The sequence below is a fragment of the Phocoena sinus genome, chromosome 2, assembly GCF_008692025.1.
Source record: "Phocoena sinus isolate mPhoSin1 chromosome 2, mPhoSin1.pri, whole genome shotgun sequence".
Lineage (NCBI taxonomy): Eukaryota > Metazoa > Chordata > Mammalia > Artiodactyla > Phocoenidae > Phocoena > Phocoena sinus.
In genome coordinates, this window is record NC_045764.1 from 28,667,131 (window position 1) to 29,243,846 (window position 576,716).

At 46.8% G+C, this 576,716-nt stretch overlaps 4 protein-coding genes and 1 long non-coding RNA gene across 17 annotated transcripts; 3 read left to right on the plus strand and 2 right to left on the minus strand.

Moving 5' to 3' along the window:
• The first annotated feature begins 95,626 nt into the window (after positions 1–95,626).
• On the plus strand, positions 95,627–461,093 carry ADARB2 (adenosine deaminase RNA specific B2 (inactive)). The gene is made up of 10 exons (XM_032623691.1): positions 95,627–95,838; positions 354,157–354,243; positions 362,783–363,660; positions 427,782–427,896; positions 438,522–438,690; positions 440,444–440,595; positions 447,908–448,076; positions 456,440–456,621; positions 459,642–459,820; positions 460,917–461,093. The coding sequence occupies exons 1-10, from the start codon at positions 95,739–95,741 to the stop codon at positions 461,091–461,093; spliced, it is 2,208 nt and encodes a 735-aa protein (XP_032479582.1). The 5' UTR covers positions 95,627–95,738.
• A 13,417-nt stretch (positions 461,094–474,510) lies between these two features.
• WDR37 (WD repeat domain 37) lies at positions 474,511–537,770 on the minus strand. 7 transcript variants are annotated; one of them, XM_032622571.1, is made up of 14 exons: positions 537,471–537,770; positions 526,338–526,515; positions 522,513–522,609; positions 519,120–519,215; positions 518,757–518,821; positions 515,330–515,465; positions 514,328–514,399; positions 510,235–510,279; positions 508,094–508,170; positions 496,769–497,009; positions 495,474–495,615; positions 484,038–484,172; positions 483,470–483,584; positions 474,511–474,734 (listed from the first exon to the last, which is right to left on the minus strand). In XM_032622571.1, the coding sequence occupies exons 2-14, from the start codon at positions 526,473–526,475 to the stop codon at positions 474,549–474,551; spliced, it is 1,545 nt and encodes a 514-aa protein (XP_032478462.1). In that variant the 5' UTR covers positions 526,476–526,515; positions 537,471–537,770; the 3' UTR covers positions 474,511–474,548. The 7 variants fall into 7 exon arrangements, 6 of the variants coding, with proteins under 6 accessions (XP_032478462.1, XP_032478461.1, XP_032478463.1 ...); XM_032622570.1 differs by lacking the exon at positions 537,471–537,770 and adding an exon at positions 537,026–537,178 and having other exon boundaries at positions 474,512–474,734; XM_032622572.1 differs by lacking the exon at positions 537,471–537,770 and adding an exon at positions 537,026–537,178 and having other exon boundaries at positions 474,513–474,734; positions 496,769–497,006.
• Positions 537,286–538,034, plus strand: LOC116748918. Its single transcript, XR_004348444.1, has 2 exons — positions 537,286–537,396; positions 537,766–538,034. It is a non-coding gene; the product is annotated as an uncharacterized LOC116748918 (long non-coding RNA).
• A 2,831-nt stretch (positions 538,035–540,865) lies between these two features.
• IDI1 (isopentenyl-diphosphate delta isomerase 1) lies at positions 540,866–544,741 on the plus strand. Of its 7 annotated transcripts, none has more exons than XM_032622813.1 (5): positions 540,866–541,270; positions 541,582–541,754; positions 541,880–541,972; positions 542,416–542,546; positions 543,179–544,741. In XM_032622813.1, the coding sequence occupies exons 1-5, from the start codon at positions 541,122–541,124 to the stop codon at positions 543,494–543,496; spliced, it is 864 nt and encodes a 287-aa protein (XP_032478704.1). In that variant the 5' UTR covers positions 540,866–541,121; the 3' UTR covers positions 543,497–544,741. The 7 variants fall into 7 exon arrangements, with proteins under 7 accessions (XP_032478704.1, XP_032478710.1, XP_032478705.1 ...); XM_032622819.1 differs by having other exon boundaries at positions 540,895–541,270; positions 543,158–543,291; XM_032622814.1 differs by having other exon boundaries at positions 540,897–541,270; positions 543,224–544,441.
• GTPBP4 (GTP binding protein 4) lies at positions 544,692–564,886 on the minus strand. The gene is made up of 17 exons (XM_032622812.1): positions 564,763–564,886; positions 563,695–563,865; positions 561,693–561,796; positions 561,472–561,608; positions 560,109–560,209; positions 558,858–558,950; positions 558,059–558,250; positions 557,913–557,978; positions 555,534–555,623; positions 554,935–555,045; positions 553,244–553,321; positions 552,911–552,962; positions 552,355–552,455; positions 550,365–550,562; positions 549,334–549,399; positions 547,801–547,944; positions 544,692–546,895 (listed from the first exon to the last, which is right to left on the minus strand). Exons 1-17 carry the CDS (start codon positions 564,808–564,810, stop codon positions 546,743–546,745), a joined length of 1,905 nt encoding a protein of 634 aa, XP_032478703.1. The 5' UTR covers positions 564,811–564,886; the 3' UTR covers positions 544,692–546,742.
• Between the last annotated feature and the right edge of the window lie 11,830 nt (positions 564,887–576,716).

Below are 576,716 nucleotides of genomic sequence, written 5' to 3' on the forward strand. Positions count from 1 at the left end.
ATGAAATGGAGCTGTTTTTCTATCATTTTATTTCTACTGTAAAATAATCAGTAGGGGAAAAAAATCAGTTTTATTGTGGATTCTAGTTAGACATTTTTAAAACTTTTTGAAGATCTATAGACCTTGTTTGAACTTGGAAGCTCTTTAATAACCAGATAGCATTCTGTTACCTAATAAACAAACTTCCCTTCATCACTTTTCAGCTAATAAGCCTATAATAGTTTGTCCCTTGTATGAAGAGGAAGACAGGAATAAATAAACTCTCAGTGAAAGATGTGTGCTTTTGATGAGTTGATTTGTGTCATGATCTTATTTTTAATGAGAGCATTTTAAAGAAGCTAAAAATAAGTCCATAAATGTAATACTATACATGGTATACACAAATCACTTCCATTCTGGCTAATATCTAACCCCTGTCTTTGAAATGCTAATTATTGGTTCTTAAAAGCAATTGAGGAGAAATGTACAAAAAGCATCCTTGGGATCTAATATAGGGGATCTAACTGCAAAGCTCAAGCCCCTAAAAATCTTGAAGGCTGTGTAAGTAAAGGGATGTCTGTGCAAGGCTGCTGGAGGGAAACGGGGATGGGGAGCAGCTGTCTGCTTATGTCTGGGCATTCCATTGCCTTTCTTTTATTCCTAGTCTTTTCTGCCTGTATCAACCAAGTGGGCTTGTCTAGTGCTCCCTAATGACGGCTCTGAATCAAAACCAGCTTTAAGGATAAACTGCCATGTCTATCTCTATATGTGTATCATCAGCATTCACTGTACCTCTAGCAGCTGAATAAAACTGCCTTTCTCTGACCTCACCTCCCAGTCAGGACCCTGAGTCACTGAACCCAGGCTGGGGATTGACATCATGAGATGTGACCTGTGACAAAAACACATTACACACAATTAAAATATTTCTGGTACTTGATACATATATGCAACATAGAATCACTAGAAACATCTAATGTTGTTCAAACATGCTCTGAGTAACCAACACGTCCTTCAACATACACTGTCGGCACGATATAAGAGAGATGTGGAAGGAGTCAACCCACCTGGCCAGCTGTGTGGGTCAGAGGTCAGCTAGGTATTGCTTCAAAGATAGCAGATACGGCTTCGCTGGTGGTGCAGTGGTTGAGAGTCCGCCTGCCAATGCAGGGGACACGGGTTCGTGCCCCGGTCCGGGAAGATACCACATGCCGCGGAGCGGCTGGGCCCATGAGCTATGGCCACTGAGCCTGTGCTTCCGGAGCCTGTGCTCTGCAACGGGAGAGGCCACAACAGCGAGAGGCCCACGTACCGCAAAAAGAAAAATAAAAAGATAGCAGATACCTCACCAAGCCGTTTGAAGAAGACTGCTCTATAAAAAGTAATTGAGGGACTTCCCTGGTGGCACAGTGGTTAAGAATCCGCCTGCCAATGCAGGGGACACGGGTTCGAGCCTTGGTCCAGGAAGATCCCACATGCTGGGGAGCAACTAAGCCCGTGCGCCACAACTACTGAGCCTGCGCTCTAGAGCCCGTGAGCCACAACTACTGATCCAGCATGCCACAACTACTGAAGCCAGAGCACCTAGACCCTGCGCTCTGCAACAAGAAGCCCACGCACTGCAACGAAGTGTAGCCCCCACTCACCACAACTAGAGAAAGCCCACGCGCAGCAGCAAAGACCAAACACAGCCAAAAATTTTTTTTAAAATTTAATTAAAAGTTTTTTTTTCTTTAATTTTAAAAATAGTAATTGAGATTGCTCTTTTTCATTGCCATCAAGTTGGTAATAATTCCAAACAATGTATAGAAGTTGCTATGAGATCATTGCATATCAACCACATGATAAAACCTTATCTCATTATTTTTTTCCTCTGGAATGTTCCATCAGAACTTTTAAATATGCCCACTCTCTGAAGTTCTCCCTCATACAGCAGCAAACATATGGCTCCTGAAAGAAGTGTAACTAAAACATCCATAATGGTTTTAGGAACCACTAGAACAGTCAGTGAGGTTTATGTTTAAGCCCAAAGTTCTTTACAAAATGCCCCCTGTGTTCTAGAATGTTCCAGGTTGTACCAAATATTCCAATCCAGGAAAGAGCAGTTTGTCAGTAATCACTGCATCGTACTGGATCCTGCTCATTTGGGCATCTATAGTATGTACAATAGAAAAGCCAGGACTCGGAATCAGACAAAACTCAAATTCCGTTCTTCTTTTTTTGTTTTTGTAACCATATTACAGTAACTTAATCTTTCTGTTGTTTCATTGTCTGAACTTTAAAATTTATGCCACAGAATGTGGGGCAAGATTAACTCTTGTAGTTTGTGTGAAGCACGGCATCCCCCTTGGGTGTTCCATAGACATCAGCCTCTCTCTTCACTGGCCCTGCACCCGCTTCCCTTCATATCCATGGGGCTCCTCCCCTGCAGGCTCTCTGACAGCTGACTTCCAGGAAAGGGAAGCATGGGAGGGAGGTGGAGGGACTCTGGCCTCTGCAGGGACTTCAGTTCACGGGCTCTGAGCACTGCTTCCAGCCTGGGTGTGGGAGCCTCCCTCTGCCTTGTGAGGTCCCAGTTACCTCCACACCCCATTTCTGGCTTGTCAGCCTGTTCTATCACCTGCTTAATCAATGTCTGGCTCAAGTCTCTCCATTACAAATACCCAGAGTTGCTTCTGTGTCTTGGCCTATTACCATCTGTTTCTTGTTGTGCCGTACAATTAACATTTGCAGAAGGCCATCCAGCTTCCCAGGGTGCACTGGGCAGGCTCAGTCTGGGCGCCCCTGCCTCCAGAAGCTCCCTGATCTTTCTGGACACAATGGCCTCCCACCCTGGCCTTCACCCTAGAACACTCCTTATCTTCACCACCCCTGGGACATTCAATTTTATACCCTCTACGCACTGCCATTTGACTCTTTCATTTATTTTTGTCATTTCTCAAAAACAGTTCCTAGAGGCTACAAATTGTGTTTTACAGTTTTTTCTCCCTCAAAGCTACCACAGGCACCTTAATACAATATTAAGACTTAGCAATGTTGAAAAGTCTCAGCACCTTGTATTTTAATTGTCGGGATGTTAGTAGTAACAACACAAAGAGCCTTATTTAAAGAGATAGATGGGAAAATGTATAAAATCTTCCAGCTGAAAGAGGCACTATAGGTAATATCATTATGAGAAAGTGGAGATCAAGAAAGGCTAATGAGTGGTGTAACTGATACAAAGCTCTTAGGAGAGACTTCTGCTTCCTAACCTGGTACACATTCCAGCAAAAGAGTGGTGTGTGTCTAAGACTTTACAACGAGGCTGGACATTCAGAAGGAATGATGTTTAGTTATTTGTTTTCATTCTTAAAAGTGAAAATTTATTAATTACAAAAGCAAGCCAGTAGGGCATTAAAATATCTTAATTATATATTATTTCAAAATGTCCGACTATTACACTATTTCTGGTAAATGATTGAGAAATAACTAGACAAATTTGAAACATGATTTTTTGTCCTCTGTTCTGTTATTGTTTGAATATTTATATTTTCAAGATAGGTAATTCTGCTGTGTCATATATCTGGTTAATACACTACCATTATTGTTGAAACACTGATTATTGGGGAGAAAGTTTCATGATGAGAAATGGGAAAAAAATAAAAACAAAATCACCGTGACCTCTTGGAGTGCTGGCTGTGAATGGGCTACAAGGGCATTCTCAGAGCAAGAGGAATTCTCGAACCTCCACCTTCAGCACAATTGGTGGTGCTATGGGAGAGGGCCAGACTGAGCTGAGCAGACCTAGGATCACTTCCAAGGTGATTCTGCAGTTATGATGGTCCCAGACGGAAGTAAGACGTTGGCATTTTAAAGAAGACATAGGAATCTCAGCTACAGTGTTGAGTACTGATTCCTCTGAAGCACTTCAAGTGTAGCAGGCACAGTACACTTGGGCTCAGAAAACCAGCAGGAGCAGTGCCCTCCCCCTGGACGTGAGGTCCTCATAGGAACGGAGAGGAGGAAAGCACTAGGGCGTCCAGGGACATCAGTGACGCCAGCTGGAACGCAGAGCGGGGGGCCAGGACCCCCACTGGGGCAGGGGCTTGCTCGGCATCCTCACGGTGCCCTTCGGGTGGCACAGAACCGTGTTTAGGGAGAATAGACACCCCTCTAGGGCCAGATGGCAGGGGCACGCACTGTCAGTGCTCCGTCCAGGACTAGAGCAAGGAGGGTCTCTCAGCTCTTCTTCCAGCCAATCTCCTTTCCATCTAAAAGAGTGAATTTACACAGAAAGAAATATATTTAATTGTTTAACAAAAGAGCAGTCCCATTGGTATCACGTCAGATCACAGATAAGCAGATGACTAGCCCTATGGAGCCCCCGGCAGGCAGACTGCAGCCCAGCACATCAGAGTGAGGTGGACAGTGGGCCTTCTTCCCAAGCACTAGGGACCCCACCTGGCCCTTAAAGCAATTTGTCGGGGCATTTTTTTCCTAGGCAAGAAATGGGACCTGGTCCCCCATGTTGGATTTTAGGAAAATGTTGTAATTATCAACTTTACAATAAGGAAAATGAAAAGAAAACAAAACAAAACATGACTGTAGCCATTTAATTTCCACTGAGGACACTAAAGGCACGAAGCAGAATTCTGTCTCTGAGTAGAAAGAACGTGTTAAAATGAAATCAGCGTTTAGAAGTTTATCGAGTACAGATATCACTCTGATAGCTTTGGATGTCACTTGTTAATTAGCTGTTGCAACGAGATAGCTGTGGAAGCAACTGTTATTTGTGCTCAAAATAGATACTTATTTAACAGTCCACAGATAAAGTAATATCAACATGCCATGTGTAATATAAACAATAAAAGGGATTTTCAAGAAATACCAGGGAAACATAAAAGTTAAAAAATAAAATACTTCAGGGGCTTCCCTGGTGGCGCAGTGGTTGAGAGTCCGCCTGCCGATGCAGGGGACACGGGTTTGTGCCCTGGTCCGGGAGAATCCCACATGCCGCAGAGCGGGCCTGCGCGTCCGGAGCCTGTGCTCCGCAACAGGAGAGGGCACAACAGTGAGAGGCCCACATACCACAAAAAAAATTAAAAATAAATAAATAAATAAAAATACTTCAGCCATAGAGTTTGTAGGGCTCCTGTGAGGGGACCTGACATAAGAAAGATCTTAGGGAAAATAGCTAATTAAAGTGCAAACTTTAAAAATATAAGGAATGGTCGCTGAGCAAATTATCCGTAACACAATCACCCTGTGTTATGTCTCGATTACACAGAAAACAGAACATTCATTGTATTCTGTGGAACTGGTGTGGGAAACAAAGCCCTCCAGGATTGTTTCACTCATCATCTCGACACAGCTGCCGGATACATGCATACTTGTCAGCTCCGACACTCATTGCACCACGCCTCACTCAGAATCACAGCTGCAGGACAGGGTCTAATCCCCTTTCCATAGCTCTAGGCTCCTCAAAACTCGAATTCTCAAAATCGGATGTAACAAGATGTGACCAGAGCCGAGTGAGAATGGTCCATCTCTTTCACTGCAGTTCTGTCGTGTAAGGAATTACAGGTGTCATCATAGACCCCATGGGGGATCGTGGAATAACCAGAATACACAGAGCATTACCTTCCTAACTTATTGCTAAATATATCTTCTAATTAGAGAACTACCTTTAAAAACATTCATTAACTTTATACAAATCTGGGGAACTTTGAGTTCCGAAACACCCTGGAACCTCTCAGTTTCAGGCAGGTGATTAAGGGCTTGTACACACAGTGACCCACAGAGCCCTGAAGATGAGACTCACCTCCCACCTGGCCTGCTTTTCTCCTCCTCACGAGTCCTCCTTCTTCCTCCAGCTCGCCAGATGTCCTTCTGCCACAGGGACTTTGCACTTGCTCTTCCCACTACCGGAAAACCACCTTCATCAGATATTTGTATCACTCCCTTCCTCACCACTTAAAGTACTCCCCTAAACCCCAGCTTTCTCAATAAAGGCTCCCCCCAATCACACTATTTAAAATTGAAAATATCTTTTTAAAATTTTCTTTCTTTGTGGCATTTATCACTCCTTCACATGCTGTACATTTTACTTGTTTAGTTTCTCCCACACCAGATCTAGGCTCCACAAGGACAAGGATTTTTATGATGTCTGTCCAATGACAGGTACTTGACAAATATTTGGTTAATTTCTGTGTGGAACATGCTTGTATCTATGTGTGCGTGTGTGTGTGTGTGTGTGTGTGTGTGTGTGTGTAGTGTGTGCCTTCCTTCAATTTCTTCTAAATAGTACATGTAAGTACCACCTTGAGGCATTCCGAACCCAACTATTTAAGAAAAAGTCATATTTCAGGAATTGAATAAGCTAGCTCATGATTCTTTCTGCTATCTTCCACATTCAGAGGTGAAAATTTGATTCTAGTATAGGATATAGTTACTTTCTCTAGGACAGAAGGCTATCAAATTCCTACTGCTTTCATCTTTTGATTTTCTTTGAGGTGGTGTATTTTTTAAGCTGTAAAAGACCTTGATTTCCAGGAGAGTTTAGAACTTTCAATAGATCATCTCTCAACTCCAATCACCTGGGATTTGGGGACATGTCAGGAGAGTCACAAGGGACTTACTCAAGGTTCAGCATCCGCTCCTTTTTCATTTTTTTGGACACAATTTGACAGATGTTTACTGAGTGCTGTGCACGAGGCTGAAGATACAGCAGTGGGCACGACAGAAGTAATCACTCCTCAGGGAGGGTGCAGGCCATGGGGGAGAAGATGAAAATATATAATCACCACTTCTTATAAATGCAGTGAATTAGAAGAATGGGCTGTGACAAGGCGGGGGGATTCAAGGAGAGGTGGGCAGGAGCCCGTGTGCATAAGGTCCTGGAGCTAACCCGAAGGACGAAAGGGCTCCTTGGTCACAAGCCTGGACAAACCCCATGGCTGTGGCCCTGTCGAATCCTATTAACCTTTGCTTTGTTGACCCTCAGCTGTTCAGAGGTGAACCAGCTTTGCTAGGACACATCTGCAGAAATGGAGGTGCTTCCCTGAAGCTCAAGGGCAGAAAGCGGGTTCTGGGTGTTGGACTGTCTGTCGGTGTGGGTGCCCACATGTCTCCTCCCCATCTTGTGGCTCCATGTGCTGGGCATCAGCTCTCCAGTCTCCCTGACCATCTCCACCAGAACGGTCCACTGATGGCCTTTCCCAGAGCCTCTGTCCCTCCAAAAAATGGTGCATAGTTTCAGGTTCCAGGGCTCCCAATCCAGGTTGTTGGGAAGTTTCAAAAAGTTGAAGCTCGGGCTTCCCTGGTGGTGCAGTGGTTGAGAGTCCACCTGCCGATGCAGGGGACACGGGTTCGTGCCCCGGTCCGGGAAGATCCCACATGCCACGGAGTGACTGGGCCTGTGAGCCATGGCCACTGACCCTGCGTGTCCAGAGCCTGTGCTCCGCAACAGGAGAGGCCACAACAGGAGAGGCCACAACAGTGAGAGGCCCGCGTACCAAAAAAAAAAAAACAAAAAATGTTGAAGCTCCATGATGAGTCCAGGAAAGCTGCAGGCACGTAGATGATGAATAGCAGTGGGTGTGCTAGTGAGGTGGTCTGTGACGTGTGTCCATCCCTTCTCCAAGGTCGTGACCTGCTGTGCATACTCAGAACAAGCCTCAATATTTAAGCTATGTTTTTGTTAGCTTCTCATCTATTCACACCACGTGCAGCCTTCTGTATCCGCATAACTTAGCCCAGGAATTAGCTGGATGCCCAGTACCTAGTGAAGACTCAGAAAATGCTGGGGTTGTAACTGAGTCAATTTCACACCCGCTGCTCTGTGAACTCTTCCCTCATTATTGCATCCTAAATTCCATACTTCCACATATAAATACTTCCCTTATTTGTTACTGCAGCCTGTGGGTTTATCTTCCACCTTCAATCAGATTTTAAGTTCCTTTGACAGCAACAAATGCATTTTACATTTGTGTGATGCCCATAATGTTACTCATCATGCCCAGTGTAGAGTAAGAGTGAAAATACACTACTTTCCATTATCTCAGCTTTTGATTACAAGCGATAGAGCTTATTCTTTCCCAGAGAGAGACTGCATGACATGCAATTGCTGCAAAGCTACGTGAACCACATTGTGGCTATTTATATTTAAATTTATTAAATAAAATTAAAAATTCAGTTCCTCAGTTACATTGGCCACTTTTCAACCACACAATAGCCACTTGTAACTACCAGCTACTGTCTTGGATGGAGCTGAGAACCTTTCTACTGTCATAGAGAGTCCTATGGGCAGCACTGCTGGAGGATCCAAAGAGAGCTCCTGTAACGTTCTGTCCACTGTAAATGACAAAAGATGTTTCTTTGTCCATATTTTTGGGCCACTTTTCAAGTGCATGTTTCTGGTGTGGCCATTTACAAGCCGCGCCATCCTTTGTGCCCCGTTCAACAAACACAATTCATTGAGGAGGTGGAGCTCCATGTGGGAATTGAATGCAAGATAAGACTAGGAAATCAGAGAGGGATGGGCAGTCTGCAGGCACAAAGGCAAGGATGCGCTGGTTACCTGGACTCCACATGGTGGAATGTCCTTGTGGATCTGGTGTTTTGTGTGAGGAATGGTGAAAGCTAAAGCTGGGAGTGAGCTTGGGATCAGATAACAAAATGTCTTCAGTACCAGACAGTTACTGGCACTAGAAACTGTGAGTGTATGTATTTATGCATGTATTTATGTGTGTCTACGTATGGTCATGTGAATGTGTGTTTATGCATGTGTGTATGTCTGCATGTTTGTGTACATGTGCATGCATGTGTGTATGTGTTTACGCATGTGTATACTTTGTGTGTGTTTACACGTGTGTGTTTATTTGCTCATCTCCTCTAATAAGTGGTAGGCTCTCTGAAGCCTGGGAATGACTTCTGAAAAGCATCTGGCTTCTTGTAGACACACCAGTGCGTGCTTGCTGGTGAATGTATTCACATTATTGAAGTAGCCCATGCTTAAAGTCATGGAAATCTCACCTTGGAGAATGGAATGGGGGAAAAACAGATGCAAGAAGCTTTATAGAAGAAATGTTGAGTGGGGTTGATGTCACAAGGACCTTTGATGAATAATTTAAAAAATGGTCAGTGGGTGAAAATGCCGCATCTAACAAGTGACAAACAGCAAAGGTAGAAAATCAACCAGATTACTGAGTAATGAAGGATCATTAAGGAATTTGGTTCCCTGTGACCTTCTCAATATCCTAATTTTGGGGTCAGAGATTAAAAATGATATGGAAATGAAAAATATCATGTATTTCAAAGAATGGTAATGGCTACATCTAAAATAATGTAGCTGCACTTCTTCTGGTGCATCTTTTAATATATAAACACTTGCAGGTAGTGATTAGCCTGTGTCCTCGCTGTGCGGCCCATAATTACCACCCTGACAGACCGCGTTCTAGAAGAGCACAGAATGTTGATCTTGAAAGAAATACATCATTCCTCGCAAGTGTTCTAAGTATCATTTTCTGGAAATGCAAGAGCATTTCCAGAAAATTATTGATATATATGTATACTGTCTTTGGACACATTTTCTGTTCTTTATTTCATATTCTTAAGGAAAAGGGGCAAAATTAATTTTGCATATTATTCTTACTTTCAGGTTAACTCATTGCCCCTTTGTTTAGAAAAAATGATATAATTTTGTTGTAAAAACAGAATTATAACATGACTTCACTTCCTGTCTTTGGCCCCTACTTACTGTACTAATTATAATGTTGCCTATGCAAATATGAAAAAAATAGTTTTATTGTTTTAGAGCAAACCAAAGACATAGCTTTCTGTTCTCTATTGAATTAACAGTACATTTATTTCCTAAGATATGTCTGCTTGCTTTCTTATGAGATTTCCAGTGGAAATCAAATCATCAGAATTCGATTTGAGATGGCACAATTTACTGATTTTAAGCTCTTCATTAAAATGTTAACTCTCCAGGGATTATACAATCAAATGTGCCAGTTAGTATAGGCACATTCAAATATATGTGACGTAGTTCAGGACCATTTTCACAGGAAGAGAAGATTTTGGATAATCTCTCCCCAAATGGTTGTTTAAAACAGGCAGGTCCTCACAGAGCTGCACATGTTTCCTCATATCAGCTGAGACCATCAGCTCAGAAACTAAGACTTTGAGACAAGCAGCGCCCTCACAGGAGACGTACATTTCTTTTGCTTTAATCTGCATTTGTTCTAAAGGGATTTTCTATGCTAACTTTAAATGAGTTATGAATTTAATGACAAATATTTTAAAGATCCATTAAAGTATATTATATGAAAAACCAATAGCCAACCATTAGGTGCACACACACAAACACTCGATGAACTGAATGTGTTAATGATAGGAAGGATGAGGAATAGCTAATGAATTGCCATCATTAAAACCTCATGGTTGAGAACATGAATATAGCATCGGATATCTTAGTTTCTACTCCAGGATTCACTGCTTACTAGCTGTGTGATCACAGGGCAGCTACCCAACTTCTCTGTTCTTCAGTTTCTTCATAAAAAATAGGCATAATAATTGTATCTGTATCACAGAGTTCTTGTGAAAATTATATGGAGATAATGCTTAAAGCACAGCAGAATTCCCAGCACCTATTAAGCACTAGATAAGTATTAGCTATTATTAATGATTAACTCGGCCAAAAATTTGCAAATCATTATTAACCCAAGAAAAGTCAAAAACCATATCTCTACAATTATTCAAGAGTAAAGAGCATGACAAAGCATTTGTAACTTTTTTGGGAGTCTGAAGACTTAACATGGAATATGTAATTCCTGAGAGTGTTTACATTATTTCCTCTGAATTAACTGTATTTTGAAGTCTGCCATGTTCACAGAGTGCCCATGTGATTTTACAAGTCATCAACCAAAGAGGAACAATAACATCTCCATGGTAAGCTTCTCATCCTAACCCTCACCACCACCTCTGGACTGTTGGGACCTCTAGAATGACCTAGAAAAGACAAAGACCAAGCCAGTCATGAGTCATTAGGGAAACTTTCATATCCTAATAAAATAAATATACACCCCAGCAAAGAGCAAAAGGACATTTAAATGAGGTGTGGAAGACTAACACTGAACTAGGAATGGAGCTCTGAGAAATTCCTTCCCCTCAGCATATAGAAGGAAGGAACATCTGTTGTCCATCAGAAGTTCAAATCTATATTTTCTCTTCCATATTCATGGGGAAAAGTCATCTAGGCGTCAACAGTCAAGACTTTCTGGAGCCAAGACCTGCATATGGCACTGATGATTAGTCAGGGAAGGAAAACTGCTTTTACACTGGGGCTGAAAGAGCTCCAGGAGTTTGGAAAGTGACTGGAATAAAATAATATCATGTACCCAGGTGCATGGGCATTCCAATCACTATCAGAAAACAAAAGAGGCTCTCCAAAAATTCCTCTGATGGTAGAAAGTTGTATACCACCATGTTTAAATGGTAAATATTTATAAATGTGATTGATGCTCATCAACACGGATTGTTAAAAAAATTTCCCTCATTGACTTGTCTGGTTTTAGTCTTTCCTAGACCACACTCCCAGCCTATCAACCCCTTGGTTTCTGTTCAAGTCCCAACTCAAATGCCCGCGTAATATGATCTTAGCACACTGTGATTCTGACTTTAATCAGCAGTCCCTGGGTAGCAGTGCCACCCACACGGTGCTTATTACATCCCACTGGGTAATAAAGGTATTTGAGTTTCTGTCTACAAATGAATATCTTGAGCTCTGTGGTGGACAGTTAACAGCTTGGGAGCAGAAATGTCTGACTTACAGATGTAAACTTCACAACTCCAGCGTAGCACCTGACGTAGATACTGCAGAGGTATGTAAATGCCCTCGTTAGAAGTAGTATATGTATTAATAATTCCCTGAATCTCAGCTGAAGGTGAAGCTCAGGGCTGTTTATGAAAGAGAGAGAAATATTTGATGCCTCATGTTTAGCTGATGATGCGACAAAGTAACAATTTTGGCCAGAATAGAGAAATTGATACAAAGCATTAGACAAAAGTGAAGATGAAATGATACATAGGATGGGGCTGATGAGAATCAAGTAAGAGATTCATTGCTGGAAGAGGCACTCAGTTGATGGTAGGTGAGCTCCACCTCATCACTGTGAACAAATACCCGGCATGAAATAAAGGATCAGAGTTAACAAGGCAGTGTGCTAACAAGCAGAGAAAAATTATGTGCAATGCTTGAGGGGATAATAGGATTGGAAAAGAGAAACTTAAGGTGAATGAGGCTGTGAGGAGCTGTATAAAAATTGTATCTGGAATAGTTTAAGAGGTAACTCTTGCATGTATGCAAGGCAAAAACAGCATGAGGGATTTGGTCTAAACTTTCAAAAGCCAATTCACCTATCAGATTGTCTCTTCAGAGTTGCCTTTTGGGATCTGCACTCGGGCATATATCAGAGATACAACAGGGAATAGAGGCATGAGGTCCTATTTAATTTATCTCCTCCGGGAATGAGAACCATCCCACAGGGTCGGGGTTCCAGGCCAAAAATAAACCATGTTACTGAGATGCAAAAAAAAAGTGCAAAAGAAGACCAGAAATTACCAATTTCACTTGGAGTTTGGACATTTTCAAGTTTCTGGGCTGTTTAGGACTGAATATTTCCAGATCACCTGGACCCTGACAGCAGGCAGGGCTGGTCCCCCAGCCGCTCCCATTGCCCTGCCAGCCGTCCCCGGGGCCCTGACGCTCTCATCCCTCCCTGTGCTCTGGGCATTCAGGTTTTCACACTCTCAGATCTAAAACCAAATCCATCTTTATTTCTGATGATTTGCCTTTCGTTTCTCAGGATTGGGGTCGCCTTGCGCACCCCTCTGTGTAGACATCCGGATCTCCCTGCTTCACCTCAAGTCTGTTGCTTGATGCTCCTCTTTCATGTGCCTAGAGGATCAGCTTGAGGTTACCTCTTCTTCCACCTGCTCCTCAGTGGGTCCAGTTTTAGCTGTCAGCTGTTCAGACTGAGGGCAGATTCAGTCCATTCCTGCCCAGATGCGCTCGGAGTTCTCAGCTGGTTAGATTGGTGTTTGTAGGGGCTTCAAGGGTTGCTGTACACTCCCCCGCAGCCGTGGGGAGGCAGCAACCATCGTCCAGATTGCTTGTGGCATGAGAGAGCTGCTAATTTCTGAGGTGCCCACAGCCCCTGAGTCCCTGAAAGTCTTCAGGAGGCTTCTCTGCCTCAACTCCCTCTCGCTGTCTTACAAGGACTGAGTAACCCAGGATGATCTCATCTCAGAGTCCTTAATCTAATTACACCTTCAAAGACTTCGTCCACATGAGATAACATTTTTATGTTCCAGGGATTAGGATGTGGACACATCTTTCTGGGAGGAAGGGTGTTGGGATGTATCTTTTCCTCAGCCTGCCACACAGTCGATGTTTATTTAAATCTCTTCCATATTTACAAATATCTTCGCTCATGTTCATTTTTGGAATCCTAGACTTAGGTTCTAGGGGTAGTTTTCCTTTTCTTGGAGAGTATCCTCTATTTGATCTTTTAGTGTAAGTGGTCACTTCTCTCAGATTTAAACCCCTTGATTTTCCCACACTATTGAAAAGCAGCCTCACTGAGAATAGAATCCCAGGTTGACAGTGCCTTTTGCCATCTGCCGTGGTCTGTTGTCAGGCTTAGAACACCACTGTTTGGCATCCTGAAGTTTCAGCACACCATTTAAGTATAGTTCCTTTTTATTTACTCTATTTTGGGTTCCTTGTGAACCTTAAGTGTGAGGACTTTTTTCATTCCCTCTTTCTAGAAAAATAGTCATCTCTCTTCCCCCACCTTACCAATTTTCCCCTTCTTAAAATTCTGTTAAAATTATGTTGGAATCTGTTATTATAGCCTCATTACTCTTAATTTCCTTCTGATTTTTTTTTTATTTTGTCATTTTTCTTTAACCAATTCTGGTAAATTTGCACAGTTCCCACAAATCGCAAATAATCTACTTCCAGTTTAAGAAACAAGAAAAAGAAGAGAAAACTAAATTCAAAGCAATAAGAAGAAAAGGAATAATAAATATTAGAAGGCAATAAAGTAACTGGAGAATAGAAAAGCAGTAGAGAAAATAAATGAAACCCACTGTTCTTTCTTTGAAAATATCAATAAAATAGACAAAACTTTAAATATTCTGACCAAGAGAGAGAACTCAAATTAGTAAAATCAAGAATGAAAGAGGGGGCTTCCCTGGTGGCGCAGTGGTTGAGAGTCTGCCTGCTGATGCAGGGGACACGGGTTTGTGCCCCGGTCCGAGAAGATTCCACATGCCGCGGAGCGGCCGGGCCCATGAGCCATGGCCGCTGAGCCTGTGCGTCCAGAGCCTGTGCTCCACAACAGGAGAGACCACAATGGTGAGAGGCCCACGTACCACAAATAAATAAATAAAGAATGAAAGAGGATACATTACTACCAACATTACAGAAATACAAAGCATTATATGGGAATACTATGAACCACTCAATGCCAACAAGTTAGATAATTATAGATAATAGATGAAATGAAAGAACTATCAAACCTGTTTCAGAAGAAATTTAAAAATCATATTAGAACTGTAATACCTAAGAGAAAAATTAATAATAAAAAAGCTACCCACAAAGGAAAATGCAGCTCCAGTTGGCTTCTTTGATGAATTCTACCAAACACTTAATGAAGAATTAATACTGATTCTTTTCAATCTCTTCAAAAAAAAGAGAATGGATGACATCACAACTCATGCTTTGATGCCATTATTATGCTGTTTCCAAAGGTCATCAAAGACATCACAAGAAAACTACAGACCAATATTCCTTATGATTTGGATGAAAAATTATTGAAAAAATATGGGTAAACCAAATACATATAAAAAGGGTTATACATTATGACTAAAGAGGGATTTGTTGCCAAGTTGGGCCCACATTTGAAAATCAATCACTGTAACACATTAGTATAATCAAGTAAAAAAAAACACATTATCGTCTCAATGGATAAAGAAAAAACATTTGACAAAATTCAACACCACTTTATGGTAAAACACTCAACAAACTAGGAATAAAGGTAACTTTTCCAGACTACTAAAATGACATCTATGAAAATCTTACAGCTAATGTCCTACTTCATAGTGTAGGACTGAAAGCTTTCCCCTTAAGAACAGCAACAGGAGTAACAGGGTGTGTGCTCCCATCACTCTACCCAGAATGGCTCTGGAGCTTCTGACCAGAACAACTAGGAAAGTAAAAGAAATAAAACAAGTCGAGGTTGGAAAGGAAGGAGAAAAATAATCTTTATTTACAGATGTGATGATCTCATATACGTATAAAAAATCCTGACAAATAAAAAGGGAAGAAATTTAGAATTTACAGATGAGTCAGGAATGTTCAGAATACATGATCCACCTACAAAATTTAGTTGTATATTTTATACACTAGCAATAAACCATCTGAAATAAAATTAAGGAAACAATTCCATTTACAACAGCATCAAAAATCACAAAATACCTGGGAATAAATATAACCAAAGAAGAGCAAGACTTGTACACTGAAAACTACAAAACATTGATAAGTAAAATTAAAGAACATCCAAACAAATGGAAAGATACTCCATTTCATGGGTTGGAGAACTTAATATGTTAAGATTGCAATACTCTCCCAATTAATGTATAGTTTCAATGCAATCTCTGCTGACTTATTTTAGAAATGGAGCTGATTCTAAAATGCACATGTAAAGCCAAAGGACCCATAAATATCAAAGCAGTCTTGAAAAAGAAAACAAAAGTGAAGAATTTATACTTCCCAATTTCAAAATTTAATACAGAGCTACAGTAATTCAGAAAATGTGGCATAAAAATAGACGTACAGATTGATAGAATAAAACTAAGAGGCAAGATATAAACCCATACATTTTTAATCAATTGCTTTTTAGCATGGGAGCCAAGATCTTTAGAAGAGGAAAAATAGTCTTTTCAACAAATGGTACAGGGACAATTAGATCTACACATGCAAAAGAATTAATTTGGACTCCTACCTCACACTGTATACAAAAATTAACTCAAAATGGATGAGAGATTTAAATGTAAGAGATGAAACTTCAAAACTTTTAGAAGAAAGATAGGTATAAATCTGTTAGTTCCTGAATTAGGCAACAGTTTCTTAGTAAATATACCAAATATACAGGCAACCAAAGAAAAAAATAAATTGTACTTCATCAAAAAAATGTTTAACAGCTGTGTTAAAGGATACTATCAAGAATATAAAAAGAAAAACAACTTACAGAATAGGAAAAAATATTTGCAAATCACATGTCTGATAAAAGTCTAGTATCTAGAATATGACAAATACAATAAATTTACAACTCAACAATAAAAGAAAAATAACTCAATTTAAAAATTGACGTTTCTCCCAGAAAGATACACAAATGGCCAATTAGCACATGAAAAGATGCCAAACATGATTAACCATTAGAGAAATGCAAATCAAAACCACAGTGAGATATACTTCACACCAACTAGGATGGATGTGGTAAGAATAAAATATAAAGATAGTAACCATTGTTGGTGAGGATGTGTAGAAACTGGAACCCTCATATCACTGATGGGAATGTAAAATGGCGCAGCCACTGCAGAAAAGTCTGGCAGCTCCTCAGAAAAGTACACAGAATTATCATATTGCTGATCAATTCTGGTCTGAGATATCTGTCCTAAGAATCAGAAACATATGTTCACCCAAAAACTTGTACATAAATGTTAATAACACCACTGTTCATAAATAGCCAAAAAGTGAAAACAATCCAAATTTCCATCAACTGATTAATGGATAAGCAGGGGTTGGACGGCCGATCCTTGTTATTTACCGTAGTTGTGTCCATACAGAATCACCACGAACAGTGGGTGAGGGAGTAAGGAACCATGGTCTGGGGAGGCCAGGGTCAGGTTCCTTCCAGCCTTTCCTCACTCTTCCATCAACGGGTCCATGCATATTGTTATTTTATGTGTGTTTCCACTTAAAGACACATTATTTAACATATTTGTCTTACAAATAATTAATTGCACTGTTTTTGAATGGTTTAAACCCGGACACTTTGGAAGCCATCTGCATTATTCAGGTTCAGTTTCCACCATCCTTTTAAATCAAGTCCATCTCATCAGTGTTGCAAACCTGCTCTTCCACATAACCTTTTCTTGCATCACACTCAGCAGGTATTTTATAGGTTATTCCACATACTTGTGATCTGGCTCAACTGCAGATTTAACATTTTTCTCTATAGCCTTTTGAAAGCATGGGAGCCTGCCAGCACTAGCTGAGAAGGGTTTGGCATTTTCCTGACCCCGGGTATCATGACCATAAATTTCTTGGACTTTGAATCCCGTAACAGTGCTGTCCACTACACTTTTTATCTCTTGTCATCTCATGGATCCATGAATTTTGTTACTTTTCTATCTTTTCCAGCTTCATCATACACTACAGATGTTTCCAGAGTGGATTCATGCACAGGTCAGCAAACGTCCTCTTCCTTTTTATGTGTGCACCATACTATTGGGTCACTAGCATTGAACTCACTGGCCACAGCACCATAAGTCATGTCTGAACAAAGCTGATCTAACACACATTCTTTCTCCGTACGCCCATCACAGCCTCCTTACCCTTAGGAATACCAGATAGGACTCTGTGCCTGGGGCCCACTTTAAACACAAAATCACCAAGAAAAAGCACAAAAACCCAAGAAACTAGGACACTAAATAGGACACTTATGTAGTTTAAGACATGAAAGAAGAAACAGAGCACTGCCTTGTTCAACTTCAGATGAGGACATGAGTGTGGTGTTACACAAATTTTTTGCCCCTCTGCATATGTTCACAAATGACCACAAAATCACCACCAGTCTTTTGATTTGCGGGTTGCAAATAAAATTCAGTGAGAAGGGGATTTTACAAATAGAAATCCACAAGTGAAAGTGGCAGGGTGGTGGTGGTGATGGTGGGTTGAATTGGGAGATTGGGATTGACATATATACACTAATTTGTATAAAATAGATAACTAATAAGGACCTGCTATATAAAAAAATTAATAAAATAAAATTCAAAAAAACCCACAAATAATGAAGATCTACTGTATATCAATACAATGGAATATCATTTGGCCATAAAAAGGATTGAAATGCTGTCACATGCTATAACATGGATGAATCTTGAAAACATGATAATTGTGAGAAGCCAGACACAAAAGGACAAATATGAATCTTCTTAGATGTCCAGAATAGGCAAATCCTTTTTTGAGTGTTTTATAGATGACATTTATCAGTTTGAGAAAGTTCCTTTTCATTATTATTTTAACTGTTTTATCTTGAAGTGAGCTGAATTTTGTTAAATGCTTTTTTGTGTCTATTGAGATGATTCTGAGGTTTTTATTTATCTTTTATTCTGTTGATAGCATGTGCCATATTAATTGATTTTAGGATGCTAATCAAATCTTACATTGCTAAAATAAATCCTTCTAGGTCATGTTATATAATCCATTTATATGCCTTTGGTTGTTTTGTTTGCTATTTTATTAAGGATTTTTGTGTCTATATTTGTAAGATATATTGCTCTGTGGTTTGATTTTCTTATTATATGTTTTTCTGGTTCTTGTGATGAGATACTGGCTTCATAGAATGAGCTGTGAAGTGTTTCCTCCTCTTCTATTTTTTCAAAGAGTTTGAGAAAAATTGGTATTCTTTATTAAATATTTGGTAGAATTTATCAGTGAAGCCAACTGGATCTGTTTTTTCTTTTTTGGTAGCTCTTGATTACTAATTCAATTTCTTTGTTATGTCTATTCAGATTTTCTATTTCCTCTTGAGTCAGTTTCAGTAGTTTGCATCTTTCTTAAAACTTGTCCCATCGTTTAAGTTATCTAATTTGTTGGTGTGAAGTTGTTCATAGTAGTCCCTTATGATATGTGTTATTCCTGTAAGATGGGCAAGAAGTTCTCCTCTTTCATTTCTGATTTTAGTAATGAATTTTCTCTCTTTGTTTGCTCCGTCAGTCTAGCTAAAAAGCTATCAATTTTGTTGTTCCTTTCAAATAATTAACTTTTGGTTTCTTGGCTCTCTGTTGTTTTTCTATTCCCTGTTTCATTAATCCCCACTCTAATTTTCACTGTTCTCCTCCTTTGGATTGCTTTGGGTTGAGTTCACTCTCCATTGCCCTGTGTCTTAAGGTAAAACTTTATGTTATCCATTTAAGATCTTTCTTTTTTTAATGTAAGCATTTATCTATAAATTTCTGTTTACATACTGTTTGGGTTGTATCCTATAATTTTTAGGATGTTGTGCCCTCATTTCATTAATTTCATAGTAATTTGAAACCATTAGTTGTAAAGTATTTAGAAGTTTTTCTAGTGATTTCTTGTTCTATCCATTGGTTATTTAAGAATGTATTGTTTAATATTCATATATGTGTGAATTTACCAAATTTCTTTTTGTTATTAACTTCTGATTTCATGCCATTATGGTCAGAGAAAATACTTTTTAAAATTTCAGTATTTTAAATTTATTGAGGCTGGTTTTAGGGCCTCCTATGGTCTATCCCTGAGGATAATGCATATTCTGATGTTGTCAGGTAGAGTTTTCTGTAGGTGTCTGCTAGGTAGAGTTGGTAATCAATAAGTTATTATTATTTAATTATTAAGGTCTGTGTATCTCTGGGGGATAATAATGGTGAAGGCTGGATCCAAGCTGCAAAGAACTTATAGTCTAACTGGAGAAGTAAAACATATGAGAAATTGATATACAATAAAGGATAATATTTGTGTTATAAATTGTGAGTATAGAAAATATTGTTCAGAAGTGTCTGATAAACTGAGAAATATGATATTTGAAGCATGAAAGATTTTAGGGGAAGTGGGGCTTGAGGTATGGGCATCAAAGATGAGTAGGGCTTGTCTGAGGTATAACCAAAAAAGAAATTGGATGTAAGCCATTAAAAATAATAGGACTAGAAACTGTGTGGTTAGTACAAATCAAACTTGAGAATTATAGACTAATGGAGTTGACAGATGAATTGTGAATAAAAGATAAAAGTGATGGAGAGAGGGTAAGCAGGTAATTTAGAGACAGAGTGAAAATTGTGTGTGTGGTCGGTACTTCAGTCATTTGATGAACCTATATGTCTACCAATCACTTCTTGCTTTGTGGTACCACATTTTATTTCATATCTTCTCCCTCATGCCCTTGTTTACACCTGTTTGAATAATGCTTAGTTTATTACTTAAAACCTCTGTTACCCACCCAACCTCAAAAGTTATCTGTTTTTAAATAGCACTATTAAAAAGCCCAAGTCCCTACTTCCAGTCTGAGGGAGCATCCACATCCTTTCTCCTATTCCCTTAAATCCATTGACACTGATTTTATTGAATAGCTAGGAAACCACCAATAATTGATCATTTTGGACTTGTAAACACATTAATTTCACGTGGCTCAATTTAATATGCCCCTTTCTTGGACAATTCCAAAACACAAAGCCCTAAAATGTTCATCCTTGTTGGGGATTGAGCCTTTCCCTGCATTTCTTTACTCATTAGATGGGGAATGCCAAGACACTGCCTGAAGGAACCGTGAAATTTTGTTAGTTAAAGGAAATAAAGGCCACACAATCTTGGGTTCTCCTTTCATCCACATGCCCTGATTTACATTATAGATTCATTCCAAATTGTTTCTATTTGTCTCTCAACACGGCATGCTCCATATGGAGGCCTAATGAACACATTAACAAAACCTGTGGTGATCCATTTGTAAAGGACAAATTGGTTCCTCACTGAAAGAATCATTCCACACATGTATCCACAAGTTCAGATATGCACAGCCCTGTGGATGAATATGGGCCTAACCCATTTTAGACAGATTTAATGTCTTAAAATCCAAGTTAATATTTTATTTCTCCTTTGATTCTGAATTTACTTACACTTGAAGTAAAGAAGAAAAGCTGTTTCTAAAATGTTAGATTCATTACATTGCTTTATGAACTCAAGTAATTCTAGATATTCCAGGATCCTTTTATGCCATATTATTTATATGTATTATATAATGTATATATATAATATATACATACTATTTCTTAGGTTTTCTCCTGTTGTATATGGTAAGAAAATTTCAACCTATAAATTTGAATGCATGTGCACAGCTACATTTGAATGAATATGTTATCAAAAATGGAATGCTGAGACGGAAATGTGTTTTAATGAATGGTCTAACCTAAGCTCTTTCTGAAATGACAAGGTAGACAAATCATTTGGCCTGCTCTTAAATTTCTATGTACTGAAACCAACAATACCATTCTAGTCACAAACACATTATGATTATCCTAGTGTTAAGGGAAAACCAGGTTTTAAATCATGCAAAACTAGAGAAAAGTGACTGCCTTTTGCATATTTCCTCAAGGTTACCTCATATTTTAGAAATTATTCAGCTGCTGTATTGTGAATATATATTAGCTAAAATTGTTTTTTTCTATTTGAGCTCCCGTGGATGAGTCTAAAAAAGTATTTTGTGTGTAACTTAGGAAAAGTTAATGAATCTCCGCCTTCTACAGAGTTAGTTAACAACTGAGCTGCCTCTAGAATTCTAGGGTCTTTACAGAGCCCTCTCTATCTCTCTCTGCCCACATCAACCCATAGCTACGGCTCTCCCTATACCAGCATCTATATGTGGAGATATGAAATGATGGTTAATTTTCTTGGTCAATTTGATTGGGCCATAGGGTGCCCAGACATTTGGTCACACATTATTCTAGGTGTGTCTGGGAGGGTGGTTGTGGGTGAGATGAACAGTTGAATCAGTGGACTGAGTAGAGCAGAGGGCCCTGCTCAGCGTGCGTGGGCCTCATTCAACCTACTGAAGGAAGGCCTGAAGAGAACAAAAAGATTGAGTGAGCAAGAGCTCTGTTTCTGCCTATCTTTGAGCTGAGGTGTTGGTCTTCTTGCCTTTGACTCAGACTCAGACTGAAACTGAAGCGTAGGCTCTCCTGTGCTCCAGCTCACAGAGTGCAGACCCTGGGACTCCCCACCTCCATGATCACTGAGCCAATTCCATGTAGTAAATACATTCAATATCTTTGTGTGTGTACCTAATAGGTGTGTCTGTAGTGTGTAGGTACGTATGTAAATATCCATATTGTGTGTGCACATGCGTGCGCACACAAAGACACACACACAAACACACAGCCCCTGGGAGTGGTTTAGGACACAGCTGCCTCCATCGTTACTGGTTCGAGAAGGAAAGCTGTTGGTCGTTATCCACAGGGACCTGGGAGCAATAAATGGATGGTGAGAGTGTATCACCCAAGCCTAGAATGTGACACGTGTACTGCTGGCTGGTTTGGGCCTCTGAGCTTTTATAGCAAACATAACTTGAAAGTTAATCTCATATTTTTTCCTTTAAAAAAAAGTCAGCATTTATGACATTCATTTATGCAGTGTTTTCTCTTCGCTGTTGTCACAAATTCTGCCACTCTTCCTGAATCCTGTCTCTGCACTGTGTTGCTAGGCAATTCCTGACACAGCTGGATTTCAAGAAACATATGGACGAGTGCATGTAATCGCATCCTCCAGAAAAAGCCAGCACCCTTCCACTCACCGTTCACTCCTCACACCATACTGAGACAACAAAGACCCTTCATTTAGTCACAGCTACTTTGACATACTTGGAGAAGTTATTTTAAAGAATTATATATAGAAACAGTGGTAAGGTTAAAAAAAGTAAAATATAAAAATATATATTTCTAATAAAAAATTGAAATTTTGCTAATAGTGATGGCTCATCATATCCCATTCCAAAAACATTTTTAATGCTGAATCTTCTTTATTAAATTTTATTTACTTTTTTAAATAAAACTGATGTTAATACCTTTAATTGACATTCATCTATTTTAGTAATATTTCACGGGAATGAAATTTCTTACAGTGAATAATATCTAATATCTTTAGATCTCAGAATTGATTGTTCAAAAATATTTACTAGAGGTATATGTGAAAGAGCTCAGATAGACATTTTATGGAACACAAAAGATAGAGAAAATATAGTTCTTGCTCCAGAAAATTACCGTTGAATCTTGTTATGAATACCATTCTTATTTCACAGAGAACGTAGCTTCATTTTGTGTTTTTTTTTTTCTGATTATCTAAATAACATATGCTTGTTGTAAAAGGTAGATAAAAAGAAAATAGAAATAACGTATAAGGAAGAAAATACTAATCCATAAAAAAATCTGACCCCTGACAGGTCCATCTTTGATTGATGCTTCCATGTCTACGCACACACACATCCATCTAAACGGATTCACACCATCACACCATTGCATCAAATATGCCTTCCTGCTTTAAGCCCTCTGCTCTCCTCCAGTTACTCTGCCCTCAGTTTACAGCCACCTCTACCACGTTGGGTGTCTTTCCAACCTTTCTACTTTTCACTTCCAATAAAGAGACACACAAGTGGATAAAAGAAATAGCAGAGCATAGTTCATGTTTCAAAATACTGTTAAATTTCTCCAGGTCACAAACACCAAGTAAAAGTTTAAATTTTCTTTGAGTAGAAGTAACATACGGTGCCTTTACCATGATGTCGTAGGTCCCCAGAGCAGAATTGCCTGGTAAAAAGAGAGGCATCCTTTCAGCATTTTGGTCTTGCTGACATTGTTGTGGAAGATGGCTTCTCAGGATGTAACTGATGGTTGTTGTTAAAGTTGTCCTTTGTGAGCTCCATTCCTCTTTCACTGGAACCATCATTTCTGAGGGCAGGTACACTGCTGCTGAGAGCTAACTGGTGGGCAGACAGGCACCTAGAAGAAAGAGTGGATAGAAATGTGTTTTTCCAGGCCTCCATCGTCCGAGCATGGTATCACTTCTTGGTGTTGTTAAAATGTGATCTGAATCCATATCTACACTGGAGATTGTCTTCGACTTCCTTTGCTATTAGGCCACTGGCTGAGTTTATGGAAGAGGTCATTGTGCCAGCAGTCACCTGAGCCCCCTGGAGTTTGATGCTCAAAGTCAGCTTTGCAAAGGTTATGAGGGTTAGAACCCTGTAAACTGAAAGCTCTCTGCCCCATTTGTTGTGCTGGGGAATGCCCTTAGTGGCAGCTGTCTTATTTGTCAAAGTCTATCCATACATACTGGAAATATTGTTGGTAACAAATCCATTAGTGTAGAAATGAAGAAAATAAAGTGGAAGAAAAAGGTCAATATGAAAATAATGACTGACCTTATATTTTGTCATCACCAACCTGGATTGCAGTCCTTCATAAATGGTTGCTACTTAAACTACCACTGAGACCATGTAGGACCATCAGAGAGGACTATTCTAACAATAAAGGAGGTGAGGGATCGTGTCTCTTAGGAGTCGTTCAGTTCTGCCTGGAAGTGGGGTCTCTCTTGCAGGTTTCTCCCAGGCTCTGATGGCAGAGTGTTGTCTAAGGTCAAATCAACTTGATGAATAAGATAAAATAAGAACGCCTTGTATTTTTAAGTGCTGTGCATGTTTCACAGTGCTTTCCTGTACGTTAGCTTGTTTAAAAACACAACACCTCTCCGAAATTGGAACCCTGGAGAGTCCCAGCAGGAGCAGAATTGGAGCCCAACGCCCTCCCTCCTGCTTAGGGAGGCCCATTTCTGGTTTCACACACCCATATGGTGTCACAGAGCAGGGAGCTCGACACTCAGTGACCCTCAAGGAATGTGTGGTGGAGGAGGGACAGATGGAGTGAATGGAAACAATATGATGAATGTCAAGATGTGTATAGACTCAGTCTCACCATCCCTACCCCCAGATACCGACACCCTCCAATTTCTCCAGAAAAGTGTAAGATACTAAGCAATATAAAAACACTGGCATTCATAGATTTTCATGAGTGGGTGAAATCAAGTTAAAGAAAGAGGAGGCCGCCATGTGCCCTGGTTATGCCTGTGATAAAAGAGATCACACACAATCACAAACAGCCTCCTTTCACTGTCCTGGGGAGGTGGGGGGGAGATGATGTACTATTGTCACACAGCCCACAGGAGAATCCCCTTCTTGGCTTCAGGGGACTCATCCTGGAGTCTGCTCTGGAAGCCTCCTGTGTTCGTCTAGCACCTTAACTTTACTGATCATGGCCTATTGGAAGCATTAGGGGCAGGATGCTTATTCTTTTAGAAAAATGCCATAGAAACAACATACTGTTTGTGACTAGGATAGGTTCATTCAACTCCTACAGAATAGTGTGCAGAACTTCACTGGAGCAGCACGAGGTCTTCATTATTAAGAGAAAGGTCGTGTTTGTTTTTTTTGTTTGTTTGTTTTCTTTTTTTTACTTTAAAAAAATTTTTTTTCTTAATAATTTTTTATTTTAATAACTTTATTTTATTTTACCTTACTTTATTTTATTTTATTTTATCCTCTTTCTTTCTTTCTTTCTTTCTTTTTCTACCTTTTATTCTGACCCGCATGGATGAAAATCTCTTGGTGCTGCAGCCAGGAGTCAGTGCTGTGCCTCTGAAGTGGAAGAGCCAACTTCAGGACACTGGTCCATAAGAGACATCCCAGCTCCACGTAATATCAAATGGCAAAAATCTCCCAGAGATCTCCATCTCAACATCAACACCCAGCTTCACTCAATGACCAGCAAGCTACATTGCTGGACACCCTATGCCAAACAACTAGCAACACAGGAACACAACCCCACCCATTAGCAGAGAGGCTGCCTAAAATCATAATAAGTCCACAGAAAACCCCAAAACACACCACCAGACGTGAACCTGCCCACCAGAAAAACAAGATCCAGCCTCATCCATCAGAACATAGACACTAGTCCCCACCACCAGGAAGCCTACAAAACCCACTGAACCAACTTTAGCCACTGGGGACAGACACCAAAAACAACGGGAACTACGAACCTGCAGCCTGCAAAAAGGAGACCCCAAACACAGTAAGATAAGCAAAATGAGGACACAGAAAAACACACAGCAGATGAAGGAGCAAGATAAAAGCCCACCAGACATAACAAATGGACAGGAAATAGGCAGTCTACCTGAAAAGAATTCAGAATAATGATAGTAAAGATGATCCAAAATAGAATAGAGAAAATGCAAGAAACATTTAACAAGGACCTAGAAGAACTAAAGATAAAACAAAAAATGATGAACAACACAATAAATGAAATGAAAAATACTCTAGAAGGGATCAATAGCAGAATAACTGAGGCAGAAAACGGATAAGTGACCTGGAAGATAAAATAGTGGAAATAACTACTGCAGACCAGAATAAACAAAAAAGAATGAAAAGAACTGAGGACAGTCTCAGAGACCTCTGGGACAATGTTAAACGCACCAACATTCGAATTATAGGGGTCCCATAAGAAGAGAAAAAGAAAGGGACTGAGAAAATATTTGAAGAGATTATAGTTGAAAACTTCCCAAATATGGGAAAGGAAATAGTTAATCAAGTCCAGGAAGCACAGAGAGTCCCATACAGGATAAATCCAAGGAGAAACATGCCAATACACATATTAATCAAACTGTCAAAAATTAAATACAAAGAAAGCATATTAAAAGCAGCAAGGGAAAAACAACAAATAACACACAAGGGAATCCCCATAAGGTTAACAGCTGATCTTTCAGCAGAAACTCTGCAAGCCAGAAGGGACTGGCAGGATACATTTAAAGTGATGAAGGAGAAAAACCTACAACCAAGATTACTCTACCCAGCAAGGATCTCATTCAGATTTGATGGAGAATTAAAACCTTTACAGAGAAGCAAAAGCTGAGAGAGTTCAGCACCACCAAACCAGCTTTACAACAAATGCTAAAGGATCTTCTCTAGGCAAGAAACACAAGAGAAGGAAAAGACATATAATAACAAACACAAAACAATTAAGAAAATGGGAATAGGAACATACATACCGATAATTACCTTAAATGTAAATGGATTAAATGCTCCCACCAAAAACACTGACTGGCTGAAATGATACAAAAACAAGACCCATATATATGCTGTCTACAAGAGACCCACTTCAGACCTAGAGACACATACAGACTGAAAGTAAGGGGATGGAAAAAGATATTCCATGCAAAAGGAAACCAAAAGAAAGCCAGAGTAGCAATTCTCAAATCAGACAAAATAGACTTTAAAATAAAGACTATTACACCAGTCAAAGAAGGACACTACATAATGATCAAGGGATCGATCCAAGAAGAAGATATAAAAATTGTAAATATTTATGCACCCAACATAGGAGCACCTCAATACATAAGGCAAATACTAACAGCCATAAAAGGGGAAATCGACAGTAACACATTCATAGTAGGGGACTTTAACACCCCACTTTCACCAATGGACAGATCATCCAAAATGAAAATATAAATAAGGAAACACAGCTTTAAATGATACATTAAACAAGATGGACTTAATTGATATTTATAGGACATTCCATCTAAAAACAACAGAATACACATTTTTCTCAAGTGCTCATGGAACATTCTCCAGGATAGATCATATCTTGGGTCACAAATCAAGCCTTGTTAAATTTAAGAAAATTGAAATTGTATCAAATATCTTTTCCAACCACAATGCTATGAGATTAGATATCAGTTACAGGAAAAGATCTGTAAAAAATACAAACACATGGAGGCTAAACAATACACTACTTAATAATGAAGTGATCACTGAAGAAATCAAATAGGAAATCAAAAAATACCTAGAAACAAATGACAATGGAAACACGACGACCCAAAACCTATGGGACACAGCAAAAGCAGTTCTAAGAGGGAAGCTTATAGCAATGCAATCCTACCTTAAGAAATAGGAAACATCTCGAATAAACAACCTAACCTTGCACCTAAAGCAATTAGAGAAAGAAGAACAAGAAAACCCCAAAATTAGCAGAAGGAAAGAAATCATAAAGATCAGATCAGAAATAAATGAAAAAGAAATGAAGGAAACGATAGAAAAGATCAATAAAACTAAAAGCTGGTTCTTTGAGAAGATAAACAAAATTGATAAACCACTAGCCAGACTCATCAAGAAAAAAAGGGAGAAGACTCAAATCAATAGAATTAGAAATGAAAAAGGAGAAGTAACAACTGACACTGCAGAAATACAAAAGACCATGAGAGATTCCGACAAGCAACCCTATGCCAATAAAATGGACAACCTGCAAGAAATGGACAAATTGTTAGAAATGCACAACCTGCCAAGACTGAATCAGGAAAAAATAGAAAATATGACCAGAGCAATCACAAGCACTGAAATTGAACCTGTGATTAAAAATCTTCCGACAAACAAAAGCCCAGGGCCAGATGGCTTCACAGGCGAATTCTATCAAACATTTAGAGAAGAGCTAACACCTATCCTTCTCAAACTCTTCCAAAATATAGCAGAGGGAGGAACACTCCCAAACTCATTCTACGAGGCCACCATCACCCTGATACCAAAACTAGATAAGGATGTCACAAAGAAAGAAAACTACAGGCCAATATCACTGATGAACATAGATGCAAAAGTCCTGACCAAAATAGTAGCAAACAGAATCCAACAGCACATTAAGAGGATCATACACCATGATCAAGTGCGGTTTATTCCAGGAATGCAAGGATTCTTCAATATACACAAATCAATCAATGTGATAAACCATATTAACAAACTGAAGGAGAAAAACCATATGATCATCTCAATAGATGCAGAGAAAGCTTTCAACAAAATTCAACACCCGTTTATGATAAAAACCCTGCAGAAAGTAGGCATAGAGGGAACTTTCCTCAACATAATAAAGGCCATATATGACAAAGCCACAGCCAACATTGTCCTCAGTGGTGAAAAACTGAAAGCATTTCCACTAAGATCAGGAATAAGACAAGGTTGCCCCCCTCACCACTTTTATTCAACATAATTTTGGAAGTTTTAGCCACAGCAATCAGAGAAGAAAAGGAAATAAAAGGAATCCAAATCTGAAAAGAAGAAGTAAAGCTGTCACTGTTTGCAGATGACATGATACTATACATAGAAAATCCTAAAGATTCTACCAGAAAATTACTAGAGCTAATCAATGAATTTGGTAAAGTAGCAGGATACAAAATTAATGCACAGAAATCTCTGGCATTCCTATACACTAATGATGAAAAATCTGAAAGTGAAATCAAGAAAACACTCCCATTTACCATTGCAGCAAAAAGAGTAAAATATCTAGAAATAAACCTACCTAAGGAGACAAAAGACCTGTATGCAGAAAATTATAAGACACTGATGAAGGAAATTAAAGATGATACAAATAGATGGAGAAATATACTATGTTCTTGGGTTGGAAGAACCAGCATTGTGAAAATGACGTTACTACCCAAAGCAGTCTACAGATTCAATGCAATCCCTATCAAACTACCACTGGCATTTTTCACGGAACTAGAACAAAAAATTTCACAATTTGTATGGAAGCACAAAAGACCCCGAATAGCCAAAGCAATCTTGAGAACGAAAAACGGAGCTGGAGGAATCAGGCTTCCTGACTTCAGACTATACTACAAAGCTACAGTAATCAAGACAGTATGGTACTGGCACAAAAACAGAAAGATAGATCAATGCAACAGGATAGAAAGCCCAGAGATAAACCCACGCACATATGGTCACCTTATCTTTGATAAAGGAGGCAGGAATGTACAGTGGAGAAAGGACAGCCTCTTCAATAAATGGTGCTGGGAAAACTGGACAGGTACGTATAAAAGTATGAGATTAGATCACTCCCTAACACCATACACAAAAATTAGCTCAAAATGGATTAAAGACCTAAATGTAAGGCCAGAAACTATCAAACTCTTAGAGGAAAACATAGGCAGAACACTCTATGACATAAATCACAGCAAGATCCTTTTTGACCCACCTCCTAGAGAAATGGAAATAAAAACAAAAGAAACAAATGGGACCTAATGAAACTTCAAAGCTTTTGCACAGCAAAGGAAACCATAAACAAGACGAAAAGACAACCCTCAGAATGGGGGAAAATATTTGCAAATGAAGCAACTGACAAAGGATTTATCTCCAAAATATACAAGCAGCTCATGCAACTCAATAACAAAAAAACAAACAACCCAATCCAAAAATGGGCACAAGACCTAAATAGAGATTTCTCCAAAGAAGACGTACAGACTGCCAGCAAACACATGAAAGAATGCTCAACATCATTAGAGAAATACAAATCAAAACTACAATGAGGTATCACCTCACACTGGTCAGAATGGCCATCATCAAAAAATCTAGAAACGGGCTTCCCTGGTGGCGCAGTGGTTGAGAGTCCGCCTGCCGATGCAGGGGACACGGGTTCGTGCCCCGGTCTGGGAGGATCCCACATGCCGCGGAGCGGCTGGGCCCGTGAGCCATGGCCGCTGAGCCTGCGCGTCCGGAGCCTGTCCTCCGCAACGGGAGAGGCCACAACAGTGAGAGGCCCGCGTAACGCATAAAAAAAAAAAAAAAAAAAAAAAAATCTAGAAACAATAAATGCTGGAGAGGGTGTGGAGAAAAGGGAACACTCTTGCACTGCTGGTGGGAATGTGAATTGGTACAGCCACTATGGAGAACAGTATGGAGGTTCCTTAATAAACTACAAATAGAACTACCATATGACCCAGCAATCCCACTACTGGGCATATACCCTGAGAAAACCATAATTCAAAAAGAGTCATGTACCAAAATGTTCATTGCAGCTCTATTTACAATAGCCAGTAGATGGAAACAACCTAAGTGTCCATCATCAGATGAATGGATAAAGAAGATGTGGCACATATATACAATGGAATATTACTGAGCCATAAAAAGAAACGAAATTGAGCTCTTTGTAATGAGGTGGATAGACCTAGAGTCTGTCATACAGAGTGAAGTAAGTCAGAAAGGGAAAGACAAATTCCGTATGCTAACACATATATATGGAATTTAAGAAAAAAAAAAGGTCATGAAGAACCTAGGGGTAAGACAGGAATAAAGACACAGACCTGCTAGAGAATGGACTTGAGGATATGCGGAGGGGGAAGAGTAAGCTGTGACAAAGCGAGAGAATGGCATGGACATATATACACTACCAAACATAAAATAGATAGCTAGTGGGAAACAGCCGCATAGCACAGGGAGATCAGCTCGGTGCTTTGTGACCACCTAGAGGGATGGGATAGGGAGTTTGGGAGGGAGGGAAACGCAAGAGGGAAGAGATATGGGAACATATGTACATGTATAACTGATTCACTTTGTTATAAAGCAGAAACTAACACACCATTGTAAAGCAATTATACTCCAATAAAGATTTTTTAAAAAAACCAAAGAGAAAGGTCAATGGAAAAAGATTTTAATCATGAAGTAAAGCCTTTTTTTTCTTTTGGGTTTTTCGTTTCCAAAAAGAAAGTGCACAACAAACTTAGGACGAATTTATAGGGCATTTCTCACATCATATTTTATGCAAATCGTAATCATTCCATATGTTGTTTGGCTTGTTTATGAAGTTTGAGGGTAACTATTTAGAAAAATGTATGCCTAATGGGATCTGAAAAAGCTTATGCTTTTAGAGAGAAACCCATATGTCACTGCTAACAGATACATTCTTCTAAGATATAGATTCTCTCTGTAAGTAATTTCTTCCTCCATAAATTAATTCTCCTTACCCACCTTGGCTTTGGTTTTATATTAAAAAGGCAAACTATTTCATCATTTAAAATGGGAGATTGAGTAGTACATTTGGTTATTCCTTCCTGTCCAAGTTTTTTACAAAAAAATTCTTAGATTATTTTACCAGTGTTTATCACCAATTATACTAACATAAGAAATGTTATGATTTTTAAAGAAAAGCCTACTCTTTATGTATCTGATATGCCAAACAACCAAATGTATAGTGAGAATCATAGTGAGACACCCCAGACCCCATCTGCTTTCCAAAGTTGGAAGTGTCTTTTATCATAAATTCATACATTTAGGAGTTGGCAGCCTAGAGGAACAGAGGAGAAATGGCAAAAAGACCATGAGAAGCCCCTTTTGTTCAGTTTCACCATGAGCAGGTCCATGGGCCTGTGTGGATTTGGGGCTGATTTAAGGCAGGAACAGGTTGGGGCTGATGTCATGAAGACCTGAAAGTCAAAGATTACATGGTAGGACAATGTCGTTTCTTTGGATGCAGAAGCTGGCAGTCTTGAGGGCTGAGTTGTGTCCCCACACAATTCATATATTTTGTGCTAACCCCCAGGACCAGAATGTGACTGTGTTTGGAGATTTGTCTTCACAGAGGTGATGAAGGTAAAATGGGGTCCCTAGAGTGGGCCCTGATCCCATAGGACTGGTGTTCTTATAAGAGGAGGAGATGAGGACCCAGACGTACACAAAGAAACTACCACATGAAGACACAGGGAGGAGACATATCTACATGCCCAGGAGAGAAGCCTCGAGAGGAACCAGCCCTGCAGACATCTCAACCGTGGACTTGCAGCCTCCAGGACTGGGAGACAATGAATGTCTATTGTCTAAGTTGCCACTCTGGGGTATTTTGCTATGGGAACCTGAGCTCACTAATACAGGCTTTGAGGGGGTTCTGTGGGCTCAGAGAGATCCTAGTAGGATTAGTCCCATGCAAGGGGTGGCTGGGGGCAGCCTCCTGGTGGGTGAACCACACCCCAGCCTCCAGAGGACCAGCAAGTCCCTCTCTTCTTGGTCCTAGAGAGAGGTTTGCAAATGCACATGGAGCATAATGCAGGAAGTTCTACTTTCTTTTTAACCTGCACAACCTACTAAACCATAAGAGATGACGTGTCCACAGGAACAGAGAGGAGAACGCTGAGTGACCACACCTACAAAGCTGCAATACACCCTACTGATGCCAGTGTATCTATTTAGAACAAAAATATAGCCTTCCCATGGGGGTCAAAGGTTTTAGTTGTGGCTTTGACCGGAAAATAGAAAATATAAATAAATTAGGATTACTATTTTGGGGGTAAATTTTATGCATATTTTTCCCAGGTTGACACTGAACAGACCAAGTTTTTCAGTCATAAGCTTTGAAAACATCTTTCGGGATGCCAAGAAGAAGGCAACATTTTATTCTCAGATGTCAATCAAAATTGCTCCAACTTTTTAGGTATTTTGACTAATATCACAAATATTTTCTAGGCATGGAAAAATATCTCTACACCTCTAGATAGCAAATTTAAGAGCTTCTATAAATGACAGACAAGAAATATGTATTTACCTTCAAATAAATTTTTACAAATGTGAAGCTTTGATTCTGAGTTTACCTTTTCTTTATTCTAGTGATGAAGAAAGAGAAATAAAGGTTTATGCAATAAATGAGGACCTTCAGCCATGGGATTGCTTATAAAAATGAGTAAGGAGAAGGAATAACATAGAACTTTCAAAATACTTCAAAGCAAACGTATTGTTTTCCAATGCTGAGTCACAATTTCTAAAATCTTGGCAGCTAAAAACAACGTATATTTATTATCTCAAAGTTTCCATGATCAGGAGCCTGCTCGGGGTCTCACAGGACTGCAGCGGAGATGTTGGATGGTCTGTAATTTCACCTGGAACTCGGGATTTTCTTCCAGGCTCACAGGGTTGTCGGCCGAATTCAGTTTCCTGCAGCTGTGGAGACGGAAGCCCTGGTTTTTGCCAGCTGTCACTGGGGAGCTCTCAGCAACGCACGATAGTGACATCCATCCCCTTTGCTAGAGGCCACGTGGCAGGTCCCACCTGTGCTCATGGGGAGTGGACTCCACAAGTACCACCATGATGTCACCTCAACAGGGAAAGGGAATACTAAGGGTTGTGATTGTGAAAACATATAACACAACTGAAGGTGAGTTATTGAAGGAACCAGAGGTAATTTAAAAGGAAGGTGTTAACTGGACATAACAAGGTGAGGTCTTCATAAACTAAAGGTGAGAGAGATGTTGACATTTCAGGTACGTGAAGGAGAAAAAGCAGAAGTGAGGGAGAAGAGAAGTAAAAACCTGAAAGATGCAATAGTAACTAAAATTCCTCTGAAATTCATTACAGTGCAGAATTCATTAAAATGCAAAATTCAGTAAGTGACATGAAAAACCATCTTAGAAGAGAAAAAGTGCAAAGAGAAGAAAGTATCATGAGGAGATGATAAAAATGGAAGGCAGAGAGAAAGACCTAATTTGAATATTTAAGACACCTGTGAACGTGGAAAAACTGGAACAGATGCCAAGAGTAAAGACACAAGATAAAATCCAGAAGTGAAAAAACAACATGGTATACGATTATTTTTTGTTTAAATAAAATAACTACAAAAAAGTAGGGCAAATTTTCACTATAAAACTAAAAAAATGTTGTACAGGCATATTGTTAATTTTAAAAATTCCAAAGAATAAATAAAGATCATAGTAGCCTCCTAATTCCCTCTAGTTCTAATTTCCAAAGGACAATGATGAATCATTTTAGAGTACTTTTAGTAAAAATGAAAACTTGAGAATTTTATAACCAGCCAAGTTTTCATTGACATGTCATGGTACCAAAAATAAAAGTATCAGAAAAAATGTTATGCAAATTATAAATTATTCTCTTGTGTTTCTTGAAAAAAAAAAAGAATTTAAACACAATTTCAACTACAAATTTATCAGACAATAAACACTTTAAAGCTAAACTAATGTGATTTAGGACTAAAGTAGGATGAAAAACATGGAATACAGTAACTGATGATGAGCATTGAAAACTGGTAAGCGTAAACCTGGGTCACATATTCTAAATGTGATAAATGGGGGTCAATAAATTTTAAATTAGATGATTGTTAAATAAAAATTTTAAAAAGACTAGGTATTCATCAGCGTGGACATAAGAAGTGGTGTGTGTAATATACATGTATAAGTCCCTCCCCTCCCAGAAGCCAAAATATGTTTTGATAATTAGATAAGTAAAAACAATTAAAAGGAATAGTTTTGTATTTTTCCTTCCAAATTACTGGCATATATAAATAGAAAAAAAAAAAAAAGGAAGATCAGGGGAAAAAATGAAATAAAAACATAGCAGAAGAAAACAGTAGCTTCCTGAAAGACAATGAATCTCATACTGGGTCTTAAAAACATTTGAAACAGTATCACCAAAATACATGAAACAAACAACTGATAAAAAAAAAAATAACAGAAATTTATAAGGAGTGGAGTATACAGAACCACATCAGCCTTGATATAACAAATAGACATAAAAGAGCTTAAAACACATAAAATTAATATGCAATTAATAAAAATATAAATATCTCCAGTTGTATTATATACTAAAAACAGACTATCTTTTGAGTGCCCATATTCAAAATTAAGCCTGTATACTAGATCATTCATAAATTCCCAAGTGTAGAAAAATACCAGCCATATTTGTTTGACATATGTGACACAATAGCAGAATTTTAAACTTATCCCTTGCACATGTGTGGGTATATTTTTTCTTAAATGATATATTTTTTCTTAAATTTTCTTAAATTTCTTAAATGATATTTTTTCTTAAGTGTCATTTAGAACATTTGTTTGGGATTTAGCTTTAATTCGGAAGTTCACATCTAATTCACTAAGCCGCTGAGCTCTTTGCTTCCATGTCCATGATCAGTTCTGGTTGCTGCAGCTGAGCCAATATTCATCAAATTCTACTCATGAGCAGTCCTTTTTTTTTAATAAACAAGATAATGAATGGTCAAAAGTTGTTCAGTGTTCTAGCCCCAGAAAGTACATCTGGAGTGTTAGTCATGGATTCATTTCTCAAAAGTTAATATGTGGGGCTACCCTGGTAGCGCAGTGGTTGGGAGTCTGCCTGCCGATGCAGGGGACGTGGGTTCGTGCCCCAATCCAGGAGGGTCCCACGTGCCGCGGACCGGCTGGGCCCGTGAGCCTTGGCTGCTGGGCCTGCGCATCCAGAGCCTGTGCTCCGCAGCAGGAGAGGCCCCAGCAGTGAGAGGCCTGCGTACCGCAAAAAAAAAAAAAAAAAGTTAATATATGCCTATTGATAACATCAAAGACCTGCTCCTTTAGAAAATAAAGTAACTATTAAAGCAGGCGGGCAGAGCATCCCCCAGTACTCCCAGGCTGATCTCTTTGGATGCAAAAGAAACATTTCCCTAAATATTATACAGAATGGCTGTTAAGAAATTTCCATATAAAGGAAACTCTGTCGGGTTCTTCTTCCAGAAGATGAATCGGTCGTCTCCTCCAGATAGGAGTTTCACAGGTATTTTTGAGAATCAGACACTCACTCCTAACTCTATCACAGCTGCCTGATCCACAGAAAAAGCAGTCCTTCTACAAGATGTCTACTTGGTACTCAACCCTTTCTTTCCTATCCCACACATTTCCATTTCAAGGTCCAGCCCACCTCCCAGTACATTCAGCCAGTACCCGCAGAAGCTGCACAAGGCAGTAGGGCTGAACACTCACTCCTGGGGCCCCCAGACACCACCCTGAAAATAGCTGGGGAAATGTAGTGCTGTAGAGGCAGAAAATTATACTTTACCAATTATCTGAAAACGCGTTTGCAGATACAGATGATAGCTATACTGTTTTTCTTTTGTGACTTTTAATTCCTGTATAGCCCCAACTCTTCAGTGTATTTGTTTAGAATAATGAGAGGAGGTATAAATGTGTACATTCATTTACAAGCTTCAAACACAGAAAGAGTAGCTGTATCATGCATAAAAAATCATTTGAGGGCTTCCCTGGTGTCTCAGTGGTTGAGAGTCCGCCTGCCGATGCAGGGGTCGCGGGTTCGTGCCCTGGTCCGGGAAGATCCCACACGCCGCGGGGTGGCTGGGCCCATGAGCCATGGCCACTGAGCCTAAGCATCCGGAGCCTGTGCTCTGCAGCGGGAGAGGCCACAACAGTGAGAGGCCCCTGTACCGGAAAAAAAAAAAAAATCATTTGAGTTTGTATAGCATCTTTTACTTAAGTATCAATGAAAAATGTTAACCATTTAATTGACTCTATCTATAACAAAATATCCTTGGACTTAGGAATGGATTCTGGAATGCATTAATCTTTTCCTTACAGATTGGTCAGTTCAGACTCAAAAATGCCCAGGTTGGCCAAGGATGAAGCTGTCTCTCCACGCCAGCAGACTGCTTAAGGAGCTGTTGTCTATCTCTGTTTCTAAAGAGGTTGCTCAGAAGTATCCTCATTCATGAAGCATATTGACTGAGGGAATCTGTGTGCCAGGAGCTGCTCGGGGTGCTGAAGCCAGAGCAGTAAACAGAGCAGGGGAATCTCCCCTCCCCCAGGGAGTGTTGCTGTGAGAAAAGGCTGAACATGACGCAACCAGCACAGTGTGCACATGCAGAGTGGTGACAGGTGACAGGAGAGATGGAGAGAAATGCATCAGGAAAGGGGCTGACTCACAGAGAGAATGATTCAGATGGCCTTGCCAAGAAGGGGAGAGGGGGCCAGGCCCAGGCTGGGGGATGTTCCAGGTGGATGTGACAGGGATCAGGGGCTGAAATGTGTGGGGGAGGACAGAGGGAACCATAAGGAGAGATGCTGCATGAATGAGTGGCTCAGACCCATTCAGGACAGTCAGAGATTATAGGGGAAACGGAGATGGAACTGGGTGGACAAAACAGTGAGAAGAAGGGTGGACACTCGCCTGGCACTGGGAGGAGTTTGGGGGAGGAACCAGCCCCCAGAGGAGCTGTGCCCTTGAGCAGACCCGGTTTCAGCCAGCCTAGAAGAGCAAATAAAGAACTGGCCTGAGATTCGGAGATTTTGCTAACCTTTGACTTGCAGTTCTGGAGGCCAAAGTGGCAGGATTGTAGGAATTGAGAAGTGTGAATTGGGGTCAGGAAAGAGGTCGATGAGAGCATGGGAGGAGGCATGGCCTCAGGTCCTGGTTATTCAGGTACCGGGACTCTAAATGATGGCATTTTACTGACAGCTGGTAATGACTGTTGTGTCACATTTCTGTGGTGTGTCCACTGCACAAGTCCCTGGTTTATTTATATCCCTTCCCCCTAGAAACCAAGCCCATTCCCTTCTTTTATTCTCAACTTCTGCAAAGAAATCTTCCCCTACTTTTATCCCAAAGTGATCACTCTCTTGTATTTTCACAGCGCTCTCTCGTATTTTAACTCAATCACATTTCTCGCTTATCTAGTTTCTGTACATGGGTGCATTGTGTCTCTTCCAAGCTCATTGGCATCCTCCCTAAAGCTTGCCATGGTGCCTTTCCAATAGCAAGTGTTTACTGAATTGATTAAATATTGATACTAAAACCTGTCATATGTTTAAATAGGATAATATTGTTAGTATTAAGTTACCGTGAAAATGCAACTTGAATTTAGGTTGTCCTCTGCCATAGAGGTTGCCTGGATCCCCCATTTCTCGGCCAGGGGAAACTCGAAGGCCCCCTGTCCCCCCCAGTAACTACTTCTGCATGTTCTCCAAGATTCCTCAGCATGTCCAGACCTGCTTCATGTGATCCATGGAGTTAACCTAAAGAAAGCATTTGGAGGAATATGCTGACAGCCACGGGGATCTGAGTGTGGTCCCCATTCCTACAAGGAACCAATCCATGCCAGACTTTCCTAGCTTCTAAGTTCATACTGGCGACTCCACTTTCTCTCTTTGCCTGCCTGCAGGCAATGCCCATCACCCATCACACATGCTTTTGCTTGCTCCATGGTCTAACCACCCTCCTCTCTTACCCTTTTCTTCTTTCTTTCTGCAGAGAAGTAAGTACATTCAAGTTGGCTGGTCATGCCGAGAAGCATCCCTTTTCCCTGACACCTTGGGGGACCCCAACACCCAGGGTCTTGACTTGATCTGCACTGAGGGTAGAAAATATTTTTCCAAACAATGATTTTCCCCCATCTGATGCCTGATGTGGAACCCCTTCACATATAAGTGTGAAAGATGGAGAATGTCAGAGTCGCAAAAGTTTTATGTATTTGGTTTAAAGGTGTGATGTAATTCTTAGTATTTCAGTGGTATCTGCACTGAGCAAAATAAAGAAAAATGAAAAACTCATTCTTTCTGATTTTCTGCTCTCAAAATTCCAAGCAATTATCCTGCATGCTTGCATGATTTTTTAACTGATTTGGTAGAATATGTAAGTTGCTCAGGTATCATGTAGAGGTAATCTGAGACATTCATCTTGATTTCCTTATTCCCTCAGGTACCATTTCCTAATAAAGATATGCACTCCTTAAAATCGGTGTCATAAATATAGACAGCTGACTCATAATGCTAACTAACAGGATTTCAGTCTTTTCTCCAAAGAATGTGCAAAGCAATTCAGCTCCAGTCCAAGTGGAAAAAAAATCTCTGAAACTTGTATTTTTAGCAGGCATCTCACTTCATTATATAAGAATGCTGAGAAAAAGTATAAACCCATACCTGGTATAGGAAAACCATCCAGGGGGCATGCCCTGCCCTTTTCCCCCAGGTGCTCTGGTTGTACTCATGCTTCTCAAAGAGGTCCTGAAATATTAGTCACAATCAGTAGATTAAGAAACAATTACTGGGGACCTGTTCTGTACAGAGGCCTCTACTTGATCCCCTGGGACAAATAATGGGACATAAGACATGCTCTCACAAAAAAATTATGTAATGTTGTTGCAGTCCTAAAATTGACATCAACTTCACAGTGGACTCTGAGGTTATGTGTGGTTTGCAGCAGATTGCATTACAGAAGCTCAGAGAGAGACCAATAGTGAGTTTGTGTGCACCGAGAAGGTAGGGTATGTGCACGTGGGTGTGCATGCATGTGCATATGTGTGTTCTGTGCACGTGTGAAGACCAGAAGTCTTTGAGGAAGAAATAATGCAAGACACATACATTAGCTAATCCAGGAAGCTCATGAAACGGCCATGATAAAGGGCAATGAGCTTGTGGTGAATTATGCTCTGATTTCTAGTAAAAGAGTGAACTACAAGAGTGATGTGGAATCAGCTTGTTTTCATTGGCGGTGGTACTTATGGCAAGGACTGTAACCCCCCATAAAGAGGTCAGTGACTTGTCTGGCCTCTGAATCAGTGGGGTGAATGCAGCACAATGAAGACAGGGTTGTTTAATCTTGCCTTGAAAAATTACTCATCAGAGCAGTGGTTTTTTCCATAGTCTTCCAAGCCCCACAATTATAAACTTCTTCCTTAACCTCCGTTCTCCTTTGTGAAGGTCAGTCTTTCCAGTGACCCTGATTCTGGGTTTCGCATACTCAGAAGTTGATGGCATTCAGTGGTGCCAGTCACGGGGGTGGGAATTCCTCCAGCCTTGCTCCCAGGAAAGCTGCCCTCAAGCTATCCACAGTCTGAATTCCCTTCACATTCACTGGATCCTGCACCAAGAGTCAGCTCTCTTGCTGGGAACTCCTAGGGAGGAAGAAGGGAAGAGCCCCAGAGTTTCACCTTATCAGGGGGCGCCCACTGTGGCTGACCTCCTGCCAGCATGTGGGACAGAAGACTCCCCTCCCAGGAAACACATGGGATGGAGTCCTCCCAGGGAATGAAGGCACTGCCATGCTCAGAAGAGGCTCTAGGAAAACCATACAGTGACTCCCAATGGTCAGCAAAGCCACATACGTCATCCTGACTGATTACCCTGAACATCTACCCAGGAGTGTAATGAGGTAACAGAAGCATCAGCACCTCCAAAACCAAGAATCAAATTTACTAAAAAGTAGATGCAACTAAAGGAATGTTTATAGGAATATGATTCTGAAAACATACCTCCTATACATACTCAAGCTGTATGTAAGTCAAAGAAGCAAAACCTAAGAATAATAAACATTAAAAAGAAGAAATGATATAGTAGAAAAAATAGTGATAACCATTAACTCTAGTAAAATTCAGAGTTAGGTCAAAATAATTGTTGATAATATGTCTTATAAAATTTAATTCAGTGGCTTAAATTTTAAGTTAAAGATGCTTAATGTCAAAAAACAAAACTAAAATTAAAGACCATTAAAAGAAAATCCTCAGATATTTGTAGTAGAGTGGAATTAGGAGAGAAATAAAGGCATATTTATATCAGTGGGCGCCATAGAAATGTTTCTATCCTATAGATGTTGATAAAGACACAAAAGTTTAAATGTATTTATAAAAATTTAGAGGGCTAGGACTATTAGGATTATGATATGAGAAACAGTAACATTTCATTAATCAGTATCAGTTAGCAATGGGATATAAGAAAACAACAAAAATGTATAAGAGAAAATGTAATACATTGCTGCTAGATTAATATAAATAATTTCCATTTTAACAATAAATGTAAATGGGTTATATTCTCCTAATAAAATGATATCAGATTAATGTAAAAAGTATCTCTCAGTCATATACTCATTCAAGGATAAACGTATTTTCAAATGACACAGAAATATTGAGAAAAATGGAACAGCTATGCTTTACTAACTCATTACAAAGAAAAATAAAAAGGGAGTGAGAATATTGGTAACTAAATTACGAAGAGATATGTACACATGAAAGAACTGAGCTATGTAAAGGTTAAGAAGTTATGGGCAAAAGAAAAAGGGAGAGAAAAGAAGCAATTTATCAGTAAATCTAACTGGGAAACAAAGGACTATGGATTATCAAAATTTGAATTCAACAAATATGTGTGTGTGCACTGTAAGCAAGAATGGAACCAAACATGAAAAAACACTGAAATGAATTTCTTCTTACATTTCTATATTTGACTATGATATACATTGCCAGTTTTTCTCCCTCAAAACAGAAAACTTTATTGCACAGCAAGGTACATTAAAGTAATTATTTTCACCATCCACAAAGTATAATTCAAGTGACCTATCTTCACTGAAAACCCTTACAGTAGGATGGAAAAGAGTAGGGTATATTTATTTTTTAATTGAAGTATAGCTAGTTTACAATGTTCTGTTTCTGTTGTATAGCAAAGTGATACAGAGATATATTTTTTTCAGATTCTTTTCCATTATAGGTTATTACAAGATATTGAATACAGTTCCTTATCTATTTTATATATAGTAGTGTGTATCTGCTAATCCCAAACTCTTAATTTATCCTTCCCCACCCTTTCCCCTTTGGTAACCATAAGTTTGTTCTCTATTTCCGTGAGTCTGTTTCTGTTTTGTAAATAAGTTCATTTGTATCATATTTCATATTCCACATATAAGTAATATCATATGGTATTTGTCTTTCTCTGTCTGAAAAAGACTGGGATATAAATGCTTACTCATAACTCTGACTCCAAATGCTATACTAATCTATTTCTCTTTGCTTTATTTAGAGTAGATATAAACTCCATGTACATTCAGTGTTGATGCTTTAGGATTCCAAGTCACTGCATAATTAGGAAAAGCCAAGATTAGGAATGGTTTCCAGAATGGTTTTGTGTTTATAATAGGAACTTAATTCATCCTGAATGAAGGGATTGATTTTCATAAAAGAGCGTTTTTAAGAGAACTCTTGCTCCTACCTAATTTAATTCAGTAAGAAGGTTTCTCTGATTGTCTCCTCATTGCCTGTACACATCCCCTGATGCGTTGCTTCTCTCCCACTCTTTATTCCTACACGGTCTCTCCCTCCTTCATCCTCTCTGTCCCCATGTCCGTTTTCAAGTCTGAATTCACATTCCTATAACCTTCTGAGGATTATATTTTGCATACCAGCCTTGGGCTCTATTGATACTTCACCAGAGTACTTAGAACTATAACATATTTTTGTTTAAAAAATGAACACAAATAATAAAGAATGACTTGGGGCCATGAGACATGCCTTGGAGGAAATAGCATTGGTTTTAGTGTTTTATAACCAACTGAGTCAGTTCCAAAAGGATGTTCAGAAGATTTAAAAGAACCAGGCCTGAGAAAGTATATGAAAAAAATCAACCCAGTGGAATATCTAGTTACCAAGAAAAGGGGCTAAACAACCCAGAATCCACTATTTGATATTTGATCCTAATTATATCTAAGTAAAATGTGAACATGAGGAGATTTTAATGGAAAAAAAGTCAACCTATTTATAATTAAAATTGGATTTCTTAGTGACTCGGCAGTCAAAGGGCTGAGGAAGCCACTTTGCACCCAGAGTTTATATCCACAACTTTAATATGTGAAACTTCTATTTGAAAAATCTTCAAAGGAAAACATCAGGCTATCTTTCTCTGTTTTTATTTCTGAGCAGACAAATCAACATATACTAGAAATATCATATTGCCTTTTTCTGACATACTGAAAAAGCCATCAACTAATTTTCCAATAATTATATTTTTGGTTTTTATGTTAACATCTGCCAACCAGACCTTCAACGTCTAGCAAAGTCAACCTCCAAGAGCCTTGTCAAAGAGAACAGATGCTGCCTGGCATTGCCATGCTCTGCAGTTTGGAACAAGCAATCAGCTAGGCAGTGCATGTTCACCTGTTTTTAGACTGCAAAGTAAAAGAGTGAAACGGAAATGCAGCAAAAGAGGAAGACCCAATACTTTGCAGAACAAGCTCTTCCCAGGATCACTGATTCTCAAAACAAAATCTGTGTTATAAACAGTTGAGTCTGTCCTGAAACAAAGAAAGGAAACTATTTTTAAAAATTAAAAGTGAGCAGGTTGGAAGAAATAATAGAAATTGTTACCTGGGGATAAGGGGTTGGGGAGACAGGAAATTTTGGAGAGTGGTGTATATATTTATTATCTTGATTGCAGTAGTAGTTTCTTAGGTATATACATATGTCAAAACTCATCAAATTCTACATTTTAAAATATGTAGATAAATGCATGTCAATTATACCCAAATCAAGTTGTAAAAAAAAAGTTTTTTACGAGGAATTATAGGAATTCTACAAGGAATTACAAGGAATTTTTACAAGGAATTACAAGGAATTTTTACAAGGAATTATAGCTAAGCAATTTGTGGCTAATGAGTACATTTTTTAAAAATATATATTTATTTATTTTTGGCTGCGTTGGGTCTTCATTGCAGTGCCCGGGGCCTTCTCTAGTTGCGGTGAGTAGGGGCTACTCTTTGTTGTGGTGCGTGGGCTTCTCACCGCGGTGGCTTCTCTTGTTGCAGAGCACGGGCTGTAGGCGCGCAGGCTTCAGTAGTTGTGGCATGCAGGCTCTAGAGCGTAGGCTCAGTAGTTGTGGCTCACGGGCTTAGTTGCTCTGCAGCATGTGGGATCCTCCCAGACAAGGGATCGAACCCATGTCCCCTGCATTGGCAAGCAGATTCTTAACCACTGTGCCACCAGGGAAGTCCCTAATGAGTATATTTTGATGAAGAATCTTTAAAGTAACTTACCCAACAAGGATGAGATGTGATCCTGAGTGGATGGACCATCATAGCACAGGGAGCATTAAACTGCATGCCCCATTACCAAGCGTGAGGTCAGAGAAATAACTTTATCCAGTGAACTATTCAGGAGTTTACTGAAACTTGATTTTTTTTGCCTTAATTAGTATAAAACTTTGGACTGTCCCTTTCACCAACACAAACTGATGGGAGTGACAAGATTGACATGAAAAGTTAGTTCTGCCAAATACTGAATAAACTGAAAGAAGAGCTTTATTTATATTTATAAATATTTATATTGAAGAGATGAAAGAAATTTCCAATGCATTTCTTTTATGAGGCAAACATAATCTTGAAACCAGTTTCTATTGAAGCCTAAAAAATAAAGGAATATTAAAAGTCAATAATCACTCATTAGAAAAAAAAAGTAAAATGTTAACCAAGTAAAGCATATATATATATATAATATACTTTATATGTGTATATATATTATATATTCATTTAATATTATATATATGTGTATATGCATATATATAAATAATACTTCATTACCAAATCATATTGATCTCAGGAATGCAAGATTAGTTTGACATTTGGGGGCTAAAATATCACTCAATTCTTAATCCCTTCACTGCATAGAACTTATTTCCCAATATAAAAAATTATCAACTGATGTTAGTATAAAAAATATGTTTACCTTTCCAATTTCAACCCCTCATTTTAATAACAGATGTGTTAAATTATATTTTAAATAAATTGGGAGAATATCACACCATTGTAAATAGTGTGCAAATCTTGCTGAGTACCAATAAAGGGCGGTGCGTTTTAGATGTTTTCTTGTGCATTATAGCGTCATATTCAGTGTAGTCCTTCTGTGACACTTGTCCTGAATGTGCTTCCATATCACCTTTCAAATTTGTCATTTGTGTGTTTTCCCCTAGAACTCTATGGGTTCAAAAAACACTGAGAAAACACTGAAGAAACAAGGTGACCAAGCTGAATAGTCAGTGGGTCGTTCCACCGCTCTAGGTGTCCAGTGCCCCAGGCGAGGCGATGAGCCCAAGGAGAGAACAGCAATTCTGCATCCTTAGTCCGTTGGTACACATATTTCTCCTTTAAACAGGTCTTTGGGTTGGAGGTAAAGCTGTGTGAATTACTGACTCTGTTGGTCAGGCAGTTTTGGCCTCAGATGTTGCAATGGCTAAGGTATTCCTGGCAGGGAAGGTACAGCCACACCTGTAGCATGTGCAATCCCAGTGGGATATATGGCTGCTCCCTCTTATGCAGGTGTAACTGTCCTGCTGTCTCTTGTGTGACCTACCCCCCTGCCCCATCAAGGAATGGTGCCATACCCAGAGCTAAGCATCATCTCTGATGCTGGAGTGCTGGACGTTGAGCACTGGCAGTAGCTGGGTACCTGTGGGACCCAGTAGCAGCCAGTGGACAATGCTTTCCAAATGGGGAGTGTTCTCTGCCTCGGAGGGTGTGGTCGTGCCCTACATTCTGGGCAAGGTGTCTCCTGCTGAAGTAGGGCTCACACTTTCCTCCTGAGCAGAAAGCTGAGGTAGTGGGCAGTTCACCCCCCAATTTCCAGTCTGCAGATCTGCCTTTGAGGGCAAATCACAGTAGCGGTTTTCCTAGTTCTCTCTGCTCCCTAGAAAGGAGAGGGCCAGGCACAATTTTCACACTAAGACTTGATTAGGAAGTGCAGTTCCAACACGGAAAGACTACATGGGGATAAAGGGGGCGAAGGTGAGACAAGAAAGGAGAGAAAACATGCAAGGCTCTAAGTTGCAGAGGTTGACACAATCTCAGGGAAAACAGCTGCTGCTCAGTCCCCCAGGCAGGTCCCTCTGAGCCTCCCCACCCCTCAGAACAGAGCCCCAGAGGGAGAAGGAAGATGAATGTTTACAACCTCTTTTCTGTCACCCGTGGGCCCAAGGACACCCCACAGGTGTTGATTCCGCCACACTCCCAGATTCCACCGCACGGCTCTGAGTAGGATGTTCAGACCCCACTCCCGTTTCATGACAATTCGTCTGCATTAGGAAGAGGTGGGCGCCATGATTCCAGGTGGCCCCCAGCATGGCAGGCACGAAGGCTAGGCCTCACCCCGGGGAAGCTGAGACAGTCACACTGTTGAGAGGCAGTGAAGGTGACAGCCTCAGGCTCCACCAGCAGACGGCCGGGTCTGTGGGCAGTTAAGAGCAAGAGCCTGCAAAGGCCTATAATCCAGGTCCATGAAAGCAATACAATCATAAAACCAATTTATGAACATTATAAACCATTTTAAACCCATGTTCTGACCATCAGGCTTACGCTTCTCATTAGGCAAGCCAACATTTTTCCATCTCTGTTTCCATCTGGAACCATAACAGCAGGAAAGAATCATTGCAGGAAAGAATCATGGAAGGAATTTCTTAAAGGGGACAAGGGAGATGGGGCAAGAGTGAGCAGAGTTTGTTGCTGCAGGTCTGCTGTGCACCAGCGATGAGAGGGGAGGGTCTCTCGCATACATTACCTCACTTTGCAAGGCATGTGTCTGTATCACTATCGATATTTGCAAATGAAGAAATCAGTGTTGATAGGGATCAAGTGTTACCCGAGTTAAGCTGTACAGCGGGCAGTTAAGGCTGTTAGCGGCTCCTGTGTCTCTGTGCCGTTGGATTGCACCAACCAATCTGAAATTTGGACACCTTCCACCAGGACTGTCAATCTTCCTTCCCTGGACTGTTTTATAGCATATATAAGCGTAGTAACGTACCAGATATTGTGGTTGCTTGTTATAGTTTGAGACAGTAAGAACTTTTCAGGGACTGTAAGAGTAAGAATCAGCTAGACTGAAAAGAAGAAGACAAAAAATAGCCCTGTCATTGATCGCGCTTGGAGGACAGACCTAGATCAAGGCAGCTGAAGATTTGAAGAAGGTGGTCTTCCTCCCCGAGTCCTGCAGCAGCTGTGAAATGACCCCTCCTTTGAGTGACTGTTGCTTCTTTCCAGTAACCCCCGAGAGCCCCTTGGCTCTTCCCACCCGGAAACTGGATACTTGATTCCTGCACCGCTCTTGCCTCATGGCAGCACCTGATCCCTATGTAATCCTGTTTTCATCAGTTTCCGCAGAAAGGGGGGCCTAGAATCACATCACAGAGACTCAGAAAGGTTGGCGTTCATCCCGACACCCAGAGCCAAGACTAGACACATGACACGTGGCTTCCAATCCAGTGCCTTTTTGTGAACATATCCGATATCTGGTGTGGGAAGACTTACATGAACCATAAAAATCATTTTAGAATTTCATAAAAGGTAGAATCATATTATCTTTATATTCTGAATAAAAATATGAAGCTGTAGTTTTTAAGCATGATTTAAAGATAGTAAAAAATATTTGAAAAAGTTCTATATTAAAAATATCTAGTCTCTATTATCAGGAACGTAACATTATAAACATAGGAAGATATAGTTTCTTTTGTATTCTTGTTAATCTGAAATTTTCTTGCAGTTAACACATCTATCGCATTGTCTATAAAGTTTAATGCAAGATTTTTCTAACATTCATTCTATGAATATAATGAAATCACAGAACTGTAGATACTGGTAAAAAGTAATACTAAAGGGTCATTTTAATTTTCGTTTATTATTAGATTGAAAAAATATGTCTGCTGAAGTCTAATCACTATGAAAAAAGGGCTAGAACTTCATCTATTCAATGGTTATCTTGTTAAACTAAGTCAGGAATTAGTGAGGAGCTTCGTCACTTTTCATGATATAAATTAATTTTTAAGCACAGATTAAATACTAAGAAAATGAAAACTTGAAACAGATGGCTAAAGCTTATCATACAAAAGAATCACAATAGGGTTTCTCTGAGTTTTCACAAAACATATTAATTTATATTTTATCTGCTGAGGATTTCCCCTAAGACTTAAGAGTAAAAGTGCAGTGAGAGAATTTCTTCCATAATTTCCAAATGGCAGCTACATTTTCAAGTCCACCCCATTCAACATTTCATGTTCGGAAGGACGTCTGTGTATTCATTTCTCTCTGAAGAACAGTAGTTCTCTGTTTTCTTCCAAAATCTAAACTGTATGCCTGCTCATGTGAACTGGAAAAGTTTGACAGAAGACTCCCTGGTCTCTAACTGTGCGGCAGACCCATCCTATCCCCGGGATTTTTTTTCTTTGTTAGTTTCAGGTGTACAGCAAAGTGATTCAGTTTTATATATATATATATATATATATATATATATATATATATACACACACACACACACACACACACATATATATATTATATTGTAATATATTTTAGTTTATAGCTTATTACAAGATATTGAATATAGTTCCCTGTGCTATACAGTAGGTCCTTGTTGTTTATCCATCCTAATAACAGTTTGCATCTGCTAACCCCAAACTCCCAGTTCATCCCTCCCCAACTCCCCTCCCCAAGGCAACCACAAGTCTTTTCTCTATGTCTGTGAGTCTGTTTTTGTTTCATAGATATGTTCATTTGTGTCATATTTTAGATTCCACATGTAAGTGATATTATATGATATTTGTCTTTGTCTGGATTAGTTCACTTAGTATATAATCTCTAGGTCTGTCCATGTTGCTGCAAATGGAATTATTTCATTTGCTTTTATGGCTGAGTAATATTCCATTGTCTATATGTACCACAACTTCTTTATCCATTCATCTGTCGGTGAACATTTAGGTTGCTTCCATGTCTTGGCTATTATAAATAGTGCTGTTATGAACATTAGGGTGCATGTATCTTTTCAAATTAGCATTTTCTCCAGATAGACACCCAGGAGTGGGTTGCTGGATCGTATGGTTAACTCTATTTTTACCCCTAGAGCCTTACTCCCTCACAGCTCTCATAACCACACGTGAACACACATACATGCATCCACATGCATACTCACACATGCACATATGCATGTCCATTGTGATTCTGGATGACTTCTAATTTTCCGAGTCCTTGGATTTTTCCATAATACGCTGTGTTGTGCCCTCACATCACCTCCTGTTCGTTTAGCACCCTGTCCATAGTGCTGCCTGGATTTCTCAGAGAGAGCATACATTCCTTAGGAAGAAGAAGCAGAACAAACAGGTGGTAACATGAGTTTTCATCTTCACAGATTTGCAAAGTTCTGGGAAAACAAATAGATTTTCATGCATAACTGTTCCCTTACTAAATACCTCTTTAGTAGATGCAACCTATAAACTGGTTTTGTCAGTAAATCATTCCACACATCCAAAAAAAAAGGATTGATACAGTCTGCCTTTTTGTAGCATGATGAGAAATACCCACATTGAATCTTCAAATAGATTATTAGATACAGGTAAACAACTATAAAACAGCTTTTTTTAATGTAAGCATTTATGGCCCTTAATTAAGTAACCAACATCTAAAGAACAAACTAAAACACTGGGTAAACATGATAAAATTATCCACTCTGAATAAGTACATTTAAAATAGGGCCTATTGAACACTGGCCAACGTATAAGTCCGTTAGGAAACAAATCAAAGAAAGGGAAATAATATTAAGTCCCTCTGACTCTCTCTCACACACATACAAAACAAACTCAACAAACTCAGAAAGTTATCTGCTTCAAGAATTACAGAGTTAAGAGCCTTAACATATACTCTTACAAATAAATAATAAAATATGAACAGAAACATAGGAATATATGCAAATATCTAAAGAGAAAACAGCTCAATACATATATAAAATGTGTGCAACATTACTAATAAGCAACAAAATGCAAAAGTATACTAGATGCCATAATTTACATTTCAAAAGGCCTAAAACGTATCTAAATTAGAGTACTAAATATTGGCCAAAGCACAGTGAAAAGAGAGCTATCATGCACTGCTTATGGGAATATTGGTGTTAGAATACTGTAAATTGCTTTGGGATTGTTGATAGAGATCTTTTGGAGTTCAGATCCATTTACTCGTTATTTCTGTATTAGGAATCAGCTTCACCTTCCTAATCAGAGATTCATGCTAAGATCTGTGTGCAGGTATGTCTGTGATGGCATCATTTATGAAGATGTAGATTGGGAAACAGCCTAAATACGCAGCAGGAGAAAAGTGCTTAGCTGAATTACGATACATCCTAAGAATGGACGTTCTGGGACAGCCTAGTAAAGTTCCTCTAATGTGCCCTAATCTTCCTCATGAATGTTCCTTTCTGTGGAGAGCAGGTGAATTAGACTATGGACCTTGTCTATATATCTTAAGTTTCATCAAGATCTGTGTATCATTTTATGAAAATATAGATTATACTGTGTAAAGTTTTTTAAAGTTCCTCTTTTACTTAAAGTCTCTTTGTTTGAAGATCGTGTGTGCTTGATACTCAGGCTACTGGTTGAGAATTTCAAAACTGTCCTCTCAATGTTTTTATATGATTGATGATAGATAGATACATATACTAGAATGAATTTACCAAATTAAGAAATTCTCATATATAACCCTTGAATCAACAATTAAAAATTAAGTTCCCCCCCTGGCAAATACCTCAACTTTTCATTTTGTATTGCAATTAGGGACTGACTACACACATTTTCAAGTTCTGTCCAGATTTTATAATTCTTTTGTGATGTTCAACATCTTTATGAATAGAAATGCAGTGACCTTTATTTTTTCTACTAAGAAAGACAAAGCCATGACAACATATTTTTAGAGAACTCAACAGAGCACAAGAGTTGAGAGTCTACCCAGATGCTCAGGATGTATTATTTATTAATTATTTTCTTTAAATTTCTAAATAAATATCAAACAACGGAAGTCATTTCTCTAGTTGTAGCTATCTCAGATTTATTAAAAATAAGTACACTTTTTACAACAGACCTTCTTTCTGGTTGTGATTTTCCCCTTTCTGAAGCCCGTTTGTTACAGGCTCCTTTGGTGTAGATCTGCTGGAGAAAAACTCTCAGTGTCTGTTTATCAGAAGATATCTGTAGTTACTCTTCTTCTTGAAAGATGTTTTTGCTGGTATACAAACCTAAGTTTCGTTCATTTTCTCTCAACATTTTGAAGACCTTTTCCCTCTGTCGTCTGATTTCCACTTTTGTAGTTGGGAAGTTCCTTAGCAGACAGTGTGCCTTTCTGTCTATATTTAAGATCCTTATGTTTTCTTTATTCCACAGTATCATTATGACATACTGGAATATCTATTTCCTTTTTTTTTTTCTCCTAGGTCGTGCTTGTGCTCTCTGTACGTGTGATCAGTGTTCCTCTGCAGTTCCACTGACACTTCTGTCCCCTTGGGCTCACTGCTTCCATTGGGAACTGTCTTTACTTCTTGTTAAACACTCTTACTAAAGCCTTCATATCCCTTAACTTCTATCCAGTTTTCTCTGTCACACATTCTGAGTAATTTCCTCAGACTTATCTTGTACTTCATGAATTCTCCCTTCATGTGAGTCAGATCTGATTCTTTATTTGTTCATTGACTTAAAATTCAGCCTTTGTAATTTTCGTTTCTATTTGTTCCATTTGTTTTCAAACCTGCCTGGCTCTCCTTAATTGTCTTTTGCTGCTTGCTCACTTTTCTGTGGTAAATATTTATTTATTTAAATATTTCATACTTATTTTATAGCCTAGAATTGATAATTCCCGTTTCTGAAACCTTTCAGTGTCTAAATCATCACATAGTTGCTGCTGTGCCACCCAGACTCTGTTTGAGCTACAGAACATTGCCACTGCTCCAGAAACTTTCCTCCCGAGTCCACCGGGCTCTCACCCCCGCGACCACCTCCAAAGTAAATGTTCAGATCTTTTATCTCAACATAGAAAGTATTGCCTGCAATATGTAATCTTTTTTATTAATGCATATTTCATTCAGCTCATTTGTTTTTTGAAATTCACTTATGCTATTGCATGTATCAGTGGTTTTTATTTAGTTGCTAATTAGTATCCATTGTAGGGCTATATCACAGTTTGTTCATATATCCTTGTATTAATTGTCACCTGAGCTGTCTACAGGTTTTGTCTATTACAAATAGAGCTTCATGAATATCCTTGTACAAGTCTTTTTGTGAACTTGCATTTTCACTTCTCGGGTAAATACCCCAGGAGTAGAATTATTGGGCCCTAGAGTGGTTGCATATTTATTTTTATAAGAAACTGCTATGTGTTATTTCAAAATGCCTTTAACATTTTTACACTCCAACCAAAAATATATGAATTCTGGGTGCTTCTCATCCCACCAATATTCTGTATTTCAGGCTTTTGCACTGCAGCGGTCTAGTCAGCATGCAGCGGTCGCTCATTTTCCTATGGTTACTCTCCACCTGCACGTCTTCCTGTGGAAGGTGTCTCATGCCATCTTTTACCCATTTTTATCGGGCTGCTTGTAATTTTGTTATTGAGTTATAGGAGACCTTTGTACATGCTGGATGCCACTGTTCTTTCAAATATATTTGTTCTTTCAAATATTTGTTCTGTGAACATTCATCCCCACTATGGACCCTCCTTTTCATTTTCTTAATGATGTCTTTTGGAAGAGATTTAAAAACTTTGATGACAACTAATTTATCACTTAACTCTTCTGTGGTTATTGCTCGGGTGATCTGTCTACAGAACATCTGCTCACCCCTGTTGTGAAGATACTCATTTATGTTATTTTCTGAAGATTTATAGTTTTTCCTTTTATGTTTATATCCATAATGCATCCCAAACTGATTTCTGTGTATAACATGAGGTCCAGAAGGTGAAGTCTGTTTTGGGGTCCATGAAAATAACATTGTTCCAACACCACTTATTGAGGAGATTTCACTTTGCCTGTTGCACGGTTTTGGGGCATTTGTTGAAAATCTGTTGTCTATTCAAGTGCAGGTCTGTCTCTGGGTTCTCTGTTCTGTGACTTTAACCATTTGCCAATATTTGTGCCCGTTCTACACTGTCTTGACTCCAGTAACCTGTGGTGAGTCCTGATAACAGGTAGAATAAGTACTCCATGTTTGTTGTTATTTTTCATGGCTGTTTTTTTAAAGTCTCTGTCCTTTGCACTTTCACATGGATTTTACAGTCAGTTTGTTAATTCTTCAAAACACTCTTCTGAGATTTTGATTTGAAGCACAGTGAACTGTGGGGAACTGACACCTTCAAAATTACTCTTCTGATTCCTGAACATGGTACATCTACCTTTATTCAGGTCTTTAATTCCTCTCGATATTTTACGCTTTTCAGTATAAAGATCTTGCACATCTTTTGCTAAACATATTCCCAGGTATTTTGTCTTTTTAGAAAACATGGTAAATGGAATGTTCTGTTTAATTTCATTTATCAAGTCTTGGTGCTCATATGTAAAAACACAGTTGGCTTTTTTATATGACCCAGTATCCTGAAATCTTCTGAATTCAATTATTTGATTATCAAGTTTTTTGTAGATTATTTAGGATTTTCTCTCTGCTTAAAAAAAGTCTCTGAAAATAGAGTTAATTCTTCCCTTCAAATACTTATGCCCTTTATGGACTTTTCATTATTTATTGTAATATCATCTAGGACACCTGGTATAATGACTAATAAAAGTGGTAGGAGTAGATATCTCCCTTGTTCCTGGTCTTAGGGAGAAATAACTCATATTTCACATAAAATGTGAGAGTAGCTGTAAATTTTTCATAGATAACCTTTACCAGGTTAAGTAAATTCCCTGAGAATTTGTTGAGATTCTTATTTTCAACATCAGTGGGTATTACATTTTGTCAATTTTCTTTGCATCTATTGAAATGATTGTATGTCTTTCCCCCTTCATTTTGTAAGATAGTAAATTATTTTATTTCAAAATGTTAAATGTATTACTGGATTTAACTCCATTAGGTTATGGTATGTTATCTTTTTCATCTATTGATGGATTTGGTTTGGTAATAAATCTTTAATGATATTTGCATCTATGCCCATGAGTAATTTTGGTTTTTAGGTGACTGTTTATGAAGAATATACTTCTTAAATTTTCCTTTTTTTGTCTGATTGGGAAGTGTTCCCTTCTGCTCTAATTTTTGAAATATGTAAGATTGTGTTGTTCCTCTCTTAGAAAATTCATAGTGAATGCACTTGGGCCTGGAGTTTTCTTTGTGGGAAGGTTTTTCATAATTAAGTAAATTAGTTTAATTAACATAGGGCTCTTTATATTTGCTGTTTCATCTGCATTCAGTTTTGGTTAATTTTACTTTTCTATGAATGTGTCCCTTTTATCTAAGTTGCCTTATCTGTTGACATTAACTTGTTCAGAATGTCATTTCTTTTTCCCCTTAATGTTTATTAAACCTGTAGTAAAATTTTCTCTTTCATTTCTGGTGCTGGTGGTATAATACAATGCTTACACAGGAAACACAAATGAATGAGAATATTCTAGAGAGATTAAAGGTAAATAATGAATATAGTTATGCCAGGTGAATGCAAATGAAAACGAAGCAGGTGTCACACCTTGATACGTGACAAATGCTGGCAAGAAGGCAGAGAAACCCAGACAGTAAAGCATTTAAAAGCAAAGAAGGGTCCACACTTCATAATGCTGAAGGATACAATTAACAATAAAGATCTAGCAGTCACTGAGAAATATAACCAGATAAAACAGCAACATTGTTTATAATGCAGAAACTACAAGCCACACAGAGTTATATAGACAGAGACATAATAATAAGAGACCTTCACATAATTGTCTCACCACAAAACATAGCAAAGATATGAAAAGAATGGAGAGGACATAAACAACACATCAAGAAGGCATATTGTATTTCTGTAAATCATACTCTAAAGCTAACTAGGTAGTACTGCATTGTATTTGAAGAGCATTTAAGTGCATCTGGAACATTCTCAAAACTTGGGAAAACTTAGGTTATGACCAGAACTTCAATGTCCCAAAGAAAAATAATAAAACCAACACTCTCTGATCATTATGCAAAAATATTGAAAATTAAAATGGATATCAAGATCTAAAGCAAAAAGACCTTCCTTTAGCTTCTTTTAACTGCGAAGTTAAACCATGGCTGGGAGAGAGGGAGAACTGAACACACACACACAAGCATTCACACACACACACACACACACACACACACACACACTTGAGTAAGACAGGAAAGTCAAAGCAAAATTTCAGAAACTCTTGAAAGTAATAATGAAAATATATAAGAACTCATGGAATCCAACTAAAACCAAACAGAAGAAAATGTATAGTATACAATAACATTTTAAATAGAAATGACAAAAAGAAGGTAAATGAGTTTATCACCCAACTAGAAAAACTAAAAAAGGGCAAGACAAAATAAAAAGCAAAAGGAAGGAATTAAAAGAAGACTTATTGATTGAGAAAATGAAGAAAAAATCAATAGAGTTTCCAAATAAAACAACGTAATTAATAAATAAGTGAAAAATTCAACAAAATTGGAAAAAAAAAAAATACCAGCTAACCTTAAAGAAGAGAGGAAAGGGAGAAAGCACTAATTATCAAGAACAGAAAATACACCTAAAGAAATAACCATTAAAATAGATTCTTTAAATTATGAGATTAATGTGCACTAAAAAAATATTTGAAAACCTAAGTGAAAAACATAACTTTTCCAAAAAATACAATTTAACAAAATTAATCCCATTAGAGAAAGTCTAACAGATAAGTACCATAAGAAAGAGAAAAAGCACTAGGCCTAGATAGTTTTGCAAAGGAATTCTACCATGTTTTTAAGTGTCAGAAAATCACTATGTCACTTAAATTATTTCAGAGCATAGAAAAAGTAAGACCTCAATTTTTTTTCTATGAAGAAAGTAAAATATTGATTCCCCAAGCCTGACAAAATGCTGACAAAAAAACCTCCTATATGCCATTTTCACTTATTAATGTATTGGGTTGGCCAAAAAGTTCATTTGGTTTCAAGTAAAAATAAAAGACACATTTTTCATTTTCACCAAGAACTTTATGGAACAACATATTCATTAACTGAATGAACTTTTTGGCCAACCCAATAAATACATATATCTTATATAACATACAAGCAAACTGAATCTAACGTCCCGTTAAGAACTAATACAGCTGAGCAAGGAAGATTTATTTTAGGGATGCAGGAGTGCTTTAATAATAGGAAATCTATTAACTTTTAACTTATAACTTTTTAGCTCTTAAGCATTAACTCTTTTAACTTTATGTATTATATATCTCATATTAATATAGTTAAGCAGAAATCATATAGTCATCCCTAAGAATTCAGAAAATGCATTTTGAAAAATCACGTATCACTTATTCAAGTTAAAAACAGTACAATAGAAAGTGACAGCACTTCAAGAATACCTGTAGAATCCATATATATGTAAGAAACTTTTCTTTCAATAATTATATCTTGTTTATAGTTTTGCCATTGTTAATCTCAGATGATTTCTCATTGTTATATATATTTTTTCAGTCCAAACACAAATATGTTGTACACCCCCTTTTCTTTAGCATTGTGTGGAGATATCCAACAGTGCAGTCACACAATTACACAAGAGAAAGAGTTGGAAAGAAAGATAAAGTCATTCTTACTTGCAGATGATATAACTATGTATCAGATAAAACCAGAGGAATTGATAGAAATCCACTACCAAAAAATAAGATAATTTATCAGTAGCATGTTGAAAAATCAACACACAGAACTAATAGCCTTTATATATGCAAATAAATACCACTTACAAGATATAATGGAAGCGAGTAAACTATGATGAATGGATGGAAGGAAGGAAGGGAGGGAGGGAGGGAGATTCAGCAGCGAGCAGAAGTCTTATTACATCAATGCAGTAAAGTAATTGTCAGCCTCATAATAGAAAAACATGGGCACACTTTGCTGTTATAATTGTTCTGCCAGTTGTTTGTTTCTAGTTTTGTTTTTTGTTTGTGATTCAGTCAGTGGTTTTACTGTGAACCAGTGCACGCAGCCCCAGACCTGCTTTTGTTGCACTGTTGGGACTCTTGCAGCAGTGAAAGGGTGTTTGAGAGGGACCCCTTCTAGTGGATCCTGCCCACCAAGGACCCTCCCCATTTGTCTCAGGATCACGCTGCCTGGAGCAGAGCTTGGGCTCAAAGGAAGCGCTGAGTGTGGTACCCATGGGGTTGAACTGAAACGCAGCCTGCTTTTTCCTCTAACATTCAGCTCCCAGTAACATCATGACGGATCTGCCCTGATTAACCACTTATGAGATGTCGGGAAAATCACCAAGTACATTTCTTGTGCAAGATTGCTCTATTTGAAAACTCTCAACCTCCCATTACCATGGAAACCACAAAGATTCTACCATGAATTATAGTTTGAGATTTTTTTTTTTACTTGGCTGGTTGTGTGTAATTAACTTTTGTTATACCATATTTTTTTGATACGCCAGAAAAGGCTGCTGCAATACTTGCTGTAATACCAACAAGCCCAAATCTAAGCTTGGTTTTGAAAGGAGTAAGCCCTGGATGGGAGACCAGGTTCCTGTTCTGGCCTTACTATGGGCTGTTATTAGCTGCCTGACTTTGAAAAATGTACTTTTTCTTGGCCTAAGTATCCTCACCACATGGTGGCTGGAGCCGGGGCTGGGAGAGTAGGTGAGTGGGTTCAACAATTATTCAGCGTCCTTCCCGGCAGAAAAATTCTGTGATTCTGCAATTGCTTCTCTTTCAGATTAAAAGATGGTCAACATTACCGTCTGAGCGCTTGAAATAAATGACCCCACCTCAGCATCCTAAATACTCTTCTCAGTGAGGTTAACTTGATATTCTAACCAGGGAATATTAAAGGAGTTATTAAAGTAGCTAGTGTTGGACCAGTAAACAAGCCAAAGTCAACAACAATCAGCCTCTTACCCAGTGTAATGATAATAATAGCAACAATATCTATGATAATAAAAAACTCGCTATCACTTATGAACATCTGTGTGAGCCAGGCACTGAGCTAGGCTTATCACAGTATTTGATGCAAATAACTCTTGAAAGGTGATTATTACCATCAGTTCTCATAAGGAAAGTTCAAAAAATTAAATAGCCAGCCCACGGCCTCTGAGTTTGGAAATGATAGAACCAGGTCCGATTTCATGTTTGTTCGCCCCTTTACTTCCTGTGGAGTCTTTGCCGTGTACTTACCAAGCAGAATCAGGCATTAGTTCCACCAACGTTTTCTAAAATTAGTGCCCCACAATTTTCAGATAACCACAACTACATGCAGCCATTTAATTCCTCATCAAAAATTTAGGAATGCCATTAAAAATGTACATCACCACATTTCCAACTTTTTTTTGGTCGTTGCTAATGGCAAAAAAAATATTCCATAGTAAAGTATCTCGCTCCAAAAAAGCTTTGCAAAAAGCCAGTTTTTGTCTGGGAAATATGGCATTATCACAAATTTTCAAAGGTATCAAAGATGCTATGTGTAAAATAACCTTTCCATGTATGGTCGTGTGCACCTGTACATATACCTTTACAAGTGCATGTAGTCAGAGGTTTGTTTCATTTTTTTTTTTCATTTTTTTCTTCCATAATAGAGTGGTCTTGGGAGGATTTCATTACACTATTTCAGATTGTGTATAACTGTGTGCTGATTAATACATAACACTCAAAGGCAGTTCTCTCAATCACAAGTTCTGTGGCTTGAACACAACAGAGCAAGAAGAGCCAGTAATCAAAATGCACTATGTCCTTAAATATCCACACACATAGCCCAACTGAAAACTAAGCTTTCGGTTTAGTTTAAAAGATAACCATATATGACCTAGTTCCCTTTTTTATTATACTTTTTAATTTTAAAATTTAGCTGAATGTCTGTTGGGATCACCCTGTCCTTTGAGTTTTAAGTAAAATTGACTAAAGCCTTCTACCCAAAGTGAATGGGAAGCTTTGTTCCCCGCCCACCAGTCCTGAAATCCTCCCTAATTCTTGTCCCTGTGGGATTCCTCAGCTTCCCTGATATCTGACCTCCCTCTTTTCTTGGCAATGATGTCGGGGTACCAAGTGGGATGTTGCAAACTTTAATGAAGTTCTGGAAGTGGGACGGGAGGTGGCATCACGAGGCAAAGAGCTCAGAGGTCCCAGGAAAACCGTGAAGACTATTTCTCTGGGAGTTTCTCTCTGGCTGATTCCAGCCCTTGGCCGCCAAGCTCCTGAGTCCTTCGCTCCCTCCAGGGCCATCTCAGTCCCTGGTGCCCTGGACCCACCCGGTAACCATTTTCTGTTATTTTGCCACGTGGAGCTGCTTAGCAACTTTTCAATGTTTGCTCGTTCTCTTCCTTTATAAGCTCTCATCTGAAGTGCAATTAACAGTAGATTGATGAAAACAGAAGACAGTTTAGGCCAGGAGTGCCTTAGGTACAGGATCAGCTTGAATCATTTGTAGTTTTAAATAGCGCTTTTTCCTCTTTCTCTATTTTCTCTCCCATCTATTTATATTTTCATGGCTGGAGTCGACCGTCTTCTGAAAGGACTAATACACAGGAAGTTATGATTTGCAGTATTTTGGAAATGCCCATAGACATCTGAGTACAATCACCTAAAACTAACCCGAGCCGCTGCTTGCCGTGTTGTAAGCAGCACCGTCCAGGCACAAGTAAGTCAAGGAAGACCACCCTGAGGAGCAAGCGAAGGTTGTCTGTCCTGGACTGTGATGGCAAGAGACCAAAGGCAAGCAGGGCAGTGGGAGAGCACTCCCGGCACGAGAGAAGGGTCCAGGTGTGCCCTGCTGGGGTGGCATCCCACCAGACGGCTTAGGGAGCAGCCTTGACTTTTCTCTGCTTGGGCCTGGGTTGGAAGCAGGAGCAGACATCAGAGGATTTCTGCTGACCAAATCAGTTATTGGTCCATATCGGCCAGTTGCTGGAGAGGTTGTGATTCGCCTCTCCAGCTGGTGGCCGCAGCCTGAGGGTCTGAGTCCAATTGTCTAGGTGTTCTGGCTGTTGTTGTCCGTTTGCATATTAAGCCTCTCGCAGGTGATGAAGGTCCTATTGCTGTCCGCACTTTATAGAGGAGGAGGGCACCGAGGCGGCAAGGGATCCAGCAGCTACTCTCTACTCAACCAGTAAGGGCAGCGTTTGAACACAAACAGCCTCTCCAGAGCCCGTCCTCCAGCTGCTACACGACCCGGCCAAACAGGGAACTGATTTGATATAAAGACTCCACCAAGCAAAGTGTGGAGACCCTGAGAGCAGGGGCCTTAAACAGAGCCAGACACAAATGCAATGTTAGACAAAGACTCACGGAATGAAGGAAGGCCCAGTCCATCTTTTCAGGAGCTCCTTTCAGGGCGTCAGAGCCTCTGTAACCAGCTCCCGCTTCTTCCCACCTCCTCCTTGATAAGATCTGTAAGCATCTGCATTTGTTTTATTTCAAACCCAAAAGCCAGAAGTGAGATTTGCTTTTGACAAGAACTCAGTTGTGAACAGGGGCTCAGTTGTGGCCCCCACGCTTCCCACCCAGAGCCACTCATGGGGGGGCGGGGAGGGGGGGAAGGGGCAGGCAGGCCAGTGACATTCCTGGTTTTATCACCACCATCAAATGGCTTAATACCCGGTCTCTCCGTCACCTGTCCACAGGCTCTCCCAGTCTGCTTCCTAATGTCCTATCTTTTTATTATTATTACTTCCATTTATTTTGCAAAGAGCTGTGGATTTTTCTCTTCCTGTTTTTCCCTGATAAGCGTTCTGCTAAATGAAATGCAATGAGGTTATTGGTGCATATTACTGAGTAGATAATGTTGCCTGACATCAGGGTCAATGGTGTTGTTAGCAGTGGAAGGTGGTTACATTTAAACAAAAGATTTTTCAAATGAGGGAGCCCACAAGTTACTGGCTGGTCACGGAGGCTAAAATTATAAATATGCTAATATGTCTTGCTCTCATAATAGGACTCTGTTGTTAATAAAATATTGAAAAAATATAATTATATCTAAATACAGTAGACACAGTGCTGTTCAAATTCTTATCTGATATTTGACCATATTTTAAATTTTTATTCTGATAGCCATGATTTAGAGAAAAGACAAAAGAACTCCACAAATAGGACTGATTTTGCTGTCATCTCTTTTAAAGTACAAAACACCTCCTTTTTCAACTTGGGATTTTTTAAGAAAAAACTTTTGAATTCATGACAAAAATCACTCTGGGGCCAGCAAGAGTTTCTCTGTTCATTTTTTTTACTTGATTTTGACTGTAGAATGTACATCTAATTTACAAAGAGGAGAAAAGTCTGTATTTTAGAGGTTTATTTATAGGTGGCTGAGATATTATTTACAAACTATTTGTATTGGCTAAATATGGTTATTATTCTAAAATAAGTACATTAAGTTTTTCTGCTTAATGTCTAAAATTCACAGATTCAACATTTTACACATCACTTTATTTTTTTAAGAGGCTGAGAATTAAAATCCCTGGAGCATATCACCATCCTGTTGTTTCTTAGCCAGTTGCCAGGAAAAGGAAGGAGTTGCATGGATCAGGCAATTCACATGATAAGTGTAACACCTGATTACAGCTATACCTGCAGCTGAAATTGCTTCCTCTCAGTCAATCAAGAAAATTTTATGAAGGGCCAGTGTGAAGGGCCATATATCCATAGCATGGATTGTGACTTTCAAATATTTATAATTAAGAGGGGAGAAGGGACCATCACACTCAAGACAACAGACTACATCGTACAATCAAGTACCAAGCTGTGTGAGGACATCGCAAGTCCCGTGAGCGTTCAAAGAGAGGGATGCATGTGGTGGATCAGCCAGGAGGCTTCTGGGAGATGGATACCTGGTCCGAAGGGCAAGTACGCTCTAGAAAGACAGGAAATGTGTGTTCTGGTTAAGGAAATGGTACCAATAACGGCGGTGATAGCCACCTTCTCTGGCACCTGCTGTGTGGTAGACACTTGCTTACACACGTCAACTCATTTAACTTCCACGGCAGTTTCTCTCCCAGTTTAACGTGTGGAGATTCAAGGCAGTTAACGGACTTCCCGACTGTCAAACAGCAGTACCAGAGCCAGGGTTTGAACCTCCATCTGACTTCAAAACCTCTCCTGAAATGAATGGCCCTTGAAGGGAATGCTGATGCAGCATGACTTACAAAAAAAAAAAAGGGAAAAAGCAGACACGGGGAACAATCTGGGGACATAAACTGAAGGTTTTACTGATCTATAAGCAGGTCTACTCCTGGTGTCCTAACAGCACAGTACAATTTCCATTTTTCAGAAACACTGTTGAATATGCTGTACATGCTCACCTCTCTGCATCAAGCTGGGAAATAATTACCTAATTAAAGAAGGGAAGTCCAAGTAATGTAATAATTATTCAACCTGAATTTTGCTGCCAACATATTTGCCAAAGAGAGACCCTGGGGGAACTGGATCCCTGTCCACATGCTCTTACCTGGGCAGGTGAGCCAGCCCCCCTCTCCCCTTGCTCTGACTGTGAGCTGGTAATGACTCTGCTGCCCCCTTCTCAGACACCCTTGGCCGACAGAAGCCACCTCTCCAGGGGTGGCCCATAGGCAGGGAAGCCCAGTTGGAAGGGCAAACGCCAGCTGCCTTCTCCCAAGATGGAAACTCCGCAGTTCCCTACACCCCAGAGTCCCTCCTCCTGCCTCAGGACAGTGCTGGACCCACCTGAGACACATCCCAGCCACTCCTGCACACACCGACCTGCATTCTTGGACTCTGGGTAGGTTCGCCCCATGGGCAGCACCCCCCCAGCCCCAGACACCACAACCTGTCTCAGCCTCTAGGACCCCACCTGGGGCCTGACCTCCCATGGAGCTTAAGTGCTCAGGGTGGTCCTGGCGCCAGGACAAGGCTTGGGCTTCTCAGAAGTGGATTCAGCATTCTAATCTCCCTCTCTACTGTCAGTGCTGAACTTGGGCTCCTGGAAACAGCCACATGGAAACTCCCACCACTCTGGGTTAACCCCAGAGGACTTAGATAAGACACGCGGTGACCCTGTCTGATCCTGGCACAAAGCCAGGCACAGACCCCCAAACCCTGCTTTCTGCCTCATTGAGGATCAGCTCTGGACAACTTGAACTGAGCCCACCTCAGCCAGGCTTCTCTCCCGCAGGCCCTTGGCCTTGGTTGGAGCTACATCAGAACACGGAAGACCCCTCCAGCAGCCCCTCCAGAATCAGCACCGGCAGAACTGCTCGCGCGTGTAGACACCCCGTGGTCACCGATCGCGCTCACTCCTCCCTATTATGGAGAAGTCTGATCTGCTTGACTTTGAGATCCTTAGAGATGCTAAGGTTGGGCCCTGCTCCCCACTGCTTACCTGGGCCCAGGTTTGTTTGTTGTTTGGCACTATTACTCCTTTTAGAGTGGAATAGAAGGAAACGAGGTAGGGTCCTTCAAGTGTCCTCACTTAGATGGGATTAATTAAACAGCCAGAATCCTCTTCTCCCAGCCTCTCTGGACCACAGACAACATGAAAAAAGGGTGTGTGACAAGCTCAGAAGTTCTCTCCAAAGGGCCGTGAGAGGGGCTTCCTTGGTGGCGCAGTGGTTGAGAATCTGCCTGCCAATGCAGCGGACAGGGGATCGAGCCCTGGGCTGGGAAGATCCCACATGCGACGGAGCAACTAGGCCTGTGAGCCACAACTACTGAGCCTGTGCGTCTGGAGCCTGTGCTCCACAACAAGAGAGGCCGTGATAGTGAGAGACCCGTGCACCACGATGAAGAGCGGACCCCGCTTGCCGCAACTAGAGAAAGCCCTCACACAGAAACGAAGACCCAACACAGCTAAAAATAAATAGATAAAATTTTTTTTAAAAAAACGGGCCGTGAGATTAAGTCTAAAAAACTCAGGTCAAATTTGTGCTCATTTCTGTGAACTGGCCCAGGTTAAGTCAAGCTCTGTCTCCAAAATTACCTGCATTTCTCATTTGTTCAGTAGAGAGATGGGTTCAATAAATGCTGGGCGGCCAGGTGCACGTTCAGGAGACATTATAGCTGGGAGGATCCGCTAAGAGATCATTTAGCAAACTTCGCACATTTTATAGCAAAGGACAAAACCTGAGGCCTTAATCATATAATCAGGGGCTGTCAGCAAGTTGGTGGTAGAGGGCAGTCTGAAGCTCTGACTCCAAACAGTATTTTCTTTACCTACCTGGTCATTTACCTGGGACTGCAGGGCTTTGAAGGGACACTGAGAGCCCAGCTTTACGCAGAAACGCACCTGCAGGAAGACGCCTGGCCCTGCCTGGGGGCGTGGGCAGAGGGGCTCCTCACAAAAGCACTCGTTTCCACTTTCACCTCCCTACTCACACCTCTACCCTCTGCGCTCCTGCATGGAACACAGGGATTTATACTCGCAAAATAGGCCCAAGTAGATGGACAAAGAATCATCTTTTTTCAGCAGCACATGGGTCAGTATTCAGTGACAAAAACTGTCTCTGGTATTTCAAGGAAATTTGGATTTATGCAAGCTTTGAAAGGACTGAGGAAGCATGACTTGGAGAAATTCCAGAATTCAAGGATCGACGCTGACTCTAGTCACTGGTTCTCAGGCCCACTGCCAGCCCCCCACCGCTGCCACCAGAGAGTCCCTGGCTGGCGAGGAGATGGGGCACATGTAATCCCAGGCTTCCGACATATCCAGAGGGAGGAGGGAGGAGCCGTGCTCGTTTTCCTCCAGAGCAAACAACTCACTTGTATTCTTCACCTCCTCCCAAGAAATCCCCCTCCTGGAGAGCTGGTCCCCTTAATTAAGAAAGTCTTGCATTTATACCCAAACTGGCTCCTTTTAAATGTTTAAACCTTCCTCTCAGTCCAGTCTTCTGGAATCACATGGAGCAACGTGCTGCATCCCCACTGGGACTGAAAGCAGTTTCAGGACTGTCCTTTGTGCTTCTTTAGGATGAACCAGGCAAGGCCCCTCAGCCACTCTCAGTGGATTGAGCACAGTCCGGCCAACAATAGCAGTTACTGATTGATTATCCCGCTCATTCTTCTCTGGACAGATTATAAGTTATCAGTGTCACTTCCTCAAAGTGTCCCAGACACACCCCCTGTGGTTCGCTTTCACTGGCCCCACGAACATCCAGAACGTCGCTGTTGATTCCTCTTGAGCTTACTGTCCACTAAAGCTCGCAACTTTCACGCACGGGTATTGGGCCCAAAGAGGTCTCTCCAGATGTAGATTCAGCAATTGATTTTTTGTTGTTTTCTCTAAATGTGATCCTCCGCAAAGAGCCCTGTCATTTTCCTTTTCTTGGCCTTGGTCCAGCACTATCGCCTGCTGGATTTCTGAGGGAGGGGAGAGAGACAGATTATGGTATAAAAAATACAAATAAGACTGTAAGGAAATCCAAGTGAAGTGAGTGCAAAATGAAAAGGTCCCAAATAAATGGGGAACAGTCATTGATTTCAAGGACAGGATCAAGAGTGAAAGTCACGTGAAACAAAACAGTTTCTGGGGTAAATAGGGGGATGTTTTCTTCAGCTCTGTTCAGTTGTAAGACGGGCAACGTATCCACTGAAGACTTCACTGTAAAAGGCAGAAACACTCACTGTAAAAAGCAGAATATCTCTCAGCAAAGCCATTTGTCTCACGCCTCCAATATGGATTTTTCCATTGCTTTAGACATGCCAGTCAAGTAGAGGGGACATAAAAATAAACCGATCTTAACGCGTTCTCTGTCCCATATTAGACACTAAAACTGAATTATGTGTCCACATATTCCCAGCTGGCCGATAATCTCTTTCAAACCCTTTATTTATGACATGCATCTAGGAAAGGAGTACAAAATACATAAAATTCTTAAACAGCAGTAAATAGACTAAAAATTATTAGATTTGCATCATTATTATTACTATAAATTTTTATGTTTCTATTTTAAAGTTTCACATAAGTCCAAGGGGATTTTTCATTTAATGAATGGTCCTGCCCAGTAAAGTAAGAGGGGAAAAAAATCCTCATTCCGAGACATGAATTCTCTCCTTTTCTCCTTAGTAACTCAGTCTGTGATAGCAGGACCCTCCTGTGACATCCCAGAACTGAAGACTCTCGTACACAAATCCTGATAAGTAAGCATACAAAATCGTTTCATCTCTGACCATAAGTCAACTGTCAATGTAATTAGTACAGTCTCTTCTAAATGCAGTGCTCCAAAATGTCATTATTTATGGGCAGAATGTGTTTATTTAGTGCCTGTCAGCTGTCAGAAACAGCTCTAAGTTCTACAGAATTTGGGTCACAGTGATTGGACAAATACCAGGACGTACTTTCTAAGATCTTTCATGTTAAGAAATATATTGCACAGATCAATATGATTTCGACATTAACACACTTGAATGAAAACAGAATTTTAAATAAAAAGCACATTAAATACTCTCTAGTTTCCTTCTTATCAGTCATTAAGCAGAAGAGTATTAAAATCCATTTGGCTGGGACAGTTCCTATTTACACTGATCGGAAACTGGCTCCTGCTTGACTTGTACTTGAAAACACCAAGATCTGGAGACAAGGGTTTTATCCAGAAGAAATGTGATGGGTACCCTCGTGTGCCAGCTTTCAGCATGGTTTTACATTTGATACAAAACTTCTCCGAAGTAACTCCCTGCTCTTTCCCACTGTACAGATAGATTTCTGGTGCTTTTACTTTTGGCAGTTAACATTTTACTTTCTTCACAGAGTCAGTGCACATTTGTTATTTGATAATTTTTGGTTATGAGCTGTTTTAAAAGCAGCAAATGCCTGCCATCCAGTTTTGCTAGAGTTGACTGAGCTGACATGGGTAATCAAGTAGATGCTTTCCTTTCTCCCTTACATGGGCATCCCTCCCAGAGCTGTGAGCTTGGTTCCAAAGAAGTGAAGGATCCCTCCAGGGTCCAGGGGGTATGAGAAGGCATGCTGCCCTGGAGGGGCACCAAAAAGGTCACAAATGATGCAGCAGAGTTCAGAAGAGCAGTGGCCCTATTTCAGATCCTGTTCCAAAATCTAACCCTCAAGAGTCTGAGTTAACATCTCTCAGGGACCAAGGGTCCTTATCGAAAAATGAAGGCTTGGTTTGCATTCTCTTAAATGTCCCTTCTAGCTCTAAAATTGCATGCACTTAACCTGTGAGGTGACTTAGCTTCCTCACAGCCATGGTTGTACCCCAAGACGGAGCTGGGGACAGACACAGCCCGGCACCAGCGCTTGTCTGGTATATGAGGCAGTCCCGTAACAATGTGGACATGTGGGTGAAGCCAAAAGAAAGACTCATGGGCTTAGGGAAGATGGTCAGGTATTATAATGAGGATAATAAGTAAAATAACCTCAGAACCCTATTTCATCTATATCCATCCATATCATTTTATTAGAATTATTGATTTTTGCCCATGTTCTTGCTGAATGAAGATGGATTACTAGGTAGCAAATTTATAGATAGTAAGTCTTATAGGAAATCACTCAATACACAGAATACATACATAGTCAGAAGGAAGTTGAACCCAGTAAAATACAGTCTAACTTGATGGCACAGGTATATAAGTAAAGAATAGATCTAATGTAAGCCATTTACATGAAGAAAGAGGAACATCATATTATATATATTATATCATATATATTATGTATGTGTACAAATACGTATAAGGTGTGCATGGATATAAATACATATTTTTAACATAATATAATTTATATAAGTCAGTCCAGCTGAAGAAGGGAAAGTACCCTTCCTGATGGAGGAATCTGAGGCTCTGGAATCAGACAGAATGGCTTCAAATTCTGGCTCTGTGTCTCTCTCTGTGGGACCACAGATGGGTCATTCACCCTGTTTCCTTCCCTGTATATCTATGATAATGTATATCCTTAAATGGATAGCGTGCATGGTGATTTGCCTAAGGAAGCTACTTAATGGACAAGTCTTACCATTCAAATAATCAGGTGCCCTGGATAGGTCTCACGCACCTAGACTTTAAAGGGTTGGAAGGGGCCATCTGATGCCAACAGTCTGCTCCCAAATGAACTATGAAGATTCATTGAAAACACATCAAAGAGAGGAAAGGGCTCCTCACTTTAGTCTATGGTTGGGGACGAAAGAAGAGTGATTAATTACAACTGGTCCCATTGGAGTGGAGGTACTGAGAGAAATACAGTTATTTCTTCTCTAATTAAGAAATAATATTTGTTTCAGGCACTCATCAAATAAAAGCCAATGTATAGTTATTAACTTAGGTCTGTAATAGGTTAGCGATCTACCAGAAATAAATATGACTAAATATGACCAAAGACTGTCCATGAGAATGCCCTGTCTGTGGAGAGTTAGACATATAATCAAATAAATATGCAATGATACAGATATTTACATAAAGATGAATTACATTAAAAAGTCAGGCACACATTTTCCCTCAATTTAGATTTCACATTTCTTTCAGGTTGTGAGTTGGACTTCAATCTTGACAGATTTAAGCGCTAATCTGTTATAGTATGAGATGGCATGAAATGTATTTATTGACATTTCAAATTACAGCATTTTCGATGAGAAAGGTATCTAATTTTGAGCTACTGAAAACAGCATGGTGTAGTCATATATTTCATGTTGAATAGTAATCACCTAGAGATATAGGATTCTTATTTATACCAGGTATCTAGGATGAGAGTGCCATGTACAAAAAAATGATAAGTAGATGAAAAGTTGTCATCATGATTATTAACATGCTGCATTTCTATTTTGAAATGCTAAAGAACCCTATGATATTTCTGCATTTAATAATTGTGCCAGCTCAATAAAAAAAAAAAACACGAAATCACTATTTCCTGACATTAATGAAGTCAACTTTTCCAGCACAATTTGAATAGGCAATTGAACAACGGGACTCAAGAATGCATTAAAACCAGGTCAGCTGTTCGACATTTTCAACAATATGTCCACAATTCCATGAAGGGTAATCTTAAACCATTTTTCAGAACAGCCTGTACATCTTTATCTTAAAATTCCAAATGTTTCAACAATAGACGATTGTTAGAACTAGACAATTATTTTTCAGCACCCATTGATTAATGACTTAGTCTGTGACACAGGGAGAAACTGTAGAACAAAAGAGTCCATTATAATAATGCACAGGCATTAAACCATCTTCATTAATAGAATCTTCTGAATTCAGTTTAGTATAAAACCAAATATGCCATAAAGAAAGTAGAGAGGTGATAATTTTAAATATATTTTGGAAACTCACTTGATATAAAAGAAGATTAAATAATGTTACCACCTCTATTAAAATTCTGTCTGTCTCTCTCTCTCTCTCTCTCTCTCTCACACACACACACACACACACAGAGATTTAATTGGTAACAACTGTCTTAAAACTGCATTTTTAACCATATAAAAAATTGATAATACTTTTAAATTCATATGCTCACAGTGGTTATTGGCATTACAGAGACCAGTATTTTATGTAACTATAATCTCTTGAATAGCAAATGCAATAATAGAAATAGAGTAGTGATTCTGGCTCTCCTTTCAGAAACCTTATGAGTTATGTAATCAAAGCAGGGAAGACATGGTTTTAGAAAATAAGCATTTTCTTACATGCTGTTTTGGGGCTAAACTTTGTCAATAAATTTTCTGTTCACAACAACTGTTGCAACAGCTCTGATGATTATCATATCATTTAACTTTTTCTAGTGCCTCTAGGTCAATAGCTCAGCTCACCATCAAGCTGATTCATTCAGGAGCCAGTTGCTTTGCTTCTCACAGTGACCACAAGGGCCAAATCCATAGTGAATCCAAAGACAGCAGCTCAGTCCTCTTCATAGCGCACCTTTGGGGAACTCACTGTGGCTGGGTGCTTCCCCTGACAGCTCTATTCAGTCTCCACAGTGGCCCTAGGATGAGGGCTGCAGATTCTCCCACTTACGGGCAGAGACGCTGGGGCTCAGAGAGCTTGAAATTCTCTGTGTGGTTCACATTTGTGACTTGCGTTCTTTCTATTGGGCAGAACTGGTCTAGGCTGTGGTCATTTTGAAGTTCTTATTATCACTGGATCAACTTAGTTCTTGTTTCTTATTACTTCAAATGAATTAATTATTGTTGCAACTAAGTATCTTTTGAGGACTGTGGTAGGCAGCCTCCAAGATGGTCCTCAAAGACGTCTACCTCCTGGTACTCACACCTGTACCGGGTGTGACCAGGAGCATCTCAAGCAGATGGCCTGGGTTATGGAATGTTACCTCAGAGACTGTTACAAAATATTCAAACTACTGCTGCTTCCGTCTTGGGCTCCTGCTCTCTCTCTCTGTCTGTGTCTCTCTCTCTGTCTCTCTCTGTGACTCTCTCCCTCTCTCTGTCTCTCCCTCTTCTGTCACCTGCTCTGGGGAGTCCCACTGCCACGTTGCAGGGACACTAGGGAAGCCTATGGAGAGGTCCACATGGTGATAAACTAAAGTCTCCTCTGGACAGCCACCAAGGACCTGAGGTTGGCCAACACCACCTCAGTGAGTTTGGAAACAGGTCCTCCACCAGTCAGGCCTTTACACAAGGCGGCATCCCTGGCCAAGACCGTGAGCCCAGCCCTGAGGCAGAACCACCCAGTGGAGTGCCTCTGGATGCCTCACCTCAGAGTCTGGGTGAGATAAGGAGTATGTACTATTTTGGGGTGATTAGTCACTTCTAGTATATGCCCAGATGAGGAGGAATGGAGGGGCCGTGCCTTCTGAAGGTGAATGCCCAGCACCCTTTGAGAAGCACAGACTCCTCGAACCATCTCTGGGAAGCTGGTGTTACCCTCGCCATTCACAGGCCCACCAAGCCCCAGCCCTGAGGAACCCAGCCTGGGGCCGGGGGCACATCCCAAAAGGCACAGCAGTGCAGTCGGCCCTCCCTATTTTCAGGTTTCACTTCCTCAGATTCAGCCAGTCGGGGATCAAAAATATTTGGAAAAAAATTCCAGAAAGTTCCAAGAAGCAAATCTTGTATTTACCATGTGCCGGCAACTATTCACATAGCGTTTACATTGCATTGGGTTTTATAAGTAACCTAGTGGTGATTTAAAGTGTTCAAGAAGGTGTGGGTGGGTTATATGCAAATGCCCCGGCCATTTTATATGAGGGACTTGAGCATCTGTGGATTTTGGTATCTTTGGGGGCTCCTGGAACCAATTCCCCCTGGACACCGAGGGGCAACTATGTTTGCCACAGTAAGTCAGTTAGAGATGTACTCGGCTGCAAAGAACACTTTACATACATATAAAATATATCGAAGTAGTTTGTATACATATGAAACAAAAACACTTCATTATTATAAATAACAAAAAGACTCCAGGTATGCACTGCTCAGTGTGCTGTCTTCACATCTTTCCACTCTGCCATCTTGGTATTGTTGGTTTTCTACTGTCCCTCCTCCTTATAAAATCTTTGAGTTCCCTGTACTGAAGCCAGGAGGATGGGTATGGGCAGTGCTGGCAGTCTCTCCTGTGTCCCTTTATCAGGATGTAGAATCCCTTTCCAGAAGCCCCTCTTCCCCTGAGCAGAATTTGTTCATATCTCCTTGGACAGAATTGATACGGGAGCACATTTTGTTGCAAAGGAGGCTGTAGAAATGATCGTCCATCTGTCCTGCTGCCATAAGGGGATTACTTAAGGGGCAGGGGTTGGACATGGACCAGCCATGTGCTACAGGCAGTACCTTAAAAGTGCACGGTGCTGCTTTGCATGTGGTGCTGCTTGAAGACTCGTGTGTTGATGGTGCAGGTTTCACACTTTAGCAAGAGAGTTCTGAGCACGTGTGTGCAAGGAACTTCTAGTCCGACCATATAAGTAAACATCATTTTCTGTACTGCAGGTTTGTTTGAGGAACAATTACAATGAGGCACCCTAAAACAAGACACCTCTGAAACTGCAGGTGAAGCTGGGGCTGTGGGTGGACTGAAATAGAGGGCCAGCTCATGGATAAGGAGAGTTTGGGGAGAGAAGGGTTGAGGAGACAGGGCATCCTTTGCCCCAGTGCAGGATACGGTGCCTCTACTCCAACAGCAGAAGGTACGTACTCCTGCAGTCCCCTCACTTGGTCAGAATTGGCCGATTCCTGAGGCTTCCTCAGAGCACACGGCCAGCACCCACTGCTCTGAGGCCAGCATCCCTCTGTGCGGAGCACTGCCCCACTGCAGAGCAGTAGGAGAAGCAAGTCAGGCTGTTTACTCTGCGGTTGAAGTTGGAAGTGACCAGTGCACACAGAATCAGTCTGTGAGCAGAGGGTTTCATATGGAGCAATTCGGGAAATCCAGTTCCATTCACAGTAAGCTCTGAGGTCGGCCACCGAGACTCAATTTTTGTACAAAGAATTGGCAGTTTGGGTTTCATGACATCAGACACGTACTGATTTACTGGAGTTGTACAAACATTTGTAACTTATACTACTAACTAAAAACAAACCAATAAAAGAACAAACAGCAATTATCAATAACAGCAAAGAAAGAATCTCGCCACTGCAGTAGATTGAATGAACTTCTGAAAGTAACTTTTTACAAGCAGAAGGTTGAAATGTGTGTGTGTACAAGTATATATAAATACATGTGTATACCTACATATACATATGTGAACTTACACAGATATGAAGATGTTTCTAAAGAAATCAGGTCTCTGGATATTTTTAAAGTCCCAGGGTGTTTGGGGGGTTTTTTGGCAGGGGAGCTGGGTGAAGTGGCAGTAATGTAAGTTTCCTGTAGTATCCTGGACCACTTTCTTACCCATTTCTATCTTTTGGACATCAGCTTTTACCAGAGCTGACTTATTCTGACCTCAGGGTTAATCATACAGAATGCAATTAATTAATGAAGTTTTCTGGCCATTTAACCCTGGCAGGCATGAGGCTGCCTTTCTAGGTCTGTTTAAGATGAGTGTCAATCCTGGTTTTCTGGGAAGAGAGGAATTAAGATTTCAGGACAGGCTTGGGCAAGGAGAAGGTGCTTGCTCCCCCCATAATATAAGAAAACAATACTCAGCTGAAAAGTCACCGTGTTGAAGGTTAGGTGGGGAGAGATGGGGGTGGAGGAAGGATGTGGGTGAAGGGACAGGGGAATGAGTGTATCCGGAGCTTCAGTCAAAAGCTTCTGCATCCCATCCGCAGGTGGCCAGCACTGCCTGGGGTGAATGTGGGATCTTCTGCAGGTTGCTTCTCTTCCTTAGTCTCCGCTTCCTGAAACGGGCAGTGATCGCTCACCCCTCCCTCCAGCAACCATGTGTTCTATTAACAGAACCTTAGGAAAGGCAATGTTTCTCTGGCCTCGGGGCTTTTCAATAGCACCCCCTCTTTTGGGGTGCTCCTTGCCCCCATTCCCTCCTTGGTAAGGATTCATGAGGTCCCTGAAAGGTTGCCTTGCTGAGCGTGTGGTACGGTCTTCACTGAAAACACAGAAGCGTCTGCCCTGGTCCAGCAACAGCCCCACCTCAGAGCGCAGTGTCAGGCACTCAAGAGGCATTAAAATGGGGTAGCTAAATAAGACAGTTTGCAGATTAAAGAAAGTGATTCTCATTGTTCATGGCGGTTATGTTCTATAAATTCGTCGTGAACCCTGAATTAGTGAATATTGAGCCCCTGCTTGTAGGGGAAATACAGGGTTAGGTTTCTGCAAGCTTCTGGTCACATTTTACTCAACCGATCAACACCTAACTTTGTTTTTGGTGTGTTTCTGTTTAAAGGTAGTTTATTCAATGTGTATTGTTGATCTATTAACATTGAACTCACTGCCAACAGCGTTGTCATTCATGCCTGAAAAAAACTTAGCAAATGGGTGTTTTCTCCATGTAAGCCTTCTTGAGCTTAGGAACAGTGGACAGCACTTCAGCACTAGGCTGGAGCCACTTTAACAGGAAAATCACCAACAAAAAGCATGAAAATGCAAAAAAGACCTTTACTTGTCATCTGAAACAAGAAGGCAGAGCATTGCCCTGTGCCCTCAGCTGGGAACATCTGTGATGGGCGACTCAAACTTTGTTGGCTCTGCACATATCCAAGAACAGCCTCCACAGAAGCCCGCCGGTGTTGATTTAGTGATAACTAATACATTTTATCCAGTGGGTGGATTCACAAATAGGAAAACTAAGAGTAATGAGGATAAACATAAATGTTACATTTTAAAATTTTAGCATATGGATCAATATTGTATTATCATTGGAAGATGATAATAGTTCCCAGGGAGAGTGCAGTGAGGTGGAGAAAAGAACCTCTTCCCGCTGAAACAAGTAGCTTATTAAACAGCTCGTGCTCTTTCACAGACTTCAAAAGAATCTGGGGATGCGTATTGGGGTTTGGAAATAATTCATGCAGGGTTTCCAATAATCATGTTACATCCTTCACCTTAGTCAAGAAAAGCAAGCAAACTAAAAAAACACTGTTTTTCATGAAATATTTCTTTTAATTTTCATAACATTTAAAAATGTATATAAGATACAAAACTTGCTTATAGATTATCTGACAAGGACCTATATGGTCCAATGCACAGGAATCACTATGCAACTTGTACATATTTCATCATGCTAATTTGTTGGTCAATGTTTAATAGCAAAATGCTCCAACATCTCATGATGTTGGCTGTACATTGATAAGCAAGCCCTACAGCTTCTAAACATGAAAACTTCCTTTATTATTGGACTCTTCACCCTGAATCAAAACAGAATTAATCAAAATGTATGGCTATAGCAGAACAACCAATTATCTTTGACATTTGTAAAATTTAAAACCATTTTGGCATAAAATTTTTGTTTTTCTCTGGGTATGACTGGTCACCAATGCAGCCAAGAAACTGCTGTAAAAAGGAGACGATTATTTCAGTAGGTCTTATATTCCATCATCAGCATTATTATATTTGAAGACATACCGTAAGTTTCTCTTCATAGCTTAGATTTCAGGCTGTATTTACCACCTCAAGGAACATGAATTCCAACACTTAACTATCGTTAAGTTATAGACTTGTACTTACTTTCCTCTGAATTTTCAGATTTCCTTTGGGCTGAGCAGTAAACTCAGAGACCTCCCTTCAGGCATCATGTCCATAGCATCTTGAATGAAGCAGGGAGAGGGGACGCAAGTCAGAAATCAGAGAATGAAGGGAAGCTGTGGTTTATGGCAAACTGGAGAGCACAGGGCCCCATTTAGAAGGCAATCAAGTTCAAGGTTCTCAAACACCATGAACCACCCCGACAAGATGCTGGCTGATGGGCTCTGACACTGTGTGTTCCCCGATTCCCAACAGAAGAAGGCACTTTCCTCCCTACAACCTCCCCACTGCCCAAGCCACAGGAAAGACAAGAAGAAGATAAAGAAAAATCTGGGGAAAGAACCTAATTCACGAAGCAACCCTTCTGTCCAGGTAGGTGGATGTCCATCCTGCTGCCATTATCCACTGCCCCTTCCTGTGATAGGATCATGCTTCTCATCTCATTGACTTCAGGCTTGGCCGTGTTACTTGCTCTGACCACAGGAGGATACTGGACGTGATGGATGCCACATCTAGACCAGGCTTTGAAAGCTGTTGGTTCATGGTTCTGCCATTGTTCTTTTCCCTCTACCATGAGCACAGCCATGTCCTTGATTGGAGAATGCAGAAGACCTTCTGGAGAAGACTCACATCAAGAAGGGACCCTTATTATTGTAAGCTCTTTAGATTCGGGACTTTGTTACTGCAGTATAACCTACAAAAGATGACAAACACAGTGGCTTATCAGCTTGGGCCAAGTGTTTGCTCTCCAACTCCTCATCAATTCTAGGAAGCTTCCACTGGGGTGCATTAGAGCCAGGAAAATAGGAGGCGAGTAGAAAAAGATTCCTAAAGATAAAATGAGTACCACAGAGAGAGTTTTGATGCAGGATGTCATGACTGTGTTCACAACAGCCAGCCATTCCTTCACTGAAATGTTTTCCATGGCTTCTGTGCAAAATGAAATTCAAAATCTTTATCCTCCTATTAAAAGCCTTTCAGTGACTCTTCTCAGTTTGTCTAGCCATATCTCCTACTATTTCTTATATTCTGTGTAAGCCAGAATGATTTCCTCAGAATCCCTGGGGAAAAAAAAAAAAATCGAGACCATCCCTGTCCCTTTCTGCCTGAAATATCTCTCCAGTCTTCAAATCCATAAATCTGCAATGCCAAGGAAAGCCATTTTTCTACAGCAAGATTATTATGTGCTCAATAATGTGTACTGGAATAATAAGAACTCACCTACTAAATGAAGATTTCTCAGACTGCTAGCATGATGTCTGTTCTTAAACCATAATCTCCTCTTGTTTATGTCAAAACTCCCAGGACTTACTTTAAGGTTACTGTGAGTTATTAGTTAGCTTTCGTATCTCAGCATCTTACCCTCTTGCACACTAGACTAAGCAGCTTCCATTGAGCGATCATGACGCACACATCCCACGAAACATCTTGTGGTGCCTTATGTATAGCAGGCGCTCCGGGATCCTTGACTGACTGTCCTTCTGTCCATCACTAATCCATATTTACACGATTGATAACTCATTCTTGGTAACTGAAAGCTCTCAGAAACCTATCTCACCGTTCTGGCCCACAGCGAACCTTCTCTCTCTCTTACTTTAAATAAGAATTAATATGTGCATGTGTTTTCTCCTTCGGGGATGCGGCTGCCCAAGATTAGATATACCCATCAAATTAGTGACCTCTACCCATTCCTTTTGACTCAGTAGATTATACCAGAGAATGAAATAAGACACAATCCTCTCACACTTTAGGTTTTAGATTCAGCATGTCAGAATTTTCAATTTCCTTTTACTAAACCAAGCACAATAGTTATTATTATGCTCTTCAAATTTATCCTCTAAACACTGTGGCATTACGTCCATTCATTGATGTGGGCTTTTTTTTTTTTTTTTAACTATTCCCTTAGCAATAAAACTTCTTTTTTAAATTCTCAGGTCTAATTCTTTGGCACTTTTTTCTCAGCTCTTTTCTGAGATCTCAACATCTGGGCACTTAGCCGCCAAAACTGCCGTCGTACAGCAGCCTCTGTAGAGAAGGAATCTTCACAAGATGATTTATCTGTGAATCTTGTTCCCCTTTATTAAATCCTTGGGAATAGATTCCCCTCAAATATTCTCGCTTCACTAAAAACTCCTATTCTTTATAAAAATCATTCTAAGGCAGAGCAAGAGTGTTTCTGACGACTTCGATGCTCTATGACCACAGAAAAGACAGGAGGAGGGCTTCCTCTCCTGAGCCGGGACCTGGGCTGCTCTGCAGTGCCCCCCGGTGGCTGCTCAGGGAGACTCGGCTTCGTGTCCCAGTGTCCTGGGGGCTCAGGTTGCTGGTGTTTCTGTGTGTGTCTTAGTATGTGCATGTGCGTATCTACGTGTGAATGAGTTGGAGAGAACAGGTAGACAGATTTTATGATGAGTTACGTTAACCCGAAAGTGTGGCTCTTTGAAAATTGACTCCTACTTCTCAGAACCCAGTAACAGAAAACAGGCAACATTTGGGACATAGGCTCAGAGGATCATGAACATTTAGCGTTGAAAATCGTCAGCAAACTGAGGCGCCTTGAGGGGTGAGCTGTGCTGGGGGGACACTGCAGGTGTTACTCCAAGGACACAGAAGAGGAAGTGTGTCTTGGCCGTGAGGACACATTAGTTATGAAGCACAGGGAAGCAGCTAGCTCGTCACATGCACATGATAGGTAACTGCAAACGGGCCCTTTTTGTTTCCTCTCTCTTCCTTTGTCTCCTCATGTTGTTTTCGGCTGTGTTTGTTTTATTGTGTCGTGCCCTTCTTCCCTGAAACGCTGCCGTCTGACTCAAACCCGAAGGCTGCAGCATCCTTAAATGCAGACCAACCTCTGGAGGAGCAGGGTGATTAACCCCCTGTGCGCTGGGAGACTGACGTGAGGGAGGAGAGGGGGCAACAGAGATCAGAGGAATTCTGGCTTCTTCGCTGCTTGCTCGAGGCTCCAACAAAGTCTGTGTTTCAGAGATAAAAGACGCATTCCTCTCCCTCTTCCACGAATATGGAGAGAGCATATACTGAGGGTCATTACAACGTCTGTACAGCCACCCGGCAGTCGTTCGGTGCTGGTGGAAGCCCTTTCCTCACATCCCAGGCCACCTGGTAACAGGATAACCACGTTTGACCCCGCATCACGCCCTGGCCCCACACAGGCAAGCAGGGCTTGAATTATCTCTCTCCAGCAGCATAACGAGGCCATCGTCATGACCCTGTGCTCTGGAAGTACAGGGGAGCTGTAATTGTCCCTGCTTCTCGCCCGTGGATTATACTTGGCAGACATCAGCATCAGCAGTGTGGCCTCTGCCTCAAACTCCACAAGGGAATCTCTCTTCTCCAGCTCCACTGATGAAATGTTAAAAGAGTGTCCATGCGGGCCAGGCATTGGTGACATGGAAAAGAAAATCATCTTCACACTGTGACTTTGTTTTTAGCTGAGGTGACTAGCCCTTCACACCCTCTGCTGACCAAGAGACCCACTTAAAATACCAAAAAATTATTTCTCTTTTGTAAAAGAGCTTTATTCCTGCCAACTTACTTTGTGATTCATTTCATGAGACACAGATGATGCAAGAATCCCAAAAAAGCCTTACCTAACTGTCCATGGGGTGTGAAAATTGGAAAGTGTATTTGAACATCTTCACTTTAACACATGTGAAGATACACATGAAGTGCAGCTTTGATGGGATCATTCTTTATTACAGCTTTGATGGCTGATAGACACAAAATCCTTGTGCAATATCTCTAGCCAAGAAAAACAACAACAAAAATAGAAAAGAAGACCAAAATTTTACATACCTCAAGTAAACACTTAGGAAGCCCAGAGCAAAATTTACAGATATCGTTTCCTTAAGTTTGAAGATGTGAATTGTTAAACACGGAGAGATTTGAAAGTTCTCTTTCATACATTTTTCCCACTTTTACCAAAAAAAATTTAAAGACAGAGTAGGTAAAAATAAAAACATCACATAAATGTGAAATAAACCACTGGGGAATTGAACATTTGGATGTTAATTGAGCTTTAAAAGTAAGCCAGATCCTATTACATGTGCAAGGTGTGAAAATTTCTATCTTGAGTTTTGGGAAAACTCTTTAGACTAATGTACTTAGTAGACATACCCATGTATAGGTGGAACCAAACCCTATGGGAGCTTTTCCACAAACTGTAGAAATTGTCATATATAATAGTATTGGTTGGAAGCATCTGGTTTTTGTAGAGATGTGGATTTACTGTTTTTCCTCACTGCCATTTTTAGACAGCTGCCTCCTCTCCTAGCTCTCTGGGATGTCATGTCAAGAAGGATTGTGGCTGTCACATCCTGAACCTTCCCATAAGAAAAAAGCTCCAGTGCGTTTGAAAGCACAGCCGAGGGGGTGGGAGTTCAGTGACCTGCTCAGTGGCTACAGCATTTCTCTTAACCGTCTGTGTCCCAGTAGTAACCTGATGACATCATCTGTCCTCAGGGTCTCTCTTAGTAGACACTTAAGTAAATGCACAGTGTTTTCCTCTTTCATATCAATAATTTAAGCATGCTCCCCACACACAAATGTTTCAAGGCTGGTAGTAAAGAGAATTGTGTGCTGAAGGATTTTCTTCTTTGGGTGCCTGATGCTTTCAGAGCTCCCCTTCCACTTAATACGTTCTACAAAAATCACTATTTGCCTTCGTTACTGAACATGACTTAAAGGTAAAGACCAGTTAAGTCAAGTTTATATAGAGTATCCAGTGATTAAGAGAGTGTCTATCCCTTAAAATTTACTAAATGCATACCGGTGAATGAATGAGTGACCATCATGGTGACAGTACATGGTGTGGGGCAGGGGTCCTCGCTTTCCCCGTAGATGGTGTAGGGCAGAGGTCCTCAAACTTGGCTAGACATTCATTCACTTGTGGAGCCTTAAAGGTACTAATCCTTGACTCTACCTTTAGAAATCCAATTCCTGTCTTATGTGGGGACTTTAACATCTGTTTTTTATTTAACACTGTAGTAAGTAACCAAGGTTAAGAATCGCTGTGTGAATATGGATCTGACTATGTAGTGACCTCAGGAACTTTTCTAAAAGTTGCTTTCAATTTTTATAAATCTTTGATACCGATTTGTTTTTTCTTTTTTCCCATTTTCTGTGGTTTCCAATTGTTAAGTAGTGAAAATTATTGTATCTGACTGAATGCTCTTGTGGTTAGAGCTCCCATTACACTTTACTAGTTTAGGGTTCTATGGAAAATGCTATTCCTGGGTGGCTAGTGTCACCTACCAGCAGTCAAGATAATTAGTGTTACCTAATATTTTTAAATATGTGTCTAATTAGAAATACTTTCATTTTCAAGAGGACTTGATGTCCAGTATCATTAAATAATTGGCCTCATCTTAAGCAGAATGACTCTCTTTATAAGAGAGCTTAGAGAATTATGTCCCTTGTCATATAACATTGGCCTATGTTGAAAAAATGTCCCTTTCTATAAAGATGTTCTAATTTTTAATCCCATGTGATTTACTCACATATTTTACCTTCTTCTTAGTATCTCTAAAACAGGAACAGTCATTGTACTTGAATATACATTTATCAAATGATCTGGAGTAAGGTTTTCTTAGCTTTTTTATATGATTATAATTAATTGATTTATATTTTAGAGCAGTTTTTTTTTTTTTTTTTGGCTCCGTCGGGTCTTAGTTGTGGTACAAGGGATCTGTGGTGTGGCATGCGAGATCCTCCACCGCCACAGGCTCCTCATTGCAGTGTGCAGGGTTCTCTCTAGTTGCAGCACTCAGGCTCTGTAGTTGTGGCACATAGGCTTAGTTGCCCCGTGGCATGTGGGATCTTAGTTCTCCGACCACGGATCGAACCTGCATCCCCGGCACTGGGAGGCGGATTCTTAACCGTTGGACCACCAGGGAAGTTCCAGGAGCAGTTTTATATTTACAGAAAAATTTTACTGAGAGTTCCTATAAAATCACTCCCCCACCCCAGCTTCCCTTATGATTAACATCTTGCATTAGGGTGGTACACAGTTACAATTGAGGAGCCAATATTATTAATTAATTAATAGTTAATCATTAACTAAAGCCCATAATTTGCTTTAGGATCCACTCTTGATGTTGTACATTCTGTGGGTTTGGGAAAATATAACATGACCTGTACCACTATTACAGTGTCATAGAGAGTAATTTCACTGCTCTAAAAATCCTCTGTGCTCCACCTATTCATCCCTCCTTCTCTCCAACCTCTAGAAACTACTGATCTTTTTACAGTCTTTAGTCTATTTTTTTTTCCAGAATGTCATATAGTTGGAATCATATAGTATGTATCTTTTTCTCATTGGGTTTTCTTCTTTTAGCAACATGCAATTAAGTTCCCTCTGTGTCTTTTTCATGGCTTGATGGCTCATTTCTTTTTATTGCTGAGGGATATTTCATTGTCTGGATGTACCACAGTTATTTATTTATTATTTACTGAAGCACATCTTGGCTGCTTCCAAGTTTTGGTGATTATGGATAAAGCTGCTATAAATGTCCATGTGCAGGTTTAGGTTTTTGTGTGGACACAAGTTTTCAGTCCATCTGAGTAAATACCAAGAAGCATGATTGCTGGATGTATGGTAAGAATATGTTTAATTTGTAAGAAATCACCAAACTGTCTTCCAAAGTTGCTGCACCATTTGTGTTCCCACCACTAATGAATGGGAGTTCCTGTTGCTCCACAACCTCACCAGCATCTGGTGATGTCAGTGTTCTGGATTTTGGCCAATCCAGTAGGTGTATAGTGGTATCTCGTTGTTGTTTTAATTTGCAGTTCCCTGATGACATAGGATGTTGAACATCTTTTCTTATGCTTATCTGCTATCTGTATATCTTCTCTGGTCAGGTGTCTGTTCAGATATTTTGCCAACTTTTTAGTTAGGTCATTTTCTTATCATGGAGTTTTAAAGTTCTTTGTATATTTCGTATACCTATTCTTTATTAGCTAAGTGTTTTGCAAATACTTTCTCCCAGTCTGTGGTTTGTCTTCTCACTCTCTTTTGAAGGATAATTTTGTTGGATACAGAATTCTAGGTTGATGAGGTTTTTTTTCTTTCTACACTTTAAATATTTCACTTTATTCTCTACTTGTTCACATGGTTTCTGAAAAGAAGTCTAATGTAATTCATGCCTTTGTGCCTCTGTACATAAGGCTTTTTTTCTCAGTTTCTTTTAAAACTTTCTGTTTGTCTTTGATTTTCTGAAGTTTAAACATGAGCCTGTGTGTAGATTTTTTGATATTTATGCTAATTGGTGTTCTCTGAGATTCCTGGATCTGTGGTTAGTGTCTGCCATTAACTGGAAAATTTTGTCAGTATTGTTACAAGTATTTCTTCTGTTTATTTCCTTTCCTCCCAGTATTCCTATTACACCTTTTATAATTGTCTAATAGTTCTTAGATATTCTATTGTGTCTTTTTCCTTTTCTTCTCTCTCTCAGTATTTCAGTTTTGGAAGTTTCTCTTAAAATTTCTTCAAGCTCACTGATTCTTTCCTCAGCCACAGTCCACTGAAGCCTCATCAAAGGTGCTCTTCATTCAGTTACAGTTTTACTAGCCTTTCCTTCTGGTTCTTTCTTAGAGTTTCCATCTCTCTGTTTACATTACTCATCTGTTCCTGAACATTATCCATGTGCTTCATTACAGCCTTTAGCATATTAATCATAGTTATTTTAAATTCCCCATCTGATAATTCCATCATCTCTGCCAAATCTGAGTCTGGTTCTGATGCTTGGTCTGTCTCTTCAAACTGTGTGGGGGTTTTTTTTGTTTTGTTTTATTTTTGTCTTTAAGTGTGTGCTTTGTTGTTTAAAGCTGAACATTATGTACTGAATAGAAGGAAATGACGCGAATAGACTTTTAGTGTGAGGGTTTATGTTTATCTGGCTAGAAGTTAAGCCAGGCTTACTGTTTGCTGTAACTACAGGTATCAGAGGCTAAAGTTAACTGGCTCAGGTTAACTGGTTTCCCCCGAGGCAGGTCTTGTTAAGAAGAACAGAGTGCTCTGTCCCATTTCAGAATGGTTCCTTTCCCTTCCCACTGCTGGAGCCTCTGGGGACTTTTCTCCAGCACCCATTATGAGAACCTAGTAGGGCTCCAAGGGGTAAAACTCTCAAGAAGCGTGGGACCCCTATGGCTGGGTCCCCCTGGAGTTTTTAACTCTCAGACTTGTCTGTACTGAGCCTCCAGCAATTCATCAGCTGTAGTTCTGGTCTCCCAGGGAGGCTCTCCTTGTGGGTTTCTGCTCCTGTGAATTGTGATGCTCTCTGTCTGCTTGTCTGTCTCTCCAGTTTTTGAGGCAGCAGTTTTCCCTGTGACCTCACTTCTCTGACGGATCCAAGAAGACTTGTTGATTTTCGGTAGGTTCAGCTTTCTTCTGGTAGTAAAAATGAGAGTGACGATTTTCTTTGCATGCCCTGCTGGAAACTGGAAGTCTTATCATTCAAATAGAAAATCAGTATTCTTTTGCTTGATGATCAGGAATTCAAAACGAATTCTCACTTCTGAAAATAAAGGTATTTTAAAATAAAGGTCACCTATCACCTTCCTCTTTCCTGTGGGTGGAGGGAGCTGTGATCCCACATGATTAACAAACTCAGCAGCAGGTCCGCTGGAGTGTGCCACCCAGGTTGCGAGGGCATGAAGTGAAGCTTCATGAAAGAAGTTTCAAGTTAATTTTGATAGAAAAATAGATGAATATTTTAGAAACAAGACCATTAGGTACATCTTCTTGGATGGCCTGCTTAGGGTCAGACAATGAAGGAAATCCCTGGGCTCGTTTACTTGACCTTAAGGCCTGTTTCCCCATCTGAAAAATGAAGGGGGTTGGAGCAGATTAGTGATGTTCACATTGCTCCTCGAGGAGCCTGAGCATGGCTGTGCCTCCAAGGGCTCCTGGAGAGTGGGGGTGTCCGCTGGTAGAACTCAAGCTGCCCCCAACAGACAGCCCCCTTCTCAGGGGCCCCACACACTGACGTCCACAGTCCTATGTGAACGGCAGTGCCCTGGGCTAGAAGAGCTTTGAAGTTTCTTACTCAGGTCAGTCACTTAAGGTTTCCCTTCCTTCTAACTTTCTATAAAATCCACAGAATGCCAGGATGAGGAAATCAAATTATTTGGAGAAGAGAGGGAGAAGCAAAATTTACTTAAAATTTTAAATCTGACTTTCCTTTAAAATTGTGCCCTAAAAGGATGGTGTTAATGCTGGGCCATGAGCCTGTGCCACCCTTTCCCCAACACCATCTTCCATTCCCGGGGTTACCTTACCTGGATTTATTCTTCTGGATGAACCACAAAATGCCTTCTGAGTCCTACTTACCTCTGGAAAGCTTGGGCCCACACAGGGGCTAGTCCTGACAAAACGGGTGCTTTTCAACAGGAAGCGGATACCACTCAGCTGAAAGTTACGTGATGCGTAAATATCGTGATGGTCATGACCGATGGATGCAAGACTATTAACCACACTTGTTATCTGAAAAGCAAAGACGAATGGCTGAATATATATGTGGCTTAAATGTCATGGTCGTTGAAAAAGGACGAGAATGAGAGGGATCTTCCTACTTCCTACGCACCCTCACCAGCCACACGTGCTGAGACTCTGAGACTCGGTGCCCTGGAGGTTCCTCTTCTTCTAGAGCTAAGGGGCCCTGCTTTCTGAAGTGGGAAGCTTGTGTTTGATCTCCAGTTACCACTGCAATTATATATCATGAGAATGTGACCAACCTGAGTGTAGGGACCTCACCCATTTATTTTATTTTAAAAAAATTTGTTTTGAAGCATCGTTGATTTATATCATTAGTTTCAGGTGTACAACATAGTGATTCAACATTTTTGTAAATTATATTCCACTTATTTTCCTGTGCTATACAATATATCCTGGTTGCTTATTTATTTTATACATAGTAGTTTGTATCTGTTAACCCCCTACCCCTACCTTGCCCCCCCTTCCCTCTCCCCACTGGTAACCACTAGATTGTTCTCTTATCTTTGAGTCTGTTCCTGTTTTGTTACATATATTCCTTTGTTTTATTTTTTTAGATTCCACATATAAGTGATAACATAGAGTATTTGTCTTTCTCTGACTTATTTCACTAAGCATAATACTCTCCAAGTCCATCCATGTTGTTGCAAATGGCAATATTTCGTTCTTTTTTTATGCCTGAGTAATATTCCATTGTATATATACACCACATCTTCTTTATCCATTCATCTGTTGATGGGCACTGTGGTTGCTTCCATATCTTGGCTACTGTAAATAATGCTGCTATGAACATTGGGTTGCATGTATTTTTTCAAATTCGTGTTTTTGTTTTCTTCAGATATATACCCAGGAGTGGAATTGCTGGATCACATGGTAGCTCTATTTGTAGTTTTTTGAGGAACCTTCATACTGTTTCCCACTGTGGCTGCACCCATTTACACTCCCACTAACAGTGCACATGGGTTCCCTTTTCTCTTCATCCTTGCCAACATGTGTTATTCCTTGTCGTTTGGAGGATGGCCACTCTGACCAGTGTGAGGTGGTACCTCATTGTGGTTTTGATTTGCGTTTCTCTAATAATTAGGGATGTTGAGCATCTTTTCATGTGTCTCTTGGCCATCTGTATGTCTTCTTTGGGAAAATGTCTATTCAGGTCTTCTGCCCATTTTTTAATTGGGTTGTTTGCTTTTTTTTTTTTGTGGTACACGGGCCTCTCACTTTTGTGGCCTCTCCCGTTGTGGAACACAGGCTCTGGACGCGCAGGTTCAGCGGCCATGGCTCATGGGCCCAGCTGCTCCGTGGCATGTGGGATCTTCCCAGACTGGGGCACGAACCCGTGTCCCCTGCATCGGCAGGCGGACTCTCAACCACTGCGCCACCAGGGAGGCCCGGGTTGTTTGTTTTTTTGATATTGGGTTGTATGAGCTGTTTATATATTTTGAAGATTAATCCCTTGTCAGTCACATCGTTTCCAAATATTTTCTCCCATTCAGTAGCCACACCCATTTGTTTTGGTATTTTTAAGTTTTTAATACACATATTACTTTTATGACTCAACTAGCAAATGATTTTATTTTTCCATTGCATTTAAAGATTTAAAGAATCTAAAAAGCAATATATTTAATTATCAATACAGCAATTTTCAGAGACATAAATGATCAATTCAGTCATAAAACTGTGAGTTCCTTGTAAAAGTGCAATTATGGCAGCACCTAGTAATATTTTACTATAATTTTTTCAACAAAACATAGTTTTAGGGAAATAGAAATATATTCACAAATCATAGAATTCAAAAAACTCACATTTCAAAATTATTAAAATTCAATACTAAAATTATTGAAATACCATTGTACATATAGATTGTAGATGTAAGATTAAATTTTTCAAATTGCATCTCTCAGATTTTCCCTTTTTAAAAGAAATACCATATTAGCATATTTCCCTTCATTTATCACAAACTGTTTCCTGGATACGGAAGAAATTGAAAACATTTTAGTAATAGTCCAGAGTGATTTTCCATTCCAGTCCTTTCCAGGAGAGCCCCGGAATTCATTATTGCTTTAATGATGGGCTTCTTGACTCTGGCCGAGAAGGCTTGATATTTTCTGTGGTGTCTTGTCCACTGGGAGGTGGTCACTGACAGGACAGATCAGCAGCCCGCGCTGCATTGAGATGCAGAACAAATGGGGCTGAGTCCCTCCCCTGCTGCTCTGCAGGCTCTGCTGCCACTAACAATTACCAGGGACAGGGGCACAGATGCACAGCAGGAAGCCTGACCCCAGTGCCGCAGCTCATTTTGCACCCCGCTTATCCAATGCTCCCTGCCCTGTAATCTCCCCTGCATTGCTATCTGTGCGTTTACACAGTCAACCTTCATTATGTCCCCAGGACCAGCACTGGCTGTTTGTCACATCTATTGATTGCCCTGAAACTGCAGTTTACGGAGATCGCTTTCCAAGGTCCTGAGAAAGTCCCATTCCCCCTCTGATAGGCTGGCGGCTAGCTGGTGAGGACCAGAGGCCATCACTAGTGTCTGACGGAAACCACCATGACTTGAAACAGCCCTGTGTCACTTTCGGGACAAAAATGCCAAAGTGCCCTTAGGACTAGACGCTGCTTCAGACAATAGAATTTCACCAAAGCTAGGAAGTATGCTGTATTGAATGTCCTGTTTGCCATGAATCACCAGAACTGCGCACAGGAAAAGAAGCAAGGCCGTGGATAACACTGCCCTGTTTTTGTGTAACATGCAGAGATCCTGTAAGTAGTCACAGTGAGCACCTGTTAGTGTGACACTATGTAAACTCCTCATGGAGAAGCCATGAAATCGAAATTTGTGGGCTCGTTTTGCAGATGAGGAAACTGAGGCCCACAGACATCATGTGATTTGCCCAGATTCCCACAGCCAAACTGTGACTCAAGTAAGATTTGAACTTAGATCTGCTTAGCTTGAAAAACCAGCCCCTTGCCCGTGTTCTGTATGTACCCCCGTGAACCCCTTAGGTACAGCGTCTTAGGGGAGCTGGTTTGGTCTCACTTGTCTTCCCAGCTCTTAGCTTCCCTCCTACTCAACCTTTTTCTCCTGGGATGCTTCTGCACTGTCTCCTTCCTGCATCCTGTCTTCTTCAAAGACTGCAATCCTTCTCCCATTACTTCTCCAAAGTATCTTTTAAGGATGCTTTTTGGTAAAGAGAAGGATCCTATAAGAGAAGCAGGAATTGAGGAAGTAATGAAGTCAGCGTGTTCCCTTAAAGCCCCACCTTATTCCAGTTCAAAGCTTACCTAGAAAGAGGGAAAGGAGTCCAGGCACCTGCCGTCTGTGATACGCAGTGAAGGGCGGGATCTGGAAGGTGGAAGAAAGATGCTTACCCTCCCAAGGCTACAAACCTGGTGTGAAAGTGACGCTCCCACGCTGATGTCAGAGTGATGCCAGGAGTGCCCTGTAACTCCCACCGTTATTAACAGGTGCCTGTGCCAGGTGCTGGTCTACTTGCTCTACAGAGTTGATTAGTTCAACTTCCCAACAGCCATAGCAGTGGACACTGATGGGCGTTGCCTCCTGCCAGGGACGAAATTGAAGCTCATGGCTGGGCAGGAGAGGAGTCAGGCCAGCTCTGCCGACTGTGCTGTGGACACCATGCCCAGCACTGCGCGGTCCTGGTGGTCCAGGCACCACAGGTCTGTGGACCAGTGAGGAGTTTGGTGAAACAAGGCTGGCTTATGTCAATAACAACACTGTCTTGTATTTGCACACAGCTTTCCACCATTCCAACAACTTTTACAAATCTTAGCCCCTCTCATCTCCACGGTGCTTCCCTGGCACAGAGGTGGCCCCGTCCAGGGGATTGCGCTCCGTGGTTCAGAATGCCCCTCCGGGAATGTCCCTGGGTAGAATGTGGAAAGCAGGATTGCTGTGTAAATAACTTCGTGGGCACTAGAAGTACGAAGAAGAAAACGTGGCCACAGTTCCTGGAAAGGCAGCTTCGTGCTCAGACGATGTCAGGGCATCCCCAAGACGACCTGTATAGTTGTGAAGCCCAGGGCCAGGACGAAGGCCCAGGTTTTCCAGAGTCAGGCTGAGAAGAATGGCTTCCCTGGAAAAAGGCTTTGATAAGCTTTTTCTCTTTCACTTTGGACCAAGAGGGACCCAGGGAAGGTGTCCGTCGTCCATGCACTCGGCCGATGGTCTCTGTGGGCACACTCGCAGGGCAATTCCTCACTGTCTTCGGTTCTTCCTGCATCTCTTTTGTGATGGAGTGGGGAGGTGCTGCTGTTCTCCATGGAAATGAGTGGGGATGAGTGATTTTCCCAGCACATAGTAGTCCTAAGAGCAAGGGCTGTTCTGTTTGGGCCCAGGGTTTTGATTACTAAAGGAATAATGCTGCGTTTTGTGGAATGTAGCCATGGGACCTTCAAACACACATCTTGCATTGACAGGTGACAACAAAGCTGGCTGTCTGAGGGCGTCAGCTTTGTCACATTCTTGTTTGCTCAGATCTCCTCTAAACAAATTATATTTCTTGCCAATATGTCTAGTTCCCTTTCACAGGGACCACATCTACTCAGTGATGGGATTATATTAAGTGGTTTTTGCTCATGGTGACACCCCCATCCCTGCCGAGCCGTCGGCTGTGACTGCCGACGCTCCTCATATGTAAGCTCAGAAGGGCTCAGAAAGGAGGAGGGGCCTGGGCTGAGGGTCTTCATGACCTTCCCCAGAGCTAGGGCAGGAGACACCAGGGCAGGGGTGTCCAGTGTCCTGGGAAATGGCCACCCAGAGCCGTGCATCTCCCCCGTGCCCATCCCTGTTCTAAACCCACTAAGGAGCCCACCTTATCTTCCTTCTAGTGTTTTCCTAACTCTTCCTTTCCCTGCCTTGACCAAAAGTAGGGAATTATAGAGCAAGTGTTTAAAAAATATTTCCATAAATGGTCCAAAGATCCTGGTTCAAACCATCTGAAGCGTGGGATAGGTCGATGTTCTTTCATTTCTCTGCCTGTGACTATTGTGGGCAGAGGTAAGGAAAAGACCAGGTAAACAGCAAATTAAGATCCGTAATATATGAACAGACTATGTCCCAGGCAAGGGAAGAATCCAGGAAACCAGAGGAGGAAATGAAGTGTTTAGACTTTAAACATCGGGAAGAGAATCAAAATAAAGCCACAGCATCAGCCCACCCCAGTTCAAACACCAGAAATGTATTCTGACAGGCTCCCTTCCCTTCCTTTCAATTTCTTACATTGATTAACACCCCAAACCATTAATTCCATCTGTGTTTCCTTTTCTTCCTGTCTTCATGCTGTCACACACAGCACTCTGGGGATATGACATTGTTCGTTTTGAAAATCACTGGTTCCAAGACAAGATTTGGAACATTAAAAAAAAAAAAAATTAACTCTTTGAACTGTATTGGTTTAAAACACAAGGGAAAATCTAGGATAGGGTGTGCATTAAGGAAGCTTTAAATAGTGGTAATTCTTTATGATTCAATAAAATATTAAGGTTTCACATTTCTGAAACTAGCAACCAAGGGCATTTTAAATGTAAATGTAAGTTATTGAATCTATCCGTAATGTTGAAGAGGATTATTTCAGGTCACTATTTCTCATATCCTGCACAAACATTTAGTGGTAAGATAACCACACTTTATCCCAAAGGTCGCAGAGATCATAAAACACTGATTCTGGATGCTGTCTTGTAGCTGGCAGCCTGCATCCTAGGAAGAAATGGAATCAACGCTACAGTTAGCCCAGAGGAAAGATTCATGCCTCAAGGTCACTTGTATGGCATCATAAACAGGGCCTGGGGTGCCCTCGGGACCCACGCAGTGGCAGACCATCTTCTTTTATTGCAAAGGCCATCTTGATTTGAATACTTTCCCTGGTCTTGGGAAGTCAGTGGTTAAAATCAGCGCACTGTGTGTTGAAAGACAATAAGCACCTGAAGTGACTTTAGTGTTTCAGGATCCCTTTACAAAGAACTTGGCGTGCTTGTTCTTAATTCGGTGTTCCCAGCAGCTCTGCGGTGTCATTTCCCCTCATTTGACAGAAGAGGCTCAGGAGGGTTATATGCCTTTTCCAGAAGTAGGCACAGTGCACAGATAAGTAGAACGTGAAGTCTGGTCTGGTGGTAGCAAATTTAGGATCTTTTTTTCTCTTTACCAGTATTTTCCAAGTATCCTTTAAACATTAATACAGAACTCAGGTGAGTTTTAGCTGGAAGATATACTTTGGTAAATTAAAATTTGTGATATTGACCAAGAAAGAAAACTCTGTATGCCAAAATTATTTGATCTAGGAGCTCACATAGAAATAATCAGCAATCAGCAGCACATGGAACTCTGAAAAAGTATCTTTGCAAATCTGCTGTATACCAGGTTCCTTCAGGAAATTGAAAAGAATGCATTTGGTGTTCTCTCAAACCACAGGCATGCCTGGGAGGAGAAAAAGAACAAAGGAAATGATAATTCGAGTAGCAACATTGTATAAAGAGCATTCTCACATTCAGAGCTCTCTTCTGTGCCCAGACCTCTCCACACCCCTCCCCTTCTTGCCAAGTTGCTTCCACACCTTGGATGAGAATAAGAATAAGTCACAGCAAGTCATCCGGATGTGTTCTTTCCTAGTACTTGCAGGTCTCATGCCCAACTCTTTAATGTGAGTTATTTAAATTGAAGAACAATGGCTGAAGATGAAAGAGTAAAAAAGCCCTCATGCTATTTCTCTGTTTGTGAAAAGTAATGATTTAGTGTCGTAGATGACGATGTTGTGAGTCAGCAAACATAGATCCCTCCAGGTAACACTTTGTCCTGCTATTTTCCACCTTGGGGAAATTGTCTGATGGGGGAGGGAAGATTAACTGAAATTTGGATTCTAAACAAGTCCAGTTTGTTTCTGTGGGAGTTATTTGTTTTTGGAAATCTGTAAGAAACCAAGTTAACAATACTTTTAACTGACTGGAAATGCAGACGTTGTGATGTATTAAGGAGAGAAGTCGTACGTTGGTATCAACCACAGATGCTGAATCCAGGAGTCTAGCGGGGACACACAGGAAGGGAAAGGGGACTTGCCTTTAGGTGAGAAGGTGCAGTTACTGTGACCCTGTGTTCTGGCACAGGCCTCAGGTTCCTCTCCTGCAGAAATGGAAAGTCAGATTGTCCGTTTGAGTGTGAGTTTTCTGATCTGTGTTCTTCCTGGAATACATTGGAACGTTCTAGACGTCTTGGGTCTGCCTCTGTCTAGTGATATAACACTGGCCTAGACTCTGCTGCACGCTGAGCCTCCATGACCTCAGGGGGACACTAGGATGATAAGGTCTTCCATGTCCATACCCCAGGTTTGTTCTGAGCAGGAAAGGTAAACAGGGCCCTTGAGAGCCATCAGCACACTCACAGGTCCCTGCGGCTGTACTCGGCACCAGTGGGTGTCCCAGTGCCACCGGCTCCTCACTCACACCGTGCACATCTGTGTCTGGATGCCCATCTAGGTAGAAAGAGGTGTCCAGATACAGATGTAACGATACACGTATATATAGAGAGAGCTGAGTTATTTCTGTATTTATAAATCACACACACATATACGCTCACTGAAGCTCAGAATCACCATTTAACATATTTTCAGCTCTCTCCAAGAAGGCTTACAGAAGTTCACAAAGTTACTGGGTCTCCAACTCTAGCATAAAAATGAGCAGAGGAAAGTGGTAAAAATCACAGTTGGAATGATCCCACTGAGAGCTTCCTTCTAACCTCGGTTAATTTGGGCAAATTTCCTAAATTTTCTGAGCCTCAGCTTCCTCCTGGGTAAAAGGAGGATTTGAGAAGATCTAACCAGACTCAGTATAAACTCAGTAACGTGTCTTGAACCAGGGGCAGATCTGATCTGGGCTGGCTCCATGTCCCCCACATGTGCTTGGACCACAGACCCGGCACGGGGGTCCCCTCACAGCTCGTAGGGCCTAAGGAGGGAGAGACATTTGAGGAACGAACAAAACCACCACCCAGAATAGCTATGCAATTACAGTCCTGATAAGACCCAGGATGGAAATCCTGGGGTGCTGGGAACAGCCCACGGGGACCCCATCCAGCCTTGACTGAAGCCACACCTTCCTCAGCACAAAGGCAGTGTTGGCATGAGGATACCGCTTCCCTCCAGGCTCTGCCAGCCTCCCCTTCTGTCCTTGTCCAGCTCCCCCGCACAGATACATGTGGGTCACATGTGACTGTCTGGGCAGCCCCGAGCCTGCTGGGGCCCCCCACCCCCAGCTCTTTGTTCTGGCTCAGACGGGCTGAAGACACACACCAGCAACATCTCCTGATGGCCAGTAGGGTGACTTGGGCGCCTGATCCTCTTCCAACTTCTGTGCAGCGTTTTAAGCTGCCAAGCTGTGCTGAAGTGATCTAGAAACAGATAAAAGGCAAAAAAGGCTCATAGGAAGACTGTGAGCACTGATCACTTCCTGCCGTCCTGCGTCAAAAAGTGTGTGATCCTGAGCCTCTTGTTCAAAGCCTTTCCTCCAAGGAGATACAACTTTATTGCTGCTGCTGGGCCTTAGTGTACCCTGCCTTACCTATTATGCGTGATCTTATGCAAAATAAATAAAAAACAGAAAATAGCACCTACCTGTGCAAAAATAACGTTTGCATAAATTATACCCCCACAATAACCAAGTTGGAGGGAACTTTAAGAAAGGTAAAGATTAGCCAAGATTTTGATCTTGACCAAGTTTCAAATCAGGATTTAAACTAAGTGTTGAAGTCCAGTTTTAGATTTTGCTGCCTTGACCAGCCCCCTCCCCAAGGTTGGAAGCTGGATTCTCCGATAACCACACCCACTCTCCAACAAAGGGGATTCAGTACACCAGAGCCTCGTAGGCAGCATCTTTGATGATGGGATGCGAGGGGGCCCTGATCAATGCAGACAGGCTGGAAGGTGCAGCTGTTCGTATTTCTCCCCAAAGCATTTTCCCTTGGCTTCTGAACTCAGGGACTGGTCTTTGGCAAAAGCCTATATAGGGAAACTCTGGGTTAGTACAGGTGTATTGTGGAAGCTCAGAGGTTCCACAGGGGGAGTCCTACAACTGTGTTTCCAGATAACAGTTGATGCTCTCCAATACCTCTTATGCCACAGAGAGTAAGTAGGCGGGCAGTGCGCTTTTCCAGCATTCTCTAGAAATTAGCAGCAGCACTGAGCTGTGCTGTCGGTGGAAGGAAATGGCTGAACCTGGCACATAGAGGGACCCTGGTGTGACTGCATTTATCAGCCTGAAATAAGCCAGACAGTTAAACTCCTAAATGGAAAATACACAAGCCCCTGCTTTCTGAGCCCGACCTGTAATAATGTGCTCATTCTTTCAAAATTATTTATTGGATTGATTTACTAAATAATCATAAAGTGATTAGTATGCACCAGTCACTGTTTATACTGATTCTCAGGGATGAATGAACCTGAGAGGCAGCTTTGTGATTACCCCCATTTCACAGATGAGGAAACTGAGGCATAGTTTACATCACTTGCCCAAAGTCGGAGCAGTGGGGTTAGGATTTGAAATCAGATGCCCTCCTCTCTCCCTCTCTTCAGTGAGAACTGAGCCAGGATCCAGCAGCTCACCACATAGCAACATATCCCAACATCCTGATTGCTTCCAGCGTTCCTTAGAGAGAGTATTGTTACCTCATAGAAAATTATCTGGAAATTTCTAGGTCCATAAGGAGCTTGAAAATGGTGTATGTAAAGTAGGAAATAGAAGTATTTGTGTGCCATTTTCACATCATCGTGTTAATGCTAATGACTTTTAGAGTGGATTTTTTCCCAAACCGTTACTATTATAATTAATAGCTTATGTGATTTAAATGCAGAATGCAATGACGATGGCTGGATTACTTTCCTTTTTATATTTTACTTTAGATGTTTAAGGTTGCATAAGCATAGTCTTGAAAAAATAGGATAACCCTGAAAAAACTGTTCAAAACTAGTTCAATTTGCAATCCATCTCCTTGTAAATATTACTTTCTTCCAAATGTTACATTTGGCAATAAAACTATTAGATGAAAGCCCTCTCTGCCTTTCATTTCATTGTTCCCTAAATAGAGCAACCTACTGAAATCCCTCGCTTTAAAAATCAGACTCAGATCCGAACACCTACGTCTTTATGCAGTATTTCTCTTGTGCAGAGGTAACAGCCAAGGGATATGAAGGAAGAAGCAAAACAAGCAAACAGACAAACATGCAGTTTCTGAAAAATGAATACCCCTAAGAGGCTGTCTCCCGGGGAACTGCAAACCTTAGCCCCTTTCTGAGGAAGTGAGAGCTTGGTATTTCTTAGAGAGAGACTTTCCCCTTGGCACACAAGCATTATAACGGATTCACTAGTTAAAAACTGTTTGGTTGGAGATACAGTCTCTGCATCTTTCTGAGCGCACAGAGGGGTAATGCCCTGTCCCTTTGGTCTGAGCAGGAAGCCTGGATCTGGGGTAGATTACTCTGCAAGCTGCCCCTCAGGCTTCTCCCTGAGAAGCTGGCTCAGCCTGCCTGTTCCCTCCCTCCTGTGCAATCTCCTTCCCTCTCCACGGGTCCTGGGCAGCTCCATCCGTCCAAATGGGAGCTGAGTTTGCAAGCTGACAGGGCATGCACAGGGCTGGTGGTGCTGATGTCAGAGCCAGCAGACAGTTGTGATTGGATCTAATTAGACTTTGCAGCAGCAAATAGACAAGCTCCCTGCGTGATTGGCTTCAAAGTGGCTGGTGCCAAACAACTAGCAGAGGTGCCAAAGTAGAGCCCTGCGTTTGGAGCCCAGATCAAGAGAGGCTGCCGGGGCAGGAGGAAGGGGAAGAGGAGGAGGGGGGGCCTGGGCTGGGCGCACCTTTCCTTCGCGGTCCCTCCGGCCCTAGAGCGCTTTGGTACTGGAGCTTAGATCGCGGCTCTCAGCCCAGCTGGAAACAAGTGACAGAGAACAATTAGAGAGGAGGGCGGGCGGGAGCGCTTGAGTGCTCAGTCCTAAAAAGTGAACCCGCTCCCTGATTTGCAGACGCATTTACCGGCGGCGGCGGCGGCGGCGGCGGCGGGCGACAAGAACAGGAAAGGTGAAATTGTTTAAGAAAGGATTCCTGCCCTGTTCCACTTACCGGGTCCCAGCCATGGCATCGGTCTTGGGGACCAGCAGAGGGTCCGGAGGGCTGAGCAGTCAACTGAAATGCAAGTCCAAGCGGAGGAGGAGGAGGAGGTCCAAGCGCAAAGGTAAGGAGCTGGTTTTCTGCGCCGTCTCCCGCGAACTCTCCGCGCTGCGCCGCCTCCTCTTGTCTGTGGGCTTTGCCTGTTTCCAGCAGCTTCACTTCAGGATGCTGGTGGGATGTCGGTCGGTACAAAGCAGAGCGCTCGGCTCTGGAGTTAAGATCCGTTTGTAAATGCCGGGGCTTCCGCAAGCCCAGAGAGGGTGGCGAACCAACGGAGCAGAGGGCTCAGCAAAAGGCAGAGGAGAGGGGCTGAGGACGGGGCTGTTCCTTTGACTGGAGTACGGGCCCTCCCTGGACTCGCACTCCCTGGCCGCTGGCCACCTGCACTGCCTCTGACCCTCGCAGAGGCAACGTTAGCTCAGGGGCCAAAGGAAACCCTCTCTTAAGCCAGCATCCCTAAGAACGAGGGACGGGACCTCGTGCCAGCTTTTCCATGCAAACTGTCTTGGAGGAAGGAGTGGGCAAAACCCGGGAAACAGCGTCCCTTCGTTGGCTGACAGTTTCTATTTAGAGTGGTACCCGTTGTTTTGTAAGCACGGGGACCTGCAGAGAGAAACAGGGCTTATCTGGGGGGAATAAGCGGAAATTAATACATGAAAAGAGAAACAGGCATTACAGCTTGTTAGAGGTGAGAAAAACTGCAAACCAGAAAAGGAGAAAAAGCAGCCGATGACAGGTTGCTCCCGACACAACATCGTGTCTGTGCCTGGTTCCCGATCTGTTTGGAGAGGAGCCACCTGAAGTTAGTCCCATCAGTAGCCCAGGGCTCCCACAGGGGCTGGTGCACAGCCGGCCCAGCTCCACGGAGGAGGCCGGTCTTGAAATGTCATCCTAGTCGGTGTCCCTTCCACGGGAGGGTGGAAGGAGTCTTCCAGGGCTGCCAGCTCTTCCCCAGAGAGGAACTTGTTATCAGCAGCTCCTTATCATGAGTCTGCAGGAGAAAGTTCAGTTCTTACTATTTGAAATAAGGCGTTTTTTTTTTTTTTTTTTTTAAGTGACCAGAGAGCCATAAAGAACAGTTGAAAGGACACAACTAAAATGTATCAGATTTTCCGGTTTTCTGCTGGAGCGTGCAGAGTTAGATGTGGTTGAAGTTGTAAGTCCTCTCCCAAGAGGACTTCTGCCCCATATTTTCCTAACTGCTCTCAAACAGTCCCTGAGTCCTTCCCGACTTCTTCCAATAATAGAAATTAGCCGGGCGGTTTGAAGACATAAATGCCAATAGCACACAGTCGTTAATTATGATTGTATGTCAGGGTGGCAGGGAGCAAGGCGACAACTTCCCAGGAAGGTTTCAGAGCCTTCCATGTCAAAGGGGGTGATTCTGTCATTCTAGTTTAACTCTTGGGCTGCTAAAATGAATGCCAACTATTCACTTTGTTACCTGAAAATTTCACTCTGAAACAGATCTGTTAACGTCTTCCAAAAATAATGCTAACAGAAAGTGACAATGGTATTGAAAAAAATCACAGAATTTAATAATGAATATAAGTTTTAAAAGAGATAAAAAGGAAATGTTCTCTTGTGTACTTCAAGAGTTCTTATTTTCCAGTCTTTTTATTTAGTATATTTAAAATTGAAAAGCATGGAATAATATTTTGCAATAAAACAAAACCTATAGAAAGAAAATATAAGCTGATGAACATCTGTGCCTTTCTCCAAATTCATTTTTTGTACCTTTAAAAGTCAGTCATGCCGGCTCACAAGGCATTCGATTTCGGAAGGGAAGACAAGAAAATCTGAAGGAGGACTTCATTGGCTATAAACTTAACTATGACAATCCAACATAAATTTTATATGAAATATTTATATGCTTTGTTTTCAATATACCAAGTCTCTTAATTTTTATAGCCAAAAACTGAAGTGGGAAAGGGTAATCAGGATGTGTGTGCTAATTCCTGTTATGCGTAAATTTATCCGTGGGGTGAAATTTCCTATGGCATCTGCCGACAGCTTATCGTGGTCTATGAGTCAAATCAAACTGCTAAGTATTCACTTTTTAGGGGAAAGTTAACAGTGCAAGTGTGTGTGGTCAAACGAAAAGAAAACAGCAATGACAGAGCACTTTAAATCTTTATTTGCGTTTTCCTGGGAATAGATCAGTTTGTATATAATGCCCAGTTATTACGGATGCTTTTTTTCCCTCTTCTATCAGGACAATAGTGAATTTAAATTATGTTCTAATATGCATGCATCTTAATAACAGTAATTGAATAGCATAGCCTCAGCTTTTAAGCTTATCTAATAATAAAGCTCTATATTTGTCACAATTTAAAATCCACACGTGTATGGGTGGCTGTTAAGGAATTTTGGTAAGGCTCTACTTAGTACTAACTAAAGCCACTGATCGTGAGCACAAAGAAGGAGTTCCCTTTGTATGTGAATAAATAAATTAAAATAAACGTTCATTTTTTTGGCCAATGACAAGTATACTTTCCACCTGTTCTAATGAACAAGAGTCATTTTGAAGCTGCATCATAACTTTTAGTTTCCTGGAGCTGTCAGCCGAAGTGCTATTGGCTTGCTATATGTATTCTCTAAAAGTGGCTTTGTTATGATTTCTTTATTATGCTTTTTATTGTCAAAATCTGTGGGCTCCGAAATAAAAACTCTGTCGCTACAGTATAAGTGTGGAATTGATACCATACTCCCATTATTATTAACTATGATCCAGAGTCTCGGAAGTAAATTATTTTCCTGTAGGAGGTATTTTTTAGTCACCATACCACACAGAAAGTAGTTTATATCATTAAAAGTCAAAAAAACCCTAAAAATCAAAATAAAACTTAGTCACAGAATATGACTTTGGGTATTACCTAGCCGAGACCTGCATTTGTCTCTCAGATAAACTTTCAAAAGGATACTGAGCAAACCTCCCCACCCACCAATCCTCCTGTTATTTTATTAGGAACCAGTGCTGTCCATTTCTCTCCATGTGTTATTTTTTAGTTGGGACTTTACCTTAGAAATTATTTATGGATGTTTTACTTTTTCTGTACAAACAAGAAATGTCAAATTGTAACGTTTTTATGGGAAAAAACAGGCAGTTAAAAAAAATCTGTGAAAAGGACAGAGTTTTTTTTTTTTACACATGTGGTTAAGGAGTGTTCACCTCCCCTGTAACATGTGAGACCCGTCAGTTGATTCTGCTTCTATTTCATGCAAAGACTTTCAGAAAACCCTGGCAGCTCTTGTAGTTTGGGAGAGTTGACTGCTGCCTGCCCACACAAAATACCCACTTAGCTCATTTCTCTCGGAGAATTCTAGGAGACTGTGCTCTGCTTTACAGTTCTGGGTAAAATTACGTGGGGTGATTGCACACAACCACGTCTGTTATGTGGCTGTATTAGAGAAATGTCTGCCTGTATTACAAGAGAATTGAATGTGTGAATATTGTAAAAGGTACATATTTTAACCCTAAATAATAAAGGCAAAGGTTGAAGGGTTCTTAAATTAGTATCAACTCAAGCAGGTAGCACAAAAGGCAGCATCATCAAAACAGTGTAGTATATAAAGGTAAGTCACTTAAATTTTTATCAGTTAATCTCTGGACCGTTGGATACCTCCAGGGTAATATGCCTGAGGAATTTCACAGGTGTATTTTTAATTATTAAAATAGTATATGTATTCTCTTTTGTTTCTCTTGATCTTTCTTTGGCGAGAGTAGTTTTCCAAAAAGAAGCTGTGTGTTGGCATGAAATGAATTTTGTGAATAAAATGTTTTTAACATTTGACCCATGAGTATATACAATGTATAAAATGACTGAAATTTCTGGAAATAAAAAAAGATTGCTCTTTCAATACAAACATATTAGGAAATGGACTGGGTACTGATACTAATTCAGTATCAGGAGGTAAACAGGAAGACAAGGTTTTAAGTGAAGTGCGTCAATCATTAAAACAGAGAAAGGGAGGGAACTTTGGAGAACTATTTTAAATGCTGTAGAAACAATCATTTGGTAACTCGGTCCCCTTGAATTCAGCATCAGCACACCACCTGTCTTTTTGAGGCATTTGACGGCAAACTAAGTTAATGCTTGAATTTCACATACTGTTCCAGGGGGATCAGTTACACAGAGTTTTAGAAAATTGAGGGTGAATTTTGGAAGCTAACACACGGGTAAATCTCTGCAGAAGTAAGCTGATGAATCATGAGGAGGTAGGAGTGGCCGGTTGCTGAACGTGGGGAAATGCAGATAAAAAGTTGGCAAAAGGAACAGGATAAGTAGAGCAGATGGACTGCAGACACAGGCTTGTTGTGAAATGGAATTCCGTGCAAAGCTAATGAAATACAAAGATGGGCCAAGGATGAAGGTGGGAGGCTTGTGGCTCTCAGCCCCCGCAGCGGCAGAGTAGCTGGCGGGTCTCATCCTGGCTGCTGGGGACTTACTCCTGCATCACAGCCGAGCGTCCGTGCTCACCACTTGCCTCGCTCGCCCACAGCTCCAGAGGAAGGGCTGGATTAGGTGATAAAATTAAATTGATGAAACTGTTCGCCATCCTCTAATTATGTGAGGGCTTCTTCCTTTCTCTTTTTAAAATTTGTATTAGTACTTCTGGTTTCTAGTGACCCGTGTAATAGCAGTAATTTGAGATTGCTTCAAGGGCATTAGATATGATGAGTGAACTTGAATTTAGAATAAAAATATGAGATTCATGTATCCATAGCTAAATAGTGGTGATTCGGTTATTGCAGAAGTGCTGTCCCAGAAGAGCATTATGTAAGGAAATGCAGAATAAGGAAATTGCATTTTTCTTTTCTTGAGGCATGGAGAGACAACTTATGCTCTGAAAGCATTCAATGTTCAATTTATAAACCATAGATGTTTGTAGTTGTGTGTGTATACCTATATACATATATACAGAGTGAAGACAGTGGAAACATTTGAGCATTTTTTATGTCTGCCTGCTTTTTCTAAAATGCTAGAAAATGAAAGCACTGTTTTTATAATATGGACAGTTTTGAACAACTCATAAACCCAAAAATAATTATACTACTCTGTTCTTCATCATTTAAAAATATTATCTCTAAATGCTGCACTGATAATGGAGCTCTTAATTACTAGCAAACAAGATTTCTAAAAGGATAAATTTTCACATGGTAAGCAAGATTTTAAAAGCACTTATTTTAGCCATTACTAAACTGAATAAAGAAAACAAGGTGAATGTCAAGTGAAATATGAAAAGCACGATGTGCTTCGCAAAATAGTCAAACTGTTGAGTGTTAACGTATCCATGAGCTTATACATCACGAGAAAAAGCCACACAGCCATGTACTGCCTGAGCGCAGCAAAGACCTGTTTCATGTTGTCGAGTCTCTGTAAATAGCGAAGCCAAATTAACCCGTCTTTTCAGTTAAATGGTTCTCCTGCACTGAAATACAGAAATATATGCTGTGAAATACTGGATTATGCAAAGAGAATTATTTATTCCTCACTATTAATATATTATAATTCCCTTAAGAATGTATCACTATCAAAGAAAGGGACATTACTTTCAGAAAGAGGGGAAAACGCCTGCTTAATTCTTGATCCACATGTGAATCTGATACCCTCCTGTGGGACTTCCAGAAACAGAAGGGGAGGGCACACTGAGAAATTTAAAACCTAGACTCTTGTACTTGCATATGTGACTGCCTTGGTTCCAAACATCCCTCTTGGGTGATTAAAATTTTATTTCCCTGTTTATTTTATTTAAAAGGAATGGGGATGGGGGCTACTGCCTCTGATTTCCTGATGTTTAAGCCACATCACAGCAAATGTAGCTCTGAGAGCCCTAAACCTCCATCCACAGATTTGTGAGTGAATCCATTTTCCCAGGAACCATATCCAAGAAATGGCAACCTAGAAGTGGAAATGTTTGCTTTTTAAGCTATCAATAATTTTCCCCAAAATAAACTTGGCCACTTGCAAAGACAGCTGATTTTTTTCTTAAGAATGATAAATATTCGAAAATAAAGAGTTAATCTGAGTGCCTGAGTTCTCTCCATACACTGTGGACATTTAGTCATCTTTTATTATAGTTACAGGTATTAACTATGAAGAGTAGCAAAATAATTTCATTTTATTATTTCACGGATGGGGAATGAATACAACTAGCATCTGGTTTCTGGTAAGAAAGCAGCTAGTAAGTGTCCCTTTGTGTCATAAAACACACACACACACACACACACACACACACACAAATTCACTATCATCTGTTTTAAATTATGAAAATTATCAAGTTAATGTTAAAAAATTTTTAAATCTCAAAAAGTAGCAAGCAGGTAATATAAATTTTATGTTCATACTAAAGAGGGCATTTTATGCTTGATTAAGAAATAGTGTCCAATAAATGGGACACTTATAATGATAAAGAGTAGCATTTAAGATGGAAGAGACATATCAGGTGACTTTTAGATTTTAAGACCATTTTTTTTTTAATCCCTAAGAGATGAAATTTTAAAAGCTTTTTTTAAGCTGTGTTCACGTAAAATCACAGGACTGGAGGTGGCTTCATGTGGCTGCTTTGATGCAGAGAAGGCAGACAGAGCAGTCCTGCTTGTATACCTACTAACACAGCCCCAATGTGAATAGTCACAGGGGCTGTGCCCTGCAGCTAAAAAGTTCCAGCTCATGTCCACACCGGCTACTATCAAAACCTCCCAGGACTGGAGAGAGAAGCTGGTGTGTAAACAAAAGGTGGAATAGGACAGTTATCATTTCCAGTGTAATTACCTGTTCACTTCAGCTAAAATCTGGTTACATCCATTCCACTAAGCGCTTTTATAATGGTGCCCACAGAGAACTTTCTCACAAAAGAGATCGAAGTTTCTTTCTGCTGCTGTTTCACCATTTGAATGATAAATACAGCTAATATTGCTCAGAATATATTAGCCATCCTTCCTTTCTGGACTCTCTACTATACAGAGGTGACTCTTACATCCAAATGTTAGCTCAGGGCTGCCAGGTGATCGCACATAATAGAAAGTGCTCCTTTAAATACTTCAACTAGGATGTGCTTTGGAGACTTTTACAGATTTAATTAATCTTTGCCACTCCATTTATTTGAGGTGAAATCTCTAATTCTTGTTTCCTGCCACCGATAGGCAGACGATCTGCCTCATCATTGTATAATGTCTTAGGTGATTGCTCAAATATGGCATGAAAATAGGCCAGAGGGGGACCCAGTTCTCTGAAACTGGAGCCCAAGTCAAATACTTTCTCTGTTAAAACCAAACCAAAAGTGGGGTGGTTCTGTTTCTCAGAAGCAGGACTTTGGAATCATGATAAAGTAGCTCACAGTGGACACCTAGGACACCAATAATTGATTTTAAAACTATTTTATCAAAGTCCATCGGAAGTACACAGATGTCCTCTCTTAAAAATTAATGCAACATTTCCTAAAAGTTTAATTGCTTTTGGAAAAGTCCAATTTAATAAACGTGACAGAAACGTCAGCAGAATAGATTTTGACCTCCTCTACCCCCAAGTCTGGCTGCGCTCACTCATCCCTGTCTGGAACAGATGCTGCTCCTGCATTTGGCTTATGGCTGTGGAATCTACGTGTCCTTAAAGGAAACATGCTCTCTTTCTAGTAGACTGTGCCCAGACAGGAACATAAAGGTGCGCAAGCTCAGAGACTGCCAGCCATGTACAATTTTTAAAGATTTTTTTATAAGTTTGGATGTTGAGCAAAACAATATTGCCTTTTACTATTCCTTAGGTGAATAAAAGCATGGAAGGCCTACTTTAACCACAGACATAAAGATATTTTATTTGTGTTTTAACTCTAAATATTCACACTGTGGATGAAAGTTTGTAAAGGACCATCCGGATTCTAACAGAATTCTAACAGAAAGTGACTTTTTAATTCAAAACATATGGTTCAAGGAGAAATTGTTTTAATTCAAATGAGTCCATGCTGCTAATTTTCTTTCTAAAGAAGAAGTGAATTTGAAATAAAAATCATTGCTTTGTCCCTAGGTTAAATAATAGCTTTAAAAATACTCTTAAGACAGTAAAACAGGAAATACAGTAACTTTGACAGCCCTTCAACGATACTGAGCTGAGAGCAAATACTATCCCCCTGACGGTGGCTTTGGTGGCAGCACGTGTGTCACTGTACCAGCCCTTCTCAGAGCTGCAGGGGGGTCTATTCAGGGCTGGTTGAAATCCAGGGAGATATTTTCTTCTTAAGCATTTAGTATGATAAGTTTATTCATTTTAGATCTAAAAAATGTGGAGTTCATATCATTTTATTGTCGTCACTTGAGAAACAAGTATTTTTTAGTGAAGTTAAATTTATTTGGGGCTTTTGTATGTAGATAATGAATAGAGTTCAAGTTGTTAAAAATTGCACTTTCTGTAGACTGTTAATATATACATATAATATATACAGATGACAGACTCAAGATTTAAAATACATATAAGCATTTATTGAGATAATGAATATTGAGATATTAAAAGATTCTCCATCAGCTGTCTGGAATAGCGGAAGTCTAATATATACTCATTTTCAGATAAACATTTAAAAAATTAAGTATAGAAAAAATCCTGAGAGCATGAACTCCTTAAGAAATAGTGAAAAAATGAACTTGGTTGATGATCATGCTTTTTAGTGTTGAGAAAAACATCATATTTAAAATTTTAAAATTTCATAAAGATGTGAAATAAATCTTTTTTGTCTTTTCCTCTAATAAGACTTAATCTATCCCCTTACATCATAAAATGAGAGAAACAGAAACCATGGTGGTATGAAGGGATTTGAACAGAAGGAGAGGGGACAGGAGAGAGAGAATAACTTACAGATCTCTTTCTTCCTGTGCTCTGATCAGAGTTCATCTTCCTGCATATTTTCTGTATCTTCCAAAACAGAGAGGGCTCTTGATTGAAAAGTAGGGGACATGAGATCCAGTTCTGCTCTGTTTGCAGTTTGCCTTAAACATTGCATATGTATTCAAACAAGGGCTGTATTGGACCTGTGTGAGTACCTTTTATTCATTTGCAATCGTGTCTCCTTGGGTGCCTACTCTGGACTGGGCAAAGAACTAGGAACTAAAAAGATGAAAGAAAAAAAGTCAACAGTGTCCTCCTTCTCTCTGAGCTTGTATTGGATTTGCGGATATAGACACACAAATGTAAAATCAGGGAACAAAAGCAGACCACCAGGACCCCAACATAGTATTAGGTCCTATGGGAATTTTTTTTAATACCCAATATTAGCATATATTTTACAAAATTGAATTTCTATTGTATTTCTTTTATCATTGCAGGTGAAACCTCCTGTATAAAAACCAAATCATTAAAATACAAACTCCTGTAGGTTTAAGCCTTTTTATCCCCTCCGCAGTGTCAAAACATAATAGCTGCTCAATTAAAATTCACTGAGAAAGTTGATTTCATTTTTGAAATCAGTTGTTTAAAGAAATAATCAGAATGTAGTAAAAGGGAGGCTTTTCTAAGGAGATTGGGTACAGATCACATGAGCTGCTACAGTTTACAGCAGGGAACAAACCACATGAGGGGTGTGAGTGGGATGACATTCATGTTACCTTGGGAGTGATGACCGCTAGGGAAGGATGTGGCTTCTCCCATTCTTGTTTTGTGGAATTGTCTGAAGGTTTGATTGGCGGGCGTTTGTCTTTGTGCGTGGTGATTTCTCAAGGGGCCAGATGTACTCGTGTGGTCCCAGAAATTAGCACACAGGCTCTCTCATTGTACACCATCAATAAATGGTTGTTGCAGAATCAATTTATAAAGGGCACTGACTGACTTATTTTTAAGCCATTGCTATGGAAATTTGAATGTATTCATTCAACAAACATTTATGGGACATCTTTATGTGTCAGCCATCGTGCTAAATGGCAGGGATTAAGCAGTCACAGAAGCTCTGGAAAATGTTCTGAAAGAGCCAGACGGCACATCTGAACATGGCCCTGGCTTCTCCATAGTCCATGCTGAAGAGATAGTGCACAGTCCCCCCGCCGGAAGCTGGGGAGGCACATTTGCCAAACCAGCCCCGCCAATGATCGTCACGCTCGTGGGTGTTCGTGTGGATGGGGTGAGGTGCAACCCTCAGACCCAGACAAATTCCCAAGGTGCCCCCCTACCCTTGACCCTGAGGAGTTCTTCTCTGCCTCTCCGTCCTGTGCCTGCAGCTTGGGCACAGAGGCACACCCCCTCCTGTCTCGTGGGTGCACACGTGTCCTTGAATCGATCCTACCTGCAACCAGCGCCCGGACTCCTCCTTCGAGACAGGACCAGGCACCACCCCAAACTCAGCCACCATCCTGCTTCTCATTTCACAAAATTCCATTCTGTCCTCATGGCTGAGGGTAAACATTGTGTGCATCTGTGTAGTTCAGAAGTCTAGCACCAAGCCTGAGAAAGTGAGTAAACCAAGCGTCTAACTTGTGGGATGGTTGGCATCTCTCTGCCTGGAGGTGATGCAAAGTAGGTACAGGGCTCATCCCAGCAGTCATAGGAGGCGTTCCCACCACCATGTCCACTCAATACTGTGGACACAAGATATGTTGTGGAAAAGATGAGCCATTGATCCTGTCCCTTGTTTTTGTGTAGATAGCATGTTTCTTGGTCTTTCATATCTCTTACCTATTAGATGACCTTGGAATGATCTCTCTCTCTCTCTCTATTTCACATACATTAATTAAGCAGGTGACGTGTGTATAGCGCTAGGAGATAAAATTCTTTAGTGCGTGACTTACGTGGTCTGCTCACTTTGGCTACAGTGATGCTGGCTGCACTAGTTAGGACTTGATATTTATCTGTAATGATACTTAGGAAAGTCTCCAAACTTGAACATCAGGGAAACAATAAAAAATGCAAGTTGATAAAATTGAAACCATACAATGGATTGAATGCTACATCCCGTTTGTATATATTTGTAATAAAATAAATAGGAACTTGGTGTGAGATACTCGTGGTGTGACATCACTGGACTCCCTGGTCCAGGATGGGGGGATGTTGAGTTTACCCACATCCCAGGAAAAGCGTATGAACTAAACATTCATGAGCCTGGATGTGTCTATTTTACAGAAAGTTAGCCTCACCCAAAAGGTTAACAAAACACAAGGGAGGACAAGTCCTGAAAGATTCATTTAGTTGATACTCTGCTCTTGAGCTTTCAACAAGATTGTCTTGATTAGTCACGTGTAAATTAGCTCTGCTGAGGCCATTCAACCGACTGCCCATTTGGCCCATAGACAATAAGAACTAAAAATTAGTCACTAATATTTATTGAGCACTTACACTGTTCTACTCCAGAAATTTCTCTCTGCTGCACCTACTTATCTATAAAGTAGGAACAATATCTGAACCATAAGATTGTGAGATATATAAATATATATTTCACATACATTCACGTACATATATGTGTGCATATATATACAGTCATTCAGTGATTAGCAAAACATCTTCATATTTAGGTGACCTATAAATGAACCTTTAAGATAAAATGTAGAATAGAGGAGTTTTTTTGTACTTATCAGTCTAAGTTAACCATACAAAAAAGTCTACATAGAGAGTATATTAGTCAGCTAGGGCTGCTGTAACCAACAGCACAAAAGAAATTTATTCTCTCCCAGTCCTAGAGTCTGGAGATGGAGGTCAGGGTGTCAGCAGGGCTGGATTGTCCTGAGGCCTGCCTCGCGCTGTGTCCGCACATGGTCTCCCTCTGTGTGTGTCTGTGTCCTCATCTCCTCTTCTTATCAGGACATCAGTCATATGGGATTAGGACCCACTCCAATGACCTCATTTTACCGTAATCACCTCGTTAAAGACCCATCTCCAAACACAGTCACATTCTGAGTCCTGGGGATTGGGGCTTCAGTGTGTGAATGTGTGGGGGACAGAACTCAGCCCGTAACAGCAGAAAGCACTGTTCTTTTTACATTTAGAGACATTTCCTGAAACTAAAGCACACTGTTGGGTTATCAGTGCCCTCTTTCCAGAAACATTACCTCCACCTCAATAAGGGCCAGAAAATTCATGTTCCATTTTCATCACCATGATATCTCTAGTATATAAACCATAAAATCTCTGGTGGATGAGAAATGCTTGTAGAATTGGACTAACGTTAGACTTGATTAAATAATGTCCAGAATATTTTTTCTTGATTATTTTGTCATGAGTGTTGCCATCTGATCTGATGATGTAAACCTACGTGGATTTTATTTTATTCGGCCTCTTGTGTCCTCCTTTCCTGCCCCGTGAAGATTCCCATTTCTACTTAAAGGTAGTGTGAACCGTGATGTTCCGAGGAGGGTTCTCTTCCACAGTGTAAGTGGTGGGAGGATCCCACAGATGCGTGCACACACACACACCCCATGGAGGGCTCTTTCTCCTGCTTGACTAGAATCGTCCTGTGCCTTTCTTACTGAGAAGTTAACTAAAGATCCTCTTTATTTCTGGATATTTCTGGATGAGGGGAGTGAGACTCCGAGACAAGTGGCTACTGCCGAGAGCTGGGTCGTGAGAGAACCTGAATTGGATCCTGTGGTTTTCAATCAGATGCTCTTGGTGAGGACCTGCCGTCCTGCTGTGGAGTTGAGCATGCAGGTCCCTGGAAGGAGGGGACTTTGAGGGTGAGGTGACGTGGTCTCTGGGAAAGCGGGGCTCATTGCCACTTGGGGACCCCTGAGCAAACATCTCAGAGAACGTCACCAGTGCCCGTGAGTGCCGTGGCATAGAGCGTGACATGGAGCATGACGTGAGGCACTTGTGGGGTCTGCGCTTCCCGTTTTCACAAAGATGCTGAAGAGCATGAAGCCAGCTCATGATATCGTAATGCGTGTGAGTGTGTGTGTGTAAGAACATGTGTTTGTGGGCATGTATTTGCATATATGTAAATACATACATAGAGAGAAATATTTATATACAACTGTGCTTTCATTTGCTCAAATAGCCTCAGCAACACAATTATCTGATTTGAAGGTTAAAGAAACCCTTAGAGATGGTTCAACCAACTCAGACATTTTTCATTTTTATCTTCATTTTTCAGATATCTAAATAATACAGATTTGCTCCACAATAAATATTAATTGTTGTACAAGGCAAAAATATTCAACAACTACAATGAATTAATATTAGAGGTGAGGAAATTTTAAATTCTAGTTTTAAAAATCAAATACAAAAATAGAAAGCCCTAGTGCCGTACATACACAACACCTGCATACACAACCACTGCCTACACAACACCTGCATACACAGCACCTGCATACACATCTGCATAGACACCTGCATACACACCTGTATACACATCTGCATACACAACATCTGCATACACAACTTCTGCATACACAACACACACAAAAAAGGTATGTCTAGATGAGCACACCGTTTATAGTGATACTCAAATTAGTTAATATTTTGCGGTGAAAATGAAGCCCATTCTTCACTCAGTGTAACCCTGGAACTAAATCTGAACGCTCTAAAATGTTCTCATCATACTTAAATACATTTTTTGTTTACTGTGCTCCTGGATTTAAAAGGAGAACATCCTGAACTACCTTGTGTGTGTCTGTGCTTGTGCACAGGATATTTTTCATAAACTTTCATGTATAAAGGATACGTTTAATGTTCTCATTTCCTAGATTAAGCTAGCTCAGAGTCTGCGCTGTCTGTACAAAGTCAAAATCAGCTTGAAGCCACAAGTAAACATATAGATTCTGTTTCAAATTCACTGAGTAAATGGACGAAAAGTGGATTACAAAACAAATTTGGGTAGAGAATAGTCAAATGGGACATCCGAACTCAGCATATGATTACTGATCCTGAAAGTATCAACTTTGAAACAAAACAGTTAAATAACGGTGACCCTCATAAGTAAGCAGACTGTTCCCACAGTGTAACAAAGGAATATTAGCATTAAGGGAATATATGCAACTCCACTGGCACAAATGGACTAAAATTGCTCTTCCCATCTGTTCAACGTCTTATTTATAAAATCATTTTACATAAACACACACAGGTAGATTTCTGGGCTTGTAAAATTTCTTTGTAAACAAACCACCAGTTCTTGGTGACATTGTGTTTATAACTGGAGAATGAATCTGGATCCCTTACCTTCAGCAGTGAGAATGAGAGGCTGCCTCGTGCCACTGACCTTGAGAGGAGAGTGGCCTGAGCAGATTTCTGTAGACCCCTCCCCGATCATTTTGTGGAACTGACGGAGGCTCCAGACCCCGACCTGGAGGGGTCAAGGGAGGAGTTGAGGGTGGATAAAAGTACAGGCTATGTCCAATGGAAGGGCCTCTGAGCCCCCAGCCCAGAACAGGTCTGACACGGATGCAGCATTTCAACAGCATCATACCTGGGACTCAGGTTACGTGTGGCAGGCAGTGTATGCGGCTTAAACAGACTGAACTTCCCTGCTGATGGATGTACCAACCATGCATAAAATTCCCTATTTGCAAAAATATCTTCCAACTCCCAATTGACTTACAATAGAAGTTGTCCCTAATCTGAGTGTTTCCACGTGTGTGCATGTGTGTGTGTGAGAGAGACAGGGTGGGTGCAATTGTGTGCCTTTGCACACCATGTCACAAATATGGAAAAAGAAAAGCCAGGTCACTTAGTATAAGTAGAATCTTTACAGATAAAAAAAATGCATGGGCAAATTTAGAAAGTACTCTGATAATGAGCTTGTATTTTCAAAGTTTATTTTCAATACTTGTTCTTTCCTAATTCTTTTACATCAACATTAACATTTGTTGGTCTTCAAACACACAGTAAACTTTCGCCTCTTGCAGTATTTTGGTTCCTTTTCTTCTCTTGGTTGCCTTATTTTTTTAAGTGACTTTGCCTTTTTACGCAAGTTGAATGATAATGAATCAGTTACCCTGTAGTGGTCAGTCTTGAAGCTGAGGCCCCTCTGAGCTGAAGAAGGTAGAAAACTTGAGCTTGAAATTTAGGTTTGTTCATTAACAACTTCCTGCATTTCATTCACATGAGTGCTGATTTTTCTTCCAGTTATGTTCATCGTTTTCCTTATCACGTTTCACAAAGGTACTACGCTTTTGGAATCACTTTCATTAAATCAATGGGAAAATCAAATGGATAATGTTCAATGTAGACTCGTTTAAGGAAAATAATGGATGCCTTAAACTTTCTGATAACCTTGCAAATGGAAGCATCCACGGTGAGCAAGTGTTGCCAAGAGACCAGGCACACATGAGCCAAAAAAGAGCAATCTATACACTGTTCATCACTCCTCTTCTTTTCATTGCTGTCTTAGCTGCTCTTAAAATGTGTTTTCAGTGGACTGTCAAGCCTTTGCCAATTGGTTGTTAAGGAGGGCACTCGTGTACCCAGGTGTGCCCAGGTGGTGCCTGTGTACACCTGAGTGTAGGACTGATTAGACATGGTTCCCTGTTTCACTCGTGAAAGCATCCCGACTTAAGACGGCTAACCACGCAATCACACGCCCCATAACTTATGAAACAATACTGTTATTATTATCCCACTGTTCCTCAAAGACCCCCTCAAGACATCCTTCCCTCCTTTGTTACATTTTCCTGAGCTATATATCACCATACATTTGTGGGTGTGATGTTCCTGCTTTATATCTGTCTAATTCTCACTAAACTACAGTGTTTCTCGCATACCACCCTGAGTTTGCATCCATGTCAGGAGAGACTGGAACCATTTCTAAGCAGGACTTCAGAGCCGGGGTGCAAGCAGAGAGCCAGTGCAGTGAGCCAAAGTCCCCGGTGGAGGAGAGGAGCACAAGGCGGGGGGACCACACCCATGATGCCCACGGTCAGGTGGGTCCACTGCTGGATGCTCAGCTGCCTCTGGTCCAAGAGCTGCCCCTTGTCACACCCCTCGGCGGCCTGACTCAAGGGGCTCCAGTGGCTGGACATCAGGCCCCCACGTGTACATGCTGGTGTGGTTTCTGCCCCAAAATCACTGAGAAATGAGACAAATCTTACATGCAAATGAAAAGAGCTAGGAGATTTTCCGAATATAAATCCAAAAACAAAACGAATGCAGAAAAGCACACCAAACCCGGGTGGAGACACAGGAAATGTTGCTGTGTAACACCTGTGTAGTGAGGCCATAAGTAAAGGATATGAGCAGAATCGAAGGAACATGTTTGACAAAACACACACGTTAGGGAATTTTAGGTGTGCTCTCAATTCCATATGTCCCAGTGTGAGTTTAAAAGACTTGGGTATAGCTTATAGTTATCCAAGGCACACGTGAACTTTGAGGTAATTTTCTAGACTTTAAAAAGTGATTATCATTTTATTTTAATATTCTCTACATTTAGATCCTTGACATCCATAAGAAATATATACTCAGAGATTTGTGAATCTTAAGTCTGCCGAAGCAGGTCCTTTCTCCCATGGCGCAAAGTAAAATCTCCAAGTGAAGTTCCTTACAGCGTGTGAGATGTGTTGGTTTTTTTTTAAGTTTGGGATATTTTGATTTATATAAATGTAGCAGGTTGGTTTGCTGTGAGACTTCTCAGAGTCCAGTGCATTTTGAGAACATCCCAGGCAAAGAGAAGCATACAGTGTTTTCTAAACTTATTTCAACCTTGAAAACTTTGGGGGACAAAACATTAATATCTCAGCTAACACCAGCACACAGTGGGATAAAGCTTAGGGAATGCCCAGATGACTGAACATTACTGAATGTTTCACAGGCTCCTTCACAACGGACTCTGCCGCTAAGTAATCTGTGTAACGCTTTTGAATTTATGTAAAATTTCTATTTTCTTCCTAAGAGCCATACATTTCACGCCTTTATTACTGTCACCAGCCATATTGGACGTATGCTGACCAGATTTAGTGTTCTTGTCTGTACTCCAGCGGGATCTAAGTCACCTTCCTGGCAGGGAAGCCTGCCTATTTCTGGGACCCTGGCAACAGGACTAGCCTGTGCGCTGGGGTGTGACACAGCTCCCAGAACCACGGACCTGCGGTGGCTTCTGCAAAGCAGAATGGGCAGCTGACCTCCTTGACGGCCATGTGACTGTCCAGGAAGGTGCCCAGAGCTTGGTCCAGCAGCTGGAAGAGGAGGGAGGGCAGTGGTGAGGGGGTCCTCGACCCAATGTCCAGCCTCCCAGTTCTGAGCCTTCCTGAGCACTGCCTGGCTTTCTCAGCCCCTGGCCCCGTCCGTTCACTTCTAATAAAGGCTCTTTTTTCTTAAAACTAATGGGTTTAGTTTCAACAGCTTATAAATAAGTACTAGCACATTATTTTCTTTTCAGGACCTTTTTAGAATAATAGAGAAAAGCAAAAATGGAACCCACACTGGTGAGAAGTGGCTGTTAAGTCATTGGCCGGGTCGCCTCCAGCTCAGTTGTTTTACTCCTGGTCAGCATTCTTCAGGAGACGATTGAATTTTAACATTGTGATACTTGCACGTTCCTACATTTCCTAGAACTTCGGAGTCAATTTTCACCCACAATTTTAAAAGAATTCTATTATTATATTTACTATGAAATAACCTTTAATGTTTCTCAGCCAAGTAATCAAAATCTATTATTCATACAGTAAAAGACACTAAAGTGTATTTAGTGGCTTTAATTTTATTCTTAAACCCTACTTACTTTCAAAAAGAATATTACAGAGTCACCATAAAACACAGAGGTACAGTGGACCTTTGCAGATAAAAATATACTTTCAGATTGAAAAGAACAGTCTGGAGAGACAGTATGACTACTGTAACTGAACATGAGATGCTAAGTGCTAAGCTTCCTGGTAGCCAAGGCAAAAAGGGAAAGAGTTAGAGACTTCTTTTCTAACAGAAGCAGTCAGCTCAGGATGACAAACCACATGAAGAAAAAAATTAGGTTATTTGACTTGGGAAAAAATGGGAGAAGATATAACATGCAAATTTCAATGAAGCATCTGGTTTTTAAGTAGCTGATTCTGACAGACTGTCCAAGCAGAGCCAGCTCTAAACATGTACCCAGCATCACTTCATAGGGTTCATGCTGATAGGGTTGTGTCAGGACCAGAAAAGCAAGAGAGTAAGTACCCAACTGAATAAAATCCAGCTCAAGTTATTTAAATAAAAAACGTAAAAAGTGGGTTAGGACCCAGACCTAGCTTTTGCATGTAAAGCTGAATTTTGAGGATCCCATTTTACATTCTGAGCTGGATGCCCACCCAGTAAGCCAGCAATGAGAAGCGAAGGCCCAGCAGACTACAAATGCTCATTAGGTGAATTATCTTACTTTTGGTTTTTAAAATGAAACAAAGATTAGCAATTTGCCTTTAAAAACTTGTGCCTCAATTCTGTTTGCTCCTCACGCCAATTTCTGGATTGAGGGGCTCACACCTTGCTTATGGAGGTGCTTCGTGGTGCCAATCATAAACTCAGCCTGAATTGTGTGAACCCCTCCTCCCAGAGCAAAAGTGACCTGGACCCTGACCTCTGATGCTTTCAAATTCTGGCCTCCAACTGTATATAGAAACTACTTAAATTTTCATTTTTTTTAAAACTACCGCGATAGCCCAAGGAGAACTTTCCTTCTCTTAAATTTCCTACACACATACTGCTTAGCCATGTCATGTAGTTTTTTAAAGCAGTGGAATATTTTTACATTGAAATCATGTAGATCTCCTCATGCAAAAGAAAGCGCTCAGGTTTGTAAACCCTTAGACGTCTAGGAAACACATTTTGTAAACCACTGGTTGACCAAGCATTGGACCCTGATGCAACTTGTAAAGTAGTTACCTTTTATAGTGTGTTCCCATGCTGCATCCCCCAGCTAAGCTGTCTCTATTCTCTTATGGAAGCAAGTAAATACAATATGATGATGGCCAGCTTGAAAATGACAAAGAGCATGACTCTTATCTCTCCTTGTTCTCCACGAGATCTGGAGCCCAGAACTTCACCGATGGGGGGTGTTCAGTTAATGTGCGTACATTGAATTCTAGTCCACCTCCTTGTGGAACAGACTCCTGCACATAAGATGCTTAGGTTGACCTACAGTCTCTTTACATAAAGCCTCACCTGAAACACTTAATTCTCATTTCTTTTTGGCCAAACAAAAGAGCATTTTTGGCCTTAAAAGTGATCTTTAAAACCTACCAGAAACTGAAGAAAACCTTGTAACATGGTCTCGCTGTGAATATTTACACACATGCGGGACTTGCATGCCTGTGTTTAGGCACTTCTAAGTGCCCTGTACCTTCACAAGCTTCATGCCCTGCTACTCACTCGTCAAATTGTAGACATCCCAAGAGCAACGTGGCCTGATGTGATTTTCTTCCCTAATTCTGCACACAGCCAGGACAGGTCTGTAGGTAGGTGAGTTCTGGTCAGGACCCTGGATATTTTGCTGGGACTCTGTGCTGTTCAGCTCAAAGCTTCTGTGAAACGGATCAGCCAGTGTTGACCTGCATCACCACCTGAGTGACCTGCAACCTCTGCATGTGTGTCCTCCTCCAGGTCCCCAGGGTCCGCATGGCCCCCAGACGAGACTCCCACCTGCCTCCTTCAGCTACACATTTTCCTCCAAAGGCCACTTTCAAAATCTGGTGTCAACCAGTTGACACTGGAAACGATGTGATAGACTCTTACAGGGAGTATAAATGAAAAAAAGTACAAACGGAAAATGCATTGTCACAAGTAGGGGGCTTAAGTGTGAGCAGGAAAACAGTTTTTGCCCAGTGCACATAGTAATTAATGGTGGTTCTCAGCAGCAACAGCAGCAGCAAGACTGAGCGAGATCTTTCTGGAAAGGGTAAAGGGGAGCCTTCCCAGTCACACTGGTAGGCAGCCACCAGCTCTGCAGGCAGGAACCACACAGCATGCCCCCACCAAGGGCTCTTCATGCCCGCTTCTTCATGCAAAACATGCACAGAAAATGAAAGAAATGAATAATGTAATGCACCTGGTAATTTCTTACCTTTGTATATAAGAGTCCTTCAAACATAAGTAATTTTTGCTTGTATAAGAGCTGTGTGAATTCTTTCCAAATATATTAATGTTTACAGGAAGAGAAAGGGTTGCATTTCTGCTTGGAAAATGGCCAGTTTGCATAAATCAACAGTTTTGAGCATGTGTTGTGTGTCAGGAGCTGTGCAAAGAGTCAGTTACAAATAAGAAATTAGTCGCTGTCACTTAGGGCTCTGTCCTGGAGGAACTTGGGTGCATGAATTTTAAACACCTGCTTTAAATACGACTTATAACACTATTGTTCTGTGAATTTTCTTAACGGATCTTAGGCATACATAATTTGGAAATTTCTTTTATTTTTTTTAATGCGTATATTTTCAGCAAAAAATCATGGGCAGTTTGAGAATCCTGGGAAGCCAGAACTAAACATCAGTCTGACATGAATGGGGGCGCGCCCAGAGAAGGTCTCTAAGCTGGACTTTCTTTTCTGGATGCATTTGGAGGCACAAAGCACAGCTCAGAGTTGTATGAAATTCTAGGTGGCTGTAGGCAGTCTACCACCATCTGGAATCATCCAGAAATGCCAGAACCACCATTCCTATTCCTTACAAAGGTGGAATCTACACATGTAAATCTGCAATGACATGGGCAGAGAGGAAGCAGTTGTTTTCATGAAAAGAGGATCACACTCCTCGGTTTCAGAGCCCTAGTAATTAATGGTCACAGCCCCCAATTATTGGAACCTATAATACAAGACAGAACTGAGTTACTGAGAAATTAAGTAACTTGATTAAGATGATAAACTGTTAAATTAGCTCTGAACGTCTCCAGATTTCTTATCGCTGGCGCCTTTCTCCTCTGTCAAGTGTGGGCGGGCACCCTAGTGAAGACTCCCTGTGATGAGGTGTCCTCCATCAGAGAGCAGAGTGACACACACCTGCTGCTTAGCAGTGCTGACAGGTGCTCCCACCACTCCTGTGACCTCCCCGGCGGTTCCAGCTGGGCCTGGGCTGAGTCCTCTCCAGGGGGCTGAGTGTGTCCCCTTCCTGGTGAGACCTTGGTCCATCCTTGGTTTCTCACATTGACAGTGGTAACGCCAGCTCCCGTGAAAAGAACAGGAAGCGGGACAGACAGATGCAGCTATAGCTCTAAGACAGGAGCCATTTCAGGGACCTGGTGAGCCCTGGACTGGGCAAGGCTCAGGTGACCACGCTGCCTCACAGCCGCTGGCTGAAATCTCCCCGAGAGTTTGAGAGAACTGACTTCCAACACCATGAGATGCTGCACAGAACACAAACGTCTTTCCACACTTGGGCCGAGGTGTGGTGGTACCCAACACTGCAGCCTCCCCGGGCCGTCAGTGGAAGAGTCTCGGGAGCGTGTTGAGAGCCCTGCTCTTCTCCACATGGTCTGAACAGGTTGAGAAACGGTATCAGGAGCAAAGCTGAAGCCCCGATATTCTCTTTATGGCAGAAAAAACAAGGCTGGAGGGAGGAACAGGTTTGATTGCCAGAGTGGACGGCTGGGGACCGAGGAGGAGGTGGTCGGTGGGCTCGGGTTCTCCTGGGGTCCGGCCCCTGGAAGTGAGGCAGACGATCTCATCACCCCCGAATTCAATGGCTGCACAGGTCTCCCCTCTTCCCCCAGGGCTGGAGTGAATCAGGCTGAAGGGACCTCTCCTACACCCACGTGAAGGTGAAATTTTCTAAATATCATCTTATTTGTACTGATCCAACCTCTTGTCTGCGTGCCAATCACAGATGAAGTGTTCATGTGATCAGCACCAAACACAGAAATTCATATGTATTTTTCTTCTAAATAGTAACTCTTTAGGAGAAAGGATGATAATTATCCAAGACCCAGGATGCCCTTGGTGCCTAATTTAGTGCCTTGGGACACTGTCGTGGACACAGATGATTAGGACTTATTATTAAGATTCAGAGATGATGAGGAGAAATACAGATGTACGCTTCTGGTCTGAGTATAAAGGGCAATAAATACTGTTGACATGGGACAAGTTAATAACTAGTATAAATCAGGGATGACGAAGACACGGACTGCCCAGAAGCCCTCCAGTCTTCCTTCATCTTCTGATGGACGATAAACCTCCATACTCAGGGTGTGAAGGCCCAGGACGTGCTGTCCTCCACCAGACACCTTGGAGAGGAGACGCTCTCAGGAGAGCAGCACGTACGTAAAATGACCGGGGAAGGAGAAGGCCGCAACTTCTCAAATTAGCATAATTAGTAATTATCTCTTAATAGCCCCACTTGGCTTCAGAGACTTGGCACTTGAAATTCTGCTTAAAGTTCAGTGAGAAAAAACATATTTCATGCTGAAATGTCTCAGTAACACAGCTGAGCTGCCAAGGTAATTGTCTGCTTGAGGTAAACGGAAGGAGATGAACAGGTGCACACCTGGGTCCTCCCCTGTAAGAACCAGGTATGCAATCACACCTATTTTGACAGAAAATACCAAATCTTCAGCATGCGCCCCAGTCTCTCTTCCTGTCTTTGAAGATACTTTCAGAATTTTCTCTCCCCGGGTAGCCCATGTCACCAGCCAGGTGCTAAGAACCATTCCATCTAATGAAGCATAATATCGCTTCCCTTAGATCAAAAGTCTGTCCAAAATAAAGGCAGCATGGAAAAGAAAAAAAAATATGAAGAAAGAAGAAACAAACACATCAATGTCATAGTCAGCAGCTAACAAATCTTACACCTTTCTGTTTGCCTGTTGGAACTCAAGTCCAAATAAGAGCTAATAACCCTGAAAGTTAATGTGTCTACAGCAAGGAAACAGATGGATTGTTTCTAATTCTATGAAGACATGTTTGGCAGGACATAGAAAAGAAATATTTACAGTTTTTCACAGCTTAAATAGCATCTTTCTTTAGTCTGGGCAAGGAACCCTTTGTGACTTGTCAAATCAATCTTTTGTTATTAATTAGTTGTAGTCATTTGTAGAAAGTCCACACTGTCACCTTATGAGGTTTGAGTGATAAACCACTGGACGGAGGGTTCAGATAGGAAGGTGAGTGGGTCTCCGGTTTGCAGCTGTGGCCGACACTGGTGCAGTACAGGAGCAAGAACCGCCCAAGGGATGTCATTCTTAGGTTAAGAGATCAGTGGTGTCAGGAGGTTGAGGGTGAAAATGATCGTCAGGATCTGAGACTGCTTCTTCTCGTTCCTCCATGGTTAACACGTTCCCCTTGACGAGTCCTCCTTCGATAACCTCAGTTCTTTCCTCTGCACTGTTCATAAACTTAACCTATTAAAGAGCACAGTTAATCATGTCACTCTGTGGATTCAGAATCCTCAGTGGGTTCCCCTTCCCAACTGATCTGACTCAAACCCTTGTTGGCGGGTCCAGGGCTGCACAATCTGACCCAACCGTCCTTCCCCAAGGACCTCTCGTCCCCATGTCACCCTTTCTCCATCATAGTCAGGCTTCTGGTGCCTAGCACACTATTATATTTATCAAATAGATAAGTTTTCAAATGTCCAGTATGTGGCCAGGCTTAGTGGATGCATCAGTGAATAAAACAGAAAAAAAAAAAAAAAATCCCAACCCTCTGGTAGTGTTCTGCCTTTTGGAAAATTCTCTTTTCTACCATCTCTTGCCTGACAATCTTGTACCCTCCTCTTGGGGTTTAATCTAATTACTGATTCTTGGTTTAAATATTTCATTGACTCTCCAAGGCCACACATTTAACTAGGACACTGGCTTTATGGGATTAAGCACCTTGTGTTCTAATTATTCTTCTGTGTGTGGTCTCCCCACTGGGTTGGGAGTTCCTTCAGATGCTGTATTCTTTCATCACGGTGTTCTCAACACCCAGCATGGTGCCTGACAAGGAAGAGGCATCTGTACCAATTTCACTTCTTTGTTGGCAAGCAACAGAAATCCAATCTAAGTAACTTAAATGAAGAATTTGTTAGGAATGTTCTGGGGGTACAGAGATCAAAGGGTAGCGAGATCAAAGCTGGAGGCAAACAATCGGAGCTCAATAATAATGACAGCTACCTAAGGCAGCTCCTGGGATGGACCACCAGCCGTCAATTTTGAGTTTCCGTCAGGGGCTCCAGATGCTTCCCATTTTTTGGAGAAAGAATCAGGTTGGTTTAGTGGGATGAAGTACCTACAGAACAAAGGAGTAAGAGCTTGCTGAGGGACGGATGGTGCTCCACCCAGGAAGGAGGGCGCAGAGCAGGCATGAGGCAGGCTTTTCCTATCCCTGAAAATGGTGTTGTCCCACAAAACAGCGTGTGTTGTATTTAGCTCACCAGATAGTATGCTCAGAATAAAAGTCAAAATCATATTATAGTGATTGGGTACTCATCTGTGTTTTAATGTTTCCTTTCTCTCTGCATCAGATATCCATAGTAAAGAATGGAGCAAAACACAGTCATACACTTCACCTGAACTGAAAGGTGAAGAATGAGCTATTAAACGTGTGTTACCAAAACACATTTAGATGAAACGTATTGTAACACCCTCCCCTGCTCAAAGCACGCCTTGAGTGTTGGCTGGATGGACCTAGTGACTCCCTCCTAATGGACGGGATGTGATGGAAACCATGGGGGAGGCCTCTTTGAGAGTAGGTGACAAAGCAGCTGAGACTCCCACCCCCATGGTCCTCTCACTCCCGCTCTTTGGCAAATTGGCAGTGGACACGGGAGTGACTTTGGAAGTGGATCTTCCTCCGTCAGGTCTTCAGATAAGCCCTGAGGCAGAGGCCGAGCTGAGCTGCTAACCTGTGGGAAATGAGACAGGATGAGTGTCCTGCCAGTCCCCGGCCCCCACCATCCTACTGTCTGTCTATGTGGGTTTGACAACCCTAAGTACCTCATCTGAGTGGAATCTTACAGTACTTGTCTTTTTTTTGACCGGCGTCTTTCACTCAGCATAATGTCCTCAAGGTTCATCCATGTTGTAGTGTGTGTCAGAATGTCCTTCATTTTTTTTTTTTTTTTTTTTTTATGCGTTACGCGGGCCTCTCACTGTTGTGGCCCCTCCCGTTGCGGAGGACAGGCTCCGGACGCGCAGGCTCAGCGGCCATGGCTCACGGGCCCAGCCGCTCCGCGGCATGTGGGATCCTCCCAGACCGGGGCACGAACCCGTGTCCCCTGCATCGGCAGGCGGACTCCCAACCACTGCGCCACCAGGGAAGCCCTGTCCTTCATTTTTACGACTCAATCATATTCTATTGTATGTATGTATCCCATTTTGCTTATCCATTTGTCCGTCAGGGGACACTTGGGTTGCTTCCATGTTTTAGCTGAATAATGCTGCTATGAAAACTGGTGTAAAAATATCTCTCAAGACCCTGCTCTCAATTCTTTCGGGCGTTTACCCAGAAGTGGAATTGCTGTGTCGTATGGTAATTCTGTGTTTAATTTTTTTAAGAACCCCCATACTGTTTTTCATAATGGCTGTACTATTTTACATTCCCACCAGCAATACACAAGGGTTCCAATTTCTCCACATTTTCATCAACACTTATTATTTTCTGAGGCTTTTTTTTTTTTTTTGGTAGTAGCCATCTTAATGAATGAAGATCAGTGATGTTGAGCATCTCTTCATGTGTTTCTTGGCCATTTGTGTATCTTCTTTGGAGAAACATCTGTTCAAGTCCTTTGCTTATTTTTTAATCAGTGTGGGTTTTTTTGTTTTGTTTTTGAGTTGTAGGAGTTCTTTATGTATTCTAAATATTAACTCCTTATTAGCTATGTGATTTGCAAATATTTTCTCCCATTCTGTGCCTGGTCTTTTCATTCTCTTGATTATGTCCTTTGATGCAAAGAAGTTTTTTTTTTTTTCCTTTGCTCACACCTACTCTTTTTTTGTCTTTCTTTTTTAATAGATCCTTATTGGAGTATGATTACTTCACAATACTGTGTTAGTTTCTGTTGCACAACAAAGGGAATCAGCCATATGCATACACATGTCCCTCCCTCTTGAGCCTCCTTCCCATGCTCCCCATCCCACCCCTCTAGGTCATTGCAAAGCACTGAGCCAATCTCCCTGTGCTATGCTGCCGCTTCCCACCAGCCAACAATTTTGCATTTGGTAGTGTATCTATGTCAATGCTACTCTCATTTCTCCTCAGCTTCACCCTCCCACCCCATGTCCTCAAGTCCATTTTCTATGTCTATCTCTTTATTCCTTTCCTGCAACTAGGTTCATCAGTACCATTTCTTTTTTTTAGATTCCATATATATGTGTTAGCATATGGCATTTGTTTTTCTCTTCCTGACTTACTTCACGCTGTATGACAAACTGTAGGTCCATCCCCCTCGCTACAAATAAGTCAATTTTGTTTCTTTTTGTGGCTGAGTAATATTCCATTGTGTATATGTGCCACATCTTCTTTATCCATTCATCTGTCGATGAACATTTAGGTTGCTTCCACGTCCTGGCTATTGTAAATAGTGCTGCAGTGAACATTGTGGTACATGTCTTTTTTTGAATTATGGTTTTCTCAAGGTATATGCCCAGTAGTGGGATTGCTGGGTCATATGGTAGTTTTATTTTTAGTTTTTTAAGGAACCTCCCTAATGTTTTCCATAGTGGTTGTATCAATTTACATTCCTACCAACAGTGCAGGAGGGTTCCCTTTTCACCACATCCTTTCCAGCATTTATTGTTTCTAGATTTTTTGATAATGGCCATTCTGACCGGAATGAGGTGATACCTCATTGTGGTTTTGATTTACATTTCTCTAATAATTAGTGATGTTGAGCATCTTTTCATATGTCTCTTGGCCATCTGTATGTCTTCCTTGGTCAAATGTCTATTTAGGTCTTCCAGCCATTTTTTAACTGGATTGTTTGTTTTTTTGATATTGAGCTCCATGAGCTGTTTGTACATTTTGGAGAGTAATTCTTTGTCTGTTGTTTCATTTGCAAATATTTTCTCCCATTCTGAGGGTTGTCTTTTTGTCTTGTTCGTTTCCTTTGCTGTGCAAAAGCTTTTAAGTTTAATTAAGTCCCATTTGTTTATTTTTGTTTTTATTTCCATTACTGTAGGAGTTGGGTCAAAAAAGATCTTGCTGTGGTTTATATCAAAGAGTGTTTTTCCTATGTTTTCCTCTAAGAGTTTTATAGTGTCTGGTCTTATATTTAAGTCTTTAATCCATTTGGAGTTTATTTTTGTGTACAGTGTTAGGTAATGTTCTAATTTCCTTCTTTTATATGTAGCTGTCCAGTTTTCCCAGCACCACTTATTGAAGAAGCTGTCTTTTCTCCATTGTATGTTCTTGCCTCCTTTGTCATAAATTAGGTGCCCATATGTGTGTGGCTTTATCTTTGGGCATTCTATCTTGTACAATTGATCTATATTTCTGGTTTTTTTTGCCAGTACCATACTGTCTTGATTACTGTAGCTTTGTAGTATAGTTTGAAGTCAGGGAGCCTGATTCCTCCAACTCTGTTCTTCTTTCTCAAGGTTGCTTTGGCTATCCAGGATCTTTTGTGTTTCCATATGAATTGTAAAATTTTTTGTTCTAATTCTGTGAAGAATGCCATTGGTAGTTTGATAGGGATTGCATTGAATCTGTAGATTGCTTTGGGTAGTATAGTCACTTTCACAGTATTGATTTTTCCAGTCCAAAAACATGGTATATTTCTCCATCTGTTTATGTCATCTTTGATTCCTTTCATCAGTGTTTTATAGTTTTCTGAGTACAAGTCTTTAGCCTCCACAGGCAGGTTTATTCCTAGGAATTTTATTCTTTTTGTTGCAGTGGTAAATGGGAGTGTTTCTTTAATTTCTCTTTCTGATTTTTTGTTGTTGGTGTATAGGAATGCCAGAGATTTCTGTGCATTAATTTTGTATCCTGCAACCTTACCAAATTCACTGATTAGTTCTAATAGTTTTCTGGTGACATCTTTAGGATTTTCTATATATAGTATCATGTCATCTGCAAACTGACCGTTTTACTCCCTCTTTTCCAATCTGTATTCCTTTTATTTCCTTTTCTTCTCTGATTGCCGTGGCTAGGACTTCCAAAACCATGTGGAATAAGAGTGGTGAGAGTAGACATCCTTGTATTTTTCCTGATCTTAGTGGAAATGCTTGCAGTTTTTCACCATTGAGTATGATGCTTGCTGTGGGTTCGTCATATATGGCCTTTATTATGTTGAGGTAGGTTCCTTCTATGCCAATTTTCTGAGAGTTTTTATCATAAATGGGTGTTGAATTTGATCAAAAGCTTTTTCTGCATCTACTGAGATGATCATATTGTTTTTGTTCCTTAATTTGTTAACGTGGTGTATCACATTGATTGATTTGCGTATATTGAAGAATCCTTGCATCCCTGGGATAAATCCCAACTGATCATGGTGTATGATCCTTTCAATGTGCTGTTGGATTCTGTTTGCTAGTATTTTGTTCAGGATTTTTGCATCTATGTTCATCAGCGATATTGGTCTATAATTTTCTTTTTTTGTGATATCTTTTTCTGGTTTTGGTATCAGGGTGATGGTGGCCTCATAGAATGAGTTTGGGAGTGTTCCTTCGTCTGCAATTTTTTGGAAGAGTTTGAGAAGGATGAGTGTTAGCACTTCTCTAAATGTTTGATAGAATTCACCTGTGAAGCCATCTGGTCCTGGACTTTTGTTGGAAGATTTTTAATTATGGTTTCAATTTCATTACTTGTGATAGGTCTGTTTATATTTTCTAATTCTTCCTGGTTCAGTCTTGGAAAATTGTACCTTTCCAAGAATATGGCCATTTCTTTGTTGTTGTCCATTTTATTGGCATACAGTTGTTTGTAGTAGTCTCTTATAATCCTTTGTATTTCTGCAGTGTCAGTTGTGATTTCTCCTTTTTCATTTCTAATTTTATTGATTTCTTTTTTCTTGATAAGTCTGGCTAAGTGTTTATCAATTTTGTTTATCTTCTCAGAGAACCAGCTTTTAGTTTTTTTGATCTTTGCTATTGTTTTCTTCATTTCTATTTCATTTATTTCTGCTCTGATCTTTATGATTTCTTTCCTTCCACTAACTTTGGGTTTTCTTTGTTCTTCTTTCTCTAGTTGTTTTAAGTGTAGGGTTAGATTGTTTATTTGATATTTTTCTTATTTCTTGAGGTTAGATTGTATTGCTATAAACTTCCCTCTTAGAACTGCTTTTGCTGTGTCCCATAGGTTTTGGGTCATCATGTTTTCATTGTCATTTGTTTCTATGTGTTTTTTTTTATTTCTTCTTTGATTTCTTCAGTGATCTCTTAGTTATTTAGTAGTGCACTGTTTAGCCTCCATGTATTTGTGTTTTTTACAGTGTTTTTCCTGTAATTGATTTCCAGTCTCATAGCGTTGTGGTCAGAAAAGATCCTTGATACGATTTCGATTTTCTTAAATTTTCCTAGGCTTGATTTGTGACTGAAGATGTGATCTGTCGTGGAGAATGTTCCATGTGCACTTGAGAAGAAAGTGTATTCTGCCACTTCTGGGTGGAATGTTCTCTAAATATCAGTTAGTTCTATCTGGTCTATTGTGTCATTTAAAGCTTGTGTTTCCTTATTTGTTTTCTGTTTGTATGATCTGTCCAGTGGTGTAAGTGGGGTGTTAAAGTCCCCTACTATTATTTTGTTACTGTTGATTTCTCCTTTCATGGTTGTTAGCATTTGCCTTATGTATTGAGGTGCTCCTGTGTTGGGTGCATAAACATTTATAATTGTTATATCTTCTTCTTGGATTGATCCTATGATCATTATGTAGTGGCCCTCTTTATCTTTTGTAGCAGTCTTTATTTTAAAGTCTGTTTTATCTGATACGAGTATTGCTACTCCAGCTTTCTTTTGATTTCCATTTGCATGGTATATCTTTTTCCATCCCTTTACTTTCAGTCTGTATGTGTCCCTAGGTCTGAAGTGGGTCTCTTGTAGACAGCATATATATGGGTCTTGTTTTTGTATCCATTCAGCCAGTCTGTGTCTTTTGGTTGGGGCATTTAATCCATTTACATTCAAGGTTATTATCAATATGTATGCTCCTATTACCATTTTCTTAGTTGTTTTGGGTTTGTTTTTGTGGGTCTTTTTCTTCTCTTGTGTCTCCTGCTTAGAGAAGATTCTTTAGCATTTGTTGTAAACCTGGTTTAGTGGTGCTGAATTCTCTTAGCTTTTGCTTGTCTGAAAAGCTTTTGACTTCTCCGTCAAATCTGTATTAGATCCTTGCTGGGTAAAGTAATCTTGGTTGTAGGTTTTTGTCTTTCATCACTTTAAGTATATCCTACCACTCCCTTCTGGCCTGCAGAGTTTCCACTGAAAAATAAGCTTCTAACCTTATGGGGATTCCTTTGTATGTTATTTTTTGATTTTCCCTTGCTGCTTTTAATATTTTTTCTTTGAATTTAATTTTTGTTAGTTTGATAAATATGTATCTTGGTGTGTTTTTCCTAGGGTTTATCCTGTATGGGACTCTCTGTGTTCCTGGACTTGGGTGACAATTTCCTTTCCCATGTTAGGGAAGTTTTCAACTCTAATCTCTTCAAATATTTTCTCAGACCCTTTCTTTTTCTCTTCTTCTTCTGGGACCCCTATAATTTGAATGTTAGTGCATTTAGTGTTGTCCCAGAGGTCTCTGAGATTGTCTTCAATCCTTTTCATTCTTTTTTCTTATTCTGCTCCTCGGAAGTTATTTCCACCATTTTGTTTTCCACCTCACTTATTTGTTCTGCCTCAGTTATTCTGTTATTGATTCCTTCTAGTGTATTTCTCATTTCAGTTATTGTGTTGTTCATCTCTGTTTGTTTGTTCTTTAGTTCTTCTAGATCTTTGTTAAACATTTCTTGTATTTTCTCAATCCATGCCTCCATTCTACTTCTGAGATTCTGGATCATCTTTACTATCATTACTCTGAATTCTTTTTCAGGTAGATTGCCTATTTCCTCTTCACTTATTTGGTCTTGTAGGTTTTTACGTTGCTCCTTCATCTGTGACATATTTTTTTGCCATCTCATTTTTTTTTTTTTTTAATGAGTGGGATTGTGTTCCCGTCTTACTGGTTGTTTGGCCTGAGATTTCCAACTCTGGGGTTTGTAGGCTATTGGGTAGAGCTGGGTCTTGACGCTGAGGTGAGGAACTCTGTGAGACCTCACTCCGGTGAATATTCCCTGGGGTCTGAGGTTCTCTGTTAGTCCAGTGGTTCGGACTTGGAGCTCCCACTGCAGGAGCTTCAGCCTGACCCCAGGCTCGTGAACCAAGATCCTGCAAGCTGCTGGTTCACCTTGGAGTTCCTCCCATCTCCTTGGCTGTCAGAGTCCCTCACCAGTGGCCGGCAGGCGCCCTAGTTGTGGGGAGACGCTAACTCCACATCTTCCCACACCACCATCTTGACTCTGCCTACCCAAAGAAGTTTTTAAGTAGTTCAATTTGTGTAATTTTACTTCTGCTGCATGCACTTTTGGTGTCATATCCAAGAAATCATTGCCAAATTCAGTGTCATAAAGTTTTCCCCTATGCTTTCTTCCAAGATTTTTATAGTTTTAGGTCTCATGTTTGGGTCTCTGATCCATTTTGAGTTAATTTTTGCATAAGGCATAAAGTAAGGATCCAGCTTCATTCTTTCATATGTGAATATCTAATTTTCCCAGCTCCATTTCTTGAGGAGATTGTCCTTTCCCCACTAAGTATTCTTGGCTCCCTTCTTGAAAATCATTTGACCATATATGCAAGGGTTTATTTCTGGGCTCTCTACTTTTTTCCATTGGTCCATATGTCTGTCTTTATGCCGGTACCATACTTCTCGGATTACTGTACCTTTGTAATAGTGTTCGTTTTTAGGCTGCTACATAATTAGTAACACAGGTTATTAGTCACACAGCAATAGACAGTAGCAAACAAGCAAAATCAATGATGGTTTACTGAGTCCTACCCACTGGCTGGAAACTGCTTCTTATGGTTGAGTGCCATATGAGATTTCCACTAATGACCCGTGCTTGGCCACACTTAGCACACTTTGGATCCAGTTGTACACTAGCAAATAACAAACAGTGGTCAAATGATTTTGGTGGACTTAATCTTTCCAAATCCTGCTTTAAATCTAATGCCCCTGGAAACCCTAGCTCGGCCTGCAGCCCTGACCCCTCTTTAATTATCCTTGTGCCTTCAGGGTCTATCCCTGCTCTCCGCCCTCTGAAAATTTACCACTCAGACAGGAGGGTTTATCTCTTTTCCTTTTAATTCATGTATCTCAAGAACCTAGAGCAGGTCCTGGCATACAGCAAGTGCTTAATAAATATGTATAATGAATCAATGAATATATCTGCTTTGCCATACATTTCACCATCTCATATTCAAAATCACTCTGCATCTGTTTTTTGTTTTATTTTCTCCTTGTTATAAAATTACTGAAGGTTCTTGCAGAAATTTATGAAGATACAGAAAAGTACTGAAAAGAAAATTAAAATTAGCTTTCGCCCTGATGTGTGAAGATAACAGCAGCTAATATTTTACCAAATCTCCTTCCAGTCTTTATTCAAAGCTTATGACTTTGTAGCAAGTGACTCACACCTTGTGGCCTGCATTCAGTCTGCATTTCAAAATTAACCGTATGTACATTTCATGATCATGAAATAATCTTCTGAAGGAGCGATAGTCAGAGTGAGTTGAAGTTCAAACGGATCCTATGGGCGGAGGGAGGGAGGATCAACCAGAACACCACAGGACCGAGTGTTTACTCCCAAGTACAAGCCTAAGGCTAGAGGGAGCCCCGGCAGAATATCTTACAGGGCTTTAGCAGGAGAGGGGTCACCGGTGTTCAGAGATGTTGGGAATAGAGGAACTGTCTTTGTGGATTAGCAGCCTCTGTTAGGCCAATCTGGATTTTAGTCAAGAGGGCTGGAGAGAGACAGGGAAGGGGTGGCGGCACAGAGGAAATTTCTGGGTCCCACCAACCCCAGGGCCTCAAGAGAGGAGAGAGGTCAGGGTCCCAGGGTCTCCTTTGCTCATTCCCCTGCCCCTGCAGCCTTCATGTCAGAGAAGAGTTAGAAAACCTGCATGACACTCCATATCAGGAGACTGATTTATCATCCACTACTGTCCGTAATTCAGCGGACTTCAAACATGCTGCTTTTACGGAGTGCGCTGCAGTAATTAACCACCCGTGCTGAGGTCCTTATGTGTAAAAGCTTTGCTGCTCTTCCAACTCTGGATAGTAGGCATGTTTATTCTATTAGGTGTTGGATTCTCAGGTCTGATTACCTGGGTGATACCATCTCTCATTCTCAGTTAGAGGAGGGGTGTTCAAGGCCGGGTGATGCCTGAGCCCGATGTCTGCTCCCCTCCTCCCTCTCTCCGTCTCTTCCACAGCTTCTTCCTTTCCCCCAGCCGCACACATCCCACTTCACACGGTAGAACATATTAGAAAGTGACTGGTCTTTCAGAGGAATGGGGTCCTTGCATGTTGCAGGTGGTGGTGTATAAATCCCTGACTGATGACATTTCTTGTTTGAAATTACTCCAGTATCATCCTTGACCAAATGAGGTGTTGAAAAAAGAAAATTTGAGAGAGAGAGAGAAGGGTCATGTGTCCCTTAAACAATTTTAACTTCCCTCTCTAATTACAATTAAACAAATTTTCTGCTCCACTTTTAACCCTTTCACAGTTGTGCCTTTTTCCAACATTAGAAACTGCTTTTTAAATCAAGTTTTTCCTCATACATATAACCATTCCTATCTGCAGTGTTAGCCAATGGCTGTTCTAGGGCTTTAGGGGGAGAATGTTTGAATCCTGCCACGTTCCATGTTGTGATTCTGACAGGAAATGGGATCCGCACTCCCTGGGAATTGGGAGGATGAAGCTTGTCTGTTTGCCAAGTGGGCAGCTTCCCCTGAGGCTGGAGGACCACCCAGCCTGCTGGGGAGAAGGTGGCATCACTGTTGGGCTCCCCTGGGCGCCCCGCCCTCACTAGGGTGGCCCTGCTCAGAGGAAGGAACCCAGGGGAGGGCCAGCTGCCCCCGGGTATGTGGGTCCCATAGACCCTGCTCTTTCAGGGGACAGTGGATTCACGCTCCCCCTGCAGGGCTGCTGGCGCCTCCCTTTGCTGATGCAGAGATGGAGGCTCAGGCTCGAGGAGTCAGTAACTTTTCCCAGGGTCCCAGCTTGCCTGAGCCGCCTCCTGACTAGATCTGGTTTTCAGTCTGTGGCACAGGATCCCAGAGGTGCTTTAGCTGACACCCAAGGTCTGTGACTCTGAAAATCCCCTTTGCCCTCACTGCCCTGAGAGTGGAGTGGGCCGGCCGCCCCCCATGTCACCCCTGCTCCCAGCAGCTCACCTGAGAGGGGCCCCCCACGCACACTCTGGTCTGCTGTCCAGCCGCCAAGGGCACATCTGCTGCTTCACCTCCGACTTCACCATCCAGAAGCCCACTGACCCTCCCCTCACTCTGCCAGGCCCCTCCCACCAGGGCCGCATCTGCTTTCTAAGATGGGCTGCAGTGTGGGTGTGCTTGGCCCATTTCTCTGATTGTCTAACACACACCTTTTTTTTTTCAAAATATCCTCAACAGGACTGATGGATCTGAGCATTGATCAAGGTTCTGTACCCTGCAGCCCCACCAGGTACCACCTCTGCATTTGCCCCCCTGTGCTCTGCAGGCAGGTGAATCCTCCAGGACAGGAAAGTGCAGTAGCCACTGAGAGCGGTCTGTGTGCAGAGCTCGTAGGCCACTTGTGTCCAGTTAGAGACCAAGCAAGTTAAAAATCAGCATCCAGGAGACAAAAGAAGCATATGCAGTGTTTAACTCCATTGACACTGCGAAAGATGAATTGTGTACTCCACCTGACAGTTTGCAAGACAGTGAATCAGCTAAATATCATGTTACTCTAATTAATATATGAAATGGTTTGCTATTCACAAGGATGGATTTCAAAAGCTTCGTATTTCATACCAAGAAGTGAACCTTATCAATACTTCCTTGTAGCTAATACCTGTAAGAAGACTGTACAGAATATAGAGAAACACTTACTCTTTGGATTAAATCTGAACAAAAATATAATTGCTCTAAGAATAATCAAATAAATATGGGGAATTTGCATGCTGTGTACCCCTACAAGATATCTATTAGATTAAAGTAAAGGCTCTGAGAAGTCCTTCAGTGAAGAAGGGCTTCATCTTCCCAAGGCTCTTTGGCTGAAGAGTCATTTCCCTGTGCAGCTCTGGCTGCCACCATGGATGGGAGCCCCAGGGCATACACCTCGGGAACCATCTAGAGTGGGCGGGTACTACTGCGTCACCAGCCTGCTGAGAGCAGAGCCTCAGCTGATGATCAACCGTTTGAAAATAATTTTGGAAGAATAGAGACACTACACATGCAAGAATTCATTCTTCAAAGGGAATTTCCAAAAATGTATTCTTTTAAATCAATAAAACTAAATATTTGAGATGACTTTTAATTTCAGCTTTTACTATTTTTCCTCTGCAGTGATGGTCTCAGGTCAGTATTGCCCAAGGGCCATCATATTAGCACTTAGGCTTTTATGACACGTACGTTCCATGGTACAAAAGTCGAGTACGTTAGCGAATGAATGAATTTCACCATAATTTATAAGATTTTTATCACCTGTGATTCTGCCAGTATTTTTTCCTTGAAAACAGTACTGCAGGTCATTCTAAACTGAAGTAATTCCAAATGGTTTCCAGTAAGAACAATATCTTAAATTATTTGGTTTGCTGACTTATTGTTTTGAGTTATATTTGTATCCTGTTACCAAATGGGAAAGATGACAAAAGTGAGGGAAGAGAGAATAGGAGGGATTTATGGGAGCAGTTCATCGGCTTGCAGGTCTTCCTTTGGTGCCCACTTTGCACCGTCACGATAGCCGAGCGTTTGCCCTGGAGCCTGGGCACAGCAGCCTTGAGGAGCCACTATCTCCCCAGACCGCAGCTTCTTCATCTGGAAAAGGCTTAGCAAATCCCTGGAGAGCTCGCCCTCAGTGCTGGTGAGTTTCAGCTGAGTCAGTAGTGACACCCAACCCTGCTTCACTAACAGGGGACCTTCCAGAGACTGAGGACTCTGGGACTCTGACTCCATTGGGTAGAAATAAATGAGAAAGAAAGAGGGGAAGTGTACTGACAAGCAGCTTGGTCAGCTCAAGAAGCTGTGGATGCCTAAGTCTTCGGTCTCAACCAACATACTAAAATATAACTCAGCTGCTTGGGGTGGGCAAATAGAAACTGGAGATAAAATGCTTCAGTTCTGTGACTGCTGTACTTGGGATGTATTTTGGATATTCTTATCCCAACAGTCCATTTGCTTGTTCTCCATTTCATGTATTTGTTTGTTTGTGTATTTATTTATAGTTTTAAGGGGGAAAAAAAGCTGTGTAGCCCCCAACAGCCAAGCAGAGGAGCATTTGCTTTAGAGAAGCCTCAGTAGAAAGTCAGATGACTGTCGGACACATAGAGTATCTGAGGCGTAGATTTGTCCCAGACCCCTTCCCCCTGTCCCCCACCACCTTTAATTGCTCTCGTGATGTTGAATATGTGCTCAGAAGCTGTCAGTGTTTTTATCAAGATCTTCCTGCTGGGTCCAAAACCATCCCCACTGGATTTGGGGATCTGAACACAGTCGTGGGGAGTATCTGCTGGCCTGACTCAGAGGTTGTCCGAATGCAAATCCAAGGCCAGGGGACTCTGTAACCCAGCAGATCTGGGCACTCGCCCACCAGCCACACCTGGCTCGTCTGTGCCAAGGGCTTCCCACCTCTGAGTGTCCTGGAGGTCGTGAAAACCAGTGTGGGGGAAATGATCACACAAAATCATCCCATGTCGCAGATTTAATGGTTCCAGTGGAAAGAGCCGAGTCTCTGCTATTAATCCTAAAAGCTGGCACAGAGCTTCACGTGATGCTTTAGAATTCTAACTCTCAGTGGAGTCACTCTTACGCGTTGCCCACCGCTGCCCTCCAGTTACAAAGGCCCTGGCTGCTGAGATCAAAGGGTCAGTCACCGAAAGCTAATGGGGCTCGATTCATTCCTAAGAATATTTTCCTCACAGAGCCTCACTGTCTGCGGGGCCATCTGCGCACTGGGGGTGCAGTCGTGACTGCAAGGTTTCCAGCAGCTGCATTAAGAGGAAGAAGAAAGAAGGAAACTAGTTTCAACAGTACATTTTCTTTAGCCCAATATATACAAAGATTATCCTTTCAACATTTGCTCAGTGTAAAACATTATAAATGTGATGTTTTATGTTATGTTTCTCATATTAGTCCGTGAGAGCTGTAAGAACAAAGGCTCCGAGGCAGAGACACAGTGAGTTCCAGGACTAAAAGGCCAGTGTCTTAGTGAGCTCGGTGAACATAGCAAGTGCCACAGAAGGGGCGTAAACAAGAGAAACGCATTGTCTCCTAGTCCTGGAGGCTGGGGTCTAAGATCAAGGTGTGGGCAGTGCTGGTTCCCCTTAGGCCTCTCTCCTTGGTGTGTAGACACCAGCTTCTCCCTGTGTCCTCAAGTGGTTGTTACTCTGTGTGTGTCTGTATCCTCATCTCCTCTCATAAGGACACCAGCCGTATGGCATTAGGGTCCATTCTAGTGGGCTCTCAATTTAACTTCATTACCTCCATAAAGGTTCTATCTCCAAATGCTCACCTTCTGAGGTCCTGAAGGTGAGCGCTTCACATATGAACAGGGGCTGGGGGTGGAGATGCACACAATTCAGCCATAACAGCCAGAGCGTCTGGGGCACGTGTACCCGGATGGGAGGGGAGGTAGGCAGGGGCCACACGCGCCAGGTTTCATCCGAGAGTATTGAGCAGCCAGGGTCAGATCTGCAGGAAAAGATCCTCTGGCTGCTGTGTGGAGAAAGGCTGATGAAGGTGGGGACTGAGACGAGGCTGTGGGAGAGACCCCGGAGAGGACGTACCTCTTTGTGTTTGTTGGGCAGGAGGGATGGCATGTCCAGGAGTGTGGCCGGCGGGCCTGGGTGGCACTGCAGGTGTGAGGCATGAGTAATCGAGGTGACGGTCGACGTACAGGTGCAGGACGAGGCACCAGTAGGTGCTCTGCTCCGGCCCGCTCCCTCTCCCTTCGGCTTTTCTCTTTCCATTTCTTTCCCACTAGCACTCAGGAAACCCTTGCCTGTTAGAGGGACAGGAAACAAGAAACCATCTCTGATATTCTGACACTCGAGATTGAATCCTGGCATGGGGGCCCTGCAGCTTTCCTCAGGACCCCCAATTTCCACCCCGTCTGCACCCACATCCAGGGCCTCTGTGTCTAACACCAAAGCCTTGGATCAGCTATACCCACCACCCCAGACAAGTCGTGTTTACTGTCCTGAAGCAGACATGTTGTCAGTTGCCGACATCCAAAACAGCTTGTTGGCATTTAATTGGATCTCAAAACAAGGCCTTCCGGTGCTGTTTCTTCTGCAGGAATCACCCCTGTGCTGAGACTCCAGCAGTGCTTGTGCTCCTGGGGGCTGGGCCTCGTGCTGCAGCATGGCCCCGTGTGGCGTTCCTGCAACTTCCCAATGGAAGTTAGTCTCTCGTTTGGTTTGGCATTTTGTGGTGCCTTTTGTCCAAGAATAACTAGCATACTCGCATGCAATGTTTCGTTTCCCTCTCACAGCCACCAACTGTTTGTATCAGTCTTGGGTTAGCAGGCTTTGTAAAGGAAGTTTCTTTCTTCCTACAATCATTGTTTCTTCAGTAGTGGAGTTTCCAATTGCATTTTTCAAAAAGACACTTGAAAGATGTGGGAAGGGAGACAAGTACCTAATTGCTGTGAATGTTGCTCAGTGGTCAGTTCAACTACAGCGAAAGCCCAAATCCACTTAACCTATGACTCAGCTAGTCCATATTAACATGTATGAGCCCTATTTGCACACATGCACATACATGCAACAAACGAGGTTTCGAATGAGTGTCTATGGCAGCATTTCTTTTGAGGGCAAAATGCTGCCGAAGATGGCCTGAATGCTGTCAAGAGGAGATTTTAGTGCACCCATAGCATGGATTCTGATATACATAGGCCATTATAGCCATATCGTGGATTTTGGTGTACACATCCCATTACGGTACAGCCATATCGTGGATTTTGGTGTACACATCCCATTACGGTACAGCCGTACCGTAGATTTGGGAAACATATGCCATTATGGTCTAGTCGTACCCTGGATATACATAGGCCATTATAGCCATATCGTGGATTGGGGATACATACCCCATTATGGTACAGCCATACCCTAGATTACGACGTGTGTCCCTGAAAACAGTAGGGCAGGTCTACCCATGCTGATGTGGAACGTTCTCTTAGTGCGTTGTTGAGTGTCTTGTAGGGATGCCTCTTTGTATCACATGTCATGTGACTCTAGATGACCCTGTGTCCTAAAGGACTCCAGGGAGGGGACACAAGACACTGTGGGCATTAGTTCTAGGGTGAGGGGTGCTGAGGATGTGAGGTGCTTACTCTTCTATGTATAGAGATACTTTGATTCTTTGTGAATATGTTTTCCATTTACAACTAATACATTTTTTACTTTAAAATAATTTTAAAGAGTTATCCATCCCTCCACGTTGGTAACAGGAGTAGAAATAGCACAAAAGCTTAGAAGAACATTCTGTGATGTGGGAAAGGGCTTGGGAGCCAGCGCAGCGAGGTTACAGTAGAGGCAGTTTCCCTCTCGAGTTGAACCGGTAAATTGGAAGCTGCAGCTTCTCTCCAGCAGCATCATCTAATGAGAAATCACCCTCAGTTCTTTTCCATTTGTCTCCTTGCAGGAGGGGGAAGATTGAGGGAGAAGGGCTGACGGGGAGCCAGCATCGCGGTGAAGGGGGGAGGGTGTGGGAGGTTCCGGCTGCGTCCCTGGCTTTCACACCCCCTGCTCTTCTCGAAGCCCCCAGAACATGCTTCTTCTGAAGGGCATGTGCCTCCGAGCCGGGCCCAGGGCTCAGCATCTGGGTGACGTGTCACCTTGGGGGAGGCTCGGCCTTCAGGGCGCGGAGTGCCTCTGCTGCTCACCGGTCTCCAGCTCAGAACCAGACCCCGCCGGACTGAGCAGCGGCAAGGGCCGAGCGAAGGCGGCAACGGGGGACCACCGGGAGGACCCCGCGGGGTCGCTAGCGGGGAGCCCAGACCAGGCTGTGCAGAGGGCGAGCAGGACAGGGCCTTCTGCGGCCATAGCGCCAACCCCACCTGCCTGCAGCTTCCCCACAGCCATGTCACCCCAGAATCCCACCGCCTCACATCCTCCTGGCCTCACCATCGGACAGCCCGGCACCTTAGGGCTTCGTGGCAGTAGGAGTAAGTTACATTGTTCCACTTAAAGTAGGTTTGGCTTTGAGATATTCTTCTACTGCATCTTAGAGTCATGACACTAGGAGCAAAGTACCATCTGCTCAGAGCCTTTTTAAAGCAGGCTGTGAATCTAAATGACACATGTGACATGCAGACGTTTAAACCGATCCATTTACAGCCGTCACTTCATACCCACTAGGAACTTTAATATTTTCTTATTCCAATGTCATTAATCTGGAAAACGGTAGGGGGTGGCTTTTCTGCCACCAAGTGTCACCCACACCCAGGCCCCCAGGCCTCCCATCTCAACTCCCCACCGCCTGGCCACTCGTCACTCCAGGTCCCGCGTGGACCCTGGGCTCTTTACACTCTGACAGGATCATCCTTATCACACACAAAAAATCTTCTTTGACCAAGAGAATGATATTATTATTTAAATTAAAACTTTACACACGTTATGTTGATTATTATAGATTCATTTTATGGCTCAAACCTATAACTTTGCCATCATAAAAAATCAATCAAAAAGAATGATACAAATATTTTGTAGCACCAAAGTTTAAAGCTGAGAATTTTAGCAACTTTTATTTTAGTATTATTTCTTTTGTTTTTATTATTACTTTTTCATCAGCCTTACTCTTAGGCAGGCATTGGCGCCCACTGGATTTTGCTAACTTGTTTCAGCCTCCACCGTGGAGAGGATCCTGAGTCTGTGATACAGAGAAGCAGGTGATGGTGGTGGTTTCGTAGATAACCCAGCCTTCCCGGGACTCTCCCTTTAAACAGATATGGGAGGACCCCTCCTTCTGGAGCCCAAACAGCATCAGTTCAGGTGGCATTCAAGTGACCAGGCTGGGGGGAGGCGGCGACCCCACCTTGGGTTCAGGTGTGTCAAATGTACACGAAAAGTAGGCAGTAGGTATTAATGCACATAAAAAATGATGATAATTTCTTCACTTTAGACTTTGATCATGATGAATTACCTGGAACTTTCAAATGTCGAAGTCCAGCGTGTTTATTGTTTTGGATGATCATTGCGAGCTTGAGCAACAATAACATGTGTTAAGGTTAACATTATATGAATAATGGCATTCTTAACCATCATAATTAATACACAATATTGTCGTGTGCACACCACATAGAATGGTCTCAGGTAGAACCTCCAAGAGAAGCCATTGCAATGAGAAGCCCGCTCAGCGCAACGAAGAGTAGCCCCCGCTCGCCGCAACTAGAGAAAGCCCACGCCTAGCAACAAAAGCCCTACACAGCCAAAAAATAATAAAGAAATTTATAAAAGAAAAAAATTAAAGAGGTGCTGATATTTATAGTTTAAACAACTCAAATCTTCCTCCTGAGTCGCCGCCCTTTCCTCTGCCAAATTCCTGCTGTAGACAGAGGTGAGAAGGTTAGTGCACATTGTAAAATAGAAAACAAGCCTATAGCAAGCACTTTGAGTTATATATTGGGTTCAGTTTTATGAGAAAATGAGAATGCATTGAAATTCGTTCCAGGTAAAATTTTAAATTTTCTCAAGGATTAGGTACTTTAAGATAAACCTATTCTTTCATTCTAGGGTCTCTTCAGTATATGCGTGTTGTTGAGAAGGATCCTGGGTCCCTAAACTGCAGCATTTTGTCCCCGAGGCTGATGCCATTTTCTCCTTGTCATCCTCACGGCCCCACCCACCTGTCAGCGCAGGAAAGGAGCCTGACTGAGACGCAGAGAGACCTGCTTTCCGGGTCAGCTCTGCTGCTCCTTCACAAAGAACCTCTGTCTGAACTTCCCAGATTGGAAAACCTTCTGGAGAAATCAGCCTTTAGTGTTTGCCAAAACCTGACCAGTCCCAACACCATTTAATACCTAAAAACAAAACAAAACGACAGCTTAGGGTTTATAAAGTGATCAGGAGCGTTTGCCACGGGAGTGGTTAGAAGGGGTAAAAAGCTATTCCCATTTGGACAGATACGTAAACCTTCAGTTAGTTATGGGGCCAAGAGAAATAGGAAATGTAGAACTTTCTTTCTGCAATCAGTTCTGAGTTCTCAAGCTCATTCTTGGTGATGTCACCCAAAGTGTCTTAAGGAAACTGTCCTTATATTCCATTCACTCTTTCCATTGAGGTACACGCGCGCGCGCACACACGCGCACACATACGTGTACATATACGTATATGCATTTGAACACACGTATGTTTTTTCAGCACAAAATTCTACTTTGAATCTTATGACAAATGCTTTACACTTACTGCTTCTCTGAATCTGGCAAATATTTTTAAGGTTTCTTAGAGCTTCCGGGAGCTTTTTTTAAAAAGCCTTTTAGTAGCTGAGAAGGATGGCTTCAGTTTTTCACTTTCTTCTCAAAAAATACCTTGAGAAGAAGCCTATTTTTCTGTCATAGATTTCAGAAGGACATTCTCTTAGATTCAAGACCTTAGAACAGCACAGAGGGATCTGACCTCTTTGCTTTGAAGAATCATTGAGAAGTTTACTTCTCTATTTAAAGTCATTAAATTACACTCTTCAGGGTCTTAAAATGCTCTTGTTCCCCCTAAAGAGATGCTTGATTATCAGCTCCTCTTTCTGAGCACAGCCCACGGAGTTCCGGGATTTTGACACGTGGACAGAGGAGCTTCACAGACCTAACTCACTCTGCCTGATCGCTGTAACACAGCCTAGGTCAGAGCAGGGTCCCCTCCCGGGGGAGCAGCCGCCTGCCGCCCTGCAACGCCCCCACGTGCTCCGGCAGCCCTGTTCGCCTCCCCGCATTTCTCTGCTCGCCCAAACCCAGTCCTCGCCTCCACGCTGCAGTTTCGTTAGGGATGGTGTCTTTTTCTCTCTTTTCTCTCCTCCTCTATTTCAAAATAATGATAGTTGTGTAAAGTTAACCCAGCAAAATGTGTTGTTATGCTCTGTCTTGACTCCATGCTTTAAGCTGGTGAAGCTTTTCCCCCAGCATCTGTGGATCTGAGAACAGATGATCTCCTTCTTGCTTCTGATCCCTGCTGGTCCCACGTGTTGCAGCCAACACCAAGGAGCATCCTGGAGCTGGGGGCCTCTCAGCACTGCATGACCAAAATCAGGAGATGCCCTTGGCGACTGGAGTTGGGAGGTCCCACCTGCATCCTCCCCGTCAGGCAGGCACGTTCTGAACCCGGAGAAGCAGCCAACTGGAGTGGCTAGGGTTGGGGACCGTGTCGTATTCAAAAATCATGCCTGAGCGTCAACTCCAGGCCAGATGGGAGGGGTGACCAGCCTAGACCACCTCATACTGAATGTTTGTTGGATTTTTTGGCTTTGGGTCACTTTTTTTGTTTGTGTGATTGGCTGGTTTTTAAGACAGACCTTCATGTGACACCTTCTGTGTATACTTTCCTCTTGAAAATAATAATTCCTTGCTGGGCTGCTTTCTTCATTCACTGCTCATTCGGCAAATTCCTTGACTGTCACTTAGCGGCTCTGGGGAAACCCTGAAGGGAAGCCAGGCCCCTTGGCCCTCTTCTCGTGGCTGAGTCTCTGCCGCGAGCTTCGTGCTGGCATCTGTCCATCTGTGAGGCCCCGCGCTCTTTTTTTTAATTTAATTTAATTTTACTGTGGTAAGAATACTCAACCTGAGACCTATGCTCTTAAATTCCCACAGTGCTGGGCAGAGATGACGAAGCTTGTTGTTCTGAGGGGGGCCGTGTGCCCATTGGTTAGAGGACGAGCTGTGTTCCTCCGTGCTTCTCTCTCTTCCCGCGGTTACCATCCACTTTTCCACACCTGACTCACCCCCAGTCTTCCTTCATGAGTCAGGTGCTCTGGGAGAAGGCGCCGTGAAATCCATTTCTATATCTCTGTACACAAGCACCAGGGTGCCTCACGGCACAGAGCCTTTTCTTTGTTGAGAGGAGAGTGAGAGCTTGGTGCCACCACCTCCTGTCCCGAGAAGATCCTGGGGGAACCCGTGCCCCTGGGATGTCCCCACGTGCTCTCACCTGCTGCCCTCTCCCTGGGGTTCAGTTGCGGGGAGGGGTGTTTGCAGGGAAGGCCTCACCCCCAGGCCCCGTGGGTGGGGTTCCTTGCACTGAACATGAGGTAAGTGTGATCAGGGACGCTATAAAGGTGGCAGGTGGCCTTTTGAGGTAACAGAAGCCCCTCGTGGAGCCAGGGGGTCTTGGGAGAGGTGACCTCCCTGGAGAACTGCAGGACTGCAGAGCTCGCGGAAACCTTAGGGCCGCTGGATTCTATCACCTCATTTTGCAGGTGCAGGTACGATGACCCTGGGGCCAAACAATTTGCCCAAAGACACAGATAATTTATCGTGGTGCAGACCGAGGACTAGAATCTGGGCCCTAAGTCCTGGTCTAAGGGCTATTGTGGTTTTTTAATTCTGTTACTCTGCCTTTTTAAGTTCTGGACTTTCCTATAAGCGAGAGAAATGAAGTAGTGACCGTCGTAATGAGATTTCTCGGGGCATTTTCTCATGCAGGTTGTTGGGGAAAGAACATGAAGAGTTGCAGAATGTGTTTTGGTGTAGGACAGATGGCACAGGGGTGGTGGATGGCGGGGAGATGGGTCTGGTCTGCAGGGCTTGGACATGAAGTTCGTTTCACTGCTAGTGTGGGGGGAGGCTTTTCCTCCCTGAGCAAAGCCAAGCAGGGGATTTATTTTTGTAAGTCTGGATGATCAGAAGACCACCCTTCTCACGAGATGGGGCTGCCAGAGCTTCACATTTTTCCCAGTCTGGCGATGCCATGACATCTGACATTTTCCACTTTCTCTTATGGCATTTTTAAGTCATGATTCCAGAAGGGTCCCTATAACCCCTAGTAAATAGACAGCCATCACCATTTGCATGGGGATACCTGGTTCTTCTAGCAAAAAAAAAAATCAAGATTTTTGTATGATCAATACGGGTGCAGTCCTCTGTTGTGGAGTTCATGGAGTAGAAAAGTTTTTATTTTTTAAATATACTTGTGTATCCTGAAAACTTGCCCACTGCCTGGTATAACCCAGAAGCACTTGTCACTTTGAGGTACCTCTAGCAAGGCACCCATATTAGTCACTCTACCCTGGCCTGCTCCTCTGGAAGTGCGATGGTCCTGGAGCTGTGGGGGAGGTGATAGGTGGAAGGTGGGCTTTTCTCTAATACAGAGGGGAGGTCCTCGCTCGTTCAGTGCGCCTTATGGGGAACCTTTGGCACAGAATGCTGGTGGGAAAATACAGTTGTCTCTGTCCTTGCTTTAGAAAGCGCAGGTACACACACACGGCACAGCGTGTGTAAAGGAAATGCCCTAGGAGTCCTGGCTGGGAAACGGGACCAGCCCTGGTTAAGATTTCAATAGGCAGAGATGGAAATGGGAGGAGGGGGATGAAGGAAAAGCACGCAGAATCGGGAGAAGGGCACGGAGACGCGGGTTTTGGAAATGACCCAGCACCAACCAGTTTGTGGGATTTATGGATTCCGCACAGGAAAGAAAGCGTAGATGAATGAGTTTCATGAAAACAGAGAGCGGGGCAGACTACGGAGGGTCTGCAGAGCTGGGCTCAGCATGTGGGCTGAATGTGGTGTGTTTACTGGATGCCAAGTAGCCCGTGCTCATCGGCCCCTGTGGGGGTCGACAAGGGTGCGGAGGGGGTTCCCACCTTCCGATACCTGAAAGTGGGAGAAAAGTGAAGCTGGGGAAAGAACTGTCCAGCAGAGAGTAAAAGTGATGACATTTGGGTAAAGAGAATGCTGCCCTCCTGGGTCTGATTTCCCGGCTGAGCCCAGGTGATAGAGCCGTGTAGGCATTTCTTAAATAACAGATAATCTTAGTGTGACTTACGTGCTGCACGTGAGCTAGAGCAATCCGTGGCTCTAAAATCAGGAATTCAGAACGGCCAGGGTGGAGCGTGAGCCAAGTATTGTAACTGAAACTCTCCCCTCAGTGGCCATAATGAGGCATTAAAATGGAAACGCTGCAATTAACCAGGTCACACAAGATGAGAGTTTAAGGGTCCAGGAGCTGCACTGGGTGATACCCCATCACCTCGGCTGTAATCAGCCACTTTGGTCAGGACAGATTTCAAGGCAAAATAATAGCACACGGGTAAATCTCTCATCAGTAATTCCATTTACGCAAAATTCTAATTAGCTCTGCCTGAAAAGACATGTGTGCAGTGATAGAACGGGGAAGGAAATAAAACCTCCTTCCTTCGCTGGGGTGACACACGGCACAGGCCTCCTCGGAACGGAGGCTGATGTAATTTATCATCCAAACCAGGACACCCTTGAAAGCGAAGGAGGCCGCTGTTAACACTGGTGCCAGAACTACAGGCACAAACGGGGCCCGTCCCAGGCAGCCTGGCCGTGCGGTCACCCTGCCTCCCAGGATCAGCCGCAGGACCTTTCATTTTCCAAAGGCCTGAGTTCTCTTTGGGAAGATGAAAGAGCAAGTGCCCCATATTTGTTGCTGGGAGCAGCCTCTCTGGAAATGGAGCACAGGACGACCGTTTCCTATTGTTAGACTCACCCGGATCGTGACTCATGGATGCTCGTGGGAGGATGAGGAGAAGGTCGCTGTGTTCAAGCTCAGCGGCTGTAGGAGCGGGAACCCCACTGGGCCCCTGAGAGGACATGAGCTCGGTAGGGCCAGGACCAGGGCCAGTGCTGGAGGGGAGGGGTGGGTGGAGAAGACCAGGGGGGAACTGGAGTCCTGGAACACCCAGGGCTGTGGGACCCTGCGGGGAGCAGGTGAGGACAGACAGACGGACACCCACTCTCGGTGCTGGAAGCAGCGCCGCCCACAGTTGGATTTTCCTACAGCTGAAGATGCCGCTTAAAAAGAAATGACCCCCACACACACACACACCGTGATATGTGTGAACTTGAGAACGTGCAGGAGCCCTTGGGAGGGATTCCAGCGGGGAGAGACCCCCGGGGTGTGTGTAGGCTCCGAGCCTGCAGGGGCTGCAGAGAGAACAGAAAGGGAGACGCAGAGGAAGAGAGGGAGGCTGGCATCCCCACAGCCTCTGCAGTCACTTCACAAAGAGCTGTGTGGTCTGTGCCTCCGCTGGATTCATGTCACACCTCCCGGGTCACCGGCACTGACCGTGAGACCCCCTGGCCTGGGGTGCCCTCACACCGTCCACCAGCTTGTCACCTCCGCCGGGTTTCCTGGCTGCCCTTGTCAGAGACATTTACAGGAGAAAGTGGAGGAAGAGGCAGCCACGTTTATAACCACTCCATAGGTACCTGCTGTCTGTGAAAAAACAGACTTGTTTCCTAGAAGCAAAAAGTTACATAGAAGTACAAGTGCCTCTGAGCTGGGACCGCCAGGGAGACCCAGGGAGCTGGTGCACTGGCCACTGGATGAATCTGGGGTGTGGGAGAGGCCAGCGGGGGGCCGTGTGGTGGAGAAGGCTGTGGCCCAAGGGCATCCGTGTCCCGTGTGCAGGCACATGGCGACTGTGTGACCCAGAGGCCCCTGAGCACCAGGTGGGCTTCAGGAGTGAGAAATCCACCCAGACACACAGCACTGGCCAAAGCCAGTGCTGTGCCCGGGCATCCCCTGATGTACATCTGGGTCTAATCGGCCGATCACTAGACTCCAAGAAGGAGTGTTTGATTCGCGTCTGTGGGGACTAAGCTGTCTGAACGCAGGAAAGTAAGTGGGAGCCGCTCGGCGCCTGAGCCGCCCCTCAAGGTTGTCAGGACGCCTATGCCTTTGATGCCCCTCCTCGGGGAGGGCGGTGGGGGGCAGCCTGTCAGCACAGACATGGGTTGCTGGGGTCAGTGGTCCTTTCCTGATTAATGAGTGCTTACAGCGTGCAAGGACTTGTATCACACACTGCTGCACAGTCCCTGGACTTAGTGTCGCGATGCCCTGGCTGTTACAGATGGGGAAGCAGCTCAGGGCACGAGGGTGACCAGCCCTGGGCCTGGGTTCTGAGTGGGAGTCACCACGCGTCCCTGAATCCAAACACAGCACCTGATGCCAAGGATACCATAGCACAGACGGTTTTGGGGAGCCTTTCTGATTTGAAGGTTCAAGTCACCTTTCCCCGGATCGTTCTAACTGTTGGACTCTCTGGGGCTGTGTCTTGTCTCCTTTACACTGGTCCTGACTTGACCAGTGAGTAGATTGACCTCAGGGATCCATCACGCCCAGGAGCAGTGTCACGGAGCCACCTGCAGACTGGAGATCAAAACACGCGGCCAAGTGCTCGGCACAGATAACTTGTGGCTTGGGCTACGATTTGGGGGCCTTTTACCAAATCCAAATGTCACAGTTTCACATTAGGTTGTAGCAGCTTTGGGTTCTGACTTTCCACTGCAGCGCACTCAGTCTTGGTGAAACCCACCTGATGACAGGTGCCACCACTGTAAAGTGGGTGCTGCTAAAACCCTCCCAAACCCAGCCACAGGGGCCAGGACCACGGCAGCAGGCAAATGCTGCGGCCGAATCTAGGGGCTCAGCTTAGCAGCCGCTCTCAGGGAGAACTCAAGGCCCCCACCCCAGCAGGCATCTAATGATTTTCTGTTACAAACGGGGGAAGGAAGGCCCAGGAAGGTAAGATACCAGCCCTGGACGCAGAGCCAGGGCGCCGTGAGCGCTGCTGCACAGCCAGCTCGGCGAGCGGCAGCAGGTCTGGGCGCACAGGTTTCGACGTTTCTGTTCATATTCTCTGCAGCATGGACGCTGCCCTCTCCCTGTGCAGCTCATCTTACTATCAAGTCAGGCGTCTCTGATGCAGCCTGTGCATCCAGAGACCTTGCTGCTTCCTTTCTTTGCTGCTAAAACGTAAAGAAATTACTTAGAAATAGTCATCATTTCATGCTTTTTCTTGTTTCAATGAGTTGGTTTCACAGATATTTCCCTTAAGAAAAAAATGTATGAACCCTCGCTTAGAATGTTCTAAGTCTCAGATTTTGATAGGGAATTGCTGCTTACAAAGTAGCCATATATATACACACACTATAAATATATATATTTTTTAAACTAAATACTTTGTAAGTAGCAATTCACTGTATCTACTTTATATGTTTTATTTATTAGATATAATAAATATATATTTAAATATATAACATATATAAAATAAATACATGTATGTTTTTAAGCCTAAACATCAACTAATCACTTGTTCTTTATCTGATACATATTCACTGAAAAATATTCACTTTTTTTTTCTAATAGAATTAATGCTTTTAAAATTTAGTTGGGGGTTTCCAGTGCCAAGATTACAGTCCTCTGAAAGTTGCTGGTGGGTGGACTCCTGGCTGGGGATCCTGAGCCCTGGAGAAGCTCTGCCAACAGGAAGCTGCAGTGGCGGCCGCAGGGAGTCCCGGGGTGGGTCCGGCCGCCTCCCTGCAGCTGGTAGCAGCTCTGGATGGTCAGCTGGCACCGAGGGCTGAGCGGTGGGAGGGGAGCCCAAGGTTAAACATGGGTCTCCGGGCATCCCTGGTGGCGCAGTGGTTGAGAGTCCGCCTGCCGATGCAGGGGACACGGGTTCGTGCCCCGGTCTGGGAAGATCCCACGTGCCGCGGAGCGGCTGGGCCCGTGAGCCATGGCCACCGGGCCTGCGCGTCCGGAGCCTGTGCTCCGCAACGGGAGAGGCCACAACAGTGAGAGGCCCGCATACCGCAAAAAAATAAATAAATAAGTGGGTCCCCTCCCTGCCTGGTGACCTCCTGGAGTAATTGCTCTGCATTTCTAGCCCTGAGTTTTCTCATTCATAAAATGATTTGTCTTCAGTAACTTATTTCGTCAAGAAAACCGGACTGGGACGTGGCTGGATCTGCACCAGCAGGAGGGCAGGGAGGGCCTGGCGCAGAGTCCAGAGGGAGAGGCAGGGCCGCGGGCACCCGAGTCCCATCAGAGGCAAACCCTCCTGGCCGGCGGGGTCTGATTCTCCTCTGTTACCTGCTCAGACAGGCCGTCAGTGTAATCGTAGACCGTACATTCTAGAAATATTCCTTAAGAGCCTGTGTATCACTTGGGCTTGATCTCACTGCGTGCTACAGAACCAGATAGAAGTGACGTGAACAGGAAGGAAGGAAGTTTCCCGCTCATATCCAAGTGTGAGGGGGGCGCGGTCAGACCTGGGGGCTCTGGGACATCATTCAGAGCAAGGCCCCATCTTCCTGCTGCGTCAGCTCCTGAATCAGGCTTCCGTCCTCAAAGTTGGAGCTTCAGCCCTTATGTCAGAGTCCAGGCCTGAGGCCGGGTACACAGGGAGGCCTGAGACGCCCTCCTTGGTCACTCGGTCCCCTTCAGCATCCTTCACCCGGATCCCAGGTGACGTGCTCCAGTGTCACGTAGGCCATGGGAACGCCGGCTCACAGGAGGCGAAGGCAGTGCATGTGGGGGGCTGAGAAGCAGAGGACGTGGACACCCAAATGTACTGGGTGCTAACAGAAGAAAAAGCAAGTTTGATGTGGACTGGACCACAGAGACGTTTCCCATCTGTTCTGAGTCTTTAGGGCTGAGGGTTCCCCGTGGCCGCACCATCTCTGCTGGAATCCCACAGACGTGCTGGACTCGGAGCCTCTGAACACTGCAGACCCCGTGCTCCTTGCTTCTGTCTGTGCGTCTGTGGACTGTGTGTGCCCCCTCTGAGGGGGCGGGTGACGGAGGCCTCCAGGCAGCCTGCCTTAGCAAGTCCTCGGCCTTGGGAGCGGGACCCCTTTCCCTACTGGAATCCTCTCCAAGGACGCATGTGGCGACCACCCAGAGGGCCTCCCTGGGCCTCTGCATGGTCCCTCATGGGATGAAGAGTTGTCTAGGGACCCAAAGAGGAAGCTGGCTGGTAAGTCATAGAGGGCCTGGCCCACCACACCGAACAGACCTCTGACCCGTGGAGGATGGTCACTCTGGAAGCTTCCTCTCTGGAGCCTGGCTGGTCTCATCTAGACCCAGAATACGAGGGCCCAACTGTGGTGCAGCACTCAGGATCCATCCCCTCTGCCCTGCTGGTGGAGGACTGGAGGCAGGCCTGGACTTGCCCCCTCAAAACCTGTCCCCCTCCCACCCCGGAACCTGGCTCAGGATCCACTGCCCTCCAGACTGACACCAAGACAGCAAAGAAGCGGGACCCCAGAACAAAGTGAGAGGTGGGCACAGCAGGCAGGTGCTTCCATGGTTGCGAGGCCCACCCGGACTTAGAATGCGGTCGGAGGGGAGACAGAACCCCGAGTGTGGGGCCTCTTGTCCATCAGGTCCTGGGAGGGTCATGCCCAGCCCCCCATCGCCTCCTGAGACAGTCCTGCTGCCTCACGTTCCTTCCTCACTGTGTTGCCGGGACCGCACAACTGGATCTGGGGGCAGAGGACCCCTCTTCCTGTCCCAGTTCCTCCTGGCTGCACTCCAGAGCCATGGCATGGGGGTGGTACTCCCCTGCCACCACCCGCTACAGTCTCGTCACACGCACCAGACCTGGGCTGCCAGGACCTCTCAGAGATGCGTCTTCCTGAACATAACAGAACCTTCCTGCTACATCAGAGCTCCCCTCTGTAAACAGCAAAATGGGAGACATCTTCTGACTTTAAAAAATTTAAGAGATTAAAATGCCTTTTGCCCACATGAAAAAGTATCAGAGACATAAATCAATCTTTTCTTAGAGAGTCCAAGGTTCATCCTTGAAAAATCAGCTATCAGAAGATGCCACGGGACCACCGACACTGAACCTCTTAAAATTTATGATCTTTGTCTCTCTGTTGTGTGGCCCAAGTTGCAGTTTGTTATCTGAGTTCTCATCCTGGCTTCTCCTATGCTTTCTGTAACTTTTTTCAACTGTAAATAATCAATCGACACATTTCCCTACTATTAATGTGCCTTGTAGTCTCTGCTGCTTCTAATCAGCAAATTTGAATGCACTGAGAGCCCGGAAACCAATAATCCAAGACTTCTCAATGTCTACCTAAAATATAGGTAACTTGTCTCCAGATGTGTATATGAGAGGCTTTCCATTGAACTGAGAAGTTTATTTTGATGTTCTTAATGCCTCATTCAGGATAAACTAAGTCATCATCGTGCAGCTGAATTCTAAAAGCTAGTGTTTTAAGTGTGAAAGGAAATCACACCTGGCCAGTTAAACAGGCAGCAAAGGCTTAAGCCTTCAGGACCATCGCAACGGAGAGAGAGGTGAACTCACCCCCATAGGACCGGACGCTGGGAAGGGGGGCTTTCACGGCGGTTGGGGGATTCTCTATAAACTGGCTCAGTGGGCTTCTTGGTAAAACTGGGCAGGCTTGGCAGGACAAGACCTTGTCCTGAAGGGGCCCTGAGGAGCTGGAGCCAAGTGTGGACAAGGGAACCTTGTCCCTCACGAGTCCAGCACACTGCCCATGGCCACAGGGGAGGCCCCAGTCCACCGTGCGGCTTCCGGTTGTCTGTTGAGAGTTTTAGGATTGTTTTTATGAAAGGTTATTAAGCTGGAAAGATGGCTCTTGTGAAGTTCAAGAAGAGGATACAAATGGCACTGAGAATTCTATCGTTACATCAGAAGTCACTTGGGATAGCCCAGTGCCTCTAATTGGTAGCTTTTGAAGACAATTGAGCAGCTCTCTCCCTTATTTGTCTAAAGGGCTTGCAACAAATAATTTAGGACCTATTTTGAAGCCTGCTAAATGCGGGCTACTTAAACTGTCAAGTATCTTCCAATTATGGTAAACAACTCTTTGAATATTCAGCTGTGAAAACAAGGATCCCTTGGTTCCAGTGGAGATCGGAAAATTGCTTAGTTGGCTTCTTTTAAGTACTCGCTGTTTATAAATGCATGATGCATTTTCCTGGGACTATCTCCAGCATTATCTACAAAATGAAAACGTTTTTATTAGCTAAGATGTTTACAAAGAATCCCATTTGTAATTTGGCGTGCAGTTTTACTTACCCTGTATGATATATGAGTTCTACTTAAACATACCAAATTTGAATGTCTGTATAGTCCTTAAAAGATAGCTAAATGAAATGTTCACATGTTTTATAACCCTCATAAAACATGTGCTTCAGCCCTGATGACCTAAAGAAAAGGCGCGGGATTCTGCCAATCTGAGAAGCCCCGAGCGTCAGTGCTGCTGGTCTGATGCTTCCCTTTCTCTTTGGGGAGCAGAGCCACACACAACAGTCACCTCTTGGGGGACCTTCCCCGAAGAAGGCCCCTCCATCCCGCCCTGCCCCTCTCATCACTCCACATGCTCTGCCCTGGATTTCCTCAGCACGAAGGAGTTCAGTTCATCTGTGCTGTTCTGAAGCTGCTGACGCTTTCCTCCATCATGATATGGTCACATGGCATGGGGTGTTCAGGGGGCTGGGGGTGGCTTGGACCCAGCCACTCTCCGTGGAGGGGCTGGCCGTGCCACGCAGCCTCAGGTGGCTCGTGTGAGGGTGACTTCTGGAGGTCTGCTCCAGATCCAACAGGGCAGGGGGCTCTGCAGTGTTCCCCTGCCCCGGGAGCCCCACATCCAAGCCTCATGCTGCTTCGCTGCCCCATCCCCACAGTGATCAGGTGCGGCCCCTGCACAATACTTCCCTCCGTGTGCTTTGTGAAGTAGCTGGAAACAGCTGTGAAGCTTTTATGTGTACCCTTATGCAGAGTTTTAAATATTAAGGAAAGATCTGGGGCAATGAGGGAGGAGCCAGGGGAAATCACCAAGATTAGAGATGCTCAAGCAATAGTTACAACAACCTAAGCTTTTCCTTTTTTAAATTATGATTGCACTGCTTCCTGTGGAAGACAGGGAGCTCTTAATATGAGTTCTGGCACCTCTAGGGCTTTTCATGACAAAACACCGGGGCTTCTCCCATAGTGCCCATCGAGGCACTCAATGAACCTTGGGTTCCATGACTGCTTTCCCTTTGGCTCTGTGCCCTCCCAAGCGTATCTATTGTCTTCTTTTTTTCCTCCCTTGCTTCTCCCATCTCATTCTAAGCAGTTAAGCCTGCACAGCCCAACTGGGCACAACACTGCCCTGGACAGTGATGCAGAGGCATTTATGGACGTGTTTGTAATGCTGAGGTGGGTGGAGAGATCGTCTGGGCGGGAAGAGCCTGGGCTCCAGAGTCAGCAAACCTGAGTCTCAGCTTCCCACCACTGCTTGCTGGTTGTGATCTTTGTAAAGTTCTGTGGCCTCCCCAGTCTTCAGTTTCTTATCAGCAAAGGACAGAGCATAGAAGGTATGTGCCCAATGAGCCACTGAGATGACTAAAAGAGGTGATGGCTATGGACATGCCCTGCACGAGGCAGGCACTGAATAGACAGCGACCACTTTTAGTAACTGATTGAAATTCATTAGTAAATGCAGTTCTCTGAGCGTGAGCCCTCTTATAGGGAAGCCCTGAGATCAGCTGTGTGCAGGTGCTTAACCTGGGTCTTTGAAGGATGTGGAGCAACAGGGACTCTCATTCCTGGCTGATGGGATGCAAAATGGTGCAGCCACTTAGGAAGACAATTGTGTGGTTTCTTCGAAGCTAAACATACTCTTACCATATGATCCAGCAATTACACTCTTTGATATTTACCCAAATAAGCTGAAAGTGTATCCATACAAAAACCTGCATGCAAATGTTTATAGCATAAACATAACTGCCAAAACTGGGAGGCAGTCGAGATGTCCTTCAGTAGGTGGTGGGTAAATAAACTGTTGTCCATCCAGACAATGGAATGTTTTTCAGTGTTAAAAGGAAATGAGCCATCAAGCCATGAAGGACATAGAAGAAGTTTAAATGCACGTTACTAAGTGAGAAAGCTGCCTACTGTGTGATTCCAGTTACGTGACATCCTGGCAAAACTACGGAGACAGTGAACAGATCAGTGGTTGCCAGGGGCTGGGGCTGGAGAGGGCTTAATAGAGCACAGAGGATTTTTAGGGTGGTGAGAATACTCTGGATGGTACTCTCATAGCAGACGTGTATTTATCAGATCCCAGGAGACTGTGTAACACGAAGAGTGAGCCCAAATGTATATTTAGTTGATAATAATGCATCAATATCGCTTCATCCATTGGCACACTGACAAGATGTAAATAATGGGGGAAGGCGTGTGGGAGGGGAGAGGGAGCATACAGGAACTGTCTGTTTTTCCTGCTCAGTTTTTCCTTAAACCTAAGCTGGCTGCTCTAAAGATAGCCTATGGATTTAAAAATGTCTGATCGCCCACTCTAATAATTTATTAACTGAACTGCTCCAGTGTTAAATTGAACATACAAGTAATCATGTGTGCGCTACATGGACGTAAGCTCAGCTCTGCCCCAGTACTTCCTGATACAGAGATGCTGACTGTTCCTCGTGCATCACAGGCCACTCCGTCCAACTGGATCAGCAATTCCCAGGTCATCGCCGGGGTCCTGCTGACACTGTCCTTACCTGAACAAAAAACCCACCCAGCCGACAGCCAGGACACCTCTATGCCCGGCGAGGGCAAAGGCAGCTGTCCGTCCATTGAGAAAAGCATTGTCTCCTTCCAAACGGAGTTTCTACTGGGAGGGGGCGGTGAGGCCCGGACCCAGTTCCAGCCCCGGGAATCCCCGTGGTCACGTGGCTACTCATGGGCGGAAAACGAGCAGAATGATGTGAAGCCCCTCCAGGCTGGGGTCTTCAGAAGAATTTTCTTTCTTCCTTGACCAGCTGGAAGCAATGGATTTCAAGGGGCCATAGGTGACCACACAGCTCAACTCACCGTGAGGAGCTGCCACCCAGATTTGACAGCTTCTTGAGCAAGAAATTGACTTGTTTTCGTTTCTACAGCTGTGGTGAAACTACCACCACTTAGCAGCTTTAAACAAGCCATTCATCACCTCCTGGCTCCATGGTCAGACGTCTGGCTCAGTGAGATGGGCTCTGGGCCTCTGTCCCTTTCCCGGCTCACGGATCTGTGGCTGAATTCAGCTCCTGAGGCTGTAGGACTGAGCCCCATCCCAGGCTGTCAGCGGGAGGGGGCAGTCTTTGCTTGCAGAGGTTGGGAATGAACCCCTTCTCATGACCCTGTGACCCCTGTAGCGTGCATCTCTCTGCTTCTGTGGGAGAAGGTTCTCTGCTTTGCTGTTACAGGTGGTAGGTTGGGCCCAGGTGATCCAGACCTGGGGAGATGAGCTGAGAGGATCTTAGGGCCAGGAAGGAGGGGACAGCCCCCAGGACCTAGGCCATCTGTGGACACTGGAAATCCACCTGCTCTGTAGCGCAGCTGGGGAGCCGGAGGGGAGGTGCCACACTGACCGAGGGGGGACCTGGGTGGGCCGGTGAGACGCAGCTATACCAGGATCCCAAGTTCAAAGCAAAAGTGCCGAGATCAGGAAGCCAGGCAGCCTGGCTGGGGGATGGGGCTGCTGGGTTCCCTCCTCGGGGTCTGCCATTCCCTGAACGCTCTCATCCCGTAAATTGGATCCAAATGATGGATCCGGGAACCTTGGGGAAAAGCTGTCCTGAGACACCAGCCCTGTCTGGGGCCGCGGCATCAAGCCCAGGAAGAGCTTGTCAGGAGGGCTTTGCTGCCATGCCCGTCACACGTAGATCTGTGTGTCGTCCCTCCAGGCTGTGCGCCATGTGAGGACAGGACTTTTCCTCCGGGAAACAGTGGACACTCTGAGTGTGCTGTGGGAAGGTCAGGAAGCGGGTGGGAGTGAGAGCATCGTGATGAGGCACCAGGGACCAGGGTTAGGGTCAGAGAAGGAGGGCCCCACCCTCGGAAGGTCTCAAGACCCTGGCACCCAGGTGAAGTGAGAATATGACCCAGCGCAGGGCCGGGCCCTGAGCAGTTGCAGATCTGGTTTCAGTGGGTGAGTTTGCAGAGGACAGAGTGGGGGTTATACAGATTTTAGAGGCCGAGGGTACCATCCTCCAACTTCGTGTGTCCGCAGGATCTAGCAGGCGGTGACACTGTGGACAAGTGGGAGTTCGGACCAGAGGCGGCAAGTGACGGGCCTCAGGGCTCCAGGATTGTTTCTGGAAAAGAGAGACCTTCCACTTTTACCATCTGAATGCGCGTGTCTGTGTGCGTTCAGGTTTCTGCTTTTCTTTTTAATTTTGCGTAGCACCGGGCGTTAAATGTTTTTCTTTAGCCGAGTTGCACGGGCCTCTGCTCCCTGATGAACGGGGCCAGCTCTCTGTCGAAGGCTTCTCCTCCAGCAGATCTGTCCTGAGTGCTGGCTCTTGCCTTTCACTCTAGACACGATGGGATTTGATAAGCAGGGACACCCTGAGACTAGCCAGTGACAGTGGCCATTATCATTTATTAAGCAGGTGTTGAATGAACTGATCTTTTTATCGCAATGCAGGTTTACAGGGCAGTAGGCGATCTGTGCTTCAGTGCGCTCTGCTGCGTTGATAAATTAACAGATGTCGATTGATTTTTTCCCTCCAGTCGCCTGTTTATACCTGACAGGCCATACTTTATAGCTGAGCAGTTATTTGAAGTTATAAACATTATAATTAGCAATTTTTTAATTAGGCTGACAATTAACAGGAGATTTGCAAAGCTGCTAATTTGACATGTCCTACTCTCCGTAGTGTTTATGTTAACCACAACTCGAGTGAATTCAATTGAACAAAACCGTGGTGTCTGGAAAAAAATCAATCTCAGAAAAACCTTTTCTCCCCACTTGGTTGGTATCATGGCACTTCAGACAGAAAAGTGGCAATTCAGTGTGATTTCACAAGATAACAGCACAAAGACTACGCTGAACATGGAACAGTGGTTGCTCCATGATGAGCTGAAGGCCAGGGTACCCAGTACAGAAGAGTCCGTGTCAGTCCCAGGACCCTCGTCACCACTGTGTGCTGTGTTGAACTGTCAGAGCCAGAGAGAGACACGGAGAGAGAGACAGAGACAGAGAGACAGAGTGCGGGGGACGGGTTGCACCTCTGGGCCCCCTGGGAACTCCCAGCTTCTCTGTCTTTCCATCAGTATCTTCCAGCCAAAGGGAGCTTTCCTGACTGCGCTCTGATTCTGGGATGCTGAATATTCCACTCAGCGTCAAGGATATAGTGCACTACATCCTCGGAAGTCTTCTGAGATCTGTCACTGGGTGACCACTTCCAGCCGAGGAGACGTCACCTGCTGTCGGGCCCCTCAACAGACTTTAGAGAAAGGAGCTGTATGCCCTGGACGTTGTAGTTTTCTAGGAGACGGGAGAAGCCAGGAGCTGAAGAGCTGGAATTCCTTGAGAATTCTCAGTAAGGTGAAGTGAAAGTGTTGCTTCTATTGTGATTTTTAAAGGAGGAAGGAAATTTTAAGCACAAAAGAATATGAATTTTTCAAATTCCATGACTTATTCTTGCTTTCTTTTCCCACGGCTGAGTCTTACTGCCTATTAGCAATGAGTGCGCCATTAATTAGAATCAGCAGTGCCACCAGAAACGATTTATGGAGGCTGAGAGACACTGTCGGAGTCTGATTAATACCATTCCACTGCTTTCATGTTTTCTTGAAAATCTAGATCTGAAGAGACGTGCCACCCCTTTGGATCTCTCGCCGACACTTTACACGGCGCACGGGCTGGAGAATATCACGTGTGGGGCATGGGGCGTGGAGCTGCCCCGTAAGACCCCAGCTTCACCTGCACCTTCGCTCAAAGCAGATTGGATAGAAGGCACTGCTTCACGGGCACGGGGTTTCCAAATTCTTTCTCCTACAGCATCTTGCTTGTAGCAGGTTGGCTTTGCTTTTCTCTGCCTGACCTGATGCTTCCATGTGGGAGAAACCCCAGTGTCCCTGGGCCAAAGGAGAGCTGAGCCCCAAGCATAATGATACCCCATATGACAAGTGCATTACTTTAAAATTACTAGTTATAATTATTATAGTTAACTTGATACCAGAGAGCATATTTGCCTAAAGGAACTTACTTCCAGTAAAACTCTACACTCATCCCACATACGGTACTGTCCAGTCCAGATCTTAGGGTCCCAATATCAGGTGTAAAGGCCATTCACAAAGCCAAGTATTTCTAATATAGGGAAACAGTTTTGTACAATTGAGCTTGCTCTGCTTCTCTCTCTCCCTCTCTCTCTGTGTCTCTCTCTGGATCCATGGAGGGGAGGCAGGAGGTGAGCTGAGAGTGATGTCTGCAGAACCCCAGGGTCTGAGACTGACCGTCTGGGACCCTCAGATAGGCATAGATTGTCCTGAACACTCCATTAACCCAAAGGAAATTATTTTAAAATGACTTTCCAAGATATTGGTACCCATATGGATGATCACTTGCCTTAAAAAAGGCTGAATCACTATGTGTATTCTCCTTCGAAGGGCGGGCAGTGAGTAAAACATCCCAGAAATATATTAATAAAAATGCTTAAAATTTTCTACAGACTTTACTCTTGCGTGGGCTCATTACAGTTATCTGAAAAAGTAAATCTGTGCTTTATTTTATGGGAGGCAGTAGATTTCACACCTCACAACAAGTGTTCCTGAAACCCACTAATTCATAAGCTCGTATGTAATGTAAACATGAAAAACAGGTCTCTTCCCTCCCCGGAGAGGTCATTCGACACCCACAGGACAACTTCGAGCAGAGATGCTGCCTACAACATTCAGGACAGGACGAGTCACCCGGGCGCTGACCAGCGTGAATTCCCTGCTCCAGTCGGCCACGCCTGGGGGAGCATCCGATTAAAAATGCGTCCTCCAGCTTTCACTCTTCTTTAATTTCACTAGTGTTGTTTTCCACATCTGCTCTAGATATCGGTCAAAATGCCGATCTTTCACCCAGAGGACGGAGTATTTGAAAATACAGAAGATTTCGGTTGTCCTCTGTTTTGATGGTTAAACAAGCAGGGCATTCTTGCTGTGGTTTTCTGAGCACAAATGGCTAATCGATAGTGAATTCGTTATAATTAAATGTGCACTGCTGAGGTGTCGGATGCTCACGGTGAAGCGCTCACTTCTGATGGGCCCGGTGATCCCCACAAACCAGCCCGTCCACTGTCCCCTGCCACACCCATCCCGTCGGTGCAGGAAGGGGCGCTAACAGGCGCCTGCTCTTCAGGCTGCGCCTCGTGTTTGTTTGGAAACCAACCCCCAGTTGTTCTAGGGGGTCCCTCTCAGGACGAGGCGGTCGGATAGAGCAGACAGCCGACGGATGCCCCTGGAGGGAGCCAATCCCCTGGCCCTCCCGCCGTCCACGGTCCCCTCCTGCCACCCATCCTGGTCTTTATTTTTTTTTTTTTTACATCTTTATTGGAGTATAATTGCTTTACAATGGTGTGTTAGTTTCTGCTTTATAACAAAGTGAATCAGTTATACATATACATATGTTCCCATATCTCTTCCTTCTTGTGTCTCCCTCCCTCCCAGCCTCCCTATACCACCCCTCTAGGTGGTCACAAAGAACGAGCTGATCTCCCTGGGCTATGCGGCTGCTTCCCACTACCTATCTATTTTACGTTTGGTAGTGTATATATGTCCATGCCACTCTCTCACTTTGTCACAGCTTACCCTTCCCCCTCCCCATATCCTCAAGTCCATTCTCTAGTAGGCCTGTGTCTTTATTCCTGTCTTACCCCTAGGTTCTTCATGATATTTTTTTTCTTAAATTCGATATATGTGTGTTAGCATACAGTATTTGTCTTTCTCTTTCTGACTTAATTCACTCTGTATGAAAGACTCTAGGTCCACCCACCTCATTACAAATAGCTCAATTTCGTTTCTTCTTATGGCTGAGTAATATTCCATTGTATATATGTGCCACATCTTCTTTATCCATTCATCTGATGATGGACACTTAGGTTGTTTCCATCTCCTGGCTATTGTAAATAGAGCTACAATGAACATTTTGGCACATGACTCTTTTTGAATTATGATTTTCTCAGGGTATATGCCCAGTAGTGGGATTGCTGGGTCATATGGTAGTTCTATTTGTAGTTTTTTAAGGAACCTCCATACTGTTCTCCATAGTGGGTGTACCAATTCACATTCCCACCAGCAGTGCAAGGGTGTTCCCTTTTCTCCACACCCTCTTCAGCATTTATTGTTTCTAGATTTTTTGATGATGGCCATTTTGACTGGTTTTTTTTGTTCTTCTATCTCTAATTGCTTTAGGTGCAAGGTTAGGTTGTTTATTCGAGATGTTTCCTGTTTCTTAAGGTAGGGCTGTATTGCTATAAACTTCCCTCTTAGAACTGCTTTTGCTGCATCCCATAGGTTTTGGGTCATCGTGTCTCCATTGTCATTTGTTTCTAGGTATTTTATTATTTCCTCTTTGATTTCTTCAGTGATCACTTCGTTATTAAGTAGTGTATTGTTTAGCCTCCATGTGTTTGTATTTTTTACAGATCTTTTCCTGTCTCATAGTGTTGTGGTGGGAAAAGATACTTGATATGATTTCAATTTTCTTAAATTTAACAAGGCTTGATTTGTGACCCAAGATATGATCTACCCTGGAGAATGTTCCATGAGCACTTGAGAAAATGTGTATTCTGTTGTTTTTGGATGGAATGTCCTATAAATATCAATTAAGTCCATCTTGTTTAATGTATCATTTAAAGCTTGTGTTTCCTTATTTATATTTTCATTTTGGATGATCTGTCCATTGGTGAAAGTGGGGTGTTAAAGTCCCCTACTATGAATGTGTTACTGTCGATTTCCCCTTTTATGGCTGTTAGTATTTGCCTTATGTACTGAGGTCCTCCTATGTAGGGTGCATAAATATTTACAATTGTTATATATTCTTCTTGGATTGCTCCCTTGATCATTGTGTAGTGTCCTTCTTTGTCTCTTCTAATAGTCTTTATTTTAAAGTCTATTTTGTCTGATATGAGAATTGCTATTCCAGCTTTATTTTGGTTTCCATTTGCATGGAATATCTTTTTCCATCCCCTCACTTTCAGTCTGTTTGTGTCTCTAGGTCTGAAGTGGGTCTCTTGTAGACAGCATATATATGGGTCTTGTTTTTGTATCCATTCAGCCAATCTGTGTCTTTTGGTGGGAGCATTTAGTCCATTTACATTTAAGGTAATTATCGATATGTATGTTCCTATTCCCATTTTCTTAATTTTTCCTTTCTTAAAAGTTCCTTCTCATGTGTTTCTTGCCTAGAGGAGTTCCTTTAGCATTTGTTGTAAAGCTGGTTTGGTGGTGCTGAACTCTCTCAGCTTTTGCTTGTCTGTAAAGGTTTTAATTTCTCCATCAAATCTGAATGAGATCCTTGCTGGGTAGAGTAATCTTGGTTGCAGGTTTTTCTCCTTCATCACTTTAAATATGTCCTGCCAGTCCCTTCTGGCTTGCAGAGTTTCTGCTGAAAGATCAGCTGTAACCTTATGGGGATTCCCTTGTGTGTTATTTGTTGTTTTTCCCTTGCTGCTTTTAATATGTTTTCTTTGTATTTAATTTTTGACAGTTTGATTAATATGTGTTTTGGCGTATTTCTTCTTGGATTTATCCTGTATGGGACTCTCTGTGCTTCCTGGACTTGATTTACTATTTTCTTTCCCATATTAGGGAAGTTTTCAACTGTAATCTCTTCAAATATTTTCTCAGTCCCTTTCTTTTTCTCTTCTTCTTCTGGAACCCCTACAATTCGAATGTTGGTGCGTTTAATATTGTCCCAGAGGTCTCTGAGACTGTCATCAGTTCTTTTCATTCTTTTTTCTTTATTCTGCTCTGCAGTAGTTATTTCCACTATTTTATCTTCCAGGTCACTTATCCGTTCTTCTGCCTCAGTTATTCTCCTATTGATCTCATCTAGAATATTTTTCATTTCTTTTATTGTGTTGTTCATCGTTGTCTGTTTCATCTTTAGTTCTTCTAGGTCCTTGTTAAACGTTTCTTGTATTTTCTCTGTTCTATTTCCAAGATTTTGGATCGTCTTTACTATCATTATTCTGAATTCTTTTTCAGGTAGACTGCCTATTTCCTGTTCATTTGTTAGGTCTGGTGGGTTTTTATCTTGCTCCTTCATCTGCTGTGTGTTTTTCTGTCTTCTCATTTTGCTTATCTTACTGTGTTTGGGGTCTCCTTTTTGTAGGCTGCAAGTTCGTAGTTCCCATTGTTTTTGGTGTCTGTCCCCAGTGGCTAAAGTTGGTTCAGTGGGTTGTGTAGGCTTCCTGGTGGAGGGAACTAATGCCTGTGTTCTGGTGGATGAGGCTGGATCTTGTCTTTCTGGTGGGCAGGTCCGCGTCTGGTGGTGTGTTTTGGGGTGTCTGTGGACTTACGATTTTAGGCAGCCTCTCTGCTAATGGGTGGGGTTGTATTCCTGTCCTGCTAGTTGTTTGGCATAGGGTGTCCAGCAATGTAGCTTGCTGGTCGTTGAGTGAAGCTGGGTGCTGGTGTTGAGATGGAGATCTCTGGGAGATTTTCGCCATTTGATATTATGTGGAGCTGAGAGGTCTCTTATGGACCAGTGTCCTGAAGTTGGCTCTCCCACCTCAGAGGCACAGCACTGACTCCTGGCTGCATGACGAAGAGTGTTTCGTCCACATGGCTCAGAATAAAAGGGAGAAAAAGTAGAAAGAAAAGAAAGGAAGGAAGGAAGGAAGGAAGGAAGAGGGAGGAAGGAAGAAGGGAGGGAGGAGGGAAAGAAAGAAAGAAAAGGTAAAATAAAATAAAATAAAGTAAGATAAAATAAAGTTATTAAAATAAAAAATAATTGTTAAGAAAAAAAAATTTTTTGAAAAGAAAAAAAAATCGGACGGATAGAACCCTAGGACAAATGGTGGAAGCAAAGCTATACAGACATAATCTCACACAGAAACATACACATACACACTCACAAAAAGAGGAAAAGTGGAAAAAATCATAAATCTTGCTCTCAAAGTCCACCTCCTCAGTTTGGGATGATTTGTTGTCTATTCATGTATTCCACAGATGCCGGGTACATTAAGTTGATTGTGGAGATTTAATCCACTGCTCCTGAAGCTGCTGGGAGGGATTTCCCTTTCTCTTCTTTGTTCGCACAGCTTCCTGGGCTCAGCTTTGGATTTGGCCCCGCCTCTGCGTGTAGGTCACAGGAGGGCGTCTGTTCTTCGCTCAGACAGGATAGGGTTAAAGGAGCAGCTGATTCGGGGTCTCTGGCTTAGTCAGGCCGGGGGGAGGGAGGGGTACGGGTGCGGGGCAGGCCTGCGGTGGCAGAGGCCGGTGTGACGTTGCACCAGCCTGAGGCGCGCCATGCATTCTCCCGGGGAAGTTGTCCCTGAATCCCGGAACCCTGGCAGTGGCAGGCTGCACAGGCTCCCCGGAAGCAGGGTGTGGATAGTGACCTGTGCTCACAGACAGGCTTCTTGGTGGCGGCAGCAGCAGCCTTAGTGTCTCATGCCCGTCTCTGGGGTCCACGCTTTTAGCCGCGGCTCACGCCCGTCTCTAGAGCTCCTTTAAGCAGCGCTCTTAATCCCCTCTCCTCACGCACCGGGAAACAAAGAGGGAAGAAAAAGTCTCTTGCCTCTTCGGCAGGTCCAGACTTTTCCTTGGACTCCCTCCCAGCTAGCCGTGGTGCACTAACCCCCTGCAGGCTATGTTCACGCCACCAACCCCATTCCTCTCCCGGAGCTCCGACTGAAGCCCAAGCCTCAGCTCCCAGCCCCGCCCGCCCCGATCGGGTGAGCAGACAAGCCTCTCCGGCTGGTGAGTGCTGGTTGGCACCGCTCCTCTGTGCAGGAATCTCTCCGCTTTGCCCTCCACACCCCTGTTGCTGTGCTCTTCTCCGCGGCTCCGAAGCTTTCCCCCTGCGCCACCCGCAGTCTCCGCCCGCGAAGGGGCTTCTAGTGTGTGGAAACCTTTCCTCCTCCACAGCTCCCTCCCACTGGTGCAGGTCGAGTCCCTATCCTTTTGTCTCTGTTTATTATTTTTTTCTTTTTCCCTACCCAGGTACGTGGGGGGGTTTTGCCTTTTGGGAGGTCTGAGGTCTTCTGCCAGCATTCAGTAGGTGTTCTGTAGGAGTTGTTCCACGTGTAGATGTATTTCTGGTGTATCTGTGGGGAGGAAGTTGATCTCCGTGTCTTACTCTTACGCCATCTTCCCCGGTGATCTGACTCTGTGATTTTTGACAACTGTTAAGTACCCTGCTAGTGTTGGAAGGTCTCCTGCAGAGGCGGGGGTGGCTGTGGCTCACCACGGGGACAAGGACACTGGCAGCAGAAGTTCTGGGAAGTACTCCTTCCCCATCCTAGTCTTGACCCTCCAGGGATGGAGCCCCGTCCTGAGCCCCCTGCCCCCCCCCACCCTGGGTGGAGCCCCACACTGAGACTGAATCGGGGCCACTGCTGTCTCGGATCTACCAACACCGTGACATGACATGGTGACGGCTGTGGATCAGCAAGAGACCCCAGAGTCGCGGAGTGGAGCCGGACGGTCCTGGGGATGCGGGCGTGTGCACTTGGGGGAGGAAGCAATGAAACAGCTTCCTGTTTCAGGAAGCTGAAACAGCCCAGGGCAGCTGGAGAAAGCCGTGTGGAGGGCAATGGGGTCAACTGGGAGGACCACGGCCCCTGGCCTGGGCACGTCTGACCCAGGTTTCTAAAGGACAGTGGCCTTTATGTTAAGATACAGGGTGGGGGTCAGTGGCTCCAGGGCATGAGGGGCTTGACGTGCAGGGGGCTCTGGGTGGGTCTGGAACTGGGCCCACTTGGCCTTCCCGGTGGGTCTGGGTGGGGCGTGGAGGGAAGGCGGCCACTGGGGGGAACCCAAGGTCCTGGTGAAGCAGCGGGAGGGTCGGGCCTCCTGAGCGGGGAGGCCGGCACGTGGGCTGATTGGGGGTCGGCTGGTTGGGTTCTCTGAGCAACAGGCACCAGGTAGAGCTTTTTTTGCAAGGATTTGGGGAGGGGACCACCTGAGGGAGGGGTCTGCTTCTCCCCGGTGACCACCATCTTGCTCCCTGTTACTAGGGGGCTGACTATTCTAGATTCCACATACAAGTGAGATCCAACACCCTTTCCTTTAGACGAGTGTGTACCTGGGCCCGGGGAGCTCAGGAAAGTGATGCCCTCAGTGCCCTGGGAGCATCATCGGGGCTGTGGAGGGCACCCGCCGTCCAGCTTAGCATCTCTGCGGGCCTCGCCGATGCAGACCCACGCACCCGCACCCCAGGGTGAGCCTGGAAAGACCCCTTTCGGCTGCCTGTGGGAGCCTCGTAATGGAGCCGTCACACTCTCCCATGGCTGGGAGTTCAGTCAGGCCCATCTGGAGGGGCCGCAGAGGGGCTGGCGCAGCTCCAGCAGGCAGAGAGGCAATTTGTCATCCCGCGGCGGTGACCGCACAGGCCACTCCGAGGCCGAGCAGCCAGGCAGCCTGTTCCAAGTGTGACTGTCTGAAAGCTTGGGTCACCTCAGCAGGAGGGAGAAGGGCACGGCTCCCTGATGTCCTTGAGGTGACCTCAACTGGGAAGGGGGGTTCTGAAAGTCAGTCTGGGGCTGTCCTGCCGCCCGTCCTGACACGGCGGCCCATGCCTGCCCCCGTGCATAGTATGTGGGATCTAAGTGGCTGCGCGTCAGCCTTTGCTGGAGGCCTCCCGTGTAAAGGAACACGCCTGTGGTCACTGAAGCTTGAACCGCGTGCGTCTTTTCAAGCATGTTGGGTTTTTCCCTCCGTATGGAACAAACGCCAGGCCTGTCTCACTGCAGAGGACAAATAGGGACTAGATATCCCACCTCTGAAAGGGTCTTTGCTGTTGGTCAGGGTCGGGGAGGTGCCAGTTTAATTGAGGAGAGTGAAGGACAGAGCAGACTGGACATTTTATGGGCCAGCAGCACGGATTTGAAACAGGTGGACCAGCAGCCGACTCTTTTATGTTGGGAGGTGATGAAGTTCACAGAGAAGAGACTTGGGGAAACTTCCATTTTCACATTGTTGGTTTTTTCAAACCTGTGCTTCGAGTCTGCTTTCCCGGCTTATCTATGGGGCTGCCTCTGTCCTTCTCCCCCTGGCGTGTCTTTCCTGCATCGCGACCCCGAAAGCCCTCACGCTTGTCAACATGTGCTCACAGTGTTTCACCCTCTCCTCTCATGGATGCCGGCTGGAGGAAAAGCCAGCTCCCAGGCACCCCCAGCATCCTCCTCCTTGAGGGAACTGGACGGAGGGCAAGTAGGCATGTGATCTAGCCGACAGGCCCCCTCTGTGTCCATCTGTCACTTAACCCCACGCCTCAAAGAATGTGATGGAAGTGGTGACCGTGGAGGGTCCCAAAGGTGTCACAATGCGGGACGCCAGCACATAACTTGGCTTTCATTGTCCGCCCACGTTTGACATTGTGAAGGTGCTCAGGGAGTCTAACTATGAAAAGGAACTATGAAAAGGTATTTCATGGGCAGTTCCTATCCACGTGAGCCCTTGACACCCTGAGGATTGATGAGAAACACCTCCAGGCCAAGCCCTTAATGCAGGAGTGACCACCACTCCTCAGGACATCAGCACCCACACGATTTCAGACACTGTCTCAGGTGATTTGGAGAGTAATTATGTGCAAATCACAGATGCAAGAACTTCAGCAGAACCTAATGGGCTATCCTGTCTGTGTCAATATATACTTTTTACGAAGATACAACTGATCCCCAGCAAAACCGTGGCTCAGGGAGCTGGAAAGTGGAGGGGAAACCAGGCCCTGGTGACCAGCCACCTCGTCCAGGGGCATCCGACTTCGTCACGCCTGGCTGCTCCAGGGAGCCCCTCCCTCCACACCATCTGGCAGGCTGACCCTTGTTACAGGATTATTTCTTGCAAAGTAATCAACAGATTAGAATTCCTCCTGCGGGCCTAAGCATGTGAGACACCCACACCGTAAAGAAGCACTTGTAGCTGTAAAATAAATGTAAATGGTGCAAGTGGGTGCACGTTAGCCACCAAGTAAACAATGGAAACAGAGAGAGAAATCATTGTAGATTAGAACAGTCAAGAAAGAGTCAAATGTGGAAGAGGAACGGGGAAGATACGTAGGGGAGGCTAGAAAAGGCGATCTTCTGGAAAAAATTGTGAAACCCAGCGCCGGAGAGAGCAAATTAGGAGTCATATAGGACTCAACAAATCCGTAAGTAGCACCAAGTTATAATATGATCTCAAACTAGATACATACTGGGGATGTTTCAAAGACTATAAGAAGAATTCCCCTTTCTCTGAAACGTGTTGCGTACAAGCCAGTTAGCTTGGTTCAGTCAAACATGGATCAAAGGTTCAAGCTGATGTGGTTGGTTTCAGTCTGAGATTCAGGCCTGTGACCTAGTCGCCGTGTGTCTGGGTACTGTGTTCAGACTATCTGAGCTTCATCTGAGCACCTACATTCTCAACATTGCTCTAAGCATCAAATAAAATAATATCCATGTGAAATGCTGCAGAAACTCAAACCATGGAGACCTAACCCAGCCTGGGGGAAGAGGTGAAGAGCTGTCTGACGCCTCACAACCTGTTCAGGCTTTCTGAGCCCAAGTGCCTCTGCAGATCGGGTCACAGCAGTGCCCTCCATGGCACACGGCGCTGACTATATGCCCAGTGCATGGAAGATGCTTTTAACACAGAAAGCATGTAAAAAGCACTCAGTAAATGGTCGTCTCTTTTGCACTGAGATACTGGTTTCATTATTACTACTTTGTTAGTGGTTATAACTCTAGACATATCTTCTGAATGTGATATAAACTTGAAAGGCAACTGAAACAGCATCAGAGGCTGGTCGTGTGGACAGATGCTCCTATCAGGGCTCGAATCTCTAGATTGAAGATCAGTGTGGACCCATTCTTGGGCACACATGTTTTTTCTAGGTTAATAACTCTCCAGGGAATGCAGCAGTGATTTTAGGCACAATGTGTTTATTTTGTAAAACTAGGGAAGTAGCATGAGAAAAAGTGGAACAAATATTTCCTAGAAAATAGACTTTTAAAGTAAACTCTTCACCGAATCCTAATGTGTCTCTAGGCAAGTGTGAATTAATTCAGTTTATGCAGAGTCCTGGGGTGGCTGGGGAACAGGCTGAAAATAGAGCCTGCTGTGTGGCCCACCCCACGTCTGGGAGCTTCTGGTTGAAGAAAGTCACTTTGTGCCTGGTTTTGTGCAAAAGAGTTAGAGATAAATCCTGCTTTCAAGAGGTCGTTACTGAGGAAGAGGGATTATTTTAGGAAGCAAAGGAAAGAGTGCAGGACAGACAGGATATAAACCTCATATCATAATCTTCCGAAGCTCAAAACGCCAGAGAAATTTTACACTTTAAAAAAGAAGAAAAAGCAGCAGAATCTTTTTAAAACTGTAAAAAATATTTTTGTCAGTGTCCTAAGCTTTCTGCTAATGTGCCTGTGTGTCTTTAAACCCAATCTTGTTGGATTTCCCTAAATTATTCCTTGGAGAGAAGGCATGCATATACTCATTTAGAATTTCCTGCATCTACTTAATGGCATTTCAGGCTCATAAATTAGAACTTCCAGATCTGGATACACCCTAAGTAAATAAAATGAAATATCTTTTTTTTTGTTTTCTCCTGGGGCCAGTGGTCAAAGAAACCACAGATAAAGGACGGCAGGTAGAAGCTCCTGCAACCTTGCAACCCTTTTCTGGGAAGTTTCTACAGACAGCTCCAAAGCTTCCCTTCTTTCTAATGTTCCTGAAAAGGCAACGAAATGAAAAGGCCTCAAACTATTCATTTATCTTGGCGAGGGTCACTCCAGTTATTTATCTTTTTAAATTATGCCTCAAAAGGAGCGTGGAGCTGCAATAAATAACATTAGTGGTGACAACAGAGGCCACGGGGCGCTGGTGGAACTTGGGTGCAGTTTCCCCTCTGGATTTTCTCCCCTGACATTTTCAGGCACTTTGCATTTCCCCGCCGGCTATCACTGTGCTTGTAGAATCAGGGCGCAGCAGCTTGTCAAAGCCGGCCTGGCTCTGACAGAGGCTGACCACGTGGACTTGGGTGCCCGTCGCCACTCAGGGCCTCATGCAGAACCCTCGCCTTTCACACACCCCTAGGTCTACACTGAGCCTGGAGCACCTCAAAGGACACGGCACAGCCCCTCCCAGATATTGAAACAAATGAAGAGGAGGGTGGGGCTGCCTGGAGATGCCAGGCCTATGTGAGCAGAGAATTTAGGAACGGAAACGACTGCGGCTGGAATTGGGAGGAGTCCGGGGACGTGGCCGCCTCGATCCCAGGGCTCTGTTGCCCAGGACTGGAAAGTTCATGTCTCTCTGCCGCGTCTCTCTAAGCTCTGCTGGCCGGCGGACATCCCCCACCTGAGCCATCTCACCCCAAGTGGGGACTTACTGTAGGTTCGGAGCCCGTCCAGTCGACTAGGCCAGATGAAGAGCCAGGCCGGCAGGGCATCCATCCACTCAGCGATGAGTCCGTCCTTCTACTGGTCATCTTCTTTAGCATCCGCCAGCATCCGGATTCCATGTGCTGAGATTTTCGCCAAAATACCCGTTTCTTCTACATCTGCTAGGCAGGTAAGACTCCTACTCGACCAGCAACTGGCCTGTATTCTCTGATCTCGTTTGGGTGTGTTTGCAGGGACGTTACGTGCATTTTCTAAAGTGCCTGTGAAAATTAGTGTGACAAAGTCACACCTGAAGACTCTCTGGGCATCACCTTTTTGAGAGTGAAGCCGTATGTCCTAAATGTAAACAATAATGAAACAAAATGAAAAATCCCTGACCAGAAAGAAGCTTCGATGCCAACGCAACCTGTCACTTTATCTGAGAGTCTGAAAGGCCTCCTGCTTCTGGAAAGTGTGAGCTGCCGGGCAGGGGACTCCACGGAGCTCCGCTGCTGCAGACAAGAAACCCTGGAGGCTCCCCAGCGCTGCCACCGACCGTCCCCTCCGCGCTAGCACAGGCAGGACGAGACAGAGCTCATGGAACAGCACCTGGGCCGGCCTGCGCATTTCTCTGTCCCTGCCCGCATGTGCTCTTCCAGCATTTTCAAGGAGAAGCCGGCACCTTCCACTCCTCTGCCCTCGCCCCCTGCCCTCCACCAAGCCCACAGCCAGGCTAGGTGATAGATGGAGACAGCTAAAAAGAGTTTGTTTTGCATGTAACATACAAGCAAGTGAATAATTTCCTCTGTAAGCAAGCTGCCCGGGGGCAGGCAGAGCTGGTGGCAGTGGCAGCGGGGGGACAGTGATGGAGTGCTGCTTCCCACGCAGTAAATCAGCAGTGGCGTCGTGTGGCACTGCGTGGCATTGTGTGTTGTCACGTGGCTCCCCAAGGCTGCTCAGCCCAGGAGAGGCACTCAGAGCCCTGGAGAAGTGCCGCCTGCATTTGAAAATTGTGCCGAGCTCCTTGTGGGCGACTCGGAGCTTTGATCCTTGGTCCTCAGCCCGTGTGAGGGGCGTGGTGAATGCTTCCCCACCCCTGCCTCTGCAGTGACCTGGCGGGTGGGGTCCCCTGAGCCGCGCCTCTGGTCTCACGTGGCTGGGCCAGTATGGCCAGTCCGTGGAGGGGTTTCCAGGCTGCACTGTCCCTACTGAGTTCCTGGTCATTCTCAGAAAAGGGCTGGGATCTGAGTCAGGTTTCTGAAGAGCTGGTGAGTTAGCCAAGCGCCTCTCCTCAGCAGAAACTGGGAGACAAGAAGGAGGGTCTCTAAGAGGCCCCAGGGCCTCCCTCCCCAACTTCGTTCACGCACTTTCTCACCTTCTGTGAAGCGAAGTCACTGGTGTTTTGGAAATAAACTCACAAGGTAAACCAAGGCCCCACTGTGAGCCACCATCCCGGTGACCTGGCTGTGGGGATGACCTGTGGTTTCTGGTCTGGGAGCATCAGCATGTGGAGCTTGTAGAGTGTGTGTGTGTGTGTGCGCGCGCATGTGTGCGTGTGCGTGTGTGTGCGTGCATGAGTGAGTGTGCGTGTGTGTGTGTGTGTGTGTATGCAGTGGGGTAACAGGATCATTCCCCTTCCACCTCCAGACGGCTACATTTATAGGTTCAAGTGCTTTGTATTAAAATTCTGCAAAGAATACATATATATGTATAACTGAATCACTTTGCCGTACACCTGCAACATTGTAGATCAACTATACTTCATAAAAAAAAAAAACTCTGCAAAAGAGAGAGTTTCAAAAACTACTTTACAAAAACCTTTCATGTCCTGCCTGCAAGATTTTGTTTTTTGCTGTTTCCTAGGGCGTATTTTACTTAAGATGTAGTGCACTGGTTAAAGCACACGGGCCAGAGTTTGTCAGGGCTGAGTTTCGAGTTCCAGCTCTGTGGCCTTGGGGTCTGACACCCTAGTCTCCCCATCTGTAAATGGAGATGATGTCCTGGGGTCAGTGCTGCAGCCCGTCTGCCTCTCACGTTTCCGCCAGAAGGTCCGTGAGGCCCCTGGCCACGGGGCTGGAGGTGTGGGAGTGTGTGTCTGTTGAGGATGCCCCTGAGGGGGCCTGATAGTTTGAAAACCCAGAGGTAGGAGGCCAACTCTGAGAGATAGCTTTTCCTCTTGCATTTGTTTATTTTGTATACATTTTATCAATGTGGTATTTTTACTCTGATCAAAAGATCCGATTGGCAGGAACGTACAATTTGAGAAATGAGAGCTGGGAAAGGCTTAATTGTAACAAATAAATCCTTGAATGCATTGGCCAAAATAGCCATGTGTGACCTGGAGCCCGTTGACCAGTTTCACCAGTATTTAATCACTCCCCACCCACGGAAAGTGAAGGAGGCCTGAAATCCTGTGCTCAAGGCCAAGAAGACTCAAAGCTAGAGGGTGTGGGTTCATGGTCCGCATCACTTGCCACATGCCAAGCATTGCTTGGGTGTGTTTGAAACAATATAGACAAAATCTGTGTCCTTTGGGAATTTATGATCTCACCTATGTTCTGACTTTGATTTCCGAGCTTTAGGGCCGAATTCTCAAAACTGGTCATTAATGACACAAATATGGGGAATGAGAACTTTTGATCTAAAAAATCAAAAACAAACCATAATAAATGTCACATCCACACGGAGGTAAAGTGTATAATGATTTACAACCATCTGGAGCAGATTTTTTAAAGATTTATAGAAAAATCACCTTGGCAGGCTGACTGGGGATGCAAAGTGCGGCGAGGTCCTTGGCTGACCACTAGTAGGACATGTTTGGGTCTGGGGTCTCCCGGCAGCTCTTTCAAAACAAAGATGAGGGCGACACAGGAAACTGCCTGCAAGACGTAGCTCATGCCGCTCTGCTGACTGTAGACCGTTTCCAGGGTGTAAAGCCCAATAGCTTCTATGCTCCAGAAGGAAATGCAGACCTTTTCTTTCCTTTAAAAAAACACAGTGGTTTAAACAACGCCCTGCATGGGTTTTCAGAACTGATGTCGGGCCGTTTCATCATTTTCTATGAAGTTACAGGAATGGCAGGTCCACATGGGAACAGACCCATTTCCTGGTGTTGCTTTGAGTGAAATCTGTTGGCTTCTTCACCCTTTTGGAGATATTTCATTCCTTGCCAATGCCAATTTAGATTTAAATGCTCCAAGATTATTTTATTGGGCTATTTTATATCAGGCACTAAATAATATAATGAGTGCTTACGTTGGTAACATACGGCTTCCATATTAACTACATATATTTTTTCCTTTGAATATGTATTTACAATTTATTGAAACTTTTCTTGGATATAGCTAATTCTTATCTTTCAGCAAGAATACCTCAGCATAGGATAAAAACAATTAGAAACAATCTTTTTTTTCCCTAAAAGCCTAACTCTTTCTGGGTTCATAGTATACATTAACTGCAGCCAAGAATAGATTTTAGAATCTTGCTATTTTTGCCAGGCAGGAGTAAAGGGCAGCTTATTCCCTGTCAGTGTAAGCTGGGTTTACCAGGCTTTTCATTTGGATATTTCTTCTTTATTCCTTACTTTCTATTACTAAAGTTAGTCTCCCTTTAAAAAGTAATTTTCTCACTGATATATTTTTCAACTGACATAGACAAGGCAGAAAATAAGAAAGTATTTCTTTTTATAGTTGACTTGTGTTTCAGATCTCCCATAAAAATATGTATTGAAAGTACATTGTGTGTGTGTGTGTGTGTGTGTCTGCACATATAAAATATGCATACACAGAATATTTCACACAGCTGTATGTGTCCCAGGCAACAACAGAATCTACTCTAGGTTGGTTCTTTATCTATAATGTTTGGTTTAGAGCCTCCACAGATTTTTGCTTTTCTCTGTCAATTGTGTTTGGCTCACACTTCAAGTCAAAATGCTGATGGGCCACTTAAGTCCCTTTAGCTGTGATAAACTTCGAGGTCTGACACCTGCTTTTAACCTTTACTAAAAGGTAGAATTTTTTGCTCATTTGTCACTTTTCACCCACTTTCTTTTAAACATCTCTAGTGATTACCATACTGAAAGGGAAAAATAATATTCCACCTCTCCCTTCCAGCTTGCCCCCTTTAAAGAACTGAGCATTTAGGAGTGAGCTTAGATTTAACCCCGTCAATCTGAGGAGTTAGACTGTGATCATCAACTGTAACTTAGGGAGACAGTTAAGCTGAGAGTCTACAAAAAAAGTCTCTAACGAATTACCTACAGATAGAATAGAGTTCCTCAGGAGGAACTGGAAACCTGCTTGGGAGGTAGTGAGTCCCCCATCACTGGAGGTGTGTGAGTGTAGCTAATGTGCCCCCTCGGCCAGTGGCATCCGAACATTTGTGAGCAGTGGGGTTTGACCATTCTTCTGACCCTGCCGACGCTGGTGCCCAGTGGGGTCCCAGGTTTCACTCTGAGGTAGAGTTGCGTTGAAGGCCCTGTGTTCCAAGGGCACGTCTGAGGATTTGAGGTGGTGCCGGGGCCCCTAATGTTACAATGTGGGACGTGGACAGAGTCGGTGTGGTAGCTACAGCTTCCTGTTATTAGTGGGGAGCAAATACTTCCTCATCAGCCTCCTCTCAGATGGTCCAGGGAGGAGAGGGGGAAACACAGCTGATAAAAGGTAGCCTGGACCAAAACTGACAGGTTCCCAGGGGCTCCCCTGGAGCTGGGGGATGGCTCAACAGCCAGAGGCATCCACGGGATAGGCTCTGAGCCCAGCTCCCAAATGGCCAACACGGGCAGAGGGGAGGGAAAGCAGGTTGTTTATAGGACCACAGTCTTATAAATGGGCTTCTCTCATTCTTCTAGAACTTTCTGACACTATCAGACATTTTTGGTGTCACTGCTACCTACCTCAGCTGCAAAAACCCTTTGACCCTAATGAGGGATAACAGCTCCTGTCCCAAAACAGAAACTTACTGAGACTGTCCCTTCCCACCTAGCACACTCTGATCTCGGGGCAGGTGGTGAAAACAAGGACCCAACACTCCCTGCCAGGTGGATGCAGGCATTGGGAACACAGGAGAACCCGGTGACTGTGTTAACACATGGAATATGCTCAGACAATGACTGCTTGTTCTGCCTCTCGGCTTAGGGCAGGGCTGAGTGCCACGGCTGTGGACACTGAGTCCAGAGAGGAATGCAGCTCCTGGGAGAACTGGGTACCTTCCAGGAAAACCGGCTGGACCAGGAGACACTGTTTATGGATGTGTCCCCGCAGAAAAAATACTTAATCCAAAGCCTCACTTGCTCCCCTGGAAAAGGATGATAACACAACGAGCTGCCTCCTGGGGTTGTTGTGAGAACTAGATGATGCACCCAGGGCATAAAGAACAGTGTTTGTCCTGTAGTCAATGCTCGGTAAATGTTAACTTGAAATATATATCCTTTACTATAATTGGGCTGAAAAAAAAAAAAGACACTAATGAAAGTGGAACAACAGACTGAAGCTTTGTAAGGTCTCAATTGAGTAAAACTGTTTAAGAAACTGTGCCTTTAGCTACATTCATTATAGCTTTTATAAATGCCATTTTTATATTAATGCTAAAAGATTTATTTGACATCATGTTACTCAAATATATGTACTTTTGGCATTTAAATTAACTTCTTGTCCCAAACTCTAAATGGGGAAATATGTCACCTCTTCTCAAACAATCAAGGCTCATTGTTAATTCAAAAGTTAATGACATTTTGAGGCTATTTCCATATATTGAAGTGTAATATCTACATCTGTCACGCGTCTCTCCTGGAATGATTAAAAGTTGTTTCATTTATATTGCACGTTGAACTTGACAGGGTAATTCAGGAAATATACTGGGGACTGGTGGGAGCTGGAGAGGAAACTTTTCATTGCCGTAAAGTTTCCTCCTGGTTAAAAACAACCTCCCGTGTAGAGGAGTAGAAACATAATGTTTATTCGTGAAACCTACCACGTTATAAATCAGTGTTAACTCCAATAAAACATTTTGAAAATACCCCGTTCCCTGCCCAAACCTCAAAGGCTTGTCAGTTGGTGGGAGGACCCCTGTTTGTCCCTGCTCACACAAAATATTTATTGGTATTCTTTCAAAGACCCAAACATTTGTCATTTTAATCTCTGTTCTCCCGTCTGGCACCCCTGATACAAATGTCTTTGGAGAAATGGCCAAAGAGCATCTGGACGCATCCTCACAGAAGGGGTCCTGCTTTGCTTGTAGGAAGGGGATCATTTTAAGGGAGAAAATAGTCATTATTTAGAATTTCTGTGACACGATATGCTTCCAAAATAACGACAATAATCTGATTAAATTCTCACAATTGCTCTTACAGATCGCCATTTAAAATTACATATTCCTCTTTATAAAGGTGTATAAGTAGAGTCACATTTTCCTAGATGGAGTAGCTAGAGGAGAACGGAAAATACTTGGTGTTCCATATCCTCATGTAGTGTTACATTTCACCCAAAACCTCCACCTGGTCAGGAGGTGACTCACTGAGAGGAGTTACAGCACAGCACCACATGGAAACGTAATTCGAGAATGACAGCAAAGTTACATGGTACCCCATTCTAGGAGGGGGCCTTGAGCTTATCCTAAGGGTCCTCTGGTAGAGGACAGAGGTTAACTTATCGCAATATTTTCCATCCTGCATGGATCCTGTTTAGTTTTTTAGTGTCAAGGAACAAATGAATTAGTTGATGTAAAAGTACTTGAAAACTTTAAATTCTAAGTTGAGTGTAATTACGTAAGAAAAACTCTTCCCCATCTACTCTAGGAAAGCACATTTGGTTTTCAAGAATATGTCGGCTTTCGTTAGACTTGAGTTTTTCTCCAGGAACCGGGATCCAGGAAGCACTGTGATTACAGCTCTGGCCAGGGAAGTGTGCCATCCTTAAAGGAGGATGCTGTGAGGGCTGCCCAGGTGGAGGTGCCACTCACGACTCCTCTTTCTTCCTGCTCTGAAACTGGCAAGACATAGAATCTGAAGGTTTCCACAGGAGCAGGATTTATGTGTCTGATGTTGTCTACAGCAGAGCCACTTGTGAAGGAACCTCAATATTTTTAAATAAGACGGCTTATTCGGCAGGGACCCGCTCTGCTCAGCCATGTCAGGGACACCTTCCTATGAGATTTCAAACAATACCTTCTCAATAATGAAAGAGTATTAAGTCATCATGTCATTTTTCAGAAGAAAAAGACCTATTCCTTTAAGTGCCAAACGTTAAACAAGTGACTAAAAATTGTTGGTTGGAAATTCTTTTAAAATATTATATACATGATATACATAATATATGTATATTCAAATTGAACAAGTTCAAATACTGTGTCTTTATAGTTTTCTTCGACTACTTTGATGATCTTCTCCCCTCCTAGCGCTGTTGATGTGAGCGGAGTGTCCCCACGTGAAATAGGCATCGTTTTCTCCTGTGCTTTTTAAGCCACTGAGTCCGTTTTCACCAACTTCTTTTTCAGTTTTTCCCCCAGCCCTGCTGTCACTCGTCCCCCTGGCCCAGCTTCTGGTTAGCTGTTTCCAGTATGATTTGTGCTGGAAAGCCATTAGCTAATATAAAATTACGCCTAAGAAAGGACCGCAATGCTCCAAGTCCATGTCTCAGAGCGCCCCCCGGAGAAGGGCACGAATTCCACCCATGAACCTGGAGCAGTTGCCTTTGCACCACCGGGCAGCCTCTGTCTAGTTTTTACTGACTCGGGATTCTTCAGAGTTCTTGGTCACCCTGTTTGCCAGGCGAGAGGCCTCCCCTTTGGGAAGTAGAGCAGTGCTTTAATAACAGCCCCAGGAATGGTCTAGAGATGAACACAGAGAGGCTTGGAGAGAAGCCAAAGCTGGGTTTGAGGGATGTTTTAGGGAAGATAAGGGGGCCACGATCACCCCACATGACATAGAGGGACATGGAGAGTCACTTTTAAATTCTGGGGGAGGAGTGTGGCCTGCTGATTCTGCCTCCGGAGGACACGGACGTGCACACAGTGGGTGGCTCTGAGCTCACGGTGAGGATTTCCCGAAACAGGGGATGCCCAGGGTGGGAAGGGTCACAGCAGACCATGCAGGGAGGCTTTTATTTGGAGGTTTTTACACACTGTGGGCAGAATCATGTCTGACTTGGACCTTTCAGGTTGGGTGCTGTCCACGGGTGAGTCTGACAAGAGGACTTTCTGAGAGGCCGTCCTAGGTGAGGGCCCTTCAGATGCTGCACAGGTTACATGTGACACCCACTAAACGTGCACAGAATGGACCACACTCCCAGGCACCACGCCTGCCAGGGACCACCCCATCCAGAGCTTTGCAAACAGAAGGACTCCAAAATCTCCTAGTGAGTGAATTCACATATGAACATTTCATCTTGAGAAGTGGTTTAAATAATGAATGGAGATGATCCTTCTCAAGATAACCTGTTAAAATTATGCATAGTTTAACCTTAACAACCACAGGTGATAGAAGCATTGGTGTACGTAAGATAGACGAAAAACTGTAAGGATTCCATAAACTCTCAGTGTACCTTATGATCTTTTCAGTTCCACAAATACACTTAATTTAGTTAATATATATTGAATCTGGAGAAATGTTTAAGTTTATACCCATCTTCAAGGGTTTAAAAAAAATTGACTTCTATAAATACAGATTGGTTTGCTTAACTGCATCCAACCGTGACAGCAAATTGTCTAGAATGAAAATTGACCAGAAAAATTAACAAGTGTTTGTTCTGGAAAGTAACTACTGGTTTTTATGAAAAGCTTCTTAGAGCTAGTTAAAGCTGGATTATTAATGAATATTTGCACACTTATATTGCTTTCAGTTAACCAGTATTGGTTGTTCTGGTAATGAAACGAATTCAGTTCAAAGTGTTTTTATTACACACACATCTTTAATTATATCAACTGGAAGAATAGTGTGGGTTGCTTCTAAAGCTCCGGAGGTGACCTGAAATGTTACAGGAAACACAAATGAGTGCAGGAATGTCCCTGAGTGTGTGACAGAATTTGGCAGATTCATCTTTTACAACTGGAGTGAGTATAGCCTGCAAACTTCAGAAGAGAGAAAGTCCTTCCTAGGTGGGGGGGGGGCTCAGCCAGGGGAAGAACCTACTAGTTTGGGATCAGGGGCTATGCACTGTCTGATCGTGGGTGGTAACTGGGGATCCATCTTAAAGAGTGAGTGTTGAGAACAACGAGGTCTCTGAGGTCACTTCTGTGACCTGCCTAAATTAGATGGGGACACAGAGAATTTCAGAGGAGTGGCCCTGTTGTGGTTTGGTTTGGTTTGGTTTTTACCAAACAGCATCTCCATGTGCTGTGTCCGTGCCCTGGTTTCAAAATAAAACATGCTGAAGTCGAACCTTGTCATGTTTGGGTTGAAATTTAAACCGTGCACATGTGTGTGCCTGTGTCCACTTTCATGTGCGTTTATGCGGTTGGAAAGCTCTACATTGTGTTTCTTCATATTTATCATCCAAGTTTATGGCCCGGCCCTAGGAGAAGTGTAGAAGATATTTGCTAAAAATCATTACGTTTCTACGATTTATAACTGAAAATCAATAGCACTTCATTAAAATGCCTTTCAGTCCTACTACTGCAACCTCACTTCTCTCTGCAAAGAGCAGGCGTGTTCCTGGGAGCGCACACGCCGAGACCCTCCCTAGATCATGCTCACCGACCTTTTGGTAGCAGTTTCCGAAGAGGAAGTTGATCATTTTAAGGGAGAAAATAGTCGTTATTTAGAATTTCTGTGACACGATATGCTTCCAAAATAAAATGACTACAATAATCTGATTAAATTCTCACAATTGCTCTTACAGATCGCCATTTAAAATTACATATTCCTCTTTATAAAGGTGTATAAGTAGAGTCACATTTTTCTAGATGGAGTAGCTAGAGGAGAACGGAAAATACTTGCTGTTCCATATCCTTGTGTAGTGTTACATTTTACCCAAAATCTCCACTTAGAAGATATCAAATAACCAGATCTGTCTATCCTTATCGCTCTTCCCATCCATCCATCCATCCTTTGGTCTATAAGCCTATGCATCTGTCTGTCCACCCCCCACCTTCCAGCCCAGCTTTGTGCGATTGTTCACTGGAGTTCTGTGCTGAGCAGACTTTGCTGCATCCTAACATGTACATTGGCACTGGGATGAGAGGAGCTGGCTCTGAGTCCAGGCCACAAGGTCACTAGGACTGTGGCTCACGGTGGCGTAAGAGCAGCCGAGCATGCAATGCATCGGAGGCAGGGACCTTGGGTGGTTTGCCCCCTGCTGGGCCCTCAGATTCTGTCTCCGAGGCAGCGGGTGCTCAACAAGCCTGCAGAATAGAGGAAGGAAGAAAGTAAGGAACGGAGTGAGGGAAGAAAGGGTGTATCTGCGTGGCACAGCCTGGGACTCATTCTCGACTCTGGGTATAGGGTTACGTGCGTCATAAATCTTAGTTTCTTCGTTCTCGGGAATCAAGGTGTCCCTGGGTGGTGTGTGGGTTTACAGACCTTCCTCTTGCTGTGTTTTACAGTGGGAGGTGCCCCCACGGAGACACAAGCATTTCCCTCATTTCCTGCACATGCAATTCCCACAGCAGCCTGTGGAAACATGGGCTGACACGTGCCTTAGAGCATCACCTCCTTTGCCTAGAACCGCAGCTTCTGGATGGCACCCAACACTACCCTCCACCACCAGCTCAGGCTTGCTGTCAGCAAGTAAGACCCAGATAGTGAACCTATTTGAGGTAAAGACCAAGGTCGCTTCTTTTGATCCAAAATGTAAATGATCCAGCTCTTCAGGCTGAGGGTCTGCTTTAGCCAAAGCAGAGTGTAAAATGCTCTCCTCCACCAGCCCTCCCACGACATGCGGCGCAGAGGTGAACGATGTCACCAGCAGAGCTGAGCAGCCACCCAGGCCCCGCATCTTCATCCTCTGTCACTACTTTAGGTCAGGAACATGGAGTTATTTCTGTATCCGCATGTGTATTCACCCCACGCTCACCAGAAATGGGCTCCATCAAGGCAGAGCCCTTGTCTGTCTTATTCGAAGACCTGCAATGGCCCTTTGTGAATATTTGCTAAATGCTTGAAGAAAACGATATCTCCTCTTTCTGGGTTGAAATACGTAATGCCTAACTACCCGGTGACGGGTCGTCTCTTATAAATGGACCGAAACTCCAACCAATAAAACTTAGGACCTTGGCTGGGTGATCCTGGGCATAAAAGTGCCAATAAAGTCTGGGAGCTCCAGGGCAGGAGGGTTGGCACAAGAGGCTTCCTTGGGGATGGGTGTAGATCAAATGCACAAAGGAAGGGGTGAGTGAGTGAGGTCAGCTGCTCGTCCCCCACCTCCCACCCACCCCTCATTCTCTGTGTCTCGCCTCAGTGTCTCTTCCACCCCAGCCTCTCAGGTGAATTTACTTTATTTTGGTGCTGTTTCATTCGGTGGATACTCAGTGGGTGCCGTGAGCAGGGCTGCTGTGCTGACCGTGGATTTCATCCCAGTCTTGTCCTGTGGCTGCAGCTCCTCTGTCTGCCTTCCTGGGGTTTCCACAAGCACAAGCACACGAACATCGCCGGGCAGGGTTTCCCCATCTCCTCTCCTGAAGTCACTGAAAAGACAAAACTCTCTGCTGTTTCATGCTAAGTTGTGTGTCTCAGATCACAAGCCTAGAGGATTTTAGCAAACAGACGGCAACTGGGGACAGAAGAGCTTGAGGAAGATTTGCAGAGAAGGCGGGGCTGAGCCGGGCTTGCATGGGGTCCGGAAATGCAGGAGGGGACAGGGTAGAAACATCTAGACGTCTGCACAGCTCGTGGAGACAGCGGGGCCACACGGGGTTGGGTTGAATGGGGGCAGAGACGAAGTTGAAGAAAATAAATGCGGATTCAAATGTGGACATCTGAACACCGTGATGAAGAGATTCCTGTCAACTCTAAGGGAATAGCATTATAAGGAATAAACCACAGTTGTTTTAAGATTTTTTAAAAATGGCAAAACACCATGGGAAGAACTCCACTGCGGGAGATAGAAATCCAAGTTCCAGGCCCAGGGTCCCTGCGGACAAGGCTCTGGAGTCGAGGTCTCACAGCTTGGTTTTCTTATGTAAATAAAGGGGAAAGGGTTAATCAGGTAACCTCAAAGATCTACACAGAAGCCAAAAATAAAAGCAAAAACTAGACTTGCTGAATAGAAAGGAACACGTGACTCTTGGACTCTTCGTATGTTTTAGAGACATTTGAAAGAAAATGCTCGTGAATAGCTCGAGCCAGTTCTAATTATGTTTCCTTGTGAAGGAACTTCTCCGTGTCAGTGATGACAACTTCCACTGGGTTCATTGTGAAGACTCAGAACATGTAGATTCTGCACTTTCGTCCTGTACTTGGTACTAATCCGAGTCTCCAAGTCCCTCATGAAACAAAATAAAATCCCAGCTCTTTGCCCAGTGCTCGCATGAAACAAAGAAGCACAGGTTGATCTTGAGTTAAAGCCCCAGCCTCCAGAAATACCAGTGCAGCACCTTGAACCATGCACAGCAACACCTGGGTACCTGGGAAGGGGTCACTGGGGCCTGTTGGGAAAGAACTGAGAAAAAAGTCATGGACGTAATTTCATTTTCTCCAGATGTATAGAAAGAAACAGACTCGCCAATAAACACTCTCTATAACCATCCCAACTCAAGGAAGGGCCCGTAATGAGTGTTCGATTGAGAATGTAAAGATCATGCTGCAGTATCTCAGGATTTGAATCCCTCCCCTTCATTCTGACTTACTTCACAGGCCCTGAGGGATTCTGTCCCACTTATGTGCAGAATAAAACTGGAATCCAAGGTGAGAGCCACTGCTGACATGCAGTGCAATGTTAGAAACACATTTTTTTTTTTGCCAGCAATGGCCTGGGAAGAAAAAACCATAACTAAATTATTTTCGTGTTTTAAAATATCTGTTCGTCTTTCTATGTACAACAGTGGCTTATTAAATCCCTCCCTGTGCCATCACTGTAGTAGAATTCTAAAATGTTTTGAAAACATTCCTTAGAGCCACACAACAATAATTAACAGCCTAGCAAGCGCTGAACAGCAAGCGGCTGATAATAACGCAGCCTAATGTGGACAGAACGCAATCAATCATGGAACTACCCACGGCGCAGGCGATTCACACTTGGCTGTCGTAAAGCACTGACGAGGCCCCGCTGGTCCTTTACGATGTATGTGTTAAGTGCATATTTTCCCCCTAAGCATATCAGGCAGAGCAGAAGGAAGGCTCTGGGAACTCGATTTCCTGGGATGTTTACTCATATCCCATTACGGCCCTGCTCACCAGCGTTCTCCGAGGATGACCGTCTCATGGAGAATCAGCATTGCCTCTGTCTTCCCGCGGCCACGGCAGCAGATCCAGCCCAATCACAGCGGGACTGACAAAAGCCTTCCCAGAACCAGAGCCCCACAGGAGAAAGGGTCCCTGCTGATGCAGGAAGGTGGTCAACCTGCTGGCAGTGTTGCCAGGGAGCTCTGGGCGGGCCGCCAGGCAGTGGGATTTGCTCCTCTACATGAAGTTTTCTCAGTGTGTGGTTTTATACTTTGGAATCAGGTCTGTGCAAAGACTGAGATTTAAGTGTAAAGTCAAACTGGTGTGTTAGACACTGGGCTCTGCCTTTTAATCTCCAGCGGACGTAAGAAGGAGGTGAGATAGAAAAAAAATTAAGACAGAAAAGCAATCACGAGAAACAGGGAGGCATTTTCTGTCCTTAACTCAATGCAACCCTGGACACGCAGACCAGCCCTGCTCTCCAAACGGAATCAAGTGCCTCATGATCTCCAGGGTCCTTTCATGGCTCAGATTCTATGATCCAATCTCCCCAGACTCTAATCTTCCGTAGCTTGGGCTAGAATAGCAACCTCTGAATCAATAAATCAATCCACAGCTCAGCTCATCAACCCCTTCTTGTGCACGTCGAGCTGTTAAAATGTATAAGCTCAGCCTGAGTCCTTGAGGGGCTAACAGTTTACTTGAGGGGTCGCCTGCGGGGCAAGAGGGGAGCCAGTCAGATGCACACAGCCCGGGCCAACAAGCACGCACTCGGAGAGGGCAGGCGGACAGGACACGGGAGCTGAGCCGCGGTGGTGGGAGGAGTGGGCAAGGAGAGAGGAGCAGGGCAGGCAGAGGAAGAGGCGCACGGTGGATTGCGATGAATTGCGATGAATGAGAACGGACGTAGACAGCCAGGGCAGACGCTTGAATCTGGTTACGCAAAATACACAATCGGGCAAGTTCAGAACATGTAGTTTACTTCAGGAGCGACTTTCAATCGGTCATAGGAAAGACAGACATCTAGGTTGACCATGGCCACCCCCACCTTACCTGTGGCCCCAGCAAGCCATTCCCATTATTCTTCCCTGTTGAGCCCAGGTGTGGCCTCAAAATACCACGAAAGACAGGCAGTCACTGTTGGTTTTGAGTTGAAGTCAGTCCTCCATATATGGATGGCCGCAAACTCCTGTCTCTGGAGCCAGCTCCACGCAATACACAGAGGAGAATTCCCAGGTGGAAGAGAAGGTCAGGCGGTGAAGGGTCAAGACAGACTGAAGACAGCAGGCCAGGTGCAGAATCTTGTTGGAAGTCCAGTCCAGACCAATATCCACACAAGAGAAAGAGCAGGAAAGAGGCATCCAAGACTGAGGGGGGTCGGCATCCCAAGGTGGGGGGCAGGGAACAGCCCGCCAGCTTTGCGGGGATGAGGGGGAAGGCAGCTGGCAGCTAGAGAGGAGACAGGGTGGACAGACAGCGGGACGAGACGTTTGACCTGGGCCGTCTGGGCCCCAGGTTCTGAAGGCCATCATCCAAGATTGAGTCCGCTGTCTGCTTTTGACATTTCTCAGTCCCCTGTCCACTGCCAGCCTACTCTTGCTAAATGCCAACTTGATTATGCTGTGGAACTCTCACTGGCTCCCCGATTCCTAAAGAACATAAGCTTAGGCTCATCAGAACACAAACCTGGCACCGACTCCTGTTTCCTTACTGATGCTTGACCCCTGCTGCCGGCGGTCCCTCCAACCCAACAACGGCCAGCAGTCCAGACCACAGTCCCCATAAGCTCATCCCTGCTGGGCCCACCTGCCCTAAACCACCTCCACTCACCTGTGAGGGGTCCTTTGGTGTGGCTTCACATTTACTTCCTGTGTCCCAGTTACCCATGGAGAAGGCTCGAATGAGGGTAAAGAGGCGACTGAGGTCTCAGTGTAACACTCAGCCCAGCACCTGGAGCCGGGCCTGAGTTAAGTCAGTGCCAAACTCCTTGTCATGTCACAGAAAACAAACTGTAAAAATGTCTCTTGGGATTGGCTCTCAGGACTCATTAATTCTGAATAACGTATAGAAGTGTTTTGCCAATTCCAAACAGACACAGATGAAGTCACATTTTCCCAGAGAGCTCAAAAAAATAATCTAGCTAAAACAACAGTGGGAACAAAAGAGTTAGAAACCCCTCTACGTGTACATTTTTTAACTCTATTTTTATTGAATTATACATGTGTTTTTAAATTAGTCACTTGCCCCTCCTTAAATAAATATAGCATGACATCATCTGTCATTTCCACTTTAGATTTTTTTTAAATTTCAAGTCAAGAAAGATCTCAAGTGCTTACAAAAACCACCTTCTCGTCCTAGCTTACTTCCTCTTAAAGTACTTTTTTACCTTCAAAGATTCTGAGGATGAAATTAGAAGTCATTTTGCTCCTGCATTTTGGTAATGAATAATTATGCTTTCATGCGGTGCATAACTATTAATTAAACGACTGCCTTTTTATTTCAAGGAGTTATTTAATAATTTTTTAATAAAGAGTTACATATGTCAGTCTCTTAAAAACATATCAATCAACGTTATTTTCCGAGGTAGAGAGTTGTCATAACCTTGTGAAGATTCACTGGGTTTGTGATTATAGTCTTCACAGGTATGTGTGCTTTGCTGCTCCAAGAACTGTCAGCCGTGCCTGGAAAAACAGCAATTCCCAGACTGTCCTGGGCTTGCCTTTGGAAATGGCAGGACAGGACAGTGTGACAACTCATGATTGGCGTGATTCAAATCACCTGTTGAAAAGCCACTAAAGAAAAGCTAGTGGTGCCTGTAGTTCCATGAGGAATTATGGGAAGAATCTGAAAGAGTCTTTAATGGTTAAAAGTGGAGGCTGTCTGGGTTCTTAACCGTTCCTGACTAGCTGAGTTACCTGGGAAAATCATCTTACCTTGTTGTCCTTCATTTGCATCATGCATAGGACGAGCTGAACAGTAGTGTCAATCCCGTGGGGCTGCTTGAGGATTAAATGCTACGTTCATCTAATAGGCTCTGTGAGTATTAGTGAGGGTTAGGACCAGGCTTCATCCTCATGATGGATATGCTATACTCAAGGGGACCTTCCGTCTCTCCGAGGAGACACAGTATCCATACACAAAGCAGGAGACACTTCTCTAAAACTGCACATTATTTAATGACAGGGAAGAGCAAAACAGTACAGACTGCAAGTACTGTTGATTGGCATTATTCATGCAGATGGGAGCTGGGGTCAACACAGATGTCCATCAACGGTGAGGGATAAACAAAAGTGGAATGTCTATCTATCCCATGAAACACCAGGCAGCCAACAAAAGGATGGACTTCTGATACATGCCACACATGGATGAGTCCATGAGTAGGGGAGACCACTGGCTGTGCACTAGCTCTGCTCGTGGAGAAGCCCGCTGGGGAGAGGGATTTGATGCCAAAGACGGAACTCTTTGGTTAGTAGCAAAAATACAGGCTCAAGTGGGCTTTGTGAAATCTGGTTTTGTAACAAGAATGTTCCCCAAATCACAGTTTATATTCTTTCTGAAGTGAAATAGAGTAAGTGGTATTCCAGCAGTAGACTAGAAACAACCAAATGCAATTCATTTGTTACAGAGTTACTGGATACATATCATTTATGTATCATGGAAATTCACCCATATTAAATGTACAGCTCAATGATTTTAGGAAATTTGAAGAGTTGAGCAACCATCACCACCCAATTTTGGAACATTTCCACCACCTCAGCAAGTTCCTGCATGCCCACCCTCAGCCCTAAGCAACCACTAACCCACTTTCTGTCTCTGTATTTGCCTCTATGGAAGATTTCACGTAAATAAAATCAGGCAGGAAGGGGTGTTTTGCTTCTAGCTTCTTTCCCTCAGCACATTTCTGGGACTCATCCATGTGTAGCATGTATCAGAAGTCCATCCTTCCGTTGGCTGCCTGGTGTTTCATGGGATAGATAGACATTCCACTTTTGTTTATCCCTCACTGTTGATGGACATCTGTGTTGACCCCAGCTCCCATCTGCATGAATAATGCCAATCAACAGTCCCTTTGGTGCCTGTATTTGGCCCTGTGCTTTCATTCCTCTAAGCAGACCCCTGGGTATGGAATTACTGTGTCATATGGCAAATGTATGTTTAATGATTTGAGAAACTACTGAACTATTTTCCAGAGTAGCTGTACCATTTTGATTCCCAACAGCAATGTGTGAGAATTCCAGTTTCTCCATATTCTATCAAATACTTGGAATTTTATGTCCTTTGAATTAGAGTTATTCTAGTGGGAGTATAATTATATCTTACTGTGGTTTTATTTGCATTTCCCTAATGACAAATGATGTTAAGCATCTTTTCGTGTTCTTATTTGCTTTCTGTGTATCATCTTTGGTGCCATGAATATTCAAAATTTTACTCATGTTTTAACTGGATTTATGTCTTCTTATTATTGAGTTAAAAGATTATAAATTCTGGATACAAGTCTTCTATCAGATGTATAATTTGAAAATATTTTTCCAGTTTGAAGCATATCTTATTTCCTTAATGGTGTTTTTTGAAGATCAAAAGTTTCAAAATTTGATGAAATATAATTTTTTGATTTTTTTATATATAGTGCTTTTGTGTTGTATTTAATAATTCTTTGGCAAATTTAAACTAATGAAGATTTTTTTCTATGTTTCCTTCTAGAAGTTTTATATTTTTAGCTTATTACCTTTAGGTCTGTGGTCTATCCTGAGTTGATATTTGTGTATGATATGAGGTAAGGGTCTCAGTACATTTTTTTGAATATGATAACAGTAGTCTTGGAACCATTTATTGAAAAGACTGTCCTTTAGCCATTGAATTGTCTTTGCACCTTTGTAGAAATTAGTTTCTCATAAATGTATTTATCTCTGAACTCTCAGTTCTGTTCAGTTAATCTAGATTACCTTTATAGTAAGTTTTGAAATCAGAGAGTGAAAGTTTTCCAACTTTATTCTTATTTTGCAAGATTGTTTTTGCTACCAGGCCCTTTGTATTTCCATATATTTTTTAGGATCAGGTTGTCATTTTCTACCAAAAAAAAAAAAAAAAAACGTGTTCTGGGATTTGAATGAGATTGCATTGAATCTGTAGGTCAATTTGGGAAGAATTGGTGTCTTGCCATTATTGAGTCTCTTAATCAGCAAACATGGAGTGTCTCTTTATTTCCTTAGATCTTCTTTAATTGTTCTCAGCAATGTTTTATAGTTTCCAAAATACAAGTCTTGCACTTCTTTTGTTAAATTTATTCCTAATTACTTATTTTTTTGACGCTTTTATGAAAGGAACCATTTTCTTACTTTCATTTTCAGCTTGTTTGTTACTTGTATATAAAAATACAATTGATGTGTTTATATTAATCTCGTATCCTACAATCTTGCTGAAATCACTTATCATTCTAGTATCTTTTATATTGATTCCATCAGATTTCCCACATAGACAGTGATGTCATCTGCAAATAAACACAGTTTCATTTCTTTCTTTTCATAGCTGGTACCTTCATTTTTTCTTTGTTTTTTTAATTGTATTATCACACTAGCTACACCCAGCAACGTAATGTTGAATTGGCATGTGAAAGTGGATATCCTTCCCTTTTTCCTGATCTTGTGGGAAAGAACTCACTCATTCACAGTTAAGTATGACATCAGTTGTAGGTGTTTCATGTTTGCCCTTCTTCAGATTGAGGAAGTTCCTTTCTACATTGTTGCTGAGAGATTCTGTCATGAATGGGTTTGGACTTTTGTCAAACATTTTTTCCTGCATTTATTGTAATGATCAGTTGTTGTTGACCTTTATTTGATTGATATGGTGCAGGGCATTAATTGATCTTCATATATTAAGCCAACTTTGCATTACAGGCATAATCTTACTTGGTCTTGATATATACCCTTTTTTTTAAGGTGCTAGACTCAGCTTGCTAATGTTTTGTTCATAGTTTTGCATCCGTACTCATGAGGAATATTGGTCTGTAGCTTTCTTTTTTGTCATATCTTTGCACTTGGAATCAATATAGCATGGAACTATTGAATGAGGTGGGAGTTGCTTCCCTCTCTATTTTATGAAAGAGTTTGTAAAACATTGTTATTATTTCTTCTTTAAATGTTTAATGATTCAACTAAGCCTGGACTTTTCTTTGTAGAAAGGTCTTTAATTATTAATTTAATTTTGATACTTGCCTATTCAGATTTTCTTTTCCTTCTTTAGTCACTTTTGGAAATGTGTGCACTTCCAGAAACTTCTTCATTTCATTTAAGATGTTTCATTTGTGGGCATAAAGATGTTCATAACATTCCCGTATGATTATTTTAATTTCTATAGGTTGGTGGTTACGCCCCTTCTTTCATTCCTGATTTTGCTGATTTGTGGCTTTTGTCTTTTCTTTGTCAGTCTACCTAAAGATTTGTCAATTTTTTTGGTTTTTGTTTATTTTCTATTTCATTAATTTGTGCTCTAATCTTCATAATGTCTTACTTTAAGTTATTTTGCTCTGCTCTTTTGACTTTCTTCAGTCGAAGCTTAGGTTATTGATTTGAGACCCTCCTTTTTTCCAATAGAGGTGTTTAAAGCTTTGAATTGTCCTGTAAGTAACATCTTAGCTGCACCCTACAAACTTTGATATGCAATAATTTTGCCTTCATTCAGTTCAAAAGTATTTTCTAATACCCCTTGTGATTTCCTCATTGATCTATGGTTATTTGGAAATTCATTAACTTCTAAATATCTGGGGACTTCCCACATTTCTTCCTTTTGTTGATTTCTAATTTAATTCTATTGTGGTCGGTCAGTGAACATACTTTGTATGATTTCAGTCCTATTAAATTTATTGAAATTTCTTGTATAGCCTAGCATATTGGCTGCCTTGTAAAATGTTCCATTTCTGCTAGAAAAGAATATATACTCCCCAGTTATTATTTGGAATGTTTATATTTGTCAATTATTTTGAGTTGGTTTATGCCATTGTTTAAGTCTTCTATATACTTGCTAATGTTCAGTCTAATTGTTCAATGAATTAGTAATATAGCAAATGTAGCTTTCTTAGGTTTACTGTTTGCACGGTATATATTTTTTCATTCTCTTTACTTTTAACTTATTTGAATCTATGTTGTGTGTCTTGTACACAACTTATAGTTAAATCCTTTTTTATCTAATCTTACAAACTCTGCCATTTTTATTTGAGTGTTTAGACCATTTATATATAATGTAATTATTGATATGGCCAGATTTACATTTGCCATTTTGCTATTTGTTTTCCATTTGTCTCCTGCCTTTTTTTGTTTCTCAGATCTCTCTTTGAATGACTGAGTGTGTTACTTTAATTCCTTTGTTGACTATTTCACATCATCTATTGCTACAAATGAGTGAGCCAGTGAGTACAGCCAAGAGGCTACAGGTCTTCACAGCTTGCCCTAGCCTGGCAGAATCGCCACCAGCTACAGGGAGAGAGGGCATGTTCAGTTTTATAGCTACTTTTTGAGGGAAGGGTTTGTTGATCTCTTCAATTGTCCATTGCTAGAAGTCCTGCCTGCAATTTATTTTTAGACGTTTTGTTTTTATTGTTGTTGTTGTTGAGCCTGCTGCAATGTTTTCTCTACTAAACAGTGCCCTTACCCTATTTGTTTAATTCATTGAACTACTGTCAGTCAGCAAGTCACAGATTTTAACCACCTCACTTAAAACTTAGTGACATTGATACCTGGAAAAAATGACTCACTGGTATAAAAATTACTTTGAGAAATTATGACAAAATTTTCTGATTGACTATATCAGCATTTCCTATAAGTATATGGGTTTTCAGGATTGATAGAATCTTCTCATTTCCTCTTTAGTTTGTTACTTTTAGAGGATTTGTTTAAAATTTTTGATAAACAATAAATGTTATAATATCCATCAAACAATTATTATCTTTAGTTGTTGAATGATGGTAAAGGGGTGATAGTAATGATGGTGGATATTTTTTTTAAAAAGCTAGAATCATAAGATCTTAAATGAGAAAAAAACTCATACATAAGCCCATTTTTCTTCAAATTTACAGAGAAATTATATGACTGGCCTATAGGCATGTGTTAGAACAAAAACTAGAACTTAGGCACACCAGTGTGGGCAGACAACACATGGCATACTCATCGGGGTAAATAAGGACAGTTAATAGGGGCAGTTCTCAGAGGTGTCGGGCACACTAGGGGAACTGAGGTTGTGAAGCCCCAGAAAGGGTAACAGACAGAAGCCCTTGCTTCAGGGAAGGGAGGGCGCTGAATCTGAAGCCAGGGAGGTCTGCTGCCAGGGAGAGGAGCCAGCAGGAGAAGCCTGGTCTCAGAGGGAGGAACCGAGGCTGGACAGACAGCTCCTGTGCCCCCCGCACACCTCTGAAGTAGGTCTGCCTGATGGAAGCTGGATCCAGAGGTGAGACAACCCTGAGGTCAGGCTGCCAGGAGGTGGAGCAGAGCTGGACAGGCAAGTGGGGAGTGCCCAGCCCTGTTCATTCCTTCGGACCCCCATTCATTTCCTTTCTTTTCTTTTCTTGCAAGAAACATTCAAGTTCCCAACACAAGAGAAACACGAAGTGTCATCAGCAGAGGTTAGTTTGAGTGACGATATCACACCCGCACTGGGATCCTCTACTGAAATGTTAGCCACCCTCAGTGTCTTTCCTGTGGTGGCAGGAAATTGGGGAAACATATAATTAATCTGCACAAAATATAGTTGCCACCCTCTTCACTTCGAAGCAGAGTACAGAGCATAACTGTGTAATCTCCCCCCACCCCCGTCTGCCACCGACTTTGTAAAACTTGCGTTCCGTCCTGCCAGCCCCCAGCCTGTTAGACACTGTAATGGGCAGAGTGGCCCAAGTTTCCTTCCTGCAGGACTCCATCCTGGGTGGTCTGCCCTTGTTGGATAGTCACCACCTCAGTGGACATCAGAGTGCTGGAGAATTCTGTGTATCCCCACAGCAGGCCTGCCCCACGGCTGGAAGCACTGGGGACAGTGGCCTCTCTGCCAGGGGGTTTAGGGACCGAGGAGAGGGAAGTGTCCCTGCAGCTCCCTTCGCCTCCCGTTAAGGGAATCGTGGCATCTTTTCTGGCAGACGGACACTTCTGGTCACTAACAGCTCCAGTGACCACGCCCAGGGTTGTGGGTTAGGAGGAAAGACCCTTTATGTGAGGTACAGCGGTGATAGGGGCTACGCCCACCGCTCCACCCACCCCAGGGGCCCTGAAGCCTCTGCCCTGTCCTGCTTCCAAGTCAGGTGCCGCTGGGTGATGAGAAGTGAGTGCTGGGGTCTGAGCCCCAGAAGGCACTTCCTCCCAGGAAAACAGCTTCCAGGATAGCAGGTGGTGCTTGGACAGGCATTCCCGGAGTGCATGCCTGCGGGCGCCGCAGGCCTCGCAGGGCAGGAAGGAAAGCCATCGCCTCCGCCGCAGGGGACAGGGCAGCCCTTAGGGCGGGGAACCCCACGCCATCTGCTCCCCCCAGAACTCCCCTTCACCTTATTTCACCATTCCAGCTTCACCCCATCTTCTAATAACAAGAAAATAAAACAAAATATTAGGCCTCAGGAAAAAATTACTTTTATTGTTGCTTGTAACAGCAATCTGCCACTAACCCATCTCGGTAGACGAAGGCTTACAGGGGCCCATCAGCAGCTCTGTTACAAGGCTGCCCATGAAGGAAAAGAGCTCATCAACCCTAGAGGTCTGCTTGTTTGCCTGACCTGAGAGGAAAAGGATATTTTTATAAAATTCTTCCAAGAAATCCTGCAGTAGACACATTTTCTTCCTGCTGACACACACTGAAGGAACCTGCTCTCCTGATGAGAACTGGACAACAAAAGCCCGATGGCTTTTTCGCTCATTGTAAAACCTCGCAGCAACACTTCAGGTTTTATTAACTTTCAAACGTTGATCCGCCATTTAGGAAAATAAAATCATTGCTTTTTTGATATATTCTGATGTTCCACTTAAAGCCATGGCTGAGGTTAAATGTGTTCGTTTTGCCTGGTTTTAAAAGTCTCTAGAAGAAAACAATGGTTTAATGATAAAATATTATTTATTTGCTTTTAAGGCTTCAGTAAAGTCTATTTTGATATTCTGATAATACAGTATAATCAACTTGTTTTTTTACTTGTCCTAAAACAATAGTTTTACCTTTTACCATTTTAAGTTGATGATATCTGTACAAAAGTACTCATTTTCTTCTGGAGAAGATGGAAACACTGTTCCTCCCTCTGACAGCTTCACCGCTTTCAAGCCTGATTTAACGTGTCTGTCTGTGTGTTACACTGATGATGGACATTTAGACTTCAAGGTGTAATTTCCAGTAAAGAAAAGGCATTTTATTTCCATCTGGATAAGCACTCTATCATACCAACCAAGTCGAACAAAGTTATTATCTGGCTTTTCGCCAAGGCATGAAAAAGAGAAAGGTCATATTTTTAATAGCTTTGTACTCTATAGTAATCAAATTTGTAAGCCTGGAGAAATAAACTGCTTGAGTCTGTGGGTGCTGCTCAGCGTACTTAACCACTGGTGGGCTGTTCCTGGCGCCCAGCGCGGGCTGCAGCTTATCTTGGCTGTGAGCTCAGGACACGGGGCCCTCGTGCTCTAATCGTAAAGCGGCAGAAACCAGCTAATCAGGACATGTCTGCTCTGCTCCACCTTTGAAGACGATACCAGAAGATAACCAGTCCAGTTCCAGCTCGTGGACCAGCAAGATTACAGCACATGAACCTGGACACACTTAGGTGTTCATGGATTACTCAAATCAAAATTAATTAAAACGAACACCTGCTTTAAAAGTGACTTTTGTTTCCGGTGGCTGCACTGTGTTCCTTGAGATTCTGAGCAAATTACTCCAGGGTGTTGCTGCAGCTACTTTTCAACTTTCTCTTTGAAATCACGGCTAATCCTGAGGTTTGAAGAATGGCTTTGTGGATGTCAACAACAAAATAGTAATGATAAGAAGAACAGAAAAATGTGTATAGAGACATCCTGTTGAAGAATCATAAAATACATATTTTTGCTTAAAAATCTTTTCATGGAGTGATTTTGGGTACGGACACACATTTCAATTATGACCAGTGCTTATTCTGCCCCAGAGGTTTCCAAGAACTGTGTTGCTGCTTTATAGGTTAATTGTAAGTGTCTTTCCCTGCGTATTTCTCCTTCCACATATCCCTATCCTTGAGATGTTAGTATAATAGGAAAGTTATTTTTATCTCTGGCGTACACATCCTGAAGAGCTGACATCAGACCCTTTATAATTCCAAAACGCTATAGATTGGCTCAAAGTCATTTAATCAGTACGCACCGTAACAGGTTAACTCTAAAATTCACTCCTTGTTTTCAATGGCTTTCATCAAAACTTCAGACACCCCTTTAACTTAGAACAAATTTTCTTTCAGCCACCAGCCACTATAGCCCAATAGTTTAAAATAGAGTTCAGCAGACTTTTCCTCAAGGTCAGGTGGTAAATAGCTTTGGGGGTCGAGAGGCAAAATCAGGATATTATGTAGGTATTTACAAAGCCATTTAAAGTTACACCCACTTAAAAATGTAAAAACCATTGTTAGCTTACAGGTGATAAAATAAATAGATAAATACACACACGCGCGCGCACACACACAAAACGAAACAAAAAAATAGCTGGTTAGATACAGCCTAAGGGCGTAGCTCCCCACCTCTGTTTAAGTAGAGTCTCAGGCAGGATAATTAAGGGTTAACAGAACAGCCTCTGAATTCAGGCCAACCAGGACTGCAGTATTGCTCCTGATTTGAACAAGTTACTCAGCATCGTTTGGCTCTTTTTTTCTCCTCTATAAATGAGGACAATAGTAGTGGCTACCTTGAAGCTGTAAAGATGAATAATGTTAATAGTTGGTGATAGCTACCGAACAAGTGCTACCACTGTTGTAAAGTCTTTATTTCAACAGAATTTCATGAGCACCTTCTACTATTTTATGCGTTTTGGCCAATCGTTATTTTGGTGGATGCCTCGCATACCATCCCAGCTGCTGGAAGGTTGGCGGCCAACAGCTCCTGCTCAGTGGACAGCTGCCTTGCCCCAGGGCAGAGAAACGTGAAGATACAGTCCCCACCCTCAATCTGGACAAGCTGGAGGATGCCCCAGCCCGTCCCTTCCTGCCGGCTGCCCCCCACTCCTGCTTCCTTTGTCCCCCCACCACTGGTGACCCTCAGAGCCTGCCTCTGGAACCAGCCTGTGGCCAGTGCTACAGATAATCTCAGACAGAGCAAAGGCCCTGCAGGCCCTCAGGAGGGACTGGGTGATTAAGTTCTGAAAAGGCCTTGCCGTTTCCACAGGCTGGGTTTGAGGAACCTCAGCAAGCCCTGCAGCCCTTTGAGATGTGGCCCTTCTTAATTTCTTGTGATGTTGGAGACAGGCATGGTTCAGCACAGGTGAAAACCGAAAGACAGCAGCCCTCCTGCCCTGTGTGCCGGGCAGGACCCCTCATGCAGTGATAGGAGGACCAGGCATTGCCAGGGCTTGTCTTTTTCATTTATCTATTTATTTATTTAAAAGTTTGTGGGGGGCCTCCCTGGTGGCGCAGTGGTTGAGAGTCCGCCTGCCGATGCAGGGGACACAGGTTCGTGCCCCAGTCCGGGAGGATCCCACATGCCGCGGAGCGGCTGGGCCCGTGAGCCATGGCCGCTGAGCCTGTGCATCCAGAGCCTGTGCTCCGCAATGGGAGAGGCCACAACAGTGAGAGGCCCACGTACCGCAAAAAAAAGTTTGTGGGGTTTGGGGTGGGTTTTTTTTGTTTTTTTACTTGTGCAAGGATTTCTCCCAGAAGGGAAAGTGTGGATGTGAGAGATATAAAAAAATCTCATTGCTGGGAAAATATATCAAGTCACCTTGAGCTAAGGTCATCTGGAATGAATCCTATCCTTCTGGGCTGAAATTATACCAAAGGCAAAATTATTTTTTTCTCCCTTCCTTCAGCCTAATGTACGTGTCATATTCCTGTCTTAAGACTGTCACACAAGGACGGCCTTGTTTCCAGGGAGAGAGGGACAGGACAGGGCATTTAGGACAAGTGTGGGGAAGAGGCGACAGAGGCCAAGTCCTACCCTGTGGGCCCTCTGCAAATCCACATCCGGGGAATGAGGCGCTCAGGGGATGTGGGTCTTGGTTGGTGACGCTGCGAGGGGAGAAAATCAATTATTGGAGAAAGAATATCATCTAGACAGGCGACTTCCAAAGGAAAGGGTGTGGATTTCCCCCTTGGAGCAAATATACTGTGACTATCTAGGGTCTTAAATTGTTCGTTCTGAGGGTAAGTTGAAAGAGGAACCAGGTGGTACAGGTTTCAACAGCCCTGGGAGTGCTGGCTGATTTATGGGCCGCGGGCCTGCTGACAGTCCAGAGGAAAAAGGGAAGTCAGCTCCTTTTAACATGCAGTCGTTATATGTGAGCCTCCAAAGTGGACTGAGAATAACCAATGTGCGACTTTTCTTAGCCTTTTAGGAGAAGAGCTAGCGCATGGAGAAAAGTTTCCTTTTCCCTCTCCTCCTGTTTTTGGTATTTTTCTGGTATGTTTTATAACTTTACAAATAAAGGATTCAGCTTATTTTGTTGACACATAAAAAGCTGTGCATGTTTAATATATACAACTCGATGAGTCTGGGGATAAGTATACACCCATGAAACCATATGATCCCACTTCTGGGTATAGTATCAAAGGAATTCAAATCAGTACCTTGAAGAGATACGTGCATCCCCGCGTTCGTTGCACCATTATTTACAGTGGCCAAGGTATGGAAGCAACCTAAGTGTTGGTTGACAGGTGAATGGATAAAGAAGTTGTGGTGTATATATGATGGAATACTACTCAGCCATTAAAAAGAAGAAAGTCCTGTTATTTTTGACAACATGTGGACCTTGAGCACATTATGCTAAGTGAAATAAGTCAGAGAAAGACAAATACTGCGTGATCTCACTTATATGTGGAATATAAAATAGTCGAACTCATAGAAGCAGAGAGTAGCATGGTGGTTACCAGGGTCTGGGGGAGGGGAATTGGAGAGATGCTTGTCAAAGGGCACAAAGTTTCCACTGTGTAAAATGAATAAGTTCTGGAGAATCTAATGGACAGCACAGTGACTACCGTTAATAGCACTGGGTTGTACACTTGAAGTTTGCTGAGATAGTGGATCTTATGTTATGCGTTCTTACCACAGAATCTTAATAATAACGGGGGCTGAGAAAACTCTGGGAGGTGATGGACGAGTCTGTGGCCTTGACGGTTGATGGTTTAACACTCAAGGGATTCTTGAGTGGCTTTATATAGCAGGTGTTTTGTTGTTTTTACCTTTGAATCTTCATTATAAGGTTGGAGGCAATATCCACAAACTGAGGGGGACTTAGGATGCCCAGGGACCTTGCTAATACTAGGACACAAGTAGAAAGAGCTCTTGACCTTGAGGAGCGTGTGGACCAGAGGAGTCCACTGATCACTGGAAGATGGCGGGATGGGGCTGCGAGGCTCTGGCCCCTCCTGCTGGTTGCGGCTGGAGTAGCAGCATCAGCTACAGCAGACCAGAACCAAGAGTAACTTGAGTAAACTGTTCCAGGTTACAGGCCACTGGTCTCCTGATACTTTTCGTCAGCTTATTTTACCCAGAAAAGCAGCGCCAACTGCTGAAAATGACCCTCCTTCCCTCCTTTGCAAAGACCTGTGTTGAATGTCCAGGGAAAGCCAAGCACCTGCTGGGGGTGGAGGACGGGGTTGGATGAGGCAGGTTGGGGCCCCACAAACCAGGAAAGGGGGGGCATGTGAACACGTTACTGAGAAAGACAGACCCTGTTCTACATGAGCCGTGAGCGTGTGTGCAGACAGAGAACCATCCTGGGTAGAGGGAGCCGAGTGCGGGGTCCACAGGGGCTGCGGGAGGTGATGGATGAAACTGGCAGAGGAGGCTCGAGGGGCCAGCAGGAGTGGGCTGCGAGGAGGGAGGGGCAGTGCGTGTCCTCCCCAGTTCTCTCTCACTCAGCACCCCGCCCCAGGCCCCCAACCCTAAGGCCTGTCCCAGGAGACGGCCTCACAGAAAGGCAACCCCTCCAAAGTGACTAAGTAAGAGGTTTGGGAAGGCAGATAGAATGGCAGGTTCACTCACTGAGACGCCTCCTCCAGCCTGGCTGGCAGAAGAATTGTGCGAAATCACGGGGACCTTGTTTGAGGGTTTCCTTTATGAATCCCGTGTGAAGCAGTACCTGGCTCCACCCAGACCTCCGCTCAGGCTACTCAGAGGGACAGTCATGAAATGAGTATAAATGAGGTGCTCACCTGCACAGGGCCCCCACCCAGGCAGCCGGGCTTCCAGAAGGACCACAGCCACAACCCAGCCAGGGTGAGCCCCGGTCATTAATCGCCGTGCGGTTCATCACCGTGCAGCGGAATGTCTCTGACCTGTCGGCCCCCCCGCTAACAAAACAATCTCAAAAAGGAAAACAGGCAGTAACAGTAATAAAAAAAATCAGCCATCAGTTCAGCTGATGGCTGCCCAAGCTTGAAGGTCTCCGGGCACCTTCCCTTAAATAGCTTAAAACAAAATGATAATAAACGATAGCATTGCACAGCGCTCTGAAGGCGCCTTGCTACACTCATAATGAAAAGGGCAGGTGAAGCAGCGAGCAGCCCTGCTATGAATTACTGGCCTTTCAGTGCTGGAGAAGTGTATTTAACCGGACACCTGCAGAGGCTGCTCACTAACTGCACACGTTACAATGACAACAGACACACGAGAGACAAACGCGTTCGAACTACACCAGAGCCCTGCCATCCACACAAGCTAGTGTGTGGATTCCAGCCACACCCCTCTGCTTCAGCATCCAGTGTAGATGACCAGATCCCAGTGAAGTGTCTTTTTCAGTCCCTTTTCACGACTCCAGGCAAAATTCCATGGATTGGCCTTTTAAAGCACACCGTTCAGAGTGCAGGGGACCCGGGGTGTTAAGTGTGACTATGGATCTCTCCTTTGTGAACCACAGAAAGCTAATACTCTGGCTCCAGACTGAAGATTTCTAATAAGGAGTGGAGTGATTTAGTGATTTTACGAGTGCGAGAGAGGAGAGACCGTGGGGCCAGTGTGCAAGCTTCACAGACTTAGAAGCCAAAGGCGCAGACAGGGCTGGGCTGGTGCCTCCACGACACTGTTTGTGTCGATGGCAGGGCCCAGCAGCAAACAGTTAACACGAGACAAAGCCCAGTGCGACCAGCAGGTCTCCTGCAACCATCAGCGGAACTAGCTATTATAGCCAATTTAATAGCTTGAAAATGAACTCATTAGTGCTCTTTTATCAGTGGAAAAAAGTCTATTAAATCCGGATGTGTGAAGCTGCTGCACAGAAGCTCATTTCCAACCCGCCTGTGACCTGAACAAATCCGAGCTGTGCTTTTCTGGGAGCAGCGGGGTCAGCCTCTGAGGGGAGCTGGGATTGCGGGGCCTCCCCGGCCCACGCCTGCCCCGGAGACACCAAGGCTCCTCAGGATAACACACAGCGAGTGTTTCTGTCCTTGCTTCTGGCCTCCCGTGTCATCCGCACGCAGCCCAGAAGCTTCTGGAGGCAGCAAAGAAGGGGTGCCGTCACCCAAGTGTGATCTGAAGTTACATGTAACGGAGGACAGAATCGTCTACAAGGCCCCACGGTTCAGGATAATGCAGCTGGAGATGTGGTCAGCCCAGGGCTTTCTGTGGTCCCTCCCTCCCCCTCCCCCCTCCCCCCTCCCCCTTCCCCCTCCCCCTCCCTCCTCCCTCCCTCTCTGCCATCACAACTGGAGAGACTAGGAGGACACTTTTATGCTCTGCTCATTCTCTATTTCCTGCTGGTGATTAGATTTAGATTCTCTTGGACAAACGGTGCAGGCTGAGTGCAGGCGAGCTGACCTCATTAGCACTGGGACGGGGACCCGATTAGCATAAATCTATGGGATAAACTGTGGGGCGAATAGCAAATGTCCCCTCCCCATGTTTCCTCCCCACCATGTCCCACAGACCTTCCGGGCTGCGTGCAGACTTCAGCTCCTGGTTTTAAGCTACACCCTACATGGGTTGCTTTTCATTTGCACAGTCCTGTCTTGTGAGCACGACGACAAATGGTCTAATGGCAGAGACAGTTCCACTCTTCTTTTAGAGCTCCCACAACACGGAGATCTGAGATCACCCCAGCTGAGACAGGGTTAGCCCCTCAGGAGCTAATGACATTACGTCAGGCTGTCATTACGCTGGTGTCAGCGTGAGTGGCAGATCACAGTGTTTGGAATTACCAGGCAGAAGAGACGGTGGAGCTTACAGTAGCCATCGCTTACCTATTAGAAGCCACTTTTCCACTGAAATATCACCCAACCCTATACAGAAGTCAGTGAGGGGTACTCAGAGGGGCCAGAGTTATGAAGCTGGAGGCTGTGGTACCCACTGTCCCTTGTCAAAGCACAAAGACCCACTTTCTGTAATGGATTATCTAATTGCGTATAAATTAAAGGTGCAAGCCAGTGGTTACATGTCTTGTATACAGGTTTTATTATTGTTTTGTGTTGCATGTGTTTTTAAGTTAACAACCCTCACTGCCCCTTGGAAGGTCCTAAGGGGAATACTTCACTCTTTGTCACCCACCACGGTCTGCTTGCCCCACGTTTGTCACAGATACAAACAAAACAACAGGTACAAGATGGTACAAAAGCACACGTCCTCTCCCTGAGATGGTTGGAGCCTCAAGTCTGACGTGTCCTGCACACATGTGTCGGCTCCTTGAGGCCTGGCTTCCCTCGCTGGCTTCTGCCAGCGCCGTCCCCTTGGGCTGCTGCCGGGGCACCAAGACAGCCCCCAGCCGGTCCCATCCCCACCTACCACCCGGAGTCCCTCCTCTGAGCCTCCGATCCAGAGAGAAGCATGTTCCAGCCGAAAGGACTTGTCCCTTCCTGGCCACCCCATTCATTTTTTTTTTTTTTTTTTTTTTTTTTTTTGCGGTACGCGGGCCTCTCACTGTTGTGGCCTCTCCCGTTGCGGAGCAACAGGCTCCGGACGCGCAGGCTCAGTGGCCATGGCTCACGGGCCCAGCCGCTCCGCGGCATGTGGGATCCTCCCACACCGGGGCACGAACCCGTGTCCCCTGCATCGGCAGGCGGACTCTCAACCACTGCGCCACCAGGGAAGCCCCCCATTCGTTCTTTATGTTGTTGGGCTCTGCAGCCCACCCCACCCCCCCACTATCTATCTTGGGGTCTTGGGGGGCGGGGTCTTGGAGGGTCCGTCCCATCACCAGTCCAGAGCCAGCCTCCTGCCTAAAAGCTTTGTTTTTTTCACAGACCCCAAACCTCCTCCCCTCCCTCCCCGGGAGCTGTTAAGTCCAGCCGTCCCAGACTACGGAGAGGAGTGGGCCTAAGAGCCCCTGGCCCTGCTCTGGTACCTCCAGTCACCTGGAGGACGTGGTGGGCACAGACTGGGGGCCTTCCCCAGGACTCCAGCTCAGGGGTATGACAAGGTCCCAGGAGACTGTTGAAGACCTCTGCACCCCGAAAGGTGACCACACACAGGGTAAATTTGGCAAATAATGTGCTGTATTCCTCTAGATGTTCCCTAACTTGTCCATAAATTCATGTTCTGGGTCCTTATATATAGAAGCCCTTGAGCATCACCCTTCATTTTACTGAGACATCTCACTGAGCAGGAACCCCAGTCCTCAAGATGAAGGTCCTCCTCAAATGCCAGAATCCCTGGGGTCCTCGTATCACATGGTAGTAGCTGGAGGTTGGCCTCATTATTACTTGTCCAGCTTTACCAAGGTATAGTTGGCAGGTAAAAGTTGTATATATTCGAGGTACACAACGTGATGGCTTGATAAACATACACACTGTGGAGTGATCACCCCATCAAGCTGACGAGCATGGCTACCCTCTCAGTCACCTTTCTAATTTTCTCCATGTAATGAGAACACTTAGGATCGACTCTCTTGGCAAATTTCAAGAATGCAATACAGTATTAACCATTGTCCCCGTGCTGTACATTAGATTGGGTAGTTTAAGAAAATGCATATAATAACCGAAAGCTATTATGACTTTAATAAATAAAGTACATTTTCTCTACCCCAATAGAACCTACATAGATTTAAAATAAATTACAAGTCACTGTAGGACTTGTTACTAATTCCAGTTGCAGAGATTTCTTTCTTGGCCAACAAGGGGCACTGCAGTTCCTCGGGGGCCAGGCCACTGGGGTAAGTGACCACCCTGGAGGTTTTTACTGAACCCGGCTTCCTCAGGGGAATCAGATTCACATGGAAGAAAGGCCAACAGGTGACATCTGGGCCATCTCCCCGCACCCCTCAATGCCGCTAATATAAGGGACAATGACATAATTAAGGTAGGAGCAGCACGTAATCCAAAAAGCCTGATTAAATTAGTGGCTGCAAACGTTGGAAGTTTCCTCTAACTCACTGAATGATGGGAAAGAGGCTTACGGGGACCCTGAGGTCACAGAGACAAGGTTGGATTTGCCAAGAAAAAGATGGGAAGGGAAAAAATCTGAGGAGCTGATTTCCCCCTGGGAATCTGTCTGGAAACAGCTTCTTGAACCTGGCTTTCTATAGATCAGATTTCCATCATCTCTACATTGCTTTCCCAATAGGAAAGCTTAATATACTATTTATTAGTATAACTCCATTATATAAATGGGTTTATTCTGCCGTTACAAAAATAATTGCATGGAAAATTTGCCTTCTGAATTCTCTGACCATTCTATTTTGCCCTTTTTCTTATCTCAGTCTTCTGAGTTTTAGCTACGATATTGAGGGCATGGCCGAATGAGCAGATAAAAAATGCCGTGCTTCTTCAGCGTGGCAGAAATGATAAAATTTGGAGGAAAGTGTAATTCTGTTCAGAGCTTGATGCACACAAACTTTCTCACCAAATTTATTTCTGGAAATGGTTGGACACCTCTGAATTTAGAACCCAGTGAAATATACCAGGTACTGTAGTTGGTTATTAATGTATTATTACATCCTCACTCATTAAGGAGGCATAGACTCAAAGGTGCAGTAAGCTAAAAAGAGGTCAGGATCGATTTATATGTAACAGATCCATGTGGGTTGTTTCCTTCTCGTGCTCGCAGTAAAGAGAATATACTGTGTAGTTCTATATGAAAAAGACAGTTTCACCAACCAACTGCTTAAAAATTAATATTTCTTCTCACAGTTTTTCACATGCCACCCCCATGCTGTTCCAGAAAGGACATTTGGTGTAAACTGATAAAAAGATGCAGACTTACCTACGGATGGTGCTTGTTTTTTCCCTTTTTCCACATGCGTCCCCGAGGCAATCCCTAAGTGTGCTTTCAGATGCCATTATAAAATTAACTTTTGACTCTAGTGTTAAAGAGGCGTAGCTGGTGTCCCAGTAATTAAAGACAGATTCACAAGACGAACAGGCAGAAGGGTATTCATGTTTCCCTCGTGTTCACGTGGGAGAAGCTCAGGAAAGAGCAGCTCACAAAGGAGGTTAGAACTCAGGCTGCAGGACCACCTGCAGCTACAACCGGAAGACGGGTGAGGGGAGGCCGGTTGAGGGAGGTGACTCGGAAATGTACACCCATGCGGCTAACGTTTATCACGCAGAAGAGGGTGGGCGTCTCCACCGAGACTCCTCCTCCTGGTACAGAGGGGAGACACCCTGACAAGTGGAGGTTTCCCTCATGATTCCCTCCCAAAGGGTAACTTCTGCTCTGTTTTCAGAGTTCCTCTCATGTCTGCTGTTTCTCAAAATAATCCTTATGCCAAAGAGGCACATTCAGGGTGGCATCTCCTGGTCTCCTACAGTGTAACTGCACATATATATGTATACACACATGTATGTGCATGTATACACATGCAAACATATGTATGTATATGTGTGTCTCTGATTCCAGCAATAATATTGCCTGACATTTTTTAACAAGCAAAGCTTAGTGTTTCTTCCTTGTTGTCAAAGCTGAAGAGAACAGTGTGCAAAGGGTCTTCCTCCTTGGTCCTGAACGGGACACCCAGAGGGTAGAGAGGTAATTGGGAAACACTGTTTCTCCCCCTCTCTCTCTCTCTTTCTCTCTCACACACACACACAAAATACAGAATCATTCAGTCTTACGTTTGAATGTAAACTCCTGCACGAGGGCCACTGGTAAACACTTTTGAATAACTTCACAGAATAATGCTAGTGAGAAAAAAAGTCAGCAGCATCTGAAGTCTCTTTTTTGTATTTCAAACGTTTTCAGAGTGAAACTTCCACGAGGGAGGAGGGCTACTAGGGCCCCAACTATGGGCGGCTGTCATGCCCCCGCTTCTTAGATGACGTGGACAAGCCATGACAGGACCAAACCACAGCACCTGCTTCACAGAAACTGTTCTGAGCTCGTGTGCACCGGCCTGCAGGTGTCCTGGGCACATGGAAAGACTCTAAAACATAATTAATCCAAGCTGACTCAAGCAAACTTGTTTTAAAGCTGTAAAACAATTTTAGAGAGTATGCCACACTGCTGTCCAGGTTTCAAGTAGTTCTACGTGCCCTTTGGGTACTAAGATTTACCCCGGACCTCAAAGATTACCTGACAGACTTCCTTGATTACCTGACTCATGGGAAGGGCTTTCAGAGGCCCAAGAGGGTCAGTCCCAAACCCAGACTTAGCAGTGGCTTTCGGGCCATTGTGCCTTCTTGATAATTTCACCTGCCAAGACTCTCTGGTGAGACTGGCAATATCGACTCAAGGAACAATTCCTGTGTGTGATTTCTGCCTTTGAATAATTGTGACCTCTTCAAAAACAGAAAACCTAACAGTGGTCCCTAAAGAGCACTTGTTATGATGAGACCAAAATGCAACCAGACTGTGGGGCTGTGACATTTTCTGGACATTTTCGTGCAAGACTGTGGCTTACCAAAACTACAGCACTGAGGATAGAGGCAGATAGAGGATTCAGAACACTGCAAAACCTGTATTTTTGTGTTTTTCCTCCCAATGGCTTGTGCTAAAATATTTCTAATTCTAGTGCATGAAAAGAAACTGTGGCCGAGCTAACAAAGTAGCATTCAGCCTCACACACTCTCGGTAATTCTCCGTTTTCCTTGTCGATAAAGCATGGGGACCCTGGGCTTTGAGATCAAAAGTCTCCACCAGCTACTAGCCTGCAGCCCTTTCAGAGAAAGAACTCCAGCCTTCAACATCAGCTGTAGCAGTGAAAGTCAGATCAATGTGGAAGAACTCTTGTAAGGATTAAAATTAGATCATAGAGAAAAGGCTGAGGGTGTATACCGCTTCCAGAGAAACTACTACTATCGATGCCACTTTATAGAGCCAGTGTCCTGGGAACTGAGGTGGGATTTGTCTCATTCCCCTAGTACTTGACCCAGTGGTATTTATCTGGAAAGTTCAGAATAAATATTGACTAATGGCTGGTTATTTTCATACCATAGTTTGCCACTAAGTCCAAAATTTTGGGATACACTTTCTTGCTGTGTAATTTGAAACAGGTAGAACCACTGATCACAATTCTATAAGTTAATGCAATCACAGAATGTATGACGATTATGCATCCCCCAAAATCAATGAATTTGTGAGTTACAGTGTAAGCTACAAATGTGTAAGTTGTAGTATCAGGATCACGCCCACATGGCACTGGGGAGCTGACAGTGTGACACCTGGGCGCTCAGGTTTCCCTGAGAAGCCAAGGAAATCCTTCTAATTCGAATGGTTTTTAGAATCTGTGGCTAAGACGTTAAGGGACTCTGTTTTCACATCTGTGTCTAATGGGAAGCCTATAAGGCTGGCCCTGCTGGGAGCATGAAGATTCTGAAGCAAGTAGAATTGAGCTATGGTCTGTGTCCCCACCAAATGCCAAGTGCGTGTGTTGAAACCTAACCCCCATTTCTCCACACCCCCTCCAGCATTTATTGTTTGTAGATCTTTTGATGATGGCCATTCTGACTGGTGTGAGGTGATACCTCACTGTAGTTTTGATTTGCATTTCTCTAATGATTAGTGATGTTGAGCATCCTTTCATGCGTTCGTTGGCAGTCTGTATATCTTCTTTGGAGAAATGTCTGTTTAGGCCTTCTGCCCATTTTTGGATTGGGTTGCTTGCCCTTTTGATATTGAGCTGCATGAGCTGCTTGTATATTTTGGAGATTAATCCTTTGTCAGTTGCTTCATTTGCAAATATCTTCTCCCATGTAAACTGATACAGCCACTATGGAAAACAGTATGGAGGTTCCTTAAAAAACTACAAATAGAACTAACCACACGACCCGGCAATCCGACTAGTGGGCATATATCCTGAGAAAACCACAATTCAAAAAGAGTCAGGTACCACAATGTTCATTGCAGCTCTATTTACAATAGCCAGGACATGGAAGCAACCTAAGTGTCCATCGACAGATGAATGGATAAAGAAGGTGTGGCACATATATACAATGGAATATTACTCAGCCATAAAAAGAAACGAAATTGAGTTATCTGTAGTGAGGGTGGATGGACCTAGAGACTGTAATACAGAGTGAAGTAAGTCAGAAAGAGAAAAACAAATACTGTATGCTAACACATATATATGGAATCTAAAAAAGAAAAAAAAATTGTTCTGATGAACCTAGGGGCAGGACAGGAATAAAGAGATAGACATAGAAAATGGACTTGAGGACATGGGGTGGGGGAAGGGTAAGCTGGGACGGAGTGAGAGAGTGGCATGGACATATATACACTACCAAATAAACAGATAGCTAGTGGGAAGCAGCCGCATGGCACAGGGAGATCAGCTCGGTTCTTTGTGACCACCTAGAGGGGTGGGATAGGGAGAGTGGGAGGGAGACACAAGAGGGAGGAGATATGGGGATATATGTATAGTATAGCTGATTCACTTTGTTATACAGCAGAAACTAACACACCATTGTAAAGCAATTATACTCCAGTAAAGATGTTAAAAAACAAAAGAACCCCTAACCCCCGACGTAATGGTGTCAGGAGGTGATGAGGTCGTGAGGGCAGAGCCCCCATGGTGAGATCAGTGTCCTTGTAATAGAGATCGCAGAGCCCCCCACCAACCCCTTCTCTCCCTCCACGTGAGGACACAGCAAGAAGACGCCTTCTATGAACCAGGAGGAGGGTTCTCACCAGACACCGGATCTGCGGAGGCCTTGATCTTGGACCTCCAGCCTCCAGAACCGGAGGCATGGAATGAGAGTTTGCTATTTACAAGCCACTGGTCTGGGGTGTCTGTTAGGGCAGCCAGAGCGACTGAGCAGCCTCAGAGCTGGTTTTGCCCCAACGCTGCCTGCTCACATCCCAAGCTGTCCCCACACTGACTCGCCTAGAATCACTCCGCCTTGCGCTGGGCTCCCCAGTTGCCTTACCGTGCAGACAGCTCCTCAAGGCGCCTTCCTGCGCGGCAGGGCAGCCGTGTGTCCGCTGCGTTATGGAGGTGAGGGAGGCAAAGGGGAGAGAAGGCACCAACGCCCGCATTCTTCCCAAGGTCTGTCCCTGGGGCTGCCCGGCTTCTGGAGGGCGTGGGGAAGGAGCTCACGTGGGAAGAAGCACCGGGAAAGCGGAGTTGAGGCTGGGGGACCTGAGACAGTGCCCCCCGGGCCCAGCACCAACCTTGTGAATGGCCTTCCCAGAGGGAAGCACCGATTAGCAACTGCGTCCCCAGGTCATTGGCAGGGCGCCCGGCACACCTGGACCAGCATCTCACCTGCCAACGGCCCGGGGAGGCGGGGCGCGGGGGGGGGGGAGGATGGCACCCCGGCATCACCTTGGGGCCCTCGGCCATGTCTCCCAGCTGAGCTGTCTTCTTCCCCAGCTTGTAGGTGAGACCAGCACACAGATCCTGTGAGCTCCCCTGCCAGCGGCTGCCGTGAGATGCCATCCCGAGGGAGGGTGTGCGTGACGCCCAGGCTTCCTCTAAGCCCTGGGTGTCTAAGATGGAAGGGAGGCCTCCCTTGTAATGGGTTCTCTTCTTTTCTTTGGCTCCGTTTTCTTTGTAACTGTGATCTGTGAGGATTGCGTTAGGGAAAGTTCCTAAAGATGTCTTTGAAATACATCTGGAAGTATCCAAACACAGACAGCAGCCACTGAAGCTGTGTTCAGGGTGGGTGCCCAGGACCGGCCAGCCTGGCCCTCGTGAGTTACTGGCTGACTGAGCACATGTCTGCAGTGTGTGCGCCCAGGCCCGGCAGAGGGCACAGGCTCAAGAGGCTGACTGGGAAGGGCTGTGTCAGCGCGTGTGCGTGCGCACACACACAGACACACGAGTCCTCCTGACGACCATTGTGACCAAAGGTACCGCGATCCCTGGGTGACGAGAGCACTGGGGTCTAAGATGCCGTGTAGACCCAGAGTTACTCAGTAAGCCGGGGGCCAGGGTCCTGTCCCAGAACTTTAATCCCAAGTCCATGTTCTTAAACTGTGATGCAAAGTAAGATATGCAACATATAATACGTAAAATATATGTAACAAATGTAAATGTATATAATGTAAATGTGTATGTAATGCAAATATAAAATGTAAAATATATAAATACAGTATAAAATATATAGTATAAAATATGTAAGATAAATATAGGTAATGGCAAGAGAAAAATTAAAGATAAATTGTTGTGAGATTTTCAGAAGCAAGAATATTCTTCCAGCCTGGGGGGTAGGTAGGTTAAGAGGTGTTTATGAAGAAAGTAGGCTTTTAATCAGGTTGTTTCAGAAAAACTGAAAGCACCTGGCCAGGGTGGTATGGGGAGATAGATCATTGAGGGCGCAGGGAATGGTGTGAATGAGACCTCAGCGCGATAAGGCGGGCACGTTGGCGGGAGAATTAGACGAAAAGGAGGTTTAGAACCTGGTCGCAGAGGATCAGGCTGATGACCTTGGACTTGGTTCAGATAGTCACACATTAATAGCCCCCTGCTACTCACCTGTTACCTACCTGACACTCACCTGATACCCACCTGACATTCACCTATTTTTCACCTGATGCCCACCTGTTACCTACCTGATACTCACCTGTTACCCACTTGATACCCACCTAATACCCACACTGTTACCCACCTGGCACCCACCTGATGATACCCACCTGTTTCTTAACAACATCTCCATTTGGTCATCAACGCCTTGGGCTCAGACGACCACTCACAAGTATAACAAAAATCCATGTGGTGCCCTCACTCAAGTTCAGACCCGTGTTTGGTGTCTCTGGAAGTTTGTAACCGCATTAGGAGTTTCAAGGAGGAAGGGAACAGGCAAACTGGCTTCCTGCTCTGAGCAGCCGGTCTGTGGGCCAGTGAGCATCTGTGTGCTGTTGCTTCCAGGGACTGGAAGAGGCCATTTCTTCCAGTAAAACTGTATTTAGTATTGACCTCTGGGACTGAGATGCTGCCACCACTCTGCCATGACTCTGATGCTGCTGTTACCGCGGTGTCAACACTAGCCAATCTGCTCTGAGGACCCCAGGCTGAGTGCGTCGTGTTCATGGTTGCACGTGGTCCTGACAGAAATGGTGACAGAGGAACCATCACCATCACTGGGTTATAGTGAAAAGTAAGATGAAACAAGGCTCTGGAACATGGTGAATTTGCTGAGAGGCAGGGTTGTCGAGTGCAGCGCAGCCTGTGATGCGTGGACACACGTGCACTCGTTCAAGCAGGCCATCTGTGCGCTTGCAGTTGTCCGTTTCCTGACTGAACATCCGTGTGTACTCGGTGTTCACGCTGACACTGGATGGCGGAGATAGAGGAAGGCAGTGCATCCACCAGGAGTACCGCCGATGCCAGTTCCTGTAGGTCGTGCTGTGAGTTAGTTAATCCACAATTAACCCCTAATTGCGAACACGTCCTCAAATCGCCACTTCTGCGGAAAGGTCCGTTCATTTCCTGCGGCTCCCGCTTCTGAGCTGCTTTGCCGCATGTGGCCTGCCCGCAGCCAGTCCTCATCCCAGCCCCCTGCTCCTTCCTCCACGTGGCTGCGCGAGACCATCAGCCCCACGCGGGCAGAAGTGCAGCACCCATGCTCCTGTTACACGGGCCGCAGGGCTACGTGTGTGTACGTGTGTGTGTGTAACTGGTGAGTGAGTACATACGTTCCATCACGTAAGTTCATGGGGCAGCAGCTGTACAGAAACTTAAACCATTAACCAGAAATTGAGGCGCAATTTGTCCCAAATCCAGCACCCCCTTCAGTGACAGGTTTATATCCGCGGCTGTTCTTGCCGCCGCCAGCTGTGCTCACTGTTGGGAGGAAGTACAGCAGGAAGCATGTGGGCTTTTCAGTACCCAGACACATTATTACTGCTGTTGTTATCGTTGGTGACATAAAACTCAGCAAGGCAGCGTGGTGAGTGGGCCCCCTTCCTGCTGTGATTTTCAGGTCAGTTGGGAGGGCCACACCTTCCAAAGAACAGTCCGTTGTGGGACCGAAGCCCACACTATCCAGCACCTTCTACATCATCTGCAATGTCGGGGCGTGTGCCTGCGTTGCATACAGGATTGTAGGGGGGTTGTGGTGGTGCTAACAATAACAGTGTCAGTGGCCGGAAGCAGTTATTGTGTGCTTGTGGGTCAGACAGTGCATTCAGCACTTTATAGGTTTTCTCACCTCATTTTCACAATAACTCTGTGGATTGGGATTATTATCTTCCTCATTTTGTAGATTAGCAAACTAAGGCTATACATGAAGGCCTGATGATACACAGTGAGGTCATCAGTGGTCTTTGAGGTCTGTTTCCCACGTACCCCTCTGTCCTGGGACCTTTGTCAAGCAAGTCGAAGGTGGTGGAGGATTGCCAGTGCCAAGTCAGAACCTGAGACGTCTAAGGTGTACTGTCTGCTCATAACGCACACTTCCTAGATTCATCAACACAGCTTATTTTTGGTGCTTCTGTTATCATCACCCCCTAAGTCAGGCTGTTTGCCTGCACAGCTCAGGAAGGAAGTGTGCGTCCAACATGGAGACCTTGTGTCCCCGCTGGGCGGCCATACGGCGGTCAGGCTCTGCTCTTGGGGGCTCACCCCCTTCATTTAGCGCGACCAGCATGGGTGGCAGACCAGGAGAGGAGCCGGCTCCGAGGGACGGTGTCCTGGCATCCGGCTCCCTGACGTGGCTCCCCCATCCCACCCGTGCACCCCGGGCTGACCACCTCCTCCCAGTTGCTCTGTTCCAGCCTGGGGACCCTGCTGCCACCTCCTGCCCAGGCCACCCTCTGGGGAGGAAGTGATTGCAGAGTGACTGCTGGGCTCCAGGGCTCCCCCTGCAGCCGGCTCCCAGGGGTCCCCCTGGACCGGTCTTCCAGGAGTGTCCTGCTCCGTCGTTCGAGGCCCCCACTGCCCAGAAGCTTCTGCAGCTATTCAGCATGGAGCTTGCCGCCAGTGCATAGAGGAAACAGGCCCCCACCAATCTGTAGCACCAAGAAATTCACCATAAATCACTCACTTCTAGATGGGCTCCTTGTCTACTCATGGGCTTACAAGCAAGACAGGGTGATGGGGAATTGCTTTAAAGATGATTTAAAAAAAAAAAAAAGCTTCTTATCACAGTCTCCTAAATATTTGCTTTATTTTTGTTATGTACACATATCAAAAAAGGAGAAGAAGAAGAAAGAAAGAAAAACCCAGAGGGCTTGACTTGAAAGGCTTTATTTTCATTCCATTACTGTCATTTGCAGTTGTGAGCCTTCATGAAGGCTTCCAACTCTTCAGAAGAAAGGCATAAAGTATAATCACTTTACGCTGTTTGCTTATATAATCATAATTCCTTACTACTGTGGTTGGTTCCAGTGAGCATTCGTGGGTCCAGCAGGAGGCGCTGCCGTGGAGACAGTTGCCATGGTGACAGTCATATCAGGAGCTCCTCCATCACTCAGGTCTAAGTAGACCCTTCGGTAAATCACGTCTCCCTCCCTGCTGCTCAGTCACTTTCTCTGTTCCCTGAACCACGGGGACATCTCAGCCGTCACAGGAGCTGACAGGGGCCTCTGTCCGGTTGCGCGGTTCCTCGGGCCCTGGCTGACCCTCTCTGTTCCCGGCAGCCATCGCCCCTACCCACACCCCCATCCCCAGTTCCTGGGCCACTGCAGGGCTGATCCTGGGCCAGCTTCCACGCTGCCGAAAACCCCACCTCTCGTGGGTGTCTGCTCGTGCTTCTGCCCAGTTCTTGGCACAAATGTGTTAGTTAAGTGATACCTCCTTCCTGGTGTCAGATTTTCTTCTACCCGCTGGTGTCATGATCAGTGTCATTAAATCACTTACAGGACAATAATACTTTCAGGGAGGCAAAACAGATCCCTCTTTATGTACAGACTTGTCTTTATACTTCAGCTGTTTTGTCCCCAAACGAGATAGATTCATTGTGGAGGTTTTTTTTGTGTTTTTTTGTTGCTGTTGTTGTGCGCGGGCCTCTCCTGTTGCGGAGCACAGGCTATGGATGCGCAGGCTCAGCGGCCATGGCTCACGGGCCCAGCCGCTCCGCGGCATGTGGGATCTTCCTGGACTGGGGCACGAACCCGTGTCCCCTGCATCGGCAGGCAGACTCTCAACCACTGCGCCACCAGGGAAGCCCGATTCATTGTGTTTTTAGCTTTGTTTTCCAAGAACATGTGGTATAAGGAAAGCAGCTGTGCTATTGGAATCCTTGGCTATCACTTTTATTTCTTGTCTTAGAACATCATTGTCATTGAGTACCGCCTCAGACCGTTATTGTCATTTTCAAGTATGGTTTCTTGGAAGGCAAAAATCCAAAATAAATGTGTACACCTCAGCTTGTCCCTGAAATCCAATCGCCGGAACTACCTGTGCCTAGCAGTCAATGCCCACGCTGAGCGTTCTTTCCTGTTTCTCTGAACGAATCTTAATGGGGTCCCATGGAAGTCACAGCTGCACGTGCAGACCGACCACGCAGCTGCAGACATAAAGGCTCCTACAAAAACTTACCTGCTGGAGGCTTCAGAGCCTGTCACCAAGGGCAGCAGGTCCTAGAATCCAGTGAAACGTTCCTGGAGGTTTTCTCATTCCACCTGTAAGGCCCCCAGAAGTCGACTTCAGAAGTTTCAGAATACAGAGTTACTCCAGTCTCCACGGGTACCTCCAACAGCCAACTTCGAAGTCAGTTACCATCAGTGCCAAAATGTTTTAAAAATGCTTCAAGTGGGATAACTGTCTTCTCAGCTGGACTGTAAACTTTGTGAGGACAGGTGCTGACCTGTGCACCCCCTCTCTGTTCCCTCTGGAGTCTTCACAGACCCACTGGATCCCGGGGCAGAGCATAGGGAAAACGGCCCTCGGCCGGAGCAGAGGTCAGGCACCCAGTGCCTGGTTGCACTTCAACAGCCACTCTAGGGCCTGGCCTCCCATCGCCAGGGCAGAAATGGCTTCCAGACCCACCCTCTTACCCCCAGTGGCTCCCCGTCAAGCCACCCTCCACACGATTTCTCTAATATAAATCTAGTGGTTCTGATTCCTCCCAAACTTTCTTATAAGATTCGTGTTTGGACAAAGCCCAGAGCCCGCATCACGTGCCCAGAGGCTTCCCTCCCCCCGCCGGGGGAGCCTCAGGCCCTTCTGCCCCCCATGGGTTGTCTCCGAACTAGGGCCCTCCCCTCTCAACGGGATAGGCCAGCGGTGGGCAGGCCAGCCTCCAGAGCACTTCTGGTCTTTAAATATCATCTTTCCTCTGAGGGCAAAGTCCATGCTTTTTCTAAAAGGCCCTGAGAAGCCTCCCTGCTTTACCAGTGGACGTTACTTCCCAGCTGCAGCTCCCTGGGCCCGCAGACCCTGCTGAGCACCCTGTGTCATGCGTGCTGAGTGTGTGTGTCTGTGAGCAGTTCCACCCATCCCTGAGGAAGACTGGCTCACACATCCTCAGATTCTTCCCTACACCCGATTCCCAGCAGGTACTGAACAGTTGGCAGGTGCCTCATCGATGTTGGGGAGGAAATGCATAAACCAGCGAATGGACTAGTCTTGTCACAGGCAGGCCACAAGTTTCCCCCCAGTACAGTGACGACTGAGCCATGGGCTCCCTCATTTTCAGCTTCTGTGACTCTCTTTCACGGGGTTTTCAGGGTCTAAGCTCTGCTGCAGAGTGGCAGAGGCTCTGTACATGTTTCCCACACTCACTTCCACCTGCTCCAGGGGCTGGAGCTGCTTTAGGTGCTGATTTTGGAAAGGAGTCTTCTGATCCACCCAGAGATAAACAAATGTTTCAGTAGCTTCCAAGGAGTTACTCCCAGAGCCTGGACTGGCTGGTGTTTGGCCCACTTGCAGCGTCTGGGCCATTTGATACATAATTAGCAGCATCAGCTCAGAGCCAGCGTTCCTGCCCAAATCCTTTCCAACCAAACTTGGTGGAAAGCTTCAGCTCTCGGAGGCCGAGATGTAAGTGGCCCCGTCCCTGAGGGCTTTAGTGAAAAAGTAAAGAGAAGCAAGTCGTGGCTGTGAGACTGAAGCCTGGTACCTCGGCAGGCTGTGCACCAAAAGAGAAACATGCTCATAATTCAGCAGAAAAGAAACGCTGGCCTTTCAGGTAGCAGGTCGCTGTGCGAGCCCCACGCCCGTGGCGTCCAGCTCCGTGTCCCAAAGCTCTCAAGGCCCCGAGGAGATGGGGTGGCATTTAGGACCTCCTGTAGATGGTCGAGAATACTCTCAGGGACTATTCTTATGAAGTTTTCCCAAACTGCCCCACCAAGCACTATAGTAGGGAAAAAAAGAGGTAGCGGGTGGAGGTCAAATTTGTGGGGGGAAAATGCACACAGTAAACCTTCTTGTGAATTCACTCACATTTGCACGTTGACTTTTCTGAGGAATCCCACATCAATAAGTGAACAAATAATCAGTCAACTTAAAGGAGACTTCTCCAAACTCTTAAAAAGACAGAATCCTCTCCCTTTTTTTAAAGCTGCCACTTAATATGTCACAGAAATAGTGTACAATGGAACATGCTCTGGAAATTATAATTTTTTAATTATCATCACTAGTTTTATTTCTAATTGCAAGTTCCCCAAAGGATGCTTAATGTAAATTAAAGAAATTCAAGACCATCACGTGCCCTGGTGTGCCTGGCTCCATGTTGAAGCAGGAGGGGAAAATGAAAGGACGTAACTGGAAGGGGAGCTGTGTGACAAGACAGGACATCATGGAGGCCGGCCAGTCGGGGCCACTCCACTGTGTCAGAGCCAGGGTGGGGGCTGAGCGCGTGGCTGTTATGAAGGATGTGACGCCCCTCCCCGGGCTTCTGATGCTCTCCATGTCTTCTCCTGAGCCTCCCTAGACAGAATCTCCATCCCACCATGATCTGAGAATCAGGGGAAGACAAGAAGGTGTGAAACACAGCATGTGCCAGGTTGGACAGCGAACAGAACATCCCTCCTGGGGCCTCAGAGCACCCCCTCTCTTGGGCTCATGAATGGGGTGAATAATGTTGGCTGGAAGAATCTGATCTCGTGTTTCCCAGGACTAACTGGCGAGCGGATTTTCTTTCATTATAATAATTTATCACTTACAAGATACCAGAGCTACACAGAGATTGCTGAATAATAGATGAAGTTGTGCTGAACCAAGTTTCTGCCCTAAGGGGTTTTCCATGTCGAGGCATCCGTGGAATCATGTCGGACAAGCAAAATGCAATCCTGCTGCCTCCTCAGACAAGATGGGGTGGGATTCCTGGTGAGAGTGTCTGTGTGGGGGGGGGGGCGGGTGGGAAGAGACAGAGATCAGAGGTTCGATTAGTGCAGAAGAGAAAACAAAACAGAGCGGAGCTCTGCCTGTTGTTCAGACACTGAAGGTAAGAAGGGAGCAGAGCCACCTGCATGGGCGTGGGGTAAAGACCCCGCCCCAAATGTAACCCCACTGCCCGGAGCCCTGAACATCTTTGAGTCCACGCCGTCACCAACAGATGCAAACAGTAGACCCGAATCAGCTGACCCCTGTGCAGCGTTACTAGGAATAGGACTCCGCTGGAGGAGGAGATGCATTTTTAGGAGGGGGAAAGAAGGAAGTAGAACAGCAAACACCACCCGGAGGCCCCCGTGGTTGGAGGGCAGCCCTGACGCGTGGTCAGAGGGTGACGGTTGGAGCCCACATCTTCACGTGGCGTGTCCGGAACCCACCACACTCCCCTTCTGGGCTCACCCGACCCCAGAAAGACTCCCCCCTAACCCCGTGGGGCCTTCGAGACCAGGTTCTCCCCCACCCCACCCAGGCAGTGGTGGAGGAGCCTTTGGAATGGGGTGGGGACCAGCAGACGAGGACGGAGGGTGGGAAGCTCTAAACTCAGGGCGGCCGGTCAGTGTGCGTGGAGGGTGTTGCTGGAGACCACGGGGCCTTGAAGCCATGGAAGGAAGCATCTCGAGGGACTCCTGTTCGCTCATCGCAGTAGACGGTTGGGCTGATGGCCCACAGGGTCTGGAACGGTGATGTCGGTCCTTAAAAATCCCGAGACTTGGTCCACCAATCCTGTTCTAAGTGCGTTTCAGAATTCAGAGCTTGGGAGATTTTCAGATGTGAAGGAAAGTAAAACAGTGTAGATCAAATGATAGCCCAGTAGAGTTTATGGAACCATATTAATAATTTGTGCATCAGATATGTGAGCATTCTGACTAAGTGGGATAAACAATGAAGAAAATAGCCTCACATCACGTCAGCTCAGGGTTTGATGCCGGAAGAGTTACGTAAAAGTCAAAGATGTGTGTGACGAAAGAAATGAGTTCAGGGCTGAGGAGTTATTGATGGTCCTGCTTCTACTAGGAAGCTCCTTCCTCCAGAGGTGGCTTTATTTCTCCCACAAAACCCCCAGGGGCCCCCCGGTTCCTGGGAAGGAGCCCACCTGTGCTGACCAGACGGGCGCCCACCGCACGTGGGGCTGACCTTGCACTGCCCTCCCAACTGATCTCTGTGGGGTCCCAGCATTTCCAGGAGTCCTGGGCATTGGACTGAGGATGAACATCCTGGGCTCCCCCCAGCCTGAAGTGGTGTGGGAGTCATTCATCTCTCAGCAGTGCTGTTTTCTGGAAGCCCAGATGCCCAGAGGAGCCCCTCCTGTACCTGCAGGGAGGTGGGTTCTCCATGGTGTTTTGGGTGGGATTGACTGCCCCTCTCCTTCAGCAGTGACCACATCGTGGACCACCCCCCAGCCCCATCTGGCCTCCCACTGCTGTGTGGTTCCTTCCCCGAGTCTCCTGGGTCCTGCTGGACCTGTGCCCACGTGTTTGTTTCCAGGAACTGTGTCCAGACACCCCGCAGAGCCGACAATTCATCCCCCCTGGGCCATCACTGGTGTCCAAGGTCTGGAGTCCAAACCTTTCTGTAGGGCAGGTGGGTGAGCAGGAAAAGTGTATCAAAGCAACTCACCATGCCAAAGGGGACCAGTGGGGATGCTTTGGGACTTTGGAATTGGAAGTCACCATGTTCTTAAAATTACTGTGATTGGAGGAGGCAGGGGGGCTTCTGTCCAGAGTCAGCCCCAAATCTGGGAGACATGACAGGGTTTTAAACAGGGAATGGAGATAGCAGGGCCCCAGAGTCCACCCAGGGTCCATTCTGAGCCTGTGTTCAGGTTCAGGACACGAGGGAACCACTCACCTGAGCACTGGAGTCGGGCAGGGGTCCCTCCTCAGAAAACCCCAAATCTGCTGTCATTTGGGATTACCAGCTCCAGAATCTGGTCCCACACAGTGTAGAAAGGCAGTTTTAAGTTTTCAGTGTTGAAGGTTTAGAGAAGAAAAGTGAGTCCACTTGCCTGACCCGGAGAGAACTGGGGGGCTCCCGGGGGTCTTCATTGTCTGGAAGCTTTAACGGAGACGTGGTTTCATGTCTGCTGGGGACACAGCCACGAACAGTGGATCCTGTGACGGAAGGAGAGGCGGAGCCTGAAACCTACCCCATGCAAAGATCGCCAGCCCTGTGGACGCAGTGCTTTTCAAATATTTTTCTTTATTTTTCGAAATAAGCAAGAAAGTCATACATTTAAAACAAATAAAACTGAGCTTTTCTGCTTTCTGGATGATGGTGAAGCTTCAGCAGTCTCTTCTCTGGCCAAAGGGACCCTTGAGGGTCCAAGGAACTCAATTAATACTCAGGAGTCTTCACCAGAAATCATTAATTTTTTGATGCTAAAACCATTGCATAGGAGAAAACCAATTTTACAGCCAAATTATGTGTAAACAAGAAAGGAGATGAGAACCCTTGGTAAAGAAATCAGTATACTTGTAGTCATGATCATTCTAACCAGAATTTAAGACAAAATCTTTTGAGTGCCAGAAGACAGAAAATTTACAATTCCCCAGTGTAACTGAGTATAATTTTATAGACTTCTTTTTTGTTTTGGAAATTAATTCTTCCATAATAGAGATATGCTGGTTAATTTAAGTTATAATTAAAAACAAACCTAGCTTATATATTGATTTCGTTACATCGTATTTCATTTCTGTTTATTGTTTCACATTTTAACAAGTTAATAAAAGAGCCATTTTGTGTATTCCTTTACACCACTTACAAACCCAAAGTACTGCTTGAATAGAAATCGCATTTGTGCAGCCATTTTTTTCTCCACTATAATAATGACGGTGTTGTTTAACTGATATTAAATGATCAAGGAGAAGCCAGGAATCCAGTGTTTGTTCAGAAGGGAGTCTGTTCTCCTGGTTCTCCAGGCAAAATCGATTCCTGTTTCCATTTGAAAGATGAAGGTCCCGGGCAAGTTTCTAGTCACCTGACAGAGGACTGTGAGTGGATTAATTCCCTGGGACCAGGTGTTTACTTGGGAAGGTGAAATCAGGACCATGGCCCCATTTGAGGGCATTTTCTAAATATCCACCCGTGTTAATCTTCACACGTGAAAGTTCTCACTTCTTTCTGAAGTGTCGCACTTCGTTCCTGACCATCCCACCAACTTGTCTGAGTTTCTTAAGTCCAAGACTCGGTGGCCCCAAACTGAGTGGCCGAGGCCACTCCCTGCGGCCGCCCGGCCTCCCATCCCCCCTGCCAGGCTCCTGGCTGTCCTCTCTCTCTCGGGACTGAGGAGTGGGGAATCTCAGCCTGGGTGTGGGTCCGAGTTCCTTTGTGACTCGGTTTTTGATCGTGGCGAGTCTTTTATTTCTCTAGGCCTCCGTCCTCCTCTGGGAAATGCCCCTCCACTTCCTGCTGTGGGCTGTCGTAAAGACCAAAGAGCACATTTGAAAGCCCTTTGTGAGGTGTAAAGCTCTGTACATGCTTAAGACCACATTTGGGTTATGAAGGCCCTGTCGGGATATGAAACGCGGGACACTTGGCCCACCTCATTGTGAGGCATTTTTCACTTACCTCCCGGGACACAGACCTTTCGTAGCATTTGAGGTTGAAATGTGGCCTCTGTGGAGGTGAGCTTGGTCACCGGAGCTCTAAGCCGTAAAGCCACAGTTGCTGTAGTTCTGGTGAATCGTTGGGTCTTTCATTAAAACACAGCCCGACAATTACTTGGTGGTGACAGGTGGGGTCCAGCAGCCCCGGGAAAACAAGCGACACTGATCATAAGAGGCAAAGTGGTCTGTGGGCCAGAGAAGCAGGTGAGTCCCCAAGCTGGGACTTTCAAAGGGGACCCATGCTGAACTTTCATCAATTGACAAGCTCAGCAGAGCAGGGGAGGCTCTGGATCGGACCAGGGGCTTTGTGACTGTAAACCAGCCATGAATTCAAGGGCACTTGGTACAGCCTGAGCGCCGCCCAAGCCTGGGGGCCGCGTTGGGTGAGGGCAGGGCCCTGACGGGAGAAAGGCAGCACTCGGCTTCAGGGCTGTGAAAGCACCATGGGCGTCGTCCTAGAACTCTGCATCGAGAGCACTGCTCTCCATAAGCGTCTGTGTATGTACTCTCTCTATATGTGTATATACGTGTATCCCTCTCGGTACACATATATACATATGTATATACCGTCATCTACGTGTGTGTGTGTGCATGTGTGTGTGTGTATGTCTCGATCTCTAGCTAGATCTACATAGATGTAGAAATATATATATATACACACTTAATACTCAAAGAGATAACCCCTCCAGGAGGTACTATTAAATACTCAGAAACCATCCCCATGAGCAGTAGGTACTGTTGTTCCATTTTACAGACTCGCCCTGACGTTACTAACCTCTCCAAGGCCACAGTCGTGAAATGGAGTCACCGGGACCCAGCTTGCTGGCCTGGGGCTCGAAGCCCTTCTGCTCTCAGGGGAGGTGGCTGACATCCCTCTACGAGTAAATGTAGAAGAAGCCTGGGAATATGAGCATATTGGATGTGTCTGTACCTTCCTCTCAATTTTGCTGTGAACCTAAAACTGCTCTAAAAAATAAAGTCTTTAAAAAAAAGAAGCTTTAAGACAAATTTCCTCATCCCAAAAAGGAATACCAGTGAAAAAGTGACTGTACCAGACCCAGATATACCTGCTCTTTTGGAGATACGGGGTATAATTTAGGCAATAAGAGTGCGTTGTCCGTAATAGATGATTTGCCTGTGTGTCTCGTCTGCCAACTGTAAGTCCTTCGAGAGTGGAGGCGGTGTTTTTACAAACAGGGAATGCGAATGTCGCTTAGGTGGTGAGAGAGGCTTTCAGAGGGGAGGTGGCTGCCGTCGGTGTCTGGACAGGGTTCCAGGTTCATGGAGAAGAGTCAGCCACAGGAGACCCATGCAGCCCGCCTGTGCCACCCACACAGGGACTCAGAGATCAGGTGCCATGTAGCCGAAGGTGTGGGATAAGGATCACGGGTGATGAGGTTAGAGGTCTGCTGGGGTCAAGGAATTCTCCTTCTGTTGATACTCTTTCCCATGTGAGAAACTCAAGACTTAGGTAACCTACTTGCTCTGACTGGAAGTTGTTATTTTATTCTCTGTGAAGACTTTCTGCTCTGTGTAGACATTGGATGCAGAGCATTTGGGGTCCCCTTCGAGCCTGTGACTGTATCGAGTGTGACTGAGAAGCATCTGTTCCACGGAACACAGGCAACATCGCATGCCCTTTGCTGCTGCACAGCAAGCTCTCAGATACAGTCGACACAAAGAGATGATTAACTTCGAGTTATGAATATCCTATAATTTCCCCATGATCATCTTTTTTAATAAAATTCAGAAGTTACATGAATCAGCTGCAAAAATAAGTGTGTGGCCAGACTGTACCCAGGCCCTTGTCTAAGGAAACTGATTGCTGTGTCTGCTGCCAGGTGTTGCCAGGCTGAGTCTGCAGGCACGTGGTCCCACTTACCGGGGACAGTGCAGGAATGTGGAGGTGCTCCCTGCCTGACTCACCGGAGGAGCTGGGGAAGGGGCTGGAAGCAGGTATAAACTGAGGGTCTCCATCCCTCGGCTCGGCCACCGCTCTGCCCTGTGTCGTCCCAGCTCCACCACATCCCTTCTGTGTCCCAGTCACACTCCTGGCCCCATTCACCCTCCTCAGCCGGGCTCACGGTTTCCCTACTGGGACTCCCTGACCTCGAGTCTGATCTTGGGTCCATCGCTGCCTTTCCTGCAGTGGCTGGGACCTGGGTGTGTGTGTGTGTACGTGTGTAGGGGGTGCATAGTATGAGAAACAGGGGCACCTTGAGAAAAGCCTTCTTACGAGGGGATCTGGGAGGTTGGCTGCCCTAAAACGTCCCCAGCACATCCAGAAAGCTTTTCACTAAGGTCACCCTGGGAAATCCTCGATGGCACACATGCCACATGCAACAATACGTGTGACCCAATGCAAAATTGTACAGCAATACTGTTTTAACTTCAAGTTGCCCTGAAAAGAAACTCTTCATTTAGGTTTCAGAGATGCTACTAGTAAAGAATTCATTTTAACATTTCTTAAATTTAAAAATATCATAGTACATATTTGTTGAAGAAAAATAAGAAAATTTTAGTAAGAAATATTTTTTAAATATTTATTGAAAACTGGGATAAAACTCTACATAATGTTTTGTAGCTTCTTTCTTCTGCCTCTGGGGCCTGGGATGGAGTCCTCTGGGCCACAGCCCATCTGTCACTCAGGGAAACGCATCATCTTGGTTTGCGTTTGTAGCGGGTGGCAGTTCCCATCCTGCAGAGCTGCTACGAGGAGTCAATGAAGATCTGGAACTTACACTTTACCTGTTGTTTGCCTGAATTCACTTACCATGGGCCTCCTGGTCTTACTTCGAGGGTGGTGGCCCCAGTGCTGGGCAGGGTTGGCCTGGTGGTAGCCTCTTCACTCCTCACTGTTGCTCCAAGTGCTGTTTCCCTGAGTAGCTTTGTAAATCCCAAGGTGGGGAACTTCGGGGTCATGGGGTGACACCCCTCACAGCCCCTGAGTCTATTGAGGGACCCCGAATGAACAGCAATCTCCCAATCTTCTGATTGCCCCCCGCCTGCCCGCCCGCTGTGAGGGGGCAGGTGCTGGGCTCTCACCGCCTCCCTTAGGTCTCAGAGGCCGGTGGAGACGCCCCACGGCCTCCGTGTCCCAGAGGAGATGCTGAGAGTTGGGGGAGGTTATGGCCCAGAATCCCCCACAGTGAGAAGCAGAGTGGGGCCTGGACGTGTGACCCGGGACATCGTTCCACGAGTGCCACGAGCAGCTCGTCCCCAAAGACCCACGTGGGGATGGGACCTATGGGCAGACGGCCTCACAAGACACAGGGCAGCATGGAAAAGACACACAGTATGCACCTGCCTGCTCGGGGTCGCCCAGGGGCCCCGTGGTTCCCAGATCCGTGCACACACACGGTTCCCTGGTTGTCCTCCGGCACCGACTGGCATCCCAGGACCACCCCCGGGAAATGCCTGGTCTCCGTAAGATCCCAACACAGCGGTTCTCAGGAGCCTCCAGCACCACCCGACCTTGGAGGATGAGACACAGCTCCTAGCGTCAGTGGGGAGGGACCCGATTTGCTCCAGGAAGGTGTGGGGAGGGTACCCCCTGCATAGCGGTGGCTTCTCTAGAAGGATACAGAGATGCCCAGTGCCCAAGTCGGGGCCTCCACTGGGCTGCACAGATGCACGTGACGGATGGGGGTGTCAGAAAGGCCCTGGTCTGGACACCAGGTGTGTGGACCCTTCTGGTCCCACCTGTTACCTGGCCGAGGACACCACAGGTGGAAGGAGGTTGGGGGATGAGACCCAGATAGGCCAGCGTCGGGAGCAGAACCCAAAACCAGGACAACTCCAACGCGGGCATTTACAGGTGACCGAGAGCTTGTGATGTGTGTGTCAGGAAAGAGAGAAAGAGGTGTCGTAGGGCCTTTCTGATCCAGAAGGTTCTCACTCAGAAGCGCTCTTGCCGTTGTTTTATTCCTCAATGGTCCAGCATCTTCAGGACCTGTATTCCCGTGGTTACCACCTGTGCACAAACGAGTCATCCGTTTCTCCCAACCAAGGGAGTGATCAGCAGTGAGACGACAGAATCAAACCTCTGGCTTTTAATGAGCCAGGCAGCCTGGCTATTAATTTACAGCAGCTTCTGAAGCAGCCAGGGGAATATATTAGTTTTAAATTTTTTTCAAGAAACAAAACAGCAGAATTGCTCTGTTCATAAAATCCAATCCCAGGCAAACTGCTTCATGAGGGATGAATTAATTAGCTCTACTTATTAAGGTTTTACTGCTGTTGATTCATCCTGCTCTATCAATAATCTTAATTCACCCACAAAACCAATTCAGTTTAATAACTTGTAAAGCGAAGTTAGGAAACTGAGGTGCCTGTTAAAATATGACCACCCAGAGTTTCTCATTTGGGCTCTGTGTTTCTCTCTGTCGGTGCCGGTCCTGCGTCTCCTACACCCCAGAAAACACCCCTCACTCCCCTCTTCCTCGCCACCCTCCCTCTTACCTCATGGCAGGTGTGACAGGCTGAGCTGTGCCCCCACTAAGTTCATATGTGGAAGCCCTGCACCCAGGACCTCAGAAGGTGACAGCATTTAGAGATGGGCCTTTAAAGGAGTGATGAAGGTAAAATGAGGTCACAGGGTGGGGCCCTTATCCCAAAGGGTTGGTGTCCTTATAAGAAGAGGAGATTAGGGCACAGACATGTGAGGACACAGGGAGAAGATGGCTGTCTATACCCAAAGTAGAGAGGCCTCAAGAGAAACCAGCCCTACCCACACCTGACCTCCCACCCAAACCCTGCTGCCACCCCTGTGCCGCACACCATCCTCTCACTCAAGACCGGGACATCTCCCTCGCCCCAGACTCACTATGCATCCCTCTTGAATTCTCTGGTCCCTGCTCACCTCCCTGGAATGTGTTTGGGGAGCACAACTGACCAACACGACTGCACGTTATTTGTCAGGCCTTGCTGGGAGTCTAGTTTCTTTGCACGGACGGTCCTGCCTCCCTGGCCAGAAAGCCCGAATGTCCTCCAGGGCCCAGACAAGCATCCCACTGCTTCCTTCCCATCTCCAAGTGGTGGCCTCAGCTTCATCCAAGGTAGCAGCACATGGCGGGGCTGGTGTGCCTGGCGGGGCACTCGATCCTGCAGGATTTTAAGCTTGAACAAAGTTGCATTGAGTTGCCAGCCTTCTGGGCTCATTTCTGATGAATCCTTTGACCCTCAAGGACATCATCTCCCCACTGCCCAGCTGCCCTCTGGTGGCCAGACCCTCCATGGACAGGCCGTGTGGAGCCTGCGCCCACACCCCAGCGAGCGTCTGCAGCCAGTCCTCCTCCTGACCCCCGATCCGAGAGTTTCCTGGACCAGAACCAAAGCCCACGCCCGGATCCACTGTCTGCTCACCATCTGGGGAGGTGGGTGGATGCAGTGGGCACAGGTCTGATCCCCCGCAAGACCCCTGCTTTGGGTTCTCCAGGACCCCAGCAGCCTCCATTGCAGTCAGGACTGGGTTTTGCTGAGTTTACTCTCCTTTTACATAAAGACAGAAGGAGCAGTGGGGCCCACCTCCCTGGCTGCCATGCACAGTGGACCCACCTCTGAAAGCCTCTGAGATCATGAGGAACACAGGAGGAGGTCAGAGACATACCCGGGCATGCGGGTTCAGGGGCACTGGCCAGGGGCTGCAGCCGGGTCCCCCACAGACAGGGCCCTGACCCCTGCAGTGGCCAGAGGGGGGCAGTGGGAGGAGGAACTGGCCCCATCCCCAGCTCTGCGGCTTCTCCATAAACGCTCCCGTGCCCCCTGGGCGACACGTCCACACCCCCTTTTAATCCTCAGCAGGAACACGGCTCACATCCCGGTGGCTGTGCTGCTCTGAACAGAATGCGCTGTTTCTCTATGTTTCATTTCCTAAACTTACAAAGAGAATATCTGAGAAATCAAACATGACAAATAAATTATAGTATTGCAAGCAAACACTCTGTAAATATTTCCATGAAATTGCAAACAAAATCTGTCGTACAGGCTTTAAAAAAAATAATAAAAGCAGATCCAAAGTTGCACTTCCAAAAGTACACTATTTTACTTAAGTAACAGTTCATTATGCTCACGGAGCTCTGCTGGGCAAGTGCATCCTCCTCTAGGGTGGACGGGTTTCCAAAGGCGGGATTCACGGGGAAAAAATCTGGGGACCTGTCTTTTCTGTTAAATGTACCTTATTGGGGGCACGTTTGAAGTTGTTCTTAGAAACTTGGTTTTTTCACATTATTCAGTATTTACTTACTGGAATAAAGAAATGGGATTAATTTGAGCGTATTATCTTATAAAACCAGCAGTGGCTTTACATTTTAAGGAAAAATATGATCTTAGAAAACAATTTCTGTCTCTAGAGAAGGAAGGTAAAGATGGTCAGGTTCATAGGCAATTAAATCCTTTACTGATTTGAAGACATGGCAAATGGATAGACAGGTGCTAAGAAAAACACTCATCTCCTCAGGCTCCCTCCTCTGCAGCTCCTCGGGGTGGAGTTTAGAGTAAAATCAGAAACTGAAGGCTAGAAGGCGTGGGAGCCCGGAGGCCACTCAGTCAGCCTCGTTACATGGCACACATGTCGGGTGCACAGCCCCGTGCCTTCGGGGATGAAAAGGACTATTGTCCCCCAAGCAGCACTCCCCCAGCCCACGACCCACTCCCGCCATGAGCTGTGAGGCCTGGGCTCTGTGAGGGTACTGTAGAGGCCAGAACAAGCCATGGTCACTGCGGAGCCCGAGCGGGTCAGCCAGGAGTCCCTGCTCCCTATCTCCCTCCCTCCCTCTGTCTCTCTCTCTCTCTCTGTCTCTCCCTCTGTCTCTGCCTCTCTCTCTGTTTCTGTCCTGTTTTTCTCTCTCCCTCTGTCTCTGTCTCTCTGTCTCTGTCTCTCTGTGTCTCTCTCTCTGTCTCTCCCTCTCTCTGTCTCTCCCTCTCGGTGTCTCTGTCTCTCTGTTATTCTCTCTGTCTCTGTCTCTCTGTCTCTCCCTCTCTCTGTCTCTTTCTGTTTTTCTCTCTCTCCCTGTCTCTGTCTCTCTCTCTGTCTCTCCCTCTCTCTGTCTCTGTCTCTCTGTCTCTCCCTCTCTCTATCTCTGTCTTTCTGTTTTTCTCTCTCTCCCTCTCTCTGTCTCTGTCTCTCTCTCTCCCTCTGTCTCTGTCTTTCTCTCTGTCTCTCCCTCTCTCTTGTCTCTCTGTCTCTCCCTTTCTCTGTCTCTTTCTCTCTGACTCTCCCCCTCTCTGTCTCTGTCTCTGTCTCTCTGTCTCCCATCTTGCACGTTAAGGAGCTAATGTGTCCAAAGTTTAAGAGATGTTGGTAGAAATAATCTAGAAGCACTGGGTTGTGTCAGGTGTTTCTACAGAGAACTCAGAAGCCCATGTCTCGGTTTTCAGGTCAGACCACCACCTTCCAGACGTACACACAAAATTGTCAGCAGGTTTCTTTTTCTAGGGAGAGGACTCACACATTTCATGTGATTGTCCAAAGGGTTCTTAATCCCCAGCATTTACAGTCATTGGATTTAATGACAGCATAGAATCCTTCACTTTGTAAAATTCTTCAATTCTCTGTGTCTGCCCTAAGGTCTAACCTAAAGAGAATTCTTACTTGAATTCTATTCCTCTCACCCCGGGAATTTTCTTTTCTTTTCTGAAAGGAGTGTTTTATATTTATATATCTTCACGTCTGGTTTTCTTATTGCTTTTGAGTCATAGTCACATCATTATATGTTCATAAAAATCACTTTAGCTGCATTTTAGAATTTTTAAAAAAACAGGTTTTTTTGGAAGCAATTTTAAAAAAGAACATATAGCATTAATGTAATTTAAGAATTTATGAGTTAAAATGGCTGTTTATAGAATATACAAAGTGGTTATATATAGAACTTGTAAAAGTAAATTGTATATGACTTCGAACCCTCCGTTTAGAATGCAAATTGCCTTATCTACAAAGTGGCTTTAGTTTTAACTAATGGTTAGGGCTGTGTTTCCTCCCGTTGAATCAGCCATCTGCTGTGGGAAAGTAAACATCACTGAGACACATGACAATCGGTTTACCAGGGATGGATGTGCTTTTCTCTGCCCGAAGGATGTCTCCACTATATTTCCCATTATCTGTGCCTTTTCATGGGCACAGCTACTGAGGGGAGCAGTCGGGACTTCATGGGACCTGGTCTTTAGAGTAGCAACTGAGGAAAGAAATCGGGGTCGCCAAGACAAGCAAATTACACAGGCACCAGGGATGTAGACGCGGCCAGTCCCTAGGGAACCAGACAGCCGGTCCCCCTACACACAGGGACCAAGGGTGAGAGCTCAGCGTGAAGGAAACCGACCTTACACATAAGCAGTGAACATTTCCAGTGACCTACACACACGTGCACAGGGCCGTGTGCACCTCAACCAAGAGGAGAAATAACCATCACAAAAGGATGGAGGTTCTTTAACTCCATCATTCTTGGACCAACCTGTGCATGGAGGCTGAAATCCTGGCTTTATCCCTTAGAACAGTTGAACAGAGATGGAGATGCAGGAGTTGGGGTCGTAGGGTCTCAGGACCGTCACGAAAGTTAACACACCCCAGCCGTGGAGAAGCCTGTTTAAGAGGATGAGCCCTCCAAGGCCAAGACTGAAACCCTCCTTTTGTCCCAGGACAATCGGACCACCCTGCATTTTTACCAAAAGCACACGCGTGGTTCCTTGAGACAATGTCTCCCAAACATTATTTGCACCACTTAAGAAGGACTACTGGGCAGCGAACTGTGCCTACTACGTGCCCCTTTTTAGCTGTGTGGTTGAAGTCAGCTCAGGAGTGAGAAGCAAGACAGACATAGGACGTGTGCTGAGAGGCACTGGGGGGACACGGCCGTCGGGCTCCAAGGAGGCGCTTCCTCCTGGGCCAGGGGCCAGTGTCCCATGGGGTCAGGAGTCAGAGAGACTCGGGTATATGCAGGGGGAAGAGGGAAGATGTGCAGGTCCCAGTGGGGAGGCTGGGCCACAGGGCAGAGGGCAGCCCAAGCAGGCGGACGTCTGGGTCCTGCCCTTAAGCGAAACCTTCATCTCTAGTACCAACTGGGGAAGAGGGGGCATTGGTGGGTCTCGTCAGGGTCCCGACCAGAGAGCAAAGCCCCCTCCAAGGATTCAAACAGGGGACATGAGCGCAGGGAGTTGGTTCCGTGGGCGAGGAAAGGGCTGAGAAGCCATGAGAAAACTGGGCACAGCCGGAAGTCAGAGGGGCCTGAGCTGGGGACAGAGGGGAGCAGGTAGGGTCCCAGAGCCCGGCCACCCCGCAGCGCCCGACCCGGGTCCTATCCTACAAGACAGAGAGATGAAGGGAGGGCAGAGGCAGGCCCTGCTGGGCACCCGGGAGGGGCCAGACCTGCCAGGTGCGCCAGGCCCCTCCCTTCTGAGCCCCCAGAACCGTCCCCAGCCCCAACCGCCTCCCAGCCAGCGCCCCCTTCCCCTCCCTCTCCAGTCATGGGCTGCTGGCAGGCGTGACACGGCCACCTGTGCCTTCATTTCTGTAATTTCAAAGTTCTCCTGGTCCACAGGGGAGAACGGACCTCGTCTGCAGATAGGCTGGGCAGTGGAGCTCGGCTTCCCGGGCACACAAGTGTGGGTACTGGGCGCTCACGCCTCTGATCGCCTCGTGCAGAGAAGGAGAAAGGAGAAACATGTGAGCTTTTCAGCTGGGCTCCAAATGCCTCCTTTCTCCCTACCCCACTACGCCTCCCTCTCAAACGTGTATATTTTTAGGCCTCTGGGTAGAAAGGACTGTGGATTCCTCCAGGAATAGCCTGTTTGAAATCAAACAGAAGGAACGGAGATGTTTCTGAGCAGTGCAGACGCCTCGAGCCCATTAGAGCATCCTTTCTTTTGATTTCCATTTTCCACACAGGAACTGCAGCTCCTTTAAGGCTGAAATCACCTCTCTGATTAAAGGTGCTCTTCCTGCTTTCTGAACCCTCCCTCCTGGATCAGGCCAGAGGCTCCTGAGAGGGGCCAGTTCCTCTTGCTCTGCTGACCCTCGGGATCCAGTGTTTGCATGATCCAGGGCCAGTTCTCAGAGGTGTCAGTGCCAGTGGAGTTTGAACCAAGTCCAGAATGCATGTGCCGTGCAGCTTGGGAAAATGCAGCAATTAAAAGCCGCTAAAACGGGCTTCCCTGGTGGCGCAGTCGTTGAGAGTCCGCCTGCCGATGCAGGGGACACGGGTTCGTGCCCCGGTCCGGGAGGATCCCATATGCCGTGGAGCGGCTGGGCCCGTGAGCCATGGCCTCTGAGCCTGCACGTCCGGAGCCTTTGCTCCTCAACGGGAGAGGCCACAACAGTGAGAGGCCCGCATACCGCAAAAAAAAAAAAAAAGCCGCTAAAACTACACAACTTATGACTTACAGATGTCAAGTTATGACAGAAGTCACTGCATATACTGTACCAGCAAAGTGACACTTATCTGGTAATTAATGATTAAAACAGTAATTTCCCAACGTTACCAGCCCCCCCAAGACAGGGAGGTCCGCATGGGGTGCACAGGTGACATTTGGGCTCTGCCCCCTCCCCCGCTCTCAGAGGGCATCTGTGGATGTGCTGGCGTGTCCACAGCGATGACCCCCACTGCTCAGAGGAGGGCAAATGTGGGGAGGGGGACCAGGCTGCGCACCCCCATCAGAAGTCACCCTGACTTCTCACGTGGTCAGCCTGAGGGAAGCATCCTGGTCACTTGCTCACGAGTTTCCCCAGGGTCCTAGTGATGAAGGACCACATCGAGGGCCAGGGAGGAAGCCCACCAAACTTGTCCTCCCTCGGGGTGTCTGACGCCGTCTGCCCAAGCCTCCTGGCCTGAGGCTGGGCTCTGCTCCCCTGTCCACTCTCTGCTTTGCAGTGATGCTTTCACACCACGTCCACCGACCCAGGTCAGCGCTAGTTTCCTGTCTATTCGGGGCCTGATTCCCTCTAACCACCGGCAGCCCTGTGATCGATTTAGCCCACTCCCTGGCTCTGCTTCTTCCAGGCCTCGTCCAACCCTGACCCAGGGGCTGAAGGAGGTTTGCAAGTGCAGGCTCCTGAGCCCTGGGGAGCCTTGGTGTGTCCCAAGGGCTCCTGCTTTATTTTTTCATCCTGTTCTTTGGAAGACAGACTTCTTGCTTTAAAAATGATGATGAAAGTTTAAGAAGTTCCAGAATCCGCCCCTAGTGGAGAATGTGGGCCCAAAGACATGAGGACTGGGAGGGGCCGAGCAGCCAGGGGTCCCAGGAGGACACAGCCAGGTGGGCCCATCGCTGGGTCCAAAACAGAGAAGGGCAGGGCCCAGCCAGGAGGATGGGGGACGGGCCTCAGCCCCTGCTATCCTGACTCTGACCGTTCTTCTGTGACAAGCAGTGAGGAATTATTTCAGTTTTTTTGGGTTTTTTTAAATAGGACACTCAGCCTTTTTTAAGTCCATCGCCAAAGAGGAAATGTCTGCGATACGCAGGATGCTGAACTTCATAGAGAAAACATGACCAACGGCTACTAACACCCCCAGCTCTGGTGCAGGGGGAGGGAGATGCTGGCTTAAGCAAGGTGTCCCTTCCTTAGAAATGCACAGAAGAGGGAAATCCATTCATTTCTGCTCTCGTTCTTGGTCAGACAGCATCAGTTCTAACCCTCATGCAGCGCAGTCCGTGGAAAGACCAGGTCTCTGAAGCTGACGGTTCCCAGAGCTGAGATGTGTGGATCTGGCCCTTGTCACCATGCATCCAGGGTGTCCGAGTGTCCCCTGACCGGCAGAGGGGCTGCATCAGCACTGATGCGGAGCTGGGCCCTGAGGACCCAGGTCAGTCATTAGTAGACAGGAGGCTTGGGTTTGGCCCTGAGATTCCTCCACGTCCGAGGTCCTGTGATTCTCTGGGTTGAGGAGGTCATCTGACACGGTTGATGCATAACTGGCCCTAACGGCCTTCGGCAAACAGGGTGATATCTTCCAAAAACACTCGGTAGTTTGTCCTTTTGGAAGCACGAGAGGCACTCATTCTTCTGTCTCAGTGGATAGGAGGAACGTTGTTCTGGATACACAAATCTTCCCTTTCTGTTTTTCAAAAACCAGCCAGGGACAGAAAGACAGTGGGAGACAGAGAGCAGTGCCGTTGAGAAACGAAGAGTGAAAAGCACGTTGATCGCGGTGGAGTTTTCCTGACTGAATCCGCCTGCCTTGGCATCTCTTAGGTCATTGAGAAGTAGTCTGGTTGGAAGGATTCCACCCCAGGACCTATTCTGAGTAATGTGCTTTCCTTTCTCAAAGCAAATGGAGCGTGTTTTGTGGACCCTGGATCAGTCCACTCAGATGGTGGTGACACACAGCACAGCCTGGGGGTTTAAGCAGAAGTCGTTCATTGTCTCCCAGTCCTGGAGGCTGGAAGTCCAAGGTCGAGATGTCTGCAGGGCTTGTTCCTCTCGAGGCCTCTCTCCTGTGCATGTAGACATGTCTCCTCCCTGTGTCCTCATGTGGTCATCCCTCTCTGCACGTCTGTGTCCTGATCTCCTCCTCTTATAAGGAAACCTGTCCTATGGGATCAGGGCCCACTCTAGGGACCCCATTTTACCTTCATCACCTCTTTGAAGACCCATCTCTAAACACAGTGTCCTTCTGAGTGCTGGGGGTTAGCACATCCCATGTGAATTGTGTGGGGACACAACTCAGACCACAGCACAGCACTTTTCTATTGTTTTCATATTTTAAAAGCACGACACACTGAAGTCTCTGAATTCTGCACCACTTCACCCGGTTGTGACCAAAGCGGCTGCCCCGCCCCACGTGGAAAGAGCACGTGACTTCCAGTTGGAAGATTGTGGTGGAGGTCATAGCTCTTCGGTCTTCTGGCCTCGTTCTTTCCAAATGAGGGTCCCCTGGGGTCTTGGCTTTCCCATCTGTAGAGTTTGGGTAACTACCAGATGTTCCCCGAAGTCTCCACCACTTCTGTGGACTCCGTAACCACATTATGCAATCAAGTCATTTAACCCTGAAGCCACACGATCACAGCAAGTGTGTCCCATGGAGGCTGTGTGAGGCGACACACCCGAGGGGACAGACTCGTGTATCCAAATCTCCGGGGAACGGCGGTGTGTTGCCCATTTGAGCCACTTGGCTTTAATCAGCCAGAGAGCTGATGCCCCTTCCACAAAGTCTTTAGCTGCAGAAATGTCTTGCCGCATTTTTCTTGGTTTTCAAAGACCTGTGGTGCTGCTGAGGTTTCCAGAGCCTGAGAAATTAGTACAACAGCATTGAAACCCTTGAAAGAATGATCTTTCTTGGAAGAAAGCTGGCGCTCTCCGTGGGCAGGTCAGAGGGACAGTAAAGAAGGCATCTCGGTGGTACTTTGAGGTCAGCACTTCCAGGAAATTCAGGGAGAACAAAGCAATGAAGAGAAGGGCTTGGAAACGTGGTCAGAAGTGGGAGAGAGGAAAACAAATCCAGTGCTGTCGTGTGTGTTCACCGAGTGCAGCCGAGCTCACAGGAAGAGGTGGTGAGGGTGTGGCACACGGAGGAGGGGACGGGCACATCCAAGTCCAAGGGCATCCACGCAACCTTGGACAGCACCCCCTCGCTTGCCCCAGCAGCAGGGCATGCTGTCCAGGACCCTGGCTCTCAGCTTCCTTAGACGCAAGAGTGCACTCTGCCAGTGTTCTGTACTCACACTGGCGATGTGACTGGCATGGCCGACGTGGCCCACAGCTTGGCTCCATGTCCTGCCCTTTGGAGCCTGGCCCTTGACCCAGGCCCATTAGAAGTTGATTCACCAAACCTCCCGGACCTCCTAGGGACCACTCAGATTCCTACTCTATGTTCCTAGGGACCACTCAGGTTCCTACTCTAAAAATATATATATATCTATATGTATGTATATATATGTTTACTTTTTATATATATACATGTATATTGACATATATATTTATACATATATAATATAGAATAATATAGACTGCATGTTATGTAGAGTTCCTGTGTTTTATAAACTCTACGTGTTCTGTAACCACTACGTGTTACACAGATGCCACATGTCATATAGATGCTACACGTCATCCAGCATCTGTGAGCTATGCAGACCCTACACGTCACACAGCCTTTCCCTGACATGCACCCTTAAGCGTGGCACGTGTCTGTGCACACGGACCTCCAGGCCCTGGCATCACCCTCCCCACCATGGATGCAGCGCCAGCACCCACGCAGTCTTGTCCACACACCCCTGCTGACCTCCGCCCTTTCCTGTCCCGAGGGCCCCGGGTGGGCTCCAGGGAAGCCAGAGGTGCTGGTCACGCTGCCCGTCCTCCCCGTGGCTGGTGGTGGTATTGAATATACAGGCCCTGGAGGAGTCTCCCCGGATGCTGCTGTGAGACACCTGGACCCACTGTGGGCGTCCGCAGGCGACACTGCCCCATCCGAAGAGCCCCAAACACCCTGCATCACCCCTGGGCCTACGTGCCACTGGCCCCTGGCTCTGACCACCCAGCCTCTCTCTGACGGTCCTTCACAGCCCAGCGCTCCTGGAGGGGGAGCCCCTGGAGTGCACTGAGCTGGGACAGCAGAACCTGCCCCCCGATCCGATCCTCCCACCCAGGACCACTCTGCTTTCCTCATGGAAACCATCCCCTCCTCATCAACTCTGTGCCTTTTCAAGTCTTGCTTTCAACAGGAGCTATTTGTGGGCTCCTTAGAAACACTGAGAAGCACTATTTTGCAAGAGAGACGTTCCTGAAGTAAAGACAAAGTCCACTTGGACGGGACCAACTTGAGCTTTGTGACCCGGGGCCCCGCTTCTGCAGAGAAGCTGTAAATGCACTTCTCCATGGTTTGCTCTCACAAGTAGCCCAGACCCCTCTTCCCACAGGACGGATGATGAACACAAGCTCCTGGTCATCCAGAGCAATACAGGCACGAATGTTCCCACCACATCATTTGTCAGAGGTACTTTGTACTTCAAAGCTCCCCTCAACCGTTGAAGAATGAAGTCGGTGACAATTTATCTTCCTTCTGATGCGAATGTTTCTTTTCCTGTGTGAAACTGCTCATCCTCAGAGGGTTTGCAGGAGACGCAAATAGTTCCAAAACAATAAATGCAACTCGCACGCATCTTCCACGCTGCTGTGATGTCTAAATTGTCCTCCCATTAAGTATGAGAGGTTTGTGAGAGCTTTAATTGATCTCTTTTCAGATACAATGAGCTATCAAAAATGGAATCTAAATAACAGGCTTTTTGTCTGCGAGCTGCTCAAAGGAGGAGGGAGGGATTTTAAACTGTGCTCCCAGCACTCTGATTGCACCTGGCCCTGGGTTCCGTCTGCAGAGATGCCTCGAGGACACCCTCTAATGGGCCGTTCTTCCAGGGCTTGAAGGACCTGGCGCGGCTGGTGGGAGCTAGGAGGGCTGGAAAGGAGGGTAGAGGACCCTGAGCGTCAGCTTCGCAGGGTCCATACCTGACTCAGTTTCTCAGGCTAAGCATGTGATGGGGCTGCAGGGAGCATTTGCATGTGTGAACCCACCTGCCCCATCGTCCAAGTGGGATGGGACTCGTCACAGCCCCTGCCTAGCCTCGTCTCCACGGCCACAACAGCCCAGGACCAAATGCCAGGCTTGGAGACCCGAAGACCGGGACACCAGATCTAAACCGTGTCTGGGTCAGGCCCTTCCTCCTAAGACTCACAGGGGAGAATCCCGTCCAACAGAGTATTTCACAAGGAGGCTCCTAGTGGCATAAACCAATCTTATTGACGATACATTGCCGTCCACGCTGGTTCCTGAGATCTCTTCTGTCTCCAGGGATATCCGGGGATGCTCCCTCCCAAATCAGGTCCCACAGACCCGCCCTCAGGACAAGAAAACAGGACCCAGCCTGGAGTGAGGAATGGAACACAGTCCTCTTCTCATTTTTGTTGAGAACAGGGGCCTTGATTTGGTTCTCAGCTTTAAAAAAAAAAAAAAGTCAGAGCTGCCACTGTTCCAAACTGTCTGCTACACCTCTAATTATCAGCCTGCCTTCCGGATGAAATGGTACTATTCAATTACTGGTTTTTTGTTCACTTGTCAGCCACATTAAAAAAAAAAATTATCACTCCTTTCAAACCAGCTAAAAGAACAGAAATTCTGCAAATTGCTTTCTCAACCTAGTTACTTCAGACCTAATACCTCTCTGCAGAACGTCAAAAATTGTATAATGCTATGTTGTCTGTAGATCGTGTTTAATGTGGCTGTCTCAGTGATTTGTTGTACATTATGTAATTTTATTGAAATGATTTCTTTTGTCACCACTTTGTATGTGGCTCGTTCTGACACTCCCCACTCATCACGTAAAATACACATTTGATCCAGGCCCTGTAAATAAGAGCGGAATTATCGCCAGGGCTGGGCGGCTTCACACCTCTTGGCGAGGGGAGGCCAGAGCCGGCTCCCAGCGGTGGGGGACGTGTCTCTGCAGGACACACAACCCGCGGCCTCCCCACGTCCAGTGCTTCCGCCTTTCAGTTGTGTGTCCTTCCCTCGGTTTGAGAGAAATGGGGCCAGTTCCGTTAGGGTTGTTCTGGTGACTCACATTCCTGGCCTCACAGCGGCCAGGCCTGACATCCCGTGAGGTGGAGGCCAGGGGAGTGGGGACGTGTCTGCACCAGCCCCGACTGGGCGAGGGGCACATGGCTGCTGGCCAGTGAGCGCATCCGGCAGTGGGGGTGCACGGTGCGTGTGCTGGCGGGGCCTCACCCCGGGGTCAGCTTTTCCATAGGGCACGTGCGGAGTGACAGGGAACAAAAGAGCAGTTTTTAAAAGGTTGAGGTCAGGAACTTGAAGTCACACACTGGGGTCACAGGGCAGCTTCTCCAGAAGCCAGACTCTGTGCCCGCATCCCCCCCTCCACCCCCAATTCCATTCTCTGATGTTGTTACCCTTTTGCTGTGACTCTCTTGAGGAAACTGGCCTCAGGAGGCAAAGAGGCCTGTCTGGCCTTGACCTCACTGCCACGTGGCAGGGCAGTTCCTCCAGGCAAGGCGGTGGCCCTGCTGTACGCGACCCATGCCCGAAAGCTCTGCCGTGCACACTTACTCCTGCAGTTTCCGTGGGGCTCGGGCTCCCAGGTCTTACGTCCACGGCCTGGTCAGGAGCACGTCCCAAGGCCCTCCTGGCGGCACCTGCGTTTCCAGGATAAAACTCACACCGACATCCTCACTGCCAATGCCCATCTCTCTCCTCCCCAGGCCCTCAAGCGTTTGTCCTTTGTTTCTGAGCCTCCTGCGTGGGCACAGAGCCGGGCGTGCCGGGGTCCCCACCTTCTGAGGTGCCCATCACCCCTGCACTGACAACTACAAACGCAGAGAGGGAGAGAGACCCCCAGGGGCTGGATCCAGCGCAGAGGCCACATCCTCAGCATCTCACCCTGTCAGTTTAGCCTCCAGTTTCCCGAGGTCGGGGGGCGGGGGGGAAGGGGGGAGAGGAGTTCTGTTGCTGCTGTGACGTACTGGTGCCCTGTCGTGGGGTCAGAGCAGGGATCACACAGGACTGCATCTCGCTTGCCCCCCTGGCAGCTACAGTTGGCAGTTCTGAATCCGCTTCCAATTTTAAAAAGTTTTAATCTCCTCATTTGCTCAATATAATTTAAGGGGAAAAAAGTTTTATTACCTGGTCTTTAAGGTCAGAGTTCCTTATGAATAAATGCATGACGTAGATGTTACTGTTGTGAGTAATCCAAAGGCAGTGCCGTCCGTGAGATGGGAGAGAGGTGCCGGGGGAGGGGTGTTTCCAGGGGCTCTGCCGCTGGAGCAAAGGCAGGGGCGGTCTGAGGTCTGCAGGACGCTGAGCTGAAAGCAGCCACTGCTGGGACAGAATAGCACAGGTGGGGGTTAACAACAGACCTTGTTTCTCACGGTCCTGGAGGCAGGACGTCCACGGTCAAGGTGCCACGTGTGGTCCTGGTGATGGCTCTCTTCTGATTCACAGGCGTGTCTTCTCTCTGTGTCCTCACCTGGAGGAAGGGGTGAAGGAGCTCTCCGGGGTCTCTTTTATAAGGACACTGATCCCATCATGGGGGCCCCACCCTCATGACCTCGTCACCTCCCGGAGGCCCCACCTCCTGATACCACCATTTGGGCTTGGGCGTCTACACTTGGATTTGGGGCCACTGCAGTCTGTGCATTCTCCCACAGGTCCTGGGCCTTGGGGGCCACATTGCTCCATTTTCTTTCTACTCTTCAAGGCCAGGATTCTGAGTCGTCCTGGAAACCGCGAGAGCAGAGGGGCACTTGCTTCCACTGGGATTAAGGAGACCAGAGGCCATGGCGGGAGGGGTGTGTCCACAGCAGGCGGCCGGGTCCTGTGACCCAGGTTCCACGCTGTCCTCCCCCCAGGACAGATCGGGACTGGTGGGGACCAGGGTCCGAGACACGGAGATTCCAGAAGGTGCCATCCATCCAGCCCGAGGGAAAGTCACACCTCATTAGGAGGTGAGCAGGGCCTGGGCCGGCTCAGAACCCTGGAAAATGTGGCGACAGCTTGACTTATGTTGACAGGCTCCCCTCAAAGGGGAGCAAGTGTCACACGAGAGATGAAACATGCTTCCCTGTCACCTCCGCACAGAACAAATGGACAGCCAAGCAGCCTGCCACCGTCGTCTGGGGAGAAAAGAGAGAGTTGAGTTTGATGTTATAAATCACCGTAATTTGTTACAATTTCCAAAGACAAATATGACAGGGTGGAATTACTTGGCAGGGCTGAGGCAGTCATTTGCAGAAGCCATAGAGTGCCATATAAATCTGGGGACGAGATACGTTTAATCTGAGGAAACAGTGTGGCATCAGCTCCATCTATTGTGTTTACCAAGAGCTCGGATGCGCTGATGCTGAGGGTTTCTCTCACCCGCATCAGGAGAGGTTCGCCGCTCCCGGAGGGAGGCTCCTGGGCACCCCACGCTTGCTCAGGACGGGACGGAAAAGCGGGGCTTCTCTCTGTCCTCCACATCCCCCAGGACGGCGATGTCGCGGGGCCTCTGGAGCCAGGACAGACTGAGGAGGGAAGAGGAGTGAATCCCCCAAGTGTACCGTCCCGGGGGATGGGGACAGGCACTGACTAGCAGCCACCTCGCTTCCTCTGAGTCACGGGGCCGCGCACCAGAGGACAGGGGTGGGACCTCTGGGTGAGGAGCGAGCCGAGAGTGTGCGTCTGCCCTGGAGGTGGTTCAGAAGCACAGAGGAACGAAGGGAGGATGAAACGAAGCTCCTCCCAGGACCTGAAACCCCGTGTTCCCACCACCAGTGTCAGGATTCACCTCCTGCCCCTGCCGCCTGAACCCTGCCTGCGCCTCTCAGCGGTGCTGCCAGACGGGCCCAGAAGGGATATGCCTCTCAAAAGACAGGCGATGTCATTACAAACGGAGAAAACCATTCTTGCCACCCTCCCCCAAACCAGGAGTGTGCAGTGCAAGGTCAGAGCAGCTGTGAAGGTAGAAGACGGCAGGTGTAACTCAGAGCCTCCTGAGATCAGGAACCTGAGGACAAGAGGGCGTCTCCTGTCCTCCCGTGGGTCGTGGGGTGGATGGGTTGGGGGTTCCTGGGGGTTCAGCGGGCTCTGTGCCCCGGAGGGACCACAACACCTCAGAACAGCTTTCGAGATCCTAGTAACACATGTGGGCTTTTCCCCAAGAGCTCGTGCCTTCCAGGTGGCTCTCAGCCAGTCCCGGACACGAAACAGCAGCAGGCCTGGCACCTTTGGGCTTCAAACCATCCATGGGGGAACCCCGAGATCTCATGAAACCTGCAATACCCTCGGTGTCTCCAAGGACCCTGGGGTTCTCAGCTCCAGAGCAAACCCGAGGAACCAGGAGAGACTCAGCTTAACCAACTGGTCATCAGTCAGGGATCTCTACAGCAGCCATCGCCAAACTTTCTAAAGCTTTTTATCGAAGCGTAAGATTTGATAAAGGACAAAAATCAGTGTAGTTTCACAGATGTCCACAGATTGAACCTCCTAGCGTGCCAGCACCCCAAGAACCCCTTCCAGTCCTGAGCCCCCTGGATGACCACTAGCCTGACTCCCAGCCACATAGATGAGTTTTGCCTGTTTTTCTCTCCAGACATGATCACACACCCCATTAGAAAATACTTTTTTTGAGCAAGCACTTTATATTTTTGTGTATTTATGTATTTCTGTTACCGACGTGTCCTATTTTAAATGTATATATATGGTGTAGGTAATAAACATGTACACACAAAAATGAGATGCATAAATGTACAAACAGACATCCTAAGACATCCTAAAATCCGAAGATTTTCTCCCCATGTCCCAGTTGATCTGCTGTCACAGACACATGTGCCTTTCAAGACACCTGCTTTATGGGGGCAGGGGAGGCAAAGGGACATGACAGTAGGGTTCTGATAAATGTTTGTTTGATGCTAATTACCTAGAATTTACCAGCCAAAGAGATTTCAAAGTTTCCATTTCCCAGGGGCAGAAGGACCCTGTCTGTTAGGAATAGTGGGACCCAAGTCAGGACCCCCGTTGGTTGGTTGTAGGAAACGCCAAACACAAGAGCCTGCTCCTACAGGACACAGGCCCCCTGTGGTCTCTATGTGGCCTTCTGCTGCCTGGTGTCCCATCGGTGCCTCTACAGAGGGCATGGCGTTGTCTCCAAATGCCTGTGGACGGCTAGCGAGGCTTGTAGGGTGATGGGAAACCACACTTAGACCCAACATCACACCAGTCACACCCCTGGGAGTCCCTGTCCCCACCGGTGGTTGTGATATCGACCACGATGTGGGAAGGACACTGACACCAGTGACTGCAGGAGGACCCAGCTGCTCCTCCTGGGCTCCCTCCAGGGACCAAGTTGCCAGTGCAGTCCCAAGAAACCCCCCATCACTGGAGACATTTACTATTTGGTTAACTAAGGACAGTGAGTCTTTTTTTTTTTTTTTTTTTTTGGCAGTGTTGGGTCTTCATTGCTGCCCGCGGGCTTTCTCTAGTTGCGGTGAGTGGGGGCTACCCTTCATTGTGGTGCGCGGGCTTATTGCGGTGGTTTCTCTTGCTGTGGAGCACGGGCTCTAGGCGCACGGGCTTCAGTAGTTGTAGCACATGGGCTCAGTAGTTGTGGCTCACGGGCTCTAGAGCACATGCTCAGTAGTTGTCTTGCACGGGCTTAGTTGCTCCGTGGCATGTGGGATCTTCCCGGTCCCGGGCTCGAACCCGTGTCCCCTGCATTGGCAGGCGGATTCTTAAACCACTGTGCCACCAGGGAAAACCCCAGTGAGTCTTTTCTTAAGATGCTTGCCTTTTGAAAAACTTTCCCTTGGGAAGTCAGGTTGCAGGTTGAGGTCACTTTGACCCAAGATCTTCACGCAGGCCAGAAGGAGAGGAGGGCTCAGGAGGCGGTGGCATCAGGGTTCCTGGCATCCTTCCTCCACAGCTGGGCGCCGCCCCCCTCCAGGCACCTGCACAGCAGAGACCCTGCAGTTGCCGTGCGTGCTCACGGCCTGGGCCCACCCTCTACGGCTCAGGGTGACGGGGAGTAGAGAGAGGCCAGCCCTCTGGACGAGCGTCTGCTCAGCCCGTCTCAGCTTCTCTGGACCCTCTGAATCCTGTGCACACCAACAGCACGGCTGCCCGGTTCCCAGTCTCACCACCACACGCTCTTTACCTGCCAACATCCACGTGTTTGCCTGCTCCCCTGCTGGACTGTGAACTCCACAGGGACCAGCCGCGTATCTGTCGTGTTTGAGATTTTCCTTTGTGTCCAGTGCACTGCTGGGTCCATAATGGCAATTTCTTAAAAAGCCGGGTGAGTGGTCAGCGTGAGCATGAGAGGCTTTTAGGGGGAAGGAGCTGGGTGGCACAAAGCGCAGGAGGGGCACACCTGGGAGGCTTCCTTCCCTGAGGCCAATGCCAGGCCTCTGCACCCCCTGACCTTCCTCCCCACGAACTTGACCCTGCGGAGGCAAGCTGTGGGGGGCGGGGAGCCCGGGACGCCTTCACGACTTCACCCCATGATCACCCTACGTCTCCCCAGCATATCGATCCCCCGCGGACGGTTCCCTCCACCTGAAATTGCCCCTCAGTCAAACCTCCCCCTGATGGTTCCCACTCTCCTCGGTCACCAGCTCTCCCTGCCTCGACATGGTTCTTAAGAGACCAGGATAGAATCTGCAGGTCCTCCATCCCAACAGCCCTTCAGATGCAGAGATTGGCTCCCACCCCACCCAGAGCCCAGATCTGATGCTGGCAAGGCCTCCTCGACCCCTTTCCCAAAGCTAAGGGTCAGGTCAGGTCAGATCCGGACACTACCAAGGGTAAGCGCTGAAAGCCCAGGGCCCTTGGTTCTACGAGTCCTTTTCCCCAAGGGCCGCATCCACCCCCCACCCCCCCACCCCCCCCCGGGTCTGCTCGGCTCTGTTTTGTCTGTCGGGGTTTCACTGTCAGCTCTAGGCTAGTGGCTCTTGAGCCCGGGGGCCCGGAGGCCTCCATGCGGGCTGCAGGCCGCAGCCTTCCAGAACCACAAGGCCCATGCTCGCTCCATGTTGGCTACACGGAGGCTGAGGCCGTGTCTTGGGGCCCCACCCAGAAGATCGAGCTGACTGTCCCCTGAGATCGTCACCTGTAACTGAGAGCCTGACCCCTATTCCAGCCTGGACACAGCCCTGGGCACTGCCCCGACCTCCCCGTGGCCTCTCTTGCTATAACTCCGACCTTGGGAGCCGCGTGCAGCAGACCCCTGGGCACCGTCGTGTGAGGTTCGAGCTTCCTGGCTTTTAGACACTTGCTCTGACATTTGTGTTGACCCCGTCCACCCGGGCTGGTCTGATGGTATCGCCAGGGCTGGCCGCCTCCCTGGACTTGGGACTTGTCTGCCCAGTTTACCCTGCCGTCCATAGACCCTTTGAAGTCCACATGCCTGTCAGCAAACATGACAAAATAACAGGTCAGTTAAGAGCATGGACTCGGGGTGGGAGGCCTGGGCTGGATTCTGATTCCATCCCTTACTAAATGTCGAATCTTGAGCACCGTGTACTTAACTTCTAGACCCCTCGGGTGATATCTCCTAAGATCCTCTTAGACGGTCTCTGGTGGTTGTCTTTTCCCTCAAATCCTTTGTGCTGACCCTAACCATAACCCAGAGAAATCTAACCCAGTTTATCTGACCACCACTTAACCTGCTTAAAATCCCCTCCATGAGCACTGTGCCCTGTAATCTGACCCACTGTCCCCTCTGGCATCGCGTGTGCTGAGACCCGGCTCATCCTGGGCTTCTCGCAGGCACCCTGTGCGTCACGCACCCCTGGGCATCACCGTGTCTCGTGGGCCTAGAAGCCCCATCCCTCTCCTGATCAGGGAGCCCACACTGCCATGTCTGAGCCTCAGCGGAACTGCCATCTCCCTCTGGCAGCCTGATGACGGCCCTGTGGGCTGGTGGGTTCCATGCTCCGTGTTTCCAGGACACAGGGTTGGAGGACCTCTCAGACTCTCTATCAAAGCACACTCCGCCTTGAAGTGACCTGCTTAATTGTCCCCTGGAACAGACTTGCTGGTGCCTGGGACCCCATCCGCTTATTCACGTCTGCACCTCAGTCCCTCCAAACTGACACCCAAGCAGCCAGCGCTGGATGATGACACAGAAAGGACAGGGGCAGCTGATGAGGGACATTCAACAGGAAAGAGAAGAGAATTTTGGTCTTTCAGGGAAAGACATCTTCTAGTGATGTCTGTGGGGTGCTCAGGGTCCTCCAGTGAACAGAACCCCCGGGTTATAAATGTGTATTATGTGTATGTCACGTATAGATATAGGGACACAGACAGACCTAGATGCGCTTACCCATCCGCGTGTCTGTGGGTCCCCCAGGAGTGGGGTGTGGGTGCAGAGCTGTCAGCCGGCCCCTGTTCCACACCTCTCAGCACCCCAGGGACCCAGGCCCCTTGCACTGGGATGAACCTGAAGTCCAAGAGGCACCGCGAGGGGATGGGCCGCTGCGGATGAGGGGGTCAAGTCCCTGGAACTGCGTGCTCCCACCCTGGCGCAGGTGTCAGACCACACTTCCGCCAGGCCCAGGGCTGCCCCCGACAGCCTGACAGCCCCAAACTGCCTCTCAGGGCAGCCCAGGCCTGACAGGCCACTGTCCTCCTCTGATCTGAGGGCTCCTTGCTCTGCGCCCTCTTGGCACTGCTGAGGGAGAGGAGCTTCCTCCCAGCCCATGTCCACAAGCAGGGGAGGCGCTGGGAGCAGCACACACGCATTCGTGCACCTGTCTCTATACTCTCTGCCCCAGGCTTTCCCTCCCTGCCAGGGCTGGAGCGCTTTCTGTGAGGTCCGCTCAGACGAACCAGAGTGAGATCCAGCCTGTCTGCTGTTTCGCACAATTAATCCGTGTACGTCTCGTGGCTGCTTTAATTTCATGGCAACTCCACAGAGAACTCCAGCCCACTCCCATTCTCTTTTTTCGTTTGTTCCTTTTGTTGACAGACCATGTGACCTCATCTTTTGTTTGGAAATAATGGGCAACATTTAATATTTTTCTTTGTTTCTCAGAAAAGATGTTCCGCAGGCTTTACATTCCCGTGTTCCGAGCCGCGGAGGGGAGGCTGATCCTCTCCTCTAACATGAGAACAAAAATCACAGGATGATTAGCTTTAGGGTGTTTGTAAAAACATCCAGGATGGGGCCCATTGGAGAGCAGGCACCATGTAGTTTAAGATTTCACAGAAAACCATGCAGTATATGGACTCTTTTTCTCACCAACCTTGTAGGAACCTTGGTTCATATTTGTGCTTTGGAAAAATTGCAGCTCAGGACACGTCAGTGACCATGGTCCCATGTGAGTGATCAGGGACAGAGGCATGAAACGCTGTCCTGGAGATGCCGAGCCCCAGCCTCTGTGTGTCCACCCCGGGAAGAGACCACCGATAGCCTGGCTCCAGCATCCTGCCCGCTGGGGCCTCTTCGGGCTTCAGGAACGAGAGCTGCCCATTCCTCACTTCTGGTTCAGAGCAGGTGACAGCTAATTGGAGGTCAAAACCAGCAAGCTCATCGACAAACCCCAGATGTGAAAAAGGGAAGTGCAGAAATAATCACAACATCGGCTCAAAAGCCCCCAATCCAGCTTCCGAATGGTATTTCCCCAAGCTCATTGTCAAAGCCGCAGTGTGCTGTCTGGTCAGAGGGGAATTTAGAGAATATGCAGAGAGAATTCCAAGAGTAGTTTGCTTTCCAAGAGTCAATAGCGTGTAACAAGTTCGCACGGTGCAGAGGGGTCAGACACAGGCCAGATGCAGACCCATGGTACCCGTCCCTTGTCATAGTTGGATGGCGACGTTCATGCTGCCTTCTGCTTGAGGACATGCGTAAGGTGACAGCTTCTAGCCTTGGGGATTGTGGAAAGAGACGTGGGCGGCATCTCTGTGCATTTACCTGCAGCTCCGTGGGTATCACGTGGGGCAGCCTGGGTTCTCCACCAGGAGCCCAGATGCCAAAGACAGGAGGGCTGGGCTGCCCAGTGGTCCTCACTACCTCTCCGGGGAGATGCCCCACCCGCCCGAAGAACCAGAATCCTCAGGGAGGCTGTGTCTCAGAGCATATGCCGACTTCCCTGACACGCACCCCAAACGTGGTCCAACCCCACATTTCTGTCCATGGCAGGAGGGCTCAGGGGGCCCAGGGACCTGCCTGAGTCCACCCACTGAGCTGAAGGGACCAGAGGACTTGCCCCACAGCCTGTGCAAGGTCACCCGTGGCTGAACCACTAGGTTGCAACATCAAGGGTTTTACAATCGAATGCCCAAGTAAGAAAGACGCTGGAGGGGGTAGAGAGACTCATAGGGCCCCCAAGGGCTCGAAGAGGGCTGGACCCGTCATGTCCTGCTGCTGGACCTGTAGATGTGTGATGTCATCTACAGTGGGCCACAGGATGCACAGACATCTGGTAGAACATTATTTCTGGAAGTGTCTGTGAGGGTGTTTCCTGCGAGATTAGCATTTGAGTACAGCAGATTGCCCTCCCAAGTGTGGTGGGTCTTGTCCAATCAGGTGAAGGCTTGAATAGAACAAAAGGCAGAGCAAGAGAGAGCTCTTTTCTCAGACCAACTGTCTTTGAGCTGGTGCATCCATCTCCTCCTGCCTTCAGAGGCAGATTCAGATGGGACAATAAGGATGAAGAGCTACTCTCTGATATTGGTTTTGTTGGTTTCCTAAAGGAAAAAAAATAATAGTACAGGGAATCAGAGATTGACATAATATTTTGGAGGAAAAAAACAGAGCATCCACATCACGCTCAAAGGATGATTTGTCTTCAGGGTAAGATGTGCTGCTGATATAAGAAAATGCCTGTGGAAAGTAGATGGTGTGAACAGTAATAATTAACTCTTTGGGGACTGTGCCCAGGGATATTTTGCTCTAATTCAAATTGCAGGCATAAAAGTGTTTGATGTAAGTTTGCAGCCTGAGAAGCCTGTGACGGTTTTTGAAAAAAGCAGAAAATACAGAGTGCTGGCAGGAAGTTGAAGCAATATGGGACATCAGACATGGAGTTCTTTCATTCTTTTTTTAGAAAGAAAACTTGGATTTGAAAAGTGCTATTACTGCTTGGCTAGAACAAAATTCAGCTGGTAAAGCTACCACTTCAGTGAATAAAATGCTCACTTGAGCTGCAGTCAGTGTGGGATACTGGAAATCTGTGGTCCATTTGGGGCTGGACATGGGACTTTTCGTCTAGGGACCGTGAACAGCCAGAGGCCAGGAAGCACTCAGGTGTGTTCTGCAGGGTCGCTTACACCTTGCACGGGAGGGTCTCTGGGAGGAAGAGTGTGAGATACACACAGATCCTTGTTATTTTTGTCCTGTAAGGTTAGATATGTAAAATGACCCCTGGTCTCTCAAGAAGAAAAGGCCTGTTGGCTTATTCCTTCGTCCAATGGTCACTTCCTGCGCCCTGCCCATGTGGAGTGCAGGGCCGGCTTCAGCCCGGCCTTGAGCCTGCTTATGATGGGAAGGCCACTAGGAAAGCTTCTAATTCGGGATCTGACCTCCATCTTTCGGGCAGGTCAAGGTGGTCAGGAGGGCTCTCTGAGAAAGTGACAGACAGACGAGCAGGTATAGGCAGGTGGGGAGGAATGTGTCGTGAGCACGAGAAGTGAAAAAAGAGGTCCTGGAGAGGCTGGGAGCCCCCAGACTGCAGGGACTATGCAGCTCTCATCAGGAGACCTGCGGGAGAGGACGGCAGGCACTGCAGGACCAGGAGTGGGGGCCGCTGGCCCCTGGTTTGTGAAGGGGGAGAGCGCTCTGGCTGCGGCATGAAGGGCGGGTCGAAGGGCAGTTCATGTGACATCATGGACCAGCCAGGAGCTGATGGGCTGACCAGGTGAGCCAGCACTGAGAAGGTGAAGGAGGGGCAGCGGTGAAGTGGCCTCACTGGGGCTGGGGAGATTGGAGGGAAAAGGATGCGTAAGTGATTATGACTAGACTTTGGCTTCCGAAACCAGGTGAAAAACAACAAGGAAGAGAGTGTTTCAGGAAGGAGGGAAAGGCCGTGCAGTGCGATGCCTTTGCTGTAGAAGCCGAGCAAGGCGAGACCTGACTGGGGTTGAGAAGGGGCCCTCAGTGGCCTTGGAGGCCGATGCTTCAGTGGGTGATGGGGCAGGAGGTCGACAGGTGAGCAGGAGATGGTGGGCGCAGGTGGGCACTTAGAACAGCTCCCCAGCCTTGTACCATTGGCATTTGGGGCCAGTTCATCTTTTGCCATTGGGGCCGTCCTGTGCATTGTGGAATGTTTAACGGCCTCCCTAACCTCTACCCTGGGAGCCCCCATGAGCTTTGACAGCCACGCCTATCTCCAGACACAGTCAGATGTCCCCTGGGGGGACCCCCCCGCCTCCCACTGAAACTGCTGAGTTACAATCTGGTGGTAAAGATGCAGTTGAGGGACGAACATAAAGAGGGGAAGAGAGGAGTATCCCAGTGGAGCGGGACTGGGGATTCACAGAGCAGGTGGGCAGGCTGGCTGTCCACAGAGAGATGGGGCAGGCGTGGGGCACGTATGGACAGGTATGGACAGGTATGGGCAGGCCTGTGATGATGGCGCTGGTGAAGGGGGATCACAGGGTTCTGCAGACTCTCCCCTTCCACCTCCATCCAAGGGTGAAACTTGACAGGAGCAGTGGACACAGCACTGTCACCACGTGCTCAGCGGGAAGGCGTAATGGGAGTTTGCTGTGGCGGAGAGCTCGCCAGGTGATGCGGGGAGGAGAGCACGGAGGTCACTCAGCTCCCTGCATCACACACGTCCCCAGAGCGACAGCCTGACCTGAACCAGTGTGAAGCAGAGATCTGGGCCACAGATGCTGAGATGTGAGGGCCCACGTGAGCCGCACCATGGGAAATGCACTTTCCAAATCCCGGCTCCATGGATCTTTGAAACATTAAGGGAACCATTTCCCTCTTGGGCTGTTAGGGCCTCATTCCACCTTCTGTTACTCAGCGCTTCACCAAATGGGGCAGCATCTATATATTTTGACTACAGAGGGGGAGCATCCCCGGGCCATGGAAAGACTTTCCTCACCCTAAGGACACTGATGGGGGAGCCGTGTTAGTGTTTGTAAACAGAAAACCCTGGAGAGGTGGAGTGGTGCCGAGCCAGGCCCTGTGGCCTCCCTACAGGCCCAGACATAGAACTCACTAAGTCTGTGCCACCGTTTACTAAGCCATGAAATGGGGATAAAATATGAACCTCCTAGAATTGTTGTGTGCCATCCATGAAATAATTTAGCATACGTGTAACTCTTTTTTTTTGAATTTTATTTTATTTATTTTTTTATACAGCAGGTTCTTATTAGTTATCCATTTTATACTTATTAGTGTATACATGTCAATCCCAATCTCCCAATTCATCACACCACCACCACCCCCCTGCCACTTTCCCCGCCTTGGTGTCCATACGTTTGTTCTCTGCATCTGAGTCTCTCTTTCGGCCCCGCAAACAGGTTCATCTGTACCATTTTTCTAGGTTCCACATATATGCATTAATATATGATATTTGTTTTTCTCTTTCTGACTTACTTCACTCTGGCATACATGTAACTCTTTTTTTTTTTTTTTTTTAATTTATTTATTTATTTTTGGCTGTGTTCGGTCTTCGTTTCTGTGCGAGGGCTTTCTCTAGTTGTGGCAAGTGGGGGCCTCTCTTCATCGCGGTGTGCGGGCCTTTCACTGTCGTGGCCTCTCTTGTTGCGGGGCACAGGCTCCAGACGCGCAGGCTCAGTAGTTGTGGCTCACGGGCCTAGTTGCTCCACGGCATGTGGGATCTTCCCAGACGAGGGCTCGAACCCGTGTCCCCTGCATTGGCAGGCAGATTCTCAACCACTGCGCCACCAGGGAAGCCCATACATGTAACTCTTAACTGAGTGCCTGACGTGTGGAAAGGACTCAACAGATAATTGCTCACAGGTTGGATACTGTATGTAAAGAAGACTGAAATGAGGCCAGGCACTGTGAAAAAGAGACTCCAGCGTGGCCCGCAGGGACCCTAAGTGGAGGTGCATCATCTACTATTGGTTGCAAAACCTGGGCAGGCCAGCGGTTGTAGGAGTGAGCGGCTGTGGACTTGCTCAGACGGAGGCCGAAGGTGGTACAGGCGGGATACAGCCCACCCTGCGGGTCTGACAGGAGGCTGCATGTGCACCTAGGTTATTCACAGACACCTCGAGAAGAGAAGGGCCCATAAAATGTGGGGCTGTTATTGATGGTGGTGTGATTATATGTCTCTTACTGCACAGATATATCAGCCCGGCACTTTTTCACTTACTTCAGGAGTTTTATAAGGTACAGTTCAATGGCTTTCTTGCTTAGTGAGTAATTTTAATTTGTGCATCCAGAATGATAGATTTTTGAATGTTAGCGACAGCGAAGACCCATCGCTCATCTACTTCCCCCTGCTGCTGGGGGATCACCCGCTCTGCTCCGTCATCCATCTGATGTTCTCACCAATACAAGTCGAAATGTCTCAGCTGGGAGGCTTTCCCGCTCCTTTAGTAAAATACGCAATCAACCAGAAGGGAAATTATTCTAATATAATATCACACTCCCATTTTACCAAACCAAGTAGCATCACACGTTACATTTTTAATTTGTAATCATCCTATATTTATATTGATGGGCTTTATTACCACTGATCTTCACCACAGAATAGAGTCCTTCCTGCCAGCTGTGTGAAAGATTTAGTTTTTGTTGATTATTTCACTTGTGCGATTGATTTAAAATGGAAATCAGTGACGAAGAAGTTTTTAAACACCCTGAAACCGTTAAGTTGCTGCTTCCTGTACTCTTGGCATCCTTGTTTATTTTATGATTCTGTCAGTATAGTAAACACATCCTGTCCTTGTAGGAGCATTCTGTCCCTACGATGTGCATCAGTGTTTGCGATGCCCTTTCTCTCAAGGATGAAGCAAGTGCTGTCTAACATTATACTTTGATGATTTTATGGAGTCTGCTTATAGTAGCTTAATAAACGGGGATATTCAAAACCTGTTCATCATGGATTTTCATTTTAAATCAAACACACAAACATAATTGATGATAACTGAGCCCCTCTGGCTAGTTTCCTGGATTCGACAGTTGGCCGCTGACCCTCTCTTTCTGTGGTCACGAGGTTGATATCACCCCTAAACATTGAAGGTTCCAAAACCTGGGTAGGGTTTGCTGTGGAAATGACAGCTCTTGCCAGTGACCCGTTTTCTGTATCTTATATAATTATTAACGGACGCAGATCCAAACGCTCTGGGAGCTTCTATCCGGGACTCGTTGGGGACGGGAGCTGGGACGGGCTTGTCAGCTCCCCTCTGTGCCACGTGGACCGTGGGAAATCCCAAAGCAACTGCTTCACTGGCCGTGTGCCACCCAGGAGGCCACGGCAGGGGACAGAGGGCCACCGTCCTGCTCACCGTAGGCCGGGCCTCCCCTCTCCTCTGCATCCTTCCCGCAGCTCACAGCACCCTCTCTGGGTGCAGCCCAGGGCTGCCCCACCTCCAGCTGCCACTGCTGCTGACAGGTGTATCTGAGCCAGCCCAGCGGCTGAGCCCCTTCCCTCACCAGCACTCACCCCACAGCAGGGGAAAGGGCTGCGGGCTGAACTGGGGGACAGTCACAACAGGCTGTTTGAAATACTTTGCTCTGTTGTTGTTATTGTTGGTGGTGGTTTTTGTTTGTGCGTTTAAAATACTTTGAATTGAAAGGCCCTCCGTGGAATTGCACCTTTAAGGTAAACTATGCAAGACAGAGATTAAAAGTGTTTCAGAAAAGCAGGAGAAAAATTGGAAGAAGGTTTTAGAGTAAAAAGAATTGTAGTAAGTGAAATAAACGTTCTCAGGTTTGAGGTCTTCTTCCAGACGGAATTATGAGATTTCTGAAGAAAAGGATAATGGCAATATTTGATCATTTTATTCTGCACCGTTAATTATGATTATTTAAAATTTTCAAGATAATGAGTTCTGTAAGGATGAATCTCTTTGTATCTTGATGTGTACACATTATAAGTAGAACCTGGAATTCCTCCTCCCCCAAAAGTCTCTAAAGGAAAGAAATTATTCAAGCCAGGGTGCTACCTTTTTCACAGCTGTTAGCACATAAAGTTTATCCTGAGGTGATCCCCTGATGTGAAAGTCAGGATTTATAAAATCTAGTCCTTATTGTGAAGTTATCATTATTTTATTACTAAAGCCCAACTCTAAGGCAGGGATGCTTACTTCAATTGGCAGTTAGCTGTGAAAATGGAAGGGTACAAAGAGATGGCACCATGTCTTAGTGGATATAAATTACCTTTAAATCTTGAGGCTCAAACATAGATCTGACTCTCCTATTCTCTGTGTATTTCATATCAGCCAGATTGCAATTTCTGAGTCTGGAAATATTAAGCATAGAGTTACCAACCTTCACGTTGCCTCTGGCATCCACAGCCCCACAGTGCACGCACACGTCACACGTGGACACACGCATGTGTGAGCACACAAGCACACGTTCCCTCGCCCTGACCCCTTCCACCACCTCCCTCCAGGTGGTCACCCGGCTGCACCGTTCTCTTAATCAAAGGCCAAGAGCAAGGAAGCATCTGACTGCAGCAAACACTCACAGAAATAGATTCCCGTGAAAACCAAAAGGGCAATAGAAAGGGGAAGTGGGAGATATTAAATTTTTCATTAGATCCACTGCTCCAAAGCTGTTAGGCTGCAGGCTCAGGAACACTGCTTTCTTGCTGACCCACAATCCAGTCTAGTTCAGGGAATTTGGCAAAAACTCAGAATTGGGATGCCAGTGGGTTTGAAAAATTGCCAAAAAGATCAAGGAAATGGATGCATGTTTGTGGTGGAAAAAAGTGATAATTAAGGAACCCTGATAATTTGGATTTAATTTTATATCTTTGCTGCTGAATTTTAGGAATGAATGGCTGTTACCTCCGTGAAGCTTGTAGTTAGTGATTCTATAAGCATGGAAAGATCTGCTGGACTTGAGTGCATGGGAATCAAAAACCCAGACCTTGTTTTTGCTCGATTGCACCTAATACATCCGTCGTGCTTGAGAATTTGTTCCATCTTAGATGCTCCCGCAGAATTCTGTGAACCATAAAGATACTGGTATCTACCTATCTTTTTACCTATCATCTGTCTATGTATTTATCACCTATCTATCTATCTATCATCTCCATATTCCTCAAACATTGTCTGGAACTTAGTAAGTATGGAATAAATGAATGAAAATCTTAATAGAAATTAAGGAATAAGTGAACAGATGGATGACGAGAAAACAAATAAACCAAACTGATTGGGACAGCACAGCAGCCACTCAACACACGCATATAATACACAGGACAGGTGCTTACAGAGAGGAGATTAACCAGAGAACAGACTAGACGTGGAAATACTGAGGATCTGGGATGATGTGGTGATGAGACCGGGATATGGTGCATCTAAGGCAGTTGTAGAGGAGAGGGGATTAAACCCAGCGCGAAGCACCTTATTGCTGTGGTCACTGTTGTCACTGGTTGTGTTTGAGAAGGAAAGAGCCACCAGTACTTTGAGAAGTACAAAGCTACCACACTCAGGGAGGCGGGGGATCTAAAGCATCTCTGGCCTGTTGGACCTGGCTTACGATCGAAATGCCAGACTTGTACTAGTAGAGACAGGAGGATGGATGCGAGGAACCGGCCAACTCTGCCGAAGACCCGACACAGACCCAGTGAGGAGGGAGGCAGGTTGGAAAGTGCAGAGACCGTGTCCTCCTTTACCTGCTGGAAGCTGTGTGACCCCACCATCACCCTCACTTCACGCACTGGTGTCCACTCTCAAATCTGTAACATCAGACATTAAGACTGTGTCATCTTTTTGCTTACAAACTTGAAATTTATGACTTTTATTTAAAATTATAAAATATTATTCAGCTTATCTAACTGAATAATTTGTTATTATTGTTAACTAATTGGCCACCTGATTAAATACATTCATATATAACTGCCGTACTTTGCCCCGTGAAGAAAGCACAGACCTAAAGCTGACTGATACCCCAGCTGACTTCACATTTGTCCCTTAGCCTGTCGGTTTGCCAACAGGCATGTTAAACAGGGCTCCTGTGAAGGAGGGAGGTTGGATGCCATAGAGGGGAAGCCGCACTTTGTCCATCTCAACCCGGCGCTGGCAGGGCCCTGCGGTGGAGGAAGATCAAGATTGGAAACATATCTGAAAAGAGAGCGTAAGGGCTCTGTAACCAATAACCCTGTAATCCTCACTCTTAAAAGAGTGAGAAGTAGTTCACACTGTGGGGAAAAATCGGCACAAATGAGGCGTCTAGTTAAGAGCAGGTGACGGAGGCAGAGCTCCCAGGAGGAGCCCTGCCTGTGTCTCAGGCACACGCTGCCCCCAAATGCACCATGTAAATGTTCTGAACAGCAGAACTGGAACGTTCCACCGGGCTACAGAAAGCCAGGGTTCAAACACAACGAATTATGACAGTTTGAAGGAAGGAGAAAAACATGATTGCTGAAGGAGGGAAATTGCTGTAGGCCTTCACCAGGAGGTAAGAATCCTGTTTTGCAAGGAAACACACAAAGAGGAAGAGAAAGGAGCAAACGAGGTTCAAAAACGGGGAACTGGGACTTCCCTGGTGGTCCAGTGGTAAAGAATCCGCCTTCCAATGCAGGGGACGTCGGTTCGATCCCTGGTCGGGGAACTAGGATCCCACAGGCCACGGGGCAACTAAGCCTGCACGCCACAACTACTGAGCTCACGAGCCTCAGCGGGAGAGCCCGAGTGCTGCAAACTACAGAGCCCACGCGCTCTGGAGCCGGCGCGCCACAACAAAGATCCCACATGCCACAACTAAGACCCGACGCAGCCAAAAAAGAAAAGAAAATTAATTACATAAAATAACTATTTTTAAAAACTGGGAATTTACACGAGTCGTGGGAAGAGTCGTGGCTTGGAGCTTGAAAATTCTGGAGTGTGTGCTGACAAACTAAACATTTTGGTTTGGATCGTGGTCTTGCCTAATTCTCAGGAATGGAAAAGGTCAAAGAACCATCTGAAAAGTTCGCATCTTGCTGTCGTTATACGTAGTAAATACTGAAATATGACTTGATATCCTCATCATGTAGGAAATGGTGTCCTTTCCTAAGAAATGCCCGACAATCCATCACCCAGAAATGTGTGATGTAACCTTCCCTTAACTTTCTTTCTGTAGGACGTGATCTATATCCAGCAAAGATGAATGTAGGTTACATTAACTCAGGCGCTTTCAGGCCAGACAAGGTGGTTCTTTCCTGTCTGTGCTGGAACATCACCAAGTAGAGGCCCTCATGGTAACTGGGGAAAGCTCTCTGCACCCATTCAGCTTGGATGCATTACTTGTTATCATGTGTTGGAAAGAAGTGTAAGACCCACTGGTCTTTCTTCCTTACGTTTAGTACTTCGTCTGGTTTTTAAAAATATAATGTGTGCCCACAGTAAAAATCCAGACAATTCATACAGATATTAAAAATGCAAGTGAAAAATCACCCACAATCCCACCACACAGATTTAAGTGGTTTTACCATTTTGGTTTATGTCCTTCTGGATATATTTTTATGCATACACATATATACAAAGTTATTACAAAAATAGGATCATACAATGATGTTCAATAAGTGAATTTTTGTTTTGTTTGGTTTGGTTTTTGGGGTTTTTATTTTGCGGTACGCAGGCCTCCCACCGTTGTGGCCTCCCCCGTCGCGGAGCACAGGCTCCGGATGCGCAGGCTCAGCGGCCATGGCTCACGGGCCCAGCCGCTCCGTGGCATGTGGGATCCTCCCGGACCGGGGCACGAACCCGTGTCCCCTGCATCGGCAGGCGGACTCTCAACCACTGCGCCACCAGGGAAGCCCCAATAAATGAATTTTTAACCTGACAAAATTTATAGAAATTCCTAAGTAAAGTATGTTATCGAGGTAATATGTTGTATATACTCCTTTGTATGGATACAACCTAATTTAGTTTCTGTTGAATATTTATAGCCCTGATATTTGTTTGATCTTATGAGAAACACTGGCATGAAAATTCACGCACATTTGCCAATGTGAACTTATCCAATTACTTTCTTAGGATAAATTCCAGAGTGAATTCTGGGGTCAAAGACAGCATGGGCACTGATACCAAATAACATAATCTGTCCAGGGCATCTAAGCACCAGAGTTGATAGAATGTAGCCTGCATAGCAATTATTGTGAATATTCTAAAATTTCTATTTCAAGACACCAAAAGGAGAAAAAAGTTACAAAATATATGTAAGATGGAAACACAGTTGGTTCTATGGTTTTGGAAACACACTACAAAAATACCCAAGTCCCAAATGATGTGACCTTCTCATGGGCTAATAATAAAATGAACATAGATCAACAGAGGAGTCAGTGGAGACCAGAGGAGAAGAACACGGGCCAGTGGAGGGGTCGGTGATGCCATCTGAGGTCACTCAGGTCGTAGCAGGACCCTGGAGAAATGGTGCTTCTCTTCTGACTCAGCTTCAGGATGGCTCCTCCCTAGGGCTTTTCAGACACACATAGAGATGTGCAGGTCTTACACCCAAAGATTCTACCCAGTACTTCTTAAGAGAGACTCAGGAATAAGTATTTCTCTCCAGAAGACTTGATGTACAGAATAGAGTTTAAACAGGATCCTTGCTGAAACATTAAACAAACATGCTTTCAGAGATGCTGTAGGGGTTCCATGGTGTAGGACATACCAATGGATACAAATTTCAAAATAAAATTTAGAACAATCATTAAATAACTTGAAAAGTCATCACTTGTCTTGGAATTAAATCATCTAGTGTTGTTTTGGTTTTAATTTGTTTTGTTTTTTTGAAGTAAGGATGGTGGTAAAATTAGGTAGCGAGTAAATAATAAATGTGAGTTCATCTTTTTGAGCAACTGCTTCTGCTTCAGAGGAACTAAGTTTCCAAAGTTAGTCAGTATGACATTTTGTGATTTGATTGGAAGGATCCTGTATCCATAACTTTCATTGCCAGAGTGATTTTTTTTTTAATGGGCTGGTCCTTTACACACAAACTCAGTATCACCTGCTCCGTTTCACCTACCGTTTTATCCTTGAATTGACTTTACCTTCTCACTAAGAAGGTCTATTTCTTGGTGACTTAGGACTTAAAGGAATGTGAATCACGCCATCCTCAATCACTTAAGAAATACTGAGTAAGTACCTATGATGTCGTAGGCTCCATCCTCCACACTGAAGCTGCAGTTGTGAGGAAAGCTACGTCCTCGTGGAGCTTATAGTCTGGTGATTCAGATGGGGAAACAGAAGCCTAATGAAATTAAATAATTTCCTGGCTGGCTGGCAGCAGAGCTGGGACCAATCTCATGATTCTCTTGAGTGTTCTTATTACTCTTCTCTGTCACCATGGGCTGGGCTCCCGGAACCCACGCCATCCTGGGCAAGCAGCTGGGAAGGTTGTGTGCATCCCAGCACGGTTGCTCATTAGGGACCCAGGTAGCTTATGGTGTCAGCAAATTCAGTAGGTGAATGCAGGTAGAATGCAGGTCGGGAAAATGGAAAAGGAAATAGTAAACATAGAAACTTAGATCCCAGTATATGAAAAAGGCCAGCATGTCCTTTTCCTTTCCTGGTCATATCAAGAGCTGATTTACCAAACCAGCAGCTGGATTCAGACCCCTAACACCCAGTGGCACCTTCTACTGACAATAATTGCTTTTCCCCAGGAAAAGGATAGCATTCCAGGATTCCTCTACGTCACTTGGCTTTCAGTGAGAATATAAAGGACAAGTAAAATTTGCTTTTTGATATTAATTTGCTTAAATGATCTGAAGGAGGAAAAAGAATTAGAATCATTTCCTGTCCAATTCACCATTTAAGCAAATACTGCCATTTTCCAGTAAAGGATGACGGAAAGCAAGAGTTCCTTACGGCGGCAGCATCTGAGTGACGTTATCTCTGTCTTGCTCAGCACAGCTGCCTCAAACTTTGAAATTTCCTAATGGAAATCCTCCCTCCAGTGGGCAGGGAGCCTGGCAGCCAGAATCGCTGGGATCAAACACGACTTCTCAGAGCGAGCGCTCGCTCGGATGAAAACGGAGAGCACTGACCAGTGTGAGGGGTGACTCCCGATCTCTGCTGCTCCTTGAGATGAATAATGACTCCTTACACCGCGCACATGTCAGGCTGAGTCACAAACAAATGAGTTTAAAACAAACCGCCTGGCAGATCTCCCATTCGCTGAGACCTTTAAAATCCAAATGCCTCCACTGAGGCCACTTGCAACCCTTCTGTCATCATCCCGTCCATTATTCTCGAACGTGAACTCACGTCTCCTTATTTCCATCGTGTCACGCTTGGAAGTGTGCAGCGGGGCTCTCGTGAAGGGTGCCCGGGCAAGGCCAGTGTGCAGCCCATTAAATAAGTGTTCCTTTCCTCATCCTTATCACGGCCTGAAACAGGCTGATGACGGCACAGGGGCCGGTGCCAACCTTCCTTTTCCAAAGTGTAGACCCATCAATAGAGGTAAATAAGCAGGTGTCCAGAACGAGGCATGGGTGTCAAGAACGTGGGCTGGAGCGATGGGCTGGTCGGGGGGCATCTGAATCAGGGCTCCATCCACCTCGTGAAAAGGGAGAAGGGAAAGGAAGAAGGAGGAGGTCGCCCCTGCTGAATCGGGGGCTATTAGCTGCAGCATCCATCAGAGGACCCTGTGGCCACCTCCTCTTCCACACGTGGGAGCAGACTCTCAGGCCGGGGCTGCGGTAAGCTGGCAGGACACACAGGCCAGACTGGGGGTGTGGGTCAGACAAGGAAGGAGGGTCAGCCTTTCGGGGCTCATCCTCAAGCCAGAGAACCGGGGCTGGGGGGGTGGGCGGGGGGGTTAGTGCACAGCTGGAGTTCATCCTTCTGGGGAAACCGGCCGTTGGTTCCATGTCAATTCAGAAACCTCAGAACCACGCCCCTGGCTGTTCGTGCACCAGCCACTCCCTGCCCAGCGCCTCCAGGGCCCCTGCCTGGGAGGAAACCCCAGGCAGACGTGTCATGCGGGTGGGAGTTCACTTTCCCAGGGAACCAGGAAAGGTGAGCGGCTGAGTCAGAGCCCCACGGTGTCCCCGCAGCATGCCCACAGGAGGGATGCCTGGCATGAGCTTGATGCGGTTTTGTCCCCCCGATCTGAGGCTGGCTCCAGTTCCAGACCCACAGCTGTGGGAACAGAGCTCGGGCTTGGAGGAGTCTCGGGGTTGTACATGCAGTGTTTGTGGCTAGAGAGCAAAACTAAGGACAAAAGCAAGGGCAGTATAGCACAAGCTTTCCCGAAATCTCAGGAAGGAGAGACGTTCTTATCAAGTGCTGCGTGAGAGCCATCAGGACCCGGCGGCCCCCTGACTTTCTTAGGACTTGGATAAAGTGGTTTGCATCTCAAGTCACTTCCTCCTGGGCCCTGAGGGACTCTGGCTGTAGGGGTGGGCGGGGCCCCAGCAGTTAGGAGGATCTGTCCTTCCACAGTGGAGATGGGCAGAGAGTGGAGGGAAAGCGGGGTCCAGCCAGGGCTTGGGGGTGTCCAGGTAGAAGCCGCCTCCCTTCTTCCAGCTCTCCAGGGAGCAGGGTCGCCATAAACGTTTGTGTCGGCCGCATGGTAGCCTTGGAAGGACGTCCTTACTGTCCAGTGACAGATATTTCCCCAGGTGTGAACTGGGATAGAACAGGTTCCAGTGACAGCCGGACACACGGGATTCCCCACGAAACCAACTGGCTCCGTGCTCCCCTGGCCAGTGCTCAGTGGCCTGAGCCCCGCACCCCATCAAGGAACCACGAGGCTCCGGTGGACCCCAGGGCAAGGCTGCAGGGGCATCCGGACCCCCTCCTCGCTGACCGAGGCCACAGCTCTGACGAGTCCCGCTGTCCTGCTCCCATTCCCCTCTTTTTCCTGGTCCTGCACTATCACTGCTACAGCCTCCAGCTAAAGTTTAGTTTGAACGTAGAGTTGCTTTTCAGCCTTTATGAAACAAAGGTGTTGAATTCTTTTCAGTGATCAGCCCTTGATCACACTATGACCTTTCCATTTCATTCTTTCCCCTCATTCTCTGTTTTCTTTTTCTACCGTGTCCAGGACAGTCATATCCTGCCTCGAGGTGTGACTTTGCCGAGGTTCCCGAGATCAGTGCTAAAGCCCACACTCTCCCTCTGGCCTCGCCATGAGCAGGGTGGGTTCCACCTTTGCCTGCAACATGGTCAAAATGAATAATTTCCCATGTGCTTGGCAAGGTGTCAGTACGCCTGCAGACAGGATGTCTCACTCCAACTACATCAGACCCATCAGATGCATGAGTGACTGGACTCGTGAGCTTCTTGGTGGCGTCTTAGACATCTCTCTTAAGACCTGAGCTGGTGCAGCAGCTAATAGCCTCATGCGGCTACTCAAATTTAGTAACAGTTAAAGAACAACATTAAAATTCAGTTTCTCAGTCTCACCAGCCACATTTCAAGTGTCCAGTAGCAACGTGTGGCTGGTGGCTGCCGTGTTGGACAATCCAGACCCAGAACATTTCCATTACTGCAGAAAGTTCTGATCGGAGCCCTGGTCCAGACGGAATATTACGCTACTGATGGGTGAACATCAGATGGAAGATATTTTCCTGATAATAGACAGTAAAAAAAACATAGTATCACATGGTCATTGAAAGACATTAAAATCCCAAATTCATTTCACATTCAAATCATTGAAAAGCAGTTGGGAGTAAATGATTGTTCCACTGAAATAGCTGTACAAATGTACCGGAGACTAACTCCTTGACTTTTGTTCCCAAACGTTAAGTCCCTCCTTCTGAGCGCTCAGGAGCGCTCTGTATCAGCAACAGCAGATATATTTTTATGCATTTGTGTATTTTGGCTAGTTTGTTTACACACCGTCTCATTCAAAAAATATTTGAGTGGCTTCCCTGGTGGCACAGTGGTTGAGAGTCCGCCTGCCGATGCAGGGGAAACGGGTTTGTGCCCCGGTCCGGGAAGATCCCACATGCCGCGGAGCGGCTGGGCCCGTGAGCCATGGCCGCTGAGCCTGCGCATCTGGAGCCTGTGCTCCGCAACGGGAGAGGCCACAACAGTGAGAGGCCCGCGTACTGCAAAAAAAAAAAAAAATATTTGAGTGGCTAACTCATAGACACAAGAGGATAAGAACGGGGCAGGTAGTTGTAGAACAGTACGAGGGAGCCAGAGAGAGTGGGCAGAACACAGAAGTATGCTTAAGAGTTAAGGGTTTTGATTGCGAATAGAAAGCTTCTCAGCTACCAACGCAGAGGGAGATGTTTGATCAGCGTCGACGGGATGAAACCGTCCGTCCCATGGCTCCTCCTCACCAAGCGAATCCAACCATTGCTCTTGCTACTGTATCTCAGGTAGTCACGTTGAGTGAGATGCTATAAAATCACTGTGTTCCTCTTGCCAGGGCATCCTGGGTACACACTTCGTAGTGAAAGACTCTCCACTTACTTACAAACCACACCTGGAACAGCCAGAACCCACCAAAGTCCCAAACTCACACAGGCCAAAAGAGTTCCCGAGCTGAGAGGGAGAAGAAAAGCCACCTTGTCATACCCTTGAACCGGGGCGACCTGCACGGAGGGGCTGCTTCAGGAAGCAGCCTTGGTTTTCATCCAGGACCCATGCAAAGTCACGAAACAGCGAGCCCCCCCTCCCCCGCAGAGCACACTGGTGGAGAGTGTTTAGTTACATGAGTCATTATCAGTGGGTGTGTTGCAGCTCAGGATGAAACAGGGTCCTCAGAACTGGTAAACGTCCAGGTGAGCTGTCAAGTGAATTTTACAGGAATCGACGGGGCAGCTTCCCTTCTGTTCAGCAAGTCCTTGTTGAATGTCCACTATGCAAAAGGCTCTGCGATGGACACACAGTGAGCACCCCGCGGACCAGCAATGTCTTCCCAGCCTAATGGGACAGTGGGCTCTTCCAGCATTGCTCGTCTCTAGTCTGTGGCGTGAGGTCCAGCCTGAGAGAAGGTGTCACCAGCCAGTGAGGGGGGAAGAGTGGAGGCAAACCCGGGGCTTCTGAGCCTTGCAGTCTAGAGGCTGCAACCCTAACCCTCTGCTTAACAACGCACGATCTTGATTTCTTCAGAAAGAGCGTCCATTCTTTGGACTTGAGATTTCTCGTCTATGAAATGGACACAGTGACGCCAGCTCTATTCGGCCAAGCTGAGGATCTGACAGCCAGCCATAGGGCTACCTGGTCTGGAGCCTCATGTGGGGACCACCTGTGCCATCTGTCCGTTCCCTCCAGGCTCAAAGGCCTCACCCGAGCCCCAGCTCTCCTGTCCTGTCGGTTTTGCTGTGTCCTCCGAAGGACTTGCTGCATGCACACGCACATGGGCACACGCACACGGGCGCGCACACACACACACACACACACACACACACACAAAAAACAATCTGCCTCCTCCAGCTGGAATTCGAGCTATGTGAGGAAAGAGATCCTGACTGTTCTGTTCCCTGTTCCTTCTGCGTGTGAGCACAAGGCCCCACCAAAGGGGAGGTGCTCAGTAAACATTTGGTGAATTAATGAAGCTCACTCCCACAAATCATCTCTCTCCTGAAATCAGCTACCCAACTTAAAGTCCATGTTCACCAACCTCTTAAGTGCACCTCGAGGACACCCCACCCAACCCCCAGGCAACACACACAAGCAAATAGAACAAGACAAACAAAAGAAAAAAGACCTGGGAATTGAGAGTTCCTTCTATAATGATATTTGATTATCACTGATTTTATGGCAAATGGTTTTAATGTCTAGTGCAGATTTAGGTCAGGCTCTAATGAAGAAGTGACTGCTATTATCGATCCAGGATGAGAATAATTATTACAGCATCGTAAGGGGCCTTATGGCGGCATCGATTCTACCCTGCACCTCCCAAGAGCTCCAGATAGGTTTATTAATAGGAAATTCTAAAGAGAAACTGTTCCCGCAGTTAGCACAAGACATCTCTTAAATATGAGTTTTAGTTTGAAAATAATCATCTTCCGTGGTTGAAACAATAGAAACCGCCTCTGCGGGTGAGGGCTAGAGATGGCGCGGCTCAGAAGCAATTCGAGCTTGAAGCACAATTTAAAAGGCCCAGTCTCGACTCGAGGAAAGAATAAAAGAGCCGCGCCCGTGGTTCTTCATCCTGGAAAGGGCTCTAGCCAACACCTCTTTGCATCCCTGGTCGGGAGCCTCATTAAATTCCCTTTCCCGTTTCACAGCTGTTACAAAGTTTTCCAAAAAAGACTCTGGAGCTTAATTTAGATTTGAGCACTTTCAAGCCCGTGAGGACCTAATGAGAAGCTGGGCGTCAGCAGTCTGGTGCCACTTACACATCCTTTCCTCAGACAAATAATCTAATACCTCTTCCTCGAGTCAATGAATTTATTAAAGGCAAATAGTCAGTCCCTCCTGCGAATCCTGCACAATCCAGCATTTTGACTAAATGACATTTAGCCAAGTTGTAACTCTAATGGCAGAGAACACAGTAGCGGCTCAGTCCTTAAACCTCCGTCCCAGGGTGGATATCATTTCCAATATCCTGCACAAATTCTTTGAAGGGTTTGTGCCAGGTGGACTCCAGAGGGCTTCTTCAGGATTAGTTAATAGTGAGAAAGCATCAGACTAAATTTATTGGTTATGGTCTCCCATGATTGCATAAAAAATAAAATTAAAAGGAAGCCCCCAAAGAATAGTTTATCAAGCGTGGTGATGGTACCTCTCTGACAGGGAGACCATAAAAGCATATCAGCGACCCCCCGATGGGATATGTTTATGGGGAAAGTCAACAAGATTGATCATTTTATCCAGGAACGGCATTTTAGTTCAACGTGCTGTTGCCGTGAGCCTGAAAACCACACTAATCATCTAATGCATGGCACGCAATAAAAGCAGGAAACGAGCAATTATGGCGTCTGCATAGACCTGGCTCCTCACGGCACGCGCTGAAACGAGGCCTGTTTAGAGCGGCTCTTCCTTCCGGTCCCTGCACCGACGGTTCACGGGGCGTCCTCCCCTGAAGGCAGAACAGGGCACGGCCCTCAGCTGAGCCTGGGCTCACATGGGACTTCTGGGAGCCCTGCAGGTCTTGATGTCGCTAAAGGCAGGACAGAGCTCACACGCGCTGCTGCCCCAGAGACCAACCTGACCCAGCGTTGCGTCCATAACCGCGTGCAGGGCACGCAGAGACCAGCGTGCCGGGGAGGTGGGCTGGACTTTCCTCATCTTGGAGGTGAGGACACTGAGGCTGGGTGTTCCCAGGGACAGATCCAGGCCAGGATCTGCCAGCCTCCAGCCCTGCCCGCAGCTCCATCCTCCGGGGGACTTTGGCTGAGGCTCTGTAAGTCCCAGAGCTGGAGGGAGTCTCAGCACCTGCTCGGCCCTCCGTCCTCTAGGGCGCCTGTGACTTTTCTAATGAATCTAGTCAGCGACGTCCTCCAGGGCTCCTGGTTGTGCTGATCAGGGTGGTTCGTGCATGTACAAACGACCTCTCCTGACACTGAAGAGCACGTGGCATGGGTATTCGTACTTATCTCCGTTGTGCCGTTTAGATCCCCGCAGTCTGGCGACTCCTTGTCTTTCCTGTGCTCACACTTTACTGAATCGCGGAGCCCGGATCAAACACCTAAGATCCGAGGAAAGCTCTGACCACAGTGACAAGAGCTGATGGGAGCCACGTCGTCTCCGCCTGCCCAGCCTCTAGGCCCTGGAGGGATACTGGGTCCAGCCCCTCTTCCCAGTGGTTTCCGCACTTTCCTGCTAATGGCCATCTGCAGCCCCGCTCCCCGGGTCTCTGCCGGCCGCCTGTCTGGCCCAGATGACTCACCCCCAGGAGAACCCCCCCCACCCCGAGATGGTCCTGTCTCCTCACCTGTCTCCCGAGCCAGCTCACGGGGCGGGCGGGGGAGACGTGTCCCTTCCCTGCGTGAGCTGATGCTGAAGTGTGAGCTGCACTCATAGGCTAATCCCTGTTGAAAACTGTCACCCTGATCAAGTGTGAACATCGCTAGGAGACACTCAAACTCCAGGGAACGTGGCTGTCAGATTAGCAGCAGGAGCTGAGGCGCCGGGAGCGGGTGTCGATCCATGATCTGGAGGGAGGGACCCAGGGGAAGAAGGGAACCAACCTTCTGCCCAGAGGAAAGCCTAAGAGGGATCGCCCCCCGCACCCCGGGCTGTGTGTGTGTGTGTCTCCCAGCAGGTCCAGGCTTCCTCCTGCTGGCTCCGGCCTCAGCCCCGTCCTTGCGTCCTCTCTCCTCCCCTCCCAGCACCCTGGACCCACGCTCACCAGCACGAGGCCCCTTCCACCATCCCACACACAGATTTAGCTGTCGTAGCTACTTTGCACTGTTGTCTCCTGCCCCTAATATCAGGAAGTCCCTCCATAAGGGTGAGTAAGTGCTTCAGCCCGGGAGAGGGAAGGGGTCAGAACATTCCAGCCTCACGTGCTTCCCAGCAGTTTCCTTGCTCCTAAGTTCCATGCTCCTCTTGTATAAAATGGACACAGTGATGAGCTCCAAGCCCGGAGCAGGGGGTGGGACCCAGGGGTGCACAGTAAATGCGCTAGGGTTACCTCGCTGTCAGTTAGCGATGCGGTCTGGTCTCAGACGCGGAGACACCCCAGCTAGGGTTCGCCCCTCAGCTCAGAGGGGCTGGACAAGGTGACCTCTCGGCACCTGTAGGCCTGAGACTCGATCATTTGGGACATTCCACAGGCATTCTAGCCTTTCCCCCCAGAAACCATAAATACTGTAGACAGAATTTCTCTATTGCAGAAGGGTTGCTGGAGGTGAACTGAAAATGAGCCACATGACCAAATTCAAACTTTTATGAACAAATTCATGTGTCATTAAATTTCTTCATGACCAATAGCACCATATTATTCATCTTTATGTGAAAAATATTCAGAGGATCCTCACAGCAACGAGCACACCTGATTTTATTTTACGCAAAGGTGCGGTAATATAGATTATCAGATCAAGCGTTAATGTATATTATCAGATAGTAAAAGAAATAACTGGTAACAGATAATTATCAGAACGTGTCCTGATTTTGATATCAAGGATGAGAAAAGCCATGAAAAAGGATAAAATTGAAAAATTATTTATTACCTCTTTTTTTTTTAACGTGCCACACATGTACAGAAAGAGATAAAGGAGAGAGTTTGGGGTGTACTTAATAAAAGAAGTTGTCTGTTGACAAACAGATGGTGAGGAAGGAGAGCACAGAGCTGTAGGGTGCTGTGCGGCGGGGGCCCCAGCCAGCGGGCTCCCTGGGTCAGTAGTCAGAGCAAATGACTCAGGGCTAGAAGGTGCTTGGGTTCTAATTCAAGCAGAACGAGCTTTTCAGTGGGAAGGTGTGTGTGTCAGAGAAGCCACAGGGAGCTCACTTAACCTCCCTGTGATTCAGCTACCCAACCGTGAACTTCCTCGGAAAGGAAGGTGGCGTGTGAGTCGTTTGTCACTGCCCCAAAAGAATAAAAGACCTGCTTTCATATACTCGCATCGGCCTTGCCTTCACAACTGTGGTCCTTCTCAGCCTCATCATCGTGCACAGACCTTCTGATTGTGCAGAACACGAGTGCAGGTGGAACCAGGTGGGCAAAGCTCTGCAGGGAGTAAACTTATTCACGGTGTGTCGTGTGTGTGTTTTGTAGAACGAGACTCCCAGGTTTGAGAACTGCAGAATCCAGGACAATTTTGTTTAATGTTGGGCGAGACGTGAGACTGTGACACAATAGTATCTTCTGAGTAGCAAAAATAAACAGTAAAAAATACCGTAAAGACCGTTTTAGATATTGAAAAAATGTAGCTCTAAAAAAACGTACACAACTGCACATGTTTGCAAGGAGATAAGCACCAAGATAGTGCCAGAAGTTTCAGAGCCAGATGGACTGTTTCCCATCAAGCAGGGAGAGAAGTAAGACGTGAGCAGGGTTTTGGAGAAATGAAGGGGCCTCAATTGCTGGGAGAAGTGGTGTAATTTAATTAATGAGAGCGGAGATAGGGCATTCTTTTAGTTTTTTCTTGTAAGTTTTATTGTAGAACGTGCATGTTATGTATGCATTTAGGCTTAACCTTACTGCTGTTTTCTAACGTTTTTCCAAAAGTTATTTAAAACAGAATTAAGATAATATGCTCGATTGCAGCAGAAAAAAATAGGAAAGGAGTAGAATGGAGAGAGAAAAAGAATGGCACCATATGGTTATGTTATTACCCAGATCTACCCAAAACACAGACATCTTAGCAAGATTTATTGTAAAATCATTCCTTCTTGCTTGCATAAAGATTATTTTCATTCAATAATCAGACACCGTGATCCCATTTTTTTCCCTATTTGTCAGGGGTTGTGAGGACCCCTATCAAAATAAATGTTGCATTCATACAGGTGGGGAAGTGGACGATTTCGGCCACCAGGCCTGTCCCCGCACCCCCTGGTAGCGCTCGTGGAAGTGAGGTGGATCCAGACAAGTGCATCTACGGCGTGATGGAGCCCACGGGAAGCAGGCAGGTGGCCCCAGCGAGCGGCGCGGGGCTCGAGGTTTGGGATGGGTGTGCTGCAGCCTAACTCCTTCTCAGAGACAGATTTAGTAGATTTACTTCTTCCAGGGTTGCTGCGTCTGAGTCTCAGAGTCGGGAAGGGGCGACAGGAATCCTCGGGGAGCACTTCGCATCTTGAAGGAGGCACGCGGTGCACAAAACCACATTGTCTCCCTCTTGAGAGAATGAGGATGCATGTGAGTGTGTACACACGTTTCCCCAGAGTACAGAATTCAATCCCCTTTCTTGGTGTGTTTGCATGAAATAGAAAATCGGTAAAGGCAGTGCGAAACATCTCAGGGGTCATGCAAGTGCTGTCGCGGGTGTAGGCGGTGCAGCACCAGGGGACCCCCGGGCACCGCCAGTGGGGGGCTGGCGCATGAGTGGAAGTCTTCCTTGGTGAAAACAGTGGAAACGGGGTCAGTCCTCAAACACTCCCAAGGAGGTGCCAGCCGCATCCTCTCCTGCCGACCACCCTGGCTGCAGGTCGCCGCCTCAGCTCCAGAATTGCCTCACGATTGCGGGTTTAATTTCCCATCTCACCAGGCTGCTCCCCGAGTGTGGCGTGTATCATTGGCCACCTCAGGTATCAGGGAGGGTGATGACTATTCAGTGCGCAGAGTTCTTAGAAAGAAGAGAATAAAATCTTAATCCTGCCCTCGGCCGGCTGATTAACAAATCAAATGGCTTTGTCCTTAGTTGAGACACTGAATTTCTGTCCTCCAGGCTCTTGTCAGTAAAGAAAACCTTGAATTCTGTTTTCTAATCCTCCTGAAATGCCCAGTGGGGAGAAGTGATATTTATGGAGGATCGTCTGAAGGACATGAAGCCCATAAATTCCCCCGGCTAGTTTACATTTACCCTTGGATCCAAACAGGCTGCAGGAGAGCGATATATCTGCGCTGTCTTGATCGGGGCCTCTGTGGAATTGCTTCTTTGTAATCTGTTCTTCACTATTTTTTGTTTTTAATTGAATTAAGGATAGTTTCCAGAAACAGATAATGAGTGAGTTTGGGTACTCACGTGCGTGTGAAGAAAAAGTCGTGATGTCGGGAGAGGATTCATGTGGGCCGTTTATTAAAATGCAAGTTCTTGGTCCCCCTTCGGTCATTCTGTTGGGGGCAGGACCCCAAGTTTATCAGGTCACCGCAGTGACTCTGGCACAAAGTGGTCTGAGGGACACATTTAGAAAAAGATTGCTTTTGAGAACCTGGAGGAAGCTCTGGACAGGTCATGCTACAAAAATTAGTACAGACACACACCAAATTCTGTGCCCAGTTCCAGGAGAATCAAGGGTATCTCCATGGATACCAAACTAAAAACTTTTTGTTGCATACATGTTTAAGCTGACCTACAGGACAGGCTAGCAATCCATCTCCAGGTTTCAGACTCATCAAGACCAGTGCTTTTCCAGAACAAGCGGTTCGTTTTTATTTTATGATTACTGTGAATCTTGTCAGAGATCATAATTTCTTCGCACTGATGACAAGGAAGCTCTTAGCTACCTGTGCACCCACCTCTAACGGAGGGGCAGGATTTTAAGATTATTGCAGTGTGCCTATTTTGACCCCTATTTTATTGGCCTGATCAAATTGTTCCTTGCTGCTACGCACCCAAAATTTGTTTTTATCCTCTGTGTTGAAAGTATTTATGAATATAATTAGATATAATTAGTTAAATTTATTACTTTGAATTAGCAAATACATTAATAGTTGAAACCAGCATAGAGGTATCAAGACTTGGTTTGGGAATTCCACTGTTTGTGCCATGGAGCCCTTTTTTTTTTTTTTTTTTTTTTTTTTTTTTTTTGCGGTACGTGGGCCTCTCACTGCTGCGGCCTCTCCCGCTGCGGAGTACAGGCCCCGGACGCGCAGGCCCAGCGGCCATGGCTCACGGGCCCAGCCACTCTGCGGCATGTGGGATCCTCCCAGACCGGGGCATGAACCCGCGTCCCCCGCATCGGCAGGCGGACTCTCAACCACTGCGCCACCAGGGAAGCCCCATGGAGCCCTTTTTGACAGCTGTGGAAATGGAATTTCAACTGGAATCATTACCTCCCAGCAGTGCCAGTTCTACTCCATATACCTTTCAAAAAAAGACAGAAACGCATCAGCACTTTGGTTTAAGTAACCTGTAATTAGGTTAAAAACTCTGTAGAGCACAGGAAGAAAGCGAAAATAACAAGAGGCACCAGGCGGACAATTAGACATGAGGGGAGGTGGTGGGGTGTGAATATGGGGCGGGATGGGGACCCAGGGGACCAGACCTGGGAGGAGTCACTGTTAAGAAGTAGGGAACTGGGAATGATAAATAACAGTTTTTCTAAAAAGTCAAAAACCTCACTTTTTTAGGTAGAAATATTCAAAAATAGCATATGGTGCCACATAAAATGTGTCACGAATGTGGGTTGTCATTTTAAATACCTGCCGAATAAGGGTTAAACGATTCTAGAAGTCACTTCTTAGTGTAGACAGAGAGGCGTGAGTGACTGATGAGAGATCAGAGATGAGAGACAGGAGGCAGGAGAGGAGAACGAGGAGTGAGGGGTGAGGGGTGAAGGCCTGGGATGGAGAGGCTAGGCGATAATGACTGAGGAGCTAGTGAACCCATCGTCCACAGTGAATCACAGGAATTTATTCTTTTGGATTTTAATATACAGGTGTTACATGATTTCCTGAATTAATGTTACGCTAAAGTGTTTATTTTGGTTTGGATGGGTCTTGACCCTGTGATTATACGTACGGTCCAAATCTAAATAACCACACTTATTCGTTAGGTAAATTCTGGAAGAATCACACAGGAGCTATTCATTGGTTTTTACTGTGACTGTGCGTGTTCTGAGAAACACTTTGTTAAAGATGTCTTGAGGGCTTCTCTGGTGGCGCAGTGGTTGAGAGTCCGCCTGCCGATGCAGGGGACACGGGTTCGTGCCCCGGTCCGGGAAGATCCCACATGCCGTGGAGCGGCTGGGCCCGTGAGCCATGGCCACTGAGCCTGTGCATCCAGAGCCTGTGCTCTGCAACGGGAGAGGCCACAACAGTGAGAGGCCCACATACCGCAAAAAAAAAAAAAAAAAAGGTGTCTTGAAAACTACCAAGAAGAACTCAATTTTCTCATTATTACAAAATAGTCTGTAGGATTTATTTTCTTCCATTTGCATTTTCATTTTGAAATCAGGACTAGGGAGTTCCATATTTTTTTCTCGATGACTTTTTCTAATGACATTTATACACGTTGAAAAGTTTAAATCTGATTTTTTTTCTGGCTCCATTCTATACATCTTACCCTTTTATTATGAAAGTTTTAAATGTGTATTTGTAGCTAAGAGTTGAGCTTTATTAAAAGCTGATATGGGGAGATAGTGTTACACCTGCTTAGAAGTTGGCTTTGGTACGGTTCACAGAGATTTGCTGTTGTCACCGTGTGCTGGGGACCCAAGAGGTCTCTTCCCAAAGAAGAAGCCATTGATGAATTTTAATAACGTATCAAAAAACGCATGGTTAATTATGGGATTTTCTTACAGGAGATGAGAAGAAGGGAGATAGCATCCAAAGTTAAGGCACTTTGGCCACATACAGCATCTCCACTCCTGCAGTAGTTACTGAACAAGCAGGAGTGACGAGAAGACTGCTAACTCCAGGCTAGTGGGAAAGGGTGTGTTTGCCAAAAAATTTGATTAAAGATACAAGCCATTTGCATAGACATATAACTAGGTTTGTAAGAACCTACGTAAAGGCATTTTGGATATGCAATTGTGTGTGTGCGTGTCTGTGTGTGTTAGGGGGAGGGTTACTGAGGAGGAGATGAAATTAAGGAAAGTTTGACAAACGATAGTGATAATATATCTCAGAGCTCCTCCTGTCCATACATTTACCAATGAAATTATTAGTCATAGGATGTGTGTGATTTCAGATTTATTAGACAATATCAAACAGTTTTCCAAAGTATCTACTGATTTCTACCACCACAGCAATGAACAAACATATACACACACATCTGATCTCATGAGACATTTCCATTTTGCCAATCAGGTCATGTTACTGTTTCCCTGTGTCTGGAAACATCCTCACCAGGCTCACTGTCACCCACGCCAAACTCCATGTCCTGCAGGGAGCCTTCTCCACCTCATCAGCCAACAGTAACCCCTCCTTCAACTTCTATGGAATTTATACTCTGAAACAGTTACTTCTTTATTTAGCCAAATTGTACAGACTTGGATTTTCTAACCAGATATTTTAAGTGTGTATGTGGGATCTCCCCAATTAATTTATAAGCTGTTGAAAGACAAAAGTGATATTTATATATAATTTTTTATTTCACACTGAACAAGGTACTTTTGAAAGATGATTCCAGGTTGAAGAGAGAATAAGGAATAGTGTCTGAAAGAGCATAATTAGTGATTATGGGTGTGTGTGTATATATATATCTGTAATTATGTTACATAATTGTATATAATATGTATATATAATTTATGAGTAGTTTTCTATCAATTATTTATATGAGAAAGAGGAAAACTAACTGTGTAATAGGACTGAAAGGAACTCAGGGGATGGATAAGAAAACAGCTTATAAAATGGACCTTCATTTTAAATGAGCCTGTTCTAAAATCCAGCTCAAATAAAAGAGTAAATGTTCTGCATTATTTCAGCAAACATACTTAGGAATTTCTTGCTAGTCTTTAAAGTACAGATCATCAATAAATGTGCAGTATTCCAAATGATGGAGCCAATATAGGCAGTTGGTTAGGTACATGAATTCTCTAAACAGAAAGACCCCAATCCATACTCAGAGTGCGTTAATTGGTAGTTGTGATTCCTTGTGTAAGTTCCTTAACCTTAATGAGCTTGATTTTCAAGCTTGCAAAATGGGCATTTTGATGTTGTGTGAAATTCTCAACAACTTCTGAAGCAAGTAGTATTATTATTACTACCACATTTCGTCCATGAGACAAATTAGGCTTATGGAGTTTAAGGGGCATGTCTTAGATCAAAAGCCAGTGACTGCCAGGGTAGGACTAGGTCTGAGGTTCTCTGAGTCTGTGCTCCAGGTCTTTACCACCAGATCATCGTGTTATAAATACTAAATACTATTAATACTATTCTAAAGCTCCTTAGTATTTGATTGTTTCTACTACACATCTCAGTCCAACAAGCCAAAGTACACAATAATGCGCTCATAGCCCAGTGTGCATTGCTCTTCATCGGATGAAATTCAGTTACATGATGGTGGTGGTGACATTCATAATAACAGTGATGATGCTGGCGGTAGTGATGATGGTGATGGTGATGGTGGCGATGATGGTGATGGTGGTGGTGATTAATGACGGTGATGATGATGTTGGTGATGATGATGATGGTAATGATGATGGTGGTGATGATGGTGATGGTGGTGATGATGTCAGTGATGGTGATGGTGGTAATGCTGGTGGTGATGTTGATGGTGATGATGGTGGTGATGGCGATGACAATCATGATGACTAGAAAGGTTTGTGATTTTCTTCAGACCCAAACAGGATGATGGGGTTCTAGTCTCTATTTCTGACTCAGTGACATGGAAAATGTCTAAAGCTCACACATCCTAATGCCTGAAGCCTGCTCCAAATCTTTTGTAAGACTATGTGGTACCAAAATGTAGCACAGGCGCTGGAATTCTCTTCCTCAGTTTAGGTGTGTATGTTCACCATTGCATAGTGGCCCTGGATTGGATTTATTTTCACTTGGCACCATAACCTCTGAGACATTTTCCATTGAATTTGGGAAACCATGAGTTCTCCTTTTGTCCTCAGCAAGGTAGAAATTCTCTGGGGGGTTTCATAAATGAACGTAAAAGGGACCTTCTTGATATGAACTTTACATATTTGACATACAACTTGGATATTGCCTCCAGCATGGAGCTTGCAACTGGTTGCTTTTTACTGATAATTCTCTTAAAGCCACGTGCTGTAACTGAGGAAATACTCTTGCAAGATTGGTTTTGTAGCAAGACAAAACAATTCAGATTGCCAGTTTCTACTACTTATGCCAAAAAGCAATTTTCAAATCAGCCATATCATGCAAACTGTGGTCTAAAAACTATTTTAACCAAAATCAAGCTATTTAAAATTAGTGGGTGTTCCAAGCCTTCCTGCGCAGAAATATACAAGTTATACCTGTGGTTTGGTTGATGATTTAAAATAATAAAAAAGAGAAAGCCTAGAAAATCACTAAATCAGCACAAGTTTGGGGTTTTAACCAAAGATTACTCAAGAATATCAATATAGGACAGGTTTATAATTGGGGGGTGGGTAGTAAAGGAAGTGGCCTCTCTTGAAGCTGGACTAACCCACCAGGCATACTTTTTACTAGATTATAAATTTATTTAGGGTGGTTTGGGGCATGCGGTGGGCCTTTGGGAGGTCAAAGGCCCCCTCCCACCCATTGGCTCAGCCTGCATTCTATAGTTAGGAGTTAGACAGTAAACCTAATTCCGTTTGTGCGTATGGTTATTTAATCATTCTAAAACGACACTTTAATGTGGTCACCTGGCTGCAGTAAGGTTGCCGTATTTCAAAAGAAGTGGAGCTGAAGGAGTGGAACTGCCAGCAGTGGGTGTCCTGCCAAGCTGACAATAGCATTTAACGGGCTTTTAATCTACTGCCCGGGCTATCGGCCCCATGAGTGCTGTTTTAGTCCACAGATTTTAAAAATTAGAACAAAGGGTTATTTTCCCTTAGCGTTCATAGCTGGCAGTGTTATTATTGCAGTGTTAGTCTCTCGCAAGCGCAGGATTTCAGTTTACCACACACACAAATATGTCCGTATTTAAAGGTAAACAAGAAGCAGGAATCCAGACAGGACACTCTTTCAATCAAAGGCAGCTCATTAACCTCAGACGCAAAGCTGATTTTCAGGAGACACGGCTACTGGCTAAAAAGGGGTGCTTATTCCATCAAGCTTTTAAAGTCTGTTTAGAGGAGAATTTAAAATGGAGTAAAATGCAGACCAAGGGCAGGGCCACACCTCTGTTACTGCATTGTCTTCCCCATACCCAGCACCTCGTAAATACTTGGTAAATGGATGAACAAATTCATCAATTCATGATGAAATAGGTCCCGGCAGGTCACTGAGAGGACCACAGGCAGATCACCGGAAAGCGCTACGAGCGTGAATGAAGGTCCCTCATCCTTCCTTTACGACTTTCTTTGTGACTCGCAGACACAGAACATTCTGGCTTTATCCCCCACCCCCTATGTGTTCATTATCCTGACCTGAATCTATCACAGTCCAAAACTAGAGCATGTGGACTTACTGCAAAAATATAGCCAGTGAAAGAAACAAAAGATGGAATAAACCTACTGTCCAGGAATTAGCCAAAAATAAGGAATTTAATTTTTTTCTCTAATGTGCACCATCTAATACTTCATAAATAGCGTGAACACTCCCATTATCAAATAGCAAAACTAAAATACTATGATTGACACTGTGTTGCCAAAAATGTGAATCCTGGGTTTTTAGTCTGGGGCCAGTTTTATTACTTACTTGGCCAAAATGCGCATTCAGTAGTCACTGTGGCCTGGTGTAAAGTTCTGATGAAGCGTTTTTAAATCTGTGTCGTGTCGCACAGCTTGTGGCCTGTCCAAGTCTGCGTTTCACAGCCTCACCGCATTTCAGGGTGTGTCAGGTGGACTGGTTTGCCCACACGGGCCTGAGTGTCTCCGTCGGGTCTGAGCTCAGTGTCATAAAAACCAGGCTCACAGCCCTCGCTGTGGCCCGTGCGTGAAGCTTAAACACTCATCCCACCCTACTTCAGTCCTGGTCCCTTTCTGAAGTCCCCTCCCATGGGCCACGGGGACAGTTGTTCCTGGTTCACAGATTAACCACACCCCCCAGCCCCATCTAGCCTCAGATGACCCACCGTCACCGTGAGTCATGTCTAGCTGCTCCCAGTTCTGGAGGCCGGGATCCAAAACCAGGGTGTCAGCAGGGCCATGCTCCCTCCGAAGCCCCAGGGGAGGCTCATTCCCACAGGCCGGGCAGGGTAGTCTCTGGGTCTCCGTCTTCTTACAAGGACAGCGGTCAGGTTGGCTCAAGGCCCATCTGACCCCACTGTGGTCTCATTCACCCTCACTGATTTCACTTTCAATGACCCTCTTTCCACAGGTCACGTCTGAGCCCCTGAGGGTGGGACCTCCATGTATCTTTTTGGGGGACACAACTCCACCTATAATAACTACTTCCCTAAAGGACCCAGTCATTCTCATCGACGGCCCTGCTTCACTGCCACCTGCTAAGTCCTGCTCGTTCCCTGCTCGGTTTGCTCTCTGTCTCGAGCCACTAAACTATAAGGGCCAAGCGAGAGAGAACCTTTTCTGTCCTGTTATCTGCTCAGTTCCCAAAATTGAGAAGACGGCACTCAATAAACAGTTACAGAATCAACATATATTTATATCACAAAATAAACTATCAATGACATGAAGGGCCAGTGGCATCTTGACAGTATACAGAGAAATAACAATAACCCTCATATTGCAGCATTTTACAGATGAAAAATAGCTTTCTCGTGTCCTGTGATTTTTACAACAGTCCAGTTGCCTGAGCAGGGAGCGTGTGGTCCAGTTATTAACATGGAAAGCGGAGGCTCGGGGAGGCGTTGGCTCAGCCACGAACAGCACAGGCGTGAGAACGTCCTGGGCTCTGCTTTTCTTCTCTTTTCTCCCTTCCCGAATGATGACTTCAAACCAGCTCCTCGCCTTGTGGAGGGCCGTGTGTTTATGTGAAAAGATGAGTGTGGACCATGGGCCCCGTGTCCAAGGAGGTCTGAGCAGGTGTCCTCAGGACTGTGCTGCCCGTTCAGTCTGAGCCTGTTCATTCTATTTCATTCTCTATAAAAACCGCATCTCCGTTGGGAATTTTTACTAGTTGGCCCTGTTCACCTTCAGGCAGAATGACAGTTGAGGGAATAAGAAGTTGGACCAAAGGGGTATGCTTCCTGGGGGAACACACCACAAACGCTGCCCTTTTTTTCTCGCTATCAGTACTTACTTAACAATTCGAGGGGCAGCACACGACACGAATGGTGGGTGTCTACGAGATCATAAAACTGGTTAAACCCAAAGGATGCATTTCCTCTGGCTGAATACCCAGAAGTAGGGTTGCTGGGTGGTATGGTAATTCTATTTTTAATTTTTGAGGAATCTCCTTTCTGTTCTCCATCGTGGCTGCACCAATTTATATTCCCACCACAATGCATGAGGGTTCCCTTTTCTCCACATCCTAACCAACACTTATTATTTTCCGTGGTTTTGCTTTTTTTTCTTTTGGATAAGGGCATCCTAACAGGTGTGAGGTGATATCTCACTGTGGTTTTGATTTGCATTTCCCTGATGATTAAGGATGTCGAGAACCTTTTCATGTACCTGTTGGCCGGCCATCTGTATGTCATCTTCGAAAAAATGTCTATTTAGTTCCTCTGCCCATTTTTTAATTGGGTTGTGATATAATAGGGTGTTAGTTACCACTACAAAGGCAATCATATTGCAAGATACAAATGTATCAAATCAGCATGTCCTACACCTTAAATTCACACAATGTTACATGTCAATTATATCTCATTTTTTTTTAAAGGATACAAAATAGTCCTAAAAAGAAGTTGCAAAATTGATGGGACAACAGAAGGCAATTCTTCCTCACAGATATTCAGCACCCTGCCACGGGGGAGCTTTCTAGTGCCCATCCCTGAATTCTTGCAGATGTTTACGTTTTAAGCTTGGCCTCCCACCCCTGGCTTCCTGTAAACCCACTTCACAGCGTAGGAGGCATATTGGCTTTGGAAGCAGAAGAACCAACTTAAGCTCTGGGTTATCTGATTTCAATTTGTACATAACCTTCGGTGAGCCATCGGACTGGCTATAAAAAAGGAATGATAACCACCTCTCGGGATTTTTTTTTTTTTTTTGCAGTACGCGGGCCTCTCACTGTTGTGGCCTCTCCCGTTGCGGAGCACAGGCTCCGGACGCGCAGGCTCAGCGGCCATGGCTCACGGGCCCAGCCACTCTGCGGCGTGTGGGATCTTCCCAGACCGGGGCACGAACCCGTGTCCCCTGCGTCGGCAGGCGGACTCTCAACCACTGCGCCACCAGGGAAGCCCCGCCCCTCGGGCTTTTTATATAGATCATTTGAATTGATGGATTTGGACGTGTCTCATAAACAATGATGTGCTTACAGATGTAAGATTATCTTAGCATTTAACTACCAGTCCTTTATAATTATCTCCCCATAATCGGTAGCGCACTGCTGCCCGCTGTTACCGTCTGGTCACTGCTCCTCCTCCTCCGGGGCTGGGTCCCGTCGCAAGTCCGGTGCAGCCTTCCCCCAGTCCCCGTAGAGCAGGTCTCTGCTCGCTGGTGCTCTGATGCTGCTGCCGTTGACAGACTTGCCCCCATCTCCCTGCGCCAGATAGCTGGGATGCTAAAGAAGGGGTGTCCTAGCCATCTTCACGTCCATAGCAGCGGCTTGTATAGATGGACCTCATCATATGAATGCTATATATATATATATATATATATATATATATATATATATATATCTCCTATAGTATTTTCTGTCTCATTTAGTCTCACAAGGTATCACACTCAAGAAAGAGAAGCCAGGAGAGAGCATGTGTGTCACTCCCTCAGTGCCTCTATCCTGATATGCTGAAATCACCCAGTGTTTCTTCCATACAGACATTGTGCTATAGTGTCTCCTTCCCTAAATATCTTTATTCTGGACTTTTAAAGGTGCTACTTTGGGAATTTTAGAGTTCATCTCATTTAAGGACTGGTCAGGTTGAAATAGATGTGGTGGTTTTTACCCAAGAATTCAGAAACATGCTCCATATTCATGTTTTCCTCATGGTTAAAAAAGGCTGAGATTGATGTTGTCTTCCTTCTGCTAATATAAACAGGAAAATCAAAATCTGTAGATTTACTATTCCTGGGCAAACACATTATGTTGGGACTATGAAGGTATTTGTTCCTCTGGAATCACAGAAAAAAATGCTTCATCGGAGGAAGCTGAGAAATGTGAAAGGTGGATTGATGTACAAATGCCACCAGATGATGAAGCAGAGCTAGTGCCCTGAGGGACAGAAGCTTCCAGGATTACATGGTCACATCCCACCAAGAGATGCAAGGTCGGATGAATCCTTGGGGTTCCTTAAGTAAATGAGATGCTAGTCAGGTGTCTCAGAGTTAAAATATCAGGGAATAGTTTTGGCTGAGGAATGAGCAGATTGGGAAACATTTGGCCACAATAGCTCACACAGCCCAGAGAAATCTGGAAGAAAGCAAACTGCTGATTTGAGCCGCGTTCTTGTACCGGCAGGCTCGCTGCCGGGGTCTGTGTGCTGTAAGCAGAGCGACCCATCTGTGAACGGGCAGAGGGTACCTCCCCGTGCTCCTCAAAACGGGGTGCAAACATCTACCGTGTGATCAGACCCAGAGTATGCTCTGAAATACAGGCCTGTCAGGCAGCATCCTCAAACCCCAGAAGTATTGCAGCCTCTGCCACCTGGGGGAGAGCAGACAAATGCATCCCGGTCAGGACAAGAGGAAGATCAGGAACCGTGGTTCTCACAGTCAGAACCCTGTTAGGGCTGTGAACCCGCAGACAAGGGTGCACGCGTAAGACAGCGATATTTTCAACTCCCCCCGCCCAGTTTTAACATCTTCCTGCCTGCAGGTCAAGGCTAACTGAAGGGCCGTGCAGGCTGGCCCCATTGATGACAACACGACCTCTGAAGGGAAATGTGTATTCAGTGGGGTCCCACACTGGTAGCAGTTAGGCATTCATCTGTTTTGGCACCGATCTGGTAATGCACCCCTGGAGCACTCTTTAAGAAAGGCCTTAATTAAGATTGCTGCCTGGGGCAAAGTGTAGGACCCACAATACATCACGTGACAGCAGCCCAGATACAGATGGTTGCTACTCAGGCCTGCTCATGAGGTGTGAACAAATATTGCCGTTTTCATTTTGCTGAGGATCGTTTTTGAATAGGATTTAAAAGGCAGCACCCACCGTAGAATTTTTGAACATCCATTTTTCTCACCAAATCTGAGATCGTGTCTGTGTCTTTTCAAAAAAACTACTTGCCTCAAAAGTCTATAATCTCTTATAAATTATGGAATAATCCTATGTTTAAGAGAGATTTTTTTATATATACAAAAAATAGAATCTATACTTCATATTAAACGCTTTCATGAAGCAAATCAAGAAATAAAAATGACGCCCTCTTGTAATTTATGTAATTTTTGAAGAATGAGATGACATATTAATATTTATATTAGTACAATGGAAGGATTCCAGTCTGCTGTAAACTCAATTAATTCCCTTCCTCCTCTGAACTCACAGCAGTCTCCACTCAAGCTAAGGGCAATCCTTTTCACTCATAGGTGGAGAACCATTGCCCCTGCTTTTATTTCTCTGACCCTTCTCGACTGCAGAGACGTGAATCTGTACCTGTTTAGCACAAGCCTGACACGTGAATTGCACAAAAAACATCTTTTTTGTACATTTTATATTCTTCACGTGGATTTCCTAAAGCTTACCTGTTGCAGTATATATACATGCTTTTTTTAAAATTCTGACTATGTCTTAGCAGTACGTCATATATCACAACAGGGTCCTATGACCTCCAACTGGTGAAGTTATAGAGCCTGGGGAGTGGGGTGGCAGGGCAGGTGGTCCAAGCCCAGGCTTCCGGTGGCCCCTCCACCTCCTTCCCCTTGGGATCTGCAAATAATCCCGCTCCTGAGCTGGACTCTCCCCTTGTTCCCATGGATTTGCACCAGCAAGCATTTGCACCCCAGGGTGAGTGTGTGTGTGTGTGTAATGTTTATTTAGTGAGGTGGGTGTGGGTGGTTTTTTTCTTTTTTTTTGCTGGTTTAAATCATTTGCAACCACAGAGCCCAAGCACTTTGTGTTGAGTCTTTCTCAACCTCTTACTTTGCATCAGAATCAACCTAGTACTTTGAGGACCTTCCCCCCGAGCCCCTGCCCAGTTACCCTGTTTGATTTTCAAGGTTTGCTACCCAAGGCCCCAGCGAAGGGACCCGACCCCGACCCTCTCCTGGGGCTCAGACAGCACCGCCCAAGGGCTCTGCCAGTCTCCACAGCGCCCCCTCCCCCGCCCCCGCCCCCACCGCCACACCCTCGGGGATTCGGATACGCAGGGAGGGTTGGGAGCCACAGAAGTGCCAGCGAGCAAGGTCTAAGTTGAAAACTGAGGGAACAGTTCTACGTTTTCTCTCTTCCTTCCTCTTCCAGTCCCAAACCAACACACCCATGTTTATAGATGTAAATCCCAGCTACTTTCTTGGCATTTTACATCTGAGAATCCCACCCATACATCTGGATTTCTGGTTTCTCTTGAAATATCTGGCGGTTCTGGCCACATCCTTGTGGTGATAGGCGGCCTCGCTGACCCTTGTTACCCCTCCTTGTGAACTGTCTGTCGTTACTTCTGCGCTGGTGCTTTATTGTGAGGTAGATAATGACTCCTGTATACACATATCACCCTCAAAATGATAGAACAGAACACAGACCAAGAAGAATAGAGTCGAACATCATTGCAGACGAGCAGTCCTGATTGTTCGTAGGCAATCAAAGCAAATCTAAATTTAGACCCAGTTACCTACAGACATTTGTGCTTTTAAGACCTTGACCTAAAGTTTTCAGACATTCTGTCTACTCAGTTCATCAGATGATTTACTCAGCTGTCCATCTAGACTTACCTATTCGGAATATAACGTTTTGGAATTTGGGGGGAATATCGTGGTATTTCAGAATTCTGCCTGTCACCTCCAAAATGCCAGAAAAGATCTCTGTCAGAGTTACCATCTAGAAAGCAACCATCACATGTGTACTGGTGCTCAGTAAACACATGCACGCACACACACACGCACACACGTTCTCTGGGGTAACAGGCTCAGGGACAAATGTCAGGTGAATGACCAGCTGACATGGCACCTCCAGGAATTGTGCCTTTACTCCCTTAAATAAATAAGGCCTCAGAGGTACCAGAAACACAGCACCTTGGAGCTGAAGTAGATTTTAATTCCTGGCCGGGCTTCTCAGACACTCACCTGCTGCGATCTGATGATAGAGCCAGAAGAGGGGAAAGTCACACATTTTGTTTCTCATCAGGAGAAACCTGAGCGCTTGGGGCCCTGTGTCCTGCTGGATTTGGACGTGAACAGGCTGTGGTCCCAGCATACATGCTGTCCCAAAACAAGGAGGGCAGGGCCGTTGGGTGGGCATGGGGCCTGTGGCCACCTCGGTTCTCACATCAGCTGTGTGTGAAATCTTCCCTGTGAGATGCAGCCTCAGTGCAGCCAGGAAGGCAGCGTCCCACTGCGTGGGCCAGAGGACTTGGTGCTGCCCCGTCCCCATTGCCAGAAGGCGGCATGAGAGGCTGGCGAGTAGGAATCAATGATCTCTGCCTGCAGCTGTGCCTACATGGGTGCAAACCCACCTGCAGCTGTGCCTACATGGGTGCAAACCCGCCTGCACCTGTGCCTACATACCTACTTATATATCTATTCAGATACTTATCTACACATGTACCTACATGTGTACATACCTACATACCTACTGACTATCCACATATGTACCTGCATACTTACATATACACATGTACATACATGCTTGTGTACCTACATATATACGTACCTACCTACGCGTCTATTTACATAGCTGTCTACATATGCACCTACATACTTCGTACATACATACATATGTACTTACATACATTCCATACATACCTACCTACATGCCTACCTAAGCATGCACCTTAACACATAAAATACATGTGCAGGTGCAGGTGTGCACACCTACCTGCCTGATTACGTAGAAAGCTTCCAGGTTTCGAGCTAAGCAGGGTGTGTTCACCTGAGTCCCCACCAACTGAACTGTCAGGAGAATAAGCCGCCGAGATGCCCTTGTTTACCTGAAAATTGCACAGCTTGTGTCCCTTGAGGTGGTGCCAGGTCTCCCTGGAGCCACAACTGGGACAGAGCAGGACTTCGCGGGGGATGGGGGTGGCGGGGCTGGCCCTGCTCCCACCCTGAGTTTGGGATGTGAGGGGACTCTGGAGGACCCCCTCGACTCAGCTGTGGAGTGACTCTTCTCAATTTCTCTCACACATGAGGGTTGACAGACGGTGCTTCTTGCAAACACGAGTGTTTAAGGCGAACTCTGCACACCAGGAATTCTAGTCCTGACTTTTCTGTGTGTCACTTTTCAAACCAATTTTCAAGGATCTGTTTCCTTTGCAGCTGAATAAAAGAAATAAAGTCTGCACATGAGAGATAGTATTGTCCTGGGGAAGTATCCAGAGGATTAATGTATTTTGACTGCAGCGAGCAGGAAATTGTGTTTCAGCTGTGCCTATGGGCTTATTGTGAACACGTCACATCAAGAACAATTTGTTAAACAAGAAGTATCAGGAGTAGAAATAGGAAGGCAAAATAAATGGGGAGAGAGAGACCTGGAGCAGTTGTGATGTGTATCTGCGTCGTCAGTAGATGAGAGGCTGCCTCTCACTCAGGAAAAGGCAAATCCCCCGACACCCAGCGGAAAAAGAAGAGATGTTTTCATCACGTTGCTTCCGCATCGTGGCTGAGACTGGAGGGTCAGCAGTTCCCATAGCGGCGATTTGTAAACGCGGTGGGAGCTGAACCCATTCGGACAAGCTCAGTTCTGCCCTGATTAGATGACACCGTGTCACAGCCGTCTGTGTATTTACCACCTTCTCAAACGCACACATGAGAAAGTGCCTCAAGGAAAGGCAGCAGCAGAGGACGACCCCAAGTCCTGGACAGTGATGACGACAGAGGCATCTTCAGGTCACCGCAGGTCACAATGACATCAGCAGCCCTGAGTGGGCTGCGTTGTTCTCATTTGTTTTGTTTTTCCATTAGTTTCTCTACAATGGAGATGGAAGAAGGCAGGTCATTTTTTAAAAATTTGTTGGTTATCCTGTAACAGTCAAAATGGCTTTCTTATTGTGTAAAGCACACCACTGAGAGATCAGAAAAGCAGTGTCTTAGGATGGAAAGGACAAAAGGATCTCTGAGTTTTCCAGGCGGACCTTTGTTTCTTCTCAAGCAAAACGCTGTTGAAAATTACTTGCTCACTAGAGAACTAAATACTGTTTTCTGCAAATATTGGCGTAGCGAGGACAAAATGACTAAATTTTTCTTGGAATTACTGCTGAATTGTAAGTTGTCACTCGGGTTGCCGCAACTTATTATACCACTAGGATCCTGTTGTTTCAGTGATGGGGCTATTTAGATCCCAAAGACCTATGGCTAACAGTGTCCAGAAAAATAACTGACAAAGCAACTGTGTTGTTTGGAGCAGAAGTGTTGAAAATGCCACTTTGAAATTTATTATTTTTCTCAGTTTTGCTCTTAGCAGCATTTGAATCTATAATTTAAATCTTCTAAGGTTTTTAGAAATAAGAAAATAGGAGAGAAATTGTCTACATTTAAGTCCAAGGACAATAGCGGCAAAGAAAAAGTTCCCTGAAAATTAAACATCGTATTCTCATCTGAAAGGAGATGCACAGGGTGACGCTTTATTCTGGCCTCCGTGTGTTCATTTCAAAGTTGACAACCCCAGGTATTTACCTGCTGCTTCTCCTTGTTCTTGGGACCATCATCACATGGTCAAGGTAACAGTTCTTCCAATAAAGGACTGTGAGGAGGAGGGCAGGCTGCCCCAGTGCCTGCAGTGGGTGGATACAGAGGCAGTGCCATCCCGAGGGGCAGTGTTTTCTCAACTGGCAATATAATGTGCCTTGGGCTCCTGACCTGTGTGCTGGGGAAGCATTCTGGGGAGAATTACTATGATTTGCCCAAGATTACTACTCTTCCACACCTAAGCAGCCTGATACTGTTAGAGAGAACTGTAAGTCATTCACGTACCTTCACCTTCGCCGTTCCATCCACACAACAGGGGCCGAGTATCCAGGACCCTTCCAGGGGCTCCACCCAGCGGACGCAAGCAGAGGTGTGCGCTGTGGCCGCAGCCCCGGCCTCCCAGGAAGCCGGGCCCTCCTCAACACTCCGAGAAATCCCCTGGGCAAATGGGAGCGCTGGTTGCCAATGGCCTGTGTGATCCGGTAGCCATGGGAACGGCGGTCAGATGGAAGAGGATAAGGTAGGGAAGTTATAAAAAGAAGGCTGTCATTAAAACCTGCACCTTGTCTCCCAATCCTGTGCGTTTCCATGGAAGCAGGAGCAGATCCACTCGCCAGGCGCCATCCCAGCCTCAGCCTCCCGGACTGTCCGTCAGCTTCAGGCCTCCTCTCAGGAGCTGTCAGACCGCAAGTTTTATGAGGTCTTCACAACGCGGGACCCCCGAACCACCCAGGCCGGGGCGTGGAGCTCTCCCTCTGTGACACCGCAGGGCCTGAGGCTCCTTCCTGGAGCGTCCTGCTCCGAGTGGGTGCAGCCCAGCAGGAGGGCTGGAGATGAGCAACTGGTAGTCTGGGGAGAAAAAGCAGGAACTTAGACTCAAGTCTCATGCCTTCCATCACATTGCTTTAAGTAACTATGTAAGAGAATAAATCAATGAACCCCAAGGAAGAAAACTGCTCAGAAAACCTGTGAAGCTGCCTGTGGACATGGTTTTCATTTCTCCCCATTGGTTATTTTAAACCCACAGGACCCTGAGGACAGAGGAGTAGTGACTGCCTGGGCCCTTTGGGGAGGAGATGGGGTCCCCGGCTCCTAATCATGTCACCCTAGCCTCCCTGGGGGGACTGATTCCTTCTCCCTGTTCTTTAAAGTGCGCGTATCCATCCATTTATCCCACCAGTGCAGATCAAGGCTGTAATTTGGGTAGCAAGCAAATGGGTGTCCCCACCTGTGGGAGCAGTTACTATCGAGGAGGGCAGGGACAGTGACAAACACACAGTAAACTGCAGAGTAAATGTGCAGGATCCTCCCTCCGGGACGCACAGGACTGGTCATTCTTCTCTCTGAAGCTCTCCCTCCCTGGCTCCCCAGCTCAGCACCTCTGGACACACAGGGTGAATCCAGCTTTCTGAACAGACAAGTCTTACTCTCCTGGAAGGTGTTTACCTCCACCCACCCACCGGGGTGGGGACATCTGTCCCTCACCTCCTGCCGCACCTGGGGTCACAGGTCAGCACTGTTTCCCCAGCCCGTGTGGTCACTGGCACGCGCCCACCAGGTGTCCTCGATTTCCTCCAGTCGTGCCCCCACCCCCGTGGCCTCCTGCAGGGTGGTTCAGACCCTTTCCCCTGCCATCCTCTCCCTCCCCGTTTCTGGCCCCCAGTCTCTGCAGACCTCCCAACCCCGTCTTTGTTGTGTCCCACACACGCTTCCACCACAGAACCGGTCCCTGGGTTGCAGGTTTTGCCAGTTAGCACCAATGTCACCTCCCTAGACTGTCACCCCCCGGGGGCAGGAGCCGAGTTTTACACCCTGTGATTCCCTGGAATTTGCACAGTGGTGCCCAGAGTTCAAGGTGTGAGAGCAAAATGTGTTTTGTACACAAATACACAAAAGGAGGAGAAGGCCTTAATCCGCCCGAGGAAAGGCTGGTGGGATGAGACACAGGTGTGTGTGTGAGGTGTTAATACAAAATGTAAACACGAGGCCCACAGAACAGCAGACGTCAGTGGACTCGATACAAGGATCCGGCATTGGAAGGCTGTGCCTTGTGTCATCCGGTTTCCCTGACTCCCGTAAATCATCCCACTACCTGTTTTGTGTTTCTACCTGGGTGACCCACAGGCACTTCAAAGCTCCAAAACTGAACTCCCCATCGTTCCCCGCTCCACAGATTTGCTGCTGTTTTTCCATTTTTTGTCCTGGTGAAAACCACCAGAATCCACTCAAATTGTCTGACCCCAAATCTCTCTCTCCCCTTATCCCATATTTCAAGTCAACAGGTCCTGTAAATTTATGTCCTAATATATCTCGACTCCCTTCCCTCCCCACAAACAAGGCTCTCTCTGATCTGAGGCCCACAGGGTCACACACACACAGCCCACACATGACCCCCCAGCAACACGGATCTCCGGGCCCCTCATCCCATTCCCTTATTTGGATGGCGCTTCTCCCTTGTGTTTGGGTAACTCCTACTGATCCTTTAGGAAAGGTTCCATGAACGAGGCCACCATCATGGCCACCTTCTCGCCCACCCTGTCACCCCATGCATTCTGCCATTGCACTTACTGTAATGTTTGGACCCACTTTCTCAAGTGTAGACATTATATCTTGTTCATCTCAGTGGTCTCATTATCTGGCACACAGGAGATGCCCAATATGTTTGTTGAAATCTTAGGCTGAATTGTTTTCGCTGAAGGCAAGATGATGACGGGTGTATTGAATTATAGCATAAATAAACTTGATTTGTAATCATCTAAATGACCACAGGCAAAGACGACTGCTTTGTTCAAATGGTAGTACGCAGAGGCTACTGTTCAGGGAAGAATGATGTCTAATGGGTAGGTGCGGGCACTATCCTTGGTCCTGCCTTATTCAGTATTTTTAAATGTGGAAATAGATCATAAATTTCTGAAGACACACAGACCTGGAAGCATGGGTAGTGTAGTGGATGTTAGAACTGGAGGAAATTAAGCCACAGAAAGTTTAAAAAGAAAACATATCTTAGTTTCACACACACCCCCAAAATGAAAACCAGAATAAGAACAATTAGTTTTCTCCTGATAATTGAAGACATATAGAAATAGAATTCTCTAGCTCTGTGGGGTTTCAGAAGGAGGACAGTGGGTATATTTTACAAGGATGTAGATTATAATAATGTAAGAAAACCCTTCTGGAGAGCTCTGACTGTGGAATGAAATATTTTGTGGAAAAGTGAGTTCACATTCTTTGGAGGCTGAAAACTACTCCTTTGGGATCTTTCTGCTGTAGGGTGCGAGTCTGCTAAGAAATGTGAGGGTGTCTTTATTAAGGGTTCTCCTTTCTTTGGCTCTTAGAAGCAATTTACACAATAGATTTTATCTATATTTACATCTGAAGATCACTTACACATAATCTTCCATATGACATAAAATTTATAAAAAATTGGTGTTCTGGAGTTAATAAAGACTGAAATTATGTGTTTATGATAAATCCTGGCTATTACAAAGCTCCATTAAATATATGCACACACAGATAAGTGGGATTCCTGCAGTTTGTGAAAGGAATATATCTTTAATGCTATTTTGAGCTAGTCATGATTTTAAGTTGCTAATTTTCATTCTAAGTATAAAGTTCTGTTCATTCAGCTTTAACATTTTCAGTTATCTTTGTTACATGTCATTTGTTAACCCTACAGTGCCTATAGTGTATGGCAATACATATTTGCATCAACAGTATTTTGGCTTATAACTTCCAATCACTGGAGTTGGAAAGATATATGTATTGCATTTCAGATATCAGTAATTAATACCCCTTTTGATAAAGTAGATAAGCACCTAATGCCCTTCAAATGTGCTTGTATTGGAAACAATTGTGGTTATATCTGAGTTATTTTGCTGCAGACAAACAGAAATGGATTTGGGAGGTGGCTCAGGGTACATGCCCTGCTAAATGGACTGTGGCTGAGAAAGTCTGAGACAGGGTTTGTGCATCAGGGAGAAAGTTGGCTACATAACCTTGAAGGGATTTCCAATGCTAAGTGTCCCAGCTCTCTGGCTGCCTTGCCAACGTCCAGACTACTCAGACTCACATGCAAGGTCCCACCTCACATCCATATGAAGTACATTTGCTTCTTCCAAACTAAACTGCTCATCATTCCCCATGCAAGTCCCATCCATTCTTGTCTCTAAGTGCCATACGATTCTGTTTTAACTTCTGCAGCTTTGTGATACATTTTGAAATCAAAGTGTAATGCTTCCATATTTGTTCTTCTTTCTCAAGAAAAGAAAAATGCTTTGGCTATTTGAGTTTTTTGTGGTTCCGTATGAATTTTAGGATTTTTAAAAATCTTCTGTAAAAATGCCATTCGGATTTTGATAAGGATTGCATTGACTCTATAGATTACTTTGGCTAGTATGGGTATTTTAACAATATTGTCTTTCAATCCATGAACATGGGATATCTTTCCATTTATTTGTGTCTTCAATTTCTTTCATCAGTGATTTGCAGTTTTCAGTGTACAAGTCTTTTACGTACTTGGTTAAGTTTATTCTTAAGTATTTTATTCTTTTTGACATAAATGGCCTTGGTTTTTAAATTTCCTTTTCAGTTATTTCATTCTTTGTGTACAGAAACACAATAGATATCTGTATGCTGATTTTGTATCCTGCAACTTTACTGAATTTGCTTATTGTTTCTAAGTTTTTTCATGGAGTCTTCAGGATTTTCTAAATATAAGATCATGTTATCTCCAAGCAGAGAAAATTTTACTGCTTCTCTTCCAATTTGGATGCCTTTTATTTCTTTTTCTTGTCTATTGCTCTGGCTAGGACTTCCAATACTATGTTGAATAGAAGTGGCAAGAGTGGGCATTCTTGCCTTATTCCTGATGTTAGAGGAAACGCTTTCAACTTTTCACCATTGAATTTGATGTTAGCTGTGCTCTTGTCATATATGACCTTTATTATGTTGAGGTAAATCTCTTCTAAACCTAGTTTGTTTAGCTTTTATCATGAACAGATGTTGAATTTTGTCATATAATTTTTTCTGCATCTATTGAGATAATCATATGATTTTTAACCTTCATTCTGTTAATGTGGTGTATCACTGTTATTGATTTGCATATATTGAACCATCCTTGCATCCCAGGGTTAAATCCCACTTGATCCTGGTGTACAATCCTTTTAATGTGCTTTCTTATTCAGTTTGCTAGCCTTTTATTAAGAATTTTTACATCTATATTCATCAGGGATATTGGACTATAGTTTTCTTTTCTTGCAGTGTCTTTGTCTGGCTTTGGCATTAGGGTGATGTTGGCCTCATAAGATTTGCTTGGAGAAGTATTCCTTCTTCATCAGTTTTTTGGGAAGAGTTTACTGCAGCATTGTTCACAATAGCCAAGATATGGAAACAATCTAAATGTCCACCGATGGGTGAGTGGATAAAGAAAATGTGCATATACATACAATAGAATTTTATTCAGCCTTTAAAGAGAAGGAAATCCTGCCATATGCAACAACATAGATGAATTTTGAAGATGATACACTGAATGAAATAAGCTAGTCACAGAAGGACAAATACTGCATGATCCCATATGTGAGATGGTCAAACTCTTAACGCAGAGAGTAAAATGGTGGTTTCCAGGGGCTGGGGGTAGTTTTTGTTCAAAAGGTATAAAATTTCAGTTAGGAAAGATGACTTAGTTCTACAGATCTGCTGTGTGGCATAGTGTGTGTATTTACAGTACTGTGTTGTGCACTTAAAAAATGGTTAAGATGGTAGATCTCACGTAAAGTGTTCTTATCACCAAAAACAAGAGGGGAGGAGGGAAACCTGAAGGTGAAGTATCTATATTATTTTGATGTGGTGATGGTTTCATGGGTATATACGTATCTCCAAACTCATCAAATTGTGTGCATTCAGCAAAGGAAACCATAAACAAGACGAAAAGACAACCCTCAGAATGGGAGAAAATATTTGCAAATGAAGCAACTGACAAAGAATTAATCTCCAAAATTTACAAGCAGCTCATGCAGCTCAATATCAAAAAAACAAACAACCCAAACCAAAAATGGGCAGAAGACCTAAATAGACAGTTCTCCAAAGAAGAGATACAGATTGCCAACAAACACATGAAAGAATGCTCAACATCATTAATCATTAGAGAAATGCAAATCAAAACTACAATGAGATATCATCTCACACTGGTCAGAATGGCCATCATCAAAAAATCTACAAACAATAAATGCTGGAGAGGGTGTGGAGAAAAGGGAACCCTCTTGCACTGTTGGTGGGAATGTAAATTGATACAGCCACTATGGAGAACAGTATGGAGGTTCCCTAAAAAACTAAAAATAGAACTACCATACGACCCAGCAATTCCACTACTGAGCATAAACCCTGAGAAAACCATAATTCAAAAAGAGACATGTACCAAAATGTCCATTGCAGCTCTATTTACAATAACCAGGACATGGAAGCAACCTAAGTGTCCATCAACAGACGAATGGATAAAGAAGATGTGACACATATAAACAATGGAATATTACTCAGCCATAAAAAGAAACGAAATTGAGTTATTTGTAGTGAGGTGGATGGGCCTAGAGTCTGTCATACAGAGTGAAGTAGGTCAGAAAGCGAAAAACAAATACCGTATGCTAACACATATATATGGAATCTAAGAAAAAAAATAGTCATGAAGAACCTAGGGGTAAGACAGGAATAAAGACACAGACCTACTAGAGAATGGACTTGAGGATATGGGGAGGGGGAAGGGTAAGCTGTGACAAAGTGAGAGAGAGGCATGGACATATATACACTACCAAATGTAAAGTAGATAGCTAGTGGGAAGCAGCCGCATAGCACAGGGAGATCAGCTCGATGCTTTGTGACCACCTAGAGGGGTGGGATAGGGAGGGTGGGAGGGAGGGAGACGCAAGAGGGAAGAGATATGGGAACATATGTATATGATTCACTGTTATAAAGCAGAAACTAACACACCATTGTAAAGCAATTATACTCCAATAAAGATGTTAAAAAAATTGTGTGCATTAAATATGTCCAGATTTTTCTATATCAGTTATAACCCAATAAAGCTCTTTTAAAAATATGAAACATATAGGAATGAATAAATGATCAATTAAGTAACTACTATCAAACCAATCAACTTGATAAGTTACATCAGGATTCTCAAGCTAATTATTACCTCACTTGATCACCCTTTTCTTATTCCATGAATCTATTCTAGAGGTCTTCATTCTTTAGGACTTCTCAGTAAGCCCCCAAATTTAACTTTTATAACAGCATAAAAGTGTGGTATTAAAAATTGGTAACCATCCATTAAGTGAAACTTGGAGTTTCTAATGGTTTTCAAAACTTTTTGCACTTTTTAAAGACAAATTCTAAGATCAGAATACTAAATAATAATAATTCCAAACCAAGCGAGGAACTAAAGATGGCGTAAGTCCAGGGCTTCCCTGGTGGCGCACTGGTGGAGAGTCCTCCTGCCGATGCAGGGGACACGGGTTTGTGCCCCGGTCCAGGAAGATCCCACATGCCGCTGAGCGGCTGGGCCCGTGAGCTATGGCCGCTGAGCCTGCGCGTCCGGGGCCTGTGCTCCGCAACGGGAGAGGCCACAGCAGTGAGAGGCCCGCGTACCGCAAAAAAAAAAAAAAAAAAAAAAAGATGGCGTAAGTCCAGATGTGACTGCTAAATGTTATCTGAAAACCTTGCATTTTGCCAACAAAAGGAAGGTCGTGACATTCAGCGGCCTCGTGCAATTAACAGCACGTTCTAGACACAAGGAGCAGCAGGGGGCCCTCATCTGTACCTTCTGCCATGTCAGCGCCCAAGGTAAACCCAGCCTGTGGTCGTGGCTCTCATAGGAATGCTTGCAGTGTCTGCCTTCAGCTGCAGAGGAAGAGAGGAGCCGGATGCAGCTGAAGCCACCGCCTGCTCCTAGAGGGCCATCGGGCCAGGCTGGGTGGCCGGGCAGCGCTGCTGCGGCAGAGGACCATGGGGGTTGGCGATTCAGCCACGGGTTGGCCCAGCTGGGGGCTTGGGCAACAGCTTCATCTTTCCAAGCACCGTCCTCTCGTTTGCGAAATAACACAATTTCAGGAGTCGCTCTCCTGGATTTCATACTCAGTAACTCAGGCAAGCCTAAAGGTGTTTCGCTATGACATGGATGTGGTTCTCCTGTGATCGTCCCAGCTCGTTTGGGGTGTCAGCTTTACACGATGGCTACTTCTGCTTGTGAAAAGGAAACTCACTTAAGTTCTGGTTCTGAGAAGCCAGGTCCCTTTCGTCCCATGATGAGAACGGGCTGCCGGGGCTGCCGCTTTGCTGGGGCTGAAAAGTCTGCTGGCCTCCATGACCCAGATCCTCTTCCAGCTCCTTAGATGTAGCTGGTATTTCCCCCACGAGCTGCTGGCTGCCTCTCCGTCCTAAAGCATCTGGACGCTGCAGTAGTACCGTGTGCCATGAGATCATCCAGAAGTGGACCCACCCAGATGGGCGGGCATACGTGAGCTGGGCATGCTTCGTCAGGTGTGGACAGCAGGTGCTGAGCCCCAGTCAACCCACAGCACCAGGGAATAGTTTTGCCCAGAGCAGATGGCAGCTCCCACCGCAGACCTGGAGCGAGAGGCCCGAGTGCTGAGCAGACTCGCCTTCACTCCCCAGGGGTCTCTGCCGGACCAGCTCAGGCCTCCGTCTGAAAGCGTTTCCTACAACAGACTAAATAGGCAACTGGGCCTGACTTTATTTTGCTTGGTGCTGTTTTTCTATTACTTTTCAGTTTCACGAATACTTGAATTTTCAAGTGATACTGTTATTTTAGAGGGAAAAACTCAGAAAAAAAGGATGGGATTGATCCCAACAACCTCGCTTGGATGACATATTAAAAACACATCGGCTGAGCAACGACTGTTGTAAATAGCTGGCCTTGTGTGCAGCACGTCAGTGTTAGACTTCCAATTCCACTATAATTATAGAAAGAAGGCTGCCATCCCTGCAGCGGGGAGCACTTAAAATGACAGCAGAGGGAGTAAATTACTGGGCCTCCGTGTCCCAGGCAGACAGACGGCTTTCATTTCACGAAGAGGGGCCCAGCGCTGTGTCAGAGCCAGCTACCCAGTGAGCTTAATGTGCTTTTAAATAAAAAAGCTCAAGATGGAATAAAGGAAGTAGAAGGAGACTTTGCCATCCGCCAGCACAAACATTTATTTTTATTTTCCCAACACACGGAGTGCCGGAACTGTGTCAGGAACATTATTCATTTTGAGTTTCGCTTGCCATCCCTGGGGAACAAAGCTGACCAGTTAACAGCCAGTGTGTGTTGGTTTCATGGGCACTGTTTCGGCGTGGGTTCAGTGCCCACATGAGGTGTCATGTCACCCTCTAATCTGCATCTCCCTCAGGCGCCAGCAGTGGAAGCTCCGTGGCTTTAAAGTCGACGCGACCTGAACAGAAACAGTTGGAACAGCTCCCACCCGATGTGCCTTCCAAGCTCAGTCTAATTCTCAAGGCCTGAGAAGGAGAAAGTTATTTCTCACAAAGCTGCACAGGCCTTAATGAGTTCTTGAAAACCTAACCAAGCATTTTTTTTTTTTTTTTTTTGGTTCACTCCGAAAGATGCTTGCCTTGAAGAACTGACAGGAGCTTGAAAACCAGTGATGCCTTTTTACACAAATGCTCTTCCTGAGTCCTGAGTCTCTCCAGTTGGTAGTGAAGAGCTAAATTGATAAACACTTAAACTGTTAGATACAGACAAAAAGTATTATAACTTTTATATGGTAGATATAATCCCAGAAATGGCTCTCCTGGTTTCTGAGAATGGATCATGGAAAAGGGAGAGAAAGAGACAGAGGGAGAAAGAAAGGCAGTAAATAGATTTACAGCCAAGATGGCAAGTCGAGGCCAAGCCTTCAGAACTGGACTGACACCCGCCTTAGCTTCCTTACTTTTCTTCCTCTTCTTAGAATCCCCTCCATTCTGTTCTCAACCCGCAAGGCCTGGGCCTGAACTTGTCCTTCCTCAGTCCCAATTCACATTAAAGTTGAATCTGCACCAAAGCCCAGGGCTCAGACAGCAGTGCTGACGGGCCACAGGACGTCCACCTTCAGGGACACGAGTCTGGAAAAGTCTGATGAATTCAAAGGGTGAGAATTGTGGTCCCTACAACACAGCCTCATGGAAAATGTTCTCTGAGTGGCTCCTCTGTGGAGAATGGGGGTGGCCTGGATCTATCCGCGGTGTGTGACCTCAGATACGTCAACTTAACCATGAGGATCCCAAGAGAAGCAGATGGATGTTGTCTTATTCACCTGCATGCGTGGCATTTTCAAAGGATCTAGACCTGTTTAGGAAGAACTTACACACCTGTAAACACTTGGATGGAAACAGTATGCAACTGCTTAGGATGAGGTCTCTCTGGGCCTCACACATGTGCCCAATCCACACCTGGGGGGAGGAGGGGGGTCTGGAATTCCTCCTCTCCATCCAGAGCTGTCAGTGGGGCCTGCCTCCCGGAATCCACGAGATGCCAGGATGACACAGGCGTGGGACATCTCACAGAGTCAGAGCCGGTGGGTGACCCCTGTGAGGACCCCTCCCCAGGAGCTCAGAGGGTATGGACGTGCTCACCTGAGGTGAGCGTTAAGGATGTGGGGACTCCTCAGCACCGCTCCCATGCTGTCAATGACGTTGCTGCTCATCAGCCCGCAGTGCTGGCGGGCGAGTTCTCACCAGATCCACACACTTCCTAGGTTTTCCATCTGATCCCACCCTGAGGAAGAGGCCTGAGCTCAGGCCTCGGTATTAGCACAAAAGACAGATGAAAAATTATAAAGGAGAAAATGAATGGCCCTTCAGTCGGAACTCTGGCCATGACCTCGGGAGTGAATGGGACTCGGGCGGCAGCTGGCACAGCAGCCAAGAGGCAACCACGGCTCGAGGGCCCAGCAGGCTCCTTGCCAGGATTAGATGCTGCTGTCGATGCAGGACCCTCCTGGGTGGGTGAGGGGTCCTGGAGGGTGGCCGGCCCCACCCCAGCTCCAGACCTGGACCACCTGTGCTTCCCTGGTGCCCAGTGTCCCTGGGTACCTGACACACCTACTCCAAGTTATGCCAAGTGCTTTCCAGCGACGGGGACAGCACCGCCCCCTCCTGCCACATTCCCGGGAGGCATCAGTCAGACCTCATGGCGGGGGCGGGGGGGCGGGGCCGTGGCTGTGGCTCCTGGAGCTGGGGCTCTGGCTGGAGATGGGCTCTGCGGAGGGAGAAGGGAAACCAGAGACAGACGCCCTCCCCGCAGCCTCAGTGCGGCGCCTGCCACCCCGCCCCGGCCCTTTCCTCACCGGGCACTACCGGCCCTGGGCGCCACCTGGCAAAGGACTCTGAGATTTCACCTTGGAGGACACTGACCCCCAAACTTGCCCACAGCCCCCCCCACTCTTCAGGCCCCTCGTAGAAGGGGGGTCCCACAGGATTTGTCCTCTTGCGTCTGGCTTGTCTCACTGAGCAGAACGCGTCGTGGTTCATCCGGGTTATCCCGCTCTCATCACTAAAAATTAACAGGGAACGTGAAGAAGGTGTCTTGTCACTCTCTCTAATCCATCTGTGTCCAGAACTATCTTTTTGCGGCTCCCCCCCCCCCCCCCCCCCCCCCCCCCCCCCCCCCCCCCCCCCCCCCCCCCGCCCAGAGGACACGGTTCTCCTGAGGGTCCTGTGAGGGCGGAGATGGGGATTGTCCAGCCAACAGCAAACCAAACCGTTACCACGGCAGCCGGGAGCTTCCGGCCCCCCTGCCCTGAAGCACCCCCATGCCCACAGGGAGGCGGGTACTTCACGCACTTTTTTGAAGTTTTCAAACTAAAAGAAGTCATGCTTCTTCCTTGGCCCCGCGCACAGTTTTTAAAAACCAGGTCAGTCGAGGTGTAACTAACACACAGGAAACCCACTCTTTTTGGTGCACATGCCTCAGAGCTGTGATGAGCACAGACGGTCTGCAAAGCACCATCTCCTATAAAATACCCAGAAACACTCCCCCAGCCCCGCCCCCGATGGAGAACGTGGCAGAAACGACACCCCGCCTCACCCCGAGGCTGCCCCTCACACTGAGCACAGAGCACTGGAGTCAGAATCAGTTCTCTCCTTTTTGCTGCCGGTTTTTTTCCGTTACATGATGCGCTGTTGCTTATTTATCCTTTCTCGCCGAGTAGAAAGCCTTTGAACTGTGTCCAGTTTGGGGCGATTATGAGTAAAGTGGCTGAAACAGTCACGCACAGGTTTTTGTGTGAAGGAATGTTTTCATGTCCTCTGGGTAATTTCTGAGACACGGCATTGCTGGTTCACAGGAACTTGGTCTGTTTAACTTTATAAAAAAGTGACCAGCTCTCCGCCATGTCGTTTTGGACTCACACCGGTGCCATATGAGAGCTCCAGTCTTCTGCATCCTCATCAGCACTTGGTACTCTCAGTTTTGTACATCGTTAGCTGTTCTAATAGGCATAGAGGCTCCACATGGTGGCTTTAATTTGCATTTCCAGACAACTCCTGACGTTCACTGATTATCCTCACCTGTATTGGTTTGCCCTCCAGTCTCTTCTTAAGCGAAGTGTCTGTTCAAACCCTTTCTCCGGTTTTTACCAGGTTATTCATTTTCTTTTTTAAAATATTTATTTAGTTGCACCAGGTCTTAGTTGCGGCTCACGGGCTCCTTAGTTGTGGCATGCAAACTCTTAGTTGTGGCACGTATTTGGGACCTAGTTCCCTGACCAGGGTTCGAACCCGGGCCCCCTGCATTGGGAGTATGGAGTGTTATCCACTGCACCACCAGAGAAGTCCCTATTCATTTTCTTACTGTTGCACTGAGAGCACTCTGTATAGTCTGACGCTGGTCCTGTGCTAGTTGTGTGACCTGCAAATACTTTCTCCTTTTGTGATTTGTCTTTTCATTCTCTTAAAAGTGCACCTCGAAAGCACAAGTTGTTAATTGGCATGAAGTCACATTTTAAGGTGGGTCTGTGCCGAAAACTCTTCCAGGCACTCAAGTTCAGACGAATCATTTTGGTCGATTATAAAAAATAAAGCAGAACATTTGTTTATTATCTACACCAGAAAAGAATGAAGGCATTTCATTAATCAGATGTAAAATGACTCATTACTGATATGAGTATGCACGTTTATGGAGCCCCATTAACTACCTTCAGTAGGAGAGAAATAACATAAACCTGTTAGGACTGTCACTTGTGTCCCTAAGGAGGACAAGGGTCCTTAAGGGGGACAAAGGTCTCTAACCAGGAGGAGGGTCCCTAACCAGGACCTGGGTCCCTAACCAGGACCAGGGTCCCTAACCAGGGGAGCACCTCCCACTGTTTCCCACTTGCTAATTCACACACCGAGCGTTTCTGAGTGCCGTCTCTGTGCCGGTCCCAGAGCTGGGGCAGGTCCAGGCCCTCTGAGGACACACGTGGAGGCTGTGTAACAAGTGCTTGAAGGAAGCCGTCTCTAAAATGTGACCATGTCCTGATCTGCCCATCTCGGCTTAAAGACCCACCCAGCACCATCACACACCCATTCCCTCAGGGCGGGAGCGGTGTCAGCTGTCCCCAGCACCCCAACCCCACTCACCGCCACATCAAGTCCGTCTCGATGGCTCACAAGCCACCCTGACCCCACTGCAGGCACCCCAGTGTAGGCCCTACCCAAGTGCCCTGCCTCCCGCCCAGCCCGGCCCTCACCCCGTTCCCCACACACACTGCTCCCAGGTGGTCTCTCCAGCACTGACGGTGCGGTGCCCTGAGGGGCGTCAGGAAGCAGGGCTGCACGGCGTTGCTGTGACCTGCTCGTTACAGACACTTAGATGTCTGCAGGGCGGGCGGGGTTCCATTTCTCATTGTAAATGGTGTTCACGCTTATAAGTTACTTCACTGGGGCTGTATATGAGTAGCTACATTTACACACACATGCACACGTGCGGGGTCACTCTCCCTGCCACAGACCTGCATCCCAGGCTGCAAATCACCATCACCACCACCAGTCTCTGGTCAGGCTGTGGCCCAAGGGGTTGGCAGAGGCTGAGTTTACATGGTCATCCCGGCTCCTGCTGGAAGCCGTGATCATTTGTGCAGCACTACTGTCCCTGTCCACCCATGCAGCTCTAACAAAACACCGCAGGCCTGGCAGCTCATCAACAACAGACACTGACTCCTCACGGTCCGGAGGCTGGCGACCAAGATAGGGCACCGGCAGGTTCTGCATCCTCAGCTGGAGGAAGGGGTGGGGGGTTCTGTGGGGTCTGTTTTATTAGGGCACTAATCCCATCCTGGGGGCTCCACCCTCATGACCTCCCAGAGGCCCCACCTCCTATTCCCATCACATTGGGGGTAAGGACTCAACACATGGATTTGGGGGACGCAGACACTCCCTTACAGCTCCTGTTTACCAGGAGGTTTTCTAGGGACGTTTAGCCAGTGGGAACCACCACACTTAACACAAGCACACTGACAGAGGCACCAGCAGAGTACGAAGGGCAGCCCAGAGGCTGCTGAGGGTGGGGAGAAGGGCCTGGAGGGAACAGGAGCAGATGGAGGAGAAAGGCCCATAGGCCGTGAAACATAGGTCTGAAAAGCTGAAAGAAAACCTGAATAGTTTTGCTTTGGAAAATAGAATCCCAAAGGCAAAATAACTATTAAAGGGCTTCCCTGGTGGCGCAGTGGTTGAGAGTCCACCTGCAGATGCAGGGGACGCAGGTTCGTGCCCCGGTCCGGGAAGATCCCACATGCCGTGGAGCGGCTGGGCCGGTGAGCCATGGCCGCTGAGCCTGCGCGTCCGGAGCCTGTGCTCCGCAGCGGGAGAGGCCACAGCAGTGAGAGGCCTGCATACCGCAAAAAAAAAAAAAAAAAAAGCTCAAACTCTTTCCATCATCCCTGTCTCTCAACATATTTCATTAAAAACACTATATTAAGGTGAATTAAATGACGGCAATTTCTTTGAAAAAAAATTTAAAAAATAACTATTAAAATAATTTCAAAATCATCTGTGCTCCTTCAAGGGAAAAAAGATTTAGAAATTCACCTTGGTGCTTAATTGGGACAATTATTTAAAGTCGATCAGAGGCCAGGGAATGCACAAGAGATCCCTATCTTTAAAGAATCCCTCTTAAAAACATACTTTTCCTCATCAGGGCAAATATCTTTTAACAATTATATGCAGGGAGAGAATTAGATAAATTGCCCTTGAAATTTCTCCATTCTCATTTGGCGAGAGATAAATCCTCCAACCCCATGATAAAGGGATTATGAGTGAATTCTCATTTCCTCACCCTGGGAAGGACTATAATTATAGGGACCATATTTTCTGAAGCAAACATCAGGACAGCTGACCTGACAAGTACACGTGTATTTATAAAGACAATGGGATGAGATATTTGAAATGGAAAATGGCCCACAAGCACTAGGGCTGTACTGAGCAGCTCTGACACAGAAATAATTTTGTTTTGAGGCCTTCCTCATGATGTCATTGATACAGCATTTTGTTGTCGAGGTTTGAAATGTAAAATTGTTGCTGAAGTGATTTCCTCATAGCCCCATCCATGACACGCAGCAGATTCTGATTTTAAAGGAGCCAATGCAGTTGAGTCAAAAATAACCAGTTTTCTCTGTCTCAGTAAAGATAGTCAAAACAACACAGTATATAATGTTCAAATTAGTGTTTTAATATGGCCATAAAACCTGTCTGCATATTGTACGCAAAATTGCCTTTTTCACATTTGGTCCACTGAATATTGGGGTCTGTCCCACTTTAAGCAAATCTGATGTTAAATTTTAAAAACTATACGTTAAGGAGAGATTACGTGTGTTGCTGGACAGCTCTCCATCGCACAAAGCTTTCTCCACGAGGCTGATGGGATGTGGGGTCTCCCATCATTTAAGCGTTTATAGATGATTATCTGCAGAGTGAGGGGAAGGCAGGAAACGGGTGGCAAGGACGCCTGGCCGTGAGCGCAGAGACAGGGCCAAGGCTACAGTGTAAGGCGGAGCAGAGAGGATGCCAGACTTCTCAGGAAGGCAGGAGATGAGGCCCTTGAGACAGGCAGGAACCGTGAGCACAGAGGCAGCCCCTCTGGGTACCACACAGGGCAGAATCACTCCTGGAGGGCCGACTGTTGGCAGAGCAGCAAGTGTTGGGGGCAATGCACTCAGAGAGCCCTCCTGGAGGGTGGGGTCAGCTCAGACACGGTAACAAGTGCCCCAAACGGGCTCAAACAGCCAACGGTCATGGTCTCCAGTCCTGGAGACTGCAGTCTGAGATCAAGAAGTTGACAGAGCTGGTCCTCCTGAGGCCTCTCCCCTGGGCATGTAGACGCCGTCTCCTCCTTGCATCTTCACGTGGTGGTCCCTCTGTGGGTGTCTGTGTCCTCATCTCCTCTTACAAGGACCCCAGTCCTATGGGATCAGGGCCCACACACATGGCCTCATTTTACCTTCATCTCACCTTTAAAGACCCATCTCCACATAGGTTCTGGGGTCCCGGGGATTAGGCCTTCAACCTGTGGATCTGGGTCGAGACACTTCATCTCATAACATGGAGTAGAACCAGGCCCGAGAGGAAGCATGTGGAGTGGAAGGGCTGAGCCTGGAGAGGAGACACGGCAGACATGGTGACAGTGGCAGTGCTGGCAGGGTTGGAGGGCCTCCCAGGATGGGGGCACTGGGTTCGGAACGTCCACGCAAAGAAACACAAGAGTCCATCGTGGGGGCTGGGCCTTCAGCCCCAAGACAGGAGTTTCTCATGGGGACCCTGGGGAAGAAGAGCCCCCATGGTCCTCAGCAGGGCTTGCTTTCCTGCACTGCTTCCATAATCAATAACAACGTCCACTCAGTTAATACTGAAAAGCAAAGAAGCTAATTTCACAGATTCCCCTTTAAATCATTAAAGACGTGGTCTGTGTGAGACCCCAGAGGCTCACGTCCAGGGACTTTTACTCACTTACCATCAGTTCACTGTGGCCAGAAGATTCATGGCAACTGCAGCGTGCTTTGCAGATGGGACATATTTGCAGGAAATTTGAATGTAGACATACGCTGTTCTTCTACAGAGACTTGGAGAGATTCACACAGCTAGATGTATAAATAGATATATGAATATATACACATCAGAGGCAGAGCAGAGAACCAGGAAGCAGCGTGGTGCCCTTCTGCGTGTGGCTAATGCCAGGTATCTCCCATCCCTGGTGGAAGGAGCATTGCGGTAGCAGCATCAGAAAAGAGAGTCTGGCTTGAGAAGTCAGCTTGAAGCCGGGAGAGCCTCTCCTAACTAAAGTTGTCAAGATCTCTCTAGATTTGGGTTTATAAGGGCCACACTCATACGGATCATTGATTTCCACAACTGTGAGTCCTCCTGGTTATTCATTTTCTGCAGCAAATCTGAATCCTTGTCTTTCTAAATTTATTTTTATTTCGGTTGCCAGACAATTATTCTCTTTTTTATAGTTTTCATCGGCTTTATTTCATTCAGGCAAAATGTGTTTTTTAGGGTGAAAACCTGAGATCTCCTGGGAAATCACGAGATGCCATCTCTTCTTAAGAAAAGGAATTGCTCCTTCTCAGGCACTGAAAAGATCCTATCTTTCCTAAATAAGTTACAAGCTTTCATTTTACCCAAGGTGAAAGGTTAAATAGGTACATGTTGTGGGGAGGCAAGAAAGGGCTCCTGGGGCGGGGCCCGGGGGCGGGGGGGATCGTTTTACCTCCTGCTGTGTCCTGAGTTCACCTTGATGATTCATTGTATCAGGTGTCACCTCCCCAAAAGGACCTCCCGGAAGATGCTGTTTGTTAGACTCGCTGCAGTGGGGGGTGAGGGGGAACCCTCATCCTGTCACTGTGGGAGATTAGGGCAGGATAGGGTTTGGACCTGGGATGGGCAACATTAAAGCAGATTTGCAAGCAGAGGATGGGCAGGGAGAAGGCAGAGCCCAGGACACAGCTTCACGCTGGGAGGCACCCCAAGGTGATGGTCTGGAAACGATCTTGACGAGAAGCTGCTGGAATTGATGAGTCAGCTGTTCAGTTGGCTCCGGGGTTGGGTGTTCCCTGGAGAAACAGCAAGCCTGGCCCAGCTTGGTCCCAGCACTTTTTCACGTAGATTAGGAATGACAAGGGCTTCTGTTCTCACTGGTGGACGCGGCCTGAGAAGTCCTCCCAGCTTTCTCTACAAACAGGTCCCTGGGGAAATTAGATAAAGGGTGCATTTCACTGCTCTGAATATTTGGTTGTGCATGAAATTATACAACTACTTTGGCTCTGTTGTTACTTTGCCAGGAAAAGGTATACAAATAATGACAACAAAATTATTTATTCTGAATGTCCTATTACAAATGAAAATTTGCAGCCACTCTTTTATGAATGAGCTGGTCAACTTATGAACCGGTACAATCCTCTAAGTGATGTGTATTAAAGAAAAAAGAATTATTTTAGTGTAAGATTATGTGTTATTTCGTTTGCATTCACGTAACACATGTTTGTGTGATGGTGGTTGAGAAGGGGAATAGTTTCCATACACAAATATTACTTTCTTTTGGTAAATTCTGTAATTGGATGAACTAGAAATAGATTTGTATCCATTAAGAAATTCGGAAATCGACAATCATAAATGACTCTATTCCCTAAAAAATAGTAGTAAGAATATTAATTTTCAAAACATTAACAATCCCAATAGAAAAGCTTTTCTGATACTATGAAAAAATTGGATCCAGCACATTAAACTTTTTCAGGGAATAAAAAGGCAAACCCCAAACATAGTGTTAGCTCTGACCAGAGCTTAACTTTCCATTTTAAAAAGTGAAATAGTTTTTATCTATGCATTATTGTTCAATCATTGCTTCTGTTTCCTTGTTTAAAAGTTTTTGTTTTGGGCTTCCCTGGTGGCGCAGTGGTTGAGAGTCTGCCTGCTGATGCAGGGGACACGGGTTCGTGCCCCAGTCCGGGAAGATCCCACGTGCCGCGGAGCGGCTGGGCCCGTGAGCCATGGCCGCTGAGCCTGCGCATCCGGAGCCTGTGCTCCGCAACGGGAGAGGCCACAACAGTGAGAGGCCCGCGTACCGCAAAAAAAAAAAAAAAAAGTTTTTGTTTTTGTTTTTGTTTTTGTCTGCTTAGCTGGTTAGTCCACAGACACACAAGTCATTCAGTATTCTCAAAGTCTGAATTAGCCAGCACCCTAAGTTAGTAAATTTCTATTTCCTAATTATTTTGCTCATCATAATCATTATAAATTAACATTTTAAATTCAGATAGTAACTATTTTTAAATATGTATCAAACAATTAAACTTCTTCCAGGTGGCGCTTGATTTGCATCTGGCAGAAATCAGGGAAGCATCTGGTCCTTAGCAAGTCGCCTTGTCCTCACCTGCAGTCCCTCCTCACAAGCATCTGTCAGCTGCTTGTCCGTGGAAGCAGCACGTAAAGTTTGCTTTGTAAATAAATTGTACCTGTGAAAATCACGTAGTTCTGGGACAATGGAGTCACTCTTTCCATGGAGGGAAAAAAGCCCTTGAAGATTTGATTCCCTTGCTGGGTTTTGTCAGCAAGGTTCTGATGTGATTGAACTCATTTAGAACTTCCTCTGTCGCCGGTCGATATGAAAATGGCAACATGGAACAGTCTGAATTCCAGCAGAATTTTAGGAGACAGGAAGGAATTGCTCTTGAATCTTGGCCTTACAAGGTTATCATCTCTTTTCTTTTTAAAAAATTGTGATAAAATGCACATAACATAAAATTTCCCGTCTTAACCATTTACACTCTGTAGCATTAAGTGCATTCGCTGCTGCGTATCCATCACTACCATCCGCCCACAGAACTCTTTCATCTTCCCAAACTGAGACTGTCCCCATCACATACACTCCCCTTCAGCACTTGGCAACCATCATTCTTTGTCTCTGTGATTTTGACTATTACAAGTATCTCATATAAGTGTAACTGTGAAGTATTTTTCCTATTGTGGCTGGCTTACTTCGCTTAGAAAAATGTTTTCAAGGATCACCTGTGTTGTAGCAGGTGTCAGAATTTCCTTTATAAGGAATTATATTCCACTGTATGAATATGCAGCATTTTGTTTATCCATTCATCCTTTCATGGGCACTAGGGTTGCCTCCAACTTCTGGCTGCTGTGAATAATGCTGCTATGAACATGATCGTACAAATATTTCATGGAGTCCTTGCTCGCAATTCTATTGAGTTATATCTTATTTGGAGAAACGTCTATTCAAGTTCTTTAGACAAAAGTTCTTTGTTTTAGGGTTTTGTTTTGTTTTGTTTTGTTGGTGTTCAGCAATAGGAGTTCTTTATATATTCTGGATATGAACCTCTTATCACATATATGATTTTCAGATATTTTCTCCCATTCTGTGGATTGTCTTTTCACCCCCTTGATTGTGTCTTTTGATGCACAAAAATTTTCATTTTGGTTAGATTCAGTTTATCTATCTTTTTCTCTTTTTTTTCCTATGCTTTTAGAGTCATATCTAAGAAATCATTGCCAAGTCCAATGTCTTGAAGTTTTTCCCCAATGTTTTCTTCCAAGAGTATAATAGTTTTAGCTCTTACATTTAGGTCATTAGTCCATTTCGAGTTAATTTTCATAGATGGTGTTTGGTAAGGATCCAGCTTCCTTTTTGGCATGTCAATATCCAATTTTTCCAGCACCACTTGTTGAATAGACAGTCATTTCCACCATTGAATAGTTTTGACACCCTTTTCAAAAATAATTTGACCATATATGTGATGGTTTATTTCTGGGATCTCTATTCCATCCCATTGGTCTATATGTCTGTCTTTAGGCCAGTACTGCACTGTTTTGATTATTGTAGCTTTGTAGTAAGTTTTGAAATCAGTAAGTGTGAGACTTCCACCTTTGTTCTTTTTCAAGATTGTTTTGAATATTCAGAGTTCTCTAAGTTTCCATATGAATTTTAGGATTGATTATTCCATGTATGCAAAAAAGTGTCATTGAGATTTTGATGGGGATTGCATTGAACCTTTCAATCACTTTGTTTAGTATTAACATCTTAACAATATTAAGCCTTGCAATCCACAAACATGGGATGACTTTCCATTTATTGCAACTTCTTTAATTTCTTTCTACAATATTTTGTAGTTTTCAGTGTACAAGTCTTTGCCTCCTTGGTTAAGTTTATTCCTATATGTTTTATTCTGTTTGCTGCTATTGTAAATTGAATCATTTTCTCAATATCCTTTTGGATTGTTCATTGTTACTTTATAGAAAGGCATTCTGTGCTTCACCATTGAGCATGATGTTAGCTATGAGCTTTTCATAAATGGTCTTCATTAGTTGTTGTACTTTCCTCTTATTCCTAGTTTGTTGAGTGTTTTTATCATGAAAAGGTTTTGAATTTTGTTAAATAATTATTCTGCATCAATTGAAAAACATGTTGGGTTTTTATACCTTTATTTTATTCATGGGGTGTATTTCACCAGTTGATTTTCAATGTTGATTCATCCCTGCATTCCAGTTAAAATCCCATTTGGTCATGGCATATTATACTTTTAATGTGTTATTGAATTATGTTCTCCAGTATTTTGTTGAGAATTTTTGCATCAATATCATGAGGGATATCAGTCTATAGTTTTCTTTTCTTGTAGTCTTTATCTGGCTTTGGTATCAGGATAATAGTGGCTTCATATAAGTTAAAAAATATCCCCTCCTTTTCAATTATTCGGAAGAGTTTGAGAAGGATTGATACTGTTTCTTTTCTAAATGTTTGGTAGAATTCACCATTCAGAAGTCCTGGGCTTTTCTTTGTTATGAGTTTTTTGACTGATGATTTACTAATCTCCTTACTAACTATAGGTCTGCTCAGCTTTTCTGTTTCTTCATTGCGTTTTGTGTTTCTAGGAATTTTTCTATTTCATATAGATTATCCAAATTGTTTGTGTATAATTGTTCTTAGCTTTTTGTTTATAATCCCTTTATTTCTGTAAGATGAGTAGTAATATTCCCTTTTATGGGCTTTCCTGGTGGCGCAGTGGTTGAGAGTTTGCCTGCTAATGCAGGGGACATGGGTTCAAGCCCTGGTCTGGGAAGATCCCACATGCCGCATAGCAATTAGGCCCGTGAGCCACAACTACTGAGCCTGCACGTCTGGAGCCTGTGCTCCGCAACAAGAAAGGCCACAATAGTGAGAGGCCCGCGCACTGTGATGAAGAGTGGCCCCTGCTTGCCACAACTAGAGAAAGCCCTCACACAGAAATGAAGACCCAACACAGCCAAAAATAAAATTAATTAATTTATTTATTTAAAAAAATATTCCCTTCTGTTTCTGATTTTAATTATTTCAATTTTTTCTTAGTCTAGCTAAAAATTTGTCAATTTTGTTGATCCTTTAGAAAAACCAACTCTTGGTTTTATTGATTTTCTCTATAAATTTTACATTCTCTATTTTACCTCTGCTCAAGTTTTTATTATTTCTTTCCTTCTTCTAGCTTTGAGTTTAGTTTATTCTCCTTTCTCTGTTCCTTAAGGTGTAAAGTTAGATTGTTGATTTGAGATCTTTCTCTTTTTTTAATGTACTTGTTTACAGTTGTAAATTTCCCTCTTAGCACTGCTTTCTCAGCATCCCATACATTTTAGTATGTTATGTTTTTATTTTCATGTATCTCAGAATAATTTCTAATTTCCCTTGTGATTTTTTTCTTTCATATATTGGTTGTTTTAGAGTATGTTGTTTAATTTTTATGTATTTATGGGATTTTATAGTTTCCATCTACTATTGACTTCTAGTTTCATTCTGTTGTGATCAAAAACGATATTTTACATGAATTCAGTCTTCTTAAATTTAATAATATTTGTTTTGTGGTCATTTTGGGAGACTGTTCCATGTGTACTTGAGAAAAATGTGTTCTTTGCTGTTGTTGGGTGGGGTTTTCTGTAATGTGTGTTAGGTCCAGTTGGTCTGTAGTGTTGTTCTGGGCCTCTATTTCCTTAATCTTCTGTCTGGTTGTCTATCCATTATTGAAAATGGAATATCAAGGTCTCCCACTGTTATTGTAGAGCTGTCTATTCCTCCCTTCAATTCTGTCAATGTTTGCTTCCTGTATTTAGGAGCTCTGAGGTTTAGTGCGTATATGTTTATAATTATTATATCTTCTTCGTGCATTGACCTTTTTATCATTATATAGTGTCCTTCTTTGCCTCATAACATTTTTTGACTTAAAGTGTATTTTGTCTGGGGTTAGTATAGCCACCCCTGATCTCTTTTGGTTACAACTGACATGGAATATCCTTTTCAATCCTTTCACTTTCAGTTCATTTTTCTCCTTACATCTAAAGTGAGTCCCTTATAGACAACATTTAGTTGGATCCTGTTTTTTTATCCATCTGGCACTCTAAGTCTTTGGGGAGTTTAATCCATTTACATTTAAAGTAAGAACTGACAGGGAAAGACTTATTTCTGTCATTTTGCTATTTGCTTTTTGTATGTCTTATTGGGATTTTTTCCCCTCATTTCCTACGTTACTGCATTCCTTTGTGTTTAGTTAATTTTTCAGAGTGACAAGTTTTTATTCCCTTCTCACTTCCTTTGGTGTATATTTTATAAGCACTTTGTGGTTACCATGGGAGTTACATAAAATATCCTAAAGTCATAACAGCCTATTTTAAACTAACAACTTAACTCCAATGGCCTACAAAAACTCTACTCTTACATCACTTTGCCTCCACACTTTGTTACTGATGTCACAAATTACATCTTTATTTATTGTGTACTCATTAAGGTAGATTGAATCCTGTAAAAGAATGAAAAGCGGAGATAACAAACCAAAATTACATACTAGTGAGATTTACATTTGTCCATGTACTTATGTTTACTGGAAGACTTTATAATTTTCACAAGGTTTTGAGCTACTGCCTAGCATCTTTTATTTCAACCTGAAGTACTCCTTTTAGCATTTATTGCAAGGTCGGTCTACCAGTAAAGAACTTTCTCAGCTTTTATTTTTCTGGGAATGTCTTAATTTCTCCCTCATTTTTGAAGTACAGTTTTGCTGGATATAGAATTATTGGTTGGCAGTTGTCCTGGTTCAGGTGAGAGAGAAATCAGCCATTTCCAGACAAGCCAGAGTGTCACAAACAACTTCCACTCTTTTCCTTCTGTCTGAAAGAGGAACCTGGAATTGGATGGCTTCTTCCCCTCCACACTGTGCTACACGGGGAAGGATGAGACACAAGTGAACAAAAACACCATAAAATTTCCTACTGCTGTGAGCATGACTCTTCCTTGATTGAGCTTTTGCTTGGCTGCTATGGCCCCTGCCTGGTTTTTGCAGCTCCCACAGAGCTATTTCAGTCGATCTGTTGGTGCTAACTTGGTGTTTCTGAAGGAAAATGACAAGGGCTCAGAACTGTGTGGTCCCCTGTCTTGCTGACGTTACTCCTCCAAGGTAAAGGCCAAGATAGTACAGACAGTAGTTCTCAAAGTGGGGTCCTGACCAGCAATTCCAGCAACACCTGGACTTCCAGAAATGAAGGTTCTTAGATTCCCCCCCACCAGCCCTACTAAGTCAGATGCTCAGGGCTAACATTTGAGAGCCACTGCCATCAATTTCCGTTTCTTAGAAATTCTTTAGGCTGAGAAAAAGAACTAGACAGGTACGGAGAGAGAGAAAGCAGACTTTTTTCCCCTCAATTATTCAAACACAGGACACAGACGTGATTTCTATGGAACCACAGACTTAGATTTATAGTAGGTGTCACAATGGATCAGTGCTTTCACATCTGTTATCTCCCCAGATTTGCTAAGTCATCATGCCACCAGATTTCTGCAGCTGAAAAGTTACCAGCACACATTAAAGCAGACTTTGTTGTCTGACAGAGGCAGAGATCCTGCCTTTGAAGCAGCCTCTTGTCTGCCTGCAGGCCAGGCACCTGCATCTGCAGCCAGGGAACAGCCCTCGGCAGGGAGCCTGGGCCTCGGCTTTCTCCCATTGTCTGCGAATCCAGGTTTCTTGTTTCATCCTCTTTTTCATTCATCTGTCCTTTAACGAACAGCTGAGATCATCTGTGACCTCTCTCTGAAAAATAAAAATGCAGAGTCATTCTTCTCCATAAGACTGTAAGCAAAAGGCCTAAATCTCCCATTCCTCAAACCTGTGAACAATAAGAGGGCTGATTCTGCCGCGTGTCCTCGTGTAGTGACTACACGTCCTACTGGGCTATCCATCCCCATCTGCTGCACCCTTCTTGTGCACACGTGTTCCCTCCTTGTACACGTGTGTCCCCCCCCTTGTCAGGCACATCCCCTCCTGGCACAGTCGTGGCTCCCAGCCCACGTGTGGACCTAGGAAGCCACTCTGTTTCCAGTCAGACTGTGAACCTCCCATGGCCTTGTGAGCGCTAAGGGTCCTTGTGACATGAAGGTCCATGTCACTACTGAGAAGGCCAGTATGACCCTCAGTAGTTTTTCTCCATCCCTAGAGGATGACTGTTCCCAAGCATCCCAGGTTTTATGTGTGTTACCATCTTTCACACAAAATGCATTCACCTACCTCATTTCATGAAGCGTCTTATGTAATCTCACCAAGTGTTACCTGAAAAAAGTGTCTATCATGAGCTCTTTGCAGAAAATGGTGGTAGTTAAATAAAGTTACACAGGTCAGTGTTTCTTTTCACTACAGGAGTTCACAAAGCCTTTATTAAGAAAATGTTGAGACTCTCCAAGAGGTGAGAATATAATCATTTTCCAAATTTCCTTTGAATACAAATCTTTTTGTTTGTTTTTCTAGAACAGTCTCATGAGAACACACTGCAGACACTATCAGCTCCCCCTCTTTCCCTCAGCATTCAATAACCTCTTCTGTGGGAATGTCTGACTCTGTGTGAATTTTATCTAGGAACAGCCAACTAGAGGCTCAGGTGGTTGGCACCCCTACCCGCTAGCCACCCTTGCCAGTTGGTGGCTGGGGCAGAAGATGACCACCCCACTTCCTGTCTCTCCGGCGGGACGATGGGGCAGGTTCCATGCTGTCTCCCAGGGATCCCGGGGGCTGAGCCCCAGGGCCTTCCCCATCCCCCCACTAGGTCTCCTGGGAGCCCCTCCAGAATAAATCTACCTGTGCTCAGATCCTCGACTCAAAATTTGCTATTGGGGAAAAATATTTAAGACGGTAGATTCCTGTTCAGTCCCCTTTGTGATCAAATTCAAATAGAGAAGAGCCAGAAACACCCGATAAATGCAGGGTCGGAATCATGTGTCAGAGGACACACATGGGGCAGCCAGGAGCCCACCAGCCTCGAATGGCTACCAAAGGTGTGGCCGTCAGGGCAGAGGCTCCCCGCCTGCATGTACAAGCCTCCTGCAGCGCAAACAACACACAGTCACAGCTACTAAAGAAAAGGCTTCATTTAGGCAGTGGAAAGCAAGGTGGGCAGAGACCTTAGTAATAATTTTCCCAGGACTGTGAAAATCTTTTAAATGGGGGACAATAATTAGATAAAAGAAGATGAATTGTCACCAACTTTTAAGAGCAGGAAAAAATGGGCTCAAAACTGAGGATGGAGCTCTGCATAAGGAGCTCCCCCCTCACGATGAAGAGAAGGGCTCGCCTCTGCTCGCCTCGCCCATGTGCCTGGCACAGAGGTTCCGTGAAAGCCCAGAGCCCCGTCCCCTTCCACAGCAGGTGGTCCACAGCGGGTGCTCATCACCACCACGCGCCCTCTCTCCTGGCTCAAGTCCTCCGTCAAGGTCAGCAGGACGCAATTAGAATGCAGAGGCCTCCGTGTCCACACCCTTGGCTAATTGAACTCACCCAGATGTTTTCTTTTCTGCTCAGTGAAACGATGACATTATTAGAGGTTAATAGTTAGGGGTTTATCTAAATGAGGGATCTGTAAAGTTCTTAATTTAGCCACTGAGCACCTAATAGAAATGAAATTGGACCCGAGATTCTGACCGTATTTCAATTTCATGGAAACTACTTTGCACGAAGCACCCAGGGCTGGGTCACTAAGAAGGCTGGGTCACTCTTTCTATACAATACCTTTCGTTTCTGCTAACAAAGACCTAATTTTATGTATCTCCATGAGGCTTCTCCTTTGGGAATTCTCTTTCACCAGGAATCTGATTTCTGCTCTAAGAATCCTTAGCTGTGGATTTGCTGGTGTGGAGGGTCACGGGAGGAGTTAAGTGAGAAGAAACAGAGGTCACAGAAGGGGTTTGGGATAGAAGGGGAGGAAATGGGTAAGAGCGTGGATAAGTGACTTTTCCGAATATTTTACTTGGGGATAAAAGAGTAGCTGAACATATAGATGATGAAGGATGGACGTCAGTATCTGAAGGAGCACAGGGTCCAAGTATGAAGAATGAGGGAAGAAAGGAAGCGATGGCTAAGGGCCAAGCATCGGGTGAGCATGGACAAGTGATGGAGTGCTGTGGGACAGACTGGGCGGTGTAGCGGCAGGTCACACGATGTTGCAGTCACGGGTGTCGGTCTGGGAGGGGACAGCCAGGGCCAGGCTGGGGCCGCTGGTGAGCCGAGTAGGGGGCTTCTGGGTGGTCAGGATTTGGGGAGCTGAAAGAGCATGGCATCGCTCCCTTAGGATGTATCCCTGGATAACAGGGATTACATGGTTTCTGGGATGCAACGTACTTGCACAACGGAGACACCACCCTTAGTTCCCATTTGTTTTTTATGGTTTCTTTCTGCTGTTCTTTTGGTGTTTTAACTGAAGCATGTAGCTTCCCCGGGAGGAATGCCTGTGCTGTGTCTGGTGGCAGGTGGGGGTCACCTGGAGAGGAAGCCTGACTCACAAAGACATACAGAGCCCTTGGCATGTGGTCAGACCAGTTGTATTTCTGCATCACAGCTCTGGGGCGGGGGCTGGATGCTTGAAACAGGAAAGTGAAGTGAAAAGTCGTTCAGTAAACTGAACAGTTTGGCTCGTAGTTTCTGCTCTTGGCCATCTTCCTCACTCCAGAAACAATTGTTGTCATCAACTGGGATTAAAAATTGGGCCTCTAGATTCCTTAATAGTGTAGACATCCGTGTCTCTTTCTGAGCTGAAGCGAGAGGTACAACCATAAGCTTCCCATTCTCGGTAGTCTCTGAGGTCGGGCCACTTCGATCTATGGTCCCGCATCTCGGGAAGATATGTCACCAACTCCTGGCCACACCCTCAAGCCTGGTGCCACCAGGGAGACCATTGGAAGGTGACTCCATTTCACCCCACCAGACAGGTGCTCCGTGGAACTGAGATGCTCCCAGAGGTCACGGCTTGTGCAGGGTGGGGGGCCCACCGCCCATGGGGACCTTCCGGGAAGGACTCTGAACAGCAGAGGAAAGTGAGCTCAGACCCTCCTCGTCTGGGCGCAAGTCCAAAGCCAGTTGGCTGCGAATGTAAAGTCTCTTTGAGATCTGCTGCCTCCTAAAGATCTGTGTGACCTTTTCATTCCACTCCATGTTATTTCCATGTTAATTTTACTATTAAGGTAGGGATTTAAATTCCATGATACTTAAATTACTTAAAATGTACCTTCTAAAGACTTGGATGGAATTTGCCCTCCAGGAGGAAGTGTGAATGTCTCCTGGGTCCCCTGGCCCCACGCCCCAGGGAGGAGGGTGGTCGACACCAGAGCAGCTTCAGTGGAGCAGCCCCAGAGGGGCTTCCTTCCTCCCTTCCTTCCTTCCTTCCTTCCTTCTTCCTTCTTCCATCCAGACCCTTCCAAGTCTGTGATAATATCTTTATTTACACTTGTCTTCTCATCTGGTTCTTACACGCTTTGTCACAAAAAGGCAGTTACAGGTCACATATGTTCAAACATACACATTTTATCCAAAGTAACATTTTGCATCTCATTTTCTCTTACACCCAGTGCTCTGAACTATGTTCCTTTTATCAACTTCATCTTTCTCTTGTTATTCCGTATTCCACTCTTTTGACAAGCTCTCTGACCCATTCACACATGCATGTGCCCCACAGCTATGCCCTGCCACCCTTCCGTGAGACCCTCCGCAGTGTTCTTGGCTGTCTCTCCACCCTGCCTTGTTCTATAGCTCTGTGAGCTGGGACCAGCCACACCACCCTTCCGAGTTGAATCCTGGCATTTTAAACTGGCTCTGCTCCTAGCTCTTCCCAGCCTTGTGTCCTGAGGAAGACTAACTCTGCAGCAAAGCTGTTATTGCTGTTGATACTGAAATCACTATCGACTGAGCAGCTGTTACTTCCACCTGAGTTGCAAACGCCTGGCGCTGTGCTTGGTCCTTCGTGCTCATCGCAGGTGTCAGCTCAGCACCACCTCTGAGGGTCTGACTGGCATCACCCCCACCTCATAGATGGGAAAACTGAGTCTCAGGAATGTTCATCGAATTTCTCAAGGGAAGGGCAGGATCCTGCACAGCTCGGGGTGCCTGCATCCCAGCCACAGATGGCATCCACGTTGGGTGGAAATAATAATAATAATAATAGTGAGAAGAGGCCAAGGGAAGGGAATAGCAAATTACTGTTTATCTATAGGAATGATGACCCTTCTGGAGAAAAGCAGTGGCCGGCCGCTCAGCCCCTACTGGCCAAGTCAGCCCAACAACTCTGGCAGCCGTGTGCTGGAAGCACGAGCAGTAGGTCCCATAGGGTGCGTGTGGGAGTCATTTGGGGAGGTTTTTAAAAATAGAAAAACAAAACTTCCATCCCCTCGAGTCCAGAATGGACCTGCACACGCGACCCCCAGGCAGGTGTGGCAACGGCGCTGTCCCGGGCCACGAGCCCAGCTGCTTCTCCTGTGCCTGCAAGAACCTCGAGACCAGGAAGGGATTAGTGTTGGGGGTCTTGTTTCTTACAGTTCTCTATCTGAGACTAAAGACTCCTTGTCACATTCTAATACTGCCTTACTACCCCCTTTTTATTATTCATTCCCTTTAATTATTTTTGGAATATCCCCACTCACCACTTTCTTCTCTGTAAGCACAGACCTTCTTGAACAGCTTCTGTTAAAATATCGGCTGCCTCTTCTTTTGGGTCATGACCCTAGATGTTCATTTTTATCAGTTTCTCCAACACTGTCAGTTGCTCTTTTCTGTCTTCAAAATATTTCATTTAACAAAATAGCCATTTCCCACCGGACTGTTAACATAGCCAAGTTAAATGTGATGGTTGTTAACACAAATGTTGTATTTTCTCTTCCTTAAAATTGAAAACCAAAATGTTACCTAATAAATCACTTCACTTGGGTCATATCTAGATCTTTTTTCCCTCAAAGGGATGTACTTGTGTTACCTTCTGATTAAATGTTACTTGTCATCCTAGGTACTTAAAACAGATTCCCATCTATGAAAGCACACATCCCACTGGAAGAAATCATAAGTAAATAAGACAAAGAAAATTATTGGCATCAGAAGCTACTTGATCAGCCCATCTTATTTCCTAATAACTTCCAAATCTTTTATAATTAATTTCTTCTTACGCTACTATTTTTCTCATTTCATTTCCAGTACTCTGTCTCTCGCGGGTCTATCGTGAGTATTTTCTGGCCCTGCTTCTTTCTGTCTTCTGTACTTCTAATTTTCTCATCTTTTGCAATGCTTACTTAGTCCATTTTTAATTTTTTTACTCTGAAATATAATATTGGTGCAAATGAGTTTACTAAAGAATGTTTTTCCTGAAAAATTAATAAAGTGAAAATGTGCCTCCAGGTTGAGAAACAGAACACAGCCGTGCACTTGAAGCCGCACATGCTGGCCCTGACTGCATGATTTCCCTTCTCCCCAGAGATAAGCACCATCGTGAATTTTTGCTAATATCTCTGTTGCTCTATTTTATGTATCAGAGTGTGGCCCACTGACCTGCGGCATCAGCGTCACCTGGTAACTTAACACATGCATTTCCTGGGTCCTCACCGTGACCTACTGACTCAGAGACTCTGGGCCCCGTGATCTGAGTGTTGACACGCCTTCCGGGTTCTAAGCAGGCTACTTTTTGAGCACAACGCCCTGAAGGATATCTTTAATTTCACATATCTTTGACCTTCATATACACGGAATTATTTTATACCAATAGTAGATGACAGAGGATCCGGTTTATGTATCAGCTTGTTTATCCCTTCTAGAGTTCGTGGATATTTATGTTGTTTCCAGTTTTGTGTTAATATCAGCAACGCTATTCGGACTGTTCCTCCACACGATTAAAAGAGGCTGTGGGGTGTGGCCCTGGAGCAGCATTGCTGACGGCAGATGGCAACACACTCTTCCAAAGTGGTTGTATCACCTACAGCCCGGTCAGCATGGAAGACGCCCACTGCCTCTCTCCATGTCAACGCTTTAATTTTCTGCCCGCTCCAGTGAGTTTGCTGTGATGTCTCATTGCATAATGTATATGACTGTGGATTCCGTGGGTTAGCTGAGGTATAACTGATATACGATCAGCAGCACGTCTTTAAGCACACAACTTAGTAAATGTTGATGGACGCTGAATTCACACACAAAACTATCACTGTGACCGAGATGACACAGCCAGCAGCCCCAGGAGTTTCCTTGAGCCTCCTGAAATCTTCTCTCCTTTCACCCCATCCAAAACACTTCCAGTTCCCCTTTCGCTTTTTCCTTTGCTCCCTGGGTTACTGGGAAGCACACTGTTCCATCTCCAAGTGTCTGGGTTTTCTTCCTCCTGTCGCTGATCCTCGTGCTGCTCCATCGCAGCGAAAGAACCTGCTTGGCTTTGCTTTGAGTCCTTGTCAACACCCTGCGACTGGCCACGTGGCCCTAGTCCACGTCCAGCCCACGGGGAAGAGTCAAAGGTTGGGTCAAAGGTTGGATCAAAGGTTGTTTCCAGCTGTTCTATGAATTTTTGAGGGATGGGTGTTGAAATCTCAGCTCCATCAGTAGATTTGTCTATTTCTCCTGGCAGTGCTGTTAGTTCAAAGCTCTGTTTGCTGCATAAACTTTCAGAATTATGTCCTCATAGTGAATTGACATTTTCATCAATAGGAAATGACTTTCTTTATCCCTGGTAATATTTTTTGCTCTAAAATCCACTTCGTCTGATACTAACGTAGAGATTCCAGCTTTCTTCTGCTTAGTGTCCGCACAGTATAGCTTTTCCTGTCCTTTTATTTTGAACCTATTTGTTCATATTAGGTTTGTTTGAGGCAATTGTCTTAGCCCATCCAAGCTGCTATAACAGAACCCCACAAACCGGGCTGCTTATAAACAAGGCATTGATTTCTCACAGTTCTGGAGGCTGGATGTCCAAGATCAAGGGACCAGCAGATCCAGTGTCTGGTGAGGACCCACTTCCCGGTTCATAGATGGCAGTCTTCACACGTGGAGTGTCCTCATGTGGAGGAAGGGGTGAGGGAGCTCTCTGGGGTCTCTTTTAGAAGGATACTAATCCCATCATGGGGGCTCCACCCTCATGACCTCATCAACCCTCAGAGGCCCCACCTCCTGACACCATCCCCTTGGGGGATGATTTCAGGGGACACAACATTCGATCCACGGCACGTCCTCTGCAGCCACATCCTTTCTCATCCAGCCTGAGGGCAGGTAGTTTGTTGACTCCCAAGGACCATGAGAGAAAATCATTTGATCCTCACAATATCTTCTGGAAAAAGGTATAAAAATCCCATCTTACAGAAGAGAAAACTGAAACCCAAAGAGGTTAGGTAACTTTTTCTCCAGCATAATCTCAGATACCCATAGAGGCAGAACAAGTGTCCCCTCTCCCAGCATCTAACCTGCAACCTTCCCCTGTAGACTGTCCTCTTCATGCTCCAAGTAGACTCCTACTGACCTGCTCACCCAGAGATACCGGATCCAATCCCGCCATTAAGACACATGGGTAAACCTGGCACACAAAATTACCCACCAGCTTTAATTAACTAAGAAGTCTCATTCGTGTTTTACAATTAAGTGATTAAGCAGTCAGTTTTCAAATATTTTCTTGATGAAGCCACGAGTTTCAAGAAATTAAGGCGAAGAATGAAATAGAACGTCTGACAACTGCATAGGTTGAAACCTTCTGAGACAAACATCCTTCCCTGAGTAGAAGTCAAGCACTTTGAAAGGAGTATTAGGGAGTGAAAAAAAGATTGCGTAAATACACGAGAAAGCAGCATTTATCAAAATCCGCCACGAACCCAGCAGTGTAATAGGTGAAACCCACACATATTAACATTAAACCCTCACATGAACACTGTAAGATAGAAATCCTCACTTTTGTTTTTTAAGCAAAGGACGAACTCGAGCTGAGAGAGTTCAAGTGACTCCCCCTAAGTAGCACAGCATCCAGCTGACAGAGCAGTGCAGGGAGCCAATCCTCCGCCTCCAGGCCCAGAGCTGCCCCCGCAGCCCAATCCCCCAGGCCGGTACCCCCGCACCCCCATCCCAGCTGTGCATCCCTGAGGGCGCCGTTCAGCAGCTCCTCGGCTTCTCATCCACTCAGAGATAATCATCATCGTCATCGTCATAGTTGTAGTTAGTATCTAGTGCATAGAGCTGTTGTAATGATCAAATAAACACACGTGGAGTCCTTGGAACAGTAGCCCACATGTTGTCGGTGCCAGATAAAGACTGGTCATTATTATTCTTCCTTCACCGTCACTGTATTTTGGGTGCTGTCTGGATAGTTTGAAAAGTCCTCTCCTATTCTCACAGCACTCAGTGGAGAGACAGAGGCTCAAAGGGGCCTTTTTGTGCAGAAAGTAGAAGAGCTGGGCACAACCTAGCTGTCTCAGACTCCGTGTCCTGTTCCACGACACAAAGAGCATTGGTCTGGTCATTTCACATTTTCCTCCCTCCCTCCCTCCCCCACCTGACAGCACTGTCTCAGGGAGCAGCGTGGTGCCTCATTGAGATCCATCTTCACGCGTGTCGTGGAGAATGTCCATCGAAAGATGCAGTCTCACTTCAGGGAGCGCAGGCTTCGGGTGACGAGAGTCCGTGCAGAATAATGTTGGACTATAATGTCCAGAAAATGTTCGTGGGGTTTTCACCAGTTTTATCTTTCCCCTCAGGTTTTGTCAATTACATTTCTGAAGTGTCCTGTCTAAACAGTCAACCTTACTTCTCCCTCTTAACAAACTTCCTTCCATCAGACTGGTCAGCTTATTGGTCCACAAGCTCTTTCCCTAAGCTCTGAAGTCACCTTTTAGCTGTCTTTTCTCTGACCATTACTATTCTGGGAATTCATACCACTCAAAGGATAGTCTCTTCCATTATTGGTAATTTAATTTTCTCAACTAAAGAAAAAACTCCTTAAGGGAATGGATCTGATTTCCTCACAGTGTGTGACTGACTAGTGAGCATACCCAGTGTGTAAATGATGGATGGGAGGTGGATGGACGGATGGATGAATAACACTTGGATTAACCTGCAGTTATACTGGCAGATCTGTATTCCCCCTTGCTAATTAGGAAAACTTTTTCCACTTCTCCATTTTTTCTAATATTCTCCAAGAAAAAATAACCTACTGATTTTGAGTTTTTCATCAATTGACTTCCTTAGTATTCTTAGATAAGTCTCATTTATTGGAGTTTTACTCTTCCCCCTTTGAATCTCAATTAAATCTAAGCTGTGAAATCAGCTCAACTCATACTGATATCTGGAAAATGATAAGAAAGTTTCTTACTATTTGCAGTAGTTTTAAAACGTACCACTGTGACTTGAAAAGTGTTGGAATTTTCCATCCCTCTCTGATCCCACACACAAACAATTCCTCTGATAGAGAACCGATTGAAAATTGAAGGGCACATTTAAACGCGACTGTTGGTTTGGTTTGTTGGGAGAACCAAAGTTGTTGTTATATGTGGCAGACCCTAAATCGTATAGCATTTCACAAATGGGGTGTGTTATTAACGTGTAAGAATCAATTAGCTTGTACGATAGGGAAGGAAACCCAGGACACAGAATGTATGAGGGGGAGTAAATGGCAAAGGAAGCCCTAGAGCGTGAGTGAGTTTTGGGTTCTGGACTCCATCAAGCCTCCCACGTGAGTCAGAGGAGAGCACTCGTAAGAGGAAATGGGTCCCAGGCAGAGGGCAGAGAGATTGGCTTTGGTTTGGGGGAGTTCTTTTCCCTGGGTCTCCGCCTACTTGGAGGAAAATTTTTCATTAGTTTGCACTTGGCCTTACCTTGGGAAGTTGGGTTTTCCTCTTCCACACGCTTCTCACCAGACCTTCCCATCATGGGGATTATTTCTATGCGAAATGTCTTCACCCACTTTGCTGTATTTTTGCCTCATCTGCACTGCTGTCCTCCATCAGCCTGGTCCACTTACTCTCCAGCTGGGCTGGGTGCAGTTGCTCATTTTCCTTGTTGTTCGTTTCAGTTCATGTGGACATTTTTCCCTTGAGCATCTCTCGGTCCACTTCCATTTCACAAGAGATCAGAATTCCCTTTGTTATCCTCCCAAGTTTTGTAAGGAACAAAAACAAAAGAGACAAAGCATTAAACTGAACTTTTCTATTTTCTCTTTTTATCACGTACAATATAATGTTTGACTGGTCTTGCATTGATCTTTTCAGTTAATTTCATAAGGGCTGAGTGTCTCATTCTCAAGAGGGCAGCTACTGGTTCTTTCATTTTATGGAAATATTCGTTGTCGGTTGGCCAGCAAAGGCGTGAGCCTAGAATAACACTGTCATCATTTGAACAGTTGCTATTAGATGAAAATGTTTGCTTTTTTTCAGTTCAGCTCAAGCACTGCATGGCCCTCCCTACCAAGCCTGCAGTAGGAGCTTAGCATCTAAAACAGGAAACACTAACAAACGGTAAAACAAAGGAAATTTGAAACTTAGATCAAAACATGAAATCAGCACATATTTAGTTGTGAAGGCACAGACAAGACACAACTGGGATGAAATGACAAGAGGACATCAGCAAACTTGTGACTCCAGAGAGAAGCCCTCAACTCTTACGATCACCTCAGAAGGCTTTGTGGAACACAGCAGGGTACCTGCCAGGCCAGGGCAGTAAGGAGATGCATAATGATGTGATTTAAATTTCAGTTGCTTAATATAATATCCCCATATAGTATTTAACTTCACAGTTATGAGAAAGCTATGGAAAGATCCTATTTCAAGAATATTTTTAGTATGCATTGCTTAAAATTGATCCTGCCACTTATTTGAATTTTGTTTCATTTTTTCAATGTTAATGGGGCTGGTGTGTTGAGTATCCACACCATTCACTTATGAATTGACTTGCAATGTAAAATCAAATGAATAATTTCTTGTCATTTCCACAATATAAAAAGAGAATACAGAATAACAGAATTAGCACAAGTTACTTAATTTCTCCGAGCTCAGTCCCTTCATCTGTGTAAAATACAGAGAGTAAAATGCTGTTGTCAATGTCAAACTTGAAAATTAAAGGAGACCATCTGTACAAATGACTTAGCTCTCCAACAAATGTTAAAACCCCTTTTGATTATTACAACATTAATAAATTGCTACAGGAGGAAAAAAGTACAACTTAAATTTTCTTGGAAATAAATACAAATGATTGGCTTTACTCTGTGTAATTTGCATATGTGAAGAGTAATACCAACCTCATAATGATTGGATGTGAGAGTTCACTGAGGTGGTATGTATAAGGAGCTTAGGAAAGTAACATTAGCTGTTATTACCATTATTATTAAAATTGTCCTCAAAAATTAAGAACTATGAAAACAATTTCCCGTAACAACTTTTCTTAGAGAAGTTGCTTCTTTATTCTGAAAGATTAATCACACAAATGCTTCTTCCCTTCAGATGCTAGAAAGCATATGTTAAAAGCAGTGCATATGAAAAAAATTAATGAACACAGTAGACAGGACTATTGCTTTCCCAGAAAACAATTTTTTTCAGGCAATTTACCTTGTTGGAGAAAAAATATTTTCTAGAAGTATTTCTTTTCCTATAGTTTTTCCCCCTACGAATCTAAACTATTCCCCTCTGACTGGATGATAAAAGACAATTCAGGAAGCAGAAGTTATTAACTACCCAACAGCAAATAAAACCAGGTACCTAATGCCTGTGTCCAAGAGCCGACATCTGGTCTACCTGACAGCTGTACTTAGGACTATGATTCAGCTGATACTATCAAGTGAACTGAAAAAATGGTCTGACATTGAACCTAAGAAGAAAGTATCATCACAAAATATTTCTGCAGTTTGCAAGTTATTCATTCCCTTAGGTACGGCAATGACTGATGGGCAGTGTATGCACATGAGTTTTCATTGCTGCGTCTTTCACAGCCTCGGCTGAGGCACAAAAACTAGTGTGAAACTTACCTAATTCCCATAGATCATGTTCTCCTGAAGACCCCATTTCTGGATTTAAAACAGAATCCCATTCCTGGTATCCCACTTATTTCTTCCATTGGACTCTGGAAAATACAACAGTTAGTACTTCACAATTAATATTTGGTTCATGGTTTGTTACCTTGGACTGGAGTGTGGCGCACTCTTCACTGATTTACATTTGACAGTAGCCATTTCTTAGGAAATTAGTACAGAACAGCTTCTAGGACGGGCTACAAATCAATTAGGCTCTGGGAAACTAAAAATTAAAATTGAAAGTAAAATCCATAGCTGTCGTTCATCATCATGACACTGAAACTGTGCTATAGTTTGGGGAAATGTTTGTGAGATGATGAGCTCCAAAGAGCAATCTGTGAAGCCAGGAGCTGCATATTTTAAAGATATGTTGAGCTTCCCTGGTGGCGCAGTGGTTGAGAATCTGCCTGCCAATGCAGGGGACACGGGTTCGAGCCCTGGTCTGGGAGGATCCCACGTGCCACGGAGCAACTGGGCCCGTGACTCACAACTACTGAGCCTGCACATCTGGAGCCTGTGCTCCGCAACAAGAGAGGCAGCGACAGTGAGAGGCCTGCACACCGCGATGAAGAGTGGCCCCTGCTCGCCTCAACTGGAGAAAGCCCTCGCACAGCAACAAAGACCCAACACAGCCCAAAATAAATAAATAAATAAATAAAATTTAAAAAAAAATAAGATATGTAGTATATGCACCAAAAAAAGAAAAAGAAAAGGAGAAGAAAGAGTAATGGAAATAACTCAAGCATTGGAGAAAATATTATGGAATATTAGAGATATGAGATAGAATATTACGTATAGAGTAGATAAGATGAAAACCACGAGGATCAGAATGACTGACCCAAGGTCATTCAGCATATAAATGCCCAAGTCCAGTTTGGAATTCAGTCTGTCTTTTTTATTTAGTTTTATGTGGTTCGTTAGTGGTTGCAAACTCTAAAGCTCATCAGTGATGTAAATGTACAGTGAAGACTAGAGGAATCAGAAAGTGGATGATTGCCTCAATCCATAAAAAAAAAAAAAAAAAAAAAAAATGGTGAAGATATTCTATGCCCCAAATCCAGAGTTGATATTCATCTGGGTCCATGTGCAGCTCTGGCATCGCACTGCCCTGCCTTCCCCAGAAAGGAGGGAAGAGGGTCTCAGTCTTAGGGGAGAGAGTGAACGGCAGGGCTGCCTCGGAAATCTCAGTTCTCCTGCATTGACTGGACCCGCCCAGGCTGTTGGCATGTGAGTGTGTAAAAACTCAGAGCTCAGGTCAGGAATCTCACATCAAAAATAAAGATAGAGGGCTTCCCTGGTGGCGCAGTGGTTGAGAGTCCGCCTGCCGATGCAGGGGACATGGGTTCGTGCCCCGGTCCGGGAGGATCCCACATGCCGCGGAGCGGCTGGGCCCGTGAGCCATGGCCGCTGAGCCTGTGCGTCCGGAGCCTGTGCTCCGCAGCGGGAGAGACCACAGCAGTGAGAGGCCCGCGTACCACAAAAAAACAAAAACAAAAACAAAAAAAAAAAAAAAAAAATAAAGATAGAAATTTTGTTCAAAATAAATGGAGTTATTTAGGTTCTTATTTGCTTAAAGTATAACATGCATCTTATCTTTGGTTCATTTTAATCTTTTGCCGTTTTCCTGCACATTCCATATCCATTTCACCTCCAAGTCTCTGCTCTCGTTGCTGCTCCAGCCTGAAACGCTCGCCTGCTCACAGGACACACGTCATTGTCCCAAACCCCCTTCTTCCCCCCAGGCCTGTCAAAATCATGTTTCCACGGTAAGGTCTTTCCCAGGACTCGGAAGTTCAAATTTCTTAAAGACAGGAGATATCTCAAATAAGTGTGTTAAAAATGATCAAAGAAAACAATTTAGGTGATGCAAACATACTTGAGGAGGCAGATGGTCTGTTCTCGGAGAACCGTACAGTGAGGTGGGAAGTAGGAAGATTTTACAGGACAAAGAAAAGAACCAGGAAGAGACACTTGACAATATCCGACTGGCTAGGGCCATCAGTGAACCCTGGACGGTGGGAAGACTCAGAGCCGCTCGGCCGGTGGGGCCTGGCCGACTGCCCTGCGTTTCTGGTCGAGCAGGACATTCACAGGGACACAAACTTCACCTAAGTTTCCGTTTGCTGATGTGGCACCAGGCAGAAGCAGCTCCACCTCGGGCCTAGAAATTACTTAAACACATCTTCAAGATGAACATCTCTTGGATCAGCTCAGTGCTGAGCACACAAATGCTGCACAGAAAGGCGGCTCGACTCGTTGCTCATTGCTGGAGAGGGGCTTCTAACGTACAGTATCCACACTCCAAATGTATATATGAACTATAACCACAGAGATACATCCTATAAATGTATATGAACTCTTACTGTATATAAACTAAAACAATGTGTATATGTATAAATTACAACTGCATATACGTATACCCATGTATATACCCCTACGAATTTGTAGAAAAACGTTTCCTTATTTACATCTTTTACAAAAACAATTTCTAAGAATTTAACAGACTTTATGCATTTTTTTCTGGAAGACTGAAAAAGAATTTGTCATTGCGGTGAGCGGGGGCTACTCTTTGTTGGGGTGCACAGGCTTCTCATTGCAGTGGCTTCTCTTGTTGTGGAGCTCGGGCTCTAGGCACGTGGGTCAGTAGTTGCAGCACACAGGCTCAGTAGTTGTGGCTCGCGGGCTCTAGAGCACAGGCTCAGTATTTATGGCATACTGTCACTGTCGCGGCCTCTCTTGTTGTGGAGCACAGGCTCCAGATGTGCAGGCTCAGTAGTTGTGAGTCATGGGCCCAGTTGCTCCGTGGCATGTGGGATCTTCCCGGACCAGGGCTTGAACCTGTGTCCCCTGCATTGGCAGGTGGATTCTTAACCACTGCTCCACCAGGGAAGCCCAAAATATAAGCATTCTCGCACAATGTCTTTAGAAGAATATTCTCCTAGAAAGAGAATATAGTCAGTACTAAATCAAAATGCTTCAGAGTTACATGAAGCAGATGAATTTTCATCATAGAAAATGAGACCTTTTTATTTAAATGAAATCATTTGTTTAGCAGAAATGTAAAATTTGAAAAGGCAGTTAAGGTAGCTTCTCTCCAAGGGAAATTCAGATGCATCTGTGTGCATTAACTTTTTTTTTTTTTTTTTTTTTTTTTGCGGTACATCGGCCTCTCACTGTTGTGGCCTTTCCCGTTGCGGAGCACAGGCTCCGGACACGCAGGCTCAGCGGCCATGGCTCACAGGCCCAGCCACTCTGTGGCGTGTGGGATATTCCCGGACCGGGGCACGAACCCGTGTCCCCTGCGTTGGCAGACAGACTCTCAACCACTGCGCCACCAGGGAAGCCCTGCATTAACATCTTTTAACGTTCTATTCCCTAAAAGCTTCAGAAGGTGGAAATTTTTAGAAAACAAAAATTAAATGTTCAGGATGTAAATGCTTTTTTTTATTATTATGAAAGTGTTTACAATACTGCAAAGCATTACATGAAGAATAACCCAATCCCAATCTTAACACTGTCACATGTCATTATTTTGTAATATCAAAGAAGCTTTTGAATGAAAAGCCAGGCATAATTGCCTTTTAAACTACTGATATCACCAGCTTTTAAGCACAAGAAATAAATGTGTTCACTAAAAATCAATAAAGAGTTTCTTTAAAGCAAAAATTAATCTGGGCTAATTACAAGAGGAATAAAAAAATAATAGCTGTTAGGAAATTATAGGCTTCCCTTGTGAAGATTCTCCATATTGCAAAATTCTAGAAAATGAATAGGTGGTTGGTAACGGTGAGTGGTTTCTGAGGAGCTGCTACATATGAATAAGGTTATTTATTCCGTACACACACACACACACGCGCGCGCACACACACACACACACACACACACACACGCAGTGAGAACCTTGTCAAAGTGGTTTCTCTTATAAAATGAAGTTACATTACAGGAGGCGCTGGCTGGGGTCTGACTCTGAAATATCCCCCAATGTCTGAAGTTTGCAGGTCACCCAGTTCGCCTAGGCTGACATTTGTTTGTTAATAAGACAAACATTATCAAGGGGGCACTAGTGGTCCTTAGTGGCATGCCCCAACTCAAGTGGCTTTGTTTTAAAGGCGTCCTGTGAAATTAAAACATGATTACACGTTTTACTGAATCTCCTAGTATGAATGATGTGAACGAAGACCTTCTCTGCAGCCCTTCCCCGTCACCGTCCGACCGTGAGGGGACAGTGGCCACACACTGGCCCAGGGAGCTGGAGGAAGGGGACTCTGCAGAAGTGCCCTGGCCCTGGTCTTCATGGTAGCAGAGATTGTGGTCTTGGACAAGCTTTCTACCCCTGAAACAACCTGAGAGGATTAAAGCTTCAAAAAGTTTGCTCAAGTTAGTTTCACCCAAAGGCAGTGACTCAGCTGCCACCGTCACCCAGGCCCTGCTGCCCCTCAAGGACTGCTGCCTGCCATCTCACTGGCCCATGCTGCCCCTCGCCAGAGGCACCCCTGGTCTGGCCCAGGGTGGGCTGCGAGCCTCTCCTCTGTACCCCCAAGACCTCCAGGGGAGCTCAGGAGTGTTGAGGTTGTGCTTTAACTTCCCGTGGGTCTGACTCTCACCCCCGATTAAGCCTTGGACCCAGGCAGGCAGAGCAAGGTCTGGGTCACCTCTGAATCACCGGCCGGGGCTGGGCCCTGGCACAGAGCAAGCCCTCATGAACGTTTGCTGAATATATTCATTTAAAAAAAGATAAAAACAGTGAAAAGTAAAACATTTCCAAATTGCATTTAAATGGGAATTTCTGATACCCACCTCGGTTAATATCACCTGTTTATGTCATCTTAAATCTTCTTTCACAACCAATTTACAATCCAGCAGCTTAATCCAAAACATCTTCTTAATATTGTTAATGTTTTCTCTCTGATTACAAAAAAATCAGTACCTAAATATTACCATAGCCATGTTGTATCTGTCCAGTGTGCACTGAATAGTCAAGTGAGTAAACAATTGCACATTCAACCAGGGTAATAGTTAACAGAATAACAGTCACGCTGTAATGTAAGGTAGACTGAGGTTTGTCTGAGCGGAACTTTTTTTCACTTTCCATATTTCCTTTAGACTTATTTCTATAGAACTACTAAGGTTCTCAAGGAATCCTTTAAATTTTTCAGACATTCTGTGCACATCGGTAGAATAGCCCGCTACCCATCCTGTAGTTCATCTCTGTGTTGTATTTCAAACTTCTTCTTCTTCCGGGAACTTCCCCATCAGTGTGATGGGGCAGCTGCTCTGATGCCAACTCACAGTCCTGGGGGAAGATGTTGAGAGGGAGAGCTGGACAGAGTTGGGTCAGGACATTTGCCCACCTGTTCTCTCTCCTGGTGAACTTGGTCAAAGGACTTGGGTTCCACGTCTGTGAAAGAGGCGAAAGGACTTTCTGCACAGGGTGGTTGTAAGAATGACACGACCTGGGTGCAGCCGGTTATCTGTGTATTTACTCCATTTCCCTGGTTGCACTGTTTGCTGCCTTTCCCTCTTTTTCTCCTCGAATCACTTAAAAATCCATCACACATATGGTCTCCAATGGGGCTCATTAAGCAATAAGAATAGGACATTTTAAAGCCCTGCATCACCCTCTGTGCAAAACATTCTGGGGGACACATAAGGTACATCAATCTTGATTTGACTCAAACTGCCACAATTCAGAGAATGTTGTGATCGTGGTGACCTTGTTTCTCTTTCCTGATGCTCCCCCTTTCTCTTGCACAAGTTCTTCCTTTATTCTCTGTTAACTTTACTCCCTCTCTGATTATGATAATTGCCTTTCTCAAAGCTTACATCAGGGTTGAAATGTCGACTTGAATTTGTTATGGACCAGATGGAAAATAAAAGAATATGTTTTTTAACTTGGGCTGAGTTAGAAAGCAAGGGGTTTTTTTGGTTTGTTTGCTTTTTCATTTTATGTATGTCTATCAGTCAGCTTCATCCCTACCTAGGACTACCTTTAAAATGGATTGTTTGCTCAGTCATTTATTCATTTTTTCAAGAATTTTTATGGAGAGCCACTTGCTGTGCACAAAGGTGAGCATGAGACCCGTCCTTGCCCTTGGGGCTTCTCATGGTCAGCCCAGCCTTCCCTGCCCCAGGACAACTGACTCAGTGAGGACAATAATCAGTAACAAAGGAAGACAAAGGAGAAGATGGAATCCTTGGGACCTTTTCATTCACTTCGTTTTTTTTTTTGTTTTTTTTTTTTTAGCATATTTATTGGAGTATAATTGCTTTACAATGCTGTGTTAGTTTCTGCTGTATAACAAAATGAATCAGCTATACGTATATATATATCCCCATATCCCCTCCCTCTTGCATCTCCCTCCCACCCTCCCTATCCCACCCCTCTAGGTGGACACAAAATTCATTCACTTCTGAGTAAATATTTCTTAAACCTACACTACGAGCCAGACAGCAAGGTTCTGTCAGACAAAGAAAATAGACTGTGATCTTGACCTTCGTTGGAGAGATTTGGAACCCCGTGTTTTAGGACTTTTCATTTGGAAAAGTAAGTGAGCACCCTAGATCAAATTATACTAAGGAAAAATATTCCTAGAAAAAGTACAAATGTAAAAATCACAGTCATTAGCTAAGACTTCATGATAAATAAGACAAACTCAGTATTTTGTAAAAGTTTGGAGAATTAGGGAGGATATGGTTTGCTCTTACCTCTATTGACTTTTGCTTTGAGTAGCTGGAGGGGCTGGTTGTTCTTGGTAGCTAATGTTTGTCAATGACAAAGACAAGCAAGTTAAACAAAGTCAGTTTTTATATTCTCAAGTAATTTCTGAGTAATAATGTAATGTCATTTCTGAGTAATGTAATGTCATTTCTGAGTAATATAATGTAATGTCATAATGTAAATAAGTCATTCTAACAGTTATGTTTCTACCATCCAAAGATTTCATTCACTCATTCAGTTAATAGCTAAGCATCTCCCATGAGGTATCAGGCATTATGCTGGGGAAACGTAGAAACCAAGTAACATAGTCATGGAATCTACAGGATTTTGAGAAAGAAACTTCAATAAAATAATCATATCAATAAATATAGTATTATAAATTGTGATAAGCGCTATACAGGAAAAGTAGCAGCAGCTATGAGGACATAAAGGCACCTGACTGAATCTGAGGTATTGCGGGGGGTGGTGCCTAAATACTTATTTTATGGGGGATTTTTAATTATAAATTCATTTCCTTTAATGCTGTTCCATCTTGGTTGAGTTTCTGTAGTTTGTATTTTTCTAGAAACCATTTCTTCCAAGTTGTTGAATTTATGGACATAAAGTTGTCCATAATATTCCCTTATAATCTTTTTAATGACTTTTAATGGCTGCAGGATCTGTAGTGATGCCCCAGTTTCATTCCTGAGACTGGTGACCTATGTTTTCTCTCTTTTTATCTTTCTCACTCTTGCAAAATGTTTATCAGCTTTACAGATTTTTTTGAAGTTTGGTTTCATTGATTATCTCTGTTTTCCTGTTTTTAATTGCATTGATTTCTTCTCTTTATTATTCTGTTCCTTCTGTTTGGGTTTTTTCTTCTTTTTCTAGTTTCTTACAATAGGAAGTTATTATTGATTTGAGACCTTTCTTCATTTCTAATGTAAGCATTTAGGGCTATAAAGTTCCCTCTTAGCATGGCTTTAGCCACATCCTACATAATTTGAGATATCGTATTTTTGTTTTTCTTTAATTCAGTGTATTTTATTTTCTTTGATACTTCGTCCTTGATGCACTGATTATTTAGAAGTGTGTTGCTTAATTTCCAAGTGTTTACAGACCTTCTTGTTGTCTTTTTATTAATTTCTAGTTCAATCCCATTACGTTGAAAGAACACACTCCGTATGATTTCAGTTCCTTGAAATTTGTTGAGATTTGTTTTATGGCCCAATATATGATCTCTCTTGGTGACCGTGGGCACTTGAAAAATATGTGTGCTCTGTGGTGTTGGCTGAAATATTCTATAAATGTCAGTTAGCTCCTCTTAGTCAATGGTGTGGTTCTGTTCTTCTACATCCGTGTGATTTTTAGTCTTGTATTTCTATCAGTTGCTGAGAATGGGGTGTTGATGTTACCAAGAACAACTTTGGATTTGTTTTTCTCATTTCAGATCTGTCAGTTTTTGCTTCATTTATGTCAATGTTTTGCTGTTTGGTACATATACATTTAGGATAGTTTTGTCTTCCCAATAGATTGATCCTATTATTATTATGTAATTTCCCTCTTTGTTTATAGTAATTTTCTATGCTATGGAGTCTATCCCATCTTAACATAGCCACTCCTGACTTTTTTTTATCATTGTCACATGACATAGCCTTTCCCATCCTTTTACTTTTAACCTTCTATGCCATAGTAATTAGAATGAAGTGAAGTAAACAGTATATTGTTGGATCATGGTATTTTGTTGTTTTAATCCACCTTGCTAATCTCCATCTGTTTGAGTGTGGTTTAGATCATTTATACTTAAGGTAATTATTTATTTATGTGTTGGGGCTTAAGTCTGCCATTTTATTATAATTCCATTTTAATTGGCCTGGGTTGTACATCTATAAAGAAAGGAATACAACAGGGTGAGCAAATAGCTATAGTTTAGTGCAGTGAAGTGAGGCCATAAGCAAATCATCAACAAAAAAACAGCAAAACCAAACTCCACACACAGAGACACACTGATACCATGGGATAGAGCTCTGGCTTCCTTGACAAATGTCAAGCATCTGATTGCTGCTGAAGAACAAGGCAGAAATCATGAGCTCCACACATGAGGTGGAGCTTCCTTCCTAGAAGAAAATTCACATAAGGATACAGAACACCCTTTGTGTTAGAGGGAGTGGGGCTGAATGGAAAAAGAGCAGGCTTTGGATTCAAGTGACCTGGGTCTTCTCCCAGCTCAATCACGTGTTAGCTGGGGACACTCAACAAATGACTCTCTGGGTCTGTTTTCTCATCTGTAAAATGGGGATAATAATACCTTCCTCACAGTGTTGGCGGGAGGATTCAGCCTGTAGCAGTTACCCGGTTACTGGTAACTCTTACTGTTAGGTGGGCAGCAGGAGAGGGTGTGCTCAGGGCTCCTAGAGCCTAGAGAGTGGACCGCTGGCCACAGGAGCCAGGAGAGCAGAGCTGGGAGCCCCACGAGGGGCCTCTTGTTACCAGGCAGGACTCAGGACAGGAGTTCCTGGGGACTGACCAGGGATCCAGCTCTTTCTTTGCCACCTTTGTTTGCTGGCCACCTCTGTATTTTGTCCAACACAAAACCACCTATTTAAGATTCTGCCCCAGGTCTGGTGGCGGGGGGTGTGTGCAGAGGGTATTAAAGGGACAGATGGTGTGGGCAGTCGAGCAGCACAGTCTGCCTGCACACCAGCCATGCTGCTTCTCCCAGCCAGACTTCCGATCCTTCTCTTCAGCTCCCACCTCCTTGACCCCGTGCGCCCCTCCACCCGTCTCAGACCTCGGTTCCTTGTGCCCCACATTCCCCCACAGTATTAAATGCAATAAACTCAGCCCCTCTCCTCGGGGTGCAGGCTCGGAGCTGAGCTCCTCTCCCTCCCCGCCCCCACAGTGGGCTTTGGGGTCGATGTGGGAGAGCAAGACAGAACCGGAGGGCTTGCAGGGATGGGGGGAGGACAGGAAAGGACTTCCACCTTCATCCCACCTGTGGAAGTGAATGTGTGTGCAGGCCGAGCGCATAGCTCACCCAGTCACCGTGCAGGAGAGCTCCTCCATTTCATAGAAGCAACAGCAAAGTAAAATAAAATAAAATAAAAACGGAAAGGAGACGCATTTACAAATGTTGATGCCCAGAAGTGGGGTAGACTTTTCCTTGTTTGTTTTTCTACTGTGAAATACCGGATTCATTCAAAGATGACAGAATTGGTACATCTTGAAGAATCGTGCAGCCCTCACTTAGTGGCTCCGGCATCTGGAGATTTGCTGTCCTGAGGTACTGACCTGTCTGCCACATTGCTTCTGACCCGGGAACACAAATACCACCATCTGTTAAACCACAGGCTCTTCTACACATCAGATCTTGACTCCCATTCTCTGTACTAGTTTGTTTTGTCAACAAACGCAACCTCCTGGCAAACGTAGCACAGCTCACAGGACCTGCCTGGACAGAGGGAGGAAACGATATGGCGGTCCGGCCTTCCTGAGCAGCGCTGCTCTGTGGAGCTCGCCCACCCCACTCGGCCCACATCCAGCCGTCCTCTCCTCCTTCTTTGCACAACTTTCTCTGGCAACAGACTTGCAGTTGGAAGGCTTTGATGTTGGCGGGAGCTGGTGTTTGCTGGTCTGTTCCAGCACGTGCACTGCACACCATAAGCATCTTGTAAGTCAGGTTGCACGTTGACCTGCTGACAAATGGAGAAGGATGAGAAAGGCAGGAACTGAAGGGTTACCAAGTCAAGAGCAAAGCTAGCTGTCGGGGGTAGGCACCGTAGAGGACCTCAGAAGACTGGCAAAGGAAGCCTCTCCTTCTTAGAGACCCCAATTGTCCTCTACAAGACACAAAGGAGAACGAACGTAGTACCTACCGCACTGCGGTTCTCCACAGGGGCCTGCTGAGCGGTGACAGGACAGGAGGATGCCAAGGAATCTTTGGAACGTTGACGGGCAGCCCGTCAGGTGTAAACAGATTGGCACACTTCCTACCTTGTTGAAAGATAGAAATTTAAATTAATTCAATCCAAATAACATTTGTTGAGCATCCCTTGTGTTCCAGGACAAAACATAGTCTCTGTGCTCTGGGAAGATTAGAACTAGCTACGGGAGACAGAAATGTAAACAAATGAATACCATTTAGCATCATATGTCCTGAAGAGCAGGTGGTGACAAGGTGCAGTGGAGTCAGAGGACGGGGAGCCATGACCAGATTATACCACTGTGAAATCAAACGAAGCAACACAATGAAATCTCAATTCTGGTTCCTGCAAATCAAGACAAATTATGGAATGAATGATGCTATGTTTCCTTTGACCAGAAAGCCTTAAAATACCAAGGAGCAAGAGAGAGGTCCCATTCTCTTTGAATTCTGACCATCCCATTCTATTGTTTTTCCAGCCAGTAATAAGGGTTAGTGTGTGTACACACACACACACACACACACACACACACACACACACACACACACACACACCGGAACATGAGGAGGAATAGACTCATTCCCCTGTTACAGTGATGAGCTTTTTTTCTTGCAGCTGCTAAATGCCTTTGGAGAGATACGGTTGAAATTTCTGCTTCAAAAATATCACAGTTGATGTTACTTAGAACAGCTGGTAGTTTCTACCACTCCCTGGTGTCCACGGTTCCAATTTGTGGCTAGCCTTGTCTTCAAACATCTCGGGGCAACTGAAATACGACAGGATGACAGATCGTCCTCTCAATGGATACTGACAAACAAATTAGTGCAAAGATGCTTTTCGTAGCAGACCAGATGTGTTGAGTTCTATCATATGGAACAAGCAATGAGAAACTGTCCAGGTCCCATCTGTGCCTTTTATTTTTTATTTATCTCTCTCTCTCTCTCTCTCTCTCTCTTTCTTTTTTTATCTCCCGGTGCACTGTTATGAGACACGAAGTGCTGAGTTTACATGTGCACTAAAAGAACACATTGGGAAGCTGACCTCACTGCCACGTCTGAAACTTTCCTAGGAGATGATCCAAGAAAATTAGACCAGCCAGTGATTGAGTTCTCCAGGGGCGTATGGAAGTCATTTGTAAACACCCACTAGAACATGAAGCTTTACCACAAGTCTGTAAACACCAGGAAGAGTCTGCAGAGTGCTCTGCCTCTCGTGAGGTTTGGAGCCACAGCTCTAAATGTAGACCCCACTTGGGACACACAGCCTGTCTTCTTGTCCCCAGACAGGGAGACAAAGCGTCCACTAGACTAGTAGGTAATTAGGGGAATAACCCTGGACTCCTCTTACTCCCAAGTCACGTGAAAACATTTTAATATTCTCCTATGTTTCTCAGTTAAGATCAGTCAACAGAGTCTTTGAGAACCTACTGTATACTCAGAACCCCACTAGGTATGAAGAAGTGTGTAAAAGATCAGTCGAGTGGTCCCCCCTCCCTGGAAAAGCTGAGCACCACCTTGAGGATGGTGAACGCCATGAGAAAGCCCTGCTGGTGCAAAACATCCTCCGACAAGGCTGGCTGGAGGCTGGGGACCACAAGTGTTTCAGGAGTGAGGAAGATGGAGAGGTGGCTACAAGCTCGTGCAGGTCCTCAGAGAGGACACAGGGATCAGACTAGGTCTTAAGGACCGAGTGGGATCCAGGTGAGCGGGGAAGAGAAAGTGGCAGTAACTGTAGGAGGGGAGGCGATGGGCAGTGTGAGCGGTGGCTCGAAGCCGGAGGTACGTGTGTGCGCTGGGGCCTCTAACTTAGGGGGATGCGACGGGGGCATGGCTGGAGAGGCAGCCAGAGGCAGAGGTGGGGACCTGCCGCTGGAGATACAGGACGCTGAACGGAGAGAGGACTCGTCCCGGCATCCCCGGCGCTGGCTGGAGGCTCCAGGACAGGCTGTGGAAGTCAGGGCACCTCTCTGGGGCTCTGGAAAACGGGGAGACACCCACATTCTGCCCTCAGCTCAGGACCGTTTAGCTGTGGGTCTTGTCAGCTGTAGATACCAGAAAGGTGGGTGTTGTTGTCATGTTCCAAGGGCCACACGTCTTCACTCCTCATGGGACCCATGGCTGGGTAAGTGATTTCACTGCCGTATCCCCAGGGCCTGGAATAGTGTCCGGCCCGGAGATGTCAATAAATACTTTTCAATACGTGAATAAAATTCTGTAATCAAAGAGACCCTAGAGAAGACTATGTTCCAAACCCCCATGACCCCCACACTCCCCATGGCTTTTAGAAATTGGCCGATTTTTACCCAGAAATATTCAGTGGCTTCTGTGACATCACCGGGTAGCAATCTTGAAATTAAAACCAGGGTCACTTGAGCACCGTTATTTTAGTTATGTTGAGCGTACCTGGAGTTCAGATCCCCAAATCCTAACAAGCCTCCTGGCCCGGAAACCAGTATCCCACGCAGATCTGCACAGGAGGCAAAGACTGTGGAGCACACGGGCGCAGACGTGTGCTGCTCTTGACCATAAGGCTGTGTTAGTCTGTTTAAGCTGCTGTAACAAAGCTCCACAGACAGGAGCTTAAACAACAGGAATCCTTCCTCACAGCTCTGGAGGCAGGAAATCAAAGGTCAAAGTACCGGCAGATTCGGTGTCTGGTGAGGACCCGCTTCCTGGTTCACAGAAGGGGTCTTCTCACTGTGTCCTCACCTGGAGGAAGGGACGGGGGCTCTGTGGGGTCTCTTTATAAGGACACTGATCCCATCATGGAGGCTCCACCCCCATGACCGCATCACCTCCCAAAGCCCCCACCTCCTGACACCATCACACTGAGGGTTAGGCTTCAGCTATGAATTTTTGGAGGACACGAACACTCAGTCCATGGCCAAAGCTTTGACTCTCACCTCCATGCAGAAGGTTCCTTTTGTCTGGATTAGATCAAGGCAGGTCCAAGGTGGTGTCCAAGCCCATTCTTTCTCCACACAGTGTCCCACCCTAGTGACCTGGCCACCATCGTTGGCCTTGACTCTTTTTTTTTTCATTGAAGCATAGTGGATTTACAATGTTGTGTTAGTTTCTGCTGTACAGCAAAGTGATTCAATTATACATATATATATACTCTTTTTCATGGTCTTTTCCATTATGGTTTATCACATAATATTGAATATAGTTCCCTGTGCTGTACAGTAGGACCTTGTTGTTTATTCATTCTATATATAATAGCTTGCATCTGCTAACCCCAAACTCCCAATCCTTCCCTCCCCCACCCCACCCCTGTGGCAACCACAAGTATGTTTTCTGTGTCTGTTTCTGTTTCGTAAATAAGTTCATTTGTATCATATTTTAGATTCCACATATAAGCGATATCATATGATATTTGTCTTTCTCTTTCTGACTTACTTCACTCAGTATGACAATCTCTAGGTCCATCCATGTTACTGCAGATGGAGTTATTTCATTCTCTTTTAGGGCTGAGTAACAATCCATTGTATATATATACCACATCTTCTTTATCTGTCAATGCACATTTGGGTTGTTTCCATGTCTTGGCTATTGTAAACTGTGCTGCTATGAACATTGGGGTGCATGTATCTTTTTGAATTATAGTTTTGTCCAGTTATATGCCCAGGATTGGGATTGCTGGGTGATATGGTAACTCTATATTTAGTTTTTTAAGGAACCTTGATACTGTTCTCCATAGTGGCTGCACCAACTTACATTCCCACCAACAGTATAGGAGAGTTCCCCTTTCTCCACACCCTCTCCAGCATTTATTATTTGTAGATGTTTTGATGATGGCCATTCTGACTGGTGTGAGGTGATCCCTCACTGTAGTTTTGATTTGCCTTGTTCTAATAATTAGCGATGTGGAGCATTTTTCACGTGCCTGTGTCGTTGGCCTTGACTCTTACCAGCGCTTTGACCATAGGTGGAGGGTGTGGGGCTCTGGGTGGCTTCCCTGGCGCAGTGGGTGGAGAGCAGGGGGTGCAGAGCACAGCAGAGCAGAGAGGAGGGCCTTGGGTGCTTCAGGGATGACCAGACTCCCATCCCGATCTCCTCTGCAGACTCAGGGTAGACGCGTAATGCAAGCTCCCGGGACATCATAACTTACAGAGAGGAAACTTCAGTACCGGCCCTTCAGGACTGTATTCTGGTTTGTCTCGGGCGCAGGGCCATGGTTCTGGACACGGTCCTCCAGGATCGCCATGTGGCCCTGGTCGCCTTCCTCCAGCAGGCGGCCCCCACGTCTGAGAACACCCCACGCCTCTGACTATTTCACTTCCTCTGCCTTTTCTGATGATGCCTCTTTCTGGACAATGAGGACCTGCCATCAGCCATCAGTGATTTTATTCTTCATCGCGAAAAACTGTAGCCCAGAGGCCAGCTTCTCTATGGTCGATAGAGTCAGGAGATCAGCCTAAACTCCAAATCCTTTAAACCTCTTATAATGAAATCCCCTCAGATGTAAATGTGCAGTCTCAATAATTAGATAAATATGACGAGCGCTGGTTACCAGCATAGTGACAGATCTAATTATATTATTTCCCATGACTGCGCTGGTCTGACACTCCCTCATCAAACATCTGTCTCTGCCGCTTCTTGTCAGCCTTACACAGAGCTGTCGATGTAAAAATACTTATAAAAGTAACTACTCAAACATGAACATCTCCAGGCAGGACCTCATTAAACAGAGAAATGGCGTGAGCTGTGTGTGCTCGGTTAGAACTACAGACGATGTTTCCTGCTAGCGCGTGAGGTACGGGGCCTTTAAACATGGTTATTCACATTTAATCATGCACTGAATGCTCCTGCCTAATTGCTAAGTGTTTTCTCTTGTGCTTAAATTCCACACCACAGATTATTAAAACTTGACTTTACAATATTTATTTTACTTATCTTCTCAAGCCAGACTGGGCTTAGCCCATAGATTTTTGTGAATTATTAATTTTTAAAGGCAATTTGTGTTACATTTTACACTTGGATGATGTCCAGAGAGACACTGATTTCTAGTCCACAACTTACAGAACTGAATCACTTTGATTCATCTTTAATCTAAAGAGTCTTAAAGCGAGTACCAGAGACGGAGGAGCTGATGAATCCCTCCTACGTCGTGTGAAAGCTAACGAGCATGTACCCAACATGTAGATCTAATGATGAAAGAGGAAAGTTCCCACTTCAGCAGGCTGTCTGAGCGGTAACCTTGGACAGTGTAATTCACCGGTTATCTAACCAGAGCTGCTTGGAAGGAGCAGTAATGAGAAGTTATCAAAACTGCCGTGCCAAGATTATCCCCGCATCCCCCGTAATTCACCGCGGTGGGTGTTCCACCAACCTTCTGGACTCGCTCTTTTCCCTCCAAAGAGCGGCTCTTGGTTTCCCTAGAACTCAGCCCACTTGGGTGAGAGCCCAGATAAACCTCTTATCCTGATCCCGTCGTGATTTTTTTAAGTGTATCATAGTGAGGGTCCATTCTCCATACACTAGATTCTAAATTTAAATTATATAGTATATCAAGCGTAGACTCCCAGATGCCAAAAAGGTGAAATGGTCAGTAGCCAAATGGTGTTACCTTGCATTTTCGTGTGCATATAAACCCCTGCTTTGGTCTTATTCTTCTTAAAACCAAGTATGTCTACATGCCCATCTCCTTAACCTCATTATTTGCCCAAAAGCCCGTGTTCAAGGTGAATCTTTTTCTTCCCTGGCTATGTAGTTACACTTACAAAAGGAGCGTAGGACATACGTGCCTGATGTGTGGCATAAAGGACACGCAAGAGAAAAGGGAACTTTTCCAAAAAAAATTAACGAAAATGAGATGTAGATATTTTTCCCCCAGAGTATCTGAATGAGACTAGACAATAAACAGCTGTCAATGCCAGCATCCAGTTGGGTTTTTCTGAACGTTTTGAGAAACTTTAGAAAACTTGATATAGTTACAGAAATGTGGAACGCTCGTTGTGCTTTTTTATTTTTAACTATTTTATCCATGTCGTTCAACCTAAGACTAGCTGGGGCACGGAGTAGGAAGTAATGTGGATCAGCGGTACTGCCCCAAACTGCTCTCGTCAGACACAGGGCTGAGTCCAGTGTCTCTGTGGCATATGATACGGAAAAGAGACCTGCAGCAGTGAGACTTAGCACTTACCTAGATCCTTCCAGGCTGCAAGGGGCTGTGACATGGGCTACCCTTAATGCCCATCAGCCGCTCTTGAGTTTGATCCTGTTATTTCCCGTCATATAGAGCAGGAGACTGAGGTCTGGAGACACTCATTGAGCAGATTATGATCACACACCTGGTAAGTGATGAAACCAGGCCTGATATCCAGGCTTTCAACACCAGAATCGCCCACACGAGGCCCCATAACATAAGTGCCATTGGAGTCCTATCAACGTCCAGAGACCAGGGACGCTACTATTTTAGAGTTAATCAGGAAGACTGCCTGGAAGAGATGGCATTTAAGGAAGCCATAACTTCTCACATTAACTGACAATTATTTTCTTTTTACCCTTTCATCAACTGAGTCAAACAAATAACTTTTCCTAGTCTAGTTTTATCCTTACCAGAAATTGAATTATTGTTTATAATTTTAATAAACAGCTAATCCACTCAATTGAAGTAGCTTATTTGCACAAAACCAACTCAATGAAATGATGAAGGAAAATCCAATCAAACGATCATTTTGTGACATATAAGCAACACACAAAAAAAGAGTGATTTAATTCTTAATTGGAGAGTCTCCATATTCCCAAATATATTCTTCCGCTCTGTTGAGGTGTAGTGTCTGTGTATCTGTCATTCCCATACCCCTCTGTGTACCCACCCATCTATTATCCACCCATCTGTTCACCCACCCAAACATCCACCCACCCATCTATCCACACCCCCACCCATCCATCACTCAGATGACAGAAGAGATGGACAGAGGGACAGTGGACGGAGGATGAGCTGTGGGGTGGAACCACTGCTCCCCTGCTGACCCTTCATGCGTGCTTTCACCAGGAAGCCCACCGTCCTACCTTGTCCCGAGTCCGTATGCCCAGCAACCCTCCAAATCTCACAGGGCCCTGCTTGGTCCCCCAGGTTCACTCTGACACCCCCTCCTGACTGTGGCCCCTCGGGGGGAGCAGGGCAGTCTCCGATGCCTCCACACTATTCAGCAGTGGGATCTCGGCCAAGCTGCCTGCGGCCTCATCTGCTCAGAATCCAGGGTCTGCGGCCCCAGGGTCCATCCACCCTCTTGTCGGTCACGAGACAGTGAGCAGGTCCCACTCTCTGCAGGGTGGTCTCAAGTGGGGAGGACGGTGATGGGCTCAGGGGAAAAGGAACAGTCCGTGTCCCCAAATCTCGCCTGCACACCGGATGGCGTTGCCATATTTGATGCTCATGACAATGCATGAGTAGCTTCTCCTTCTGAAAAAGGGGAGAAAACTGGGGTTCAGAGGGTGACTAGGTTCAGAGGGCGACTGGCTTACCAGGACTGAGTGGTCTAGGGGGGGAGACAGCTCCACAGTGGGACCGAGAGCTGCGCCCGCATCTCATGGGGACCAACGGACCCGCCAGACCCTGGAGCCGGGCACGCCCAGCACCCGCTCCTCGGCCAGATTCCACGCCCAAGACTCTTCAGATCCTTCCAGTGCTCACGAGTGGATCCCTGAAGTTCTGTCTGTCCACATTCTCTCAGAGAGCGGGATTACTGGGGGCTTCATCATGGGCTCAGAAGAAACACTTTCTGCTGTTTGGGACTTTTTTGAATTTATATAATAGCTCTAAAGAAAAACGGAGAGCATTTTTAAAGCAGGAGCAAAGTCACAAACCCACAGAGCTAAAGCTCAAGTTTAATTCAGATTTGCATGCAGAGATTTTTAAAGTTCCTTTGCTCTGCAAACTCTCCTTTTAGCAAACATTCCTGGACTTCCTTTTCAATACACGCTTCAGGTGGTACAGGCAACAACAGAGAAGCCCAGCTCTTGAGAATGTTTTGCAACTTTCTTTAAAGATCCTAGAGCTGTTCGGGTTTGACCCCCTCGGGTGAGCCCCCCGGTCTCCAAGCTCGCGAGGGGTGCTGGGACAGGATGGCCCTCCACCAGGCACCCTCATCTCAATTGTTGCCTTTGCCCCAAACGCCTGCCGTGCAGTCCTTGACAGTTTCTCAGAAAACAAGTGCTCTCCTCAAAATTCCTGGTAACTTGGCCAGAGCAAAGCAGAAATTAAGGTATCAGCCCTATTGGAGTCTCCATTTCTGTCGTGTTTTTAAGTCAATTCCAGGTAAAAGTTGTTTTAAACAGAAGTTTTAGAGTATTTACGTAGAGAAATGATACTGACAGTGATGAGGAGACAGCTTCCAAACTTCAGTAAAAAAAAGCAGAAAAACAGAATAGCTTTTGCTGCAGAATGGATTTTTTTGAGCACGCAGGTGGCACGTACTGTATGCAGGCACTTTCTCACCCTGTAAGCAGCCTCCCTGCACACAGCAGCCTATAAGTAGCACGAGCGACACGGGACCCACGCCCAGGCCCAGCTGAGACCGGGAGCGGGGGGAGCGAGTGGGCTGCCCCATGCAGCACCATCCAGGACACCCCCGGTCTGTCCAGGCTGCATTGACCTTGGGTCCCCATTTCCACCTGTCCCATCCCCCAGCCCAGCACTGGACCCTCAGTACCTGAAGACAGTTACTGGAGGGGGGAAAGCATCAAATTCTTGGCTTCAGGTTAAAAAATCGAGAGTCTTAGTGTAAGTCAGGTAGGATTTAGGAAAATAGTGCACCAGGAAGTACTGATTCTTCCGGACACCCTCCCACCTGCCCATCCGGCCTGGAGGTCAAGGAAGGGCAGCTGGTGTTCCTGGCCGTCCAGGTCCATTCAGTGTTGATCCAGCGCCCTCCTAGCCAGACACACACAGCATCCTCGTGAAAGGCAGCGAAAACTCCCCCCAGAGGTGCTGGGATGAGGGACCCGGGCGCCCCTTCCAGTGTTGCCTGCAGAAGAGAGGGGACACTACAGGCCATCACCCCGGCTCCCTGAGGGACCGTGAAAGAGGGGACAGTTCAGTCTCAGAGGCTTTCCCACTGGGCCAGCCAGCACCGTTATGGGAGCAATACGTCTTTGTTTGATGAGGCCTCCCCACTACCCCAGCAGGGACTGACAGGCCTGTTATTGGGTGTTCAGTGGACTTGGTAAGTGCTTGTGTGAAATGACACATTAATTCAAAGCAGGGTCACAGACATGGGTGGACTTTGTGGACGGGTCCCTGTGTGTCCTCCCAGCCTTCTGAGGGGGTTTCCTTTGGGGGCTCTGGGCTCGCCCCCTGTTTTGCACAGCTTCCCAAACACCCTCTTTGTCCCTCTTCCATCCATCATCTACTCAAATGAGAGAGCCAGTAACGCAGTGTCCAGCCCAGGAGGTGGCAGGACAGGCCCCGGGCTGCAGGGACGGATGGGGCCGATGGGGCGGCAGAAATGGCAGGAAGCTAGGTCTGGTCCCCTGAGGGCCCTGGCCTGAGCACAGTCCTTGAACCAGTCACAGAAGATGTTCGCTCTCTGTCCGGCCCGAAGCGTCCTCATTTCAGACAACCCAAGAGAACTAAGCCAGTGCTCTATCCACATTCCCTGTTCTCATTCTACTTCCCAACACCCGGCTTGGTCTGCCCTACGTCACCATGGCCTACAAGCTCAGGTTATCTGAGAGTTTCTCTGAAGTTTGAGACACCCAGCAGTCCATGGGGGGTGGGGAGTCAAGGTCATATTTATTTCTGGGAACCCCCAGGGTCAGTGTCAGTGGACGGAGGTTGCAGAGATGAACGAGAAGGGGACGTGTAGGAAGACGAACCTGAGTGGATTTCACTCACCTTCCCCTCACCTGCCGAGAAGACCCCCTCGTCTGTTCCCTGTGTCCCGGGAGCTTGTGCTCACGGCTGCAGGACTGAGTTGAAAGCAGGTGTGACCATGTGTCCAGAGGTGTCTGGCAGCCCACGTCCGAGCAGCTGAGGGGGGTCTCGGGCCTGGAAGACAGTGACACACATCGGCTGATTAGCCCTGAGTGGGAGCCACCAGGATACGGCACCAGGATCCGGACCACACATTCAGTCCATTCAGCAGGATAAAAATCTATGCCTGTATCAAGGCTGGCGACTTTGAAAAGAGCAAACTGTAATCAGAGTCTATAGGCAGAGCGTTTAATAAACAGGTTCATTTGAGGCATCGTGGAGTTTGGGTGTGTGACGGTACATTTCCCCAGAGCACACTGACTCTTGGGACCCCGATGAATGGAGGTCTCAATGGAGATGGTTTTTCTGTGGAAGCCGGGAGTCAGAGAGCCTGAGTTTGAGGAAATCGCTTAATCCTTCCACAACTCGGTTTTCTTATTGCTGAGAAGGATGATAATAGCAGCTAAGTCGTAAGACTGCCGTGAGCATCAGTTGAGGTAATACACCAAATTGATGCTTTATACCTTTTTCTTGAGACGTAGTCAATAAGCAATAAACACTCGGGCTACCAGCACCGAGCTGATTACAGGCACTGGGCACAGGGAGGACGTGCAGGGCTGTCCTCTTGCCGGCTGGCAGCTGTACCCCAGGTCACCCCAGGGGCTCTGAGGACCTTCTGGGAGCAGGTGGAAGGCTCCCTGGGGATGGAAGAGGCAGGAGCGGGGGTTCGCATGCCCACTCAGCTCTAACACCAGGAATTGTATGTAGGAAGCTTCTAACTGAAATTTAATTTAGTTAAATTTGGGCAAAAAGGGAGGTAGGGTTCCTCAAAGTATAAGTTCTTGAACAATTTTAATGAGAAGAACTAGTAGAAAATATGTGCTCTGGGGCTTAACCCACTGCTTCCTTGGGAATGAGAGAGATGGTCCTAATATATTTCATTCCAGCTCAAATTTGGGGGATCTCAAAAAGACTGTCCATCACTTAGCCTTTGGGAGTCTGGTCAGCATCCCTTTGGATCCATGGATTTCTCTGAAGCAATGCAAGTCTCTCTTGGAGGGTGGAGCTGGACGCTGGGTCCCCGGCAGCTCACAGCCCACGATGCTGCTGGGCGCCAGGAGAGGAGATGGCTGAATCCTGCAATGACGTGTTTTCACCAGGTGCACAGGCGACCGAAGTGGAGTCCACGCATCCCAAGCCCCCAGGCGTGGTGCTGACCTTGCCGGGCCCACTCTGACACACACCAGCAGAGCAGTGACAGCCCCACGGATGAGTGGCTCTGTCTTTGCAGAGTTATCGTCCATCTCGAGACTCAAGGGCAGGCTGTCAGCTCGCCGCCCGGGGACCAGGGCGCACAGTCCCCATCATCACTCCTGATGCATCTCGCAGAGAGGCAGGACCTGCGGGAGTCTCGGAGGTGTGTCCCCAGAAGCTCCATGGGCCCCGAGGAAGCTCCTCGGCTGAGCCCTCTGCACGCAAACCTCTCAAATCTCGAATACAGCACGCACAAGCTGTGGCTTTCTGCGCGGCCACGTTCACAGGCTGTTCCCGGCGACGCTTGCTTAGGTCAAAGAAAGGATTTGCCTTCTGTTCCTCCTCCTTTTGGACGAAAACACTTACGTTTTAATTAAATAAGCCGTAGGGCACTCCGGAGCTTGTCATCAGGAAGACACGAACGGAGCGAGAGCCCATTAGCACGAAGGTACCTCCGTCCTGGTCGGCCTCGGCCTCCAAGCTCTGGAAAGGAGGGTCATGACCCAAGTTCTCTCTGAGCCCTGAGGGTAGCCGCACCCCAAGCTCACAGGCAGCTGGTGCTGTGACACTGCTCCCCTAGCTCATCTCTGACCAGCTCTGCTGGGACGGGAGCTCCACAGACACACCTGACAACACACCTGACGACACACCTGATGACCCACCTGACGACACACTTGGAGCGTAGGAGCCAAGAGACCTGGGCCACTTGGAGGACACAGACAACAGGCGGCCCCTCAGAGGAAGGGCGTCAAGGCGCTGCAGGAGCCTGGGGGAAGAATGCACCCCCAGATACCCCGCAAAATGAACAGGCTGTGGGTGTCAGAGAGGAGACGTGCCAGTCCAAGTGAATCCCCGCCTGCCGCTGCGACAACACCCGACCTCTCCAGGTCCCCTGATGGGCCGGGCGGCCGCTTCCCCCAGAAGCCGCCTGACTCTGTTCACTGTGCCAAGAACAAGCCCCAAGTGGAGGTGGCCCCTCCTGACTGTAGTAGCACAAAGTTCTTTAAAAAAAAAAACACATCCCAGGGGCTTCCCTGGTGGCGCAGTGGTTGAGAATCTGCCTGCTAATGCAGGGGACACGGGTTCGAGCCCTGGTCTGGGAGGATCCCACATGCCGCGGAGCAACATAGGCCCGTGAGCCACAACTACTGAGCCTACACGTCTGGAGTCTGTGCTCCGCAACAAGAGAGGCCGCGATAGTGAGAGGCCCGCGCACCGCGATGAAGAGAGGCCCCCGTTTGCCACAATTAGAGAAAGCCCTCGCACAGAAAGGAAGACCCAACACAGCAAAAATAAATTAATTAATTAATAAACTCCTACCCCCAACATCTAAAAAAAAAAAAAAAACACACATCCCAATTTCAAGGAGAGGAGCCAGGCTTGTGACTCTCCCTGCATCTCAACCTGCGGTTCTAGCCTCGTCCACAACAGATGGGGGTGACAGCCGGCCAGGGTCCTTGTCACACGGACACATGGAAGCCGACAGATGCCCCTGGTGGCGATCATCGGGACACAGACACTTCTGGCCAATGGGCCCCCGTGGAGCCTCTCACGTGCATGGGTCCTGGGATGAACAGTGACCCAGAGGTATAGTGTGAGTCCATCTTACAGGGAAATGAGCCAACAGAAAACGTGTAAAGAGGCAGGTGGTAAGTGGGTTTGTAAGTTAGGACGTGTCTGGTTGCAGGGGTCAGACACCCAGCAGTAGCCTGTGGGCCATGCACGGTGGCCTGAGGCCGGGCTCTCCTACAGCTGCGGGGGATCAGCTCCAGGCTCAGAGGGCAGGGGCCTGCTCTTGTCCATCAGAGAAACGGGGGTCCTGGCCCGACCCTTCATGGTCATGCAGCCCCACTCGGAAGGCCCGCCCTTGGCTTAATCCTCTGCTGTCTCCATCTGGAAATCGTAATGATCCCTGAACAAGGACCCACGTTTCCATTTTGCACTGGGCCCAGCAGATCCCACGGCCCATTCAGGTAACGAGAGCCCCCTTTGGAGCTCAGAGGGGGGTCGGCCTTACCCAACCCGTAGGCCAGGAGTCAGGAACGGGCACCCCCCAAGGAAGTGGGGGAAGGAAAATAGGTGCTGAGTGACAATGCACCCGACTAAAGCGGGGGGCCTTTATCTGGCTCGTAGATGCCAGCTCATCTTTCAGCAGATGTCTGTGAACGATCAATATAGTTTACACTTAATCGTTACGTGTAAAGGACACACTATTACAGTCATTTCTCAGGTGTGTGTGGATATTAACCTTTGGACCAAAATCTGCATCGCTTGGTTGACAAGGGAAATATGTCTTGAGCTTAGACTGGAGTGTAAGTTCAGAGAAAAAGAACGTTCTCTGTCCTGGACTCTCCCACAGACCAGTGCTCAACAGGTATACGTAGAATGGCTGTTGAACAGAACTTCAGAAATAACATGACAAGATCTTCTCTGACTAGACCACATCTTTAACCATTCACACCCACTTTTGTACCAAATACAGAATTATTTAGGTTCCTGTTCCCTCCCCCTCCCCCAGGCTCAGAGGTTCCCAGCCATCACTTAGGAAATGCCCATAGGACTGTCCCAAGGACGTGGTGAGGCCTCTGCGGCCCCATCTGTCAGCTCGTCTCAGGTTCTGTCTCCTGGAAAGAAGTCCCTGTGATGCTGGGGGAAATGGGCTCCACGGCCGGGGAGCAGCTGTGCGCTCGTGGCCAAGACTTCCTAGTGACCTTAGCACGTGGTCCTTCGAAGTCCTCTGAAGCCCTCCAGTAAAGAAGTCTGCTTCACTTGACAGAACTTAGATTCCACCAGTGTATTTGCTCCTGGAAATGTTTGGGGTAATAATACCTGTCTTTGTTTAGCAGAACTGCTGCCCCAGGTCTTACTGCAATTCTCTAAAGAAAACCAGACGCAACCGTATGCCGACTTTGCTCGGAGAAAGGGCGGGCCACGTGCAGAAAAGTGAAGGGCAGGCGGGTCCAGCAAATCGTGATGAAACTTCAACTCTTAGGGATAAATTGGGGACACAACGCTGAATAACGTACAGTCCGTTTCCCAGAGGCATTTACAATTCAGTGTGGTCGTAGGGTGCCACCTCAGCTGCCTGGTGGGGGCTGTGTGAGCCCTTGTGTTGATCGGGGAGGGTGCCGAGGCTGGAAGGGGAGCTGAGGCGACTCGTGTACGGCACACGCGGCACCATTGCCCGTGAACCACGGTACCCGCGTGGTAACTGTGCTGCCGAGGGTCACGTCACTTCTCCCCACGCGACTTTCCTCTCCGACGTGGATGGGGGGTGGGGGGGCGGTGGACACGGGAGGTGGACAGGGCTGTGAAGCAGGACGTCGAAAAGTGGTGACAATGCCACAGGTGCCGAGCGTGGTGCTTCACCAATGGCGTCCGTCCACAAGGATCCTGGGAAACAACTCCTGCCCCGCTGCCACGCAGAGGGCAAGGTCTGGCCTCCCCCAATCCCCCCTGAAAGCGGAGGCCACATCTCTCCTGCTCCCATGGGCTCGGCACAATTTTCACTGCAACTCGTGGGAAAGTAGAAAACTGAGGTCCGGGCCCAGCCGGGTGCTGCCTCACCAGACACCATGCGGTCCTGTAAGCCTGACCGGCAGTGTTGGTGACGCTCCGTGGTGACACTCGGAGCCTGGCAGGGCCTGGGGTCCCAGCAAAGAGTAACGTGGATTCTCCCGTCAGCAGGAGCTGACAGAGTTAGTGCCTGACAAGGCATTCTTGGAACTCTCCGACTTTTCAGGTCTTCTCAGAGCCCAAAACGGAGACACTTTCAGTCGAAGAAGCAACAATTCCAACCTCCACCCACTCCTGTGTTTAAGTGTCAGCCCCACCTGACCAGACTCAGCCCAGCATGCCCACCCCCAGCACCGCTGCCCCAAACAGTTCCTCTCTAGCACGGGGCCTGACTCCGAAAACACAAAAGCACGTCCTCAGGCAAATTAAACACATCCACGTGCCACATCTTATTACCAAACCATGTGGAATGCAAAATAAGAGTATTAAAAATGAGCCTCGCCGTGATGGGGGTGACTCGCGTTGTATCCTGGGCACCGGCCGCTGTGAAGCTGGGTAACACCGGGTGCGTCTCCTCCAACAGACGCGCACAGAGCCCACAATAACTCAAGGTATTTTATCACTGTATGTCCGCAGGCCAGGCATCAGATGGGAAAAACACTCTTGAAACAAAATTAAATAGTTTTAGATCTAATTTTACCAGGCTGAACTGGGTTGCAAGTTGATTTTCGTGGAATCTAATAGAGAACACACACGTTGCCTCTTATAGAAAATCCACCTACCACGCCGCTTTCTACTCCACTGCTCGCTAGAAGTAATAAGAAACTAATATTCCACAAGGCAGTGTGTCTTGTTCTGTAAATGGCCTCTGGCTCTAAAGGAGCCGGGTGCGGCCTGTTGGGGAGCCCAGCGCAGCGGCCGCTCCGTCCGGCACCCGGAGTGCCCAGCCAGCCTGTGCTCACCGGCCTCACCTCGTCCTCGTCCGGCACACACTCGCTTTTCTGTTCATTTTCTCCTCTTCCTCTTCCTCACACCTGCCTCCAAACAGAGGCAGCGTTGGGCTGTGACACAGAATGGGCATCGTCATGTCATTGGACGACCTCTGCCCCCTCCTGGAGGGCTCCCTAACCCCTGCTCCCTGGGCAGGTCCCTGCCTAGTTCTCTCTCTGTTAAAGCATCCCTTATAGTCCTGGTCACAGGACACAGGGACTCTTCTCTGCTTGGTCACTTCCCCAGTTTCCTCAACAGCAACTGTTAAAGACTGGAGCATCTCCAAAACGATATCACAAAACCCCTGAGCAGGTGAATACTGACATTTATTTACAAGGCAGTCTTAGGACACGATTATCCACACCGCACCACCATGACTCCTGCAGGCTGCCTGCAGCCCCTCCTGGATGCCTGAGAATTCGTTAGCAACTTAACCAGGAGGCTGAGAGGCAGGGTCCCGAGCCACAGATGTGGACGACCCTGCCAACCGACAAGAGTTCACTCAGAAAGGAGGGAAAGGCTGCACTGTGGTGAAATCCAGGAGCAAAGGAAAAAGACCCTGTTGACCAAAATTCTGTTCAGTCCCATCTGACTAGTGCCCACGCATCCCATGAAATGGTCCTGTCTGCAGATCGCAGGATCTTATCATGAAAACAGAAGGGAATCCTGCCCCACGTGAAGTCCACATTCTAGTCGGGAGAGGTGGGCAGTCAAGCAAGTGTGACACGTACTGTTGAAGATGCTGATAAAGGCTGTGCAGAAAATACAGCAGGAAGAGGGAGTTCTAGGCTGTTCTAGGCTATTCTGGAACATTCTGGATCCTGGGATATAGTAAGTGCTCCATCAATCTTTGCTGAATAAACAGGTGATGGAATCAATGACCAGCTGTTTCCTCCCTGGGTTCAAGTAGCCAGACTGACAGGGGACAGTACTTGATGTGAAGGACATAGAGGCACAGGGGCAGGCGTGGTCGGGGGCTGGGAGGGAGGGGTCTTCTCAGCACTCTGTAGGACTGATGTCTGTCAATACGTGTGACCCCATTACGTGGGGTAATGGGGAACATCGTGGATCATTACACACGTCAGAACGGTGGAGGGCTGCTGGGGTCAGCTCCGGAAGGGTGATTAGCAGCCCTCACTTGTCCTGAGACGGTCTGCATAAAGAGACCAGTCCATTAGGGAGCTTCAAATTAATAAACATCATTTCATACATTAGCCAGGAGGTCCATTCTAAAGAGAAATAATTAAACTTGCAAATTCAGATATTAGCAGTTTGACCTGCTCTCTAAACAATTACTTATGTGATCAGTTGTTCTATTTTTGGTTATTGAAGTATCTAATTCTTGTAAGAGATAAGAAATTAGCCACATTCAAACAGCACTGAAGAAGAAAACGGTGTTGACAACCAGTCTAAACAAAGCCCGCGGAGGACGGGGCAACCTGCAGGGAGGTTCTGTCATGTCTTGTTTCTAGTTTCCAAATGAGCTCAACTCAGTACTTAAGTAATTAAAGTAATCTTAGAAAATAAAATAAAAATAATACTGGATCCAGTGGCCTCTGGGAATGTAAGAGGCGACAGCATCCACTCAAGGCCTAGAAAGCTGCAGAGAACGATGGTGTCCTGTGACGCGCTGGGTGGTGTTAAGGGGCAGAGAAACCTTTTTATAAAATGGAAATAGAAGGAGAGCTATAAAATAGAGGGACTTGTGGTTAGCATGTCTCCAAAGAGAAGAGGGCAGGGAGGCCAGAGGATGCCAGCAGAGGAAGCGCCAGACGTGTGAAGAGCCAGCAACATGGGAGGAGGACTTTGGGGACGTGAATCGCAGAGCCTGTGCAGGACTCGCCCCTCGCGCAGAGGGTTGTACCTGTCACTGTATCTGCAGGTCACTGACAACAGTTCTCGGAGGACTTGCGTGGGTCTTCAGGGTCAAATTCTCACCTCCTGAGAATTTCCTGCTTCAAGCTGGTTCTTTAACTCAATTCCTGACCCGAATCACAGGACCATCCCTCAAGGCCTCACGGGTCCTCAGAGCTGGTGAGCAGTCGAGGCTCCTGATTTCAGCCCCAAACTCCCTGCAGTTCAACCTCCCACTGGAGCCCTTGGTCACCTGCTCTCTCTGACCAGATGACCAGGAGCACCCTCCGCCCCTACCAGGGACCCCTCTGTGGACGCACGACTCACTGTGTCACAGACGAACACAGGAAACCGCAAGACAACAGGTTGTTCCTCTCACCTTGGACGTTGGAGCTGACATCAACACCGCCCCCCACCAACCGTGAGTGCCAGCAGCCCTGGAACCAGAGGAGACCGTCCCAGACCGTCCCAGAGGGGGCTTCCCACGGCAGACACCTGTGTGAGTGACATGAAGCGAGAACACATCTGTCTTCCTAATTGGAGAAACACATTTCAATCTGGGCAAAAACTTTGCCCAGAAAAGTCTACAAGACAGTTGCTACCAACCAGGGTGCTGCAGTCCAGGCACTCGGCACCTGGACAGACAAGGGATGTTTGCTGAAGGAGTGAGTGGCTGGTGGGCCTCGACCACACTGGCCAGAAGGAGGATCAGGAAGATGTCCTGGAAGCAACTCCGGCTTTCCCGTCAGGTCTCGGAGCCTGGAAAGGCCTTGGACAGCGTCGCGCGGAGCTCAGCTTCCCACCTCCCAGGCCATCCGCCACCCGTCCCCAGGTTGGCCTCTCCCCGCGTGATGGAGAAGGTGGAGCACAGCGTGTCTGGCCACAGGGACGTCGGGTCTGACACCACGCACTGTCCAGCAGGACCACTGTCCTCAGTGTGAGGGGCGGAGCCCAAAGCAGCCCTTGCACCCTGAGGTTCGTGGGGGACCCGAAAGGAATCTAGAGAGATGTCTACACTGGCGTGTGCACCACTCCCTATGGAGCATCAGAGGAGAGCGCAGGGCTTCCCAAAGGCCCTGAGCACCCTGGTAAAGTGTGAGCACACACCTTTAGATGCAGATTTTCTGCTGTTCAAATGCACTTTCTGGCAGAGCCCCGTCCCGTCAGTCACATGTCAACCATCCGTGTCTTTGCCTGCTGTTCACGTAGAATGATCTGGTGTGAGCTGGTTTGTTTTAGGCTCCCACCCCTGCTTCCCAAAATAATCCAGGTGTAGCTGGGATGTCTGCGTGGTCCTCAAGGCTGCTCGCAGCACCGGGACCGTGGCCTGGGCAGAGCCCCCCAGGAGGCGGCCCACGCTGGCATGGGGAGGTCTTAGCCCATGACTTTGAGGGGAAGCTTCCCAGGAGGAGAACAATGCGCCCGAGAGATTAAGCCACGAGGAAATGGTGGCTTCCATAAGAGACTTCTTATTGCTCCAACAACTCCTTGAGAGCCATGCTTCTAATTCCCGTGCACTGGAGGTCCTATTTTATAAGCATATTTATTAGCCGTCCTCCCAGCGGCAGGAGCTACTGCAACTCTCACTTAGGGGATCCCTTCCTACGAAATTCGGGAGCTTTGAAGAGGAATGCAGGCGTTGGATACTCCTGACTTCCTCTGAGTCTGTAATGGATGAGAAAGTCTCCTCCTCTTCAACCCCCATCCCAGCCCTGCACGAAGGGTCTCCCGGGTAAGCCCAGAGACCCCAGCCTCACACCCGGGCCAGGGTGTCGGCTAGCAGAGTCCTCACCGGCTCATTTGGAAGTTTCAGCCCCTGGGAGCATAAACAATGGACGGTTATTGTGCTTTTTTCTGCTTTTCTTCTTTTAACCTCCTCTGTCCCCTCCTCCTCTTTGTCCCTCAGTGAGTCTCAGGCAGGCCCGTAACTTTCTAGTTATTTCCAATCTGTGAAACTCAGCCCAGATGGAAGTTGACCATCTCATAACCGAGTCTGAGCCCATCCAGGGAGATGGAAGGGGAAACATCTCTGTTTAATTGGCCAAAGTCGAGGTGTGTCCACTGGATATTTTAACTGGCCCCCGTGTCCCCTCAGCCACAGTTTCCAGATGTCGGGTCTCCTGGGGTTAAGTGCGGGGTGATGCTGGGGACCATGTCTGGGCCTCAGACCCATCTTGGATGAGAGTTTTCTCTCCCCCTCCTTCTTCTTCCCTCCCTCCCTTTCTCTCTCTCCCTCTCCCCCACTCTCCCCTCTCCCACCATCCCTCCCACTCACCCCTCACAATCCAGAAGGTTTATGTTTGCTGCCCTCCAGCCCCCTGGGGCCCCCTGTTCAGAATCAAGACTCCAGGCCCACAACGGTGAGGAGGATGCACCCAGACAGAGCTGCAAAGGTAGCCCCTCTGCCAGCCTGGCCTTCCCCTCCCCTAACTTGGGTCATCCCAGACTCAGCTTTCAGTGGAAGTACGCTTGGCTCTGGAGCCAGACCTGTGCGCAGTAAGGGGTGGGCGGTATTATTAGCTATCAGGTCACCTCCTGCAAGATGCCCGCCCCCCCACCGACCTCCCGGGTGCCCCTGGACAGGCCAAGTCCCTCAGCACCGTTCCTTCCTAGCATTAGAGTGTGAAATTATTGGTTAGGGGTATAACTAATTTGCATTCGATAAAGATTTGTTGAGTGAATACTGCTCGGGCTGCCATGACAAAGGACCACAGACACAGGTTTAAACAGCAGACATTTATTTCTCATAGTTCTGGAGGCTGGGAGTCTGAGATCCAGGTGTGGACAGGGCTGGTTCCTCTGAGGCCTCTCCCCTGGGTGTGGACACCACCTTCTCCCCGTGTCCTCACGTGGTGGTCCCTCCATGAGTGTATGGGTCCTCACCTCTTCTTTGAAGTCACATGAGATTACAATCTACCCTGAAGACATCATTTAATCTTAATCACCTCTTTAAAGACCCCATCTCCAAATGCAGTCACATTCTGAGGTCCTGGGGCTCAGGACTTAACGTGAATTTTGGGGGAGGACACAGTTCAGCCCATACAAAGAATGAGGAACAGACACAGGCTGGCTGCCTGTTTCAAGACCAAAAGCATGAGTTTTATGCACCTGGAAGTTTCCAGAAGAGCCTCACTCCTTGTGAGAAGCAGACCCTCTTGTGTTACAGAACTCGGTGCAGACCCAGAGTCTTTCTTCGCCTGAATCCCCTTGTTCATAGATGGCAGCTTGAAAATGGCCCCTTAAAATACACATTCCTGAAAATCTGCGAGAAAATATCTTTGCCTTTCCTCCAAAACATTATTCCTTTCTCCTGCCTGCATGGAGGTTAATTATTTTCTTACTTCCCGAGGTCACCCACCTGTTCAGGCTGATTTGCGTTTGTGTTTGGATAGAAGCGGCATCCGTTCAAGACATACCTGTGTTGGGGGAGAAGATACAGTCAGGGAGGAAAGTGGGTCAAGCCTGAGGGGGGCCATCTGTCAGAGTGCGTTTTGGCAAAAGGAAAACATAAGAAGGGAACGTGTAAAGGAGGCTGTGGTTTGTAGCCCAAAGGTACTGACCGCGCTCGGCGGCTTCCAACTGTCACCTTCTTTCTGTTTCGCAGCTGAGCTGGGCTGGACGGGGCAGCGCCTGGCCCACAGACGCAGAGGACACAAGCACAAAAGCTCACTCCAAACGGTTGAAATAGGGCAGAACCCAAGTGCGTGATTGATCTAATTTTTAAAAAATAACCTATGAACTCTTTAGTGCTTTGCAGTAGAAGATCAAATCCTTAGGTATTTTAGCAATTACGGTTTTTATTAAAATTTCCAGCAAACATGTTATTTCCCATGGACGGATTTTCCAGGTAACTGACGTGGGCTCGTGCCACAAGACATTTTTTAAATTTTCATCTTACTTGGTAAAAACTGTTTCATAAATTGTTGATAAACACAACAGTCTGTGTGTTTATCGAAACACGGCTTTCACAAAAGCAGGCTCCAAAACGTCGACATTTTCTGGCTCCTCGTGGGTAAACTGAGTCTCCGCAGCTGCGGGGTGTATGGTGGGGCCTGATGCTTGCAACCTTCCGTGGCCCCCATCCCGCTCACATGGGTTCTTGCTCCCTCTGTTTCCATACGTACGGCTGTCTGGACGTGAGTCCAAAGACCACTCCAAAGAGCCTTATCTTTGAGAGTCTTCTTAAAGCCTTTTAAATACATTTCAGCTTCCAAATCTATAAAGTAAGCAAAAAAGAAAAAGACAAACCCAGGTCCCAATGAGGGGACCTGACTGCACCTACAGTTTACCTTTAGTCCCGGCCGTTCAAGGGTGTGTGTTGATATCTCTCTATGGTTTTAGTTTGCATTTCCTTAACATGTACCACTGTTGAGTGCTTGGAGATGTGTTTACTGACTATGTGAATATTTTCCTTTGTCAAGTTTCTGTTCAAGTATTTTGCCTATATTTTTAATTTGAATTTTTTGTCCTCTCTTATCACGTTATAAGAGTTCTTCTTTTATTCTGGATAAAAATCAGTTGTCCTGATTGTAAATATATTATCCCAATCTGTGGCTTGCTTTTAGTTTGCCTAACAGTGTATTTCATTGAGCTGAAATTTTTAATTTTGATGAAAATTATATATTTTTTTATGATTGGTGCTTTCTATGTCTAAGAAATCTGCCAACGCGGAAACCATGAAAGTAATCTCCTATATTTTCTTCTAGGAGTTTCATAGTATTAGATTTTATGATCCATTTAGTGAACATTTTCATTATGATACAAGATAGAGCTCAGAATTCACTTTTTTCCAAGATGGTGTACAGGTTTTCAGCACTGTTTGTTAAAAAGACTTTCTCTCACCTCAGTGTATGACTTTGAGATCTTTGTTGAAAATCGGTTGATCACACAGGTGTGATTCCATTTCTGAACCCTCCATGTTGTTCCATTTTTCTATCTTTATGTCATTACCAAATTGTGTTTGTTCTTCATTATCAATATTGTCGACCAATGGGATCTCATCCGTTTCCAGGAAACGGCTTCTGCCCCTGAAAATGCTTCCCCATGTGCTCCAGAAATATATGAAATCACATCAACTTGGGCCAGAGCCACTTATTTTGCAGTGAGCAATGAGGCTTATAACACAAATGCCCCGGATCATTCCAAGTAACTCATTAAAAACACCGTTAATATGATGGATGGTGACCAGAACTTCCCTAGAAACAACCCCTGATTGGAGGCCACCCCAGGTGCTCTCCTCACAGGGGCCAGTCCAGGTCAGTGCATTTCACTCAGGCCAACATCCAGCTGGGCCCGAGCTGAGAGCCACAGACACAGCTGTGTGGCAGGGAGCACCCAGTCCTTCCAGCCACTTTCCCTGGAGGAAGACCCTCTCCTTCTTCTGACTCTCCAGTGAGAGGGTGGGAGTCCTGTTAACCAGCTGCTTTCAGCGGACCCAAACCAGAGCTGCGAGAAAGAAAAGCAGGGCCTCTATTTTCCATCAGTAAGTAACTGGCATGAAACCAGGTTTTCAAAGGTGACCGTGAGAAACACAAAGACCAGAACCAGTTGGCTACTGGGGCTCTGCTCGCCTGGAGCCAGTAGAAGTAGATACCAAACTGACAGGCACATGTCAAGGAAACAACTACCGAAAAAGTCATCGACAGCAAATATTATTTTTTAGAATTTTTCTAAATAGAAAATGTAATTCCTCACCCTTTTTCCTAATGACCTTGTAAAGGCTCGGTCTGGGGGAATTCCCTGGCGGTCCAGTGGTTAGGACTCTGCACTCTCGCTGCCAAGGGTGCAGGTTTGATCCCTGGTCGGGGAACAAAGATCCCGCAAGCCGTGCGCTACGGCCAAAAATTTATAAATAAATAAATAAAGACTCGGTCTGGTTCTTTCTTAAGAACAATTGTTTCTCAGTCAGAGGGTATGTGCCTTCAGGGTTAAACATTTCTCTTTCATGAAGTATCGTGGCAGGAGATGGTAGTTGGAGTTTCAGGTGGGCTGACTCAGCAGCTTTGGTGCTTCCTGCCTGGTTTGTCTGCTGGGTTTAAGCCGGCCCGTGAAATCCAAAATCCACCGAGGAGTGGATGGGGCAAGAAGGGATAGGGTTCACAGAAAAATCACAGGATGTCCAGTCAAATTTGAATTCTTTTTTATTTTTATTTTTACTTTTTTTTGCGGTACGCGGGGCCTCTCACCGTTGTGTCCTCTCCCGTTGCGGAGCACAGGCTCCGGACGCGCAGGCTCAGCGGCCATGGCTCACGGGCCCAGCCGCTCCGCGGCATGTGGGATCCTCCCGGACCGGGGCACGAACCCGTGTCCCCTGCATCGGCAGGCGGACTCTCAACTACTGCGCCACCAGGGAAGCCCTCTTTTTTTATTTTTTAAATTGTAGTAAAACACGCATAACATAAAACGTGCCGTATTCACCTTTGTAAGCATGTAGTTCAGTGACATTCAGTCCGTTTGTATTGTGCAACCATCGCCACATCTGTGTCCAGAACTTTCTTATTTCCTCAAACTGAAACTCTGTCTTCACTAAACAGCTCTCCCCCTCTCCATCCCACAGCCCCTGGGAACCACCATCCTCCTTTCTGTGTCTATAATTTCTACTTCTCTAGGGACCTCATCTACGTGGATCATACAGCGTTTGTCTTTTTGTGCCTGACTTACTGAGTTTAGTATAATGTCTTCAAGGTTCATCCGTGTGGTAGCCTGTGTCAGAATGCCCTTCTGGGAATTTTTAAGGAAAATTAATATTCCCTTGTGTGTACAGACCACATTCTTTATCCATGCACCCGTCCTTCCATCCGTGGACACTTGGGTTGCTTCCACATTTGGCTATTGAGGACCATGCTACTGTGAATGTGGGTGTACAAACAACTCTTTGAGTCCCTACTTTCACTTCTTTTTGGGTCTGTACCCAGAGCAGAGTTGCGGGTTTCACAGTGGTTGAACCATTTTACATTCCCACCGACAGGGCACAAGGGTTCCAATTTCCCCACATTCTCACCAACACTTGTTACTTTCTAGGGTTTTTTTTGATAGCAGCCATCCTAATGTGTGTGAGATGGTGTCTCACTATAGTTTTGATTTGCATTCCCCTAATGATTAATGACGTTGACTATCTTTTCATGTGCGAATGGCCATTTGTATATCTTCTTTGTAGAAATGCTTATTCAAGTCCTTTGCCTCAAATTTGAATTTCAGATAAACAATGAATAATTTTTTTAGTGTATGTATGTCCCATGTGATATTAGAGATGTGTATACACAAAAAGGTATCTGTTGTGTATTCAAAACTCAATCTTAACCAGGTGTCTTGAATTTTTATTTGACAAATCTGGCCACCCTAGAAATCGAGAACTCTGATGGATGGAAAACAATATTTAAGTATTTCACAGTTTGGCTAAGGTGAGCTCTGAATTGTTTTAGTGTGTTTTTGTGGGTGTCTGGCTGGTAGCCCTGCTTTATTAGAAGATTGTAATTTCATTTTGAGATGCTCGAGACTAAATCATTTGAGCTTCACACTCTTTCTGGGACATTATTGGGCTCCCTTAATGAAATTATAACTCAAGCAAGAGATTTCATTCTCGTGTAGTAAATTAGCTCGGCCGTGAGGGTTTGGGGACCTGGGCCTTCCCTGGGCTTATTCTTCGTGTTCGGCAGAGTGGAGAGGTAGCAGGCCTTCTGTATTTGAGTTATTTATTGTTCTCCGAGTGAACATTGTATTGTTGCTCGTCCCTAACGGAAACAACAGCTGTTAACAGGCTCCTGAATGAATTTCAATGTGAACTCCCCTGGCCTCTGGAAAGCTCAGCTAAAGAGAAACAGGCTCAGAATTGAAAGAAAAAGAATAAGTTTCAGGCCTGAGTCTGGACACCTGGAGGCTGACTGCATAATAAGCGGCCAGTTGACGTTTCCAGGAGAGATCACACTTAGATGAGCCCCAAACCGGAGCTCCTTTCCTACGACAGAAGCAGACAAAGGCAGCATGATACATGGAGCATGTTAAAGTGTCCCTGAGGAGGGACCCTGGACAACCCGGCCAAAGGCAGGGCAAGGGCAACCCCATGGCGACCCTGTGACACACTGGATGAGCAACAGGGATTCTGCCTTCTGCGGTTTTCTAAACATAGTCAAGGTTCACATGGAAAGTCACGAAGCTGCAGCCTCGAGGGGACAGAGCCGTGAGGGGCAGGGTCTGAGCACGGCGGCTCTGGGGGTGTCGGGGCTGAGTTAGTTCTCCTGTGGACTCACTTCTGGTTGGGGTTAAGGTTAGGGTTAGGGGTTAGGGATTAGGGTTGGGTTAGGGGTTTGGGTTAGGGGTTAGGGTTAGGGTTAGGGGTTAGGGTTAGGGTTAGTGGTTAGGGGTTAGGGTTAGGGTTGGGTTAGGGTTAGGGGTTAGGGGTTAGGGGTTAGGGTTAGGGTTAGGGGTTAGGGGTTAGGGTTAGGGTTAGGGCTCTGATATAAGGAGCTTTCCTCTTATCCCTTCAGTAGTCATTCTTTCATTTCTCCCAGTTGGGCTTCAACCCACCTGTCCTTCGTCTCTGTTCAGAGGGAAATAGCTAAGCACGTTGGTCCCATGCGCCACCCCCTCTCGGGTCCAAGTTCCCCTCTGCACTGTGCTCAGGAGGTCTGCAGCCGGGACCACCCCCGGGGCTGCAGGCAGGGGGTCCCTGGGCTCCTCTCCCACTTCAGTTACCGCCCCCACTTCAGGGGAACCTCTAGGGCCCCTCTCCATTCCCTCCTCCTGTTCAGTCTACTTTTGCTCAAACAAACAGTAACTATATTTTACAGGTTCCATAAGTCCTTTTTTTTTCATGCCCTCAAGCCCACAAACAGGTTCTCCACCACTGGGGAGAAATAGTCTTGGCTCTGTTTGCAGGACTCTCATTTCATTGAGGCATTTCTTCACTGGCCTTAGCTCCTCTCTGTGAAATGCCCTTTGTCTGCAAGCCCTGCCCACCCAGCTCCCTGCAGGCTTAGGCTAGGGGGCTGCCCTGCAGATGGTGACTTCGTTTTGAGCGACATGGAGATGCCAAAAATAAGAAAAGAAGAAAGATGGAAATCATAAAGTTTAAAATTGAATGGAGAGGGGAATTTGATAAAATGCTGTCAGAAATTCAATAAAAGACTGAACCAGAATGAAGTGGCTAAAACCAAAAATGACCTTTCAACCTCCCACGTCCAAACCCTCAGTAATAAGAACATATGAAAGCCCTGAGTTTTTCTGAAACTCGATGTCAAAAGTGCATTTCCCGTCCTTCTTTTCTTTCCAGACAAAGTGAGCACGCTGTCCGCCTTCATCGCTTCCTTCAAGCACGTGAGCCCCGGGGCCGCACACACGGAGGATGAGGACAACCTCAGTAAGCAGACCCCCTTCCCCGAGAGCCAGGGTCCCAGCCCCAAGTGCAGAGGGGGGACCCCAAAGGCTGAGACCCTTGGGGTGGTGGGAGGCACCACCTGGGCTTCCCAGAGCAGGAGGACCTGCTCCCATCCCCGTGGGATCCCTTCCCCGCCTGGAATCCCGTTCCCCCCTCCCCAGGATCCCATCCCTGCCTAGGATCCCATCCCCCCTGGTATCCAATCCACCTTGGAATCCCATTCCCCACTGAATCCCATTCCCCCCTGGAATCCCATTCCCCCACCCCAGGATCCCATCCCGCCCTGGAATCCCATCCCCTCCTGGGATCCCATTCCCCCTGGAATCCTGTACCTACCTGGGATCCTTTCCCCACCTGGAATCCCAATCCCCCCGTGGAATCTCATCCCCCGCCATGGAATCCCATCCCCCCCGGATCCCATCCTCCCTGGAATCCTGTTCCCCACCCCCAGGATCCCATCCCCACCTGGATGGTAGGAAATATTAGCAGTGACTGTATGATTGAGAACTCCAGGTTCTGGAGTTCTCAAGAAAAAAATCTAGTTCTCTGGGACCATCCCTTCTCTCTTTCCTTTATTTTTTCCCCTCCAAACCAAAAAGGGGAAAAAAAGAAAAGAAAAATGAACACAGCCTGTTTGAACAGTTTGTACAATTTAACAAGGAAAGAGCTGGACGGGTGCCTGCAGTCGAAACAATGTTTTGGCTCATGAAACCGGAGAGACAACAAAGCCGAGTGGGGTGGGGACTGAAAAACCGGCTGGGGATGGATCTGCTGGGAGTGTGGAGGAGACCCCAGAGCAGACAGAGCATGTGTGCCGATGAGGGAAAGTCCAGGCGTGTCTGTCGGGTGGTGCACCCCCTCTTGCTTGTAGAAGGAAAACATGGGGGATGAAACAGTCCAAATGACAGGAACACCTCTTGCATTTCAGAATTACCTGACAGGTGGTTACCTTTGCAGCTGGAGTCAGGCCTGTGCTTGTGGGGAGCGAGAGACTAGCTGCCGGTCACTGGTTTTTGGTGGGGCCAGGAAGCCACAGCAGGAGGGACTGGCCCTGGAACGTTGTCGACTCAGCCTCAAATTTTAAGAAACACGACAAGCTCTCATGAATATCCCCTTCCCACAAAACACAGTCACCAACAAGATGGGAAGCTGAGGCTGTTACCCTGACTGTTCCACAAAAGCAGAGTCACAGAACTGAGCAACCTCAGTGACCCTGTGGTTTGAGCCCTTGTTTCCTAGATGGAGGCGAGTGTGGAGGGTGTGGACAGGGTGCCAGTGGGTCAGAGCATGGCCTCCCCACTGCCCACAGGCCCGACCTCGCAGGTCCCATGAAGCTCCAACGGCTGGTTCTGTTCTCTCCTGACCAAAATTGGAAAGTTTCTAGGACTTCATTAACTTAGTTAACTTACTGGTAATTACTTCAGTAATGTGGAACACACATGCACACCTTGTCTTACCACCCTTCTATTTACTGCGCTTCACGGATACTATGCTTCTTACAAATTGAAGGTCTGGGGCCACCCCACATCAAGCAAGTCTATCGGCACATAGTTTTGTCAGAAGTAATACCACTGCACACTTTAATAGACCGCAGTCGAGTGTAAACATAACGTTTATGCGCTGGGAAACCGGAAATCCATGTCGTTCGCTTTATTGCCGTGGCCTGGAACTGAACCCACCATATCTCTGAGGTGTGCCACATGTACACACACACACACACACACATTTACTTACACATATAAAAATACACACGTGCCCCCAAGCTGACCTGGACGTGTGGACAAAGCTATTTGATAAGCACATGGAATAGATGCCTTGAGGAAGAAAATCTTACTCTGTTTCATCCCCTTTCCTGCTCGAGCTGCTGGGACCCTGGCTGAGTCTAGTCTCCCCGCGGGAGCCCTCTCTCCCCATCCAACGGCAGGGGAGCCTGACGGCTGCAACACCAAGCTCCAGCTTCACAGCCTTGGGCAGTGAATCCATCCCTCAGGGCATCAGTGCCCGTGTGAGGGGCGGGGAGGGTGGCCTGGTGATAGAGTTGAGGATGCAATCAAGTAGGAGGAGGATGCACGAGGATGTTTTAGGCAAAGACCTGGAGAAACAGGAAACGTGGATCAGCTTGGCTGACGCTAGTAATTAAGGCACTTCCCCTACCTCAGCTCACAGCTGAGAGGTGGAAACTTAGCGATGAGAATGATTTTTAATTGTTTATTACGTGTTAAAGTGCCTTTGAAATGCTTGGAAAACCTTATTTTCTATCAGGGGATTAGTCATCCCCCTTTGTAATACGTGCTGTTATTGAAGACCCTGTTTTCGTACATTATCCAAAGATAAACCTCCAAACTAATGCACGTGTCGTAAAACCTCTCATGAGCGTTGCCAGTGCAGTGCTATTAACGTGCATCCAGATGCCGTGGACGGCGGGGAAGGGGTGTGTGTGCGGTGTGTGCGTGTGTGGTGTGTATACACATCAGGGAGGAAGGGAGGTGACAGAAGCCAGGGTGATTCCTCCTGGAAGTCTCCTGTTTTGTCTTCAGACCCTGAGGGTGGGCGCCTGTGTTTGGTTGAAGTGAAGGCCCTGCCCCTCCCCATGAGGCCTCACCTCTCAGGACCACCGGGTTCAACCCCTGCAGCCTCACGTCCTCGGTCCGCATTCACCTCTGCGTGGCGCTGGAGCCTGAGCCCCAGTGTGAAGGGTGGAGCTAGGTCGGGGTCGGGCCGTCAGAGGCTCAGCCTGCAAGAGGATGGTGCCTGCGAGTCCACGCGCGGACCAGCCATCCTCAGGGTGGGTTTCGGCTGAGTCTACGGGAAGATGCAGGTTTTTCATTCTTCTTGTCCAGGAGGGCAACTCTGAATGCGATCTTCCTTGAATGCGGAAAAGGAGCCAGTCACTGCCCCAGCCCATAGCCCATCCCCTCCGTGCCCACCACTGACTCAAGGGCGTGATTGACTGGGTCACATGAGGAGGGGCCGAGAAGCCCACTCCCTGTCAGGCCCACAGAACAGCACTGGGGTCTGGAGGGAGGGAGGGAGACCCGCCTGCCCCACTGGCCTGGTCCTTCCAGGACGCGTGGGACCCACCTGGGAGAGAGGCGTCTCCTGTCTGCTGCCGAGCTGACCCAGGAGCTGTCAGGGTCAGGCCTGCGCCCGACCACAATGCCAGGACCAGGAGTCCCGAAGCCCGCATGGCCGCAGCTGCCACAGCCATCCCCTGAGCACCACCTCGGACCCTCCTTCCTGAGCCAATTGAGACTCCAGGCCCTGGGCTCGATCCCGCCGGCCAGGCCCATCCGATCTAGACGTGGCGGATCCGATGGCCGGTTCTCTGTATCTCCTACCTACAGACGTGGTGCCGGGAAGTCTGGCAGCGTGATGACCAGACAGATGCTGGCCCTGAGGGGGCGTCGAGGAAGGAGATGCAGCTGGTGACACACAGGCACCTGCACTCACCCGGGGCCTGGCCACCTGGAGGCGACAGCCGAAGACTGGCCCCCGCGTGGCCCGTCCATGTCCAAGCAATGGCAGTGGGAAGCCCACCTTGACTTGGAAGAATGTCTCTCACCTGGAAAGTGAAAGCCCAGCCACTGCCAGGCCAATATAAAAGCCTGCTTTTTCCCCACAAAATGCGGTTCTTGTACGCGTTGGACCTTTGACTGTAGCACTGCCTGTGCTGACGCTTTCTGTCGAGCAGGGTGGGTGCTCCCGGGGATCAGGAGAGGGTCGGTGTGACAAAAGCAGAGGGAAATAATTCTGTTTCACATTTTCCTCCCGTGTCTCTGACTCAGACACTCCCCTCTGTGCCTGGCGGTCTTCGCTTTGCCAGCGATGGTTCTGTGACTGCCGCGGGTGGTGTTTAGCTCATGTTGTTTGAGGTTATTTGCCTCTTTTTTTCCTGATTTCCGCAACAGAAGGACACGTGTGACTGTCTGGAAATCTGAGGCTGCCCACACGGACCTTCGACACGTGTGGTCATGGATGTCTTGTCGGGTTCGGCGAGGGCAGGAGAGTTCCCAGGGTCAAGGCCGCAACCACCCGCGGGAACACAGGACACGTGGCCTCTGAGGCTGCCTTGAGGGAAGGCACTTGGCATCCAAGTCACACGTTTTCTGGGAGGACTGTGGTGTGAGCCCCAGGTGGGGCACAGTGCGCCCCAGACCCCTCACACCCCCTGCTCCCCTCCTGCAGGGCTGAGGGCCCCGCCCTGTGCTTGTACAAAGAGACAGATGGACAGAGACAGACAGAAATAGAAGGGTCAGGGTGGGGGGAGGGGGCCAGGTGAGCCATTAAGGGGACTTCAGTCCACTGCTGACTTAATATGTGCTTCCCCCAGGCCGGCCCTTCACACACGGTGGGGGGTAGGTTTCCTGCAGAGCTACTCCCGGCTCTGACATGTATGAGCCTCTGAGCTACGACTGGCGAAAATAACAGTTATTTGGGGACTGAATTCCAGAGTGGGATTAAAGGACCCACTAATTCTTATACCCTCGTATGAACTGTCCCCTGGAACTGCCTCCAGTGTACAACACACACATTCTCAGAATCAGATTGCTTTTATCACACAGTAAACATTTTCTGACCAACTCCTGCACCCAGAGCCCTGGGAGCACCCCAGCAGCTGGGCCGCCACTCTTCCCTAGGACTTAAAAAGGCAATGGCAGCTGTTCCCTCTTCAGTGGTCACGATCAGTCACCGTAACGCAAAGCACTCGATCTGGAGCCTGCAACGTTCACAGATTGCGCTGAAAGTTTCTGTTCATTGTCTCCACTGATCCTGGAAAAGTCCCACGTGGCCTGTTGTTCGCGCACCGCTCAGCCGCCAGCACCCGGAGTCCTGCCCACACTTTTCCCTCCCGCCTCTAGGGATGGACCACCTGGTGCAAACGCCTTCTGGAGTCGGCGGGGCCTCCGCAGCTGACAGGACAAAACCCACCCCTGGAGAGCTGGGGAAAAGCGTCCCCTGCAAGAACGGGCTCCCGACGATGTGGGATCAGCGTGACCTTTGCCCACATGTGCATGAGAAGGGCCATCTGTCGTGCTGGCCGCTGTGTGAGGCTAGGCGTCCAGTTCCCTTTTGCATGTCCTGTGCAGACACCAGATCGGCCCAGGGTGCCCCCGGCGTACCCAGATAAAGGGTTAAGGTCGGCAACCTGCCCCAGGGGGACCCAGGGAGCAGCCAGGCCAGGAGGGCAGGCGGAGACTAGGCCCTGCCCTGTCCCCACCTCAGGGTGAGCCCGGCATTCGGCCACGGGCTGAGGAGCAGAGCCCTGGGCTGGGGAGATGCATGGGTCCTGCAATGCCCAGACCTGAGCAAGCAGGTGGGGGGCAGCTTCCCCAGTCTTCCAGGAGCAAAACTTCTCAGCCTCTAGACTGTCCACCTCTGGGTTATTCTCTCTGACGCCGGGTGTGTGAAACCTATCGACTCAATGGAGGAGAAAATGAGAATCATTTCCTGGGTCGGGGAGGGGGCTGCCGAAGAAGGAAACGTGAACTTGTGGGATCAGAGCTACAGTTCTGTAAGAGGATCGCATGGACCTGGCAGGGACCTGGCGAAGGGGCGTGGGCTCCAGCAGGGCCAGGCTGGCAAACCTCAACAGCACCAGACCAGCAAGGCAGGGTCCCCCCGTCGCCACCCCTCCTCGGCCCGAGACTGCCTCATGAGAGCCTGTGTATCTCCACCCCTTCTTTCTGGGGGTCCTGGAAGCCCAACTCATGAAATAAGCAGGGAAGTTGGGCCTTGACAAGATGCAGCTTAGAAGTGTCTGCCTCCCTTTTTCCCGCTCTTTTCAAAAGTGCAGTTGACTCTCCTCAGTGTCAGGGGTTTTGCTAAGTCCTTTACGGGTGTCCTCTAGCTCAACCTCATAATAAGCCCTAAGGCACGTGCTACCAAAACCCACATTTACCCTCTTCAGAAAATGGAGTTCAGGCAGGTGGAGGGACTGCCCAAGGTCATACACACCAAGGTCAGGGGAGACTGTGACCTCTCACCTGCTTAACCCCAGAGCCGTGGAGTGACCACCGCCCACCCTGCAGCTTCCCTGACCTCATGCAAACTCAGGAGGCCAGTTAAACGGAGCATCTGGGCCATGTTGAGGGAGCAGAACCCCTAATCTGCTCGTTTGCAAAAACCAGCATGTGATATCACCCCCAGAGAGCATATCAGGATGGAGCCCAGAAGTCTGCACCCCTATCAACTTTCATTAATTACTGATCATCGAGGAAGGGGTCTTCACCCGCGCTCGGATCTCCGTGGCTCACTTTAAGGATGACAGTCCTAGGATGTCGAAGAGAAGAGTGCAGAAGCAGTTTCAGTGCAAATGGAGGGAAACCTGGGTCTGCCGGGCTGTTCCTCCAAGATAAATCTTCTCCTCAGAAGGCTCAGAGGGCATCTGACACGCCAGCCACTTTAATCACACTCACAGCCACACTCAATCCCCACGTCGTGGGAAATCAGTAAGAAATTAGAGAGCTCCCAGTGAGTTTCTGGGCAATCTGCTGTGGGCTTCTTGGATTGGGTTATTTTTTTTTCCATCTTTACCTTCGGTTTGGGAAACTGCATGGTTATTCCCATCTACCACTCCTTGGCCCGAAATACCCCAAATGGCAGAACTCCTTGCTGTGTGCGCACCCAATATGCACAATGACCAAGAAAAGAGGCTGAGACTCAGTGTTGATACTTGGAAGGTAATTATTTCTACTGAAATAGACTGTAAACAAATGTTGCCCACCTCTAACTTATAAAACGCTCAGGTTCACCCCTTTGAACAAAACGACGTCTGCAAACCAACTGTTGTACAGAAGCAAACTGCTGGAGGAATCCTGATAGCCCACCTCGCAACTCAGAGCAGCTGAGATTGCAGCAAACAGAGCTCTGAAGTCGGAGCCTGACGCTTTCCGTGGGGCACACCTGCTGGGGACGACGTGGTCGAGGAGGGCTGGCCCCGAGCTGGAGCCAGGACGCCTCTCAAGGGCACCGGTCTTCAGCCTGCGCTGCGTGCCTGTGAGATGGTCCTTCTCTCGTGGTGACCATCCAGCAGCCGCACCGTCGGGACCATGTCACTGACCCAGCGCATCTTCCCGCTGCCGGCTCTCGGGCTGGGGTGAGGGAGACACGCTCAAAGTCTGCCTATGCGCTGTGAGCTGGCGGTAAAACCCCCTCAGGTTTCCACTTGCTGAATGAGTTCCTACGGAGAAATCTGCGGGCATCAAGGTCCTGCGTGGCCCCAAGCCTGGCCGCTTCCTCCCGCGTCCATCTACGCTGTCAGCAGAGTTCCCCTCGGCATCCTCCTCTCCCCAGCTCCCAGTCTGTAAAATGGACAAGAAAGTGACGAGTTGCCGTAAAATCACCTTCCCAGCCACAGCAGACGTGCCTGGATGCAGTCACACCTCCCCCGATTAACCGACTGTGTGTCCCTGGGCAGCTGTTTCACTGCATGGGGCCTCAGTTTCCTCTCCTAGAAAACAGGGCCATAACCCACCCCGGAGTGCCTTTTAGGAGTGAGGGGCCAGAGTGAAGGTGTGAGTGAGATCAGGGAAGGGTAACCCACCGCCCAGCACTGTCATCCTCAGAGCCTCTCGGGAAACCCAAGGGTCGGGCGTTCCAGAAGCACGTCAGCCAGGGCAGCGGGACGCACGTCTGTGGCCACATGGGGACCCACGGCTGAGGTTCCCTAAATGGAACAGCTGTGTCGGAGGAGGGTGGTCCAAGAGAGCCAGACCAGAAAACTAAATTGTCATTACCCACCTTCCTCACATACAGTTAGCAAATGATGATTTTGCTAAATTTGCTTCATACCTTTTTCTGCAAAAGACAGAAAACCTCACAGATACAAACGAAGCCACCCTCTGAGCCTGTGTTCCTCCCTGTGTCCCAAGGGAGTTGGGACGTGTCTGAGCTTTACCACCTGTGTGGAGGCACGAATGCTGTGTAACCTCTGTGTTCTTATAACTTATTAACCATAGCCTCTGTGTATGATTTTGCAAGTTGCTTTTATCATCTAACATTATATTTTAGAGCTTCATCTACGTAGAGGCATCTAGATCTAGTTCACTAAGCCTAAGTGCCACCCAGCGTCCAGGGTGTGAGCACACGATTCCCTCGCATTCCACCCCGAGGGCAAGGCCTCCCTGACCTCCGTGTCGCCCAAACCCGATGGAGAGAAAGGCCACGTGTTCCCTTGATTTAGGGGTTCTGGGGGCCTGTGCAGGGACCCGGCGGCACTCGGAGAGCAGCTGAGAATGGCCCTGAGTGGGAACACACTCCCCGTCTGCATCCACCCCACTCAGTCCACTCTGGGCACCTCACGGGGCGGGGTCCCCTCCTCTGGGCCCTAACCCCCACCTGCAGGGGTGTGGTCAGTTCTGCGGGCCTGTGATCCAAGGTGCTGCCCATGTGGTCTCCCCATGGCCTCCAGAGGGTGCCAGGCCGGCTGGTGTCCGGAGGCCGAGTGTTGCAGGGGGTCACCGGCAACGACGCCCTCGGTCGGGGCACAGCCACGGGTCACGCTGTCTGTTCTCACCTCCAGGTACCAGCAGCGCCGACGTGAAGGAAAACCGCAACGTGAGCAACCTGGAGGCCAGGCTGCCACCCTCCGGGGACAGGGCCCGAGGGGGCGCACCCGGCCTGAAGAGGAAGCGGCCGCTGGAGGAGGGCAACGGCGGCCACCTGTGCCAGCTGCGGCTCCTCTGGAGGAGGCTCTCATGGTCCGTGGCACCCAAGAACGCGCTGGTGCAGCTGCACGAGCTGCGGCCTGGCCTGCAGTTCCGCACGGTGTCGCAGACTGGTCCAGTGCATGCGCCCGTCTTCGCCGTGGCCGTGGATGTGAACGGGCTCACCTTCGAGGGCACCGGGCCCACCAAGAAGAAGGCCAAGATGCGGGCGGCCGAGCTGGCCCTCCGGTCCTTCGTGCAGCTCCCCAATGCCTGCCAGGCCCACCCGGCCCCAGGTGGCACAGCCCCGGACTTCACCTCCGACCAGGCCGACTTCCCCGACTCCCTGTTCCAGCGGTTCGAGCCCACGGCCCCCAGCGAGGGCTTCCCGGGCCGCTGCCCTGCCGCCCCCGACCGCCTGTCCACGGCCTGCCGGCGGGGCCGGCTACTGGGCCGCCCGCTGGACCTGGACCTGGACCTGGGGGGCCCCGCGGCTCCAGGTGCGAGGAACCCAGTGGTGCTGCTGAACGAGCTGCGCTCGGGCCTGCGCTACGTGTGCCTCTCGGAGCCCGAGAAGAGGCGCGCCCAGAGCTTCGTCATGGCCGTGAGCGTGGACGGGAGGACGTTCGAAGGCTCGGGACGCAGCAAGAAGCTGGCCAAGGGCCAGGCGGCCCAGGCCGCCCTGCAGGCTCTCTTCGACATCCGGCTGCCCGGCCACGTCCCCAGCAGGAGTAAAAGTCACCTCCTGCCTCAGGTGAGAGCTCTCCGGTAGCTGCCAGCGGGTGGCATCCTCGGGATGCGGGGGGTGCCCAGGAGCGGGGACGGGGCAGCAGGAGGACCCCCCTGCTCTCTCCCAGACAAGCCAGGCGCTGCCTCTCCCGCTGCGGCGTCGGAGCCGTGTGCCGACTCTGGGGAGAGAGAGCCTGGAAGCGTGTGAATGGAAAAACTGTTGGTCCCGACTTAGCAGAGGGAAGGGAGAGCTGGGCAGCTGGTCACCTTGGTGATGGTGACATCGGCTGTGCAGGGGGCAGTGGGGGCAGCAGGGGTTTGGAGCGGCAGGGTTCCTGACCCCAGAGAGGACTGAGGGGCAGGAAGGCCCCTCAGTGACTATCTGCGGCTGGACCGAGGGAGCCTGCGGTGGGAACGCGAGTTCGGTGCTGGTTTGGGCTGCGTTTCTGGCTCCGGAGGCTGGAGGACGCTGCCTGAGCCGAGGGTCAGGTGGAGGGAGGAGCTCCGGGCTGGGCCTTGCTTCATGCCACCTCCAGGGCCTCGTCACACCAGAGAACACGCGTGCTTCTCACAGAGCTCACCTCCCTCACTCAGGAAGTATTTCATGCACCGTCCTTGTGTCGGGAAGTGTTCTTGTACCACTTTGCAAGCTCCTCCTTCCTATTCTTGTAACTGCTTATTTATGCAAATTATCTTTTTTCTTACCACTTTGAGAACTATTTGTGGGCATCTCTAATGTATTAGTTACAGGAAGTTATTCTCTTTCACTTTTGGCATCAATGAAGGAGAGAAAGGTTTTACAGTTAAAGGCCTTTAGCCCAGCTCAGGATCCATAGTCAGAACTCAGCACTTGTAAGTCATTGCTCAGATCAGGGCATCTTCACCTCACAGCACCTCAGGTAGAATCCACTATTTGCCTCAGGAGGTCACGTGTCCACTAGAGAAAGCAGGGCACCACCCAGATTCAGGCAACTGGAGGGGTTCTGGACAGTGAACCAAGCAAATGCACTAGGACAGACCCCTGTGTTGAATCACGACCAGGAGCAAGCATCCACCCCTCCATCCATCCACCCATCCATCCATCCACCCCTCCATCCACCCGTCCATCCATCCACCCATCCGTCCATCCATCTGTCCATCCATCCATCCGTCCACCCCTCCATCCACCCATCCATCCATCCACCCATCCGTCCATCCATCTATCCATCCATCCACCCATCCATCCACCCATCCGTCCATCCATCCATCCATCCATCACCCACCCATCCATCCATCCATCTGTCCATCCATCCACCCACCCATAAATCCATCCAACAAACATTTATCTGACTCTGGCAGGTGCAGAGCACAAACGGGCACAGCAGACGTTGGTCTGGTCCCCACAGCTTGGCTGCGTGAAGGTTCCATTGGACAGGAACCCCATGAGGGGGCAGCTGTTTCCTCCTGCTACCTCTGCCCCCAAATCATTCATTTATTTTCAAATATTTACTGCACCATCCAGGAGCGGGGTTGGAGGGGGGTAGCCCATAACCTCCATGCGTCTTGCCTTTCGGACCCACCCTCAGATAATACACAATCCAGGTAAAAAGCGGGTGTGTGCGTTGACATGAGTCCCCGCCAGAAACACTGCAGCCCTGCTGTCCCTTCCTTACTCCTCCTCTTTTCTTCTCCTCCTCCTTCCTGCCTGGTGTCTCCACCCACCAACCACCGTCTGTAGCTCAAACTCACCAACAGCTCCCAAGGAAGCCCCTTTGCCCCCCGCGGCCTGGATGACCCCAGGCTGCCCTTGGCCCATGTCCTCCCGCCACCGTCCCTGGAAGACTCCCCTCCCCGCGGGCTGTGGGCACCCGTCCTCCTCTGCCCGATGCTGTTTAGCAAGAGGTGTCCTTCCTCCAGCTCCCACTGTCCCCCCCACCCCAACCCCCATGAGTTGAATGATGTCAGTGAGTTCCGGCCGTGATGCCTTTTCCTTTCATGTTGTCAACCCTGAGCTCTCACGACGCAGGAACCAGGCGGCACCACTACTTTGTAACAGTCATTTGACCCCAGAATGCAGCACATCGGTTAAAGCCACCGCCACTAAATTATTTTTCCCTGACAGTCCGCTAACACCCAGACTGGATGATGGAGAGAGCGGAGCAGCAGGAAGGCCGCAGCCCGTCCATCACACCAGCCCCATCCTGGAGGCTCATTACCTGCTCTCCTCTCCCCTGCAGCAGGGCGGTGGGGCGCACATGCCTGGCGCTCAGGACCAGGCGCCCTCTGCGGCTTTATTAAATTCAAATCCCACCTTGGACATGGTCTGGGTTCAAGGACTGAGCTTCAAAAGAAAGATTCCAAGGGTCCCTGTAAATGCTGCTCTGCTTTCCTCCTCTGCCCCGCGCCATCTGCACCGCATGCTTCCTGCTCACGCAGGTCCTGGTGGCCAGAGGCACCACCTTTGTTACCTGTCTAACTGCGCCATCATCACCTGTGCCAGGAGACAAGCCAGGCCCCCCAGACCTGGCAGGGCCCCCAGAACCGCCGTCCACACCCCCAGGAAGGGCAGCTCCCACCACTGAACTGTGAGGGACCCTGCCCAAGTCTGGGTGGGGTGGGGGGAGAGGCGGGGGGTGGCAGCAGCGGTCACCGCTGGAGCGACACAGCTTCAGGACCTTGGGTCTCAAGCTCAGTATTTAATGCTCTCTGCCCGAAGTCTGGGTTCTGCCCCACAGGGCGGGCTTGGTGTGCAGGACACACCAGGGGTCTGCTTCTAAAGCTCGCTCGCCAGCTTCTGCCGCTGCAGAAGCAAATGAAGAGATGGCGCCTCTGCTCAGGGCTTTGAACCAAAGGCTCAGTCTCCTCTGAGTGAGGTGTCAGAACCGTCCCTGGGGGAGCTCCCCTAGTTAAGTGATGAAAAATGAACAAAAAACTTCTAAGGTGTCGGTCGTGTGGGGAGCGTGTGTAAAACACCACTCTGGGCCCGGCTGCCGGAAATCCAGGACCAGGCTCCTGCCATGCTGATCCCCACGCAGGTGGGTCAGGACCTGCTCTGTCGGGGGCCCTGGGCTGTTCGGTCTCAGCCACAGAGCAGATCACGGCAGGGCCGGCTCGGTGGGCCGGACGCTCACCCCGTTGTGAGGACAACTCTGAACAACATAGCCCCCCAGACGTCCCAAGAACCACCACCCTCGGCGCCTGGACATCACCTTCTGTGGACAAGTGAGGTGTCTGCTCAGCCAGGCTGAGGTAAAGTTTCAGCCTCCATTCTAAAACAGTTCTGAAGAATAACATTCTCAATAAAGATTAAAATCACAGGCTTCGATTTCTGCGGTTATCAGATTTCCACCATTTCCTCAACCTGGGGGTTTTCTCAGAACCAGGCTGATTCGTTCCTTCAATTTCATGAGCTCTGACTTCAGGTCTCTTTGCCAGAGTGATGAGAACACGACTTTATTAGATTCTCTAACGGCGCAGGCCCAAGCGAATGGGCGCTCTGCAAACACCAGCTGACACAGTGAAAGAAGAGCCCAGGGGTTGGTGGGAGAGCCAGCCCTCAGATTTCCTTTAGGTTCACGGGAAACTTGGAAGCAATAACGAGACCGTGTCAGAATATAAATGCTCATTACCTGGAACATCCTTGTTATAAAAAAAAAACAAAAGTAAAATCACAAAATCTAGATCTCTGTGGTCTCTTCACTTCCCACCCCTAGAAAAGAGTTAATAACAGCGTTAAATTTCAACCAGAAAGGGTATCTCTCAGCATTTTGGCTCCGTGGAAACAGAAGAGCTCCCACGTGATGAGAGAAGAAAGAAAGTGACTAAAAATCTGGGTGATGCAGAAGGGGGAGAGGTGGGGAGAGGTGGTGACAGGTCGCTGCTCATTTGAAAACTACCAGGTTTATTATTCTTGTTCCTGAGTCTCTCTTCACCCCCCAGTGATTCCCTTTTGTTGTTTGGTCTTGTTTTTTTAATTTCCATGTCAGGCCTGCAGTGGAACTAACAGTGTCTCAAAGATTTTGTCAAAACAACTGAAGCACTTTCTCCCTGAGGGTAAGAGGGGGATGCCTTTAAAACTAAACCATGAAGCCCTGCTTGCTTTCTCAAGCCCTTTGCAGGTCCTTCTAGGGAGCGGACGCCCCAGGCCGGTCCTGGCCATTTGTCAGGCACTCAGCACACTTAACCGCACCTACTCTGTTCCCTGGTGGTACAGCTCTCACTGCTGGGAGGGGGAACCATGGGGACATATAAACATAATGGAAATGAACAGTGCTTATCAGAGTTCAGCATTTTATAGCAAACTTGGATCAGAGCTCCCGTACGCAGTCCATTTCGTGGAATCTTCCCCCAGAATTAGCTTCAGAATTAGACCAGGGGCCTGACTGTCACCTCGTACTCAACAGCTGCACTTTGGGACACAAACAGACCTGCTGTCCTTCTCCCAAAAGCCATCATGACCCCCGCCGCCCCGGACACTTCACAGGTTGTTTCTGTAATTTCACAGTCCTGCCAGTCTGTCTCCTTCAACAGAGGCAGCACCTTAACTGCTGTAACACAGAACTGTTAATATCGATGCCGCAAATTAGCGTTGGAGCTGTCTCCGGATTTTAAATGGGCTTGGATTACAAACAGTGTGGAAATCACACCTACTTGGCTTTGAGACGGTTTAACACTGTCCGAGATGTTCTACCCAAGGACACCCTGAAATTGCAGCAGACGCCTGCAGGGTCCCCCTCATGAGCCCGGGGCCTCACTCTCCCAGACGCTTGGGTCGGCTCTGCCCTGGCCGCATGTCCAGCCCCGGCAATTCCAGAATGACCTCCGAAGGACAGCTGCAGTTTTACAGGTCCTACAAGCAGAAGGGGACAGTCCTGGGTCCTAATTATTTTCCTGAAAAGGGCTGATTTCTTTCTGCCTCAGCAAGGCGTTCCTCATGGCCACACTGTCTTGGCTGTTTACCTTCTCTTTCCCTGGGGGGTTGGGATTAGGACGGGACCCCCACCACATCCTGAGACCCGCCAGCACAGCAGACCCCGACTTAGAGCAACTCTGGCCACAAAGAACCCAAGCTGAGGAGCTGGGCTCCTGTGTATCTCTAGACAGAGCAACACACCTGGTCTCTGGGGACCTCCCCTGAGCCCTGCAGGCTTTGGCAGAAGGTGCCGGGGGCCTGGGGGTGGGGTGGTGTACAGAACCCACCCACCTTCCCCGTCCTCCCCCTTTTCCACCTGGACGTGCACCCTCACCACCACGTTGCCCCAAAAGCCCGGACATCAGGGAATCGAATGTGTCTCTTCCCTTGGAAATCACTGGACAGGTGATCTCAACACCAGGCTAATTTTGGTGACGCTGGTTATAAAGAACAGGTAGAAATCCAGCGTGGAGAGGTTGTGGTTGGTGAGAGCCAGGGTGGAGGGTGGCCACTTGCCTGTGAGGATTTCTACTGAATTTGTGGGGAAACACAGAATCTGTAATATTCATGTTTTACTTTCAATGTGCGCAAAGTTGAAATTTAGCAATTCAGGATTTTTATAAAGTGTATCTCTGTCTTAGTCCATTCGGGCTGTTATAACAGAATTCCACAGACTGGGTGGTTAATAAACATCAGACATGATTCCTCATGGTTCTGGAGGCTGGACATCCAAGATCAAAGTGACCACAGATTCTGTGTCTGGTGAGAGCCTGCTTCCTGGTTCACAGACGCGTCTTCTCGCTGTGTCCTCACCTGGAGGAAGGGGTGGGGGCTCTCTGGAGTCTCCATCATAAGGTCACTAATCCCATCATAGGGGCCCTCCTGGCTCAGATAAGTACCTGGGGCAGACGCTGGCAGGGCCTGTCTAAGCTGACCCGGCCTGGACCCCAGTGCCCAGGGTGCACTAGGTCCAGGGGAAGTTGTTACTTCCCACCAGCAGGCCCTGGGGTGTCCCACCCCTGCAGCAAGGCTCAGGACTCCAGTTCCAGGTCTAAATCTCTCATGCCGGGGTGCCCAGGTGCCCAGGGTTCCAGCAGCCTGTCTGCCTCCCTGTAACTGTTCTGCTGCTCGGCCATGGCCACTCTGCCCCTTGCCCAAGGCGAGCCCGTGATTATTCAGGCAGCCTTCTTCCTTTCAACACCTCAGCTCTGTCTGTGTTCTGTGGCCACACACACCCTCTTGTGGTCCACGAGGAGGGAAAAGCAGCCTTTTACAGAAGGAAGACACCCACCCGCCCGTCCAGCCAGCCCTGACCTTCCCCACGTCGTCTCCTCAGTAGAGGCACTGACGGCCAAATGGGAGAGATGGGTCTCCTCACGGCTGCCACACACGGAGGAGTCTCCAAAAATCCCTCTGCAGCGAGGGTGCGGAAGGCTCTGTAGATGCTAGCAATACACTTACGCACTGACACAATGTCCACACAATATAATTTATACGATACAATTTGTATGATGTGTGTACAATGTATACACAGTACAATTTATATGATACAGTTTATACAATGTACACACGATGTCTACACAATATAATATATAGGAGGTAATTTATACAATATACACACAATGTCTACACAATATAATTTACGTAATACAATTTGTACAACGTGTACACAATGTCTACACTTATACAATTTGCACAATGTACACTCAACGTCTACATAATATAATTTATACGTTACAATTTACACAGTGTGCACAAAATGTCTACACAGTATAATTTATATGATACAATTTGTACAATGTACACTCAATGTATACAACTCACACTTATAAACGTACACTTAAACATATACTGTATGTTTATAATGTACCATATACATTTATACAATAGCCCCCACCATCTGAATTCCTACTAAAAGAAGTTGGGTACAATTTAAGTTAGAAGAGTTAAATATGTATTTAAGCCTGTATGTTCCCAATACTGTGTTTGGTGTCTTAGTTAACATGACTGTTGATCGATCAAGCAGAGGCTGTAAGCCAAGCTTCCCCAGTTACCTCATTATTCTACAGCCACGACTAACACTGGTGATGCCGGCGATGATCCATGGGGATACTAGGAGCTGGTATTTATCAGGCATTTACTGTGTCATGTGTTGTTTTACACGCTTTACATATAATAGCACATCCGGGCCTCACAGAAACCTGGCAGGTGGCACCACTCACATTCCCTGTACAGACAAGGATACCGAGGGGCAGGAAAGCTCAGCCCTTCGGCCAAAGTTTGGCTGGTGAGCGGTGGAGCCGGGAAGACGGTCCCAAGGGGGGCAGAGACCCTCCCTCAGACCCCAGGCTGCCCTCCCCGTAGGCCCTGGCACTTTTACAGGTTGGTCGAGGAAACGGGGCAGCGCGTGGCCCCGGGTGATGGGAGCGACACAGGGGACACAGTGTGGGCAGGAAGCGGGAGGGAGCAGCGACTTGGAGGGCTGGCAGAGGAAAGGGGGCTCCTGGGGCAAGGGCCACCCGCACCGAGGTGGCAGAGCGGCGGGGAGCTCGCCGGCTCCCTCTCGGGAAGACCACCTTTGTCAGTGCAGAGGCTGCCCTTGGCCGTGTAGACAACAGGATTTGTCGGGATGGCCAGGTCCCCTCTTCCTTGGGGACACATTGTTACAGTGAAAAGGAGAGACAGCAGAAAAGAGATGACAACTCGGAGGAAGAGGCAGAGGAGGTGAAGAGGAACATCCCGAGGGGAAAGTGCCTCCAGTCCAAGGAGCCGTGGGGTGTGGGGGGAGACCCAGGAAGAAGGAGGAGGACGGGTTCCCCTGGCCGCTTGCCTCTGCGCCTGCCCGAGAGACGGACATGCCGGGGGTGGGGGATGGGAGGGAGCCCTGCAGACCCCATCTCCACACAGATCCAGCTCCGTCGCCCGGCTGTGCCAGGCGGCTGTGCCGTCCTCGCCCTGTAGGGCCTCCGGGGCTGGTCTCACTGGCCCCCTCTGCTCCCCCGAGGTCCCCAGGACTCACACGGGGTAGCTGTTTGTCCTGAGGACCCTCAGATCGCGGGATGTCGAGGCTCCATGGGTGCCGAGTGTAGACCCACCACGCGGCTACTCTGACGAGGTTGACACTGGCCTGGAGCGCAAAGTGGGTCTGAAAGTTGCCCTTCAGGACCTGGATCCCCGCGGCTGCTGCCTCATAGCTGTAACACCCGCTTCTTCCCAGGTGGGTGTGGGTTGTTCAGCACAGTGATTCAGTTACACACACACATGTGCATAGACTTTGTTTTCAGATTATTTCCCATTGTAAGTTATTACAACATATTGAACGTCGGTCCCTGTGCTGTGCTGTAGGACCCTCTTACACTCGGCTGTGTTTTTAAGGCAAACGCAGCGGCTTCCGCAGTTCTCTCCGGGCTGCGTTGGGACCTGTGTTCGAAACATCACCATCCTTCATGACACAGGAGGCAGAGAGATCCTCTCCGTTTGGAGAGAGATGCGCTCACGTCCCCAGACCTCATCGCCTCCCCCCTCCGTCTCATCACCCCTCATCCCCGCATGTTTGAGCCCAAATGGTGCAAGGAAAGAGGAACAATCATTTGTAGCAATAGCTCAACAATTAAACATTTTTAAAATGTGTTTTCTACATTAATGCCCTCTGGGGAATTATGAGTTCACTCAAGTCCTCAAAATTATAAGCCTACAGGACAAAAGTTACAAACACCAAGCAGGAGAAACTTCTCTTTAATACAGGGCTGTTTCCCCAAGGTCGTGATTACAGCAAATCAGTGATAAAAGTCATCTTCTGCCAGCAGCGTCAGTCTCTCCGCACCTTAACCATGTTTCATTTGTGACCATTTCAGGAAAAGGACTCTGGGTCGCCTGGTCTTGGGTAGAGGTTTTATTCAGTTACCTAAATGGAGAATGTTGCCTCCGTAAAGCGCACGAGTTGGCCTGCAGCATCCGTGGAATGTCATTTTGGGTTCACAACAGGGTCATGAAGTGAACAGGCAGGCGGAGGCAGAGGCGCTCGGCAGCGTGGCCTTCCTGCCAGCACAGAGCTCGCCCCAGGCGTCTAGACAGGAAGACGACAGGAAGGCAAGCCCGCCCGGATCTCAGCAAAGGCCCTTTTTTCCTGCCAGCTCTCGGTCAGGTGTCCAATGGCCTAGCCACTCCAGGCCGTGGGATCCAGGTCCCAGAGCCAGGAACAGCCCCGGGGCCAGGAAGCTGGTGCCGGTGGAGGACTCGCGACAGCAGCAGCTGGGCTGTGAGGACGGTGTGATGGGGCTGTAAGCAGAGCCAGTCGGGGTGGATGGATTCTGATGGAACTCGGGGCAGGGCGAGTGGAGCCTCTGCAGTGGGGTGAAACGTCAGGAGGACAGTAGGGGGCAGCTGTATCGCAGCCAAGGAGCCCGAGTTTGCCATGTTTGCGGCTGGAAGGGAGCCAACAGCGGGCCTGGGTGGTTCCTGAAATACAAGCTTTTTGTAGGCTGCCCCCTAGCCTCCCCACCTGCAGGGCCCATGCCAAGGCGTGATGTGTGTGGGGAGTGGCCAGAAATCACGAGTTTGGCTTTAGGCAAAATTTGAGATACACGTGGGACAAGCACGTGGGGCTTCCCGCTGCCACCGGAGCCAGGTCGGGATCGGCAGCCTTGAATTTAAGTTCAGCTCCCACCTTTCCAGCTGGGTGCCCTTGGGCAGCTCACTCAATCCTCTGGTTTCGGGTCTGCAACATGGGTGGCTTCCCCAGTGGAAGGAGCTGCCTTGAGCTCACCCCGGCGTTGAGGGTATGAAATTGTGAGACTCAGGTGACCTGGCATCCATGAAAGTTCAGTTCATCTTGCTATGACCTTGGGTCTGGGGTGAAGAGGGGCCTCCCCCCAGCTGTGGTCAATGTCCACCTGCATCTTCCCAGGCACAGTGGGGAGTGAACAAGCTGTGCACCTTCTCGGTGCCACAGAACCCACCGTCTGTTTGCTCTCTTACCCTGGAAAGGATGAGGGGGAAGTTGGGAACATAGGGGCTGGGTGGAGAGGGCGACAGGCGGCCCTCTCTCTGGGTCCCGACGTGTCACTCACCAGCACGACCGAGGGCCAGTGTCCGAGACCCCGTTTCCTCTCGTGAAGCAGGGCTGGTGGCCTTGGCCGCACGGGTGATTTGGAGGTGCACAGAACACACTCGGAGTCTCCTGACCTCCATTCTCTGCCATGTCCCTGGGAAGAAGGCCCAGGAAGGTCCTGACGACCCGTCCACTGGCCTTTCTCCTCTGGAGATGGAGGTGCACAGAACACCCCACTGCGGCCTCCCTCCGACACTGGCTGACCAAGTCCAGAGGCGTTCATCTGACCCCCACGGTCACCCTGGATCCAGGGGTCACTTACGATCGAGGGTAAATCTACTCAATGTTGTTCTTTTGGTTTGACCGGTAAATCAGATGATTGCAGAATTTTAGAAGTGCTAACCCAGCCATTATTTTATAGAAATGGTCACCAAACACTTGGAAGCTCAAGTCCTGCCTGAGGAGGCTGGGTTGACGGGAGGAAGGGGACCCAGTGCCCGCCTCATAGCAGGAGGAGTCCTCCTGCCAACTTGGTTTTTATGAGGAAGCTTTCGATGACTGTGCAGTGAGAAGAGCCATCAACTGACATGTCTTCTGTGTGGACACCATTTCTCTTAATCCTGGAGTATCTTCTACCCTCGGCTTTACCCTTTGTGCTGTTAGGTTCCAAACAGATCATAACTAACCCTGTGTTTGGATGCCGTGCAGACTATGCCCGTGGCAACCTTCTCTGTCCAACCCAAGATCCGCAAAACTGAGACCCAAATTCTGACCCATGTCGAGAACGCAGCCAACTGAAATCCTGTGTTTGTTTGCAAGAACTACAAAAACAAATCTTTCTGATCACACAAGCTTTTAAATTAAAGTTCTAATATTTTCCTCCCATTTTCCAGTGGATGGCTTTGTGGATTCTGTGAATTGGGATCACTTCCCTTCATGAACACAACCAAGACTCTTATTGTTGAGAAAGAGAGAATTTAATTTTTTTTAAAAAATGGCTAATGGAAAAGTCAGAGTAACAAATGGTGGGAGAGATGGGGATTAGTAATAGCAAGATACCTCTTTTCCCACCAACTTCTCATCCACTGAGATACAGGAGCCAGGTCGACGGATCGGGACGTCATCTGGTTACTGATGGCGACATGGGGAGGGCGGCCTGGGTGCCCCGACGCCGGGCTTCCTAACTGGACCCTGCAGACGCCCTTCCAGCCTCGCCAGCCCCAGAGCGTCTGAGAGCATGGGCCTCTCAGGTCTGGGATCCCAGAGAGCAAGGGGAGACCAGCCCCGGGACCCCCGATCAGGTGAATCATTCCTTCACCAGGAGGTGTTGGGGAGGACACAGGTGGGCAGTGGCCCCACTGCAGCCCATCGTGAGAAGGGAACAGTCCAGGAGTGGCGACAGTCATGCCCCAAATGACTTTGGATGCCACAACATTTAACGTGAGGGGAGAACACAGAGCGACAGGCGATGTGGTGACCACCTTTGAGGTCAAACCTTAGAATTTCAGTCCTGGTCCTGCCAGTGACCATTGGTGTGAGTGGACACATTACCTACCTACCTTCCTGTGAAGTGGGATGTTGATAAAGGCGCCACATCGTAGGGCTGTTTTAGTGAATAAATGAGACATCCTGGCAGAGGGTGAGCCTTCACGACAAGTTAGATGTTGACTATATATTTCCTCTTTAACAACCATATTTGAGAGTCGGCAGGAGAAACGGAGCACGGAGAACTGGGTCCTGGTGGGAGGGCCCCCCCGATGTGCAGCGTCCTTGGCAAATCTCACTTCCTGTTGTCCGTGGCTATGTAATTCCAGCTAAATCCAGGCCAAAATCTGGCTGAAAGAAGCATGAAGCACCACCCGACCAAGGAGCCTGGGATGCAGACAGCAGGAGGAGCAGTTAGAGGGCGAAGGTGTCACAGGGAAATAATTGATTGCGAGAGAGTGACATGTCACCCCCAGAAACAGTGCTGAGGACAGGTGGTCTTTTGGTTGATGCTAATTGGATTCTAGACTAATTTTGTGCTCAGCCTGTTCTGGGCCACAGAACACGTGAAGGTCAACAGTCACACGTATGACCTGCCCCTTATCTACTTGGCCATCAACATCCCTGCTTTCTCAGGGGACTCTGTCCGAGAGCAAGACAGCAATCATGCTGCCGCAAGAGCACATCTGAAACTAACACAATATATGTCAGAAGCGGATCATTCCAAACCTTGCTGTTCTGTGGTTAGGAATACTTTTTAAACGCCACCTGTGCGCTCAGGAGGGCGGCCACCTGTCATAGATGGACTCTCCATCCCTCTTAGAAAGGACCAGGACATCCTGTGTCGATAGAAAGCCCTCTTTCTTAACAGAAGTGTTGACCTAGAGAATTTTTGGAGTTTGACGTGAATCCACTCTACCCTGGACTGGTTGGTATTTTTGCTTCATTTGGTGGTGTTTGTTTTAATTCCCTTTTGTAATCAAAGCAGATGGGAGGCAAGCAGGAAAGTGAGCCCGGGGGCCATGTGGGCGTCTTCACAAACTGTGAAACAAATGAACAGAGGCTCTGATTGGCTCCCAGAAGAGCGTGGCCCAACCACACAACCTCCACCTGCTCTCCTGGGTCAGCTCAGCAGCAGGCGTGGCCGTGAGGGCAAGTCCACTCTGCTGCAGACTCGGATCTGGCCCACTTTTCTCCAGGGCAGCAGGGGTGGGATTGGGCTGTCGGGGAAGAGAGACCCTGATGGACAGCAAAGCCATGAGCCTCCCAGCTAAAAACCGGAAAGGGTCTCCGCAGGGAACAACACTTCAAATCCAAAACATGGGGCCACAGAGCCTGCCGGTGACTGGACATGAGTCAGGCCTGACGTAGCCATCGGGGGGGCGGGGGGGGGCGGCGGCGGGTGCGCAGCTGACCGGCCCACGGCCTCCACGCCCTGCAGCCCACCCGCCACTCCCGGGTCAGCTGGCGGGGAGAAGAGAGGACAGAGTTGTCTGCTTCCAGCCTCGAAACCCCTTGGCCCCACTGCACTGTCCACTCCGGGAAACGTGAGGGAGACATCCCGGAGGCTTGGACCGTCACCAGCTCCCGGGGAGGCCACCCTGAATGGGAAATTCACACAACGTAAAAATTCCACATCATTCTAGACATGACTTTGGATGACAAGTTGGACCTGATTCTCTTGTTTCAGTATTTTCCCTATGCGGGGCTTGGTGGGGGTGGGGGGGAGGCGGGGGAGGGGGGAGGGGCGGGAGGGAATGGCTAAAATTGCACATTTATTTGACAGAGATCTGAAGAACAGAAATTGGAAATGGGGAAAGAATGATTTTAAAAATGTAGTTTATCTGTAACGTGGTTATTAGGGACGAGAAGCAGTGAACTGGTAACAGTCAATTGAAACTCTGCAGCCCAAGATAGCTGAGCTTCTGGTTGAATGGATTTAAATACGTAGGGCTGGACTTCTGAAGGAGTGTTCCAGTTAAGTACTTATCAGCTGGCATGGCGGGAAGAGAAATGTCTGTCACATTTTAATGGGCTTCCTGTTTTTAAGGAAAAACCCAGGGAGTTGAGAACCGTGGTTCTCCCCCTCCATCCCCCCAACCCCTCTGTCCCCTCTGTGTGGGGTCCAGTGGGTATCTCTCATTTAAAATAGAGGCTTTTGTTTTGGGACATGATGATGCATGCCAGTGAGCCTGAGTCACCTCGCAAAGTACCACAGCAAGGTTAAATAACAACGATGCCCAAAAATAATAGCGCGGAGACAAAGCACACGTCAGCCCCAGCCCACGTGGGGTCTGTGTAGCTTCACTGCGTGTGTGATTGGCCTGAAGACCGTACGGTGACCTGGGAGGCAAACTCCACGGCCACCCAGCCTTGAGAGTAGGGCGCGCCCAATTGACAGCCAGCCAGTTACCGTGAAAGGTTCTCACTCACTCCCTTCACTTCTCCTGCTATTAGAAAATGGGAATTGAGACCAATGAACGCAATATAGTAAAATGGCCTGGATAATTGGGATGATTTAAACAAAAGAATGGGTGTCAGATCTCACTCTATCCCTTTCCCTCCCCGTCCAGGATAACGTTGAGGAGATTGGGACAGGTCGTGAACAGTAAACTCCTGCCCGCAAGCGCACGGGTTCAAGGGCATCCCTGAAACTGGGCAGTTCAGAGAACCCAGACTCCTCTGCTGACCCCCAACGTTCAGCCAGACCACCCAGTTCAGCCGAGGCCGTACCCCTTCCCTCGAGTTGGTACAGTTGTGCCCTTAGAGTTTTTAGTTAGAGTCTCAGTCCTGAGTGAAAGTCACTCTGGGTATTTTGTCTTTCCCAATTCTTGATTGTTTGAGCAAGTATTGGGATTTATTCTGCAAACGAGTACACGGACACACACACACTCCCCTATACCACGTGTTCATAAAAGTACTACATAAATCTACTTTTTTTCTCTCCCAGTAATTAACTGACTTTGTAAAATCAATTCTTAGTTATATATAAAACTCACAAAACAGATCTTTAAATAAAAAAGGGAGATAAATCTCTTGGAATTCCTTCTGAAATCACCCAGCTCCACAGTCTCCTGTCTGCTGCCTCTGGTGTCCTGAGTCTCGCTCTGCTGTCAGGCTACCTGCTCTGTTTCCGTGGGGAATGGGGGGGAACACGACAGAGAGGGGGGCTGCCGTGCTCGGTAAAGGCCACCGCCCCAGAGATCAGCTGATGAAGACCAGAAGTAATGAGCTAAAATTTCCCGAAAGTAATTCTTCCCAGCACTACGGACGATAATAAAACTCCAGTTGACATGGGTAACCCTCCGTGGACTGAAAATGTGTAATTTTTTTCTACAGAGAACTTTTGTGGTCTTCAGAGGGTGAGTGGGCTGTAGGAAATGTCTTTTCCACGAGGAGCACCTCATAATTCATAATCAGCTGAGCCTAAATGGAGTTGCAAAGGTCATTCTTATTTTATAACAAGAAGAAATATCCGAGGAACCTTCAAGCCCTTCATTTTCCTTCCACAGCCATGCAGTACCCATACATCATAATATAGAATTATCTACCTTCCTACAGCAAGGACATTCATTTAGTAAATACTTTGGGGGGTTCCCACAGTGTATTAAGAATCTGAAGGGATACAGTGACGGGCAGGAATCCAATAATGTCCTTTAAATGCTTAGAGCATTAAATAAGCACCAAGTATTTAAGACCTGAATAAACAAAGATAAACATGATAAAATTCATTGTCACAGTGAGCATGAGAGACAGACATGAAAATAGTCACAATAATGAGATAATTGCCTTAATGGAGGTGCTACAGCATTCCATTGAGGTTATGTCTGATTATTAAAGGGAGTAACATTTTAAATGCTTCACAGAATCCCATTGTTTGGAAGCCTCCTCAGTGGATCCTATAGTAAAGCAAAGAATGGTTCTGAAATGAACTGGTGCTGAATTTATGCATTCCATGAAATTGAATGACTGCATATTGGAGTTTCTTAAAATGGGGTGCACATTTAGAAATCACTGGATTTTACAACCAAATTGTTTTTGAATAAGAGCTAATTATGTTTACGTTTGTAATGAAGATATATGGAAACATGCTATGAATGGTCGTATTAACCACAACAGCCAAATGTGAAGACCTACTTAGCATTATTCAAATCCAAATTCAGTGTTGGGGCACGTGGAAGGCAGTTTATTTGTGATACAAACACATCTCTGACTTGCATGTGCTAAATAGGATAAACCAAGCAATGAGCTAGTTGCAAAAACAGTGAGATAATCAGGATCTGCAAATTTTGCTTTGATGATTTTGAAATCCAAGAAAAGTGACAGAGTTTTTCCTATTTAGGCAGGAACTTATTTATTCTTATTTAAGACATATCAAAATGTTTCTTGAGGTTTAGAAAAGGCATAAATGACTGCCAAAGTTTGTTCATAGTGCCACCAACGGCTTGCCAACAGCAGACCCACTGGCAAAGACACTGGTTTCCATGTATCCATCTATCTGTCCATCTGTCCATCCATCCATCCGTCCACCCATCTATCTATCCACCCATCCGTTCATCCATCGTTTTACACATATTTAATGAGCAGTACTCTGCCCCAGGCAATGTGCCAGGTGCTAGGAGCACACAGAAGTGTATAAGATAAAGTCCTTGCCCATGAGGATTACTCACAGCCAGTCGATGGGTTTTCCAAGTTGTGACCCAATAACTCTCTGAGTAAGATTTGCCTGGGCACCATGTTTAAAAACAGATCCTGGGCATTTACTCTAGAATTACCAAATCAGAATATCTTGGGCTGCGTTTTTAACAGGTACTCCAAATGATTCTTAGTCCTGCTAAAATTTCAGAATTAAACTCAGGGAAGGGTTTAAATGAGAACAATTACATTTTATCATGCTGCTGGGGAGATGTGCTAAGAGTTTTGTACAAGCTGAGGAAAGGGGACTAACTCGGATCCCCCGAAATAAAGACCCTTTGTTAGTGATAGCACAGCTTGCATCCTACACACAGGAGCTGCACAAAGAAAGTCCACACACCCTGTAAAAACTCCAAACGGTAAAATAAGAAGTTAATTCTAACTCTTTACAACTGTGTTTGGCTTTGTGAAAAAAAATACCCTTTCTTATAAAAGGAAAGGTTCCAAATCACAGAAGATGATCCACCTTGAGATCTTAAAGATTCGTCTATTAAGGTTGCAAATCTTAAAATTTTTTTACTTTTTTTATTTTTATTTTTGGCTGCGTTCGGTCTTCGTTCGGCTTTCTCTAGCTGCGGCGAGCAGGAGCTACTCTATGTTGTGGTGCTCGGGCTTCTCATTGCGGTGGCTTCTCTTCACAGAGCACGGGCCCTAGAGAGCACAGGCTTCAGTAGTGGTGGTGCACGGGCTTAGCTGCTCCGTGGCATGTGGGATCTTCCAGGAGGAGGGCTTGAACCCATGTCCCCTGCACTGGCAGTCGGTTTCTTAACCACTGCACCACCAGGGAAGTCCCAAGTTTGCAAATCTTAACAACCCATATGAAAGTAGCCAGACTGGCAGATGTGAATCCTGACTATAACTATATATATAAACATATATGGAAGATACAAGTTATTTTATATGTATGTATACACAGGTGCAGGGACACAGTCTTCCTTTCCTGAAGCCCATTTCTCTTTAAGAAGCCCTGGGGATTGGTCCCTGAGGCTCACGCGACAGCTTCAGACATTACATTACTGCTCACAGCACCCAAGGCCAGTCTCAGCAATCAGGGCATTTGATAAAATATTTTCAAATGCCTGACCCAAAAGAGGGCCTGATCTCTTGCACACTACATGTCATTAATTTACTCATCAGTAAGAAACAGAAAAGCAGCCTGCTCGCTGGAGACCCACTGAACTCCTGCTCTGTAGCATCACAGCCCTCTTCCCCCAACTATTCCTACTCCACAGCTGACGCAGGAGAGACGAACCCCGCGCAGAGATAACTTCTGTTATGATTTCATCTACTTGTTACCACTTATTCAAGTGATAAACAGGTCCGCTTTGAGGTTTATCTGCATTTGTAAAAGGACCGCTGGGCTCTGCGGGGTCCGTTTTCCTCTTTCACCCAGTGGGGTAGCAGAGGCAGGAGGCGTGGTTTTGGGGTTTGGCTTCCTTTATGCCTCTGCGAATGGGCAGTCACTGCCGTGCTTGGGTTGAGCGTGAGGGAGTGGCAGTTCAGACAGAGGGGACAGACAGAGGGGACAGCTGGCCTCTGACCGCCATCTCCCCATCTCCATCTTCCTGTGCAGACAGCTCAGCCCCCCTCTCTCTGATGAGTCTTACCCTCTGCACTCGGTAACCTGCCTGCATCCCTTCCCTGGCCCAGCCTCCTTCTGCTGCACACGTCTGTGTTTTCCTGTGAACTTTTCTCTGTTAAACACACATGTGCCCGGGCTTCCCTGGTGGCGCAGTGGTTGAGAGTCTGCCTGCCGATGCAGGGGACACGGGTTCGTGCCCCGGTCTGAGAAGATCCCACATGCCACGGAGCAGCTGGGCCCGTGAGCCATGGCCGCTGAGCCTGCACGTCCGGAGCCTGTGCTCTGCAACGGGAGAGGCCACAACAGTGAGAGGTCCGCGTACTGCAAAAAAAAAAAAAAACACACACACACACACACACGTGTTCTACTTGTTTAAAAGTATTAAGTATTACTGGCATGATGAGAAAAAGCACAGAGATGTGAGGACAGTCACCTTCTGAGACCAAAATCACCCTCGATGATTCCGGGCTCATCTGCTGTGCGGGGGGCGGCGGAGACGGCGGTGGCGGGGGGGCGGCACGGTGGTCAAGACCGTGGACCCAGGAGCCCGGCCTCCGCGTCTGACTCTTGCTCCGCCCGTTATGCTGTCTGCATGCCCGTAGGCCCTTTGCCCACTCCCGCTGCCCTGGGAGGCAGGGAAAGTAGGGGCTCCGACAGCACGGAGCTTGGTGATGGTAAATCCAGGTGCCTGGTGCACATGGGGACATGAGTGGCAACGCAAGGCTGGTCGGGGGAGTGTTGTGTAAAAGGGCAACGCCAAACTAAGCAATTATGGCACCAAAGTTCATCAAAACCATGGAGAAGGATAGCAAAAATTGAGTAAACTCAGCTAAGCCCGGGGCACGTCTAATGAGCTTGGCAGTGAGATGAGAGAGGGAGCCAGCACTTTCCTTAATGAGCTTGAACTTGAGCTCTGAGATGCTCACTTGCTGCTGGGGTGAGGGGCCCCAGCTGCCGCCAACAAAAGTGCCTGTGGAAGACCCAAAATCTAGGGAGAGGGAAACAGTAACTATGTAATCAGATCAATGACTTTCAATCAGTAAATTAGCCAAACCAATCATCTGGAGGTCTGGGATTCTTTCTCAAATAAATTCACTAGTCCTGTTTCAGTTCACTAAAGTGTATAAAAGAGGGGGCAGGGTGGGTGGAAGGGTTTCGTCCTTAACTGAGTGAATCCTCTGCCTTCAGTGGGCAAACACCTGTGCCATCTTAAAGTCCTTTGAATTCCGTGTCAAACTATCAAAAATACACCATTCTTGGTTGGAGTATTTTTTCATTAATCAGCGAAACGTATTTGACATCTATTAGACACCAAAAAGAATGCCACTGGTTTACAAGCATTTCCAGGCTTGCCTGTTTGCAGATTTAGGATTTTAACTCTCAAGGTCCCTAATCTTAATGTTTAAATGTGTTCAAGTAGAGAAACCACTAAGTGACATTCGTGTCTAATCAAACCACATCTTATGCAGCCTCCTGATGCAGCTTTTCTGAAAGCAAACAGCCCAAATGGCGACCACCACGTCTCTGGGAAAGGAGATTTCAGAAAAACCCCTAAAAGCTTTGTAAATAATTCCAAATAGATAGGTCTATGGGTCCATAACTGATTAGCACAGTGTGTTAAAGTCCCCAAAGTGTGGAGTGTGTAGATGATTCATTGGATAAAAGAGAGAAGACAATCTAGACCTTTTAGAACTTGGTATTTTAATCTCATCATTTTATAACAATTTTCTTGTGATATAAATCAGGTACCATAAAATTCTTCCTTTTAAATTGGTTTTTAGTATATTCACAGAGTTCTGCAGCCACCACTATTATCTAATTTCAGAACATTTTCATCCTCCCTTAAAACCTATTAGCATTTCCCCCTCCCCAGGCCCCGGCCACCACCCACCTACTTTCTTTCTCTTAGGATTTGCCTGTCCTGGGCGTTTCATGCAAATGGAATCATACAATACGTGACATTTTTGTCCAGCTTCTTCTACTCAGCCTAATGTTTTCAAGGTCCATCCATGTTGTAGAATGTATCAGTATTTCATTCATTTTTATGCCAAATAATGTTCCACTTTTATGGATATACCTGGTTTTATTTACCCATTTGTTAGTTGGTCCATTCAACGTTTGGGTTGTTTCCACTTTGGGGCTACTATAAATAACGCTACTATGAACACTCGTGTGCACCTATTTGTGTGGACATATGTTTTCATTTCTCTTGGGTAGATACCTAGCGGTGGAATTGCTGTTTCAAAACGTATTTAACATTTTGAGAAACTTCCAAACTCTTCAAATTGGCGGCATCGTTTTGCAATCCCACCAGAAGCGTCTGACGGCTCCGATTTCTCCACAACCTTGTCTTCTTTATTTTAGCCACCCTAGCTGGTGTGAAATGTTATGTCACTGTAGTGTTGACTTGCATTTCCCTCATGACTAAGGATACTGAGCATCTTTCAATGTGCCATTTGCCGTGTGTATATCTTCTTCGGAGAAATATCTATTCAAATTCTTGAACTGTTTTTATTTGGGTCTTTTTCTTGCTGAGTTATAAGATGTGTCCACAAAACAATGGGTCTGATATGAGCTGTGAGCTTTTTGTAGATGCTTCTTATCAGGTTGAGGAAGTTCCCTTCTGTCCCCCATTCGTGGAGTGTATCTCCTTATTTTTTAATTTGCGTATTTGTGTACAAGCTACATGAATAGAGTGGTTTATATCATCTATAAATGAATTAATACACATGTGGGGAGCGAATGTTCAAAACGACTTCAGGCGTAATCATATACAGTCAGAAAGTTTGGAGATCGCTGGGTTCAGGCCCAGCATCTTCAAGGCCATGATGGTGACCAGCCCGCAGCAGGGAGGCTGTCTCCAGTCACACGCTTCAGACTCTGCCAACCTCTGGTCCAGCGCCTGAGCAGAAACCAAGCGAGCATATGGCTGAACAGACCCTACGTGCCCCTCCTGGCTGCAGGACAGAAAAGGATGGGGATAAGATTCAGCGATTATCCAGCCACTCCCTACTTTTACCACAGGGAAATACCCCAAGTAAAAAAGTGCCCTTCCAGGGAAGAGACTACCGAGCACCGATCCTGTCCCTTCAGTCCCGGGAAACACTCCAGTCATATCTACATATGTTTGAGGCAAACAAAAGAAAAATGTATTTTCTTTGAAGTAGCCGGATGAGTTCTAAGACCCCATGTCACAGGCCTCCATCCTGGGTCTTCTGAGCCTTGGACATGCCCAACTCCCCATGCTCGGGAACACTTCTGTCTCATGCCTGGGCTGGCCCATGACACTGAGAGTCTGGGCCGGCGGGTGGCTGGGATGCTCTCTGCCCCAGGCTGCCATGTGCGGATCTCAAAGGGGGCAAAGAGGCGGTGCTCAGGGGGGCAGTCACTGAAGTGCCAGGGGGTGGGGGAGGCACACACTTCCAAGCGAGTGTGCAGAGCAGGGGTTCAGGTTCAAGCTGGTGGGGGCAGGAACCACGGCCAAGGACAGGGCAGGTGTGGCGTGGAGAATGGGCAGAGGAGAGGCGGGGTCAGTGTGCAGGGTCTTCGCAGAAAATCCTGCTGCCTGGAGCCGCCACCTCCCTCACCAAGTCGACAGTGGCTCTCACACTGGAAAGTGTCAGGACGTTCTGTTTCCAGTCTGAAATATTTTGAACACATGATGCATTTTAATAGATTTATTTTTTTAAACTCTTAACTATCACTGGAACAGATTTAATAGCAGTGGTTTTCTTATGACTTTACTTACACTTTCATTATTGTGAACACCTGGATTTCCACTTAGTAATAGTCTGACAATTTTTACATCTCAACTGGCAGCAGGCACAAAGTATGCGGCAGCTGCCAAGGGCTCTCTGTCACGTTGAAATGCGATATTGCGGCGTTTTGTTAAATCCTTTATCTACAAAGCTGCCACGGGCTGCAGCGTGAGAGCGTGAACTTTGTACCGAATCCAAGCGACCGGTCTGAACTCGACGGGTCATAAATTAGCACAGTGACAAACTTCTGGAGGCCCCTTTCTCTGGCGCTCTTTCTTGATAAGCAAAGCGAAATAAGAGTTTGCTGTGCAAAGCTCTGTGGGGTGATTTTGACACAGACAATGCAGGGAAAGGTGATAAGACATTCCCCCCATGTTACGAACAATCCAGGAGGAGCCAGGTCCTGCTCCAGGAAGATCTGCAAAAAAAGGATGATAATAGTAATCGTTGAAATACGTAAGAAGGTTTGAACTGTTCAACAACAGCAACAAAAACACTAGCTGGTCTTGAAGTGAAGAGCTGAGCCTTGCTTGGTTTGTTTACAGTGAGTGTCGGGAGCACAGGCCTCGCTTTCATGAAGCTCCAACTACTGAAAGGACACAAAGGGTCGGTGTCTGCTGATTCCCTCTCAGAACCTGGAACGGTTCTTTGAGGTTGAAGCCGTGTGCAGCCCTCCTTCCTCATCAGGGTTACTGGCATCCATCAAGCCCCACAGTGACTCCTGGGGTCCCCGACCCCACCCCATGAGGGGCAAACTTGTGGCCACAAGGGCTTATCTCCATGTCCGCAACATGGCATCCACTTTTCTGGGGTCCCGGGAACCTGGGTGTGGGTCCCCACTGTTCTCGGACTCGGTTATTGCAGGGCATCCTTGCTTTCGCCAAACGCTGCCGGTCTAATCTTCTAGATGTCACCCTGATTACGTTTCTCACCTGCTCAAAAATCCTTCCGTTTCTCCCTGTTACTCTCATCGCAAAGCCGAAGGCTCCCGTGAACGCCGGCCCGGCGGCAATCAGAGCGCGGCGTCTGAACTAGACCAACCATGAATTTTCACGGTAATGAGCCCAGCCCCGTGTCCCCCTGACTCAGACGCAATGCCCAGACACTGCAGGTACTGTTCCCACCCGGAACTCCTTCCCAACTCCCGACCCGCCTCCTGTCACCTGCCCATCAGCCCGCAAACACCCCCATCGCCCCCAGGACCACCTCGGCATCCCTTTCTGGCCCTGTGCGTCATCACTACCCACCTTCCTGCCTGTGTCCTCCGGGCAGGAGGGGGACTATCTCTCCCACCTCGCCAGCCCACCGTCTGCCACCTTTCTTAGCATGAATGTGGGCTCAACACAGGTTCTTTGGGAGGAAGGGATTAAGTCTCCTTTGGTTCTTGCTTTTCTCCTGTTTCTTCTTCTTGGCCTGTTCCTCCTCCTGCTTTTGTGAGAACAATTCAATTGCACGTGTGGAATCCAGAGTACAGAAAAGTACAGTAAAGAGGTTGTAGAAAAGTAGTGACTGAGGTGGAATTAGAACATGGGGTATCTTCATCATGGGTCACCCTCATCATTTTGCCGATGTCACAGAAGAATAATTCTATTTTTGCCCCTCCACGGGTTCACTTGGGTTATTGGTTAACTTTGGTATTTTTCGAGCGAGGAAACTGAAGCAACTACCAAGAACGTTGTTTCAGTCGTGACAATTAATGAATTATGAATTGATATCTGTTTAGCCTTTCATGTTGAATAGCTCCTAAAAGTGTACTTTTTAACTCAAGGAAGTGATTTATTCTTCTCTGTAGTTTTAATTTTATTCAAGACACCAAATGGGTAAGTTTACCAAATGGAAAAAGTCAAATTCACTTGCATTCAATTCCCCAAGATTAGAATTTCTTAACATTTGCATATCTACTGTTTTAATTTTTTATTGCCTTTCCTGTTCTGATAATTTTCTGGGAGAGATTTGACTGGTAAACTATGTCTTCAAAGCAAACAGTGTAAATTAAACTTACATAAATCACATTACCTGAGGCTCTAGAAGACTCCACCTTTCACCGGCCTCGTGGAAGGCCCCGTGCTCCTTCCATGGGGAGAAGGAAATTAGAGTGGTGTCCCCAGCACAGAGCCAAGTGGGGTTGTTAGAGGCTTTCTCTGGAGGAAGATGCCGGGTTAGTGGCCACAGTGAAGGATGTAGGTGGAGCCCGTGAGGCAAGGGGACCCGGGGTCCCATGCTGCTACTGGAATACACTTTTCTTATCTGTTCTCCTGAATGAGAGAAATGAGAGTGAGAGGTTATCACTTCAAATTCTACCCCAGTGATTTGCAGTCATTTTAAGAGGCGGTCCTGCTTGGATGTAATGACGTTAGCCCTCATACTGCTTACAATTCGGTGGAGAACAAAATGCAATTGGAGGTGGGCTGCGGGATTGACTTGCTGGGCTTGTGATGGGTTGGAGGTCCTCCCAAGAGGCAGTGAAGTCGTCATGTTATGTGGGGCATTTTCATTGCCCTGCCCTCGGGGTTCACGCACTAGGATGGACCCAAGGCTGGAAGGACTCTGCCAGCTGGGCTCCCAGGTGGTCTGAGGATCAGTGTCCGGCTGGGTCCTTCCACAGGATCCCTGCATAGCAGACGCACACCTGGCTTCACTCCCCACACATTCAGATGGGATGAGGCCCAGAGTGCATGCGTGTGTGTGTGTGTGTGTGTGTGTGTGTGTGTGTGTGTGAACTCCACTTTGAGTCATAGACCATTTCCTATGAGGCACAGGAAATGGTCCAGGGGGATTGCAGGTCCCCTCCCCTGGCGTCCCTCGACGATGATGCCTTGCAAAACTACCGTGATGTTGGCCCCGATTCGATCCACCCGTCTGGCTCATGTTTCCCCAGTTTCACTTGTACTTATTTGTGTGTGTTCGGTTTGTGTGATTTTATCACATGTGTGGGGTTTGTCCCCGAGGCTGCAGTCAAGACACAGAACATCCATCAGCACGAAGATCCCTCCTGCTGCCCTTTTAGAGCCATGCCCGCCTCACCTTCATCCTGGCCACCATGAGTCCCGTTCTTGTTTCTATAATTGTATCATGTCATTAATATTATATAAATGGAATCACGTGGTGTGCAGTTGGGATTGTTTTTATCATTCACACTGGTTCTTCGGAGACTGAGGCAGGTTGCTGTATCAATAGATCCTTTTTACTGCTGCTCCTAGGTGTGGATGGACCACAATTTCTTTAACCTTCATCCAGGGAAAGACGTCTGGGTTGATTCCAGTTTGGTGCGATTACAAACACAGCTGCTATAAGCATCAGCACACAGGTTTCTTGCATGAACACAAATTTGTATTTGAGATGAATGTACAGGAGTGTCATTCCTGGGTCAGGTGGTAGCCACGTGTTTAGTTTAAAGAAATCCCAAACTGTTTCCCCAAGTGGCTGCCCCATTCTGCATCCCCACCAGCAGTGTACGGGTGATCTGGTTTCTCCACTGCCTCACCAGCATTTGGTGGCGGTGTTATTTCTTATTTTAGCCGCTCTGCTAGGTGTGTGGTAATAGTATCGCACGTGGTTTTAACTTGCATTTCCCAGAAGTTGCACATCTCATCGTGTGCTCATTTGCCATCTGTGTATCCTCTTCGCTAGAACGTCTCCTAGTGTTTTCTGCCCATTTTCGAATTCAACTGTGTGTTTTAACTGACGAGTTTTGAGAGCCCTTCATATACTCTAGGTAGTAGTTCTTTGTCAGATTGCGATTTGCAAATATTTCCTCTCGGTTTGTGGCTTGTCTTTCATTCTCTTAAGAGGGCCTTTCACAGGGCAAAGTCTTTCAATTTTGATGAAATCTAATCCTTCAATTTTTCCTTTTACAGGTGATGCTTTTGATGTCAAGTCTAAGAATTCTTTGTCTTGCTGTAGATCCCCCAAATTTTCTCCTAGGTTTTTCCTAAAAATCTAAGTCTATGATGTACTTTTAGTCAGTTTTTATCCAAGGTGTGAGATATACATTGATGGGTCTGGGGGTCTGGTGGGGGGAGGGGCAGTGCTTATGGAGGTCCAGTTGCTCAAGAACCTTGTGTCGAAAAGGTGATTCTCCCTCCACGGAATTGCTCTGGAACCTTTGTCAAAAAACAGTTGGTCACATTTGTGTGGGTCTCCTTCTGGGCTCTCTATTCTGTTCCACGGATCTATGCATCTGTCCTTTCACCAATACCACACAGTCTTGATTACTATCACTTTCTAGAAAACCTCAATATTGAGTAGTGATTGCTTCCACTTTTTTTGGGGGGGGGGCTGTGCTGCGTCCTCGTTGCTGCGTGGGGACTTTCTCTATTTGCGGCGAATGGGGGATACTCTTCACTGCGGTGCGCGAGCTTCTCATTGCAGTGGCTTCTCTTGTTGAGGAGCATGGGCTCTAGGCACACGGGCTGCAGTAGTTGTGGTATGTGGGCTCAGTAGTTGTGGCTCGCAGGCTCTAGAGCACAGGCTCAGTAGTCGTGCTGCATGGGCTTAGTTGCTCCGCGGCATGTGGGATCTTCCCAGACCAGGACTCGAACCCATGTCCCCTGCATTGGCAGGCAGACTCTTAACCACTGTGCCACCAGGGAAGCCCCTCCTTCTGCTTTTTATAAAATGGATATGTTAGTTATTCTAGCATGTGTGCCTTTCCATATAGATTTTAGAATAAGCTATGTACCTCTACAAACATGTTTGCTGGTATTACACTGACCTAGAGGTCAGTTTCATGAGAATCAACACTTTCACTGTCTGAGTCTTCCAATCCATAAGCAGCATGTCTTTCCACTAATTTAGGTCTTCCTTGGTTTCTTTTGCTAACATTTTATAATTTTCAATGTACAGATCCGAAATATCCTAGAGAATCTGTGAGGTGTGATAAAGATGATGATGACTATATTAACTGATGTTTATATACCACACACCAGGTGCTAAGCCCTCTTCTACATGTATTAGTGTATTAATTCACTTAATAAGACAAAGTAACCTCTGGAAAAGGGCTTCCCTCCTTTACTGACCTTCAATACTTTTTGAAGCCCTGATTTACTTTTTAAACACTGTCCAGCATCAGACCAAACAGACATAGTATTTTCTTGATTCTCACACTATTATGAGTTTAGCAGAGTCTGAACTCTTTCTCTTTGTGCCAAATATGGTTGAGAAAGCTGAATCAAGTCTCGGTACTACTGATGCCATCGTATTTATCAACATTATGAAAAAATGAAAAGTTCTACAACACTGAATTTTGAAGTAATTGAAAATTATATATATATATATTTTTTTTTTTTTTTTTTTTTTTTTTTTTTTGCGATACACAGATCTCTTACTGCTGTGGCCTCTCCCGTTGTGGAGCACAGGCTCCGGACTCGCAGGCTCAGCAGCCATGGCTCACGGGCCCAGCCGCTCCACAGCATGTGGGATCCTCCCGGACCAGGGCACAAACCCGCGTCCCCTGCATCGGCAGGCAGACTCTCAACCACTGCGGCACCAGGGAAGCCCGAAAATTATATTTTTAAATGCCAAACTTTTAAGAGTAATTTAGATAGGAATCATTATAAATGCAGTGCCTTTTCTTCTTAAAGGGAGTGTACAAATTATATTGTTTCTAGAGCTTCCATCATTTTGGACTTTGAAGATGATATTCTGTTACAATCGAGTGAAGCTCTCAGGGCTGTTATGATTTGTTTGACTGTTTCTTATTTTTCCTTCACTACAAGGTCCCAAGGGGCTAAATGTGTTAAATTTCCTTGCCTGTTATTTCTTTAACATTTCTTTCTCCTCCCTCAATATTAGCCTAATAAATAATATTGTTCTTTTCTCATTATTCCTCAACTTGATGAAGCTCCCTAAACTAACTAGAATAATCATTATATTGCCTTAACCAAAAATTCGTGTAGGAAGTAATGAAGAAATCAACTCAAATACTCAATAAAGAATTAGAAAAAGCATAAGCAGACAGAGAGAGACCGAGAGAGAGACAGAGAGAAAGCGAGAGCAGAATTTGAATTCAAACAAAAGTCCAGCCACTCTGAAGCCCAGGCGTTTTCTTCCACCCTACACTGAGTTTTTTGAAAAAGACAAAATAGTTCTAAGACAGGGACTTCCCTGGTGACTCAGTGGTTAAGAATCTGCCTGCCAATGCAAGGGACACGGGTTCGAGCCCTGGGCCGGGAAGATCCCACATGCCACAGAGCAACTAAGCCTGTGCACCAGAACTACTGCGCCTGCACTCTAGAGCCCCTGAGCCACAACTAGTGAGCCCGCGTGCCACAGCTACTGAAGCCCACGCTCCTAGAGCCCGTGCTCCGCAACAAGTGAAGCCATTGCAATAAGCCTGTGTACCGCAATGAAGAGTAGCCCCCTCTCGATGCAACTAGAGAAAGCCTGTGCGCAGCAACAAAGACCCAAAACAGCCAAAAATAAATAAATAAAAAAATGTATTTTAAAAAAATAGTTTCCAAGATAGACAGTGTTCACCAAAGTTTTTATCAAATGGGTTTGAGTTCTTTCCACTAGCAAAAAGTGAGATTTAGCACCAAACTCAGGAGACCAGGTTTACGGCCCATCCTTAATGATCTCCTCCCGTCGCCTCTCCCCACCGGTCAAAGAATCTCATCAAAGAGACTGAGGGATGCTGGGCTGCACTTTCCTCTGGAACCGAGTTACTTAGAAACATCACCAAGGATCCATTTGAGCCCAGTGCTTGGGCTGCTCTGAGGAGAGAGAAAAACAAATCAGGAGAGTCTGTTTCTGCTTTGAGCCTTCGTCCCACTTTGTGGGGGACACAGACCCTCTCTTCTCCCCTGCCCGGCTTCCACTCCCACAGCTACACGTTGGACACAGATGTGCACAGACTGGAGCTTGGCCCAGGAACCATCTCTGCCCCCTTCCTCTCACGTGGAGCCCTGGGCTTCCCGGGCCTGTGCTGTTCTCAAGCCTGGACGAAGGTCCTGGAGGCTGGAAAACTCTCCGGAGAACAGAGTGAGATATTTCTGTTTACAAGGAGGTATTAAAATTGTAGCCTTACCCTGTGTCTGAGAAAAGCAGGTGCCTGAGTCTTTGCTCATGGTGAGACTTTCCAAGCGTTGCAGGCTGGGGTGCGGCCTTTGAAATAAGGAAGACACCAGGACTCGCCCGCTGCATGACTGACCCTGACTCCAAGGAAGGATGACTAGGACCCTGCAGACGGGGAAATGAGAGACCGACGTGGTCACAGTCACCTGGGGAGACCTGTAAAGAGCCAGGGGATGGGTTTCGGTTCCAAATGATTCATGTTGGTTCTTAACTACAGAGCCATGTGACACATCAGTCTGACAGATGGAAGTCGAAATGAAGCCTGTTGTCTAGGGGATGGGATTTTACATTTTTTAGGGCCATTGGAACTTTTAACAGTAAAATACATTCCTATTGAAAAACTAGCCCCATTAGCCTGTGCTGTCACGGCATCCAATCTCAGGCAGCTCGGTACACCCGTGGCTACAGCACCACACCCACGTGCACACTGCCTGCCGTCCACGACGCATTACCCCAGTGCCTAAAGTCCCGGACACAGACGCCAGCCCTTCTGTGCCCCGTGTCTCCCTCGGGGAACCGTTTTCTCATCTGTCTCTTGCTTTGCAGTTCACCTGTCATCTTCTCCCGTCATGGAAAAAGGGATGAGTGTACAGGACCCAGCAGCCTGTCAGCAGACCTCATCTTATCTGGAAGAAGGACAGTTACAAAGTCAACAACAAAGTGACCAAATATGAAAACCCCTTCACAGGCGATGACTGAGCTGGTATAGTTTTGACAACTAAGAACGGTCAGCTGTACCTGGTCTGGTCATTCTTCTTGGCCTGAGCGAAGGCGTTCTGCCTTCACTAAGGTCAGTCCGTGCCTGGGCTCCGAGACTGGCCTCGGGGAAAGGCCTCAACCCCAAACCAAAATGACACCTGTGCGATGTCATCGGAGAGATGCAGGCACCAGCCCCTGAGTCTGACTGATTTATTTACTTGGACAGATCACTGCCTTCTCTCTTTTAAAATCCAAACACTTCAGGAGCCACACTTTGCTGCGTTAACGACAACATTTACTTATTAACAGACACTTGCTCTGTTCTTCTTGGCGGGTGGGGGGGGGGGACGGTGGGAGGAGGGGACGGAGAGGGAGCCTGCATGGGCCCAGCACCCACCAAGGGTGAGGTGCCCAGTGGTCAATAATCTCAGAGACGTTCATGCACATCCGTGCCGTGATTCCACCCTGGGAATCCATCCAAAGGAGATTATTCATATTGGTGAAGGAAAAGACAAGACGGTTCTATCTAACCAGCCAGGAATTCAACCACACCACTAGATTGTATGTACACTGTAATTCCCGGAAGGGCAGGGACGTGCCAGGAAGCAAGTAAAACAAGCTAAGGATAGGCGCAACGTCCAAGTGCAGAGCGGCTTGGTGTTCAAGGCAGAGGGGAAAACGTAGCTGCCAGCGCTCCATAAAGGGAAAAATACCAGTTATCCACTCATCAGAAATAACACGCTTTTCTTAAGTCCAGATGTGAGAGGCATTTTTGCAGTGAGTTCTTATCAGCAGAGTTATTACGTTTATGATCATTTGGTTTGCTAATCCATCGTCATTGGCTGCATACATCTTTTGTTACATTTTTTAATTTGATTATGATGAAAGGTTTTTGAAACAGAGAAATCTTTAATTTCTCTGTAGTCCTTCTGTTGAATGTCTGACTTATTCTTCTGCTTCTCTGCTTTGAAAGATCTTCTCCACCCCACCTCGAGAAGCTTAGTAAACATTCATTGCAGTTCGCTTCTGCTATTTTGATATTTTGTTCCACCCACCTGTAATATATTTTGAGGTGTGAGCCAAAGGCAAGATTATGCTTGCTTACCCGTCATCCTAAAAACCTTTATGAATAATCATTTCCTTCCTGCTTCTGATGGCTCTCCCCTCTCATGCATTTTTATACGTAATAAAGTCTGTTCTAGGATAACAGTCCTGGCTTGTACGTCTGGGCTTATTCTTGAGCTAGTTTCACATTGTTTTAATAGCTGTTACTTTATGGGGGGTGTCAGCCTCTGTCCCTCTTTATTCTTAGTTTCTAGGATTTTCTTTGTATTCTTCAACCAGTATTTGGGATGGAGCCATATGGCAGACATCAGAAGTCAAGGTCACTTGTCATGCTTCTAAGCTGTTAGAGCTGGTCCTGTCCATTCTCAATGATTTTCTGCTAAAATAGATGTCTGTGGAGGCTGCAGTACCTGTCGGCCACGCTGGGATTGGCAGGGGTGATGGGGAGACTCTTCCATGGTCAGGATGGGACCCGGGTTGTCCTCTTCTGCACATGGTAACGGGAGGGTCCCTTCGCTTTGTCCCTCTTTCTGACACTTGGCAACATCTTAGAAGCCACAAAAGTCTCTCCCAAAGGGACAGCTGTGCGGAGTGAGGGAGCCTGCCCCCCAACCCTGTCAATGGGGGACTGATGAGGGAGAGGTCCCACCCGCGCTGCTTCTGCCAGGAAAGGTGCCAACACCCAGCAGCCTGTGCGAGTGTGTGCTGAGCTTTCACTTAATAAGGGGATGGAAGGGTGATGAGGCGTCCCACCCATGGCCCTGGAGGCTCTGTTCCCACCTCACCTCCCGGCCCAAGCACACCGCTCTCCCCTCCTGCGCTGGAGCAGCCGGTACTCAGGCCTCACAGTGGTTGGGGGTCACGGTCCGCTCTCTCGAGGCTGCGGAGATGAGCCAGTGGTCCCACCTCCTGCCTCTGGCTTTATGTCCCTGGCAACAGCAGGGACTCCTCACCTTCTCTGGGGACGGGTTTGTGTCTGTTCTTTGGCTCCCAGGAAACTCTCACAATATTAAACACTGGAAGGTGACATGCATTTCACTTTGTCTAACAAAATTATGGTATATTCTTCACCGAATTCATTGCCAGACAGAATGTAGACATGTAAGCCGTGAACATTTCAAACCAATTCGGACGGGGTGGAGCCCCCTCCTGATATTCCTGTTTTCCCGGATGGGGGTCAGCAGGAAGCCTGCACTGTCCACGGGCTGGTGGACAGTTTCAGTGTGACAGGCCCCTCACCGAGGTGTGGCCAGGACTGGGGAAGCCACACCACAGGGAGAGCACATTCTGCGGAGGTGGGGACGCCGGGGGTAGTGGGGGGAGCTGCAGTGGACGGGATGCTGTCCACCCACGGAGGCCGGAGCCGGGGGAGGAACAGACCTCCTCCTCTTCCAGGCCCCCAGCTCCGCCCGCCCCCACTGCCGAAGCCCCCCAGGGGATGGGGGAGGGCAAATGGAAGCCCCCGGCGATGCTTGGGGACTGAGGTTACCCAAAGGGCACCGAGATCTCCTGTAGAACCCAAACCCAAGAAAGGTACGTTTTCTGAAGGACGAAATGATTTATACGAAAAGTCTTTCAGAGCCATTAAATCTCAGTCATGTTTACTCAGATTTTTAAATTTTTTCTTTCCCTGGAAATAATAAAATCATGTGAAATCCCCCCTCTGCTGGAAGCGTCCAGGTTGTGTGCGCAGTTCGGAAGCTGGTTGCCTCTAGCTCTGGGCTGTTGGTGGTGTGACTGTTAGGGCCACACAAGTGGGTGACCACGGTCAGGTAGTAGGTCTCCGGGCGCTGTCTCATCCCAGGTACACAGGACGTGGTGTGATCACTTTTTAAAGCCTGTCTGCCTGCCTCCATTGCCATTTTTCCTAATAAAAGCAGAAAACTAAGATGTAAGCACAAGGAAGAAAACTACAAACCACAAAACTAGGCTCCAGGGAAAAGCAAAGTGGAGAGAGGCAGTCAGCAAAAAATGCTGAGAGGAAGGGGCCCATCCACCGACTTTCTAAAATTGGAATTTTTTTATTTTGCCACGGTAATGCCCAGAAAAATGATTTTCCTTCCAGCACAGGGGGAAATGGGCCAGATCTTAGATGGGGGTTTAACAAGGAGAAAAATGGTGAGACTGCACTTTGCACACCAGCGCGCATGCGTGCCCAGACCTGCAGCCTGGGCGTCGGGATGCGGAGCTCAGCATGGCACTTGTTTGCAGCAAAACCACGGGAAAGCTGTCATTTCAGTATTTCATTTGTGGGGCTAAATGCAACAAAAATCTAGCTGAGTTTTAGCCAAACAGTGTTTTCATTAATGCAAACTAGACTTTTGAAGACCCCTCCCATAACTTTCTTTGAGCCCCGAGCAGGGTTCATGGGGAACCCCTGGTCCTTGAGTTTTCTGAGGCTTTGTCCAGTTCTGTGATTTAATGAAAGCAGCCCTCTGCTTCCCAAATACAAAGGATCTAAAGGTACAACCAATTTTTAAACACTCTTATTCGGGACAGAAGGAAAATCAATAACTCTCAGAGCAGTTGGGATGATTTTAGATCCTATGGCAAACAGGGGCTCACACGACAATCCCACTAGCTCAGGGTGTGCACCAGCCTGAGGCTGCTCTCAAAGTCTGCCGCTCACCCACGTGTGTCACATGGCAGGCCTGTGTGTTAGGTGAGCAGTGGCCCCCAGCCCCGGGACAGCAAGTCTTCAGAGCCCCTTGACCATCGTGGTCCTGCCTCTGGGAGGGACACAGGAATGGACTCATAGTGGAAACGGATTCACTTTAGAAATAAAATAACAAGTGAGAGCATCTGTACTTTTCAGTCTGCGCAAGAATGAAATTAAGAACCGCAAAGTTCGTACTCGATTTAAAAAAAAAAATTAAACTTTTAACATTAATTGCTCCTGAACATTTGTGAGTGCCCAAAATCCTGACATAAAAGCTTTAATTTCTATGCAAAGCAGATAGGATGATTGAGTTATAATTAAAATGGTAATTATACCCTTAATGCTCCATATTTGACTTTTCGAAAAAATGTTATGCTCCAAGAAAAGCTATTTAAAGATCAGAGGCAAATGTTTGAAAATGAATGTATTCAAGAAATTTTAAATCTTTTAAAATCCAGTTATTGATTTTTACATGCTTTCAAGTGTAGTCTAAAACATTTTCTTCATTTATTTTGGTCGATGGAAATAATAAAAAATCATTGGGACGTGAAAAGCTTAAACGAAGGCAATATTCTGGAGGTTGATATTTAATGTGATAAATATTTGAAATGTTGGGTGTACCAGGGAGGGGCTCAGGCCTGACCCCCGGCCGCTGGGAACACCACCAATGGCGGGAGGGCCAGCCCCTTCCTGGTTGCGGAGGTGCCCCTCTGGGCTCAGTGCTGCAAATATGACATTTCCTTTGATCCTTCATCGACTGCTTAGAATTAAAAAAGAACACCTAAAGCCATAAATCAAATGTCAGGTGGAAGTCTGGTGGAACCATATCAATATTTCATGACGCGTTGCTTGCTGGGCGCTGCAGGAACATGGGCCAGGCTGACGCTGGTGTCCAGGACACCGCACCCTGGGTGGTGGTCAGCGAGCTTGGAAACCAGGGGCCCCTGCACTCGGGCCAGCCTGACGCCAGCAGAGCCCCTCAAACGGTCCCACCCCCCGCCAGCTCGGCTGTGCGGAGACCCCGTGGGGAGACAGCCAGGACTGCAGGGGGTACCCTCCCAGGAGCAGAGCTGGGCGGGATTGCTCTGGAGTTTTCCAGGTCGTGGGAGCGACTGGTCAGCTCTTGTCAAGGGCGATTTTGACGGATGAGGAGGAGAGGGAAGCTGTCTAAGGAACAGATGTCCTGCAGCCTCCCCGCCTTCATCTTCTTAGGTGGACGTTCCTTTTCCTCTTTTCATCATGAGGAGGAAGAAAGCTATTCTAGAAAATTCTACTCTAACAGTGAAATACGCGAGCGCAAAGGGGCCCATGAGGTTTACTCTGAGCAGGACAGGGAAGCAGCCCAGGTGTGGATCCCACTGAGGTTTCATTTGTTTTTCCTTGAGAACCTCTGAAACTTTCAAAGATCTGAAGGAATTTCCATAGCTGCTGTTTTCTTGTTTGTGGGTGGACGTCATTCGTCCGCATGACGTGGGTTATCCACACGTCCAGGGAAGCTCAGGTCAGGTCAGGAGCGGTCTGCACCCTGCACTTCTGTGCCTGGAGTTTGCAGCACCGCACCCCGCTCCCCAGGCCTCGCCGCGCAGGGGAGGGTGTCCCAGAAGGAAGGGGGTCACGACGGGAGGGACGGCACTGGGGTGGAGCCCTGGTCAGCTGTTCACCCCAATTGTAAGGACTTCCATCCAGGCCTCCCTCAGGGCAACAGTGGCCTCCACGCGTGGGAAGGAGCAGGCTTCAGGCAGGGTGGGCACTGGGTGCATAGGGGAGCCGTCGCTGTGGAAAGGGGGGCATCAGAGGAACTGGCTGCTTCTCGGTACTGCTGAAAGGCTGGACCACAGTCCGTGGACACACGTGCGATCTTGCGGTGACTGTAGTGGGACCGGAGTGTCACGTTTGCAATCAGCCCTGAGTCAGCAGTCCTGAGTCTGAAGCTCCCCTGAGTCCTTTCCACGCTCACCATCCCTCCTTCCTTCGTCGTGAGCTGAATCGAGAAGCTGCCCTGAGGAACAGTCCAGACCGCTGGTTCCCAGACCACCATCTCAGAAACACTGCCAGCCAAGGTCGTGCTAGGGTCTTGAGCATTGCCAGGTGACTGGACAGGCAGCGGGACCGCCGCAGGGATTTGGAATATCTACAAACCCCACAAGGAAGTAGACAGCAAGCACGTTTTTGTGAAAGCTTCACATAAACAGGAGTTTGGCTTCCCCAGCCGAAGGGCCTGGATGGAGCCTCCCCGTGGTGTCTGCTCCGAGGCCTCCACGCACGCAGCTCCCTGGACCAGCGCCGGAAGGAGGCCCTGTGCTGGGCCGTCACCTGTTTGTCGTCTGCTTGTCTTTCTTCTGTTTTCCTAAAAAGCAGTGATGAAAGCCATGGGGTCCAACCTGCCTGCTGAAGTGCCCGTGGCCTTTGCTGGACAGCAGGGACCCTGCACCTGGAGGGACGTGTCCAGGCGCCACTTCCTGCATGTCAACAGGTGACAACTCACTTTAGTGCTTCACAATGCAGCCAGGAGGGCCTGTGACCATCCCCACCCACAAAAATCCATGCGCCACCAAAGTGACTGATCTCCCACAGGAACCTCGGGAAAGGGGCTACTGCTGGGTCCCCGGAGTCCACGAGCCCGGCTGAATGCTTTAGTGCAACTTATCGAGTGTCAACAAAGCTTTGACATCTGATCAGGATTGAAACGGAAATGTGAAGAAGTTAAGAGAAAGGCAGCAGCATAGCCCAGACCTGCCATAGCCCTCCTCCTGCCGTGGCTCCCCTCCTGCCATAGCCACGCTCCTGCCATGGCCCCCATCCTGCCATAGCCCCCCTCCTGCCATGGCCCCCATCCTGCCATAGCCCCCCTCCTGCCATGGCCCCCATCCTGCCATAGCCCCCCTCCTGCCATGGCCCCCCTCCTGCCATAGCCCTCCTCCTGCCGTGGCTCCCCTCCTGCCATAGCCACGCTCCTGCCATGGCCCCCATCCTGCCATAGCCCCCCTCCTGCCATGGCCCCCATCCTGCCATAGCCCCCCTCCTGCCATGGCCCCCATCCTGCCATAGCCCCCCTCCTGCCATGGCCCCCCTCCTGCCATAGCCCTCCTCCTGCCGTGGCTCCCCTCCTGCCATAGCCACGCTCCTGCCATGGCCCCCCTCCTGCCATAGCCCCCCTCCTGCCATGGCCCCCATCCTGCCATAGCCCCCCTCCTGCCATGGCCCCCCTCCTGCCGTGGCTCCCCTCCCGCCATGGCTCCCCTCCCGCCATGGCTCCCCTCCTGCTATAGCCCCCCTCCTGCCATAGCCATGCTCCTGCCATGGCCCCCATCCTGCCATAGCCCTCCTCCTGCCATGGCCCCCCTCCCACCATAGCCCCCCTCCTGCCATGGCCCCCCTCCCGCCATGGCCCCCCTCCCACCATAGCCCCCTCCCGCCATAGCCCGTCCCACCATAGCCCCCCTCCTGCCATAGCCCTCCTCCTGCCATAGCCCCCTCCCGCCATAGCCCCCTCCTGCCATAGCCCCCCTCCTGCCATAGCCCCCTTCCTGCCATGGCCCCCCTCCTGCCACATCCCCCCTCCCACTGTGGCCGCCTCCTGCCGCATCCCCCCTCCAGCTGTGGCCCCCCTCCCTCTGTGGCCCTCGTCTCTGGAACTGAGAGTTGGCCAGTGCTCCCCCCAGGTGCTGGCGCCTCGGGTCCTGGAAGACATACTGCGTTGCCTTTGTTTCCACAAAAGCACAGAAGCCACAACGCAGACCCTACATCTGGCAGGAGCTGCCTCCACCCCTGCGTCCAGGTCACCATGAAGTCACCTGCTCGCCACCCGGGCTCTGACAGCTCCGGACAGAAAGCGGAGGTCACCGCATCCGTGAAAAGGAGCCAGCAAACAGGAAAGTTATTTTGCTGTTCCATTTCACCTCCAAGTTGAATTATTGATTTCAATACTTTATTTTCACATGAGTTCATTTGAGCAACAGATGCTACTCAGGAAGCGCCCACGAAGAAGAAATGAGATGCTGGTAATTAAGGATTCTGCCCAGTGCTGCAGTCACAGGGATTAGGCTGCTCGCTGGAGTGAGAACAGACTCTCGGGGGATTAGGACAGTGGCTCAATCATCTCTTCCAGTTTCTTAAATTACACTTCAGTTCTCAGGAAGCCTTAAGATCCAGCCCATTGGTTCCAGAAAGAACTTCATTTTAACCACGCTTCCATCATTTTGGGGGAGCAGGGCCCAGGCCTGGGGATGGGGTCCCGGGAGTGGAGGACGCAGGGCAAGTCTTGGGGGACAGGCCTGGGGGACCATGGGGATGGGGGGCTTGCTCTCGCTGAGTCCCTGATGGGACTGCAGTGGGTGGGACGGGCCTCCACGGGTTCCTCTCTTCCTCCTTACATCCGGAAGGAGCTCCAGCTGACCCCTGGCTGAAAAGGGTCTGCCCTCGGCTAAACAGACACCAGTGGCCGTGACTCCCACTCTCCCAGGGACGTTTGCCTGCAGCCCTCTGGACACGAATCGGGTCAAACCCACACCTCGGGCTCCGAGACCCCCGGGCCTCACTGCCCCACGGCTGCCCTCCATGGCTGGTTCAGCCTGATTCCGGCCTCAGGTAATGGGCCAGCTACCAGCATCGCGCACTCCGTCCCGGTCACCTGCCGGACCAAGCGGCGAGCGCTGGCGGCAGACTCGCCGCGTCTGGCGGGAAGCGTGTCTGCAGGGATCCCGGGGCTGAATGTCCACAGTGTGGGCACGAGAATCCTCATCACAGACCACAACTCTGGGCGTGACTGCTCTCATCTTCCATGAGCTCCCAGAGGGTTCGCTGCCATGCTCTCAGGGAGCAGCTGCAGGAGGGGTGCTGGGCAGCACGAGAGCCCCAGGTCCAGATGCCCACGTGGGATGCCAAACCACAGCCGACCCCGGAAACGAAAGCGATGCCACAGCGTGCAGACCAGGTGGGCACTCGGGTGTATGCGGGGGCAGCTCTACGGAGGGTCCCCGGGCCACACCCTCCAACACGCCCCCCTTTACAGACTGGGGTTCACATGGGGGACAGCGCCTGCACCCGGTCCACCACCTCAAAGGCAAAGTTTGGGCTTGAGCTCAGATCTTCCGATTCGCCCCACATTTGTCACTGGCCTTACAGCGCCTCTGCAGCCCTGTTCCAGGACTGTTAGGATTGTCTCACTTTTCATCTGCTTGTAGACAAACCTAGATTGTTGATGGACCGGTGTCGACATCACCTGAGTAACTGACAGGCTCATTTTCTCCAGAGCACTCCTTTTAGCTACTAGATTGAAATACAGGAAATTAACATTCTTGTAAGTCAAAATACAGCCAATTTCATGTGGTTCAATTTAATACCAAATAAATGTAAACGTTCACTTCAGGTTTTTTAGCCAAGGGACTAAAAGCTATTTGTTGACTTTATGATCAATCTTGTCTCCTCTTCCCCCTGCCTCTTCCTCCAGAGAAAGTGAGGGTCAGGAGCAGGGGATGGAGCTGGGCGGGGAGGCCAACCCCGCCCCCCACCCCGCAGATGATGAGGAATTGGCCCTCCCCCCTCAGCCCCGCCCCCTCCCCCCAGCTTGGCTCCATCCCCACCACTGGGTCACAGCCAGCAGCTCCCAGAGGACAGTCCTGAACCACTGGGAGGAGCGTGATCGTCTCTCTCACAGCTCCATCCTCCCCACCCCCAGCTCCAAACACTGCCTGGCATAGGGCGGGCCCTCAATAAATACCTGTGGATTAGATGAGTAAGTCAGTTTAGGATGGATCCTCTCATTGCTGTGGCCCTGAGGGTTTGGGGAAAGAGTTGATTCTTCTTCCTCCTTCCTCATTTTTCTTTCATCCAAGGAAATTTCTAAGAGCCGTCCACATACGCACACAGAGACAGTAGGAAGTTTTCCCCCCACTGGTCCTTAGAGTTTATCAGAAGCCTTTACCCTCCAGTGCAGACAATGCCCTACGTGAGGCTGAAATTGAGGATTGGTGAGTACAAGCATCTGTCAGTGTTTCCATCACTAGGTACCGAGGAAATGGGAACTCGCTCCTCTGCGTAAACGTAAACAGCTTCAAATCTTTCACACAGCCTAACCACCAAGCACATCTTATTTCTGTCTGTACCCAGTAGGTGGTACAACACTTGGTCCAAAATAAGCCCCAGTGAACACTTGCCTAGTGAATGAATGAGTGACAGAGCCGCAGGAAAACCTGAGGTGGGGGGGGTGTCCTGAAATCAAGGCCTGAGAACCAGGTAGACGTTAATGAAGAGACACACTGGGTTCTGACGAGAGCAGACAGGACCACAGTGAAGCGAGGGTGCAAAGGGCAGACGGGCTGGACGAACGGGAGGGATGGTGCGTCCAGTCAGAGCAGCAGGTACCGGCACAAGGTTGGACCTAGAGGTAGGCCGGGGACGTCAGGAACAGAACAGGAAGACAGGCCCGAAAACAGCAAATGAGAAACACTGAGGGCCAGTGCCTGAAAGGGAAGCAGAGGCCACCTCAGACAAGACCTCCCTAGCTGCGCAGCCAAAATCTAGGATGACTGCAAAACACGGCCTGGGTCTGGAGCCCAGGGCCCAGCAGTTCAGCCCACTTCCCACATCCTAAACTGTAAACGCATGTGCTCAGGGAAATAAAACCATCATGTATCATTTTACCAAAATCCCTGTTTTTGGAACGACAGTCATTCGTCCTGGTACATTTCAAAAAACTTCTCAAATTTTGAATCTAAGCCAGAAAAAAACCAAAACAGGAATCGCTACTAATTGCGGCTAATTGTGCCACTGGACCCCAGCACGACCACCCCTGTGAGAGGCTCACGGGCCGGTTTGGCAGGTTCCCTGTCGGAGGAGCAGACCCAGGTCCACGACACGTGTCTGGGAACCACAGTGACCTCCACACCCAGCCAGCTGAAAACAACCGTGACCACAGACAGGTAGGTGGTCTGTGAGCAAACATAAGACTGAGCAGTCAAGGACCCAGTTGAAATCAACTCCACGGTGCTCGGCAATGGCTCCATTTTTTTCCTACATTCGTTGCTCAGTATCTCCAAAGAGACAGCATTTATTATCACCCTGGACTTCCTAGAGGCAACCTCGGAAACTTCCCCAAACATCTTCCCTCAGTCAAATCCCTACGATCACTGAAACTTCGTTGAGTTTACTACTGTGGGAGAGGGGTAAGTAGTCTAAATCAGCGAAATAACCTAATTTTATACAAGAATTATTGCTTGTTTTTTCCATAGGACATCTCAGTCATGTCATAGGCCTGATAGAAATCGATCCTTGCCAAAACCAGCTTATAATAAACCACATCTATTTGTCCTAGAAAACCCCTTTTATAACTTCCCCAGCTGAGAAAATTAAATTGAGAGAAGACTAAGCCTCCCATGCTCTCTCTCTATCCTGCTCTTCCAAAGAGAAAATTAAAAGAGGTGACCCGTGGCTAAAGAGATCACCCGCAAAAATAAATGGTATGCTCAAAATCTAGTTACCTAGAAATGCGATTTGCGAGCAAGTTACGACCACACACCTATTAGCGTGGCCAAAATCTGGGACCCTGGCAATACCAAATGCTGACGAGGATGGTAGGAATGCTGACATGCTGGTAGGAATGCAAGATGGCACAGCTACTGTGGAAGACAGTTTGGTGGTTTCTTACAAAACTAAGCATACTCTTACCATATGATCCAGCTCCTTTGGTATTTACACAAAGGAGTTGAAAACTTATATCCACCAAAAAAATCTGACTTGGATGTTTACATCAGCTTATTCACAATTGTCAAAACTGGGGAGCAACCAAGATGTCCTTCAGTAAGTGATGGATAAATAAATGGTTACATCCAGACAATGGAGCATTGTCCTGAGCTAAAGAGAAACGAGCTATCAGCCATGAAAAGACAAGGAGAAAACTCAAATGCATATTAGTAAGTGAAAGAAGCCAATCTGAAAAGCCTTCATACTGTATGATTCCAACTCTATGGCATCTGGAAAAGGCAAAACTATGAAGACAGTAAAAAGATCAGTGGTTGCCAGGGATTGGGGAGCACAGAGGATTTTTAGGGCAGTGAAACTACTCTGTACGATACTATAATGATGGATCCTGTTAATTACACATTTTTCCAAACCCATAGAATGCACAAGACCAAGAGTGAACCCTGATGTAAACTATGGGCTTTGGGTGACGGTGACATGTCCATGTAGGTTCATCAATTGTAACAGATGTCCCATGTGGTGGGGATGGTGATGGTGGGGGAGGAGGGGTACATGGGAAATCTCTGCACCTTCCCTCAGATTTGCTGTAAACCTAAAACTCTTCTGGAAAATAAAGTGTATTTAAAAAATGAGGGCTTCCCTGGTGGTGCAGTGGTTAAGAATCTGCCTGCCAGTGCAGGAGACACAGGTTCGAGCCCTGGTCCAGGAAGATCCCACATGCCGTGGAACAGCTAAGCCCATGCACCACAACTACTGAGCCTGTGCTCTAGAGCCCGTGAGCCATAACTACTGAGCCCGCGTGCCACAACTACTGAAGCCCGCGCTCCTAGAGCCCATGCTCCACAACAAGAGTAGCCCCAACGAAGAGTAGCCATGCACGCCAACGAAGAGTAGCCCCTGCTCACCACAGCTAGAGAAAGCATGAGCGCAGCAATGAAGACCCAACGCAGCCAAAAATAAATAAATAAATTTTTTTAAAAAAGAAATTTTATAATGATTTCTTAGGGTTACCTGATATTCACTGTAGATTCTAATTAGTCACCCTGATATTTAATCAGCCAAACTAATGAACCCTGAGGAGAAAGAGAGAGAGAGATACAAAGAGACAGAGAGAAACACCAAGAAAAGATGGATCTGCCCATGTCCATGTTAGGTTGTTTGCCTTGATGATTTCATGTTACACGCTGGTATTCTATAGTCTAAAGTTTTTGCCTTAATAACACATGTAAGCTTTTCTCCATCGTCAGTTTAGGCTCTGAAGCCCATCTTGTCGCCTCTGACTCACCCCGTGAGAACTATCTCCGTGTGTCGGCAGCCAGAGCTGACAGCTTCTGCTCAGCCACTTAGTTTTGTCCGTGTCCATGACATTCAGAAGTTAAAGAGCTCTGGTTTCAGTTTTTAATGCAATTAGATATATAGCTCAGTGCCTTTGTCTTGTGTCTCTAACACCAGTGCAGGGTCTGTAATCTGTGCACCTGGCATGGCTGTGTCATGCAGGGGAAGCGCCTGTGAGCCCTCGTGCTGTCACCACCAGGGGTGGGCTTTCCACCAAGTGCTAAGTGTCCTGGGATATGTGCTTTGGACATCAGAGCCAGTGGCTTCTTTTTAATTCTATAGTGCTTTACAATTTTCAAAAGTTCCACACACTTGATTACACATAATCCCATAATAACCCTCTTTTCTCCCTACCCCATCATGCCCCTCCCCTTTCCCTGTCCCCACTGATCCCCACTAGTTTGTCCTCTATATCTGTGAGCCTGCTTCTTTTTTGTTTTATTCACTAGTTTGTTATATTTTTTAGATTCCACATATAAGTGATATCATACAGTATTTGTCTTTCTCTGTCTGACTCATTTCACTTAGCATAATACCGTCCAAGTCCATCCATGCTGCAAATGGCAAAATTTCATTCTTTTTTGTGGCTGAGTAGTATTCCACCGTATACATGTACCACTTCTTCTTTATCCATTCATCTGTTGATGGACATTTAGGTTGCTTCCAGGTCATGGGTACTGTATACAGTGCTGCTATGAACATTGGGGTGCACGTATCTTTTCAAATTAGAGTTTTCTCTGGATAGATGTCCAGGAGTGAGATTGCTGGGTCATATGGTAGTTCTATTTTTAGTTTTTTGAGAAACCTCCATCAGAGCCAGTGGCTTTAAGTGGCCTGGGGACCAAGTGGACCTTGGTCTCCATGAGCCCTGATTCCATGGCTCATCACCCACCCGCCGGCAAGAAGGATTCATGTGTGCGTGTTGCTTTGCCTTCTGCCAAACACCTCTGCCTGTATCTGTCTCTTTGATCTAGTGTCCAGATCAAGGTGGAGGAGATGGACTGTTACGCGCATTGTGTGGATAAGCAGAAGGGTAAATTTTGTATAAAGCCACAGAGATGGAGCTTGGCAGAGCTGAGCAAACCCAACTGCCTTTTCAACAAATACTGATTTAGGCACCAGGAATTTTTCAAAGAAGACAAAATGACTGCCCTCGGGGAGGCAGCTAAAATAGTATTTTGGAAAATATAGTTCCCTGTGTTATACAGTAAGACCTTGTTGTTTAAAATAGTGTTTTGAATAAGTATTCAGTAAACAGTTATTGAATGAATGAGCAAACCACACGGTCACACCTGATGGGTAACCTAACAACAAAGCTAATTCTTAAATATCGTGGGCACAGTGGAGGGGATTCCTTAGTGGAGGAGGTGGCATCTGTCTGTGCTGGGTCTTCAGGAGGTGAGAGCTGGGTCTGGGGAGGAGGAGAGAGGGGGCCCTGGGCAGAGGCAGGGCTGAGGCTCAGAGCCCAGTGAGTGGCAGGAGGAACCTGCCCGGAGGACCTGCTGGAGGGCAGAGGAGCAGCGACCCTGGAGGGGCAGGTCATGCAAGACCTCCCCCGGCCCCGACCTCCACCTCCCCCATGGCCCACAGCTTCCCCAGGGACTTTGATCTACAGACCACATTACACCTGCATCTGAGAATGTTTAATCTTCCAGCAAAGCTAAGAGGGCTTGGGAGTCAGATGAGAAGCAGAGAGATGAGTGAAGAGGCTACTGTGAGTATATACTATTATATTACCACTCTTCTGAGAACAAAAATGAAAATTCCTAGAGACCCAAATGGGGCAGAATCCTCTTCAGTCACCTGGCAGGCACAGAGAATAAAAACCCAGCAGAACAGGCATCATCCCTCCATACAGGACGAGAGGAACCTGGCAAGGTGGCTGGGGAGATGGGAACAGCCACTCTGCATGGTCAGCCTGCCGCGGCACAGCCTGGCAGGAGGGCACTTAGGTCTGTCGTCAGGTGTCACTGGGATCCTGGGGATAAAGGCCACTTGCCAACAGTGCAGGACGGGCAGGGAGGAGGCTCAGGGCCTCCGTGTTCCAGGCAAGAGTCAGATCACATGCAGTGCAGGGCGGGAGGTGGGGGTGGACCAAGTGGCAGGGGAGGCAGCAGTGGGAGCCCAGTGGGAAAATGTCCCGAGTCAGAGTGGAGAAGGGCGCCCAGCAAGGAGGCTGGGCGGAGGTGCCTGGGAGAGGATTGCAGATGCAGGAGCCAGCCAGCCAACTCAGGTCCTCAGTCCTTGACTGCAGCTCCTCCGGGGGTGGAAAATGGTAATGCATCAGCTGTGCTCCAAGTCTGGGGTGGGGAGGCCCGCGAGGGCTGAAACTCGAACACTGAGTCAGTGCCCTCGTCTACACACTGTTCAGACTGTTGATCAGGTGCTGGGTGGCACCCAAGTCAACTCAGAATAACCCCAGAGTCCTCTAACACCTGCGGCAGGGGAAGGACCCACCCCCCCAGGACAGGTGCACTATCTGCATGTCCCAGTGTAGGGCAGCAGCATCCCCAACCCTGCAGCTCTGGACCCAGCGGGGAACCAGGGAACCAGCACGTGGGGAGAGAGGTCGAGTCTGTGTGTCAGCTTCCCAGCATGGCCGTGACCAATGAACACACACTGAGTGGCTTAATGTAGCACAGACCTGAGAACCAGGGCCGCAGGCTTGGTCTTCCCGGGGAGCCTGGCAGGCCGGGGCATCTCCCACCTCTGCCTCTGCCTCCCACGTGCCCTCCCATCTGCTCCTGTGTCTGCGTCTGTTAGAGGTTCATGGGAACCCTGGGCTGATGGGGGGGAAGAGGTGGCCACAGGGTGGTGGCCGCACCCACGGGGTCCCCTGGGCAAAGCGTTGACGGGGCTACAGGCACGGACAACCCTCCCGGCACTTCTGCCCTGGGCGGCTTGGAGAGCAGGGGAGCTCTCAGGAAGGGGCTCAGAGAGGGGGTCTCTCAGCAGCCTGGAGGGCTCTGAGTCAGGGCCCATCTCATCTTATGCATGGTAACAGCTCCCAGAGTGATTGTACGGCTCAAGCAAACCGGACGGTCTCTAAATATGCTTGTTTGGGGCTATTTTTAAGTTTCAAATGTATAAAATTTTGAGTTCGGCTCTGGCTGGCTTTAGAGCTGACGGGTGTCCACCTGCAGTGGTGCAGCAAACAGCCCAGGGGTCAATCCACAGAGGCCACCTCGGACTCATTTATAAGTGTCCAAATGTCCCTGTCCTTCCGTCAGTAAAGACACCAAGATTTGGATTTAGGGCTTTCTGTAAATCCAGTATGATTTCATCTCTGGATCCTTACCTAATTACATCTGCAAAGACCATGTTTTCAAATAAGGTTACATCCTGGGGTCCTGGGTGGACATAAATTTGTGGGGGGGACGCTATACAGTTTGTTTAGATAAGTATCTTGTGCTGGAGGACAACAAGAAATGACCACAAAAGGTACACAAACAGACAAAATGCCAGAGAGACTGAAGTCAGGAAAGATGGGCATCATTTACGTGTGGGGGAGACGGGAGAGGATGGAATCAGAGGACAGCAGACGAGGAGATGAGTGATTTTCTGATGATGGGGGCGGGGGGCAGGGTAAAGAGGCAGTTTTGATGTAAAATAAGGGGAGTTAGAGACATATGCTTCGTAAGAGTGCTTCTCCATGAAGGAGGCGGTGGGGTCATGAGAATGAGAAAAGCCATCACCTACCCCGTTGGGGAGATTAGGGAGGAACAGGCATCCTGAAGAATCCCAAAGCGCCATTACCCAGAATTTAGTCAAAGTCAGAAAAGCCCGTCTGATTGTGATTTCACTTAGAAAAAGCAAAACTGAGGTCAAAGACCCCAGGTGACTTGAAAAGTTAGACCCAAAGGACAGCTAAGGTGGTTCTAGATCAGCACTGGGGACCTGTCCCATTCAAGTGGAGCCAACCATACTGGCACCACGATTTCCTCCAGTTCTGCTTCTCAGCTTGAAACAGAGGTGGTCAGGCGCCCTGCTCTCCACCCAGCCATGTAACCCAGGGAGTTTCAACATCATCAGATACGTCGTGAACGGAAAGACGTTAAAAGCAGAAAATCCCAGGCAAACTTGGACAGCTGCCTTGACCTCCCTCCCGCCACGTGACCGCGGGTCTGACCCCCTGTACCCCAAAAGGCCACGAGAGGACCTCCTTCACTAGACCTGTCATTCAACCCTTCCCCACCCAGTTGGTATCCCATTTGGGTGGCTCTTTGGGAAGGCACCAAATATACAAAGACTAAGGAGATACCAGTAGCCAGAACCCTTTTGAATCTTTCCTCTGGTAACGGTGTTGCAAGAAGGCTAAATTAATGAATGTCTGTCCCAGAAGAGAGCCAGCCATGGGTGGAAATTTTTGGCTCAAATTGCCAGGGCCTTATGTTATTCCACACTCTGCAGTAGCTAAGCCTGTAGAGACAGATCGGGTTATAAGTCAGTGAGGACTGACTTTCTCCTCCCTCCTCCATGGAAGGAGAATGCTTTCTCATCCAGCTGATGTAGGTCTCATACTTGTATCTTCATGAGGTCGGTGGGATTCTGGAGACCTGATAAGCAGAGACCTGAATTGGTTTGAGCAGCTGGACTAGACTCTTACCCATCCGCCATCCCTGTGATGAGAACATGTCTCAGACAGCTGCTCACCAAGGAGGATAAGACATGTGTGGAGCAGACCTGACCCCAGAGCTCACAGAAACCAAGCCCCCAGAGCCCAGCCTCCATCGGTCACTGGAGTGAACTATAAAGGCTTTTTGATTAAGCCACTGAGTTTGGGGATGTTTTGTTACACAGAGAGCACTTACTGATACATCACACATAAAGCCATTTTTGCTACTGAAGTCTGTGAATTAACCAAGTTTTAAAGAAGCTATAGTTCTCCCATATTAGGTGACACTAGAGATTATTCCTCTGAAGAATATTTTGAAATAACAAAAGAAGCCATTTATCACTGTTCCACATTTTAGAGTCAGGTAACTCAAAAAATCAAAAATTCTTAACAAGCCCCTTCACATACTTTCTGATATCTGAATAAACCAGAATTCTAGAGACAGAACCAGCCCCATCAAAGTACTTAGCAGGTGTAGAAGCAAAGGCACCCAGCATCCTGACAACCCAGACTAGTGCGTCCACCCTGTTCATGGTCCTCTTCTGTCTCCTATTTGCATCGTGATCTCTCACACTGTCCCCACTTTCTTCTAATGAAATTACAGAACCTTATCTTAGCGTTTCCTAAGTTGCTTTAAGAGGCCAAAAAGTACAAACCAATTCATTTCAACGTCCTTTACTGGTGTCCAAATGACACGCAATCCCCACCTCGCTTCCTGCTCCAGACTGCCTCATAGGCTTTTCAAGACTTTGTAACATGCTTGAAGGTCATTTCTTGGTTTCTCATTCTTCTGACTTTTCTCCCTCCTGGATCATATCCATGCCTCTGGCCCCCAGCGATCGGCCAGTCAGCATGGCAGGCGTCCCTGTGTCCGGGCTGTGTCCTACATGTTAAGACGTGACCCCAAACAGGAAGACGTTGTGCTGGCCTTCCTGGGACACTGAGGTGTAAACAGCTGAAAGGAGATGGACACACACCATGAAGACATTCAAAGTGCTTCCACTAGAAGCAAACGTGAGCTATTTACGTTCCCACCCGTCCCGCCCTCACCCGTTATAGTCGGTGCAGGCTGGTGCCTTGCCCTGGAATGTTTTTAAATCTCCCCAGGAGAACATAATATGCAGACAAGGAGGAGACCCACCGCATAACACCAGGGTGCACACACGTCGGTCGATCGGGTGGAGCTAATTAGGGCTGGCCGTGGTAGAGGAAACACCCGACAGAGGGCAGGATATGGGCTGACTGGACGCCATCGGAGGCGTCACAAAGCTTTGAAATTGGGAGTGAGAAAAGAAGAAGGCAAGGAAGCTTTACTCCGTGGTATAGCTGCTGGATGGGGTAGCGAGACATTAGTGTAAAGTAGGAAGGCCGCTGGAGATACTGTAGGAAAAGGCACTCCTGGGCCTGGCATCGAGGGAAAGTCACTTAGGAGTTGGCCGCCTTCTTTGGGGCCGTTTCTCCAGCTGCAAAACTGAAGTCAACCCTACAGCGCATCTCTCCAGAGCCAAAGGCCTCATCGGCTAACTTTGCAAACGACGTCATCCACCCAAAATCTGCCAGCTGTGGCCAACAGAGGACAGGAAGGCGGCGTCACTCGCTCTGCTGACGAGTGGGAAATGGGGAAGCCGGCCCTCCCGCAGCGCCTGGGCCATCTCTGTTCTTCCTGGGCCTCCAGCCCCACACTCAACGCTGATGATAAACGTCAGCACGGCAGCCTCCAGTGGACGTCGGAAATGAGACCTCCCGCAGCGGACTCTGCAGGAGCACGGGTGCAGGGATGCGGCAGACACACTCAGCTGATCCTATCAGCGACGACTCACCTGCAGTGGGAGGGAAGTTCAGCTCTTCCTCACCTCGGATCATCCATTTTGGGGGCTATCTGCAGCTGACTTCAGCCGTCTCCCCCCTCACTCCCCGTCCCACCTGATGGAGTCCTCCTTCGCAGGAGACTGTCTTCTGAGAAGGTCTAAGATCTGTCCTTTGTTTGCTCTTCCCTTCCCAGGCACCTGCCAGCCCCTCTGCCCCCAGCCCCTCTGCCCCCAGCCCTGCCTGGAGCACAGATGCTGTCTTTTGTTTTCCATTTATGTTTCAAGAAAGGCATTGCCCTGCTGACACTCTGCAAAGCGTCAGTGACTGCAGTCTGTTATCCAGGCTGCAAAGCCATCTGGACTTCCTGCTGAAAAGGTTGGACATGGTTTTAGGCAAGATTTTTATCAGATCTGAGAGGAAAACAAAATCTTGAATGCATTACCGTCTTCCAAGGTTGGTGTCAGATTTTTTTCCCTTGTCAGTTGCAAAACAAAGCACAAAAAGATGACAAACCAAAGAAAAGGAGAATGAAGATACACATCTCCAGAGGAAGCTTTGTCAAATGCAGTGGAGGATAAACAAAAAATAAATTAGTTCTGGTTTTATCAGAAACTGGACAGACCTCCATTGGCATAATAGTCTGTCTGGCATTTCCAAGCCTTCCCAAGGAGGGCCCTTAAAATGCAAAGGGGAAATCCGAGATGCTCACAACAAAGGCAAGATTGCTCTCCAAAACCTATTAACAGTTCTTTAAATGTGCAGGAGAAGAAAGACAGAGGGGAAGAGAATAAAACCGACCCCTCAAAAAAGTAAGGCAGCTTTGAAATCTCTCTCTCATTCTCTGTCTCTGTCTCTATCTCTGTCTCTCTCTCTCTCTGGATGTGACACAGACTTTTCTAAAGAGGTTCAAATTTTCAGTCAAAGAATATTGGTTTCTTAGCAACATACCTGCTCCCAAAAGGCTTTGGGTTTTTTTCTCCCCACAAGTTACTGAAGAAAATCCAGGATGGGCCCTCGTGTCAGAATCATCCTCTTAACAAGGACCCTTATCTTGGAGAATAGGCTATGGCCCTGGTGCACACCTCGGTCTCTCAGTCCTTTATCTGCGCCCCCGGGTAGCAGACTTGCTGTGAGTGGGCTCACAGCCCGGGGTAGCTGTGGCCGAGACCTCAGGCAGAGGACCTGGGTTGCCTCCCCCCAGATGCACAATGGCCAGGGGGAGTGACCATGTTTCACTCGGCAGTGCAGCCACCAGTCCCATGAGGCTTTGCCACCACCCATTCAAGACGAACAGAGGCTTCTTCCACGCCTGGTGCAATGCAGCACCAACAAACACCCACTTCATCGTATCAGGAAAAAGAGAGAAAACTGCTGGGTTTCTAAGTATGTTATGATTTCAGACGTCTTCACAGAGAAGGACCACAGCCCGGCCTCAGAGCAAAGCACTTTGTCTAATCAGGGGGATGAATAGGCTTCACGGTAAAGTGGTGGTTGTTGAAAAAGTAACTTATGTAATGTTTCCCATTTCTTTCTAAACGTCTTTCTTTGACATTTGTCTGCTCTGTTCCCAGGCTCTGTGGGAACTAAAAGTGCAGGCCCTGGTGCTCAAGGTTCTCTTAGTTTAGTTGAAATTCCCTCTGGGACAGGTTAGGAATCTCAGGACGGGCAGTGGGTGTGGACGGGAGAGCGGAGTGTGGCCAAGGTTCGGGGCGCAGCTCGGACCCCGTGTTCTGGGCTCAGTGCCCCGACCCGGCAAAGTGTCCCGAGGATGGTGGCCCCAACGAGGAGGCCTGTGGACAGGACCCTGCAGGGCGCTGAGGCCAAGGGGGTGGTGACAGGAGAGTAAGGACATGTGCCATCCGGCCAGGACGATGTGGGACTGACTTGCTGCTGCGGGTCCCACTTCCTGCAGATAACGGTGGGGTGCTGGTCCAGCACGTGGTCACCCGGCCCTCCTCGCCCCGCGTGAGCCTTTCCTGCAGCTGGGCTGGCGTCCCCTCTCGCCAGCTCTGCATCCCAGTGAGGGGCGTGACCCTCACTCAGGGCCTCCACATATCAGCGGATCGTCCCTAAGCAAGGGTCCCCTTGGGCCCCAAGTGGCGCCCAGCAGGAAGGTGCAGGTGGGCAAGGCCGGAAGCCACTATCGGAGCAGCTCCTGACCCGGGGGGCCCTGGGGTGGCCAGTCTGTGCCCAGGGGAGTAAGGCAAAGGCCAGACTAAGTGGCTAAGTGTCAGGAAGGCCAACTGCAGGTGCAGCCGGATGCCCTGCGGGGCCTGGACACCTGCCTGGTGGCCAAGCAGCTCGGCGGCCAGGCCAGACCAAGGCAGACACTGATCGTCATGCAGTCTCTCCCCCTGGCCCCCACCCTGAGACCCTGACAGCTTAGCCGCCCTCCTGAGATGCCCGCCAGGCCTCTGGGGACCCTGGGCCCTTTGTCCCCAGAGCAGCTACCGGACGTCTGCTCTGCTCAGAGGAAGCCTGGAGGGCCCGGACCTCATCTACAACAAGGGCACTTTATCCTTCCTCCCGATTCTGAGGGACATTCATCCCGCGTGAGGAAGCCGGGGACGTGAAGACAAACTCCCCTTTCACTGCACATAAGAGGCCCTCAGTGGGGTTGTAAGTCCAGTTCCTTTCAGAGTCCAGGTGCCTTTGGCCCGAGCGAGCGTCCTGCCAGCTCTGTCCCACGCCCCCCTGGGGAGAGAACAGCGGCGAGGCACCTGGTGGACACCCACCGACCCAGAGGCTTGTCCCGAGGCAGACGAGCTGATAGCCTTAAAGTAACTGCACAGGGAGGGTCACCACCACAGTCCCCCACACCTAGACCGACTGGACACCCCTGATGCAGACAGAGTTAAAGTCAGTATAGCACCTGAGACCCACGGCCGCTGAGTGGGGTTGAGCCAGTCCCAGGGGACGTCAGGGTGGATCAGAGCAAACGCCCCTGTGGACTCAGACTCTGCATCTGTAACAGAAAAGGATGTGGCAGAACCACCGAATAGATTCTAGACAGCTCACAAGTGCTTTCCCTGGAGGTGGGCAGACCCCAGCACCAGCCGTGGGAAACTGTGGCATCCAGGCTAGGGCTCTGGGGGCTCTGTCTGAGCAGCTCGGCTTCTCGTCCCCAAACAGCCCAGCTCCTTTGTCATCTAAGCTGCTCCCCCCAACCCCTGTCACCGCCCCACATACATCTAATAAGAACCTAGCTACCATTCACTCCAAAGGGTTATCTTGTGCTTCCCCCAGAATACACCCACCCAAAAGACCCATCTCCGTGTCATGTTTGTTCTAAACAAGTTTGCAATGTTACCTGCCGCTTCTATCGTAGATTCCACGTGTAAGGGAGATTCGGCTGAGTTTGTCTTTCTGTGTCTGCTTATCTCACTCAGCATAATGCCCTCCAGGTTCATCCACGTTGTCACATATGGCAGGATCCCCTCCTTTTTAAAGGGTGAACGGTATTCCAGTGTGTGTGTGTGTGTGTGTGTGTGCACGCGCGCGTGTGTGTGCGCGTGTATGAAGAACTCCCAAGCATTTTTGTAAGGCAGGGGTAGAGGCAATTCACTCCCTCCATTTTTGTTTGTCTGGGAAAGACATTCTCTCATCTTCATTTTTAAAGATTGGCCTTTTTCTTTCTTTCAGTACTTTGAATATATTTCTGCTGGCTTGCAAGCTTTCTGTGGAGAAATCCACTGGTAACCTTATAGGCGTTCCCGTATATGTGATGAGTCACTTTTCCCTGGCTGCTTTCAAAAGTCTCTGTCTTTGACTTCTGCAGTATAATCACAATGTGTCCCGATGTAGACCTCTTCGTGTTTAACCTACTTGAGATCCTTTGCTTCTTGAGTCTGTGTGACTATTTCCTTCCCCAGATTTAGGAAGCTTTTTTTTTTTTTTTTTTTTTTTTTTTTTTTTTTTTATGCGTTACGCGGGCCTCTCACTGTTGTGGCCTCTCCCGTTGCGGAGAACAGGCTCCGGACGCGCAGGCTCAGCGGCCATGGCTCACGGGCCCAGCCGCTCCGCGGCATGTGGGATCCTCCCGGACCGGGGCACGAACCCGTGTCCCCTGCATCGGCAGGCGGACTCTCAACCACTGCGCCACCAGGGAAGCCCTAGGAAGCTTTTTTATCATTATTTACTTAAATAATCTTTCTGCCTCTTTTTCTTTCTCTGCTTCTTCTGGACTCCCATAATGCATCCATCGTTCCTTTAACAGTGTCCCATAAATCCCACTCTTCTTTATTCTTTATTCTTCTCCTCTGCCTGGATAATTTCAAGTGACTTGTCTTTGAGTTCACAGATTCTTCCTTCTGCTCAATCAAGTCTGCTGGCAAAGCTCTCTATTGTATTTTTTTTTCATCACAGTCATTGTATTCTTCAGCTCCAGAATTTTTTGGTTTTATTTTATGATTTCTGTCCTTTGTTAAGTTCTTCATTTTGTTCATAAATTGCTTTCCTGATTTTGTTGAGTTGTCTATCACTGAGCTTCTTTAAAAACAATTGTTTTGAATTCTTTGTCAGGAAATTCATAGATCGCCAATACTTTAGGGTTGTTTACTGGAAATGTACTTCAGTGGTGTCATGTTTCCATGATTTTCATGTTCCTTGTAGCCTTGCATTGGTATCTATGCATTTGAACATTCGCCCCTTCCAGACTTTAAGAACTGGCTTCAACGGGAAAAGACCTTCACTTGCTGATGGCACAGCGTGCCAGTTGGGTGGCATGTGTGGTGACCATTGGTGTGGCACTGGTTCCAGTAGCGAGAAGCACCAGGTCCAGGTCCCAGGTGTGTGCGCAGCAGTGCTGAGTCCAAGGCATGGGGGCAATGACTTTCTTGATTGTGGAAGTTCAGCTTAGAGAACACGCACCTTCCGAGCATCTCTCTCCCATTTGTCACGTACAGGAAATGAGCGGTGGCAGATATCTGGTGTCAGGTCTCCATGAGCTTGAAGAAACGCACAGCAATGGCCTGGCCGCAGCTTTAGTCAGCACTGCAGATGCACTGTTTGGAACTATTTAGCAATTTTAACCTACTTTATTTCACCTGTGTGGAAACTCTTTTCAGGGTAAAGAAAGCAGATTGGGACCAAAGTCATAAGACAAAAGGGGCTGAGAGTTCGTCCTTTATGGCATTTGAAGTATGACATTGACGTCACTGATAATTTTGCAGAACAGGTGTTAGCATCCCTTATTATTCAGGCGATAGCTAAACAACTGTTCTTGAGTTTAACAAAAGCTAAGAAAGTAAATATTACTTCCTTTGAGGAACAACTACGTTACCTACTGAGAGTCTTTCTCTCTTGATGTGCTGAAATGACTCTTCTTGTTTGCATCTTTTTAAATCCAGATGAACTCAAACAGCCATGAATCAACCCCAAACAGAGGCCCTCATCTGTGAGCATCCTTGTGTTAGTGCACTAATGAGAATTTAAAGATTCTAATTAAACCCAGATGCAAAATATCTCCCTGAGTACATCAGAAAGCACCAGTTCAACATAAAAGATATATCCCATTTCCAATGCGGTTTTAGTTCGTTTTCTACATTTTTATTGTATTCTGACTTGAAGTTAATTGTTAAAGCAGTAACTGCTATTAATATGTTTAAACAGATCTGTGGGTGTCTAACAATTTGGGTAATTGTGAATAACTGCAAATTTACTTGATCGATGTGTAGATACACAGGTATCTGTGCACACAGACTTCAATTCCCAATTATTCAAGTTAATGAACATGAGATCTTTATCTGGGGCTTTTTTGAAATCCTCAATTATGAAAAAACCCTTGGAAGTCACTCTTGACATTGTAGTCAGGAGCCCAAATATTGGAGCTACAATTCAAACATCTGGATGTGAATCCTAACCCTGCCACTGCCAGTTCCCACCGCTGGGTCACATGTGGGAAGTCGGCTTACCTCTCCCAGCCGGGGTCACCTCTTCCCTGCGGTGCTGGTCCCTCTGGCACCTGGTTCCCAAGGGAGGGGACCCCCCCGCCGAGGTCAGCAGTAGCTACTGGGTTCCCCTCTTTCCTACCTGCACTGCTCCTAGTGACCCAGCGAACCTGAGCCCTCTGACCCTGCACTCACTCTCTGAGGGAGAAGCCTGAGAGCCTGACGACAGCTGACAGTCTGCTAATTCACCCATAGTCTACACTTGGCGGCCTGCTGGCCCTGGGGCTGTTTCACGAGTCCCGTTTCCTGCAACAGTATTGGGTTGGCCAAAAAGGTTCATTCGGTATTTTCCATAACATCTTATGGGAAAAAAAACTTATCCAAAGAACCTCTTTTCTTCATTTCCCCTGTTTCCTTTTGGTTTTTAATATCTATTTATCTATCTATCTATTTATTTATTTATTTGGCTGCGCCAGGTCTTAGTTGCGGCATGAGGGATCTTCGTTGAGACATGCGGGATCTTTAGTTGCCGCGTGTGGGATCTATCCCCTGACCAGGGATCGACCCCGGACCCCCTGCAATGGGAGCGCGGAGCCATAGTCCCTTCTTTAATGTAACTCATCATGTAGAATTTTTAAATGCCAACATTACAAGATTTTAAATGCCTTCACGTTGATAAAATTGGAGTTTATGAGTGTGACCAGCTCCCTACCCGTCTTTGTGAATCCATCATAGGTATTGAGGGGCCTCTTGCCCACAGACAAAGGATTCTCCCATTTCACCAAGAAACCCGTAGCTTAGACACTGCCCCCCACCGCCAGGGGCGGGGAGACAAGATCGGAGGGAACCTCGCTGTTCTGCTCCAAGATTCATTTGGTGGGTTTCTGCATTTCCAGGGTCAAGAGGGAGGGCAGGGGGCTTCCTCTGAGGGCTGAATTGGGTGGGAGTCTCACAGTAGCCCCGGGTGGCGTGAGGCCTGTGTAGACCAAAGGGACAGAGAGAGAAGGGGGCCCAGCCTGGAGCCCAGCAAGGGGAGGCCGCCCGGCTGTGTAGGGGCCGCATGGGGACCGCAGACCAGGGATGACAGCAAGGGCTAAAGTCCCACCACACACATTCAGCTCGGCACTCTCGCACGGAGGTGTCCATCTGTCTGGTTTTCTGGCCCCAGGAGGTGTGGCAGAGCGACTGGCTTTCCTGTCACCATCATCTGGCCTGTCCCAGCTCCACCGTCCCCACCCACATCTGGCTTCCTGCCCCTCCCCACCCTCCGCCATTGCTGTTTCTGATCCCCTCCATTTTTTAGACAAGGTTAAGAAAAGAACTATTCAGTATCACTGTTAAAGCACCAAAAGGAAGAATTTATTCATGGGGAGGACAGTGGCGGCAGGTAAAGACCCCTGCGATGGCCTTGCAAGGAGGCATGGAGCCCAGCTCAGATCACAGTGTGGCCGGTGGGACTGCAGCCCAGGGCCGGGTGGGGCAGCGGATGGAAAACCACTAGGAGGGAACAGCAGGTCAGAGGGGTCTGGCTAAGGCGACCCAGAAGAACCCCCACTAAAACTGGACCAAGCCGAGAGGGACGGGGTAGTGGGCGGTGGTGGCTGAAAAGACAGGCCTGGCTGAAACCAGCTCAGGGACCCTGTGCGATTTGTTCAGGGACAGCATCTTTGTCACATGTTGTCAAATGTGCTGTGTGTTAGAAGCATCTGAGCTCCAGCTGTGCTGCCCGGAAGTCTGATTCAGAGCATCCGCGACAGATGCCCCTGAGCAGCTCTCCTACCGGGAGGGACCTCCTGCCTCCTCCAGGAAGTCCTCCGTCTCCGATAACCGAGGTCACTTCATGACTTGAGGCAGTCAGGAAACCCAGACTGGTGTAAGGGGCAGCGTTTCACTGCCCCCCACCCCAGCAGCCCTCTCCAGGCAGGACGGTGGTTCCCACCTGTGGGGCGTCCAACCAGACTTGCAGGGAAGTCTACTTCTTCCACCTCAGCTCGTTGGTCTGTGAACAGGGTAGCAACAGTGACCACCTCTGGGACGATGATGTGGATTAAGGCAGTGGTTCCCAGACTTTTTGTCACCAGGGACGGGTTTCGTGGCAGACAATTTTTCCACAGATGGCATGGGGTGGGGGGGTTGGTTCAGGCAGTAATGCGAGCGATGGGGAGCGATGGGGAGCGGCAGAGGAAGCTTCGCTTGCCCGCCTGCCGCTCACCTCCTGCTGTGCGGCCCGGCTCCTAACAGGCCGCCGACCAGTACCGGTCCGCGGCCTGGGGGCTGGGGACCCTTGGATTAAGGGGACAGGCTGCCCCAGGCACTCAGCACCTGGCGGGCTCCCAGCCCCGGACAGACGTCATGTCACGGGCTTCTCTCTACAGAGAACCCTGTCTGATTAGCCTCTGGATTTCATTAGTGTCTTGCTCAATAAATTTTGATTGATTCTTTTCCCCAGGGGACAGCTTCAGAGACGAAATAAGAAGAGAAATGCTGGAGAAACAGCCTCCACTCGGCCTCTCCCCCGGTTTTTCTAGATACAGTGAGGTTTCCACGGCAACAGCTCCTACAGACCCCTTCCCAATCCTAACAATTGGGGGGTGGGGGGTGCTCCAGAGGCCCCAAAGGCGAACGCACACTTTGACCGGGGTGTATGTGGTGGGGGAGGGACGCTGCCGTTGCCAGGGTGACAGAGACGGGGCTCTGGTCCTCGGGTGTCAGGCTCGTAAGCGTGATGTTCATCAGTGACCAACCACAGGACACTGTGGCCCGAGGATGAAATCAGGGTGGACTGAAGTCCGAGAAATGAGTGGGTAAGCCGGGTGGCCTGCAGTGCGGGTCCACCTGACTCCAAACATTAATGTCCAAATGCATTGTCACTAAAGGGACTGTCTTCCAGATGGAACAATAATAACAGATTTAAAGCTGATAAATGGGCAAGCGAATAATTTAACTGGTGAGCCGCTCCTCACCCCAAACTGTCGTGATTTCACTAAAAAATGACTGCATGAAACATTGACGTGTATGTGATTTCTCCTTAAGATTGGACTTGGATCCAAAATACACACAGCATCCATGCCCAGGGGTTTAGATTAAGTCAACGTGCAGCTTTCCCAGTTCCTCATTGTTCACCTGTGACCCAGGGTCTTGGAAAGCGTGCCCAGCAGATGGTGCACCGAGGGCTCAGGGTTGGCCAGGCGGGCGGGGAGCAATGGCCCAGGGAAGCCACTCGGCACACGAGAAGTGTTTCGGGAACGGTGGTCTCAACAGACACCGCTCAACACTGCCTGATGGCGTCAAACGTGAACTTTAAACAGCTTCGTGCTGAGCAGCCAGGGGTGCCGAGAGAGCCGGGAGGTATCTCTGTACCGCCTCGCGGAAGCACTGTATACACACGGTTTGGACGATAATAACAAAACACTTAATGCTGGCGGATTCGACACTGAGTTTTCAGTACCAGGTACTATTTTCAGCATCTACTTCTGGGCTCTCATTTCACCCCATAAAAATCCCGTGACCCAGGCACTATTCCTGTTGGAGAGGTGAGAACGTCCAGGCCAAATAATGTACGCAAAGTCAGGCTGCAGTTAGGTAGCGACAACAGGAGTGGTCTGATCCAAGCCCTCTGCCAAACTGCCCATCACGGTCTAGCAGCACCTTCGCCACATCTGCCTTAGGTGCTGTCGTTGTGTCACAAACCACCCCAAACCCAACAGCTCAAAACCACACCATCGTGCATCTTGCTCTTGCGCTGTCATTTGGGCTGTGCTCCACAGGTCACTGCGGGCCGAGGACCCCCTCCCCGGGGAAGCTCACCCACGGCCTCTCCATGGGGCTACGCCCAGCTGCATCCCGAGAGGTCACATCCAGGACCCAGACACAGATGCGTGCGTTCACGGTCCACCGTCCCTCTCACTCCGCGGGTAAGACATCTCCGAGGAGTGGACGCTCAGCCTACTGGATAGGAGGCAGGTGGCAGGTGGAGATCACTGGTGAGAAGAGCCAGCAGCGTGGGAGACAAGGGCGCAGCCGTCTTTGGAAAACACTGTCTGCCAGGATGCGCACCTCCTAGGCTCAGGGCCGTCCCACTGAAACACCCGAGCTGGGAACAGCCACAGGACACTGAGGGGCAGTGTCGTGCAGTTACCTCCCTGTTGCCCACGACAGGCGGGGGCCAACCCTGAAGAGGTCCTCCAGCCTCCGTGTACTTCCGCTTCCACGCAGCCCCTGGTGCCCATGGAGCAAATACTTCTGGCAACATTGGAAAGAAAACGTCATCCAGAAGCGTTCTAGGCGGATGCTGCAGGCCTGGGTCTCCCTGCTGAGATTCAGGATCATGGACTTCACAGGTAATTCTTACAGTGTCTCTTTACAGAAAGGAGACCGAGGGCTCAGAGATGCTAACTGCCCGGTGGTGGTTGAACAATTCAAAGAGGGTGTGAAGGAACTCAAGCCTGTCCTCTGATGCCAGTTCAGAGCTTTTCCCATGATGCCATGGAAGGGGGGGTAAAGGGCTTCCATCTATCATGCCTTCCTTCAGATTTGTTATTGGCCTCTCAGTAATTTGAGATATAGAAAAATTGAGTAGTCAGGTAACTTGAGTTATTTAGTGGGACACGTGTTCACCAGTCCCTGACTTTGAAATTGATTGAGGCTTTATTGCCATTGTCAACAAACAGGAGTCATTACCAAGACCTGGAGATGCGCTCTTCCCCGGACACACGAAGGAGTATTGAGATGGAAGGTGGGGAAGATCCTCTCCCATTCACTGGAATCCCTCTGAGCTGCGTACCGCTGTCCGGCGGCCAGATGACCATCCTGCCAGCGTTTCTCCTGCCTTCCCGGTTCTGGCCGCGTGGACGGCCAAGAAGGAGCACAAATTGGCCGTGCTCTATGGAGGATGAGTCCCAACAGCGGGGGCACATGGCCCCACTCCCTAGGTCCCCGGCACGCCCACCTCCAGGGCGGCCGCCCGCCCACCGTCGTGTGCTGCAGACAAGGTTGACAGGAAGGGCACGGGGTGTCCCAGGTCCCGCCTGGCCCCGCCCATATGCAAATCTAACCTTTCTGATATTTCAGCAGTATAAACCCAAAGACGGGATTTCAACAGGAAAATATTTACTGACGGCTCTCTCCCTCATAATCTATCGATTTTAATATCCTCACCACTTTGGCTGAATGTCAATTTTACCCTGAGGACTGCTACTGCAAATCCGAACACATTTTATTTACTTAAGCCTTTCAAAATATTAGTGTTGGAAATGAGTAGGGTTTGAGTCTTTTGGTGTTCCTATTTAAAGTTTGTTTTCCTATTTAAATAATGCTGTTAATTTGCCGTGGTAATTGGGCCGACAGGCAGCGTGCAGACCACAACACGCAGAAGCCTGGGTAGCCTCGCGTTCCTGTTTTTCATTAAGTACAGTAACACACAGCTCATTAAATGCAGGGCCAATTTCCCCACTTAACCTTTGGAAGCAGGAGCACCTGATTATCACCATGATTTAACCAGAAGCCAGATCCTGTCTCCTCCGATCGTTTCTGGTCCAAATGTCCAGCCTGTGCCAATTTCTGCAAGAACAGCATTGACCAATTTCAGACCAAGGCTCATCGGGCCCCTGCAGGGACTTGGGGCAGCACTGAAGATTCTACGGCTCCCAGTCCCAACTACTCCACCTGTTCCTGCCCTGAGAAAAGCTGGGGCAGGGTCCTGAGGCCTCCAGGGGGAGGGGCCTTCAGGGGATCACACTTCCCCGCCACTTAAGTGCTCGGAGAGGCCGTGACCAACTTGCGGAAGACACAACAATGCTCTCCTGCTACCAGGGGACCTTCAGAGGCATTTTCTAAATCCCTAAATCACCAGCAGTAATGAGTACAACTGGACATCTCTCTTTTTCATATTTAACAAACAATTTATGTTGCAAATGACACTTCATTCGGGACTTTTGGAGTGCATCTTTAGAGACTCCCTGTGTAGGGCTTTCGATATAACAAAGCCGGCTTCTCAACTGTCCCCAGGTCCAGCCTCTCCTGCCCCACCCAGGCCCTCCCCGTTCACTGTCCGGATGGGCAGACCACCCACCCTGAGGTTTCCAGGGTGGGGGGCTTCACCACCATGACTCTCACTGTGCTTGTGCCCAAGGGCTGACCTAAGCCAGACGTGGGATCTCTGTAGGATCCCTCCTCTCCCACCCAGGATGGACTAGACCAGAAAGCAGTGATGCAGGACCGCTCGGCCTGGGCGCTCAAAAAATATGCTTTAAGTAGTTTGCTGTTAGCTGGGATGCACGTCTCCACCCTAGGAGACCGAAGGAACTCCACACAGCCCCCAGACGTGTCCTGGAATTTGAATTTATAAAAATAATTCTCGATGCAAGCTTGCTTTTGAGCATTTAGCTGCTTCTATGATAAACCAAGTGCCAGGTGGGGAAAAATCAAATTATCTCAGGGTTTGATTAGTTGGGTTCACAGTAACCGAAGTTGACTGTATATATTAAATCCCAAGTGATTAAAACATAAAAAAATTCCTACTGTTAAATTAGACGGTAGGTTTGCGTCTCCCTACGTGAATTCTGAGTTTCCACCTGGCTTCTAACACCCCATGTAATCAATGACAACGTCACTTACATACACAAATCCAACCATGAAGAACTACATAGAGCTATAATCATGTATGTGATTTAATTAAAGCCAATCACTGAAAATAGCTGTGGTGCAGTAGATGGGGTGCCGGGGAGAGGCAGGGGAGGGGCGGGCTTTGTGGAGGGAAAGGGGGCCTCGGAGCAGAAAAGCTCGCAGACTGCGTTTCTCTAGCCTTTTCCAAAACCAAAAACTGTTCATTTCCCAAAGACTCCAGAAGGTCTGTAAAGAGACAACTCGGGTCCCTGTAATAGAAGAGATGCTCTTTTTCCGATAGAGATGGTTATTCGTGATTCTCTTCCTTTGACTTTTAAACCCAGAAAAGCTAAGGGTCATAGTTCAATATATAAACATTCCATAAAATTCCCTATAAGCAAGACTTTTCAAAGCAGTCCTAGGAAGTAATACTGGTTAAATATCAGAGGTAAATTTTAACCAGCTAAATACCCCTCTACATCTTAATTAGATTGTCCACCCAAAGTAAGAAAAGTTAAAGAAATCTTTGCTTTTTTCTTTTTCAATTCACCTTTATAAAATGTTAACTGAGAAACATGCTTAACATAACTGTCAAGACCCCTAAAAAAAAGGATAAAGAAAAGGGGAGGAGATGTTTAAAAAAAAAGGTCTTGATGGAGCATGGGTGGTTCAGAGGTGGAGGCGGGCAGCTCTGGTACTTAGCCATGGTCCCCTCAACCTGGGCCCAGGTGGGGCACCAGGGAAGCCCTCGAGGGCACGGGGCCAGTGGTGCTGGTGGCGGCAGCTCAGCCGACTGAGAGAGCATGTTAGAGTCAGAAAATAACCAGAACGACGGGTGAAGAAACATCACTAATTTTTTCCTGAAATGTCTACCCTCCCACCAGCCTGTGTGTGTGTTCTGCCATCCCTGAAAAGGTCGTGGGTGCACACAGTCCTCCATCCGAGATGTGCGTCATCACTGACACACGTGGGACCACACGTGCACGGCAGGACAAAGAAAGTGTGAGATGCGTACAAGCCACACCCCTACCTCAAATGTACGTGGAGTTGGGGCTCCGTCATTAAAAACATGGAGCTGCTGGGGAAGCACAAAATATAGACAAAGCCCCAAACAGACGCTGCACGGGGTTCTAGGACCAGCTCCACACCGAGGGCTGTGTGATGGAAAGCAGTGTCCTCAGCCGAGGACGGTTTTAAGAGATGGGGCACAATGGACTAGTTGCAGGCCAGGAGCCCAACCCCAGGGTCAGGCCTGCTGGGACAGACCAGGGGCCTGACCGGCCGGTGGGGCAGCCCCCCAACCCCGGGCCCCCCTTGGGGTTGCAGCCCTTTCACAGGAGGTTTGCTGGGTCCGAGGTCATGTCCACTAGCAGAGGTCCTCATCACCCTTGGAGAGACTGGACAACCCAACCCACCTCCGTCCGCTGCCCCACCCGCCTCGCCAGGCGGAGGGAGGGGAGGGACCCTTCATCCGCGTAACCGCGAGAGTCAGGAACAAGCTCTGATCTGTTCTGCGTCAACTTCTCCTGGAATGGCTCCACCAGGGCGCCAGGCACCCAGGATGAAGCCGCCTGGTAACGCGCCTCCTCATGAACAGTGCTCAGCCCCGACTCCCTGTAGGCGGGCTGGTCCCGCTGAAGCTCCGCAGGAGAGAGAGCCACTTCCCCAGAAGCAGGGAGTGGGGCTTCGAGAGGAGGGTCTGAGCCAAGGCTGCTGGGTTGACATCCCATCCCTGCCATCCCGGCCACATCCTGGCAGAGACGTGGCTTCAGTAGTGAGAAGCACCTCCCTGCAGGCCGAAGCGGGGACAGCGAAGAGGCGGTGCTGGCACCGGATCTGCTCTGCGTCCCTGAGCGAAGCACACTGGCCTCTGGGTTTCCGCACAAAGCCGGCTTTTGTGTAATTTATGTCATTGTTCAGTGGTTCGGGGCGTCCTGTTCTGAGGCCCCACAGGGCCCCGTCCAATGGACACAAAGGGATGAGATAGATGTCTCCTCTGTCATGTTGTTGGTCTCATCACCTCCTGCACGTTCAGAAGCTTCATTTTTAAAAGAAGGGAAAGGACCATTGAAGGTGTGGGGAAGCGCCTGGAAAGTTACTGGAGGAGGAAAGGGCACCAGCTCCGCCCTCGCCTCCTGGGGACGGAAGGCGACACGAAGGCGCCAGAACTCGATTCCAGAGCGAAAGACGGAGGCGTCCCACGGCGCGGCCCGCGGATGCTGGACCACCCTGCCAGGGGGAACAGCGGGTGAGGGGGATGGTCCCGTGCTCACACCGGCAGAAGCGGCCCGATCCTCCAGCTGGATGGGGCCCCTGCCCTCCGCACCCACAACCCCCGTGCGAGGTCAGAGGATATGAAACCGGGCCCACGTGGACGCACACTGGGGTCTCCGACTCCAAGCCTGTGAAAGTCGACTGAAAAGCGGTGATGGGGCCACTGCACGTGCTTCAGCCGCGGGACCAGGAGCAAGGCGGGAGTCGACAGCCTAGCTCTCTGGGGAACACGGGCCTGCAAGTCTCACACGTGCCACTGTTGTAGAAACATGGGTCATTTCAGAAAACTCCACAACCGGGATTACATCACCTTGGTGTTTGTGTGCGTGTACACATCCCATGTATCTTTGTGTGTGCGTGTATGCGTGTGGCATGTGTGTGCCCGTGTGTGGCTGCGATGTCTGAATGTATGTGTGCATATGTGTATGCATGTACACACAGGTGTGCATGGGTATGTGTGCCACGTGCATGGGTCTCTCTGTGTATGTGTATGTGCACGTGTGTATCGTGCATGCACGAGTGTGTATCTGTGTGTGTGTGTGTACACATGCACGTGTGCAGAAACTTAAGGAGCAGGCTGTGGAGGAGCTGTGGGGAGCGGTCCCTGGACATGGAGGGGGGGTTTAGAATTGGTTCTGTGACACGGAGAAGAAAGTGGGAATCGATTGCTCAATGTGTGTGTGCAAACCCCCCCGCAGGAAGCCTCTGCAAGGCAGGGAGGGATGTAGGGGACGGTCCCCACACCCGAAGGTTCTGCATAGGCTCAGGGGCTTGTACCCAGGGGCCATGCCGGAGGCTGAGTCTCGCCGCAGATTTGATGTCCCGAGGCTTGGGGGGCCACGGTGCCTGGGTGGCAGGGCGCCGCAGGGCAGGGGGACGTCAGGCGCCCATGGGGTCGCAGCTTGGAGGAGGGAGGACATGGCAGCGGCGCAGCCGTCACAGAGTCCTGCTGCTTGTGTCTTTCAGGAATTCGCCGACACGGTGTCCCAGCTGGTCACACAGAAGTTTCACGAGCTGGCCATGGGCCTGGCGTCAGCGCACGCCCGCCACAAGGCGCTGGCCGGGATCGTCATGACCCAAGGTAATGCCTCTTGCTTTCCCCTCGGGCACCTCACCCACCAGGAAGGAGCGTAGCCTAGCGTGGGCTCGAGCTTGGGAACCAGGACTCTCTTCCCCACGAAGACACAGAAAGAAAAGCGGAGATAGGACCCAGACTCAGTGACAAAGTAGATGACCAGCTGCCCCAAAGCCGCCTCCACACACACAGAGGACTGAACACACTCCTTCCTGCCCCCACCCCTAACTGCTCACTAATGGAGTCCCCTTCTCAGGATGACAGAACGGGCAGGAAACAGTCCATCCAACCATCAAGGTCGTGGCCGCTCTTACAAGCCAGTTTGGGAGAAAGTGATGCTTAATTTTAAGCTGTCACTTTTGGTGAAAACACCTCACTACTAACCTACTACTAATAAGTAGCTAGCTGGTTATTTGAATTCAACTGTTTCTAGTTCCAAAGTTTGGAGCGAACTGGTAATGACCTACCAGAGAATGATTATTGAAAACAAATAATTGACTTCTGGGCTAGTTAGGTTTCAAAGACACACACTTTCTCTGCCAGTGTAGACCAAGTCTAAGACTTGAAGAGACCATCTACCTGATGTCCAAAAATATGGATGTTAGAAGTCGACTAACAGCCAGACGACCGGCCCATTTTCCCCCTCATTCTGGATGCCCGGGGGCTCCTGCAGTGTCAAGTGCAAGGCCACTGGGGTCAGGACATATGACTCAACCCTTCCACTTTGGGCATCTTAGTAAAATGGAAATAAAAATGCCTCCTCACAATGTAACTTGGTGCCTAGGATAAAGTACATGAAAAACTTTGAAATGTAAAAATTACTCTATAATGTTCTAAGTCAAAGGCAATTCTGTTCCATCAATGATACTGTTGAATTTGGTGGCAGGCATCCCGCCCGATCCACTCACATTTGGTAACACCTGCCCCTTTGTAGAATAAGGAATGTCCCAAATTAAGGGCTAAGAGCCCCCTCAGTTCAGACCACGACTGCTGGAGGTGGCGCCCCAACCACGTAGCCATAGCAGCCACTAACCGGATGCGGGCTCCACTTTGCACGCGTAAAGGATGCGGAGCACAGACACGGCCCCCCCGGGGACATGGTAACCAGGACCCAGTGGGGTGCCACCCAGGGTTGAACCCAGCAACTCCTGTGACTAGCGCTGTGACCAGGCCAGCTGGCCTCTTTGGGACTCGGTTCCCCACCTTTAAAAGGGGGTGATGGTCAAACCTACCTGGGGGTCATTGGAAGGTTAAGTGTGCTCGTGTACATACAGCATTTAGAGAGACGTGCCAGGTCTGTGTCCTCCGTAGATTATGACTGGGCATCTGCCGCGGCCGCAGACCCTCCTGACTTCTGGGCAAACAGCAGAGAACAAAACAGATCCAGCGCTGCCTTCCTGACTCTTAGAGTTTAGATACGATGTGAAAAGAAGTTACGTGCAGGGCTGGAGGATCACAGCCACAAACTTTGGCAAATTTTAAGATTTGGAGTGTCACGTGCATTTCTCTGCACAGATTCCAGGATAACATAGTTTAAATTAGCTTGGGCTGAGTGATGAATGGGAAGGAGAGAAGGAAGGATGCGGGGAGGGAGAGGGCAAAGGCACCAACCAACATTTCTTCTTTGTTGTGCAATGTACTCCAACCCCAAACGCATACGTCAGTAGGATTAGTGAGTAGTTTCTCAATACTTCCCAGCTCTATAGCTGTGATTGTCCAACACCTTTCCACTTTTCTGGGAAATTCAATTCCAGGAAATCTGGAAAGCTACTCTCAGACTTCCCTTGGAAAGCAGTGATGTTTCACAAAGACTGGTGGGGAAATGATACTTAATACACTGCTTTACGTTCAGGCAATTTATCTAAAGGAAGTAAATGTATTACGTTAAAGTGAGACTTTACAAGGTAAACCTACGGTGATTAGTAATTTATGAACATGGAAGGATAAATTGCTGAAATTTACTTTCCTGTTATAAAGAGAAGATTTAATAAACATGTTGATTAAAAAGAGATTAGGGAGGATTGTGCAAAATTACTAATAGAAATACTTTCAAATATTCACTTACTTAAAGTTGATAGGCAATTTAATCTTAATTCTTTTTTTTTTTTTTTTTTTTTTTTGCGGTACGCGGGCCTCTCACTGTTGTGGCCTCTCCCGTTGCGGAGCACAGGCTCCGGACGCGCAGGCTCAGCGGCCATGGCTCACAGGCCCAGCCGCTCCGCGGCATGTGGTATCCTCCCGGACCGGGGCATGAACCCGTGTCCCCCGCATCGGCAGGCAGACTCTCAACCACTGCGCCACCAGGGAAGCCCTAATCTTAATTCTTGTTCAGTTATTCAAGCAAATGCCTAAGAAACTCTAAGAGGGGAGTGATGTGTCTTATTCTAGTTTTGATAATATATATCACAATGTTATAAAATTAAACTTATCTTGAAATAAAACATGACTCGTTGCCCCTTCATTTTTAGGTGGGAAGCCAATTCATACACATCAAGTAGCTCACGTAGGGTCCTTCTCATGAATGAGCCTAAGACCATTTTGTAACCGTTCTGAGAAATGTGATAGCAAAAATACATACTTATGAACAGAACAGCTTTTACTTTATGAAAATACTGCAGCCATTGGTAAGAACTCAAACAGAAGAGAACTTACGAATAACAAGCCGTATCTCCACCCTACCCTTGGCCCCGAGCAAACTCAGAAGCAGACATTTTAATCATTTAAAATTTTTGTTCTTGTGACTCTGAATACTATACTAGATTTTCTATTCTAAATATCGATCCGCACTATTAAAATTAGATATTTTATTTTTCGTTATTGTATCTATAGTATACACTTAAACCTTTGTTAAGTGTATGCTCACCCTGCCGAGTTTCGATGGTGCATTTTCATTTCCTGTTCTGTAAATCAGGGATGGCGGCCGTCACCCTCGTCTTTCCTAGCTGACTTCTCTGCACGATGAACGTATTTTTATACTGTCATCACCAATGACATTTATACTCTGTTCTGTACCATAACTACCTTCTCTATTTCCCCTGTGCCGTGAGTCCAAGAGTTGAAACCCCTGGGCCGCATCCACCGCTCAGGACACTGTAAATCGCACGGCAGAGCCAGGTGGTTTCCTGGAAGCACGCAGCTCTCAGTGGCGGGAAAGTCTCTGCAGAAACAGCACGTCCTCCCATGGGGTCACATCTGTCCTCCTGGCCCCCACCACCAGCTCAAACCACATCACACTGAAGGCTGGTTCAGCAGCTAGACTTTCTTAAACGGCTTTGGGTGGTCACGTGACCTCCAAGCCTTCTCACCCACGGCGCAGACCGGCTTCCCCCACTGCCGGAGCCTCTGCCCAGCCGGCCAAGGGGACCCCACGCCTCCCGCCTGGACCACCATCCCCAGCATCCACGCCGTCCTCTTTCTGTCTCTAGAAGCACCATTAAAATGTGCAGGAGAGAAACTGAATGTCCACGTCTCCCTAAGTGTCTTGACTTGGTTCTCTTGCTCCTGGAAGTGTTTGCTGGGGGATGCTGAGCTCAAGCTGACTTGCCCTCGGTATTTTCAAGGGTTTTTTCTATGATCTCTTATCTAGTATCTCTGACTAGAAACATCTTGTCTGACACATTCAGTTGCAGTGGTCGCCCCACCGCTGCCCACAGAAGGGAAGGGTCTTTTTTACTTGAATGCTACATAATTTCATAAGACTGTGCGGATGTCAGCCAGTCACCTTCCCTGACATTTTTTTCTTTTTGGTTGCGCCGGGCCTTAGCTGTGGCAGGTCTGCTCCTTAGTTGCGGCTCGCCGGCTCCTTAGTTGTGGCATGCGAACTCTTAGTTGTGTCATGTGGGTTCTAGTTCCCTGACCAGAGATCGAACCCAGGCCCCCTGCATTGGGAGCACAGAGTCTTAACCACTGTGCCACCAGGGAAGTCCTTCCCTGACATATTTAAGCTGTTAATTTGTGCAGTTTTTCCTTATATCATTTAAATTCTTTCCTTCATTCACATTTTTGTCAAATTTTTAATATTCTGAGTTAATCCCCAGGCTTTTACCTTCCTTCCTTGTTGCTAATCTACCTTTTACTCTGTGTTCTTGGGAGGTTGGCCCAGTGGGGCAGCCACTTAATTGAAATGTAACTTGATGAGTCCTGTCTGGGATGCAGGCTCTCACCTGCCCTTGGCCCCGACTTGGGGCATCACGATTTCTCTGGGACACGAGTAGCCCCTGCAGCAGCTGGTCTGTGCTGGAACTTGGGACCCCTTTCCACCCTCTGCATTTCACTCCCCTGCACCCCCAGGGCTTCTTCTCCAGCAGACCGTGGAGGTCAAGCCACCCTCCTCCATCGCGCCAGAGTCACAGATCTGCTCCCTCTGGAACCCTTTCCTTCCCGTGGGGTCTGGAAAGGGAGGAGAAGCAAACCACCCTCTCGAACCCAAACCTGGACCACATTATTGAGCCCGTTGTCAAGCGATGGCTCCAACTGCTCCAGGCATTTCCACGAGGAAGAGATTCTTGAGGGGCTGTTAATAATGATTCTTATTTGATATGAAATTTATAATTTTGATAACATTTTCACATACACTAATCAGTTGATTTCTCTGATCCCGAGAAGTGGGAAAGGTGGGAATCTTTATTGTCGAATTTAAGACGTACAGACACCAAGACCAAGAATCTGGGTGACCCTCACATCTTGGGGGGGCGGCGCTAAAATGTGGCGGCAGATTCCTGTCCTTCCTGCCCAGGTTGCCTCTGGGCGCTGCTCCGGGCGTGATACTGAAGATCTGTCCATGTAATTGTTTATTTCTAAGGTTATTAAACAGCCAGAAAAAAAGAGTTTCCTAGTGTCTATTTTTAGAAGTTTACATTTAAACCTGTCTTTTGCTAGCCTGGCCTGCAAAACGTATGCAGAAGCTCTGGCTTGTACAAACACTCTTTCCCATTTAATGCGCAGCTTTAAACATACACAAACATCTGAGATTTATAAGTGCCCTGAAGAAATGCACGTCCCTTGAAGTCGGGCAGGAGAGAACACAGCCCAGAACAACCCCATCCAGAGCGCCAGACGCTCTGGGCAGAGTGTTCAGACCTGTCTTATTGGGGAAAATTGTAAAGTTAATCGTGAAGATTAACTCAGCAGTGGAACCTTAGCAAACTTTTCTGAGTTGTGAGTTGTAGGAGGTGTTTGCTGCGTGCGTTTTGCTCAGGTGAGCATGGGAGGTGGAGAATCTCATTTGCAGGGTCCATGCCGGGCTCTGGTTTGAGAAGCACGGGCACTTAAACACTGTTTTCCCACTTGCACTCGATAAATCCTGACAGTTTAAATACGGGTGAAACTTCTTTCAGTTCACCAGGAGCACTCGGGGAAGCCCATCTTCACAGAGCCCTTGCAGAAGCGGGATTCAGGGACTTTATTCCCCATATTCCAAAACTCTTTCTTTCCATCTTCTCCCTGAGTGACTGGAAATTACTTTGATCATAAAATTAAAAGCAGGCTCTTTTATTTATGCCCGGTAGGGCACAGGGAGATAAGCTGGACATGAACTGGACAGAAACCCTAAACAGAAGCCCTGGCTGTGACAAAAGATGAGAAATTATCATCTGGATTCCAAGGAATTAATCATAATGATTGCTAAGTGGTTGCCGAGAAACGTGAAGTTGACGCAGCATCTCCGTGGAGACACAGGACACAGGCTCAGAAGCATTAAGATCCATGGGGGCTGATGTGCCCCACAATAAGGAGTGTGATGGACAATTGATTTTAAATCTGGGGTTTAGGGCTTCCCTGGTGGCACAGTGGTTGAGAGTCCGCCTGCCGATGCAAGGGACACAGGTTCGTGCCCTGGTCCGGGAAGATCCCACACGCCGCAGAGCGGCTGGGCCTGTGAGCCATGGCCGCTGAGCCTGTGCGTCCGGAACCTGTGCTCCGCCACAGGAGAGGCCACAACAGTGAGAGGCCCGCGTACCGCAAAAAAAAAAAAAAAAAAAAAAAAAAAAAAAAAAAAATCTGGGGTTTAAACTATTAGGTTTAAACCACAAAATGCAGGATAGATTTTCCACTGACCCCGCGTAGCATGCATGCTGACTTGTTTATGGTAAATGTCCCTCCTTAAAATAGAGGGGAAAGTAACAATAGGCCCAGACAGCCCACTCCCGACTCATGTAGAGATGAACGGTAGTCTAGTCTGGAAGAAATCACCAGGTGCCGATGGGTCAGAGCCCTGACCCTGGGCCACTCTCCCACGGAATGCCTTAGTTCCTCCTCGGGAAGGAGGTGCGTGTGAGGAAATACATAAAGAAAGGAGGAAGACAGAGTTTGCGCTGCATTCTTTTGAGATCAGATCCCCCCATCAAAGCTGCTCAAATGCTCTGCTTTTGTATGATCATCAGGACATAACCCAGCATTTAATTGCCCAAAAGATTTCACGGGGGAAAAAAACCCAACACTATTTTATCTCGAGGCCATAAAACTAAGCCCATTTTTTTTCCAATCTCTTAAACTACAATCTTTTTTTTTCCCCCAGTGGAAACATAACGCTAAGTTTGTTAGTGAAAGAATAAAAAGAAGACACTAATATGTACTATTTGTCTCTGTGCCAGGGATTGTTTTGGGGTGTTTAAACCATGTCGTCTTATTCAACAAAATAGTCCACATTCTCCCTAATCATGAGTGTCAGGTTGTACATGCTGGTCACGCCTGCTTGTGAAAGAGGAGAGAGGGAGGGAGGAAAGAAGGAAGGGAGGGAGGGAGGGAGGGAGGGAGGAAGGACAGGAGGAAGGAAGAAGCATCAGCAAAGTTGCTGGGCACAGTCCTGTCCGTTAGCCGAGAATTTAATCAGCTTGGATCACCCCCCACCCCACATGGCTGCAGGTACAACAATATTCTGAAGGGTCGGAACTAATTAATGAGCAAATGTGAAGCTGGGTAAAGCTGTACCTTTGAAGTGCTTTTGATTTTCAGATACGTGCACTTAGGGTCCTGGTTTATACTCCTTTCTCACCCAGTTTCCCTATATTTACTTTTTCAAGACTCATCCACCTGCTCAGGTGGCCTTGCTGGGACGTACATCCCAGAGGAGCACTTGGTGTCCTCCCAAGTGGGGGCTGTCACTGTAAGGAAACACAGGCCTCGTGGTTTAACAGGGGAAAGCAGGGTCCTGGCTTCTTGCCGATGGCTTGGCCTCCAGCACCATGGCCCTTCCCTGCGGGTCTGCTCAGGGCACCTCTCAACAGTCCTGTGTCCTGCTCTGCTGGGCTTGGCAATCCCCAGAGTTTAGGGCTCTGGACACCCCACCAGCAGGAGCCTGGGAAAAAGGACGGTCCCGGGAGCTGAGGCAGGTGGAGCTGGGTCAGTCCCAGGTCAGGGACCTCGGGGCGGAAGTTGAGCAGGAAGGCAGCTCCTGCGGATGAAAGGGTCGGGAGAGGGGAGGCGAGGGGGTGCCCATCTCACGGGGGCTCATACCTGCGTCATCACCTTGAGCGAAAGAGTTTTCACTAACCAACCAGATGGTCAGCAGCCATTGGAGCCAGAAGTAGCCCACGTCCCTCAGTCCAGAAAAGACTAGACTGCATCAGGAGGTTGGCAGCAGGGCACGTGGGGAGAGCTGACTCCCTAGGGCCTGCATGGGGTTCCCTCTGAGCTCCTCATCCACAGGGCAATGCACAAATCCCTACGCATAACTAACTGTCCTCCTAAAATTGGTGCATTTGCAATGGTTAGAGACTGAAAGCCCTGCTGGGACACTGTTGTCTTCCGATTTGTGGAGACGCTGTAAATCAAGATCCCAGGGGGCGAAAGTCCCCCCCGCCGCCATCAAAAGTGAAAATCTTTCCTGTCAGTCTCAGTCCTAGCACATCCGTCACAGACCAGACATGTCTGAGCCGGCTTTTTTTTTTTTTTGCGGTACGCGGGCCTCTCACTGTTGTGGCCTCTCCCGTTGCGGAGCACAGGCTCCGGACACGCAGGCTCAGCAGCCATGGCTCACGGGCCCAGTCACTCCGTGGCATGTGGGATCTTCCCGGACCGGGGCACGATCCTGTGTCCCCTGCATCAGCAGGCGGACTCTCAACCACTGCGCCACCAGGGAAGCCCTGAGTCGACATTTTAAAATCAACTTGCTTTCAAACTGACTCGAGGAAATTTGGAGAATAGAAAGCTGAGAAGAGTAGAATACTGAATCGCAGGAAAAGACTGAGAATTAAACACAGACTTGGACCAAATAATGACTAGCTGTGAAACTGCAGGAGGTTCTCTGCAAATACTCAGGGTGCAAAGCCCAGGGGGTGCTGGGAGCCTGGGTGAGAGGGAAACAGTGCAGGAGCATCGAGCGGACCGTGGAGGAGGGTCTCCTGACGCCGAGCCCACACCGTGGAAGAGCCTGGCTTCCCCCAGTGGGTGGTGGAAACGCTAATGCTTGAGTCATTACACTCACTGGACACGGCCCAGAAAACAGGGCATCACGACCAATCGAACAGCATACCATCGGGCGGTCTGCACGCAGGGTGAATGCCGCTCCTTTCTGTCTCTAGTTTCTATAGTTTGGGTGTTTGTTTCTTTGATACTGGTTGGTATATTTTACCTTCAGTTTTATTCCTAGAAATTTGGTAATCATTTCCTCCATAGTCAGATGTAGTATTGTGAAAATCTGTTGAGAGTTGGAAGAGGCTAAGAATTGTTTAGTCCCGGCTAAACAACTAAGAGTGCATTCCCAGAGATTTCCCAGAGTTGGAGGTGAGGGTGCATGCATGGCGTGGGAGTTCCATGCATCAGGTGTGGGCCAGCTGGGGAGCAAGCTGGCCCAGTCACCTTCGCATGTGCTGGGAGGCAGTTTCCCTGCTGGGGGAGAGAGGGTGGGGTGAGTCCTTTGGGGCGTGAGCACACCAGTCCTCGGGCTGAGGAGGGCAATGCAGGAGACCAGCCAGAGAGGGGCGGTCACTCTCCCTGGAACGTTTCTTTGGCTGTGTTTGCAGGCACCCGCAAGCCCCCTGCACACACCGCCTGAGACGGGCAAGGGCACCTAAGCAGGCACAAGGCTCTTGCTGCCGGCGGTGCTGCGAGTCACAATGCCCTTGGTCTCCGGTCCGGGGATCGCGTGTCTTCCATGTCCTCGAGGCAGTAAGCGGCTGACTTAGCAGCAGCTGATGGTGGGCGGGTGGCTCCCAGCCCTGACCCCCACCCCTGCCCTTCACAGCACAACGTGGGCTGTACACGCGCTGCTCCACACCTTGCTTCTGTCACATAACGATATCCCTTAGAAATCTTTCTATTCCTCCAGAGAACTTGTCTACAGGGGCCCAGTATACAGATGAACGTACTCCGCTCTAAGCAGTCCCCTACCGGTGGGTCAGTATTGGGTCACTCATATTATTTCACTTGCAAACATTGCGGTAGTAAATCACTTTTACATACATCACTTTCACACAACGTGCAGAGATACGACAGCCACACCAAACAGAAGGCCAGTTGCTTCGTTCTCACCACGAACCCGTGAGCTTTGCTAGGAAGCAGCTGTGCGCGGCCCTCGAAGGGACCAGAGGGGGACGCGGGGCCATGGCCCCTCCTATGCCCCCCATGGGGTCATAAGGATCTCAGGACGGAACTTGCTGGATGGAAGGGAGGCTGTATTGCCGCTACCTACCTCCCATCTGCCCTGCTGTTCTTTAGGGAAAATGGAGAGCCTGGGCCGTCAAATCAGAAAGCTCAGCACCCCCTCCCCGCTGCTGCCGCTGTTCTCAGGTGTGAGCTTGTTTCGGGAGCTCCTGAAACGCGGCCCCAGAAGCGAGGCCGGGGTCCCAGGCGGCTCCTGCTCTGCGTGGGGCCCAGGGAGGGGCCGCCCCACCAGGACGCCCGCACCTCCTGTGAGAGGCGGTTCCAGAGAGGGACGCGCTGGCCCGGGCATCCTGCTGTCTCTTCTGGCCTCTTGTGGGCGTCGAGAGTGGCCCTCGGCCCAGGCTGCACTTTCACAGGAGCCTCAGGGCCCAGACTGCCTGGTGCCCAGACCTCCTGCTGCTCCAGGGCTGGGCCTTGAGTCCAGACGCAGAGACATGCCCCAGCTTCAGGGCAAAGCCGCCGAGATGAGCGGAGCAGAGAAGCAAGTGTCCCTTCGTGCAGGAATCCGGGGTTCTGAGGGGCGCTGACTCCACGCAGGGAAGGTGGCCAATGGTCCTGAGTTTGCCTCAGAGGCATAGGCGGGCGGGCGGGGACTGGCCTGCGGTCTGTCTTCACAGACATCCTTCCGTCCTGAGCATAAGGCCCTCCCGTCAGAGAATCTTCCAATTAAGGGACGAATCTTCCTCAACCACAGGCCTGCGTCCCGCCCTGTCTGGGTCACACACGTGGGGAGACACGGCCCTCAGGTCCTTCAGGCCAGGAATCGGGGTTCACACACTCGGATCCCCACTGGGCTGGGATTGGGGAGTGAACGGAGTTCTGGGCGTGACTCCGGCCTCACAACTGAGCCAGGTGTGCACACGCCTCCCCCCCCAGTCCCTTTTGTCCCACTGGCTGGCTATTTACAGGTGAACTTGAGGCTTGGATGCAAGGGGGCGGGGGCGGCGGTGCCAGGTGAGGTGGAGAGCAGACCCACTGCCCCACGGGGAGGGCAGTGGCCACAGGGCTCTGACGCCTCCTCTGTCCACCAGGCCTGGACGTCAGGCAAGCCCAGGTCATCGTCCTGTCCTCGGGGACCAAGTGCATCAGCGGCGAGTACATCAATGACCAGGGGCTGGTGGTCAACGACTGCCATGCGGAGATCGTGGCCAGGAGGGCGCTGATCCACTTCCTGTATGCACAGCTGGAGCTGCACCTGAGGTGAGCGGGGATCCCGGGCGGCCATGCAGCCCCCGTGCCTGGTGTCCCTCTATCCCAGCCGACCCTCAACGTGCCAACGGCTATGCCCCGAAAGCACACCAGCCCTTCCCAGACTCCAGGTCGAGTCTGTTTCCCTCCCCAGGCCTCGTCCTGGGGCCCCCAGGCTCAACTGCCCGGACGAGCCCAGCCAGCAGCTCTGAGCCCTGTCCTGCTGTGTGGGGCGGGCTCTCCCTACACCCTGCCCCGCAGCGGAAACCCTTCCTGCACCTGGTCCCCAGGCACCACGACGGAGGCGGCCAGTGATGGGCTCTGTCGCCCTGTTTCTGGCCTCCTCCTCCTCCCTGCATGTTTGCATCTTAAAGGGAGGGGTTCTGTAATGAAGACCCTGAGCAACGTGCCCAGATGTGGGATGCCTAGTGCTGTTGGGCGGCCATCAGGAAGCAGCAGGCTGTCCCCTGGGGGGCATCTCCCTCTACGACCCCCTGAGCAGTAGCAGAATCACGGGTGGCTGTAGGCACAGCGTGTGTCTCTGCCAGAACCGCTGTCCTTCCACACCCTCCGGAGCAGCGTTCCTCAAACCCGCTAGCAACAGGGGCCTGGGGGCTTCAGGCGGTGACTCCCGCCTGCCCATGGCCTGTGCAGGGGCCACACAAAGGGAAGGCGGGTGCAGAGGTGCTGAGTAGACTCAGGAAAGCAATGCCTTCATACACTCAGTTAATTTCTGTCCGAGACCCTGATTTGCAGCTTCCCCCTGGTTCCAGGCTGGCGGATGGGGCGGCCAGGGTTGAATGTGGGGAAGGGAGTTGGAAATCTCTCCAAATGTGGGAAGGGTTTCTCTCCTGAATATCCAACTGCCAGGTCAGAAATGTTTCCAAACACCCCTAACTCTGGATGTGTCAACGTGGCCCCAGGCTGACGTTTAGGGCTGGCTGTGTGCTGGCACCAAGCTGCCAGGCCAGGGGCACCCAGGCCCCTGTCCTCAGGGGATCGGGGTTAGGGGAAGGAGACCAGCAACGGCTGCAGAAAACCAGGGCCAGGCGTTTGCTCTGAGGTTTTGGGGAGGGCCTGGGGGGCCTGGCAGCAGAAGGAGCACAGTCAGGGAAGCAGAAAGGCTGGTGGGATGCCTCAAGGGTTCCCGGGGAGAAAATGTCTGTTCTGCTGCCTGCGTGCTCTCAGAATCCATCACCAATGGGGCAGAACGTGTAAAAACAGCAAGACCGGCGGGAAGGAGCCGCCCGTGACTGGTGAGAACGGGTCTGGGAGGGGCCACAGCTAGGCCCGCTCTGTGCAGAGGGTGCTCCTCACCGCCACTGAGGAGGGGGGCAAGGGGGGTGTCGTGTGGGGAGGACGGCCCTGGGGCACGGCCGAGGCAGAAGAAGAGGGGTCCCCGCGCCGGATTCCTCACTGGGCTGCGGCCGAGCCCTGCCTCTCTATCCCTGTTCTCCGTCTAACAGAACCATCTGCCCACGGCGGCCGTGTAGAGCGCAGCGTCCTGCGGGCACACAGGGAGCACCGTGACCCACAGGATGGCTGTGTCACAGACACTCACATTCGGGGTCATGTGTACCGAGGACGCTGGGCTTGTGAAGGGTGGGCTTGACCGTGGGCGGCGGGGAGGCCGAGGATGCAGCCTCTGTGGGCCGGTTGCTCTCACCCAGCTGCTCGGCAGCTGGTCCAGAAGGTTTCATGCAGGAAATGGACCGGGCGCCCCGGCCGGCCTCCCGTAGCTGACGGGGCCCCTCTCTGTCCCCAGCAAGCGGCGCGAGGACAGCGAGCGCTCCATCTTCGTGCGGCTGCAGGAGGGCGGCTACCGGCTGAGGGAGGATGTCCTGTTCCACCTCTATGTGAGCACATCCCCCTGCGGAGACGCGCGGCTCCACTCGCCCTACGAGCTCACCACGGACCGTAAGCGCCCAGCTTTCTGCCTTTGTGTTCGAACAGCCTGATACTCTCCTCCCTGGTTGGGGGGTCCCGCTGTCCGCTCAGACACCGCCTGCTTGCCTGGGTGGCGCGGCCCTGAGGGGCAGGCGAGCACATCTGCAGCATCGGAATGGCATCCTCTAAAACCTCGGTCCAAGGGCCCTCATCTCTGGGGACAGCGTAGCTGGAGACGTGACAGAGGCTCTCTAATTGCTGGGGCCCGTCGCTGCAGCAGGTCAGGCAGCCTGTGGCCAGGACACAGAACACAGGCTGAAGCAGCACAGAGGCGGGCCACGTGGAGGTGGAGTTGACCCCAGGGCTGCGTCTGCCTCCATCTGCACAGAGGGGAGGATAAAGACGTCTCCCCGGGCACCTGGCCTCTCCCACAAAGGGTGTGAAAACCCTGGGCGGGACCTGCCCTCTCGGGTATTTTAGGAGAGCTGGTGACCACAGACACAGTCGCGTCCACCCAAGAGGTGACACCATGGTCCTGGGGGGAGGATACCGCAGTCTCCTCTGTGCGGGTCTCATGGGGTCAGTGTCTCCCCAGGTGCCATTAGGAAAGTCTGTTACTGACGCTACGTGTGTGTGTTACACATGCTCGTATACACACCACACACACACCCGCACACACACGCAGACACACGTGAACCCCTCCAGAAGCAGAATGAGGAGGGCGGGGAAGTGGAGTACCTGTGTGTGATGAGGGGTCAGCCCCTGCTTAAGATGGTGAGGCACCCACGGCCCGTTGTGCTCGGAGGGAACCTACAGCAGAAACAGACAACACAGTTACTGAAGGCGTGTTTGGGCCCTGACCCCCCACGGAAGGTCCACTCGTGTTCTAATTACCAAGGGAAGGAGCGATGAGCGCTTTCTGAATGCCGGCTGCATCCCGGCTTGCGGTGAGTGCCTCCACCTAAGATAAGGACGTGCAGGGAAATCGCTCTCTTTAAAACCCTGCATGAATTTAACCAATTTCTCTAATACTCAGATTGTATGTGGGTCCAAAAAAATGCCTTCTGCTTTTACCAGTGTTCCTCCAAGTCCATCGCTTTCCGCTCTGGGGAATGGTTGGACAGAGTCCCCTGTAATAGGGTACCGGTAACATTTTCATTGCTGTCTCAGCACGGGCTGCCCTCCTGAATAGCACAGGCTGGGTGGCTTATAAACTGCAGACATGGATTCCTCACGGTTCTGGGGGCTGGAAGTCCAAGATCAAGGTGCTGGTAGACTCGGTGTCTGGTGAGAACCCCTTTCCTTGTTCACAGACGGCATCTTCTCGCTGTGTCATCACCTGGAGGGAGGAGCAGGGAGCTGTGTGGGGTCTCTTTATACGGACACTGATCCCATCATGGGGGCTCCACCCTCATGACCTCATCACTTCCTAGAGGACCCACCTCCTGACACCATCACCTTGGGGGTTAGGTGTCAACATACAGAATCTGGGGACACACACATTCAGACCATAACACCCACCTATGGAAAGTCAGTGGGAGAATCAAGTCAAACTGAGAGTCACGAAAGGGAACCTATTCAATGTCAGGGAACTTCCAGGGAGCTGCCCCAGGAGGAGAGCAGGCTGGGGGACCGGCAACGCGGGCAGTGGGCTTGGCCCCTCCAAAGGCCCCTGGGGTTATGCAGAGTGTTCCTTCTGACCGCGCAGCCTGAGAGAGAGAGAGAGAAGAAAACATGAGAATTCATTTTCTCGGAGGCGCTCGTCAGGCTGGATCTACATGGTACCAATTCCCCACATGAAATTGTGAAATATGGTCCATTAGCTACTTGGAATTATCCTTCCATTTTCTCTCAGAAGACCTCGCATCGTGGAGACCCAGCCAGGAGCCCTCTGGTTCCAGGAGGAAAAGTCCCACAGAACTCTGGGGAGGCCCTGACGCACCAGCTTCCTGCCGGCCAGAGTCGGGGTGGCTGAGTGAGGAAGGGGAGCCCGTCCCGCCCCGCCCCCCCGAGACTGCGCTCTCTGCCAGGGACGGTTCCAGGTCATCAGCCTCCCCGGCCTTAATTCCAACTTGCAAAGCCGGTGGTTTAGAAGAACAAGCAGATTCGTTCTCAGTGCGCCCTGGGGTTCTCCTCCAGGCACAGATGTCTCTTACTTCGTGGTGTTTTAAGAAGTGGCAGGTGCAGGTAGAAGAGACAAAAAAAAGCATTTTCCTCACATTTTTGCTGCAGATGTGCCTACAGAAATTAGAAGCTGCTCCTAGGTTATTTCAGCTGGTGTTTCTCCCCAGGGTTCCCACAGGGGCCCCAAGCGGGCACCTGGTGGGTCTGTCCCTCAGACGGCCAGCAAGTGTCCTGCATCACCTTCCTTACTCGTCGGCCAGGGCAAGAAACCCCGAATGTGTGCCGTCCCCCACGTGGAGGACCTTTACAGGTGGCTCAGCCTTCTCCATTTGCCGAGGCACAAACACCCCGGAATTGTTTTGTTTTAGAGAGAACTGGCTAATGTGGGGACGGGGTGACTGCTGGTGGCTCACTCTCAGGGTGCCTCCTTCGCTGGACCTCGGAGGAGGGGGTGTGGGTGATGGGGAACCTTAGGGGTCCCCTCCAGGGCAGAGGTGACAGTGACAGGCCCCCTGGAGGCAGGGCCTGCCCGAGGGGCGTTTAGCAGGGATGGGTGCTCCCGCCTCCTGCAAGCCACCCCTGCAGAAGCCCAGCCTCACTGCCCCACGGCCTCAGGGTCCACGCTCCTGAACAGGCCCAGGGCACCCGACCCTGAAGGTCACGGCAATGTCCTCGCGTCCACAGATGCAGAGCATGACATGCTCCATCCTCTCCCCAGAGGGGTCACAGCCGGGAGAAGCTCTGGCCCTGGACAATGAGGCCTCCAGCTTCTCACCCGCAGCTGCTCCAGGAGCCTCCCCTCCACCGACCAGCATGTCCCCTGCCGGTCCTGGTCACTTTGGCTGGTTTGATTGTCACCCCTTGCTTGGTCTGCAGGAGCCGCTGTACATCTTTCTGCACACCCCACAGCCATGGTGCCGGGGCTCACCCCTCCCTCTCTCACACACAAGTACACGGCACACACGCACAACAGATGCCTGATGTGGGGACCGCGGACACACCTGTTCAGTGACTAGGCCTAAGGGAAGTTCTCAGCAGACTTGCCCAGATGGTCCCCTGTCCTTCAAGAGGGAAGGAAGGCAGAGTGAACCCCAGCAGAGAACCAAGTCTGACCCACCTGTGGCAGAGCCCCCCCGCTGTCCACCAGGGACTCTGGCCTAAGCTGTCGCCACAGCCCTAAAGGTTCCATGAGTTGCAGTAGCCCCAGACCCCTGAGGCCCAGTTCAGGGGCTCTGCAGCTAAGGGACAATACACAACCCCAGCCCCGGGGACGCCTGTGGCTTCAGAAATTCTAAAGTCCCTGGGGTATTTTCCCCTCAAAAACATTCACCTGGACAGATCGTAGGTTCTCCCTTCCTAGAGTCCTTAGAAATGGACTCAGTGTCCGTTGGCCCAGATGTCTGGGGTGGCGTGCTGCCTGTGAGCAGGTGTGCACAGATTTGGTTGTTTCCAAACCCGACTTACCTACAACACTGCCAGGAAGTTTCTACAAATGCAGGTTCCTGTGCCCACTCTCCCAAGATTCTGGTGCCTCGGGGTGCAGTGGGTCTGAGGGTCCGTACTTTTAAAACTTCCCCAGTGATTCTGAGGATCAGCCATGTTCTGAGACCCCGGGTTCAAAACCCCCTAACCTGTCTCCTGCCCAATTGGTTTCCTATCCTCTCCCACCGGAGGGCGGGCCTGTGTGCAGACGGGGGACTGGTGGAGCGTCTGCAAGGCCTGCAGACGTGGGGGCAGTTCTGATCATAACCCAAATGAAGAGATTAATGAAAAGACCCGGGCTGGTCACAGTGGCTGGGTGACCGTTCTCCTTCCAACCCACCAACACTCTAATGCAAATTCCTCTTGCTTGGCAGGTTCTTTAAATAACCTAGAAAATTCAGTCCTTACTGCCATTTTAGAAGTGTTTAACAACTTAGTTCAAATCTCCGATCTATCTCCCACAAGAAGCCATGAGAAATAGCATGATTACATCACACAGCTATCTTACAAGTGTGAACTGAATGCCTGTACGTCTGAGCCAGTTCTATTCTTTGTACATGACGGCAGCTCAAGAGATTGCTCCAAAATCCCATAGGAAGTCAGGGGATCTAAAGTACACTTCCTGACGCCCCGTCTTCTGATGTGACTACTGAGCTACAGAGCATGCAACACATGATAATATCCGTGCATTGTAGGGTCGATGGATTTAAATGGCTTCTTCACTCACATGGTCACTGTCACCATCCTCACCAGGTAGGACAAGAACACCCACGTGACCACATGACAAATATTGTAGATGTCATTATTACAATAAATAGTAGACCACATCACGGGTATACCTTCTGGGATATACCTTTTGAAGCTTATTTGGGGTTTAAAAATATTGTCTTCTTTCCTATACTTTTTTCCCATTTCTGGCTCTTTCTCTCCCCTGCACCATTGCAGCAACCATGCATCACATTTCAGATAGACCTTTGCTCCCTCGGTGGACTTCCTCCATCGCCATCCGATTCTCTCCTGAAAGTAGAATATTCACTTGAACAATTTTCTTAAACATATTACCAGCCGCACTTTATCTTGACATCAGGGTCCGAAAGTAAGGGTTTTAGATGAACAAACACTACACTGAAGAGTCTCATGAGATGGAGAATTCGCTGAGAACATCCTTATGGGTTTGGGAGCATTTATGTATCCATGCAGGCAGGGTCTTAATGCTCCACACTTCCACTGTCTAGGGCACACGACAAATCCACTGCAGATGATTTAAGGTCAGTTCCCTGCAGTTTCCGGTTGGATTGGCATTTCGTTCTGCTTGAAGTAGCATCTTCAACTCCCTCCTGCCTCTCGCAATTAGGCAAGAAAGAGCCAGGGTAAACGAGCTCTGCAAGATAGCGACGCTCAGAGCCACTGGGACTGATCACACTGGCGGGGGAGCTGGAGGAGGCAGCCGAGACTCAACACCTCTGAAAATAAACACTTGTCAGGAGCATCTCATGCACCTGGCTCTTCAGGAAAAATTCATCTACCTGAAAACTTCAGGTTAACTCCTAGAAACCAGTTGTTACTCAAGCCAGGCCTCCGGGTTGTCATGGCCTTAACAGGCTACAAAGTCTGCTTCAGGGAAGGTTAGTTGCACAGAAGTACTGGGTAAGAATTCAGAAGAGCCTTACAATGTAATGGGTGACTTTCCAGGTCTGGAAAATGACACAATAGTTGAAACATTGAGAGAATGGTTGAATATAATTACCAGAAAGAGAGGGACAGCAAGTACCGTATTTCCTAAGAAAGTATTCCCACACAGACGACTTTAATTCCTAACATTGTGGTAAATTGTGGAAACTGTTAGCTACGCCGGCCCTCCTTTCCCTCAGTGCCACCTGCCACAGGAAGTTGATGTGATTAAAGACCTCACCTGGATGGTGTAAAAAGTCAGGTCAAACCAAAGTTTTGCTCAAGTATTTTTGAGTCAGGTGAAATATTTTATGTTCAATTTATTATCATCACTATCGTCATCTTCGTCCTCATCGTCATTGTCTCATCGTCATCACCACCATCATCACTGTCTCACCATCACCACCATTATTATCATCACCGTCACCATCACCATCACCATCGTCATCATCATCACCATCGTCACCATCATCACCATCGTCACCATCGTCACCATCATCACCATCATCACCATCGTCCCCATCGTCACCATCGTCACCAGCAGCAGCAGCAGCATTGTCACCCGATTCCTCGTGCCACTTAAATCTGCAAAGAAGAGATTCAGGCTCTACCTAGGGGGAGGGCTGGGCATCCCTTGGCTGTGCCCCTCCCTCCCCCAGGCTCAGTCTCTCAGCTTGGTTCTTCCTTCCATAGGCAACTCATAGGCCAGTCCAAATTGGATCTCAACAAGGACCTGGTTAGTAGTATGGTCAATAAGCAATCTAAAACCTCGCAAAAGTTTACTTTCTCCACAGAGTACAGCAATTTTCTTCCCAAGAGATGGCCTCTAGGCAGTATGAATACATAGTAAAGGAACTTCAGTTCTTAGAAAGCATGAGAAAAGATACTGGAAATGACTTCAAGATCTGTAAGAGAAGGTGCCCATATAAACCCAAATGTTATTAATTATTTGGGTAATAATTTATATTAATAATTTACCCTCACTCCAGTGCAGATAAATGAAGGAGAAACACATTTTCACAAATTCTAAAACTTACATAGAAACCTTTTAAAGAAGGCATTTAGTGTTCATCCCACCATCGTGTGTGTCAACGTTGGTATCACTGTGGTAGTTCGTATATAATTTGTACACAAAGCAGTTAAGCATTTCTATAATACATTATAATCCTGACTAAATGTACAGAACCTTTTTTTAAAAAAGAAAAAAATAATAAATTTAATCTTCCTCTCGTTCAAGCTAGTTCTTCAAATAACTGGTGTATATGGGTGTGGAGGTGACTCTGGAAAGCAAACGCAGGAGAGCAGTAACAGGGCATCGAGGCGCCCCTACCATGGGCCGGTCTTTGGGTGTAGCAGACGCCCCCTCACCGGGACTCTCGGCAGCAGCTCTGGGATCCCAGGTCCCATCTCATTTAGTCCCTAAGCCTAGGAGGGAGGCACCACCACTACCCCATTTTCAGACGAGCTAACTGTATCACAGTAGTTTTAAGTAGCTTTTCCAAGGCTACGCAGCTAGGAAACCATAGAGCCAGGACTAAAATCTAGACGAGGTTTGCAGCCCAGCAATTGGGCTGGATCCCACCAGCCGCCTGAGAACTAAGCATGGTTTTTACATGTTTTAATGGCTGGAAAGGGTGAGAAGAGCATCTCCTGACACATGAAGGTGACGTGGAACCCAAAAGTCGGTGTCTGTAAATGCAGCTCCTTCCCTGGCCCATCTGTGCTGAGAGCTGGGCCGCAGGTCCAGCGGTCGGACCGAGACCAAACGGCTGCAGAGCCACCGATGGTCACTGTCCAGCCTTTTGCTGTGACGCCGGCTGAGCCTGGACCAGAGGGGTTGCTGTGCCCCAGCTCCTCCCGTGTCTGTACAAGTCCGTCCGCCCAGCACTTACCTCCAAAGCTGCTTCCTCATCCTGAACGCGGGCGGTGGCACCGGGGTCACTGGAGTTGCTTCCCAATGAGCTCCCCTCTTCATCCCCTCCCCTCGGAGCCCCCCCCGTGACCACCCTGTATCGCCCCCACCGTGTCCCCAGCCCCCGTGTCTCACGCGGCTCTCGTCCCCTAGTGAGCCGCAGCAAGCACCTGGCTAGGAAGTTCCGGGGGCACCTGCGCACGAAGATCGAGTCCGGGGAGGGGACAGTGCCCGTACGTGGCCCAGGCACGGTGCAGACGTGGGACGGCGTCCTGCTGGGCGAGCAGCTGGTCACCATGTCCTGCACGGACAAGATCGCCAGGTAACGGCCCCTCTGTCCTCTGCACGAGTGCCGCCCGGGTGTGTGTTTGGCGGGGGGGAGGGACAGGGACTGTGGTCCCAGAGGGGGGCCTGGCCGGGTGCTGAGGTGCATTCCAAGGTCCCGGACTCTGCCCTGTCGGTCCTGAACTCCACACCCGCCACGGGACATGGCTGCCCGCTGCCCCACACACAGTTGTGCACCGGCCAGGCGCTTTCTGTACCATCACAGCCTCCCTGGAAAGCCAGACAGAGCCGTCAGAGAGGCAGGCGGGGCCGAGGAGAGGCAGACACCCAGGGACTCGGGAGCCAGGGCAGCGGGGACCCCAGCCCCGACCCCAACCCTGACCCGAGCCTGCATGTGGAGGGGCCGTGGCCCAGGTGCACTCGGTGCCTCTGTGAGGCTCCCTAGGCGACGGGGCAGGTAAAACCTCAGCCCTGGCGAACAGGGATCCGAAATCTCGAGGGAAATCACCAAACGGCTACAGGAGAAATAAGGCCTTTTACTCCCCTGGAGTGACTGCCCCCCGCCTGACTGCAATACAGCAAAGCACTGATTTCTGCATCTAAGAGAGCTGCCTGTAGTCGTCAACTAGCTCATCTCTCAGAAGGAAACGCAGCCTCCTTTGTACTGTTTTCATCTATTCATGAAGTGGGGAGAAGCAGCAGTTTCCACCTTAACGGAAATTCTCTTGCTCTCCCAGGATCGCGCTGGGTCTCTAAATTAATTCTGACTCCTTAGCAAATGAAGTGAATGAATGATACAGAAGTTAAGTTTCACTGTCTCTGGGATCTTAAATGTCAATTGACAGAGAATTAAACTCGCTACAAAGCCCGGGTGATGTGGGATGTCAACAGTCCTGATGCTGAAAGCGCGGCACCTCTGCACCGGTGCCGAATCGAATCTTGGAGACAGACTTTTAGGTGAAGTAGAAAAGGACAGCCTTATTGCTTTGCCAGGCAAAGACGGACACAGCAGGCTCCTGCCTCGAAAAACTATGTGTCCCCATAGTTTTTGGGGAGGATTTGATGAGGGGTTTATAACAAGCCTTCAAGGGGGTGTTGCTGATGAGATCAGGCCATGTGCAGGGTCTTAGGGGGTCGGGTTTCCTAACCTTGATGGGCTTCTCTGGCTCCTTTATCTCACCTCAGGTGGTTTCTTGGCTACTCCTCTCTTGATTAGCAACTGTTCGAATTGCCCTTTGGCACCCAGGGAAGGTCACGGAGGCTGCAGTCTGTTCCCTAGAAACAAGAAATGGGGGACAGAAAGGCTTTCGTGCCCAGGAGCCCATAGGCCCCCTGGTTTCATTCCCACCAGTGATGCTCTGTTTAACAAAGTCTACTTAGAAAGCACAGTCCACGTCACGTCCCTGGGCTGAGGAGGGTTCTAACTGCTTTTGAGGGGGGACATGCTGGGGACATTGTGATGCCCGTGGCTCTGGGCAGGCAGGGGGCCGCCCCACATTCATCCAGGGGTTGATGCATCTCATGGGTAGCCCTGCCAGTCACCTGTCTAGTCCCCAAATCTGGTGGCCAGGTGAGTGGTGCCCAGACGGTGGGGAACGCAATGGGGCAGGAGGGGCCTGGGGGGCATGGCACCAGGTCCCCTCCCCCCACTCAGTCCCCTGGGAGCCCAGCCCACCTTCCCAGGACTTTCCTCAGGTGTTCCCTGAACATTCTCCTCACTCTCCTCTGTCTCTGTCTCTCTCTCTGTCTCTGTCTCTCTGTCTCCCCTGCCCCACCTTCCTCCCTGAACAAGCCCACCATCTCTGCCTCTCTCCCTGCAACCCCCGGGATGCCCTCCCCCTCCTCGGCCTCCCCTCCCCCTGCACCCCGTGTCCTGCACTGGAATCCTGTCCACCCCCACCATCTGCTTCTGCGTCTAAGGTCTGACCCTCAGGGGATCGCTGGTGCTACCGTGAGGGGTGCGTGCGCAGGTTAGGGTCCCATCTCTGCGGGTGGGCACCCATCCATCGCCCAACGGGAGGCGGAAGCAGAGACGTCCAGCTCTGCAGGGGGCCGAGCGAGGCTGGACTGGAGTGGAGATGGGGGCAGGGGTGGGGTTTCCTTCGTGATGACGGCCGTGCTCAGAAACACAGAGTCGGGGCGAGGCTTTCGTGGATGGGGCAGTGGAGGGGTGGCCCCTGACCATGCTGGACAGTGGGCAGGACTCACACAGGCTGAGCGGCTGGGTCAGACCTGGCCCAGGACCCAAGCATGTGGAAGGGGTCGACCCTATGGACGGAAGCTCTGTGCAACATTCCCACGAGTCCAGTGGTCAGGGTGGCCTCCCAGGGAAAAGGGCTGCGTTATGTGAATGTCATTATCATCAAACTCACTCCAAAGATCGTGGGAACCAGGCCCAGGCTGCCCCCCTCCCTAAACCGGGCGCACAGCCGACAGAGTCTGCAAGCGCATGCAGGGCCCTAGGCTCCTGAGGGTACGCCATGCTCAGCATCGTGTGGAAGCACACCTGGGACGTCACCGGGAGGTTGGAGAGTCTGACGGACCAGCACCAAAGCCAGGATGCCCAGCACCACATACTGGATGCGGGCAGGACACCCCGGCAGCAGAGAGAGCTTTCTCCCCGTTCCATGGGAAAAAACACCCGAGGCTGGAAGTGGGGGTACACCAGCTACGTTTTTTCCCTTTAAAAATAATTTTGATGCTGACATAGCAGAAAACAAAATCTAATTTCTTCTCTTTGGAACAGAGTCATTGGAATTCCCAGGAAAATTCTTGGGCCTAGAAAGTCTTTTGAAAGACTTATTTTTGGCCGAAAAGGAATTTTAGTTAAAGCCCTGGAGCAAAATACTATCTTGCAGATAAAAGCTGGTTCCAATGCTCGAGGGAGAGTGGACACCTCTCCCTTGGGTGAATGGCTTCCATCCAAAACAGAACCAAACCTAAGACTCTGTGGCCACAAGATCCTAAATGCACCTAAGGCCACACGTTCTCATGCCTCCAGATAAAGGGAAAGTGTGATGGGACCATCTAGTCACACCAACTGGTGGAAACAGCCCACAGGGAGCGGCATCACACATCTGAAGTTCCCCTCACCCCCCATTAAAACATAAGAGACAGTAAGAAACATTAGGAGACTTGAAAAGTAAAAAAGACGACCAGCCAGTATCCCAGCCGTCACCGAAAACAGCAGGCACCTTGGCTATAAACGCCTTAACCTTTTTCCTAAACACAGGCTTTTTCCTGTCATCAGGATTTTGCTGCTTCGGGCAGTTTGCTTACAGTCCATCACTGAACACTATGATCCTGGCTCCTTTCAAAGTCACGGGCATTGAATCTACGTGCAAGGCTGGGGGCACCTCCTTGCTGCTGGATCCCTGGGTGCTCACAAGTGGTTGCTCCATGCACCATGTTTCCAGAAATATCTCTGTGCCGAAGCGTTTTTCCAAATCTCTAAGTACAGACTTAGGACATACTCCCCAGAGTGGGGTTACGCAGCCCAGGGTATGGGGTAAACAGAAGCAATGGGATCTCCTAATGCCCCATAGCAGGTGGCATGGGCCCAACGGTGGCCCCAAAAGATATCCTTGTCCCCAGACCCTAAACCCGTGAGTGTGGCCTTTCCAGGCAGGATTAGGCCAAGGACAGTGAGAGAAGGTAGCCTCTAAATGCAGCTAGTGTATCCTCGTGAGTGAGGCCTTGGGGACCTGGGGACAGAGCAGGTGCACAGGGGAGGCCACAGAGACAGAGGCGGGGCCCAGAGGGACGCACCCACAAGCCTCTGAGTGCCAGGTGAGCGAGGCCTGGGGGTGGGGTCTCCCCGGTGCCCCCGGGCTGCCACACCCTCACCTAAGACCTCTGCCTCCAGGAGTAAATTTCCGATGTTTTAAGCCCTTCCCCACCCACCTCACCCCCTGCCCCGGGAAACCAATATAACCAGGTAGGAGACACCACTTCCACTCACTTGGCTCAACTCATGCGGTCTTTGCAAAATTACAGAACCAAAGTCATAGTGAAATCTATTCCTAAAATGCCACTGCCTATGCCAGGCTGGTGCAGACCCAGGGAAACTGCAGAATGTGGGTTGTTTCACCAGGTCCAGGAAACTCGACCTTCAACCCACGAGTTAAGGTTGGAGGCGCATCAAAGGGTTGGATTTTCCTGCAGCTCAGAGATAAAACAGACCAAGCCCTGCGCCTCTGTGAGCCCAGGACAGATGACAAGTGTCACCGTGAGGCCCATGTTCCCATGGACGTGGCCTGGCTTTCTGGACGTAAGAAGCCGATCTGAACGGTCACTAACAGGAAACACCGGCCACCTGAAAGGACAGGCGAACCAGGGAGGGGTTTTTGCTCTAAGCATGGAGAGGCAAGTAGCATATAGAAATCTAAATCTTCTGGAACTGATGTTCTTTTAGATATGGTTTCTCATTTTAAACACCAGAGCTTGATTATCGATTGCCATGTGTCTTTAAATGAACAGATTAAAACTTTCTCCGTAAAAATGAACTGTAAAGAATTACGGATGCTCTCTGGGAACCGAGGCCCCATCTGACTCCCCGCACTGAGATCTCAGGCTGCAAGACTCCCCGCTCTGAGAGTGGGGACCTGGCTCTGCGCCCAGCCCACCTGGCAGCCGGATGGTGTTACCTACAGCTCTGCTGAAATCAGGAGGGAATGTGTTCATGCTTCCCATCTCCAAATATGGGTCATTTTAAAACCACTGCTCTTACTAAACGCCCAGCCCCAAATGTTCCCAGCTTGGTGTAATAACCACGACTCTTCCTTTACAGAAGACCGTGGTCACCTTACCGCAGCCTTTAGGGGAGACTTCAGCCCATCTCCAGTGGTGAAGGTACAACCGTGTATCTCAGATTGGGACTCGAACCTCACCAAAACCCATAGTCTTTTAACCGAGATCACACACCTGGTTTCAGGATTTAACGAAGCTCAGGTTCTTGAAGTCTCATCACAGAAAGCATTCAGTGATAGACAAAGTGATAGGTAACAAGTGGATTTATTTAGAGAGAAACACACTCCACAGAGTGTGGGCCATCTCAGAAGGTGAGAAAGGCACCAGGGTATGGGGTTGTCAGTTTTTACAGGGGTGGGTAATTTCATAGGCTAATGAGTGGGAGGAGTATTCCAGCTATTTTGGAGAAGGGGTGGGGATTTCCCAAAATTGGGCCACCACCCACTTTTTGACCTTTATGGTCTGGCCTTGGAACTGTCCTGGCGCCTGTGGGTGTGTCATTTAGCTTGCTGATGTGTTACAGTGAGCATATACTGAGGCTCAAGGCCTAGAGGAAGTCGACTTGTCTGCCATCTTGGACCCATTTGGTTCTAATCAGTTTATGTCATGTCCTTGGGCTATGTCATTCTTTTAAAAGTTGTACCCTGCCCCTCTCCCTCCTGTTTCAAAGGTAGTGAGTGATATACTCAGGAATATTTGTCCAACATAAGCGCGGTAACAGTGATGACACTCCCGCATCTGCTGCCTCTGCTACTCCTGCAACAATGCTGAGACAGGGACACAGATCTGAGGCAGCAGCCATCCCTCGTCCAGCCCCCAGGACACTGCAAAGGGCTGAGAAGCTGCAAAACAAACTAGAAATTAGGTGACCAGGAGACACCATGAACATTGAGGGAAAGCAGAAGAGGGGCTAAGTGACAACAAAAGACACGGAGGTCACCTGGACCCGGTAGACTGACTCCCAAGTCCATGCTGCCTGCTTTGTGCATCACCCGGCTCCCAATGGAACTGCCTGGCACGCTGGGAACGCTGATGCCCGCTGCACCCAGACCAGTTCCATCCCGGCCTTGGGAGTCCTAGCAGCAGGACGCTCCAGACGAGCCCAGGGTGCATGGCACTGTACTCACAGCTGCGCCTCAGCCTGAGTCACCCAGCTGCACCGTGACCTTTCTCAGTGGGTGTGACTGTGCCTCCAGGGCACAAGCAAACCTGCCCACGGACAAGGAGGGAAGTGAAGTAAGGATGGATTTGGTGATGTTCAGACCTCACTGTCATGGTGGACCCGCACCTCCTCCCGGCGGCCGTGCCTCGGGGGTGAAAACGGCAGACAGGGACCCCGACCACCCACAGTCCCTGCACCCATGCCCGCGGTTATCGGTCTCAACCCCCGGGCGCACAGGCCCGGCAGGTCTTGGGTGGGGCCCATCCTGGGACAGTCCCTGTCAGTCCTCGAGGTACAGAGATTGTCTCTCAGTTAAAGAAAACAGCCTTTTTCCAAGATCTCTCCCTCACTTATCTTTGGTATTTCAGTGATTGACAAACAGACAAAAATATATTTATTTAGGGATTATCTATATTGAAAACTAGACCTGGGACTTTTTTCTCTGTCAACACTGCAGTCATGTCAGCTGTTTGTATAAAAGGAGAGGCACTTTCCGTTCAATCCGGAATGCTGAAAACTCTCCAGTTTGTATTCAGGGCGACATTTGGTTTTATTGATGGTGTTGGCTGAATAAGTTAAACTCGTACAGCCAGGGAAGGAGAAGGCTGATTGTCTCTTTATTGTAAAGGTTATTAGGAGAAGACCAGATATAGAATTTGTTTGTCTTTAGACTTTCCTGCAGAGTCAGAGCCATTCAGATACATTCCAGAAGTTTTGTTCAAAGCCAGTCCATGGACAGCCTGAAGCACAGGAATGTCCCCTCTGTAATACTCATCTCATCATTAGAGAAAGGGCTTTGTTATCGATGGGGAATGTCCATTCCCCTGCTTCTCATGCCTCCAGAAATGTGCTCCCCTTCAACACTTTTGGACACTTACTCTTTGGGAAAATGACACATCAGATCCCAAGGGCAATTCTCCACTCCTTTCTGAGAGACAGGTTGTGACTTACAGAAATGACCACAATTATTTTTTTAAGTGAAGTTATGCAAATCTGATAGACTAAAGTAAACGTTTCATAAAACCAATGACTGTTTAAATTGTAGGACTAAACTGTTTGTATATAAATATTACCTTTTATATTCCACTTGAGTTTTATGTGGGTGAGCACATTACTTTAATGACCCACACTTAACGGAGGGGGAGCCGTTCCTCAATCCTCGCCAGCCAGATGGCTGCCTCTTCTTGCATGAGATTAGAAGATGTTTCTCACTCACCTCAATGCTTCTGAGGCAAATTAATATCGCCAGCTAAATTGCTTGTGTTTACGGAATAAAATTTAAAGGGAATTTTTTAAGACAATTGGTGTCACAGGTTCTCAGAGCAGACTGCTCTCTAGGTAGGCCTGCTGGTTTGAGCACTCGGTAATTAATGGAAAGAATTCTGTGTTAATTGACTGCTTCGGGAAAGGGAAATAGAATGACTCCTTATTAATCATGAAAGGAAATGTACGGCATGGAAGCACCACATTAATTGCTCTAACCGTGGAGAAATGTTAATTAATGAAAAGAATAATGATGTAAGAAATTAACTGCATAATGCTTGTGCTGGTGGAGGCTGGATTTGAAGCATGTGGAAACCACAAAATGTCGCCTTAAATAACAGATACACGGAAAGTTGTTCCACTCAAATTTACGGGGAAATGTCTGACAAGGCTCCTGTCACCTTTGCTGGCAGAAGCAAACACTCACCCAGAGCCTCATTTATGTCAAGGACCACGGCCTTGTCCTCTGATTGGGGCTCCTGAAGTCAAATCACCCCCAGAGCCAAACAAGGTCGTTCATGTCACCACAGTAGGTCCCGCCCGCTGCTGAGTTTGACAAAGGGGTGGGGAGGGAGAGTATTTTCCCCTAAACTGCAGTCAATTCAATTTCTGATATTTCCCAGGGAACATAAAGAAAAATTGCGATTCACTTTGGAGACAGAGGGTCTTTTTTATTTTTATTTTTTTTGCGGTACGTGGGCCTCTCACTGCCGTGGGCTCTCCCGTCGCGGAGCACAGGCTCCGGACGCGCAGGCCCAGCAGCCATGGCTCACGGGCCCAGCCGCTCCGCGGCACGCGGGATCCCCCCGGACCGGGGCACGAACCCTCATCCCCGGCATCGTCAGGCGGTCTCCCAACCACTGCGCCACCAGGGAAGCCCAGAGGGTCATTTTTTAAATCTGACTTTAAGACCCTGAGAGAATATGTAGCTTCCCCTTCACCCAACAACTCATTTTCCAGGAAAAGGATCCACGTTTATTCACACGCAGACCCACCGACACCCGTCCCCCCGACGGCAGAGAGGGGCTCGGGGTCACCAGGGGTCACGAGGCCAAAGCCATGCCCGGTCCAGGGTGCTGCGAGCCCCAGGCCAGCTCCCCCCACCCCCCACCGCCAGCTGCACGATGGGGACAGTGACGCCTCGGGGACAACGGGGCAGAAAGGCCCCCCGTCCTCCCCCAGGTGAGGCCAGTGAGCCAGGGCGCTGACGCCCCTCTCCCCCCCAGGTGGAACGTGCTGGGGCTGCAGGGTGCGCTGCTCTGCCACTTCATCGAGCCCGTGTACCTGCACAGCATCGTGGTGGGGAGCCTGCACCACACCGGCCACCTCTCCCGGGTCATGAGCCACAGAACCGAGGACATCGGCCAGCTGCCCGCCTCGTACCGGCACAACCGGCCCCTCCTCAGCGGTAAGAACAGGTCCTCAAACGCACACACCCCTCCGTCCACAGGCCCTGAGGCCCCCAGGGCAGGCTCTCCCAGTCTGGCCCGTGGCCATTTAAGACTCAGCGAGCAGAACGGCAGAGATCCGGATACTTGAAAGGTCAGCCGGGTGCGGAGCATCTCCGGACGACATTCCAGAGTTAAGGTGTAACAGGATGAGCCCCTCAGACATCACAGTGTCACTTTCAGGGCAGTGTCTGCGGTGCCCAGAGAAATCCAGGCAATAAACACACGTGTCCAACAGGGCAGGGGGGATCCAGGGCCATAGGTCGCCCCCACCTGATCCAGCAGCAAATTCCTGAATGTTCCCCCAGCACCAAACCTGGGAGGGGGATGCTGCCCCCAGGCCGCCAGGGCCGGCCTGGGGTCGTGAGGACCAGAAGTCACACAGCCGTGAGCCCCTCTGGCGGCAGCTGACCTCTCAGCTCAGCGGGATGGGGCATTGGGGAGGTAGCCCCACCCGCTGTGACCCCCGTAATTAACCCGGTAATCCACCGCGGCTCCCTCCTGGGCGGTGCCTTGTCTCTGAAGGGGCTGCGAGCCGTGATCTGCGGTGGGGGGCCCTGGGTGGTGGGCATGTGTAGACCCATAGCAATTGGCCAGCCCGGGGCTTAGACCAGATCCCCCGGAAGAGGAGAGAGAAGGTCAAAGAGCCAGTCAACGGTTGTGGTAAGAGCCAAGCCTAAGGGTTACTCCCAGGACCCTAAGGTTGTTCTCAGAAAACCAGGGGCAACAGTGGTGCCCACGGGGTGGCGGGAACTCGCGGGGACAGCTCTCAGCCAGGCCAGCCCCCAAGAGAGCACACCTCCCCACTCCCTCAACCCTCCCACGAGAGTCACCAGCCAAGGGCAGCATCACGGACCCCAAAGCTCAGACAGGGCAGAAGAGGATGCTCCCAGTGGGGCTGGGACCACCCAGGGCTCAGTGGCTATGCCCCAGGTTTCTTTACACACCAGAACCTGTTCCTAAAATCTAAGGCCCTCTGCCAAATCCGGGGACCACGTCAGATTCCAGGGGCTCCCAGCGTCCAGGGAGGGGACTCAGCAAACTACAGCGAGGCCATGGGAGCAGGGGTCGTGTGCCCATCCAGGACCACTGCCCCACCTTCCCTTCCCGTGACTCGGGCCGACTTGTCGCGGAGGGGGCTGCCTCACCCCCGTCCTTGCCATGAACGGTGCCTTCGGATCTGATCCAAAGCTGTGCCCATGGCTGTGGCGCCCTACGGCCTGAGCCCGGCAGGTGATGGCCACGTACAGCCTGTGGGTGGTTCTCCTGGGGGGTGGGTGCCCAGAGAGGCCTGATCTGCACGGTGCAGCTACTCACCCTCCACGAGTCCCCCCCAGAGAATGGCTCCACCATTCAGGGAAGGGACCTAAATAAACCCAGCAGCCACTCCCGTCAACGTCAAGATGAGGCATACACCCTGTCACACCAACCACGACAGCGGCTGTTACCTCCATTTATAAATGTGGAAATAGACTCACGGGAATTTAAGTGTGAAGATGCTCTATTTATCAACATGGAGCAAGGATTTGAACCCCGTTTAACCAGAAGGCCAAGTTCTCCCGACACACCCACTGTGACCCGTGGCAATGGCACAATTTCTTAACCACACAAGAATTAACAACACAAACAAGACCAGCTGAAGAGGTGGCGACATCCACCTCGTAGGAGCTGGGGGTGGGAGCCTGAGACCCACGCCCGTCTCCAAGGGGGTCAGTCCTGACTCACCATCGTCAGGTGAGGGATGGGAAGGCTTGCCTCAAATTCAACGTCTATGAAACCAGAGTCATTTTCTAAACGGTCAATAATTTCAGTAATTCTGATAAAATACCACTTTGGGCCCGGTTTCAATGTCTTTCTTTCACTTTCCCTTTTCGTCTTTCTCCTGTTCTTTCTTAAAATGTTGAAGATTAATGACTTCCTGTGGTTGGGCAGCAGAAACAGCTCTGCAGTGGCCCCCAAAGACCTAGAATTCCTGGTGTGGAGCTAAAAGCAAATGTTCAGGTCTTGGGTGTCTAAGTTAAATTTAATTTCCATCTATGTTGATGAGTCAGGTGACAACTTTTCCATGTGTCCAGCTCCTTGGGTTGCCACTTGCCTCCCAGCACCAGGCTCTGCTTCCCCGTGAGATGCTGCTGGGGCCCCTGGGCCCACCCACCCAGGGCCCTGAGAGGCCCCATGCAGCCGTCCAGTCTGTCCACTGGGGAACAGGAGGCTGGGAAGGGGCAGAGTGTGGATACGGGAGCAGCTGCTCAGGGGGCTGGATCCAGGGAAGGGATCAGGAGGGGCGGGGAGGGGGGGGTCCAGGCTGAACATCCTGCAGCACTGTGGCCGTGAATACACATGAGACCAAGGTCCTTCTCTGCGTGACCCCAGTGGGAGCCGGGGTTGGGGGTGGAGCCAGTCCGTCAGCTGCGCGGGGAGTCGGGGGGCATGGAGGGCATGTGGCCGAGGCCCCGGGGTCAGTGCCCCTCCTCCCAGGCCACCATCCTGCATGGTTTAGCATCCTGGGCGGCCCCAGGACTCAGAAAGACCCACTCCCGGTTTAACGCTCTGCGGTCCTGAAATTCAAACCAGGGCCCAGTTTCCAGTCCCCGCTGGGCTCCAGTCACCTTGCCGGGCCAGCGCCTTGCACCCTCAGAGCTCATTTGTTTTCACTCCATTTCATATCTCGTCAGCCGGACTGTGACCCTGGCGTCTGCTCTGTGGGGAGCGGGCAGGCAGCAGATGCCCCGTAAACGCACGCTCTCAGCTGGCCTTTATGCGGCCCCATCTGTTCACCAGTCCACGCGACGAACATCCAGAGAAAGGGGGAAACGTGGGCAGTGTTATTACAGGACAGCCTTGCATTTAAAACCCTTCGAATCCAAGCCCCAGCGATGGCGCTCGGGCCGGCCGTCCACCCCGTCCCACCAGCGTGGGAGCCATTTCCCGCCCGCCCGGCCAGCAGCGCTCACGCCCGGTGCCCCGTCTCTCCCGGCAGGAGTGAGTCAGGCCGAGGCACGGCAGCCTGGGAAGTCGCCCCACTTCAGCGTGAACTGGGTGGTGGGCACGGCGGACGTGGAGGTCATCGACGCCACCACCGGGAAGCAGAGCTGCGGCCGCTCGTCCAGGCTCTGCAAGCACAGGCTCTCGGCCCGGTGGGCGCGGCTCTACGGCAAGGTCAGTAGGGCTGGACATGGGTGGGGCCCAGGGAGCGGCCGCTCGGGCAGAGCCAGGGTGACACGGGACACGCAAACCAGGCCCCGTGTCCCTGCCCGCCCCCCGCCAACCCCAGGTGTGGCCCCTCCTAGTGGGGCCCCTGACCCGCAGCAGGGTCTCATGCTATGGCCCCAGAAATAGGTGGAAAGGGGCTCACTGGCGAACAGCTGTGGCCAGTGCAGCCCGTGAGAAAGTCCATAGAAACTTCGGAGTCCATGTCATTCCAGTCCAGAGAGAAGGAAATGGATGCCCAGAAAAGTTAGGTGTTCCCCCAATTACACGGTTGTGAGTGTCAGGGACGGACTGGCCGGCCAGTAGCCGGTGCCGCCCCCCACCGACCACTTGCCCCGCTCCCCACACCCCGACCCTGGTGCACGGGTGGTGAAGCCAGGCCGGGTCCTGCCCCACTGGACACGGGGGGCAGTCCCGGTCCTCCCGGCGGGCTAGCAGGTGACTCCGCCTGGGACGCTGCCTTCATTCCCACGGCCCCCTCGGCCTCACCACCCACGCCGATTTGAGCCCCTATTCCTCCTCGAAAAAGAAAAAAATTATGCACAGCTTGTGCTGTTAATAGCAGACAAGTTCCGTGTTTATTTGTTTCATTAATCACTCACACTTCTTGTGAAGCAAAGTCTCCCTAATTTCTACTGTTACTCTCTTTCTTTTCTTGGAATTTTAGATGAAATTTTATTTATCAATAGATCAAATTAGAGAGAATAGATATCTTTGTTACTGAGGCATAACTGACATATGAACAGTGTATATATTTAAGGGGCACCACTGGATATTTTGATACGTTGTGAAGTGACCCCAGAATTGGACTGATTGACTCACGCAGCCCCTCTCATCATCCGTGTGGTGAGAGGACTTAACCTGAGATCCACCCTCTTGGCAAACACCAAGCCCACGTGATGATCTCGCCGCTTTTCTGTTTAAAGGAAGAGAGAAGGAAAAGTGACCGGCAGGCCAGTGCCTGCTTGCCTGGCTTGAGCGGTCCTGCTGGTCGGGGTCCGTTCCCGGCGAAGGCTCACCCGTCCTCTCTCGTTCTGCCCCACAGCTGAGCACACGGATCCCAAGCCACGGAGACACGCCGTCCATGTACTGTGAGGCCAAGCTGGGGGCACGCACCTACCAGGCTGTCAAACAGCAGCTGTTCAGAGCATTCCAGAAGGCCGGCCTGGGCACCTGGGTGAGGAAGCCACCGGAGCAAGACCAGTTCCTACTAATGCTATGAGGCCCTGGGCCGGCCCTGCGCAGCGGGCGAAGCCGTGTGTGGGTGTGGCGTGCCCTGACGGTGCTGATCTGTGCTGTGCATTCGTTTTCCTTTGGTGTTCAGAAACACACGCGTGTCTGAAGCTCAGACGAGCAACCAGCCTTGCGTTAGGGACATGCTGCTTCTCCGACGGCTGCTCCCAAGATGCCAGGACCGAGATCGCCCACCACACCTGCCTACGCACAAACAGTTCTCCCTCCTCCTTGTGTCCAAGGGAATTTCCATTTGGGCCAGAGGGTCTGAGTGGATGCCTTGAAAAGCAGTGCCGAGGCTTGGCCGGTGAGAACCAACCAGGCCCATCCCCGAAGCTTCCCTCCCCGCCACGCACCTCCTGAGCGAGGGGTTCCCACGAGCACAGCGTGTGTGAGACTTCAGGATAAGCCACAAGTGAAGAGAAAAGCCATGGGCTCCTCCCCAAAGAAGCCAGTAAGGATGAGCTATCATGTTCATTACTATTTTTTTTCACTCCACCTCCTTTCAAAACGATTTCAGACACAGGATATTAAAGAACCCCTAAAAGAGGACCAGAGAGTGAGACCATTCTTGCAGAGAGCAAAGGAACAGTTTCCAAAGCACCCGGGGGCCAAGATTTAGGGCGTGAAGAAACCACCGCTACACGTCCTGGTGACGAGGGTCCCAGATGCGCAGCCCCGGGCCCCACGCCCATGGCTTGACGCAGCTGCTTCCCTGGCAGATGACGACCTGACCACATGGACAAGGTCTGAGCTGATAGGGTCCCCCCCAGAGAATCAATCAGGAAACCAAGTCCCAGACCGAGTCCTGCCTTTTTAACTGAGTTTTATCAGAAAGCAAGCACAGAAACTCACAGAACTGTCCCCTTAGGCCTGAGGGGCCTCCAGCTCTCTCATCTCGGTTCTCTGTTCTCCATCCTGAACAATAAAAAAATTCACTTAAAGCAGCTGCAAAAGTGCAAGAGGCAGAATTCTGCCCCCTTTAGGCTCCCCCGAGCACACAGGGCATCCGGGGTTGAGTGCGGGGCGGGAACCTGACCCCCTGTCCACGCAGGAGGGTGGCACCCCCGTGACATCTCGAGTCCATCATATGCCTTGAATTGTTTCACCGCCGAGGACTCATTTCTGGCTCCATCATGCCGGTTAACCAGCCTCTCGTTCCTCCATCTAAAAGATCCGCATCTGAGATTCATCGTGCAGAACATAAATAGCAGAGCTCTGTAGCAGCCTGGGCACCTCACTTAACCCAAGAAAGGCAAATGCAGCATCACAAGCTCTCATAACAACGGGGCAAAAGCAAAACAAAGTGAGTTGTAGGTATTGTCACAAGAGAACAAGAAGTAGAGATACTAGGTGCGGAGAGAGAAACTTTTCCTGGGATTTAATATAAAGTCAAACTTACTCAAGTTCTTTTATAAGAGAAAACGGACCAGGTATTTGACAACTTCTCCAGCATAAAGTTTCAAGAGAGATGAAAATGGTTTTGCAAATAGATAACTCGTATTAATCTTTCATACAAATTGAGGAAATAAAATCTTAATTCAGTACGAAAGCTAGGATCAAAAGGCCAGTTTATGTTAGTGTCTGATCATTTGACGTGCCATCAGGACAAAGCTCAGAGAACCAGAGGCCTCAGGGCTGGTTGTGATCAGACACTCTGAGCCCCGTCTCTGGAGCCCTGCTCTGAAAGCGGGAGGCACAGTCCAGTCCTGGCTGGAATCTGTGACCAGAAGCTCAGCTCACAGCACTCCGAGCTGTTGCTTGGAGACGTGGTCCACGCTTTGTATGAACGAGCTCCTACTACAGGGAGCAGATGGCAGGGAAGATGTGGGGGAGCCGACCCACAAAGGGGCACAGAGGGCACTGCCCATGGGACCTGGTTCTAGGGGCTTGGAAGGCGCCCACCCACCCATGATGAGCACCCCACAGGGTCCGAGGCACTGACTCTCCAGAACCACACAAACTTCCTCATGTATAAACATCTGCTCCTGGAGAAAGCCACCCCTAGGGCCCTGTTAGCACCGGCGTGGGGACTTGTCTGTCGGGTCAGGAGGGCACTTCTCGGAGGGAGAGATGGATGAGAGAAGAGTCCCTAGGGCAGCAAGAAGTCCACTTCAGGGCCTGGAGCTTTGCCACGAGTGAGTGGGAAACAGAGAGGGAGCTAGGGACGAGGGACCCCGGGCTCCGGGCACAGGCGGGTGCGGACGGGACAGGAGGGCTGGGACGGCCAGAGGCCAGAGGAGAGGACCCCGGGCTCGAACCCAGCACCAGGGTAGCTGGAGGGCTTGGCTCAGGTCAGCCCGAAGCCCAGAGGTGCATCTCCCTTTGCTTCAGGCCCCCGGGAGCACCAGCACCACTTATGCAGGTCCACCTGCATCTTTCGATTAGAAAAATTAGGGGAATTCGAGTCCAGAGGAGCCCGCACACCTCCCCACCTGGGTCTCTGTGAGGAGAACAAACACTTGAGTCACCCTGAAATCAGGACGGAGCCAACAAAAGGGCCCCCCACCTGCCGAACCTGCCTCGACCACCATCCTGTGTCTCCGTGATTCACACTTGCCCTGTTCCGTGTTCGCATCCACCCTCCCACAATCTGCCCTCCCACTAACATCCAACTAAAGTCGGCAGCACCTCCATCTGCCTCCCAAGCCCACACCACTCCCCATCAGGGAGAAAAACATAAGCAACGTACAGTTCCCAGCCTGGTCCTCCTGGCAGGACCCAGCCCTAGAGGGTCAGGAGGTCGGTAGCTCCGCTTGTCCCCTCCCAGCACATGATCCCACAACGTGTGATAGCAAGTTACTGGATTTAGGATTATCTTTGGGTTTTGTTTTTGCTGAGCAAATGATTTGCGGGTCTATTTTGCAGATCTATAACTGTTGTTTCCTTTTTGTTCCTTTCTAAGTCTGTATGTACCCATCTGGCCACTACAGTGTCTGATGTCCGCTGTTCCTCAGAAATGTTGACTTGAGTTGCTTTTCAAGGAAACACAGCTCATATTTTTCCCACATAATTTTTTTCACAGAATTCTGTTCTTACCAATAAAGTTAAATGTTTTCTTTCTTTCTTTCTTTTTTTCTTTGGTATAGTGTTTATCACGTCTGGAGAGCCATAAATAGTAAATACACGGTGTACCAATGCCCAGAATATTTTGATGAAATCCTATTTTTAGATTAAAAATTTCAAGATGTGTCTATAGTATCTTGTTTAAAAAAATTTAAAAAGACATTTGAAACTTAAAGTAGACATTTTTAATTTACAGAAACTTCTATACCCATTTTTTAAGAAGCCATTCTAATGAAATCATCGAATTGGTCCAAAATACAATAAATAGCACTTTCTAATAAGACCAAAGGAAAGTTAGGAAAAATCTCTGTTTATGTACCACGATTCGATGGCTGTGACGTCTTTTGGCAGAAGCCTCGTTAACACCCAGCAAAGCCCGGTGAACTCTGTCTGGTTTCCCTACCGCCCTCCCCATCCAGGAGCAGGGACCCACCGCCCCGCGCATGTCAAAAGGCTGTCCCAGCTGAGTCCTTGCGGGCGTCAGGGGTGGAGTGAAATGCCGAAAGCTCTTGTGATTCAGGAGGGACAGACCCGCGCTCCGAGGCCCCTCCGGGCACAGTGACGGGCACTCGCGGGGAGGGCGGTGGGGACGTCACGGCTGCCAGGTATCCACCGCTGTCCGCGGTGCTGACTCACCCCCAGCTGCAGCACGGCTGCTTCTGGGAACGCGGGGACACTGCCGGCTCCTGACAAGACTCCCCCCACAAATTCTGAATCAGATCAAGTAAAGGATGGGTGGGGGGTGAGGGGATGAGGAAGCGGAAACAAGAGACAGAGGAAGCAGCCATCGAGGGACGGCTCTGGAAAACCACAGCGATGGGGCCACCGCGACCACGGCCCCATCCTACCTCTTCTCCCTCTTCTTTCTCGCATTTCCTCTCCCTGCCCTTCCTCCTCCTTTTTTCTTGGCTGACTCCCCATCCTAAACCCCTGGCTCCTGGTACAACCGAGCGTTAAGTCTCAGGCCCGTGTCCACCCCTGAGCCCCACTTCACTGACCTGAGGTCAGGCCTTTGCTCAGGACGAAGAGGTCCTGGCGTGTTCCGGTGACTTCTTGTCCAGAGGGACCTACCAGTCCCTTCAGCCCCCTGGAGCCTGTCCACCAAAGGGGACACTGATGCCACAGCTCTAGAAATTTAGACCAAACAATATCACTCCTGCAGTGACATGCAGGCAGCATCAATCCCTGGGGAAGGAAATACCTAGTTCTCAACTCATTTCAGAATCAAAGCTGGAGAGATGAAACATCCTCTAAAGATAAAGACAAAGGATCTAGATTCTAGGGCCTCTTTTTACACAGGCACTAGATTTCTATCACTCTGCCATGTAAGTATCAGTAAAAAAGGGAGAAAAAAAACTTTCCCAGCAGTACCCAGTTAATTTTCAGCATTTTTTAAGCAAAATGAACTTAATAAATAGTACTTCTTAAGTGAAGGTATGTACATGAAAAGCATGATTGAATGGCAATATTGTACCAATCGATGTACATTTGTAATATTTGTAAAACAAAAATCCAAAACCTTAAAATATGAATTTACACATGTTAATTTACCTCTAAGTTCTGTAAACTGCACTTCAGTGAAATCTGAGAAGTGAATGTTTCTGTTAAGCGAATAAAAATATCAAGTACAATTGTGCTTTCCTGGGGTGCTGGGCCTTTTTCATCAAGCAGAGTTCTAGGGGTTCAGGGTCCACGGAGGGTCTGCCCGCCATAAGGAAATGACACAGTCCACTCCAAAACCTTTGTCTCCTTACAATGACTGTGCCTGTGCGCGGATGGCCCAGGTGCTGCCCTTATGGATTTACTGTCAGTGAACTACGGAGAGCATCCCAGGGCCCGGAGTGGAGGATGCCCCCATACCCCGACTCAGCGTCTCAGTCCCTGGGACCTTCCCTCCATTTTCTCACTGCCGCGTCCTCTTCCCACTGGTGCCCAGGGCCGCCCCTGAGGGGAACCAGGGAAGTTGTAATATTTCAGTGCTTCCAAAAACACTGCACATACTTAAGGTGTTCTGAGCTCTCCCCCCAGATCTGCACATGAAGTGTAGGTATGGCCATCATTTTCCCGCAGAATACTAAGTCAGGTGGCTATCGGGGCATGGGAAACACCTAGAGCATCACCCAGCAGTGTTCACAGTCCCAGTTCTACAGGACTCAGCACGGGCTGGACATCCCAGAGTTCAACTGAGTGTCTCCCAACAACATTCTCTGCCCGTTCACGGGCTTGCGGAAGGGACTTCACTATTTTGCTTGTCACCCTAGGGCTGGAGCCAAACACGGGGCTGGTGAGTTGCAGTGTGATGGTCGCAGGTGAGCTTTTGTATCCAAAACAGTCTCATCCATCCAAGTCTGAAATCCTAACACACGTTCCTCCCGGGCAGGATGGGGATTTCTTAAAATGTTTTTCTGTCTATATTTATTTCCCATTAAGCACAGCAAGGGTGTGAGATCTCAGGGTGGAGGCGGAGGTGGGGGCAGAGGTAGGGGAGGACGGGGTGTTCTGAAGATTCCTTCATCCTCAGGTTGGGTGGGAGAAGGGCTGGGCAGCTCCTCACTTTTCAAGTCTTATGGTCAGTTGCCCAAATAGAGAGGACACTTAGGGCCACACCTACCAGCCAGGGGTCTCCAAAAAACAGACCCAATGGGACGTGAACATAGAAAGAGATTAACTTTAAGGAAGTGGCTCGTGAGATTGTGAGGGGAGACTCCCCCTGTAATCAGGTCTCAAGCAGAGGTCTGGAGGCCCACTCAGTCTGGAGGAAAAACGAGCCAAAGGTGAGGAAGGACACGTACAGACTAAAGGGGATGACAAATGGCCCCCTGGTTGCCCAGGACCGGGAAGGAGAAAGGCTGGAGGATCGGGGAGGAAGGTGGGTGGGGCTCAGGCTGGAAGCAGAAGGTGACCATCATGGTATCTCAGGTGAGGCCACGAGAGCATCCACGGCAGGCAGGTGACAGCCTGTCCCTCTGTCCTCTGACACTCTGGGGCCTCACAGAAAAGTTGCCACAGGGGTGCAGATGGAGGCATTGCATGGACCACAGCGTGTGGGTCCTTCCCCCAAGGCTGCTGCAGCCGAAGCTGAGCTGGGTGATCACACCTGCCAGCACGAGACCAGGCGGCACCCAGAAGCAAGTGGATCAGGTCAGGGTCCTTCTTCCCGGAAAGGCGGCCTGATGAGAGCGTTTAGTCTGGACACTGGTGCCACCCAGGCACTGAGTGTCACGTCTCAGACCGAGGGACCCCCCCTGATGTCACAGGAGGTAGGAGGGTGACTACGTGACCCACCACGGACCAGACCACGGAGTGGTGAGGTGGCCTGGAAGGGGCAGCAGCGGGAGGCACGCCCAGGTGGGATGCTATCATTCACGACGTAGTACCAACTGTAAACCAACGGAGCCGTGTCCCCATGGCGGGAAAATAGATTCTGGAAACCAAGGGGGAGGAAGTGGACCCACTTCCATGATTCCCTTGGGCACTCGGAGAATTCGCGTTTCTCAAACAGCCACTTGGGAGGATGCTTCAGCCAGGGCTCCCCATGCGGTGGACACACAGGAAGCGGAAACCAACCCTTACTGTTGTGACTATGTGATGGGGCGGGAAGGAGGGCTGTCTGCCTCTTAGGTGTCTGCTGGGCGTGTCCTGGAGAACCGCCCCCGCCCTAGGGGCAGCCACAATGACAGGCGACAATGCAGAGGTTGGACCAAGGCTGACCCTCTGGCCTTGAGTCCCCGCAGGCTGGGGCTGAGCTGGACTCGCCGTTGTAGAGCGCACACACACACACACACACACACACTCGGCCCGCTTTCCTCCGTGACCCAGGCACACATCTCCTGGCCGCAGGCTCTGCTTCGGCATAGGACAGGGGGTGGGCTGTGCAGAGAAGTGGGTTCAGAAACTCGGTAGCCAAAATGAATAAAAATGTCCACTGCACTTGCTATTTACCTGTGGATAAATCTGAGGACTCGTTTGTTGACATTTGAAAAAGGAAACACTCTTTCTGCGTTTGGAATTCGTTCTGCATTTGGATTCTCAGCATAGCAGGAGTCACAGACTCACAGACGGATGAATGATCCATTTTGCTGGGACTCAGACACTCGTGTCTGGAAGAGGCCAAGCAGGGACCCTGGGGACTCTCCTTACCAAGCTTTGCCCCAAACTCTGCTTCGGGCTGAGGAACCGAGTGTCAGCTCCGTCCAGCATGACTTCTGACCTTTGCCCCCATCCCTGGGAGCTCCCAAGGGACAGAGGGGGAGGCAGAAGGGAACTGTAATTGCTATCTTCACTAAAAAGCCTTTGATTTACTCCCTGGGCTGAAGCAGTGAAGCTTTGACACCCGGACAACCAAGCCCGGGATGAAGGGGACACTCTTGAGGCCTCCTGGACATGGCCTGGACGTGGCGGAAGGACCATCTGAGGCAGCCAGCGATGAGCCTTCGCACCTTCACGGTGGAAGCAGCTGGGGGCTCTTGTGAATGTTTGCCTGATGCACCGAGCAGCCTCCCCCCACCCCCAAGATGACTGTGAAGGGGCTGCATCTCCAGAATTAGCGGGGTGGAGCCGGAGCTGAGGACGAAAGCGCATGGTTGGGAATGAGGCTACGTTCCAGCTCCGGGATGTAGTGACCTCTGTCCACCTTGGCTGTAATGCCTGGTTTTCATCTCCTTTCCCACAAGCATCCAAACTGCACGCTCTCTCTTTGAAGGAATGCGTCGGGCACCTCGTGCAGGGATTTAGTGCTGCCCTCGCCTGCCAGCCACTAAGCTTCTCCACATAAATCCAAAGACTCAAGTCTCAGAACTGCTGGCTCCTTAGCGAGGACTACTTTGCATTTCAAAGAGAAAAGTACTCTGGACACTGAAAGCTCACTGAAAACAAGGGCTGCTTTGCGGACAGCCTGCCCCTGAGGTCCTGCCGCTGACCCACCCAGCAGGGGACCCGGCTGCCCGCCCCGCTCCGGGCGCCGAGGACCCGAGAAGCTCTTTGCACTGATCTCAGCCCATCTGGGCACTTGGCTGAGTTGCTTTTCTTAGTGGGTGGAGGCTGTTTTCACAGAGATTTTGGCATCAGAAAGACCCACATTCACCCCACAGCTCTGAGCAAGGCAGCTTCTGCATTTGAACCCCAATCCCTCATCTTTCAACAGAATCATACCTGCAGTGAAGGACTGTGATGAGAATTCAATAAGTATGTAAAGGGGAAAGTGCTTACTTTTGGTAATAACTGGTCATAATGACGACAGTTATTCAAGTCAGGAAGGCTTTTCCATGCTTCCCACCATTACTGGGATTTCAGCCGCTCACTGAGAGGGAGTGTCAAAGTGATCACTCTCTCCAGGTTCTTCAATAAATAATATTTATTGAGACTTGTTATGAGCAAGTCATTGTGCTCTATCCACATACATGCCACGATCTCTGGTCCCAAGGAGCTGACGTGCTAGTTGGTGGAACCGAACACAAAGCAATTTAAAAAGAAATTAAACGGTGTCAACAACAGTAAGAGTGGTCACCAGGTTGAACATAATTAGCAGCTGGACAGCAGTGCTTTCAATTGAAGCAAGGGGGCCGCAGAGTAGGGTGACCTGGCAAAGCCAGTGCCCGGGGGACTGAATAACCAGAGGCAGGTAAGGGCACCTGGTAGGGACGTGAGGATGGTGTAAAGTCAGAGGCCAAGATCATCCTGGGCAAGGGTCCATCAACAGGAAGGGTCAGGAGGTGAGACCACAGCATTTCTGCAGACAGAAAAGGGAAATGCAAGCCATCCTGCCTAAAGGAGAGATGTCAGAAACCCTGATTTATAAATGCTTGTAGTTTCAGAACAGGAGAACTATTTCAAGAGGCAACCACTGGGAGAAGTGCACAGAGGTTTGGAGAAAATGTCACGGACACTGTAAAGGAACTAGACCTGACACATTCACTGCCCTTCTCTCCTGTGTTGTGTACCTGCTGCGGGACCCTGGGACAGGGGTGTGCTGCACTGCTCCTGGACACCCCGCAGCTCAGGGGAGACGCCCACAGAACGGCTGTGCCCAGGCTACAGGTTGGACCCAGAAATGACTGTAGGGAACAGCCCACGATGCTCAGGTGTGGTCCCCAGAGCTGGGGGAGGGACACTTCCCCAGTGAAATGTGAAAGTCCTTGGAAGCAAGAGAGAACTTCGAGGCGGGGAGGGCTTCTGTGTCTGGCAGCTTCGCGGGGGTACTGCGGGCAGCACAGAGCAGACAGGCTGAGGCAGGGGCAGGAGACATCCCATCTGAGGCAGACGCCACCCACCCTGTCCCCTGGGAGTGATACATGTGGACGTAGTCAGGGAGGAGCTCCGCAGAGCGGGGGCAGGGCTCCGAGCTCGTGCCCATCAGGACGGGTGCGGAGACCAGGGGCGGCCAGAGGCGCGGCTGCAGCCCGGGAGCCCCAGGGGCCAGGTGGGCAGAAACCCAACCCCAGTGTTGGGCTATTAGCGCCGTCAGCACCGACCCCAGAGCTGAACTGTTGCAGCCAGAACCTCATTCTTCCTCTTCCCATCTGCGGTGAGGCACTGGGAAAGGACCAACCCACCTATAAAACGTGTATGATAATCGCACTACTTCCCTGGTGGTCATGAGGCTCAATGAGCAGCTAATACACAAAGCACTCAGGACAGTGCCCGGGACAGGCTGTGCAGCCAATTCCTGCTTCTGCCTCGCAGACTGGGACGTTAATTGTTGACACCTCGAGCCACAATTTAAGAGGTTTGATTTCCCTGAGGCCATCGTGCTGTAAGACCAGTCCACGCAGGTATGCAGCTTCTGAGCTGAGCCAAACTTTTCTGTCAACCCAGCTCAGGTGCCAGACACACAAGAAGACACCTGCAGATAATTCCAGAGCTCAGTCTTCCAGATATTGCAGAGGAGAAAAAAGTCATCTTTGATACGCCCTTTCTGAACTCCAGACCACAGAATCTATGAGCATAATAAATGATTGTTTTGTACACACAATAACACACTAAATATTCATCTCCACTCTTTTCTTTCTTGGTTTCTGATGGAAAATCTGATGTTATTCTTATCACTGTTCTCTGTAGGTATGCTGTATTTTCTCTGCACCTTTCAAGATTTTGTCTTTGGTGTTCCACAGTTTGAATATGATGTGCTCGAGTGTTGATTTTCTGGCATTTGTGCACTTGGTATCCCCTCAGCTTCTTTGATTTGTGGTTTGCTTTCTGTCATTAACTTTGGAAAATTCTCAACTATTATTAAATCTTTTCCTTGCTCCTTTCTCTCTTCTCCTGGTGTTCCCATATGTAGATATCACACCTTTTGTAATTGTCCCACAACCCCTGGATATTGTTCTTTTTTTTCATTTTTTTTCTCTTTGCATTCCTGTTTGGGACATTTCTATTGACCCATACTGAAGCTTTCTCGAGGTCCAGTCTACTGAAAGACTCCTCAAAGGCATTTTTCATGTCTGTCCTGGCGGTTTTGATCCTTGGCGTTTCCGCATCTCTGCTTACACTCCCATCGCTTCTTGCACACTGTTCACCCTTAGCATGTTAATCACCCTTGTTTTAAAATCCTGGCAGGACAACTCCAGCACCTCTGCCATGTCCAAGTCCACTGCTATTTTACAGGAGCCGCTTATGTGGTGGTCAGGCCGGGAGATGCGAAGTGTTCTGAAGACCTGGGATTAGGCCCATCTTTCAGTGCGCCTGGGGCCTTGGGCTGTGACCTTCACAAGGGACAGGAGGGCTAGAGGGGGCTGGGGCCGAGTCATTCTTCCCCACGTCAGACACGGCTCTGGGGAAGCATCTCCCTTGGCGAGGAGGCGTCTGTGGTGGAGCTAGCTCTGGGCTTATGACCAAAGGTGAGGGAACTTTCCTCTGATATTCACGATGGGAACTTGGAGCTCCTGGAAACCTAACCGGTGAAGTGCGGTGGCCCCTGGGGTCTTTATCTCAAGCCAGCCCACGCTCAGCAGTTCATCAGGTTACCACTTAAGGGCCCAACTCATCCAGCTCCAGAAGCTTCTGCTTCTCGCAAACTGTGAGTCTCTGAATCGCCCATCTGTCTTTCCAGTTTTTGGAGCAGTGGTTTGCCCTCTGACCCTCAGTCCTCTACAAGACCTAAGAAATATCAATGATTTGTTTGTTCACCTTTTATCTTGCTATGTGGGAAGGAGAGACAATCGCCAAGCTCTTTACACGTCAGAGCAGAAACCAGAGTCTCCAGTACAACCACCTTGGAAAACTGCATGGGAGTTTTTTAAAAAGCTAAAAATATTCTAACCATATGGTCCAGCCATTACACTCCTAGGTATTTATTTACCCAAGAAAACTGAAAGTATATGTGAATACAAAGACTCTACCATAAATGTTCATACCAGCTTTATTTGTAACAGCCAGAAACTGAATGGATAAACAATGTGACACATTCATACGTGAAATACTACTCAGCAATAAAAGGGAATAAATTATTGATACAGGCAATAACACAAAATAATCTCAAAACAATTTTTCTGAATGAAAGGCAAAAACAAGTAAATAAGTACAGACCATATAACTGCATTTATATAAAATTCTGGGAAATGCAAACCAATCTTCCTTCCCTTCCCTTTCCTTTCCTTTCCTCCCTTCCTATTTATTTATGGCTGCATTAGGCCTTCACTGCTGCACACGGGCTTTCTCTCTAGCTGCGGTGAGCGGGGTCTACTCTTCTTTGCGGTGCACGGGCTTCTCATTGCGGTGACTTTTCTTTGCTGCAGAGCATGGGCTCTAGGTGTGCGGGCTTCAGTGGTCGTGGCACATGGGCTCAGTAGTTGTGGCGCATGGGCTTAGTTGCTCCGTGGCATGTGGGATCTTTTCCTGGACCAGGGCTCAAACCAGTGTTCCCTGCATTGGCAGGCGGATTCTTAACCACTGTGCCACCAGGGAAGTCCCGCAAACCAATATTTAGTGACAGGAAGAAGACCAGTGCCTACAGGGATGGGGGTATGGAGGCACAGGAGGCAGGGAATGCACAGGTATGAGTAAACCTTTTTGGGTTCTAACTGCACTACGTTGATTGTGGTGGTGATTTCGTGGGAGAATATGTCAAAATATGTTCAGTGTATTTTACACAGTTAGACCACAATAAAATCTTTTCTAAAAAAAGGAAAATCAGGTTCATATAATACCAGAGACGGATTAGTTATAGAATATATACAATTAATTTTATCACTGAAAAAGAAAATTAAAAGTTCACCAGTAGGGGGCTTCCCTGGTGGCGCAGTGGTTGAGAGTCCACCTGCCGATGCAGGGGACACGGGTTCGTGCCCCGGTCCGGGAGGATCCCACATGCCGCGGAGCGGCTGGGCCCGTGAGCCACGGCCGCTGAGCCTCCGCGTCCGAAGCCTGTGCTCCGCAGCAGGAGAGGCCGCAACAGTGAGGGGCCCGCGTACCGCAAAAAAAAAAAAAAGTTAACCAGTAGGACATTTTTATTTATTGAGAATCAATTCAGAGCTAGAAGATATTAGTAATGCATATACATTATATTTATAAACTGATTATATTTCAGCAAATATATCAGAACTTATCCACCTAGCCAAATAAATGCTTCTTTCCCCAAAACACAGACTGTGAGAATAAAAATGCTTATTCTGACATGTGGCACCTGCTCAACACAATTTTTGGACTGTCTCCTAGATTTGAAATTACCTTCAGTCCCCATTTTATGAGCAACATAAGAAAACTTTTATTGTTTTACGATCACACCTGGTAAATGAAATCCTTATTACATTTCCCACTTTAAAGCCAGGATTTCCAAAATGTATTTGACAACAACCCAATTTTGACAGCATAACACTCTGCCTTTTGACAATTTCCTTGGTGACGGTTGTTTTTCAAGAACATTATCTTGAAATAAAATTGGCTTTCCGTTTCCTCCCATGGAAGGTACACACTGACTTAAAATCAGACATTTTAGAATAAAACTACATGTTTGTAAGCGAAAAAGAAAATAGGGTTATGCAATAAGCTTGAGACTGACATAGTCAAAAATATTACTCCAAATTTCCCCATTTTACCAGCATTCACTTGATCCATCTCTGGAATAGCACACACTTTCTCTTTAGAATTGTTTACATTACTCTTTTGATTATATGATATTAGATACACTAAAGGAATATTTGTAGAGATACTTGTTATAAAGTGTGAAAACTGGAACACACACTTGTGTGTCCACTGTCCAAATCAGGAACTGGACATTGCCAACTCTGGGCCCTTCCTGATCCCACCCTTTCCTCCTACCCCACCCCCTCTCCTGGCCCCGAGACGACCATTTGGAACACTGGGTTTTCATCACATGAAATACTTAGCCATCATCACACGCGTGTGGCTGGGCTGACTCGTGCCTCACAAGGTTTCATACATATCAACAGTTGCACGTAGCTGCATGTGGGTCACTCATCTTGCTGTGTAGACGTACCATGATTTGCTTGCCAGTCCCTGTTGATGTGTGTTGGGTTGTCCCGTGTTTGCTGCTACGACCTTGCATATGTCCCCTGGTGCACAAGTGCAAAAGGTTCTCCAGGACGGCAGCTCTCAAACTGCACAGGAGCTTAAACAAACGAAAGCCTGTGTAAAATGCAGCTTCTTAAATCCTAACCCAAGAGATTCTGAGTCAGTGGCTCTGGGGTTGGACCCAGGAATCTTCATTTCAATAGACAGGCAAGGACTCCCGACATGACACTTTAATAAACTGTGTCCCTACTACACACCGAGTGACTGCACAAGTCCAGACATACAAGAGAGTGCTTCTGATTTGCCATATCCTTTCATATCCAAACCAACAATATTTATGTTTTCTCTCTTGTGACGTACCTATTCACGTCTGCCACCCAGTTCCCCCATTCTCTCGGATTCTGTTGTGCGCTGTCTGGGATGCTAACCCTTTGTGAATTATATGTTGCAACCACTCTGTGGCCTACTGTTTCAGCCTTATAAGGAGTCCTTTAATACACAGATCTTTTCATTTTTCGTGTAGTTGAATGTATCAATCTTTTCTGGTATTAATGCATTTTTAGGTAGTTGTTTAATAAACACAAAGTCATAAAAATATTCTTTTTTTTTTAATGTTAGTGTTTTGCCTTTAACATATAATGCTGGAATTGATTTTCTTTTGGTGTGAGGTAGGGATCCAAATTCCTTACCTTCTTCCACATGAATAACCAGTAGTACTAAAACCATTAATTAAATAGCCACTTTCTCCTCACTGATCTGTGATTATATGAGCTGAAATATTTCAGGTTTTCATATACGCATGAATCGATTTTGATTTCTTTCTGCTCTACTGGTCAATCCCCCATCCTTGTGTGAACCCCTCCGTGTATTTACTGTAGCCCTGCCAGGCTTGAGGTAATCTTTTTTTTTTTCCTTCTCCTTTCTCACCTCCTCTTTTCTCTTCTTGAGCATCTTAACTCTGGCCTTTGTTCTAATACATTTAGGAACCAGATTGTCCAATTCCTCAAAAAACCCTGGGGTGATTTGGATTGGAATTGCATTGAATCTACTTGCCAGTATGAGGAGAACTGACATTTTTACAATACTGACTCTTCCTATCAATGAACATGATGGTCTGTCCCTGTATTTGTCTTTTTAAATGTCTATGTTAAAGCTTTAAAATATTCCCATGGATGATTTCAAGCCTCTTTTTATTTTTGTCACATTTTTCCCAATAGGTACCTTATGTTTTTGTTGCTAGCATAAAATGGGAACTTTTCAGATACTGGGTGATATATTTCAATGGTTCTGAAATTTTTAAAACTACAAAAAGAAATACGCTAAAAAGTCACTTTTGCCTAGTTCTTATTTACATTTCCCAGCCCCTTACAGTAACTTTTAATCATTTCTTTTTTACCTTTCTAAAGTGTTTTTTTTTTCTTTGTGGTTACCCTTGAAATGTCTCTATAAATATTTAATAACTTAAAGACTTAATCTTTCAAATCCCCAGCCAAACAAAAATGGACATTTAAACCACAAGCTCCAGTCAGGCGTAATTTGGCCCAGATGTCCGCCGGCGCACTGGCCCATTTTGAACCATTCCTTCATGACTTTTTCTTCTTACGGTTCCTCCTTGAGAAGTTCCCTTAGGGAAGGAGTACTGGTGAAATCTGCTTTTGTTTATTCCCCAAGCCATCATTGCACACACATTCCTCAAGGAAGTCTTGCCGAGCACAGAATTATAGTTATATTCCCTTCACACTCTGAAGCACTTGGCATTATTTTCACGAAGACGAACTACTGGAGAGAGACGGACTTTCTCAGTTCTAGTTCCAAAATTTCCCAGGAGGGATCCTGACGGCCCCGTTTGGGTTAGTGGAGCATAAAACGATGGCTCGCTTGGCACCCAGGTGGGAGGACACAGTTGTGGGGCGGTGGTGACAAGAGGCCCAGCAGTAGGGAGTAAAATACCTGAGTCTCTAAACTGTGGCTGAAATTTCCCAACACATTCCCATACCATTGTGGGGGGGGAGGATTCTTGTCACACACTTGAGCGTCCTTTAGGTACCGCGGGATGCCTGTGTGCTCGCAATGACAGGAGCCTGTGAATTGTCCTGACTGTGGGATAAAGAGCCCTGCCCTCCCCACCCTGCTGCCCCAGCTCACCCCTCAGCACAAATCCCATGGAACCAGACCCCCGCCCCATCATGCCAAAGTGCCTGGCGCATGTGGAGTAAACCCGCTCTTCCCAAGGCCTGTTCAAGCACCTCCATCAGGGGCGCCCTCCCCCACTTATTCTCACCCCCCCTTTCATTTGCTGACACTTTCGTCAAACTTCAGGCTCCAGTTTGAATGTCATCTCTCTGGAAACGCCTCCTGGACCAAACTGACTGCAGCAGCCCCTTGTGACTCTGCCCCAGCCCACACGGCACACAGCCCTCAGGGTGCCAAAGGGCTGCTCAATCTACTTGCATTTTGACCAAAAGCTGCTTAAAGATCGTTTTAATAAATTTGATTTTAAACTCACAGCATTTTTATGATTTCCTTTTCAGCCTCTTCCCATGATATGGACTACATATCGTATGCTGCATATAAAACAGAGGTGCTCCCGATTTTTGGAATAACTTCCTTGACTTCTAACTTATTAAGGGAAAACAGAAAACCTATAGATGAGGGAGACACGTCTTAATGGCACTGTGATGAAATCAAAGCAAGTCTTGCCTTCTTAATTCTTTACACTAATATGCAAACTTTTAAATGTAACTGAAGATATAATTATGAAATCTAGACAATACTCACATGTTTTTGAAGAGTAAGGTGAGGGAGTAATCGTGGAGAATCTCTGCCCTCTGGGAACTGAACGTGCCCCTGAGGCCCATGCAAGGTGGGTGGCGAGGCCTCCTGGTTTGAGGCAGGGCTGGGGCAGGCAAGAAACGCCAGGCAGAGCCCTGCCACCTGCCGGGGCTCCCAGGACAGGTACAGCTCCATCCACATGGGTGAGAACAGAACGGTGAACAGGCGGCTGCAGCCAATCCCAATTTGCATTCTCCCATGGAAAACAGGCCTATGTTCTCTTACTGCAATTTTTTTTCAACTTTCCAACAAGCTTAACTGTAGTAAGAACAGGACAAGCATCTTATGAAACTCTGAGGAACTTTGGCAAATGCCTGTATTTTGTCAAATTGTTAACTCCCCTCAGAAATTTTGGGGTGGTGATGCAGGAATGGAGAAGTGTAATGTGGATCATTAAATTATAGCGTAACAGATAGAAAATATAACACAATTGAGTTTTTCAGTCCAAAATTAAAATTTTTTAAGTGGGCAATACTATAATTTGTTTACCTTCTATATCATTGTGATGTTCAATAGTCATTAACAATGCTTTACCAAAGCAAAAACATGAAAAAAAGGCAAAATAATAAAAAAAAGAGACTCCTAATAACAACACTTTTACAACAGTAGTTACAGAACATGGATTTTTAATGAATTTCATACCGCATCGAAGACACTGAACACTTAAAAACAATTACATCAACACAATGAAAACAACTGCTTCTACACAACACTGATAAATGCACACCTTCTCCCCAAAAGAAACTTTTCACAGATTTAAGCAACAGATGACTTACATAGGATTCTTCAGATTCCAAAATAGGTACAGATTTTGGCTCTGCATAAGCTGATGTGCAGTGGTTGAGAAAGGGCGCCCCTTCATCCAACAACATACCTCTCGTGAAATTCTCCATCAACACAGTTTTCAGTAACCACCCATCTCTTTGTTATTAAATGAAATTCTGGACATGTCGGCACATGGACAAAACCAATTCCACTTCCAAACACTATTTCAGATATGATCAAGGCAGCTGGTCACACAACTTCATTTCAGGCACACACATGCACAAACCTGCGGACATTCACACGTGCACACACACACACTCACTACCCCCATCTCCTTCACGATGCCTGAAGACATCCCTCTCAGCCATGGCAGCGGGTCCTGCTCGTGAGAAGGGCCGAGCCCTGGGCAGGAACGGGGAGGGGGCAAGGGAGACACGGCTGCAAGCGGAGCCTCGTCTGCACAGGCCACGTGGCCGCATACACATGTGTTTACACGCTCCCAATTTTTTAATCCAGCAGAGATCTGGTTCTTTCATCTGGCTTAGCGACCTGCAGACATTTCCCAACGTTTCCAAAAGTAATTCTAAGACACTCAGACGTGAGACTGAAGCAGAAGAGGAGCTGGCATGTGTGGACAGCCCTGCTGTGGAGACCCCAGAAGGGCAGGCGGCAGCCTGCACCGTCCTGACCCTGGCGTTGGGGAATGTCAGACTCTAATAACCAGCTCTTGAGCTGCTGTTGTTATAAAGCTGCCCTAAAACTCTTGCTGTCTGTCCCTCGCTCTGGTTCTCCCCGGCCCCACCCTCCTGCCCAGCCAGGAGTCATCTCAGAACCAGACCCGACGACCCAGGGCAAGAGGCTTGAGATGGTCTACCGCAGGCCCTGAGGCAAAGGGAGCCATGGGCGAGTCACCATCTCTAGGGACGCTCTGCCCGCGACATCACAAAACGGAAGCGGTGACCAGGACTGGGCCATCATGATCATTTCCAATGTCACCCTCCAGTGCCTGTCCCAGCGCTGGCCTCCAAGGGTTACATATGTGACGGGGCGGGGGGGGGCACTGAGATGTCTCGTTATCAGACTGTAACTCAACAAGAAACATGGCTCACGAACACCAGGTAGAAAGTCCCAAGAAGGAGAGACTGACAGACTCCCTGGCAGAGGGGGCACCGAGAGCCACCCGTCCCTGGGAGCTGGCAGCTAGTGAGGAAGGAGCCTTTCCTCTTCAGGTACGTGGGCTGCGCTGGCCTCTCCTGCCTTCTGAACGAACTCATGTTCCAGCTCTAGATCAAAAAGTGCATGAACCAGGTAACAGTGACACCCCAAGTTTTCCAAATACTTTGCTTTTGAGGTAGTACTCATTTATTTGCATTATTGGCTCTCAAATACCACCCAGAAAGTGAACCCACTTGGAAACATGCAAACCCAAGGTGTAGAAAATAAATAAGGTTTGTTTTCAGGCAGCAGGGCCTTCTAGAAAGGTCAAGTCACATTCAATGGATAAGTCATTTGAAACTTCTAAAAACTGTTTATAACCATAGCTATAAACTAAAGTGCTTTAAATTTTGCTTAATACCTGGAATCAGTGATTAGAATCATTAAATTTTAGAATTTGCTAGCATGAGACTTCAGGAGATTGAAATGATTTTCTATAAAAAGAGCAGAAACTCTTTCTTTTCAAAATAAACTATCCAAATGTTGCAAATTCAACATTCTATGCTTTTTTTAACTTCTAAAATCCAAGTTGATTTTACAGAACTGTAACAGAACACAGACGTGAAGCTGAGTTAACACACGCTGGAACCCCACACAGACCTGAGCATGAGGTCCCTGCTCGCTCCTGCCAGGATAAGGCAGAAGCAGATCATCGTTCCAGAAACGTGGAGACCACTGACACCTCCCAGTGAGAACAGGGTTCATGTTTCACTTGCGCAGACACCACGACCTCCTGTCACCCCAACACACCCAGGGACTCAACACCAACAGCCGCGGGAGGGGCTCCACCTCTACGGCCCGTGATGCCAACACACACAACACAGAAATAAACAACAGGGGCACACTCTGGACGCTTCATGCAGGCTGGGTACAGCTTGGAGAGAGCACACATCTCCTGCTCAGCATCCACCACCCACAGCAACGGCTCCCCAGCGCCAGGCGAGCCGGCAGTCACAGTCCCTGGCTGCCGAGGAGCCTCAGAACGGTGCCCTCACTTCTCCTGCAGCAGTGCAGGGATGTTGATGTTCCAGCCAATGGCCTGCCGGTCAAAGCCACAGGTGAACAGGTTGCACACGGGATGGTCCTCACTCCAGGCCGAGCCGCACACCATCCTCCTGTGGCCCTGCGACCAAGCACACAGCACAGTCAGAGCAGGGCTCCCCAAGCAGGACCAGATGAACCACACACGCCCAAACGACCCAACGGAAATGAGAGCCATGAACACAATTAGTCCAAGTGACACCTCCTGTGTTGGTGGTGGAGAAGCCTCCACGAAATGAGGGGTCAGAACACGGATGAACTCATTGAGGCTCACCAGCGCCTCAGGATTCTTTCTTCAAGAAAAGGAGTCAGGGCTCCCCTGGTGGCGCAGTGGTTAAGAATCTGCCTGCCAATGCAGGGGACACGGGTTCAAGCCCTGGTCCAGGAAGACCCCACATGCCGCGGAGCAACTAAGCCCATGCGCCACAACCACTGAGCCTGCGCTCTGGAGCCCACGATCCACAACTCCTGAGCCCACATGCCACAACTACTGCGCACCTAGAGCCTGAGCTCCGCGACAAGAGAAGCCACTGCAATGAGAAGCCCGTGCACCGCAACGAAGAGTGGCCCCCGCTCGCCGCAACTAGAGAAGGCCACGTGCAGCAACAAATACCCAATGCAGCCAAAAATAAATAGATAAATAAATAAATTTATTTTTTAAAAAAAGCAGTCAGATCACAGTCAAAACAGGAAGAATACATAAATGGTCACTTTGGAAATTTTTAATGAATAAATGAGGCTGGGTGACGTGGGAAACAGTAAATAAAATTCACTCAAAGACCCCAAATACCACTTTAACAAATAATCGGCTCAGGTAATAAAGGAGCTAGAAATATACCTTTGGTGCCAAATAAAACAAGGATAAAATAGATGGCCTTTCAAGTAGATTCCCGCCACCTTCAGGGATTCAGTTAAATATCAGAATGTTGGAAAAAATATTGCAGATTACTTGGAAAGTTTATAGCAGATACATACACTAACATGTTACTATAATATTATACAACAGGTACAAGAGGTAGGATTCAGAAAAACTGACAGAAATTCTGTAAGTAAAAGAAACTCTCAGGACTTCCCTGGTGGCACAGTGGTTAAGAATCTGCCTGCCAATCCAGGGGACACAGGTTCGAGCCCTGGTCCGGGAAGATCCTACATGCCATGGAGCAACTAAGCCCGTAAGCCACAACTACTGAGCCTGCACTCTACAGCCTGCAAGCCACAACTACTGAGCCCCCGTGCTGCAACTACTGAATCCCGTGCTCCACAACAAGAGAAACCACTGCAACGAGAAGCCCGTGCACCGCAACGAAGAGTAGCCCTCGCCTGCCACAACTAGAGAAAGCCCATGCGCAACAACAAAGACCCAATGCAGCCAAGAAAAAAAAGAAAGCAAAATAAATAAATCTATTTCACCTACCACTTTAGGAGGAAATTAATTCAAGCACAACAGAATTCTACAATTCCTACAAGGCTGAATGTTTACAGACAATTAAAAACAAAACTGTCTCCATGGAATTAGTACCACGAAGAACTGCTTGGAACTCCCTCTTTCTTGAGGGAGAAGATTCTCAAAGCCATGAAGGGACCTGGGCTCCTGGGTCAGAACGCAGACCTCACACGCTGTACAGCTGTTCTATTTAACACTCAGTCCCACCTAAGAGAGAGAATCCTATTCAGTTAAGGTGCAGCTTAGGTGCTGCGTCGGTGATACCCAGCAGTTCGCAAATGTGAAGTTGCCTGGACAAGCAATTCATGGCTTTGTTGGGGTGGTGAAGCTTTCCTGAGTTATTCTAATTTCTTGAGTAGTTTGTCTATGAAGTGCACTCAAAGAAAACAAAGCTCCACAACTAACTTGGGACGGTACACGTAAGAGCTGCAAAAGGGAAGACACGGCTTTGTCTGAAGGACAGAGGACCTCTGGGAAGCTGGTGCCACTTACAGCAGAGATGTCTTCCCTGTCTACCAATCTACCTGCCAGCCTGCCTCCAAAACCGCCCTGGGCCCACGGCTCAGCAACTGCTGCGAGGTTTTGCCCAGGACAAGGCGGAGGAGCAGCGGAGGAGACTGGGGGTGCAGACACACTCACTGACTGCAGAGTCAGGCACAGACCCTGTTGGAAACAACAAGGGACTGGCTGACCCACCACACAGCTTCCACTGTGAATGTAGAAAAGGCCGAAGGAAGCCAGGGAGAGTGGTGTGTGTGGGCTCCATGGAGCAGAGCCTGTGGGTGCTGCCCAAAAGCAGGGGCTTCGTCCACTATAGCTCCACCTGCTGCCCCCTGGCGCTGAGACTGGGCCCTGAACTTGGACTTGCCCAGGTTCCCAGATGCCCCCCCCACCCATATGCTGACTCAGCAGGTCTGAGCTGGTGCTGCGGAGCCCCAGGCTCCCCAGCGAGTCCGGCTCCTGCACTGCACCGTCCGAGATGAACCAGGAGCAACCCCTGCCTCACGAGAAAGTGCATCTAAATGGAGACATGACCGCCACGGAAAGGTGCCCCCAGGACCCACAACCACCGCCCCCACAGGACAACGACACACGCCTGCCCGGCGGTGAGTTCAGCTGCTGTGCCCAGGGAGTTCTGAAATGCAGCGGGGAGACCAGGAACTGAAAGCCTGATTATCTCAGTTTAAACTTAAAAGCTGCCGCTCAGCTCAGGTATCAGGCAACGTTTCCAGCTTTCAATTTTATGCACTCCAAATACAGACTAAGTACTTCCAATAGAAACCCAGCAACCAAAGACTTAGTAAGAAAATGGGTGTAAAAATCGTGAATATTTTTCTATTGACTATCTGTTGAAATTATGTTATTTCGGATGCATTTGGTTAAATAAAATACACTGTTAGAATTAATTTCTTTCTTTTTGTGAAGGGCTATTGGAGCACTGGACACGCCCAGACTGGCTGGGAGTTCCCATCCATCAGTGATGCTGGGCCCAGGACCCCAGGCTCCCTGTGAACAGGCTCGGCCCCAGCACGTACCTGCCGACTGCTGCGTGGGAGCCTCGCCAGCCGCACACCCGACATGTCAAACAGCCTCACCTGGCGGTTGTCGTGGGGGAGGGCAATGATTTTTTGGCCAACGCACACATTGATCCTTCAAAGAGATAAAATCAGGTTACATACAAAACAATGACAGCACAAGTTTCTGAGTTTATAGATTATGATGCAATAAGGGATTTCATACTATTCACACTTCAAGGCAAATCACACCAGCAAACCACAGGAATTATCTGCCTAGGGCATCAGGAAACAGGCCAAGTTACTTACATGTAACTTACACGTATGTACTACTCAGTAACCTTTGGCCATAAATGGCTCATTCTTATTCTTACAAAGCTCAATACACCAACATGATTTTACACCTAAGTTTCAGTATTTATAGAATACTGGATATGCATTAGAGAATCAATAAAAATACTTTCCCGGGAGTCTAAACCACTTTTCCCAGGGCTCTACCAAGTAAACACAAATTTACATGAAGCAGACACAAGCCACAAGGCCCCCTTCAAGCCACACTAAGGGTTCACATGAGGAGGACCACTGTCACCTGTTGATGGCAGAGTCCGTGCGGATGGTCGCGATGGGGGACCTCATGTTCTTCAAGTCCCAGACCTTCACGGTGCGGTCGTCGCTGCCGGAAACCACGTTATCTCCTACAGTGAACACGGCAGAGGTCACGGTGCTGCAAGTAAAGGACACAGGGTCAGAACCTCGTCAGGAAGTTCCCATCCACACTGCGTAACAGACACATGCTCTTGCTGCCAGAGGCCCGCTGGCAGGTGGGTGGAGATGCGGACGCTGCGAGTCGTGTACCCCGCTCACTGGCCCTCCCGCCTAAACCTCCACTGGGCATGCAACTGAGCGCAGCTGACCTCTCCTACTCAACCTCAACTTCTCCAGGCAACAGAGCAAGAAAAGGCTCCCAGAGGAGATGGACTAGATTAGACAGAACCTGCCAAAATCTCTATACAGCAGACGATTAAAAAAAAAAATCCATCCCAACTCCAACTTTCAATCAATTTAATCAGAACGCGGGAAAAAATATCATTCCAACAAGAACAAAAACCAGTTTAAAAAAAGATATGAACAAACTCTTCTCCAAGAAAGGTTTACAAATGGCCAATAGGCCCATGAAAATTTGCTCAACATCACTAATCATCAGGGAAATGCAAATCAAACCACAATAAGCTATCACCTCACACCTGTTACAATGGCTGTCATCAAAAAGACAAGAGAGAGGGAGAGGATGTGGAGAAAAGGGAACCCTTGCAGGAATGTAATTGGTAAAGCCACTACGGAAAACAGTGCGGAAGTTCCTCAAACAATTAAAGACAGAACTACCATGTGATCCAGCAATTTCACTCCTGGGTATTTATCTGAAAAAAAACAGAAACACTAATTCAAAAAGACACATGCATCCCAATGTTCATAGCAGCATAATTTACAATAGCCAGGACATGGAAGCAACCTAAGTGTCCATCAACAGATGAATGGATAAAGAGGACGTGGTGTATATATATATATATATATATATATATATATATATACACATATACACACACACATACATACAATGGAATGTTACTCAGCCATGAAAAGGAATGAAATCCTGCCACTTCTGACAACGTGGATGGATGGAGGGCACTATGTTAAAATCAAAGACCACGTGTGCCACAGGGAGAAAGGCAGAAGTGAGGGTAAATCCGAACAGCAACCTGATGACCCACCCGAACTCCCTATCTGAAGAACAAGGACACCGTAAGGGCTTGAGCCGAAACGAGGTGTTGCTGCCCCTTAGGGCCGAGGCACAGCACTGTCTGAGCAGCTCGGCCATTGGCCAGGCTCTGGGGGCAGATGCCTCTGCTGCCTGTGATTTCTCTGTGGACTCGAGGCCTCAGGAGGTTTGGCCAAGTTAAATTTCAGTTAACATTCTACTAAATTAGTGGGAAAAAGTCCCCACAAAAGCTCGTCTAACTCTATGTTAACGAAATGCTGAAAGACATCAGGTTTTCAATAAATCACGACCCTGACAGGTATTGTAGGGCATCAAACGGAGAAGCTGGTGAGGCCATCCTTCTAAAGGCCCCTCCGACGCAGGTCCCTCAGGGGCGGGTGGGAAGGCTCGGCTCCGCCAAGCTCCCACTGCCTCATTTATCTTGCTGCCGAGAGCAGCTGTGTGTGTGCCTCCAGCTGACGGTGCGGCACCTACTCACCACACACACTGCACAGCCTGGAACGTTCCGCTCCCTCCATGGGCCTCAATCAACAGAGCGTCCAGAGAGCTCGCGCTCCTCTTTAGGACTGACAGCTGTCCCCCCACCACACAGAGACATGGCTGCTTTGTGTAACACTCTGCTGAAATTTTCCGGCAAAGTAAGGAAATACATGATGTGGAAAATGCCAGCCTGGGAGACATGGAGGCAGCGAGCGACTCCTCTGGCTACACGCTGGGCAACGTCTGCAGGGCTCCTATCTCTATTTCTTAGGACGTAGCTTCCGACGGAGCAAAGTGACACTTTCCCACCTGAAGTACAAGCCAGAGGAGCAAATGCTCCAGAAACAGGGACCCAGGCTGAACCTTTGTGGCTCTTCCACCTTTGGGGAGACCCCAGGAGGCATCGGGTGGCTCTCGCCTGCTTAGGATTGCGGCAGGGCACGTGAAGTGCAGTCCCACAGATGTGACATGACACATGGACCAGAAGGCCTTTCCGCACCCGCACACAGGAGACCTGTTGTGACTGGTGCTGCTTGCAGGGGCTCGGGCCACCGCCTTCCTTCCTGACCACTGGCTTCCAAGCTGTGTCTTCCAAGCTAAACGTCCCACAGAGTAACAAGTCTTCGGCAACACCCAGGATCTCAGAGAGCACTGCCCTTCCGATCAGGAGTGCTCTTCAGAAGTTAAGAGACTCATGTCTCCTGTTTCAAGATCTCTGATGCCTGAATGAGAAACAGAAAACTCATCTCCAAATGAAACACACTTCTGGAGAATCCTTGAGGGCCGGCTCCCAAAAGAGCAGACCCTGAGATAAAAAACATTCAAAGGAAAAGTCAGTTTTGCATCACACATAATTTTTCAGGACTTAAAGTCCAACTGCTCCTGGAAGAAAGCAGGTAGCGTACATAGCGTGCAGGGCCTCGGTCTCACTTGTTATTTTCTCTCCAGCCGCCCTCTCCAGGGTCAGTCGAGTTTCCCAACTCACCTCGCGACAGGCCTGAACCACAGAACTGCTTCCTCAACAGACTGCACACCTCTCACGTGCCTGGTCCTGCTTCCCACAAGAGAACACGCAACAGAGGGGGCGCGTGACAACGTCCCCACAGCCCGCGCTGGCGGAGGACACAGGTGCGCTGCAGGGCCGGGCTCTGTCTTAACACCAACACTCCCACCAACGGCACCCATGCCAGAGCTCTGGGGACGTGCCCACCATGGCCACAGAGAGGGGCTCCAAGGGGTGAGTCAAAACAGCACTGCTCTTACTAGGCTAAATTCTCCTCAGCATTTTATTAACCAAATTAATAAGAACCTTCTCCACAGATTATGCAAAGATGACAGGTCCACACAAGCTGATTTAAAATGATTACAGAGAAGTTAAAATCAGTAAGGTTGATATAATAACTTCACACTTGCAGTATCAAGGGTCACGACTCTGATTTCCTTTCTGTGAAACCTGGTCGTGATTTCATTCTTACCAAACAATGTAACAGTCAACCGTAAGTCAGATTTGAGTGCTGCAATTATATCAATAATTTAAAGAAATCTGAGAGGAACGTATTCCACTTAAATGAGGGGGGGGTGAGTGATCTCCCTCAAGTTTTTTAACGCTCCATCCCCTGATTTTCTGAGCCCAAGAGTTTATCTGCTTACATGCTCATCAATTAATAGCCAATGTCCCAGTATCAATGTGACATGATTCTGTGCATAAAAATTGGGAAGTAAAGAATTTCAAAGGTTTATTTTTTAAATCTTCCAAAAGGAAAACATCTGTTCATAAGTTTTGAAAGTAGTATGATATAAACAAGCCCTATTCATAAGATAAAAGTCAGAAATATATTAGGAACTACAAGATTTTTACTCTCAAATATGTTAGTAGATTGGCCCTAAATTGCAAAGTTGGAGCCAGAGGGCCCAGCCTGCGTCTGTGGGGATGGTCCGGGGCTGGGAAGGCACCTCTCCTTCGCTGGTAAAACGAGGAGTCCACCCGAAGCGACTCTCCCACCAGAGTGTGGGGTGACTCCCCTAACGCTGGACAACAGGTGCCAGAGGGTCCTGACAGCCCGAGGTCGTGTGCAAATGTGCCTCAGAACCGTGTGGAGTTCCCAACAGAAGTGACACAGGCTGCACGGAATATGACGTGTGTGCAGAAACATATACATGCACGTGTAAACGTGTCTGTCCAGAAGTGTTACAGGCTGCACAGACCGTGATATATGTGTGTGTGTGTGTGTGTGTGTGTGTGTGTGTGTGTGTGTGTAACGTAAGCCAAGACTAACCTCCCGCCGTCACTACCACCTCCCAAAGCCAGGCTCTGCCCGGCAGCTGCCCCCTCCCCACTCTGCTCACTGCTCGCTGTCGCTCAGGGGGTCCTGCCAACACTTGTGTCAGGTCCAGACGTGCCTCGGGTAGGTCTCAGTGAGGCTGTAACAACGCAGTCGGGAAGGTGTCCATCTGTGTGAATAACCTGACGATGCTGCTCTGGGTCACCTCAACGAAAAGTGAAGCAATCAGCTCATAACAAAGAGGCATTTAAATGCACTAATTTCCTTAAGTCCTTATTTTTATTAGTTACTAATCAGCCCTTCTTCAATGAGGAATTTAAAAAGGATAAATGGAGAAATATGAAATCTCCTCTTACTTTTCAAAACTATCTCTTGAATTTCAAACAACTTTTAAATGTATCACCAGGGATCAGTAACTAAATTACTGTATATCCACTACCTACCTCTAAAGCCAAGGTGAGCGGGCAAGAAGGAGATGGCTCCTCAGCCGCTGACAGAGACACTCCCAAGATCTTTCCACACAGTGCCCACGTGTGCGAGGTGCACACGCCCACCCGGCAGCTGCCGCGCACCACCACTCATGCCCTCTGCCCATTTCTATGACAAGACAAACATCCACTGATTCATAACCACTGCAGTCAGATCACATTTCTGAGACCATGGCTGCCACTCCAGTCTCTAAGAATTTGAGCAGAGTCTTTAGGCAAACAGAGCTGAGAAAATTGGAAACGGGGCAATTTATGGGGAGTTCACGCTGTCAGCCTTGGCTTGATGGTAACCTCAGATATCAACCATCTATTGCCAGAAATTACATAAGTCTCTACACTTCCCCAAATGAAACTGTTTTCAATCTACCCAAGCGAACAGAAGACAGAAGCAGACTCCCAGGCATGTGGAGAAGGGGCTGTAAACTGGGGGGAGTTCAGGTTCGAGTTCTGAGGCCCCTGTGGTGCCCCGGGCCTCTCCTTCCTCCAGCAGTCATTGCTACCCCTGTTCCTCCTCCTCATCACAGACGAGGGCTGAAGACCAAGACCAGGAATGACAGACTCTCAGCCCAGCGCAGAGGTCTGCCAACCACCCCTACCTGCCGCCCGCCTCCAGCACAGGCCTGCACACACGCTGTGTCGCTGACCAAGCACAGAATTCAACAGTTAAATCGAACCACCACCCAGTTAAAAGCATCACACTGTCAAAACACTTTTCCTCTTTAAAACTTAGCATAGGGCTTCCCTGGTGGCACAGTGGTTGAGAATCTGCCTGCCAATGCAGGGGACATGGGTTCGAGCCCTGGTCTGGGAAGATCCCACATGCCGCGGAGCAACTAGGCCCATGAGCCACAACTACTGAGCCTGTGCGTCTGGAGCTTGTGCTCCGCAATGAGAGGCCGCGACAGTGAGAGGCCAGCGCACCGCGATGAAGAGTGGCCCCCGCTCGCCGCAACTGGGGAAAGCCGTCGCACAGAAACGAAGACCCAACACAGCCAAAAATAAATGAATTAATTAATTAAAAAAAAAAAACTAGCATAAAGAAAACTGTCAACAGCACGACACAAAATTCAAAGCTACTTTCACCTTCGTAAGCATAAGATCTAGAATTTAGATCTCTGGGTATCTGGCAAGAGAAGCATATGAAAATGTCATAAGTTTAAAGCAATCATTATAATCGCTAAACTTTTTTAAACCAAGTTTTTGTTAGATGCCATGTCTTACTTTCTTTAGACAAGAAAGTACCTAAGTTCACATTTGGGGGATGAAGTTAAAATCGTATGAAAAGAATTAAGGCAAAAAAGAAAGAGACAAAAAACTTTGCAGTCTCAGATATTTTACCCGCGTTGAGCTAATTTCAGATATTTTCAATGCCAGAGCTTATTCGCACGTGTAAATACTGTCAGCTGGGTACAGACTGGAGTCATCGGCCACCCACAGGGGAAGCTTAATGACCAGTGACTGCCTCAACTGTCAGTCCCTTTTTATAGCAATTGAAACAAAACAAAATGAAGCTAAAAAACGGGGGGCGGGAGGTGGTGACGACTCTACCAAGCTCCACAGGAGGCAGCGGTGCTGGGAGGAGAGGGATCAGGAGCCTCCCTTTAGAGCAGCAGTCCCCAACCTTTTTGGCACCAGGGACCAGTTACATGGAAGACAATTTTTCCACGGGGCAGGGAGGGGGGCGGTTTGTTCAGGCGGTAATGGGAGCGACGGGGAGCAGCAGATGAAGCTTTGCTTGCCCGCCGCTTGCCTCCTGCTGTGCGGGCCGATTCCTAACAGGCCGTGGACCCATACCAGTCTGCGGCCCAGGGGTTGGAGACCCCTGCTTTAGAGGACAGTCTACACGGGCATCTCTCAAGAGCAGCAGTGGTTTTAACCTAAGTATAGGTTTTGTTATAGTAGAGCCACTTTCAGGAACGTCTCTGTATCCACAGCCCACAAGGTCAAAGTCCAGCCCCACCGACTGAGCGCAAGGTATGCAGAGGAGCCGAGGCACTGTCCCCACCAGGCTGTCTTGAAGTGGCTCACTCCCTGAGTTACACTGTCAGGTGGAAAACACATGAATACATAAGGATTTAGCTCATTTCAGATAAAAAGCACTGGATTTCAATTCCAGCTGATGACAGAAATACATAAGACAGAAACTGCCAATAGTTGAAATTCCTGTGACATTCCAAATTTTTCCAATTAAACATTTCTATTATTTCCAAGAATAGTACACATTACAATTCCCACTATTAGGAAAAGTTTGTTATATAAGATTTCTAAAATTACTTTTCATGCAAATTGGTACACCTTGGGCCACTAAAAGCTAGTCTAATAATACAGCCCCCCAATTCCACTAAGTATATCCTGTTATGTTAAAATTCCTAATATAATGAAGAAATTTCATAATACAGAGTGAAAATAAACATAACATACCAAAAAAGAAAAGGGTTCATTTTTTGTCTTTTCTAAAAATTTATGAGGAAAACCTTAAAACAGACCTTCCATCTGGGAGCCCTCTCTACCCACCAAAAATAATGCAGCACAAATCTCAAGGGGATCCATTTGACTAAAGATTTTTATCTTACAGTGAAGTGTAACATCTGAAACCCTACTTTCTCAAAAAGGCATAGGGGACTTCCCTGGTGGTCCAGTGGTTAAGACTCTGTGCTCCCAAAGCAGGGGGACCGGGTTCGAACCCTGGTCAGGGAATTAGATCCCACATGCCACAACTAAAGATCCCACACCCAGTAACGAAGACCTGGTAAAAGAAAATGAAAAGGGAAAAATAAACTCTCCCCCAGCTCCCAGAGAAACTGGACTGCAGAACTAAGCCAGTCATGTTGAAGCCTATACCACTACATCTTGCCTTAAGAAAACGCAACACAGAAAATTCAAATTACCCATATAGGTAAGTGAATTATTCACATTATGAAAGATGTGAGAGTCTAACATACTTTACTAAAGAATTTGTGCTTAGTTCCTATAAATGAAAATATGCACTAAGATAGGCTTTTCCGAAGTGTGTTCCACATCATAGTAATGTGAAATATGTGGTCACGTAATTTTAAGAAATACAGCCTCTGTTTAAGTGACGATCCACTGAAAACGTTCCACGTGGACTTTTTAGGGTGACACAAGGAAAGAACAGCAACGCTCCTGAGAACAGCACTTCTGAGTGTTGCTTTTAATGTTCAGAAAAGAATCGGGTTAAAAGGATCAAGAAAACCATCCCAGAAAACTCAGTCACCTCCCAGCCCAGGAGCAAGCTCTGCAGGCACTGAAGTGAGCTCCCGAGAGGACATCTCAACTGTCTCTGGCTGGAAGTGCAGGCAGGACAGCCAACGCTGGGGCCGGTGGACAGATGGGGACAAGCACGGGGGGTCATGGGCATCCCTACAGATGTGAAGGGAGGCGGGACACCCGGAGCTGCTTGGAGATGTGACTGATCAAAGTGAAGAGCGCTCCCTCTACTCTGGTTTTGATAACGGATGCCTTTTCGTGGGTCCACACTTACATCCCCGTGCAAAGGGAGTACATTCCATGGATACCACGTGTCATATGGCTCGACCCCAGAAGACCCGTGCCAGACACAAAAAGGCAGCAGTCAAGTCAGGGACTAGGAAGAGTCCTTAACTGAAAGCCTGTAAAATGTCTCACTTCCTGCTTTTCCAAACTGCAGTCATTCCCAGAGGCTTACAGATGATGTAACATGGGATGGTGGTTCCAAAAGGGAGAGAACAGCCTGCAGCCCCATCTGCTGACCACGCGGCCTGCAGCCTCTGCAAGGCCTGTGGGCCCCAGTGCAGCCGCAACCGTAAAGTCGACAGGAAGCATAAAAGCCAGCCCCTCAGCCAGCCCACCAATTCACGAAGGCCTGAAAAAAGGTGAAGATTCCCCTTCTCTGACACTTACTGCAGGAAATTAGTGCCAAAGAGAGAACTTTTTAAAACTGATGTTTGTATCTACACATCAACGAAATATGCTAGCTCATCCTAACAGAGCAAGAAAAGAGAAAACGTAAATACCCTAAGAGCGGTACTTTACGTATATTCTATTACCATCCAAAAGCTCCTGTGTCCTCGTAGTAAAAGTGAACTCAAGTGTGAACCGACGTCTCAGGTCGGGGTTGGGAGAGGCCCCCAAGGGTGGACCCAGCACCCTGTCAACTCTAAGCCACTCCTGATCCCATTAGAAAAAACAAACCTAAGAAACTGTGTCACATACTGGAAATAAGTCCTTCATCCCCAGTTACGCTCCTCATGTCTCTCTCCAAAACAGCCATCGTTTTACACACCTACCAGCTGCAAAAACAGACCAACAATTAAACAGGTATTTTAAACATGACACAGTACTTGCTACCCTCCACAATCAGAGAAGACAGGTGGGAACAGGCCACTGCTACCATGCTCTCAAAGCTACACCAGGCTCTTCCATCGACTCCCAGTAAGACAAGTAAGTTCTTGGCTTTTTGTGCAAAACAAAAATAAAAACTTTCAGAAGTTAAACAGAGCAACTGAAAATAGAATGTGACCAAAAGACCCTTCAAATAACATGGAGACAGAGCTCCCTGGAACCAAATTCAGAGTCCGGCAATCTTGAGGACCCTGCTTCGGTTTACACACAGACGGGCAGGAGGCCATCAGGACTCACCGAGTCCTCACTGTGCTCCACACTCACCAGGGGAGCCTCCAGGATTCTGCCCCCGCAGGTCTACCCTACCCCGTGCGGCAGAGGAGGCTCAAGCGAGCAGGGCAGAGGCCCGTGCGCCACAAGACAGACTGCCTGCCCTCCATGCGAGACTCCTCCACCCGCCCTGGATCTCCGGCCAGATTCTGCTCGGTCCAGGACCACCAGCAGGGCCAGCTCAGTGAGGAGACTGGGGCGGACGGCACAGGGTGAGTCCGGACAGACGCCTGCCAGGCCAGGGCGGCAAGTTGACCGAGTGAGGGTCTTGTGGAAGAGGAGCCATGGGGCGCTCGGCGGTGAATCTGGCACAGCCTGAGCATCGCTCATACTCACGGCCACAAAGGCCCATCACCCTAGAGTAGGAGGGTCCGCGAGGCTGCACTAACTCTCAACCATGCCAATGAATAAAGCGCCAGCTTACGCAGGAAGAAGAAAGGACAGAATCAGCAAAACCATCCTTTCCCAACTCTCGAAGGAATAACTGATTCAGGCAAGGACCCTTGATGACATCAGACCTTTCACTGGGTGGAAGGTTGCTGAGAAACAAGATGCACCTCAACGTGTCAACCCTCACGGTCGCGGGGACACCTGGCAGACACCACCTGTGGTCCAGGCCAGCGTCCCCAGTCGTGCAGTGATGGGTGGGACGCAGCACACACAGCAGTGGCTATGAGACTTCTGGCAGAAAGGAAGCCGCAGAAGAAATGCAGAGGGTGCACGTTCCACGTGAGACTGGCTTGCATTCCACACACAAACTCGACGTCACAAAAAATAATGATAACAAAATGGGTGGAACTGCCCCAGATTAAAAGAGACCAAGGAACATAGTATCTAAATGTAATGAATGAATCTCAACTGAACCTTAAAAAAACATAAAAGATTCTCTGAGGACAACAGGGATAAATGTGAACATAGGCTGGATGTCAGAAGCTGTCACAGGCCGTTTTTTATTTTTCTCAGGTGGAAACAATACCATGATATTTAGAGAATGTCCTTATTCTCAAAGACACAGGCTCAGCCAAAGAAAGTACGAGTGCGTGCTGTACATCCAGCCCTTTGCACATGTGTCTGCAGAGACAGAGGCAAAAGTGGAGAAATTAAAATGGGTGATCCTAGGAGAAGGGTAATTGGGGATGTGCTGACTATTCTTTCAACTTTTATGTTATGCTTAAACTTTTAAAATGAGGAACGTGGAAAAAAGACGTGCGGACTAAGGAGTAGGGCTGTGTGGGCAGAGAGTCCTGGCTCGTTCAGCGCACTGTGACCAAACGGTCCCTTCTGCTCCCTGGGCCCTGAGTGACTTGCCTGAAAAGCAGGGAAGAGCAGCTGCTCCTAGGCCCCTGGCACCCCAGCAGGATCCCCCCTCCTCAAACAGGACCGGCCACAGGAGGTAGGGACTTGGGGGAGCCCGGGGTCCCCCTAGCAGGAGCGCGCCCCTCCGACAGACGAGGGCCTTCCCACTGAAGCCCACACTCAGCTGGGCAGGCACTGGGGCTGCACACACCAACCTCTTGACCTCGAGCTTCTGGAAGAACACTGTCCTGGCTTCCTTTTGAACATTTATTAATTTTGAATATTAAATCTAAAATTTAGTACCTAACATTAAACACAGAAAATGGATTCGTTTACAGGACTGTGTGACAAAGACAGGAAATCAGACTGGAGCAGCCGACAAGCAGGTTCATCTGCCAAGAAGCGTTCGCTGATATGGCTGCGATCTGGCCTTTACGGACATGCTGCTGTACAGGAGGAACCCTGCAGGACAGCGGGGGCAGGTGACAGGACATGGTCGGGAGCTGCGGGTGACAGGAGTGCCAGCGGGGGCTGCACAGGGCCGCCGGGAGAGGGCCAGACTGCAGGCCGAGAAGCTGGGAGGCTGGGCATCACTCAGTGGGAAGGTCACATGGGGTGAGAAAAAGCGTGTGGGGGGCGAGCTGTCGGGATGCAGCTCTGCCCACCAGGCAGAGGGTGGGACGTGGGCACTCTCCCGGAACAGCCCTGCAAACATGAGTGATGTCAAGACTAGACAAGAACGAGCCCAGCGCGAGGACGAGAAGGGGCAGGGAACCGCTCTGATGTTCACGCCACGACCCGAGCGTTTCCTGGCCCTTCCCTGCCTCCTGCCCACCTCCAGTTTCAGGAGGGGATATCAGTGAAATCTTCCAAAATGGAGCTAAGTGTTTTGGGAAAGAGTAGCCATTCTGAAAAATGGTGGAGTTGGAAATTAACACTGAAAATTAAAATAAGAACTGAGTCTTAACGTCTACCTGCAAAACCTCTTTCTCGAATAGTTAAAAAGAGACATCTAAGCAACTGAGACTCACTCCGTATGGCCCTGGAAAACATTCACGGAGTGGATGGAAGGGTCCCTGAAGTCCCACAGACGGAAAGTCGTGTCGCGAGAGGAGGTCACCACCAGCCGCTGGGTCGGGTGTGTGCAGCAGTGCGTCAGCTCCTGATCGTGCCCTGCGACAGAGATGAAGGGCAGATGGTCACAGGGAGGCAGGCCCCTGCTATGCTGCCAGTAAGAGGAGTCGCGGGAATGGTGTGTGGGGTTGAGGTGGGACCCGTGTCCCTTCCCCTTGTGCATTTGGAAGAGCAGGACAAGTATGGGTGGGACACTCCTGACACCGATGGCTGGAAGGTCAGGCAGATCTCCAACAGGCCGAGTGTGTAAATAAGTACAGTTCCAAATTCCGCACTTGCAGAATAACCTCTAATAATACACAGGTGGAGCACTCAGTAGAACACAACCTTTATCACTCAATGAGGAAAGGCACTCACCGATAAACACGCACAAAGGCCTGTGATGGGCAGAGCTCTGAGACAGCCCAGAGATGCCCAGCCCTGGTACACACCCTGCAGGATTCCTGTCCTGTGTTTGGGAAGAACCTGCAAATGCTCTGGTAATCTTGGTACATTTTTAAAGCAAAAGAGATTCTGAAGATATAACTAAGGCCCCCAAATCACATGGCTTTGAGTTAATCAAAAGAAAGATTGTCCTGGATGGGCCTGACCTAGTCAGGTGGACCCTTTCAAAGGGTCCCGGCAGAGATGCTCTCCTGCTGGCCTAGAAAAAAGCCAACAGCACATGGTGAGATGCCTCTGGAGTGGCCACGGGGGACTGAGGGCAGCCTCTGGATGCTGAGAACTGCCCCCAGCTGACAACAGGCAGGAAAACGGGATCTCAGTCACGGGCCACAAGAAAAGGAATCCTCCCAAAGGCAGTAAGAGGACCCCAGGTCTCAGGTGAGAGCATAGCCCCCACCAACACCTTCACTCCACCCATGACACCCTGAGAACCAGAGGGTCAGCAAGCATGTGCCCAGAACTCCTGACCCAGGGGCACAATGTGATATATTCACGCTATTTTAAGACATTAAGCATGTGGAAGTTTGTTATGAAGCAAAAGAAAACTAATACAACAACCACATTCAAATGTCTGGATACTGCATGTATCTAGATGCAATTAACCCCCCCGAAGATAAGATAAATTTAACTACCAACAGCTCTATTAATCATAAAGGAGCTCTGAAAATCACAGCTGCACCAAGAGAACCAAGAGTCCTTCTAGACGAGACGTCGTCTGCACACAACCGGGAATGCAGTGCCTGCACACCTGTCAGGGAGTGAACAAGTTCCGACGTCTCCACGTCATACAGGTTCGCCGTTCTGTCCCACGAGGCCGTCACCGCCTGCTTGCCCCCAACCAGCCAGTCAGCGGCTATGACGACTCCCTGGTGGCTCTTAAGTGATGTCAGTGGCGCCCGGATGGTGGGACAGTCGCTGGATGCGTCCACGTCTGCATCGGGCTCGTCCTTGTCGGAGCACTCCACCTCGTCCTCGCCACAGAGCTGCTGCTGGGGGAGAGCAGAGAGGCGGTTCCCTGGGAATCCTGAGGCTGCCAGACACAGCTGCACAACTGCACTGTTACTGTCTGTCCTTCTAGGACTTAACCAACGTTACGACCAACACCAGTGGGTGTCTGGTACTAAGTGGTGCTCAGTGACTGTGTATCAACTTCACCATCTCTTACTTGGCTAAAACCCTGGGCCAAACATAAGAAGAAAAAATGAGGTAGCTACAACATCAAATGAGCTACAGTTCATTTCCACTAACCAATAAAAGGGGAAAATAAAATGATTTTCAACATTTTAAGTTTTCACCACAGATTAAGAGAAATGTAATAAAACTAAACACAACTGAAAATCAATAATTTGTCACAATAAAAAAAAACGAACATTCAGTTCTCAGAAGCCTATTTAAAACACGTTTAGAATTCTATTGCTATGTTAATAGACATGAGAGTTCACTTTATTTTCCTACATTATCAATAATCTTTTGTCAAAAGCTAAGGATAAAAGAAAAAACCTAATAGTCACCCTAGGCTTCAGGTCTTTAAGAAAATACTGTGTATTCATTCAACAAATATTTATCAGGTGCTTACACGGTGCCAGACCACATGCTGGTCACACAGAATAGAAGGGGAGACGGCCGCTGCCTGGCATGTCCACGTGGAACTCGTGTAGGAGGTGATGCGGGCCTGGGGCCCCGCCTCACAGAGCATATGGGCCAGCGGGAGGCAGACACACATTGGGCACAAGTGCACACACATGGGTATGGGAGCAGATGTCATAGGTATGGAAATACATGTCGTGCATACACACACATAGACACACACAGCGCACGGATGTATGTCATGTATACACACACAATAGAGGGATGTAACCTGAGCCGAGACTGGCCAGCAAAGCTTAAGAAAACCAGTGCTGCCCATCCAAGCACAAGGCTCGGGCTGGGCAGTAATGAGGGAGCACCACCTGCTCTTCCTTTCATGGCAGATTGCAGAGTGGTCCCAGCACCGACCACACCTCAGGTGCATCTCAAATTCAAGCTGGGGCCCCCAGGGAACCTCCAAGCCCTGAGGCAGCAACTTTCAAGCAAGAAAAGTCCCTGCATCCAACACAAACAAAATCCTAAAGAAAATAAAGTCAACCTTACATTCTAAATAAACTATTAAGTTTTTTAATCTAAGTATTATATGTAATATTCCCTCTGACAAAATTGGTGCCTTTTAAATTTTATCTGGAAAAGGAAATCCATACAACGTAAACTCATTTTCTGAGCATCAGTCTTCATGCACACCTCTGCCCCGTCCTCCTCCAATGCTCAGTGTTTCTTGAGTGAACGCGTGCATTAAGCACAGCACATGACAGTTTGGAAATTCCACGAGGGAAAAATCTGTATTAAAATTAAATACATAATACACTGAATTAAAAATGAATTGTTAAGACCACTTATCTAAAGAAAACTCATTCCTACTCATTACTGGAATTCATTAATTACTTACCCCATCTCTAAATAGAACAACATTTAAAAGGATTAAAAAGAGAAAAACTAAAGGAATATTTACAGGCAGAGATATGAAAACTGGAAGATTACTATCATCCTCTAACAATTACAGCCAAAACGTAAATGGAAACCTAACGTTTGCTCAACTATATGAAATCACTCAGCGTCCTCTGCCTGGCGAAACTTCCCCCCGCAGGAGCAGCACAGGGAAGGGCTGAGTGTGTGTAGACTCTACAGCAAAAAGCCACCCTCAACAGAAACTAGGAAGATCAAGTCACCAAAAAGGATAACTAAGACCCTGCGTGATTATCCAAAGAAGGTGCATCTGTATCCTACAGGAAAAGCAAGCATGTAACTGAGGGGTTTGTGGTTTAAACCTGTGGATTCATTCTTCTCAACATGCAACCTCTTTTGTTACCAACATTAAAACTTTACACACATGAGACATTCACAGAAAGACAGACAAGATGTAAAGGCAGAGGGCTATGTACCAGATGAAGGAACAAGATAAAACCCCAGAAAAACAACTAAATGAAGTGGAGATGGGCAACATTCCAGAAAAAGAATTCAGAATAATGATAGTGAAGATGATCCAGGACCTCAGAAAAAGAATGGAGGGGGCTTCCCTGGTGGTGCAGTGGTTGAGAGTCTGCCTGCAGATGCAGGGGACATGGGTTTGTGCCCCAGTCCGGGAAGGTCCCACATGCCGTAGAGCAGCTGGGCCCATGAGCCATGGCTGCTGAGCCTGCACGTCCAGAGCCTGTGATCCGCAACAGGAGAGGCCACAACAGTGTGAGGCCCGCGTACCGCAAAAAAAAAAAAAAAAAAAAAAAAAAAGAACGGAGGCAAAGATCGAGAAGATGCAAGAAATGTTTAACAAAGATCTAGAAGAATTAAAGAACAAACAGAGATGAACAACACAATAACTGAAATGAAAGATACACTAGAAGGAATCAATAGCAGAATAACTGAGGCAGAAGAACGGATAAGTGACCTGGAAGACAGAATGGTGGAAATTCACTGCTGTGGAACAGAATAAAGAAAAAAGAATGAAAAGAAATGAAGACAGCCTAAGAGACCTCTGAGACAACATTAAACGCAACAACATTCGCATGATATGGGCCCCAGAAGGAGAAGAGAGAGAGAAAGGAGCAGAGAAAATATTTGAAGAGATTATAGTTGAAAACTTCCCTAACATGGGAAAGGAAATAGCCACCCAAGTCCAGGAAGTGCAGACAGTCCCATACAGGAAAAACCCAAGGAGAAACACACCGAGACACATAGTAATCAAATTGGCAAAAATTAAAGACAGGGCTTCCCTGGTGGCGCAGTGGTTGAGAGTCCGCCTGCCGATGCAGGGGACACGGGTTCATGCCCTGGTCCGGGAAGATCCCACATGCTGTGGAGCGGCTGGGCCCGTGAGCCATGGCCGCTGAGCCTGCACGACCGGAGCCTGTGCTCCACAACAGGAGAGGCCACAGCAGTGAGAGGCCCGCGTACCGCAAAAAAAAAAAAAAAAATTAAAGACAAAGAAAAATTACTGAAAGCAGCAAGAGAAAAATGACAAATAACATACAAGGGAATTCCCATAAGGTTAACAGCTGATTTCTCAGCAGAAACTCTACAAGCCAGAAGGGAGTGGCATGATATACTTAAAGTGATGAAAGGGAAGAACCTACAACTAAGATTACTCTACCCGGCAAGGATCTCACTCAGATTCGATGGAGAAATCAAAACCTTTACAGACAAGCAAAAGCTAAGAAAACTCAGCACCACCAAACCAGCTCTACAACAAATGCTAAAGGAACTTCTCTAAGTGGGAAACACCAGAGAAGAAAAGGATCTACAAAAACAAACCCAAAACAATTAAGAAAATGGTCACAGGAACATACATATCGATAATTAAATGTGAATGGATTAAATGCTCCAACCAAAAGACACAGGCTTGCTGAATGGATACAAAAAAAAAGACCCATATATATGCTATCTACAAGAGACCCACTTCAGACCTAGGGACACATTCAGACTGAAAGGGAGGGGATGGAAAGAGATGTTCCATGCAAATGGAAATCAAAAGAAAGCTGGAGTAGCAATACTCATATCAGATAAAATAGACTTTAAAATAAAGAATGTTACAAGAGACAAGGAATGACACTACATAATGATCAAGGGATCAATCCAAGAAGAAGATATAACAATTATAAATATATACGCACCCAACATAGGAGCACACCAATACATAAGGCAACTGCTAACAGGTATAAAAGAGGAAATCAACAGTAACACAATAATAGTGGGGGACCTTAACACCTCACTTACCCCAACGGACAGATCATCCAAATAGAAAATTAATAAGGAAACACAAGCTTTCAGTGACACAATAGACGAAATAGATTTAATTGATATTAACAGGACATTCCATCCAAAAACAGCAGATTACACTTTCTTCACAAGTGCGCACGGAACATTCTCCAGGATAGATCACATCTTGGGTCACAAATCAAGCCTCAGTAAATTTAACAAATTGGAATCATATCAAGCATCTTTTCTGACCACAATGCTATGAGATTAGAAATCAATTACAGAGGAAAAAAAACGTAAAAAACACAAACACATGGAGGCGAAACAATATGTTACTAAATAACCAAGATATCATTGAAGAAATCGAAGAGGAAATCAGAAAATACCTAGAGACAAATGACAATGAAAACATGACAATCCAAAACCTATGGGATGCAGCAAACGCAGTTTTAAGAGGAAAGTTTATACCTATACAAGGCTACCTCATGAAACAAGAAAAATCTAAAATAAACAATATAAGCTTACACCTAAAGGAACTAGAGAAAGAAGAACAAACAAAAGCCAAAGTTAGCAGAAGGATAGAAATCATAAAGATCAGATCAAAAATAAATGAAAAAGAAATGAAGGAAATGATAGCAAAGATCAATAAAACTAAAAGCTGATAGTTTGAGAAGATTATCAAAATTGATAAACCATTAGCCAGACTCATCAAGGAAAAAAGGGAGAAGACTCAAATCAATAGAATTACAAATGAGAAAGGAGAAGGAACTGACATTGCAGAAATACAAAGGATCATGAGAGATTACTACAAGCAACTATATGCCAATAAAATGGACAACCTGGAAGAAATGGACAAATTCTTAGAAATGCACAACCTTCCGAGACTGAACCAGGAAAAAACAGAAAATATGAACAGACTAATCACAAGCAATGAAATTGAAACTGTGATTAAAAATCTTCCAACAAACAAAAGCCCAGAACCAGATGGCTTCACAGGCAAATTCTATCAAACATTTAGAGAAGAGCTAACACCTATCCTTCTCAAACTCTTCCAAAATATAGCAGAGGGAGGAACACTCTCAAATTCATTCTACGAGGCCACCATCACCCTGATACCAAAACCAGATAAAACTGTCACAAAAAAAGTAAACAACAGACCAATATCACTGATGAACATAGATGCAAAAATCCTCAACCAAATACTAAGCAAACAGAATCCAACAGCACATTAAAAAGATCATACACCATGATCAAGTAGGGTTTATCCCAAGAATGCAAGGATTCTTCAATATACACAAATCAATCAATGTGATACACCATATTAACAAATTGACAGAGAAAAACCATATGATCATCTCAATAGATGCAGAGAAAGCTTTTGACAAAATTCAACACCCATTTATAATAAAAACCCTCCAGAAAGTAGGCATAGAGGGAACTTACCTCAACATAATAAAGGCCATATACGACAAACCCACAGTCAACATCATCCTCAATGGTGAAACACTGAAAGCATTTCCTCTAAGATCAGGAACAAGACAAGGCTGCCCATTCTCACCACTATTATTCAACATAGTTCTGGAAGTTCTAGCCACAGCAATCAGAGAAGAAAAAGAAATAAAAGGAATCCTAATCAGAAAAGAAGAAGTAAAGCTGCCACTGTTTGCAGATGACATGATACTATACATAGAGAATCCTAAAGATGCTACCAGAAAACTGCTAGAGCTAATCAATAAATTTGGTAAAGTAGCAGGATACAAAATTAATGCAGAAATCTCTGGCATTCCTATACACTAATGATGAAAAATCTGAAAGTGAAATGAAGAAAAAACTCCCGTTTACCACAGCAACAAAAAGAATACATAGGAATAATCCTACCTAAGGAGACAAAAGACCTATGTGCAGAAAATTATAACACACTGATGAAAGAAATTAAAGATGATAAATAGATGGAGAGATATACCAAGTTCTTGGATTGGAAGAATCAACACTGGGAAAATGACTATACTACTCAAAGCAATTTACAGATTCAATGCAATCCCTATCAAACTACCAGAGGCGTTTTTCACAGAACTAGAACAAAAAATTTCACAATTTGTATGGAAACATAAAAGACCCCGAATAGCCAAAGGTATCTTGAGAAAGAAAAACAGAGCTGGAGGAATCAGGCTCGTGGACTTCACACTATACTACAAAGCTACAGTATTCAAGACAGTATGGTACTGGCACAAAAACAGAAATATCGATCAATGGAACAGGACAGAAAGCCCAGAGATAAACCCATGCATATATGGTCACCTTATCTTTGAAAAAGGAGGCAAGAATATACAATGGAGAAAAGATACCCTCTTCAATAAGTGGTGCTGGGAAAACTGGACAGCTACATGTAAAAATGAAATTAGAACATTTTCTAACACCAAACACAGAAGTAAACTCAAAATGGATTAAAGACCTAAACGTTAAGGCCAGACAGTATCCAACTCTTAGAGGAAAACACAGGCAGAACACTCTATGACATAAATCACAGCAAGATCCTTTTTGACCCAGCTCCTAGAGAAATGGAAATAAAAACAAAAATAAACAAATGGGACCTAATGATTAACTTAAAAGCTTTTGCACAGCAAAGGAAACCATAAACAAGACGAAAAAATAACCCTCAGAATGGGAGAAAACATTTGCAAATTTAGCAACTGACAAAGGATTAATCTCCAAACTTTATAATAAAAGCAGCTCATGTAGCTCAATATCAAAAAAACAAACAACCCAATCCAAAAATGGGCAGAAGACCTAAATAGACATTTCTCCAAAGAAGATACACAGATTGCCAACAAACGCATGAAAGAATGCTCAACAAGAATGCTCAACATCATTAATCATCAGAGAAATGCAAATCAAATCTACAATGCAATATCATCTCACACCAGTCAGAATGGCCATCATCAAAAAATCTACAAACAATAAATGCTGGAGAGGGTGTGGAGAAAAGAGAACCCTCATACACTGCTGGTGGGAATGTAAATTCATACAGCCACTTTGGAGAACAGTATGGAGGTTCCTTAAAAAACTAAAAGTAGAATTACCATACGACCCAGCAATCCCACTACTGGGCATATACCCTGAGAAAAACATAATTCAAAAAGAGTCACGTACCACAATGTTCATTGCAGCTCTATTTACAATAGCCAGGACATGGAAGCAACCTAAGTGTCCATCAGCAGATGAATGGATAAACAAGATGTGGCACATACATACGATGGAATATTACTCAGCCATAAAAAGAAACGAGATTGAGTTATTTGTAGTGAGGTGGATGGACCCAGAGTCTGTCACACAGAGTGAAGTAAGTCAGAAAGAGAAAAACAAATACCGTATGCTAACACATATATATGAAATCAGAAAAAAAAAAAGAAGGTCATGAAGAGCCTAGGGGCAAGACAGGAATAAAGATGCAGACCTACTAGAGAATGGACTTGAGGACATGGTGGGGGGGATGGGTAAGCTGGGACAAAGTGAGAGAGTGGTAGTGTATATATGGACATATATACACTACCAAATGTAAAACAGATAGGTAATGGGAAGCAGTCGCATAGCACAAGGGAGATCAGCTCAGTGCTTTGTGACCAGCTAGATGGGTGGGATAGGGAGGGTGGGAGGGAGGGAGATGCAAGAGGGAGGAGATATGGGGGTATATGTATATGTATAACTGATTCACTCTGTATAAAGCAGAAACTAACACACCACTGTAAAGCAATTATACGCCGTTAAAAATAAATAAATAGAGTAGCAAAAAAAAGATAAAGAGAGGACTCAAATCAATAAAATTAGAAATGAAAAAGGAGAAGTTACAACAGACACTGCAGAAATACAAAGCATCCTAAGAGACTACTATAAGTAACTCTATGCCAATAAAATGGACAACCTGGAAGAAATGGACAAATTCTTAGAAAGGTATAACCTTCCAAGACTGAACCAGGAAGAAATAAAGAATATGAATAGACCAATCACAAGTAATGACATTGAAACTGTGATTAAAAATCTTCCAACAAACAAAAGTCCAGGACCAGATGGCTTCACAGGTGAATTCTATCAAACATTTAGAGAAGAGCTAACACCCATCCTTCTCAAACACTTCCAAAATATAGCAGAGGGAGGAACACTCTCAAACTCATTCTACGAGGCCACCATCACCCTGATACCAAAACCAGACAAAGATGTCACAAAAAAAGTAAACAACAGACCAATATCACTGATGAATATAGATGCAAAAATCCTCAACAAAACACCAGCAAACAAAATCCAACACATTAAAAGGATCATACACCATGATCAAGTGGGATTTATACCAGGGATGCAAGGATTCTTCAATATACACAAATCAATCAATGTGATACACCATATTAACAAACTGAAGAATAAAAACCATATGTTCACCTCAATAAATGCAGGAAAAGCTTTTGACAAAATTCAACACCCATTTATGATAAAAACTCTCCAGAAAGTGGGCACAGAGGGAACCTACCTCAACATAATAAAGCCCATATACAACAAACCCACAGCAAACATCATTCTCAATGGTGAAAAACTGAAAGCATTTCTTCTAAGATCAGGAACAAGATGAGAATGTCCACTCTCGCCCCTATTATTCAACATAGTTTTGGAAGTCCTAGCCATGGCAATCAGAGAAGAAAAACAAATAAAAGGAATACAAAATGGAAAAGAAGAAGTAAAACTGTCACTGTTTGCAGATGACATGATACTATACATAGGGAATCCTAAAGATGCTACCAGAAAACTACTAGAGCTAATCAATGAATTTGTAAAGTTGCAGGATACAAAATTAATGCACAGAAATCTCTTGCATTGCTATACACTAATGATGCAAAACCTGAAAGAGAAATTAAGCAAACACTCCCATTTACCACTGCAACAAAAAGAATAAAATACCTAGGAATAAACCTACCTAGGGAGACAAAAGACCTGTATGCAGAAAACTGTAAGACACTGTTGAAAGAAATTAAAGATGATACCAACAGATGAAGAGGTATACAATGTTCTTGGATTGGAAGAATCAATATTGTGAAAATGACTATACTACCCAAAGCAATCTAGATTCAATGCAATCCCTATCAAATTACCAATGGCATTTTTTACAGAACTAGAACAAAAAATCTTAAAATTTGTATGGAGACACAAAAGACCCCGAATAGCCAAAGCAGTCTTGAGGGAAAAAAACGGAGCTGGAGGAATCAGACTCCCTGCCTTCAGACTATACTACAAAGCTATAGTAATCAAGACAATATGGTACTGGCACAAAAACAGAAATATAGATCAATGGAACAGGATAGAAAGCCCAGAGATAAACCCACGCACCTATGGTCAACTAATCTATGACAAAGGAGGCAAGGATATACAATGGAGAAAAGACAGTCTCTTCAATAAGTGGTGCTTGGAAAACTGGACAGCTACATGTAAAAGAATGAAATTAAACACTCCCTAACACCATACACAAAAATAAACTCAAAATGGATTAGAGACCTAAATGTAAGACCGGACACTATAAAACTCTTAGAGGAAAACGTAGGAAGAACATTCTTTGACAAAAATCACAGCAAGATCTTTTTTGATCCACCTCCTAGAGTAATGGAAATAAAAACAAAAATAAACAAATGGGACCTAATGAAACTTAAAAGCTTTTGCAAAGCAAAGGAAACTACAAACAAGACGAAAAGACAACCGTGAGAATGGGAAAAAATATTTGCAAATGAATCAACAGACAAAAAATTAATCTCTAATATATATAAGCAGCTCATGTAGCTCAATATTTAAAAAACAAACAACCCAACCAAAAAATGGGCAGAAGACGTAAATAGACATTTCTCCAAAGAGGACATACAGATGGCCAAGAAGCACATGAAAAGCTGTTCAACATCACTCATTATTAGAGAAATGCAAATCAAAACTACAATGAGGTATCACCTCACACCTGTTAGAATGGGCATCATCAGAAAATCTACAAACAACAAATGCTGGAGAAGGTGTGGAGAAAAGGGAACCTTCTTGTACTGTTGGTGGGAATGTAAATTGATACAGGCACTATGGAGAACAGTATGGAGGTTCCTCAAAAAACTAAAAACAGAATTACCATATAACCCAGAAATCCCACTACTGGGCATATACCCAGAGAAAACCATAATTCAAAAAGACACATGCACCCCAATGTTCATGGTTGCGTTATTTACAATAGCCAGGTCATGGAAGCAACCCTAAATGCCCAATGACAGACAAATGGATAAAGATGTGGTACGTATATACGATGGAATATTATTCAGCCATAAAAAGGAACGAAATTGGGTCATTTGTAGAGATGTGGATGAATCTAGAGACTGTCATACAGAGTGAAGTAAGTCAGAAAGAGAAAAACAAATATATATTAACACATATATGTGGAACCTAGAAAAATGGTACAGATGAACTGGTTTGCAGGGCAGAAATAGAGACACAGATGTAGAGAACAAACGTATGGACACCAAGGGGGAAAAGTGGCGGGGCGGTGGTGGTGTGATGAATTGGCTATTGGGATTGACATGTATATACTGATGTGTATAAAATGGATGACTAATAAGAACCTGCTGTATAAAAAAATTAATTAATTAAATTTTTAAAAAAAGGAAGCAGGCACAAAAAAAAAAACTTTACCCACATGCAAATGATATCACATGCACCAGTGACGTACAGGATTTATCTCACATGAAAGACACACAAGTTGTCTAAAATCAAATACATAAAATATTAAGAAGTATAACTTAACCATAAAATTTTTAAGAAGTAATGTAAACATTTAACATTTGTGGAAAGGAAAGTGAAAGCAAACACACCCGGATACAGACAAAGACTCGGCCCTGGTCGGCTAAGCAGCCAGGCTAGGGCCAGCACTCTGGCTGTGGTGAGTGCTCGCGTCCTGGCTGGCAGGTGTCCTCACATGGCCTCTCCTCGGTGCGTGCAACGAGAAGGTACAGGGAGCCCTCAGGTGCCTCTTCTCCTACAGACACCGATCCTACTGGATCAGGGCCCCACCCTTGTGACCTTATTTGACCTTAATGACTTCCTTAGAGGCCCATCTCCAAATACAGCCCCATGGGGGGTTAGGACTCTACTCTAACCTATGAGTTTTGGGGACACACACATTCGGCCCACAACACAAATTGTAAGTTTGTCCTAAAACTCACAAGCATCCAGAACCTACCAACATACCCCATATCGTGCTTTCAGGGTAAGTAAATGTGCTGCTTACACTAGTGTCGGCTGCAGGCTGAGGAGTGGGCAGCTGAACCGCATACCTCCAGACATGGGCCGTCTGATCTCCAGAAGCTGAGGAGAGAAAGAGGGGAAATTACCCGAGGTGTAAACATGCGCTGGCTAGGCTCCTGCTAAATTCTGTACCTGAGGGATTGCAAGTGACTGACTATACTTAAACAGCTACTTCTGAGACTATGTAATGCTACTGAGAATAGCAAAAGTACACAAAGATAATGATTATCTATAAAAATAACCCCCCTTCATCTTAGGGAGGAAGATGTGAAGGTTCAGAGAAAATTTACAAGTTGCAGATTTTATTTTCCATCTGGCCAACCTAAGAAAACAGAAACCCAAAATAACTCAAGGGCACGTTCCCATTCACTGAACCTGGATGCGCCCCACAGCTGGCTATGCAGCCCCTGGTACTGAGACCTTGCTATCACCAGCCAGGCCGCAAGGCGATACTTGGACTTGGGAAAAACAGAGGACAGGTGAGGGGCACAGGCAGGCCCGCAGACGTGCAAAAGGGCCACCTCCACTGCCCCCACGACAGCACTGTCTGAACCCCACCTTCTCTGCGTGGCTGCACAGCTTCCCCAAGGCAGCAAATGGTGGCACATGTCTTGTGGCATCGAATGGATTTAGTGCCTGACCTGCCCATCTCCCTCCGAGTCAGCATCCTGTCCAAACCCCCATCTGGCGCTCCACTCTCCAGGCCACTACTTTATGTTTCCATTTCCCACTGCAGCTTCCTGACGTGTCTCGATTTCATCCCCTTCATTCCAGCCTGGTTGTCACTGGTCTCCGTCTCTTCCCAACCACAAAACAAACGGCCCACATAACTAGGTTAAACTCCTGGCCTCCTTTACTCCCCAGATGTTGATTCAGGCATCCACTAGCTCTGTGGGGGAGGCCTGTTAAAACTGGACCCTCAAAGGACCCTGCCACCTGATTGACTTGAGTGTAAGAGCACTGATTAGTCCCACTTCTGTCCTCAGTCCTGGGGTAAGCAGAACTGGCCCATGGGCCAAATCCAGGCAGCCACCACCCTGTAAACACAAACAAGGGTCACTGCCCACTGCCATATCCCCTCATCCGTGCACCATCTCTGCTGCTTCCGTGGCAACGGAGCTGAGCAGCTGGGACTCAGACCATGTGGCCTCAAGATGAAAACAGTTACTTCTGGTCCTTTACAGAAAAGCTTGCTGACCTCTTATCTAGACAAACACTCGTCCTTCAGGTTACCATCCGTGTCCCCAAAACACCATGGGGGTCCACAGGTGTTAGACAGTTTTATGGAAAAACTCAATATGATAAGGTGTCATTTTATTTTTTCTTTTTATTTTAATTTATTTACTTATTTATTTTTGGCTGCATTGGGTCTTCGTTGCTGCACACGGGCTTTCTCTAGTTGCAGTGAGCAGGGGCTATTCTTCGTTGCGGTGCATGGGCTTCTCATTGCAATGGCTTCTCTTGTTGCAGAGCATGGACTCTAGGTGCATGGGCTTCAGTAGTTGCAGCACACAGGCTCAGCAGTTGTGGCACATGGGCTTAGCTGCTCCCCAGCATATGGAACCTTCCCAGACCAGGGCTCAAACCCGTGTCCTCTGCATTGCCAGGCAGATTCTTAACCACTGTGCCACCAGGCTAGTCCCTATAATCAAGGTGTTTTTAACCTATGTGAAATGAAGACAAACCCAAGGTACCACAGCTCTTTCCAGGAGAAATGCCTGGGAAGGAGTAAAGATGCGGGCCTGCAGAGAGCCCGACTCGGGGCTGCTAAATTCCTCATCTCTGTGCCGACGGCATCAGAGAAGCGAGCACATTCCCGCAAGCAGGAAGAGCGGGTGGCAGGGACGGGCTTTGTAAAAAGACCTCCAGGAGAACACGGCCGAGTTCAAGCTGACATTAAGTCAAGTTCACCTAATTCGCAATCCACTACTCATTTAAAAAAAAAGTACCCCTCAGTATAGTTTTCTTTATTCATTTCTCATGCAATTTGTAAAATGTCTACTAATGACTAACTTCTGTGAAAGGTGTGGCTAAGCCTGATACTACTGATGAGAAAGGAATGAAGACAGCTGTTTTCAGATCAGCAATAACTGTTCAATAAATAAAAAACCAAAATCAACATACCGGTGAGAGCCAACTGTTCTGATGGATGAAATTTAATGGAATTTACTGCAAAATAAAAACATTATAGAAACAGGTTTAAAACAAGAACATATCATCAATATTTATTATAATTACAGCATGTATTGCAAAGTTAAATTTAAAAACTAAAGAAACTATGATAGTTCAATATTAAATATCCTAATTCAGTTAAACTATGAATAAACATGTAAGTTAAAGAGAACAGAGGTAGTGCGACATGGCGTGGCCAAAAAAAAAGAAGAGAGGTACAATACAAAGCAACTAAATATGAATAGGATTAAATATTCTGCTCAAGAATAGGCTACACAGAAAAAGGATATTAATAATCTATTTTTTATACATAGGGAAGTCACCTAGAGTTAAAAATAAACCAGGATGAAAAAAGAAAACATAATTATAACAAGCAGAGGCAGATTATGGTGGTGCACACTGTTTATTGCCTACCCAGCTGCCCACAAGCCCACCCTTCCAAAAACCCAGTCTGTTCTGTTCCATAAGACTCAGGAAATCAGAGAAGGCAAGCCCCTGATGGCCTAGGGACGGTTCGGATCGGAATGGATCGGGACCAGATGAGGACAGTTATGATACCCTCCCAGTCTCCTCTCCAGATGCAGGAATCTGCCCCAGGTGTCCTGGGGAGGCTCCGGCCCCATGACAACACTGCCCGGAGACTGACCGGTCCTGAGCCTGCCTGCCTGCCAAGGAGCTCTCCTCAGGCAGACAACGAGAGGCTGGAAGGGTGGAGGTCACTGTTCCCAGTCGGCAGCTCCCTGTCACCCCAACACAGGCCGACCCAAGGCACTGGAGAGCCAGCCCACACCCCCCACAGCCCACACACAGGACGTACAGGGAGCTTCCCAAACCTCAGCAAGTTCTCTCTTCCACTAAGACTCTGTCAGGTACACCATTAGATTGATACTTTTCTAAGAATCTGAAAAATGCTAGAAGATGCTCTTTCACCATTAACACTAGACCAGAGAGAACTGTGGGAAGAGCTGGTGAAAACTGTGACTGCCTTAAAAATGTTAAATAGAAAATGCCCCAAACAAACACTACTAACAAACAGTATTGATGCTCCCAATTTCAACCTTCAATTGTTACTTTCTGGTGTCTATGTGAACTCCAGCAAATCAGTGTTGCAAGCAGGAACATTGGTAATACTCACGGATGACCACAAGGTTTAAGTGAAGAACGCAGGCAACGTGCTTAGCCTAGAATCCGGCAAACAGTGGGCGCCAATGACCACCAGCTGCAGGGCCAGTTTATTCTCAGTACTGTTTACACAGACGTTAACAGCACAACATCACTACGTGGGGCGGGGGGACCCCAGCATGTGTGGGTGCAACGAGGCCTTAAAGCCCAAAGTCAGCGGGTCGGGCCAACCCACAGCCCCACCAGCAGCTTATTCACAGCACAACTAATGTCACTCACAGCAGCCACATGAGGAATAGAAGAGAGGGGGCCAGAGACCACAGTTCCTTATAACAAGCTCTAAGATCGTGTGTGTCTAACAAGACACATGCCCCCACCCGGCCGGCTCCACTCGGCTCCCTAACGCCAGGGGTTAGGGGGTGCGTGGGGGGAAAGGGCACAAACCTCAGGCACCTCCTCTCTGCAGGCAGCTCCGCCAGTCCACAGGTGGGCACATTCTGCTCAGAGGACCCAAGAAGAGGGAGGCAGGCGCTAGGCACGTCAACCCACCTGCAGGGAGCTGTGCTGATTAAAAACCCCGGGGCTCCACACTCCCCTGTTACAGTAACTCAGTCACACAATCAGCACCACCAGGTGGAAAAGGCAAAAGCAGGGCATAAACAGGACAAAGACAGTGCCCAAAGCAGCCTGTGCTCTGCTCTCTCCTCAGACTCCTCTAAGTGCACGACAAGTCTAGAAAGTAACAGGCACAAACTCATAGCAACAGAGACGGAAGACAGTGAGAAGAGGCACCCGGGAAACGCCAGGGTGCAAACACACGGGGCCAACAGGACACAGGGGTGATGGCACCTGAGTGGACACGGGGGTGATTGCAGGTGACTGAGTGGACGTGGGGGTGCATTTCTAGACTGCCAAGTCCCACCAAATGTCCAACACAATGCTTTTTTTAAGAAGACCTAAAAGACAAATCCTAAAGTCTTCCAGAGACAAATATCCAACTACCTATGAAGGACCAAGATTCAAAAGAGCATTATTAGACTTTTAATATCAATCCTGAAAGCTATGAAAAAACAAGTCAGGGACTTCCCTGGTGGCACAGTGGTTAAGAATCTGCCTGCCAATGCAGGGGACACAGGTTCAATCCCTGGTCTGGGAAAATCCCACATGCTATGGAGCAACTAGGCCCGCATGCCACAACTACTGAGCCCACACGCCACAACTACTGAAGCCCACATACCTAGAGCCCGAGCTCCGCAACAAGAGAAGCCCCTGCTCACCGCAACTAGAGAAAGCCTTTGCACATCAACAAAGACCCAACACAGCCAAAAATAAATAAATAAATAAATTTATAAGAAATAAAAAATCTAAAAATTTTTAAAAAGAAAGAAAAAACAGGTCAGCAGAGCACTACCTTCATTTTCAAAGAAAAGTACTTCCTACATAGAAGACTATACTCAGCCAAACTACCCATCAAGTGTAAAGGTAAAATACATTCTTCAAGCATTTTACAGTCTCAAAATTTTTCCTGTAAGACCCTTTAAGAAGGAAGCTACTGAAAGACAGGCTTCCCTGGAGAAAGAGAAAGAACAGGGTCCAGAAGACAGGAGGTAACAGAGGACAGAGGTGGAGAGAAAGTCCAGGAGGACACAGGAGGTAGACTGCAGGCATCTGTGCTACAGTCCTGGGTACCAACTGTCAGAGGGAGGGGAGGCTTCAGGGAGGGGCCAGAGTGACAGCAAAGGAACACAGACATGCAGGGAATGCCACATTTCAGGCAGATCTGCACGGAACAAGACCAAAATAAAAGGCCACTTTTCCCTTCAGAGGAAGCAAAACTGGGGATTGCAAGTAAGGTACGTGCTTGGGAGCTGTGAACTATATGGATGCAGCCACAAGTAGGTAAAACCTGAACATCCATTTAAATGGAAGTTGAGCCGTAACCATTTCACGATGACAAGGAGCACAGAGGGATGGAGGGAGGAAGCGAGCCAATCTCCTTCTCCTTAATAAGAGTCACTTCCTTGTAGAAAACTCCAAAATTAAGAAATAATAAGATAGACTAGTTTTTTAAATGGAAGAAAAAAGCAAACTATTTAAAACTGTTAAAAGTGGTCACCTTTTGAAAAGTGAAAATGAGGAGTGAGGAGGGATGAGGAGACTGCTGCGAATTTTTTATACAGGCTGGCTAACACTTTAATTTTTAGGTTGTCTATTTAGCCTGTCACATCCACTGCAGGCAGCAGCAGCCACCCAGACACAGACCTGGGGGAAGACAGTGGGTCCCAGCTGGAGGGGACGGCAGATGAGGCAGGAGTGTATGTGGGGCGGGGACATTCCATGTGGGAAGGTAGGAGCCGGTTCTCGCGCTGAGGCGACAGGGACAGACGAGAGCAGGTACCCTAAGAGAAGGAGGAGCCTGGCCACGGCCCTGACAGGACAGCAGGTACTCCCTCCCCCAACAGGACGGAAGACACGCAGAGGAAGGGGTTTCACCCAAGTCCGTGGGGGACACACCTAACCCTGGAGGCAGAGGGCGGACACCACTGCCAAGCCTGTCAGCAGGGGTGAGGGGTGAGTGGGCCGGGGGGCAGCGTGGCACATGGCCTGGAGACGGGGCACTGGGAGGAACAGAGACATCTGCCCACCAGTGCCCACAGGAAAAAGCCCCACATCCACACCCACCAGGATCCCAGGGGCTGACACACAAAGCACCTCTGCACCCGAGGTCCCTCCCAGTGGAACACAGTTCATGATGCTAGTGCACATGTTCCAGCTCCAAAGTGTGCACAGGTGGCCAGTTTTCTACGCCACCCTTGGGACAACGCTGTTCAGGGAGCTGAGCTGCCCTTCGTGAAGCTCACACAGTCAGAGGCAGAGACCCGGCCCTCCCTGGGAGAGGACGGCCCGTGGTCCCACTGCTCACCTGACCCCACGTGGCCCGTGTACTTGGCGAGGCTCCGCCCCGTCTCAATGCTCCAGAGCAGAGCCGTGTGATCTGCAAGATTGAAACGAACATGAGTGAGCTGCCGATTTTATGGTCTTTTTAATAAAAGAGGAAGATAAAAATTCTAAAACTGAGAAGTTACATCACCACCAGTGCCTCGTGCAACTGTGCTCAAACTCCTCTGTGATCTAACTGATCTGAGAGGATAGGAGGCCGGTGACCCATCCGAGGCCACAGAACCAGCAGGAGGAACCTAGAGACCTGAATGCCTAGGCACTGTGCACTGCCGGCACCAGGATGGGGACTTGGGACACAGGGGTCACTTGAGTCAAGGGCTCATTATTTTGTTGAAATATTAAGACTTTTCAGAATATCAAAAGCTATATTCAAATGCAAGTAGCATCCAAATCCAGTTACAAATTATTTGAGATAATACATGCTCTTTGGACCTCTCCTCTCTGGGCAGAGTAATAAAGAGATAAAAAGGAGACTTAATAAGGGAAACCTGAAACAAAATGCCGATTATCCAAGTGAGATTTCAGAAATATCAGAAAAGGGTCTCTGTATTCTTTTCTTAAACTGTAATTTCCAAAAAAATCTGGGGTGCTCACATATGAACACAGTCTTAAACAAAAGAAAGAACTTTCTTCATCATTCTAATGACGTTAGCATTTCCTATTTCCACTATAAAAGGTAGGAGCTAGTGAGTAACTTTTCACAGGCTGGCAGTCATTTTCCACAAGTGAGCACATTTTTAATTTTAGGAATTTTTTTCTGAAGGATTATTAGGTTACGCACCTTAACTAGCTCTCAAAAGCATCTCCTCTCCAATGAGGAGAAAGGGGGGGGGGGGTCTCTCTAACACCACCCTGGGGCTCCTGACGGCGGACTCCTCTACATGCTTAGGTTTCAACGCCACTCGGCCACTTCTGCTTCCAGGGCAGGCCACGGCTGCCAGCAGTGAGGCTGGTGTGGACTCACCGGCAGATGCGGTCCCCAGCACCACAGGCTGCGTCCTCGCCACACTGACGTCCCAGATGCCATCCCTGTGGCCGATGTACTCCTTCACGAGCTGGCACACTGCCCTGGACGTGGTGGTCTTGAAGCTGGAGACGATCTGAAATTGTGATGGTAATTTACTGAGCGAATGTGTTTAAGTTAAAAAAAAATAAGACAGCATGTCTTGAAGATGCATAAATCACTGAATAGAAAATTTTACATGTTACAGCAACACAACATAGGTGCAGCTGGATCTCACATAGCAGGAAGAAAGTCCTTACGAAGGCCTCGGAAGAACCCCACAATCCCCCCACTTCCAATGCTTGCCTACCTGTGTACCTTACACGTCCTCTCCCACAAATCCAAACCATCAGACAAAATATCCAAATTTTCAAAAAAAAAAAAAAACTTAGGAAGGTATACCCCAAACCCTTAACGCTAATTATTCTTATTACTTGGGAACTTGTGCTTTTTTATTTTTGGTAATGCATACCAACCACATATTATCAGGAGGAAAAGACTCCAAGACAGGGGAGGAAACAAAAGACAACACTTGTAATAGATGAGGTTACTGAGCATGGGCTCGGCACCGGCCCTGCACTAGGAAAGGGCTGTCGCTCTGCTCCTGTATGACACAAACAGCAAATAATTCTCACTTTCTTTTATAAGTGCATGAGGAAGATGCTAATTAAACACAAAGAGTTTGGTTTCTAAGATAAAAGATGGCTTTTCAGCTTTTAATTAAATTAGAATTAAATTAATCAGAATACTGAAACCGTAAAATCAAGTGAAAAAGAAAAATGGGTGGTATTACAGAGCTGTTTTAAACACTGATTTATTAGCAAAGCCCTAAAAATGTATCTAAATTTATTTTTAGTATAAAGGCTTAAAACACAATCCACTGTTCCACTACCTCAGGATGAGCCTTCAAATGATTCCTGATACAGTGAAAGACTAAAACAGATACACAACGGAGAGACCCACTCTTCCACAAGTTAAATAAACAGGCTCCACTGACTGGGTTTAAACTTAAAAGAAGGGCAGGATACAATATGAGCTTCCAAAAGAAAGAAGGCCTTGCTCAACCTCACACCTCACCTTCCTCTTCCTTCTAAAAGCTCATATCCCACCTAACCCGGCAACGCGGTCCCTCCACAAGGAAAAGTGCTTTTGTGCCTCTGGTGCCCTTCAGACGCCTTTAGGAGGGGCGGGGGCAAAGCGCACGGTGAGCGGTGGGAAGCTTCCCAGACAGCACTGTTACGAGACACAAACCGCCCTGACTCGACCAGCAGAAACTGGGGTCACGGTCAACACTCGGTCACGGCCAAGACTCGTGCCGACTGCATTTCCAGAGGAGTATGGGGAGAGGGCGTGCAGTTGATGATACTGAGCAAACGGTCTCAGGTGCTGCTTCCAGGTGTCCGTCATACTCTGACCACCTATGAACTACTTTAAAAATGTGGACTCAGACACAACTGCAAAGAGGCCCACAAGACAGACTGAATTACTCCCAGGGAACATTTGTGATGGAAAAGCAGAAGGATGCTTCTGAATTATTCTGCACTGTGATACAACTTAAAGTGCTCTAAAAAACCAAAACAGGCTTTTTCACAGCAAAAGATACTTATCTTTATAAAAACCTGTGTGAACAATTTCACAAGTTCCTGTAAAGTGGTTTGCCAGTTAGAATGTGGCGCTGCCCCAACAGGCCTTAGAGCTGAGTCCCAGGCCCCCAGGAAGGGTGGGTCTGCGGGGGAGTGAGAAGCCTTCCCGGCTCCACTATGAGAACTCACGCTGTGGCCAGGGCAGAACACGCCAGATCTCCATGTTCACCTTCACTCTTTAAGATGGGTGCAGAGTGCTATGAAGATGGTTTTTTCTAATCCAGATGAATTTTTAGTTTCTAAAATGACTGGGGCTTTAAATATGTCTAACACATTCTTTTAAAGCAATTATTGTACATATTTTTACCTTTGCCCAATTCTTAAGTTTTACTACTCATGGTAAGGGGTAACTCTATATAATCCTTTCTTCCTCTACTTCAGAAATGATCACAGGGAATTCCCTGGTGGCAGAGTGGTTAAGAATCCACCTGCCAATGCAGGGGACACGGGTTCGATCCCTGGTCCGGGAAGATCCCACCTGCCACAGAGCAACTAAGCCTGTGTGCCACAACTACTGAGCCTGTGCTCTAAAGCCTGTGAGCCACAACTACTGAGCCCACATGCTGCAACTACTGAAGCCTGCACACCTAGAGCCCGTGCTCCTCAACAAGAGAAGCCTCCACAATAAGAAGCCCGAGCACCACAACGAAGACCCAACACAGCCAAAAATAAATAAAATTGAAAAAAAAAAAGGAATGATCACAAAGTTTTGGAATTCTAAGACCATACACTGTATACATAAACTGGAATAAACAATATAATTCCAAACAATATAACAAGAAGTTAGATAAGGAAGAACATAACCCCACCTGACATTTTAAAGAAGTAGTTTAATGTTAATTTATTAAAAACTGCAAAACTACTAAGTGTAAGCTAGATAATACAGAATAAAAAAATTTTAATTAGCCACTTACACTCTAGAGTAATCAAAGGAAACACAAAAAGTCAGCAATATTCAGATTTTTAAACAACAAAAAATTACCAAAGACTTTCAAATAAGCAGAAATAGCATAAGACTGAAGCTGCTCCTTGAATTGCAGTTCATCTCACTGTGGATATCATAAGAAGTAACTTTAAGCTGAAGAGAGCAAATTGGAAAAGTAAAAAGCTAACATTAACTATAGCCTTTACAGCAGACTCACCACAAATTTCAACTTTTTTCTAAGGTTTAGCAAAAGTAATGTACACTCATTAAGGTTAGGTAATTAATTTATCTTTTGTTTATTCCAAATACTCCAAAGTGGTGATGCACACAAAATTATCTCAAAATATTACCTCATAACAGTACTCCCCCATAGACAAATTAATTCCCAAATAATTAAATCTTTGCCACTTTAAGAAGGTCAGAAGAAGATAATTTTTAAAAAAGCAAAATATGACAAATATCTCTATTTGCCTTGGACACAGACCTTCACTTCTTGGTCATACTTAGAAAATTAAAGAAGCGGTGAACTAAAATGTAACTATAGCTCAGAACGTAAGTTCCACTGCTTTATACCCATTTATTAGCTTCTCCAAATTCAGAATCTCCATATCAAGCCAAATAACAATACAAAATGTACTTTCCCACCAAAAAAACCACACTAACACATAATGTATCAGCCGCAGTAACAAAGGTAACGTCCAGGTGTCTATGCACTGTGGCCACTTAACATCAACAATACTCCTTTTAAAAATGAGGTTTCTCTCTATCGCACACATGTGCACACCCTACATACACGTGACAGGCTGAGAGCCACACGTACCTTGCTGGTGGAGGCCTTGTAGGTGGTCTTCAGTTTCTGAGACAGCTGGCTGGTACTGTGACTGGCTGCAGAGACATAGAACCAACCATCAAGACAATCACACAACCAAAGCACCATGAACGTCAGAGCTGGGACAGGGAGACAGCTCGCCCCACCTTCTATTCCACACAGGAGGACAATGCAAGCCAGGGGCATGGGACACGGGGCTTCCAGAAACCTCCTCTTCCTTCTACACCCACACCCAAATTACATTATTCCAAGTCCTGATGACTGCAGAAAGGAAGTGAGTCCTGTCCTCCACTAAATTCCAAACTCCCTCCGAGCGTAATGTGTAGGGCGAGCCCTGTGGGAAGGCAGCCTTACCTTTGGTTTTGAGCTGGCCCTTACTCAGCTCTGCCCCATCGATTGCTTGTCCTTCGGCAGCTAAACGGTCATTAAGAGTCTCGATTTCTCTGCGCACTGAAAAGTAAAACGTAATTTTGATGTATATTCACCAAATCCAAAAGTGAACACATAAAAATGTTATACATTAGTACTGTCTAAACAAACACAGGAATGATACCCCAGTAAACAAGGTCACATTTACAGAGTTCAAAAAAACTCAAGACATCATTCCAAAATTAAAAAGCCCACCACACTTCCCACACCAGAAAGACCTTGTGCTATCGGGTCCTCAAGCAGGGCTCTTGGATTTCAACATAGTTCGTCTCCTTTGTACTTTATTCAATGCACTTAAAAATGTTATTCTGACACTGTCCAAAACTCAATGAAACACTTACAGTCTAGCTGAGAACACTGAAATTGGGGGAAAAAACATACAATAACAAAACCTAACTATTGTTGCCTGGCACCACAGAGCACAGTGAGGATTATATACCTCAAAGATTAAAAATTCAAGGGGGAAAAAAAAAAAATTATCATTTGGGAGTTCCCTGGCGGTCCAGTGGTTAGGACTCGGCGCTCTCACTCTCAGGGTCCAGTTCAATCCCTGGTCAGGGAACTGAGATCCCATGAGCCGCGCATGCAGCCAGCACTTGGGCTCTGCACCTGCCGCCACCCAGGCTCCCCACGGTGTGCTGAGGCTACAGGGAGGGCGGGGAGGGTGGTGTGGAAGGAAGGCCGAGGGCAAAAGGCTCAGAACAGATCCAGCCTGAGCATTTGGACATGTTCACAGGCAGCAGGAAGCCACCAAAACCATTAAGCAACTGACAGTGTAAACTCCAAGTACCTCCAGCATTAGTCGTTTGTAACCCTATAGTTTTTCTTGAACAAACTGCATCAACTCATAAAACATAAGACCTTAGATCACAATGGAAATTCAGTAATACCTGGGTTGCTACAACTCTGATAACAAACCCTTAAAATCAGATGCAGTACACGGTACCTAATTTTTATTTGATAAAAAGTTGGAATAATTACTCACTCTGTAAATTTTCAAGGTGGACTTATAAGAGAATCCAATATTAAAACATTAAACTTTCCAACAGCAAAGTTTAAATGACACAGGATTACACTGTCTTCACCACTGATCCACACCAATTACTTCCAGAGTGAAAAATATTTTAACAATGCAAATGCTATTTATTAGTATTCAATTTTTGGAAACAACTTAAAAAACATGAAAATCCTGATTATGGTTACATTTGCATAATATAAATTTTATAAACACAAGCTCTATAAAAATAACAAAAACTGGACTTTCCTGGTGGCACAGTGGTTAAGAATCCGCCTGTCAATGCACAGCACACGGGTACGAGCCCTGGTCCGGGAAGATCTCACATGTCACGGAGCAACTAAGCCCGTACACCACAACTACTGAGCCTGCACTCTAGAGCCCGTGAGCCACAACTACTGAAGCCCGCACGCCTAGAGCCTGTGCTCCGCAGCAAGAGAAGCCACTGCAATGAGAAGCCCGCGCACAACGAAGAGTAGCAACTAGAAAAAGCCTACACACAGCAACAAAGACCCAACGCAGCCAAAAATAAATAAATAAATTTTAAAAAATTATTTAAAAAAAAAATAACAAAAACTGAAGACAATGGAACAGGGAGAGGGTAAAGAAGGACAGGTTCATTTCCTAACGCTTGACAGTGAAGCATGAATGCATGTGGCCTAAGGCTGACATGGCTAAAATAGAAGATTATTTCAATTTACAAAAATTATCATGACCAAGAAGCCAAGGCAGCCCACAGACGGACCCTGCCTTTTTGACCTCTGCTTTCTTAATTGTGGCTGTGGATGCCTGGCTACCAGCTCCAGAGACACATGGAGAAAATTCCCCGTCCCTCCTCTTAGGATTTGATGATCTGGCTGCCAGGACAGGACGACATGCAGGAGAAAGGAAGGACAGCTGTGTGGGGAAAATCATTCCCAGGGAAAAGCAATTAGAAAAAACCTTTCATCAAAAACTGCTATGGGGCTTCCCTGGTGGCACAGTGGTTGAGAGTCCGCCTGCCGATGCAGGGGACACGGGTTCGTGCCCCGGTCCGGGAAGATCCCACATGCCGCAGAGTGGCTGGGCCCATGAGCCATGGCCGCTGAGCCTGCGCGTCCGGAGCCTGTGCTCCGCAATGGGAGAGGCCACAACAGTGAGAGGCCCGCGTACCGCAAAACAAACAAACAAACAAAAAAAACTGCTATGGTGAATGACACAGGTAATGGATCAGTCGTTGCAGGGACTTCCCAACCTGCCCAACTCTAAACTAGCATCCGGGCAGCATCCCTGGATTCATAGAAAGTGTAAGTCTCTGTATCAAAATCACTGCTTAAGTGTTAAGGCTGGAAAGTTGGAAAGTATGTCCTTAAAACTTAACAGACATTTAAAAAAAGAGGATAAAGTCCAAAACAAAACAAAAATTATCGTGAGAAGAACTAAAAGCAAAATATGCAGAAAATGTTTTCCTTTACAGTGTGGGATGGGCCTACAGGCAGGGGGTAAAGGTAGATCTTTCCTTCTTACACTGCTTGACTCTTTAAGCAAATGAATGCACTGTTTCTAAAATTTAAAAAAAAAAAATCTAAAGCCAAGCTAATTAAAAATTCTTTGATTTACCTTTAATAAGTCAAACACATAATACATTTTAGGAAATTCTCTAAACACAGTATATTTTAAAGAAATGAATCAATGTTTTCTTAATTTATAGTATACTTTGTGTAGGGAAAGTTGTAAGATGCATTTGTTCTTCATAAAATCATAATTCAGATTGCCAGGTGTGGTCAGCAGAATACTGCCTGCCCCAAAGATAACCTGTGAACACATGACCTGGTGGCAAAGGAGCCCTGCAGGTGTGACTGAGGTGAAGGACCTCTGATGGGAGATGATGCTGTGTGGCCCAGGCAGCCCATCCTTCCCACGTGTCCCTAGGAGTAAGTCAGAGATGGACAAGGAGGACTCTGCCTGCCACTGATGGCTTTTAAGATAAAGAGGAAGGAAGGCCATCGAGCCAAGGACAGGGGGAATGCCAGCAAGATGGGGGCCTCTGTCTTCACACCACAGGGAACTGAGATCGCAACCCAAACCAGCAGGAGACACACTCCTCCTCATGCTCCAGAAGGAGCACAGCTCTGCCAACACCCTGACTTGAGTGTGCAGAGCAGGCAGATAATAAACGTGTGCCATCCTGAGCCCCTAAAGTCTGTCAAAGCGGAACAGAAAAGGAATACAAAGGTGAATGTCTACCCACAAATTAAACTCTCAAATATTTGTATGGAGAAGTGAAAAGTTATAAAAGTATTTAAAATAAGAGAGATACTCACATTCTAAGTTTTCAATATAAAGGTTTTCAAATTCTCTTTCTATTTGACCAAACAGTTCCAAAAGAGTACTGCGAACCGAGGAAGGCAGTTTAGAATCCTGCAGAAAAAGAAGATTCTGCTTAAAAGGAACGAATGAGTGAACGAGAAACTCTGACACCAAGCACCAATGTAATTTTTCCAAAGTGAATTATTTAAACTCTTATTTTACATCTTTACATATTTTATTTCTTATACATAAACACTCAAAGAACTTAAAGTTTCTAATTTCTACAGATGAAACTAAAATCAAATTGTATAAATGGTTACCCAGGATGGCATGAGATTTAAGACCAAGCATGTCTTCAAACATGTAACTTCCTTACACAAGGAAAGAAACAAGCATACCTTATTCAAAAACTCCCAAATTTGTAGAAAATGAAGTTATAAAAAGCCTTTAAGCTCTAGCATATGGTATTATAAATTAATTTTAATAAGCTGTTTACTAATAGAAGATGTACCTTACAGTCCTCATGTTCACTGTGCTTCAAGCAAAATAAACTGGATCATTTCCTGTAACTCTACTCAATACCTAGAAGATTGTTATAAGGAGGGAAAAGAACCCTCAGCTGTAAGAGCAAAACGTGTATCGGCTAAATGAAAACACCCACGTGGAAGCTCCCAGGCCTTCGCAGGTGCTCTGCCCACCGCCAGCACCCTGCCCCCACCGGGCGGGAAGTCAAAGGAAGCAGCAGCAGCAGCTTCCTGGGCCCGGTGTCCTAAGCACCAACTGTGTTCTCAGGCACTCACTTTCCAGGCACTGCTGGTACTGACAGAGGCTATGTTCCACTCCAACCTCCTGAGGGTGTGGCCTAGACAATATTTTGTATGTGCCCCACCCTACCACTTAAGAGTTATTTTCAAACAAAATTCTTAAAAGGTATTTCTAAAATGTTTCAATGGTTAACTGATGCCAATGTAATTTTCCAAGTGAGTTTTCAAATTTATATGCAGCATAAACTTTTTGATGTTTAATGAGTTGCAAATACAAAAATAAGACATAATGTTTATTAAAATCCTTTCTCAGATTAACTTCTTAGGAAGACAGGAATTTTAGGCAAAATGATCTGTAATGATACCAACGTTTAGCAACATGTTTTGAAATAATCACAGAACATGAACGTCAACTTTACAAGCTACTTAAAAGATATGTGACGCCACTTGTTTAAAAATTCAATCTGGGAGAATTGGTGATAAGCCTCTCTCAACAACCCTCTAAAATACCAATGAAAATCATGGGAAAAAAAGCCTCTCTCAACCCCCCCCTCTAAAATACCAATGAAAATCATGAAAAAAAAAAAAAAAGAAATGACATCTTAAAATAACAATGAACGCAAAATAAACCATCACAATTAACGTCTGACACCCTGTCCACCTGCCTGTGGCCTCCCCCTGCCCGTTCTCCCGCACCCCTCATCCACTTAGCCCTCCTCGAGGGGGCGGGGGCGGCACCGGCACCGGTTGAGAGCCTTGCTGGCCCCTCCCAGGGCCAATCTCCTCTTCCGTGTATCAATTCCTACTCACCTACCCTCACAGTATTTAATGTTAAGGTCATTATTCAGCAACTGAAACGTTACCTTTACTTCGAATGGTAAATGCAGCTTCATGTAAGATGTAATTGTAAAGGGAGACAATGTCAGCATTAACTTCACTTGATAAAATAAAGACAATCAAGAAGGAGACGTGCAGTGAAAGAGGAACTTCTCGACCAGAGGCAAGCGGAGCACAGCCCAGCTCTGCGGTTGCCCCCAAGTGAGAGGTGCTGAACTTCTAGTATCATTTGAGAAAACTCATGACACAAAAGTTACGATTCAGTAAAGTTCTAAAAGAATCTGTGTTTTGTCACAGCCGACGTGAAATAGGAGGCAGGAGGCCCCTTTCCCAGCCTCAGGTGATGCTTCCCGGTGTAGACACCGGCCTCCCACCTCTGAGCCAAGCACCAGTGCCTCAAATGCTTCCGACTCGTCAATCCAAGACACAAAATTCCCATAAAGACTCCCCAAGAACTGACAGCTTGACTGCAACCCTGTCTAGGGTAATGACCTACGGCTCCACTCAGATGCCCTGATCATTGGCCTCTCGCACCCGAGGTCTGCCCCTCGCCTACCATGCCAAGTGCCCATGCCCAACGCCGTCACCGCCGTCCTGCTGCCACGGAACTGGGCAGAGCACCCCCACCAGCCCACAAGGGAGCTCCTCGTCCACCAGCAGGCACCGACCCGCCCGCAGAGTTCTGAATGACCCTCATAAAGGGTTACCCCGAGATGCAACTACCTGCTGGCTCTACATCACAACGGGGACAGCGCAGAAGGCCCTGAGAACATGGTGTTACCAACAGAAGATGCCAGCAGAGATGGCTGTGGAATTGTCACTGCTTGAAATTTAAGTAAATCTAACAACTTAAAAGTATCTTAGACTACCTGCACTATCCAAGGGGGTAGCCAACAGACACATTTGACTAAATTTAAAAGTAAGTTAATTACAATTTTTTAAATTCCTCAGTCCCACTAGCCACATGTGGCTCTTGGTTCCCATATGTGATAGCACAGATCTACAACATTCCATCACAGAAGTTCCACTGCACAGCTCTGATTCAAACATTCCTTATGAGAAGAGATCAGAATACAGACACCCACAGAGGGGCGACCTTGTGAGGACACAGGGAGAAGATGGCATCCACACCCAGGAGAGAGGCCTCAGGAGGACCAACTTGCCCACACCTGGACCTCCAGCTTTCTGCCTCCAGGACAGGGAGTAAGCAGTGTCTACATTTTAAGCTCCCAGTCTGCGATGCTTTGCTACGGCCATCCGAGCTCACGAAAAACATCAAAGCCATTTTGGAGGCTCCTTAAATCTATGATTTTATTTCCAAATTTAAGTTAAAATGCAACCATTTCATTTATTCATCCAGTCAACACATAAGAGGACATTAAGTGAACATTTACCACATGCCAGAAAAGGCGGCGCTAGGTTCCAAGCACACACAGCTGCCTCCTAGAAACACATCCTCCACATCCCGGCTTGCTTCTAACAAAGTCAATATGCAAATGAGCCAGTTTCTCAGATTTAAGCCGTATTTTCCTTTAACATTATGGCTGATGAATTAGTTCTAATTGCAAAAGAATGATTATAAATTTATATGTATTTATTTTTTTTATGTATATACTTACGCCTATGTAAAGATACAGCAGATGTAGCTATAATTTATTTTATCATAACATGTATTTTATTTAGGCTTCACAACAATGTTCTTTTAAAAATCTAACATTTTCTTCATCATAAAGGAACTAGGAAAAGTAAAAGCAAACTTATCAATAAAATATTAGATCATTTAATCAAAGGTGGTACCAAATTATCAGAAAGACATAATGTAATAAACAGCAGATAACACACTCAACTACAGCAAACACAGGATAAAGCCAAGAAAAGTTACTGAAACATCAGATTCCAAAAACTCTGCAGAGAACAGAAAGAGATCATTATACCTGATTCTCTTCTCTTCTGGAGACTCTGAGACAGAAAACCTAACTACACTGTCAATTCACCTGTACAAAGAATAAAAACTAGTCCAAACTGTCACACCCACATTTTTTATTGAGTACTGTAAACACATTAACCTGGAAACCGAATTCTGTCTCTGTGTAAGCTGTTGACAGCAGTTTTAACTGGTTTATGAAGGAGGCTCTGTGTCTTGGTAACCCACACTTTTTCTCTACTTTGGAGACCTGCATATATTTGGCTATGTTTGAAACACTGCAAACATGATCCACATCTTCACCAGACACTCACTTGTCCCTCTAACATGTCTCTCGGCAGGCCAGTCCTCTCCTGCTCTGAGCTGTTAGTTCTTCGTATGGAAAGGCTGTGAGATTTGCGTTTCTGTTTTGCTTGGCGAGCAGTTGAACAACTCCCGCTTTCTGTGGGCATTACTTCTGAAAGGTGATATCCTGGTCACTCCTGCAAGAAGCTAAACAGGAGCAGGAAAAACAAGTACTTTATTTCGGACACAGCAAACTGAAATGAAGGAAAAATAGATGATTACTTTTCATTGCAAATTTCCTTACTATGTTAACATTTATTATGTAAATTAGAATGTGATAAATTATCATGTTTTAAGATAGAGACCACAGCCTTTATTAAAGAGGTAACTTTTTATCAAACTTCATTAACATCCTTTAAAAAAAAATCAAACAGCAAAGAAGGGCTTAAAATAACAACTCTCCCTTAGCCCACTCTCAGCAGACTCAGCCTACTCCCCAGAGGGAACCAATCCTAATTGAATTTCCAGGCTACAGATTCTAGAGCAATGCCCTCCAAGAGAAATCCAATGCAAGCCACACATGTAATCATAAATTTTCTAGTAGCCACATTGAAAAAAGAACAAGTGAAATTCTAATGATCTAACCCAATATGTTTAAAATAATATCATTTTAGTCAACGTAAAAAACGCAAACGGGGTATTTCAGTTCGTAAGCTCCCCGTTTTCCCTCGTACTCACAATGCCTCTTGCTTGGAACCAGCCATGTTCCCAGTACACCTGTGGTCAGGGCCACCATTACACAGCATACCTGCATGGCATTCCAATATCCACATAATGCAAACATTTTCCTTTACCCATTTTGGACATTATCTACTCAGTTCCTGCTATTATCAATTCCTCCTCCCAATATAATCACATCACTGTTAGCTAATTATTTTTTTTTTTCCGCTGAGCCATGCCTTAGTTGTAGCACGCGGGATCTGTCTTGCCACGTGCAGGATCTTTAGTTGCAGCATGTGGGATCTAGTTCCCTGACCAAGGAACGAACCCAGGCCCCCTGCACTGGGAGTGCAGAGTCTTAGCCACTGGACCAAAAGGGAAGTCCCAGCTAATATGATTCTAAGAAATATATTTACACATGAGATTTTCCTTCTTCAACTGCAGATTTACGTCTTGGACATTACCTACTCATTTTTTGCTCTTACTGGTCCCTCCTTCTCCCAATCTATTTTAGTGCATGTAATTTAAGTATGTACTTATGTTTCTTCCTTCTTCAACTACTGACAGTATCTTTGGGTCCTCACTCTGTAAGGTGTAGAGTATCCCACCTTTTCTGAAGCCCACCCCACAGCCATACATCCCCCAACTTTGCTGTCGTAGAACGTTATACAAATGCCAAGCACAGAGTATGTGCCCTCTGGAGATTCTGAGCTTAGCACTCACAGGACCCGTCCCCTTGCCATGTGAGCCAACAGCCACCTCCTTTTGATTGCTGGTGCTGTTCCAGTGTGGATGGAGTACAGCTGTCTTAACCGTGCAGCTACCGCAAAAAATTCTGGTGCTTTCCAGTTTCTTACTATTGTAAATAAAGCTACTATGACAATAATATGCAGGCTTTTGTGTGAACTTAAGTTTCTACTTTTGGATGAAGGCCCAAGAGTGAGACTGCTGTATATTTAAAGAAAAAAAACTAAACATTTTTTAAAATCTTTATTGAGATATAATTCACACAAACTCCACTCTCCCAAAACTTTTAAATTTTGATGAAGTCCAATTGATCAATTATTTTTCTTCTAAGAATCATAATTTTAGAGTCATGCCTAAGAACTTTTGACCAGTCCTAAATCCCAAAGTTTTTCTATGTTTTCTTCTTAAAATTTTAGTTTTATAGGTTACATCTAAATTTATGAGCTATTTTTGGGCTGATATTTTTATAAGATGTGAAGTTTAGATCAAGGTTTTTTGGGTTTTGTTTTTGTTTTTTTCTGGTGATATCCAATTATTCTAGCACCATATGCTGAAGACTATCCATCCTACACTAAATTGAGAAAGCTTGGCATCTTGATCGAAAATCAATTGGCTTTATTCCTATGGGATTATTTCTTGGTTCCCTATTCTGTTCCATTGTTCTGTGCTGTCTTGAAATTAGTGATTCCTATCACTTATATCTTTTTCAAAATGTCTTAGCTATTCCAGTTCCTTTGCCCTTCCATATAAATTTAGAATAATCTTGTCCATATCTACAAAAATCCTGATAGGATTTTGATAGGAATTGTGTTTAATCCATTTACTAATTTGGAGAGAATTGGCATCTTTATTATGTTGAGACTTCCAATCTATGAACACGGTATATAGGTTTTAGATCGTCTTTGATGTCTTTCCTCAGTTTTGTAGTTTTCCCATAAAATTTCTACACATACATTCTAAAATTACCCTGAAGATTATACTTTTATTTTTGAGCAATTTTAAATGACACTGTATTTTTATTTCCATCTCCACATGTTAATTGCTGGTATACAAAAATACAATTGATTTTTGTGTACTGAGCTTGTAACCTATGTTCTTGTTGAGCTCATTTATTAGTTCAAGATTTTTTTGTAGATTATTTGGCATTTCCTCTGTAGACTATTACGTCATGTAAAAAAAGAACAGCTTACTTCTTCCTTTCTGATCTGTATGCCTTTATTTCCTTTTCTTATCTTATTGATCTGGCTAGAAATTCCAGTACTCTGTTGAATTAGAAAGTGATAGCAAACGCCCTTGCATTATTCTGATCTCAAGGTAAAAATATTCAGTTTTCACCATTAAGTATGATGCTAGCTGTAGGTTTTGGGTAAATATTGTTTTATCAAATTGAGAAAGTCCCCCTCTATTATTCATGCTTTGAGAGTTTCATAAGTGTTAAATTTTGTCATGTTTTTTTCTGCATCATTTAATATGATCACATGGCTTTTTATAAGGTCAATTACACTGATGATTTTCAAATATTGATCTAACCTTGCATCCATGGAATAAATCCCACTTGGACATAGTGCGTAATTCATTGTTTGTTCTCTCATTTTGTTTCTTTCTTCTGCCTTCTTGTAGGTTATTTGAACATTTTTTAGAATTTCATTTTGACTTATCTAGTTTTTGAGTTTCTCTCTTTCATATAATTTTTCTTAGTGGCTGCTCTAGATTTTCATTAACTCTTTACAACTTATCACAGTCTGCTGATCATCAACTTCTACCAGTTCATGGTAAAGTGTAGGAGCCTTACTTCCTCTGTGTCCCTTTGCCCTCCCCATTTATAACACAATCATCTTTAGTATTTCCTCTATACACACTAAGAACCACATCAGACGGCTATGGTTCAACCTTCAAACCTAATTTCAGATAAGGAAGTCTACTGAATTTACCAATTTATTTTTTCTTTCCATTGTTTGTTCTTCCTTCCTGGTGTTCCCACATGATTTCCTTTCTGTTTAGAGAATTTCCTCTACCTATTATTTTAGGGTAGGTCTGCTGGTGACAAATCATTTGAAGGATGTTTTCACTTGATAGAGAATTCTAAGTTGATAGTTCTTTTCCTTCAGCACTTGAAAAATGTGCTACTTCCTTCTGGCCTCTGTAGTTTGTGATGAGAAATCCACTATAGGTAAAGAAACATTTCTCTCTCTCTCTGCTTTTTCATCTTTGGTTTCAGAAGCTTGACTATGATGTGTCTCAGCATAGATTTCTTTGAGTTTATCTTGCCTGGATTTCACTAAACTTTTTCAATCTGTAAGTTTATGGCTTGCCAAATTTGGGAGATACTCAACCAGTATTTCTTCAAACATATTTTCAGCCTCACTGTCTTTCTCCTCTCTTTCTGGGACTCTGATGATAAGAAAGACAGGTCTCTTGTTAAAGTCTCACAGGTCCCTGGGGTTCTGTTTACTTTTTTCCAGTCTATTTTCTCTCTATTGTTCAGATTGGGTAATTTCTATTGTTTTATCTTAAAGTTCACTGATTCTTCTCCTCTGTCCTCTCCATTCTGCTGTTGGAAGAATGGAAAGGACAGGAAAAAAATCAGTGAACTGATTCCACAAGCTCATTTACTGTACTTCTCAGTTCTAAAATTTCCATTTGTTTCTTCTTTATATCCTATATTTTCTTCCTGAGATTTTCTATTTTTCATTTGCCTCAAGTGTTAGTATTTCCTCACTGAAAAACTTTTATGATGGCTGCTTTAAAATACTTGTCACTTAAGCCTCAATATTGTGGGCACTGCTATCAGGCGTGGGATCTGGTTTCAGTCTTCTATTACAGCAGGCCTCTTCTGACATTGCCCCAGCAGGCAAACAAGGGTGCGGTCTTGTTTCTGCCAGGTGGATGTAGAAGGTGGAGATGGAAGTGAGGGCTTCCCACTCAGCTTCCACTCATCTGGGTGGAAGTACTCCTCGTTAATGCCAGGCGGGATTAGAGTTCAGCCCCTTCCTTGGCCTCTACTCGTATCACAGGCACTGAACCAGGGGTGCTTTGTTACTGTGCCCTACACGGCCTCATTACCACAGGTGATGGTAGAACTCCTGAATCTCTACTAAGTTTCTTCTGAGGCCACCCCAACAGGAAGAAGGAGGGTGTTCTTTGTTACCACCCAACAGAGATGAAAATCCCAGCTCAGTACTGATACCACGAAGCACAGAGTGTTGTCTCAATACAGACTGTCAGGGGTAAAAGTCTAGATTCCCCACCCTGCCTTTGATAGTAAGGGTGAGACAGGGGCTACAATGTTTTCTAAACATGTCCTGTCTGGCAGGCTGTCTCTTTCCTGGTCTTTTGGCTTTTCTTGGGGCTTGTCTGAGCCCTTTGGTGTTGCTGGGTTGCTGGTTTCTCCAGGCCCAAGGCCGGAATGTATGGGGCAAAAAGAAAACCCAGGAAACTCAGCCCTACATCATTTCTCAGGTCCCCATACATCTAGCCAGTCTACTTTCTTCTCTCCACTTTTCAGTCTCATATTTCTTCTGTATTTAATGCCCAGTGTTTTTAGCTGTACTTGGAGGAATAGGAAAAGTACATCTACTACAAAGGCAGAGATCTTTTGAGTCTCAAATTAGACATGTATAGGCCTTGGTTTAAAATGGCAACAGAAAAGTAAGTCTTGTTTCACGACCCACTAAAAACATTCAAATTGGTCAATTCTGTGTGTTTAGGTTTAAAATCTGAAATCCATTAATCTATTAAAATTATCACTTACTTTTTGTAGCATTATATACACAAAATTTAACTCTCAAATCTTTTCTTTAAAAGGACACTTAAAAAAGGAATAAGGTTGCTTTTTTATCTCTAAAATTCTCATTAAAAAAAAAAAATCTTCCATTCCCCTCACTTTTTTGGATATTCAATTTGTCAAAGCAGGTCACAAGGCCAACCCAAACTCAAGTAGAGGGCTGAGACCACCTCTTGATGGGAGAATGAGGAAGAATTTGTGTAATCCATCACACCTTATTTCACTCACTAGTTTTGGTTATACACTGAATAACATTCTGCTTCCCTAAAAAATAACAGTGACTGGAACTAAATAGTTTTGCACTTCAGATATTTAGTAGAATAACATGGATATAAATGACCCAATTAAGTTAAACACCCACTCAGAATAAAATCCATAGAAAAGGGGCTTCCCTGGTGGCGCAGTGGTTGAGAGTCTGCCTGCCGATGCAGGGGATGCGGGTTCATTTCCCGGTCCGGGAAGATCCCACATGCCGCGGAGCGGCTGGGCCCATGAGCCATGGCCGCTGAGCCTGCGCGTCCGGAGCCTATGCTCCGCAACAGGAGAGACCACGGCAGTAAGAGGCCCGCGTACTGCAAAAAAAACCAAAAAAACAAACAAACAAAAAAATCCATAGAAGAGCCCAATGGTTAAGAACATGAGTTTGGGAGTCATACACACCTAAGTCCCCCCCACCCCACACCCCAACCCCTCAAAGGGTTGGCTCTTTTCCATCATGAAGCCTCAGCTTGACCGTTACTTCCTCAAAATGGCCTCCCTTGACAAGCACTAGTCACAGCACTTCATGATCTTCACCACGTTTGTACTTAGATCTTATTTATAGTTTGCTCACTTAATGAATGTCTCCCCCGCTACACCATCAACACAATGAGGACGGGGACACAGTTAACTGGGGCCACTACTGTATTTGTTAGGCTTGACATAAACACATCCTCAAATATTTGTTGAATGTATGCATGAATACAAATGGATGAATGCTACATCTACCACTGACGGGCTGTGTAACCTTGGTCTAGTTACTTAACCACCTTCCTAAGGCTTAACTGTGTCATTTTTAAAGCAGGGATAATAACAGCATTATTTCATTAAGTCACTCATCAATAGTCCTCTCATCTGTAGATGAGCTAGGTACTGGGAATGTTGTGGTGAAAGAACAGGCTTGGTCCCTACCCTCAGGTTGCTTAGAGTTGAGGTGGAAGACAGACATTAAACACACAATCTCATAACTTATTACAGAAGCTATAAATTGTGATGAGTGCTTCGAAAGACATATGCAAATATTATGAGGCCAGCTATTAGCTAAAGAGTTACAAAGGTCATTTTGACAAACTGGCATCTAAATCAAGACTGAAAAATTCCTAAGAGTTAACCATGTGGAAAACAGAAAAGGGAGTAAATATTTTAAGGGCAGGAACAGCATGTGCAAATGTCCTGAGCCAGGAACGAGACTAGTTTATCAGAGATATTAAAAAATAAATACTATAGCTACAACACAGCAAACAATGGAGAGAATGGTGCAAGATAAGTGGAGAGACAGGCTTAGAGTCTGTTCTTTCGTGTTTACAGTTTATCGTAAAATAAAAAGGAAGCTACTTACAAGTTTTTAAGCAAATAAGCAACACTAGATTGGCTGCTATGTGAAAAATACATGGAAAGATAAGATGACCATGAATGAAGCCAGTTAGGAAGTTACTGAAACAGTCTAGGCAATAAATGACGATAGTTAAGATTAGAGGTAGATGAATGGACTGGATGGGGGGTGCTGGGGGTGGGAAGAGAGAGGTATCAAGGATAGCCCTTGTTTCTGAGGCAAGAGGTAGGTGAAACGGAGATCAGATTACTGAGATGAGGCAGCAGATATGGAGAAGAAACCAAGACCTAATACTGAATATATTATGTTTTGGCAATGTCTTTGAATATCTAACATACAAGGAAGCAGGAGGTGTACGGGTCTAGAGATGAAAAGAGAACTAGGCAGCATGTATAAATCTGGGAGAGGTCTACACAGACAGTAAAGATGGTCAGTTTGACTCCATCATGCCTCCAGGTCCAATGCCTTACCATTATTACGCTTTTTTGCAAGAAGGGAAAAAAGGGTTATATTACTGGTAGATACAGACAACAAAAAATAAAACTATCAGTCCCTTACATGATATATGGAAAAATTAATTTCGATTAATTTTTGACAGAACAAAATGACAACGAATCTTTTTCATGAAATTTATCTGAAAAATCTGAGCTATAGAAATTAGAGATAGTTGAAACAAAGGTATAAAGAAAAACTCACAATGGCAGAATCTGTGGTTGGTAGAATTTTATATACACAAAAAAAGATACTGATATTTAATTTGAAATATTTGAATATAACAAATTTATGTTATTAAGCAACTCCTATGATCCCAGTGAAGAATATTCCAGTAATTTTTTAAGGGAAACATTTAGAGACTATTTAAGTGCGCCATATACAAAAGTTGACCAAGAAATCAACTGATTTAAAGGAATCTTATCCAGAAATTATATTCTTCATAAAAAAAAAGATCGATATAATTCTCTTTTTCAGTGATTATACATATTAAATTACTAACTTCATAAAGCATCTCAGTTGTCAAGATTTTCAACAAAGAGATTTATCATAGTCACCTCGCAGTTTATAAGTTATGTTTTTTATAGGAACAAACATATTAACACCCTGTGAAAGCTCAAGAAAAAAGGAGACTATCTTTAGACATTTCAATCAAGGAACAAACATATTAACACCCTGTGAAAGCTCAAGAAAAAAGGAGACTACCTTTAGACATTTCAATCAAGCAAATAAAGGAGCAAAGAGCTTCTCTTTCCTCCCTTAAGAACTTCATCAGTAGAAAGTTTATGCATCTGGTAAGCATAAACTGGGAAGTTAATGCATTCCCAAGATTCTACAAATTGGTGATAGGAACCGTGAAAATTGCAGTATCAACCCTCCTTTCACCTCAACAATTGTTTCCCTTAAGTATCACATCACCGGCATTTCCAGCCTCTGTATCTTCAGTAGGAAATAAGCAGTCTTCTTCACTACTAACTTAAAATCCTCACCTTCTGCCTGTCCCTAAGCCTTTAACTCCTCCCTCAACCCCATGAACCACATGGTGTTGTTCTGGGCTTTGCCTGCTTTTGTTGGTCACTTCACAAAATAGTTAATACACTGGTCATCTTTTCCCATTGATCAATTTCCAACCAAACACATACATTTCAAACAATTACAAATCTGGAAGAGGTTTTGGTTCCCCAAAACCTGGACTCAAATGATTTTTTTCATACTGATTTTCTCTCTTAGTAACTTTCTAAACTGTGAAGTCATATGTCAATATGGATTCATAATGCCTATGCCACACACTGTGTTATTAACATTCAAAGATTATCTGGCTAATTCAATTTCTGTCTCTTCCTGTAATTTCTTCAGCTAAACTTTACCTAATTTCTAATTCTTCCAAAATTAGATCTGTAGGTTTCTCTAGTTCTTCTAACATCTTTTAAATTTCTTTTTTTTTTCCTGTTAATCTATCACAATCTATCACAATCTATCTTTTTCCTGAAACTTTTTAAAAATTTTACTCTTGCCTCTTCATTCACATCCTCCATCTTGTTCCCCACAGTCTTCACTGGTCCCACCGCCACTTCCTTCCTTCCTTCCACAGCTCACCCTGATGGAGAACAAGCCCTTAGCCCAGGAAGGGACGTATCTATCGTGTTCACCTCAGTCCACGGGTCAGTGTTAGCATAAATCTTATTTAAATGTCTGATAACACGTTGAGGGGTTTTGCAGGATGACATCATGGAAAATGGAGCAGGTTGCAGGTGTTTGTAAAAAGAATACTGAAGTGATGTAGCGTGGAACCTAAGCTAGACAAGAAGGGAAATACAGACAAAAGAAATGATGGAGAGATACTGATGGGTTGGGAAGTCTGTGGTGAGGTTCAAATGGATCAGTAACTACAGAGTCACTAATACTCACAACACCTCTGTGAGGTACAGTTCCCAAGTACTTAACAGACTAAACACTTAGTCAATTGGCCATGGAGCTGTAAAAAGAAAACTTCACGCAGGTGAGTAAGCTGCTTTAACCACTATGCACTGTTTCACCTCAATACAAACTAAAACAGAAGCCCGAAATTCCAAGATAATCATCTTTCTTCAAAACAGTCATACTAACCCTGTATCACAGGGCATATGACCACTTTAAACAGAAGGTTTATGTGACTAAAAGGTCCTACTGGTTTTTCAAACACATTCAAAAAAGTATAAATAGTCCCCTCCAAAAATCCCACCTCCCTATCCTATCGGTCAAAGAAATGAATTTAATATAAACTCTCCTTCTGTCCAACTCATTTGTCCTTGCTACATACTGCCACATGCCTATTACCCCCACCTACAAAACATTACTCACAATTCCATATCCAGTAGAATTTTTAAACACTTTTCTTTTAGCAAGAGAAAAACACCTGCCTGAACAGTAAATGTCATGAACGTTAATCATGTGTACAAAATGGTTAAAGAATATAATTTGCATGTGGCACTTAAAAATACAAAACGTGACTGGACTTCCACAAAAAGGTCGGTAGAGTTTTTCATAGCATTTCATTGTGTAAGCACCGTTACTGAATTCCTGGAGGCAAACACCAAACTCAACTGCTGAGCGACATCAACCAGAGGCAGCCCCGCAGTCCACCCTCGGTCAACCCGGGTAAGGTGTCCTATCGTTGACCCAGTCGAAGGCACGAAACACACGCTCACCAGCTCTGGACATGAGACGGGACTGGGGGCATGTATAACCGGAAAACAACCAAGACTGTTTAAAGACCTTAATTGTTAAGGTCCTCGAATCGCGGACGAAATACGTAACTGTGAAATCTTCTTAGTAAAACCAGGACTAGGGAATTCAGAGGGCTGTCAGTACCCCTGAGAGAAGGGACTGGGGTGTCAGCTCAAGGCCAGGGCACAACAGGTGCGCGCGGCTGTCCAGAGCTCTGAGAAGAAAGGACACTCGCTGATGCCTCCGTGCGAGCACTCTGCAGGACGCGAGGCTGGACAAGGACCCGCGGCAACTCCAGCCCAAGGTCGCGGCGCCCCTCCCGCGGCCCCACACCCGCTAAGGGGCCCACGGCCCCCGGGCTCCTGCGCGCTTGCGGGCGGGAGACTCCCGGGCACCTCGAAGGACCCGCCTCACAGGCCGCTCTGGGCGAGGGGCGCGCGTTCCAACCACGTCAAGACCCGGCCGGGCTCGGGGTCGGAGGAAGACGCGGTCCAGGTCGGGGCGCGGGGTCGAGGGAGACGCGGTCCAGGTTCGGGGGCGCGCGGTCGGGGTCAGAGGGCGCGGGGTCCGAGGGCACTAGGCCGCCGGCCCCCACAGGCACGCCCCGCCCGGCGCGAGGCCGCTGCCACACACAGAAGCGGCCCGTCCCGGGCTGAAGATGGCAGGCCGGCACTCACCTGTCACGCCGCCACCGAGCCCGCCACCGCGCGGTGTCAGCCGGGCCGTGCGCTGCCGCCCGTGGGTTCCCAGCCACGCGGCGCCGGGGACGGACGCAGACGCACAGCTCTAAGACCCGGCAGCCCGACACCCCACACTTCCGGCGCCGGAAGTCGCTGCTCCCCCTCAGCCCCGCGCCGGAAATCCACTATACGCAGGCGCCGCAGGAAGTCCCGCCTCCGCCCCAAGCTAGTACCGCCGGAAATCCAGCCCCGCGAAGGAAGTCCCGCGCGCCGCCAGTGCCGTCAGGGGGCCTTAAGGGGGTCGCGGAGGTGGTGGAGGCGTGGTGTTGTTTTTCGACCCCGAGACCGCCGGGGCCTCGACCCGCGAGGTCGGCGACCATCTGGAGACGCCGCGAAGGGCCGGGAGGTGGGGCGGGGGCGCTGAGGGCCCGCGGGTACTCACGGCGGCAGGTTACTGCGGGCGCCCGGGTCTGGCGCAGGTCGGCGTCCATCGGGACCCACGTCGGGCATGTGGGAACGGCTGCTCCCAGTCAGAACCGCCGGGTGTGCCGGGAGCCGTTTCCCGGGGCGTCGGGAGCGAGGTGGCTGCGCGCGGAGCCTGGCGGATCTGCGGAGGGTGACTCATCCACTGCAGCCTTCTGTCTGAAATGTGTGTTAGCCATTGGCTGCAGAGAGGAAACAAAGGCAGCCTCTCGCCGCGGAAGGTGGGACCTGATGGCCTTCTTGTCCTTGTCCAGGTTGGAAAAATTACAGGGTGCGCAGAAGGCCTCGGCTCTACGAACAACCAGCTGGGCGTTTAAAGCCTTAAGTAAAGACGAAATCAGACGTGGGAGCATTTTTCTTTTAAACAGTAAAGGTCATCATTCGGAGTCAAGAAGCACTAGTATGATTGCTGCACAAGGAACAAACTTGACGTTTTTTGGGATCCAAATAACCAAGAAGTTTGTAGAATAAAACCTGAAGTTACTTCAGCATTGAATATAATAAAGCTTATTACTAAAATCAATTATATAAGGTGTGGGACTTCCCTGGTGCTGCAGTGGTTAAGAATCTACCTGCCAATGCAGGGGACAAACGCATGTTCCACAGCTACGGAGCCCTCGGGCCTAGAGCCTGTGCTCTGCAGTAAGAGAAGCCACTGCAAGGAGAAGCCCAAGCACCACAACTAGAGAAAGCCTTTGTACAGCAATGAAGACCCAATGCGGTCATAAATAAATAAATAAATAAAATTTTAAAAAAATTGTATAAGGGGAACTGAGGATGTCACACTTGAAGGTTGTGGCTATCATTCAACAAGAAATTCTATTAAAAGGCCTAATATGCACAAGGCATTCCGCTGGGTGAGGGAGCACATAGAATGCCTGATTAACCACAATATTGGCTGCAACTGATTCACATGCTAATATGTGGTTTTGTTTTACAGCACAGCATCCACAGTCTGGATGAAACTTAGGGTATTGTTAATTGGGGTAACATTTTCTCTGATAGGAGTCCATAAAAGTCACTGTAAATAAAATGATTGCATAAAGTGTCACAAAACTAAGGAAAGGAGTCAACACTCTGAGAGCCTGTTGCATGCCAGGCAGTTCACAGGTTTGGTAACTTTGATCCTCAAAACAACCCAATAAATTTAAAATTATTCTATTAGAGAAATAGAAATCAAAAGTGCAATGAGGTATCACCTCACACTGGTCAGAATGGCTGTCATCAAAAAATCTACAAATAACAAATGCTGGAAAGGGTGTGGAGAAAAGGGAACCCTCTTGTACTGTTGATGGGAATGTAAATTGGTACAACCACTATGGAGAATAGTATGGAGGTTCCTTTAAAAACGAAAAATCGAGTTACTGTATGATCCTACAATCGCACTCTTGGGCATATATCCGGACAAAACTCTAATTTGAAAAGATACATGCACCCCTGTGTTCATAACAGCACTATTCACAAGAGTCAAAACATGGAATGAAAAAAAAAATGGAATGAACCTAAATGTCCATTGACAAGATGAATGGATAATGAAAATGTACATGAATACAGTGGAATACTACTCAGCCATAAAAAAGAATGAAATAAGGCCATTTGCAACATGGATGCACCTAGAGATTATCATTCTGAGTGAAAAAAGAAAAATATGTATCATGTGGGATCTAAAGTATGATACAAATGAACATATTTATAGACCAGAATAGACTCTGATACAGAAAACAAACGATTATCAAAGGGGAAAGGTGGGGGGTAGAGATAAATTAGGAGGTTGGGATTAACATATACACACTAATATATATAAATAGATAACAAGGATTTACTGTAAAGCACAGGGAAGTATATTCAATATCTTGTAAACCTATACTGTAAAAGAATTGGAAAACTACATGTATAACTGAATCACTTTGCTCTACACCAGAAATTAACACAACTATACTTCAATTAAAAAAAAGAAATTATTCTAAATTGAATTCTAATTAAGGGTAAGAATGTTAAAATTACTTGTCAGGGCTTCCCTGGTGGCGCAGTGGTTGAGAGTCCGCCTGCCGATGCAGGGGACACGGGTTCGTGCCCCGGTCCGGGAAGATCCCGCATACCGCAGAGCGGCTAGGCCCGTGAGCCATGGCCGCTGAGCCTGCGCGTCCGGAGCCTGTGCTCCGCGATGGGAGAGGCCACAACAGTGAGAGGCCAGCGTACAGCAAAAAAAAAAAAAAAAAAAAAAAAAAAAAATTACTTGTCAAAAGCAACCTAAGTGTCCATCAACAGATGAATGGATAAAGAAGATGTAGCACATATATACAATGGAATATTACTCAGCCATAAAAAGAAACGAAGTTGAGTTATTTGTAGTGAGGTGGATGGACCTAGAGTCTGTCATACAGAGTGAAGTCAGAAAGAGAAAAACAAATACTGTTTGCTAACATATATATGGAATCTAAAAAAAAAAAAAAAAGGTTCTGAAGAACCTAGGGGCAGGACAGGAATAAAGACACAGACGTAGAGAATGGACTTGAGGACACGGGGAGCGGGAAGGGTAAGCTGGGACGAAGTGAGAGAGTGGCATGGACATATATAGACTACCAAATGTAAAATAGCTAGTGGGAAGCAGCCGCATAGCACAGGGAGATCAGCTCGGTGCTTTGTGACCACCTAGAGTGGTGGGATAGGGAGGCTGTGAGGGAGATGCAAGAGGGAGGAGATATGGGGATATATGTATATGTAGAGCTGATTCACTTTGTTATAAGGCAGAAACTAACACACCATTGTAAATCAATTATACTCCAATAAAGATGTTAAAAAAATTACTTGTCAAAAGTCAGAAAGCTAGTATGCAATGGAGCAAAGATTGGATTAAAATCCAGGTCCACATCAAAGTCCACATTTTCCACAGCGCATTCCTTTGATAGGGCTGTTGTAACAGAATAACACAAACTAGGCTTCAACAACAGAAATTTATTGTCTCAGGTCTGGAGGCTTGAGGTCCAGGAGCAAGGTGTCAGTGTTACATTTTGTTTGTGTCAGTGTTGGTTCCTTCCGAGACCTATGATCTATGCCATGCGTCTCTCTCTCTCTCCTCTCTCTCTCTCTCTCTCTCTCCCTCTCTCTCCCTTAGTTTCTGGTGGTTTGCCAGCAACTCCGAATGGTAGAGGTCAAGTTTTCTAATTCCTTTTATTCACAATTTTAAGTCGCTACACTTCCGGGTGCAACGGCTCACGCTTACCGACCGATATCAATTTAGTGCACAGAACGGCCGCGAGCAGGCGCCTCCCCACGCCTCAGAGCCCCAGCGTGCAGAGACGCCTGACAGCACGTCACCAGCGCAGGGCCTCGGGCGCCTCGATTGGCTGGCTCGGCCAGGGCGTGACTGGTGGGCGGCCGCTCTCCCAGGCCCCTTCTCTCCTAGCTCACTCTGTCAGGTAGCTCCGCAGTCGAGGAGCACCCCCCTCCCCACTCAGCGGCACAGGGAGGACGCCGAAAGCACCTGCGCTTCGGCCTGGGGGCGGCTCTGCAGCTCACGGCCCTGGGAGGAGACGCCTCACGCTCCGGGAGTGGCGCCACCGCGCGACCGTGACGTAAGGCGCGGCCGGCGCGCCATTGGCCAGCGGCAATGTGGCGCTCTCTGGCGCGGGCGCGGGCGATTGGGCGCGCGGCGTTGGGAGGCCGGGCTCGGGCCGGGCTCGGGCCCTGTGCTCGGGAGCTTGGCCTGCAGGAGACGAGCGCTGCGGAGTGTCGTCCCGCTGCCGGTCTGCTTGTGAGGTAAGGAGGCTGGGTCTCTGAGGGGAGGCGGGCTGGAGTCCCGGGCTCGGCGTCGGGCTCGGCGCTGAGGGGCGGGCCTACTGCCTGTTAGTCGCGTCCTGTGAGCTCAGGGTGCTTTTTCCTCTTAACTGTTTTGGGGAGAAGCCAGAGGGCGGAGGTCTCTGCGGCGCGGGAAGCGCGTGGGGTCGCCGCCGGGCTGGGTGGGCGCAGGCCGGGAGGACGGCGCGGGGTAGGTGGCGGGGCGGGCGGAGGGAGGGGCGCGGGGCGGCGGGCTCAGCCTCCAACCCCCGGGTCCCGACCTCCCCCGCCAGGTCCCCGGGTAGGCGCGCAGGCTGGGCCGCGATGCCCGAGGTGAGCACTGACGAGCTGGACGAGCGGCAGGTGCAGCTCTTGGCGGAGATGTGCATACTCATCGACGAGAACGACCGGAGGATCGGGGCGGAGACCAAGAAGAACTGCCATCTGAACGAGAACATCGAGAGAGGTGTCCGCGGGGGCGGCGGGTGGTTCGGGTCCCCGGGCGGCAGCCCCGCTTCCTTCGGACCACAAAGCAACAGGCAAGTAACTGGCCTCTTAAAACTCAATTCATCGTATTTCTTTTGCTTTTAGGATTATTGCATCGAGCTTTTAGTGTTTTCTTATTCAACACTGAAAATAAGCTCCTGCTGCAGCAGAGATCAGACGCTAAAATTACCTTTCCAGGTTAGTGTGCTTTGTGTAGTGTTTTGTTGGCGACTGTATTTAGTTTGATTTTGTCACGTGGAACTTCTGGTAGCCAAGGTCAAAAAAGAAATCTTGTGAATGACTTAGTTTTATATTCTTCATACAAAAAAACTTATACGGCGGTTGCAACCTAATAAGATGTAAGGTTTATCCTAATAAAGGATAAAAACTGCTAGGTATGTGTAGATTCATATATAACTTTCTAAATTGTATCTAATACACGTTATCATCGCTTTGGTTAAGAAGGCGTTCATAAAAACTTATCTACCCAAGTGTCACAAAATGGTTGCTGATAGCTTATTATAACAGATTTAGAAATCCTCAACAATCATTTTTTGTTACTTTTAAAATTTAAAGTTTTCTTAACCTTTGAGACCTGCTTTGAAGAAAAGTTAATGTACATCTGTATCAACATGTTCCAGGTTGTTTTACTAATACTTGCTGTAGTCATCCCTTAAATAATCCACGAGAGCTTGAAGAAAACAATGCAATTGGAGTAAGGCGAGCAGCACAGAGGCGTTTGAAGGCTGAATTGGGAATTCCCATGGAAGAGGTAAGCAGCCATACTAGCTGAAATCTAGAATACTTTGAATTTAGGTGTAGCTTTCTGCTTTCTTAATCTCTTGCTTTTTTAGGCCAAGAAAGCCCATTGGATAAAGGTTAAATTTTGATTTCATAATACTTGTCGATATTTAACTCAGTACCAAAATGGATTGATCTGTTAACCAGTTTATAAAGTTGACTGTTTTATAATTGATCAGATCAAAGATGAATATTTTCTTGTGAACCTCAGATCTGATTGGGTGAATTTAAATAATCTTTTTTTCACTGGAATTGTCTCCTTTTAATAATACACGAATAAATAATCTCTCATTTAGTTAAAATGGTAAATTTTTTTCTCCCATTTATATGTGAGGCAGAATGGCACACTTCTAGTTAGAGTGACTGCTTTTCTTTTTTTAATACAGTTTTCAATAAATCTATTTTTGGTCCTATGGGAAAAGTGTCAGACACTTGAAGCTATTTAATATTATTTAATACTATTTCCATATATTAATAGGAGACTGATGTTTCAAAAGTTGTCATTCTAACACTAGTTCTGTTGTTCAAGGTATTACTGAAATGTAGTGGGTTGATTTAGATTACTTTATTGATATTTTGGAGGTTTTTGGGGTTTTGTCCTAGGTTCCTCCAGAAGAAATTAATTATCTAACACGAATTCATTACAAGGCTCAATCTGATGGTATCTGGGGAGAACATGAAATTGATTACATTTTGTTTGTGAAGAAGAATGTGACCTTGAATCCAGATCCCAATGAGATTAAAAGCTATTGTTACGTATCAAAGGAAGAACTAGAAGAACTTCTGGAAAAGGCAGCCCGTGGTGAAATTAAGATAACTCCGTGGTTTCAAATTATTGCAGAGACTTTTCTCTTTAGGTGGTGGGATAACTTAAATCATTTGAATCAGTTTGTTGACCATGAGAAAATACACAGAATGTAGATGTGGTGATGATTACTAAAGAATTTCTCTACTTAGTAAACTTAAGATGAATTTTTTAAAAACCTGGTTCCCCGTTCGAACTCTCATTGGAAATACTGATACTTTACAACCAGAATTCGTGTGGAAAAGAATTCTTGATTTGTGTCATACAACCCATATATGTTAACTGCAATTTGTAAAAAATATTTATGAGATTATAAAAAAGAGCAAATAAACAACCTATCTAAACAGATGGTTATGACAAATTTGAACAAATAAGTTCATTTTTTTAACATTGTGATAAACCTTTTCAGAAGACTTGTAGAGCACTTTGCTGTTTGCCAGGTGCTTGATGTATCTTTCAATTTTTATCATAGTCCAGAAAAATGTGCAATGGAAACTATTTGCTTATCTACTTCAAAACAGTTCAAATTAACTTTTCAGATTGAGATTAATATAGAACAGGTTCAAGGGAATTCAATGGTATATATCCTGATTTCTGTCATTGTTAATTTTGTGTTTTGATCATTCTGAAGTATTTTGATACTTAAAGTCAAACACTGTTTTTGGTAATGACATTGGCTAGGTTAATTCATTTAAATAATCGTTGCTGATTAGCAAAGTCTGTGGTTTTCAGAGTTACTGGGAACAGACAGGCTATTTGTAAAATGGAACTTGGGTCAGTTGGGTCATACTCTACAACAGGGTATTCTAACCTTGGCACTGCTGATGTTTGGGTTGGATAATTCTTTTGGGGGCTCATCCTTTGTGCTGTAGGATTTAGCAGCATCCCCAGGTTCTACATAAAAAAATGCTGTTGGCACCCCTCCCCCCACGACAGCCCCGGTGACACCAGATGCCAAATGTCTCCTCAAGGACAGCATCACCCACAGTTGAGAACCACTGTTCTGCTGAGTCAGGCTGTGTTGTAGGGGGAAAATTATCAAAAAGAAAGGCTAACGTTCATATTAAATAGATTTGGGTTATGGAATATGTGTGTATTAATATTTAAAGTACACTTTGACTAATGTACTTCTTTAAACTCTTGCCACAGACTTCTCAGATTTGAAATCTTAAGACAGCTTTATTATCTTTGAATGCTGTGTATTAGTAAGTAATGAAGAAAAAGATAAAAATTTCTTACAAAGCTAAATGTTTTATAAATTCAATAGAAAAATCCATTTGTTAACCCTGAACAATTAATTTCAGGCAAGACTGTGTAGCTAATAGTAACTTTATTGAAAAATAAAAACAAAACTAAATTACCACATTTTGATACTGTTGTCTACTTTGTTAAAACTTCAATACAGTAATAGGTCAACCTGCCTATGGTAGCTTAAGTGATAAATGACATAGAGTTTCAAAATGCATTTTTATATTGTTTCTAGTTCTTTAGTAGGAACTTTTAGGCTAAAAGACACATGTAACCAGTTACTGGGTAGCTACAGTGGCTAGTGGTTGCCATATGGGCCATGGCGTCTTAGACTGTTAGATGCCGGACAAACCATTGACAACAGGTACAGAGCAGAGGGAGCCGTCTATAAAACTTTATTCTCTTTATTGGTATTCCTGGTTTGTTCATTGTTTTTTCTGACTTTGTCCACGTCTTCCTTTAGCTCCTTGGGCATCTTTAAGGCAGTGTCTAGTAAGTCTGTCATGTCTTCCTGAGGGACAGTTTCTCAGTTTTTTCCTTTAACGGACCACACTTTCCTATTTCTTTGTATGTGAATTTTTAGTTGTTGGCTATCTGTACCACCCGAGGTCTTCATGTCTCTCACTTCCCTTCTGACTGTGTGTCTTTCCCTGGACACAGACATGCTGACTTTCTAAATTCCCCTGAGCCAGCAGTGCTTTCTTAAGTCCTAAGCCTCACATCTGTAGCTCTCCAAAGGGGTAAAAAATGAAAAATGCAAGGGAAAAAGAAACAGGCACTGACCCTTCAAATTCAGCTGATGGGGATCCGTCTCTGTCTACACCTCTGCCATCAGAAGCAGCAACTGTCAATCAAAACAAAATCATAACATTTGGAGAACAAGGCCCTTAGGGCCCAATCGGAATCCCACAAGCACCTCCAGAAACGCAGGTACAGTGACTGCCACAGGGTTTGGGTGAGAGGTCAGGCAGTTGCTAAGCCACAGGGGCTAAAACTGACAAACTGGTTTACCGTGGAGCCTTTCCCTGGAAGAGGTGAGCCTTTAAAGACTCTGGAGTCCCAAATATTCAATAGTTACAGCAGAGATTCTGCCAGAGCCACTGTAACCTGGGAGGAGAGGGACTCTGGTGCTTCCTACTCCCTCTCACCTGACAGTCAATGGGTTTCTCTTTACATAATCTTTCTCAGCGTAAACAAATGAAAATTTTTCTTTGGATCCCCAAAATGTAATGCAACTTTCAAACACACCTTGAATCACACTGCATGACACTGGAAAACTCCCACACAGGTGCACTTAGAAATGCCACGAGCCAGCAGAGGGGGGGATGCTTGAAACCGCACATAAAGCGGTGGCCACGGCAGTTTTGTGGTCGAGAAGTGACGTTTTAATCACTTAATATTCTAAAATGTTAATTTCCTACACTTTACTGGGCCTGTACCTCACAATTTAATTTTCAGCAGTGGACACAAGCAGCAGGTGCCCACATTTAACTGCTGTAGTAACTTAGGCAACATTCTGTTCCACTAAAAACTATTTTGCGCTTTGAAAACAAAAGAGAATTGCCATTTACTTTCTCTTCCCTTTTCATCTGCCCAAACTGACGGTGATTTGTAACTAAAAAAAAAACAAAAACAAAACCAACTAAATAAAACTGCTTTCTTTTGGAAGTTCATTTTGGATAAAATAGTTGAAGACAGTACATCGTACAAAAGGACTAGAAGATAACTTAGTCCTGGCATCCTGACATCTGTAAGCTTTCACCAGCTAAGGACTCTTCACATACAGTGAAACCAAAGTTCCCTGTTGCACAAGAGAGTAAGATTTTTCTCCATCAAAAACAATGCAGCCACATAAATATATCCTTCCAGCCCTGCAAGTCTGAAGCAACCAAAACTCCATAAATGAGAAACCACTGCCTGCTCAAAATATCTGTAATATTATGCAGCGATAAAAATCCCCCACACCTGGACAGTTACGGGTAACCACAGCTTTCAGCCAAGCAACAAGTGCTTGAGTTATTCCATTGTCACGTTCAGTTTACAGATCACGACTCCAATTCTGTGAAACCAAACCAGGAAGAAGTCGAGCCAAAGCGCTTCAGCTGCGATAGACACTATCTCCTGTCCTTTTTACCAGCTTTCCTCTTTCCCGAGAGCAGGTGCTTGGGTTTCATGTCAAACACATGTCTGTCTGCCTCCCCTTTCCTCCCTAAGCGATTCATCTTCTTCTGAGCATTCTTCATCATGGTCTTGGCTTTCTTCACCATCTATAAAGGAGAAGAAAAACACGTCAGCTGTGGAAAATCTAATTTCCAAGCCAATTTCCATTACCTGTTAACACACTGTCTGAACCGTCCGGGTCTGTGCTGTGAAGAGAAACCCTGGTGAGTCTCACTCACACCATGTTCCCGTGGATCCACCACAGTACCTGCAGGAGCTCAACCAGTATCTCCAAGACGGAAACTACCCAGACAAGTCTCGTACCTACAGGGACCAGATACACTCAGACCTGGACTTCCTCTCAGACACATGGGGACACTGAGATTCCGGCCCATGAAACTACTCCCATCTGACTGACAAGTGTCAATGCTGGTATTGACTTGTAAATCCAGACTACCAGATGGAGGCGGTGTGGTGGAATGGGAAACTCGGGCTCCCAAAATGGAGACTGCTTGTAAGTTTATACACAAACTTTCTCATCTGAATTTTCAAAATGCTACAACTAATCATTTTTGTGTTTATTTAAAAAAAAAAGTTTCAGCAAAAGAGACGGTATACATCCAAAGTGTCTTTCCCAAAAGACTCCCAAACAGCTCTCTATGGGCTGGCTCCCCACATGGGCCTGTGGTGGGTGAAGGCCCCATGTCCAGGTTCTGAGCAGGACCGCTTCCTAGCACAGCCCTGAGCGGCGAGGACAGAGGCTCAGGCTGTGGTGCTATTACCACACCCTGCTCTGTCCACCCCAACAAGGAACACATGCACTGAGGGCAAAGGTCCAGGGACACCCGGCTGTGCCAGGCCCAAGCCCACCTCTCGGGGTACAGCACACAGCCAACGCCCACTCCCCCATCCCCACCCCACAGTTCTTGCAGATTCAAGTGTGTGCCCTGAAACCTCATGCGATCAACAACAGAAGCTACCGTTTTATTAATTTCACCTTACAAGGACTAACCTTGACATCCCGGAGACCAGAGACATCACGTGGGGTCCGAGAGCAACTGCGAATCCGGGCCACAGACGTGGGCGGGACAGAGTCCTCCCGCTTCCTTTTCCTTGTGACGCTCCGAGCCCTTCTGGCCTGGACCACATAATGGGCCTGAAACACACAGAAAGCAAACTTCAGTGCCTCAGGGTCCCAGCCTTAGGGACAAACATGAAATTATTACAACGAGGGGAGAAGGCACATGGAGGGGTTTTTAGAACCATCGTCAAATAAGTTAAATACGTTTAAAATACACATAGTTAACTTCACATTAATTATTGGTCAAACTTTTTTTTTTTGGTTGCATTGGGTTTTTGTTGCTGCGCATGGGCTTCCTCTAGTTGCTGTGAGCGGGGGCTACTCTTCATTGTGGTGCATGGGCTTTTCATTACGGTGGCTTCTCTTGTTGCGGAGCACGGGCTCTGGGCGTGTGGGCTTCAGTACTTGTGGCATGCAGGGTCAGTAGTTGTGACACGCAGGGTCAGTAGTTGTGGCACGCGGGCTCTAGAGCACAGGCTCAGTAGTTGCGGCGCACGGGCTTAGTTGCTCCGCGGCATGTGGGATCTTCCTGGACCAGGGCTCGAACCTGTGTCCCCTGCATTGGCAGGTGGATTCTTCACCACTGTGCCACCAGGGAAGTCCCAAATATTCTTTTTCACTTCCACAGCTGCTTTAAGTTACAGAGCTGATTTTAACTCCATTTAAAAAACTTTACTTAGAGCTGCCTGTTCAGCCACATCAGCAGCGCAGTTTATGTAAAGAGCTGTCTCTCCCTCATGCCCCGCTTCCAGGATCATCCGCCTGAACACAGTGACGGCCGCCTTGTGGGTGCTGAGATCCAGCTCTGCAAGCCAGCAGCTTGGCACCCGGCCCGTGGCGCCCCCTCATGTTACTGTTTTGAAGTAAGATGACACAATGATGTGAGAGGCAGGCACCCTAGAGCCCAGCACCTGATAAACAATCCAAAGTCAGAAGCCATATGTGAACATGAAAATAACACCCCACGTGAGCAGGATACGCTCACGCACTGCTGATCAAAATCCGAATTAGTCTAACACAATGTCATCCTTTGTTTCGGAAATTCCAATTCTTGGAATCTGTTTTGAGAAAACAATCCAGAACATGAAGACGTTCTTTCACACAAAGATGTGCATTCTCCAGAGTAATTCATCAAGTAAGAAAAACTGGGATCCTGAAAAAGGTATCTGAAATGCCTTCTAACCTCTGGGCTCCGAGGAACAGCTTTGAGCTATTTACAGCCTACGTAACTCTCACGCCAAGAAACTCCAGACCACCTCATGTTTACCTGGTGTCTAAACTGAAGCTCTATGTGAAGACATCAGTCACCAAAATCAAAGTTGCAGCTCAAGTACTAAAAACTGCACAAAACAACATAATTCTCAGCACAAACCCCGGAAGTGCTAACTCCTCTGTAACCCGCTCCTGCCCTGGTTCCCAGGACGGCGCTGCCCCACCCATGGCTCTGAGGCCGTCTGCACTCACGTTGTCTTTGTTGTCCATGTCGACACCAAGACTGCGCATCTCATCCTCCAAAACCTTCCGCTGAACCTGAAGGCGGAAATGGACGTTGTTTTAAGCAAAATTAACTTGATAAAATGTTTAAAAAAAAATTTCAAGGGAAACCGTACCTTTTACAATGATCCACGATACACTTATTTTAGAAATTCTTTTACTTGGGCTCATGTGTATGTTTTTGTACAACTCATTAAATAACATGAAAATTAACATATCCTGGGCAATTTTTCTGAGCGGGACGATGTACGTGTTGCCCCTGGATTCCGCTCAGCTCCCCGGGGATTCCCACATGCAGACCCCAGAGGCCAGCATCTCCTCCCAAGCACACGGAGCCCCACGATGGGGGGGATACAGCGATGGCCACGTCTGTCAAGAGACAGTCATTCGCCACCACACAGAAACAGTATTTCGAACACATGAATATCCTCCATGGAGAGGTGCCCAGCATCCGACATTTTCCCTCCTGTCCCATCTCACTCTAACTGCCCTGCACACCATCCTCTTTCCCTGGGGAGCTGTGCCTCCGGACAAGAGCATGGAGCAGGAGGAAGAGGCTAAGACGGACCCGAGAACTGGAAGGACCCTGACACCATCTGATCCACCTGTGCCTCAGTGCAACTTCCCCGTCCTAACCAGTCACAGGGCCCAGTTAAATCACCTTTGGCCCTAAGTTAGATTGGGTTAGTTTTTCTGTAAATTGTAAAAGATGACTCCTAATAAAGAATTAAAGAATAAGAATGTGTTAATTGACGACTTTACCTCTACAAATTTATGCGTAACTCACAATCTTCATTTGTACAGCTACAAAGGGGTTGAATCCAACAGTGAAAGTCACCAAGAAGGGGTATAATACTCAGAATATGAAAGATCAACACTCACTCAACCTCAAAAGCCAACTTATACCAACAAAACAAAGTGAAGCATGTTTAGCATGGACCATACAAGACTCCAATACACAAAGAAATAGGTGACGCTCTTGGACGTGACACGACACTTGCCTTCTTGGCTGTCCGAGGCATCCTGGGTCCCTGTGTGTCCTTCTCTCTGGACTGCAGAATCTTCAACTTCTTTTTTTCCCTAATCTGTTTTGCCAGCTGTTGGATTTCCACCATTTCTTCATCTTCAGTTTCAGATTCACTGTCATACACTCCAGCAGCTGTTCTTAGCTCTTCTTCTTTTTCCAACTCTTCCAATTTCTTTTTAAAAAGTCACAATTAAACAAAGCCAACAATGAAAAACTCATAAACAAGTGTAACAATCTTTATAGAAACCAGGTTTCCCCTAAGCCTTTCGGGGTATGATGAACACCCGGGTCCAGACTCATGTGGGCCTCGCCCTCTTGTGCCAGGGCTCACCTCCCCACAAACAGGCTCCGTGCGGAGATGAGCACAAAGACTAAGCCGACAGCCACAGGCTATTCTGTGCCACTTCTTTTCCTTCTTAGAAACAACCACTCCCAACTCTGAGGTTAAAACGTGTAAAATGTTCCCCTCGCTCCCAGCAGGTACATGAAAGACCCTCCATTCTTGAAGAACTGAGAACATCAATCTGAACTGGCCTTGGACCACGACAGCCCGTGTATCCATCCCAAAGCCATCCCAAACACAAGCTCGTTGGCCATATAGTTAATAAAAATTTTAAATACATATAATGAATAAACCTTGATAGGAACCCGAGTCAGAGGTATCCCCATCAGTACTAGCGTGAAAAGGCATAGGGAGGGAGGTTGGACGGGAAGGCCAAGTCAGGCCATCTGAGCCCAGACTACAGAAACGGGATGCCACAGAGTAAGAGACAAAGCAAGAGGCACAACTGAAGAGATTAAGACATGAAATATAAATTAAGGATGCCATTTGAGAACTGAGGAGTGAATAACAAGGGAAACAAGGAACATATGTTGCAAATATTTGTAAAATATTTTTTTAAAAACTTGGCTGGCAGTTCCTCAAAAAGTGAAACATAAAATTACCTTATGACCCAGCAACTCTACTCCTAGGAATCTGCCCAGAAGTGTTGAAAACAGGCACTCAATACTTATCCATCAATGTTCATAGTAGCACTAATCACAATACCCAAACAGTGGAAACAACCCTATGTCCATCAACGGATGAATGGATAAACAAAATGTGCTACACATATACAATAGAACATCACTAAGCAATAAAAAGGAATGAAAGCTCTGACACATGCTACAACATGGGCGAACCTTGAAAATATTATGCCAAGTGGAATAAGATCAACATATTGTAAGACTCCATTTATATAAAATATATAAAACAGGCAAATCTAGAGAGACGGAAAAGAGATTTGTGGTTGCCTGAGGCTAGGGGGAGGGGAGACTAGGAAGTGATTACTTATCGAGTACTGGGAGTTACTCTGGGGCTGATGAAAAGGTTCTGCAACTACACAGGGGTGGTGCTTGCACAACACCATAAAGGTACTAGATGCTACTTAACTACACTTTAACACATTAAAAAAAAAAAAACACGACTCAGGAGAGAAAGGATAGCAACTAAAGGAGAACACAGGGTCTAAGAAGTTTTTGTTTTCTGTGGACACTCATATGTTAAGATACAGCAAACAAGGAGAGGACTGAAACAGGAGGCAGCTGTGTGTGCCGGGGCAGAACTTGGGGAAGACGAGGGGTCAGGCGGGGAGCGAGCAGCACCTGCAGCCAGAGGGGCCCACATGGGGTGGCGACGAGGGCGTCCACGCCCCGAGGACTCCCTATGAAGTGAGGCCGCCCCTGAGACCAGCACAAGAGCTCGGGCGGGAGGTCCAGGAGGAAGGGGAGAGTCTGCACCAGCACCCGACGCAGGGACACGGTGCTGCGTGTGCAGGGCCCCAGGAGGCAGGGCCCCCGGGGTCTTGGTGGGCGTAGAAGGAACGAGGGCCACGGACAGAGGTGAGCGGAAAGTTGTGTGCGTGTCTTTCGGTGGTCGTGTTAAAGAGGAATAAAAGTCACAGAATTTAACGAGTGACACAAACCTGCATGATGTCAGGATCAATATAGTCGGCTATGTTATGGCCTTCCCAGATCTCAGGTATCTTATCATGTTTCTCAGATGAATTCATTATATCCCAGTACTCTAAAGGTCAAAGAACAAAAAGTTTATAGTTGTTTTTAACATCAACTACTGTGTGCCCCAAACGAGCCACCACTTACACAAGTCCTACACCTGTGAAGACAACAGAGCACTTGTGTTCAACACCAGGTAAGCAAGGTAACGTGCTCGACCAAAGGATTGCTCCAAGCACATCCTAAGACCCATCAGTACCTCAGGATCAAGTGTCCAAAGGCATGAACAACAGATTATCAACAATATCAGCCTGGTCCAACACTTACATGATAGGTAAGCTACAGAAATGATCACTCACAGAAAACTACCTGGAAGGAAGAAATCTCAGAGTCCTGGCAGTATGCAACCTCTCGCCTTCAAGAAATTAAATTAACAAAATGCTGGAAGACTTGCACCCATTAATGCACTTTCACATTTTTCACACAACTGGCATCTGAAAACAACTATCACATTTGAGCCCTTACTTTGAAGATCCAGAATATAATCATCTCCCATTTCCAGCTCAATGTCCCGTTCCTGCAATGAAAACACAGTTTTCATCAGCGCTATTTGACCTTCAGATCCAGAACTGCTGGGCCCCCTCCCTTCCCTGTGGAATCACCCCTTCTCCAACCAAAGAGCCAATCCTTTCAGCACCTGAGGCTCAGCACCCATTTCTGGTGGGAAAACTGTTTCTGCCACTGGCGGACCCAGCACCTCCACCCAGGAGGGTGTCCAGGCCCCAGGGGGTTTATGCTCCAAAGCCCTGCCCCACACACGCTCTCCAGCGCAGGCCCATGGGCGCTCCCGTCACTTACCCGCCTCCTCTTCGGCTCCCCAAGCTCCATTCTCTTTCTGCGTGCCACGACTCCTTCAGGGATGAATGGGGGCCGCTCCTGAGAAGACATGAGTGGAAATACCTACATGAAATGCCTTGCTAAATCAAAACACAAAGATGAAAAACCAGAAGCAAATTCTCCATCTGCAAGGGAAACACAAAACCACACCCAGACCAACTAAAAACCAAGATGATCTGGGGGAGAGGGGAAGGTGCAAGGCCCGTCTGGGCAAGGAAGCTGGGAAGGCTCCGAAAGCCGATTCTAAAGTTTATTTAGAAAAAACAAACGGTAAGAGAATCAAGAAAAATTATGGATGAAGAAAGCAGTACAGGAGAAATAAAGCAGATCAATGAACAGGAGAAATTCAGACATAAGCCCAAGCACAGAAGGGAATACGATGGGAAGACACATCATCCGGCCATCAGTCCTGAGATAAACGATGAGCTGGGTGAAGACCACCACCTGCTTCCCATGAACAAGATAAAATCACAACTAAATGAAGACTTCTATTAAAAAAAAAAAAGGTAAAATTTTAAAAATTGAACCATCAGAATACAGAAGAAAAAATACCTTTGACAAAAAGAAAACAAATCTACAGAACATACAAGAGTCTGATTTCCTTAATATAAAAATTACAAATCAGTAAGGGATAACCTAAGGAAGTGAAAAAGCAAGTATGTCAATACCAAGATACATATCCTGTTCCACATGACGTTTACTAACTGAAAACAATCATGTTGAATAATCACTGACTGTGACTGCCTGAAACTACAGTGTAGAAATATCACTTCTTATAATGTAATTTCCACTTTATTTTGGGGAAAAAAAGTGTGGTAATGAAAAAAACTGAAAACTGCTCTAACTTTTTGAGAACAAATATGATAAAAATCATTAACAACGTCACTGACAGTGATCTTTACCTGTATTGTTAATGCCTAGACTAGCTGCCAAAAATTAGCGCTGAATGAATAAATACATAAGAAACATTAAAATAAATAAAAAGTGGGAATTCCCAGGTGGCCTAGTGGTTAGGATTCTGGGCTTTCACTGACATGGTCCTGGGTTCAATCGCCAGTCGGGGAACTGAGATCCCACAAGCTGTGCCAGCATAGCAAAAAAAAAAAAAGAGAAAAAAGAAACACATCACAACAATGGAAGCATCTTTAGTCCGTCACACTGACACAACAGGAAGCATGCATTCTCAAACCTTCAGAAGTATAAACCTGCAAGGCATTGTTGGAGGACAATGACATTTTCGATGCCATGCCTTAAAATTCAATCTACAGATATATTTGCAATTAAAAACAGAGACCTATGTATGAAAACGTACCCTTGAGCACTAGTTTTTAACAGCAAGAAAATGAAAAACTTGAAAGAAAATATATTCCTGTGTTTCAAGTGTTTTAAAAGAAGCTTATATGCCAAAATGTTTCTGGACAAATAGACAAGCCGAGAGTTACAGTAATAGCCTCTGGTGAGGGAGCAGGTTTAACCCGGCTCTTCATACTCTTCCTCTCACCGCTTCGATTCTTCCTGACATACATGGCATAACTTTCATTCTGAGAAAGATGCGAGAACACCCGGGAAATCCACTACCGGGGAGGCAGGCGCGTGGGTCCCCACCAGCCACTGCAACCCCCTGCCTCAAGGGCCTCCACAGGCGGCTTTACCTTGTCATCTCTTCTGCTGGGAACAGCCAAATGCAGTCTGTTCAGCACCTCGTTCACTTTATTTCCTTTCATTTTGGTTTCAACTCGATGAGCCAAAAGCCTGTCACAAGCCTAAGGTGAGAAAACGTGGCACCAGGTCACAGGGCACCCGGCACAGCCTCATGTTGCCTTCTGGAAGGAACCAGGAACCAGAGCCCCCATAACCAGAGGACGGTCCCCAGGTTTGGAACCTGCTACGCTTTTCCCTCAGAGGTAGCATCTGATAGCTGAGTGCTGGGACCCCCAAGGTCCAAGTAACTGCCCTGGGGCAGACCTCACGCTCCGGGACGGGGGAGGGTGGGCCGGGTGCGGAGGGGACCTCTCTCTTCCTTCCCGGGTCAGGGTCAGGCCCAGCCCAAGGAAGAACCCTGAGGCAGCAGGACTAAGTGAAAATGACCTGTGCTGGGAGTGTAAGCATCTCTTCACATGTTCACTGGGCGGGTGGGGGCCCCGGGATTCATCTCTCAGGCGGAGCTACTAGCGCTCAGGGTTGTTAACACTCAGAGAGAAACATTCCTGTCAAGGAAAGGGATCAACCCTGCTTGTGAGGAAGCACTGACCTCTGTCTTCACTTTAATAACCCCTTCCTCCGTCAGGGTGCTGGTCTCCACCACAGAAAACCCTTCAGCCTGCAGATCTAGAAATATTTTCTGGGAATACAAAGGACAAATGAGAGCTGCGTTTATCCCCAGTTCCCCATGAACAAATCTTACTTCTCCTCAAATGGGTGCTATAAATGCTAATTATAATTAACACATCTGTGGCTTTTTAATTCTTTTGAAGGACATCTCCCCAAAACAGTTATTTATTTTTCCCTAAATTCAGCTGTGATTAAGAAAATACAAGGGCTTCCCTGGTGGCACAATGGTTAAGAATCCACCTGCCAATGCAGGGGACACGGGTCTGAGCCCTGGTCCGGGAAGATCCCACATGCCGCAGAGCAACTAAGCCCGTGGGTCACAACTACTGAGCCTGTGCTCTAGAGCACGCGAGCCACAACTACTGATCCCGTGTGCCACAACTACTGAAGCCTGCGCACCTAGAGCCCATGCTCCGCAACAAGAGAAGGCACTGCAACGGGGAAGCCCGTGCACCTTAATGAAGAGTAGCCCCGACTCACCGCAACTAGAGAGAGCCCGCGCGCAGCAATGAAGACCCAACACAGCCAAAAGTAAATTTTTTTAAAAAAAGAAAAGAAAATATACATTATGGGGAGGATCAAATCAAACTACAGCAAGCAAACCAGAGGCTCTCTGGAACATTCTGTGAGACCTACCCTTCTGAAGAGAACCTTGAGAAAATTAAGATACAGATTTTCATAGAGAATATTCTCAATGCTGTTTTTTATAAAATACCTGGCCTCCACAGCCTAAGATAATTCCTTAGAAAACGATACAGCAACGTGTACGAATCCAGCTATGAACGAACCACCAAGACCCCAGGACAAGGGACTTCATTTGCACCTCCAGCAACGCCACCCGACACCTTGCTGCCGGCCCGACCATGTGACAACGCTCAGACACAGGTGGCCAATTCACAACAGTCAAGCTTCTCAGGAATGAGTTCTGCTCCCCTCACTCCCTGGAAAGACCAGTCATACCACCTACCAACATGACCCGCATAAGACACCGCACCTGCCGCCATGTGCCTTGTGCGAGACGGGGCAAAACCTGCACTGCAGCTCCAGAGACATCAGTCACCGACCAACTCAGGGCAACCCCCACGCGGCACTGACCAGCGTTCACAGCACCCGCAACCCTGCTTCCCAACCCAGTGATGCAACTGTTCCCACCACTGAAACTCCATCACAGCTGGCAGTGGGGGCAGGACTTGGGCGTGTCTAACCCCAAGGGCTGAGCTTCCGGCACAAGGATCACTCCTGACCTGCCCTCCCCTCCACACTCCAGTGCTCTTAGCCTGAAAAACTGAGATCACCGAGTAAGTATCTGATCCTTTCAAAGAAAAGAGAATTCTCTGACATCAGTGTTTACATCATCAGTAACGTAGAGTACACGGCAGTGCCCAGGGACACCAGAATGGCTGTTTAAACACACCACGTTCTCACCAAGGATTAAGTGTTCAAACAGCACCAGAGAGAGCCAGAGACAAGAGCACAGCCCCCCTAGAGACCCTCTGCTCAGGCCAGACAAGCGCAGCGCCTCTCACACCAAACAGGGCCTTGCAAAGCGGGCTGCTGGGCCTCCCAGAGTCTGACTGCGGAGGCCCGGGGTGTGCCCTGACTTACGACACATTACCACCGAAAAGCAACGCCAACACTGCTGGCGGGGCCATGAGAAAGAACCACTGGACCAGCGCAGAGCTTCTCGAAGCATTTGTCCTGAGAGATGCCACCTGGGGACGGATACAGGGTCAAACAGCTTGAAAACCTAAGGCTAACGGCGTTACCTGCCACCTGGAAAATTACAGCAGACACGACAGGGTCACGGGTCTGGAAGGTCTGCAGACACTCCTTTTCCCTCACTCACTCAGTCCCCAACATCTCCCCACAGAATCTGTGAAGCAGGTACTCCAGTAACACCCGAGAAACGCCTCCCACTAGACACTTCGCGGCAGGTGCTGCTCCAGAGCAGCCAGCAGCCCAGGCCCAAGGAGCTGAGGCGAACCTTGGGGTGCTTTGCTCGTTTTAAGGCCCCAACAAGAGAGGCAGCCCCTTCCAAACGAGCAGTCTCCTGAAGGCTGCTGTACTGACCACACGCACAGCCCGCCCCACAGCCTCTGAGAGAGTAGGAACCAGGAAACCTCATGGTCCGTTTGCCATGAATGGGCTTTCATAAGGTCATTCACTCAATCAGTGAGGATATTATCTCAGCTGCAAAACAAAAACCAGACTAGCATCGCTAACATTCCTTTTCAACTCTGATTGTGTAAGACGAGATTCAGAATTAGTAGGAAATATTGAAAACATCAAGGTGATTTACCTGATCGTCCTCAGAAAGTTCAGCTATTCTCTTCACGTCACATTTGTTTGCTACAATAATAAGAGGCTAGAATGAGAAAGAAAAATAATGAAATTATTACCTTCACGCTGCAGGTTACGAACTAAAACATCGGTCCCCACACTCACCTTGTTGACAAAGAGCGGCCTGATGTTCTGGAAGAGCTCCAGCTGCTCGCCGAGTCCGTGCCCACACTGCTCAGACAAATCCATCACGTAGAGAACCGCGGCTCGCAGGTGAGCCAGTGCAGTGATGGCTTGCATCTCAATGGTGTTGCGATCCTCCAGAGGGTGGTCCAGGATCCCCGGAGTATCCACCACCTAAGGTCAGACTCGTCACTCCAGAGCCCACGTCTGCACAAGCTGCTTGCCCAGCACAGGCCGAGGGCGGTGACAAACCCAGACCAGCTCTGACAAAGCTGGTAAAGAAAATGCAGGGCTCCCAAATGACCACGGTGAACAAACAAGGCAGCAGGGGAGAAGGACAAATTAAGTATGAAAAATGGGGGAGGGGGCTGCAGAGCTCATCGAAGAACGAACTTGCCAACGACCCTGAGAAGAACCCCTATTTCCATTAGTGACAACACAGAAACACTGGGATAACTGCTCCCACATGCTAGGAATGACATCACCTCTCATAACATTAAATTCAACTATGGAAACAGGCTGCGTCACGCTTGTAAATGGTTTCTGATGACCGGCCCATCAGAAGCACCACCATTAGCCAAGCGCAGAAGGCTTGCTGGGAGCTGCCGCGTCCCCTGAGCTTGGCGGAGCTTGTCCACGGGGACGTTCCCGGTGACCCCCCAGCCTTCCCTGTGACCCTGCATGCACTGGGACATGGGCAGACACTAACTAGTCGGTGGGAATCCCCAGAATCAAACTCCAGGAACAAGGCCACGACTGTCCCAGCTTAGACAGCTCTCACCTGCCAGCGCAGATACTTGTAATCCATGTGCCCAACAAACAGAGACTTGGTGGTAAAGGCGTAGGGCTGGACGTCCACATCTGCTCTCGTCACCTGGAACAAACCACAAGTCCTGTACTGCGTATCCTCTGCAACAGAGTAAACGCGGCCCCTACGTGTTATCGAGACTAACTGCTGGGGTAGGAAAAAAACAAAAAAACCCCACGAGATTCAACCTCACAGGATTCGACTCTGACAGGAGCCAGCACCTCAGCAGGCGGACGGGCTCCTCTTCTTCAGGACCTGGGCTGCAGAGGCAGTGTATGAATCAGGCATCAGGGAGCAAGGAAGGCCCAGCGCCTGCAGGACACCACCAGCTCCTCCTCTCACCCATCCTGGCCCCAGCGACGCCCAACAGAACTTCCTGTGATGACGGGAACGTTCTACACCTGCACCCCACGACGGCCTGCAAGCCACGCGGGGTCCCTGAACTCCTGAAATGTGGTTATGAGACTGAGGGCTGAATTTTCTGTTGTCATTTAATGTTAGTTAATTAAGCGGCCCGTCTTACCCCCAAGGCCTGGCTCACAAGCCCTGGAGAGGTCGGCTGAGACACTGCAAAGCTCAGCTGTCACTGTGTCGGTGCCACTTGTAGACAAAACAAAAACCTACAAATCTGCAGGAGTGTTCTTAGTAGCAAAGAGCCACACATGTAACCATTGTTTTTTTGGCACCTGGGCTGTTGCTGGTTGTGAGCTGACACTTTAAACATTTTCTACTCCATTCAGGTCCCTGAGCTCAGCTAAGGTGCTGCGTTACTTAAACAGTTCCTTTAGCTGTGATAATAAACTAAGTAAAGGGCAACCACTTCCCACTACACAAACCAAATAGTTTACATGCAAGTTGACACAGCAACCCGGGTGACATCACCTGAAAAACACCTCTGGAGCCTGGGAAGGCCAGCTCAGCAGGCACAGTCTGCACGGTCAACAGTGACTCCCTGGCACTACTGTTCCCGGGACACGCATGTCCATGTGTTAACAGAAACGTATTTAAACGTCTCAAATCCCTTAGAAATTTGTAGGACACACACAAAACCCAAAAATAAAATGGTCCCCATAACTGCAATATCCATCCAGGTTCAGGGTCGATCCTCGAGGATGGGAGGAAGAATGTTTTGGGCCCAGGGCAGTGCCGACTAGAGGACTGACTGCAGCCAGCCTCACCCCAAGCAGTCAGGTCCTTGGTCACTGCGCCGTCAGGCGGACCAACCTTATTGATGAAGCTGGACTTGCCGACATTCGGGTACCCACACAGAAGCAGGGTCCTTGTATTCGGGTCAATGGTCGGCAGACGGGACAGATGCTGACGCACTGTGAGAAGTTTATAGTAAACGTGCTTAATTTCGTAAGAAAACTTAAGAAACTCAAAGCTGAAGATCTGCTCAACTTAGCTGTGCACTCCAGGACTGTGGTCACATCACCGTCACTCCAACATCTATCACGTACGTGACAGAGAGAATACGAATGAACGGAGAAGGGACCAGCTGCGGAGGCACCGGGCATCCAGGCTGTACCAGGAATCCTGCTCCCAGGCCCGACAGCATAGATTCCTATCCAACAGGTACAAGATGGGGCCCAAACCACACAACCCAGACAACTGAGTATGAGAGATGATATTTGAAAGAGCACTTTCGAGCGAGTGTATGTGCCATCACTTCCTGGCTGGGCAGCAGGCTACTTTCACGTAATGAGAAACCCTCAGGGGCCTCGTCTGCTCCAGCGACACCAGTGGGCCACCCTGATGACCTAACAGCTCACTGGAAGCACTGTTAAAGCAGCCCACTGTTACAATCTTGTCACAAATTAGTTGCAAGATGCTGGGAGGGGTGGGGGTGGGGGTCCAAAACCAAATCAGTTAAAAACACTTGAAATGTAAAAATATATGCATGCAAAAAGGCAAAAAATTGTTTCAATAAAAGTCCTACTACAGGGCTTCCCTGGTGGCGCAGTGGTTGAGAGTCCGCCTGCCGATGCAGGGAACACGGGTTCGTGCCCCGGTCCGGGAAGATCCCACATGCCGCGGAGCGGCTGGGCCCGTGAGCCATGGCCGCTGAGCCTGCGCGTCCGGAGCCTGTGCTCCGCAACGGGAGAGGCCACAACAGTGAGAGGCCCGCGTACCGCCAAAAAAAAAAAAGTCCTACTACATTAATTAAGAAATCATCCTACTGAGAAAACCTACCAGGTAACAAAACTGGAGTAGCAGTTTGATGCTAACACGTTTTACAAAGAAATGCACCATACTGTCAGTAACAGGTAAAACTATGGGTCACTTTATTTTTATATGTTTTATTACTTCCCCATGATTTATAACGTACATGCCGTACCTATTAAACTTAAAAAACATAAATTTTCTTAATAGTGCTACTAGTGTGTAAGCATGTTAAGTGCTAGCTGCTTTTTCAGTAATATCTAACCTGTTAGAATTTCTTACAGGCTAGGCTGGGAAAAATAATTTGATCCCCTTATCTCTAAAACAAAACAAAAATAAACATTTTAAAAATAACTTCTTGACAAGGATCAAGTACGTTAACAGAATGCACTAAAACCCATTTTTGCTGATGCATAACAAGTACCTTGTTCCAAATATTCCAAACTCTGCTTCTGTCTTTTGATAATAGTACACATGCGCCCAAGGGCCGCACGTTTCAGCTGCTTGCAGCGGTAGAGAGAATCACCATATTTCATAAGCCGCACGTAATCTTTAGCAACACTGAAAGACATAAAAAGAAATGTGTAAGAGTTTTCTCTCTTTTAACAGTAACTTAAAAGATACTACATTAAGAAAATATCTTACTTGTCCACTAAATTTTTGGCGATATTTATTTGTCCTAGAGCCAACTTGTAATGATCCTTGTCATACAGAATGTTCATCAAATCAGCATAAAATGGATGAATATCCTATAACAAGAAAAACAAAGTGGTCATTTTGCTCCAGCAGTTTCTCCTCCCAATATATGAATAACACTTGAAGAATAATTTCCTCGGGAAACACATCGCACCTCTTACTGTTCCTCACCCCGCCAGGATCTTCTCTCTCCTGTTCAGTGACTGTTTAGTTCACAGAGAAAAATGGAGTCAGCAGGGCAGCCAGGCCCATCTCCATCTGAGCACCAGAGCCCGCCCCTCACCACCCAAGAACTGAGCTGGAGAAATTCTTCCCTGTCCCATCAACCTTACGCTATTATTGCCCCAAAAGTTTTAAAAAGTTTTAAAACTCCCTTAAGCCCACGATCCGCCCATCTCTGCTCCTCTTCTTGGCAGACGCTTCTCAGCTCCTCAGCTCTGGAGCCACCAGTGCCCTGGCGGCCGTGCTCCCCACCTAGTGCTCTCATCCCCACAGACCAGTCCTCCTTCGAAAGTCAGTCACAGCAAGGCCAGGGAGACTGGTCCCAGGCTCCACTGCAAAGGCCGCTACACAAGTCGCCTCGCCCCACCCCACCCCCTCCAACCCGCCTCCTGGACCTTCCTGTTCCTTGAAGACACCAGACTCTGGAGCCCGGGGCCTTTGCACTTGCTATTTCTGTGCCTCAGTGCTCATTCCCCAGATAGCGCACAGCTCTCGCTTCCTTCAGGGCTCAGCTAGCGGCCCTCCCTCTTCTCCATACCCATATGACACACATGTTTTCATGTTTATTATCACTTCCCCGCCACTAGACAAGATAGGGGCTTTAAAAGTGACTGCTGAACAGACACAGCAATCGTTTAATGAATGATAATCTACTCCAACCTTTTACTCGAAAATTGTTCTCAGATAACTTTAGTTTGAAAAATAAAAGCCAACAGGAATAGAATGTTCATAAATTTGAACCCCTAATATATATTTTTAAAAAAAAGATACCAAGGATAAAAAAGATAAATTTTTTTTTACAAAGAACAAAATTCTGGTGTTGATTAGATCAAAGTATTTTCTGTTTGCTCACATCAGGTGTTTCCTGGTGTCTTCATCTCATTCTTACTGCCTTCTTTATCCCCAGGTACTTCCTGAAGTACACGCACTTTCCCAAGAAACTACACCCTCATCCAGCCAGTAGTCACTGTGCACCTATCAAGTCCCAGAATTTTGTAACAGCAATTTCTGTCACATAAACCAATCTCTTCTCACTGCCTTAACCCACCTTCAGGGACTGCTGTAGGGCAGTGGCACATTTAGGCTCTCAGGCTGTACTGCTGATCCCACATCCATCACCTCCTCAACAACCCTGCAGCAGCATCGCCCCACACAGGGACTCCACAGGCAGTGTCCTCTCTTGCATCCTACAGCTAAACACACAAGCAAACTGCTCTACGCAGCAGAGCTCAACCTTGGGGGCTCAATGTAGAAGGCGGCTCCCCACGAGACTGTTTCTTGCCCGTGAAGAAAGTACACAGTCGTTAGCTGATGAAGCAACATCACAAACACTGCTGGGCCTCAAGCCACTGGCCCAACTTGAGGCCACAGGAAAGGGAGCCTTGGAAAGAGGGAGGAGAGGAAGCACACAAGCTGCCAGAAGCTCGGGCTCCTGAATTCTGTCCACAGCTTTCAGAGCTCGGGTTGGCCCCTACAAGTTTAGAGGTTACAGAAAAAGCCCGAGCGAGGCATGCTCTGGGCCCTCGTAGATGGAGTTTGACCGGAGGAAAAAAGATACTAAGGAATCAAAACACCTGTACTCTGTTCCCAGTTTTGCCACTAACTCTCAGAGTAAACTTCAACAAGTCAATTATTTCCTCTTTCCTTCATTATCTCTAGACAGACCTTGTTTAACCCTGTCTGAAGGCTCATATTTACATAATCACTTATGTTTCCCAGAATCACTTACATCCAATTTGGGGAAATCCGTCAGAATCTGTGAGAGTCTGTCATGGTAATTCTGCTGAGTAAATTTGACTTTCCTCATATAAAAGTGTCTAATGCGATGGATTTGATAATGTTTATGGATAACTGTCGGAGTCTTTCGTTGAGTCTTCGACAATGTTAAATCAATAAAGTCCTGCAATTAAATAAAGTAAGACACAGTTATACCAAAAACATCTACCTTCACCCACTTATTTGAAACCATCTTAAAAGACTAATATTTAACAATACGATATATTTTAAACTACAAACTCATTTTCTAATTAAATCTTCAATATAAAACATGCTCAACTTTACAGTTCCTGGCCTTTAAGAAACACTCAGCAAATGGCTGCAGAAATAAATTTTATCCTACGCTTTCTTCACGTTATCCTAATTTCCAAATACCTAAGAACCTCTGAAACGTAAGTAGCCAGACAACTCAAGCATAAATTAGAAAAAAAAATTTTTTAACGAGAAACAGTTCTACTGTTTCAGTTTGCGTATCTGTGGCTTTGAAAGTACATAAAACAACATATAAAACTAACACCCACTATATACAATTTCCTAAGGTAAGGTGACTAAGGCATGTAAGGTGACTACCAGAGGATATAAAAGACTTCTGCATGAATTCCCCAGTGCAAACTAGCCAAGAAGACAGGTGCCGGCAACACTGTTAGCTCCGGGAGGGACGCCGCGGTCCCGCCTCTGACCGCGACCCCGCTTCCATCTGGCAGAATCCACGAGCCCTTTGGAGACAGTTCAAAACCTACCTACTTCGTAAAGTTTGCCCTGACTCTCCCCCTCTTCTCTGGGGAGGACCGTAACATCTGAGGAGGGACCGTAACCCCGGACAGCCCTAATTTCTGAGGAAGGACCGCCACCCTCTCGGGAGACCCCTAACCCGGGGGCCCTAATCTGTAGAGGACATGGTCTAAGACGGGAGCCTGGTGGAGGAGGCGACCCCTCTCAGCCCAGCGTTACAAACCGGACCCTCGATTCCCATGACCCGGCAGAGAAAAGTGTGAGCGGAAGGGCCCTCGGGGCCGCCTACCTTGGCGGACGGCACCACCGTGATCTTCTTGAAGTTGTAGTGCGCCATGCCTGCGATCAGCCACGAGGGACGGCGGCCCGGACTTCCGCCGGGGTGGGTAGAGGGGAGGTCCAGCGGGTAGGAGGAACTTCCGCCGAGGTGGACGGGACTTCCGCTAGCTTTGCGTCACTTCCGGGAGCTCCCTACGTCCCCCACGCACGGCCTCGGCGTCGCACAGCGCCCCCGCCCGGCCGGAGGAGGGGTCACGGGGCCGGGGGTGGCGCTGAGGGCGCGCGGAGGGCGGGAGGAAGACCGCGGAGGGGGAAGCGGTTTTGAGGTTCAGTCCCTGACCCTAAAGGAGAGGGTCCTGAGAGGCCTCCCTGGGGGTCTGTGCTCCCCTCGACGGTCACCGGCTCCAGGGCCCGGCCGCGATCCCCTCCCGGCCCGGGTCAGGGGTCTCGGGAGCCTCGGGCTGTCGGGGTGGTCAGAGGGGCTCGGAAGGCTCCGGGGGCCTCGGAGAGTCTGGGATCTCGAAGGGCCTAGGGGACTCAGGATCTGAGGAGGCCAGGGGCTCTGGGCTCTCAGGATCGGGCAGTCTCGGGGGCCGTGCGTCGCGGCCGCTGGCGGGGTGAACGGAAGGTAGGGGGGCGCGAGGGTCTGCGCTTTGCGCGCTCACGCCACCTCTCCATTTGTGAGCGCGATAAATCTTATTAAATAAACGCCGTTGAGGCCGAATCGTCTGCAGAGAAGAGGCCCGTCTCCCTGCGGGCCGGAGTCCGCGCTGGCGACCCCACCCCCGGCCCGGGCCGCGACCCGGGCCCTGGGCCCTGGGCCCCGCCCGATCTGCCAGCCTTCCCCTGACCTGGGCCCTCAGCCGCAGGCCCTTTGTCAGTCATCATTTTCTCTGCTTCCCGTCTTCTCAAGACCCTCTCTTCTATCCCGTGGCGTCTGTGACTCTGGCTCTTAGTCTCTCCGCGCCCCTGACCTTGGCTGACTTACCTGCCCGCGCCTCGCCCTAACAAGCTCCACCCGGAGCTTTTGCCCCTTCCCTTTGCTCTGCCTGCCGGGGTCTCACCGAATGCTTGTATGGACTAGACATTTCCAATCAGTTGTGTAATGTCCACCTACACGATTCCAGATATGGCAACGCAGCATTTCTGAAAATCAAACTCTAGGTCGGTCCATCCTCAGCGCCCTGTGCGGGAGGGCAGCCCCTCCCCCTCCCACTGAGATGCCAGGAGTGTGAAACAGGCCTCGGGTGAGATCATGCAGAAGGAGATGGCCCCCAAGGCCTGTGAAACCCCACGGAGGAGGGGCCGGGGGCTGCAGCTGGCTCCGCACGTGCCCTCTGGAGTGCACTGAGGAGAAGGTGAAGGGGCTGGGGCACTGGGACACTCCCCAAGAGCCCAGGACCACATACCTGGTAAACTGTACCTGCGTGCGTGTGACCAGATGTGGAGCACTATTCACTAGCCCACATGTTAACTCATTTCATCCCTACAGCAACCCTGTGACTGGACGGGAAAACCGAGGCACAGCACAGGGGTAACTAGCCTGGTCACAGCTAACAGGCAGCAGTGGGGCTTGAACCTGGGTGGCCTGGCCCAGCATCTCTGCTGTCCACCAGCAGCTGCTCTGCTTCTCAAGCATCTCTACTTCTCAATCATCTTGACTTCTCAGATCTTTTTAACAAGTCTTCCCATTCTTAACGTGAAAATGCCTCATAAACCCCCCAAATTCCAACACCAAAAATAATTTTGAGTCACAATTCTCTCATCTGTTATTAACTGTACTACCCGTTTTTGTGTCATGGGTTAGAAAAGCATGCTGCCTGTGTCTCTGTGGCACTTCTGAAGGAAGCCTCTGGGGTAATTAGGATTTGCTAGAATCATTTGCTAAACCCCAGACAGCTCTGCGCACCATTCCTGAGATGCACGGAACCGTGCTCACACCCCTGTGTCTTCCTCAGGTAACTGCATGTCCCTCAACCTCTCCCCCATCCCTCACTCTTATATGGCCGGTTCCTCCTTAAAAAATACAGTATTTAGATAAGTTCAACCAATCCTTTGTTTTGGGCAAGCAACTATCCTTTCTTTAGCTTTTAACTCTGGGCAATAATTGAACAATTTCTTACATTTGCATAGGACTTTTACATTTACAAAGTGCTTTACTTTTTAGTATCAATAATATTCTCAGCAACTTTGTGGTGCAGCACTAAACCAAGACCAGAGGCTTGCTTCTCCCCAAGGATGCTCCAAGTGGCAAACAGGACCCCAGGCTCTGCTGAGGACCAGCATCTTTTCAGCTGTCCCGTAAACACAATCATGTATATAGGCAGTGTATGGAGTGGACAGAATTTTTTTAAATGATGGTAATAATATAAGATGTCAAATATGTGATTTTCTTGGTTTTACAAAGAACAGTTGAAGTCTGCTTGTTCAATAGAACAGAAGAGAAACCATTCGTTAACCAAAAAGAGGACCCTTGACAAAGAGGAAGTGCATTAACATTCCTGTCAGAGAATAACGTCAGGACTTTATACGTCCTGTCAATGAAAAACGGACAGGTCTTTGGTATTTTTACTCTTCACCCATGAATTTGAAATCGTGTTTGCCTAAAAACACTTAATAAACACTTGCCCTGGTGAAAAGCTCTGCACCTTACAGATTTGTGCGCCATGGCGAGTGACAAGTCCTCGTAGCCCTGGTTCCTCTTTCACAAAATGGGGGAAATAAAGCCCCCCTCCAGAGGATTGTTTATGGAGGCTAGTTAAGATGTGTGCAAAAGCATAAGGTGTGTGCAAAAACATAAGGCGTAAAGTAAGAGGTACTAGTATAATGACCACCATGAATCAGTTTTATATGAAAACCTTATCGGGGCAGCACAAGGTCATGCTCTGAGCATTGCCATGAAATGTATCAAATGCCTAATTTCTCGCCAGGGATTCTCGGTTCCCACATGTGGCAATAAAATCACCCCTTAGAGAGCGTGGTCGTGCAGAAACTGAGCTATTTGCCAGCCTTCAAAGGAAAAGAACTAGCACATGAAAAGAAGAGACTAGAAACACCTCCCCTCACTGTGTGTCTGTGTGACAAGTCCACCGGCGGGAGCTCTGTGCTCGGCCACCAGGCCTGTCTGAACGAACACACAAGCGTCATGACTTGTGGCGCCTAGAGCTGCACGCCCAGGGCAAGGAACGGAGCACCGCACACCACCTCCTACTTTCTCTGCTCCTCTACCCTCACTCTGCCTGCCTGAGTGCAGCTTCCTGGGGGCAGGTGCGCGTCCCAGACCACACGTCCTTGGACACACTGCCGGGCTCCTCAGAAGAGCCGGGAAGGCAGATGGCCAGTTCTGGAGCCGATGGTGACAGTGTGGTGGGATGTTCAGTTACCAGGACTCCTCAGACCGTGAGCCTGGTGACAGGGACAGGCAAGCCTCGGCTGTGGTGAAGGACACTCTCGAGGGCGCCCTGCAGTGCTTTCTGGCAACTTCTGTCAGGGCACTTCACAGCCAAAGGGCTTGTTGCTCAGACTTCTATATTTTGTGGAATTGGTCTCCTCTGCTTTACTTTCTTGTTACTATAATTCTGATTGGTGAAAAGTACATCTTGCAGCAGAATCCGTGCCAGGAACTGTGACCAAACTTCTTGTCTAAAAGGAGCCTTTGTGTGGGGATTAGTACTTGGCCGTAGGTCACTCAGGGCACGGAATTAGCAGTTGTCAGGACCTGTGCATCCAGCAGTCATTTCCCTGCATCCCCAGAAACTGTGTTCTGGGAACTCATTCAGCATGAATCGTGTGTCCCCCTGGGTCCAGCTTACTTCCCGAGGAGGTGGCCCCTCCGAGGGCAGGACCGTCTTGTCCTCCTGATGTTTCCCTCGTCAGAACTCAGCTGACTGAAAGCCTGTGCAGCTGGGCGGTGACATTTGCTCTCTGGTTTCTGTGGTGCTCGGGGTCCCACCTCTTTCACAGCTCCATCTGTGGTACCGGGCCTCCAGCTAACAACAGCTGGGGAGGGGCCTCGGGGGGCGCCCAGACGCCTGTCCCCTGGAGCCGCAAGGGACACAGCGGGCCTCGGGCTCTGAGGCTGTGCCCCCTGATCCTGAGAGGCAAACTCTCCCCCGAGAAGCTGCAGCCAGCAAACCATGGGACTGCTGCTCCGGCCCGTCCCACGGTGGAGGGAGACCTGCTGCTGAGGACCCCACGGAGCAGGGTTGAGGAGGGACACCCTGAGCCCAGTCCCGCCCCTCGGCCTCCTGGCCTGAATCAATGGTGCCTCAATGCTGGACTGGGGGACCTAAGCCAGGTCCACACAGCAGAGGTCTGCAAATGTGTGTGTCTTTCAGTTGTTGAAGTGATTGGTTATGAAAAGAACTCACTGAAGAATAAAGAGATGAAAGGTTTACTCATTATGGCTTTCCTTTAACATGACACTGAAAATTCAAGAGAAGAGGAATTTTACTTTAATGACATTACTTGGTGACTTAGCTCAGGCTACTATAACAAAATACCACAGACGGGTGGTTTAAACAACAGATGTTTATTTCCCATAGTTCTGGAGGCTGGCATCCCAAGATCAAGGTGCTGTCACGGTCACATTCTGCTGAGTTCGCAGACAGCACCTTCTTGCTGTGTCCTCACGTGGTGGTGCGAGGAAACTTTGGTGTCTTCCTCTTCTTAAAAGGACACTAATCCCATAATGGAGGTTCCACCCTCCTGACCTCAACTAATCCTAATCACCTCCCAAAGGCCCCACATCCTAACTCCATGAGATTGGGGATTGCGGCTTCAACATATGAATTCTGGGGGGACACAAACATTTGGTCCATAACACTTAGCAAGTGGATTTTGCTAATTTAACAGTGTCTGTCAACCCTACTCTGTCAGTCTTGTGGAATCTTAAATGTAGCTATGGGACAGATGTCATCTTAATCTCACAGAGATATGACTCCAACAAGGATATGCCCTCTTTCCATGGAGGGCAGTAGCAGCATTAGAGACATCCTCAAAAGTAGCAACTGGGAGCAACTGGCGCAGTGGTTGAGAGTCCGCCTGCCGATGCAGGGGACACAGGTTCGTGCCCCGGTCCGGGAAGATCCCACATGCCGCGGAGCGGCTAGGCCCGCGAGCCACGGCCGCTGAGCCTGCGCGTCCGGAGCCTGTGCTCCGCAATGGGAGAGGCCGCGACAGTGATAGGCCCGCGTACCGCAAAAAAAAAAAAAAAAAAAAAAAAGTAGCAACTGGGCATCTCTTCAGAGCTACATAATAGTGCAAGAGTGGGCTTTTTTTCGAGACCTTTCTCTGCCCCATGTGATCTTGGGAAAATCTCTTTATTTCACTAAGCCTTAGTGTCCTCCCTTGTAAATTGGGGGTAATAATAATGCCCACAGAATAGGGTTAGTGTGAAGACGATAAGTGTAGAATGTTTATCATAGAGCCTGGGGCCCAGCAACTATGCGGAAATATCCTCTATCATTAGTAGTAGTGGTTTTTTGTTTTGTTTTGTTCTGTTTTTTGGCCGCACTGCGAGGCTTACGGGGTCTTAGTTCCCCGACCAAGGATTGAATCTGGACCATAGCAGTGAAAGCGCCGAGTCCCAGTAGTAGTGTTATTTACGTACTTACTAAATGCTTAGTTACGATAATAGCCCCTAAAATTTGGTTCTGTTCATAAGTGCTCACTGGACCTGACGTAATAACTACGGTGCAGGGAACCTCTGCTACATGCCAGGTGACTGTTTATTTCTCACAGTAGCTCAATGAGGTGGCCACGGCTGTCTCTGTTTGATAGATGAGAACACTGCTTTTGGAGAAGTGAAGGAGTTTGCTCCTTGTCACACAGCTGCCGGGTGGCACAGTTGGAAGTGGAGCCCAGGGCAGTTGAACTCCAAAGCCACTTTTCCTATTGCATTGCCTTCTAAGGGTAACTTTGCTCTTCACTTCCTCAGAGTTCTTACTTTTTTGGGTTTCAACTGGAGGTGCATGATGGAATGTGCTGGAAATAATCCCCCAGAAGCGCTAATCGTGCGTGTACATGGGTAGGGTTTCTTCTGCAAAATTGTGCTGCTCCTGTCGCTCGAACACAACAGACAGGCAGGACATTTGCCGCTGTGCTGATGAGCTGACACCCTCGCTCATGCTGCCAGCTGTTGACAAGGGACAGTTCCATGCATTAATTACAGCACCAGTATATGAAGCATCCTATTGCATGACCACACTGCTGAAAACACTCTTTCCATTTTACAGGTCCCAAAAGGACCTTTAGGTTTGATGAAAATCTTGCAACCTGTTTTCTAAGAGCAAATAAAGGGTGATAATAAAAGGTTTGTAATCTGTGTACTTATGTTTCTATGGTGAGTTTGCCAATGATTCTAAATATCTACAGGCAGAATCTCTTAAGATGAACATAGTATGCGACACCCAAAAAGAATCACAAGGCTCACGTTGCAACAGGCACCTGACTTCTTGGTGTTCAGGAAAGCTGGCTGAGCAGCTGGCTGTGCTGGCCACCCCTCAGGGTAAAAGCAGCAAGAATATAGATTCTGACAATGTTATGGTCCTGTCAGCAGTTTAATTATTGACTATGAAGTTCTGCATGAGGAAAGCATGATGTTCTAACAATCTCAGTTTTCCAGAGAGAGGAAGTTTAAAGTGCCCATGCCAGCCCTGTGACTAACTTTTGTAGTGATAGCAAGCTACCTGCCTTCACCACTATTTGAGTTAAAAGCATAATATTAACTTATCAGTCTGTATAGTCTAGGTGATGCTGTGGTAACAAACAGCCCCGAATCTCAGCATCACATTGTTTTTCTCCTGTGAACCATGCCCACCCTAAGTCACAGGGGACTGTGTCCTGGATGGTCACTGTGGGAGCCAGCCTTCCCCAGCAAATAGTGCCAGCTGCTATGCTGGGGAAAAGAGAGAGTATGACAACGACATGTTTCAGCCTCAATTCATCGACTGGAAAGAGTCACATGGGACAGGATGTACAAGAAAGTGGGAAGAAACAGAGTTATTTGCAAACGGTACTGATGTCCACCCCGTGAGCCTCTGAAGCAGTTTCCCCGTAAGTGTATGTTCAATCAGTAATTCAGACATTGCACATAAGATAATTTCAAAATACTATATGAACAAGAAAACTTGAGCTTCTAACCAAACATTTAAGGAACCAGCAACAAGCCCTTTTCTGATCATCCGTCTCAGGCAGTGATGCCCAAACCTCAGGCTGGAGGGCAGGTGAGGGAAAAAGGTACCAGGGCAGCCTCTCCTGCTCACTGCTGCTGGGACCTCCCTTTGACCTTTGACCTAGCCCAGTGGCCAGAGTGCAGCAGAGCCGAGGGGACCAGCCTGTAGGGTCACTTCCTGGACACCGTGTGGGGCAGAGAAAGAACATGGGGGGATCTGGGGCAGATGGGAGCACATGACACAGAGGCCAAGAGATATGAAGGAGGTGGACTGAGGAGACCAGGATGGCTGTCTAACAGGAGCTCCAGGAGGACCTGGGAAGGAGCAAGGGGAGGAGGCATGACAACCAGGACTGCCCCAGAGCTGACAGAAGGTAGCAGCCCACAGATTCCAGAGAACCAACAAGCACCAGGAGATTAAACAATAAGAAATGTACTCTGACTATGTACACATAGTCAGAGTGTACATAGCAGAGACAAGAACAATCTATTAAAAGCAACCCAAAGGAAAAACCTGGTTACCTTGAAAAACCAACAGCTTGTGAGATAGTAACGTTGACAGACAGGAGACAGTGAAATGATATCTTCGATATGATGAGGGAAAAAAACAGTATCAGCAAACTGGAATATGGTGACCAAAGAAAATTTCCTTTAAGGACCAGAAAAAGAAAAACTAGGAAATCCGACCCTAAGTAGATGACCCTCTCTAAGGGCAAGTCCACAAAACATACTTGAGGCAGGAGCAGTGACCAGAATGAAGAGCAAGAAAATGTATAAACAACAACGATAATAATATTTTACTGAATTTTAACACATAATAAAGTATATGAATTTAAAAAGTGATAGATTTCTAGGTCCTATTTTCAGAATTAGGGTAAAAAAGTACCGATGAGCGCCAGACTTTGATGAACTAAGTTTTCATGTTATAATTTTTTAGGGTAATGATTTAAACTACAGAAATAGAATGTATAACTTCCAAATTATTAGGAAAAAAGCAGAATGCTTAATAAAAGCTAATAAAATGAGAGCAAGGAGGGAAAAGAAAAAGGAAAAGCACAACAAATGGAAAATCACAAATAATATAGTAGATTTAAATCCAAATATATCAGTAATTACAATGGTTCAATTCACAAAAAATGTAATTTCAGAATACGAGCCTAGTAACATTACCTTGAAATACAGAACACAAAATTGATGGAACTACAAGAGAAGTTCATGTCTCTCAGTAACTGATAAATAACGCACACATGAGAGGATTAAGGATATAGAAGATGTGAACAAAACAATAAAATTAACTTAGTGGAGATATATATGTTACTGCATCCAAGATTTGGAGAATATGCCCTCTTTTCAAGCACACTCTGAAATATTCATCAAATTGAGCACATGTAAATCATGTCAACAAATTTCTATAGATCTATATCATAAATTGGATTATTTGAACACAGAAAAATTAACTAGAAATTATAACAAAATCCTAGAAATATACAAAGGCTTGGAAATTATAAGAATACATTTCCAAATATAGTATAGACCAAAGAAGAAATTACAATGAAAATTAGGAAATACTTTTAACTGAATGATAAAAATTCTACATGAGGGACTTCCCTGGTGGCGCAGTGGATAAGACTCTGCGCTCCCATTGCAGAGGGCCCAGGTTCGATCCCTGGTCAGAGAACTAGATCCCACATGCATGCTGCAACTAAGAGTTCACATGCCACAACTAAGGAGCCCGCATACCGCGACTAAGGAGCCAGCGAGCCACAACTAAGGAGCCCTGGAGCTACAACTAGGGAGCCCGCCTGCACAGCTAAGACCTGGTGCAAACAAATAAATATAAAAAAAAAAAATTCTACATGAAAGACTGAAAATTGATGACCTAAGCATCCATTGTAACAAACTAAAAAACAACAGCAAAATGTAAAAGAACAAATAAGGGGCTTCCCTGGTGGCGCAGTGGTTGAGCGTCCGCCTGCCGATGCAGGGGACACGGGTTCGTGCCCCGGTCCGGGAAGATCCCACATGCCGCGGAGCGGCTGGGCCATGGCCGCTGAGCCTGCGCGTCCGGGGCCTGCTCCGCAACGGGAGAGGCCACAACAGTGAGAGGCCCGTGTACCGCAAAAAAAAAAAAAAAAAAAAAAAAGAACAAATAAGGTGGAGAAATTAGTGATGTATAAAACAAAAATTGGTAATGAAAAGACTATAAAATGTCAAACCTGGGACAAGACTATCAAGAAAAGCAAGAAAAGGTACACATAAAACAGTGTTAGGATTACAGACCTAGTATCATTTATGTTAGCACCAAAAAAACTGACATATTGGGGGATAAATCTAACAAAATTTGTACAAGATGTACATGCTGTTCAGGCATAAAGCTCGAGAGGGAGGTCCAGGGCTTGTGAGGCATAGCTGAGAGTCAAGAGCGTCCTGGTGGTAAAGAGGGGATGAGAGGAGTGGGCTGAACAGAGAACCCTGGAAACACGGAGGGAAGAAGGGTGGCCGAGGAGGAGGACCCCATCAGCGGCCGAGAGGGAGGCCAGGGAGCAGACGGTGGTGCACCGGCTGCGGCCTCGGGGGAAGCAAGGACTCAAAGTGGCCCGATCATCTCGGTATTTTTTCGGCGTTTTTTACCTTTTCTCTCTCTCTTTTTTTTTTTTTTTGGTTTTGCTTGTTTGTTTTCGGCTGCGCCGTGGGGCATGCTGGATCTTAGTTTCCCGAGCAGGGAACCCGCGCCCTAGCAATGGAAGCGCGGAGTCTTCACCACTGGACCGCCAGGGAAGTCCCCTCTTGGTGTTGGAACTCTGCTCCTTGAAGTGCTGTCGGCCGTGCGCCCACGCCCCCCAGGGCTGCGCCCCCGCTCTGGGGGGCATGCGGCCGTCTGTTTGGGGCCAAGACATCGAACCACTGGGGGGCGCACTTCCTACCAATGGGTCTGGGGGCACCCCGAGGAGAGCAGAGCGCGGCCTGCGGGTAGTGAGCGGTGAGAGGCCGAAATCAATCCCAACCCCCCATCTGGGAGCGTGATCCTGCCGACGCGGACGCTGACCGTCCCCTCTGCGTCAGGACGCAGGGAGGGAAGGACCGTGACAGGTGTGACCTGATCCCCGTCACCAAATCCGCGCGGACGCCTGTCGGGTGTGTGTGCTCCTAGCAGCCCGCGCAGAGCGAGCCCGAAGGCTCGACGTCCCGGTGCCAGCGGCCCACCCGGCAGACTCGTCAGTGGGGCCGCTTGCGCCAGACGCGATCTGCAAACATAAGCGGAGAGATCCAGCTGAGAGTCAGGCCCAGGCCCACATCTCTAGAGAGCGGTTCTGAGCACACCCAGCGACCAGCGATGCTGCTGCTGGTTCCCAGATTCTCTGCCCTGAGTGCTGCCCAGGCGCAGGGTGGGGGTCGGGGTCGTAGGGTTTGCATTCTGGCTGTGTGGCCTGGGGTAAGTTACTTAGCCTCTCTGAGCATCAGTTTCCGCCTCTCATCACAACTATGAGCTAGAACAGCGCGTGCATGGTTCCTGGCACACGGAAGATGCTCCGTACGCGCAGGCGTACCGTTCAGTCCCGGCTCGGTTCTGATTCCTCCCTCTCACCTTCCAGGTGCCGGCGCTGCGCTCTCCTGCACCAGGCTCGCGGCGTGGAGGAAGCGCTGTTCACTGGGCACCTGAGGTGGCGTCGACATGAGGCAAGTCCTAGAGCGGCTTTTCTTCCCCGGTGCGCACAGCAGACACCCGCCGTCAACTCCCCACTACGAAGGGCGCCTTGTGTATCTTACCTATCTTTCTCTAACCCAGCGGTCAGGGCCCCACCGGGCACATGCTAGCACGCCACAGCGCCCCGCAGGGTCCGATACAGCCACACCCCACAAGAGACACCATTTGGTTTTGCCCTTCTCAGGCCCAGCCCCATCTCCCAAGCTGGGCGTGAACTCAGAATCAGGCTGCATAAGTGGAAGCGGACACAAGCCCTCAGGACCTCTAGCCCCTGAAGCCACGGCCTTCCCCGCTGCTGTGTCATCGTGCTGACACTAACGGCGCATTGTGGAGTTGTTCTCCAGGCTGCTGCCAGGGAGACACAATAATTCCTATTGTCCAGGAAGCAGTACATTTGGAAACTCTAGTAACTGAAATGATGATTTAGTTTAGAGGGTGAGGGAAAAGTGGTGGTATAAACAGAAAATGACACAATTGCTAACAAGACAATATGGTAAAAGTTAGATTGATTAAAGGGAGTTTTGATATCAAGGTGTACGTATTTACATTGTTATTTAAGGAAACTGCACTGCCTGCAGAGCACCTTGGTGGGTGTGGTGTGCCAGCTCCTGGGCACTCATGGTCACGTGACCCTGAGGGGAATTAGGTGGAAGATGGGAGGGAGGGAGGCGGCCCTACCAACCACGGAATACACAGATCTGTCTTGTTGTAGCCAGTGGCCTTCCCTCTGCCTCTTGTCCCACCTCCCCAGCCAACCAGAGCTCAGGACTGTTGGGGAATACACCGTCTGGAGATGCTGGCGAGTCCACTACACAGAGCAGGAGGGCTGCCCTCCAGCGAGTCAGCCCTAACCTGCTCCTGGAGAGCCTACTTAGTGCAGGACATGCCCCCAAGACCCTCCAAACCCCTTGTCCTGCAGGCACCTCGAATCCCTGCACCAGGCTCGCGGCGTGGAGGAAGCGCTGTTCACTGGGCACCTGAGGTGGCGTCGACATGAGGCAAGTCCTAGAGCGGCTTTTCTTCCCCGGTGCGCACCCAGGGCTTGCGGCTGCGAAGTCAGACTTGGAACCTGCTGGGCCTTTTA

Excerpts from the sequence above, each read along its gene's own strand:
- IDI1 (XM_032622813.1), top strand. The coding sequence starts at position 541,122 with ATGTGGCGCTCTCTGGCGCGGGCGCGGGCGATTGGGCGCGCGGCGTTG. Across the intron at positions 541,271-541,581 it reads GCTGCCGGTCTGCTTGTGAG|GTCCCCGGGTAGGCGCGCAG; the intron begins GTAAGGAGGCTG and ends CTCCCCCGCCAG. Across the intron at positions 542,547-543,178 it reads TGGGAATTCCCATGGAAGAG|GTTCCTCCAGAAGAAATTAA; the intron begins GTAAGCAGCCAT and ends GTTTTGTCCTAG.
- WDR37 (XM_032622571.1), bottom strand. The coding sequence starts at position 526,475 with ATGCCCACAGAAAGCGGGAGTTGTTCAACTGCTCGCCAAGCAAAACAG. Across the intron at positions 508,171-510,234 it reads AGAACAGTTGGCTCTCACCG|CTTCTGGAGATCAGACGGCC; the intron begins GTATGTTGATTT and ends TTCTCTCCTCAG. Across the intron at positions 483,585-484,037 it reads ACGGACTCTGCCATCAACAG|GATCAATGTGTGCGTTGGCC; the intron begins GTGACAGTGGTC and ends ATCTCTTTGAAG.
- GTPBP4 (XM_032622812.1), bottom strand. The coding sequence starts at position 564,810 with ATGGCGCACTACAACTTCAAGAAGATCACGGTGGTGCCGTCCGCCAAG. Across the intron at positions 558,251-558,857 it reads ACAAGTATCTGCGCTGGCAG|GTGGTGGATACTCCGGGGAT; the intron begins GTGAGAGCTGTC and ends GTCTGACCTTAG. Across the intron at positions 552,963-553,243 it reads GGGAGCCGAAGAGGAGGCGG|GAACGGGACATTGAGCTGGA; the intron begins GTAAGTGACGGG and ends TTTTCATTGCAG.
- ADARB2 (XM_032623691.1), top strand. The coding sequence starts at position 95,739 with ATGGCATCGGTCTTGGGGACCAGCAGAGGGTCCGGAGGGCTGAGCAGT. Across the intron at positions 363,661-427,781 it reads AAAGTCACCTCCTGCCTCAG|GAATTCGCCGACACGGTGTC; the intron begins GTGAGAGCTCTC and ends TGTGTCTTTCAG. Across the intron at positions 438,691-440,443 it reads CAGCTGGAGCTGCACCTGAG|CAAGCGGCGCGAGGACAGCG; the intron begins GTGAGCGGGGAT and ends CTCTGTCCCCAG.